General features: G+C 41.8%; 5 protein-coding genes, 1 long non-coding RNA gene and 1 pseudogene across 19 annotated transcripts; 4 read left to right on the top strand and 3 right to left on the bottom strand.

Moving 5' to 3' along the window:
- Positions 1-15,885: 15,885 nt before the first annotated feature.
- On the bottom strand, positions 15,886-25,281 carry CKAP4 (cytoskeleton associated protein 4). Its single transcript, XM_036891313.2, has 2 exons — positions 24,562-25,281; positions 15,886-18,318 (listed from the first exon to the last, which is right to left on the bottom strand). Exons 1-2 carry the CDS (start codon positions 25,003-25,005, stop codon positions 17,005-17,007), a joined length of 1,758 nt encoding a protein of 585 aa, XP_036747208.2. The 5' UTR covers positions 25,006-25,281; the 3' UTR covers positions 15,886-17,004.
- Positions 25,282-53,424: 28,143 nt separating this feature from the next.
- Positions 53,425-91,047, top strand: TCP11L2 (t-complex 11 like 2). 2 transcript variants are annotated; one of them, XM_057486447.1, is made up of 10 exons: positions 53,425-53,615; positions 61,382-61,560; positions 63,680-63,815; positions 67,391-67,511; positions 68,505-68,725; positions 70,561-70,697; positions 81,564-81,751; positions 81,951-82,132; positions 84,285-84,457; positions 88,642-91,047. In XM_057486447.1, exons 2-10 carry the CDS (start codon positions 61,404-61,406, stop codon positions 88,887-88,889), a joined length of 1,563 nt encoding a protein of 520 aa, XP_057342430.1. In that variant the 5' UTR covers positions 53,425-53,615; positions 61,382-61,403; the 3' UTR covers positions 88,890-91,047. The 2 variants fall into 2 exon arrangements, 1 of the variants encoding a protein (XP_057342430.1); XR_005026045.2 differs by lacking the exons at positions 53,425-53,615; positions 81,951-82,132; positions 84,285-84,457; positions 88,642-91,047 and adding an exon at positions 74,672-74,813 and having other exon boundaries at positions 60,861-61,560; positions 81,564-81,749.
- Positions 91,048-97,700: 6,653 nt separating this feature from the next.
- POLR3B (RNA polymerase III subunit B) lies at positions 97,701-231,255 on the top strand. 6 transcript variants are annotated; one of them, XM_057486444.1, is made up of 29 exons: positions 97,702-97,928; positions 101,375-101,407; positions 104,235-104,291; positions 104,372-104,436; positions 106,246-106,321; positions 108,569-108,669; positions 113,278-113,369; positions 114,595-114,712; positions 116,445-116,553; positions 123,975-124,097; positions 129,240-129,359; positions 131,310-131,444; positions 142,806-142,967; positions 145,685-145,885; positions 147,699-147,861; positions 149,054-149,207; positions 160,273-160,347; positions 160,903-161,001; positions 172,770-172,897; positions 179,965-180,174; positions 182,565-182,723; positions 184,352-184,469; positions 187,996-188,138; positions 194,698-194,772; positions 206,360-206,463; positions 207,086-207,252; positions 210,972-211,085; positions 213,985-214,158; positions 229,451-231,255. In XM_057486444.1, exons 1-29 carry the CDS (start codon positions 97,857-97,859, stop codon positions 229,467-229,469), a joined length of 3,366 nt encoding a protein of 1,121 aa, XP_057342427.1. In that variant the 5' UTR covers positions 97,702-97,856; the 3' UTR covers positions 229,470-231,255. The 6 variants fall into 6 exon arrangements, with proteins under 6 accessions (XP_057342429.1, XP_057342427.1, XP_057342426.1 ...); XM_057486443.1 differs by lacking the exon at positions 229,451-231,255 and adding an exon at positions 229,086-229,235; XM_057486441.1 differs by lacking the exon at positions 229,451-231,255 and adding an exon at positions 220,255-220,686 and having other exon boundaries at positions 97,703-97,928.
- Positions 141,659-142,795, bottom strand: LOC130678947 (MKI67 FHA domain-interacting nucleolar phosphoprotein-like; annotated as a pseudogene).
- Positions 231,256-255,677: 24,422 nt separating the features above from the next.
- On the top strand, positions 255,678-398,128 carry RFX4 (regulatory factor X4). 2 transcript variants are annotated; one of them, XM_036891502.2, is made up of 18 exons: positions 255,678-256,118; positions 280,883-280,969; positions 298,216-298,276; positions 311,323-311,446; positions 332,382-332,443; positions 336,455-336,668; positions 338,032-338,109; positions 344,326-344,489; positions 356,251-356,351; positions 358,392-358,450; positions 361,941-362,085; positions 366,208-366,302; positions 366,728-366,845; positions 374,130-374,249; positions 374,555-374,713; positions 386,027-386,189; positions 387,930-388,068; positions 396,396-398,128. In XM_036891502.2, the coding sequence occupies exons 1-18, from the start codon at positions 256,076-256,078 to the stop codon at positions 396,666-396,668; spliced, it is 2,205 nt and encodes a 734-aa protein (XP_036747397.2). In that variant the 5' UTR covers positions 255,678-256,075; the 3' UTR covers positions 396,669-398,128. The 2 variants fall into 2 exon arrangements, with proteins under 2 accessions (XP_036747397.2, XP_036747396.2); XM_036891501.2 differs by having other exon boundaries at positions 374,552-374,713; positions 396,396-398,127.
- A 286-nt stretch (positions 398,129-398,414) lies between these two features.
- Positions 398,415-400,308, bottom strand: LOC130685076 (uncharacterized). The gene is made up of 3 exons (XR_008999510.1): positions 400,209-400,308; positions 399,679-399,751; positions 398,415-399,425 (listed from the first exon to the last, which is right to left on the bottom strand). It is a non-coding gene; the product is annotated as an uncharacterized LOC130685076 (long non-coding RNA).
- A 7,691-nt stretch (positions 400,309-407,999) lies between these two features.
- On the top strand, positions 408,000-502,658 carry RIC8B (RIC8 guanine nucleotide exchange factor B). 7 transcript variants are annotated; one of them, XR_008991919.1, is made up of 12 exons: positions 408,001-408,513; positions 416,567-416,614; positions 446,098-446,706; positions 455,915-456,009; positions 464,846-465,074; positions 465,805-465,900; positions 470,322-470,466; positions 479,331-479,475; positions 488,246-488,365; positions 495,803-495,941; positions 496,589-496,765; positions 502,470-502,658. XR_008991919.1 is itself a non-coding variant. In XM_057486438.1 (10 exons), the coding sequence occupies exons 1-10, from the start codon at positions 408,430-408,432 to the stop codon at positions 502,579-502,581; spliced, it is 1,683 nt and encodes a 560-aa protein (XP_057342421.1). In that variant the 5' UTR covers positions 408,002-408,429; the 3' UTR covers positions 502,582-502,658. The 7 variants fall into 7 exon arrangements, 3 of the variants coding, with proteins under 3 accessions (XP_057342422.1, XP_057342421.1, XP_057342423.1); XR_008991917.1 differs by adding an exon at positions 491,534-491,617 and having other exon boundaries at positions 495,803-496,765; XR_008991918.1 differs by having other exon boundaries at positions 491,534-495,941.
- The last annotated feature ends 45,743 nt before the right edge of the window (positions 502,659-548,401 follow it).

Below are 548,401 nucleotides of genomic sequence, written 5' to 3'. Positions count from 1 at the left end.
TTTGCCCACAGACACCCAAATACTAGAGGGCCTGTGTGGAATTTGAACCCGCATCTGTCTGCTAACCCAGCTCACAACTGGCTTGTAAGGCAGAGATCATGCCACATCATTCTCTGCTTTCTCTGCACCCAGTGCGGCCCTCAGAAAGGGTGTGTACTCAGTAAACAATCACTGGATGAACGATGGAATACGCACATCATCTCTATTTGTCCCCTGCTGTACTGCAGCTCCAGGTCTGGTGCCTAGAGCATGGGAAGATGCCCGTTAATATTTGTCAATTGATCTACTGACTGAGTGAGTTCATTTTCAGCTCTGATGCCCTGTGATGGTGGGACAAAAATACAGAAATGAAATCAACCTCCCAGGGAGTTGTCACAACCCTAGATTCTGAAGCCTCTGTTCTTTTCCAGGGCCATCCCCACCCACAATCATTTAAAAAGCTTAACAGACCCCAAACTCTGCCAAGTTCTTATAGACTTCGACCCCATAGACTGGGGAGCCCAGTGAATGGATCGAGGAGGGACTGAGCACAGAGTCTGTGAAGTTCACACTGAAGTTACTTTCCAAGCCAGGTCCAGCAGCCTGGTCCTGAAGCAAGCCAAAATTCATAAAAAACAGACTTAGCATTCTCGAGCCACTACTTCTATAAAGCAATAATAGTAATGAGTTGAAAGACTAACTGCTTCTAGGCCATGATTTATGAATCCTGGGGCCAGTCAGGCAGCTTCAGTGTAAAGCCGAGGTGCTGCATGGGACAGGGAAAGATGAGGTGTGAATGCAGATAGAAAAGGAGACCTGTTTGGCTCTCTTGGTGTTGGCTTTGTCTGGTTTGGCTGGAGGTGCTAGTCCAGGCCAGACCCATGTGGCAGCCCACTTCCCCTAACCTGGTTTTAATCACCCACCAAGGTCCCGGGAGCACTCTTTTACCTGCCAGGTGCACTGCTATGGGCACAGGGAAAGGAAAGGAGAGGCCCAGAGGGAAATGAATGTGGTGGTATGCAATTGGGGTTTAATTTGAAATGAAGTTAAATTAAATAATAGCTACATAAGGCCCAGCCCAGGACCTGGCACAAGATTAAATGCTAAGTAGGTGTGAATTTCCCCCTCCTTTTGCGAATTACAGAGACATTAACCCTGCAATGCCTGTTTCCAGCATGTGCCTATTATACTGCTAAAGGGAAAATACAGAATTTTCCAATGCTGCAGTTAGTGTCCCAATCAGGATTAATAATAAGCCAGTATGGCCAAGAAGACTATACTGGTTTTTTTACAGTAAGTATCCATCCCAATTGCACCATGCCTATGCCTCCTATTTATGACATATTTTGAATATTATATCTAGCTCCAAATATTTGCTTATTTAATATATATACATTGAGTGCCAGAACCTGGTCAAACAGCATGAAGACCAGATGCAAAAAAAAAATGGAAAATACCCTCTCTCTTCAGAGCTTACATTCCAATGGGAGAGACAAATAAAATAAAGCAGTGTAATGTGTAGTTGGTTAGATGGTGATAAATGCTATATGGAGAAAAAGTAGGAAAAGTGTAGCAAGTACAGGAGTACAATCTTTGAACTTTTTATTTAAGTATCATATGCATACGGAAAAGTGGGCAAATCATAAGTGTTCAGCTCAACAAATTTTTCCTGGGTAGCCAGCACCCAGATCAAGACACAGAATATGACCAGCACCTATAGAGTCCCAGTTATGAGAGCCAACTTCCCTGAGATGTGGGAGTCACTGGGGATGTTGAGCAAGTATTTTCAGCTCTCTGCCTCCTGAATATCAGGTAAAATTGCACGTCTCTGCTCCCTGTTAGATCCAGCCACTCATTTAGTCCTGCCTGTGATAAGGAAATGCTTCTCCATGGCCCCACCCTGCTACAGTGGTCATGGAATCTGTGCTCCACGGAGCCTCCATCAGCCTGGGTCCCAAAGCGCCCCAAGGAGCAGAGCACCCCTGCCAACCCCAGTGGGCATGCAGCATGAGGGCAAATAAATCTTTGCTGGCTAGCTATTGACATTAAGGACTTGTTTGTAACCTCAGCATAACTAGCCCATCCTGACTCAAAATGAAGGTGGTATCTCAGGAGCCATCTGAGGAGACAAAGGAGCGAGTCTTCTGGAAACCTGGAGAAAGAGTAAGCCAGGCACAGCAAATTCAAAGACCCTAGAACAGGAGAGTACATGAGGTAGGAAGAACAGTGTCTTACGATGGAATCCTCCAGAAGCCAACCCTAGACAAGAATTTGAATGCCAGGGATGTTATTTGGTGGTTGATCCCAGAAACAATGAGAAGGGAGTGAGGAAGTGAGACAGGGAAGGGCAGGAAGCCATTCTAGGAGGGTTCTTTCATGAGCAGGTTACCCCGGGGCTCAGTTCCACTGGGGACCTCTTAGAGAATCCCGGAGGTGGTTATCTGTCAGCATCGGCTATTGGCCGAGGCTGCTCCCGAGTGTTAGCCCCCAAGCGAACCAGCAGGTGGAGCCATAGTTGCCTGTCCCCGCCAGCGTGCCTCAGGCATGAAGTGGGATGAGGAGTGAGAGGGCTGTGGGTAGGGCATTAACAGCATCTGCTGCAAAGGGCAAGGAGGCCCCTGGGCTGGAGAACCAACATACACACGTGTAAAACTACGAGTTGCAGGAACCACCCAAAGCATTGGCAACGTCCCCAGACTAAACAAATGATTCAGGCTCCCAGCCCTCTCATCAAGACTCTGCAACCTCCTCCTACCTGTCATCCCTGCTTCCAGCGTTACCCTGATCTAACCCATTCTTCATGCTCAATCAAACTGTCCTATAAAACATGAGAATCTGGCAATGACACATCCCTGCCCAAAATCCTTCAGTGGTTTTTCCATCTCTGAGCTCTTTGGGCTGGCAGACAAGACCCCGTGTGAGCTGGCCCTGCCTATCTCAACAATTCTTTTGCTCCACTCTTCATCTCAACATTGATACTCCAACCACCCCAGACACTGACCACCCCCCAGCTGCCCCTTGTTCTCTCAAAGCCCTATGCCTTGGTGAAGGCTGTTACCTCTGCCTGGAGTTCTGGTATGTCTCCCTTCCATCTTCATTCACCTGGTCAACTATCGTTCATTCATTCAACAAATGAGGATTCACGGCATACCATGCACCAGCCAGGAGGGGAAACAGCTCTAAATAATCAGACCAGGTCTTCCTACACTCAGTGAAGGATATTGGGAGAGTCCAATGATAAAAAGGTAAGTGAATAAGAAAATCAAATAGTACTAAATGCAGTGAAGCAAAAAAATAACAATGTACATGACACCGAATGATGATTACAGGTGAGAAGTGTTGTGCCAATTTTGATTGGGTGGTCAGGGAGGTCTCCTGAGGAGGGGACATTTAAGATGACTGGTCTGAAGGTCAAGAGGTTGTCAACCACGTAAGAGCAGGGCCATGTGTACAGGGCAGAGAGGGGACAAGTGCAAAAGCCTGAGTAGGTCAGGAAGGAAGGGAGGTAGGAGGGAATTTGGAGTGTTGACACAACAGAAAGAAGACCAGTGTACAGTGGGCAGCAAGCCAGGGGAGGGAGGGAGGAGGGGTGCTCGGAAGGCAAGGGTCAGGTCATCCCGGAGGGCTTTGCTGGCCATGGAGTGCTGGACTTTCTACTATTATCTTCAGTTCAGATGACACCTCTCTGTGCCTCCTTCTGAAGCCTCTGGAGAAGGTTGAGGGATGGAGAAGCTATTTCTCCTAGTGTCCCTTTCATACCATAAATAATCCTTGGCACAGAGGTCCTAACAGTTGAATTGCTTCAGGCAATCCATTCTTGGCCTTGAGACTTTAAACTAGTTATTCAATCTCTCTGTGCCTTGAATTTCTCTGTAAATGTCTGTTCTATCCTCTGAGTGGCATTTAATTAACTCAACCTTGCAGGTAAATTAGGAAGAAGAGCACATTTTTCTCTTTCCAGAAAAGGATTTTAGAAGTCCTCCCTTTGTACCACAGTGATTAAGAACCTGGGTTTTGAAGTCAGACAGGCCTGATTTTGCATCCTGCCTTTATTGCTTTCTTGAACAAATTATTGAATCTCTCTTAGCCTTGCTCTTCTTAGCTGTAGAAGGTAGCTCACAATTGCCCCGACTGCATAGTGTTTGGGGAATGATTTTCTGAAGTAAGGCCTTTAATCACTCACCATAGTCTTGGTACAAAGTAATGTTCAATGTATATAGTCTTTATAATTTTTCACCAGTCCTTCCACCACAGTCTGGGCTTGGGCCGCCTCCTTGCTTCCTCTCTAAAAAGGCAAAGTTTAGCATTGCAAGGATCCTCAGCCACCCTCAAAAGTTTGCCCTAAATAAACAGGGAGCCCTAAACTAGGATTCAAGTCTCATCTCAGTCAGTGACTAGCTCTCCAGTTTAAAGCAAGTCCCCTCTGTCCTCTGGGTCTCACCACATGACTTAAAGCTACTGCCTTTCAGAGACTGTAATAGCAGAATAATGGTGCCCCAAAGATGTCCACATCCGAATCCCTGAAGCCTGCGACAAGTTACCTTACATGGCAAAAAGGACTTTGCAAATGTGATCAAATTCAAGATCTTGAGATGGGGAGATTATTCTAGATTAGCTAGGTGAGTCCAGTGTAATTACAGGGATCCTTGAAAGAGTTAGGGAAGGTGAGGCAATGATGAAAGCAGAGTGACAGTGGGAGGCCAGGGAGATCTGGAGATGCTACGCCACTGGGCTTGAAGACAGAGCCCAGGAATATGGATGGCCGCCAGGAGCTGGAAAGGCAAGGGGACAGATTCTCCCCACAGCTTCCAGAAGAAATGAAGCTCTGCCAGGACCTTGATGTTAGCCCAATGACACCGATTTCAGACTCCTACCTCCAGAACTATAAAGGCATAAATTCGTGTTGTTTTAAGGCACTACGTTTATGCTCATCTGTTACCAGCCATATGAAACTCATTCAAGTCACTCAGTACAAGTGCTTTAATAACCACTCTCTGCTACTTGCTCTCACATCCCTACCTAAGATTTCAGGTGAGTGACTTAGCAAGAGAGCAGGTAGTGCAAACCCTCGCAGAGGAGACAGGGATAAACACGGGGCTTTACTACCCAGGGGCCCAGGGTCACTGAACCTCCAGTGGACCAGAGCCAGATGTCACAGTCACTCAACTGGGAGCTTCAGAACTGCAGCTCCCCAGAATACCCAGAACCTGGAGGAGGTCAAGGAATTTATGATCTTTCCAACAAACACTTACTATGCTTTCCACCCTTACTCAGAACCAAAAGATTTTGTCCCAACCAGGTCCATCCTGGCAAAAATGGGGCCATCCACAGGAATTTAGCACAGCCGTGGCTATTTTGCATCCAACATGAGAAGTGCTAAGGGAAAAGCAGCCTCCTTTTCTGCCACCGTTGACAGTGTTTCACTCACCCTCTATAATAGCCCCGTGTTATTGCTGGTTTTGTGTGTTTTTCTTTTTTTCCTCCATAAACAATGTAATTTGCCTTTGCTTTTGAGAAAGCTCCTTGGAGAAAGTGGGAAAAAAAATGTTGTTTTTCCAGGATCCCTCCCTAAGGTTTAAGACTGCATGCAGGTCTCCAGATTTTTCTGAGGAAAAGTTCCACAAGCATTCTGCCAAGCCGAGAGCTCTCTCGCCTGGCACGGGGAGCGTTGTTTTTGGCAGCCATTGGGTCGGCGGGGCACACCTGCTAGAAGCAGCCATCTCTAGGGCTTGGCAGAAGCGGGAGCTGGGTGGAGAGAGAAACGGCGCGGCCACGGCAGGTGGGCAGCGCGGAAGTGAGAGCCAGGGGCTGGGGTTGGGGGCGCCCGGGCGTAATGGGACACACCTGTTGGAAACAGCCTCCCAAGGGAGCCCTCGAGTCCCGGGCAATTTTTATGACCATGTGCCTTGAAAACACAGACCAAGAAATTGTGATAACAAGGAAGAGGAGAGTCTTGGGTGAGGAGCAGGGGAGGGTGGGTTGCCGGAAGTGGGTGGAGAAGGGAAATAAGGAATGGGAAAGGGAGATGGTGGGAGGCAGAGAGAGGAGAGGGAAGATGGGCTGCTGCAGGGGAGAAACCATGAATGTCAGGGTTACACATACTACTTTTCAGAATTCGTGACTGGGAAAAAGACTCAGCCCCAAGCTCTGACATATTCTAAGTGCAGATCACTTCAGTTCACATTCTTTCCTCGCCTGGGAGACTTGAGACGCAAGAGGCGGCGGGCAGCCGGTCCCCCTGGTCCTGGCTCACCGAGGCCTGCCGGAGCCCAGGGCTCAGCTGGGAGGTGCTGGCAGTGTCGGGAACGGGAAGCTGCTCCGTAGCCTCCTGCTTCCAGGGCTTGCAGGGAGTGAGGAAGGAAACCCAGCACCCAGGCAGGCCTCTAACTACCAAAACGTGCCCTCTGAATTGGCTAACCAGACCCTTCTAGAAAGCTGCTAGCTTAACTAAAGGTGTTAAATGCCTGGTGGAGGATTCAGGACCTCCGCTAAATTGTAGATGATAGACAGCTGGGGAGAGATGTATACGAGGAACATTTACATACAGGTATATATTACAGAGACATATGCAAAGAAAAAAAAAAATCCCAGGAGAAAATAAACCAAAAAGCAGTTATCTCAACTTCTGCTTCTGGGCAAGGTGGAATTACCTTGGAAAAATACAGGATTTATCCACCTCTCTAAAACCACAAGAAACAGAGCCAAATGTATGAAACAATGATTTTCAAAATACTGGGCATCAGGCAACAAAGGACAGAGATCCCTGAAAGAAGGGAAACGAGGGGAGTCCTACATGTGTGTATATAGTCAACAAATCTTCATCCAGCCCCCACTGTGTGCCAGGGACCACAGCAGTATTGGGGAATAGAGCAGTCATCAAGACCCACAGAGCTTACACCAGGCAAACAAATAAAATGACTGCCTCATCACCATAGTTTGTCACATCTAAGATGGCATTGCTTTTAAGTGGCACCAATTATTTTACATACCACTCAAAAAGAAAAACGCTACCAAAGAGACTTCTGAGACACATTCGATTTTAAGATGCATGTCTTGACTTCAGAGATATTAAAGTGTTTAGAAACGTACACATTAGAAAACCAAGGGAATAGAGTACAATTACAATTATGGTAAGAGCTGAGACAAAGAAACCCAGAATCCCAGAAGACTACAAGTCAGAAGGATCTGAGTTAGCCTGGAGAATCACAGAAGCCTTGCGTGAGCATGTAGCATTTGAGCTGAGGTCAAAGAGATGAGCAAGTGTTGATCTGGTGAAGGTGGGTAGTGGGAAGAACATTCCAGGCAGAGGGGTCAGATTGTGCACAGTTGCTGAGGCGGTAAGGAGTTTTGCATTGGTTGGGAACTGAATGGTTAATGTGTTTCTAGTGTCAATTTAGGGACTCCAGTGTGATTTGGGGCCTACCCTTGGAGCAACACAGGGCACCACAGGTTTTAAGCAAAGGCGTGGCGTGATTAGATTTGTCTTGCTAAAACATCACTTTGGCTTCTGCGTGAAGGATGGACTGGGGGAAGTAAGGACACCCATCAGGAGGTAATTCTAAGAATCTGAACAGGAGAAGACAGTGGTTTGGACTACAGTCATGGCAGTGGAGAACAGGAAAAGTTCTTGAGAAATATGCAGAAAGATGCATCAATCAGATTTAGTGATTGGATGTGGGCAGTGAGAGAGAGGGAGGTGAAAGGACTTCCATTTCTGATATGAGAAACTGGAAAGATGGAAAAGCCACCTACTCAGATACAGTTCACTGGGGAAGGAGAAGGTTTCAGAGGAGTATATAATGAGCTCATTCAGGACACAATGAATTTAATAAGCTTATACACTTCATGAGTCTTGACTGCAATCAACACAAAACAACCCTGGGTTGTAAGAATATCAGTGGCTCACTACTCCATTAGTAAGGCTAGAGACACAGTCACTGAAAATATTCAGACAAGAGGGAAGCAAAGTTCATACGAAACAGCATCGTCACCCCTGGACACTTGCCTCTTCAATCTTGGATGCTTAATGTCTTCAGTCTCACTACAAATAATCTCTGATCATCTCTGTATCTCAAAGACTCAAAGCTCTAGGCTCAGAGTCTGTGACTGGCTGAGAACTAGAAAAGAGAACAGCTGTGCATTTTACCCCAAAGAGAAAGATTGTGCCCTTGACAGAGTCTGCTATGAGGTCTTCAGACATCCAAGTGGAAATGTCTTTAACCAGAGCTGGTCCAGAAGAGAGGGCTGGACTGGAGATAGACCCTTGGTGTCCTCAGCCTATGGGGGGTATGCTGAGCCCAGGAGCAGATGACACCCCCAGGAAGAGAGGACAGAGTAAGGAGACAGGGCTGCCCATGACCAAGCCCTTAGGTCTGGTAGAGGAAGAGAAGCCTGCACAGATCCCAAGAGGGGGCAGCCAAGGGAATGAGAAGAAAATCAGAAGCATGAAGTAAGGTGGATGCACACGAGGGGTGAGCACCTGTAGCAAACACAGCTGAGAGGTCAAGGAGAGAGCGGGACCAGAAGATCTTGGGTCTTGGAAGTCACTGTGCCTTCAGCAGGAACCCTTTTAATAGCACGAAGGGGAATTCAGACAGAGGGGACTGAAAAGGGAAGAGAAGATGAGGGTAGGTGACTCCTTCAAGAAGTTTGCCTGTGGGCTAGAGGCAAAGGTGTGATGGGCACTGGGGGTTTTTCTCTTCTCTTTTAATTCCTGAATAGAGGAGAGACGAACAAGTTTAAGACTTGGCCAGTCAGTGGACACTTGAAGAGTCAGGGGAGAAGAGGCTGAAGATAGAGGAGTGAGGAGATGGAGAGTGTCTCATTCTGGGTGGTTGGGGTCATTCATTCCACAAAGATTATTAAACACTTAGCCACATGCTCAGGCACCAGAGCACAGTGGTCCAGAACACAGCCTCGAGAATGTTCAGATCCTGATTCTGTCCTGACAAGCCAAGTGATCTTGGTCAAGTCTTGTAACCTCTGTGAGCCTCAATTTCCTCAGCAATAAAGTGAGGCTAATAATATAACATATTTCACATGCTTGTGTGGAATAAACAAGTTAAAGCAGGAAAACAATATCAGCATGTAATAAGCATGTGTTACAGGCTTAGTATTTAATATCTTTTCTCCTAGGATTTTTTTCTCTGCATATATTAGTCTCTGAAATGTAGATATGAATGTGTATTTTCAACACATCTTCATCGGGTGCCTATTGACAATGTGCTAAGCACTTCAATGCCCACAAATACTCTGTGAGGTGGGTTCTATTATAATCATCCTCATTTTACAGGGAGGAACTGAGAAAATGAGATGTTAGGTAATATGCCCAAAGTCAGACACCCAGACGGCTGAGATACAGAGCCTGTGTTCCTAGCCACTAGGCTATCCTGCCCCCACCAGCTTCAAGAAGTCCCAGGGTAACAGGACGTGAGATAAAAGGTCCATAGCCAGCACATGCAGGAATAGGCTGGAAAGTAGGAAGCATGGTAGGAGGCTCCTGAACAAGGTTCTCCTGCCCAGAGTTTATATTTTTACAGCTTTTGGGTGAGTCTTGGCAGAGTTAGAGGCATGCAATGGAAATGCATATACACTGAACCACCAAAAATACCCATTCATCTCTAAATGACAAGCTAGACGCATAAAACACAATCTCTGTCCCTGACATCTGGGGCACCCACTCAGATGACTCCACTGGAGACCCTGCCCAACGTCAGCAGGGAAGTCCAGGATTCCAGTGGGGTTTCTGAAGTATAGCCAGGCATGTTCAGGGGAGCTGTGCTGAGCCAGAAGGGATTTTGCCTGCTGACTTCACTTTTTTATCTCTGCCAAGGAGCACCCCGAGGCCACCAAAGGCTCTGCATCAAGCCATTTCTGGAAGGGATTTCCATCAAGGAATAAAGGTCTCTGCTACTACAAAATGCAGAGATGGGCCAGCAGCCAAGGTGTGGTGTTTGTGATTGTGTCTTTGGATTAAGCATTCACCCCAACAAGGGCAGGAGCAGACTGCGATGCTGGATTCCAAACTACCTGGGGTGGTTTGACGTGCTGCCCGTCCCAAGCACGTGACCCTAAGAGAGTTATTTAATGCTTTTTCTCCCTGCTGGATTCACTTAGAGAGATCTGAGCTCCACAGAAGAAACTTGACAGTTGCACACACCACCCCCTCCCCAGTCCCCATGTCCCCCGTCCTCCCGCCCGCCCCCCATCCCCATTCTGTTCTGATTTCTTCCTTACATAAGGCTATTTGGAGTTCTTGGCTAACTCATCCCTATTCTCTCCTGACAAGATCACAGAACTTTAGAGCCAAAAGTGGGAAATCTGGGCCAGGCAGATCACAGCTACTTCCAAGCAGAGGAGGGACTAGAACCCGAAGCTTTCTGAACTAGTTAGCCCCTGCTCTGTCCTCTGCACTACACTGCCCTCTTCTGGCACTGGAGGGAAATTGCCTTTCTGGGTCACACCTCGTTTCCTTGAGGCTGTGACACCACCTCAGGGCAGACTTTCTCTGCAGGGTGGCTCCAGGGATTGACCTCTAAGCTGTGTCTCTCTTTGCAAATCTCACTCGCTCTCTCTTGCACCCCTCCTTACCTCAGGGAGCCCGGTTCCTCCTGGGGAGGATGGCGGGAGGCAGACATCTGTGGAAGGAGGCAAAAAAGAACCATGGAGCTGAAGCTGGGCTGAGGGGAGGGGCTGCCCTGGGCTTTGGATCTCGGCTAGAAGAGCCCCTGCTCTTAGCAGGAGAAACCATACTGCGTGACAGAAAAACCCAAAGATCTCTGATAGAAAAAGCTGTGGAGCCCCAGGGCTTAAAAGAGATTTAAAAATAGCCCAAAGTTCTCATGTCTCAGGGTGACAATTTCCACTAATTCATCTCATATGCTACAAGGATCAAAACCCCAAATGCCTTTGAGAGCCAGACACAGGTCCTAAATGCACGGAGCAGCAGCCGCACATGAATGGTGGGAACTGTGAGCATCAGGAGAACATGGGCCCACCGGATGTTGCTCGGAGCCAAAATTTTCAACACGCATTTTGCTGGCCAGCTATAGGCTTGTTTCACGAGCCTCATATTTTCAACTCCCTGCCTTAGAGTCCTTTTTTAAGTAGTAAATACTACCTAATATTAGTAGTAGTAAAAAATATTATTTTTTAATAAACATTACTGAGCACCCTACTACGTGACGGGCACCATTCTAAACACGTAAGATGTAGTAACTATTTTAAGCCTCACACAACCTTATGAGTAGGTGTAATCTTTAGCATCATCCCCATTTGTAATGGGAAACTTAGGCACGGAGCACTTCGGTAGCTTTCACTGTTTCCAGACAGAAAGTGGTTTGGCTGGGATTTGAACTCGCAGGCTCTAGGAACCAGTTTCTAACCACCAGGTAATATATGCACAGTACAAGTTTATAGAGTTGCACCTTGGACATGAGGGGATTCTGATTTCATCACTATGGAAAAGGGAGTGTGAATTTTAGTGAGCAGAGAACAGTTGCTGGAGACGGACAAATGTGAGTCTGAATCCTGGTCCCACCATTTACTGTGTGACCCCAGGCAAATTAGTGAACCTTTCTTAGCTGCAGTGACAGATCAGCAAATCAGAGACAGCTGTTCTTACTCCCTAGATAATTGCCAAGATTAAGTGAGATAATAAATGTGTTCAACCTGACAACGACATAAAACACAGATATACAATGTGAGTGGCTGCTATTCATGTTAACAATGAAGCGTGCAATATTGGACTGAGATGCTGCAGGGGTCAGTGCCTGCCCTTCTGAACGAGTTGGACCTGGGAAGGATAAAGGGCCCTTAGGAATCTCTAAGCTTTTACCAGCAGAACATTCCTATTAACAAAATCCTTTATCTTTACCTAAGTTTTCAGAGAGAGCTGGTTAGAGGTAGAGTATACTATTGAAAAGTGTTTGTGTTACATGAAACAGCTTTTCCAAGTAGTGGATCTTCTTGATATATTTTAATCGTACAGCTGTTATTTATCCTCCTTTGTAAAACCCAACAGATAAAAAAAAATGAAGAAATCATTCCTGTGATCCCCAACTCAGACACTAGATGGTGTTAAATTCACTTCCAGCAGCAAAAGCCATAAGGCCACTAGTCCTACTGATTTGGGGCTATTCCCCAGCTGAAAATTCAAGAGTTTGAGCTATTTCAGATTTGTTACTGGGGCATCCAGGCATCTTCTGAAAGTAAACAGACTTCAGATGGGGTTACACAACATGTCAACCCAGCCTGGCAACTATCCCCAATAACAAATCTAACAAATCACTGGCCCCTCTCCGATAAGAAAGAAAATAAGTGAACACCCACAGTATGCCAAACACCGAAGGGAAGTAGGAATACAGCTTTGGTTGGATAGAAGGCGTTCCTGCCCTCCCCGCTCCTCCCCGGGCATTTTCTCACCCTCTTGTCCTTTTTCTGTCAGACCTCCTGCCGCCCGTGGGAAGCTCCCAAAGAATTATACATGATGATAAAGTCAAGGGAAGTTGGAGCTAGAAGAGAACTTGGACACTATTTTATCACCCTCTTCATTTCCAGAGAGAAGACACGGAGGCCCAGAGAGAAAAGATGAATTATCCAAGGCAACACAGGCAAGAAGACCAGAACTATGCCCAGCGTCCTGATCCCAGGTCCTTATCACCCAGCCTGTGTCCTAACAACCCCAGCGGAGGCTCTTCCAAGCAGAGCAAATCATCCCAGCAAGTGAGAAAGAAAGACATATGTTCCTGAGCTTCTAAGAGTGACCCCGTGGGACAGCAGACCTCGTAACACTGGGCAACTACACCCGATTGGTAACGAGCATTTCAACAGAACATTACCAGGTATTTAAACACAGATAGGCTGCGGTTTCCCCACCCATTGCCCAACAGGTATTGCATCTGGTTGTTCATGACCAACGCATTCAGCACAGTCAAGGTGCCCCTCCCCTCCCCACCCAGAATGCAGTTCTCTGCTCACAGGAACTCAGCTGCCCTGATCCTTTGCTTGTTTGAGAAATTTGCTTAGGCCTGGGGTGGAGCCAAAACAAATTGCGGAGAAGAGAGAGAAGTAGGCCCAATCTCCCTGACAGCTGGTTTGTGAGCTTGGGGGAGCAGCTTCCTGTCTCAGAGGCTCAGTGTCCCCATCTGTAAAGTAAGGAAGTTTGATTAGAACCCCTTTTTGACCTGAGCTCTCTAAGACCTGCCAGGTAGCTATTTAACTATCACTGTTATGAAAAGTAATTAATCTGGCTTAAATACTTCATAAAGTATATGGAGGTTGTCATTTGTTTTCTGATCTGTGCTACTTTAAATAATAAAAGCGTGTTTTTCCCTTTGCATGTCTTCCACCTTCTAAAAATGTTTAATTACAAAATATTGCTGACATACAAAAAGGTACCAAAAATATGGGGAGATGGACATGTGTGTGATAAGCAAATATAGCAACATGCTCATTGCACTAAATAGTAGATATGTGAGTGCTCACTGGACAATTCTTTCAACTTTTGTTTGAATCTTCATAATAAAATGTTGAGAGGAGGAAAGGTATTAAGAGTATCATGAACACTGAGGTAGCCCCCGCTTAGCCTAAGCAATCAAACAACCTGAATTTGAACATTCTGTCTCCTAGTCATTTCTTGATATTTTACTACAATATATAGTATTATTTTGCATGGTTGCTTAATTTTATTTACAAGTTTTCATACTGTGTGTTTTCTCCTGCAGCTTGCTTTTGTTTTTTTGTTTTTAGTTGGAGATTCATCCTGATTGGTACATAGAATTAGGATTTATTCATTTTTATTATTGTTTTGAGGTTCATTGTATGAACAACTGACAATGTTAATTATTGGTCAGGTTGCCAGATTTTTTTTAGTTGTTTCCTATTTTTTTAGTCATAAGTAGTGCTACTATGCCCATTCTTTACATGGCTCCGTGTCACCATGTGTACATATGAAAGGTGGTATGGTGATGTAAGATCCTGCATGGTAAAGAATATGGCTTTGGAGCTTCAGGCATAGCTGGATCCAGGTGTTCAAACTATGTCACCAGAAACCTGTCTGTTACCATCTCTTGGCTCTGCTTTCCTCCACACTGACTACATTCTGTGGCCTCTCCACATGTGATGGCCCCTAATGGCTCTGGGATTGTATCCTGCCAGTTTGGCAGCCTCAGTAGACAGAGGGCACCTCTTTCTAGAAAGTCCCAACAACTATCAATGGACCAGATGGTGACACGTGTTCTTCTTGAACAAGACAGATAGGGAAAACAGGATTTCTCATTGGCTACCTGGGCCACGTGCTCATCCATCAGTCTTACCAGAGTCAAAGGGACTGAAGGTGGAAGAGTGACTGTTACCAGTTAAAAGAGGCTGCAGGCTGGGAAGGCTACAGCCAAGAGCCAGTACGTCTGTCCCTCCTGTATGCATACCTTTACTGCTGCATGGGATTACAGCTCCATTTACATATCCCTATCCCTGTTCATCTGGGAATCCCTCAAGGAAAGGCTCCCTCATCTTTCATCCCGTCTCCCAGAGCAGAAGCAGCTCAGTGCCCAGGTGATAATAAATAGCCACTCATGGAGTCAATCCCTTGACCAAATGCAGCCTGAGGGGTAGAGCAGTCGAACCCCTTGCCTCTGTAGTTTTCCCTTCTCTCCTGTGGACCCACACTGAGAAGCAAGAGCAAGAACATTTCCACCATGCCTCTCTCCTTCCTCTGAGTCACTGACCAGCAAGGTGGAGACCCCAAAATGCACTGTCCTCTCAAAAGTCCACATGTACTCCAGTAGTTGCTGTTATTGAACACCTGCTATGTGCCATGTATTTTCATACACAACAGGGGCAAGATATATCAAAGACAGGAATGTGTTGAGTCTTCTGTAAATATACTAAGAACAGATATACATTTTGATCACCAAGGATTCCTAACACCATACAGGGCCCATCCTGATTCACAAACTGCTTTGGGAAAACGTCATGCCCGGGATTGTGAAGCCTGAGGGATGCTGCCTCAGGGACCCGGGATAGCTGGCAGCGAACTTCAGAGATGAGTGGCCCTCCAGCCAGAAAGGAGGGCATGAAGCTACATGTTCACTCTGCTCTTGGCCTTCCTCCACTCCCTGGGCGGGAGAGAAAGAGCTCCTGAAGCCTCAGGCTCTGCAACAGGCAACAGTGGAAGCTGCACAGGTCAGCGTGGCCTTACCGATGCTGGTGAAGGTGTGAAGGACGCCGTCACGGTTCAGAGCAGGACTGGGTTCAAACCTCAGCCCTGCCATTTCCTAGCTAATGATCTTAAACGACGCTTCTCAGCCTGCTGCCCCTCTGTGAAATGGGGAGTGATGCCACCCACCCCCGGGGAACATTAGGAGGAATAAGCAGAGGACAAAGAAGTGCTTGGCACAATGCCTGGCACACAGGCCTCAATAAACAGCATGTTATTGTTAAGTGGTAGATGGAGGGCAACCTGGGAAGTAAAGGAAACATGTCCAAGTCTGCACAGGGGCTGAAGTTTACAAAGATGTTCTACTAGTGCTTCTCAAACCTGGCTTCACATTACGATAAATGCTAGTGCTGCAGCCCCCACCCCCTTATACTCGCTGACTCCAAATACATGGGGGTGGGCCCACGCATTTTTTTTAAAGCTTCCAGAAGATTATACTAGGTAATTAGGGTTGAAACCATCTGCTGTAGCTAAGAATTAAAGTCAAGCAATGACCTATAAACAAACCTGCTGATAGTCAATCAAAAATATGTCCCCAGGCCTACGAGTGAAGATAACTTGGTTTTAAATTGAAAAAAAAAAAAACACTTAAAATTGAAAACTTACCTATCTTTCTAATCCTAAATGCTACACATGAATAAAATACCAGGCAATTACTAAATTCACAGAAAGTAACCACTCTGCAAAAGTCGTACCAAAGCTCAAGTGTTTATTAAGAATTAAAAATACTGTAAATAAGCCATACAGTTCATTTCACAGTAAACTAACTTTTTTTTTTTTTTTTCTTTTCTGAAGGGCAAGACAGCCATTAAAGAACAGTACAGCTCAAAGGGAAAGGGAAACAGCCAACAACTACAGAAAATGCACACATTCCTCACTGACAGATGGGGATCTGCTCTAACAGCAAACCTGGTCACGGACATGGTGGTAAAATAAAAAGACTTGGCCTCCATTCCCCAGGGAGTCAGCCCTCGCCGCTACAGACAGCTGTCACCACACATTTCCTGAAGAAATCCAAGGACTCCCCTTTCAGGGATTCTAAACCCACTCAGTTTGGGGACCTACCAAGAGGTGACACAGGCCGGCCACAGGGGACTCTGGGGTGCTAAGCCTTCACATTCAGAACCGTCTGGATTCTTTGCATAGTTACCTTTGAGATCACGAGACGACTCGGGAATGGGAAGGACACCCACCGCACGGGAGGCAACCTGTCAAGCAGCTGATTCTCTTCGAAGTAAAAACGGAGGGGCCTGTGCCCCTCCCGACTCAGAGCTGACGCTTAGGAGTTTTAACCAGTTTAAAGTGGAAGACAAGAAGTCAGTGACATCTCATGAAAACTTCAGCCGGAAGTATAAAAAAAATAATAAATTTTCCTTAAAGACAATTAGAGAGAAAAGTGCCTCCCCCCCCCCCCCCACTCTTCTTTTACTTGAAATCTGCCAGCCAGCCAGGGATTTTTTGAGGTTAAACTGCTTCAGCTCCACTCAGTCGAAGCCGCCGCCATTCTCTGAAACTAGGGACACCCCCCTAGAAGGCGCCTCTGATTCGCAGGGGCCGGGCCCTCAGACGGCAGCCAAGAGCAGAAGCAGAAAACTTGAGAAACCGATGGAGTGTGGTAATGATCGTCAATAAATTAACTGGGCACAAAAACACACAAAGCCTTGGTGTCCCATGTGGTGTCGACTGCTCTTTTAAGGGGGACAAAAACATGGGGGGGAGGGGAGGGGAGGGGCACCGGAGAAAACAAGACATTTTTTTGGTCATGAGAAACTGGACTTTTAAATCCGTGCCCCACACCCACAATTCATTTAGACTTTTTCATGAATCTTTTCAACTTTCACGAACAACCTATCCAGATCGTTTCTCAGGTCATCTAGCAAACCCTTGGCCGACTCCAAGTCGTTCCCGTTCGTTTCTATTTTCACGGAGTACGCCACCAAACCGTCCACGGCAGTCCTGAGCACGGTCAAGTCCGACTCCACCCGGCCGACGGAGGACCTCAGGTCGTCGAGAGAAGACAGCCTGTCCAGGACGTCCTGAGGAGGCGCCCAGGCCGGGCCCTGCCCGAGCAGCGTGTGGACCTGCTCCTGCACCTCCTGGAGCGCCTCCACGGCGCTGGGGAGCTCGCCCATGCCCCTCTTGAGCTCCTCCACGTCGCCGTAGAGCGAGAGCTGGGCCTCCCCCAGGCTCCTCACCGTGCTGGCCAGGCCGCGCCGGTCCGCCTCCGAGGAGCCCAGGCCCACCACGCGCTCCTGCAGGGCGGCCAGACGCTGCCCCTGCTCCTCGCTCCTCACCAGCAGGGCCTCCAGGCCCTCGCTCTGCCGCGCGGAGGCCGTCTGCGCAGCACGGACTCCATCCTCCACGGCCTGGAGCCTGGAGTCCAGGCCCTGATTCTTCTCCCGCAGCGCCTCTAAGGCATCAGAGTTTCTGAAAACTCTGTCTTCCGGCCTGAGGGTTTCAGCTTTCAGCTGCCGTAGCTCTTCCTCCAGCGTCCGGACCGCCTCGGGGAGGCGGGAGGCAGACTCCTCCGACTGGAGGATCTTCTCCGTGAGGGCCTGCAAAGTGAGGTGCTCGGAGTCTGCCGCCTCCTTGAACTTCTGCTGCTCCTGCTTGAGGCTCACCAGCTCTTTGACCTCAGTGTAGACATCAGACTCCATGGCCTGGAGGGTGCTTCTCAGGGCCTCAATGTCCTTCTCCTTGGACTTCACAGAGGTTTGTATTTCCTTCACAACTCCCTTCAAGGCTTTGAAATCCTGCTTGTAGGCCTCGGGGTCTCCCAGGGTGGCCACCTTCGCCTTCACGTCATTTATTTCCTGCTGGCTCCTCTTCTGGACTTCAGTGAAGACGGCGATGTTGTCGTTGATGGACCTGGTGAGTTCCGTCAGCCTCTCCTCCACCGTGTTCTCAAGGGACGTGAAGTCCCGCTCCCGGGCATCCTTCACCACGTGGATCCCATCCGAGAGGTCTTTAAGAATCTCATTCTGGAGCTTCTGCAGGACTTCACTGATGCGGTTGATCTCACTCTCCCCTTGCTTCACGGCTTTCTCTGTGAGATCCTGTTTATGTTGGGAGCTTCTCAAGATGGACTCAAAAGTTCCAAACGTGGCTTGCAGGGACTGCACCTGTAACCAGAATGCAGATGGTAACTCTTGAGAAGAGCTAATGGATTCTTAGGCAATACAGCTACATTTTTTTGGCAGCCCGCCTTCCACGTCCCTCCGCTTCTAGAACAGCACCATAGCTTTCCTTTGAGAAACCATCCTTCCACACACAATCCGTGTGGTTTGGAGGACCAGCCCCCAGTGCTCCAGGGGTGGTGTGTAACACAGGCCTAGCCAGTCAGCACATTCCACCCACCCACCCTCCTTCCAGAGCCATAGTGATCAGCGAGGGATGGGCATGGAGCCACAGCAGGCCAACAAGTCAATTCCAGGACTTCTGGTAAACTACTGAAAAAGAAAACCTTTATCTACTGGGATTGCTACCTGTAGCACAAGGAAAGGCTGGAGCAGCTCAGACCAGCACCTGAAGAACACCAGTCTAACAGTCAAACCAGCACAGAGGGAAGCACAATTCAGAGACTGAAAGATCAAGATCAAGTTCTGAAGACACAACTCGAATCTCTTGGGACAGATATACCTAAAGGAATCTACTCTTCAACTTTTTAGTTTGAGCCAATACATTCTCCCTCCCTCTCTTTAAGCCAGCTAAACTGAGTTTCTAGCTCTTACAACTGAAAAGAGTCTCTCAAGTTTTCATAGGAAAAAGGGTGAGCTATACGGGAGACACGGGCCTGGGAGATGAGACAAGGTCTGGGTCTCTGGGTGCAGCTTCTAGCTGTGTGGCCCTGAACAAGTCATTGCCCTCACCTCAAAACAGGATCAGTGGTCCAGATGATCCTTTAGCATTTCCTGGCTTTGTGAACATACCTGTTTGACACTATACATTCATTCTAAATAATGTTTAGAAGGTGGAGCCGTATACACCATCGGAAATTGTGAATGGTGCCTCGTAGTATTCTGAGATGTTATGTACTATAAACAAGGTCTGACCTGGTTTAATCTACTAAGAGGCTTGACCATATGATAATTAACGACCTTGGCTTCTTTCTGATGTAGCACACAAAATAAAACAAGAACCTGAATCTATCAAGCCTCTGGTTCTAAGTACCAATTCACAGAAAACATGTAAGAGGAACATGCCACAAGGATACAATCAGCCAAATCCATGATGTGGAAAATTCTAGAGGACAGATGACCAGGATCTTCAAAAATTAAATGGCATTTTTAAAGGGGTTAAGACAGGAAACTATTACAGATCAAAAGAAATCCAGGAGATTTTATCAATCAGATGTAATGCATGGACTTAATGGATTCTGATTCAAACAAAGTGTAAGAGAGACCTATTTTTGAAAAAGCAAAATCTAATTTTGAACTGGGTATTAGATAATAATCCAGAATTACTGTCAGCCTTATTAGTTGTACATACTGTGTTTTGCCAAAAGGAGAGAAACAGAACTCTTGTTAGAAACAAATCCTATAACACTTTGAGTGAACTCATCTGCCAAAGTTAGAGCAGAGCTCACTTTCTGCTGGGTGTGCCAGGGCAGCACAGGCCCTTCAGGGGCTTAGCACTCAAGTGCCAACATTTTCTGAAGCGCTGCACCTACTTGTGCTGCTGAGCCTTCCAGCTGAGGACCAGCCAGCCTCCCCGCCCATGCTACCCCCTGCTCACTTCCCAATACTGAGAACATGTAAAACAAGAGAGCCAGGTGGGCACCCAACAGGGAGGTACAGGACAGGATTTCAGGGTCAGACTGTGACTCCAGCCCAAAAAGAGCAGGAAAAAAAGGGTGGGGGTGTGTGTGGAGAGGGGTGGTGATTGAATGAAACAAGAATAGCAAAAACTTGATAATTATTAAAACTGGGGTTCATTGTATTGACCTCTTTTATTTATGCTTGAACACTTCCATGATAAAAAGTAACACATAAAATAGCATGGGCTCCGGAACCGGACTGCCTATGTTCAAATCCCAGCCTGGACACTTCCCAGCTGTGTGAACTTGGGCAGGTTATTTAGCATGTCTGTGCCTTGGCCTTCAGCTTCAGGATGGGACTCATAGGCTTATGTTAGGGAGAGTTAAGTGAGTTAATATATGTGAAGTGCTTAAATTGTGCCAAACACACTCTGAATGATCAATAAATGGTAGCAACTGTCATTATTGTTAAATCCTGCTTCTGAGGGAGCTCAGAAATCTGGAGATTCCTAGACCATTCTCATTATATCAAAGGGAAAATTTAAAAAGGCGTGTGACCAGAATGCCTGTGCTCTAGTTCCAGCCCCACCAATAACCAGTTCTGTGAGCAGGAATAGCCACCCTTGCTTTCCAAGTCCCAAGGTCCTTGTGTGTTAACAAAAAGGTTTCTAGAGTCCCTTCTTGCTTCTACCAGTCTGTGATTTTAAAACAGATTAGGATTTGGTTCTCAGGAACTCCAGAATACTAAATAATTTCCCTGCTCCACCAAATACAACCTAGTCATAAAGGACACTTTGAGAAGGTACTGGGGAGAGCTCACCTCTGAAACTAGGTTATCCATTCACAGTACCTGCCTGCACTGAGCACAGCCCTCGGGGTAGAGGCATGAATGGGTGAACAAGCTCCTGCAACACAGCAGGCGGTCACTGGGATTTCTGAATGAATCAAAGAATGAATTAACTAAAACAGCAAAGCCTGATGAAGACCAAGCTGGTCCATTTCCCTCCAATCCCTGGCTGTCGCCTCTAAACTGGGCCATCTCTTTACGAATGGCTAGGAAGTGGACAAGATCAGAGATTATGGGTGAAACAAAACAAACCAACCCCAACACTATGAAAAGAACACAGGAAGTGTCCCGCTAATGACGGTCTTCTGAGTTGTTCATCTTTATATGCAAAGACCTTATTATAATCAATAGGCAATGGAGGCTTCTTTCTGTTCCCCCACCATACATGGAGTGCCCACTAAGTGGCAGGCAGAATGCCAGAGAAAATGGCTAAGATGGCATCCCTGCCCTCAAGGAGCTTACAGCAGGCAGTGGGGGTAGAGAGCAGTAGCTAACATTGAATTCCAGGAGGCACTTACTGAACAGGAGTAATTATGAGAGTACTTCAGAGACACCATCTTGTCACATCTTCATAATTATCTCAAGAGGGGGTGGCTCCCATTGATCTCCATTTTACAAATGAGGTGACTCAGAAATATGGTAGAGCTGAGCCTCAAAATCCCAGAATGTTTGGCTTTGGAACCTGAGCTCTTAACCCTAGTGACATGCTAGGGCAGAGACATGCTCAAATCGCTGAGTGCCCGCAGGAGATGCTGCCTCTATCCAAAGCCCTGACTCCTCCCAGGCCAGAGTCAAGAGGAAAAACACCAAACATGACCAGAGAACTCACTCTTCCATAAATAGCTTCTAGTCTCACTAAGCTGTTCCCACCAGGCCTAAGCCTCTTCCTACAATCACTTCACGACACCTGGGCCTGCCAGGGCAACACAGGCCGTTCAGAAGGCCTAGCATTGAACTGCCAACATTTTATGAGCCCTGCACCCAGTTGTGCCTGCTGAGTCTTTCGGAAAAGGCCAAGCCAGACTCTCTGCCAACACTACAGCCGTTCAGTAGACCTGGGCCACTTCCCACGACCATGAGCACCTAGAGTACGAGTGAGACCAGGTGGGCACCCAATAGGAAGGTGGAGTAGAGTGCTTCAGAGTCACACGGCTCAGACTCCAATCCCAGCTCCACCACGTGGTGTGTATGTGACCCTGAACAAGTAACACACTGGCTCCAGGTTCAGTGGGCCCATCTGTGAAATGGGGCTAATAAATGGTACCTGCCTCAGAGGGTGGCTGGAGAGCACTTAACAGAATGGCTGGCCCATAGTGAAAACCAATTATGAGTAATAATACTGCAAGCATATGTCCCTGCTAAGAACCGAACCCCACACCCCATGCAGCCTCATACAGAGGTATAAAAGGGCTCAGGCTTCAGTTGTCAGAGGACCCAGAACTACACACTCCTGGATGCAAAGTAACTTATTTATTGACCACCCCAGAGGTGCAGACAGTAGTGCTCACATACTGGAGCAAATCCTAATACTGTTCTGGGCATGTTCTGAGTTTCGCATCAATGGGAAAAGCATTAACTGAGCATCTACTACATACCAGACAAGGCATGGGAAAGATTACAAAATGAACAGACAAGTGGGAGTTAAGCATGTTCCGGGAGTTAACCATGGTTTAAATCCTAGCCCTGTCATGGTTACTAGTTATTTAACTACGCAAAGGTGTTTAGCCTTCTTGTGCCTCACTGTCCTCATCTGCAAAAGGGGGATTTATTAATAGTTCTTACCTTGAGTTGTACCAGTTAAAAGAGACAAGTGCACAATAAATATGAATCATTAAATAACTGCTTGATTACACAACTAAATTAAAAGGAAGGTCACTGTTTCAACAGTTTATAGCAAGATGGATTCTTAAAAACCTGGACGAAGCACTCCCCTCACTGTGTGGATGGGACAACTGAGCCCCATAGAGGAAAGTAATTTGTACACAGCCGTGGTGGGCAAGGGGAGGAACCAGAACTGAGAGCATACAGCCCAATTTCTTCAAATCTCCCCTATGTGGGCCTCCCCTCTTGCTAATTCCTAAATGAAAAGAAAGATCACTGTTTCAACAGTTTCCAGCCAGGTGGATAGCTACAGGCAGGGGAGCCACCTGCAGTCCCTCAAACATGCTCAAGATAGTCCGCTGGCCTGTGTTTTGCATTCCTATGAACAATTACCAATCACCAACTAGACCGCCACTACCCTGGCCACTGCCATACAGGCGCCGGCAGAGTCCACACCATCTCACTTCCAAACTCGAACAGCAGAAACTCTCACCTGAAACCTACCTACGGCCTGCTCCACAGATAGGCTTCGTGTTACTTGTATGTTCGAACCCTCCACAGGGCCTACACAGAACCACATGACTACCAGACTTCAAAAAATATTATGAATGATTGGTAAGTGGGTGGATGAATGAGGAAACTGCAAGGCTAGTGATTATTCTCCAGCAGTATGTCTATTTTTTAAGAATGATTTGACTTGCAGGATAGGCAAAGCATACTGCCTACTTAAATCCCTTGGAAAAGCCACCTCCCTGGGCCCACAGCATTGAGCAGGCTGACTCATTCCAGTTGCTCTGCCAGTCTTAAGAGGAAATTCCTAGTCCTGCATACTCCACAAAAGTCGATAGAAACTTGGCAGGGCAGGCAGCATGCTGGGAAAAGGAGGCAGCAGTTCCGGGCTCAGAAGTGGTGGCGGGATTTTTTGTTTCAATCATGCAACCAAGTTTCATTAGGCAATGACATTAGTGGAGGATGAAGGAGGGAAAATGAGATTGAGGGAGCTGCACTTCATGTGGAAAAAACACAGATGGGCTGGAACCTAAGCAACTCTTGTGTTGAAAGTCAGGTCCACCTATACCTGAAATGCACCCCTGTGGACTTGGAACAGGACAGCAGCCTAGACATTCTCACGCAGTTTGCCACTCACCAGCTGGGGTGTTTATCAATTCACTTAAACGCTCTAGACCTCAATTTTCTGGTAGGGAAAATGGAGTCAAAACTGCCAGTCCTCCCTTCCTCCCAGAGTTGCTATTAAGATTAGACAATAAGTGAGTAAGAACTTCAAACACCATCTAAATGTACCTCCTGGTATTATTCACCAGTCTGACCTGGTATTTTTGGCCTTTCCTTTCCTCTAAGCTAAAATATGCTACTTCAAAGGCCCACATGGGTACACTGGTGCAATAAAGGACAAGGGCATAAAGATAGGAAATGTTTTATTTGAACTTTGCAAATGAGTAAGGTTACTAACTTTTCACTCCCCAGGCTCTGGGCCTATTAAAAACTGGCTCAGATGTTCCCCACAGGGAGAGCTGAGGTGCGGCCTTGCCCGCGGCTTCCAGGGATGCGCTGGCTTCCCTTCCAACCTCCTTTTCAGACAACTCCGCCCATTCAGCGGTCCCTAATCCAAAAAGAATGGGCTCCCTGGAGCCTGCCGGCTTCCTTACAGGTCACCGCTAATGTCCTGTGACAGGGCCCTTGGCCCACCCTCACCGCGGCGGTCCAGCCATCCCTCGGGGCCCCATTCCTCCGCGGTCATTTAACAAAGAGGGTCTGGGGGCTGCCTCGGAACTAGGGAGCCGGGGTGGAGGCGGCCCGGCGGGGCCGGCTGAGGACGAGAAGCCGCCTCCGGCCTCGGGGCCTGGGCAGGACTGGCGGCCCGGCCGGGAGGGCAAGAGGGGACACGGCCGAGGGCGCGGTTTGGGGCCCGGGGATACCCACCTTCTGCTCGACGCCCTGCAGGCCCTGGCCCAGCTCCTCCCTCTGCAGGGAGAAGTCCTGGTGGCTGCGCCGGACCTGCTGGACCTCCTCGAGTACGTGGTGGACACACCAGCCCGAGAAGGCGGCCGCCGCCACCAGGGCGAGGTAGAAGAGAAAGTTGAGCAGCCGGCCGAGCCTGCGCGAGCAGGACGCCGAGGACGAGGCGGCGGCGGCGGCGGCGGCGGACTTGCCGCCGCGGTGGCCGCCCTTGGCTTGCGCCTGGTTCTGCGGATGCTGCGGCGGGTGCTGCTGCGGGTGCGCCGCGGGCGGCGGCGGCTGCTGCTGCGGCGCCGGCGGCGGCTTCTTCGCCACGTCATCCGCGCCGCCCGACGGGTGGGCGCCCTTCTCCGAGGGGCTCGCGGCGCCGTGGCCGCCCTTGGAGCCCCTTTGTTTGGCCGAGGGCATGGCGGGCGCGGCGGCGGGCGAGGCCACGGGCTGCGAGGCGAGCGGGCGGGGCGCGCGGCCCGGGAAACTTGCTCGGGCTCCCGCGGGGCTGGGCGAGCGGCACGCGGGCGCTGCTGGCGTCGGAGCGGCCGGGAGAGAGGGAGCGGGCGGGCGGGCAGGCGGCAAGGAAGGAGGCCGGGCGCCGGAGGAAGGAGGAGGGGGCCTGCCGCCGCCGCGGCGCCGACCCCGCCTCCCGGGAAGAGGCCGGGAGAGCCGAGCCCGGAGCGCCTGCCACGCACGCGGGGCCGCCGGGCGCCCCTCCCCCTGCCGCCACGACCCCGAAGAGGGCGGGCCGAGCGGAGACCCGGGCGGCGGGGGCGGCGGGCGCGGAGGGTGGTGGCCGAGCGGGGCCTACGGCGGCCGGTGGGGTGGGGGTGCCTCTGCGGGGGCCACGAGGGCAGGGGAGGGGGACGTCCGGGTGTGGCGGGAGGGTGACCCGGCGTGTTCTACGGAGGCCCGGGCAGCGGCGAGGTGGGAGGGGCTACGGAGGCGGTGGGCCGGCAGGCGAAGGGGCCGAAGGGTGGGGATGGAGGGCAGGGGCGCGGGGCGAGGGGCGCGGGGCTGGAGACTGAGCAGGGGCCACGGAGGCCCCAGGGACGGGCTGCCGCGTTGGGGGTGGCCAGGCGGTCGGAGGGAGGAGAGCCGGGGATGGCCCGGCGCGAGCCCCCTTCCTTCCCGACCTGTGCGGAGAGAGGAAAGGAAGCTGGGTTGCCCTCGGAGCCCTGCCCCTGCGAGTAGGAGTGAGGAGGCGGGAACAGAGCCCCGATGCCTCTGCGCTGGGAGTTGGGGAGATTAATGCACCCACCCCCATCCCACCCTCCAAGCCTGCCGCGGGGCTGGTCCTAGTCTCTTTCCTGGGGTTTGAAGGCTCAGGCAGAAAGGGCTGGCTGAAAACAGTCGGCGACAGAGGCATGTTCGGGGGAGTTAGCAAAGATTCTTGGATTGCGTGAAGTGTGTTCAAGGGCACATATTTATTGAGCATCCTTCTTAGACCAGTCAGCCCACTGTCGACGCTATTTACTTTTTTCTGAAGCCCTTTCGACTCTTGTTTTCTCTGTGGGTCGCGCAGTCTGTCCAGGGCCCCTACTAGGGACAGGCACTATGAAACCAGGACAGGCTCTCTGAAACCAGCCGTAGCTCCCCTCCTTTGGTAGAAGGAAATAAAATGCCAGGCTCTGTGCTTACCAATTTACATATGTTCTTAAAACCTCACAAAAACCTTGCATGGTAGGAATCATTTTACCCATTTTATAGGAAGGAAACTGAGGCTGAGCCCCTACCCCAATTGATTAGTTCAAGGTCACACACAGCCCAGTTTTGAACCTTGATCTGTTTCTTCCTGTGCAGCTTAGTCACATCGAAGTGGGAAGGAAAGGGGTAAGGGGAAACCGGGAGGAGGGAATGGGGAAGGGAAATGAGCAACTTGCCTACTCTTAACTCGGTGGAACAGAGTGGAACTCCACTCCACTGCCCTTCTCTCCCCTGAACCTGGTGTCTGTTATGTGCCTGTTCCAGGTGTGCCTGACAATGTGTTGTAGGAATGCTGTTTCTTCTGCCTGCCCAATTCTGTTGTTAAAATAATATTCTCTGTCCTTAAAGCCCAGCTCAAATGCCACCTCTCTTGATACCTTTCCTATAACCCCACCTCATGGGTTGCAACAAGTGGAATTGTAGGTTAGTTCAATGTAGCAAACCTTTGTTAAGGGTCTAGCATGTGCCAGAAAGGTTTCTGCAGACTACAGAAGTCTCCCATCCTTGACAGGAAGCAATCCTTGCTTATATTTCTCTTTGTATGTCTCCTCATCCAATGCTTTTAAAAATCTCTAGTGAATAAACTGAACACATGTGTGTGCCTGCCGTCAAGGGTCCTGCTATTATATTTGGAGAAATGTGCAGAAATATTTTGAAGGCTAAATCATATAGTTGAAAAAATAATTGTAAAGGGAACTTGGAAAGCAAACATTGAGCTGTAAAGGGGAAAGTCTGGGGCAGAAAGGCCTTGAGCAAAGCTTGAAGGACAGATTTGCATAGGAGAACAGGGAGGAGATTCTGTGGTGGAAATGAGGTAAGCCCAGGACACCTGTCTGGCCTGAAGGGTGTAGGCCATAATATAGAGCTGGGTGGAGTGGGTCCAGATTGCAGAGGTTGGCAGAAGCCAGCTGGGCAGGCTGAAGAGTCACTATAGTGAATTAGAGTAAATTACAGCAGGTTCCAGACTCTGCCCCAGAAAGGAAGGTCCCCACTCCAGCTAAATACCAGGAGCTATAGTAGGAATCTCCTAATTCAACAGGGACATGACTAGATCCTGGAAGGGGGCAAAGGACATGGCAGCAGAAAGCAAAGACCAACTCATCAAAAGGTGCTAGGAGAAGGTTGTTTAAAAACTGTTAGCTTAATTCAGACTGTGTTTAAAATCTCTAAAAGCAATCACCCTCGTTCAAGCAGTCATTTGTGTTAGGGCAAGGGAGTGGTAACTTGGAAAGCAACTGCCAGGGCCCAGCCCAGCTCTGGCCTGGGAGGCAGGAGCCTTGCTTTTTTGGCCTTAGTTCTACCATCAAACTAAGTCTGTGACCTTGAGAAGTGTCCTTAACCTTCTCTCTGGAATTCAAGGTCACCCCTTCAGCATCTCCAAAGACCTTTCTTATTATTATATTAATCTATTTCTTAGAGAAAGTTATCAGAAATACTTACATTATTTTAAATTAATTCATACTGTAGGTCAGAAAAAATGGAAAAGTTCTCAACTTTCTGCCTCTGTCAATCACTGATGGGAGAGGACACTTTGAGTCTATTCAGTGTCTCCCTCTCCCCCTTTCCTCTAGGAGGTAGTGGGGTAAAATGGTTAAGACAGAGGCTCTGGAGTTAACTGACTTGAGTTCAAATTCGGCTCCATGCCTGACTGGGGGTGTGTGACCTCTCTGAACCCCTGTGTCTTCATCTGTGAGAGAGGATAATAAGAACTATGCCTCTGGGTGGCTGTGAAGATTAAAGGAGAGACCCCGTATGATAGTGGGCATGTACATACCAGGGCTCAGTGAATAAAGGCACTTAATACAATCTGCAGAGTCACTGAGTGAAAGTATAGCTGCACAGAGCTTCTATGTCTACATTTCAACGATTTTCTTTCATCATTATTTCTTGGAGCTTCCACACCATATGTGGCTTATAGACCACAGGCTCCAATGTGTTTAACTTGAAAAGCAGGCAGTGTTTTCCTCTGAAGGATGGTTCGGCTGTGGTGTTTGGCTACATCCAGAGGAGGAGGGCCATGAGTGGTCATGGTAGCGCATCTCCTAGGGCAGGTTCTTGGAGATTTCCATTCTCCCACCTCATTTTTCTGAATCTGCACAGCATGTACTTTAGAAGCAGTTTCCCTTCTCCTTTTTCTCCTGATTTCTTCTCCTCTGTCCCTTTTCCTCTTCTGCCTCCCTAAAGCATGTTGGATGTTCAGGAATGTGGGTGGAGAAGAGGAGGATGAGCCAGAGACATCTCGTAGCTTACACAAAGATGCTTCTGAGCACCTCAGACAGCACGGATCATAAATCACAGGGGGCGCTTGGTTAGCCTGCAGCCCTCTTGATTTTCTGCGTTTCAGACTGACTAAATAGAAAGCCCCTATTACTGATGACTGCCTCTTCACTAGTCTAGGTTGACGAGACTCCCCAGAGGCCAAGACATGAGCATAAATGTCCTGCAAGCAGGGGGTGTGTTGGGAGTGGAGGCCTTTGTAGTTTGGCTCTGCAGAGCTGGGACCACCGCTCTCAGCCTCAGCAGTCCACACTCCCAGGAGCTCCCAACTCCAAACGCTGTAGCTCCATGGATAAGCAAGCTATTTCTTGGAGCTCACAGCACAGTATGTGGCTTATAGACCACAGGCCTGGCCTCACAGAGTCCCAGTTTTTTTGGAAGAAAATCATGGTAACTATCTGATGGAAGCAATGTGAATACGAAATTGACTTTCTCCACTTCTGCTCCACGCATCTTCCTCATACTGGCACAACCAGTGACATTTGACTGGTTGTTCAGGAGCCATCCTCAACTCCTCTCTTTCTCTCACCCAACCCTCCATGCCCAGTGCAGTATATTAGCAAATCTTGTTGGCTTTACCTTCAAAATATATCCTGCATCTCCCCCTGCTCACAACCTGCGCCACCAGCACTGATCCAAGTCACCACCAATTTGCACTTGGGCTATGGCAATAGCCTCTCACTGACCTCTCTGCCTAAGTGCTTTCTGTCCTGTGGTCTGTTTTCAACACAAAAGCCAGAGCAATCCCTGAAAATACAAGTCAGATAATGTCACACCGCTTTCTAAAACCCTCTGATGACTTCCCAAGTCAGTCACAGTGAAAGGCAGACTTTTTACAGTGATCTCCATGGCCCCCAAGGGCTGGCCCACTGCTGCCTCTCTGATCTCATCCCCTTCTACTCACCCCCTTTATCACTGCCATCCAGCCACACCGGCCACCTTATGCCCCTCATTATGCCCCTACACTGGGACCTTTGTAATTTTGTTCCCTGTGCCTGATGAATTCTGTCCCCAGGTATCCACACGGTGGGGTCCTTCACTTCCTCAATTTGAATGTCACCTCTGGCAAGCTCTTCCTTGACCATCATATGTGAATAACAATTGCCCAACCCAAGACACTCTCTATCCTTCCCCTGCTTCATATTTCTCTATAGTATTCATATTTCTCTGACATATTACATATTTGCTTGTTTAGTCATTATTACCTGTCTCTTCTCATTAGACTGTAAGTTCTATTACTGGGGACTTTATTTAGCTCACTCATATATCCACTAGTACCTAGAACAATGTCTGCCACATAGTAGGAGCTCCATAAATGTTATGAATTTCATATTATTAAAATCCCTCTTCCATAATGTAACCACAAGGAAGGACAGTGGAGGGGAGGAATCCAGGGAGGAATGACTTCCCAGAACTTTGACAACACGATGATGATGGCAGTGATGGTGACAGCGATGATGACGGCGATGACGGGGACAGTGATGACAAAGAGAGGATGTTGCTGACACTGTCAGGCTGCAGGGGAGCTGCAGTATCACAGCAAGATAACATTCATTAAGTGATCACTTACATTGTGCCAGGCACTATACCAGGAGCTTAACGTGTATTACCTCCTTCTGTCCTTGGTGAACCTTTGACGTAGGTACCACAGTAGTACGGATCCAGGTTACCAATGAGGGCGGATAGCTTAGACAAGGAGCAGGGGAGAGGCCAGTGTAGCTGGGGCGAGGGAGATTCCATGACTTCTGATGGTGCCCGGGCTCAATTCTCATCAGCTCTGGGATATCTCCTGGGACCCAGAGGCCAGAAGTAGGAGCCTGCTGTTTGCCTGTCAGTTTAGCCTCTGAAAAGGTTTCTTCTAGAAGGGGGTGGATGAGAGGCTTAAGCTCAGAATTCACTAGAACTTTCCAGCACAATGATCATCACAGTAACTCAGGGACTTGTCCAGGATATGGAAGAGATTCAGAGTCGCTACTGAACTAATAAACTCCTCTCATAGCCTTTGTCAGCCAGGAGATTTCAAGTCTCTTAGAAAGGAGGATCCTTGGGGACTTAAGCCCCGCTTGCATCAGTAAGCATAATCCTATCGTTCTTTCTTCAAGTGAAAAAAATAAACAAAAACATCCTTTTTTTATCCATTTGTCTGATGTCCAGTGAAGGCAAAGCAGACAAAAAGTCATATGAAGCTTTCGGTTCGGTTGCAGTGTGACTCGGCGCATTCACTGGGCTTCTGGGTGCAACCAATGTACCAGGCAGAAGGGGCCCTTCTTCCACTATCCCAGTGTTATCACTTACTGTTCTCAAACACACCCTCCCTATGGGCAGGCTGGCCTCTTTCTCCTTCCTCTGTGGCAAGTTCCTGTCTTCTAGACTGAAAGAGCTCTTTCTCCTTTCCATCCACCAAATGCTGCTCTTTCAGGAAGAAAGCACTGGCTTTAGAGTAAGAAAGACATTGTCATTTTAGAGAAGAACAGGCTGGGGCCCAGAACTGGCCTAAAGTCACACAGTTCTTCCCTATCTAAAGTCAGAGTTCGTGACACGGGTGTCTGATTCCGAGCCCCTGTCCCTTTCTACCAGTCATTACTGTCTCTTGGATGGGTAACCTCCAAGGAATGCTGATTAGCACCCAATCCTGAAATAAAAATTTGGTATCAATTTGAAATGCAGGGCAGCATGGAAAACCAGTTTTAAATGAGTACTGCCTAGAAACCGGTTCCAAAGTAGTTGTCAAACAGAAGTGATACCAATAAATATTTGTCCAATCACCGATGAATATCAATGATGTGAAGTTAAGGCAGGTGGATATGGCATTTTCCATCTTGGAGAAAGGAGATTTTTGTCTGTGACACATCTGCATGAATTTCCCTTTAGAAAAATGATTATGCCTGAGTTATTTTCCCAGCAGTCCTCCTTGGTTTACAGGCTGAGCTTCCCAGGAGCTGGGATTGTCTTTGCTACTGAGCCAAGGTGGCCTGTAGTCGAGCCAGATTTTGCCTTTGCTGAGGTTATGAAGGCAAAGCCTTTGTGAAGTTCACAGCTTCTCTCCATTTCTCTAAGGAAAAAGATTCCCCTCCGGAAAGGTACAGACTCTTTGAAGGTTTCTGAAACCACTGGGACCTCTTTTTGTTTCTCATCCTTACAGGCATTTGTGTGTTTTCTCTGGAAATGTCTTGCGTAAATTCACCCTGGAGGCGGCTCTGAAGCAGGCCTTGCCTGGGCCAAAGGCTTACTCAGGAGGACTAAGGGAGAATTACTTACTTTATCAGGTGCTGAGCCAGGCAAGTTATACCTGATTTCCCATTGAATCATCATAACTCTATGAGGTGAATATTCTTAAGTTTGTTCAGGATGGAAAAATAAATCTCAGAGAGGACCAGTGATCTATCCCAATAACACAGCCAGCAAGTGACAAAAAGAGGATTGAAACCTACATCTGCCTAAGTCCAAAGAGTGTGCTCTTTCTACTCTGCCTTCAGGGCTTTCCTGGACCTATAACTAAATTCAACGTGGCATTAACACCCTACTTACCTGACTAGCTTTACCCCACCCCCACCCCCCATCCCAGTTTCCTACATCAGCAGTGCCCAGGGATATTTTAAAAAATAGATGAACCCTGGTCTTGTATCAAACCCCCCATGGTGGGGCTCAGGTATGTGTACTTCTTCAAAGCCTTCAATTGACTAACAGGCATGTCCATTCCTGGTTAAGAATCACTGCAATATATGGACCCTTTATTCCCGACAAACTCCACCCCCAATTAATGCCTTGAAGTCCCCATTCCCTCATCATTTCCCAGGCCAAGTCTCTAAACTGAACAGCCCCAGTCCCTTTCAACAACCCCCACCTCACCTCTCCATTGACCAAAATTCTGTCTGTCACCTTTACAAGTCAATGGAGAAGGGAAGACATTAAAAAGTTCAATGTTTGCGGAAAAGAATGAACATGGATGCTAGTCTCACCCCACTTGCTATGACAAGTTACAAATGAATTCAATCCTTGAATACAAAAGTTTCAATTCTAGGAAAATAGGAGATAATACAATGACTCATATCTTGCGATTTTGGTGGGGAAATGTAATTCTAAGCATGAAAGAAAAAGTTTTTATTAAAAGAGGAAAGTAGATTCAACTACATGGAAATGTAAAACCTCTCTCTTGAAGAATAAGGAAAGCATATAGGAAAAATATTTGTTGTAAATATGACAAGCAAAAGTTGGTATACTATTATCTAAAAAGACTATACAAATAGGGTAAGTGCTCTGAAGATGGGAACCCTGTCTATCTTGTTTGCTATTTTATTTCCTGTGTCTATAGATGCTTGGCCTATAGTAACAGATCAGTACATATTTGTTGAACGAATAGATTTTTTTAAAAAACTTAAAACCCTAGGAGATAACTGAGCAAAAGACATGAAAATAATTCACAAAAGAGGAAATATGATTCCTGAACATGTAGGAGCATATGGCTAACCTCACTTGTGATAATGAGGAATAAAAATATTTAAAATATCAATAGGTTATTATTTTTGTTCATCAATTAGCTGAGATTTTTTTTTTTTAACTGTAAAATATAGTGCTGAGGAGGGGAGGGTAAAACAATTCCTTCATGCTGTCATGGATTCAGCCACTTGGGAGGCTGGCAGGAAGGGGAACCAACCGGGTTCCAGTGGCATTAAGATGCTTCCCGTCAGGGGAATTATGGATTTTATGTGACCAGCAACTTTCCCACCCCTCTTCTGTCCTATGCCACCATCGCCAGCCAGTGTACCTACCCTCTGATCCAAGAAGAAATTTCTCTTGAAATGTAGAGAGATTATATCTGTAGTAGAAATAAAAATAGATTGGTTTGCAGAGAGAATCCTGTTGGCATTAGATTTCCTGGCTGCCATCATTCCTGAGGTCATTTTCTGTGTCCCTGCTCTTCCCACATGTTGATGACTTGAGTCGACCGTTCCTCCCCCCACCCTTTGTGTACCAGAGTGGGCTCCTTCTGGCTTGCAACAGCCTATTGTTAGATTTTCAGGAACTTTGCAAACTAGTTGTTAAACAGTTGGAGCTTGAAATCAGCCCTGGTAGAAGTATTTACTGTACAGCCACGGGGAGTTTCTAGCCCTTCGAAATCTGCAAACACTGTAAATCAGAGACTTTTTTTTTTCTTTTTTGAGAGCCAATTGTTAAACATTTACCAGCACAGCAAACCATTCTTCTTAAGGTACTTGGGCTGGTTTTCTGTCACCGGCACCCCAGAGAATGTTCGGCAATGCAGTCAGACTTGCAGTCCCCAAGGGATGCAAGAGCCAAAGGGGAGCCATGTAACTGTTTAAGGTCTCCAGACATATATGGGGACCACCTTCTCCCCATGACTTGAATATTGGATCAGTCATTTTGCAAGGAAAGGTCGTACAATGCATAGTCACAGTGCTGAATGAGAATGAGATCTCAGGAGAAGGTGCATTTGCCTCTGAACCCAGCAAGGCACCCCGGCAGGAGCCAAGGAGTGTCCCAGGCCTGCCTGCCACGTGGGAAAAAGAGACAGCAAGGAAATGCCCAGCCTCCTGCAGGAGTTCCTGCTCTGCGTCAGCTTTGTTCTCAGCCTGATTCAACAGACCGGCAGGAAAAAGAGAAACTAGACTGATCTCCAGGCTTCTTTCTGCTCCATGTGTCTGCCCACTGCAAAGAGGACCCAGTGAGGGCTTGGGCCTCTGGTGAGTCACATTCCTCCTCTGGGAAAGGACACACAAAAGAGAGGTGTATGAAAAAAGCCTGTAGATTGAAGCCCAGCCTCCAGATGCCTTCAGAATTCTTTTGATAGTAAGTAGGAACATTAAAACATCAATACCTTCTACATCAATGCTTTCATTTTTGGGAATCGTTTCTCAAGAAATAACACAAAATGAAGGAAAAGGTTTGTGCACAGACTTAGATCTTAGTGAATTATTTAGGGGAGAAAAAAGCTAGAATCCACACAAATGTTTAACAATAAGAGAAAGATTAAGTAAATTATGATACATCAATTCAATTTAATGTATTGTAGTCATTAAAAACGTTTTGAAGAGATTATAATAAACTGAAAAAAAAATCTTATGTTAACTAAATAAAAATTAGGACTTAAATTTTATATTCAGAATGATTGGCACTACAAAAGGGAAAAAAAAAGGCAAACCAAACTATGCATTGACTAAAAACTGGAAAGCTATCCTCCCAAATATTAACTGTGGTCTTCTTCTTTGGGTGGTGAAACTATTGACGGTTTTCAGTTCTGCTTTTCTCTGTATTTTCCAAATTCTGTTCAAAATCTGTCCAATCACATAAAAATGGATTCCATTTACTGAGCATACTCAATATTTACCTCATGTCAGGCGCTATGCTAAGCACTTTCAAAGATTATTTTACTTAAATCTCCGAACAACCCTGTGAGGTGAGTACTTTTATTATCTCCAGTTTACAAATGAAACTGAGGCTCAGAGATCTTAAGTAACTTACTCAAAGTCACACAGCTGATAGTCAGGAGTTAGAGCGTCGTCTGTCTGATTTCAGAGCCAAAACACATTATCCTTCCACCCACTAAGAAAATAAAATAAAAAATAATTTACGTATAACTATAGATGTATGTGTTATATACACATACATCTATAGTTACATACTCATATATTATATATATATATATTATAACTTCTTTGAAGTGGTAGATCCATCCTGCAAAGCTAGTTCAAGGCTTTCGAGAGTACTGCTTCCTGTCCAGAAGCCCTCACACTGATGTTTGCTCCTTCGTGACTCTTACACCGTGTTACGTTGTTGGCTATCTTTTCATATATACAGGATTTATACTCAAATAGGCCAGAAAGCCTGAAGGTAAGAGAGCATCTTCTCCTCCCTCTGCTTCTTTTCTTCTCTTCTTCCTCTCCTTCTCTTTGCATCCTAGATGTCAGCTGCAGTCTCTCTGCACCATGAGATGACCTGAGCTAGAAACTCCGCAATCCGTGTCCTATGGAAAGTTTAAAAGACTTACCCAGAATTTCTGCTTAGTTTCTTAAGTTTACTTTCTTACGGCTGCTTCTGCCTCCAACTCCTGACTCCACTGAACTGGTTCATTCAGGACAGGGTCTTACCTTTCTGTCCCTGACCCAGATGGAAACTCAGCCCCTTTCCTGGTTTCTACAGAAAATTCACACTACAAGGCAGTCTGGTCATGTAAACTCGATCAAAGATATTGGAGGGATGAGAGATTTACTCTGTTGAAATGCAAACAACTTCAACGTGAATGTTGAACATCCATGTGGAAACAAGACAACAAGACAACAAAGCAAAAGTCTATGGCTACCAGACTTTGGAGATATATTATTTATTGGCTGCTTTGTTCTATGAATATCCCACTGGGTCCTCTCCCTCCCTCCCTCCATCCCTGTTGCCTTCCTACCCACCCCCTCACCCCACACCCAGCTGCAAACCCTTCTCTCACTCGAATGGGCAGCTATTCAGCTCACTCAAACCCCACCTCCAGACTCAGCTCCTGACCCTTCCAGGTGCCCAGCTGAACAAAAGCACCTTTCATGGAAACTGAATCCATTCTTCTTACAAGGTGATAGTGTTGGTGAATAGCAAACATTTTATTCTCCTCTATTACATTTAAATACATCAACTTAATTGAGAACCCTCTTTGCATCAGATGCAGAAGATACACAAAATTGGAAAACACACAAACAACTATCCTCAAGAACTTAATCATTAAGTTCCTGAAGAACTCACAGCTAATGGAACAAGTAATCCCCATACCAGCTCACTGGTGCTATAACAGAGGTGGGGACAAAGGGCCATGAGGCTCAAGGGGATGGAGCAGGTGTAGATGTGGGCCCCTTAGAGACTCAGGGCCAGACATGCAGGAGTCTTGAGTTCTGAGTTCCTTTCTCTAGCCCTGGGTTCAGCTGGTGCTCCTCATATCTATCTCCCTTCCAAAAGATTCTCTTTAGCTGTGGCTGCCAAGACTCTTTCCATTGCGTTCCTCAATATCCAGCATGTATGACTGACACTAGCCCCAAGAACTCTAACTTGACAAAAGCCTCAATTTGAAACGTGCAGAACATGAGCTCTGAGCTAGCTCTGTACCACTCGGCAGGGTTTCCTTAGCATCTGCAACACCATGTGAGGTTGAGCAACAGAGAACATTGAGGGTTCTCCAAAGAAAGGCAACATGTGCTAAGATGCTCAATAAAGTCATTTTCAACCTAAGTTTCCTGTTTCCTGTCCCCACCACCCCACCCCACCCCACTTTCAAAACCAAATGCAAACCAGAGCTCTTCTTCCAGATTCTTTACAAATAATGCGGGCAGGGGAGTGCAGGTGACCTCTGTTATCACAAAGGATGTTGCCTGTCCTGACATTGGTTTCAACAGTTCCTTTACAAAATACTGTGACTCTGCTTTATTTTAGGCTTATCTTGAATTTTGAGCATGGGACAATTAGTTGTCATGACACTCAAACTGCTAGTCATAGAAATTCTAATATTTGTGGAACAATGTTACACACTAGTTATTGAGCTAAATACAATATAATATCAAATGTATTCTTCAAGATGAACCTATGAAGGAAAAGACATGTCATATTTTTTTAAAAAGAAAACTGAAGCTGAGAATTTGCCCATGATCACACTCCCAACATGTAGAAGAGCTGAAGCCGGCTCAGTTGAATCTAAATTCATGGTATCTCTCAAATGAAATAATCTGTGGAAATAAAAATCATATTGCCTTTAAGGTTTTACTTACTAATTGGAGACTGGAAACCAAATACTTTGTATTTTAAGGTTATCACTGAGATGTACCTTCACACTGGTGTAATATACTACTATTACATTTCAAGTTCGAATTAAATTATTTTTGTGTCCTGTCTTGAGACATTTTAAATTAGCATTTTCATTATGAAAGATATATATGGCCATCGTAAAATTTAAAACTTTATGAACTATAAAGGGAAATATAAATGTCAATAGCCCACAAAAATTTTAATAGACACTTCACCAAAGGAGATCTCCAGATGGCAAATAAGTATATGAAAAATGTACAGCATTAATCATTAAAGAAATGAAAATTTATGCCACTCATTAGAAGAGCTAAAATAAAAAGCCTGATTATGCCAGATACTGGCAAGATATAGAGCAACCAAAACCCTCATGCAGTCTTGATGGGGTATAAAATGGTTTGGAAACCAAGTTTGCAGTTTCTTAAAAAGTTAAACATACATCTACCATATGATCTAGCCATCCACCTTCTAGGTATTTACACAAGAGAATTAAAGCATATGGAAATACAAATACAAATACATACATGTTCCTAGCAACTTCATTTGTAATAGCCAAAACTATTAAGAGTCCAGATGCCCATCAGCAGATAAATAATAAGATACTGTGATACATACAATGTAATGCTGCTCAGCAATTAAATGGAATTAATTATTGATGCACTTAACAACACAAATGAGTCTCAAATTAATTTTGCTAAATCAAAATAGACCAAAAATAAGCCATACTGTATTATTTCATTTATGTAAAATTCTGGAAAATGCAAACCTTTAGTGACAGAAAGCAGATCAGTGGCTGCCTGGGGATGAGGGACAGGGAAGGATGGTAGGGAGGGACCCCAAAGGGGTACAAGGAAACTCTTGGGAGTGATGGATATATTAGCTCTTTCGATTGTGGTGATGATTTCACAGGTGTGTATGTCAAAACTTATTAAATTGTACAGTTTAAATATGTACAGTTTACTGTATGCCAATTATACCTTAAATCTGTTAGACAAACACACACATGCACGCATGCACGCCCACAGTGTCAATAGCTCCAAAACCCTCTCTTGAAATTACCACTAATAACAATTTTATCACCATCTTTTTAGACATTGGCACAACAGGGCTCATATGATACACTTTTCTACACCTTGCTTTCTCACTTGACATTTTTTTCATGTGAATACACAAAAAACTTACTTCCTTTCTTTAAAGGGCTTCCTAGTAACCCATTATGTGAGTGTTTGTGATACTTAACATGTCCTCTATTCGTGAACATTTAGGTGACTTCCAGTTTTTGCTGGACGGTTTTTTTTCATCAATACAGTTCTTTCCAGAGTTATGAGCATCTGACGGACTAGCTCCTTGCTCATGAAAACAGTCCCATGCTAGTCGTTTCTCCTAGTTTATCCTTTCTCCAGATCTCACAGCCAGCAACCCAGCTGTTCTGGCCTACTTGCTCCATCTGGTGGGAGATGTAGGAAACTGCCAAACCCCCTATCAGCATACAAAATACTAATATTCTGGCCCTTGCCCGACTGTCCAGCTCCAATTTTGGTAACTCCCCTCGGCTTTTTGTATTCCAGAAATACATAACAAATTGTAGCTCTCCAAACACAATGCTGCTTCATATGTCCACATCTTTGTACCTGCTATTTGCTCTCCCTAGAGTGTCACTCTGCCCTCTCCACTCCTTAGTTGCCTGCTAAACTCCTATTCTGCCTTCAAAATCCTACTTAAGAGTACCTTCCTCTCTGCAGTCTTGTCTTGTCAACCCCCCATGGAGTTGACCACTTCTGCCAACCAGGGCTGGCATATACATCCAATGCCATAGCTATAACATTTTATTATAATTACCTGTTTATAGTTTTATCTCCTATACTAAACTGGCTTCTTCACTAAATTTGAGGGTCAAGATGGTCTCTTGGGCATTATTGTATCCCTCAGCATCTTCCACAGTGCAGAACATAGGAAAATGAGGTTAATAAGCAGACACTGAAATAATATGAAATGACCATATCTAAAAGCTCTAGGGAGGGGTGCTGAGGGCTTCATCTTTTTCTCATGTGTGCAGGGCCTGCCAAAGTTTGGGTGCTACTGGTCAAGACACAAAGTCCAGAGGCTGAGACTGGTCAGAGGGACCACACAATCTTTAACCTTTATCAAATACATTGTCAAGTATTATCCACCACTTGGTCAATCCTGAAGATCATCGGAACGATCATGAATCTGGCATTCCTCATTCAGTGGGATTTGGTTTGCAGTTTACATCTTTGTCCCTTTGGAGGTCACAAGGAAACTATCCCAGCAAGTAGAGTTTCCTGACTTTTTTTCTTATTTCCCCAGGAGAGAAACCGTGTGGTCGGCAGGACCCTCCTTGGCCTCATTTGGAATCCAAAAGAAGATATTTCATCCTTTTACTCGTTCACTCAACAAATTTTTATGAAGTGTGTACACTGTTTCAGGCACCATTCTAGGCTTTTAGTGAACAAAACAATGATCTCTGCCCTCATGGAGCTTAATTCTAAGGGAAGAAGAAAGACATTACTCATAAAATGACAAGTACATTTCAGAGTATGCTAGAAACTGTGTTAGGGAAAAGTGAAAATCAGGCAGGTCAGGGGGTTCTGTCTGTAAAAATATTCATATCAAAATTTGAAAGCAAACAGAACACCACTGGACTTCCCATTACGGGAAATGACTTCCTCACTATTGAAGCGAGTTTGAATTGGATCATTGTTCCTCAAAGCCGAAAGCATCCTAACTAAACGGAGGCAGCCTCCTTGGCATGTCTTCCTTTAGAGAAATGATTTTCATCCACCAGTCCACTCTGTGCCCTTGGCAAGGAAAAAGAATTACAAGATGCCAGAGCCTCATATTCCACTGGGGGTTTTTCCTGAGGGCCTTTGATGACCCTCTGTACTTGTTCATGTACTACTCAGTTACATCCATCCCAGGCAACCACCTTCTTGCTGTCAGAGATGAGAGTCCAAAAGTATACCCCAAATGCAGCCCCAGAACAAGACTGAAGAGGAGCAGATGCACAGCTATCCGTAAGCATGCTCTATCCACAGGGACAAGGCCCCCTGCATGGTCCAGGACAACCTGCGACATCTCTAGCTCTCTAGCCTGAATCACTGCCTCCCAACTGGTCTCCCTGCTTCCTTCTTGCCCTACTATACTCTGTTATGTCCACAGCAGCCAGAATGATTCTTTTAAAACATCACATCCTATCACTTCTCTCCAATCACTTCTTATCATTTATAGGCCTTGTGTGATCTGGCTCTGGGTTAGCTCCAACCTCACCTGCCACCCCCTTCTCTTTCCTTATCATCCTCCAGCCATACTTGCTCCCTGCCTATTCCTTAAGTATGCCAGCATGCTTCTACCTCAGGCCCTTTGCACTCGCTGTTTCCACTACCTAGAACATTCTTTCCCCAGACACCTGCAAGCTTATGTCTTCATTGCCTTTGGATTTCTACTTAAATTTAGCTTTATCATTAAGGCCTTGCCTGACCAAACTACCTAAAATAGCACCCTATCCCCTTACCCTGATTTATTTTTCATCATAGCACTTGTCATAAAGAAATTATCATGCGGATCTGTTTATTTATTTCCCTGCTGCCTGCCTTCACCTACTGAAATATGAGCTCCTTGGAGACAAGCACTTTGCCTACTTTGTGTACTGCTTGGCTGTCTGGATACAAACAGTGCCTGGCACGTACGAGGTGCTCAGTAAGAATTTGCTGAATGAATTGAATGGTAACCTGCCTGACTCTTCCTGACTCTGTGGCCAAGACAGGACACGCACACAAAGATACACATCCTTTTAAAGCCTCTTCTTGCTCTCCATTCCTCTTCTGATTCCCATAACATCTTTAGGAAAGCTTGGTTTTTCCATTCTCTTTAGTTCCTTGAAGAGAAACTATATAATTCTTTTATGAGTCATGTTGAGTAGTAAATCTGATCAGTGCTAAAGTTCTTAGGCTGCACACTGACAAAACTGCCTCCAGGAGGCCAAACTGTGCTGCAATTGGTAAAGAAAGACTTCCTGAGGCTCCAAGCTTGAGCAACTGAGTGTGTGTATAGGGTCAGGGAGGGGCTTGGTTCTGGCCTCTGCAGCGAGTCCAGCATAAGGTTCAGAAGCCTTGGAACCATCCAGAGGTTATTTGTTTGTCACTGACTTTGGCTATCCTATGGCTTACAGTGGCAGAAACATCCATGCATCTCTGTGAGCAGCGGACCCGGACACATGGGAATCTGAGTAGGAGGGGACAAGCCAGGCTAAGGCCCTGCAGCATTTATAAGCTCAGAGGCACATGTGGCTGCCCAGAAATAACTAGGAACTGGTTTTAAAAAGGTTCATTTCCAGCAACATAGCTGGTAAGCCCCCTGCTATTATAATTCGAGTACAAAAGGAAAATGTGACCTCATTTTCGACTCACAAGCTTGTGAGGGCTGGGACTTTGGGGCCATGCCTGGGGAAAGGATGTTCTAAGAAACACCTAAGGTCACTTTTACACCTGAGATTTTATCACTCTATTCTATTCGTCCAGTCAACAAATATGTATTCAGGTCACCTAACGGAAAGTGAAACAGAGCCGTGGGCAGAACAAAGAAGGTATAATTCCTGCCAATGTGGGACTGTAGAAGGTTATAATGCAGATAGCATTGAAGCTGGATCTTAAATGGCGAGCAGGAAGTGAGGAGGTAAATCTGTGCTGCAAGAAAAGGGTTAAGGGCATGGCCAGGAAGTCCTGGACCAAAGGGTGGCTTAGGGTCCCTGCAGCATAAGCAGGACTTGTGGTAGTTTGCCTACAAATTCTTCAAGGCTCCCCCCACAAAAGGTGTGTCTAATTCCCCTCCCTTTGAATAATGATTTAGGGCCAGCCCTAGTGAAAAGCTTTTAATGAATAGAATGCAGTAGAAGTGAGATTGTGTGACTTCCAGATTTTAAAAAATGACACAGTATCCAACCTGACTCTCTTTCTCAGGATATATGCTTCTCCACACGGAGAAGTCCAGTTACCCTGAAGCCACCAGACCTGGGGGGACCACATAGAGAGGGCACACTTAGAGACAGACAGATGCCCTGGGAGCCCCAGCTGTTTGAGTCTCCCCAGCATCAACTGGCAGACATGCAGGTGCATAAACTGCCCCATAATGCTTTCCCTCTGCCTTCAAGTCTTCTAGCTGAGGTCCCAGATGTCGTGGGACCTTCCCTACTTAAGTCCTGTTTGAATTACTGATAGCCTAGAATCTGTGAGTGTAATGAAGGGTTATTTTGTTGCTGCTAAATTTGGGGGCTAATTTGTCACACAGCCACAGTAACCATAGGAAGTTTGCTGAGAAGTAAGGCTCACGTTGATGCCCAAACAGCGAAATCCTTGAAATCCATGTTAGGAAGTTTGGATTTTACTTGGGGGTAGAGTTGCCGCTGATGGCTTTGAGTAGGGATGTGGCATGAGGACATTTCAAAAATTATTCTCCAATGCTTTTGTGACAACAATAGTATTTCCTTGAAGTCATGCTGTAGGTGGAAAAAAGGAAGAGGAAAAGTACAGGATACGAATTCCTTGAGGAAGGCAGTATGGAAGCAGAGAGCCTATCTCTGTGGAGCTCTCCCACCAGAAACCATGGAAAACAGAAGCATGGTGGGCGGGAATATCTGAGATCAACCACCGCTAGATACAAAGCCACTGCCTGAGGACCTGGATATAAAAGGCTAGTTTGCTCTTTTTTCCATCATTTTTCCATGGGATTAAGAAAAAAATAGATTGGTGAGTTTTATACACAGAGAAATCAACTACATAATATGGGACGCAGCCATTTGTACTCAGGTCTCTAAGTCTGGCTTTTGCCCACTCGGTACACACTATTTCTCATTTCTTGCCTTTTGTCATGTTGTCCCCTTACCTAAAACACTCTCTCTCCCTTTCTTCTTCTAACTAACTCATCCTTCAGGACTCAGCTTTGGGGCGGCTCATCCTTCATTCATTCACAAAAGATTTATGAGGAACCAAATAATGCACCAGATGCCACACCAGGCACTGGAGAGCCAGCCATGAAGGAGACCAATACAGCTCCTGCGTGCACAGGGTCCAGTGCAAGGAAGAGATGGAACAGGAGATACGAATGAGACAGTGATGGTATCGCTTGCGTCTGCAGCCCCAAAAAAGTGAGTGGCAGCTACTGTCATGTTCCCAAGAGAGATGTCAGACTAGTTAGACATCCCTAGATGTCAGACTAGGGACTTGCAAGTGAGGTGACCAAAAACCAGTTTTGTGACTTTTCTCAGCCACTCAGAAGTGGAAAGGGTTTAATTCAGAGAAGCCAGGAGACACACAGCACATAAATAGTTGTGGAAGTCATCAAAAGGAGAGAGGGTACCTCAGAGACGTGGGCAGATTGAGAGCAAAAGTGGGACAAGTCACACCCTTCATCATCTTAAGGGGCAGAAGAACCTGCGAAGGCAGAGAGAGAGCAGCCAGAGAACTAGGAGAATCTGATGCTTAGAAACAAAGCCGAGAATATGTTTGATGATAGAGTGTTCGAACTGCGACTTACACTCTCCAGAGATCAAGTGGGCTCAGGCCTGAGAATTCACCTGGATTTGGCAACAGGGAGGTTTTCCAGGAAGCTCTTCCAAATTCTCAAAAATTATCCTAAATACGCCTCTTCTGTACTCCCTTGGCATTCTGGGTGTTTCTAAAATCACACTGTCTTGAAATTCTCTCTCTGTTATTCTTTCCCATCAGACCCTGGGATTTATATTTAAAGTAATTCAAATGAACTCAGCATGTTCTTCAGTGATACAGGCCATATTTTAAGTCCATGATAGCCACATGTGGCTGGAGCATATTGAGATTACAGAATATTTCCATCTTTGCTGAAAGTTCTACCAGACAGTGCCGCCATATGTAGTCTGGGTCATAACAGTGACCGTACTACATCTCGGAAGTACAAAATCAAGCAGCCCTTAGATCACAGCTTCCCATTGTTCCCCTTCCTACTGTCCCGGTTACAATAAATCTTCATTCTCACTGGACCTCAAGCCCCACTCACTTTGCCTGCAGAGCAAAGTCCCGGAGCTCAGATGCTGGGGCACCCATCGGAGGGCAGAATGAGACTGGGTATGGGAACACCACAGGAAAAAGGCAGAGGAGGCTTAAAGAAGGCTTAGAAAATATATTTTAAAATTTTATATATTTATAAAATGAAATATATATTCTATATTTTCTATAGGACATATATAAAACAAAAGAAGGCATATATAATACATATGATATACGTGTGTGTGTATATATATATAATAGATGAAGGTAAAGCTAAGTTTACATGACAGCTTACTTCTAAATCTCATAAAGTCCGAGTGTATATTCCTGACTAGCAGGCAGGCGACCTGGGACCCAGATTGCTTCCACCTAGGTCTTTTATCTGCACGCAGTCCATAAGTGGGAGAGTGGTGCTTAAAAGCCAGTCTGGAAAGTGGCACCCATCATTCCCCTTCCATTCTATTGGACAGAACTCAGTCACATGTTAATATCTAACCATACAGGAGGCTGTGCACCAGGAGGAAAAGAGAGTGTCTCGTCAGCTTCCAGCACAAAATCACATATTCTTACATTTCATTTTATTTTCACAAGATTTCCAAGTTGTTAGGCATTATTATTTCCATTTTATAGATAGGAAACCTTCAGGCTCTAGTTAGGATGCTTGCCCAAAATCATATAACTAACAGGTGATAAGACTGTGATTCAAATCCATCCTCTTTTATGCTAATTCTCCCACCCTGCTACTATCCCCATGCTTAGATGGTTATATGTCTTTACAAGCAGTTCTAATTGTTTGAAATACTGTTTAATCAAACACTGGTTTTCAAAAAGTTCTGGGTAGTCTTAACTGACCCATAACCCTTTTCAGTTTTCCTGGGGTTTCAGTTTATCCTAGTTCCAGAAAATCTTTCTAGATTGTCTTCAGGAACCTCTGCAATCAGCTCCATGTAGCTTTTGATCTTCTTGAAAGGGACAGTGAGACCTGTTTGCAGTTTAAATGGAAATAAGAGAATATATTTCCTTCTTAATTTTCACAATTTGCTCTCTGATCCTCTGATTACCTTACATATTTCCTGCTTCTTAAGCAAAGCAAAAAGAAAATAAGAAAACCTATATTTAAAAGTTTGTCAGAGTTAATTTTCCTCCTAATCAGTGATTTCTCTGTCAACCAGCTTTCTATCCTCCCAACCAATACTTAGAAGTTTTGCCTATAAGGTCATTTTACCAATCAGTATGCACAGCACTGAGTGCCTACTATGTGACAGGCACAGTGTGACAGAATCATTTAAAGAAGAATATGGAAGGTTATTGTCTGACAGGGGATTGGGGGCAATCATCAACAAGCATCGCTTACTGCAGGCTTCAAGGCACACGCAGAAGTAGCTCCTCCTCTCTTGACAAATGCAGAGATTTCATGGCGGAAGTAACACTAAAGGCCCTTGTTTTAGCTACAGACGTAGTACAAATGCCTAAAGCTCCAGGTGAATCATGGAGATGAGTGAAGTAGGCCACCCATAAGAGACATGAGTTCTGTGGCATGCAAATTGCAACAAAATACATCTGCGGGGTGACACCCACTCACTGTAAAGCCCTCTACACCAAGCTTATGTTTCCAAACTGGGCTCCCGAGGAAATGTCTTAGTGCTGTCTATCTAAATCTAGAAATGGCAGTGACTTGCTCACCTCATTTAGCAGGAATGATGAATCTCCCAAGGTTTGCATGTACCTGTGGTGCCAGAGTGAGCCATTCATTGCCATTTTTGAGAATTGTAAATGTGCCACTGGAATCGTTTAAACCAATCTAGCTTTTTGACTAAGCAGTGCCAGGTTTCTTCCACATCAGCTAAGCTAACATCAACCATGTTTTTCTACAATGAATTTAATCCAAATACTGTATCTATGGACTTGCATCTAATCTGTTGCGGTCACTTAAGAGCTTCTTACTCATTTCTCTGCTTAGATAACACTTTCTCTGGGAGGCTCTATCTGGTCGTCAGGGCTGGACTGCATACCCCTGCATAGCACCTTGGATTTGTCGAGCTATAATTTTCAAAAAGTTAAATGACTCTAGAAACTAGAATAAACACAGGTTAAAAAATTGATTCATTTTATTAATTAAAGGTGTAGCCAGTAAAGTGATAAAGTTGATTTAAGGAACATATGGGGAACAGAGGTTTATATATCCATTCAAGAGAGGTATTTTTAACATAACAAGAGCATAATAATAGAAGATATAGTTTATTGAGCCATATAAAATACCTGGGACTTTGCTCAACTCCTTATATACATTATCTCTTTTAAGTCTCCAACAAACTGTGGAGGCTATTTGTTCTAGTCAAGGTCCTTAGTGGTAAACAACAGACACCTATTTTGTTTTTTGTTTTGTCTTGTTTTATTGCAGTATAGTTGATATACAATATTATATTGGTTTCAGATGTACAACATAGTGATTTTATAAATATATGCATTACTAAATGCCCACCATGGAAAGTGTAGTTACCCTGTGCTACCATCCAAGATATTACAATATTATTGATTATGTTCTCTGTGCTGGACTTCCATTCCTGTGACTCATTTATTATTTGAAACTAATACCTCTTTATCTTCTTCACTTATGTCACTCATCCTCCCACCAGCCTTCCCAACAGTGTGTTGTCAGTATTTATGGGATAGACACCTACTTTGAACAGACATAGCAGAGTAGTGTTGGCTAGCTCATGGAATTGAGAAGAAAGCTAAAGAACCAGGCTTGGAAAAGAATGAAAGGAAGCCTGGAAAAACTGCGATCACGGCACAGGGATGATTGCTAAGGACACCATGCACTGGATGTCACCACTGCAGGCTCTGTAATTCACCCCTAACTGCCTGTGGTGGGCAACATCTAAAAGGACATGTTTAGGGTCCAAGCCCATGCCCCAGCCATCAGGGGCTGGAAAGAGAAAATGATACATGTTTCCTCTTTCAGCTTCAGTAGTAAAGCATTGAATGAGATTACCATATCACTCCCCACTTTGGCTTCTATAGGAAATAGTAATAAGGGGACACCACTGGAGAAGCTGGACCACCAAAATGACAAATGGCCCCTACAACATCATTTCCCATTTTGTACCTGTGAAGGTGAGGGTATATGTGAAATGAGTGGTAGAACATGGCTATGATCCCTCTGGTCTGTCTGAATCCAAACACACCCCCTTTCCACCATGTTACATTTGCTTTTTATATACAGTTTCTACTTTGACTTGCTCTTTGAAAATGTTGATCTACACATATTTGAATATTTAAACATCTGTTTTAATTTACAAGTATAATCATAGTAGCCTTCTTCAAATAAAGAATTCAGTTTGAACATTAAAATTCACTTATCCACAACTATGTTGGAACCAGCTTCTCAGGATTTGCCGATTACGCACATGCAGGTGTATTTGAACAATGCCACAGCCAGGAATCGGCTAGAAATGTCTTACTGTTGCTCTTTACTCCAGATTTTCTTGTAGCAGAATTTGCCTTTTTTCCTTTCTCTTGTCAGCTTCATATACATATGAGAGGAACATAAATAGATATTTTAGAAGAATTGACAGCATTCCATTCTTCTTGCTCTCTGGATGGCACAGCACCCTTCCAGAGTAATGGAATGTGGTTATAAATACTTGGGACACCTAGTTGATACAGCGCTAGTATGTTTGTTGACATGGTGTTTTGGAAATTAGATAATTATGTCACAACAGGTAATACTTTGCATGTGACACTGCATGTGTGTGTGTCTGTGTGTGCATGAAAAGAAGCCATGAAATGAGTTCAGGTTTCTATTCTTGACCTGCCAATTCAATGAGTCACTGAATGTCCCCTTAGTCAGTCATGAACCCTCAGTACCTTAACATAAATACCTGCCACCAGAACCCCTAGGAACTCTCAGATAAAAGCTACTGTACAGACATCCAAATGTTCAGGGCTATCAATTTTTTGCCCTCAAAAGGTAGTATAATTATTTAAGTCTCATGCCACTTTGGGAAAGAATGTCCGTCCAGTTTATTGCCAAAGAAAGGATACCTTCAGAGGTCGCAGATGGGAACAAAATATGCTTTAAAATGAAAGTAAACTCCATGTACTTTGACTACTTAAGAATTGGGCTTAAAAGGAACAACTTAAAAAGTAGGGGTTAGTATTCCCCCACCCAGCCTAAATAATTTTGACATACCATAGTGAGGGGTCTTTTGCAAGTTCACTCCTTTCTATAGTTGATATAAAAAGCACCATGTGTTATCATGACTTTTAAAAATATTGAATAGAAAGGAGGTGGAAATGTATTGTGTAGTGTTAATAGCCCCCACAACCACTAAGGTGTATTTATGAGGACATACAGTGATAAGAGTAGTATCATTGTAGGGCAGTGTGGAAATACAGAGCCACATATGAATGAATAAATTCTCACTGTAAAATAATAAGCCATTTGTATGTACATAAAATAAATCAGAAACATCTCCCAACTTGCCTCCTAAAGAGTTTGGAGGGTAACATTTTGGTTCATTTCTATGCATTTCCTATACACAGAATACATACAATCTCTCTCTTGCTCTGTAACTCATGCTTTTATGTCAAATACTGTGAAGAGTTGCATTTTTAATCCTTTTCTTCATGTCTTCTGGGTTTTGCACCTTATTTTAGAAGACCTTCCCCTACCCTGCTGGGTATTCCAATTTTTTTTTCTAAGTGAGGGCCTAAATGATGATGGTTGAAAGGGAATATGAAGACATTTAGAAAATGACTTCTGCTGGCCCAAGGTGGGGAAAGAGGGTGATGGTGTTGGCCTGGGCCCTGAGCCTTCAGCTCTTTGACCTCTCACTGGTACTCTTTGGAGGTCAGCTCTCCTTGGCCCCTCCCATTTCCTGCCCACAGTTGTTCTCCAGCTGTTCCCAGTCTCCTTTTTGTGTTCCAGGGGACACCAGTGCTTTCCAGGTAAGTGCAGGGGCCCATGGAGGGTGAAGGGGGATGGGTACTAAGAATGCTTTTCCTTTTGGTATGAGAGGAGTTAGGGCCAGAGGCTGTATCTAGGTATGAGGGTACAGGCAATTGGAATGAGAAACAACCTCCAATTTTATTATTTATTTCACTCCAGGTCAGTGGAGTCAGGGGAAAAACTGTCTTTGGTGCTTTGGAAACTTGATCAAGCATCTACATCTTAATGGTTAAATCTAGTCAGTGATCTAAATTTGCCTTATCTTTAAGACCCAAAGAAAAAGAATGACAGAATCTGACAAAAAGGTGTGGTTAAATTTTGAACATTCAGTGACTGATTATCTAGTTTGTATATTGGCCAAGTGATTTTTCTTCCTTCTACTGTCCTTTGTCTTTTTTCCCCCTTACTGCTTTTTAGCCCTTCCTAACACCTTAAGATGGACAGGGGAGAGGAAAAGAGATAGAATTTCATTTAATCAGTTTTTCCACTTACAGTGGAGTCATATCTTATATGAGGGGTTATGTTCCAAAAGAACAATATAAGGTCAAAATCATCCTTGAAAGTTCCCTCTATGGCCATAAGAGCTGGGATATACCAGTGTGTTTGTTTGGTTGGGTTTTTTTTGCCTACAGCATTAAAAACAGATAAATGTTTCTTCAATTGAGCACTAGATAAAATAATTGATATGCATTTGGGGACAAGTTAAGGGAAAATATGTACCTTTAAACACTAGACTCATATTCTGTGTGGTGAAATGAGGACCACCTACACAGTTTGCGATTTCCAGCACAAAATGAAAATGCAGGACTCCTTGTTCAACAATTACCAAGAATTTCAAGACGGCAGCACATTAAACCAAATGTGGGGCTCTTCAGGCTTAGGGTCTTGTGTGCAACTGGACGATTGCACGCATCTGAAACCAGCCCTGCAGAGAAGCTTAGAAACTTAGATCAACTCAGGAAGAAGAGAAACCTCACAGCTCCTATAAAAAGAATAGGGGGCAAACTCACCACCACTATTTAAATTATTCTCTTGTGCAACCTGCACTCTGTCCCATCTGAGTAGGTATAGTTGAATTTGCATTATTCCAGATAGTACAATATGCAGCTCCACTATACGAGTTAAATGGTTGAGAGGTTGCAAATCCATATTAAAATGACATTTTTGGGTTTTCTAATTTTTTTTCGAGGATTTATTGTAATTTAAAGCTCAGATTTAAGATGTGTAAAAAAGAAAATGAGTATATTTCTTCACCAAATTAAAGCTTTGATCAGCTCTTAGTCGTTTGCCAAAGACAATACATCAAATTTAGTCTAATGTCTAATTTTTAGGGAGGAAAACACACTGCATTACTGTGACTTCTTTAAGTGATTCAGAATGGGAGAGTCAGAAAAATTATTGTGATTATGTATTCTTCAAATAAAAAGCAAATTATTTTACTAACTAGAGACATTGTCTTTTCAGACATTTTTTCCAGAAGGTCATAAACATAACCTGAGTAACAATGATTTTATTCTATGCCTTCCTGAGCTCTGAGCAAGAATGTGATGCAAGATTTTTTGGGTTTTTTTTGGTATCATTAATCTACAGTTACATGAGGAACATTGTTTGCTAGACTCCGCCCTTCACCAAGTCCCCATGTCTTCTTATTTTTGAGTTGTAAGAGTTCTTTATATATTCTGAATACCAGTCCCTTATCAAATATATGATCTACAAAAATTTTTACCATTTTGTGGGTTATCTTTTCACTTTTTTTTATTTTGGTATCATTAATATACAATTACATGAGTAACATTATGTTTACTAGACTCCCCCCTTCACCAAGCCCCCCACATACCCATTAGTCACTGTCCATCAGCATAGTAAGATGCTGTAAAATCACTACTTGTCTTCTCTGTGTTGCACAGTCCTCCCCGTGCCCCCCCCCACATTATACATGCTAATCGTGCAAGGATAGTTTTTAAAGGGTACTGCCTAATATTTTACAGCACTTTATTTTTTCAAAGTGCTTTTATATATAAGCCAGGTTGAAGGCAGTTGGTTAGGTAATTGACCAAAAGATTTCCAGAGAGCAAGTTACTTAATGTCAAAGTAACAGAAGATAGTATATCCGGGATGTTTTTTCCCTCCCTGTGTTGGGTCTCTTGATTTTACCCTGCCTCTTCTTCCTCAAGGTTGTCACCCCAGCACATGCTGAAACTTGACTCACCTGCTTTGACAAAAATTGCTTCCTTGTGACTTTGAAAGTTACATATTTGAGCTTTAAAATAAGGGTCATGCCCAGGGTCCAGCAAATGGCCACCCAAGTAGATTGGACAACTCTCCTGACTCATACTCACCTGCTCCAAGTTATATAATAGCACAAAACAATACTTAACAAGCTCCAACTAAGCTAACAAAGGAAGCAGAGATGCAATATGTCATTGCCACAGTGTCCAGAAGTTTGGGGATATTTTTGGTTAATCTTTCTATTGTGGAGCTTTTAGGATGGTGATGGCACTTGTTGAGTGGTGGTTGTTATTTGGCAAGAATTGAAATTGGAGGCGTCTGTCATGCTGACTGCTGATTCCAACAAACAATATAAACAAAGACATGTTCATAGGAATGCCCTACAGGTGGCAAAGCGTTTTCTCTTTTATCTCTTGCTTCGTATCTATATTTTAGGAAAAGGGAGGAGAGAGTAGTATTAAGGAGACACAAATACAAATCTACACAGGTCACAGGCCAAGTTTATTCAGAGTAGTTTGCCAAATAGTTTGAATAACTAACACTGATTGAGTGCTTACAGCTCATTCTATCCTCACAATAATCCAATGAGATAGTTAACACTGTTGTCTTCATTGACCAACATTTCATGGGGGTAAATGTCAGAGCCCGGGTTTGAACCCAAGGAAAGTCCATGTTGTAACACTGAATTATTCCATGTAGGATAATTGGCTTTCTACCGTCCTTTAAAATGCTGTTTGTCTGGGTTTTTCTAGAATCAGTTTTGCCTCCACAATCCAGACATTTCAGCACTAAATATAAATAGTTCAGCCTATACATAATTCACTTACACTCCTTCATAATACCTCCCAAATAATACCAATTTACACCTGGCAGAAGACACAGCAGTTGTCAGGTGCGCAGTTGGGGTGTGTTACTGTACACCTCAAAGCACGCCCATGAGAGCTGAACAGTAGGCCCCACTGCACAGAGCCTATCCTGAGACTGCTTATTTACATTAACTTCGAAACCTCTCCCGGAGATAGGCGCTGCCAAGAACCGTAGAGGAAGTAAGATGCGTTATCTTTTGCATGCACACGAAGTTTACGTCTTCGGAAAGCCTGGGTGGTGTGACTTCCAGGAGCTAATCCTCCAGGACAGCCGTATGCAAATCTGGGTCAGTGTTTATGTGGATGTGCAGACACAAACGCAGATGACACGACTGGCTGCCGACGTGCGTGGGAAGGCACTTGCCGCCTCGTCGGTTGGGTTGTCTCTGTATGTGTGGACTGCAGTGGTGGGCACCCGATTTGGATCGCCCCATCTAGGTGAGGGGGTGCTCGGGGAGTCCGAGATCCACCGCGGCAGGGGAGCTTGGAGCATCGTCCACCCTGGTGCGGCCCAGGAGGTCACTTCAGTGCCGCGCCCGCGCACCCACGAGCCTAGCTGCGCGCGGCTCCGCCCCTTCCCCAGCGCCCCGCAGCTCCCCGCCCCGCTGCCCCGCCGCCTCGCCCCGACACGGCCCCGCCCCACATCTCCGCCCCTCGCCCCCAGAGCCCCGGCTGGCCCCGCCTTCAACGCTAGGAGCTTCGGGCGGCAGCGCGGCCCGAGTTCCGTAAACACTCCTTTCCCCGCCCCTAGCAGTCCCCGGGCCGCACCATCCGCAGCTCGCGGGGGGACTGGTCCCTCTTGCAGCCAAAGCACCCTCAGTCCAAGCTCTCTTCAGCCTCTTTCATCCGAACAAGAGGGCAGCCGTGCTGTTGTAGGTCACATCTGTCAGGGCTGTGCCGTGGGAGCCTGGAGCGCCCTGAGTGTCCCCTCCTCCTCGTGCCATCTCCCCCCCCTCCGCCTGGTACGCGATGACCGCGCCGCGCTGGCCCCTCGAGTCCCTCCCGGTCCTTTAAATGCCGCGTGGGGAGGGTGACGGGCTGAGGGTAGTTGTTGGACTGGTGAGTTTTCCGGTGTTTGTGCTGTGTTCGGCGAGGAGGCACCCCGACACTCTTGACCCTCGCGCACCCAGTCGCCCTTCTCCTCCGCTCGTGTCCGCGGCGGACCAGGTGAGTATCCGTTCCCCGCGAAGGGATCGCCGGCCCTGAGGCGGTGGGCCCGGGCCAGCGGAGGGGACACATCGCCCCGGGCAGCCCCGGGGCCTCCCCGGCCCGCCTCGGAGCTCCGTCCTGGCGCGCCGGGGCCGGGGCCGTCAAGCTCCGGTGCTTGCTCCCCCCGCCCGCTGCTCCTGCTTGCCCTCGAACCGCCGTCCCGCGGGCCGCGGGCGCCGAGTGGCCCCGGCGGGTGTCGAGGTGGCCGTTGGCTTCCGGCCCCGGAGGCGGCGGGGTCGCGGCCCACTGGCCGCTGTTTCCATCTCGCTGGGCCGGTGCCAGCGACGGCGCTGCCAGCGGCTTCCCACCGTCCGGCTCATGGAGGGCCGAGGAGGGGGCACCCACTCGCCTGAGACCCTCGGCCCTGCTGGGTGGGCGAGCCGCGCTGCAGCTGGGGCCGGGCGGGGCCAGAAGCTTGTGTTTGGGGCTTGTTGTCGGGGTTTCCCTAGCACTCGGCTTGGCCTCCGCCGTCTCCTCTCCTAAGGGTTTGTTTTGACAGGAAACGTGCTGCTGGAGGGAGGTGGAGGGGTGTGCAGACTGCTGGTCTGTCCCCTCAGTTAGAGTGAAGAGGCGGGAAATGCCAGTCAGTCCCGAGCTCGAACCCCTGGCCTGTCAGGGATGGCTGTGCTTCCCAAAGCTGCTACTCTGGGGGCCACCATTTGGGGTAACAACGATGATTCGAGGTAGCACATGGACGAACACGGTTTTGTGTTTTCGTTAGTATTAGGAGAAACTATTACACTTAACGAGCGATTTCTCAATGATACATAGTTTCATTTTAAAATAAGTGTATTGAAATGCAAAAGTCTAGTCAAGATAAAGAGAAGTGATTGATAAATTTGGGCATGGGGGGATGGAGACGTGGAAGAAGGTGCGAAGAATGGTACTTAAATAACTGAAGTTTGGAGAGTATTGTCTTCGATGGCTGTCCTCAAAGAAACTAGACAAGGTGTCCTTGTCCCCAGTGGGCCTCTCGGCCCCCAGGATCCCCGTGGTCCCGTGGTCTCCAGCCGAGAGACTTTGCTCAATGCTACCTGCCCACTATCATGCGGTTAGCTCAGTGGTCCCCACTTTAGGAGGCTCCCTGCCTGCCTGCCTGCCTGCCTTTTTTCTTCTTACCTCCAGGGATTTCTTACATCACTCGGGCTGCTTGCAGAGTTGCCTGACTTGAAGTAGCCCAGGGCTGAAGATACCCAGTCATGTGTTGAAGCAGCTTCAATACCATTTTTTGAGGGGCTGAGAGCCCTGGAGTGGGAAGCAGGGGTGCTAAAACAGGCCAGCCAGAGATGGGAGTAGGAATATTTCCAAGTGGAGAATGCCAAGAAATTCTCCCTGATTCTGTAATGTTATGTGTAGCATGAACATCTGCTTCTTTAGTCAATGACTGGCTTGTTGGCTTTCTTCTAGCTCTTTGTTAGCTGTACTTTGATGAAGACCAGTATTCTCTAGCTGAATGGAATACCTCTCTCTACTCTGTGGTTTCGGTTTTGTTGCATGTGAATAATTTTTGACATTGCTGTTTGGGACTGGTTCTAAAGCAGCATTTTACAGACAATTATTACCCATACCATCTGCAATTTTTTCTTCAGAGCCAGGTCTTACTCGAGTCACTCCTTGCCCTTCACACACATGTGAATATTTTCCTTGCACCTGACCTTAATCTGGGCTTCAAGGATGATACCTACTAGCTGTTTCTTGAAATTTCCCTTTTCCATGACCTAACCTTAGCTGGATGGATTCCATTCCTCAGAGTGCTGCTTGATAATCTGAAAAATTCACTTCAAAATGTGTTTGACTCATACTATTATGAGTTGTAATACCTTTTGATTATATTTGGGTTTTAACCAGCGATTGTGCAGTGCTTTAAGAATGACTTCCTGATTCAGGATTTTCAGTCACTCTCATGTGACTGTTGAGAATTATTTTGGACGATGGCCTCTTTCAGTGATGCCCTTCATGGTATAGCAGTTGAGCAGCCACCCCAGGGTAGGGTCAGCTTGCTACCAAATGTGCAAGTGTCCACGTGGTGATGGGTAGATAGATTTGGCAGAGTGGGAATGGAAAGAATGAGCAGCACACCAAATTTTCTCCAGCTTTCCTTGAGTGGTAGAAAGCATGGGCTTTAGGGATCCACCGCCTGGATTCAAGTTTTGTCTCTGCCACTACTGTGAACTCTTGGGCAAGTAATTCAACCTCTCTGGAGAGGGGAGATATAGCTACTTCCTGCAAGCAGAGTAGAATTTAGTGGGGAGACTGATATGCAGCAACAGTTATAGTACCTTAAGTAACTATATAATGAGAATATGAGCAATGTGAGTGAGGCAGAAGAGAAGGAAAACCCAAGTTGTCTTATGAATGGGAGTGTGGCTTAATTTGTTCATCAATGATGCTCATTGAGTTCTTCCTCTTAGATGGAGTGAGTGGGGATATCAGGAAAGGTCACTTCAAAGTTGTAACATTTAATTTCAAATGTGAATGACAAGGAGCTGATCATGTGAAGCTCAAGGAGAAGAGCACCCCAGGAGGAGGGAATAGCAGGTGCAAGTGTGGGAAGACTGGCATGTCTGAGGAACCCAAAGAAGGCCATTGTGTCTGGAGCACAAAGGGTTAGGAGACATGGGTACAGGATGAGGTGGGCAGAGGCCAGATCACAGAAGAATTACAAACCACTGCTATAGGGCTCTGGCCTATTTCCTAGTTTATTCTCCAGGCACTGTTCAACAATGAGACTGGGACAAGTTTGAGTGTGTAGAAGAGAGTTTAATTAAGTGGTATCTAAGCTATCACAGTGATGGGAACAGTCAAAATCTAAAAACTGCAGGAGACTAGACTGTTCTAATTAGATAATGAAGTTTCAGTTTAGTACTTTTTATTTTGCTTAGAAAAAATTTCAAACTTACAGAAAAAGTTGCAAGAACCATACAAAGAACGCCCTATTGTCTGCCTTTTACTTATAGTCACCTGTTAAGATTTTGTTCCATGTATTTTATCTTTTTCTCTCTCATTTGAATCATTTGAAAGTTGCATATATCATGGCCCTTTATTCCTAAATATATAATCACAGTACTTTATCAACTTCTGTAAATTTAACATTGTAATACAGACAGTAGATTCAAAGTGTTATAACAATGTTGCCAGTTGACCCAGAAATGCCCATTATAGCATTTTTGTCCTCTGGTACAGGATCAACCTATTGCACATAGTGGTCAACTCTCTTTTCTTCTTGAACCTATCTTCAGCCTTTTTTTGTTTTTATGACATTGACATTTTCAGAATTCATAACTTCCTTTTGTAAGAATAACATAATAGTTGACAGTGTGTCAACCACTTTCTAGGAGCTTAAGTGCTTGACATAGACTGTTTCAATTAATCTTCACAATTCTGTAAGGTAGATACTATTATTAACTCCACTTTACAACTGGCAAGTAAGTTCCGGTCAGTCACCTGACTCCACAGTCAGCATTCTTACTGCTTTAGTGACAGACATGTGAATTGTCACCGGTGGAACTCTGCAATCCTGAACCAGCGCAGAACCATTTGCACATAAGAGTTTGTTGCAGAAAGGAAATTTAAAAAGTCGAAAGTCGAAAGGACTCAGGTTGAAGAATCAACTGGTGAATTAAAAATTGCTCTCCCCTTCATCTGTGGTGGGGTACAGAACTAGCCTATTCAGGTTCTTGTACCCATTTCCTCTTCTCTTAACATGTCAGTGGCCATACTGCCATTTGTTCATCCATTTATTCATTCAATAATACATATTTAAGTTTCTGGTGCATCCCAGTCATTGGCCTTGGAAGGAATGATATAATACTGCATTTGTTATTACTATGAAATATGGAAGAGTGCAATGAAAAATATGATTATTCTCTTAGACTAGTGACCCACTGTAGTGTTGGAGGTTTTGCTTGGAGTTATCTTCTGTCTTCACCTTTGACTACCTTTTGTCCGTGAGTAAATGCCACAGGTAGGACGAGTTGTTGTACTCCTGAGAAGTCATGTGCTTTGCTTGTGAGCTGCAATAGTGAAGGTTAAGTAGCTCTGAGTTTGTATGAAATGCATTACCTTTCTTCAGAAAACACCCTGGTTTCATGATCATTGTCCTAAGAGAATCTAAAATAGCTTTAAAAGCTGTTGAATAAATGCCTTTTGAGTCAAGTAGATTTGCCTCCAGATGACTTCTAGGGAAACCTGAGACCAAGAAAAGTAAGAACAGATGTGAAGGAACATGCAGAAGACCATTTACATCAGGATGAGCCATTTGCTTTCAGCTTCTGTATTTCAAACAAATGCAAGGGTTCTGTCCTAGGTTAATTACCAGCCTTGTTTTCCCGCAGGGAAACATGCTTTCATCATCATGGGATAAAACTTCTTCCCTCTAGAGTTTTATGCCTGAAATGTTGATAATAACAATACAAAAAAAAAACCCAACAACAAATAATACTAATAATAGCAATCATCCGTGTCCTGTTTACTCTGTGTTAGACACTGTTCCAGGCACTCCACATATATTGATTAAATGAACTCTCACACCAACCCCATGAGTTAGGTATTATTAGCATGCCTGTATGAGGAAACAGGCAATTTCCCAATAGCGTAATAATGGGCATTTTGGCTTTAAAGAAAAGTTTCTGCATAGAGGCACTAAAGCCCACTTGATTAGTTTAGTGCCAACTAAACATTTTGACGCTTTTCGATTTTCTGTTGCATCCCCTGTGCCAGAAACTCTATCTCCAGTGAATTGTTAGAAGAAAGCCTAGTTGCACATTTTAAGCATGCCATGAGTATATTTAATTTCTTAGAACTTCAAGTGATTCCTCATGGAACTCTAGCTTTAGAGCATTTGGCAATTCCCAGCTGAAAGGGATCTTACAGCTGGCCCAACCTATTCAGAAAAATGAGGTGAAGAGAGCAAATGTGATGTGCATACATTCACACAGCAAATTAATGGTAGACCCAAGCCTCAGACTCTGGACTTCTAACTCCTAACCTAGATCTTTTTATTTTTTTAGTCTTTGTACTTTGCTGCCTTGTTAAACACAATTAAGAGACCTGCAAAGTGTGCCGTTCAGCTGGAGTAGAGAAATGAAATGGACAGTTACAACTATTAACTTAGTTCATAAATTCCAATGGATGAAAGCTTTTATTCACCTTTGCTTGGAAAGACAAAGTGAAGAGAAATTAAGAGCAGACCATATATGGTACAGTTGTTAAAGTGGAATGCCTGAAAGAAAAAATACAGTGGAAACGAAGTTAAAGATATTCAAATAGAAATGTGACCAGGACCAGGAAATAATTGTGTCAAACCTAATAACGTAGGCTTAGGTGGTAGGTTCTCTCTTCAGTGCTTGAGCTTGGGCAGTCCCAGGCCTGTAAATGCAGTGACATCAGTTTACAGATGTTCTGGTTGAAGCTGTGCCAAATGGGATTCAGTGATTCCAATTCATCTGACACTAAATGAATGCTTGTCACATACTTGATACTGGCAATCGACAAGATGCAGACCCTACGATATGAAGGAGAGTTGGAAGTGGCCATGGGAGGAAAGTAACTGTACAAGGGGCAAAGTCCCGTGGTGGGGTTACAGATGTGCTGCCCATGTACAAGAGGAGTGCCATCACCTCTGGCTGGAGAGTAGGAGGAAGGCTTCCTGGAGAAGATAGCATTTTCAAGGAATGCCATCAATGAAAAATCAAATGTTGGCCAAGAGAGAGGGAAACCTAGAGGGAAGGACAAGCATTGCACTTCAGATTTGAGGTTTAATGGAAGTGAGAGGGTCAGAGCAGACCCTTTTCTTTCTTCTGTCCCTGTCCGCCATAGCAGATGGGAGTTAAAGCTCAAGTAGAATCTCGTTTGCATGCAAAAAAGGAGATTAATTCACCACCAAGGTGCAAGTGTTCAGGGCTGTTTGACAGCTTGTGGTGGTGGTTGGCCTTGGCCTTCTAGGATAGGGTGAATGTGTCTGCGTGGTAGCTCCTGACAGCTACACTCCACTCACGCTTTGGTCTACAGAGGCAGCCTCCAAGTTGGTGGTTTTGTGTTTGCAAAAGTGGTGGGCAGAACCAGGGAGCATTTCTTCCAGTGGCAGGACTGAAGAATGTTATGTAAATGACTCCGTGCAAATGCCCTTGGGCTTTTGATCTTAATAAGTCTCTCTGAGGCCTGTCCTTGTCTCTGTCACCACTTACGGAATAAAAAGTGGCAGTGCTTCTCTCAACAAAGGCTAGATTGAACCCTTAGTCCCAACCTGCCTCTCCTTTCTCTGGCTTCCTAAGCAATGCCTTGATTTCCCTTTACTTGTCTTCTAGCCTCTGGTACACGCAGTACTAGGAAACTGAACCTGAGACCCTGAGAGTAAGGCGCTGCTATCTTGCTCACCATTGCTTTGCCCAGAGCCTGGCGCACAGTAGGCACTGCATAAATATGAAAGGAATCATTGAAGAAACTGTTTAGGCATTTCCAGGCATACTACATAGTTGAGGTTTCATGTTCTGACAGCTTTAAAAGCTCTGTGTACCTCATTGCATGAGCTGGTTCATGTTTAGAGAGACTCAGTGAACCCTTACTGTCATTACTGTGCATTTAGGATTTAAGGTCCCTTTCTCCTCCGGCCCAGGTTTCCCCTCAGTGTCAGCTAACCCCACACTCATATCAGGGCCAGCTCCCTCACGGGCCTGCCTGCGGCTCCTGGGCTCCGGGATCTCCTTTCTAGGCAGTGACTGGGCCCAGCTGCCCTGCCCTTTCCTGGGAGACAATCTGATGTCCCAGAACCAGCACTGGATATATAGTCAAGCGACTGGTTTTATGGCATAGTAAGTCCCCTTGTCCCTCACAGTCTGTCCCCACCACTCCAGCCATGAATCAGGACTTTTTGTGCCTGTTTGTTCTTTGGGTGGTCGTGGGTACTTTGTAAATTGTTGCATACAAACCAAGTATGAGGCCTTACTCCTCGTCGTGGGGGTTCACAGGAAGGTGGAGGAAGAACCTGAAGAACTTAAAGGCTTCCTGGTCAGAGACTTTAATTAGACTCTCCTTCCCCAAAAGGCTCACAGAGAACTGGAGAGGCTGATTTTAAAAATGTTTATTTGAAACAAAGACATAAGAGGTGTATATATATATATGTGTATATATATATATATACACAAACACACACACTCACACACATATACATACATATGTGTGTGTGTATATATATATATAAAATGGCTAACATTTGAGTGTTGTGTTGAGCACTTTAATAAGATTAATTCTAATTAATTGTTAAGCAGCCCTATTTTTAGTCTTTCAGCCCAGTTTTACTAATGAGGTAGGTGGTTAAGTGACTTCCCCAAGGTGACCTGGCGGAAGACAGAATGAGCTTCTAACCTAGGCAGTCTGACCCCAGAGCCCCTCACTCCTACTCTTCCCTCCCATGTTTTAGCGACACACGAGGAAGGAAGCGGTGTGTGTTCTGCACGTTTTATTTTAAAAGATCTGTTACTGCGGAGAGCTGCTCCACATTCGCAGCTGAGTATGTCCTGAGCAAACTCACACCTGTGGAGGTGGACTCCCTTTCTGGAAGGCATCTGGAAACCCTGGTGATAGCCGGGCCGGGTGCAATGGGAAGGCGAGGTAGTCCTCTGGGCTTTCCAGCTCTGACACAGGCAGGCGCAGCTCTCTGCCCTGCAGAAGCATCTGTCAGTGGAAGTACCACAGAACGCTGGCATAGGGTCTGTTTGTCTCTGCAGGCCCACACTCAAGTGACCCCAAATGCCCTTCAGTGGTGAGAAGCAGTGTGTGGGCGAGGACCAGCCCAGTGATTCGGACTCTTCCCGGTTTTCCGAAAGCATGGCTTCACTCAGTGACTGTGAGTGCTCCAGGCAGAGCTTTACAAGTGACTCCTCCAGCAAGTCCAGTTCCCCTGCTTGTAAGTTGAGAGGGGAGCAGGGGTGGGAGGATTGGGGGTGCTTCTAGACATGTACATTAGGTTTTAAAACTCATACGTGAGCAAGAGGTACCAGAATAGCACCACAAAGGCAGGAATAAATAGCCACTAAAGCTTACAACCTGTCCATTTTTATTTTCATCTCTGTCTCTGCTCTACTTTGCTTTGACTATTAATCAGGTCTCCCAACCCTACTTATCTTCCCTCTCAAGTAGTGGAAAGCCACTCCTTGAAATGACTTCTTGGGTTGCATTCAAGGATGAATTCAAATTGGTCTTTTCTGATCATTTCTGATTTACATGGAAGGAAACTTGCCCCAATTCAAGGGTCAGGCAGGAAATGAACTAATCTAAAGGGTTTCCTGCCAATTTCAAAAACTGTTGTGCAAGTCACCCCAGAAAAGTGGCCCACAAGGAGAATCACTATGCCAGGGGTGTGAGAACGAGTCAGAGGAGCAGCCAAGTGAAGGGAGCTGTCTTTTAGTTTTTTTACATCTGGAAGCTTTAACACATCTGGGATGTGTTAACGCAGGTGTGTTTGTCTTTTTTTGTTGTTTTTTAATTGGCATTTTGTATAGGAAGTTTATCACCTCAAACTGACAAAGCATATGTAGAAATAAACAAATAATGTGTAATATGACCAAATGTCCACTTAAACATTTTTGTTCATTTGTGTTTATTTTAAATTTATACATTCTTATTTTTAAAAATCTGGAAGGTACATAAGTATACAGAAAAGAAAATATTGCCGATGATATCACCCAAAGATGACAGCTGGTAGCACATTATCATATCAGCTCTGCTCACAGCAAGTGTGGACTCTTTTCACTTAGTACTGCAACTAAAACATTTGCTCATGATAATATATTTTTAAAACACTGTTTTTATGACTGCCTATTACTTCATCAAGTGAATATACCATACATTTATTTAACCATTGATTTATCATTGGACATTTAGTTTCTGGGGGTTTTTTTGTTTTTGTTTTTGTCTACTACAGAGGGTGCTTTATAAACACCTTGGTGCATAAAGCCTTTCCGAGAATTCCTTTGGGTATAATTGGATCATTGCATCAATGGGTACAAATATTTGTAGAATCTTAATGGGACAGAGGGTCAGGAGAAGAATTTATCAGCAGCCATGTAGCTTTCTGTGCTTTTGTTCATTCTTTATGCTACATATGGGGTTGATGCCTCCTACAGGGTACCTAGGGCTCCTGAAGAAGGGTTTTGTGTAATTCTGAGTATCACTATTCTGCACTCCTTCTCTCTTTTTTTTTCCCCTCCTCTTCTTTATAAAATGATTTTAGGTAGCAAAGTATTCTCAGTCAGTACTGTTGTTTGAGGTAGTGATTTTTAATTAACAGAAGCAAAGAGTTCCAACAGTGATTTCAAAAAGACATGATTTATTAGAATACTTTGTATAGTAATCTTTAGAAAAACCTATAATAATTATTTACTACCTCTTATTGAGAAGTATATTATCAGATTTATTTTATTTTAATTATATAAACTTACTGAGTTCTTACAATATTCTTCTTCATTTAAAATGATCTTATTTAGTCACCTCACAACAGTCCTGTTAAGAGGTATGTTATTCCTCAGTGAGTGATAACTACCACTTGGTAAAACTTAGAGTCAAACTTAGGCACTATACTATACTGCCTATACTTTTAAAAACTGAAGTCTTAAAAAATTAGTTATTTCATATTGAGTCTGTTTAGATTAATGAGTTATGAATTACAGAATAAAAAGTCTTATCCATGTCCTGCATAGCACATGTAATAAATGCAGATATCAATAGACACTAAAAATGAGGTGATTTAATTTTTTAAAAGTAGCTTATAATAGTCTGTACTAATAAGATGATCTCAGAAACATCTGAGAATTTTTTGTCAGTCAGTATAGTAATGAAGCTATCAAAGGAGTTCTTAAATTTCTGAAGTCTCAAGTGTTAAGCAGGGGAATACACCTATTTTAATATACATTATTACTTGTAACATTCTGAAAATACACGTTGGAATAACTTAAACTCTGTATCAGGAGGCTTCATTGGATGACAACTTTTCCTCCGTGACATTAACTGGTGTTTCTTTCCTTCAGCAACAAGCCCTCCCAGGGTTGTAACATTTGATGAAGTAATGGCTGCAGCAAGGAACTTATCGAACATGACTCTTGCTCACGAAATTGCTGTAAATGAGAACTTTCAATTAAAACAAGATGCCTTCCCTGAGAACAGGTAACCTGGAGGTGTTTATTGTACATAAACTGCTGTAGAGTGTGTGTGTGTGTGTGTGTGTGTGTGCATGCACGCATGTGCACATACACATTCGTTCATACTGATTCCTGGAAGGTCTTGTATAATGTCCATTAGAGTAAACATTATTCAGTTCTCTAACAAAGTCTTAATACTTTTTTTAAAAACCATTCCTCTAGGGTACATGTTACCCATAATCTTTAGAACTCAGTTTATGTGTCATTTCCTAGTGGAAGCTTTTCCTGATACTCCTGAGCCCAATAGACTACACTAAATTCCCTCGCTGAAAGTTCCTATAGTCCCTTCTACCTTCCCTTTGTTAAGAAGTCTTATAATCTTATGTTCAATGTCTGTCTTTCCACTTAATTAAAAGCACTATTAATGGAGAAACGATGTCTATGTTTTTGCTGCTCTATCCCTTTTTCCTGGCAGAGTGCCTTGCATATAGTACATGCTCAAGAAAAATCTGCAGATTAACCTATTAAAAACTGATATTCAGGTTGTAAAAGATAAGTAAATGTATCTGAATTGCCAAAGTGCTCAGAAAAGGTGACCCAGAAGGCCCTGGAGATAAGAATCACAGCTTCAAGGACCCCCATGGTTAAAACCCACCTGCTCCCACCTCACGCACCTGTATTTAGAGCCCTGCCCTTATACCCTACCTCAGTCTCTGGCTTCAGTGGATCACAAATTTCCTGGGACAAAGAGGAGAAAAGACTGAGGCCATCACTACAGATAAATCATCTTTAGAAGCAAAATTGGCTCATGGATAATGGCGTTGAATCTTCAACTCACAGCACCATTTATAAATCCAGAGGCAATTCTTTCAATTAAGACATAAAATTTGATTCCATTTAGAACTTTTTTGTTTGTTTTAAAGCAGAAAATAGGAAACATAATTATTTTCCCTCTTTACAATGTGGATCCTAGTCTTCCTATTTCTAGGGATATTGTTCATAATTATCATTAATATTTTTTAAGATTACTGGCCAAAGTAGGTGTATCTAATTGGTTTTCTATGGTAACTGCATTTTACCATGAGCCTTTCTACCAGCTGTACTGCCACACCCCTAGACCAGGCCACCCTGTCTCTGACCTCGACTCCTTCAGTCCTAACTAGTTGCTCCATCTCCATCCTTAGCTTCCCATAGCCCATCCTCCACACCCACACGGCAGCCATTGTGATCTTTCTAAGGGGTTAATCAGAGTAGATCATTTCTTTGCTTAAAACCCCTCACTCATTTTCTATTACACTTGGAATAAAAATTCAAACTTTTTAGTATGGTCAGCAAGGCCCTGCTTCCCTGATTGTGTCTCTCATTGCTTTCCCTCCTGCTGCTGTGCTCCAGCCACTCTGGCTTCCTTGCTGACCTGGGAGTGCGCCAGCTTGATCCTGGCCCAGGGACTTCATCCCTTTTTCTTCCACCGTGTTCTTCCCCTGCATCTTCTCTGCCTGCTTTCTTCTTACCATTCAAGTCTCAACTCCAGGTCTCAGAGAAGCTTTCTTCAACCACCAGTAAAATTGGCATCATAATCTCCATCACTATCTATCACGTTGTCTTACTCTGTTTTCTTCATAGTTCTGAAATTATCTTACTCATTTTTAATGTGTTTTTTTGTTTTTGATTTTTGTCTTTCTGTCCCTACCCAACATAGAAGCTTTTTGAGAGCAGAGACTTTCTTTTCACCGCATTAACCCCAGTGCCTAAAACAGGGCCTGGTACATATTCCATGTTGTGTAAACGCTTACTGACTGACAAATAAAAATGAATGTTTGACATTGAAGTTAGTGTGTTTTATAAACAGCAAAAGACAATCTGGGTGTATTTATACCTTAAATTGAAAAGATGCAAATACAGGCCTTTAGGATCAGATAGACCTTGCAATTTGAACCCTGGCTTTGGTGAGACCATATTTAAGCCTCACATTCCCCAAAGCGGCAATGGGGGCTACACTACTCACTTCAAATGCATGCTCATAGGCATATGAGTGCCTTGCACATAACTACTTGGACATTTTGGGAAATGTGAGTTCCTGTTTCCCTCATTTTCTGTCATGGCCAGAAAAGGTGAGCAAGGGAAACAAAATGCAGAGTTAGAACACATTACCTTTGTTTAAAAATGGAATAGCATATTCTGAGCTGTTGATTTCTCAAATGACTCTCCACAATGGTCAAGTTGTTATTTTTAAAATATGGCTGACTCTCTCGTTTTGCCAACTACTATCTTTGGGGAAAAAATTTGGTAAAATAAGTCACTTTTCTGATACCCAGTAAGATTGCTTATACATGATTTGGTTGATTTCATTCCACCCCCAACACCTCACCCCTCCACCTCCAGAAAGTCAAAGGGATATAAAGTGTCTTTCAGCCTTTAAGAAAAGGTAAATTTAAACTCTGATGTCCCTGAGGGAGCTGTAAAGTTGTTTCAGCTCTTTCCTGCTTGGTCTATTCAAGCCAAGTTCATTTGCTCATAAAGAACAAAAGTACTTGCCTTTCTAATTGTTTTGTTTTTGCTCAAGAGAGTCAACATTGGAAATGGCATTCATGATGAATAAATTTAGCCAGGCCGACCAGAGTAAATTTTAACATTTAAAGTTACTGAGTAGAATATAATATTTGCAATTACAGAAACAATTTTAACTTACATTCCTCAGAAATCTTATTCTAATTTCCCATACCATTATTGTATAGTTAGCAATTTGTACTTTAAAAAGAAAAATTAAGAGATGGGCTTAACTATGAAATCATTAATTCACTCACTGTGCATTCATTGAACACTCACTGTATGCCAGGTACCATGCTAAGTACAATGGCAGGTATCTAGAAGTGGAAGTTATGGCCTCTGCCTGGGAGTTGTGTATAGCCTGTGGGAGATAGAGACTCATATAATTATAGTGCAGGGAAATATGTGCTTTTCTAAAACTGTTGCAAAATGGTATAGGAGTTCAGTAGGGATGTGTATTTTAATGTGTGCCTATTTTAAGTTATTGACATAAGGGGTGAAGAAAGGTGGCCACCTATTCTATTGTGAGCTCTTCCAGGGAAGGTTCCCATTTCAGCAATTTGGTCTGGCTCACTTTAAATGAGACTTCTTGTCTGAAGTTGGGAGCCTTCCAGGGCATGTCTCCTTGGGGCAAATCTGTTCTATTCCTGCCATGAAACTTCTGCTATTGAGGAAAGAGCAACTTTGCCATTTCATCCCAATCCCAAAAATCTAGAAAAGTCTAAGGATCTGTGTAGAAGAGTAGCTGGGTAAATTATGGCATCTCCTTAAGATAGTGTTAGGAACTTATAAGAAGCTATAAAAAGGAGGCATTTTTAAAGTCTAAGGGAAACACTGAAGATAGAACATTATATAAAACAATATATAATATTATACATGCTGGGCTCTTGACTATGTTAAAATAGTGTATTGAACAAGGGAAATACATCAAAAGAGATTTTGGACAACTTTTACTCTCTCTGCATTTTGTAGGATTTCTATAATGAGTGCGTTTCTTTCATAATAAGGAAAAATAATGCTTATTTTAAGAAACCATCCATTCCTTTCCTACAGCTTGGCTGGTCAAGTGAAGCATATAGTCCACCAGGCCTTCTGGGACGTCTTGGAATCAGAGCTGAGTGCTGAGCCTCCTGAGTATGAACACGCCATCAAACTGTTTGAAGAAATCAGAGAGGCAAGTTGATGTTACCTGTATTCATTAGTCATTTTTGTCACCAAAGATTGTTTTCATGTCCTCCAAAGAATACTGGAGATTTTTTTGAAAACCGGAGCAAGTTCAGAATCACTGGAAGGGTTTTTTCCTACACCTCCTGGAGTGGTCTGGAGGCTAGGAAAACTGGGCAGAGGAGGAAGCATAGGGCAATGCTTCATGTGCAGAGTAGAGGTTGGAGTGGCTCAGAGCACAGATTCTGGAGTTAGACCTGCTTTAGGAATGGGCTCTCTGTGTAACTCTCAGTGTCCTGAGTAACTACAGGGTAGTTGTAAGAATTACATGAGAAGGCAGTTACAGTTTTAGCTAACATTTATAAAGCACTTGCTCTCTACCAAACACTAGATCATCCATTTATCCTTACCGTAATACTGTGAGGTAGTTACTCCTGTTATTCTTTCATAGTCTAAAGACACCAAGTTCCCTGATTCACTCAAGTGTCACTCTGGCTAAGAGCCCATGCTCCTAACCACAGGCTAGTATATAAGTGCAGTGTCTGCTCTGTGGTAAATATTCAATATTTTTGCTTATATAATATATGATAAATATTTTATACCTAAAAGATACTAATGGTGCCCATGAAGTGTTTCCATTTGCTCTTCTTTAAAGGATTCTTTTGGAGTTATGATCTGCAATTTATTCTCTGTTTGCATGTATTATCTGTAAATTTTTTGAAGTTCTTTCAGTAAAATTGCTTTCTTGCCAGTTGCTTTCATTTTTATGGTTTCAGTAACTTCTCGAAGTGGTTAATTCAGAAGACAGTTTTTTTGCCTTTTTTTTTTTTCTGAGTTGAGACAGTGGAGTGCTTCTTAGACCCACCAGTCAGTGTCAACTTCTGTGGCATCCAGGGCATTAAAATATGGACAAAGGAGCTTGGTCATCAAGACACGAAGTAAAAAATGACAACCCTTATTCATATAACGATGCTGTTAATTTTTCTATCTTTTCCCCATGTAGATTCTTCTCTCTTTTCTGACTCCTGGTGGCAACCGGCTTCGCAACCAGATATGTGAAGTTTTGGACACAGACCTCATTAGGCAGCAGGCTGAGCATAGCACAGTCGACATCCAAGGCCTGGCCAGCTATGTCATCAGCACAATGGGAAAGCTATGTGCTCCCGTGCGAGATGAGGATATCAGGGAGTTAAAGGCCACTGGCAACATCGTGGAGGGGCTGAGGTTCGTACTTTTGCAGCTTGAGTTTTCTTAGAGTACCTTTGAGTTCATTCAGAAGGAAAGGTGGGGATTGGAGAACATAGGATAATAATAGCTAAAACATAGAGTAATAACAATAAGACAAACATAATAATAATAATAATAACAATAATAACCAAAAAGAATTGTTGACCCTAGAAGACAGTCAAATAAGCAAGGAGCAGGTCAATGGAGTTTTTAGATAGAATGACTGAACAAAATTGTTAGTTGACTTGTGCTGGGCCCTGGGAATGCAGGAATGAAAAAGATAGATACAATCCCTGACCCCAGGGAATTCACAGTCTAATGAAGAGACCTTGAACAAGGAATTACGTTTGTAATAAATGCTATGGAGTGGGAAAGTGGAGGGGATTAATAGGGCCTCCAGCAGGGGGACCTAGCCTAGTTAAGGATCTAGGAAGGCTTCTTTTTTAGGGTAATGTTGCTGCTATGACACCTAAACCCTGAATTTTGTTTGTTTCTCCCTCAAGTCACAGTCTGAGTCAGGAGTTCCTGGTCAAGCAGCTTCCCACATGTCATTTAGGGATGCTGGCTCCCTCCGTTCTCAGTGACAACCTCACCCAGGCCTTTGGAGTCCTGTACATTCAGCTGTGAATGGAAAAGAAACCATGGAGAAAGCATACCCACTATTTAACCACCACAGCCCAGAAGAGACACAGTCCACTAACTATGATTAGTCCCATGGTCCTACCTAGATTGAAGGAGGCCTAGGAAATGTGGTTGCTGTCTGGAAACACATTTCCCAGCCATAAATCTGCGCTGGGGAGAGGGAGCGTGGGCCTTTGGTGGTCAGCTAGCCATCTTTGCCACAGCTTCCATGAGAAAGTGAGGTGTACATTAAAATCATGAGCATCTAATCTGGTTGTATAGACAGTAACTTTTTTGTGATCCCAGAGGAAAGAGGAGTCTGCAATATTTTTTTCTATTTAGAATAACTTTTCTCCCTCTTTTGAGAATAAGGCTACATTGAGAATTAAGTGTTATGTAATAGCATTAGGAGGGTAGGAGAGGGAAACTGGTCTGCGTAAAGAGGGTAACTTACCTTATGACCTTGGGCAAGGTGATAATGTCTCAAAGTCACACTCTTCCCCACTTGTAAAATGGGCTGTATGCATGCATAAAGTTGTGCTCAGCTCTGGCAGGCTGTGGTTGTTCAGTTACGGTATCCATGCACTGAGTTACCTTTTTACCCGTGTGTGATATCAGATCTGTGGTGTTCATCTTGGTGGCATATCGAGCACCGGCTGGTGCCACTGTCCCCTACATTTCACATTCATTATCTCTTTGACTCTCCACAACATCCCCACCAAGGTTCTTTCACAGATGAGGAAATGAAGGCTCAGAGAGATTGGGTAACTTGTGTCTGGCCACAGAGCTGGCCAGTTGCAAAGCTGCAGTTGAGCAGAGGGCTGCCCTACTCGAGCGAAGTGCTTCTCCCTTGGGCCTCACTGCCCTGCCCTTTCTTCTCTTTTCTGTTTTCTTATTCCCTTATGAGAAGAAACCATATACATTATGCTCAGGATCCTTAAAATTTCAAGGACTTTCAAGTGAAAATTCCTTCTTGCATCTTCTTTGTCTCATTGTTATGACTCATTGTTTATGCCTCTCAGTTTATGGCTGGATATAATGGGTCAGCTGGAGGTATTGTCTTAAGCAAACACTCTTGAGGTCTGTGGATTAGAATTTCAAAACCACTTTAGGAATGTTTATCTTTTCCAGCCTGTAAAAATAGATAATAGTTTAATGAATTTCAGTTTGATTTCTTAATCACTTCTCTATTTTAACTCTGAAATTTTTAGACAAATATTTCACGTCCTGAACCTCATGAAAATGGACATGGTCAATTTTACAATTAGGAGTCTTAGGCCACATCTTCAACGCCAGTTGGTGGATTATGAGAGAACCAAGTTCCAAGAAATTTTAGAAGAAACTCCAAGTAAGTACAGTACAATGTGTATATACTGAAATGGGTGAAAACATGATATTTCCATTTTTGACATCTTAAGTAGTGTCAGTAAGAATTTTGGCCTTTCCAGGAAACATTTTTTTTTAACTTCTAGAATTGACATCACAAACTTAGAGCTATTTGCTCTGTGCCAGGAACTGTGCCAAGCACTATTCATTCCTTCATGCATTAAATAAAATATTTACTGAGCACCTTCTGTGTCCCAGGTACTGCTTAAGTGCTGTGGATATTGCAGTGAACAAATCAGAATGAAGTTGTGATCCCCAAGGAACTGGCATTCTGATAGACCTGACAAACAGACAAACGAACATATATTGTCAGATGTGTCATTAAACGCTATGAAGAAAAAGTAAAGGGCAGACAGTAATGAGGCAGGAATGGGGGTGGGTTTTTTTGTTTTTCTTTTAGGAGAAGTGGACTAAGAAGGCCTCTCTAAGAAGTAACATTACTCTAAGAATTAGCAGGTTTGCAAAGGAATGAGGAAGGGGCATGTGAAGAGGTAAAGGGAGAACATTCCAGCAGGAGGGAGCTGCAAGTATAAAAGCCCCGAAGCATAAACTTGTGAAGCTAAACAAACGCAAGCAGACACGGTGGCTGGAGTAGAGTGGGCAAGGAGAGAGCGGTAGGGGATGAGGTGAGAGATGGACAAGGACGGGCCACAGAGGGCTTTGTGAGGAAATGAGGGCAGTTTAGATTTCTTTCCAGATGTGATGGGGAGTCAACTGGAGAGTTTTGAGCCTGGGAGCAGCATCTGACTTTCTTTTTCTAAAACTACTCTGGCTCCTGGGTAAAGAACAGATTGTACAGGAGCAGAGGGGAACATGGGTGCCAATTAGGCGGTGTTGCAGTTGCTCAGGGAAGAAATGATGGTGGCTTGGTCCACTGGTGGAAGTAGTGAGAGGAGGTCAGATTCTAGAGGTATTTTGAAAGTGGAGTAACAAGATTTGTGGCAAGTTGGATGAGGGAAGAAAGAGAGGCATTGAGGTTTTCTCTAAGACTAAGGTTTTCACCTTGAGCAACTAGGTACATAGTGATGCCTGTTAGTGAGATGGGGGAGACTAGGAGAAAGAAGGCTGGGAGATGGTAGGGAACCAAGAGTTCAGTTTTAGATATGTGAACTTTGAGACCTTTGAGAACTTTAGGTATGAGAACTTTGAGATGTTAGGGAGGCATTAGATATAAGAGACTAGATTTCAGGGGAATGGTGGGAACTGAGGATGACCATTTGGGAATCATCGGTACATTTATGGTAGATAAAACTATGGGACTGAATTAGTAGCTAGCATGTATTAAATGCTTATAACATTCTAAGCACTTTACCTGTAGTAACTAATTTAATCTTTGCAACAATTTAGGAAATTACCCTCCCATTTATGGATGAGGAAACTAAAGCATAGAGAGGTTAAATGATTTGTCTCCATAACACAACCTGTAAGTTACAGAGCCGAACTCACCCAGGCAGTCTAGCTCACAGTCCATGCTCCTATCCAAATATTGCACTGGAGCGGATTACCTAGGTTCTCAGTGTAGATGCCAAGGAGGCCTGACCTGGGACGTTAGAGCATCTAGGGCTGAGAAGAGGGGAAGGGTCCAGCAGTGGAGACTGTGAAAGAGTAACCAGCGAGGTAGAGAAAACCAGGAGAGGGAGGTGTCCTACAAGACAAGTGCAGGTGTTTGGAGAAGGAAGATGTGATCACCTGTGACAAGTGCTGCTAAGTGGTCGAGAAGGATGAAGGCCAAGGCTTGATCACTGGAGATGACTGCCTGAGGATCCTTGGTAACCTTAATGAGAGCAGACACAGTGGGCTAGTGGACATTAAAACCGGACTGGAAGGACGTAAAGAAAGAGTGGGAGTAGAGAAACTATTACCCCATTCAATCCGCATGACCTCACAATTTCTCAGGAGGTATTGTGTTTTCTCACCAACTCCTTTCAGGTTCCCACATCCAACTCCAATGCGTGTGAGTGTTTCCCATGCATGACACCAAGCAGTTCTCAACCAGCAGGGTGTCCAAGCACTGAACTCAATTCTGACTTTATCTGCCCAGAGACAACACCAGATTCCCCCGGTTAAGGGCTCTGTCCTACAAGACTGCCCTCTACCTCCCACTCCAGAAGCCAGTTGCAAGTCCCAGGCTGTTCCCTGTGTTTCTAACCAACCAGCTACAGATAGGAGGTTCCAACAGCCTTGTTTGATTAATTTGATAGAACAGCTTACAGAACTCAGAAAAACCCTTTTTTTTACTAGTTTAATAAAGGATACTGTAAAGGATACAAGCTAACCATCAGGTGAAGAGATACATAGGGCAAGCTCCCAAATAAAGGAGCTTCTCTTCATGGATCTTGGGGCCTGGTCCAGGGGCATATGGAGACATTCTGGCTCCCCGAGTGTAGGAGCTCTCTCTGATAGAGAAGCAGGGTGCAAAAGTGAGATGTGCTTTTCCATGGGTGTTTGTGAGGTGTTCATTGCATGGTCATGATTGGCTAAATCATTGGCCATTGGCTGATTCAACCTTTAGCCCCCACCCACGGGTGGGGTCCCAAAGTGATCCAGTAACATGACAAGACACCCATTTCACCTTGAAGTGTTTTCAGTGGATGAAGACCAAATATACATCCAAATTCACATGACCAAATACATATTTTTTACAACTCTTTATCACAGGTAGGCACTCTTGTACCCTCCTTACATGTGAGGAAACAGATGCTTGATGTTGCACAGCTGGCAGGAGGCTGGCTAACTGGTTCTCTCACTGGCAAGCCTTTGACACCAGCCTCTAGACTTTAATGAAACAAGTCGAAGGCTGAGTGTGGTGATCTATCCAGCTCACCCCACCCCTCATGGACTGAGCCTTTCTGTCAAGATAGTCCATGTGATCGCCTTATGTAAACAGCCAAACAGGTGCCCCTTTAAAGGACAGGAATGTGTCCAGGGAAGAGAACATGGGTCATGGAGGCTCACACGAGGAGCAGTGTCCACATGTAGCTGGACACATTCTGCTTGGGAACAAGACAGGGTGTGCTGTGAGTGCGCCCTCCCTGTTGATGCCAATCTAGGGACTTCAGCTAAGCTCTGTAGGGCAGATTAGGATCTCTGGACGGGGCATAGCAGACAGCCAGCAGCAGGAGCTGTTTGAATTTTGGAAGGGGCCCCTCTATTAATAATAGTAGTCTTGCTAGCTGACATTTGGTTTGAGCACTTATTACGTGCCAAGACCTTACTCTGTGATGAACACTTACTTCTGTTAGATCCTCCACGCCTCACAGTAGCCCTATGAGGTGTCACTGTTATCACCCACTGTTCATAAATGAAGATGTTGAGGTTAAGGTACTTCCTCAGATGACTGCTAAAAAGTGCTAAAATCTGGACAACCCAGGAATGTCTGTGCTTCAAAGTGTGTACACTCAACCACTGTGCAGTGTGGCCTCTCCTCAGACAAGATACTAAGTATCTCTGAGGGATTGGCAGAGGGAGCTCCTACACCTGGTACCAGATATGACTAGATGACATCTAAGGATCCATCTATGGCAAAAATCTGTGACTTCAGGGCTATATTGTTTTCGGTCCATAGAGAGAGGGATTAAGGGAAATGGAACCCCACATGGAGCCTGAATCTGAAAGCTGAACTACAGTAACTGTGTTCCTAGCAGTCTTACTGGTTTCGTTTGTGTGCCTGTGTACGTGTGTACATACACGTGTTACAGAAGTCTCCACAGCTTGACTCGGGACAGCTTGTGATCTTAAGCAAATTCCTTAATATTAGGGTTGAATTACAATTTGTTCTTCCCCGTTGATTTGTTTCTCTCCTTAATACCCAGGCTTAGTAACCTGTAATTCATTGGCACCTTTCACATTGACATGGATATTTCCAGAGATTTAAGAATAGAATAAAACCAGCTGTGCCTATAGGTCATTACTGCCTAGCTCTAAATATGTTCCCAGAGAAACAGGAGTCCAGGAAGCAGAGTGATATCAGCTGTTAATTGTATCTGCAAGTGTCTCTGCCAGAAGTCAACCACTGTGCCCAGAACCAAAGTACGAGCCCCATGGCATCACACAGAGCAAAGATGCTGGATTTCTGTGGGTATGTGATTTTTATAAAGTAATTACTGGAAAATACAGAGAAGTACTCTGGGTTTCTGAATTGAGTCCAAAAATGACTTTATTTTGATGATAGATTTTACATAGTTGTCTTATTTAAAATACATCCAAGAAAGCCATAGGCAATGATTGAGTGCATGTACTAAGCATCAACAAGGTAAGCACAGTAGACCCAACATCTAAATTACCTGTGGAAAGAGTAACACATTACGCCTGGGGAACCAGACCACAAGTAATTTTTAAGATACTCAGCCAGAAAGGCTTTTATTTATTTAGATATCTTACATCTGATAAAATGCTCTCATGAACTCTTATTTCATGATTCAAAAGTCCTATAGGACATAAATGTTTTTCAAAAATACATCAAACTGCATTATGATTGTCCTTGCCTGGCACTCAAAGCATTCAGGAGCTATTTAGGGAACATTTTCCAGATGAGCAAACTGATGCTAAGCCATGACCTGCCCAAAGACAGGCCCACACAGCTAAAAGTAGTGGAAAGCCAGGTCTCCCACAGCCACACCACGATTAAACCAAACCACTGCTTTGGCTACTTTCTTTGGATTTTTCAGTTTTGTGTTATGTCAGCTGGGTTATGGTGCAGGCAACAGACCAAACTGGCTGATTGAGCAAAAAGAAGTGAATGGAAGGATGGGGACACGTCACAGAAAAGCCAAAATCTCTGAGCCTGAGCAAAGCCGGAAACCAGGAGAGCATCGGAAATCTGGGCAGGAAAAAACAAGGGAGAGCTCCTGGCTCCATTGTCAGGACAGTTGATGTTTACTTCAAAATGGACTGTCCTTGAACTCTGTGGGTGCCATTCAGAGTCCCAGCAAAGAGTCTGATGGGCATATGATTCAGCTGGTCAGGGGCCCCTTAACCGATACAAAAGAAAGCATGGAATGAGGAAAAATGATTTCTCAAAGAAAATGAGTACTAAAAGAAGGGGAGAAGGAGGTGTTGCTAAGTGTAAAAATGCAGATGTCACATAAGGGAGACACATTCTTCTAACTGAAAAGTGGGGTACTTGGTCTGAATATTTTCCAGAATATTGAAAATGGCAGCCATTTAAAGCCTTGTGCAGCTTTAGATGGTCCCATTTGTGTATTCTGCACTATTCTCCTAGTTTGTGTCAGTGGTGCCTGCTCAGAATTGTACAGGCCAAGAGCTACCCTGACCACCCCAAATCCAAGATGTAGAGTTGGCTTTTTGGGGGTCACTCAGATGTCATGCTTAAATATCATATGAGAAGTCAGAAGAGATGGGAAATGTATTCCTTGATAAATCCATATGGGGATACCCTTGATGCATTCATCTCAGAAAGCTCAAATACTAAACTCATTCACACTAAACTGGCAGATTTTATAGGACATTTCCCTGACTGAACTCTCTGGAACACTAAAGAGCACAATCAGTGGCCTTTACATAATGTAAATATTTACATGTGTGTTTGGTGTTGCTTTGTGTGACTTCAACTTGAGTGTATTGAGTTTTTGCTTAGATTCAGCAACTTAGCCAGTCCATAACCCATATCTTTAAAAAAAAAACTTTATTGAAGTATGCTATACATATAATAATGTGTCCACTTTTAAGTGTGTAGTTCTGTGACTTTTGACAAAAGAATATGCCCATGCAGCCATTACCACAAACAAGATAAAAAGTATTTCTGTCACCCCAAAAAGAATCTTCGTGACACTTGCAATCAACTTCCCTCCATTGAGGTGCACACTGAAATAATCATTACCATAGATTAGTTTTGCCTCTTTCAGAACTTCATGTTAAATAGAATGATACTCTCTCAGGCTCTATGTTCACTTTTCTGTCTAGCTTCTCTCACTCAACATAAGGCTTTTGAGATTCATCCATGTTGCTGTACATATCAAAAGTTTGTATTACTGAGACATATCCTATTATTTGATTATCCCACACTTTGTTTATCCATTTACCTGTTGGTGGACATTAGATTGTTTCTGGTTTTAGAACAGAAAACTGCTGTGAACATTTGTGTACCAGTTTTGTGTGTGCATGTTCATTCATTTCTCTTGGGTAAACACCCAACTAAAATGGCTGGTTCATATAGTAAAAATGTGGTTGACTTTATAAGAACCTGCCAATTATGTTTGAAAGGAGTTGCACCATTTTGTACTCACCAGCAATGTCTGAGAGTTCCAATTGCTTCACAATTTCACCAACATTAAGTATTACCAGTCTTTCTAATCTTATCCTTTATTGATGGTGGTGTGAAAGTAGTGTCGTTGTGGTTTAATATATATTTCCCTGAAGGCTAATGATGTTGAGCATCTTTTCATATGCTAAATGGCCATTTATTTATCTTCTTATGTGAAGTGTCATTCAAATCTTTTGCCCATTTTTATATTGGGCTGCCTGATTATTGAATAAGAGCTCTTTGTACATTCTAGAAAGAGGTCCTTTGTCAGTTTTGTGTTGTGAAAATTTCTCTCCATCTGTGGCTTGCCTTTTTCATTTTGTTAACACTATCCTTTGAAGAGAAGTTTTTAATTTTGATGAAGTTCAAATTACAGTTTGAACTTTTATGGTTTGTGCATTTGGTGAATTGTCTAAAAAATCTTTGCATATCCCAAAGTCATTAAGATTTTTTTTTATGTTTTCTTGTAGAAGTTTTATAGTTTTAGGCTTATGAACCATTTCAAGGCAATATACCTCAAGATTCATATTTTTTCATATGTATATCCAATTCTAGTACCATTTGTTGAAAAAGACTATCTTTTCTCCATTGAATTGCTTTGGCACCTTTCTTGAAAATCACTTGACCATACATTTGTGGGCTACTTCTGAACTCTTAATTCTTCTTTTTTTTAAATTGAGATATAATTTAAATGCCATTGATTTTTTAAGTGTATAATTCAGTGGTTTTTAGTTTATTCACAAGGTTATACAACTATCACTAGTATTTATTACAGAAGATTTTAATCACCCCTCCCTCCAAAAAAACCCCATACCCAATAGCAATATTTCCCTATTCCTTCCTTCCCTTACCCCCTGACAACCATTAATCTACTCTGTCTCTATGGGCTTGCCAATTCTGGACATTTCATATAAATGGAATCATACAATATGTGGTTATTTTGTGTCTGCTTTCTTTCACTTAGTATAATGTTTTCAAGATTTACCCATTTTGTGGTACATATTAGTACTTTATTATTTTTTATTGGGCTCTTTATTCTTTTCCAATGATCTATATGTCTACTCTTAGCCAATACCATACTGTCTTGATTACTGAGGCTAAGTCTTGAAATCAGATAGTGTTAGTCCTCCAACTTTGTTCTTCTTTTTCAAAATTTTGCCTATTTTAGGTCCTTTGAATTTCCATGTGCATTTTTATTAGCTTATCATTTTCTGCAAAAAAGCCAGCTGGGATGGTGATTAACATTATGGTGAATTGGCATCTTAATAATATTGAGTCTACTAACCTATGAAATAAATATCCCCATTTAAATCTTCTTTAATTTGATTCAGCAATGCTTTTGTTTTGGTATATTAGTCTTGTACTTATTTTGTTAATCTCATTTATTTTTTGTTTTTTAAATGCTATTAAAAGTGGTACAAAATTTTTGTAAAATTTTTATTTTCTAATATATAAAGATATAATTGATTTTTGAATATTGACTTTGCATTCTGCAACCTTGTTAAGTTTACTTATTAATTTGAGTAGCTTTTTGGAGTGTTCCTGAGAGTTTTCTATATATGTATACAATCATGTTGCCTATAAATAAAGACAGTTGTCATTTTTTAAATCTATATGCCTTTTATTTGTTTTTCTTGGCTTAATGGCACTATGACCTCCAGTCAAGTGCTGAATAGAAGTCATGAGAGAAGCCATCCTTGTCTTTCTAGATGAAGAATATTCATTGTTTGACCATCAAGTATGAATTGGCTGCATCTTCACATAGATGTCCTTTTTTTAAGGAAAACTTGGAAGTTTTCTTCTGTTTCTTAGTTTGCTGAGAGTTTTTAATTTAAATAGATCACTTGTTAAATTTGGTCACTTGCTGTTTCTGCATCTATTGATGTGCTTGTTTTTTTACCCCCCTCCTTTATTGTGTTAATGTGGTAAATTACAGTGATTGGTTTTTTTCTAATATTCAACCTTGCAATCTTGAGATATTTATCCCATTCCTTGGTACTAGTGTATTATCTTCATCTTATTGCCTTGGTAATGCTTTCTTAAGGATTTTTGCATCTTTACTTATGAAAGATATTGTTCTGTAATTTTCTGGCTATGCCTTTGCCTGGTTTTGGTATCAGAGCAAAGCTGGCTTTATAAAATGAATTGGGAAATATTCCCTCTCTGCTTTCTGAAACAGTTTGCAAAAAACACCTTGTGTCTTTTAGTTTGATTCGCGTTCACTGTGTACATGAGTAAATGTTTTACTGGATGGCAATAGGAAAGGAAAGACAGCTGCAGGCATAAAGGGCCAAATCAGTTTGTCACTTTGAAGACAATTTGAGCCAATCCTTACTTAAGCCCGGTTACCTCCAGAGATGGTGAATTAAGTTGGAAACCTACCATATCTATCATGCCAGATACAGAAAGCAGAGGCTTTTTGAGCACCTACTGTCTGAGAAATACCACGAGAGAAACATCTAATTAGTTTCCAAAGCAAAAGAGTCTGCCTGATGAAACCAAACATTTCAGACACCTATCAAATTGTGCAATGAACTACGTCAAGGGAAAGAGAAATAAAACATAAAGGTCAATGATTGGACTCTCAGTGATCTCACTAATGAGATGAAATGACTTGGAGGCATATGACATGTTTCATGACAATTTTCTTTTTTTAATGGAGTAGCTGTTTTTCAGTTCAGCTGCTTGAGAAATGACAGCCAGATCAAAAATTCAAATGGGGCATTCTAAGAAGGGAGAGATCCATACAATCAAGAAAGGCTTCCCACAAGGAAGAGGGATTGGGGCTGGGCCACCAAGGATTGGCAGGATTTGGACTTAGAGAACTAGAGAGAGTTTCAGGAGGGTTAGACCAAGCCTCCCTGGCAGGATATCAGGAGCATGGATTGGTAGGGAGTGAAGTCAGTGCCGTGCTCTTGGGCTTCCACTGGTCCTGGGCAATGTTTAGGTAAATGCACCGGTAAAGCCATTGCCTGCCCTTGTGTTTCTCTCTCCAAATAGACCAGGAGCTTCTTGAGTGCAGGGACCCTGTTTACTCATCTATGAACCCCACCACAGTACCTGGTTGGTAGTAGGTTTGCAGTTATCATTGAATAAATGCATGAGTGTAGAGGCTCTTATTACGGTCCACGTGAAAAACTGAGGGTACATGTATCTCATGGGGCTGATCTGCTTTTGGAGCCACATACAGCAGTCAATATACTAGCTTCTGGGAGTGAAATCTTAGCGGATCCCTTAGAAAAAAGCCATTGTTTCAATTTAAACTTGTGCTCTTTCTGAGTTAGTAGCCCTACTCAATTCTGGCTACATGTAGGATCACCTAGGGTGTTTCAACAAATGTGCCTGAGCCCCATCCAGACTGATTAAATTATAATCTCCAGTAGCTGTACTCAATATCTTTTTTTTTCTTTTTCTTTTTAAAGCTCCCTAGATGATTCTGAAATCAGCCAGGATTGAGACCCACTATGCTACACTGTTGCTTTTGTTTGAGATAACTAAGTGGGTTTATAAATTTGTCATCTGTAAATGATTAAGCTTGCAGTATAAATGCTTATTACTGCTACATTGTACTTATATCCATGATTATTTCTACTCTCTTTCTCTGTTGGATACTTTTAAATAAAAAATGCAAATCTTTTACATTTTACAAACAGAACTAGAAAAACCAAGAACATTTGCTAACTGAGGAGAAACAAAGTTGTGAAATTCTGGGGTGGTGTTGCTTTACTGTAACAAACACAGCTACTCATTAATTATCCCTATTCAAGTGCTGGGTCTGAGTAAGAATTTCAGGGTAACGCTTCTCTATTTTGTTCACTGGCTCTTTAAAAAATATTTGCACCTGTGTTCAATCTGTTTTTTTTTTTTTTTTAGCAATTGACACCTTATAAATTCTACCAAATACAAGAAATATGGTATAAAAAGAAATTTGTTTCTAGTGGAAAACCTTAGAACTAGATTTAAAGTGAAATAAAGTATGCACACCAGGATGCACCTGCCTTTTGGGAAAGGCACAGCTCTAAGCAGATACTCAGGGCACAGGACCCAAAAATGTCTAACAAGCAACCTTTAGTCTAAATACCTTCTGTGCACAAAACTCAAGGTTGTGTGTGAGCTGGCTTCTCTCTTCCCATCCAATGACATCTGCTACCGTTCTGTTCCCCCTTGTTCTTTATGGATCAGCAATACAGGTTGGCTTGTAACATCCAGAATGTGCCACATTCCCTCACTTTTATGGGTCTTTGTATGGGCTCTTCTCCTGGCCTGGAGTGACAGTCCCTTCTTCTGTCTGCCTTCTATCTTCAGGTGTCACTTATAGAACTCTGCCTCTTAGGCTCTGTCCTGGACAACCTTCACTCACTCCACTCCCACTATGTCTTCTACTATGTTTTCTGCTGGAACTGTTATTCTCTAGGTCCGTCTCCTCAACTGGATGTTAAACTCCTTGATGAGGGGTGGGGTGGCTCCATTCATTCAGGCCCCCACCTAACATAGCAGCTTTCATGTCAAACACACATGAAGAGGTCCGTTAGCTAGAGGACACATATATGGCCTTTTCACTTTCAGGTGCTCTTGATCAAACTACAGAATGGATAAAAGAATCTGTAGATGAAGAACTACTTTCTCTTTCTGAGCCTGCTTTAACTCCTGGAGCAGAAAACAGCAATAAGCCAAGCCTGAGCCCTACACTGGTGCTAAATAACAGTTATTTGAAACTGTTACAGTGGGATTATCAGAAAAAAGAATTGCCAGAGGTGAGTGATTTTTTTTTTTCTTTCCCCAAGTGTTCCAATATTTCAATTCTGAGGTCTAACTGAATCAGCTGGTCTGTACTGCATGTAGTTTAACTTGAGTGAAATCAGATAAAAATGGGAGTTTGTAACATCACTTATTTTACATTTTCACGGTATGGAGCTTTTCTTTCTCTTTTTATGTTTTAAATAAATATGCTAGACACTCATGACAGATGGAGCACGTCTTCAGGAATTGACAGAAAAGCTGAATCAATTGAAAATGATTGCCTGCCTGTCCCTAATTACCAACAACATGGTAGGTGCTATTACAGAAGGCCTACCTGAACTTGCAAACAGGTTAAAAAGGATTTCAGCTGTTCTACTTGAAGGCATGAACAAGGAGTAAGTTCCAAGTGTTTTTATCTTCTCCCCCTTGTATTAAGGCTCTGCATATGTTTCAGAGATCATGAACAACCTTGGACATCTGGATGGGATACTCAAGACTGCTTTAGAGAAGCTTATCTTACACCTTCTTTTTCTAGAATTTCTTTTACTATCTCTAAAGGCTTAGGTGTCCTTTCATAGAAAGGGTGAGGTCTTTTCCATGGCAAGTGCCAAGGTGAATGTAATATTTCCATTTAGGATGGGTGTGCAAGACGCTTCTTTGACAGTGCTGTGGAAAAAACAGACACAAATCAGAAATCCACCAAGCTCTGTGTTTGGAATGCCCTACCAAAGAGGCTTTCTGATTCAGTAATTTTGACTCCATTATTTTCCTGAAGTTAAATGTTTACCAACTTCACTGATGCAGCCTGTTCTGAAGTCTTTTCAAGTAGTGATATCTCTGTCCTTCAGGGATGCTACACAAGACCAGTGAATGTTTTGTTTTGCTAAAGTCATTTCCCATTACCAAACCTTCACTGAATTCTGGAATCCCATTTAGATTTTGCATTTAGATCATCCTTCTGGGATTCTTGTCAGGTCAGAAGATTCCTGACTTAGTCAATGACCAGAGCTTTCAGGGGGTCTTAGATGGGTCAGCTGCCTCCCCTTTCAGGTGTTTTCAGAGACTTTACTCTTTATTCCTCTCTTTGAAGGGAGATACACCTGTCCTCTCCACCCCCCTGCCCATTACTCAAGAGAGCACATAAATTAGACGATTAAATCCTGGAATATGAAGAACCAAAAGTAGCCGGGGTAGTTATAGCACCCCAAGTTCTCATTTTGAGCTAAAGCTCAGAGAGAGAATAGGGTTTGCCTTGGGCTACCCAGTGAGAAAAGGCAAAGCAAGGCCTGAGCCCTGGTCCAGTTGAGTCAAGGCCCTGCCCTTTCCACTGATTCTGATGCTAACCTGTCAGGCTCATTATTTCACATTCCAAGATCCAAGACGCCTAAAGAGAAGAAACTTTTTCTGGTTTTGCAATTGGTCCTACCTTAGCATTGCTGGAACCACACAGGGTAACTAGTATTTCCCAGAAATTTTTAATTTTTCAGCCTTTAGTGAACCCCCAAAGCTGCTTAAGTATTAATATAAAGCAAATTGGTTGCTAAGAGGATAGGCTTTTGGGTCAGGACAACCGGGTTTTGAATCCTAGCTCTGCTATTGGCTTTGACTTGTTATGTACCCTTGAACAATTCCTGAATCACTCCATGCCTCACTCCCTCACTTGTCCAAAGAGGATAATAATTGTACCTACTTTGGAGCTGTGAGAACTGGAGATGATTCGTGTGAAGCACTTAGTACAGGTATCTGGCACATTGTAAGTGCTCAATAAATGTTAGCTTTTAGTAACTAGTTGTTAAATCATCTCCTTTACAGTTGTTCTGCCCATCTGGTTATTTTATTGTTTCAATTCCCCTCATCTCCTTTTCTGTCATCCTCTGCACAAAGCTATCTTAAAGACCCTTTCTGGATTGTGAGATGCAATTTTCGGCCATCATTCCCCAGTAATGTGGACCCAACAAATGTCCTTTCTAATTACCTCTTTTTCCTTACCTATTAAATAACCCACTGCTAATTACCTTCTACAAGTCTCTGGGCTCCATGTATTTGGGACTTTTGATCTATTACTTGAAAATAACAATGGGAAGGAGCTTCTTATCTTTGATCAGGAAAGGTCAAGTGTCTTAGGTAATTTGCCTTTCTAGTATTGACCTCTGAGTATCTTCATTTCTTGCTTTTTTATTGGTATTACATATTTACTGCTCAGGCTTGGGTAAAGGAGTTAGTTCTCCCTCATATCTAAGCACATTAAAAAAAAAAGTATGAATGAATCTACCCAGACCAAAGGATGGATTTAAGAAGGGTTTAATTTAAGAAGTAAATAGGCATTTTCTTTGCTTTTCTAATAGCCCTGCATTGAAATGTGGTTGCAGACTTGTTTCCAGGCACCTTACTTTTCTGTCTATGCTTTCCTATTTAAACACTACCTACAGAATTGAATACTTTTTTTAATGTCTGTATAAAGAAAACAGATAGTTGAAACAAACGGTATATTAAAAAAAAAAGATGAACAAAAAAACTATCCCCGATGGATTTTGTTTTGTTTTGTAGAACCTTTAACTTGAAGGAAGTCCTGAATTCTATTGGTGTTCAGACTTGTATTGAGGTTAACAAGACCCTGACGGAGAGAGGTTTATGCATTTTAAATGCTGAGGTCCAAGCTAATCTTGTGGGTCAGTTTTCAAGCATTGAAGAAGAGGACAATCCTATCTGGTCCCTGATTGGTAGGTCCTCATGTTTTGGGGTTTTTACTTTAAATCCTCTTTGCTTTAACTTGCTGATTTTGATTACAGTCAAGTGTCAGTCAAGTTTTATTCTTAAACAGATTACCTACCTCTTTGGAGATAATAACAATGAAAAAAATGTTGAAAATAAAGTATTAATATTTTCAAACGTTTGGGACTTGCTTCTTCTGCATGTCTATTTAGTGGAGGGGGCAGTGTTTCAGGGCCTTCTATTGTACTGTCCAGCAAATAGATTTTTATGAAGAAAATGCCATCGTGCTGACATGTTAAAATCCTAGATCAGTGCAACAACCCAAACCAGTTGGCAGTGTGTTCACAGGAAGTTGATACTGGCTCTGCTGTGAGCTGAGGCCTCTTCCTTGGTCAGGCCTAAAGACACAACAAGTAAAAAGGCTGTAGAACCGGGAGGATAACGGGTGAGCTATTTCGTACTTGGTTGTTAAATGAGTGAATATTTTTAGTGAGTTGGAAAAATGGAGAAGTAATAGCTCAGAGTCTGTTACCTGTGACAGAACTAAACTAGCTTAAGGACAAAAGAAATGTGTTTTCTCATATAACTGGGAAGAACTGGGCAGGACTGACCACAATTACAGGCCTAATCAGAGCTCAGACTGTGTCACTGGCCCTAGTTTGCCCACCTCCATCCCTCGGCACAGCTGGCCTTCCCCGGTGCTGGCTGCCTTCACAGATGGACTTCCCATCAGAGCAAGTCAGCTTCACCTGCAGCCTACATCTTTCCATGTTTAAATCAAGTGGGGAAAAAAAGGAGTTGGCTTCCCTGTTAGCTCAAATAACAACCCTAGAATTGAGTTTCATTGACTCCAGTTGGCCTGACTATAGGTCATGTCCCGTTCTTGAATCAGTCATGGTGGCCAAAGGGTGAGAAACTTAAACCCGAGACATGTGTTCAGCTTCTAGAGCCCGGGTGAGTCGGCTTTACTTCTAACACCTGGTCTATGAGTAGAGAGGAGTTGGTTTCCCCCAAACAAAGTTAGTGTGCTGTGGCCTTGGGAAGGGGGAGAAGGTGATGTGGGGCACAAAGCAGTGTCTACTGCAGAGGTAAGGACCAAAGACTAAGGAGGAAAAGAGTGTAGAATTAAATGTATCACATTCTAGGGCTGAGCTCCAAGTCTTCCAAGTGCAGCATTGACTTCCCCTAAGGATACAAGTACCTGTTATTGTTTATTTGAGGCTCTCAAATAGTTTCTCTCAGTCTTTTCCATAGGGACATGGAATGCTGGAGGTCTAGGCCACTCTGGCCACCTAATAGCTCCACACTTCAACCCCTCCCCTAGAAAAGAGCAGCACTGCCAAGCGGTGACAGCTGATAACAGTAACAGACACAGCATAGCCACCGCCGCCTGTGGCTGAGCCCTGCTGTGCGTCACCTTCAGTGCTGACGTGCATCTGTCCTCACAGCCTGTGGTCTCCCACTCAACAGCTAATACCTGGCAGGGAGAGGGCCGACTGTCTGCAGTCTCTGCCACATACCACTAGCCCTGTTCGTGTGCAGGCCTCATGAGGACTGGGCGTGTTTGTTCACGGTTATATCCCTGTACCATGCTGGGCCCAGAAATGACATTTAATAAATACCCGTGGGGGGTGAACTCATGGGAAGCTTGGAGAGGGTGAGCAGCTCTTGTTCAAGGGCATGTAACCAGCAGTAGCCGAGTCGGGATTCTTGCTGAGCCTGAATGACTCCCTGAGCTCATGTTCCTAGTTGCTCTGGGTGGCACTGCAGTCAGAGCTGGGACTCTGCTGTTTGTTGGCTGTGTGCTCAGAGCATCCCGTGCCCTCTGTTCCCTTGCTTTAGATAAGGGAAGTACTTGCCGAGTCAGAAGGGAGAGGGAAGCTGGGGGCCAGGATATGCCCCACCCTAAGCTGGCCTCTCAAAGTCTGGCAAAGTAGCTCTTTTTTTCCACCCAGCTCTCCCCAGTCCAACTTTGTGTTCTTTTGCAAATTGAAAGCATTTTTTTAACCTCATTGAAAGTATTGTTGCCTAGCAACTTGAATGACTCACTTGAGTGTCTCTCCTCCAACTCTGGAAGCCAAGGGCCCGCCTTTGGCAGGGACTAGGGTTGCCTGTTCTTAACTGGACACACGTTTCTGTCCCTTTAGCCTTCGCCTAAAAACTGACTCTTCCACAGAGGAGACAGAAGCACTTGTCAGGATTCTAACAATTTTGAAAGAGTGTTGTTCTCTAAACAATCTTGTGGGAAAGTGGACCGTATCTGTGATGAAAACAGACCTGGATTCCTGACAGGCAACCGGTCTAATGGGAAATTTAGTTCACAACTGAGTCCTCATTTTCTGCCTGAAGAGAAGTTGGAACCCATTAAGTACTTAGAGGGATCCTTGGATCCTACGAAGGACTCAGCCAACATTAGCTGTGGTTTTCCTCCCCTTTCCTGATAGTCAGTCTGCCTTCTTTTGTTCTTAGCTGAAGTGTGCATTTATAATAGAATTACAACTCCCACCGTGTTTTTAGCCTTTTAAAAAAGTTATTAGGAAAGTTTTGTTTCAAACCAATTTTTTTCAGATCTATATCAAAACGAAGTAGATCTTAGAGATTACCTGCTGTGTCGATTATTTACATGTTTATAGCATTTGTGTTTTTTTTAAAGTAATTTCCAGTTGTACAAGTGATACATCCATGAATAATTTCTTTTAATCCACAGATGAAGTAAGGCCCAAATCATCTCTGCCTGCCTTTGCCGGCCCCCGTTCCTCCCTGGCTCCCACGGCTTTCAGTTCGGGGTTGATCTTTATGTATTTTTCTCATTTCATTCTCGCTTCAGTCATCATCTGTGATGTGCCTGTCACATACCAGACCAGGGCTATAAAGATTAAAAAGATTAAAAAGACATAGCCCTCACCTTACAGAGGGAGACTGTATTCTCCTTAGTAAACTTTATTTGTGAAGTTTCTGTTTCCAAAGCCAAAGAAAGCCTGTGGAGCAGTGGGGGCTACAGCAGGTCCAGTGTGTTCAGTACTGTTTGTCCGATACTGTTGCAGACTCATTCATTAATGCACTTGCCTGCTTCAGCGATGTAGTCTCACACACAGATGCACTGGAGCAGTGAAGCAGGAAGTGTGGGGAAGGCAGCACACGGGAGAGCCAGTTGGGGTGGCCCTTCCTCAGGGCCTCTAGATTGTTGGCCGTGTGCGAGGTAACCAAATAATGTATTGTCCAAACCAGGGACCTTTGCAAGTGCTCTTTTTATTATGCCAGGACAGTAGGCGTAAACTTCACTGTTGAAATTCTGATTCTAGGAACACCTGTGTGTGTGCTCACCCTTGTCATGTAGTAACTTGGGCTCTCAAGTTTGCCAGATCTCTAGATTTTGCAAGAGGAACCAGAAGTTTGGATTTTTGTATGAAACTCCTGATTTTTAAATGGTTTCTATTTTTAGAGAACACTGTGTGGGGTCAAACTGGCAGTGCCCGTTTACAAACTCTAAAGCAGAGTACACTAAAGCAGTATGCATAACTAAAAGTATGGGCATCTAGTACTGAGGTTTTGTAAAAGATTCCCTGCCCTGCCCCAGAAGTGCTCTGTGTTTTTATCAGCTGGCTGTTGCTGCGTAACAAGTTCCTGTGACACTCTACAGCTTAAATAAAATAAACAATATTGCTCACAAGTCTGTGGAGCAATTGGGAAGCTCTTTGGTTTGCCTCGACTCACGCATGTTTGTGGTCAGCAGTGGCTTGGGTAGGGAGCGCTGCTGGTCTTGGCTGGGGTCTCCCAAGGGTTTGGAAGCTGATTGGCTGCAGGCTGGTCTTGGACAGCCTCAGGTGGAACAGCTAGGCTGCCTTTCATGTGTTCTCTCATCAAGCCCAGGCTTGATCACATGGCTGTGGTAGGAAGAGAAAACAGATAGGAACCTCTTGAGACCTTGGCATGGAACTGACATTCCAGCACTTGTGCCACATTCTGTATCGGCCAGAGCAAGTCCTAAGGCCAACCCCAATTCAGGACATGGGGGAACAGATGCCAGCCTCTGATGGGAAGAGCTGCAAAGCTACCTTGTAAAGGGCATGACACAGAGAGGGTAAAAATTGGGATTATTATCACAGTCTACCTATGATAATTATTATTCTAGCTTTTTAAAAATTGTGTGCTTTAATAATGGGACAGATAAAGATATCTTATTTTTCCCCAGATAAACGAATCCAACTGTACATGAAAAGCCTACTTTGTCTTCCAAGTCCTCAAAAATGCATGCCTCCCATGCCAGGAGGCCTTGCTGTCATTCAGCAGGAGCTGGAAGTGCTAGGTGCTCAATATGCAAACATTGTGAATCTCAACAGACAAGTGTATGGACCATTTTATGCAAGTATACTTCGAAAGCTGCTCTTCAGTGAAGAAGCCATGGGAAAGGCAGACATTTCTTCACCTTCTAATAACTAAAAAGGAACTGATATTGGATAAGAGATTGGAAATCCATCACTTCGGTACCAGTCTGTTTCCATCAGTGGCATTACTGATGTGGCTGCACCTTCTCAGTCCTGTCCATGGTGCAGTGCTAGCCCGAATCTGGGTAACCCTGTTGTGAGCATTGCAGAAGACACACACATCATATTTAGAGTCTATTTGTGCATCATCTTCAAGCTCAAAAGAGACATTTTTAATGAACAGAAAATAATTTGTAATTAATTATATTACCTATATAATACTTTTTAATGTTTTCTTAAGCATTTGTATCTGGCTTATTCATTCAATTGCCTAAGGAGCTGTATTTCCTCTCTTGTCACTATCAAATCTAATGATTTTAATTTTGCTACAACTTCTTAAAGGGCTGAAACTTGTGAGAATAACCAAGGTCATTGATGTTCTGAATAACTGATATGAAGTAAGCATAATTGTATTTGAAATGTACAATTAAATTGTATTAATGTATAATAGAAACTTACATAGTAAGTCTTCAGATTCCACAAATGTATCAGTCACATTTTGTAATATCAATTGTCAGTATTTGTTTAGAATTTACATTTATAAAATACATTTTAAAACTATATACAGATTTTAGATAAAACTTCCCTTGTTCATTTAGTGAAAATAGAAACAAATCCCTACTAGAATTTACTCTGAAGGTTTGTTTCTGCTTGCAATTTATCCTGCACTCTGAGAGAAACAATTTTCCCACAGATCTCTTAGTGAATGTCCTTGCATTTCTCAGACCATTGGTGAGGTTTATATAACAGTTTAATATTTTTACATAAGGCAGGAGCAGTTTGAATTGGTTTACTTGTCAAAAGAAGAGATGTTAACAATAAAACAAGATCCCCCAAGAGATCCCCATTCTCAGCGAAGTTTACATCTGAAAAAGAAATTGTTGAACTTTGGATTTTTAACCACATAACTTTCTAGCAAATGCCTTCTGTGTTTGTTAAATTCTTACCCCTCTCTGACCAAGATGCTCTTCTAAGTATCATCATCATCTTCTTAAGCATCAAATCAAAATTTGCTGAGCTGACACTAGTTGTCATTGGGCTTTTAGAGAAATCTGCTTGTCCTGGAATTACATACTTCCTTTGAAGTCTTAAGGGAAATACTGTTTGGTCAGTCAGTCTAGTAAGTGCTTTATTTGCCTAAAACACATTTTTGATTGTTTTGTTCTCTAGGGACTCATTGCACCTTAGTTTGGTGAGGAAGAGTGGGTAGAAAATAAAAAAGAGTGCTCTTCTCTTCCTCACTGTCGTTTCCTTACCACGACATCTGCTATGATGGTGCTACTTAATTATTTGATAAAGTTCTGGGAAATGATTGTGTGAATAAATTAACCCCAATCTTTCTTTACATTTTGGAAGGGTCTGCCAAAATCTGAGGGAATTTTAAAAGTCTTTTTTTTTTCTTACAAAGACCAATAACCAATACATAAATCAGCCATTCTATCCATTTAAGCAGCTGTATGGACGTGGAGTGTTACAGAAGAGCGCATCAGTTGTTTTTCCTCTTCCTCTGTTTCTGTTCTGCCCATGCTTTCCTAGCTTAGAAACCATAAGGTGCTGAAAATTGTTTTTGTTTTTGCTTAAGTTGAAGTAGTTTTCAACTGTGTTTACTTTGGGGCATGGGTGGAGGGAGGGTCTGACACAGAAAAGTAATACGGAGTGTGATTTTTCTTTTTTTGTCTTTTTCTGAGGTGAACTGTATACCTAACAAGAAGACCAGGTGGTTCCCTTTTTATTATCAGATTGGAATCCAGCTGATATTCTTATATACTTGATTATAGTGCAGTTGCCTGCAGGAAAATAATGTGTAAACATTTTTTAAATGCACTTAAAATGAACGGCATTTTGCTGCTGTTTTTCTCTTAAGTGGCAAAGTAAATCTCAGTGTCTTATGTCTGCATTTAGGCAACTACATTTATTGGGATTTTAAAGTCAGATCCCTTGGTATGTTGTTTATTTGTTTTTTTCTCAAATGTTTACTTCTCTTTTTGAGGTTTTCTTAACATGGTCTTGTTTTGTGATGTCAATTTTATTAACCACCATATGCATTTTCGTTCTGCTAAAGTATATTGTGTGCACTAGTTAAATTTTAAAACATTAAAAATCATCGCAAGATATCCAGTGTCTCTTTGTTTTCTAAACCACCATTGGGTAGTTTAGGGCTGGAATATTGTACAGTCTTTATTTTAGTTGTTCTAAAATGCTGTTTCTGGTGGTTATCAGAGCCTTACAGAGAGATCAGGTCATGCTCAGTCAGTCAACAAACCTACTGAGCATCTACTACATGCCCAGAAGTAACCTGAGTGTTATACATAGATGACTAGATAGATGCTATCCTCAAGAAGTTTATAATCTAGTCAGAAGGACAAATTGTGAACAATTACAAAAGAGTATAATAAAGGCTATAAAAAAAGTACACATAGTGCTAGGGGAAAAAATGTCAAACTCTATTTCATGGAGAAAATCATTCTTGAGCTACAATAGGAAGGATAGGTAGGAATTTGCCAAAAGGCCAAGAAAGGGAAAGGTATAATAAGCCAAGTGCATGGTGAGTACAGTGGTGTGGAGAAATGGTGAGCCCAGGGACCAGCATGAGGTAGAAAAGCTAAAGTGATAAGAGAAGTGAAAGTGAAAGGAAGTAAGAGACGTAAAAAGATTCTGGGGTGTCAGCTAAAATGTGTGGGTTTTGTCCTGAAGGAGATAAATCAATGAACCTTTTAAAACAGGAGAAGGTTACAAACAAATTATATTTTGGAGAGATTACCCTGGCAAAGAACACTGGCAATTGGTGCTGGGATATTTCTCTGTGTTGTGTGCATATGCGTGCATGCACTCATACAGGGTACAGCAATAGAAATGGACTCCAGCTGGCTGAGGCAGAAATGGGATTTATTGTACAGGTATTAAATCCTTCACAGACTGAGGAATCAGGCTTGAAAAATGAGTAGGAACCAGACAATTCAAACCTCAGGACTCCAGCCAAGTTGAATTCAGAGATTGATTTCTTAACTTTCCTTGCTTCTTTGCCTCATTTGCTCAAGATGTAAAGTCCCAGATAATCAACATACAGTTAGAAGAATCTAGGCCAAGTGCTCAGGCTCTATTTTGCAGAAGATGGAAGAGGACATAGCTGACCCTTAGACCCCTATGGTCCCACCAAGGTCACCCAACTAGGGATTTCTTCCAAATGGGGGAAGGGTATGCAGAGGACCAGAAAGAGAAAAAAAAATCTGCTATAATGTACATTCATGAGGACTTTAAAATAGAATGTGAGAAACGTGTGAGACCACCGAATCCAGCATGGCCTCTGAGAATGACTCTAAACAGTGATTCAAGGAAGGGAATAGGCACATGAAGTCAACCTTTATTGTTGTGTGTGGATGAACTGTTGAACAAGTAGCTCCCAAGTCTCAGTGGCCTCCTATAAGTTTATTTCTCAAGTTATGGTTCAAAGCAGGGGGTAGATTGCTGGGGGTGGGGGGAGGCATTACTCCATTCAGCCATGCAGGGACCCAACTTCCATCCATCTTGTGACTCGGTCTCCTAGATCTTCCAAGTCTTCTCCATTCACTCAGAAAACAGGGAAAGAAAAAGATTGCCCACTTACACTAATGATCCATTGGCTTCAATCATGTGGTTTCATCTAACTGCAAGGGAGGTGGAAAATGTGCCCAGGAGAAAGGGCCTGACTTGGATATTGGTGAGCATTAACAGTCTCAACCACAGATTCCTCCAGCTTCCTCCAATAAGCCCCATGAGACTTCTGTGGGATTAATATAGAAATCAAGTATAGAAATCAAGTGTATAATCTTATATGACTTGATTATTTTTCCTGTAATTCCTGATAAGGAATCAAGAACAGAACAAACAAGACCAAAACAGTTTCAGTGACCTAATTGCCCTTGCTATTGTTTCAATACCCTGTAAGACGTCGCGCCCCAGGAGACTGGAGACTGCCGAGGATTAAGTTTAGAGTTAGTTAATGGTTGTCTATTAAGTCCCCCCCACAGAATTCTATTGTTAACATGTATTTGCTCAATAAATACGAAGGGTGCCCTCTCAGCACCACTCTTGCGCTGTTAAGCCTCGAGTCCCCTGGCTGGCCCTTTCAGATCTTCGATATCTCATCGTGTCTCCTCCCTTATTTGTGGGTCAGAAGCAGGGAGGGACCGACAGACTTCTTTTCATGAAATAGGTTTAAAATCATGTGCCTTCTCTGATCTTTTAATAGAAGCTCCCCAGAGCACTATGTGAGCATATTTTGAAGCCAGATCCAGGATAAGCAGTGAAGAATTCTCTGTCTGACGGGCTAAGTGTGCCATCGTTATGGAGAGGTCCGCCTTTTGTGCAACATGATTTTATTTCTAACTCGAACCCTTCTTGAAACTAAAGTACAGCCTGTTCTACCTCTAGGGTTAAGTTCCAAAATTTTCCACTCATTGTTTAGTAAAAGTAGCACAGGATGGAGAGTCACAAGACTTGAGTTTGAATTCACTGCTTAATAGCTTTATGAACTCAAGCCAGTTTTTTAAAGTCTCCCTGAACCTGTTTCTTACCCTCCGTGTCTGCCCTACTACCTTCTTACCTCACAAAGATGTCACAAAGATGAGTTGTCTTTGAAGTTGTCTGCAAATGCTAAAGCATAATGTAGCCACAATGCATCATAACTGTAATTTATTAGTCCTAAATCTCTTTCAAGCTTCAAGAGGTTTTAGTATTGTGAGATGTGATGATCAAGTGCTTAAGTACATAAGAACACAAATTGTCATATCTCATCAGAACTATGGTTCATTAAGCCCAATATTGTCACTGACAGAAAAACTCAAGGATATGTGGAAGACCGTAGTTATTGTCCTTGATGTCAACTTCAAAGGATAGTGGCAAAGCCCAATGTCTTCTAATTTCATTTTGTAATCCATTATGACTTTATCCTGCATGATTTCATCTATCCCATTCAGCAACTTGTGACCTTTTCTTCTCTATTTTTGGAGTGGAGCTTTATCTTTTTATTTCTGGGCTTCCTGCATTAGCCTTTTTCAGATTTCAGGGGAAAGGGAGTCACTGTAGAGCTTCATAAAAAAAAAAAAGAAAGGAAATCCAGGAATCTGTCCCAGCAGCTGCACTTAAAGACTTGGTGAAGAATCTGCATATAGCTTTTTCTCTTTCAGAACATAATTAAACGATAGCCACCGAGCACTCATCAGATGGCAAGGACTGCCCGATACACTTTATATAAATGATCTCCTATAAGTGCACAACACGCTGTGAAGCAGGTTTTATCATTTTCACATGTGTAAAATGAAAGAGGCTGAGGAAGTTGCCCAAGTCTGCAGGGCAGGTAAGGGTACTCAAATCCAAAAGAGTCTAACCCTGGAATGTGTTCTTCCCTACTTGCTATCTTGGTTTCCTTAGGTCATCCAGTCAAAAGTATTTCTGTCATGATGTTACCAAATGCTGACTTGGCGTTTACTTCCAGGGTCCTGCTTTCTGTCGCTGACCTCTGTTTGTGCCTCTTAATTAAACACATTTCAGGGGAGAGAATATGATTAGGTCTATTTGTCACTCATCAGTATGGAATCCCCTCCCCACTCTCCCATACTGGATGGGGTTCTCATGACAAGCCTCCTCAGCTCCCTTACACGGCTGTCTTTTGCAGGTTCCTGACTCTGTCAGCTGGGATGGCACAGGATGGCCACACAACACAAAGCCAGGCTTTCCAGAGGAAGGCCTGTGGGCCTGGCAGGCAGTAAGAGGTTTTTGGACCATCCAGTCTTGCTCAAAATGCAAAACTACTTTCTGAATACAGGAGTTAGTAACTCCTGTCTGTGTTCATCATCCCCTTGCTGTTTGTGAAATTAGACTTCAAGGACTCCTTCTCCCTTGCCTTTTCTGACTGAAGAGCCCTTATTCTCTCCCCAACATTTTTCTGGTCTTTTCTAGTTCTATCATGAATTTATTCAGGTATAGAAATCAGGACCATCCATATTTTTTCCCAGTCTGAATGCACCAAGGTTTTGAAGAAGACAAGATAATCTTTCTTTTTTGCTTATAATATCTTCATGTTGAAGCCCCTCAAAATAAGGTCTAATTTCTTTAACGTGGCATAAAGACCATAAATGGCCCAGCCCCAGTGGATCTTTCTAGCATCATCTATAGACACTTCCCTATGTACAAGCCCTATGGGAGAACCACTCCCAATTGCCAGAAAGTGGCATTTTGTAATCTAAAGTCCTCATACCATAGCTCAGGCTGTTTTTTCCTGCCTGAAATGTCTTCTGCATAATACCCCATCTGTTTAACCGGGTATTATGATAGAGTGGTTAAAAGGATGGACTCCAGGGTCAGATAATTACAGATTAAAATTCCAACACTGCTTGGCAAATTTCTTAATCCCTGTGAAGCCTTAGTCTCCTCACCTGTCAAGTGGGGATAATTATACTTACCCCCGGTGGTGGGTCCTTGAATCAGAGGATGCACATGAAGTGGTTCCTCCAGTGCTTGGCAATAAGGAGACGCTCAGTGAGCAGAAGCCCAGCTCTGGCACTTCTGCTTTCCCCGTCCTTTGCTCTCCTTTAACTGGTGCCTTCCATTCCCCCACCCACTTCCCAGACAGTGGTCACTTTTTCATCCGGCTACCACAACACCTTAGACGGAGAAGTGACAAGCCCATACTCCAAGATGTCAACCATTTTCCCTCTGCGGCTTTAGTTCCCTAACTGCCCAGCACTCTACTCAAACAGCTAGTCTTTTTGTACCAATATTTCAGGAAAAAGACATGACAGCAGAAAACAGTAAAACTTTTGGTTTTACAAGTCCAGCCACTTAGGGAATCAGAAAGAAGACATGAATAGACCTGGGGGCAAATGTTGATACCTTGGGGCCGGGCAGGTGCACTGAAGGCAGGATTGCAGGGATTGTGGTGGCTGTGATCTAAGGGCTGCCACCACTCAGCATCCCCCATTGTTGCCATGTAGGACTCTGGGACCATCACTACCTGATTCATCTCTTTTTCAAGAGAAACTAAAGTCAGGATTTTTAAAAACATGAAATATTTTGAATTTATTATCACGCACAGCATTTTTTTGTTCGAATTATATTTGTTCAGGAACAAACAGTGGGTTAGAACCTGGGAATACAAACAAGACGGTCCCTGTTCCAGGAGCTCCCAGGATGAAGGAGAGCTAGACACATAAGCAGAGGGTATGGTATTGAGTGATAAGTCTTATGTTAGAGACCGATTCCCCAAGTGTGATCACAGGGCCAACAGGATCAGCGTCTGAGAACTTATTGGAAATGGGAATTTTCGGGCCCAGCCCAAACCTACTGAATCAGAAAGTTTAAGGCTGCTTTAACATGCGCTCCAGGTGGCTGAGGTGGATGCAGAAGTGGAGAACCAAATGGATAGTGGAAAGCCAGCAGGATTTTGAAGTAGTAAATCAACACACCAGAGCCAACCTTGAGATCTTTGCCATCTGAAAATTACTTTACAATCCCTTCCAGGCTACTAAATAGGTTGCTCTCTGCTAATTCCAAAGGATGATACAAAAGCATATCTGTCTCTTTAAGTAAAGTGTAAGGTCTTCAAAAGTAGGGTCTAATTCTTCTCTTTTTTCTTTTTCCTCCTATTTTCAGATATCAGAACAATAGTCAGACCATACAGGCATTGACATTTACTTGAAGTAGCTGATTCAGAAGTTCGACTAATCTGGTGCAAGAATTATACATTCACAATGAGAAAATGGCAAATACTTCTTTACAAACTTGTAATTTACTGTGGCAAAATACTTAAGTTTTGCCATTGTAACCATTTAAAAGTGTATAGTTCAGTGGCCTTAAGTACCTTCACACTGTTATGCAATCATCACCATCATCTATCTCCAGGACTTTTGCATCTTCCCACACTGAAAGTTGTTGGTATCTTTTGTCTTTTTTTTTTTCTATTGGTTTGTATGAGTTCATTTTAAACTAAGGGTATCAATCCTTTGTCTTCTGCTAACTTGTTTTTAAAGAGCTCTTTTCATGGTGACTTTTAAAGTTCTGTTCAGAAACTTAAATTTCTCATGGAATCATAAAAGTATGGTTAGAATTATACTACCACATCTATGAATATTTTATTTTAGTATTTCTGATTGTGTTCCCATCCTTAAAGGCTTTCACCAATGTTACGAATATTTTCACTTTTTCCTTCTAAAGTCTTGTTAGCATTTAAATATTTAATCCATATAGGATTTACTTAGATGGATTTTTTTCCTAAATGGCTAATCAGCTGTTCCAATATCATTTACTAGATATTCCATCTTTCCCCTACTAATTTAAAACATTTTTCACACTAAATTTCTCCACCTGCTGGTATTATTCCTGGGTCTCCCTGTCTAGTGCTTTTAGGATATAACACTTTTAATCACTTCCTATTAATGCTGCTCTGCTTTCCAGTTAATTCCTCCTCACTTGATGGCCATTTTAGTGGTTGTATAATACTCTGTCACACGCATGTACCATATTTTTACCAGACATTTGGTGAATTTCCTGGTTTTTCACTCAATACGTGTGATTTTGGATTGAGTTAAATGAATTCTCCCTCGGTGGCTAATGTGACGCAAAATGTTCGTTTCCCCTCTTTAAAAAAATTATTTTAAAATTACAGTCAATATATGCTTTACTGGGATAATTGTCTGCTGGGATTTAGGATTACCCGGGCGATACCTCCGAGCGATACCAGGGGGCGCAGTTTCCCAGTTTCGCCGCAGTCACATCCGGGTTCCACCGCAGATTCGGGCTGGGAGAAGGCGGAACCTTTCTGTCGCGCCTCCAATTAACCTGCGCAGTGGGGATCATTTAGGCCTGCGCGCAGCCCTTGTGCTGCGGTTTGCTTGGGGCAGCAAAGACAGGAGTGAGTCTAATCGCTTCTTCCTTCGTCGTGAGCAGCATGGATGTGCTTGCGGAGGAGTTTGGGAATCTGAGCCGGGAGCAACTGGCTGCGCCCATCCCGACTGTAGAGGTGAGGGCTGGGCACGCGGGGCGAGGAAGGGAGGGACCCGCTCTCAGGAGGCGTTGCCCGAGGGCTCCGGCGGCAGCGGGGGGCGGGCCGCGGCTTCCGCGCATGCTCAGGGCTCGGCGAGCTGGGCCTCCGGGACGACCACCGCGTGCGCGAGGAAGGGCCGAGCCCAGAGGAGGTTGCCCCTGCTGTGCGAGCGAGCATCCCCGCGCACTGCCCTTGGCTTGGACCCCTCCCAGTGTTCGTGTCTGTCGGGAGGATTCGTTCGCACACCCACCTTGGGGGACGTACCCCATTTTTATGGGCTGATAGAGGACACTTAGGTTCTGGGATCTTGGGCCACTTTTGTGAGGTCTCACAGCTCGCTGTGTTGGTAAAACCAAACCGTCCGAATCCCAGGCTAGTAATCTTTCCTCTTAACCTGCCATTCAAGTTTGGGCTGCAAGAGTATTTTAAACGCCCTGAAAATTTACTCAAAATTTTGCCTAGGTTTTTAACCGGGAGTAGCCCCGTAGCTTTCATCAGATTCTCGGAAGCTAAGGGAAACTAGTACAGTGAGCTGCATAATGAAGTACAGCTGTTGACATAATTTTAGTTTCTGGAAAGGCATGTCATAATCTCTCTGGGCCTCAAAACCTTCATTGACATGGAATGGGGAAGTGAGAATCAAGGGAGAGATTGCAGGTGGAAGGAAAAGGACACTTGAACCCCGGTAGGCAAGACTGATGTTTTCGTGGAACTAAAATCTAGTAGTACTAGAGTGAGGAGAAGTGGAGAAGAGGTGAAAGATGAAGGATCGGTAAAGGTCCTGATAAGGAGGTTCTGTTAGATAATGGAACAGCGATGAGATGCTATGAGGGGTTTAAGCCGGAGAGTGGCACCATCAGTGAATCTATTAGATTATAAGAACCTCTTTCTAATCATTTGGAAGATTAATAAAGTCGAGTTATAATTAGTCCATCAGATTCAATCTCTGAGTACCTGCAATATCCTGCTGATCATCATCAAGAAATACTGGATTTTTAACTCTTGAGGAGTTAACATTAAGAGCCAGCATTTACTGAGCACTTACTATGTGCCAGGCTCTGTTTAAGCCTAACTATGCATTACGTTATTTCATTCTCTGAAATAAGTACTACTTTCACCCTATTTTGCCTGTGAAGATATTTGAGGCTGAAAGTAACTAACCCAGTGTCATGAGGCTGTTAAGGGGCTGATCAGGACTTTGGACTCTGGATGTCTGACTCTAGTCTTCATGGTAACTGCTGACTGGACTGCTTCTCCAGAGAGCTGATGGAATAAGCCCAAAGGATTTATACATCTTGCCTGAATTTGCACAGCCATCAAGGAACCAGAACCACAATTCCAGTCTTCTGATTTAGGAATAACAGTTCCTGTTCCTGGCCCTCTGCATCTGATCCACCATCACATCTTAAGGGCCCTGCCTACTAAATGCATTTAAGTCTGAACCTTCATTCCCACTGTTCTCCAAGTCTGAACTGCTGTCATCTCCTAGTACCAAGGCTCTGACTTGTTTCACTCCAATCTGTTCTCTGCTCTGTAGCCAGAGGCATCAGTTTAACAAATATGATCACGTTGCTCCCTTGGTTAAAATTAAATCTCTGCCCATTGCTCTTAGGGCAAAATCTCCCTCCCTAGACACTCCTTCTTTAGATTTTGCCATGTTTGTAAGGCTTTCCTCAGTCTGGCCTCTTTCGCCACATTCCCACCTCATCCTCATCCAGCCCTGAGATCACTCTATTTTATTCAGATAGTTCCTTCTGGGTTTTTCTCTCATTTCTCTTTGTAGGCTTACATACAATAGAATGCATAGATACTAAGTGTTCAATTATATTAGTTTTGACTGTTACATATACCCAAATAACTACCACTGAATTCAAGGTACAAAACATTTTCAGTAACCCTGGAAAGTTCCTTTATGAACCTTTTGAGTCTACCCCGCTAACACCTTTTGATTTCTATCATCCAAGAATGGTTTTGCCCTAAACCCTTTTAAAAAAAAATAAACTTAATTTCTTTTAGAACAGTTCTAGGGTCACAGCAAAATTAAAAGGAAGATACAGAGATTTTCCATCTAACTACTTCCCCACCTCTCTTCTTTCTTAATTTTTTTTTCCTCCAGGTCGTCTGCCTCCCTCCCTGGCCACTCCTTCTCAGCCTTCTTTGCTGGATCTGCCTGCTGCTCCTCATCTCTAAATGATGGAGTGTTCTTGGTCTCATGTCATATAACTCCTCCCCATCTACACACCTTATGTGATCTCATCCATTACATAGCTTTGATTATGCATTTGCTGACCTCTTCCTAATTTATATCTCCAGGCCACTCTTTTCCCAAGTTTCAGACTGTGTTTGCTGTCTGACATCTCCACTTGAACATCTAATGGATATCTCAAACTTAACATGCCCCCTTCCAAACTCCATAGCCAAACAGCTGCTCCAGCTCTGTCCCCGGCTCCTTGATCTCCAGGTGGTGCCAGTCTTGAGTCCTCTTTCTCAGAGTCTCCACCTAATCTGTGATTAAGGCCTGTGGGCTTAACTTCAAATTGTGTCTCCTTGCCGACAAGTTCTCACTACCTGTACTATTATCAGCCTGGAAAATTGCAATAAACTCCTAAATGGTCTCCCTGCTTCTAACCTGGTCTGTTCTCAACCCAGCAGCTAGAGTGAGCCAGTTAGAACGAGTTACTATCACATCATTCTTTCGCTCAGCACCTTCCAGTGCTTCCTATGACACTCAGAGTGAAAGCCAAAGGTTTTGCACTTGCTGCAAGGGCCTATATGATCCATAGGCCCTTCGTCAGAAACTGTATTCTTACTTTAGACTCGTTTCTGACCATTTGTCAGATTTCCCTTTAGCAGATTAGATGCCATATGTGAAAGGAGGCCTATCTTCTTAGGCCACTTATAACCTCAGGAAGGTATGAAAAGTCCACATAAGAACTGGGGAGGTGTGTCAGTTTGTAGCTATTTAGTGTAGGAGAAGAATGCCATGTGTGCAGTGCTGCAGCCCCAAGACGAGCTCTGACCAGACAGTAGTTGAGAAAGAACTCCCCTTGCGTCAAGAGACCCAGCTTCCCCATGACTCTGGGACTCACTTTCCCTTTCTCGAACTGGCAAACCCTGCTTACTCAGCAAATGTCCTGAGACTAAAATAAAGTATGAACATTGCTTGAAACCTTGAGTCGTCAAGAAGAGATTAAGTTATGCTTTATTTATATGCATGTATGTATACATATATCGTGCACATATGCGCACACATATATGATTTCTATAAAAGTGGGAAAATTTTTAAATATTTTTGTTTTGGTTTTCTTTCTTTTGTTTACTTTGATGAAGTAAGTCATTTTGGGTGCTTCAAAAAATCTTCTTGTAGAAATACTGTGGTTGCTAGCACAGAGTTCTGATATTCCTGTTGTTTTGGTTCACAGGAAAAATGGAGGCTGCTTCCAGCATTCTTAAAGGTAATTGTTTAACCCATAGTAATAGTTGGTTAGTTTTTCCAATGAAAAAATTCAAGAAATGTGTATTTTTTAAAAGGTTAAATGTTTATCACCAGCTAACTTTGTTTGACTTTGTACAACTATGTACCTTGCTTGTTTCCGGAAATACAGGGAATTGTAAGGCAGCATCCCTGATGATAAAGGGCTGCTGAGGGGGTGGTAATCTAATTTTCTAATTTTGGAGAAAGGAATGATGCCTTGGTGGTCACAGAACACCTCTCGACCTGAGACCCTAAGCCACATTTTAAGAGGAAAGGGTTTAGCTAAGCTGAAAAGTAGGATGCAGAGAGCATGGCTTGATAAAGGTGCTCAGGTGGAGCCTCCTTGGGGTCTGAAGGGAACAGTGACCAGGCTGTTTGGCTGGAATGCAAGAGTGGATAGGCAGAGGAGCTGCTAAATGGGAGCTTGGTGTAGGGCTTCAATTCCATTTTAAAGAGCTTTTGCTAAGAAGCAGGAGCATCACAATGACAAACCAGCTCGTACCCTCTAGGATGGTTATAATCAAAAAGAAAGATAACAAGTATTGATAAGGATGTGGGGAAATTGGAACCTCCATGCCATACTGGTGGGATGATAAAATGTTGTAGCTGCTTTGCACAACAGCTTGGCAGTTCCTCAGATGGTTACATGTAGAGTTACCACATGAACCAGCAATTGTACTCCTAGGTCTCTACTCAAGAGGTATGAAAACACATAGAAACCTATACACAAATGTTTGTAGCAGCATTATTTGGAATAGCCAAAAAGTGGAAACAACCAAATAAACATCAACTGATGGATGGTTAAATAAAAGATGGCATATCCATACAGTGGAATATTATTTGACATAAAAAGAAATCAAGTGCTGATACTACAATGTGGATGAGCCTTGAAAGAATTCTGCTAAGTGAAAGAATGGAGGCTTGAAAAATGCGTAGAGTTTTATCCGACTTTGCCCTGTGTTACAGGCAGTGGGGAGGGTGCTCGGAGATGATACAGGGGAGGTGGTCAGGGCCAGATTTCTGACTGGGCTTGAAAGCCATGTTAAGGATTTCGGCTTTTCTTCTAACAGCAGTAGGAAGCTATTGAAGAATTTTTAAGTAGAGGAATGATCAAGAATGAAATTAACTAAGATCAAGGGGAGGTGTCTTTTTTTAATTACAACTTTTTTTTCCAAGGAACTGTATATAAAAATATAGGCATAAGAGGAGGGGTGGTATCTGTGATTCAGAAAAAAGATAGCCGATGACACACAAAGAAGAGAGCGTTCAGTAGCGATGTAAGACTATGGTTATTTCATTCATTCATTCAGAGTTGGTATTCTCCTTTATTCAGACCACCTTAAATTTATTTGTTCAAGAACAGAAGTATAAAGCTTTAAATACATAGCTGAAGATGGAACACACAGCTTGTAAGGCTGCCAGTGCTGCTGGCTAACAGAATCAAGACTGAGTGTTAGGCTGGCATAACAACAGCAAAGAGGGACAAATGTAAATCTCTTTACTTAGTTTTGCACAAGTATCCAAATCAGTAGTGTTTGACTTGATAACATTGTTTTGTGAAGATAAAAATTACCCTTTGAGTTTTAGTTGATAAGGCCAGTAATGTGGCCTTGGCTTTCCAGTAGCAGTAGTATAACATCCAGAATGAGGGGCGTAGTAGCCCCACTGTACGCTGGTGAGACTGTTGAGAACGTTGTTGGTGAGGTCAGCATGCCCGTGTTAAGAGGAACATTGACAGCCTGGAGCATGCTCAGGGGCAGGCCATCAATTGCTGAAGATTCTGGAAGGCATGCAAGTCAGAAATGGTTGAAGGGCCTTTCACCCTGGAAGTGAGACCAAGAAGGAGAGAGTGGTAACTAAATGGCCTGTCCTAGAGCAGAATTTTCTCCTGAAGAGACAATTAAGTCCAAGGTTGGAATCTGGAAGAAGGCAGACCTCATATTATTATAAGGTTGAACTTCATCCCCAGCAATCAGGACTGCTTCTAAATAGGATGGTTGCTTTTGTAAGCCAGTGAGATCCATAATAAGGAAGTGTAATTACAGCAAAGGCTCTGTGATTTTCTGTTAGGAATGTTCTAGAAGTGTTGAACTAATTGTGCTTAAAGATCAATATTTAAAAAAATGAACACATACAGTCCTTGTAAATCCTAAGGTTTTGGAGTCTGTGTTTATTGTTTCTGTGTTTTCCATAGCAGCACACGGCTGTATGTATGTATCATTGTTACTGACTTCTGAGATGGAAAGGAAGTCACTGCCAGCTGGTATCTGATCTTAGCTTCCCTGAGATTTACCTAATTTTCAATATCAAATGCAGTTATTTTCAGTTTTCTTAATAAGGGTAATTTTTTCCCCTTGTTCTTCTGTAAGTGACATGAATGACCAGAGTTTGGATATGTGAAAATCATGAAATTTCCCCATTTAGGAGAAGGCGAAAAAGAAAATTGGTATCGTTTGTGAGTTGAAGAACTAATGCTCAATTGCTGAATTTTTTCGTTTTTTGTAAATTGAAAGTATGCAGAGAAAATCCTGCCTTATTTATCAGCTTATGGGGAGTCATTAGGTATAGTCACGAACTCACCTTGAATTGCAAAGGTCAGATTGATTGTCATGGTGGAAAATTTAAGGGTGTATTAGTAAGATGGAGGAGACATGGAATGAGGTCACATAAATGTAAAATTTTACTAAATAAAATTCATGGATTTTTTTTCTCACTTCGGTTTTGAGAAAAATCTGATGATCATCTGTGGTTAGAGTCTTACATAATCTACTACTTTGCTAACCTACTTTTAATTTTTATCTGTTTAGGTGAAAGGCCTTGTGAAACAGCATATAGATTCCTTTAACTATTTCATTAATGTAGAGGTAAGCATCAGATCTTAGAAATAGACATAGATAAGAATTAATTGGCAGAGTCTTTCCTAATGTTACTCTTTCCACTGCAGATAAAGAAGATCATGAAAGCCAATGAAAAGGTTACAAGTGATGCTGACCCCATGTGGTACTTAAAGTAAGGAATCAATTGCTCTTAATTTTCTGCTTTGATTACGTCTAACATTTTTTTAAAGTGAATGTAGCTGCTATCAAAACTTTTAAAATAATTTCTTTTTATCTCTGATAATTATCAAGTGTTTAATTTTTAATTGTCAATATCAAGTGCTCAATTTTTAATTGGCAAACTAATTATAACAAATAGAGTTATGATTGAGAAGTACTGAAATTAATGGGTTTAAAGCTATTTTTTAACAATTTCAGACTTCGAGAAAAATTACCACAATGTCACACAAGAGTTCCCCGATTATCCTTTACCCAGCAACTAATATTGACATGTATATGTGTTTTATATGTATAAAACCATACCACAAGGAAATCAGCACTGATACAATGTTGTCAGCTAATCTCTAGATCTTATGTAGTTTTCCCACTGATGTCTTTTTCCTGGTCCAGGATTGAATCCCGGACCCCACATCAGTTTAGTTGTCATGTCTCCCTCGTCTCCTCCTGTCTGTGACAATGCCTCATACCTTCTTGGTCTTTCATGACCATGACACTTCTGAAGAATTCTGGTCAGTTGTTTTGCAGAAGGTCTGTGATTAGGGTTAGTATGATGTTTGCTCATGATTAGATTGGGTTATGCATTTTTGGCAAGAATACCACAGCAGTGATGTATTGTGCCATTCTCACTGCATCACATATGGGGAACAAAATTCAGTATATTTTATTATTGGTGATTCTAACTTTTTTTTTACTTGGTTAAGGTGGTATCTTCTAGGTTTCTCCACTATGAAGTTCTATTTTTCCTTTTGTAATTAATGAGTATCTTAATAGGGAGATCCTTTGAGACTGTGCATGTATCTTACCCACTGATTTTAGCATACATTGATAGCTCTTACCTGTGACAGTTTTGTGGTGTTTACCTAATGGGGAGTCTCTATTTCCATCATTCTTTCTACATTAATGCTGGAATTCTACTGTAAGGAGTAGCTTTTTTCTTCCCCTCATTTATCTCTCTGTAATTTTTTTATATCAATATGAATTCATGGATATTAATTTTATTCTATGGATCATAATCCAATATTATAATTGTTTCATTGCTCAGATTGTCCCAGTGTTAGCCATGGAAGATTCTTCAGGTTGATGCCTGTGTTCTTTCAACACACCCCTACTAATTTTCGAGCACTCCATTACTTTCTCATGCTATGTGATATAATGCATCTGGTATTCTCCTTGTCCCAGCGTGGGATCAACCATTTCTCCAAGGAGCCCTAGTCTCTCCTATTGGAGAATGCAGTGTTTAGAAACCAAAACACGCGTACTAATGCCTCAGTAGATAGTTAGGATATGTATATATGTATATATACGCTAACACATGCAGAGACACAGTTATATTTCTTCATTCTATCCACTTTTATGTAATGATGAGTTTATTGGGATGTAACCCAATCCTATGTTGAGGAGTATCTGTGTATTTTTTCCCCATATATCCTTTCATACAGGAATGGTAGCATATTATAATACTTTTTTGCACTTTGCTTTTTTCATTAAGTATCATTTTTAGGGAGCTGTATTTCCAGCATTTTTGTGAAGAGATTTATAGTATTTTCTTAAAACATAGTTTGATTGATAATATTTTCCCTCCTTTATAAAGCTGTATGTGCTATTACTTCAAGAAGATCTCCAATGATAATTTTTAATTAGTCATCCTTAGCAAGATCAGTATTTGTTAAAGTATAATCCTTATATTTTGGAGGAAAACAGCTAATTTGGTTATATATTCTTTGAGGAAGTATAATTGGTAATAGGATGATTTGCTTTTCAGGTATCTTAACATCTATGTTGGGCTTCCTGATGTTGAAGAAAGCTTCAATGTAACTAGACCAGTGTCCCCTCATGAGGTAATTGTCAACCCTACTTTCATTGAATTTGTTTGTTTTAACTCAGTTTGTGTCCTTAATACATACTCTCAAAATAGTTTAAACACAGGGAAAAAAAAATTTCTTATGAGACAAAGATAATGAAATGAATAAGAATTTGTATAATACTATATTATACTATATTAGGAAACAATTCTGCACTACTTAGTTTGGACTTTAATCCTAGTTAACTTGGACTGTTGCGTAACTGTGTCCTGTTTATGTCCTGTTCCTGACTTTGTAGCAGGTCCCCCCATTCCCCCAACCTACTGCCAACCACGTGTACCTAGTACTGTGTGCTGTTTGTGCAGAGGTTACTCACTCAGCACTTTGAGGGTCGTCAGGCATTGTGTTAGGCAGAGACCAAGGACTAGTTGCTCAAAGTCTAATAGAAGAGATGGATGAGAAGAAAATTTAAATACCAGGGTTTTAACAGAGCTGCAGACCAAAGGTTTTAGAACAGGTCAGTTTTTGGCTTTTAACAGATGTGTATTTCCCTTCAAGTTCTACTTAGTGTCTGTAATTGGGATTTGATTCAGGAAAGAAAATGATTTTTGTAGTTTATCTGGCTTGTGTTAATGTAAGGCTGATGTCACAGTGAGGGAATGTAGTAGAGGAGTCTTTATTAAACAAGTGAGGTGTTAGGATGTTACAGTTGTTGTCTGAGTAAGTTAAATAGGAAGTATGATCAAGTAACCAGTCATTTTATATAGGTAAATTTAGGTGTTATTTAATCACCAAATACTGATTCAACATTTATTTTGTGCCTGAATATTGAGAGATACAAAAGAAATGAGACACAATGTCCTTCTTCAAGTTCATACTCTTGTGGAGAGATTAAAACAACAAAACACACAAAACAGAGACACGGGGGGTTGCAAACCTGTATGCCTGGAAGGATCGGGTAGGTAAGGTGAACGTGTGAAGTTGTGTCGAGTAGGAAGTGTTGAGGGCCTTCAAGGAGGTAGTTCGGGGCCTGTGGAGTCTCCATTTTTACCATGTCTGTCAAATTTTGTCTCCATTTGAAGGGGAGAGTTTGTTAAAAACCCTGGATGTTTACCTGTAATGGGTATTACATTTGTTTTATTAATAAAAAGATAGTATTTATGTAGTACTCTGTACCAGGCACCATTGTAAAAATGTATATTTATACTCTGGGGAATTTATTCTCATCCCCATTTTACACAGGAGGAGCCTGAGATACAGAAAGGTTATTTAAAGCTTGAGTGGTATTGCCAGGAGTTGAATGTAGGTGATAGAGTCCACATGCTCAACCACCGCGCCTCACCATCTTTGGTATGGCCTAAAGGAAGAGACTTGATCTATTTAAATATAGGATAAGCAGGTTTTTTTTCCCATCAATAATAAGAAGATCTAATATTTTAAAATCCCAGGAACTCTTTGAGAGGCTAGAAAAAGTTAATTAAATCTAATTTTCTTTGGTTCAGTAGAAGCCAGAGAGGTGATTCATCATCATGAATTATATGGTTAATGTTGAGAGAAGTTCTCTTTTTGAGACTATGAGCCACCCAGTGACCATCAATATGATGGGGAAGTCTTTGGAAGATTCTGATGGGGTTTCCTGTGTCCCATCGTGGCTCAGGCAGGGGCTTCATTTAGTGAGTCATCGGCATGTTAAACTAAAGCACACACCAACAATTTCTAAAGTTCCACAAATGACTCAGAAATTGTTAATGTGATGTGAAGAATAATTTATCTGCAACCCATCACTTGGAAAGGAATTTTGTGACATCATTTAGTTTACTTGGAGAATAAAAGGAAGTATAATTTATATTTTTTAGTTTGTGTATTTTTACTTTAGTTATAATTAACTCTTTATTAATTATTTTGAGTAAGCCAGTCTACATTGTTTACTTCCCATGGACCCAGTTTGCAAGGAACAATCTAATTGCTTCAAAGATACGGGAGCAGCCTGGCATCAGATCAATGAGAAGAAAATCAATACCAGATTTATTGTTCCATTTCTGGACTGGCAGGGGCAGAGATGCTGTGGTGATATCGCACCCCGTAGCTGGCATCATTCCCCTCAGGAGAAGGTGGGCTCATTACTCCCAGTGGCCTTAGGGCAGCACGTGGAACAGCTCAGTGTTCCATGGAGAGAGCCAAGTTCCATGTGGGCCGTACTTTTACTGGAGACGGAGCTCTTTGCGGCTGTCAAGACCCTTTGTTTTCCAGCAGAGGAGCAGTGACCGTCTGATTGCATTTCAGTGCCGTCTGCGGGACATGACATACTCTGCCCCCATCACAGTGGATATTGAGTACACCCGAGGCAGCCAGAGGATCATCCGCAATGCCTTACCCATTGGCAGGTGAGAAACGTCCCTCCTGGAGCCACACGGCTGCATTCCACCCTCATAAGGTGACCTCAAGCAAGTGCTAAAGTTCTCTTTGCCCCATTTCCTCTGTGAAAAATGTGGGAAATGCTGCCTCCTTTATGGGGTTATTTTCTCCATCTCATGAGTCAGCACATGTACATTACTCAGCAGTATCCAGTACTTAGTTGTGGTTGTTACTCTTTAACTGTGAAGTGTTTTCTGTAAAGTTAAGGAAGATGCTTCCGTTTCCTCCTGTAACTCCAGGCTGTTTATTCGGAAAACATGAGGTAAGACAGCATTTAAGTGAACTCACCTGAGTTGTCTTGGTGGATTCATATATATTTTAAGTTTGAGTTTTCTCGGAAGCTTAACTGTTTCCAGCATAGCATTATTTAAAGGAGAAGCTACTTACTTGCCTGGAACAAGTTCTGAATGACAGATGGCATCAGCTAGCATTTTTGCAGCCTGGTTTTCCTAATTAGGGAAATAGGCTGACTCTGCTGTAGAAGTGGATAAAGCCCACAATATTGTGAGTTTAATAATAGTGTTGGACTTTAAATGTAGTGCAAATAATTCCTGCTCAAGTGTTTTTCCCTCTTCAAAACTGCTAAGAGCTTAATAATTCTCTCAACAAATATGTACCAACTGCCTGTCACTTGTCATACCCTCTGCTGGGTACTCAGGTAAACAGAGGATACTTAAGATACAGTTCCTGTTGACTGCATTCATTTCAGCTGCCTGGGATGGTGGGCTTACGTAACGGGCACCGTTTGGTAAGTTCTATGATAGAGAAGTCCAGAGTACTGTGGAAACCCACAAGTTTAACAGATTCTTTCCCTGTACACGTCCTAAAGGAAGGGGCTATTTGTATTCCTTCTCTTTGTATTCTTTAGTTAGGAAAATACGTAGGGATACTAAAATATTAATCTTTGTTTTAGCACTGTTTATCAGTGTTAAGAGCTTCTCTCTTTTTTATATATGCACTACACTTGTGTCCAGTTAAATCTTGGACTGTTACTAAATTATACCCAGATTAAATATTGTAAAGGAAAGGAGCAAAACATAGCTAGTCTGATTTAGGGTTAGATTCTGGTTAAAGGGGAGGCAGGGAACATCATTTGTATAACTAGTATTTGTTGAATAGTGCCAGCCTTGGTGACAAGAGATTTCCTTTGTTAGCCCTGTGTCATAAAAATGACTTCTGTTAGAGTGCTTATGCATACCATGCACTATCTAAATTACATACATTATCTCATTGAACTTTTTTTTTTAGCTAGAAGAATGTTAGTGTAATCCATATACTGTTCATACTTGATAACACATCAAATAATACATAAGAACACTTGATACTGAGCAGTAGCCGACCTCCCTGCCTTTCCTCACCACAGTTCCATTCCCAACCTCATAACATTTCTGTTATTTCTTCTTGTGGTTATTACATCCAAAACTAAATGCTGTGCTTATACCCTCATTTCTTGATACAGCAATTTCAAATACTATTTATTGATTTAGTATAGAAGATGTGGATTATGGATTAGTTCATACTACCCACTTTCCTTCTCCATTTCTCCTCATTTTGCTTATTTTTAGTCCTTTTTTTTTATTACTAGGGTCATTTTAATATTCTTACATCTTAGTGTTTAGTGTTTCAATTTACCCCTTATGTAAAATGAGGATATTTTTCTTCCTACCTTCCTATATGGTTTCTTTTTTAACATATGAGTTACTGAGAAGACTGATTTAAAATTTTCAAATTGATATTTTACATCTCCTTTGGGATTCCTGAACCCAATTCCAGTGCGTGGGGGTGGGGTGGGGGGGTGTTTTCCATGGACAACATCAAGCAATTCTTCAACACCAGCAGGGTTTAAGAGTTTAACTCAGTTCTGAGACTATCTGCCCAGAGACGGCAGACGGCACCAGATTCCCCGGCTTAAGGGATCCATTCTACAAGACTGCCCTCCACCCGGCAACTCCAGACACCAGTGTCAAGCCCCAGGCTGTTACCTGTGCTTCTAACCCACAGGCAGCAGTTTAAAGGCTCCAACAACCTGCCCCTTGGGTTTGATTAGTTTGCTAGAGGGGCTCACAGAACTCAAGAAAAGTTATTAACAAGTTTAGCAGTTGAATAAAGGATAGAAGGTAATAGCCAGATGAAGAGGTACATAGGGCAAAGTCCCAAATTAAAGAGCTGCTATCCTTGTGGAGCTTGGGAGCTGCCTGGATAGTACATAGATTTGTTCTAGTTCCCCAAGTGTGGAAGCTCTGACAGAGAAGCAGGATGCAACAGAGAGCCCCAAAATGCTCTTCTTGTGGGTGTTTGTGAGGGCTTCATTGCATAGTCATGAATGATTAAATCTTTGGCCATTGGCTGATGCAGCCTCCAGCCAGCCCTTGGGTGGAGTCCAAAAGTCTCTCATTAACGTAAGATACCTTTCTGGCTCAGAGGCACTTTCAGGAAGGGTGGATAAAGACTAAATATCCCTGAGAGAGAGAGATTTTGACCAACTGAATGACTAAATATATATTTCTTATAATTCATTATATCACATCAGTTTTTGCAACTTTGTAGAAATCTACTTATTTATAAAAATAATAAATCAAGCTTATTTTATTTATAAAACAAAAATCTACTTATTTATTAAAAAAATCAAGCTTGTTAATTTAAATGTTAGGTGTCTTCATTGATTTTTTTGTTCAGGCAATTAAGAGAGATGTGTTAAAATCTCCCACTATAATGGTGTATTTGTCCATTTGTCCTTGTGTTTCTGGGTATTTTTGCTTTTTGAAGTTGTATTAAATGCATAGAAGTTAAGAACAGGTCTTCCTGGTGAATTGAACCTTTTATTATGAATACATTTATCTTTATTATCTCTTGTAATTTTTTTGCCTTAAATTTTGTCTACTCTTATTAACAACATCTGCTTTCTTTTGGTTATTTTTATGGCATGACATTTTTAAAAAGTCCTTCTCTTTTTAATTCTATGTCTTTATGTTTTAGGTGTGTTTGGAGTAAGCTGCGTATGGCTAGATTTTTTTAAACATTTACCTGAGAATGTAGTTTATTTATGTTACTGATATGTTTGGACATATTTCTATCATCTTACTTTTAATCTGCCAGCTTTTCATATTTTTACTCTTTCTGTCTTTTCAATTAATGAGAGATTTTTTTTTCTTACTCTTCCCCAACTGATTTGAAAGTCATGTATAGTATCTCTGTTTGTTTGTGCTTACTTTAGAATATTTGAAATGCATACTTAACAAAGTTTGAAAATAATATCTTTATTGTCATGGAAATAATAAGGACCTTAGAGAGCATTAACTGGGATTAAATCAACCCTCCTCATTTAAATGCTTTTGTTGTGCCAAATTTTAGTTCTATTTTTTTAACCCATAAATTGGAAATTATTGTCTTATAGTAAATATTTACTTATGCTTACCCATATCATTTACCATTTTCTTTGCTCATAATATATTTTTGCAAGTCAGACTTCCATTCAACATTTATTTCTCATCTTCTGAAGTATTATTTTTTAGAAATTGTTTTCAGGAAGGTCTGTTAGTGGTCATTTCTTTCAGTTTTTGTCTGAAAATACCCTTATATTAACTTCATCTGAATGATGAGTTAACAGAACACATGAATCTAGGTTGAGGGTTATTTTCCCTCAGCAGTTTGTGCCCTGAATTCCACTGTCATCAGTTAATTGCAGGTGTGAAGTTATCTGTCCACCCAATTATCCTCTTTTTGGTAAGCTGCATTTTCTTCTGGCTGGGCTTTAAATCTTCTCTTTGTCTTTGATGTTTTTTATCTTGACTATGATGTGTTTTAATGTGATTTTCTGTTTATTTATTCTGTGCAGATACTATTGTGAGGATTTATGGCTTTCATGCAGTTTGAAAAGTTCACAGCCATTATCTCTTTGAATAGGATTTCTTGCCCATTCTGTATTCTCTCCATCTGAAATCTGATTAGATGTAATGAGACCTTCTCACTCTGTCTTCCTATGACTCTTAAACTCTCATATCTTCCTTTTCTGTCTTTCTGAAATATATCCTTAATAATTTGTTAAGATCTGTTTTATAATTCAGTAATGCTGTCTTCAGCAGTGTCAAATTTGCTATGTTATTCAGCCTCTTCACAGATTTTTAAATTAATACTTAACTTTTTCATTTCTAGAAGTTTTGCTAGTTTTTTTCAGAATTGCCTGGTTAGTTTTGATAGTCTCTTATTTCTTACACTTTGATTCATTGTGTTACTTCTGTGTAACTAATAAGAGTCATTTTGCTTACCATGAATGAAAATGGTGCCATTTCTGACTTTCACTAACTCCTATCTGCAAAGTTTAAGGAAACCAAACGTTTACTTGAGTTTTTGTTATCTGAACTAGAAGAGCAGTGTGCTTGCAGAAACACGTCATTTCATCTGACTCTTTCATGTAACTTACATTTCTCTGCCTTTTCTAACATGTCGAAGATGAATGCAGACCCTTTACAGTGTGTACAATGCAGTTTGTATTCTTTTCACCATTTTTGGTAGTGACAATCTTTATGTGACATTTCTTCTGTTTTATTTTAACCGAATGTTTTGTTTTATTTAAACAGAATGCCCATAATGCTACGTAGTTCAAACTGTGTTCTCACAGGAAAAACGCCCGCAGAGTTTGCCAAACTGAATGAATGTCCTTTAGATCCAGGTATGTACAAGACCTTGGATTTACCCCCCACCGCAACCCAGCCTTTTTTGCAGGGTGTGGGGGGGATTTTTTTTTTTTTGCTTTCACTGTTTTAATATTTTTCCTTAAAAACAATTCAAGCCTTTCTACTTTATAATGAACTTGTATAAAACTTTTTTCACAAAATGTCTGGAAATTGGGCTCCAACTTAATTCTATTAGCTTATATTTCTGAAAGATTATACTGTATCCTCTTTTGTTTCAGGTTTAAAACCTTAATACCCCAAGTTCTGATTTATTTGCCATTCTTACGTCTTTTTGCTCAGTGGTTTTCTTTTGGTATGCTTAAAAATTCAGGAATAGTCTCACAAAGTCACTTGTCTAGCTGGTCTGAGAAAACTCAAGTGGCTCACTTCAGGCTATTTTAAAGGCAGTAAAGGGACAAAAAAATGAAAGCTTTTACACTTTTAAAAATTATATTTTTATACCTGTTTCTAGGCAGTTTCTTTTGTAGTTTCAAGTTCAGCACTTAACAGAAAATTTCTCTTCATCCTTAACTCATATTTCACACTGATTTAACTTACAGTTGCTTTCATCTAATTCCTTGTAAATTGCGTTGATGAAGAATCCCATAAGGTTTTGGAAAGAGGCTCCAAATGTCCCAAAGAGGTTCTTTAACAAAGTTTGCTAGGTGGTAACAGGATGTTACATAGTCAAATATATTGTCTTGTTTTCTGCTCACATTCTGAAAGTACAATGAAGTCTCACGTTATCTTACTCTGAATTGTGTACAAAAAATATATATGATAATGTTTGGAGTTTTATTGAGTATAAGAATATTATTTTGGAAATGTAATCTTAGTATACCATTGTCAATGATTTGTTAGAAAACAAGAGCAAATTTCAGTTTATACTGAGGATTGTCTGTTACTTCTATGCTTAAAGAATCTGAAGACTAATTTTTTAGAACATATTTCTTTCATTCACCTCTTATATATATTGGGTGCTGGTGATAAGATATATTCCTTGTCCTCAAAAAGTTTATTATCTTGTGGCTCATTTGTGTAAAATCATATGCTGACAGCATCGTCAATTCATAGAAAAGTATCAGCACACCCCATCTAATTAAGTGATGGCCAGTACAGAGAAGCAATGAAAGAGTAGTGTTGAATTAAAGAGATCACAGCCATTACTGAATCACTGTTTGAAGAATAGGTGGTGAAGCCTTTCTTGTTTCCTTTGGGCAGGTGGCTACTTCATTGTTAAAGGAGTAGAAAAAGTGATTCTTATCCAAGAGCAGCTGTCTAAGAACAGGATCATTGTGGAGGCTGACAGAAAAGGGGCCGTTGGTGCTTCAGTTACCAGGTGTGGAAATCAAAGGAGATGGGGTTCTTTTTTTTGTTTTTTTGTCTTTTGAAGTATAGTTGATGTACAATATTATATTGGTCTTGGGAGTACAACATAGTGATTCGACAATTTTATATTTATTACTAAATGTTTAACACGTTACGTATAATTACCATCTGCTGTCATACAAAGATATTACAATATTATTGACTATATTTCCTATGCTATATTGTGTCCCTATGACCAATTTATTTTATAATTGGAATGTTGAACCTCTTTATCCCTTTCACCTAGTTCACCCGCCCCTAGGGTGTTTTTGTGATAGTGTTCTTAAGAACTATTGATAATTCCATTAATATCCGATGTCTGTCTTTGGATACAGAAGTAGCAGTTATTTCTCTCTGATAACAGGCAATGAAATACTTAAACTATTTGCATTCAATTTATCGTGTAAGACTACAAGCATTGAGTATGATTTAAAATTTTCAGTGGTGAAAGTGTGAGACAGTGTGTGAAAGGCCAGTAGTTATTTTATACTAGTTGGATTCTATGTTAATTTACAGCATTAAAGGAACTGCAAAAATACATATATAACTGCTCTTCAGTTTTTCACGTTCCCTTTCAGAAAGTCTTTGATCATTTTATATATGTATTCCTACACTGATAAAATCAGAGATTATTTTACACTTAATATTTAATGAACTGTAGAATGGACTTAACATGTTATTGTTAGTTTTCTAGACTAGCCTCTTTCACAGTGTACTCATTTTTCTACAACAGCATCCCTTATATCATTCCTGTAATTTCTTTTCTCTGGTTTACTATCATATATAATTTGAAATTTATAAGTTCATGGGTTTTAGGAATAAAAAAATTGTAGCATAGTTAAGATGTCACTATGCAATTGAGTTTCTCTTCTGACAACCTGTCATGAACTGCTTAATTCAGAGTTTCTGCACAGCAGCTAACAATATAGCCATTTATTGAGTGGTTTCTAGTAGCCAGGAGGTGTACTAGGTACCTTACATATATTATTTAATTGTCACCTCATCCCTCCAAGGTAAGTGGTATTACCTCCATTTACAGCTGAGTAACAGGCTTTGAACTCAGGGTCATGTCAATCATAAGAGGAAGTCAGCATTTGAACCCAGATCTAATAAGTCTGCAACCCATGTCTTCCTGGTATATACAGCTTTTGCAACCAGGGAATTGGGATTTGAATCCCAAAGTTGTTATTTACTGGATAGGACACACTTGGGTGGGTAGTTATGTAGCTTTTCTAAGCCTTGGTTTCCTCATACCAAGTGACTTGGAGACACTAAACTAAGTATAAAGTGCATGTAGATTAGACCTAAAATAAATAGTAACAGTGTATAGTATATAGCAGGTGATTAGTATGTGTTTACTTTTGTGGTTGATTAAAGCTTGGAAATGTTTTAAAACCTCTTACGAATCTTACAGCTAACAGAGATACCAATAGAAGGAGATTCCTTAGCTGCTTTTGGCTTCACTGTATGCCAAGATCGTAGGTTTACTTTATTGGATTATTAATTTGAAAACTCATGGTGTATAAATTCATTTCCTCATAGTTTTCTTATTATGTTACAGGCTCATAGTCCATCTATCAGGAAGGACTTTACTGATAGTTACTGATGGCGTGAACCTTATTGATTGATGGTCATTGTTGTTGCATGTTACTAGCTTGAAACTAAGTGGGGATGAAGTTTAACCAACTTGTGTTTCCTTGTAGCTCTACCCATGAAAAAAAAAGCAGAACCAATATGGCTGTGAAACAAGGACGATTTTATCTGAGGCATAATACCTTGTCCGAAGATATACCCATTGTAATCATATTTAAGGTAAGTCTGCAGGTGTCTGCTGAAAGCTATAAAGATTTCTTTTTCTGGTTTATTTTCATATATAATCATAAATTTGGAGGATAAAGAGTCCTAGAAATAGAAAGATTTGTAGCATAGGTAAGTTGTCAGGCATTTAATGTATTTTAAATTGAAAGCAAATAAGACCAGCATTCAGATATTTTAAAAAATACTAATCTTATTTTTTTATTAGGTACATAATACAAAATTCCAAATATACGAAAGGGGTACGTGATCAAGAAGTAAGGCTCTCACCCCTGTGTACCTAACTACATAGTTATCCTACCCAAGAACAACACTGCTTCTGGTTTCTTGTGCATCTTTCTAGAGATAGTCTATGCCTATACAAGCATCTTTTTTTTTTTCACTGATATACATGGCACACCATTTTGTACTTAGTGTGTTTTCTTTTTGGTAACTTACATTTTGGAGATAGTGTTATATTAGTTCATACAGAGCTACCATATTCTTTTTGGCAAACTGTTCCACTTATGAGTGTACCATAATTTATTTAACCATTCCTCCATCAATGGACATACACATGTCTTGCTATTACAGAACTACTGTAATGCCTCCCATGTTACGTAGGGGCAAGGGTGTCTGAGAGCTAAATTCTTAGTGGTGGAATTTTCTATGCCAAAGAGTATGTAACAAGTTTGTTGTTTGTTATGAGCTTCTGTATTCTGGTGAATATCTACATAAACATGAGTCTTTAAAACTGATTTTTTTCAGCTTGTCTGTGAATTGTTAGTTTAGATCCTAAAAGACATGTTCCCATAGAAATAATGTTTAAGTAGTATTGTCTTCTCAGATAATTGCATAGTGGCCCACTTAACCTGTTCCATGACTTTAAAAATTATATACACACCCTATGAACAGTTAATTTGTAGCATTAGTTATTAAGCAAACATAAATAGCTGGCATTGTGTGTTACAGCCTCAGTATTTTCCAGTTCTCCTATTTGCTACAATTAATTTGTAACCCCAAAGTCATTACTTGTGATGGTCTTATATTTATTCACAGACATGCACATGTGCAGGGCAGTAAAAAATTTGAGTCACTAAACTCATACATTCCCAAGTGAGGTCAGAGAAGGCAACACTCCACCTTCTTGTTTCTGCTCTCATACTATGAACAAGTGCCCTTTTTGCAGTCTATTTAGTGCCATGTTTTTCACATTTTTGTGAAATGGCCCCCAAGTGTAGAGTTGAAATGTTAGCTAGTGTTTCTCAGCACAAGGCTGTGATATGCCCAGTGGAGGAAAGTGTGTGAGATATGCATCATTCAAGCATGGATTACAGTGCTGTTGACCATGAGTTCAATGTTAGTGGATCAACTATATATGTTGCATAAGGTGTCTTCAACAGAAACACAGATAAAACAAGGTTCTGTGTCGGTCAGTTGAAGAAAATGTAACCAGACGCTCACAAGAACATAACTGTATTTCCCCTAGGAGCGATCCTTCAGTATTTGCTAATTCAGTACTTGTGGCAACTTAATAGAATATAACTATTTTGAATAATGATAATCAATTGTGTATGGGTATAAAATGAATCTTGAAGAATGGGTTGATTGAAATAAAGAGCTCAGAGTATTTGAGGAATATTGAAAAGATACTGGGCACTTCAGGTTATTTTATAGGTTGATAATGTCCGTTTCTCATTATTTAGTTTCACTTCAGAGTTAAATATTTCTGTTCAACAGTTGTTAGGATAGTGGAAATATTTTGGGTGTCTTACTGTGAGAAAACGGAAGAAGAGATCCTCTGAGGTGGAATTAACTAAGTTGGTTAAAAAGGGAAAAAAATGTTTGGCTAAAAGCCTTGGATGAGTAAGTGAGGAGTTGAACCTGTTCTCTTGAAGTTGTAACCAGGCGACAGAGGAGGGACTCGGGGGAGGTTAGCCCTCCTCATGCCAGGCTTGTGGGGCCAGGAAGCCTGCCCCGGCTGTTTCACAGACACCGAATGGATGTTGACGAGTCAGGTTCTGTAACTCAGGAAGTATTATATTCTAAATGGAATTATGTGAAGGAGATTGTAGGAGTGTTTTTAAATGTTTAGTGTAGCTTAATTGGCTCTTAAATTGTTTAAATGAGATGGTACCATTTATTTTCTTTTTAGAATGATGATGACACTTGTAATATCTGTACCCATTATACTGAGGGGCCAGAGAGGATTCTTAAATATACTTTTATTACCTTTCTTCAAGGTTTATATTTTTTAAGCACATAAGTAAGCTTGACTTTTTTTGTTGGAATCCCTCAGTGCCCAACACAGTATCTTCTGTATAGTGTTCAGTGGGTAAAGAAAATTTTGTCTAACTGCGTAAAATTACATCTCCAGCAGAGGGCAGTATGGTCCCATTCATCAAAAGGACTTGATAGAAGTTTTTGATGCTTGGAGATGCTTAGGACTACTTTCCTTAGACCAGAAATTATAAATTAATTATAAGGCATATACTCTTACACCACTCATATGGTAAATGCATCACTAGTCGCATACATGCCAAAAAACTTTTTTTGACTAGGAGACAAAAGTTTGGTGAGACAGTTTCTTCTGTCAAATTTGTTTAGTATTATGTTGTAAATGTACATATATATTTGTAGCTGAGTTACCTCCTTTTTAGAATGAGGCTATAAATTACAATGTACATTTTTTATGCAATTAGTAGTTGAGATTTCACACTTCTCTCTTTCTGATTATAAAACTAGTCCTTGAATTATAAACATATAAAAAGTCACTGAAAAGTGTAACTCTTATTTTTTTTGGTACATTTTATCCAGACCTTTTTTCCTTTGCTTTTGTCGTATACACATTTATTTTTTCACTTAACACTGAATTGTGAATAGCTTCCCATGTTTATAAATATGAGTCTATGTCATTAGTTTTAGTATGTGTTGTATAGAAATTGCATCTGTGTAACCAATTTCCTATAATGGGACATGTAGGTGGTATTTTTTTTCCTCAAGTTTTCACTCTTATACTCAACCCTGTGTATCTCTGTACATCACATTCGTGCATTTTGCTGATTATTTTGTGAGAATTAATTCCTAGGAGTGAAATTTTATATATATATGTTTTAAAGCTTGGTGCATGTTGCCAAATTTTTATCCCAACAACATACCCATTACATTCTAATCAGCAGTGTATGTGAGTTAATATTTTTAAATTTTCAGTTCAAATAAATTAATTATATTCGTCACACACAGTCAATTTTTTTTTGGTCCCCCACTATAGGAATGTTTTAATAATCTGATGAAAATTTGTTTGATAATCTCTACTTAAGATTCTGCCATCTAGAAGGCAGCCCAGAATATTGTATATCTTGGAATCAGATGGGTTTAGGTTGAATTTCAGCTTTTCCACTTACTAGCTATATGACTTTGGGCAAATTTTCCAATCTCCTCGAGTCTTGGATAAGTCATCGTGTACAGGGAGAATGTCATCTAAGTGGACGCGCTGCTGAACAGTAGGCTGCCTAGGAGGACCCTGTTTCTCTTGCTTCTCCTCACACATTTCATGTCGGAAGCAGGAGAAAATAAACGAGGATACCAGAGAAGTCACAGTATTTCTCTGTTTGTGTTGTGTGGCCCTAACACAGACCTCGACAGTCATTAGGACTTGATGGTCGTTGACTGTAACTAACAATTGGCTAAAAGTGACAGAAGCAGCAGGGTTTCCAGAATCCATGCTGAGTCTGAATATGACGGGTAAAGCTTCCAAGACCTACATCGGCCTTATTTATGGACTTGAATCCCTACAAAGGTTTTCCTGCCCATGAATCTTTCCCGCTTCACGTTTTGCGTTCTCAAGTATTCAGCAGTTGCACTATGATGGCATCTGTAGTCTGAAAGTGTTTTTTTTTTTTTATGGAAAAGAGGATCAGATTTCAAGGGTGGTGGGCATTGTTTCTTGGAAAGCAATTTACATGGAAAGTTTTGATCTTTAAAAAGAAAAGTTTGCCAAGTTAAAGACAGCCATCACAGGTCATTAATGATCATCGAGGACTACTTTCACTAACGATTGTTTGGCTTCTGCCTACTCTAAAGAAAAATCAGAGAGTTCTGAGTATTAGCAATTTAAAAAATGTATCCCCTTTCCGTCCTTTACATAATATATTTCAGCATATCAGCATCAGCGTGCATATCATTCTCATCTGCTCATTCTTCTTCTTTCTGTCTTTTTAAAGTCACACTTGTAGTCAGACTTACTGGCTATGCAAGAAGACTCATGCCACTTTTTAAAGAGCACTGCCCCTTATTTTTGTTCTGTCTCATTTTTGATTTCCAGACTGGGTGACCTTCTGCTGTAACATTATCTCTGCTATTTTTTCCATTAGGTTTTTATATAGCAATCACCTTGGCCTATTAGTTAGGTGAAATGATTTCAGATAGCTAGAGTACAAAGAGTTCCATATAAAGCTAGTGTTCAGATGTCTAAATTACGTCTGTAAAGCAAAATGGTTGGGCATTTTGCTGTCGTTTCCATAGCAATATGTCATTTATTTGTAGCTGTGACTTCCGAAGGCTAAACAGTCATAAAGTCAGTTTGGTCTTTGGAGCTGGAGTGCTTTTGATGATAATCTGACTGAGTTATCACCCTGTATTTCAGTGACTTGATATAGGAAGTGTTTAGTCATCTTGGAGCAGAGCTTTGCCACTGATCATTCTTTCTGCACATATGGTGTCATTTACCGTGTGCTTGTCATATCTTTGCTTCCCAGCTTAGAAATATTTGGAAGCCTAAGCAGCCTATTGGATTTATAGGCCACTTGAAAATTTTATGCAATTATAAAATTACTGCTTAGATTCAGCACCAGGACAACTTGAAGTGGCAGTCCACATGCCAAATGAGGAAAGACTTTTTCATTCTTAGTAAACACCAAAATAGGCAATCAAGTATTTTACCTATTTCACCTGGAGATTACTGAACTAAATTAATTATTAAGATAGTATAAGTGGACTTGAATTTAGATGTTAACATGCATAAAGAAAGGGGGCTGATACAGAGCTCCTGCCTTTTCAGTCCTAGGATTCTGTTTCCGTCTCAGTGAGACTTTTTCCTGCTGCATCATTTTGTATGGTTGGTTGACATCTGTCCCATATAGATCTCAGTGTCTGTGCTTTCCTCAGGAAGTGAAGTGCATTGGTTACAAAGTTTTATATAAAAAATTTTAGAGGACAGCGACTGGATTCTACTGCAAATTAGTTGCCTTATTATTGCTTTTCTTGTATTTTGATTCCATTGAAACCCATATAACATTATTTGAGAGATTAACAAGTAAAAAATTAACTTATACTCTAATTAGCTTTTTGCAGAGCAATATTCTCTTCTGATATTTCTGACTGGTTACTTGCAGACCAAGGAGAAACTGATAGATGGTTCTAAACAGTAGATTCACCTTGGTTTGCTTGATCAAAAGATAGTCTTCTTTTACATTTGTTTAAAAATTAGAGCTGATAATTTTTTCAGGATTGCTCTCCTTTACCCATGAAAGGCTGTGTTTTAATGATTTTGTGTAATTTTTAAATGGAGTTTATGTTTAGTGTCCACTTAAATAAATGCATTGGATCAAATTAGAGTAAAAAGGTAAGAAATTTTAAGTATTAAAGCAAAAGGGATTTGTGTCCTGAGAATGACTTTATTTGTACGCTAAACACAAAACTTGAACAAATGAAGTTATAAACTTAAAAAATATTTTGTTAAGTTTAAATAGTGAATTTAATTCCAAAACTTGGCCTGTTAGTTTTTGTAACAAATTATACCACAGGTTCTCTTAGTTAGGAATGTGCAAGTTGCTTGTCCGGATGGCTCTGCTCAGGGTCTTTCATGAGTCAAGATGTCAGCCAGGGCCGCAGTCACCTGGAGGTGGGTTTGGAGCTGGGCAGTTGGCTTCCATCGTGGCTCACCCACATGGCAATTAGCCTTTCGTAAGAGGTGATCGTCCTCACCAGTGGACCTTTCCATAGGCCTTTCAAGTGCCCTCATGACATGGCCACTAGCTTCCACTCTAAAAGAAAGAGCAAGCGAAGCAGTCGTGCCTGATACGACCAGGACTCTGAGTCATACACTGTTGTTCCTACATTTTTTCTGTAGAAGTGACTCATTAAGTTGGGCCTACACTCAAGGGGAGGAGAATTAGTCTTCACCTTTTGAAGAGCATGTCAAAGAATTGGTGAACATATTTAAAACCAGCATAGTTGGCCTAAGAGGAACACAGCATATTTAGCTTTAAAACTTTTCAGTAAGTTTGCATCTGATCCTAAAGTATCCAAATCAAATTTATAGAATACAGACTACTAAAATTCAAATGTAGAATCGCAGACTTTTGAGCTGGAAGGGACCTCGTTGTCCCCTGTCGTTATGGAAATGAAAGACATGCAGTGGGAGGGGTGATGTGACAGTAGTGGTTATGGGGTCTGGGTTGGCATGTCAGGGCAGACACCTCAGATCTCATGACTTCAGAGAGGGGCCTTCTCCACTGTAACAGTCCTGATGTTCTGCACTGGGACTCCGGATTCCATTTTCCCTTTCTCTCTCTTGTGAGTGGAGAACTGAGAAGCAGAGCTTCAAAGCCCAGCGGGACAGTTATCCCTGGTTCTGTTTTCTCTGCAGAGCTAAAGGAAGAATTTTAATGCAAACAGAACTCTCCCCCTAACTTCTAAGAAGCAGATTATTTCTCTGCCAAGCGGCTCAGTGAGATTATGCTCTATTCCTTGATAGGGCAGAATTCCAGGCGAATGTGTGAGGGAGTGAGCCTTAGTACCATATGGAATCGACAAAGCCCTGCATTGCCTCCCACCTTGAAACACTTAAGTAGGTTTCTTAAACCCGATAAGTGTGACCTCAGTTTTTCACAAGTCTGTTGTGAAACCTGCATAAAGTATAGCTTTATATCTCTAGAATAGCGAGGTGAAACATCACTTAGGAAAAATTCTTTTAGCCTGAGTGGAAATGATTTGACAGTTTGCAGAAAATTTAATCTTAACAGCAAAACTTATTGGAGTTCTGTTTCTTTTCAGCAATGCATGTTTTCTGATTTTTTTGTTCTCCGTTTTATTTTTTTTAGCTTGCCTTCGTAATTGTGACCAGTGTCTCCACTATACTCCCCAGCCCTGCCTCCTTTTTTCATGATGAAACTCACAGGATATTTAAAAATTTTAGAAGATAGTACACACACTGAAAATGCCAGAGAATGTTTGTTTTCCTCTTCTTAATAAAAATTTCTGTTTCGGGTTCTTCTGCAGCTTGGGCTATGGCTGCCAGTGCCAGATGGCACCATTTCTGAGAAAAGAGCTAGCTTTTGCTTAGAAGTAATACCACAAACAATGCCAAATTAGCATAAGCAAATGTCAGTGAGTTAACACAAAGCCAACACTCTTTCTATCTTTTCTTTCCTTCCTAGGCCATGGGTGTTGAGAGTGACCAGGAAATTGTGCAGATGATTGGAACAGAGGAGCACGTGATGGCTGCATTTGGGCCCAGTTTGGAAGAGTGCCAGAAAGCTCAGATTTTCACACAGATGCAGGTGTGTCTTTTCATGTTGTCCTTTTCTATGAAAGGGAATCGGAGATTGAATGCTGCTCATTGATGAAACATCGGATGCAATGACTTGTGGAGTATAGATTTGGGAGGAATGTTGATGGGAGGGGTGGTAGAGAACTTCTTTGACTCATTTCTTTAAGAATTGGAGAAAGGAGTTTGCCTAGACCAATTATCAGCCTATGGTGTCTAACTAACTTAAAGGGGGAACATGTGGCCAAGAGACTTTTGTTCTATATAATAGCAAGTGCTCTTTTTTCTTTATTTGCCTGAGTGATACAATTTTTAAAACTACAGCAACTGTAATGTAGAAAGATTTTTTTTCATGAATTTCTCCTTAATATCTCCATTCATCCCAGTTGCTTTTAGCATCCAGTTGTATGTGGTCTCTGTCCCTTTTCCTGAATTCCCAGTGTTATCAGCAAGAAAAGCCCAGGATCAAAGACCCCTTTACTACTACAGAGCCTTCATTGATCTGCTTAGGCACCACTCTTAGTTGGAACCTGGGGATTTTCGGGCATGAGTCAGAGATGAAGATAGGGGACTGTATATATACTAAACATCATAAAAATAATTACACTTCTCTTCCCATGTGACAGGTTACCCTAACAGCCACACCTAGGATTTTTAGTCCCACATTTGTAAAGTGCTTTGCTAAGTGTAAATCAATGGTGACATTCCTCATAGCCATCTTGGGAGGTAGGAATTCCCATCTCTAGAAGCACGTTTCTTATTTATCCATACGTATGTTGTTTATTCTCTGGGTTACTTACAACAAGCTATAAATCCCAGGCTTCTTTTTTCTTGTCACCCAGGATGCTCATAGAGATAGTATTTCCCCACTTATATCTGTTAGTGTGTGTTCTGCAAATCAGATCAGTCTGGTAATTTTTGTAGACCGAGCCAGACATTTAGGAAGGTTAATTGTCATGTGAAAGTGTATATGACTCCAAAGCACAGGTCAGTAGGGATTGTTCTAATTGCTTCTAATTGTTCTAATTGTTCCTCTTTTTCTGCAGTTAAACAGTCAATTGTAGGAATTGGGCAGGTAGCATGAGAAAAAGTTGTTAGGATTTAGGAGATTCCATTTTTGGTCTTTATTGAAAGTGAAATCTTTAAGTGAGCATGAATCTTTGTTACAAACTGAAATTACACTGTTTAGGAGTTCCAAGAAAATGGAGAGAAAATGTTAAGAAATACCCAGGATTTGGCTCAGTACTGGAAACTCTATCCTTTAAAGCTGTACAATGCCCTGGAAGAGCAATTTGCTTTAAGAATACACCAGTGGATTCAGTGAAGTCCACTATTGATTTTACTAAAAATATCATCATTGTTGGTCAGATAACCCTAGCATCGTAAAGCTATTTGAGCAGGGACTAAATAGTGTGTTGGAAATCATTCATTTATTTCTCTTACATAGCTGATGACAGAAAATTGTATCTAATTGAATTAGAGAAGTTCTGTTAAAAGATGAGGAGAACATATAATTAGTTAAGAAAGACAAATGTTCCTCACATGAGAGAGACAGACAGGAAGTATAAATTCTCCTTGTACTCTGTAAGCTGGATTAAAATGTAGATTAATTATTTGCAACTAATGAACGGTTACAGTGGCACATGTAATCCAAAACAGTTGATAAATTGAACATATGAGTTAGTTTATGTTATTCTAAATGAAAATGTAGCTAGTACACTTTATCTTATGTAGTAACACTTTTGATGACATGGCACTTGAGTGGGTTGCTTAAAACCTTATGTTTATTTTTTTAATGCCTCTCTTTTTTTCTCCTTCATTTCTTTTGCTCACAGAGCCTTTTTGCTGCATATTGGTCATGGACATTTTGCATCATCATTGCCAGTGGCTCTGGTATATAGCAAAGAAATTACCTATTACCTTTTCAGGGGGGATGGGATGGACTAGGGGTGTCATCTTGGCCTATTCAGGAACAGATTGGCCTCTTGCATCAACCCTCACACTGTGAAACCCTGACAACAGTATTCTAGGCAAAAGGTGACTTTCTGCTACATCACAAGGGATATTAGCCTCCCCTGTGCTCCTCTGGTTCTTCCTCAAAGTGAAGAATCTTGAGCCTCTTTCCCAAGGGAACCACAAGAACAAAATCTAATGCAGACAGCTCAGGTTAGGAAAAACTGAACTGCCAATCTGTTTGAGGTTCCCACCAACTGCTGACTTGCTTATTTAATCAGTTGTTTAGCTGCTACTCGATGCAAGGCTCTTGCAACAAGTATTTTCAGAGTTTTAGTTTATCTTATGCTCTGAAGGTCTTTTAACAAGGAAGACCCTAAATTTGATATGCAAGTCTTATCACAGAGGAGTTCCATTCAGTGCCAAGCACTATAGTAGTCATTGGAAGTTAATGAAAAAGGTTACCTGACATCTAGTAGGAGAGACATGCATGGAAGTAGAGAAAATATAGTGTGACCTGAACAGGAATGGAAGTACTCAGTTCTTTATACATAATGAATGCATTTACTATAGCATTATAAAAAACCTCTAACTTTCTTTTCTCAAGATTGTTTTAGCTATTCCTGGTATTTTGCATTTCCATCTAACTTTTAGAAACAATCAATTTTTGATTTTTAAAAAGCCTGCCAGCAGAATAATTAGCAATTATGATGTATCGTAGGTCAGTTTGGAGAGAATCTTAACAGTAAGCCATCTTACTATTAAATGTTCCAGGCCATGAAAATGGCATGACTGTCAATTTATACTTAGGTTTTGTTTTACCTCAGCAATGTTTCATAGCACTCAGGATGGAGGTCTTGCGTGGTGTGATTCCCAGTTGTTTTTTTTTTTTTTTGTATCATTAATCTACAATTACATGAGGAAAATTATGTTTACTAGACTCCCCCCATCACCAAGTCCCCACCACATAGCCCTTTACAGTCACTGTCCATCAGCATAGTAAGATGCTATAGAGTCACTACTTGACTTCTCTGTGTTGCACAGCCCTCCCCGTGCCCCCCCTCATACCTGCTAATCATAATGCCTCATTTCTTTTTCCCCTTTCCCTTATCCCTCCCTTCCCACCCATCCTCCCCAGTCCCTTTCCCTTTGGTGACTGTTAGTCCATTCTTGGGTTCTGTGAGTCTGCTGCTGTTTTGTTCCTTCAGTTTTTTCTTTGTTCTTATACTCCACAGATGAGTGAAATCATTTGGTACTTGTCTTTCTCTGCCTCGCTTATTTCACTGAGCATAATACCCTCTAGCTGCATTCATGTTGTTGCAAATGGTAGGATTTGTTTTCTTCTTATGGCTGAATAATATTCCATTGTGTATATGTACCACTTCTTTATCCATTCATCTACTGATGGACACTTAGGTTGCTTCCATTTCTTGGCTATTGTAAATAGTGCTGCAATAAACACAGGGGTGCGTATGTCTTTTTCAAACTGGGCTGCTGCATTCTTAGGGTAAATTCCTAGGAGTGGAATTCCTGGGTCAAATGGTATTTCTATTTTGAGCTTTTTGAGGAACCTCCATACTGCTTTCCACAATGGTTGAACTAATTTACATTCCCACCAGCAGTGTAGGAGGGTTCCCCTTTCTCCGCAACCTCGCCAACATTTGTTGTTGTTTGTCTTTTGGATGGTGGCCATCCTTACTGTTGTGAGGTGATATCTCACTGTGGTTTTAATTTGCATTTCTCTGATTACTTGCTATGTGGAGCATCTTTTCATGTGTCTGTTGGCCATCTGAATTTCTTCTTTGGAGAACTGTCTGTTCAGCTCCTCTGACCATTTTTTTATTGGATTATTTGCTTTTTGTTTGTTGAGGTGCATGAGCTCTTTATAAATTTTCGGTGTTAACCCTTTATCGGATCTGTCATTTATGAATATATTCTCCTATATTGTAGGATGCCTTTTTGTTCTATTAATGGTGTCCTTTGCTGTACAGAAGCTTTTCAGCTTGATATAGTCCCACTTGCTCATTTTTGCTTTTGTTACCCTTGCCTGGGGAGATATGTTCATGAAGAACTTCCTCATGTTTATGTCCAAGAGATTTTTGCCTATGTTTTTTTCTAAGAGTTTTATGGTTTCATGACTTACACTCAGGTCTTTGATCCATTTTGAATTTACTTTTGTGTATGAGGTTAGACAATGATCCAGTTTCATTCTCTTACATATAGCTGTCCAGTTTTGCCAACACCAGCTGTTGAAGAGGCTGTCATTTCGCCATTGTATGTCCATGGCTCCTTTATCATATATTAATTGACCATATATGTTTGGGTTAATGTCTGGAGTCTCTGTTCTGTTCCACTGGTCTGTGCGTCTGTTTTTGTGCCAGTACCAAATTGTCTTGATTTCTGTGGCTTTGTAGTAGAGTTTGAAGTTGGGAAGCGAGATCCCCCCCACTTTATTCTTTCCCTCTCAGTATTGTGTTGGCTATTCAGGGTCTTTTGTGGTTCCATATGAATTTTAAAACTATTTGTTCCAGTTCGTTGAAGAATGCTGTTGGTATTTTGATGGGATTGCATTGAATCTGTAGATTGCTTTGGGCAGGATGGCCATTTTGACAATATTAATTCTTCCTACTCAAGAGCATGGGATGGGTTTCCATTTGTTAGTGACCTCTTTAATTTCTCTTAAGAGTGTCTTGTAGTTTTCAGGGTATAGGTCTTTCACTTCAATGGTTTGGTTTATTCCTAGGTGGTGTGATTCCTTTTTGAAGGGAAAAAAGTACTACCCGAAAATGTTAACTGTGGACTGTGGTTCTCTCTGGGGAAGGATCGATGCCTATTTCTATATATATGTATCTTTATTATTGTACAATATTTATATTATTTATAAATTTTTATATTTATACATATTTTAATATTAATAAAATACATAACTTACGTATATTTTCTAAATTTCCTACAGTGACCATGTATCAATTTTATAGAAAGAAAACAAATTATAAAATAAAAAGGGAGCCAGTGTATTAGACAGCATATAATGCTATTTTGTCCTTGATTCGTGATAAATTTTGATTTTTGACTAGGCCCAGTGCAGCTTTCTTTATAAGCAGGGTCCTTGTCTTTTTTGCTTATAGTGTTATATGCGGTTAGGTGCTTAATTAATTCTCTTCAATAATGTCATTTAAACATTATATTCTGTTTTTTATAGGCATTAAAATATATAGGGAACAAAGTGAGGAGGCAAAGGATGTGGGGAGGTGGACCAAAGAAAACCAAAATAGAAGAAGCAAGAGAGCTTCTGGCTTCCACCATTCTGACCCACGTACCAGTGAGTAATACCTGTACAACTGTGAATAATGGTCATTGTGGGGGGCGTTTGTTAAAGAATTTTAAGTGCAAGTTTGCATTATTTAAAGTCTAGTTCCTTGGCTACATCTAGGGTACAGTAAAGGGCCTTTGGAAAGAGCAAGTGTTTAGCAGAGCTACAGATTGAATTATGTCCCCATAAAATTTACACGTTGAAGCCCTTACCCCTAGCATGACTGTATTTGGAGATAGGGCCTAGATGGAGGTAAATAAGATAAAGTGTGGTCATAAGTGTGGGGTCCTGACTCTGCAGGAATAGAGTCATTATAGGAAGTGCCCATGCCACCCTCCCTCCCCCCACATCCCCTTTCCCTGCCGTGTGGGGACAAAGAAGGCAGTCGTCTGCAAGCCTGGAGGAGGCCTCACTGGGAACCCGACTGGCTGGCATCTTGACCTTGGACTTGCAGACTCCAGAAAAAAATAAAATCCAGTTCCTTAAGAGAGAATCCTAAAGAGTGCTGGACTGCCCCACTGGAAATAGTCGTCTGTTATCAGTAGTTTACTTTTGCTCAGACAGTGTTAGGTGTATTGTCTTGTTATCTTGACGGTTTATGCTTTCATGGTTCTTCTTTCTATCTAAAATTATAATTTTTCTATATTCATACATATATTAGTGCTGCTACTAGAGTTCATGGTTTTGAAGAACAGAGTGGTGTCTTCGTTGTTTTTAAGTAAAACAGTGCCTTGCCCATAGAGATGCTGTTTTTAATTGTAAAATATGTACCATAAAATTTACCATTTTTAAGTGGACAGTTCTGTGGCATTGTGTACATCCCCAGTGTTGTGGTACCATCACTACTACAGATACTTGTAAAATATTGGATCGGTTCCTCTTCTGGACCTTGAATTTTAGAGTTAACGTTCTTCAACCCTCTTTACTTACAGTGAAGATGCTCAGGACCAGACAAACTTGATGACTTGCCTTGTCATCCAAATGGTTAGTGGTCAGAGAGGGAGCTAGAACCCATCTTCTGACCCTTGTGCTAGTGCTTAATATTTATTTTTTAATAACTTATCATTAAACAGATGTTGGCCATGTTGGCATGTCGAGTATGGGCAAGAGTCATCCTTTCTTCTCTATTTAATATAATGCCACTCTTTCTAAGTTACAGAGTTACTTGTTAGTCAAACTCTTGTTAACCACATAGTCTGGTTTATAAAGAGTTACCATGTGTATTGTTCATTGCTGATCTGATTGAGGGGTTGCAAACTCTACTTTCAGGTAGCTGATTTTAAAATAATGGAAAGTCAAGGGATCTGCATGGATGCAGAGTGACCACCTAAATGCATTCAGATTGGGTTTTCTTATTTTAAAAACACCTTGGGGACCAAATAATACAGATCTCTCATTCTGCCCTTTGGCTGCTATTAGTGTGTTTTTGATCTAACTCTAAGAAGTAGAAAACTGTTTTTATTAAATCTGTGTCTGAACAGAATTTCAAATTCCTTTGGATGATTGGAAAGACAGTTTAAAACTCAAAATAGCAACAATGAGTATCTCTGGCCCCTCAGTGCTTTTCCAGGTATCCTCTCTCTGCCCCCCAGAGTATCTTGGGCTTCTCCCATGGAGCCCAGGTCTCAGGGAAAGGAAGTGGAAACTGCCTGTTCACAGGCCAACCCCAAGGGGTGATGGTCCACCTCTTGATGAAGGAGTGGCATGAAATACATAGGGAGGGAAGGAGTTGATAGTGATCATCTTTGAAGAAAATCTACCACAGGTACTGACTCAAACATGAAAGTCATCATCTCAGTTCTCAGGAAGTTTATAGACTTGTTGAATCTCTTTGAATAGGAAGAATAATAACAGTTCATTATTTTCTTATTTAAATATTATAATATCAGTTCTTTTCTTGAAGCATCCTAAATTTTAATGTGCATTGTCTCAAAACTTCCTTTAATTCCTGAATTATAGGTTAAAGAATTCAATTTCCGAGCCAAATGTATATATACTGCGGTGATGGTGCGAAGAGTAATTCTGGCCCAAGGAGATAATAAAGTTGACGACAGAGACTACTATGGGAACAAGCGATTGGAGTTGGCAGGACAGGTGATTAAATTATTTTTGTCAGCAGGTCTGAGCTTCAGAAGTGGGCTTCAAGGTTTTTTAAAGTATGAACTTTACTTGGAATCCTGATATTAAAACAGATAAAAGTCAGGTCTTTCTGGTTGAGGTGGGGTGTAAGGGCTGTTTCTCTGCCTACTGGCCCTTCTCTTGAAACTTCTCTCTAGAAAATTAAGTTTAGGCTCTTTAGCAGGGCTTGTGGGGCCTTGAGTATCTTGTCCTTGCCCACCTTTCCATCCTCTTCTCATGCCAAGGCGAGCCACTTATATTTTCCCAAACACACCGTGATGCTCTTTCATCCTTCCATGCCTTTAGTCACGCCTTCTGCCTGGGCTGCCTTCCCACTGGGGAGGAGCTCCTGCCCATCCATCATTCTTTGAGTCACCCTCTCCGAAACCATCTGTGAGCCCCAGAAGTTAGTTGTTCTGTATTCACTTTGCTCAGGTCTTTATTTGCATGCTGAATTGTTATATAATTCTTTACCTGTGTGCTTCTTTCCCTTTTTAAAGTGTAAGCTCACTGAGAGCAGGGACCATTTATATGCATCTCTGTACCCTCATATAAAGTGCAAGGGACCAGAGATACAATGGTGACAACAGTTGATGAGTACCTGTTCCCAAGAGTGTGCGTTTTGGTAGGGAGACAGTGAACAAGTAAACAGTGAAGTAGTGTGATGCTATGAGCTGGTCATATTAAAGAAAACTAGAAATAGGCTAATGTTAGTGACTTGGCCTGTTGGTGGAGGGAAGGGGTGTTACTTAGCATGGTCAGGAAAGACCTCTGAAAAGCGATATATTTTAAGCTGAGCCCTCAGACATTCCAGCTGAGACTTGAATGAGGAGAAGCCAGTGTCACACAACCTTGGGCACTACATTTCCAGCAGGAGCCCCGAGCAAGTGCACACATGTGCAGGCTGTTCCAGAGCTCGAGAAACTAGAAGAGGATCAGTGTGGCTGGAGTGTTTGAGGTGTGGGGGTATAGGCTGGGGAATGGTGGGATTTAATTTTACATGCAGTGGAAAACCACTGGAGAGTTTTAATCAGGGAACTGACACTATCTGATTTTCACTTTAGGAAGATTTGATTTGGAGATGAGCAGGCTAGGAATGGACTGGTAGCAGGCTGTGGTCAGCAGGCTGTGGCAGTATTCCTGATGACAGATGGTAGTGGCTGAAATGATGACAGCAGATAGCACCACAACTAGGATTTAAAAATGAAAGCAGTTTTAGGTTTTGGGAAAAAGTGTTACTATAAAGAAGATCTGTTTGCTTAATGGCTGATGTTAGCAGGTGGATTTTGACCCTCTTCAGACTGACTGCTGTTCAGAGGATTTTGGGTATCCCCACCATCAGTCTCAGTTCTTAAAGTTTTTCAGTTAGAAAAAATAATGCTGTTAAATGACTCCATTAAAAAAAAATGTTGGCATTTAGAGGAATAGGGAATGGAGTTGAGAGGGGAGAGGAGAGGAGAAACTATCCTGTTGCTTAAAAAATTAGAATTAAAAAGAGTGTTCCCATGTGCAAGGAAACATCGCTTTATAAACAACGTAAAGACATAAAAGGCATTGTGTTGGCAAAAATGTGTAAAAACAATAGCTGCTAATTTCACAGCCCATGGGATGAGGGAGTATAAATGTGCTTCTGCTTCAGATAACAGAGCTCTATCCACTGGCCAAGCGGGTTCACAGAGCTTTCACTCAGTCCTTCTGCCACCAGAGGGCTGGCAGGCCAGCCGCCAGTAGAGGTGTTAGCAAAACCTACCGATTTCAGGCTTAATCTTTCACCTACCTTTTCTTTTTCGGTAACGTGTTCATTATTTGCTGAGCATTACTCTATTCTTTGTCTGCAAATTTTTTTGTTTCGAATGCAGCTTGCTTTGTATGGGTGAGATACGGAACGGCACCAAAAATCCGGCACCCTGGAAAGCCAGGGATTTCCACCCTGTGACAAAAGAATGCCGCCTTGACTTCAGAGATTGCCTAATCCCAGCTGTTCTGATAATGTAATTAAGGCTGCCTAATGTCTTTAATTTTGCAACCAGTTTATGTGAAAAGAAGAATTTGGCACTCTGAAGGCTTAAACACTAAATAGCAATCTCAAGACGCCTAATTAGAATTCTCTGACATTAAGCTAATTGGTGAAACTGTATTTCAGCAGCTTAACTTCTTTATTAATTTTTTTAGCATTTTCATTGAAAATCAATTGATGAGCTGTCAACATTTTTTCTTTAAATATAATTTTCTCTTTAGTGGTCCTGTCTTGAGCAGGCTGAAAGGCCTCATACTAGCAATGAAGGGTCTTGAATACTATCACCAGCATTCCATCCCTTTTAATCACTTTACTCTTGACCTAAATAATGTGGCTTATTGTGTGACTTGGTCTTGTAGTTTCTCACTGCTCTGTGAACTGGAGAACATTATTTCTCTTAAAACAAGAATGTAGGAGTGGGGAAATTTGTTAATGAGGCTGTAGTTCTGTTGAGTGTGCTCTTACTTTTTACTTGTTTAGTACCAGGGGCATTTCCTTGGTTTGAATCAGGGGCTGCAACAAATTCAGCTGGTATCCAAAAAAACTTTGTCATAATTTGAGACACAAAAGTCTAAGTGTAAAAGGACTAATTAAAAGAGAGCTAGCTTTTGTGGTTGAGGTTAAGGGCATTTGCTTCTGTTCAGGATGCTTATTCAAGTTCCTTTTGCCAGTTTTCACAGGAAGTTGCTGGAATGGGCCTCTCCATCCCTCTCACCCTTCGGCACCTGCTTCCATTCCCATATTCTTTCTTTCCATGAGTGACACTGCTGGGTTTCTGAGTAGAAGAAAGGATTAAACTCTCAGAGGAGGAAGTTTTCTTTTTACAACACTTCTGACATGGTAAATTCAAGTCCAAGATCTGGCCTTCCTATCTGTGAAGTTGATTTTAATAGAAGAGAGGAAGGACATGTCTCATTTAGGGGTAAAAGCATAAAAATTACATTCTACTTAGGAAGTTCTTTCTTCAGTAGTGGTTACAGAAGACTTGCTTTCTTTGAATATCTTCACAATTAGCCAAAAAGCTACCTGTGAGGTATAAACATTCAAAAATATAGTCAGTATGCTACATAAGTCTTTAGCTTATGAGATTTTATTGAATTTCTCCTCTTTAAATAAATAATCAGTGTATATATAATGTCCCCCCCTGCACCCCAGTATTAACATTCATGTTTTGTTATTTTACCTAGATTACAAATAAATCAAGTTTTCTCCCCTGAAGGACAAAAAATGCTTACTGAGGGAAAAAAAACTAATACAATTAATTTGCAGAGAAATTTAAGTATTTGTAATATCTATTCTATTTCATTATTGTAGAAGTATGCCTGCTACTTACTTGTAGTAAGCCACCTATTTAATTCTGTGAACTTTATATAAATGGTGTTCTGGTTACCTGTTCCTGCAGGGCATGCTATCCCAAAACTGCCTTAAAACAACACACCATTTCATTGTATCTTACAGCTTTGTGGGCCAGCAAGTCAGGCTGGACTTGGCTGTTTGATTCTTCTTTTCCACATGGTGTTAGTAGGGGTCAGTTGGTAGTATTCTGCTAGTGGGGAGAGGGCTGGAGGGCTGGCCTTGGCTAGGACCTGGGCTTCCCAGTTTTGTGCATTAGCATGGCTCGGGACTCTGAATGAGTGTTCCCATGAACTAGATGGAACCGATGTGGCCTTGATGACCTAGTTTTGAAAGTCATACCTTCATTTATTTCTACTCTGTTAGACAAGGCAGTCATAACCTCCACCCAGATTTGGGTCATCTGGGGGCCACACTTCTCAGTGTGTAGTTAGGGGTCAGCCAGAGATTTGGGCAAAGTTTATAAACATAATTTGAGGTTTTTCTCCTCCTGTGATTTCTTCCTCACTCTCCAGCTACTGTGGAAACTCAGATCTTTTTCCTCTGGTTTTTCAATCCGATAAGACTGTGGTCTCTCTGGGTTTTACTTTGCTATGTAGCTTGGACCCTTCTTAACAATGTGGCCTACCCGTAGTCAAAAAGCCTTAAAACCAGGGAATGCACCCAGTGCCATTCACTTTTGTTAAGTATTGAGTCCATCTGATAGGAGTTACTCCACCAATTCTGGAAATGGAACCATCATAGTCTGTTTTTATGACTTCTTATTTTGTTGATTTGGCTTCCATGGGTAGATTGTAACTCAAGTCCACTACATAATATAAGTAATTCTTAATAATTGACCATTATTAGTACCATTCCATTTACCTGTGTATTTCTTCCTTACTCTGTTCCTCTTTCCCTCACTACCCTGAATTTTTGCAGTTATAATTTTCTTTTTAATTACATTATTTAAATTTAAAATCAAAAACATTTTTAAATATTACAAGTTTTGCTTTATATATGTATAAAATACATTTCTGAGTTTTATAAAAGTAGGCTCATACCTATACATCTTTCTGTAGCTTTTTTCTTCATTCAGCATTGTTTTGAAGATTCAGCTATAGTATTGCAGTCACTAAGGCTCACTTTCATTTTTGTATTATATTCCATTGTATAAATATGATATGTAGAAGGAATACCACTTTATCCATTCTACCAGTCAAGACCTTTGTATGATTTCCCTTCTTAAAAAAAATATTAACATTCTTATTCGTATTTTCTGGTGCTCATATGTAAGAGCTTCTATAAATAGGATTGCCTAGTCAAGTTAAATCTTATATTAAATACATATTAACTGGGGAATGTGGAACTAGTTTCCCAAGTATTTGTACATCGCACGGTGTTGGAGTTCCTGAAGATCTCCATCCTATGGCTTAGTATCAGACTTAAACATTTTTGTCTATCTGCTGGGCATAAAGTGGCAGCTCCTTCTGGTATAATTTGCATTTCCTCATTACTAATGAGGTTGAGCCTCTTTTTCATGTATTTATTGACATTCCTGTTTTTTCTTCTTTAAAATACCTTTTGGGTTGTTTACATTTTCCTTATTGATTTCAAGATTTTTTGTGTACTTTGGACCCTAATTTTTTGTCAGTTATATGTGTTGCTGATATCTTCTAGTTTGTATTTTATTTCTAACTTTATGGGATCTTTTAATGTGTAGGAGTTAATAATTTTAATTGTGGTCAATTTTGTCAACACTTCTTTTTAAAAGTACTCTCTGTATTTCTAAACTTATGCCTTTGGTATTTGTTATTTAGTCTATCTGGAATGGATTTTTGTGTATGGAATGAAGTAGGAATCCAACTTCATTTGGTTTTCAAATGAATAACTAGTTGTCCCAGCACTATTTCATTTCCACACTGACCTGAAATAGCACCTCTACTGTGACAGGCTGACAAGCATATAAAGTTTGTGTGGGTTTGTTTCTAGACCCTGTTCTCTACATTGGTTAATTTGTACATTTATCAGTCTATTCACTGCCTTTTCCAGGAATGTCTTAGCTGTTTTAGGGTCTTAGGTTTTCTGTATAAATTTTAGAGTTAGTCTGCTTCCATTCCCTTATTCAAAATCTTCTAGAGTTTTGAGTGTAGTTGCATTGGAATTACAGATCGATTTGGGGAATTGATAATTGATGTTAGTATGTTAGTAATGTTAGTATGTGTGGTCTTTTTATACATGAATATTTTCTTCTGTCCATTTATTTAGGTTTTCTTTGATGTAAAGAAAACCTTTCAATATTAAGTTTTGAATTATATATAATTCAACATATGATATTATTAGAAAAAATATATAATTCAATATAATATATATTTAAAGTAATATATAAATGTATACTTGTTTTATATATAAATACATATATAAATATAAATACATGTAGTTATATTGATAATATGCATTACATACTGATAATATATATTCTATATAAAGTTATATATAATACATATTATGTTGAATTATATATGTAAACATAAAGAAAATTTTTCAATAAAGATTTATACCTTTCCCATGAATGTCTGGCACCTCTTCTGTTAGATTCACTCCTAAGTACTTTAGCAATTTTTTTGGTAGGTATTTTTAATGAAAATATAAGAAAAATTTCAAACATATACAAAAATAAAAATGTAAAATATATCTTTCATACAACTTGAATTATCAATAGAAGCCAATCTTGTTTTATCTATACCCTCCTCCACTCTCTCCCACTATCCCCATTCCAAAATTCAGTTAAACAAATCCAAGCCATTAATTTCAATTCAATGTCCCAGATACCAAATTACATTCTACAAGTATTGAAAAATGTATCTCTAAAAGATAAGATTAAAAAAAAAAATCAGAACACCATTTTCAAACCTAAAATTTTAAAGGAATAATTGCTCAATATCATCAAAGATCTATTCTATATCCAGATTTCCTTATAAATATTGTTGTTGCTTATGGTAATATTGTTCACAGAGGATCCAAACATGTCTCATATACTGCATTCAGTCGGTAGGTCTCTTGAACTCTTTGTTGTATAGATTATGTGTGTGTGTTTTCTTAAAAAAAAAAAAACTGGGCCTTTTGTTCTGAAGAATTTCCCATATTCTGGGTTTTACCAATGGCATCCCTCTGGTATCTTTATATATATGTATTCCTGTGTACTCCTCTAAATTTCTTGTAAGCCAGGAATTAAATTCAGAGGCTAGACCCTATTGAAGTGTCTGCTTTGGCTGGAACACTTCATGGGCAATGTTGTGCAGTGTCTGTTGTGTCCTATCAGGAAGAATATGTCCAGCTGATGTATTGCTGAATAGTGAAGGTTTTTTTCCTATCATGATAAATTTAGGAGTTTTAGCATTATCACTTAAATTTTAGAATTACTATCTCCATTTTTAAAAAAAAAGCCAGTACTGTTTGATTGAGATTACATTTGACTTAATAGATGAATTTGGGGAGAACTGACATCTAAATAATACTGAGTCTTCTGATCAGTGAACATGGTATCTCTCTCCTATTGAGATTCTCCTTAATTTCTCTCAGTAATGTTTTAAATACAATTGCTTTTTACATACTGACCTTGTGTCTTTGCAAGCTTACTAAATTCGATTATTGGTTCTAGTAGGGTTTTTTAGATTCTTTGGGATTTTCTATGTGGACAAATGTTATCTGCAAGTAGTGACAGTTTTATTTCTTCCTTTCCAACATTTTTATAGTTTTTCTTTTTCTTGTCCTATTGCCCTGAATATGCCCCCAGTACAATGTTGAATAGGACTGGTGAGAACGGGTATCTGCTCCTTTTCCTGTTTCATAAAGGAAAGCTTTCGTTTTCCTGCCCTTCCCTGTGGTATCTGGCCCCTGCTCAGTATCAGTGCAGGATCCTTGACCCAAGCTCGTTCCTGCTTCTCACCAGGGAAAGGTGATTTTGGTCTTCTCTTGCTCTTCCTTCTGGCCTTGTACCTTTCCTGGAGTCAGTGGCCAGAGGGTTTGCTGGCTGTCCTGCTGTAGGCTGCTGTTGCTGGTTACTAGATGCAAGGCTTATGGTGAGAGCAGGGGGGTTTCCTCTTCCTCCCTCGGGGACAGACAGCCTTTGCCTCCACCCCTTTCTCAGGGCAGGTTACCTTGGCCTGGGCCATCAGTAGGAGGGCTCCTGAGCCTTCTCCAGCAACTTGAAGATTTTTGCTTTGTGTGAGAGAACGTCCAGGGAAGTAGACAGGGTTTTGTTCCCCTGAAGAGTCTTTTTCAGGTCTTTTTACTTACTCCGAGTTCATGAACATTCTACAGAAAGAACTTGTGAGTGCAGAGCCTCTTGTATCTGAGCCTCTGAAAGATTCTATGCTTTCATGGTGACCCGCGTTTGGCACTTCCGAAGCCCTTAGAACTTTAGTTGATATCTTCTTTTGTGGCAGACATCATCTGTCATGTGTCCCCTCTCTCCTTAGGCTTGTCACCATTTGTAATTTAGCTTGCCTGGTTGCCTGCAACCTTTGTTAGATGCCAGAAATATATGATTTTATAGATAATTCATCTTTTCTTTATTATTATTAGAGTACAAGGGGTGTTGTCTTATGGCTTTGGACGTCCTAAGTGGAAACTTTTTCTTAAGGCCTCTGCTCCCTTCCCAAGTCCTTACCTTCCTTCCTCCTGTGCTCTTCATCCATCCCATGAAATCACTGATTAATCCTGTTTCCCAATAATGTTAGTGTAGGGGCTTAAACACTTTGATTTTTTTTTTTTCTAGCTGAACTGTTGTTTCAGACTTTATTCTGATCTCTATAGCCTTTATAGCATTTTCCGCTATTTAGGTTTGCGGTGCCCAGGCACTGGTCTGCGGATTGGTGTGGGTTGGTGGTCCAGTTTTCACTAATCTGGAGAGTAATGAGTAAGGATGGATGGAGTGAATTCTCATCAAGCAAACTGTATTTACTTTTTTTGTTGTTTTTCTTCTGGGATTATTTGCTTTGCCCTTCATTGATGTTAAAGTGTCCTTTTGAAAATGAGATGATGTCAGGGTAATTAATGGGTATTATTTTATTTTATAACCTTTCACTGAAAAACAAAGTGCATAAAATATAAATTTCAGCTTACATTGTTGTAAAACAATTACCTTTGCAAATGTCACTCAGGCCAAGAAATCCTTAGTTCTCCCAACATGCCCCTAATGTGATCATAATTGTTCCCCTCCAAGGTGTAAACCCTAACCTAATTTTTATGGCATCACTTGCCTTTCCTCAGAATTTTGCCACTGAATTATGCTTCCCTAAACAATGTAGTTCAATTATGCTGGTTTTGAACCTTATGTAGGTGGAGTCATACCGTATATATTCTTTTTTATCAGGCTTCTTTCACTCAATATTGTGTTTCTAAGATCCAGCCACGATTCTGTGGTTGGTTCTTTTTTGCTCATTTTCATTGGTTTATAGTGTTCCATTAAGTATGCTAGTTTGCCTAACTAAATATTATTTGTACAGTTTCCAGTTTTGAGCTGACACAAATGCTGCTATGAACATCCAGTATACATGTACTGATGCACATACAGGCACATTTCTGCAGGACAGTGATTCTCAAGGTGCTCTTCTCCCCCAGCAGCTCAAGAAATGCAAATTCTTGGGCTAAGCCCTAGGCCTATTGAATCAGAAACTGTAGGGGTGGAGCCAGCAATTTGTGCATTGCTGTGGGGGATGTACCTAGAAGGGGACTGCTGGGCCCTTGGGAAGGTAGATAATGGCAAACTGTTTACAAGGGGTTGTACCAGCTTACACTTTTATCAGCGATAAAGAAAGCTCCAAAGGTTGCCACATCCTTGGTGTTGTCAGAGTTTTTAATGGTGATTCTTCTCCCTGACCTCCTCTTTGGGGTTTTAATAATCTTTATTTGTAAAATTAAAAATTAAGTCACACGGCAGTGACATTAAGAAAGTCTGGGAGTGACTAGTCTTGAGTTAAATGTCTTCGAAGGCAGGGATTTGTCATCATCTTTGCCCTTCTACCCAGCATCTAGCATGGTGATAAGCGCATAGAAAACTAGATATTTATCAAATGGAATTCAGATTGTTTTTTCAGTCTTAAGCAGTTTCTCCATCCTTTTTTTTAATCATAGAAAAAGTTTATTTGCTGGTCACTGATGCTTGAAATACAATTCCACATCAATGATACTGATACAAAATGATCGTTATTAATCTGGGCTAGCCCACCAAAATCTAATGTAACATTGGTAAAAGTGATCATACACACATACTCGAACCACCTTCTAACTCTCCACGTAACAGAATTTCCAGTGTCAACCATATGATGTTGAAGTCTAAAGTACTCTATGGGTTAAATGTGCACAGCCTGACAGAAACCCATGTAGATGGTAAGTAAGATTTTCTTTTCTTTTTTTGATAGTAACAACAAAAGCTGCAGTGTAGTACTTAAACCTGCAGTTACTGGTGACTCCTCTATTCAGGCAGAGTCACTGAAGACAGCTATGAAAACTAGAGAAAATTAGAAAAAAGAGGCATCATGTGCCTGGCTACTGCAAGCTAGTTAAATATCAAAAAAAAAAATTACATTTTTTCAGAAGAATTACTATACTTGATTGTCTTGCCAATGGGTTTCAGCCCTGGGCAAGTTCGCTATGGATTCAGTGTGTCCAAAGGAATCGACAGCAAAACGTGCTTGGGGTGAAAGGGTTTATTACCCGGCTTGTTCTCCGGCGGTAGGTCGAGCACTAGCGTCTCTGCCTCCACCCAGAGCTCTGGGCCGAGCTCTCTATATAGCGCAATAATAGCTTATTGCCTAAAGGTGTGCAAACAGCAGCCCAGCAACAGGCCAGTTACATCATCAGGTGGTTTAAGTTCAGTGAGGATCCCGGCCACAGGAACCCCAACTTCCCCACAATGATTCATGCAGAATCACTGATTGCTTTTCTCTTCATCCTTTTCTCCTTGAAAGTGTAGGTGTGTGAGACTCTCTGAGTATTTCTTCTTTTACGCCAGATATGGGCTATTTGAAAACTGTCTTATTAGCTTTATCATCAGCATCCATTTCAGCTGCTTCAGATTCTGTTTCTCCAAAAATGTTGGTGTACAAACTGGTGTGGGCCTTGGCTATCCACAGTCTTCCTCAGGCCTTTTTGGATTGTCTGAAATCTCTTTTTTCTTCTTCTTAGGTAAAACCTGGTTGTATGTAGATTTCCAGAGATTGGTGTTTGAAGCATTTCTTTTTCCCTTTTTATGTAAAGTCAACAAAGGAAAATTAAAGTCAATTCTTTTTCTTAGCTTGTTTCTTCCTCAGCAATTATTCACTCTTTAATTTGCTCTTCCATCTGTAGCTTTTGAGGAAGTGTCTGATTCTGATCATGCTATTCCACTGCTGGATATGACAGCTTTTCATGTGAATATGCCACTCTCCAAAGAGTTCTTTGTGTACTTTTTCAGGTGGTATAAAAATGACACTTAAGAGTCTTTCACCAAAAAGGTAGTTGTACATTGTTTCAGCAACTATTTTGGCAACATCTCCAGATTCAAACTCTACGAAGTCATAGCCTCTGCTATTTCCAGTCTTTTTACCTCTGGACAGTCTAAATCTTGTAATAGTGCTGAACTGGGAGAAATGGGGTTGGATCTGGGTTTCACAAAGTGCCAGAGGTATGTGGCCCACACTGACTACTCCAGGAGTAAATTTTTCTTGCTTTTGTTGCTGGGTCTCGTGCCGGCAAATGTGTGCCACCTTGTTCTGAAACTTGGCGTCCTCCTGCGGGTTCAAGGTCAGGAATGGCTTGGCTGGGCCAGCAAAGACCACCATGCCAAGAGCTTCCCAGCCCACCAGCTCCACGCGGCACTCCCAGAAATGCTGGGCCCACCCTTTTTTTTTTCTCTCTTTTAAAGCAAGTTTAATAAAGGTCTAAAATTTATCAAATAGGCTAGTAGTGCATTTTCAAAGTTCAACATATACTTTTTTTTCTAGCTTTTATCACTGCTTTTTGAAGATTTATTCAAAAAATTTAATTCTGAAATGAAGAAGATTGCAGACCAGGTGATTCCTAAACAAAGAGCAGCCCAATTTGATGTGGTGAAACACATGCGTCAAGACCAGATCACCAATGGCATGGTGAATGCCATTTCTACAGTAAGACTTCAATCATTTGTCTACGGATTTGTAACTTGCTTATACATCTATTCAGTGGAATGGAAATTTAATGTACTTTGAGAATCCAGATTAAATATATATATGGATGTGTATGTGTGTGTGTGTGTGTGTGTGTGTATATATATATATATATACATATATATATTTAAAGAAATCTTATAAATCATAAATGTTCTACTTTGAAAGGTAGTCAATAGTTTAAATGTTCTCAGTAAGAAATATTGTTACTATATAATTTTATTGCTAAATTATTGTTCCTGTTATATGAAGCAATAAGAAAATAGATACTCTTACATAGAGGAAAAATCTTTTAGTTTATTAATAGCCATTCTTTTTTTTCTGCAGTGAAACTGACATATTGCAAGTAGGTTTATTAATGACAACTTTTGTCCAAAACAATACAAAGTGTTTCATTTCATTGTAGGTTTATAAGCCTCAGAGGGCTATCAGCTGTTCCTCATGTGAGTGATGAATTCAGGCTCCAGGCCTCTGCAGCTGCTGTGTGTTGAGGGCCTCCGGGTGTCCATAAAAGGCTATCAGATAGGTTTTTGCTCCCTTTCTTAAAGCATAACAACTATAGGTCTATCTGATGAAGTCTGGTTCACGTTTTGTATGCCAGACATAAAATTAGTTTTATGGATGGGATTTGCCCTAACAAAAGAATACTATAGTATAACATAGTGATTCCCTTAACAATGAAAGAATTAGTGGCAGATTCACTGCAGTACTTGACTTCAGGAACTTGCCCTGGGTCTCTGTGAGCAGCCTTTACAGTGACAGCTACATCTAAACTGGAGGCAAACCAGGGCTTTGTGTTTCTTTAGGCACATTAAACTCTTGTAGCCCAAAGTTGTCTGAAAGTAGATCCCTGGATATTTGAAGAAATGCCTCCAAAGAGCACTTGAATCAACTTCCATTAACATTACTTTGCCCTTGCTTTCTGACCCATAATTCACAGGTCATGATAGCTGTTTGGAGTAGTTCTTTTGCCCCTAAGGGACACTGCTCTTACTTCTCAGAGAAGATCCTTATTAGAAAAATCAGTAGGGAAAAAAGGAGTGGCTATTAATAGTTAGACTAAACACCTTGTTGCAGGTATCCCTCTGTCTGTAGGCAACCAGAAAAAGATCAGCTTCTAAAATTCTGTTGAGTATTGCCTTTAGAATGTTTTCAACAAATACATTTTCTCAGAGAAGCAGTTTTAGACCCTTTGTCTGCTTCTCCCCTCTCCCTTTTGTAACACTCCTGCAGAATACTAGAACAAATTCTCTCGTTGAACATCTTGGCTTCACTTGCCATTGACTTCCTATTTGCCAACAGCTGCTGCCTTATTTTAGCTCTGTGCCCAGTGTTTATTTACCTTCCTTACTCCTACTCTCTGGGCCTAAGTCACTTTACTAGGTTCATTCTCATTGAGAGCATAGTAGGAGTTAACTGAATGAGCAATATACAAAGTTAATGTGAGATAAATGTGTTTGCTCAATTTCTTTGCTTTCTAATAGATAGGGATTCTTCCCACAATTTAGCTCTTTTCCATATTATCTAAAACTCAAGTTTCTGAAGTGATAGGTCTAAAGTGTACTCGAATTTTCATTTGAGGAAGCTTTTCCAAAGTCACATATTTTAATTAAAACAGGTCACCTTAGCTGCTTCTGAAACCCTAGCTTTTTTTCTACTCTGAGGTTTTTTAACCTGGGAATCATGAGTCCTCCCCATGAAACTGAATATAAAATTTTGTGTTCATGGTCCTACATTCATTTTCTCAAGAGAACAGTCATAGGGTTCATCAGATTCACAGAAGAAAAATGAAGAACCACTCTTTAGCAGATGCCATATTTTCTCTTTGAATCAAAAAAATCAATTGAATCAAATATATATTTGACATTTTATTTTCTACTTTATGTTTCTGTGTATGCTATTTTCTACTGTTAATTTATGTACCATGAGTTGAAAATTTAACAATTCCTAACAATCTTTAAATTACCTTTGAGAATATTTAATGTGTGCAATTAATACAACTATAAAATATATTTAATATAAAATACTGTTAATGCATTAGGAAGTAAAGTAAATTTAGTGTTCAAGATTATTTCATCTGAATGTTTTAAGATTGACATGATAGCCACAGAGGATATATATTTTTTAATATGAATATATATGCAATTCTTAGCCTTGATTAAGAAGCCTATGATTTATTCATCATCCCTGATAACTGTTACTGCCTTTGTTTTTCTGTTGCTGTATTTTCCTCCAATTAAGACTAATTTTGTCCAAATAATGGCATATTCCAACATGAAGTTATTTCTTTGAGTTTCAAACAAGTTTTACCTTAAATGTGTATAGAAATTGCTAGTGACCTGTTTGTTAGCTTATTGCTTCCAGTAGAAATGTCTAGTCATACTGATTTGTTAGGATATAATTAGTTCTTCAGAAAATAACTACTCTGATTTGATAAGGTTGATACATCAAAGCATTCTGAGATGGTTGCTAGATGTAGGTAGTATTCATTAAATTCCTATAAAACCCCAGCGAGTGCCCTGGCTAAATTTTAACTTGGGACATTTTAATTTCTGAATATACGTGATAGCTCTAATTTCATGAACAACTAGTTCCTATGATGAACTCAGAGTGACTGCAAAGGATAAGACAACATATGAATGGGTCAGTGTCATCTTACATCTTTCCTTTCTGTACAGGGAAATTGGTCTCTAAAGAGATTTAAAATGGACCGCCAGGGTGTGACTCAGGTGCTGTCTCGCTTGTCATACATATCTGCACTGGGCATGATGACCAGAATCTCTTCCCAGTTTGAAAAAACAAGAAAAGTGAGCGGTCCTCGATCCCTGCAGCCATCTCAGTGGGGGATGCTCTGTCCATCGGACACTCCTGAGGGAGAGGTAAGGCGTCCAAGGCGCCTCTGCTTTGCCACCACCAATAGCTGTGGGGATGCACTGCTTCTGCTCCCGTTCCCACAGGCCACATCCTTTCTTGGCTCCACTACCCATTTGGCAGAGAAATATTGATGCAGCCTGTCAGAAGGACATGAGTATCATTCCAAAGCCAGTACATACATAAGTATTTGATTTAGGATCTTGCCTAAATAGAAATAGGGTCCACATTTTCTTGCTTGCTTTAGTGTATCCCAAGAATCAAACCATGTGTTAAGAGGGGACAAGAATGTGGAGGAAGATGGAGAGACCATCACCTGTGCTCTTCTTAAGCAGCTCCTTATTTCTTTCAGTGAACTTGCAGGACATCTGAGTCCCAGTTGCAGCCAAACAGAAGTGCGCAGTCCAAGACCTAACTTAGACAGGAAACAAACCTAAACATGAGACCAAGAAAGTTAAGTTTCCTTCTGCAGCACGGCCTGTGTCCCACACCATGGCCTTTCTCCTTCCTGGTGACCAGTGTTGGTTTCACTTGATTTTATTCTTTCTGAATTATTAACTTCCTGAGGAAGGAACCTTGACAGGTTCACCATTGTATCCCATGCCACATTCAGAGTAGAGGTCCCACAAATATATACTGAATTAATAAATAAGTTAATTATGACAATAAAAGGTGTAAGTTCCAAAATGTAGAAATTTGTTGTGACTTGGAGAGTTGAAAAAAGAAGTCCATGCAGAGTTAAGATTTTTAGAAATTATCATCCTCTTAATTTATCTTAAACCATATGGAAATTTACATTAAAATAATGCAGTGTGTCAAATTTGCATAAGGTACACATCTTGAGCATTGTACTAAATTTCACTAAACTTGATAAAATACTTTTTTTGTGCATCACTACAGTAGATGGTTTTTAATAATTGAAGGTATAATCTTTACATGTCACTTTTTCTATTTGCTATGTAGTATGCTCTTATTTATATGTTTTAGATTTTTTTTGGGGGGTTGTATAGAAGTAAAAAAATTTTTTTGAAATAATGTCAGACATACGAGAAAGTTGCAGAAATAATACAGAGAATTTCCATAATCCTTCACCTAGATTCCCCAAATGAGAACATCCTATATCCTCATAGCACAGTCATCAACCTCATGAAATTAATGTGGATAACAGTACTGTAATTTACAGATTTTATTCATATTTTTTCCAGTTGTCCCACTAATGTCTTTTTTCTGATCCAGGATTATATATTGCTTTCAGTTGTCAAGTTCCCTTAGTCTTAATTTGAAGCAGTTCTTCAGTCTTTCTCTACCTTTTATGACCAAGAAGCTTTGTAGAATACTGGTCAGTTGTTTTGTACACTGTCTCTCATTTCAGGCCAGAGGTTTTATATTTTTATGTGTCCATATTTATCAGTGTTTTCCTTTACTGTATTTCACAATGTTATCTTACTGACTGTGATGTTCTGTTGTCTGGGACTAAAGATTTGTGTGATCAGTTTCTTTTTAGGGGGTCATCTATGATGCCATCATTATTTGCCACTCCAAGTAGTACTGTACTCAGCATTTCTGTGGCTAAATTTATGTTTATATCCTTACTTGTTACCCTAGAATAAATTCCTCTGAGTTTAAGGGTATATACATTTTTAAGGTATTTGTATGAATCACCAAAGTCCCCTACAAGGTTGTACTATTTTGCATTGTTCCCAGCAAAGTTGTAAGCTATTTTCCGACATGTATTGAAAATTCAGACATGTACTGAAAAATATTTTCATTATTCTGTATTCTAATGTTCATCCTTAAAAATGCCTATCTTTTGTTTTGTAGGCATGTGGTTTGGTTAAAAACTTGGCCCTTATGACACATATCACTACTGACATGGAAGATGGACCCATTGTTAAGTTAGCCAGCAACCTGGGAGTAGAAGATGTGAATTTATTATGTGGGGAAGAACTCTCTTACCCAAATGTGTTTCTCGTCTTCCTCAATGGTGAGTATATTATGGAGACGTATTGATCCTGAACAGTCTGGGGTTAGGAGGATCCATTTTCATCCATGAATTTAAAGCATAAATATACTTTAATTCTGGACCCAAGTTGACCTTAATTTAAAAGTAGAAAAAATGGTAACAAACAGTTATCCCATTGGCTGGATCATCCAGGTTCTGAGAGAATACAGCTATCAGAGCTAAAGGGTCACATTGCAGACTGGCTGCCTCTCTCCTTTCACAGCTTCCAGCATATCTGTGGTGAAATAAGGCTCAACATGGTATCTTTAAGTTCAAGTTAAGTTTGTGAGGCATTCTGCAGAAATAATCAATCAGTCCTGAGAGTTAGTCGACTTACAGTCAGCCGCTTGATAATTGATTATGAATAGCCTGCCGCATGAGGGCCATTTTCCTTTGGCTCATGCTCCAGCTATTTCTTTCGCATCCCCTTTCCTACCCCTCAGAGTCCTCCAGCCTCAGTGGCACATGCCCGTTGTCTTTCCTACTTGTAACTTAGTGTTGAAGGTGCCTGTCCCCTCACTGTCTCCTCGCCAGCATGCTCCGTGTGCTCATCCTGACTACATGACCCCATGCTCTTCTCTCCATCCTCCAGCTCTGGGAGATATTAATCCTTCACTGCATGGACCGGTGAGAAGGGCAACAGGGCTGTTGATCACCTGCCACGTTCAGGGCTTCCCAGCCATGAACTCTGAGCAAGCTCTCACTTTGCATTTTCACCCAGTACCTCACTGAGTCCTCACGCTAACCCTACAGGGCAAGGTCCATGTTCCTCATTTCACAGATGAGGATAACAGCAAAAGCACCTCAGTAACAGCAGTTCCTTGGTGCTAGGCAGAGTTCTGCGTGCTTGTGTAAGATCCAGCTCATTAAATCCTCACATTGACCCTTTGGAAGTGATAGAGCCAGTGTTCAAACCCAGGAGGTCTGGACCTGATGTCATTTCCCTAGCATGACGCTGACTGATGAGGAAAATGAGGCTGACCTTTCCAGTGTTACTCAGCTGACATGTGGGAGAGCTGGCCACTCTACAGCCTTGCAGACTGGCTGCAGGTGTTAATAAAAAGTATTTTCAAATGACTTCTCAGTGCTGCTTATCATTTTTATCGGGTGGATATTTTAAATCCAATTAGATTTATCTTTCATTCTTGTCTTAAATATTCTTCTTTTTGCTTAGGTAACATCCTAGGTGTCATTCGAGACCATCAGAAGCTAGTGAACACATTTCGACTGATGCGAAGAGCAGGATATATCAATGAATTTGTTTCCATCTCAACAAATCTCACAGATCGATGTGTCTATATTTCCTCTGATGGAGGAAGGCTGTGCAGGTATATAAGTTGCTAGGAAGAGTTTTTAAGAATCTCTATGTTTACTTTTGAAAGAAATAGACTTGTTTTTATTTTTGAGTCTACTTTAACAACTCTCTCACTGTTAAGTTAAATTTAATTCAGTTAGCAAACACCTCATGAGTAAGCATATGGGTTACGGAGGATCCAAAGATTCATGGGAGTCAGTCTCTGACCTCAGGGAGCTCAGTCTGCTGACAAAGGCAGAAATAATTACTGATAACCAATTATGTTAATTTATTATTTCAGTAGATGTACAATGTGTATGGCTTTAAGTATATTCAACCCCATAAGGTTGGATTATTATTTAACAAATGAGGAACTGGGATTTAGTGAGACTGAGTAACTTACCCAAAGCTAGGTAGTGGTAGTCTGTTTTTCACTCAAAAGCTCCTAGACTCCACAATTTGACTCCAGCAGTCATGATTTTACCCACTATATTCTGTTGCTATGAATGGGACTTTGAAAAGATGAGTCGGATTGCGTACCTTGGATGAAGGAGGAAGGGAGAAAGACTGAGGAATGGCAAGAATAAAAAATGTGGAGGCATAAAGACATAAATAACTTTAGACCCAGTTGAAAAGTAGGTGTGTTTTAGTCATTCAGCAAATATTAAGGGCTTATTATGCACAGGTACTGTTTAGGAGTTGAGGGTACAAAGATGCATTGGACATGGTATCAGATCTTTTGGGGTTATGCAGGGATGTCAGCTGAGGACCTTATCTTGTTTCATAAGCCTTCACTTACTTTACTATAGTCATTCTTTATAGACCTCAGGTTTGAGCACAAGGTAGTGAATAGCACTGTTAGAGTGATGGAAAGAGCTTGGACATCTGTCAGTGCTGGGTGAGTGGGATGCCCGGTAGGTGTCTGTCCAGCATCCATTTCTTCTTCCAGTTTCCCTCCCCACTTTCCTCTGGGGACTGCTTTCCAGACCCCCAGCGGGCAGTCCTCTTGGGACAGTCAGGTGCCCTCTCCTGCCCAGCCAAGGGTCAGGCATAAGACCCGAGCCAGGCCAGTCAGACTCTCTCCTCAGAGAATTTGAATCTCAAACAGAGTAACTCGGGGGAAGAAGTGCTTGGAACTGATTCATCCTGACAGTAAGAAATGCAGTAGTCTGCCCCTTACTCCTCCCTTTCTGGATCCTTGGCACTGTCCTAGCTCCTTTCTGAGGCTCATCATTTCACCTTTTCCGTTGATTCTTATCCTTCCAGTAAATTCTTACACTTTCACTAAATCCTTTTTTAAAAAATTTATTACTGTTGTATTTTAGTAAATTCTATTTGTGCTTAAGTTAACCAGAGTTGGTTTCTTTTCTTTGTAACCAAAGAACCCTAATGGGTGATACACCTGTTCGAATCCTAACTTTCCACTTACTGTCTTGTGTCATTCTTAGTTTATTACTTAAGTCTCTGAGCCTTGGCTTCCTTAGCTGTAAAAATGTCAATGATAATGCCTCCCTCGGATTGTCCTGAGAACTAACTGATATGAGGGGTGGTAATTGACTTGTAGGAGCCAGACACATATTAGGTGCTTATTTGTAGCTGCTAACATGGTCCAATTACAGGTGGGGAAAAACAATGACATTTTCTAGGTTACTCTTTTTTTTTTTTTTTTTAAATAATTATTTTTTATTGAAGGGTTGTTGACGCACAGTATTACATTACATTAGTTTCAAGTGTACAACACAGTGATAAAACATTTATATACATAATTCTAGGTTCCAGCTATCACCCTACCAAGCTGTTACAATATCTTGACTATATTCCTTATGCTATACATTACATCCTGGTTACTTATTTATTTTACCATTGGAAGTCTGTCCTTTTTTTTTTGTTTGTTTGTTGTTGTTTTTTTGTGAGGGCATCTCTCATATTTATTGATCAAATGGTTGTTAACGACAATAAAATTCTGTATAGGGGAGTCAATGCTCAATGCACAATCATTAATCCACCCCAAGCCTAATTTTCGTCAGTCTCCAATCTTCTGAGGCATAACAAACAAGTTCTTACATGGAGAACAAATTCTTACATAATGAATAAGTTACATAGTGAACAGTACAAGGGCAGTCATCACAGAAACTTTCGGTTTTGCTCATGCATTATGAACTATAAACAGTCAGTTCAAATATGAATACTCATTTGGTTTTTATACTTGATTTATATGTGGATACCACATTTCTCTCTTTATTATTATTATTTTTAATAAAATGCTGAAGTGGTAGGTAGATACAAGATAAAGGTAGAAAACATAGTTTAGTGTTGTAAGAGAGCAAATGTAGATGATCAGGTGTGTGCCTGTAGACTATGTGTTAATCCAAGCTAGACCAGGGCAATAAAACATCCACGTATGCAGAAGATTTCTCTCAGAATGGGGGGGTGAGGTTCTAAGCCTCACCTCTGTTGATCCCCAATTTCTCACCTGATGGCCCCCCTGCGACTGTGCCTGTCTTAGGTTGTTCCTCCCTTGAGGAATCTTACCCGTCTCTGGCTAACCAGTCATCTTCCGGGGCCATACAGGGAAATGTGAAGTTGGTAAGTGAGAGGGAAGCCTTATTGTTTGAAAAGGTTAGCTTTTTACTTCTTTGCATATTTATGCCCTGTGGTTTCTATGCCCAGCATTTGTCTTGAGGTATCTTTACCACTTGGAAGAATTATGATACTCGGTAAATTTGATATGAGGCACGAATTCTATTTAAGGGTTGTAATTAGGAAGGAAGAAGAAAAGCTATAGAAGTAGCAGGCGGAAGAAAACATGGGAAGATTCATTGTTTCTTTGACGTATCTTCTTGTAGAGTACTTCAGCATGTATAGGTTTTAAGCTACTACTTAAATTGCGCAAACACATTAACATAATAGGAGTATAGTTACATAACCAAAGCATATCTGTAATTACCAGCCATCTCCAGTGAAACCAAGAAAACCAGTTAGGCACCTTAGGCATTTGTGAAAACTTATCTATGATATGGTGGATATTGTCCAACTGAACTTGAACAGTCTGAGAGAAATCAGACAAATTAAAACAACCCATTCCTGGGGAGTGTTCACATCCCTTATGTTCTTTTAACAGTAAATAGTCTGTAGTTGTAAGATTTTGGAGCGCTACAATTTGCACTTCTCCTAATTCTTGGTTGAGTTCCAACAGTACAGATCCAGTCAAATTTGTTGTTTTACTGTATGCACAGGCCAGCTTAGATATCTCCTTCCTCATTCCCATGGCAAGTCCAGGAACTGGTGGGATGAGTGCATCTACAGCTGTAGCAGTGCGTGGATCTTCGTTGGGGTTTTTTGATGATCATCTTCTGGCTTGAGTCTTCCAGAGAGTGCTGATGTTGGAAGTTCTCTTTCATATCGTATCTTAGTTCATTTTCGGGATAGCCCAATTAGGCTTTGATCTTCTGTATAGACGCAAACAGACCCTTTGCCTACACTTTTATATGCCCTTTATACCCTTGTGTAGAACTCATTGGAGGTTACCACACAGGAACTGCCCTTTTTTTTTTTTTTTTTTTTTGGTATCACTAATCTACACTTACATGACGAATATTATGTTTACTAGGCTCTCCCCTATACCAGGTCTCCCCTATAAACCCCTTTACAGTCACTGTCCATCAGCATAGCAAAATGTTGTAGAATCACTACTTGCCTTCTCTGTGTTGTACAGCCCTCCCCTTTCTCCCACCCCCCTATGGATGCTAATCTTAATACCCCCCTTTTTCTCCCCACCCTTATCCCTCCCTACCCACCCATCCTCCCCAGTCCCTTTCCCTTTGGTACCTGTTAGTCCATTCTTGAGTTCTGTGATTCGGCTGCTGTTTTGTTCCTTCAGTTTTTCCTTTGTTCTTGTATTCCACAGATAAGTGAAATCATTTGGTATTTCTCTTTCTCCGCTTGGCTTGTTTCACTGAGCATAATACCCTCCAGCTCCATCCATGTTGCTGCAAATGATTGGATTTGCCCTTTTCTTATGGCTGAGTAGTATTCCATTGTGTATATGTACCACATCTTCTTTATCCATTCATCTATCGATGGACATTTAGGTTGCTTCCAATTCTTGGCTATTGTAAATAGTGCTACGATAAACATAGGGGTGCATCTGTCTTTCTCAAACTTGATTGCTGCGTTCTTAGGGTAAATTCCTAGGAGTGGAATTCCTGGGTCAAATGGTAAGTCTGTTTTGAGCATTTTGATGTACCTCCATACTGCTTTCCACAATGGTTGAACTAACTTACATTCCCACCAGCAGTGTAGGAGGGTTCCCCTTTCTCCACAGCCTCGCCAACATTTGTTGTTGTTTGTCTTTTGGATGGCAGCCATCCTTACTGGTGTGAGGTGATACCTCATTGTAGTTTTAATTTGCATTTCTCTGATAATTAGCGATGTGGAGCATCTTTTCATGTGTCTGTTGGCCATCTGTATTTCTTTTTTGGAGAACTGTCTGTTCAGTTCCTCTGCCCATTTTTTAATTGGGTTATTTGTTTTTTGTTTGTTGAGGCGTGTGAGCTCTTTATATATTCTGGATGTCAAGCCTTTATCGGATGTGTCATTTTCAAATATATTCTCCCATACTGTAGGGATCCTTTTTGTTCTATTGATAGTGTCTTTTGCTGTACAGAAGCTTTTCAGCTTAATATAGTCCCACTTACTCATTTTTGCTGTTGTTTTCCTTGCCCGGGGAGATATGTTCAAGAAGAGGTCACTCATGTTTATGTCTAAGAGGTTTTTGCCTATGTTTTCTTCCAAGAGTTTAATGGTTTCATGGCTTACATTCAGGTCTTTGATCCATTTTGAGTTTACTTTTGTATATGGGGTTAGACAATGGTCCAGTTTCATTCTCCTACATGTAGCTGTCCAGTTTTGCCAGCACCATCTGTTGAAGAGACTGTCATTTTGCCATTGTATGTCCATGGCTCCTTTATCAAATATTAATTGACCATATATGTCTGGGTTAATGTCTGGATTCTCTAGTCTGTTCCATTGGTCTGTGGCTCTGTTCTTGTGCCAGTACCAAATTGTCTTGATTACTATGGCTTTATAGTAGAGCTTGAAGTTAGGGAGTGAGATCCCCCCTACTTTATTCTTCTTTCTCAGGATTGCTTTGGCTATTCGTGGTCTTTGGTGTTTCCATATGAATTTTTGAATTATTTGTTCCAGTTCATTGAAGAATGTTGCTGGTAGTTTCATAGGGATTGCATCAAATCTGTATATTGCTTTGGGCAGGATGGCCATTTTGACGATATTAATTCTTCCTAGCCACGAGCATGGGATGAGTTTCCATCTGTTAGTGTCCCCTTTAATTTCTCTTAAGAGTGACATGTAGTTTTCAGAGTATAAGTCTTTCACTTCTTTGGTTAGGTTTATTCCTAGGTATTTTATTTTTTTTTGATGCAATTGTGAATGGAGTTGTTTTCCTGATTTCTCTTTGTGTTGGTTCATTGTTAGTATATAGGAAAGCCACAGATTTCTGTGTGTTGATTTTGTATCCTGCAACTTTGCTGTATTCCGATATCAGTTCTAGTAGTTTTGGGGTGGAGTCTTTAGGGTTTTTTATGTACAGTATCATGTCATCTGCAAATAGTGACAGTTTAACTTCTTCTTTACCAATCTGGATTCCTTGTATTTCTTTATTTTGTCTGATTGCCGTGACTAGGACCTCCAGTACTATGTTAAATAACAGTGGAGAGAGTGGGCATCCCTGTCTAGTTCCCGATCTCAGCGGAAATGCTTTCAGCTTCTCGCTGTTCAATATAATGTTGGCTGTGGGTTTGTCATAGATGGCCTTTATTATGTTGAGGTACTTGCCCTCTATTCCCATTTTGCTGAGAGTTTTTAACATGAATGGATGTTGAACTTTGTCAAATGCTTTTTCAGCATCTATGGAGATGATCATGTGGTTTTTGTCTTTCTTTTTGTTGATGTGGTGGATGATGTTGATGGACTTTCGAATGTTGTACCATCCTTGCATCCCTGGGATGAATCCCACTTGGTCATGGTGTATGATCCTTTTGATGTATTTTTGAATTCGGTTTGCTAATATTTTGTTGAGTATTTTTGCATCTACGTTCATCAGGGATATTGGTCTGTAGTTTTCTTTTTTGGTGGGGTCTTTGCCTGGTTTTGGTATTAGGGTGATGTTAGCTTCATAGAATGAGTTTGGGAGTATCCCCTCCTCCTCTATTTTTTGGAAAACTTTAAGGAGAATGGGTATTATGTCTTCCCTGTATGTCTGATAAAATTCCGAGGTAAATCCATCTGGCCCGGGGGTTTTGTTCTTTGGTAGTTTTTTGATTACCGCTTCAATTTCGTTGCTGGTAATTGGTCTGTTTAGATTTTCTGTTTCTTCCTGGGTCAATCTTGGAAGGTTGTATTTTTCTAGGAAGTTGTCCATTTCTCCTAGGTTTCCCAGCTTGTTAGCATATAGGTTTTCATAGTATTCTCCAATAATTCTTTGCATTTCCGTGGGGTCCGTCGTGATTTTTCCTTTCTCGTTTCTGATACTGTTGATTTGTGTTGACTCTCTTTTCTTCTTAATAAGTCTGGCTAGAGGCTTATCTATTTTGTTTATTTTCTCGAAGAACCAGCTCTTGGTTTCATTGATTTTTGCTATTGTTTTATTCTTCTCAATTTTATTTATTTCTTCTCTGATCTTTATTATGTCCCTCCTTCTGCTGACCTTAGGCCTCATCTGTTCTTCTTTTTCCAATTTCGATAATTGTGACATGAGACCATTCGTTTGGGATTGCTCTTCCTTTTTTAAATATGCTTGGATTGCTATATACTTTCCTCTTAAGACTGCTTTTGCTGTGTCCCACAGAAGTTGGGGCTTAGTGTTGTTGTTGTCATTTGTTTCCATATATTGGTGGATCTCCATTTTGATTTGGTCATTGATCCATTGATTATTTAGGAGCGTGTTGTTAAGCTTCCATGTGTTTGTGAGCCTCTTTGCTTTCTTTGTACAGTTTATTTCTAGTTTTATGCCTTTGTGGTCTGAAAAGTTGGTTGGTAGGATTTCAATCTTTTGGAATTTTCTGAGACTCTTTTTGTGGCCTAGTATGTGGTCTATTCTGGAGAATGTTCCATGTGCACTTGAGAAGAATGTATATCCCGCTGCTTTTGGATGTAGAGTTCTATAGATGTCTATTAGGTCCATCTGCTCTACTATGTTGTTCAGTGCTTCCGTGTCCTTACTTATTTTCTGCCCAGTGGATCTATCCTTTGGAGTGAGTGGTGTGTTGAAGTCTCCTAGAATGAATGCATTGCAGTCTATATCCCCCTTTAGTTCTGTTAGTATTTGTTTCACATATGCTGGTGCTCCTGTGTTGGGTGCATATATATTTAGAATGGTTATATCCTCTTGTTTGACTGAGCCCTTTATCATTATGTAGTGTCCTTCTTTATCTCTTGTTACTTTCTTTGTTTTGAAGTCTATTTTGTCTGATATTAGTACTGCAACCCCTGCTTTCTTCTCACTGTTGTTTGCTTGAAATATGTTTTTCCATCCCTTGACTTTTAGTCTGTATATGTCTTTGGGTTTGAGGTGAGTTTCTTGTAAGCAGCATATAGATGAGTCTTGCTTTTTTATCCATTCTGTTACTCTGTGTCTTTTGATTGGTGCATTCAACCCATTAACATTTAGGGTGACTATTGAAAGATATGTACTTATTGCCATTGCAGGCTTTAAATTCGTGGTTACCAAAGGTTCAAGGTTAGCCTCTTTAGTATCTTACTGCCTAACTTAGCTCACTTATTTGAGCTGTTATATACACTGTCTGGAGATTCTTTTCTTCTCTCCCTTCTTGTTCCTCCTCCTCGATTCTTTATATGTTGGGAGTTTTGTGCTGTGCTCTTTCTAGGAGTGCTCCCATCTAGAGCAGTCCCTGTAAGATGTTCTGTAGAGGTGGTTTGTGGGAAGCAAATTCCCTCAGCTTTTGTTTGTCTGGGACTTGTTTAATCCCACCATCATATTTGAATGATAGTCGTGCTGGATACAGTATCCTTGGTTCAAGGCCCTTCTGTTTCATTGTATTAAATATATCATGCCATTCTCTTCTGGCCTGTAGGGTTTCTGTTGAGAAATCTGACGTTAGCCTGATGGGTTTTCTTTTATAGGTGACCTTTTTCTCTCTAGCTGCCTTTAACACTCTTTCCTTGTCCTTGATCTTTGCCATTTTAATTATTATGTGTCTTTGTGTTGTCCTTCTTGGATCCTTTCTGTTGGGGGTTCTGTGTATTTCCGTGGTCTGTTCGATTACTTCCTCCCCCTGTTTGGGGAAGTTTTCAGCAATTATTTCTTCTAAGATACTTTCCATCTCTTTTCCTCTCTCTTCTTCTTCTGGGACCCCTATAATACGGATATTGTTCCTCCTGGATTGGTCACACAGTTCTCTTAATATTGTTTCATTCCTGGAGATCCTTTTGTCTCTCTCTATGTCAGCTTCTATGCGTTCCTGTTCTCTGATTTCAATTCCATCAATGGCCTCTTGCATTCTATCCATTCTGCTTATAAACCCTTCCAGAGTTTGTTTCATTTCTGCGATCTCCTTTCTGGCATCTGTGATCTCTTTCCGGACTTCATCCCATTTTTCTTGCGTATTTCTCTGCATCTCTGTCAGCATGTTTATGATTCTTATTTTGAATTCTTTGTCAGGAAGACTGGTTAGGTCTGTCTCCTTCTCTGGTGTTGTCTCTGTGATCTTTGTCTGCCTGTAGCTTTGCCTTTTCATGGTGATAGGAATAGTCTGCAGAACTGGGACGAGTGACGGCTGGAAGGACTTCCCTTCTTGTTGGTTTGTGGCCCTCCTCTCCTGGGAGAACAGCGACCTCTAGTGGCTTGTGCTGCGCAGCTTCACGCAGACAGGGTTCCTGCTTCCTGCCCAGTTGCTATGGAGTTAATCTCCGCTGTTGCTGTGGGCGTGGCCTGGCTCGGGCAGCTACTCCAAAATGGTGGAGTCGCGTTGGAGTAGGAGCTGCTGGGAGGCTATTTATCTCCGTAAGGGGCCTCCCTGCTCCCTGCAGCCCAGGGGTTAGGGTGCCCAGAGATCCCGGATTCCCTACCTCTGGATTAAGTGACCCGCCCTGCCCCTTTAAGACTTCCAAAAAGCACCCGCCAAAACAAAACAACGACCACCAAAAAAAAAAAAAGAAAAAAAATTTTTAAATTAAAAAAAAAAAAAAGTTTTTAATTAAAAAAAAAAAAAAAGGGTGGTCATTCGTTTTTCTTTATTCTCCGGTGCTAGCCTCAGGCCTCTGCTCACCGGTCTTGCTGCCCTGTTTCCCTAGTATTGGGGTCCCTATCCCTTTAAGACTTCCAAAAAGCGCTCGCCAAAACAAAACAGCAAAAAAGCAAAAAAAAAAAAAAATGGTCGCGCAGTTTTCTTATGTCCTCCGACACCCGGCCTCCAGTGCCCGCTCACTGTTCTTGCTGCCCTGTTTTCCCAGTATCCAGGGCCCTGCACTCTGGCCCGGATGGCTGGGGCTGGGTGTTCGGCAGTCCTGGGCTCCGTCTCCCTCCCCTCTGCCTGCTCTTCTCCCGCCAGGAGCTGGGGGGAGGGGCGCTCGGCTCCCGCGGGGCCGGGGCTTGTATCTTACCCCCTTCGCGAGGCGCTGGGTTCTCTCAGGTGCGGATGTGGTCTGGATATTGTCCTGTGTCCTCTGGTCTTTATTCTAGGAAGGGTTGTCTTTGTTATATTTTCATAGATATATGTTGTTTTGGGAGGAGATTTCCGCTGCTCTACTCACGCCGCCATCTTCCGCCCCTCCCAATTAGGTTACTCTTTTTTTAGGATTCTTTTCTGTCTCATTACATCCAATGATAATATGGCATAGTGTAAAAGAAAACTAATTCTTTTTTAGAAGTAATTTCATAATGGTGTAACATAGCTGCGATAGGAAGAATTATAAGAATTTAGTGAGTAGAGTAAAAGCTAAGTGAGGTAGCTAAATGTGATCCACTCCTTCTACTCCTACTCGTATTATTGTTGTCTCTCAACCTGAACTAAACTGCAGCCCTTGAGTGAGGCAGCACTATTGCTCTGCTTTCCTACTGAGAAGCCAGGATTTCGAAGTAATGTTGGTTTCCATGAAAAGTCCACCCAGTTCATTTTTCGGCAACTTGTACTCCTCTTTTGTAATCGTGCAGCTCCTCTTCTTAACTATTTAAAAGTGCTCATTAGTCCTCAGATCGTTATTTGGACTTTAGGGTAGTGCACATAAGTGTCTGCTGGTTACTCGCTTCTCTCTGTAAGAGCTGCTTATCCAAATAGCAACAGCCCTTGACGTTCTGGTGCCGCATGCCATCCTTTGTGTCAGTGTTTCCTTGTGGTGGTGAAGCCCTGAGAGGCAAATCACCACTGACAGTTACAGGTTAATCTGCCAGCACATGTGCCTGAAAGCTCCTTCTGCCGTATACCCATTAGATCACTAAAAATCACAGTTAGAAAACTTCATTCTCTGCAAACTTAGGGCTGCTCTTTTTGGTCATGTGTAGCTTTAGGTAGCTTGCTAGTGTAGCGCAGTGATGTTTATCCTAAAGCAAATCACTCTACACAGCTGATACTCATCAGATCTTCACTACAAAATGCCATCGTTATCCTCAGTGACAGCGCTTCGCTGCCTGCACACTTCATGGCTGGTGTACCACATACTCCCAGTATGAAATCAGGAGACGCTTTGGGTATGGTGCATTTACAATTTTACACAACATGACAGTGAAGGTTTTGTTTCCTTTCTAGACTTATACTAAGTATCATTTTTATGTTGCCTTTACATATTTCAGAATATTTCAAAACCACATTATTTTCCTAAGATACTTGGAGGAAATAACATGTGTGTGTATATTATGTAAATGCGCACATACTCACATGAGGTGGTGTGTCTGTGTGTGTGTGAGAGAGAGAGTGAGAGGAAATAGGCCCCTATGCAAAAAATACCTTTTGTCATCAAGCAATCCAGAGATAAGTTTGATTGTATCTATGGCTTCCCTCATTTCACTATAGTAAACTTACTTGCTGACTTAATTCCCCCATTGAATTTCTTTTCTTCCATTCCAGACCATACATAATTGTTAAGAAACAGAAGCCTGCAGTCACGAATAAGCATATGGAAGAGCTGGCTCAGGGATACAGGTAAAAGGCCAAAAGTAAAACTTCTCAGTCTCCTTACTATTCATTCATATGGTTAATCAGCAGTAATATTGTTTGATCTGAGCTTCTGAGAAAAGTACATTTTAATTTTTAGTCTCCTAATTCTTCCCTACCAAATACATCAACCTATTAAAAACCTATTTTTCTGTATGTGAACTTGCTTGGACATTGTAAAATATTTATCAGTTTACATCATGAAGATTACGAAATGTTGGTGTAAATTTAGTGCACTGTTAAGTAAGAAAAGAATATGTTGATGTAGACACCATAGGTCTCTCATATGGGGATTCTAAAGTTTTAGAAGGTATTTTTAGAAGTGGGGACCAAGACTCACAGACGTTTTACTGTTTTATTTCAGTGACTTGTGATCACTGTATGATCCAGGAATAACATGTTTCAAGTATCCCAATGTATTGATACTCTCTGGGAGAGAAAGGTACTTTGGTCCTAAATGAAAGCCAGTATCTTGCAATATTACATGTAAATACTGCAGTAAAGTGCTTTTTAATAATGTACATTTCACCCATGTTTTCCCAGGAATTTTGAAGATTTCTTACATGAGAGTCTGGTTGAATATTTAGATGTGAATGAAGAAAATGATTGTAACATCGCACTCTATGAGCATACAATTAATAAGTAAGTAGGATCCATAACAACCATAATTAAAACCTTTTCTGATTGTAGAAACTACTTTTTTCTCTTCGTCTTCAGTTCTTATATCGTGTACTCTTAGTAGGAACTGTTGTAAGTTCTGTCTATACTATTTCATAGTGAAGCAGAACCCAACTTTTATCCCAACGTAAGAGTATCACAAATCTGCTAACAAGTTATCTTTAGATATAATTAGCCTTCTTATATACTTTGTACTTAATGTGTATATATTTTTTAAAGAGTTGCTTCCCTGATTTCAGTATTTTATTACTGCCAAAATTAAACTAATCGATGAGGCTACATAAAGGTGTGTTTATCTCTTCTGGAGAGGATTTTGTCAGTGGACATCTGACTTCTGTCAATGCAGGAATTCCTTTCATCCTGTGTTGTAAAGCTATCTTTAAACTTATGTGCAGGTAAATATGAAATTGTAACATGTTCACAGCGTTTCTTCTAGAAGAGTGATATTTTTAGAAGCATCTGTTTTCCATTTGGAATATATTAGAGGCCCTTTACATAACTTGCTGTCTAATTCATATGACTGATGGGAATGCTTACCTAATATTGGGATTTTGCAGTTATCTTGTTAAACAATTAGAGAGTTTACCACCTGATAACTATGTTTTCAGTCAAGAAAATACTTTTGTTTTCTGCTGTAGATGAAATATAACACTTTTATGTTTCTTATTATAATTTAATAAATAATGCTTTTGAGTCAGAAATTTTAATCCTTAAAGGTATGAACCACTCAGTACTATTTTTATACTCCTCATTTCAAGATTGAAAATAGAGAACTGTTATATAGCAACCCTATGAATAGTAATTTCATCCTTCTTGTTATAAGCCAAAAACCTCAGTTTCAGCCTCCTTTCCTCCTCTAGATACCCCTCCACTCCCTTAGCATATCATGTGGACCTTCAAAATATACCTGGAATCGAATCTCTTTACTACCTCCACCTACTTAATCTATCCAGGCTACTGCCAGTGTTTGCCTGGATCCTCACAAAAGGCTGCTATTTTGCACTTGTTCCCATACAGTGTATTCTTTTTTTTTTTTCTGCATATTTTATTTTTATTTTTTTTTGAGAGGGCATCTCTCATATTTATTGATCAAATGGTTGTTAACAACAATAAAATTCTGTATAGGGGACTCAATGCACAATCATTAATCAACCCCAAGCCTAATTCTCAACAGTCTCCAATCTTCTGAAGCATAATGAACAAGTTCTTACATGGTGAACAAGTTCGTACATAGTGAGTAAGTTCTTACATGGTGAACAGTACAGGGGCAGTCATCACAGAAACTTTCGGTTTTGATCACGCATTATGAACTATAAACAATCTCGTCAAATATGAATATTCGTTTGATTTTTATACTTGATTTATATGTGGATCCCACATTTCTCCCTTATTATTATTATTATTATTATTATGTTTAATAAAATGCTGAAGTGGTAGGTAGATGCAAGATAAAGGTAGAAAACATAGTTCAGTGCTGTAAGAGGGCAAATGTAGACGATCAGGTGTGTGCCTGTAGACTATGTGTTAATCCAAGCTAGACAAGGGCAACAAAACATCCACGGATGCAGAAGATTTCTCTCAAAACAGAGGGGTGAGGTTCTAAGCTTCACCTCTGTTGATCCCCAATTTCTCACCTGATGGCCCCTCTGTGACTGTGCCTGTCTTAGGTTGTTCCTCCCTTGAGGAATCTTACCCGTTTCTGGCTAACCAGTGATCTTCCGGGGCCATACAGGGAAATGTAAAGTTGGTAAGTGAGAGAGAAGCATTATTGTTTGAAAAGGTTAGCTTTTTACTTCTTTGCATATTTATGCCCTGTGGCTTCTATGCCCAGCATTTGTCTTGAGGTATCTTTACCACTTGGAAGAATTATGATACTTGGTAATTTCGATATGAGGCATGAATTCTACTTAAGGGTTGTAATTAGGAAGGAAGAAGAAAAGCTATAGAAGTAGCGGATGGAAGAAAACATGGGAAGATTGATTATTTCTTTGACATGTCTTCTTGTAGAGTAACGTAAGCATGTATAGGTTTTAAACTACTAATTAAATTGCATGCGCACATTAACATAATAGGAATACAGCTACATAACCAAAGCAGACCTACAATTACCAGCCATATCCAGTGAAACCTAGAAAACCAGTTAGGCACCTTAAGCATTTGTGAAAACTTATCAATGATATGATGGATATTGTCTAACTGAATTTGAATAGTTTGAGAAAAATCAGACATATTAAAACAACACATTCCCATATGTTCTTTTAACAGTAGATAGTCTGTAGTCGCAAGATTTTGGAGCGCTGCAACTTGCACTTCTCCTAATTCTTGGTTGAGTTCCGACAGTATAGATCCAGTCAAATTTGTTGTTTTACTGTATGCACAGGCCAGCTTAGATATCTCCTTCTTCATTCCAATGGCAAGTCCAGGAACCAGTGGGATGAATGCAGCTACACCTGCAACAGCGCCAGGATCTTTGTTGAAATTTTTTGATGATCATCTTCTGGAGTGACTCTTCCAGAGAATGTTGATGTTGGAAGTTCTTCTTCATATTGTATCTTAATTCTTTTTCTGGGTAGCCAAATTAGGCTTTGATCCTCTGTATAAACACAAACAAACCCTTTGCCCACACTTTGATATGCCCTTTATACCATTGTGAAGATCTTATTGGAGATCACCACACAGGAACTGCCTTTTATTTTTTTTTTAAGAGAAAGGAATATTATCAGAAAGATGTATTTCCATAGCTGATCATCTGACACCCTTTAAATTATCAAAATTAAGGATATTTAAAGCATGCATTAATTGGTGATTTGCAGGTACTTTTATCCTATCAGGGAGTAATCCCCCTTTTCTTTTTGTTTTTGTTTTTGTTATCATTAATCTACAATTACATGAAGAATATTATGTTTACTAGGCTCTCCCCTATACCAGGTCCCCCCCACAAACCTCTTTACAGTTACTGTCCATCATCATAGCAAAATGTTGTAGAATCACTACTTGTCTTCTCTGTGTTGTACAGCCCTCCCCTTTCTCCCACCCCCCCATTATGCATGCTAATCATAATACCTCCTTTCTTCTTCCCCCCTCTTATCCCTCCCTACCCACCCATCCTCCCCAGTCCCTTTCCCTTTGGTACCTGTTAGTCCATTCTTGGGTTCTGTGACTCTGCTGCTGTTTTGTTCCTTCAGTTTTTCCTTTGTTATTATACTCCACAGATGAGTGAAATCATTTGGTGTTTCTCTTTCTCCGCTTGGCTTATTTCACTGAGCATAATACTCTCTAGCTCCATCCATGTTGTTGCAAATGGTAGGATTTGTTTTCTTCTTATGGCTGAGTAATATTCCATTGTGTATATGTACCACATCTTCTTTATCCATTCATCTACTGATGGACACTTAGGTTGCTTCCAATTCTTGGCTATTGTAAATAGTGCTGCGATAAACATAGGGGTACATCTGTCTTTTTCAAACTTGAGTGCTGCGTTCTTAGGGTAAATTCCTAGCAGTGGAATTCCTGGGTCAAATGGTAAGTCTATTTTGAGCATTTTGAGGAACCTCCATACTGCTTTCCACAATGGTTAAACTAATTTACATTCCCACCAGCAGTGTAGGAGGGTTCCCCTTTCTCCACAGCCTCACCAACATTTGTTGTTTGTCTTTTGGATGGCAGCCATCCTTACTGGTGTGAGGTGATACCTCATTGTAGTTTTAATTTGCATTTCTCTGATAATTAGCGATGTGGAGCATCTTTTCATGTGTCTGTTGGCCATCTGTATTTCTTTTTTGGAGAACTGTCTGTTCAGTTCCTCTGCCCATTTTTTAATTGGGTTATTTGTTTTTTGTTTGTTGAGGCGTGTGAGCTCTTTATATATTCTGGACGTCAAGCCTTTATTGGATGTGTCATTTTCAAATATATTCTCCCATACTGTAGGGTTCCTTTTTGTTCTATTGATGGTGTCTTTTGCTGTACAGAAGCTTTTCAGCTTAATATAGTCCCGCTCGTTCATTTTTGCTGTTGTTTTCCTTGCCCGGGGAGATATGTTCAAGAAGAGGTCACTCATGTTTATGTCTAAGAGGTTTTTGCCTATGTTTTTTTCCAGGAGTTTAATGGTTTCATGACTTACATTCAGGTCTTTGATCCATTTTGAGTTTACTTTTGTATGTGGGGTTAGACAATGGTCCAGTTTCATTCTCCTACATGTAGCTGTCCAGTTTTGCCAGCACCATCTGTTGAAGAGACTGTCATTTTGCCATTGTATGTCCATGGCTCCTTTATCAAATATTAATTGACCATATATGTCTGGGTTAATGTCTGGATTCTCTAGTCTGTTCCATTGGTCTGTGGCTCTGTTCTTGTGCCAGTACCAAATTGTCTTGATTACTATGGCTTTATAGTAGAGCTTGAAGTTGGGGAGTGAGATCCCCCCTACTTTATTCTTCTTTCTCAGGATTGCTTTGGCTATTCGTGGTCTTTGGTGTTTCCATATGAATTTTTGAACTATTTGTTCCAGTTTGTTGAAGAATGTTGCTGGTAGTTTCATAGGGATTGCATCAAATCTGTATATTGCTTTGGGCAGGATGGCCATTTCAACAATATTAATTCTTCCTAGCCAGGAGCATGGGATGAGTTTCCATTTGTTAGTGTCCCCTTTAATTTCTCTTAAAAGAGTGACTTGTAGTTTTCAGGGTATAGGTCTTTCACTTCTTTGGTTAGGTTTATTCCTAGGTATTTTATTCTTTTTGATGCAATTCTGAATGGAGTTGTTTTCCTGATTTCTCTTTCTATTGGTTCATTGTTAGTATATAAGAAAGCCACAGATTTGTGTCTGTTTATTTTGTATCCTGCAACTTTGCTGTATTCCGATATCAGTTCTAGTAGTTTTGGAGTGGAGTCTTTAGGGTATTTTATGTACAATATCATGTCATTTTCAAATAGTGACAGTTTGACTTCTTCTTTACCAATCTGGATTCCTTGTATTTCTTTGTTTTGTCTGATTGCCGTGGCTAGGACCCCCAGTACTATGTTGAATAACAGTGGGGAGAGTGGGCATCCCTGTCTTGTTCCCGATCTCAGAGGAAAAGCTTTCAGCTTCTCGCTGTTCATTATGTTGGCTGTGGGTTTATCATATATGGCCTTTATTATATTGAGGTACTTGCCCTCTATGCCCATTTTGTTGAGAGTTTTTATCATGAATGGATGTTAAATTTTGTCGAATGCTTTTTCAGCATCTATGGAGATGATCATGTGGTTTTTGTCCTTCTTTTTGCTGATGAGGTGGATGATGTTGATGGATTTTTGAATGTTGTACCATCCTGGCATCCCTGGGATGACTCCCACTTGGTCATGGTGTATGATCCTTTTGATGTATTTTTGAATTCGGTTTGCTAATATTTTGTTGAGTATTTTTGCATCTACATTCTTTAGGGATATTTGTCTGTAATTTTCCTTTTTGGTGGGGTCTTTGCCTGGTTTTGGTATTAGGGTGATGTTGGCTTCATAGAATGAGTTTGGGAGTGTTCCCTCCTCTTCTAATTTTTGTAAAACTTTAAGGAGAATAGGTATTATGTCTTCTCTGTGTGTCTGATAAAATTTCGAGGTAAATCGTCCGGCCTGGGGGTTTTGTTCTTGGGTAGTTTTTTGATTACCGTTTCAATTTCTTTGCTCGTAATTGGTTTGTTTAACTTTTGTGTTTCTTCCTTGGTCAGTCTTGGAAGGTTGTATTTTTCTAGGAAGTTGTCCATTTCTTCTAGGTTTTCCAGCTTGTTGGCATATAGGTTTTCATAGTAGTCTTTAATAATTCTTTGTATTTCTGTGGAGTCTGTCGTGATTTTTCCATTCTCATTTGTGATTCTGTTGATTTGTGTTGATTCTCTTTTTCTCTTAATAAGTTTGGCTAGAGGCTTATCTATTTTGTTTATTTTCTCAAAGAACCAGCTCTTGGTTTCATTGATTTTTGCTATTGTTTTGTTCTTCTCAATTTTATTCTTCTCACTGTTTATTTCTTCTCTGATCTTTATTATGTCCCTCCTTCTGCTGACCTTAGGCCTCATCTGTTCTTCTTTTTCCAGTTTCGATAATTGTGATGTTAGACTATTCATTTGGGATTGTTCTTCCTTCTTCAAGTGTGCCTGGATCGCTATATACTTCCTTTTAAGACTGCTTTTGCTGCATCCCACAGAAGTTGGGGCTTTGTGTTGTTGTTGTCATTTGTTTCCATATATTCCTTGATCTCTATTTTAATTTGTTCGTTGATCCATTGATTATTTAGGAGCATGTTGTTAAGCCTCCATGTGTTTGTGAGCCTTTTTGTTTTCTTTGTGGAATTTATTTCTAGTTTTATACCTTTGTGGTCTGAAAAGTTGGTTGGTAGAATTTCAATATTTTGGAATTTACTGAGGCTCTTTTTGTGGGCTAGTATGTGGTCTATTCTGGAGAATGTTCCATGTGCACTTGAGAAGAATGTATATCCTGTTGCTTTTGGATGTAGAGTTCTATAGATGTCTTTTAGGTCCATCTGTTCTACTGTGTTGTTCAGTGCCTCCATGTCCTTACTTATTTTTCTGCCTGGTGGATCTATCCTTTGGGGTGATTGGCGCGTTGAAGTCTCCTAAAATGAATGCATTGCAGTCTATTTCCCCCTTTAGTTCTGTTAGTATTTGTTTCACATATGCTGGTGCTCCTGTGTTGGGTGCATATATATATATTTAGAATGGTTATATCCTCTTGTTGGACTGAGCCCTTTATCATTATGTAGTGTCCTTCTTTATCTCTTGTTACTTTCTTTGTTTTGAAGTCTATTTTGTCTGATATTAGTACTGCAACCCCTGCTTTCTTCTCTCTGTTGTTTGCCTGAAATATGTTTTTCCATCCCTTGACTTTTAGTCTGTACATGTCTTTGGGTTTGAGATGAGTTTCTTGTAAGCAGCATATAGATGGGTCTTGCTTTTTTATCCATTCTATTACTCTGTGTCTTTTGATTGGTGCATTCAGCCCATTAACGTTTAGGGTGACTATTGAAAGATATGTACTTATTGCCATTGCAGGCTTTAAATTCGTGGTTATGAAAGGTTCAAGGTTAGCCTCTTTAGTATCTTACTGCCTAACTTAGCTCGCTTATTGAGCTGTTATATACACTGTCTGGAGATTCTTTTCTTCTCTCCCTTCTTATTCCTTCTCCTCCATTCTTCATATGTTGCATGTTTTGTTCTGTGCTCTTTCTAGGAGTGCTCCCATCTAGAGCAGTCCCTGTAAGATGCCCTATAGAGGTGGTTTGTGGAAGGCAAATTCCCTAAACTTTTGCTTGTCTGGGAGTTGTTTAATCCCTCCATCATATTTAAATGATAATCATGCTGGATACAGTATCCTTGGATCAAGGCCCTTCTGTTTCATTGCATTTAATATATCGTGCCATTCTCTTCTGGCCTGTAGGGTTTCTGTCGAGAAGTCTGATGATAGCCTGATGGGTTTTTTTTTATAGGTGACCTTTTTCTCTCTAGCTGCCTTTAACACTCTTTCCTTGTCCTTGATCTTTGCCATTTTAATTATTATGTGTCTTTGTGTTGTCCTCCTTGGGTCCTTTCTGTTGGGAGTTCTGTGTATTTCCGTCTTCTGTTCAATTATTTCCTCCCCCAGTTTGGGGAAGTTTTCAGCAATTATTTCTTCAAAGATACTTTGTATCCCTTTTTCTCTCTCTTCTTCTTCTGGTACCCCTATAATACAGATATTGTTCCTTTTGGATTGGTCACACAGTTCTCTTAATATTGTTTCATTCCTGGAGATCCTTTTGTCTCTCTCTATGTCAGCTTCTATGCGTTCCTGTTCTCTGGTTTCTATTCCATCAGTGGCCTCTTGCATCTTATTCATTCTGCTTATAAATCCTTCCAGAGTTTGTTTCACTTCTGTGATCTCCTTTCTGGCATCTGTGATTCCCTCTGAACTTCATCCCTTAGCTCTTGCATATTTGTTTGCATCTCCATCAGCATGTTTATGATTTTTATTTTGAATTCTTTTTCAGGATGACTGGTTAGGTCTGTCTCCTTCTCTGGTGTCTCTGTGGTCTTGGTTTGCCTGTAATTTTGCCTTTTCATGGTGATAGGAATAGTTTGCACAGCTGGGACGAGTGACGGCTGGAGGGACTTCCCTTCTTGTTGGTTTGTGGCCCTCCTCTCCTGGGAGAACAGCGACCTCTAGTGGCTTGTGCTGGTCAGCTGCGCGCAGACAGGGCTTCTGCTTCCTGCCCGGCTGCTATGGAGTTTATCTCCGCTGTTGCTGTGGGCGTGGCCTGGCTCGGGCAGCTACTCCAAAATGGTGGAGCCCTGTTGGAGAGGGAGTAGCCAGGAGGCTATTTATGTCCATGAGGGGCTTCCGTGCTCCCTGCTGCCCAGGGGGTTAGAGTGCCCAGAGATCCCCAGATTCCCTGCCTCTGGACTAAGTGTCCCGGGATGCTTCCGTCCGGTTTTGGGGTCCCTGTCCTTTTAAGACTTCCAAAAAGCTCTCGCAAAAAAAAAAAAAAATTAAATAAGTAATTAAAAAAAAAAAAAAGCTGCTCGCTTTTCTTTGTCCTAGGGCGCCGGCCTCCGGTGCCCGCTCACTGTTCTTGCTGCCCTGATTCCCTAGTATCCAGGGCCCCGTGCATGCACTGTGTCTGTGCTCTGGCCCGGATGGCTGGGGCTGGGTGTTCGGCAGCCCTGGGCTCCGTCTCCCTCCCGCTCTGCCTGCTCTTCTCCCGCCGGGAGCTGGGGGGAGGGGCGCTCGGGTCCCGCCGGGCCGGGTCTTGTATCTTACCCCCTTCTCGAGGCGCTGGGTTCTCGCAGGTGTGGATGTGGTCTAGATGTTGTCCTTTGTCCTCTGGTCTCTATTCTAGGAAGAGTTGTCTTTGTTATATTTTCATAAATATATGTGGTTTTGGGAGGAGATTTCCATTGCTCTACTCACGCCGGCATCTTGGCTCCACCTTTATACAGTGTATTCTTAATAGATCCAAGTAGACTTGTCTTGTCATTGCTCTTCTCAACCACCTAGGAACTTTCCATCTCCTGAAATCCTTCCAAAGGCTTTCAAATTCCTACATGATCTGCCTACCCCCACCTTATGTCTGCAATATCATCTCCTGCCTCTCTCGTTTCACTGTTTTAATCACACTGGCTGCTTCTTCAAACACCTCAGGTGTGCTTCTGCCTCAGTACCTTTGCACTGGCTGTTCCTTCTGCCTGGAAAACTCTCATATACCTGCACGGCTCAGACCTTTACCTCTCCAGGTCTTCACTCAGGTGTCACCTTCTCAGAAAGATTCTCTGATCACCCATTTAAAATAGAAACTCCTCCTCTGTCTACCCTTCTTCACTGCTTTTATTTTTCTAGTGCATATTACCTTACAATAAAATCTATAAAATGTATATTTTACTGATTATTCTGTGTATATTGTATATCTCCCTCCATCAGAAATTTCATGAAGGCATGGGTTTTTCTATTTTGTTCCCTGCTATAAAGAAATATAATTATCAGTAACAGTATCACCCAATCACCAAGCTATCCCATGCATCAAATTCGTTTTATTTTAAAAATAGAAAAAATGTGGTACCATTTAATTTATACTTAGAACATTTTTAAAATGCAGAAATGTGTAAAGTAAAAAGAATGAATCTTCTTCCTTCTCTTACCCACCAGAGTCAACCAAACTCAACCCTTCAGAAGTAGGTAATGCTAATGATTTAATATGGACTCTTCTAGATTTTTTTTCTAAGTGAATACAAACATACATACAAGGTCTCACACAATGTGTGAGGCAATGGCAGCTTATTTTCACTGTCTTGATTTTTAAACTTTTATTACTAACATCATTCTGGACATTTTTCCATTATTAGTGTCTTTGTATATATATTTATATGTATACATTATTTTAATCGATTTTTATTACATCGTCTGACTACACATATATAGTTTATTTAACTTGGCCCCTGTGGACGAATATTTAGGTTGTTTGTAATTTTTCCACTATTGCAAGCAACAAGTTACTTAGTCTTAATTTGAGGTAAATTTAAGGCCTTTATGCACAGTAAATACAAAGTCTGTTTCCTGTTTGGGATACAAGCTTATGATGGTTATAATTTTGAATAATAATATTCTTTTCTGTTTTATAAATCATAACTCAGAGTGTTTGGACTTTCGATTATTAAATAATACATGATATTATATATGTTGTCATGAAAAAAAAACTTAGATCTTTATCTTCTTCATTTTCGGCTTAACCCAAATCTTTACATCTGAAAAATTAGTTTTTCTTTGTGTGGGGAATATCAGATTGACGAATATTTAAATAAAACAGTACCTTTAAAATAAAACTCTTTTATTCTAGACTATAAAATGTCACTATAATCTGTTTCTTTAAAAACAAAAGAAACAAAGAAATCAAAACCTAGATCCCTTTCCCTCTCTGCCTACAAAGGCCAGAAGTGTCTGAGGATTGGGGTTCTGCTGGGTCATAAGGTCAAAACTATATTCTTCAAACAAAGAATTACCTGGAAAGTATACTCTCCAGCCACACTAGGGACATAATTCAATGCATATGAATTGAAGAAAAGTAAATGGATAACTGGATAAGTGGGAGATCTTTTGCCATGTATATTGCAAGTGGTTTTGCATGATGGGTTGGGTTATCTTAAAAATCACCTCTCTTCACAGGTACTGTAAACCATTGAAATTATTAAATATATGCTTCAGAAGCAGGTGAGGAAGAAACAGGGTCAACAGAGCCCACAGATCCTGGATGTAAGATCTGTTACTTTCGGCAAGACCTAAAACCAGTCTGACTGTCCTTTGCCATCAAAATATCCGAGTTATTTTATCATTAGCTCAAACTGAGTTTTGTGCAAAGTATATTATGAAATTAACCAAAATTCTGACACAGTATACTAAGTCAAGCCTTAACTTCGGTGTCCGGGATCTGGAGCTGGAGCTGTCCAGTGAAAACATAGTGCAGGCCATCTATATAACTAAATTTTCTAGTAGCCACATTAAAAAAAGGAAAAAAGAAACAAATGAAACTGATTTTAATAATTTAGTAATTAAAATTATAGTTATAAACTAGTTACAATAAATTTAATAAATTAATACTTTAAATAATTTAGTAATTAACATTTTGTATCAACACATAACTGATATAAAATATTGAGATATTTTACATTTTTTTCCAGTTTTCAGAATCTAGTGTGTACTTACAGCACATCTCAGTTTTGATGCTAAATCTTCATTGGAAATCTTGATCTGATTTCATAACATTTAAGTTGAAAAGTAGATTCACAGATCTAAGTTGTTACAAACATAAAAGGTCTTAAATAGCTGAATGGAGTTACTTAAATTAGAGTTTAAAAAGGTAAAGTAATTAAAATTAAGTAAAATAAAAAATTCACTTCCCCAGTCATACTTTTTTTTCCCTCGGTTATACTTATCTAACTTTTCAAGTGCTCAATAGCAAAATTATTTCATTTATGTTTTCGTTTTACAGGCATCAAATTTTATTGTTTCTGAGATTTTATTATATAAATTATATATATATTTTTTATTTTATATATAAATTTATATATATACTTACAGAAATTTTACTATCTGGGGGATAGTATTTTATTAATTAGGGGCTGACTCTTGGGGACCTAGGTAATAATATTTTTGTATCCTTTAAGAGATACTTGTTTTACTACTTGATGCCTGAGATGTCTAATTCTTTATTAACTTGCTAGAGACACCACCCACTTGGAGATCGAACCTTTCACCCTTCTTGGCGTGTGTGCTGGCCTGATCCCATACCCTCATCATAACCAGTCCCCAAGAAACACATATCAGTGTGCCATGGGGAAACAAGCCATGGGTAAGATTTCTTTCTTGAACTTGGTTCTAAATACCTGGATAAAAGACTTACATCTTTATCCGTCACTAGTGTTGCCTGTTCAGCCACATCATGTGTTGCCCACGCCTGAGTGTCAATCTAACCCAGAGGCTTGCCTCTGGAACTCTGCAGCTTGCAGGTGCCCCACCACGTCTGAAGCTTAAACAAAAATGAAGAAAATTTCTCCGAGCTTGTTCCCTTGACCAAACAGAGAGGCATGGAATAAATGTCACAGAATTAGGGGGTAAATATAAAGAGAAAAGCCCTATAGAATGTAAGTTGTTAATGCAGAGAAATGGAAGAAAGAGCAGAAAAACCCCAGGTTAAGGAAATGGAGATAAAGATGCCCACTGCATATCAGAAAGCACTTAGTTGTCTGGATGACCACCACTGAGCCCATTATATCCTTGCAATTGCTCCTATAGCTCCTGAAACATCTGATTTGTGTCACACCAGTTTCTGAATTCATTTTCCTTTCTTCCATTTTTCTTCCCTTTCATCCATCAACCCATCCATCCATCCATCTATAAATGTATCTGTTCTTCCATCTATAACAAATATTGAGCATGAACTATAGACCAGACAATAGGGCTGGAACCTAAAAGTACAGAGATGAGACAGAGCCTGTCCTCAAGGAATTCACAGTCTAGCAGGAAAAACCAATGAATAAAACAGTAATTTGGTGTGATAAGTGCTGTAAGAGACTGACAGCTAGAATCTAATGGACTAAGAGTGCAAAGTTCGCTTAAGGTGAGAGAGTAGGTGGTTCCTGAAGAATAGAACTGAACTGAGTCTTGAAAGACCCTGAGTATTTGTCACAGACAGAGAATATAAGCAAGCATTGCAGGGCACAGTCTCCGTACTTTGGTATGGCAGTTGAGTGTAGTGTGGGTACAGAGATGTGCTGGAGAGGTGCCATATATTAGGGAGTTTGGGTTTTATCTTAAAGATTATGCAGAGAGGCTACCAGGCAAAAGAAAGTTTTCTTTATGAGCTTTTTTTTGCAGTGTTTCTAAAAAATCATTTAAATCCCAGTAAATTTAATAAATTTTATTTCTATATATGTCTGTGACTTCACTATGACTTGTCATCTTTGATTTAAAGTATGATGCCAGGAGCTTAATAAAGAAACTGTAGATCTCTGCATAGCGTGAGGGTAACACCCAAAATGCAGTTAGCTGCTCAGTTACCAATAGTCAGCTGCAATGGCCATAGCTTGACAATTAAGGAATCATATTTCTCATTACAGATAGAGTATATATTTCTTTTTGAGTTTTTATGTTGTCTGTTGTTTTGTCACAAAGAAATGGCCTGCCACCATTCACCTGCATGATGTAATGCCTGGACAGTTCAGAATAATTCCCAGTGGGAAAATCTAAACAGTGGCTCATCAATTTAGCCTTTCCCATTCATCCCCAGCAGCAGCAGTGCAGGCCTATTTCCCGCTTGTGCTTCTGACTTGCTAACAAGTTGAAATATACAGTACTGAACCCTGCGTGTCATGAAAGGGCTATCACTTCTATTGGGTTTACCAAACCATTTTGTTTCATGATGTGAATCCTGGCTGAAACAATACACCTTTTGTGTAGAACCTTCCGCAGAATTAACGGAAGACTAATCATTCATCGCTAATGCCACTCTTCACCGTGTTTGAAGATGCTGGGCTGCATCTTTTTTCTTTCAGCATATCTTTTTTCTTTTTTAAATAAAAAAGAGACTTGAAGGAAAGAAATAATATTTTTATCTTTGTAAAAACTTCCCTCCCTACAAAAAAAAAAGCCTCTATTTCATGGCCATGAGTATCTGAAACGTTCGGTTAGTTACCACACACAGTTAAGCAGGATCAGTGTGTACAGAAAGCCAATTCAGTGTCTGTAGAGTTCTTTTGTAGTTTTCTGTGTGAAGGTTTTTTTTCTCGTTTTGTTTTGAGTGTCATTTGCAATTCATTGTCTGTGTTTTCTGAGGTTGGTGTATTCAGCTGCTCTGACCCTGGGTCCTGCACATTTAGCTCCTTGGATACAATCCTCTGACGTTACTGCTGACGGTAGGAAGACAAAAGCCACTGAATATCTTAAGTAATAAAAAAAAGTCTTTGTTACTGTTTGTTATTATAAAACACCTGACTGGAAAGAAAAGCAGTGAGATAAAAGTACATCTGAAGTTGGCACATAACATGGCTACATTTTGCTTTTAACACTGAAATAGCTGCAGAAGTATTGAGCGAGGTCTATGAAAAATCACAAAAGGAAAAAGGCCAGTAGAAGGAGAAAACCCACAACAGAGACCCAGGTCTGTAAAGCAGAGCCCACATTTGAGTTGGGATCTTCTGAGTCATCTTAATTCCATGCAGCCTTGACAGCTAATAATTCTCACTATTTTGTTTTAAATATGAACCATTGCTGAAGACTATATACATCTCAGAGATTCTGTGTGAATCTTCTAAAATAACATTTTAGTTTCTGGTTCATCCATTAGTCCATGTGGAAAGTGGACAGCAGTAGCCCAGAATCAATGCACTAAATATGCTAGCCAACCCAGAAAATTTGCTGTCTGCCTTTCAATACCAACCTCTTCCATTCTATAGAGTGAAGAAATGAGAAAAGTTATTTTCTCTCACTACAAAGGAGACCAAGAGTAGCACAAACCCAGAGATTAAAAACCTTACCTTATATGTAAGAGAGCTGACTTTAGTCCAGCATGAAACACAAACAGAGGGTGTTCCTTCAATCTAAGGCTCTCTGTTAGTAGTAAAGTTCAGGTTTCCACACAGCATCTCACTGTGCTCCCGAGAAATACCTCCCTCCCATAGATACGGCTGTTTGCTGTGACGTGGTTCAGAGCAAAAAGTCAGGTAGACGGGTGTGGAAACGGCAAGGTCTCCAGGTCACTCAGTGCTACAAGCAAAGGCTGTGTTGGAGCTACATTGTATGTACTCACTCTCCCTGGCACCAGAAGCCAAGTTCACATGAGTCACGCTTTCATATCCTGCCCATTTTATTAGTTGGCAATCCCCTAGTGGAACACTTTCTCCCCGGATCTTTCCGTCACTATCAGCTCAATCAGTGAATATGCATCACATACCTCCCAAGCCCCAGCTTCTCACCAATGCTTCCCGCTTCAACTCCAAATTGCTGGGACTTTTTTTAAACTTAGGAGTTAATGCAGCTTATGTTTTTGTTTTCAGTAGACTCTATTCCTAAGCAAAATAGTTCTAGTTCCTTCTCTTGTATTCCTCACTTTACGGTAGGATGGTATGTACTAGAAATAGGCTGGAGAATTTTAAGATATTAAAATCATATAATATACAAAGATCCTCATAAAATTATTTCATTCTACATCTCTTCCACTCTCTGAACTTTTTTTTAAGATTATTCTTTATCCATTTGGGGGTACAAAATGAAAAGATGTCTTGTCCAAATTACCCCCAGCAACTGTTCTTTAGAATTCTGCTATTGGTTCAGAAAAAAAACTTAAAATCATCATAGCTATGACCTAAGTTATCTTAGCTAGAACACAAAAAGCATAAACCATAAAAAGGAAAAAAATTAATTGGACTTTCTCAACATAAAACTTGCTCTTTGGAAGATACTGTTAAGAATATGAAAGACACCATTAAGCCACAGAATGAGAATGTATTAACAATACATATATCTGATAAGGGATTTGTATCCAGTATATATAAAGAACTCTTTAATAATATGACAACTCCACTAAAAAATGGGAAAACAAAGACAAAAACCAGACACATCACAAAGAATAATGGGAATGACCAGTAAGGTCATGAAAATATGTTCAACATTACTGGTTGTCCAGTAAATGCAAATTAAAACCATGAGATAGCATTACATGCTCATTAGAATAACTAAAAAAAATGACAAATACTGACATATTTAATAAGTGTTGGTAGGAATGTGAAGCAACCAAAATGCTCATAAGCTGTTGGTAAGAATGAAAAATAGTATCATCACTTTGGAAAATTCTAGGTTGGTTTCCTGGAGTAAACCATACCCTTTCCAAGCCACCCGGAAATTCCACTCCTGTGTATTTTCCCAAGAGAATGAGCACACAGAGCCTTATGCCTGAACATTCTTCACAGCTGCCTTCTCCACAGTGAAACTGGAAATAATCCAAATATCCATCAACAGGTGAATGGGTGAACAAAATGGATATTCCTTTTATACAATGGAATACTACTCAGCAATAAAAAGTAATGAACTATGCTACATACAGCCACAGGGATGAATCTCAGAAGCATTGTGCTAAATGAAAGAAGCGGCACAAGAGTACACACCGTATGATTCCATTTATTTAAAGTTCTAGAAAATGCAAAATAATCCCTAATGTTAAAAAATCCAGATCAGTGGTTGCCTGGGGCTAGGGACGGAGAAAAGGACCTTTTGGGAGTGTTGGAAATGTTCTGGATATTGATTGTGGTGGTGGTTTCAGAGATGTGTGCATCTGTCAGATGTATTCATCATCAATTTGTACACATTAAATTGGCAAAGTTTCTTGTATTCAATAATGTTAAATAAAAAGGAACTGGGCAAGGAAGACAAAAAATACTTAAATGCATAGAACTTCATTTAATTTTTTTCAGTATACATTTCCAAAGCTCTGAGCATTGTTACCTTTTTTCATCCCTACTTAAAATAAAAAGTTCTTCACTATTTTAACCTGTATTTACATATCTTGTTATGCCAACTTGTGGCCTCTTAAGATAGTAATGATTAAGAAAATATGACTTTGTAAGATTATGTCCTAGATAGTATGAAAATGAAATCATTGGCTTAAATAAAATGTTATCTACCTAAAATAGTTATAGCAAAAGGGGCAATAGAAGGAGAATTCAGCTTATAGATATTGTTAGTTATTATATTTATGCAGTGCCCTTATTAAGGAAGCTCAAAGTAGTAATAGAGCATCCATCCTAGTTTGAGCGTGTGCTTCACCCAGACTAGCCTTCAATTTAATTTCTGCATGACATTTTCTAAAAAATTCATGCTTATTGGCAAAATAGCTAGTCATTCATAATTTTTATAAAAATTATGGAGTGTGATGGCAGAAGTTTTATAACATAAGTCAGGTTTTAACCTACATGCCCATAGTCAGTGCTGCTAAAAATGTATATGCACGTATACTTCTGCAAGTTCTTTATAAAGTCTTTAAAGAAAAATTTCTGATGGAATCACAAGCACCAAACATTTGTTAAACCATTGTTATTAATCCATTCAATGGTCAGTTGTAATGCCCAAGAATTATGTTCTGGTTCTGATAGCTCAATTTATAACAGGATCCAATCTCACTATCGTCAAGAGGTGCAACCTTTTATGCTTTCCTGCTGCATAATAATGCTTGTCTCGGTTTCAGAAGACATGTTTGGCAGCGTAGTGGGATATTGCCCGAACCCTTGTCTCAAGCTGAGTAAAGTATGCAATTGGAGCTGAAATCTCAACATAAATTTTAAATGATTTCACGTAAAGGACAAAGTTATTGTCAGTGAACTTTACCACAATTGGAGTAGCACTGATTTTATTTCTAAAACAGTAAGTGATCTATTTCCAGGTATCCTGCCCAGTTTATTAGTTGGCACTAAAGTAACATAAATTGGCAATTCATAGTATAAACCTGACAAAAAGTTCATGAGGTTCAGTTTACCATTTTTTCAGCTGAAGCTTGATAAATTTTCTAGTAGTATTAAGTAGAAATATATATACAGTCATAAAAAGTATACTTCGACTTCAGTTTCATTTCCTTGATATTTGTTGAGCAATTGTAGTGAGCCCAGCCCAGCACTGCACTAGGTGCTTGTTTCTTTAACACCCTAGAGATTTCATTATTTCTTTCAACAGAAATCATCAAGGAGCACCACATTTTTGCTGCCTCAACAGATTATTATCATCCCTGAATTGAAATCACTGATTTAATGACATGAATACAGAGAAAAGTATATAGGAAATAAATACTGAGTTTGGGTATCTGCTCACCTGAGAGCTTAACTCTGTTAAATGGCACATAGACATGTTGGGGTGTGTGGGTGTTGTGGATGTGTTACTGTGGAAGCATGTTCAAGAGAGACTTAAAGCTACCTTTTTAGCCACTGGGGGAAAAGAAGAGATACCCGGGAGAAGTTAAAGAGTAGCCCATACTCAAGGTCAGCAGTAGGACAAACAGGAGTTTCCCAGTTTTAAGGTCTCTGAGTAGGAAGAGCTTTGTGTTCACAAGCCCATGAGAGAAATCCTTTCTTTCGGGCAGGTCTGTGAACCCTAACAAACTCCGGTGGGGAAAACGGAGAAACCTTCTGATTTGACTTCAGTTGATGATAACACCCCTCCGGTTCTAATCAGGTTGGAAAGGCTGATTGTTAAGGGGGAAAAGCGCATCCCTGACTGGACAGGGCCCTGGATTCCTTAGGGAAGAGACCGTGCCTTCCCCCATTTTATCGTCACCATTGGGCACAAAGTAGGTTTTTATTAACTGCTTAATAAATGAATAGTTAAGCAAACTAATAAATCCGCTCTCTCCTATCACTTTCCTCTTCTTCATTCTGTTTCCTCCCTTTTTTCCTGCTTGCTTTTTCATTTAGAACTTTTTTCCAATTGTTGATTTTTTTTTTTATGAAATGTATCTGCTTGTCCTACTGTGTAAGCTCCTTGCCCCTCTTGGGCTGGTGGTCTCCAGTTACCTTCCCTCACCAGCTGGAAATGTGCCTGTAACATAGTAGAACAAAACACAGAATTATTGACTTACTAGTGAAATTAACCAGTAGAGACTAAAATTCCTCAAATGGGATCAGTTGTATAAATCCAAAAAGTTGAAGTCATTCTATTAGAATACTTTAAGTGTAATTTTTCTTCTTTGTAGGGTTTTTAATGTTACTGAGAAAATTTGATTTTAAAAGTTGTTAGCCACTCTGATGGTAATTGCTTTTGAAATGTTTGACCTGAAGATGTTCTTCATTTTCATTAGTTGAAATTAGTGTGTTTATATTCATTCCTACTTAATTGCTTGACCTAGTAGGTGGCATTCTGTTTTCTCCAATGTCAATGAAGGTACCATTGGATACAACCAACGGAACAGAATTGATACACTCATGTATCTACTAGCATATCCACAAAAACCCATGGTTAAAACGAAGACTATAGAGTTGATAGAATTTGAGAAACTTCCAGCTGGGCAAAATGCAACAGTTGCTGTGATGAGTTACAGTGGCTATGATATTGAAGATGCTCTTGTTTTAAACAAGGCCTCCTTGGACAGAGGTGAGTGAATTTTCAGAGCTCCAACAGGGAAGGTGCTTTGTTCAGAATTAGATACATGGATGATCAGTTAAAATGTCACTCGGTATCAAAATGTTAATGTCAGTTTCAAGTGATTTGAATTTTATAATATATAAGAATAAGGTGGTTATGTTTTGGGTTGACCTTTTTAAAATGAATATTATATAGTTATGTAATTTTATTAAATGCATTACTAAAGAATCTTTTTTTCTTTGTTATTTTACTTTATTGGTGATGAGACAGTTCTTCAACAGGAAACATATAAGAATCTGTTTATTTTCTGGCAGAAATTACAACAAATGAAATATGTTTTTTAAATACATCTAGTTACATATTCAATAGAGCAAACTGTTGAAGATGGCAGTAGCAATATCTGTATGTAAAAGGCTATTTTTGTGTTTTAACTATATATCTCACCCGATAATGCCATACCTATTTGTTAGCAAAATGATAAAGTGAAAAACACACATACACAAACCCTGGCCATAGTTTTTGTGCTTTTCTTCCCCAATTTTTGACGGTTTGCTTTTGCCGGTCACCAGTTTGTGGTTTGTTAGCCATCACCTGATCTGAAGCCTGACTTCTCTCTTCATAATCTGTATTTCTCTTTTTCCCCTCTGGCATACCCACTCTGCTTTCTCCTTCACTCTTTGTAGTTGCTAGGCAGCCATAATAGTACTCCTAGACATGTGTCTTTGGCATTAATGTTGGCTGCACTTAATTTATGCCTCTTTTTTTCCTCCAAGTGACAACAGCCATGCTTTAAATCTAGATGTTTTCCTTTCTGATTAACTGGTAACCTTAATGTGGAAATCTGAAGACTTAGTGATATCTGTCAGAAACTGCAACACAATTTAATGATCTGAGTTTACTGTCCTCTAGCTTTAAGTTATCACCTGTAAATAAAATGTCCATTTACACTTAGAAGAAAACACTTCTTGATTTCATGCAGTTCAGATTCACACTGCACTCCAGCATGTTGCTGTTAATGGCCATTGTACAGAATTTTAAGATCATGTAATGTTTCCAGAGCAGCTGGCTCCCTGAGCTGAGTTTGTTATGGCCGTACACAATTTACCAGGAGGCATAATGACTAAGACCTTTCTCAAAGACACACAAACGTCTTCATCTACCATCCAATTATAAAAATGTGTTGTTTCATTGCATAGTCACCTTTATATCTAAAATGTTACATTAGAGCACTGAAATTTTATTTAGAAATCCACTTTTTCCTAATTGATTTCCTAAACTCACATTCTTAGATTTCCTGAAAGAGTTATGCTTTTGGTGAAGAATCATAAGTGAAGAATTTTGCAACCGTGCATTTATTTAATCAGCAATAGGTGGCATTTAATCCTGAGACATTTTCCAATTTAAGTGGACTCCAACATGGCTCAGTATATCCTAGAGGGATTAGAGAGAGAGTCCAGTTTAAAATAACTGCTTGGTTAAAGGGGGAAAAAGAAAAAACGCAGGCACAGGATCTTGGGAAATAATATTTAGTGTTGAAGAATTAACAGCTCTTTTGGGCATCTCTGCAACTAATGACTCTTCTGGGGAATTCAGGGGTTGAGGTTTTGCTACATCTAAAAGTTTTCTGCTCATTTTATTTTTCTTAATGTATAGGTTGTGAGTTGGTCTCGGGACTTTTCCCTCATCTGCTAGATAAATGTGATCTAAAAATGTTTTTAAAGTAAACTTTTATCTTCAGGGCAGAGGCAAAACTATCTCTCCCATTGAAATAATTTGATTGTTTCTTCTTATTCTTTCTTCTCTCTAGAAAAAAACTAAATTTTTTTTTGTTTGCTTGTTTGGGACTTCCTTTAAATGCTAAAATCAGTAAAAAGAACTTCCCAGAGAAAGTTAGCAGAAGTTACACACTAAAAGGATGTACAGAAAGAATCCTAGCTGATCTTGACTTGTTCTGTCTCAGCTCTGCCACCTATTTGCTGGGGGACCTTGGCCATTAATTTCTCTGGACCTCACTCATAGCACCTGTAAGGTAGAGGGATTAAGCCCCATGATCTCTCAGGCCCTTTCCAGTTCTTACATTCTGGTGCTCTTTGCTCCAGAGGAATCAGTGACTCCTCGTTTTCTCTCACCTTCCTCCAACACACAAGGTGTATTCCATGCCAAAAAAATGGTTGTCAATTTTTTTTTAGAGATTCCAGTGTTCATATGAAGAGTGGGTAGACTATCAGATTGTCATTTGGTTTGGACATCCCAGATTATCCAAAAGTAGAGCAGTTTGGTTGTTTGTTTTTTGGTTGGTGGGGGTGGGTGGTGGAGAGGTTATTGCATAACACAAATCTCTGTTTTCTCATGGGTTCCTATTATTGGTGGTTCCAATAACCACTTTGGTTTCTTTTCAGGATTTGGGCGTTGCCTTGTTTATAAAAATGCTAAATGTACATTGAAACGATATACCAATCAGACTTTTGATAAAGTGATGGGGCCGATGTTGGATGCTGCTACAAGGAAACCCATCTGGCGGCATGAAATTTTAGATGCGGATGGTATTTGTTCTCCAGGTAGAAGCCTTAAAAAAATTTTTTTTAATCATGAAAATTATTCAGTGATATTTGGAATATTTGGTAAACAGGACAGACAAAATAACAAGGTATAAAACCACTCACCTAACTCAACCAGTGTGGTTATTTGATGAATTTCCTTCCAGGCTGTTTTTCTAGGCATATGTTTTCACATAGCAGTAATCTATTCTAGTTTTACTTTTTAGTTATGACTTTGAATCACAGAAAAGTCACTCTAAGGAAATATTTAGAATAAGGTTGTCTCCCTGCATCTGCACTGCTGTTTCATCATGTATGCAGTCAGCTTAGAGACCGACTTTATTAGTACCTTCTTACCCTAAAATGTGTGACGCCATGGTAATTACAAACTTGTCATGGATTTTGTTGATGTAAGCTACAGCCCCTGCCCTTAGAGTCTTTCTAGTGTGGGAGACTAACATTGATCAAAGGATCACACACAAATATATGCCAAGTGGTAACCAGGTTAAGGAGTCATTTAGGAGCTGTGAGGTCATTTCATAGCATGAGGATTTAACCTAGTTAGGAAGATGGGGGTAGCCTTCCCCAGGGAAGTGAGCTGAGCTCTGAGTTAACTGATGAAGAGAGGAGGGGAGTGTTCTAAGCAGTGGGACGGGCCTGCGCAGGGGTCCTGCGGCTTGATAGTTAAGGAACCTGAAAGAAGGCCAGTGTGGCTAAAAGGGAGAGAGTGTAGGGGAGCACGGTGAATGTGAGCCTAGAGAGAAAAAAGAGCCAGGGGAAGATTGGGGCCAGTCACAAGGTCTTATAGCCACATTACTGCTTTCATTATGATCGTAAAAGCAATGATGCAATCAGACATACATTTTGAAATGATCATTCTGATGGCAGCGTGGAGAAAAGAGTAGAAAGGAGCCGAGCTGGAGGGAGACCAAGTGACAGCTCTCAAGGCAGACCAGGCGGCAAGGGCTGTGGCGAGGTGGAGGGAAGGGCTGGGCTCGGGTGGTGGTGAGGAGGAGAGGTCCACCTGGCCTTGTCCCAGAGGCTGAGTGGGTGGTAAGTGCTGTGTCCCCTGAGGTGTCCAAACCGGATGGTGCGTGGCTCACCTCCTTCTTGCTGCCTTTGTTTCTTGGAGAATTTCTCTGGCTCTTAACTGAGGTCATGTGGCTGGGAAGGTGAGTGGTGTGGCAGTGCTGTAACAGCTGTCTGTGAGCTTGCTGTGCGAAGATGCAAAGCAGAGGGGAGAAGAGCAGGAAAATCAAAGAAATAGCTTTATTTTCTCACTGCCCAAGTTAAGCTGGTGGTAACTTATTACTGCTTAGAGTAACTATTAATAAAAACAGGGCTCCATCCTGTCACGCTGTGATATAAAATGTTGTGACCTGCTGATACATTTCTCTTGTTGATGTGGTCCCCGAAGTCAGTTTCTTAATTTTATACACGCAGTGATCTTAATCTATGATGTTTTTCAAGTGGGCTTGCAGAATTAGAAACAAGCCCTGATGAATTCAAATTCCCGCTGTATGGCCTCTTTCTTTTCTTCCATGTCTGGATTTCATGGGCCACATCTAATCACGTAGTTTTATGCCCAATAATCTTTGCATTTCACACAGATGGTCAGGATTTGTCTAACACTCTTCTCTCTTTCTTAGGTGAGAAAGTAGAGAACAAGCAAGTGCTTGTAAATAAGTCCATGCCCACAGTAACTCAGATTCCCCTGGAGGGAAGTAATGTGCCGCAGCAACCCCAGTACAAAGATGTGCCCATCACGTATGTAATGGCTGTGCCTTGGGAATGCGTACATTCAAAGAAAGAAGGGGAAAACAGGGAAAGTTAGCTCTTGGAGGGCTAGAGAACTAGAAATAGCAATTTGGGGTGCTAGTACTTGTCCTGAAGAGACCATGGTATAGAATATGAAACTGGGCTGTGCAATCATACAGACCTTCTCACCTGGGTTTGAGTTGTGGGTCAAATAAGCAGAGGTTCCGGGCAGAGGGAACAGCAAGATGAAGGGCATGTGGGCATAAAAGCACCTGGGTTTGGAGGAGCAGCTTCCTGGGCTTAGGTAATGGAATAGTTGGGAATTCCTTTGGTAGAGGGTGACGTGTTCAGACTTATTTTCAGAAAAGTAGCACAAAGCAAAGCATGGCATCCCTGCTATACTAGAATATAGCTGGGTTATTGTACTTTGTGGTGTATTATCGTCATAGATAAAGTGATGAAACTCTCTTGGCCTCAGTTTTTTCATCTGTATAATGAAAGAGTTACTAATCTCCAAATTTCCTCTGAGTTCTAAAATACAATGAAATACAAAATATAGTGAGATGAGACATGAGCCAGTGATAGCAACCACACTGTGATACAAAAGCAAAACTAGAAGTAACCAGATGTTTAATCTAGTCAAGGTAAACTAGTTAACTAAATTCATGAGGTGGCTTTGGGGGTATGGTGATATCAGAAAATGGAGCTCCTGAGCTGTGAAAGGCAGTTGAACAAACCCATTGTTGAGACTGTTCTGTGCCGGCCACTGTGCCACTTGTGCCGGAGATACGGAGCTGAAAGAAACCACAAGCCATGCCTGCAAGGAGCCACATCTAGTTGGCAAAGACCCACATGAAAAAGAAGTGCAATAAACACCATGATCATGATAGCTTAACTGAGAACTTGCCCTGCATCAGTTACTGTTCTGGGCATTTTACATTAGTTAACTCAATCCACCACCCCATGAGCTAGGTTCTCTTAGTAGCCACGTTTGAAAGACATGGAAACTGAGGCACAGAGAGGGCAAGTAATGTACCAATGTCACACAGCTACAAGTGGCAGAGCCAGGACTTGAACTCACAGTCTGGCTTCAGAGTCCCCTCCTGACCCCTACCTGCAGCAGCCTTGAGGGTGCTGTGAGTCGGAGCACAGAGGAGACAGTGGGGGCGGGCTCAGAACCCTCGCACTGAACCACTACTGGAAAAGCTATTTAGAAAAGCCTTGGAATCACAAAGGGCGTGAAGTTGGTGGGTGTTCTTCCTGTCGTGTGGGAGGGTGTCTCTGTTCCTCTTCAAAGCATGTCCCTCCTCCTGGGTTCTTCCCTTGATCCACTCCTTTAGAGAACTTACTCTGTCATTTTCTGTCTCATATTTTCAACCTGTTTTCTATCAATTCCTTCCTCACAGGGTAGAAAATGTGCTCAAATATTTCTTATTTTTAAAAGAAAGTAAAACCTTCTTCTTCACTCTGTGGCTTCTAGCTACTGCGCTGCTCCCCCGGCCCCAAGCTCCTCAGCAGAGTGGTCTGCAGTCTGTTCCGCCTCTTACCTTCCATGGGCTCCCTAAGCCCCCTGAACCTCCAGCCTCCCCGCTTCATCCCGCCAAAATGGCTCTGGAAGAGGTCACCAAAGACAGCCTATTCATTCACTTTACTCAAGAACTATTTTTTTGAGCACCGACTATATGCTAGGAACTAATCTAGGTACATGGGATAGCTCAGTGAACTAAAGAGGTAGAAAACCCTGCCCTAGTGGAGCCCACTGGGCACTTTCACAGTGAGGAAAGACAGGTAGTAAATAGCAAAACCCACAGGTGTCAGACTGGCCAAGTGCAGTGGACTCTTCAGTCCTGATTTTGCAGGCTGAGGCTTTATACCTTTTGTACACTGAGTAGCCCTAGCACCTGGCACAGCACCTAGCACATGGTGCGTAGTAAGTCTGTAGTTATGAATGGGTGGATATACCAGTGACCCATCTTCCCTGCTTTGGGGACACCACTTTGCCCTGGCCCTCATTCTCTGTGATTCCCTCCTGCCTGGCTGCAGGGACCAGATCCCGGCCAGTGACTCTGCACGCGTCTGGATGAGCTCCCCCGCTCCCAGCATGCCAGTCACTCTTTTTGCTGATGGCTCCCAGATAAACATTTGCCCAGGTCCAGCTCCGTATTAGTACTTGGACAGCTTTAAGGGGCCCCAAAACTCAGACCAAAACCAACTTCCTCCCCACCCTTACCCAGCCCCAGCAGGTGCCTCTCCTGGCGAATGACCCCACCATCCGGCCAGTCACCTGCCGCACAAACCTGGCAACAGAATCCATCCCTTCACCTCTGCACATGCCAGTTCAGCACCTCCTCTAGTTTCCACCTCCTTAGCTCTGTCCTCACCATTTTGTCCATGATGGGTGTCACTGAGTTCCAGCCCTCCCCCTGCCAGACTTCAGTTATCAGTAACTGTTATCTGCCTCTAGTTTTGCGCCTCTCCATATCTCTCAAGCTCTCTCTCTATTATTACCAGAGTGATTTATTTTTCTAAATTACTCACCTGGTCATATTACTCTCTTGAATAAATAAAATAAAACCTGAGTAGATTGAGTAAAACTCTCAATGACTGTTACCTGTGGGATAAAGGCCAAACAAAATAGTAATACATGCAAGACTGTCCGTAAGCCTTGGCATACCTCTCTAGCCTTACTCTTGCACACTGGGCCCCATATTTCTAGTAAAGTGTCTCTTACACTCCAAAATGTGCTGCCTAACTTGAGGCTTCCATGTGTTTGCCCATGTGCTCCCTTTGCCTGAATGCCCTTCCCGTCGGCAGGCCTCAGCTCCAGGGTCACCTCCTCTCTGAAGCAGACTGATTACCTCCCTTGTCTCCCCCAGCCACCAGCAGGATTAACTGTTGTCTCCCCCGAGTCTTCCCTATTCTCCATACCATTGATCTTTACTGCATTTACCTTTCTCTTCTTTTTAGGGGGCAGGAACCATGTCTTCTTAATCTTTATATATCCAGAGCTTTGTATATACAAGGAGCTGACACAAAGTGGACTTTTAGTAACAGCTGTTGTATGACTAACAGACACAAGAAGGGCCAAATTGTGAAAATATTACTGGGAAAGACAAGTAGATAAAAGTAATCGTTAAAAACCTTAAAAAATTGTTAAGAACTTGGAATTGAGTCTGACAGGCTTTGGCCCATATTCCAGTCCCAGTTCATGTGAGTCGAGTGTCCTAGACAAGTTCTTCATCTCGTCTTGTCTATAAGAGAGAACAACAGTATATAAATAATATGTGTGGTGAAGGTTACACTGCATTATGCCTGCCTCACAATGGGTGTTTAGTATAAATGTTGGCCATTTTCAGTTAGGACCGGGAAAGGGAAATTGTAACATTTGAATTTAAGGTTGAAAAATGAAAGTAATTTTTCAAATTCCAAAATAGGAATGTCTCTGGAAGGTATTAAATAAAATATGGCCTGTGGGTAATAGGTTCACAAAGGGCACTTTGAAAACTCTGCTTTAGTAACTTTCTCTTAACATCAGCTACAAAGGGGCAACGGATTCCTATATCGAAAAAGTGATGATATCTTCAAATGCTGAAGATGCTTTTTTGATCAAAATGCTGCTGAGACAGACGAGGCGTCCAGAAATTGGAGATAAATTCAGCAGTCGTCATGGGCAAAAAGGTAAATTTTTTCATTTTCAACTTACTTATAAAACTGAGTGTACTATTTATTAATATTAACCACATATATAAGAAATATTTTACAACTTCTCCTGTTAAAAACTTAGTATGTTTGAAAGATTACTACCCAGTCATCAGAACTACTCTTTTTTTTTTTTAACATTTCTGAGAATAACCTGTTTAGTTTTAATGGCTTTTAAAAATGCACAAGGTTGCTTATGCTATTTATTTTGTTCTGCAACTGCTCAGCCTAAAATTATGATAAACTCATTCTAGATGATCTGCCTACTGAAATGCAGGTAGCTGTTCAAAAAATAAATAGTAATACCTATTTTTTACAAAAAGTACATATTTAAACTACTGTATGTTCTATTGGATCATAGTATGTCAGCACTAAAGGATATCTCAGAATTATCTGCCCCATCATTTAACAGGTGAGGATGTTGAGACCCTGCATGTTCAGCAGCCCCCCAGGGGTACCCAGCTGGCTGGTTGCCAAGCTGGTGTTAGAGCCCAGGTCTCCTGACTCCAGTGCTTTGTCCGCTGCACAGCGGTTCCTCTCCTGGACTGCGTTTCTCCATCTGATCCCATTGGCCAGCCTCACTCTTTTTCCCTTCATGGTGATTTCTAAGTTTTTATCCATATGTATTTGTTGTTGTTGTTGTTTTACCTTCAAGAAACATAGCATTGTATCACTACTGATTAATTTTCAGTAGGGTGTCTTTTAGTCAACATACCTGGCATTTAAAAGTGGAAAGTTTGTCGTAGAGTTTATATTTTGGCTCTGTCTGCCTCTTGCTAGTTTTAAAAACAACAGCAGCTAATAATTCTGTAGCACTCCCTATGTGCCTGGCAGTGTTCTCAGCATTTTACATATACTAGTCCCTTTGTGTCTCACCCAGTCCTGGGAAGTAGGTACCAATATTGTCTGCATTTTATAGATGAGAAAACAGGGACACAGAGAGATTGGTGGCTTGTCCAAAGTCCCCAGTTGGTGACAGAACTGGTTTTTGGGCCCTGGCATCCTGACCCCACAGTCCATGATTTTAACTAAGAGTTACGCTGTCCTGACTGTTAAGCAGTTAGTTTTGTGCCTGAGTGTGCTATCACTATCAAGAAGTGATAGCAAGGATCAACATTGGCTCTTTTTTTTTTTCCCACATCCACAACATTTATTTTTTAACATTTTTTAACATTGGCTCTTATTCATTCTGCTTTTCAATCTTGAATCTCACCTTTGCATTTAAGTTAGTTATGTGGTATCTTCCTGTTTTTAAATGGTTGGTTTGAAGCTAGCTGCACTGTGTGTTCTTGCTGATTGTGTTTATTTTCTAAGCAAGTATATCATATATTACAGCTTGTTTAGTCAAATGAATCTAGCCTTAGTTGTTATTCCATCAGTAAAACTGTTTCAGACTAAGGTACTATTTCATCAGAAGCCATTTTAAGTTCAGATGACTGAAACAAGATTATTTTACCCTGATAGTAGTTTGTAGTAAAGAATTGATTCCATCTATAAATGTGAATTTGTCACCTCTACTTCATGAGATTCTAACTCTCAATACTTTTTGAGTGTTTTTAAACATATCTTGAGGTTCTAGTGTTTACTACTGCTAATCAGTGAAAATCCAGTTCTTTATATTGAAATGATTTCTCTTCTCTTAGTCTAGACAGTTTCTGCGGTGCATTCCTAAGTCACTGTGAAGCAACAGGCATTCTTGTTTACAGCCTCTTATTTTACTTGACCTATTACCTGGCTAAGAGCAAAGCTAGATATTCCTCTTACAAAATATTGACATTGGAAGCTCTACAAGAATGCATTCTGTAAGAGAACTCCTCCATTACAAAGCAGTTTACAAACCTTATATATCCCAAATCCTTGTACTTTATTCCATCAGGGTATTATGCAAAGAGTCGAAGGCTGGCATACGTTTCCATGATTTTCACTGTTCTAACTCCACTGAATTTCCTGAGGACAAGGACCATGACCGTACATTCTCATAAAGCCTGATAGAGCCTTTGTCATGGTAGATATTTAATAGATAGTTTATAATGGTTGAATATATGAATGAATTGAAGGTAAAGGAGAATAAAAGGGATATTCTCTACTCTTGATGGATTGATCTTATTCAGGTTTTAATCTATGCATTATATGTGAGTGTATGTATATGTAGTATAGACAAAAGTACTTTTGAAGGTAAAGGACATGTTTGATGGGTGAGCTCCTACAAATACAGACTTCTACATAAAAGGTCAGGAAGTCTTTGTGCTACAGCATTTTTTCAAACTGTTAATATGGTAGGGATAATGTTCATTGACAGACGTGGTTTCCAACTTGCAGTGGTCTGAAGCATAGCAGATTTGGGAGATATGTGCAGTCTTGGGGGGTTGAATTGTACATCTCTATATGAAACCGAGAGAAGTCCTCAAGGGCCCAGTTGACCTTTCACTTGTAGTGAAGAGTTTATCTTGCTAGTTTTCCTTTTCCAGATGGCTTTTAATCCAAGGGTAAAATCCTTCTGATTAGCCCAGACTCCCTTGATAGTCGCTTCCCTTACAGCTTCATCAGAGTAATTGAAAAGATTGGGGGAAAATAAGCAAACAAATGAAAGATAGTGCAAGCTGTAAGAGTTATGGATGAAAAGATGTAGGACCCTTAACTGAACCTAATTTTTATTTAAGTGTAATTTTTTTTGTCAAATAACCAGTACTCATGGTTTAAAAACATCAAGTAGTATAAAAATGGGGTTATTGTCCTGAAAAACATCAGTCCCCACCTTTCTTCCAATTCTACTTCCCAGAGGCAATTTCTTCTTATATTTACCTTCATATTTCTACCTACTATTCTTAAACAGCTATATATTCATTCATCCACTTTAGATACTACCTACTGATTTCCTACTATGATAGATAGGAGGACCCAGCATTTTGCTACCTCTTTCTCCCATTTCCCACCTCCATTCCTTGTGTAGATTTATCGTAATTTGGGGTAAGATTGCATTATAAGTGAACATATAAATGTTCACTTCCCAACCAAGTAATTGTTTATTGCATTTCCTTTGTTATATAACTTCACTTTTTCAGAAGTTAATACCTCATTTTAAAAATTTGCTTTATTTTCTTTATTCCTATCACCGTTCTTTTATTTCATCAGTATCCTGGAAACACAATTTTCCACATCATCAGTGGTCTGTTAGGAACACGTTTCCCCTGAGAAGATCTCTCCTAGAGCACCCCTACTCCTCCTGCTCCATGTGCTGTGGTTATTCTCTGATCCAGAGCTTCCCAGCCAGTGCCATGAGCAGCCTCATCTTTTGTTCCCTAGAAATGTTTTCCAAAAAGGTTGAGAAGTAATGATTTCCTTTAGTTGTGGACTATAACAACAAAGCAAAACTGAAGGAACAAAACAACAGCAGACTTGCAGACTCCAAGAAGGGACTAAGGTTACCAGAGGGGAGGGGTGGGGAAGGCGGGTGGGGAGGGAGGAAAAAGGGGATTAAGGGGCATTATGATCAGCACACACAATGTAGGGGGGTCTCGGGGAAGGCAGTGTAGCACAGAGAAGACAAGTAGTGACTATAGCATCTTAACTACGCTGATGGACAGTAAGTGCAATGGGGTGGACTTGATAACACGGTGAATGTAGTAACCACAATGTTGCTCATGTGAAGCCTTCATAAGATTGTCTATCAATGATACCATATTTAAAAAAATGGTGGGGAATGTGTTAGTTTGCTATAGTAAAGTCCCACTGACTGGGTGGCTTAAACAACAGAAATTAATTTTTTTATGGTTGTAGAGGTCAAGGTGTCAGCAGGCTTGGTCTCTCCTGAAGCCTCCTTCCTTGGCTGCGGGCATTCACTTTCTTCTCGTGTTCTCACACGGCCTTTCCTCTGTGTGCCTGTGTTCTGGTGTCTCTCCCTCTTCTTGTAAGCACACCAGTCATATTGGATTAGGGCCTCCTCTGTGAGCTCATTTAACCTTAATTACCTCCTTAAAGACCCTATCCCCAAGCAGGGTCACATTAGGAGGTGTCTTGGGGGTTAAGGACTTCATACAGTCCATAACACACTGTAAGCCTGTTGAATGGTGTCATTTATGAAGTTCCGCATTTAAGCCCTTGTCTCTTGGCTCCCCCGCCCGCCACAGTGGAATGTCTGCTCCTTAGATAGCTGAGAAAGGATGCATGAGAGGTAAATGTTTTGAGCTCATGTATTTTTTGAGCATGTTCTAGCCTCATACTTGATTTATACTTTGGTTGCATATAGAATTCTAGAATTCTTTCCCTTAGAATTTTGATGGCATTTGTACATTGTCATCTAGATTCCATGTTACTTCAATGAATTGTTACATCATTCTTTCTGGTCTTTGTGTGTGTGTTTCCTGTTTCTCTTTTCCTTCTTCCCTCTCTCACTTCTCTCCTCCTCCCCAGTTCCTGGCCCCTAAGATTTACTACCTGTTATTCTTGGAATTCTGAAATTTCATAGACCTTTTTTTCATTCCTTATCCTAGGAAAGAAGGCACTTTCTAATTCTGGAAGTTCAAGTCCCTCCAATTCTTGGGCATTTTTTTATTTTGTTGATAGTTTCATCATTTTCCTTATACCCTTTCTGATTTGCTTATTAGTCAGATGTTGGATCTTTCAGACTGATGCTCTCACTTTCTTTTCTCCCCCTTTGTACGTTTCTTTGTCTTGCTTTTCTGTATAGGAGATTTTATCAATTTTATTTTCCAGATTTTTAAAAATATATCATATATTTTAAATTTCTACCTAAAATCTTAAATTTATATTCTCCCTTTTATAGCAGTGATTATAAGTATTTTAGTTTTGAGCTTTAGTTTTCTTGGTTTTCCTTTTTAGTTTCCTTCTGTTCCTAATTTTGTCTGTATTTTTTTTTTACTTTTATTTTATTTATTTATTTTTATTTTGGTATCATTAATCTACAATTACATGAGCAACATTATGTTTACTAGACTCCCCCCTTCACCAAGTCCCCCCCACATACCCCATTACAGTCACTGTCCATCAGCATAGTTAGATGCTGTAGGATCACTACTTGTCTTCTCTGTGTTGTACAGCCCTCCCTGTGCCCCCCCACATTATGTGTGCTAATCATAAGGCCCCTTTTTTTCCCCTTGTCTCTCCCTTCCCACCCCTCCTCCCCAGTCCCTTTCCCTTTGGTAACTGTTAGTCCATTCTTGGGTTCTGTGAGTCTGCTGCTGTTTTGTTCCTTCAGTTTTTTCTTTGTTCTTATACTCCACAGATGAGTGAAATCATTTGGTACTTGTCTTTCTCCGCCTGGCTTATTTCACTGAGCATAATACCCTCTAGCTCCATCCATGTTGTTGCAAATGGTAGGATTTGTTTTCTTCTTATGGCTGAATAATATTCCATTGTGTATATGTACCACATCTTCTTTATCCATTCATCTACTGATGGACACTTAGGTTGCTTCCATTTCTTGGCTATTGTAAATAGTGCTGCAATAAACATAGGGGTGCATATGTATTTTTCAAACTGGGCTGCTGCTTTCTTAGGGTAAATTCTTAGGAGTGGAATACCTGGGTCAAATGGTATTTCTCTTTTGAGCATTCTGAGGAACCTCCATACTGCTTTCCACAGTGGTTGAACTAATTTACATTCCCACCAACAGTGTAGGAGGGTTCCCCTTTCTCCACAACCTCGCCAACATTTGTTGTTCCTTGTCTTTTGGATGGTGGCGATCCTTACTGGTATGAGGTGATATCTCATTGTGGTTTTAATTTGCATTTCTCTGATGATTAGCAATGTGGAGCATCTTTTCATGTGTCTGTTGGCCATCTGAATTTCTTCTTTGGAGAACTGTCTATTCAGATCCTGTGCCCATTTTTTAATTGGCTTATTTGCTTTTTGTTTGTTGAGGTGTGTGAGCTCTTTATATATTTTGGATGTCAACCCTTTATCGGATCTGTCATTTATGAATATATTGTCTGTATTTCTTGAGAGGTTTCTTTCCCTCTGTGTGTTTTAGAGTCTGGTTTATTGTTGTCAGAAGCTTTTCTCTAATGCCTGATAATATCCTTGAACCTGAAAAAGCAATTGGAAGCTACAAGTCCCAAGAATAGAAGTTGTTGACTGTGGGTATCACTGTAAGGTGATCAGTCAATGAACCATTTTTTCCTGCTAGTGCCAGTCAGTTTCTACAAAATAGGCTCTTTCTAATTCCATTTTGAAGGTTGGAACTGGGAGTGATGGTGGGCGGCAATGCTAAATACTATCAGCTGGCCACCGGGAGGCCAGGTAAGGGCTGGGGGCTGAAGCCCACTGCTCAGTGCACAGCCCTTCATTTCATTCCTCCAATCATTCCTGTGTCAGGCTAGTACTTCACCCCACTCTCTGCTTGCTGCCCTTGGGTCCTGGATTGTCGTGGTTCAGTTTCTCAAGTATGGGTTGGGGGATGGGAAGTTTCCTGGCTTTATGGGGTGGGGAGTAGAATCTCAGGATCTGATTATTTCTTACACAGACATTTATTTCTGCAAGTATTTAATAAGTATCTTCTCGGTGTGTGTTACTGTTCTAGGCCTGGTGATAAGCGGTGAACAAAACAGACAGAGTTCCAGCCCCTCTTGGGCTTCCCTTCTTGTGGGCCGGAGAGGTGATAAGAGTTGAGATAAAGAAAACAAAGAAAAGATGAAGAGAATGAACATTTCTGCTGGGCAGTGGTGATGGGGGCGGTTAGTGGTTGAAATTTTTAGTAAAGTGATTGAGGAACTCTGCCTTGTTGACAAGACCGCATTTGTTTAGAAACCTGGGAGAAGTAAGGGAGCAGCCCCTGTCTGGCTGAAGAGCACTGGGGGTGAGAGGAAGGCCCGAGGCCCGAGCCAGCCCGCGTTCCTGGGGGCCTTCTGGGACCGTTCCAGTGAGGCCGGAGCGGGGCCGGCGAACATGGGGCACCAGAGATGAGGACTCACAGGCTGCTCTGAGGGGGAGGACAGCCGCTCTGAGGGGGAGGACAGCCGCTCGAGGGGGAGGACAGCTGCTCTGAGGGGGAGGACAGCCGCTCTGAGGGGGAGGACAGCTGCTCTGAGGGGAGAACAGCAGCTCTGAGGGGGAGGACAGCAGCTCTGAGGGGGAGGACAGCTGCTCTGAGGGGGAGGACAGCCGCTCTGAGGGAGAGGACAGCTGCTCTGAGGGGAGAACAGCAGCTCTGAGGGGGAGGACAGCAGCTCTGAGGGGGAGGACAGCTGCTCTGAGGGGGAGGACAGCCGCTCTGAGGGGGAGGACAGCCGCTCTGAGGGGGAGGACAGCCACTTGAGAGGGAGGACAGCCACTCTGAGGGGGAGGACAGCCGCTCTGAGGGGGAGGACAGCAGCTCTGAGGGAGAGGACAGCCGCTCTGAGGGGGAGGACAGTCACTCTGAGGGGGAGGACAGCCGCTCAAGGGGGAGGACAGCCGCTCTGAGGGGGAGGACAGTTGCTCTGAGGGGAGAACAGCAGCTCTGAGGGGGAGGACAGCCACTCTGAGGGGGAGGACAGCAGCTCTGAGGGGGAGGACAGCCGCTCTGAGGGGGAGGACAGCCGCTCTGAGGGGGAGGACAGCAGCTCTGAGGGGGAGGACAGTCACTCTGAGGGGGAGGACAGCAGCTCTGAGGGGGAGGACAGCCGCTCTGAGGGGGAGGACAGCCGCTCTGAGGGGGAGGACAGCAGCTCTGAGGGGGAGGACAGCAGCTCTGAGGGGGAGGACAGCCGCTCTGAGGGGGAGGACAGCAGCTCTGAGGGGGAGGACAGTCACTCTGAGGGGGAGGACAGCCGCTCTGAGGGGGAAGGCAGCAGCTCTGAGGGAGAGGACAGCCACTCAGGGAGGAGGACAGCCGCTCGTGGGGGAGGACAGCCACTTGAGGAGCCTGAGCAGATGAGAAATGTGATCATCTTCCTCTGGCTACTGGCTGAAAGCGGACTGTCAGGGGCCGTCCGGGGGGAAGCAGTGAAAGCCCCCATGGGATGTGTGGCAGGCGGGGAAGTCATGCTAATAGGGGAATGGTGAGAATGGTAATGAGTGGAGGCACGTCTTAAAGGGAGGCCCCCTGCACTGCGGACGAATGGAGTGACTTGACATCAGCCTTCCTGTGTCGGCCCCACACCTCATCCCACTTCCACAGCACTTCGTGTCTCTTTCCTGAACTTTCCCAGAAGTGGAGGTGAGGGCCGAGTCGGCTTACGTCCTCCTCTGTGGGGACGTAGGTTTGTGTTCTTTTTCTGTTAAGCCATTTCCTCTGTTCATTCACTTTCCAAATTGTATAATTATCTCTTACCCTTTCTTTTTCCTTATAGGTTTATACCTTAATTTTTTTCAACTCTCTTGTTAGTGAGGCACGGGGAAAGAGTGGAGATAAATATGCCATGTTTACTGGAAGTCCGTGTCTATTATTTCAGAAGGTTTAACACAAGAATGCATACTGTGCTCAGTTATTTTCACTGTAATGTATAGAACTGAAACTAAAATTATTTTAATAAAAGATAAGGATTTTTAGAGCACCAGCCTTTTGTCTGCTGAACAGAGCCTTGCCTGTAAGACTTCTTGTTTTCATTGGCTATTTTAATAATTTCTAAGATGAAAAATTATCTTAAAAATATTTTAAGCTCATACAGAATTATGACATAAATGCTAGCAATCATCAGATGGGTGTTAATCACATTTTGACAACTCTTAGTTACCTGAGCATAGCTGATCGTTTTTATGGGTTATGACTGTAACTAAGGGCTACCGTTTTGATCCTTCCCTTGGAAGTCACCCATCTGAAGCAGGAGGCATGACGCTGGCAGAAGTGTAGTTTTTGAAGTTCTTTTCATTCATAAATAAAATTGCAAAGATGAAAAAAAGCAGTGGTTTTTTAAAAAATAATTGTACATGTTATTAAATATCCAGAATACCTGCCGGCTCACTTAGAAAGTATATTTTTGGTTCACTAAGGATAGGAAACATGCCCTACGAATTTGTTTAACCTCCCAAGCACAGCACTTTTGCATAAAATATAGTATCCACTCCATATCTTTAGAATAATTTATTAAATAAACATACAGACATAACAGGCCAAAATCATCCCTCCCCAAATTAGTTTAATTTATTCTTCTTAGCAAATAGCAGAAATGCAATGCCTCATCTTTATCTGGACTTATACCAGAAGAGTCATCACCCAAGACTCAGCTCCCCAGTTCTCACTGACAGCACAGCCCACTGAGGCTTTCCCAGGCAAAGTAACTGAGTACATGTACCCCCCAGATGTCGCCCTGAGCACCAATGAGAATCTGCCTTGACAGCCCCCGAGAAATCTATCTGGTCATACTCAAGAGTTGCAAGTTTTCAGGGCATATGTGTCACTCAGTGATTCCTGCAGTGATTTGTTTCTGTTTCGGTCCAGACACGTGCCAGAGTAAGAGCAGTAGTTGGTTGAACTTAGTTTTCACTCTTAAAAGATAAAATTGTTTGGAAATAGTGTTTTTTCCTTTCTAATATCACTTGCAAATTGACACATATCATCTATGAGAAAATGTAAAGATTATTTTGATGAATGTATCTTTATGTCTGTCTCCTTTAATCGCCTCCATTTAGAGCAGTTGTTATCTCTGGTGTTCAGAAAGTGTGGCCCTATAGATTGCCAGGTTTTTGCCTGTCGTTAAGTTTACTTTGACAGAGCTGTTGTTAGGGATTCTTTTTAGCATGATTAGTGTGTGGATTGCATTTCTGCCCCTGATGCTTCTTAAAATACCCAACAATTAGAGGAGACTTAAAAATTGCATTTCACAGAACATGAGTGTCTGTCCTGCTCAAGCCTGATCACTTCAGAGGGGTAGGATCAGCTACATGAAACGAATGTGAAGTGGAAGCTAAACAGCTATAGTTATATGCTATGTGTTATGAAAGAGCTCGTGAAGGAGGCTGAAGAGGACAGAATGGGAAAGTGAACTGGAACAGGAGATTATTGTGAAGTAGTTGAGCATCCACCTCCATGCTCTGTCAGGAGCAAAGGCACTGCGGCTGATCAGAGAAGGCCCACTGAGGAAGTGGGAGTGTCTGATCAGTAGCTGTTAAAAAGTGGCAGGCCCAGGACAGCAGCATTACTTTCTGTGACTGGAAGACTGGAAGACTGGGCTGAGAGAGCCAAGTGTGGAGGAAGGACAAAGCACAGTTGACCCTCGAACACCATGGGTTTGAACTGCACAGGTCCACTTATATGTGGGTTTTTTTCTATAAATGTATTGGAAAATTTTTTGGAAATTTGCAACAATTTGAAAAAACTTTTTTTTCTCGAGCTTACTCTATTGTAAGAATACTGTATATGATAAATGTAACATACAAAATATGTATTAACGGACTGTTTATGTTATTGGTAAGGCTTCTGGTCAATGTTGGGCTATCACTAGTTAAGTTTTTGGGGAGTCAAAAGTTATGCAGATACTCGACTGTGCACCCTTAGCCCCCACATTGTTCAAGGGTCACCTGTGTTTCATAAAGAAGAGTGTGTCAAAATTAACCTAAAGACTCTTCCAGCCTGAGAAGCAAGTAGGACTCACTTGGTACACTTTTTAGGTAGGGGAATTCCAATTGTCTTGTAATGAGAAATGAAAAGAATTTTAATGAGTTACATTTAGCCCTCCTTTGGGTTTTTGTGAAGTCCATCATGTGTCTCATCAGTTGGTATGCACGAAGTCAGCTCTCCCCAAAAAGCTGGGCCTTTAATTAAGAATCTCTAGAGCAGTTCATCCTTCAGTAGTGTGCAAAATACAGGAAGAGGTGAAACGATTTAGTAATAACCTATACACCAAAGTTGTGAATTTGTTGTGTTTATTTACAAGGGAAGGAAAATTTTGTTTAGTTTTAATTTCATTCAGGGAGAAATTAAAATCCTGAAGTCTCAGTCTCCTTTCCAAGTGTTCTGGACTTCCAGGCCCCTCAGTGAAGCCGCAACTTGTATGATAGGTGCATAATGATGCTCCATCGGGAAAGAGCAGAATGTGGGTCTTGCACTGTTCATGTTTTCTCTTCCTGTTCTTTCTTGATCAGTTTATAGATAGAGTTAAAGATGGGAAGAGGCTTTCACATATCATGCTGATGGGAATTATGTTTGGAATTAGACTTTTTATTAAAATCAAAACTTATCTAAGTCTCTTGAACTTTGGTGTAAGTTCTATGTAAAGGGAACTCATCAAAGGCATTTTAAGCTTGAGCCTTGCTTTTTCTGCTGGTTAGTGCATTTATTAGAAGGATGAGCAGATATCCTGTTGTTTTTTTTCCACTTGTTCAATAAGAATGATCTGCTAGCCTAAGGAATTCCCAAGTTTCATTTTAGTGCTCAGGCAAACCGAATTATTATTTTTCCAGATTTCCTCTTACTTTTGCTGCCATTCACAATAAGGGAGGAAAAACTGGACTTCTTTGATGTGGGTGGGGGTGGGGTTGGGGGGGAAGCAATATATCACTTCCCTGAAAGAACATTTCTCAGTCTCTCATGTGAAAAAGGATTAGCACCTCCAACAAAGGTCCTGTAGATCACAGAATCAGGCAGCAATACCGAACAGTATTCCTAAGGAAAGGAAACCTGTATTTGAGCAAGAGTGTTTGTTTGTCCTGGCAAACAGAAGCTTTTTAATAACTGGGAATCTGAGATAATGGCATACACTTCTCCAATCTCCCCCTAAATCCTCAGATAGCTAGTTTAAATAGATTGATGTCAACTTTGTTTTAAAATAAGATATAGTCATATCAAAATTCAGTTGTTTCATGGAATGACTCAGTGTGTCTTTAGTTCATAATGATTACACATTTCCTGATAATATTGTTTGGAAGATTAATCTTTGACCCTCTCATGTTCAATAAAAGTTCCGTTATAATGTCACTTGCTTCAGTTTTGCATTAATAACAGTTATTCAACAGTTTGCTAACTTACTTTATCAAGATTTTGATTGAATTTTTATTAGAAGAAAAGATAACTTACCTGACTTTCCTACACATTAGAAAATCCTTATACAGTCAGTGCTTAGAGGCTGTGGGGAGTAAGAAAATGTTAATTTGTGTGTGGCAGAAAAGCTGTGAGGATAGTTTGTTAGACAAGGTTTGATTAAAAACTTTGCTTTTTTTAGTTCTCTATTTATTGCCTGTTTCTAGATTGTTTCTAAAATTGAGAGAATGAAAAGACTGTGATTTAAAGTAATAATAATAATACCTTGGACACATGCAGCACTTGAGACCATCTAAAATCCCCTCTGCTAGACTGAAGCTTCACAGTCCAGTCGTCCGTGGCTCCCTACTTGGCTTGATCCTGCTTGAATGAAAGATTCTAAGTGGGAGGGGAAAGGGGGCCAATGGAGCGGAGCTAACAGTGTGAGCCCCAAGATGAGGTATATGATATCAAATGATCCTTCAGAATTTTGGTCCAAAAACAAATGCTGGCAACTTTTTCTTTAATTTTTAGAAGTCAGGATTATTTTGTCCACTACAACCCTTACTGTAAGATTTTATTTTACCTTTAAGAATAAAATTTGTGTTATCAGGAGCTAGTCAGTAACCCTCTGACCTTTCAGTAAATATCCAACTAAAGCTTTGAAATTAGGGTGTTTAGTGTTTTATGGCCCAGAATAAAAATCTCCAACTCTGTTTCCAAATAGTGTAGCCTCAACACATTTTATTAAGCTCTTGACACATTCAGCCATGTGTATTTTGTAAAGTTCCTATAGTTATTGTTTTACAATAGCTGCTTCCAGAAGCATTGTAAGGGTTTCAATTAATCAGCCCTTTGTGTGCTTCAGACTATGCAAATTTATCACATCAAACCATTCAACTGCTCATGGGAAAGCCGTGTAAAAACTGTATTGTCTTCTAGTGCCTCCCTTATTTAGAGTGATGTTTTAATAAGAAAGCTAATCAAGTTTTTTTATGCATTATTTATCTGTTAACATGTAAGGAAGAGCCAAATTAAAATTATGTCAACTGGAATATGGCAAGTGATGTGATAGATCTGGAAGTGATTCAACAGCAAAGCAAAGCTAATATGATTCAACAGTTTTTGTCATCTCCCTTCCCCCTTGGGATTATTTAAGTTAGTGGTTTGAAAAATAAAAGTTGATTCAATAACTGGAAAGGGGGAAAGGAAGAAAGGAGTACACCTGTGTTAGCCTTTATGTTTTGATTTAGAGATTACATTTCTGAATATATAACGGCTTATGAAGATGAGCTTATCCAAAGCCAAACCATTTTGTACTTAATATAAACAAGTTTGAAAGCATTCCTGCTGCTGCTTTGGCCCTATTTGCCATCATATTCATCAGCAGAAAACTACTCTGCACTAGAAACCCGCAGCCCAGGTCCTTGAAGTCCTGCAGTTCTTAGGAGACAGTGTCCTGATCATGTGAAATGATCTGAACAGCTCAGCCTGCGTGAGCTGCTTTTTGGCCTCTTCAGCCAGAGTTAGTGTGACTGCAACTGCTCCTTCCATTCATTAAGTTGGTCTCCTTTGCTTTGCTCGTTTGCTCCCTGCTGAGAGTAATTAGGTTTCTTATATAATAATAATTCCTTGTATTTAGTTGCAGCCTTTCTCAAAGGACCTTAAAGTGCCTCTCAGACATTAGCTCATCTGTTCTTCTAACACAACTGCTTCATGAGATAGGTGCTAATCATTCCCATTGTAAAGACCAAACAACTAAGTCTCCCCAGAAAGTGGTGCTTTCCCTCGAAGGTAACACAATGCCAGCTGAACAGGAGAGCCAGATTTTTAAGGTCAGTCAGTTCCTTGATATTATGCCCTGCATAGGTCTTAGAGTCCCAGGGTGGTGATCCCTTTACAGATGGCACTTCTCACCCATTTATGATCCTCATAGGCACCGGGCATTGCAGTGACCACTGCTTCACCAAACACCAAGCCGCCTTTTGCACTACGACCGGTTGAGAAAAGTCACAGTGGCATTTCACCCTTCATTTAGTGCAGAGTGTTAAACTGTGCAGAACAAACAGCCCTGTCTAACAATCAAGAACCTGTAGAAAGTAAAAGTAGATGTACTTTAGACTGATTAGTATTATTTCAGTAGAATAACTGTCCCATTTGCTGTGCGCCATTTAAAGCACTAGAATGTGGCAAGCTGAATGCATAAAGGTTTTCATTTTCAATATTCAGTCCAGATTAATCTGCAAAGGACACCTCTCAAGTAGAATTGAGTCCCTGAGTCTCTTCGTATCCCCACCTCCGTCACAGCACTTGTCACACAGCATATGCTTGGGAATTGAGGGAAATAACTCTCTTTCCTCACTCAGAAAAGGAAGAGTAATAATATATATCAACCTGAGAGTAGTAAATGTAACCCAAAAGTGGTTATGCAGAGAAGGTAGACTTGCTCAATAAAAATTCTGAAAATTAAAAAATCAAGCAGGTGTGCTATTAAAACCTGGCTATCAGCAAAATAAAAAACCATTGGTTAGTCAGTCCCCAACACATTAAAGTCCCATCAAAAACAGCTCTTGAATTAAAGATGTTAATAAAATTGTCTTCTGCTAGTTTTCTGCTTGCTTTCCTGCCTTGATACGGTACTAGAATGCTTTAGTTTTTCCTTACCTCTTTTCTCACATTCTTATTTTTTTCTATTTGAACTGAGGTAGGTCTATTACACTAAAACCAGTTTTTTTTTTCAAAAAGTAAAAAATGACTTGAACAAGTCAGTTGCTGTTTATAACTGATTAGAAATACTTGCTAAGAGTGATGAGTTGGATTAACTGGACTTTGCTGGGTAAACCTATTCTTAAGATGAATTATATGTTCTGTGAGTCTATGGAAATAGAAATAACAAATAGGTAGGCGAGCCTTCCGTATGTAGGGTGTGACACGGAAAAAGGATTGTGACAGTGGGTCCCCAGATTTGCCTTTCCTGACTGGCTTGGCCGTCAGACTTGTGGCTTCTTTAGACTCCTTAACTTCTTCATCTTTACAATTTGAAATTAAGATTGATGGTGATGCAATAATATTTTATTGACGGGGTACCTGCAGAACCATCTGCTCTTCCTGTGTTCTGCATTTTCCTTGTTATCTAGTGTCATCTGTTGAAAGTTCTTCACTGTAGTCTGCGGTCAAATTCCCAGTTGGCCCCTCTGAGTGCACCAAGCGTTCCTGGGCCTGTTAAACTGGTGTATTTGCATTTCCCTGCCAGGAGGTTGTGCTATAAACAATGGGGTTGAGACGCCAGCAAGAGCCAGAGGATGAAATTTTATTTTAAAATCTGAAATGCTGTGTAAGCATTGAAGGTATGAATTGGTAATTGTTTCCCAACAGCTTCCATTAGATATGGTGTATTTGTCGTCCATCCTCTTTTCAAGGAGCCAGGAGTGGTAACACACTGACGCGTACTGCAGAGCATTTACATTTTTAAACCAGCATTAAAGGAAACTGACTATAACTTTTAAGGATTTTAAATATTGGAAGAGATTTCTATGCTTCTGTCCCTGGAGAAAACAGTTTTAATATTTTGTTTGAGAATAAGAAAAGAAACCTTCCTTTACCTCGATTAAAGATTTGATTAATTCTGAAAACAGAGAAGTACCTTTTTAAAAGAGAAAAGTCTGTTTCTAAGATTGAGAACTCTGTTTCCTCCCTAATGAATTCAGTAAAATGCAAGCTTTAAAAAATCATCTGTCTAATTTGAGATTCAAGATCATCAAATTCTGTCTAAATATTTTGTTTTAACTTCTAAGCTCATTATGGTTTCTTTGTGTTAACTTGTATTAAAATCTGTCAGCTATGACTGGTCTCATGAGCACAGTCAGCGGACCAGAATAAGTTAATTATTTACTTGTGTCACTAGTGCTCTTCATCTAATGAAATGCACAGCTGTGTTAGATCTGCGGTTGGATGTGTAGCTTCCATTGTTCTGCAAGTCAGCAGAGGGTAGAAGCCGCAATGATGGAGAGCCCTCAGTTCTTTCTGCTGTTCTGGCTTTCTGTGTCGATTTCATGGATCTTTTATCATTCACTTTCACACAAAACAAACAACACAGGGCTGTCTGCTATGGGAACCATCTTGGCATATAAAAGGGTTTTCAGAGCCTAACGTAATTTTAAGTTAGCTAAGATTTAATTTTTGGCTTGCAGGTGCCCTTGATTCAGATATGGCCAAAGCAGTTCCTATAATGGAGTGAAAAAAAAATCCAGAAGTTACTTATGTGTATTTTTAAATGCAGTGTCACAAAAGGGCTGATAAGAAAATAACTTCCCACAGAGGAAGCTCTATACTCCATCTAAGTCAGATTTCAAGCAAAGCTATTAGAGATTTGGATTTCAGGAAGGAGCATTTATTTCATTTTAATGACAAAATAAAGTTAAATTTGCTTGTGAACGTGTTAACTGAAACCGAAAATGCAAAATGCAAATCATCTCTGTCCTTACCCTCCCCCCAGTATAAGCATTCCCAGCTTCCTTGGACGGTTTCTGTATCGCCTGCCCTTCACTCCCACCTTCTCCTGTGGGGGGCAGACAGGCAGTGTCCTGAGCAGACGCCAGCACCCCCTGCGAACCACTGCTGAAGGGGTTCTGAGGTCTGTCATCGGTCTTGTTCCTAAGGGGTAGAGCCAGACCCTCCGTCTCCTCGCCGGCCAGCATGGCATCCTCACCCCAGCACGTCCCAGGACCAGCCTCTTCAGGAACTGCAGTTTTTGACATTTTGTTCACTGCTAAACAATGTTGTTGTCGGCGCACCTAGATTTACAATTTGATCTCTTTCAGACTAGATTTCCCAGTAGCCCTAATGTTTTGTCAGATAATTTGAGTGTGGACAGGATGGATTTTTGGAGGAAAGAAAAAAGGGTCACACACTCGGCTTGATTTAAATTCTAACACGTTTAGTTGAATTTGAAATAAAGTGAACTGAATGATTTTTCTGCATGTAGGAAGGCATACATTCTTTATAATTATACAATTTCAACCAAAAAGGCCAATTAAAATACCTACATGCTCTAGAATTCAGCTCCACAAACCTAATTACCTATTGTTGGCAGCCATTAGAACCAGAATATTAATAACCAATGTTAAATAGGCAAATGGCATTCTTTTTTATTTAGACTTTAGTTCTCAGTGATTATAACACATCACAAAAGTTTTATTTTAAAATAGTTTGAGTAATTATGCAGAGAAATCAACCTGAGGGATAAAAAATTTCTTGGAGAGAAGTTTTTCTTCAATAGGTGTAGATGGTTGGTAACTATATACAAGGGGAAAGAAATTTCTTACTTAAATATCGTAGCATTTCCAATGCTATTACATTGGAACTAGTACACTAGTTTTCCAATTATAATTATGTAGATTATGGTTCAACAACTTAAATTATATCCCTATTCCTCCTACCAAGAAAAAAATCAGAGTAACTAAAAACTATTTAAGCAACAGAATCCCCTACAGGTTAGAATATTAAGGGAATAATAAAGGACAGTTAATTTAAGAGACTATCAGTAGTGTGTACAGAGTTGGTAGGGTTTTGTTTTGTTCTGTTTTCATTCTTAGAATTCCATTCTAATTCTAGCCTTTTCTTCCAAGAATAATTTGGCATTTAATTTTCTTGTTCAACTTTACAACTTCAATCAAAGATCACTTTTCTAATGTGTTGTAAGCTAAAGGAATTAAAATTCCTTAGGGCAGTGAAGGCTCAGCCAGAGCAGCCCTGGCAGAAATGAACCAAGCAGCCAGCCCTCCCCACAAGCAGCTCGCGGGTAGACATGTCAGCGCACCAGCCACACACAAGGACTTGTCACAGTTTTTAAAACCGCAGTGTAAACATAGCCTTTGTTCCATCTGTTCTGTTGGGTGGGCAGAGCACTTGGATTTCTGATTTGGGTTTAGCATTAGCAGATCATGAAGTTTCTGATGAGGAGCTTGCTGTTGACTTGGAGTTTCAGGGACATTGACAGGCCAGGGCCCGGTGAGGCTGCTGCTGTTCGGACTCGGTGGCCTTACAGGCTGGCAGGCAGCCTGCAGCACACTGCGTGTCATGCCAGCCGCCAGGCCTCAGGCTGTAGGGCCTTGCTGAAGGATAGCCGTTTTTGAACTGTTTGTCTAGCAAGATTATTGGAAATTGCTTTTGTTATTCTTGATAGAGACCATGGGGAAGGTTTGAGAGCAGTGGAAACAGAGATAGCAGCGGGGAGATCCCAGTTAAGTCCTGTATTCTTCCTTTCTGCTGGTTGGCTTTACCTGGTGTGAAATCTTCTCTCCCCCAGGTGTTTGTGGCTTGATTGTGCCTCAGGAAGACATGCCATTTTGTGATTCTGGCATCTGTCCGGACATCATAATGAACCCACATGGCTTCCCATCTCGAATGACGGTCAGTACATTTTCTGAGCCACTGCTTTTAAGGGAGAAAACAGGTGGTTGATTTGTAGTGAGTGGAGGCACTGGGAACCTGAAGCTGATTTTTTTAAAGGGCCCTTGAACCCCTTGCCAAATGTATCGGTTTCTGGCCGCTGAGGTTGTAAGGCTACTCCTGTCTCAGAGGGAACATGTAGCAGGTCTGGCCTCCCCTTAGAGAGCAGTCTCCTCAGTGATGAGCTCCGCCCTCAGCAGAAAGGAACCCCTTTTACAGAAACTAATGCATCCCCCTTTCTGTGGTTATTGTTTTGTAATTCTGACTCCACTGCTTATCAGTTGTAGAACTTGGGAAAGTTACTTAACCTCTCTGCCCTTCAGTTTCCTCATTTGTAAAGTGAGGGAAATAATGGCATCTATCTCATAAAGGATTGGGGAAGCGTAAATTTCCATCACACACGTCAAGGTTTCCCAACAGCCTGTCACACAGTAAGAGCAGTAAACATTTGCCACTATTAATTTGTATTCTTACTAATGGTAGTAGTCTCGTAACTTTTGGGGAAAATAGGCCAGAGCTCAATAAGCACACACAATTCTTATTTCACAGGAAGGTGCTCACTTAATTTGTGCACATCCCACAGGTGGGAAAGTTAATTGAGCTGTTGGCTGGCAAAGCCGGCGTGCTAGATGGCAGATTCCACTATGGCACTGCGTTTGGAGGCAGTAAAGTGAAGGATGTGTGTGAAGACCTCGTTCGCCATGGTTATAACTACTTGGGGAAAGACTATGTTACATCTGGCATCACAGGGTGAGTGTGTTTTAGACATTTTGAAGAAAATGGATGATTTTATTAGGATAAGTGGTGATAGCCCTTAAGATACACAGCTTTCCTCCTTTTAAGAAATCTGATACAAGAAGATCCAGATTTATGATGGGGGTGTTAGGTAATGCTATGGTGGTAATCCTTTTGCAGTATATAAGTTGTATGAAATCAACACGTTGTATATCTTAAACTTGCAGTGTTATATGTCAATTATATCTCAATAAAACTAGGACTAAAAGGAAAGAAAATCCAAATTAGAAAACTGATAAATTAAGAGGTGCTGTTTTACTGGGGAAACTATCATGTAAAAAGTAGGAAAGATTTAATTCACCAGAATAGTATTTCTGCACAACTTTTAAAGAGCATATCAATTGTATATAATGCAAAATCCCTTAACTGTTGAAGTCATCGCTGCGTTAATAGATGAATATCAGATAATTAGTGCTCTCAACAGATAGCCAGAGGCGTAACATTTGCACACTCATTCACTAAAGATGTGTTAAATACCTAACATGTGCAGGTACTAAGTATATATCAGTAAACAAAATAGAGATGGTCCCTGACCTAGGGAGCCGACCATAAGATTTGTTACTAGACATTAAGAAATAAGACAGAGATAACTTCCGTTGTCCATTACCAGAAGGGCCTACCCTGGCTACTTAATTTAAAGCTACAAACCCATTATTGCCCACTTCCTGCTTTATTTTTCTCTGAGCAGTCATCATTTGTCAAATACACTATGTAATAATACTACATATGATAATATTTGTCTCCCCAACTGGAATGTAACCTCTGTGAGAGCAGGGCTTGTCCATTTTGTTTACTGTTTTAATTCCAGTACCTAGCACAGGGCCTGACACACAGCAGGTGCTCCATAAATATTTGTTGAATAAAAGAATGAAAACAAAAATACAAATAGCCCTCCCCAAAACAAAGGCAAAGAATAGGTTAGAAGACCCTCTGAAGAAGTGGATATTTCAGCAGAGTTTGGAAGAGTGAGAAGAACGGACCATTTGAAAAGTGTCCCATGCAGAGGAAAAGCATGTTTAACGCTGGGACAGATCTTGGTACACAGGGACCTGGCAGAGGCCAGTCGGGCTGGAGGCAGTGAAGCGGCAGCAATCGCCGCCTGACGTGAGGGTGCAGGAGGGGAGGTGCATGCACACAAGCAGAGCCTGGGTCTGCCTGTTCCCCTGGAGACACAGGTGTCCCTGAACCACTCATGAATGACAAGGTTTTGAAACTTGACTCACACATGGTTTAAAGGATCAAATCAGTTTGCTCAAATTAAGACATACTTAATGTATTTTATGGCAGGTAAAACCTGGGACATAATGTTTATACTGTTCTTCTGAGGTTTTGAACTGCTTGAACAAGTGAAACTCAGCAGGGAAGCATGTGTGAGAACATGGAGCTTGATTTTAGTGCTGTAGACAGACTACCCAGATGTGATGAAAATGGTGAACACCTGTATCTGTTAAAAATATTGGGTGCTTTCTAAAATCATCTATCCAAACAGTAATATGGATTTCCTTAAGTGTATCATACTTAAGAGATTATAGAAAATTACATTATAGGAAAAGAGTAATGGTCCATTTCAAAAAACACAATTGTTACTGCTTAACGGATCATCTTAAGTTTTTGCTCCTCATTCAGAAATAATGCAAAAATTGCCCAGAAAGTAAAACCAATTAGTCAATTTGGTGGACTTTCTGAACATAATTTTACTGAAAGATTTGGGTGGGTTTTGCTCTGCTTCCTATAGACAGCTGTAAGCTATGTGTCTACACAACCTTCCCCTATACTCCCCAGCTAGTGTTTTCATTTCTTTACCTTTTATCTCTGTGGCAGTTTGAGAAACACTAGCTTGTCAGTTGAAAGTTCCACAAAGGGCTTGCAAACATATTCACCCACCAGATTTCATCCCTTGTCACATTCTTGAGCATAAATAACTAGGAGGAAAAATTGTGTATGGCTTTATTTAACTGATAATGGAATGGCATTAGGTGACAGAGGTCCATAAATTCTACCCTGAGCAACCATACTTTGGAGGAATAGAATCACTCACTGTTTGAGCTGGGAAGAACCTTGGTCTGGCCACCTTGTTATACAGCTAAGAAAACTGAGATAAAGAGGTCATGTAACTACTATGAGACAGAGCTGGGACAAGAGTAGAGTCTCCTGACACACTGTCCGTTGTGTCTTCCACTCTGTGTCTTCCAAGAATCTGGTTGTGTTTAGGCCAGTGGAGGGGCTTGATAGCTGCCAAAGCCTTTGCTGAAGATGCTGGAGGTGTTTGAAGTGTACCAGGCAGGCAGGGGCCGAGGGCTTGGATGTGCCTCTCGGCCATGTCTGCTGTCCTTTGCTCTTCCCACTCTTAGAACAGCTGTGGACCAAATTGACTTGGTCCGTCACTAGCCAGCATGGCAGGGAGAGCGCTGGGTTTGCTGTACTGCTCACCAGCTCCTGCCTAAACTCTCAGGCCTCTGTACCTATTTCTTCATGTTAAAAATAGGGGTGATGATATCTCCTCCCTGGATTGTGGTCTGGATTAAGTCACGGGTTAATGGCACATGGTAAACAATTCTTCTCTTTTGAGGAAGTCTGGGGTAGATAAAAAAAATTTTTAAGGCCATCAATCTCCTGGCTACTCTTGCTCCAGACAAAAGAAAAAAGTTTCTTCTGTCAAAGCACTTATATATTCTCTCTCTTTTTAAGCTCATACTCCAGTTTTTCCAAAGATTCACCGAGTCAGCTATGGAACAGACATTTATCGAGCAGCAGTTATATGCCAGGCAGGGTCAGTAGTACAAAGTTCTTATCCTATGGAGTTTACTTTGTGTAGGGAAGACAGGCAATAATCAGAGAAATAATAGATGTGTACTCTAATACCAAGTGGTGTTAAGTGTTCCGAAGAAAATAAAACCAAGGTAATAGTTGAGACAGTGTGGGCCACAGAAGTGCTGGGGTGGGAGGACTCCTCTAGGTAAGGTGGTGAGGGAGAGTCTCTGAGGAGGTGGCATGTGTGACAGCCGTGTGAATACCTGGTGGAAGAATGTTGTAGGCAGAGGAAATAGTAAGTGCAAAGGCCCCGAAGCAGGCAGACATGCTACATTTGAGGAGCAGTGAAGAGGCCACTGTTGTTAAGCAGAATGAATGATGGGGAGAGGGAACAGGAAGAGTCAGAGATGAGCACGAACCAGATTAGGGTAGACCTTATGGCCCTGGTACACAGTTTGGGGGATACAGATCCTGAGTGTGGTAGAAAGCCATTGGGAATTTAGAACAGAAGACTGACCTGCTGTGATTTACATTTCCAAAGACTCACTCTGGCTTCTTGCGTGAAGATTAGATTGTCACGGGATAGGGGTGGAAGCAGGGGAACAACTAGGTTATCTGCGGTAGTCCAGGCGGGAAAGGATGGCGCCTGGCTTGGGTGATAATAGTGAAGGAGGGGCCACCCAGGGCACACTGCTTCACAACCTGTTTTAAAGTTTTATTTCTTGTATCTTTTAATGTGTACCTGGCATTTTTTTCAGATCTAGCCTTTGCCTTCAGTTCAGACTGAAAATCACTCTCTCCCACTCAGTCATAAGCCTGTACATGAACAAATAAGGACCTGCCAGTGAGCAATCCTAGAGAAGACTGTTTCTTGTTAGTCCATACTTAGTTTCTTAACCCAAAACTCTGACCTTTCTTTTCAGTGAGCCCTTGGAAGCATACATCTATTTTGGCCCCGTGTACTATCAGAAACTGAAACACATGGTGCTGGATAAGATGCATGCCCGGGCCCGGGGACCACGAGCTGTCCTCACCAGGTAAGAGGAAAGCATTTACAAAAAGAAACTACAGTGCAGTCAAGTCTACCTTACATTTCCAAATAGAGCAATAAGCAGACTGAACAAAATTTCTATTTCCCAAGATAGCAAAATTTGGGGTACTAGTTATCAACAAAAATCATATATCTGATTAACATGGAAAAATAGCAACAAATTAAAAATCATTTCATAGGCACAAGAGCAAACCTGCCCTAGGTCTTGCCAACAGTCTCCTGACATAGTCATTTACTCTGTACCAATTTGCAAATATGGTCCATTCATAAAGGCTCCTGTATGAGAATGTAGACATACTTATGGACACCCCCCACACACACCGGTATACCTGCATGCTCCCATGTGTGCACAGAAAACACATATGTACATAATTTGGTAGCCCAAGCCACAATTATTATTTTTTGGAACTTCTGTTATTGGAACATAGACACCTGTACTCGCATGCTTATTTAAATAAGCTCCAGGAGGCCAGGGCTCACATGAGCCCCATTCACCAGTGTGCCCTCAGTCCCAAGCACAATGTCTATGTGTTGATGAATGGGTGTAATTCTTGGGAAAGGGAATTATAAATACTGAATTTCACATGTTCTGTGCCACATTTTCCAGTTGGAGAAATGTAGTCTAGAGCAGTGGTTCTCAACCAGGGGCAATTTTGCCTCCATAGGGACATTTAACAATGTCTGAAGATACTTTAGGATGTCTCAGCTGGGAGGAAGGTGAGGGAGCTGCTGGCATCTGGTGGGTGGAGGCCAGGGATGCTGCCAAACATGCTACAGTGCCCGGGACGCTCCCCACACCCTCCACCCCCACACCCCCACCCCCGGCAAAGAACTGGCCGCCCCGTGCGCAGCACTCGGAAGCTCACAGGAGGAGGGAGCGCGGCCCTTGAGCCAGGTGGACAAGGGTGCACGCTCACCAGCGCCCCCTGCCCCCCCTAGTGCTTCTCATGACCCTCGGACAGACCGCTTGGCTTCTCTCAGCTTTGGTTTTTCTCTTATGTGGAGACAAACCCGCTTCCTAACTTGGCGGTGAATGTCAGATGTTTGAATATAGGATGTATACAGCACTGGTCCATGAGATGACCACTTTCACTGGCACTGCTTGTATGCGACAGTCCAGGGGAGGGGGCGAGGGAAGAGGCAGGTGGTGTTCGGGTTGTTTCTTTTTAACCCAGGAAGAGGTGTAGATGACTCCCTTGACCATTTAAAACGGAGCAGTCGCACATGTCTGCTGAAATGATAGATACATGTGTGCTTAAAACTGCAGAAGAGAGAAGAAGAGCTGAGATTCTTAAGACGGTAATAATCTCAGCAGTGAGACCCCACTTGGGTCAGGTGTATCTCTCCCCTGAATGCTGTCCCCTGCAGAACTTCCATTTCAGTCACAACTTTGGTCCAGAAACTATTTCAGAGTAACATAAATGTCAGAGCAGTTACTTCCTGCTTTTTGCTTTGTTGTGTAAGAAAAATTATTATTTTAGCATTACTTTTGTGTATTCCATATGAAGCCTGCCTGGAGTATATTTGTCTGTAGTCAGTTATCTTGGTTAAAATCCAGGTTTTGGCTTCTGCCCATGTGTGATCTGACCACTTCTCCTTGTCCAATGACCTTCACTTCCCCCTCTACCCCTGGGTCAAGGGTTCTACCAGTGGAAAGGTAACAAGCATTCTACCAGTGGATAAAAACATAAATGCTGTGCCCAGGTAGGAAGTTTCCACTGTAGCGTGTTCATTGAGATCTATTTGTAAAGTTTTCAAATAAAAAATCCATAGATTTTCTTTCAACAAATAATCTACAGCATTTCAACAACCCCAAAAGGTAAAATTTCAGCATGTATTGGCATAAGCTGTGTTTACCTTCTTAACTCTTTGGGGAACTGGCAGCAGCAACAAAAATGGAAAGATACAGCAAAGAAAAGCAAGAGGTTTATGCCCTGCCCTTGCTCAAGGTTCACCACTGCCTCCAAGGAGCATCGCTCCAAAATCAGCCAGCCAGGAACTCACATTTTTCTTTTTCTTTTTTTCAATAAACAGTCATCATATACATTGTGGGGGTGGGGGGGTTGCCTAAATTGTTCCAGAATCCCCTAGTTTCACCAGTGTCTCTACGTCTTGGATTCCTACCTTTTAATGCATTCTCAGGCCCAACAGCTACGTAAGCTACAGTGAGTCCATCTGGGGGTAATTGCTCCCTAGTTCAAGTGCCCCCTCTAAGGAGGAATGGAGCATTTTCACACCTGAAGGGAAGGACACAGAACTTGCTCCTTCACTAGGAAACTGCCCATCTGGCTCTTGTCCTTCTAGATGATTCCTGATCTAGTCCAAATTTTATGAAAATTCATTTGCTTCTTTTCCTGTTCGTTTAATTGAGTTCTTAATGGTAAAGTTCCTCCCTGGACCTCTGGCAAAAACTACTTTGGGGCCTGGGTTTCTTCCACAGTCTTCTAAGTTCTGTTTAGCTTTCCTGCTTTTAAGTAACAGAGAACTGAGACATCTCTGACAATACTCAAGACACTCTTCTCTGATTTGAGGACTTAATGTATGTTATCCTAATAATAAGGATAGTGATGGTAATAGTACTGGTAGCACTGCTTTTGATATGATTATGTATTAATTTATTATTATATCATGTAATATTAGATAATTGTTATTTCCATTTAATAATAGCAATAGTATTGCATCTCTTATTTATGGCCCTTTGGAATAGGGGTTCTTATATACATTGTACAAAGGAAGCTGAGAGGCTGAACAGCATGTAAAGGTCCCCGTCACATAAGTGGTCTGAGTTCAGGTGAGCTCTGCTCTGAAGCCTTGTGTTCTTAGCGTGCGGTGCTGCCTCTTTGTTTAATATAATAATAACACATTTGTCTAACTTGTTTCAAAAGGCAACCCACTGAAGGTCGGTCTCGTGATGGTGGTTTGCGTCTTGGAGAAATGGAACGTGACTGTTTAATTGGTTATGGAGCCAGTATGCTTTTACTAGAGAGACTAATGATTTCAAGTGATGCCTTTGAGGTTGATGTCTGTGGGCAGTGCGGCCTTCTGGGGTATTCTGGCTGGTAAGTGGATAACATATGTCTCCCATCCCACACCCCTTGCCTCTTAAATCGCAGCTCAAGAGTTGACCCTGGATCAGACCACATATTCTGCAGCCTTCCCCATCCATACATTCCTAGAACTGGGGATTCTATATGTACATGTTAATTTGTTACCTAATATTCTGCTTTCTACATTGCTGGAGTTTAAATTCCAAGTACAAATTTTATCTTATTTTTTCATACTTTTTATAACACTATTGACCTGTAAAAATCCTAGCAGATTCATTGTTAGATATTAGAATTACAGCATACTGTAACTAGAAACTTTTTAGAGAAGATTGTGTCAGATACTCTTGTTTAACCTCAAAAAACCAGGTATGTTGTCCCAGGTCTTGCAGCAGATTGGTGACAGAGCCAGGACCAGGACCTGGTACCCCAACCCGTTGACTGTATTCTCTGCATAGCAAGCTGCTTTACAATTGGACTGCGAATTTTATGATGTCAGAGACCACATCTTTCTCATTCAGTCAACAGATACTTAGTAGAATCTGCTAAGTGCCAGACACTGTTGGAGGTCCCAGAAATACAGTGGTGAATAAGACAGATGAGTGGCTGTTCATAGAGAGCTTAGCCTCTGGCTCATTCTAACAACATTCTCTCATTTACCCCTGCTTCTCCAGCTTACCACCTGGTAGATACTTAATAAAAAATAATGACTAAATGATACTGACCCTGCATATGGGGGATTCCCAGTAAGTAAATTATGTAATTCATAAAGTTTATAATTTCTGTGCAGAGTTCAGTACACAAAGGCCACCTTAAAGATGATGCTACATATTTTTTGTTTTTGTTTGTGTGGTTAGAGCACCTTTCCTACTTGTAATGGTTGCACTCTGCCACCAGAGAACAACTGATCTGCTCTGGGTTAGTTGTGATCTAGAGCCCTGAAATACCGCTGGAGGCAGGAGGGCTTGGAGGTCCCCAGCCTCTAGTCACTGTTTTTCCGGAGATGAACTTGCCAAGGCCTGAAGCAGACCTACAGGGCCGAGGAACAGCGCACACCCCCACCACCTTGCACCTGCCCTCCCGGAGTCTCTCCTACCTGGAGAGGGGACCTCCCGGCAAGGACAGAGTTAGGCCCATGGGAGCAGTCATTGCTGGGGTTGGAGGAATACATGGCTGCCTTTTCTCCACTAAGTTCCCCATCAAAGCCTCTTCCAGAAAGAATCCCAGTGCCTCACCCATCCTAAGCTGTCCATTCAAGAGTCGGAATGAGTGGGCTTTGCAGACGCAGTGTAGGCCTTGCTAGATCAATTCAAAAAGTTTTTAGCTAAGTATTTTATGATTTTTGGTATGGAGTTGATGAGACCTGGCTGTTAAGAAGTCATTTCTTTTTTACTTTATTTATTTATTTACTTAGGTATCATTAATGTACAATTACATGAGCAACATTATGGCTACTAGACTCCCCCCATTGTCAAGTCCCCATCACATACCCCATTACAGTCACTGTCCATCAGCACATAAGCTGCTATAGAATCACTACTTGTCTTCTCTGTGTTATACTGCCTGCCCCGTGTGTCCCCCCCGCCCTACATTATGTGTGCTAATCATAATGCCCCTTTTTCCCCCTTATCCCTCCCTACCCACCCATCCTCCTCAGTCCCTTTCCCTTTGGTAACTGTTAGTCCATTCTTGGGTTCTGTGATTCTGCTGCTGTTTTGTTCCTTCTGTTTTTACTTTGCTCTTATACTCCACAGATGAGTGAAATCATTTGGTACTTGTCTTTCTCTGCCTGGCTTATTTCACTGAGCATAATATCCTCTAGCTCCATCCATGTTGTTGCAAATGGTAGGATTTGTTTTCTTCTTATGGCTGAATAACATTCTATTATGTATATGTTCCACATCTTCTTTATCCATTCATCTACTGATGGACATTTAGGTTCCTTCCATTTCTTGGCTATTGTACATAGTGCTGCAGTAAACATACGGGTGCATATGTCTTTTTGAAACTGGGCTCCTGCATTCTTAGGATAAATTCCTAGGAGTGGAATTCCTGGGTCAAATGGTATTTCTATTTTGAGTTTTTTGAGGAACCTCCATACTGCTTTCCACAATGGTTGAACTAATTTACATTCCCACCAGCAGTGTAGGAGGGTTCCCCTTTCTCTGCATACTCACCAACATTTGTTGTTGTTTGTCTTTTGGATGGTGGCCATCCTAACTGGTGTGAGGTGATATCTCATTATGGTTTTAATTTGCATTTCTCTGATGATTAGCGATGTGGAGCATCTTTTCATGTGCCTGTTGGCCATCTGAATTTCTTCTTTGGAGAACTGTCTGTTCAGCTCCTCTGCCCATTTTTCCATTGGCTTATTTGCTTTTTGTTTGTTGAGGTGCGTAAGCTCTTTATATATTTTGGATGTCAACCCCTTATCAGATACGTCATTTATGAATATATTCTCCCATACTGTAGGATGTCTTTTTGTTCTACTGTTGGTGTCCTTTGCTGTACAGAAGCTTTTTAGTTTGATATAGTCCCACTTGTTCATTTTGCTTTTGTGTCCCTTGCCCGTGGAGATATGTTCATGAAGAAGTTGCTCATGTTTATGTCCAAGAGATTTTTGCCTATGGTTTTTTCTAAGAGTTTTATGCTTTCATGACTTACATTGAGGTCTTTGATACATTTTGAGTTTACTTTTGTGTATGGGATTAGACAATAGACCAGTTTCATTCTCTTACATGTAGCTGTCCAGTTTTGCCAACACCAGCTGTTGAAGAGGCCATCATTTTCACATTGTATGTCCAGGGCTCCTTTATCATATATTAATTGACCATATATACTTGGGTTAATATCTGGACTCTCTATTCTGTTCTTGGTCTGTGGGTCTGTTCTTGATCATTTCATTTTAAAAACTAACGAGGTGGTCACTCGCAGTTCATTCCTTTGGTAAGGTTGCAGAGGTGGGGTGATGTTGGAAGTGTAAGCCTGTCTCTTTCTTACATCAGCGGCATGGGGAAGTTTGTTTCAATTCTGAGATGTCTGTTTATCTTTGGAAATGCATAATGAGTTTGCTTTTTGTTGTCTTGGCTGTGTATCTACAACAACAGCAAAAGGTGTCACAGGAAGATGCCAGAAACTTGTTCCACTGTGCTTAAATCTTCAAATTGGCACAAGGGTTTTTAAGTAGTTTATTTTGAAAAAATGGTAGAAAAGTGTCATTTTATTTCAAATAGGGATCATGAAACTCCAGAAAGTTTCCTTTTCTACCTTCTTTGTATTCCCTCCTGTGCTGCCTATAAGGAAGGGTTGTGGATGGGGAAAGAGAGAGAAAGAAAGCAAGCAAGCAGTAAGCCAGCTTTGCTCATGTGTTTTGAAACCCTTTTCCTCTTTCCTGAGTACTCAGGAAAACTAACATAAGCAGTAATTTATTTCAACATTATTCTGTTAAATTCATACCTTCTTTTCTGCTCCATTTCTGTCTCATTTAAAGATCATCTGAGGGCAGTGCCTGATTTCAAAGCTCATGTGTTCCGTGTATATTGTATCTGAAATTCTTTTGAAAGAGGACTAAGGTTACACGGCTGAGGGTCTTTACTGTAATTAAACAGACCTGGATAAACCGTATGTCTAATTTGAGTGGCATCCTTACAGTTGCCAACAGAAAAAAATCCTCGTCCAGTCTGCTAGTCTAGCGGCCTCCTTGTGTGCTGCTCTCTGGCAGAGGAGCATAATGACCGGGTCTTCTTGCCATGCTCACCTGGTAGTATGTGCTGGCCGTGCAGGAGGGCGCCTGGGCATTTGTTTGGAGGAAGTCGCTCTTTAATGAACAACACAATGGAGGCTGAGTAATTAGAGCAGTTCGAAACCTTGAAACTGGCTTTTTGTCAGTGATTTGCACATTGGTAAGGCATTGCTATGGGGATGTTTACAGCAAGTCTGTTATTCTGCAGACAACGAGAAGGGCATAAGTCACAAAGGAGAGGTCCAGAAGGAAAACGGCAGAGAAAAGAAAATCCCTATTAAGATAATTAGCTCATAGAGGATATTATACTGGACAGTCATTTCTCATGTGAATCCAAAGCCTCCTTCTTTTGCTGCCTTTGCCCTAAAAATCAGTTTATTTTATTGTTGTTGGGTCAAATTTCTTCTTTGGAAATTGTGCAGACACAGGGTAAGGTAATTTTATTTACATATGTGTGCACATATGCATGTTCATGTATATATATGCATTGGAGTGTTTTAAATGATGGAGAGAGAGTTGATAATAGAGATTAGTGGACTGTCTGGATTATGAACCAGCACATATGGAAATTTTAAATAGATTAGTTTGAAGTCATAGGGCAGTGTATTAGGATCAGCAAGAAGTTGACTCCAGTTAAATCCATTTCTCCAATTAAAGCATGAACAGGCTTCCTGAATAAATTAGGTCAACCCAAGCACATTAAAAATATGTTTCTATTATTACTGTTGGTGGAATCAAGTACTCCACAGTATTTGTTCAGCCCCTGAAATACCTTAGTAGGACCCAAATGTGGGTCCATGATAGCCCATTCTTTTCCCATTCTCTTCTCAAGAAGTTCGTATCTATATTCACCACCAAGTTTATATTCTCAGCTTTAGGGCTTCTCTTTTCTAAAATAATAAAAGTTGCATTTTGCTAATTGCAAAAATGATCCCTGCCCTTTGTAAAATATTGAAAGTTACAAAATAGAAAAATTCTTGCTACGTATGATTTTGGGGGTCTCTATACATTTACTGAAACACATCTGTGGATCCCTCTGGGACCATGCTGTTTCACAGAGCTGCTTTTTTCTTTCCACAGTGTGTCCCAGACATCTTTACATTTCAACAAGTAGGCATCCACACCAGCACATGTAATGGCTGCATAGTGTTCTTCTGTATAAATGTCCTGTAGTCACAGAGCCAGTAGCCTGTTGGGCATCATGCAGCCTTCTGCTCTGTGCTGTCACAAACAGTGTGACTATGAACATTCTTGTGCAATATTTTTGCCATTTTGGGAGTTACTTAAATAATATGTACATTTACATGTTTTACACATATTACTTCACTACCCTCCAAAATGACCTTACGTACCCAGGTTCCTCCCTAGGGACCCTCCCTCCAGTTTCCAGTCAGCACTGAGTCTCTTCAGCATCAGTTGCTATTCCTCTTGCACTCATTTGCCCCTAAAATTGGGAGGACCTAATTTTCTACCTGTTTAAGTCTCATGATTTATACTGGCTACCTATTGTCCCAGCTGTCCTAGACCCTTGAGGTATAGGATGAGGTCTGATTTTGGTCTGAAACCTGAGACCAAAGGATCTTTCCCTTTCTCCCCAGGATCATTTGTAGTCATTGGTTAAGACCTAGGTTCAGTTCACTGGCTCTTCCTGAATGAGGAGAAAAGAAAATCCTAATTGGAATAGCAGGCATGTTGGTTAGGAACATGGGCTGTTGTGAGAATTAAGTGGGGATATATGAACACACAGGTTCCTAAGTTTTGTACAAGGGACAGCACATTCTAGGTACAGTAGCTTCTAGTACTCATAAAAATAACCAAGCTTGAAGGGCACTGGAAAAATAAGTAGCATTTGTTTGGACAGTGCCTTTCTTTATGAAAATTTTATCTTTCCCATCACACTGCAAGTATCATACTAACAGACATAAAATTGTAATGCCTAGATTAGGATAATGTAGTAGATGCTTATCAAATACATGGAGATTGAGTTGGCTTTAAGCACTTTCAACAATGAAAAATTATAAATCTGAGTAACATTCAGATGATTCCGATTTCTGGGGCTCATTCAAGGGTAAGTATATAGGCAGATGTTTTGCATTTTAAGGAGAAAGGTCTAAAAGTGGGGTAGTAACTGATTAAAACTGCTTGCTTTTAAAATTTGGGGAGTGATATTTGTTTTTTTCCTTTGGCTTCCTTGGTTGCTTTTTATTTGGAGGCACATACATGCACGTTTGGTAGTGTGACTGGACACTGAGGAATAGAAACTCACTTGATAGAATGGCAGTAGAATTTTTAGAGAAAATCCTCTCTTCCCCCATGCAGGCCACCGTCGGTGAACTGCTATCCCTCTAACACACTGGCTTGGGTTTCAGGTGTCATTACTGCAAGTCATCCTGTCACGTGTCTTCCCTCCGCATTCCCTACGCCTGCAAGCTGCTCTTCCAGGAACTGCAGTCGATGAACATTATCCCCAGGTTAAAACTGTCCAAATACAATGAGTAAGGATGGTAAAGATGGTTCTTTAAAGAACAGTTGATTTGTCCAACACAGTGGAAAGCAGAGGGATTGAGGACACTTCTGCTCCTGTGAATAATTCTTTGAGTGGTCTCTCTCTCTCAAAAAAATTGATGGAGCAGCTTTTTACACCCTAGAAGAACGACTAAACCAGCTTGCTCGGTGAGGCCTCAGACCCTGGGTGAGAAGATGCCAACATGGATTGTGATGCAGTCTCTCCTTCATATACTGACTGATTGACAAGTGGACACTCCCTGAGAGATAAATAAACTCTTATTTATGTTCTGGTATCATGAAATTTACTCATTAGAAAGTCCTTCCTCCTTAAAAAGAATGTTTGGGATTAAATTAAGATCCAGATTCTTAGGAAACTCAAAGGCTATCAAGAATCTGTTAGAGTTGGTTGACTCAGCCCTCGTCGAGGTGGCTGACGTGAGCAGCGCATGAAGGAAAGAGCACCGAGGGAGGCTGGAAGAGTGGCAGCCTTCTTATCTGGTCTTATGAGGGGGTTCTCCCAACTGCTGAGTCTCACCTTTACACACCCAACTCTTTTCATTTTAATCTTGGTGAAATACAATAAATATATTCCTACCATCATAAGCAAGTTTTCTAAGGACGTCACCATTTCTTACAGACTCAGTTACTACTGTTTTGAACCTCTGTGATCCTATTTGTTGAATCTCTGAAAATAATTCCATGAATGCTTTGTAATTTTTCTGTCCCTTCCATTCCTGCCAGGGTGTTAGCTTTCCATTTTCTTTTTAATTTGACATCTTTCTTCACCCAAATCTAATTTGTTCTTAGTTGTTTGTCTCTGGGGGCAGATAAATACTTGTGTTAATGATGGATGATAAAATGTGTTAGAAAAACTGAGTAATTGTCCAAGGCTGCATTCCCAGCATGTCCCATTGAATATGTTCCACATATTAGTAGGTATTACACACCAACAAGAATCAAGCTCCACTGTCAAATAAGGCTGAGAAACTGGGTATAACCAAGTTAAACATACGAGGGACTTTTTCCACAACCTTTACCAAGCTACGTGTACTGGAACTCTCCAAAAGATGAATGTTCCAGGAGCCAGGCTAGCCACTGAACTGAGAACCCAACCAGAACACCACTTCGTTTTCTTCACAATAAAAAGCTCTAACTCAGATGTAGTCCTAGAGGAGCCACAGTAAAAACAGAATGAAAGACACACTCCAGGTGAGCAGGCCTTCCACAGCCGTCACCATGCGTCTCTGTTCACTTCAAGGACACAGTAGGTATTACAAAGAAAGAGGGATTTGAATGGCCAGGCTTTGGTTATGTTCCTTCCTGTCATTTGGCTTTGTAGTTCTCAAAACTGATGGCACCTAGAGATTTCTGTACTGGATCGAATGTACAAAACCTACATATTGTGTGGGCCTCTTAAGGAATTTTCTAGGGTAAGCTTGACGATTTCCCATTAAGTGACAGCTCTGCTTATCAACACCATCGAAGACATAATTGCCGTGCAGTGTATGGTGCACCATTTCAGTGAGCATGCAGAGGGTCAGTTCAGGAATTGCTGCCTGTGTGCTGGGTACCAACATGAAGGCTGTCATGTGTGAGGCACTGTGTTTGGATAAAAAAATCAGGACATGGCCTCAGCCTGGAGGAGCTCAGAACCAGTGGAGGAGGAGGCGTCAGCTATCACGGAACACTGTGCACTCAGCGCTGATGATCAGCCTTGGTGGTGCTGAGGGAGCTCCCAGGGCAAAATGATTACCCGTGCTCCAGAGATTTGGAAACACTTCACAAGTATGTTGATTCCCTTTAAAAAACTGAAGAAACTGAGGCAGTAAGAGGCTAAGTGACTCCCCAAATGCCACACCACACCATTAAGGGGAACAGTGAGGGCCTTGAGGCCAGGCTCCCTTACTTGGAGGGCTTTGTCTGGGTTTCATCCACGATTCTATTTTTCAGTCACCAAATGTGACAGTTTTTTTAATTCAAATGCCACCGAGTGGTTGTATTTCTTAAACATCTTTTCTTCAAAAAGCATTCCTGGCACTTAAACCATTTTGAGGGGAGTTGCCTGTCTAACCTTCTTGGAAATTATCAGTTCTCTAAATTAACAAAGATCTAGAAAGTGTGGGTTCCAAATTGAAACATCCTTAGGGGAAAAAATTATGTCAGATTGATACTTCAAAAATTAGCAGATATACATTGTATAGCAGTTTGACTCAGAAACACTGTAAAAAAAAAAAAAAAAAGGCCAAAATTGGTAAGTTACTCCTACTAGGTTTTTTTTGTAAGTTCCTTGTTTTAAAATCTGATTAGATTTCCATTTCCAGGAATGACAAACTTTTACAGGCCCCCTCGAAGCACTTTCTCCCTCAAGGCTTCTTCAGGTTGGAAGTGGCCCGGGGGTGAGGGGCTAGAAAGCCATGCCAAGGCCACTGAGAAGCTGCGACCCTGGCCTGACCTTTGGCAGAGTCAAAGAGCTGGGGAGACAAGAGGTGGACGCGGAGTTGCCAAGACACCAGGACTAGAAAGGCCAAGATCACACTTAGGAAGGAAGCCCACTGAGGTGAGCCCACCTTCCCAGCACTTCCACTTGCACTGGTCTGCTAGGCTGCCATAAAGAAGACCGCAGACTGGGTGCTTACTGCAGACGTACTTCCTCACAGTGCTGGAGGTTTGAGGTGCAAGGTCAAGGTGCTGACAGGTTTGGTTTCTGGTGAGGCGTCTGTCCTTCCCTGGCTGCAGAAGGCCACCTTCTCTCCGTGTCCTCACATGGCCTGTCCCGGCAAGTGCTAGGAGGGTGAACAAACTCTGGTGTCTCTTCCTCCTCAAAAGAATGCCAGTCCTGTGAGAGTAAGGTCCCTGTAACCTCATTTAACCTTAATGATCTGATTCAAGCCCTATCTCCAAGTACAGTCATATCGGGAGTGGGAACTTCAAATAGGAATTTTGGAGGGACACAGTTCAGTCCATAGTACCCCTCAAGGCATTTGCCAAATTCATCACAGCACAGGCTGAACTGGTGCCAGTATCTATTAAATCTGAATGTACCCAGCAGTTCCATTCTCAGGTATATGTATGCCCAGCAGAAATGTATGTGTATATGTTCTCACTAGGCACATATACAAATGTTCCTAATAGCGTGATTTGTAGTAACCCCAACTTATGAATAACCCCTGCCCATTAACAATGGAGTAAGTGGCGGTATGGGCACACCGTGGAATACGGTACAGCAACGAAAAACCGCCATATCGGTATCAGATAACAATATCATAGGTAAGCTCACAACTATAATATTGGGTAAAAGAAGTGAAAAAGATACACACAGTATTAGTTCCATTTAAATTCAAATATAGGCAAAATTAATCAATGATTACAGAAGTCATGGTAATAGTTCACTGAGCAGAATGGGTAGCTAATGACTGTGGTGCAGGAAGGGGGCTCTAGGATGCGAGTAATATTTTTTTGACCTGAATGTTAGTTACATAGGTGTGTTTATTTTATTTTATGAAAATTCACTGAGCTGTGTACACTCAGGATTTTTTACTTTTCTGAATGTTATACTTCAATAAAATGTTTTAAAAAGAACACATGTTCTAAATAAGTTTTTAGAAAGAACACAGGTTCTAAACCTGTGTTTCATTCTCTTAATAGCTTTGTCACTCAAATACAGCATATTTTCTTTGTTCTTTTACTTTTTCCATCTTCAGAATAGGAATAATGGCAGTACAGGTACTCAGGGTCATTTTTAAGATTAAATGAGATAATACATCTAAAGGGCTCAGCACAGCACAGTGCCTGGCACGTAACAGGTGTCCACAAACATTAGTTATCATTTTCACTGATACCATTACTCCTTTCTTAAGCACTGCCAAGACTGGCATGACCCTGCAGAGCTTCATCAGGAAAGGGTTAGGAAGGCAAACACCAAGTTTCTTCGAGAAGAGGGAGTTTAGAAGCCAGGACAAAGCGCAGAAGCCGTATGGTTTTGTAAAAGCGAGTTGTGAAAGCCACCCTGTTTCACGGTGATAGGAAGGAAAGAGGCGGTGGGATCAGACAACACACTGCCCTGGAAGGACCATTTCCCACTGACATCAAAGTGGGGCCCGTTGTCGGCGCGGGAGTCCCAGCATAGTTTCATGAAGCATGCAGAACCAGTTCGCAAAACGCTTCCATGTGGTGAGAGTCAAGGAAAAGATTAAAAAAAGAAAAAGAAAAAGGCCTTGATTGGGTGCTACAGAATGGGATAGTTTTCAGCTGCTTGGGAGCACTGGGACCGACACCTCTACTTGCAGTAATGAGTCACATGAATGAGCACATTAGGGCCGGTGGTGAGGCCCATCCGCTTCGCAGCCACCTGAGTAATAGAGAAGCCAGTTTCCGAGAGACCTGTAAATAATTCCTTTGTGAAACGGATGGTCAGAAAAGTGACCGTAAAAGTAGCACCTCTTTACCATCCATATTTACTCCATATGTGTCTTGAAAACAGTTCATTTCGTTTGCTGACAAAAAGTTGGATTTTTACTACATCAGCCTCACGGGGCCAAGGTTGGTGGGAAATTAAAGTCAAGCTTTAAAGAGGCAGTTTTTAAATAGGAAAAAAGAAGTGGTGGCAGCCCAGAAGTATATACTGTTTGTTACCAAAGCCAAGCTCCAATTTGGATTTCAGACGCAGGCTTCAGAAGCAATTAAAAGATTTGCTTCAGCAAATCAAATTTATGGTGATCAGGATGTCATGGCAGAAAATTTTGGAAAAATATGAAACTCACATTTTCACTCACAAGTCTAAAATCTGAGAACATTGTCAGAGGCATGAAAGCATTCTCCAAGTCCAGGTAGTGGTCTCATTCCATGCGTAATAAAATTTAAGTCTGGTTAACTCCCAATCATCCACGTTAATGGAAGCAAGGAGCAGTATGAATAAATTAAAACATGATGGATCCAAATTCTTTTGTCTTGGATGCTGGGGTGACATTTATATTCACATTTTTAATATTACTTGAGTGGAAGTTTGATGAATTTGTCATACTTCGAAAGTGACTCCTATATTAACATTGTATTTGAAGAAACTGGAATAATGATACCCTTTATGGCTCAGTAGTGATGACAGATCTCGGAGGGCAGGGTAGCCTGACGACTGGATGCTTCTAGGCTTTCCAACTAGGGTCCCTGGACCATCAGCATCATGTGGGAGCTTAGGAATTTGGGTGGAGCCCAGCAGTCCCTTTTAATAAACCCTCTGGTGGTTCCAACGCAACCTTAAAAGTTGAGATCCCCTGTTGTAAGCTACTGGAGAGCTCTGGATCCCATCCTGCCTGAGAGCCGGGCTTTAGACTTCTGGTGGTGCCAAAGAACCTACCCACAGGGAACCACCTTCCCACTTTCTTGCCGGCCTGACTTCCCCTGAAGTAGCAGGTTGTGTGGCCTGCCCCTCCCACAGGGTTCCGGCCCTGCTTCACCGGCCTCCCCACTCCTGCCCCTGCTCATACAGAAGAAATGGGCATTAAAGGCCAGGTCTGTACAGGAAGAGCTCTCCTCGGATAACTTGGATGCTGCTGCTCGCCTGTGCTGACTTGCTTCTCACTCTCCAGCCTGAGGCTTAGCTTTCTCCTGCAGCTTCTTTCCACTCCTACCAGACCTGCCTGCCAGAGCCGCAGACAACATACATTGAAACTGGCCTTTCTGAAGTGACTACTGGGAAAGCTACAGATTCTGTCTTGATCCCGGTTAGTCATTTCAGCCTGCTGTCCAAGTCCTCTCTGGGCTGCAACCGCATTGACTCTCCAAAGGCCACACAAAACCAGCGGATGCCCTCGGTGCTGCCTGTAAGACTCGGGGAGCCCCAGTGTCACTTAACCTTGGAGCTGCTGTCCTGCAAATGAATTGGTAGTGGTGTTACCAGCAACCATGGAGAGCAAAGCCACTCTGCCCTTTCTGTGTTCTGTGCATGTGGACACAACCAGGAGGCACAGCCCGGGCCCTGCACTCTGGCTGGACAGCCCCAATCTTCCCCCAGTACACGAGTCTCAGTCCTTTCTGTTCAGTAGTCTGTGACCTCCCTGCCTGCCTCATCCACTCGAGACTTGTACAGGGATAAGAACACTGCCTACTCCAGAACTTTGCTGTGACAAGTGAGTTAATTCAGGTGACGAGTACCATAGATGCTGGAGCACCACCTGCCCCGGGTTAAACTCAGTGAAGGTTAGCTTTCCTCTCCTTGTATACGCAAGCACAAAACTAGACCAGAGTTTCTCAACCTCTAGGCTGTTGACATTTTGGGCCAAATAGTTCTTTTATGTGGGGGCGCTGTCCTTTGCACTGGAGGAAGTTGAGCAGCACCTCTGGCCTCTACCCACTAGATGCCAGTAACATCCTCCTGGTTGTGACAATCAAGGACATCTCCAGACTTTGCCAAATGTCTCCAGCAGGGCAAAATTGCCCCCAGTGGAGAACCACTGAACTAGACAATGCTAATGGAAGTGGTGTAAATTACAGAGCAAATGACAGCAGTTCAAATTATAGTTACATGGATTTGTCCTCAGTAAACTGAGCGCCAGTGTGCTTCTGGGTCATTGGGTGGCTCTACTAACAAATGTTAACATGAATGACAAAGCCCTTATTTTTCTTCAGTGTATCAGTTATAAATGTAACTGATGTAAAACCAGTGTGAACTATGTTGGTCACTAAGTTAAATATTCCTGTTGTAAAATGCATTTTTATATATCTGATGATATTGTTACAGATTTTTAGAAATAAGGTTAGTTATAACACATTTTTATTCACCTCTGCCTACAACTTGATGTTCTTTTAGGTCTAGCCTATTTTATTTGCTCAAAGACACAAGCAGATTTTCATCATTTACCCAGTCAAACCTCAGCTCTGCGTCTGCCTGCCCACCATGGGGCAGACACCATTCAGCCCCCAGTTTACCCAAATGCCAAAGGCTCTGCCCTCCTTTTGAGTGGGTCACTAAGCCCCCAAGGAGTAAATGCGGTCAGAAGCCCTCTCCTAGCAAGCTGAAGCACAGCCTGCACTTGAAGATGACAGCAGTAGGGCTGGGTCCCCAGAGCAGAAATCTCAGCAGCAGCAGCTGTCTTTCTGAGTTACTGGAAAAGTTCCTTCTTGGTTCCTCTGGGTCTTGCATGTCCCAAGTAGGTCTATGACCTGCCAGGACCCAAAATACATCCATGTTGGTGCAGAAAATAAAACAGGAGGCTGTTAATGATTCATTACCTGCTCTGCCTTCAGGCGGAGTTCCTCTAATTACCTTACTCTGTGTCAGATGTGACAAAAATCTAGGAGTCAGTATTTGTAGAGATAGAGATAGGAATAGTTCTGATAATACAGAAGTTGGGAACCTTTTCTTTTAAATAAAGCTAGGGATGCGAATACCCATATATGTGTATCCATTCTGTGTCTGCATCCCCCTGGCAGCTCCCTGACCAGTCACATCAGTCTGCCCTGCTGAATCTGAATTGGCTTCAGACCCTTGAACACCAGGCCCAGCCAGCGAGGAGGCAAGAGTGTGCCATGGCCTGGAGCAAGGGCTCTGCCACCCACTAGCTATATGACCTTGGCCAAATTATTTTGCCTCCATTTCCCCATCTGCAAAAATGAGGTAATAATCATAGGACTAATTGAATAGATTCATGTGACCCACATAATAAGGGCTCATAAATACCCATTATTGTTTTGATTAATTGGAATGGGCTTCCATATGGGAACCTATTTGCCATCCCTGTATAATGGCACTTCTCTTCCTTAAGTCAGGTCAACTGTGTGACTTGTTACTTAGGTGGGGCCAGCGTATCATGTTGATAAAGATCTTGGTTGCAGTAGTAAGTTTAAATGTGCCCCTTACTTTTATTCAAACTCCCCCAAAAGTGTGTGCCTTTGGTTCCAGTGGAGACTGGGTCAGAGGGGGGTTGACTGAAAGTGAAGCCATTTCCACTCTTGGAAAGCAGCTTAAAGTGTTTACCTAATACTGAGTTAGGAGTGCAGTCTTCATGTGTGAAAGAAATTCAAGACATACATATGGCATTGCTGGCCTTCCCATCCAGCATCCCAACTGCTTGAGTTACCAGATTTTATGTATATATTTATATTCAGCTGTGTGCATTAAACTCAGCATTAATGTCCCCCGTGTAAGAATCTGATGACCTGCATAAGAAAGAATTTGTGTATGAAGGAATCTTTGGCTTATGTGCAAAGGAAAAAGTCTCCCATGGAAAAATGCAGACCCTACACATTTAGCAGACCCTCGTGTCCACAGAAACAGTCATTGGCAATTAGGCAACTGCCAAAAGATCAGAGGCAGGAGCCCGCACATGAAACGGAGGCAGCGCATGAAGATCACCGCCTTCTATCTCTGAGTTATGGGCGGCCAAGGTTGCCTCCCCCTGGGCCCAATCTGCTCTGAGCTTTTCCTGCTGTGGACAGTGGCCCCAGGGACTTTAACGCACCCCAGTTTCCATGCAGCTTACTGATCCCTTTTTCACATGAATGAGAAACGCCTTTGATTTTGAATACTCACGTCTGTTTTGTGTAACACTTAACTGATGTGCCAGGACTATTCTGTACCTTAAAGGGGGTCTCGCACTGGGTTATTAAAATCAGTCCTTCTGTGAAGAGTCACTTTGCTCACTTAAAGGATAACCGCCCTGCCTTTCTAATGAGGTTCATCTCGTTAAACCTGGATTAGGGAAAAGAGGAGCAAGCAGACCAGCAGTTGGAACCCGGCCAGAGCCCATCGGTGAGTTGGTCCAGCCACAGAAGAGGCTTCAAAAAAATATTATCTGCTGATCAGCTAATCTGGAGCCCCCTAAGCCTCTCAGCCCTTCTCTTCTTTGGGAACCCTGCTTCAGACAATAATTGTCTGAAGCAGGGTTAGAATCCTGGTAAGCCAGTTAGAATCCTGGTAAGCCAATAGAGACCTTGAACCAGTAGGTCCACTTCATTTGTTCAGATGATATAATGGGCTGTTTCATTATCTGTTGAATTCCCACCTCTGGAGAGGTCCGAGAAGTTAAGCCGTTAATCCATTCATCCATTTTCTGTTTCTTCTAGGTGGAGGGCATTCTACTAAGTCATGGGAATGCAGTCATGAGTCAGATGCTCAGAATTAGGAGAGAAGACGGAGAAGTTACAGTACAAGGAGGGGGCAGGCTGCCATTCACATATGTAATTTTGACGAATTCAACTCCACACTTAGCACTGGAAAAGACAGGGAAGGGGAGTGTTTAAACAAGACTGGTAACTCCACTCTCCACTCTCACCTCCCTACTGATGAGTCTAGAGTAACTGAAATATAATCTGCCGTCTGTCTCTCACAGTATGAGAATCTCTGCTCTAGTCTGAATCTCTAGAGTTAGAAAGATTGTAGCTGTGGGGGTTTTTTTTTGGCAAATTATGGACCCCACATTTAAGACAGCTGTCCTGTTGGGCGCTCATCAAAAGAAATAGCTAACTTCCGGTGTTGAGTGGTTTACGTTGTTTTCAAGCGTGATTTTGACTTCAAATGCTGACCATAGAAACTAAGGCTCCAGTGAAGGGGAAGCTGGCCTGTGACATCATAAAATGGGAGCCCCTAAGTAATCAGGATGAGGTCTCCAGAGGAGGTAAGGACCAGAGCTGACTTTTTTTTTTTTTCTGAATGACCTTTACCTCTTTGAGCCTCGGTTTATTTTTTCTTTTTTAATTTTTTATTAAGCTATGATTGATATACACTCTTAGGAAGGTTTCACATGAAGAAACAATGTGGTTACTACATTTACCCATATTATCAAGTCCCCACCCACACCCCAGTGCAGTCACTGTCCATCAGTGCAGCAAGTTGCCAGAGATCCACTATGTCCCTTCTCTGTGATACACTGTTCAGAGCTGACTTTTGAAGAATGAATGAACATTAACCAATAGATGGACAGTCGGGAGTGGGGCTAAAGGGAAGGAGAAAGAGGACAACAATGACAGTGGGTGGAGAGAGTAAGGAAGTAGAACAGGACTGTGTAGGAAGTAAAAGAACAGAGTCTAGGAGGATCTCTGAAATAATGGCTTGAGTAGCCAAATGGGTAGTGTGGATAAAGTGAAGGTTCCTATGGCCAGGATTCTCTCCTGGCCCTGGTCAGCTAGCTCACTACACATGTGTGGGCAATGTATCATTATTGACTCTATATAAAGAGCTCCCAGTGCCCTGGGCGACACAATGGCACAGCTGCAAGGCTGCAGGAGAGCAGAGATGAGGCTGAAGTGGTGGCAGCACCGAGGACAGGGACAGAGACAGCTTCAGGGGCAGAGAGGCCCAGAGGCAGAGACCGACTTGCTGCAGGCAGACTCACTCTGAGTGGATGGGATTCTAGTGATTGACCTGCCACCATGGGAATAAAGTTGGGTATAACCTTTTCACCCAAAGAACATTCTACTGTCATTTCTTTGGTCTCATTGAATCCATAGTGAACTTGTCCAGTGCTGAAACCCTTTGGCAAGATGGTAGTGAACCACCAAGACAAGGAGCCATTGGTGGAAAGCCCATGGGAGGGGCAATCACTCTTCCATATGGCACACATTGAATTGGGTGTCTGTGGGATACCTGAGTCAGCAAGCCCATCTGGATGAGAGGCAGGAGCTGCCAAGGAAGATTTGGGAGTCACTGGTGATTGAGGGCACTGGAACGAGTGCGACATCTTCCCCAGAGATGTGCAGAGGGAACAGGGCCATAGATGGAACTTCAGAGACACCAGCAAGTATGGATGGGCATGGAGAGAAGAGCCTTCAAAGAGTCCAAGTAGGAGAAGCAAAGCAAAGTCAAAAATAGCACTGTCCAGCAAACCAAGGGAAGAAAGGTTTCTAAGTATGAGGGAGGGTCCAGACTCAGATGCCCTTGAGAGGATCAGGCAGATGTGCATCTGTCTAAACTGTGAGAGCAGGTTCAAGGGAAGGAAGAGGATGGGGGTTTGAGAGGGTGGAGGGTAAATAGAGAGTGGTTAAGAGGGTCCATAGAGCTCCTAGTCGACTTCCTTCCTACTCAGTAGTTCACAGGGGCAAGCAAACCCAGGGAACACCACTGGCCTCTGGATAGCCTCTGCTGTGATGGTTTCAGCACCCTTTCCCAGAATCCTCTCTCCGTCAATCTGCCTGACATCTCTACCATTAGACTGCAGGCACACAGTTCCTGGGAGAACACATTGATTAAATAATAAACACCTGATCAGTTTTCAGGACCGAAGAGATTAGCTAACCTGTCTTTCAAGCCCCTAAGGGAATGCATATGGATCAGGAGGAAGGGATGAGGACAGCAAGAGAGGGGAAAAGTGAGCCGACTCAGCTAGGCATCTCTCCCCTATGCACCCAACACCCACCCCACGTAGTGAGTTTTGAGTTTGACCAACTTGACCGATCCTGCTAGCAACAGGAATTTAGATTAATTGAACACCTACTATGGGCTCGTTCCTTTGCATCAATTATCCATCTACCCAATCTTGCTAGGTAGGCATTATTCTCCCCCTTCTTGTTCCCCTTTAACCTGATGTGGTGGTGGGGAAATGTCTTAATATAGATTGACATTATAGACTTTTTTCTATGTATAATTATACAAGTGTGCACACACACATGCATATACAATCTCCTTTTTTAACTTAACCACAGAAAGTTCCAAATATTTACAAAACTAGAGAGAAGAGTATAGTGGACCCTCATGTAACCACTCCATTTCTATAATTATCAACTTATTACTGGTTTTATATGTATAATCTACCCACTTTCTCCTAGATTATGAAGCAAATCCCAGGTTTACAAATATCATTTCACCCATAAATATTTCACTATGTGCCATTAGAAAAACTCTGTTTAAAAACTAACCACAGAACCATTGTCACACAATAACAGGCAACAATAATCTCTTACTATTATCAAATATCCAGTTAGTGTTCAGATTTTCAAATTACCTGATAAGTATTTTTCCCAGATGTTTGTTTGAATTGGAATCCAAATAATTTACACTGGTTAGCATGACTTTTAATTTTCTTCTAACCTGTACTTGTCTCTCTGATTTCCCATTTCCCTATCTCCTTTTTTTTAATTTGCAGTTTATTTGTTGAGGAACCAGGACATTTGTCCTGTAGTTTCCCATAATCTGAAGTTTGCCAGTTGCAGTCCCTTAGTATAGTTTAAAACATTGCTCTGTACTCTGTATCTTTTGTAAGTTTGCAGTGAGATCTAAAGGCTGCTAGAACAAAATACCATAGACTGGGTGACGTAAAAACAAATTTATTTCTTACTGTTCAGGAGGCTAGAAATCTGAGCTCAGGGTGCCTAGATGGTTGAGTTCTGGACCGAGCCCTCTTCTGGCTTGCAGACTGCCAACTTCTTTTTGTGTCCTCACATGATAAAAAGATGACAAGTGAGCTCTCTGGGCTCCCTTCTCTAGGGTCACTAATCCCATTCACAAGTGCTCCACCCTCTTGACCTAATCACCTCCCAAAGGCTCCACCTCCAGATGCCATCATACACTGCTGATGAGAACACACTGGGTGTTAGAATTTCAACATGAAATTGGAGGGAAGGTGGGGGGAACCACATTCAGTCTATAATAGGCAATCTGACATTCTATAATCTAGAGATAGAGGCAAATCTAGAGACAGATCTAAACTCTGCTTTTTGGAACAAAAGCTGCTGGAGGCACAAACTAATAGGAAAATTTTAATGGTACTTTTGATGCATTTCTGGAGGGTGAGTGTGCACCAGCCAGAGTGGGAAACTTTTGAGGCCTTCAGTTTTAGGGGGCTTCACGGTTTTATGGTCTTTACCTCCAGTGACTCCATCAAGTTATTGTAGTGACGATGCCAGGAAACACCCCTGTGGCTCTCTGGCAGGGCCAAGCGAAGAGTAATCATTGTGACATTTACACAGAGTGGTCTCGATAATAAAGACGCACACTCCAGGGACAAAGCCTATACCAGAGCTCTATCCCAGCTGGGGGAAGGGCAGTCCTCCACTTCCAGCCCCCTGACCTCCTGTTTCAGGGAGGGAAGTCTGTGCCAGTAGAGAAGCTCTGTGATGGGCACAGGTCACTGGAATACCTGAGCTGTAATCACGGTTGTAGAATGCCCTCCCTCCCCCACACGTCACCACCACTCCAACAGGGCTCCGTACAGTAGCAGGGGGTGGAGCTGAAGGAGCTGAAGGACAGACTTTCACTTCACAGATGAGAAGTACTCAGGGAAGCCCAAATTCCAGAGCATAGACAAAAACAAGGACACTGGAGGAATTTGAATCCTCTGGCACCTGTAACCACAGCAAACATTATAACAGTCCACTCTAACCAGATTCACATAATCCTCATGCTAAAGGCTCAGTTCCTATTATTCAGTACAACGTGTCTGGCTTTCAACAAAAAATTACAAGACACACCAAAGGCAAGAAGGAAGAAAACAGCCTGAAGATATCAAGCATCAGAACTGGACTCAGAAATGACACAGACGTTGGAATTCCCAAACAGGAAATTTAAAGTAACTATGATTCATATAATAAGAGCTCTAATTGGGGAAAGTAGATAACATGCAAGAAGAGATGGGAAATGTAAGAAAAGACAGAGAAATTCTAAGAATCAAGAAGAAATGCTAGAGAGAAAAACACCCTACATAAATGAAGAAAGCCTTTGAAGCGCTCTAAGCAGACTCACCAGGGCCAAGGAAGGAATCAGTGAGCTTGAAGACAGGTCAAAAATTTCCCAAATAAAAATGTACAAGCAAAACAAATAAACAAAAAACCAGAACAGAACATCTAAACTGAGTATACTATGTCTAGGTATAGCTTTTTGGTATTTATTTTGCCTGGTATTCTCCACGTTTCCTGGATCTGTAGTTTGATCTCTGTCATTAATTTTGGAAAGTTCTTGAGCATGATTACTTTAGTTTTTTCTTTTGCTCTGTTCTCTCTTTCTCCCCCTTCTGATATTCCAGTTACATGTATGTTACGTATTTTGAAACTGTGAGATTCTTCACAGTTCTCAGATGTTCTGACACTATTGACCGATGCTCTTGGTAGTGATGTGAGGACTGGAACTATCATACACTGCTGATGAGAATGTAAAATGGAACATGATATATGCAACAGAGTGGATCATTTTTTAAATGTTATACTGAAAGAAGCCAGGCAGAAAAGAGTGCATACTATATGATTCCATCTGTATGCAACTTGAGGAAAGACAAATCTAATCTATAGTGATGGAAAACAGATCACTGGTTGCTCGGGGCTGAGGGGAGGTGGAAATTGAGATGGGGCAAAGGGGAACTTTTTGGGATAGTGAGTATCTTACACACTGGTTGTGATAGTGGAACTGTATACTTAAAATGTGTGCATCATTGTGTATAAATTGTTCCATATGAAGTTGATTTTTTTAAAAGAGTAGAGAAGTGACAAATTGGAATATAAAGAAGAAAAAACTTACACAAAATTGACATCCCTGAAGAAGGATACCAAAGGAAAGGAACCAAAAGATCTTCAAAAATATAATTAAAGAAACCTAGCAAAAGAAAAACCTCAGATGTCAACTTTACAGACCCATCCTACCCCAGGAATATTTAATACAGAAAAATCAACACTGGAATTACAAAGTTTACTGGGTAACAAAGAGATATAAAAAATGCTTGCTTCCATGTATAAAATCATCCTCAGTGGGAGAAATTAAGTCCGGCCACACACTTCTCTACTCCAGCATTGACACTGAAAAAAGTTGAGCGACATCTACAAATTCCTCAGATAAATAAAAGATTCATACCCAGCCAGTTTTTCTTTCAAATATAAAAGCAAACAACAAATATTTCTGAATATGGAGGGAATATAATGCCCCATGAGTCCTTTATTAAAGAAACCATAGGAAAATCCAGCCAACTATAAGATGAATAGAAAAACCACAGAAAAAAAGACCAAAGATGAGGACTAAATTTTTAAAAATGTAGAGCCATGCCTGTACAGAATGGAGAAGACAAGTAATGACTCTACAGCGTCTTACTATGCTGATAGACAGGGACTGCAATGGGGTGGCTGGGGTGGGGAATCTTGATAATACGGGTGAATGTTGAAACCACAATGTTGCTTATGGGAAACCTTCATAAGAGTATATATCAATGATACCTTAATTTAAAAAAAAATGTAGAGCCGTGCCCATACAACTGGAGAAATTATGTAAATATTAAAAGCGATGACAATTTAAGAAATAACATAACTACAAATACCTGGAGAAGCAGAAGGGAAGAGAAGGTATAAAGTAGTTTAAATATACCACTTATGATAACTTCATCTTTCATAACCTGAGTTTTAAGGATATTAAAGGTGTAAGAGGACATTTAAGGACATAAAGTTATAGAAAGATATGTAAGAGTATAAAGGATATTTAAACCTGAAGATAAATAGTAGAAGAACAAAACCCCATAGCATAATTAATTAAAAGTTTAGAGGAGACCTGGCAGGGAAAGTGGGAAGAGGTGGAAGGACACAAACCTTGCATGTAGTCAAGAATCAGTAATTGCTATCTGAAGAAAAACAGGGTGAATTATATAAAATGAAATGACTAAAATAACTAAAAACAATTAAACCATTAAAATAAATAAGAGCAAACTAAAAACTTTCCAAATCATCAGGAAATGCATGCACAGAATGAAATACAGAAAACAGAAATTACATAATAAAAAGATTTTTTTGAGGAATAAAAAGTACATATTGTAACAGAAAAGACTGTTAAAAAAACACAAAATATATCTGTTGCTATTGATAAATTCAGATGAATAAACTAACTTATTAAAAGGAAAATACTCAGGCTGGACCACCAAGCAAAACTCAGCTATTTGCAGTAATGAGCAGACAGAAAACATGATACCAAAGAACCTCTAAAATGGAGGTATGGGGCAGAATTCTGGGCTATATCAATAAAAAGCAGAAATTATCACTTAATAAAAATCAGGACAAGCATTAAATGGGGGTGAATAAAGGCAACTTTAATAAGAGGCAAAATGTACAATAAAGACTTTACATTTGTATTTATACACCAATTATAGTACCACTCATATTCATTAAGCAAAAACATAAATAGAAGTAAGGCTTTCTTAGCCAATGACTAAGGTAAAGTTCAAAACATAATAAATAAGCTGAGAGAGGATCTAAATAAAATACTTAAAACAAATTTAATGCATTGAACTCTACACAACCAAAGCAGATAAATATATCTTATCAAGAACCATACAACATAGAACATTCACGAGTCTCCATGCAAGAAAACTAAAGTCAACTACAAAGTAAGGAAACAAAGTGAAACAACTATCACAACTGTCGACTCTAAGAGGAAATCAAAGAAAAGTTACAGAATATTTAGAAAGTAACAGTAATGAAAACATTTCACATTCAAATTTATGAGTTGTGACTAAAATCATGTAGAGTGAAAAATTCATAGCCAAAGACATTACTATTTATGAATAATAAAAAATGAAAATAATATAATTCAAGAAGTTAGAAGAAGAATAAGAGTATAAGGAAAAACTAATAAAAAGATAGAATTTAATGTATTAAAAATACTGGTATAAGTAAAAGGCATTATTTAGAATAAAAACAACTTAAAAAAGGAGAAAGCACAAAAAACATGAAATAATAAAGAATGATGAACTAATAGTGATGAAAAAGCCTTAAACTAAAATAATTATGTCTTATTTGTTACAAAATGAAATGAAATGATTTTCCAGGAGTGTGTGATGCCTACTTATAATCTTAGAAAAATCTAAACAGACCATTACATATATAGACAATGTAACATTTTAAAGATTTAGCCAGCCTGTCTTCCAAAAAAAGTTCTGCATAATTTCCTAGGAGGAGTTGAACAAAAATTTTAAGGAACTCTTAACATTTTTTTTAATGTTCTGGAATATTAAAGAATATAGTTATATAAGTTCATGCATTCCCAGATAGCAATAACAGACAAAATACACAAACAAAAATTTAAAAACATAGCCAGTTTCAAAAACAAATTAAGTATCTCCATGCCCTGGGAAACGGGACAGTAACACAAAGTGAGAATTCAGCTAAAGAAGCTGGCGATCTTCACGCAAAACCTGCTGTGACCCCTGGAAGTTTATCTTCTGCAGGGTTAACTGGGCCTAAACGTGATCATATGCAGCCAGGGTCATCACCAGAAACCAGAGGCTGCACCAAGACTGCTCCATCTGTGAAAGAAAGGCTGAAAGAACATCATAAACCACTGTCCGGTGCAATGCTTGCATGAAGCTATGGCCCTCGGCAGGCAAGGAACACAGCACACATTACTGCTGGGAATTAAACCAAGCTGCCCACTGACAGATTGGCAGCCTGTTTGTCCTTGATTCGGTATCACCATCGGGGAGGAACCCTACCTACATTGCCCAATAAGATCTGGTTCAGGACCAGGAGGGCTGGGTGGAACCGTTAAGCTGGCGGGTAGGAGAGTGAAGCAAGGGGAAAGAACAGTGAAGACAAAATAGACATTCTCCAATACACAAAGGCAAGAAGTGTTTACTACCCGTCTTCAGCAAGAAGAAAAGGAAATCTGTGGGGTTCAAAACACAACAGTAAATACAGACATTAGTAAATGTGTGGATACATTTAATCAACCGTATACTATAAAATCCATGAACATTTTGTGTATAGAAAAGCAAAACAAATTACAGGAATCAATGTAAGATGGGGGTTATGCTCAACAGGGCAGTTAAAAGAAGATTAATAAAGCATATGTACTAAAACTCCAAGGGCAAGCATTGGGAGAACAGAAATACAGTCAGCACAGAGGGAGGTGAAAATACAGAAAATTGATCAATCGAATGGAAATCAGAAAAAGTAAAGCAGGAAAGGAGGTGGCAAACAAAACACAAAAGTAGATGCTAATATAAGTCCAAATGTGCTGTTTATCACGGTAAGTGTAAATAGGTTATATTAATTTTCCAGGGCTACCATAACAAATCACCACAAACTTGGTAGCTTAAAACAACTGAAATGTGTTCTTTCAGTATTCTGGAGGCCAGAAGTCCAGAATCAAGGAGTCGGCAAGGCCATGCCCCCTCTGAAGGGTCTAGAGGAGGAGCCTTCCCTTGCCTCTTCCAGCTTCTGGTGGCTTCAGACATTCATTTAGCTCTGATAAGGACTTGTCACTGGGTTTGGGGCCCATCTGGATAACCCAGGATGACCTCAGGATCCTTAACTTATTTACATCTGCAAAGACACTTTGTCCAAGTGTGGTCTTATTCACAGGCTCTGAGGGCCAAGAGGTGGACATATCTTTTTAGGGAACACCATCCAACCCACTCTACCGGGTAACTTACCCATTCTAACAACGAAAGAGAGACTATCAAATTGGACATTTAAAAGTCCAGCTATACACCAATTACAAATGATATACTTAAAGGTAAATCACATGTAATGATTGAAAATCAAGGGAAAGAAAAAAATATATACCAAAGAAATGCTTATCAAAAAAAGCTGATGCAGCAATATTAAAGCAGACAGCTTATAACTTGCATCTTCATTTTATTTGCATGGTCTTCTGAGGAAGAATTGTTCTTAATCTTATAGAGGCAAAGCTGTCAGTGTTTTCTTTCATGGTTAATACTTTTTTGTGTCTTGCTTAAGATATTCTTACCTACCACCAAATCAGAATAACATTCTCCCGTATTTTCTACCAAAACTTGTAAAGTTTTGCTTTTGACATGTTAGTTTGTGATCTGTCTGAATTAATTATTTGGGTCATGTAAGGTAGATGTCAATTCCATTTTATTTCAATATAAACAAGTTTTTGTTTCAGATCCACTTATGGAAGAGTACCTCTTTCACCACTGACCTGCTCTTACAGATGAGTGAGTCTGTTTCTGGGATCTCTATTCTACCTGGTGTTCAAAGTATCCCTACTCTTAGGCCATGTTATCTTCATTACTGTAGCTTTATAGTAAGTCCTGGTAGCTGATAGGACAAGTCTCTCCTCCTTACTCTTTTTATCTAGAAAGTTTTGATTTCTTTGGGCCTTTTATTCTCTATCAATTAAGAGACAATACAGATCTGACTAAAGAAATCTATAATGTTCATGAACAGGAAGATAATAACATAAAGATGCCAGTTCTCCACAAAATGATCTATAGATTCACAATTCCATCAGGATTTTGATGGAACTTGATAAGCTGGTTCTAAAATATATGTTCTCCTTAATCCAGCAAGTCTATTTTTAGTTATATATCCTACATATACCCACACATGTAAGCAAAGTGAACAAAGAAATTTACTGTAGCATTGTTCATACTAGAGAAAAAAAGAATAGAAACAATCTAATATCAACAAAATGTAACTGATTAAGTAAGTTATGGAACATCCATATGAAGAAAGACCATTAAATTTTTTTTATAACTAAGGCAGCTCCATATACATGTCATGAGCTCCAACATATATTAGTGAAAAAGAACAGAATAGTAATTTAAAGTATACTTTTACATTGTTAATTTAAATTATTATCATTAGTATCACTCACATTTATTGAACATTTATTATGAGACAGACACTTTTATAAGTGACAGAGCATGGCTGAGTGTTGAGAGGTGGCATTACCAGTCACCTACCATGGCCAGAAAGAAGGACAGTGCAATGCCGTCAGCATACACTTACATTTAACTTGGAAAATTCATTTCTGTGGAGGCAAGGAAGTGAGTGGCAAGCAGGAAAAGCCCATGTAGTTAGTGTGGGCAGCTCCATTCACCATTCCTCTCAATGAGCTCATGGTCAGAGGAGGGGGACGGTGAGGGAGATCAGTACTGAAATAGTGGTTAAAAGACATTGGCCGAGTATCTCAAAAGAGAAGAATAGCATATGATGAAAGTCTATGACAGGAAAATGTTTATTTGGGACTCTCTCGTTGCAAGTTGCAGAAAACAAACTCGAACTGCCTCAAACAAAAAGGTGGATCTATTGACTCATATGTAAAAAGTCCAAGAGAATATCAAACTTCAAGCATGGTTGAATCCACTCAAAAGGCATTGCTGGGACTTCTCTCCATTTCTTGGCCCTGCTTCCATCCATACAGGACTTACTCTCAGGCAGGCTGTCTTCTTAGTGGCCTCCACCACATCCCGCATTTCACCATTCCAGTTTAAACTCTCATTTGCAAGAATTGTAACAAGCCCAGGCGATGGGCCACTTTTTGGTGGTGATGATTCCACATTCCATCCTCTGGAATGGGAATGGGGTCAGTGCTGTGTAGTTCACCGTGTAGACTGAAGTCGATGGTATCACAAAACAAACAGAGCTGTTTTTAATAGAATGAGTATGAATACGTAGATGAATAAGGTACTGAACAGGCAAAAACTAGAGTTGTCTACAGTTGGGGCTTAAACTAGTTTGAAAAGCCAGGAATGGCTGGTGTGGGAATGTAGAATTTAAGATGAAGATTTAGAAAACTCTACCAAATATGAAAATATTTGCCACTTTTAATAAAGGTCCTTGGAAGAGACATGGTAGCCTTATCGTTTATTTGTGCCTTTATTTTGTATCTATCCCTGAGTATGGGAACAGTGTATTCTTCTTATATTGCTAGCACTTTGCCCAGTGCCTCGTCTGTAATGGGGATTAGATAAGTTTAACGATCAGTGGATAAACTGGTGAATAAAATGTAATTTCTAAGGGCATCCTCTATCATCAGATCTGCTAAACTGTATTCTTGTGATGAGCTGTTTTGTGTTCCCATTTCTCTTGCCATTCTGTTTTCTGGTCTTCCTGGCTCTTCCACCACTTGATTTTGTGTACTGGTTCCTAATAACCACTTCAGGCCATTCATGTTTTGATGACTCATTTCAACTCTTTTAGAGATTTGCCCTTCTTCTATAGAGGTTGAACCCTCAGTTTGTAGCCAGGTACATGGATACTCAGTTTAAAACTGTATTCTCCAGCCTACCTTGTAACTAAGTGTGGTCCTATGACTTAGTTATGGATGATGGGAGGTGAGCAGAAGTGTCCTGTGACAACTTGCATGACATTTCTGTGGTTGCTAGCCTGTAAAGATGGCCCCAACAATTCCTCACTTCCCAGATGTGCATACCACTCATCAAGAGGTAGAGTGTGTCCACCACCATTCCTTCCTTAAGCTGGCCCTGTGACTGCTTTGACCAACAGAATACAGTAGAAGGGACATTCAGGAACGTCCAAGCTTAGGGCTTAAAAGGATTGAAGTTTTCAATTCCTTCTTGGGATACTCATGCTTGGAATAGTCCTTTTTGAATGCAGCTTCCATGCTATAAGGGAGCCCAAAAAGCTGTGAGGAAAAATCCTCATGAAGGAAAACTGAAGCTTCAGGCAATGGCCCCAGCTGAGCTCCTAGCTAACAGCTACTGCAAACTTGCTAACCATGTGGTTGAGGTCATTTTGGAACTATCAGTTGTCCCAGAATGCTGTCCAACACCATGTATTCAGACGAACAGTGCAGTCTACTCACAGAATCATGATATATAAAAAATACAGTTGTGTTAAGCCACTAATTTGGGGTTGTTTATTACACTGCAGTAGAAAACAAAATCACCTTCCTTAAAATATAGTTACCATAACCTAATCAAGGAGGTAAAACATCTATACCCTGAAAACTACAAGACACTCATGAGAGAAATTAAAGAAGACACCAATAAATGGAAATATATCCCATGCTCATAGACAGGAAGAATTAATATTGTCAAAATGGCCATCCTGCCTAGAGCAATCTACAGATTCAATGCAATCCCTATTAAAATACCAACAGCATTCTTCAACAAACTAGAACAAATAGTTCTAAAATTCATATGGAACCACAAAAGACCCCAAATAGCCAAAGCAATCCTGAGAAGGAAGAACAAAGCTGGGACTATTATGCTCTGTAACTTCAAGCTCTACTACAAAGCCACAGTAATCAAAACAATTTGGTACTGACACAAGCACAGACCCATAGATCACTGGAACAGAATAGAGAGCCCAGATATAAATCCAACCATATATGGTCCATGGATATACAATGGGGAAATGACAGCCTCTTCAACAACTGGTGTTGACAAAACTGGACAGCTACATGTAAGAGAATGAAACTGGATTATTGTCTAACTCCATACTCAAAAGTAAACTCAGAATGGATCAAAGACCTCAGTCAAAGTCATGAAACCATAAAAGTCATAGAAGAAAACATAAATATAAACATAAGCAACTTTTTCCTGAGCACATCTCCTCAGGCAAGGGAAACAAAAGCAAAAATGAACAAATGAGACTACATCAAACTAAAAAGCTTCTGTACAGCAAAGGACATCATCAGTAGAACAAAAAGCCTACAGTATGGAAGAATGTATTTGTAAATGATTTATCTGATAAAGGTTTAACATCTAGAATATATAAAGAGCTCACATGCCTCAACACCCAAAAAACAAATAACCCGATTTTAAAAATGGGCAGAGGATCTGAACAAACACCTCTCCAAAGAAGAAATTCAGATGGCCAACAGGTACATGAAAAGATGCTCCACATTGCTAATCATCAGGGAAATGCAAATTAAAACAACACTGAGATATCACCTCATACCAGTTAGGATGGCCAACATCCAAAAGACAAGAAACAACAAATGCTGGTGAGGATGTGGAGAAAGGGGAACCCTTCTACACTTTTGGTAGAAATGTAAATTAGCTCAACCATTGTGGAAGCACTATGGAGGTTCCTCAAAAAACTAAAAATAGAAATACCATTTGACTCAGTAATTCCGTTACTAGGAATTTACCTGAAGAAAACAAGATCCCTGATTCAAAAAGACAGATGCACCCCTATGTTTATCACAGCACTATTTACAATAGCCAAGATATGGAAGCAACCTAAGTGTCCATCAGTAGATGAACAGATAAAGAAGATGTGGTACATATACACAATGGAATATTATTCAGCCATAAGAAGAAAACAAATCCTACCATTTGCAACAATATGGATGGAGCTAGATAGAGGGTGTTAGGCTCTGTGGAATAAGCCAGGCAGAGAAAGACAAGTGCCAAATGATTTCCCTCATTTGTGGAGTATAACAACGAAGGAAAACTGAAGGAACAAAACAGCAGCAGACTCACAGACTCCAAGAAGGGACTAGCGGTTACCAAAGGGAAGGAGTTGAGGAAGGTGGGTGGGGAGAGAGGGAGAAGGAGATTACGGGGCACTCACAATATAGGTGGATCACGGGGAAGGCAGTACAGCACTGAGAAGACAGGTTATGACTATTGCATTTTACTACGCCGATAGACAATGACTGCAGTGGGGTTGGGGGGGGCACTTGATAATATGGGTGAATGTTGAAACCACAATGTTGCTTATGTGAAATCTTCATAAGATTGTATATCAATGATACTTTAATTTAAATATATATATATATTGTTATCATATGCTCTTTGCTTCTTCTTTGTCCCTTTCTTTGTACATATATACATAAAAGAAATAAACTATCTTAAGTAAGCCACTGCTATTTTGGGTGTCTTACTGAAGTTGAACCTAATTCTAACTGAACTGACTCACTTTTAGACACCACTCCAATAGTAACTTTTGTATATCTCATAAATTTCTTCAGTTTGTTGTTCTTCTATTTACTTTTAAATTAATTTTTATTTTACCAAAGAGACATGTATATACCAAAGAGACATATATAGTTTTAAAATCCAAATGATTTGGCAGTTCCAGTTCCTGACAAGATGAAGGATCAGCTTAGCCTGACTAGTTACTTCCTCCAAATCTCACCTCATAAATGCCACACACAGAAAAAGACATGTTATGTGAAACCAACATAAACTCATGAAAAAGCTCCAGCACCAGGAGGTGTGTAGGTCCTGGTGTGGAGTCCTGGGAGAAGTGGAAGCCCAGAGCTGAGCACGGCTGAGCCCCAGGGATGGAGACAGGGACAACGAGGTTGCAGAGACTCTGAGATGTGCCTAAATTTTTTCCTTAACATTGTCCTGGCAGCCGGCCCATCCCAATGCCATAGTGAAGCAGGAAAAACAGCAGCCAGCCCTGGACTGTCAGCACTGACATGGTAGTATTATAGTTGGCATTCTAGTTGGGGAGGTGAGAACTAGTTAACAATGGTGCACAAAGACTGAGCTGGCCCCTTAGCATCCTTGTTTGCCCCACCCTGCTTCTTGGCGACTCCTTCCCAAACAGCTCTTGAAAATGAGCAGCTTCAGGATGGAAGTCTAAACTCTACCGTCCTGAGGTGTGTTCTGCCTCTCTCCCATGTCCAAGTTACCAGGAAGGACAGCAGCTATGGCATATGGTGACCCTTCTCACCAGCTCAGGCATTTACTACTTATTGGATAGGATTTCTCAACCTTGACTCTATTGACATTTGGGGTAAATTATTGGTGTGCGAAGATGGCTCGTACATTGTAGGGTTTGGGGGAGCATCCCTGGCCTCTGCCCTCTGGAAGCTAGTAAGCAATATTCTAATGTTGCACCCCACACCCACACACCCTGGTCCAGATTGTGGCGACCCAAAATGTCTCCAGAAGTTTCTAAATGTTTCTGTTGGGGCAAGATCAACCCTAGTTGAGGATGTCTGTTCTGGGAGAATAGGATGTCTGCAGGGTGAATATGAACTCATAGACAAAAAAGAATTATAATTGTTGGGAGGGCCAAGGGATAAGAGAAAAACAACAAATGGAAGAATCTAATCTTCTTGCAACAAATTTAGTAGACCAAACAGAACAAGAAAGAAAAATAAGTATATTAAAGATATTTTTAAAGGATATTTAAAGCCAGAGGCATAAAGGAGCCCCCAACAGGGATTTCTGAGTATGAAAAATAAATTGAAACCAAAAAATTCAAAATATTGACTATTGCATAGTAGATTAAATTGCAGAATAAGTCGAAGTCAAAGAAGTAGAGGATTAATTCCAGATAGTATTAGGTTGATACAGTTGAAATATAAAAAGGAAAAGAGACAAAGATAATAGAAACATTCAAATGATGGAATTCACAGAAGAAGAGGAAAAATATAGAGTAGAATATTTAAAGAAAAAAATAACAGATTTATCAGATTAGAGAAAGTTTTAAAAATCTCAAAAGTACAAATACTACTTAAAGAAATACTAGAGATGAGGGAAAACATACCTAGATATAATTTTGCATTGAGTTCATCAAAGATGGAGACAAAAATCTAGATGCTTGTGATATAAAGCAAATTGCCTACAAAGGAACAAGAATCAGACCAATGTCATATTTCTCAACAGCAACAACTGCAAGACCACAGAACAATATTTCAGTGTTGAAATAATAGAACTTCAGACCTAACATTCTACATCCAGCTAAGCTATCAATTAAATGTGATGTCAAGATAATTTTTACCACAAAAACCCTCTTTGAAAACCTTAGAAGAAGTGGTCCAGCAAAAAGAAAAAAAATGCCGGGGTGGTGGGACTGAAAATGGAAGGTACATAAATAAGGTGGTAAATCTCCTGTTGTAAACCTCAGCAGCCATTATAACAGAAGAAGCGAATGAAACTTCACAGGCATGACGAGCAGTGACTAAAATTGATCCAATAGATTGAAACTTCTTTTGCTCCAAATTGTACATTCAATTTATTCTTCTAGTGGTTGCTCATAACTACTAAAACACAAACTTGGTTTAATTTTACCCTTTGTAATGGCAGGTAACAAAGGAGAAAAACAAAGTGTCACGAATAGAATACATGAAAAGAAAGCTAATATGATATAAAAATTTAAGTAAAAGAGTAATTACAATAAGTAGAAACAGACAAAACAGTATAAAAATATAAAGACTCAGAAAGGATTAATGTGTAATATCTACACAAAAACAAAGTGAAGGATACAAAAAAATTTTAAATATAGGGATAGAGAAAGACAAACCAGAGAAATATGACATTTTTTAATGTAGCAATTGTATCATTAGAAAAACAAATGGGCAAAAAAGGATGCTATATATTTGCAAAACACATTTCAATACAGAGATCACACCCATATTAACCTCAGAATTCTCTGAAATACATATGTATTTTTAAAATACCATTGAAAGAAATAATCAAGTAGAGTTGGTAGTGTGAGACCCACAGGTGTAAGCATTTGTCATGTTCATGGCAGAGTAAACAAGATCTTCACATCTTGCTGTATGTAATTTATTCCTTGTCTCATTTTAGGTCCTCCAACAAGCACCAGACAAAACGACGTCAGACATGCAAGAGATTTACAGGGTGATATGCCCATAAATAGCAAAGGGGATAGAACAGGAAAAGATGAGGGGAATCTTTACTGCAGTGCATGTCTGATAACCTGTTAAAGGAGAGGAGGAAGGCAGGTTAGGTAGGAAAACCCACCAACTTCAGCACAGTCATAAGAATGTTCCAGCTACGTGAAGAGAGCCACCTCAAGCCGAAGTCTGCATCCTGCAAGAATAAACCAGCCCCATAACCACTGCTGTGCCCAGGCATTGAAGTGTGGCCCCAGCAGGCAAAAAAAAATGTGTTGTTGGATTCAGAGTGAAAGCAGCAGGGGGTGTCAGTCAACAATGCTCCCTGCAGCAGGTTCCCTGGAAGGAGGTATGAGCCGCACATCTCCCTGCCTGTCACATGCCTACGTTACAAGGAAGTAATCCAATAGTATTCCTCTGCACCAGCAATAACCACATATAAAAACAAGATACCATGCATAATGGCAACCCAACCATAAAGTCTCCTGGAGTAAATCAACCAAGGCAAAGACTTTTACCAAGAAATTCAATTAAAGGGCACACAATTTTTTTTAATGAGGGGAGAGATTATACTATGTTCACATATGGGGTGAATAACAGGTGAGCATACTGATTCAACTCAAAACAGATTTAATTTTAATTCAAGTCCAGTTAAAATTTCTCAACGATTTTTAATCTGACAAATCTATTCTAAAATGTATATGACACAAAAGTTCCTGAGTAGCTAAATCAACTTTGAAAAAGAAGAGAAGGGAGAACTTGCCTACTACATATAAAGAAATGTTACAAAGCCATAGTGATAGAAATGGAGTGGCACCAGATCAAGAACAGGCAAACAGATGAAGGAAAGACTAGAGAGTATAGGTACAGGAAACTGGAGTGTGATTGTGGTGGTACCACAAACCAGTGGGGAAGGTATGGAGTATTTAACAGAGGGGTGCTATGGACTGAGTTCTATTCCCCCAAATACATGTGTTGGCAGCTCTACCCCCTAGTGTGGCTCTATTTGGAGATGGGGCCTTTAAGGAAGTAATTAAGGTTCAATGAGGTCATAAGTGTGGGGCCTTAATTTTATAGGATTGGTGGCCTTATAAGAAGAAGAAGAGAGAAAGATCTCGCCCTCTCTAGGCACAGAGAGCAAGGAACAACGATGTGAAGACACAGAGAGAAGGTGGTTATCTGCACGTCAGAGAGACAGCCCTCCCAAGAAGCCATCAGCCAGAACCTTGATCTTGGACTCCTAGCCTCCAGAACTATGAGAAAATAAAATTTTGTTGTTTAAACCACCCAGTTTGTGGTATTTTCTATGGCAGCCTAACGTAAGATGATGCTTTTGGTGGGAAAAAAAAAAGGTTAACTATATTGAAAAAGAATTGTATACAAAAGTGAACTACAGATAGAGGAAATATCTGAATGGGATGCTAAAAAGCTCAAGCTAATGAAAGAAAAATGGCAACTTTCTTTGTAATCTTGGAGAAAGGAAGGTTTCTTAAGTAAGACCCTCCAAGCATAAACCATAGAGTGGGAAAAAAATCGCAAGTGACAGCTCATCTCTTTTGCCAAATTCTATTCATTAGAAGTGAATCACTAGGTCCAGCTTATACTCCAGGGGAGAGAATTGCAAAAGTGCATGAATACCAGGGGTGGAGGTCTGGGAGCCACTTTAAAGGTTGCTAACACAAAAAAGCACACAAATAAGCAATTTACAAAGGATAAAATGCAAAAATTGAGTAATACAAGAAAAGGTGCTGAACCTCACTAGTACAAATAAAAACAGCAATTATTCATCATTTTCATTCCATATTTGGCTAATATTTTTTTAAGTAGCATTAAGTACATGCAAGGGAATGCAGAACCTTGCACTTTTATACATTGGTGGTGGAAGTGTGAACTGTTAGTTTTTGGGAAAGCAATCCATCAAGGTCATTAAAATGTTAAATGACCTAGAGCTCCCCTTCACGGCTATCTATTTTAAAGAAATAAAGGCACCAATACATAAGAACATATGTGCAAGGATGATCAATTGAACATTGTTAGTTATGGAAAAAAAAGGAAACAATCTAAATGACCTTCAATAAGGGAAAGGTTGAAGAAATTATGGTACAGCCTAACTATAAAATGTCCTTATCCAATTATAAATTTTTTATGTTTAAGCATAAAGAAAGGCATAGTCACGTACTATTAACATGTGTTACCACACTAGGGTTATAAGGGGGAGGTGATTAACACCCTCATATGACTTGAATTTTATAGCAAACATGTATTGCTTTGTTATTTAACAAAGGTAAAAATAAATTTTTAAAGAGATCAAAATTTTCTTGACTAAGTCCGACCAATTTACCCTTCCAGATGAATTAAAATTATATTGGAATTTCTCTTGGAATTGCATAACGTATGTAAATTATTTCCCCCTCAGTCATTTATGCATTTTGAAAGCAGAATTCATTCATTCACTTGCAATGCATAGTTTCTGAGTATGACCCATGGACTGTATGCAAGAGCATTGGCTACCAAGAAAAAGCATTGCACTGGTAAATCAGTTCTCATGAACATGCAGGAGAGACTGGGGCCGCGGGTCATCTTTGTACCTGTCAAACTGAAGAACCAAGTTTTGAAGATTCCATCTTGGAAAATGGGTGGGTATGAAAAGCTTTGCACCATCCAAAGTCAATTTTATTTCTCACAAGAGAACTGTCGACGGGAATCAAACAGGAGAGTGTTGGAAGTCATGTGCTCTGGCAAGGCAAGCACCTGGAGTGAAGGTATTCATGGACAAGATGTATGTTTTGTTAGTGGAGCAGAGGGCCCTTCCCACTACACAGCATGAAGTTACGCAAGACTGATCCCTGTTAAATGGTATGGCAGACAATATTGGCTGCTTACCCATACCTCCCCTTCTTCCTTGGTAACTGAACACAGATTTGGTTCATGTACCTGGTGTCTGTGTGTTTTAGAGGAAGATGGACCCCTCTCTGGCCCCAGGGGAGAACTTTGGTTCATTTTAGCCTGCCATGATATGTATTTGCCCTTTGTCTCTTACTGGTTGAGGAATGGATGGTAAATAACCTGTCCAATGGGACAAGAGGAAAAAATCTTCCAAGAGGCTTTTGAGAAAGTTTTCCTACTCTTCAAAAGGACAGAGGAAGTGACATATTCTCTTTCTCCTCGTAGTCTTTGAGAAGTGTGTGAGGGAGACTTTGATGCTTTAGCAACTACAACCATCTTGTGATCATGATGAACAAATGAACTTGTTGTGATGTCCTATTAACAGAGGACTAGAGCAAACAGATAGCAGAGCATAATCATGGAAGGATCCCACCTGAACCCAGAGAAAGATGTGAGTCCCAGTATGATGTAATAAGAAATATACAATACCATCTATGTGCTATTCTTGCCAAAACTTTGAATCTGAATCTGATCAAGTCTCAAAACCCAACTAACAATTTACAGGAATTGTAAGGGACAGGGAGCATGTTAAATGACACAATGGGGCTACATTTAGCATATTGCAGAATGTTGGGCCTACAGTGGGACAGACAACCTGGTTTTGTCAATAAATGTGAAAGAATTAAACAAGGAGGGGAGATTGCCAGATTTAGAGAGACCAGAGACATAGCAACCAAATGCATTGTGTGGATCTGTTTTGGATCTTGTTTCAGACAAACCAATGTTTAAAAAATTATCAATATGGCAAATTTGAACAGTAAATGTTTGATGGCTATGAAATTATGGATGTTTGGGTATGATGTAGCACGATGATTGAATTTTTAAAAAATCTTTTAGAGTTACATACCAAGAGTATTTATGGATGAAAGTATGTGATGTCAGGAATTTGCATTTAAGTTAACCTGTGCATGGTGTGGTTGCCTAGTAATAGGGTGGAATGATAGATGAACAATACTGGCCACATAATAATTGATACTACCTTATGGTTACATGCAGGTTCATTGTACTATTCCCTTTTTTCATATTTACTAAATTTTTCAAATAATAAAATGTTTTTAAAAATGCGTATTACTGGGCCCACTACAGACCTTTTGAATCATAATCTTTGCACATAGGACCCACTAGTGTGTGTTGTTAGGTCCTCCGGCTGATCCCGCTGCACACCAAAGTTTTAAGAAACAGTGTCCTATGAGTTAGGAAATGAGAAACCAAACTGCTATTCTTTTAAAAGCTCTGCATATATCCTTTTGCACTTTCTGACTATACATGGCAGTTGTCGGCAGAAATCAATTCAGCCCTCAGGTGGTGGCAGAGTGAGTGGGGTCCCTTCCTCCCCTAGTGGTTCCAGGCAACCCTCTTGGGGAGCACTTACCAGCTGCTGAAGAGCTGCTCTTCTCTACCGTCCTTCACGGAACCAAGGCAAGTTAAGGTGAACACAGTCTTGTCACATTGTCCCCACACCTCACAGACGTATGTAGAAGGTGTAAGGCAATATTTGTTGAGGTGATTACTTAACTAATTAGCAAATGAATCATAAACAAATGTAAGGTTGGGGCTCATGTCTTTACTGTAAAATAAGATCCATGAAAGCAGGAATGATATTTATCATTAGCTTTGTTTATTGTCAACCCTCCCAAGAATGTAAACTCCAGAAGGTGGAAGGAAAGGCAGGAAGCTTGTCTATCCTGTTTACCTCTGAGCCTCTGCCTAGAGCACAGCCTGGTGCTGACTGGTAGTTCAATGACTGGCAGAAGGAAAGAAAGAGACAGGGTGGGGAGGTGGGGAGGGAGGGAGGGGAGGGGAGAAAGGAAGAGAGAAGGAGGGACGTCTTACCCAGCAGGGGATTCTCTACTGACAGTGATCCAAGCTTAGACACCCCTCCCTCACCAATAATGCAACCCCAATATATTACTATGTACATGTTTTGGAGATTTTTTGAAGAGGCAATAATGTCCTTTAGATCTTAGAGTCAGTTGAACAGAGCTCTGGTTTTCACTTAGAGTAACTAAGAACCTTTCAGTACTATGCTAAGTGTAGCACTTGTGTCTAGTGACTTCACTGCACCATCGTCCTGTGCTCTCGTGAGTGTGTGTCACCTGCTACCAGTCAGCCAGAGATGGGCCAGTGGGTGGGCCGACCACAGCAATCAGTAAATGCGCCAAGACAGGGGCGACAGCGGTGAGCAAGAAGGACAAGTGTGGCATTCTGGCATTCTGGTGTGCAAGGCATACAGTGAACAGGAAACAAACAATTTTAAGTGGTGGTAAGCTCTGTGGAGAAAATAAAACATAGAACAAGCAAATAATTACAATAAAGTGGTGGGACTGGGAAGGACAGGGCACCATGGAGACGACCACAACGAAGGCAGAGCGTGCCAGCTGATCTAAGGGGGATCCCTTCCGCCCCTTCGTCTTCTGCACTGCTCATTCCTCCACTGTGAGGGCTTCAGGAGCACCCAGATCTACACAGCAGTGCCAGCTCCGTGCTTTTGTAGGAGCGCCTGCCTGTCATTGCTACTAGACTACTGGCCCTTCAAACCATCTCTCCCTCGCTGCCCGATCTTCCCTCCTCCTGCCACGCCCACCCCCAATCGGACCACCTCTGTGAATGGCATCAGTAGCCCTAGTCAGACACCCGGGCATCATAGCTCCCTGCCCCTCACTGGCCACATGCAATCAGCACCAAGGCTGGTGGATGCAGCCTTGTCAGTATCTCCTAAACTCAGTCCTGTCTCCCTGCCCCCACTGCCATGTCTATTTCAGGCCATCTTAATCTTTCTCTTCCAACAACTTCCACTTCTAGTAACCAACCGCATCCTGCAGTCACACCAGAACCACAGTGGTATCTCCAAAACACAAATCTAGTCTTGTAAGCTCAGAACCTTTCCAGGATAAATTTCTTAGCATGACCCTCCCGATCTATCCTTGTTAACCTCCCAAAGAAATTGCCCATTACTTCCTCCTCCCCTTTCAATGCAGCCATGCCAGGTTCCAGCCCTCAAACATGCCACACATCCTCTCCTCTCTGCCCTTGCCTCTCTCTGTAATACCCCTTCACCCCTTCACTGGTGAATTCAGCTCCTGGCTTAGTTACCACTTCCTAGAGGAGGCCTGCTTTCACCAGCCTCCCAGGCTTAGATTCATGTTCATGTCCACCCTCTGGGTTCCCACAGCCCCCTCACTTTCTCCACTGATTGTCTTTGCTAAGTTTGCTTTAGATTTTGAGCTCTGGAGAATAATAACTGGCTAGTTCATTATTGTGTCCAAGGGCAAGAGAGCCACAAATACGAGCTTTCCTCTTTGTATTCCTAGTTGTATTGTGCAAATTAAATGAGATAATATGTGGCAATGCCTATCACAGTGGAAGCACAGTTAGTACATGAAGAGTAAATTATAGTTGTCATAACGTTAGCATTAAATCTAGAACATTTTATTGAAGTTTGGAATACTTTCAGAAAAACGCATACAATCTTAAGTGTATTGAATCACAAATGAACACACCCTTGTCCTCAGGCCCTAGACAGCACTATTTTAAAACTCAACTGTTACTTTCGCAGGCGCTCCCTGGTCACATCCATATTACAACTTATATAATCTAATTATATATTATCCACCACCCCTCGCTCCAATGTAAGCTCCAGGAGGACTTCAGGAATATTTTTTAGTCTATTTTGCTCACTGCTGTTTTCCTAGTGCCTACGGTAGTGCCGGGCACATAGTAGGTGTGCAATAAAAATTTGCTAAGGAATGATTAAGTGCTTACTTCCATCTCTCTAAGCTCCGAGGTGCTGCTGCGGCATCGTGGCTGAGTGCCCTTCCAGGCTAGATGGCACAGGCCTCTGCCATCTGCACCCAGCCTTGCCTGCGCCATGAGCTGTGAGGGGCACGCACCCCATCTTGCGAGGCCCACCTAGCAGTCCTCTCCTCACTCTCCCCAGCGCCCCCACCTCTCTCCGCGAGCCCGGCCCACCCTCCATTTTGCGTGTATCATAATTTTAAAAAATAGTAACAGCTGTAATAGTCGCATCCGTCCTCTGGAAACCACTGGTTCCCTAAGGGTGCTCCCTCCGGGGACCCGAAGCATTCCTGGTTGGTGGCAAACTGCGCCCTCCGCGCTGCCGCCGCGAGGCACTTGGTCAAGTTCTGGGCCTTCTACCTTCTGATCCGCCCCTGCCGCCGACTGAAGGAGGCGTTTATCATTCGCCCCATTTCGTGGAGGGGGAAATTGAGGATGTGAGAGGCGCACCCAGCCGCTCAGACCACCTGACTCCAAATCCCGCTGTCTTTACCTTCATGCACACCACGACTGCGGTGGTCGCCACCGTCCCTTTCGGTTGCCCAAAGTTTTCGTGGATACCCCCCCTCCCTTCACCAACCATCGCCGTGGGAAAGGATGTGGCGCTGTTCTGGGTCCTGGGCTTGCGGCTGTGAACAGCATTCCTGCTAAGCAAACTGGTAATGAACCGGGCAGTGGCCGGAGCAGAGAGGTCGCTCACACAGAGGGGTCAGGCACAGCCACTCCGAGGAGGCGTCGTTGACTCAGACCAGGGTGGTGGGAAGGAGCCGCCGCGCCGGGACGCGTTAGGAGCGGGGAGATGGCAAGCGGGGCTCCAAGCAGAGCGAACGGCAAGGGCCTAGCTCCTTTTACAGCCACTGCCTCGTTTCATCTTCCCCCCAGCTTGGAGAGGGGACATCTTTGCCCCATTATACAGACGAGGAAGCTGAGGCCTAGAAAGATTAAGAAATTTGCGAGTCGAATTCGAACCCCTTGCTCTCAAGTCGGCCAGGCCCGGGCTCCGTCCAGCCCGCACTCCGCGCCGCCTCCTGGCTCCCGCGCCGTGACCTTAACTCGGCACGTGCTGGCCCCTCGCCCCCCTCTCCACATTGTCCCACTTAGCCCTGCTTGGGGAGGGCAGAGCGGGGGGCCTTCCGAGCGACCGCGGGAAGCGAGCCCAGCGTGGGGTCCCGGGTGAGAGAACCCCTCGCCCGGCGTTAGGGACCCCGCCCCTCCCGCGGCCGGCGGCGCTGCCTCTGTCCATGGTCAAAGCACCCGCGTAATCCGCCTTTCTCTTCCGCCTGCCGAGCCCCATTCATATTCTAATCACAGCGCGGCCGGCCCGCGAACGGCCACTTTATCGGGGCCCGCGGAGGCGCAGCCGGCCCCCCCCACTTCCACTTCCAGCCCCCCAGCTTGTCGCCCCCCCTTTCTGCACTTTAAACTCGGCCGAGGAGGGGTCCCTGGGAAAAACGCGTCCCCGCTTGGATGCCGGGGCTTCTCACAAACTCCGCGGCTGGCTGGGGGGCGGGGGGAGGCGGAGGGGCTGAGACACAGACCGACCGACAGAGTTTACGGGAAGAGGCGGGGAGGGGGTGTCGGAGGGACCGAGGGGGATAGAGACGGAGGGGCAGAGTCCCGGGAAGAGACAAAGACGTGGGGGCAGGGGCTGGACACCGGAGAAAGGGAGCAAGGACGAGACGAGGGGACAGAGTGGGGGACAGAGGGAGACAGGCCGAGAGGGAGAGACGGGGAGAGGCGTGAGACACGAAGGAGAGGGAACCAGAGCAAGACGGAGAAAGTTCTGGAGGAGACGGGTCGGCCCCGCCCAGCCTCAGCCCAGCCTGGGGGTGCGGTCTGGGGGCCGGGTTCCCCTCCCCCCGCTCCTCTACCCCGCTCGTGTCCGCGGACCCGCGTGGAAGGGGACCAAGGCGCCCCTCCTCCCGCATTCCCGGGGCCCCCGCTCAAGATCTGACCCAGGACCAACCCGGGAGGGGGGCGCGAGAGGAGAGCGAAGGGCGCGGGGCCCACTCGTGGCTGCGGAGGCGGCGCCCCCGGCTCTCCCGAGCCCCCCACCCAGCCAAACCGCGCCGCGCCGGGCTCGATCCGGCGGGGGAGGGGGGGAGGGAGGGGGGCCGCATCTAAGCCAATTTTGATTTCGCCTGTAATGAGCGCCGGGCGAGGGCTGGAGAAGGCCTCTGGAACTTTAAATAAGAAAAACGTTGCTAATGCTATAATAGAAGGGGGAAGTCGGAGGGCTGGGATTGCGTCGCTCCGAGCCCCCCTTTTCGGAGGCGGCTTTTCTTATTCAAAACAGGCCCACAATGGGCTTCACAGTGCGCCTCGCCACGGCCCCATCTGACGAGCGGCCATTCATCAGGCCGGCTGGCCTATCAATGACATTGCTCCCATCGGGGCTCCTATAAAATGATGCTTTTTCCCATGAAACATCCGCAAACATTTTGACGGGTTTGGCTTTGCCCGGCTGGATTACCGAGGGTCCCCTCGCTCGGTCGCTCGCTCTGTCTCCCCCTTCTCCGCGCGCTCTCCCCTCTCGCTCTCTCTTCTTTCTCTCTTCTTTTCTCTTTCTTTCTTTCCTTTCCTCCTTTATTCTCTCGCCCTTGCACCCTCCGCTGCCCTCTCGCTTTCTCCCCTCCTTACTCCCCTTCTCGCTGGGCATCTCTGGCACGGGGGATTCCCAAACATCAGGACTTTTGGGGGGCGCCCGTGCTGTCCATGGGAAGAGCATGCACTGTGGGTTACTGGAGGAACCCGACATGGATTCCACAGGTTAGTCCTAATGGTGGGGGTTGGGGGAGACATTTGGGAGGGAAAGAAATGGAGAAGGGGAGCACAGAACCTGGGAAGTCTCCCCCGAGGCCACGAGTGGGCCCCACTCCTTTCCCTCTCCTCTCGTGCCCCCCCCCTCCCGGTTTGGTCTTAAGTTGCAAAAAGTTGCGAAAGGGACAACTCGACAGTGGAAACGCCAGGAAACAGTGGAGAGCGTGCAGAAGTTTTCAATCCCGCACGATGTGCGATGTGTGTAAGTGGATGCGTGGAAGTGCGTGTGAGCGTGTGTAAGCGTGTGATTGTGTGTGTGTGTGCGCGCGCGCGCGCGCGCGCGATGAGGAGCGCGCTTTCACTTGCCCTGGATACAAAGTTACGTAAAGATTCTCTGGCTCGCAGCGAGCTCGAGGTGCCACTAGCAGAAACTTTGCGAGCCGACCGCCCCTTCCCGGGCCCGGCTCCTCCCCCGGGTTTGGGGGCCCCCGAATAGCGGTGCGCTTGGGGCCTGGTGGCTAGAGCCAGGAAGCCGAGCGGAACTCCCCAGAGGCGGGGAGGGCAACCGCTCCGCGCAGTGCCTGGGAGGTGGGGACCGAAGCTCCGACTGGTGGAGACGCGCAGCTGGAGGGAGTGGCGGCAGCCAACCCGGTGGTCCTGGGAAATCCGCGCCCGGTCGGGAGGTGGGAGCCCCGGGCTGTCCGAGGCGGGGTGTAACCCCCTGCCGGGAAAGGGCACCCGACGAGGCGCTCGGCTCCGGAGCTGTAACTGCTGGAGGGTGGGCAGGATGCACCGCGGCAGGCGAGGCCTGGTGACAGGGTCTGCACATCGCTCAACATTTTGAGGGCTGTTGGTTGTGGGCGTCAGGTGTTGGGGTCGCGTTGGTCCGTAACACCCGAGGAAGAAAGCCAAGAAATCTCTTACATCAAAAAAGCCTGGTGTCTCCGTTCTTTCCCCAGAAGAACCTTTGCCACCTTCCACGTCTAACACCTTTGAAGAGCCGCCAAACTTGTAGATCTGAGTTATGCCCCCTTTGTCCCTTCCAGATGAAGAAGTTCTCTGGAAGTTCGTTTTCTTCCCAACCAGTCCTCCTCTATCCCGGTTCGGCTGCAGCCTCGGGCTTCTCTGGGAGGCGGGGTTGGGGAGAGGCAGAAGTAGGGCGGTGAGAGCAGCCTGGGCCCAGGCAGCAGCCTGGCGCGATCTTGGGAGGATGCCTACCAGCATCCGCTGCTGCGCGGAGCAACAAGTGCCTTCCAGCCTCTGCCATCGCTAACACACACGCTTCCCTTCTCTGAGCAAATGCACATACATCACAAGAATGTTTCCCCACATCCACCCTGAAGCGGACTGGAGATGGATGTGGGGTGGGAGTACGGTCGTCCGGGCTTCGCCCCAGATAGTCTGTCTTCGGTCCCGGCGGAAAGATTTCCAGCCCCTCCAGGATTTTGCCGAGGCTCTGGTGGCCGGGACACCCATTCTCTCTGGCTAGGGGGAATCTTCGGTTTTCCAGGGTTGTTGTCTCTCTGATCCCAAGAACCAACTCCCTCTCACACTGAGCCCCCCTGAGTGGGTGTGGACCCCTGGGCGTGAGGAAGGGCTGAGCCCCGCAGCTCTCCTTACTGTGTAGGTACCCGAAGGCAAGGGGAAGCGGCGCCTGCCGCGCGCCTGGCAGCTGGGGTCTACTCCGCTGGCTGTCTTTACCAGTGAGGGTAAAGAGCCTCTCCCTCCATGTTTGTATGTCAAATTCTTGTGCTACCTCGTACCACCTGGGCACCCCACCCCCGAATATATCCTTGAACAAAATTAAACACTTGTCTGCGCTTTTTGCCGCCAAATATATGCAAGGGGCCCTCGCAGGACTCGGGGTCTCCCCACACTTCACACCGGCCATGGCCCAGCTGGGGGTTTTAGCCGCCCCCTTCTCACGAGTGGAGCGTCTCTGCGATCTGGGGTGAGCTGTGTGGCTGTGGAAATGGTCTGCTTTTGGTCTTCGATGTAGCTGGTGGTCGTGGAGGCAGCTGGTCACTTTCACCTCAACTACAGACATCCCTAAACACGTTCTGAAATCGACATCTTTCACCATCTGCAACTCTCCCCTTTTCGTAATTCCGAGACATCCCTAAACCGCTATCCTGAACTCAAAAGAAAACTTGCGGGAAATGGCAGCGTTCAGAAATGACACGAAGCGCACCAGGTGACATTTCACTAGGGCGTGCAAAACCAGCGACAAGGGAAGTGCCGCTCGGCGCGGTCCGGTCCAGGAGCCTCCCCTCACCTCCCTTCCAGAGAACTTAATCCAATTAGCTTTTCTCCGAGTTTCCCTTGTTATGTAAAGGTCCTTTCTCCCAGGCGTGCTGAGACTAACGCTCCTAGGAGCCGTTCGATTCTGCCTTTACAGAAGATTGCGCCAGACCAGAACCACGAATATCATTTTATTATTCATTCCGAAAGGGCTGGGACAACCGCTTCCCAGCAAGGGCTGGGGCAAAGTCGGGAGCGTCCGGGATCAGAGGCCGGCGAGCCCGTCCTACTCTTAAAAGGAAAATCCCCGCAAAGTGCCTCGGGTCCGAAGAGCGGTTTTGCAGGGGCCGGGGCTCTAGTGGTCTGCCTTGGGGCCACTTCAGCCTGACCTGCGGAAACGCGCCCCTTTGTTCCGCGCACCGAGCCGGTAATATATTCCTCGAGTTTTCCCAAAATACTGAACAAGTGTGGGGCTAAGACAATGGCCCGTCGAGGGAGGCCGGGGCACCGGCGCACGCCTCTTGGGCCTTCAACCTGCCCTCCGCGGAGCCGGACAAAGCAGGGCCCCTCTCCCGAGAGCCCCACCGAGCCGCGGAGCTCGGGCGCGACCGCGAAGGCCGCAGGCGCGCTCGTGGGGCCGTCGACGCGCAGCCCCGCGGGTGCGTGCTTTGCAGGTGGGGCGGGGGCGCGTGTCTCCCGACCCGCGCCCCAGGCCGACGCCGCGCAAAAGCGAGCAGTGCCCCGCGTGGCCCACTCCAGCCGCAGGGGCCGCCAGCGGCGGCTACGTGTTCGTGGCTTTGTGAGTCCAATCCGGGCTGTCCTGCCCGGGCGAGCGTTGCTCAGTTACTCTGGGAACCGCGGAATTCGAGAACGAGGTAGAAAAGTGGGTAGAATTTTAGGCCACGGAGAAGTGCGGAGCGGGCCAGGGCGGGGTTGGTCGCCTACGTAACAGAAGGGTTGTTTCTCGTAAAACGGGATGGAACGTTAGAGAGGCGCGCTTGCCGAGTCCGGACTGGAAGCTTACGCCTCTAACCACTTTCTGTCCAGATCTCCAGAATCGAGCTGGGGAGGCCAAAGTACCCTGGAGCGGGATTTGAGCACCCCGAGCCCGTACGGCTGGAAGGCATGCTGGTCTACAGGCCCTGGCTCAGCGCAAGGCCCGATCTGGCTCCTTGGGCCCCCAGGTGGGGACGTCTAGTAACCTTCGCGCAGGGCCCACGGCCGAGAGCTGCCGGGTGGGAAAGAGGCCTGGGTCTCCGCCATCCTCTCCCAGGCGCGGCCTCAGGCCGGGAGCCGCCTTCTCCGGCCCGGGGACCTAGTCTTGCGGGGTCGGAGCAGCGAAGGGCCGAGGGCCTGAGCTTTGCTCCTGCGCCCAAATCAGAATGCTTTTTCCTCCCGGGACGTACGTGTGTGTGTGTGTGTGTGTGTATGTGTGTGTGTGTGTGTGTGTGTGTGGCCGAGGAGGGGCATGCACGCCCCCACTCTCAACACCTGCCAAGCGCCGGCGTCTGGGTTTGGCAGCAGGGTCAAGCGGGAGCCGCGTGGTCCCGGGGTCCCCAGGCCCGCTGGCTGCAACCCTTGCCGGCGTGGACGCGGCGCACAGGCCGGGCCCGGGCTGCCCCACACGCGACTCCGCGCGGAGGCCGGGGACAGTCCGCTTTCCCGTCGGCCTGCAGCATCCGGAGACCCGGAAAAGTTTGCCAGGGCGGCCCCGCGGCTAGGCCCTGGGATTTCCATAGTGGCGCCTGCCCCCCTCCCCAGCGCGTCGCCATGGAGACTGCTGGAAGTTGGTGGTGGAAAACAGACCCGGCGCAAAGCAAAATATTATGAGTGCAGTTGGGGTGACTTGAGGGGGGTGGGGGACCGGAGGGCATGAGAGAGAGCCAGAGGCAGAGGCCAACCACAAAGGGCCGAGTGCGAGGAGGAGAGAGGCGTCTGCACGGGAGCTCCCCGCTGTGTGGGAGCTGGACCGTCCGGCTTCCCAGAGGAGCGGAGGTCTCCTAATTTCTCTGCAGTAGCTACACCTTAACTCAACCCACCTGAGGCAACCCCTGCACCCACCCACCCCACTACACCTCCCCAGCTTCTCTTCCAGCTTCTCTTCCCATCTCAAAGCTAGGCGCCAGCTGGGCAGTGCGCCCGCCTACCCCATGAGCCACAGGCTCACCAACATGAAGGGCTCTAGCTTTTCTTCCCTCCCCACCCGTGGGTGATCCAGGATGAATTTCACTCCTCTCGCCCTTGTCAAACCCTATCAAAAAAGGTGAGGGGATAGGATAAGGCGGGAAGGGGAAGAGAAGGAGATGCCTCATCAGAAATCAGAGGGGTTTGGAGGGAGGGTGGAAAGGAGATCCCATTTGATTTTTTTCTCCTTTCTACGGTGGGAAAAGCTCTGAGTTAAAATTCTGACTCAGCCACTTCTAATGTTACTTTAGGCAAATCTTACAGCCTTTCCAAAATTAATTTTCATTCCCTGTAAATGAAAGCTGATCTCGCAGTCTGGCATTCTCTTTACTATAGAATCGGGAAGCGTATGTGAGCTGGTTACCACTATCTGAACTGCTGTCATCCCCTGCACAGTTAGTAAATCTCTCCCAAAACTAACAACATATTAAAACACTTTTATGAGACACTTAGGATTTTAAGAGTCATGAAGAACCTCTGACAACCACTTTTGAAAGGCCTATCATTTCCTCTCTCTGTTACACCTGAAGTGCATTCCTTAAGACACTTGATTTTATGGGGCTGTGCCCAGTGTCACTTTAAGAAACACTGAAATGCCGCTAGCTGATGAAGCCGGCATCATAGACCCTCACGTATATTGGAAAGGAATACAAAATGGCCATTGTGGTAAAATGTTTCCATCAGAGGAAAACCAGACTCTATCTTCCCTTGCTCAAGCTTTTAGAAAGAGATGAGGCTCTTCGCACACCCAGCTACCCCTCCTGATGATAATTTGAGCAGGGGAGCCCTTCCCTCCTCCCTGAGACTCGGTTGCCTCATCTGTAAATGAACAGGTTGGACCTAAAGATCACTATGGTTTATCTAAACTTCTACTACTCAGTTACATGCCTACGTCCGTGGATGCTTGGCATATATGTGAAATCTGCTCCGATCTTTGTTTACGAAGTGGCTTTTCTTGGTTACTGATCCTCCCAAGTGCTCCACGAGAGAGGCATTGCTGTGACCTGCATCAGGAACAGGGTTTCTCTTCCATTTCCAACATTATAAGATAGTGATTCAAAGTCAAATTAGTATGTTTGTTTGCCATGGTGTCTTGGCCAAGAAGGCCGAGAAGGTATAGAATGGTGACATCACAAGTTGGAATGCCAGAAGGCCCCCGAGGGCCCACCCTACGTGCTCCACTGGCCACGTGGTCTTTTTCCCGGCTCTTCCCTCCAGAGCTGCATGGCTCTGCGGGATGGGAAATACAGGAGAAATACTTGATGATGTTTTTACCCCTTCCACTCTGTGTGAGATATCTTTGCAGTTTTATTAAGGTTAGGGGAGAGAGAATGAACTCAAATTCAGACTAGTTGGGAAGTTTCAGATAAGAGTTAAATATATATATATAATTTGGGTGAATTTATCAGAGGTTTTGTTCAGCCTCACTCCCCGAGCACCTGTTGTGGGAGACCCTGGGGGTGAACAAGGCCGCAGTGCCTGCAGCCAAGGACTTTAGAATGTATTTGACGAGGGAAGGTGCAGAGCATTGAGAATGGTGGGAGCTTCCAGGGACATAAAAATAGAGTCCTCTTGGAGCCTGGAGGAAAGGATGCTTCTCCTGCTGAATACCCTCCACGTGTCAGCCTGGGAATAGGCACTTGTTCACACGTTCCGTACCAGACTTCTGCATCTTCTGCATTGCCCCTTTTTAGGAGAAGGAGGGTCTGGAACTTGCCTGAGGTCACAACTTGTACGCAGCAGAGCTAGACTGGGGGCCAGATGGAGAAAGCCCATTCCCTCACCAAACCCCCCCTCCTGAGCCCCCTTCATCTGGGCGCTGCTAGGGTTCTAGTGTGGTTATGACTCTGGCCTTGAGGTGGATTTGAATCCCACTTGGTGAGAAGGGAAACATGGATGTGAGTGGAGAATCACCGAATGTGTTCATGTTTGGGCCCCAGAGGAAACACTTGGAAGGAGCCGTGTGACTCTGCATTTGAAGAAGATTTTCAATGATGGCATGATAGGACATGAATCGCAGTGAATCAAGAGGCTGAGTATAGATTTTGGGCAGATTTTAGCTTCATTCATTCCATCACTCAAGAATGCCATGTGTCTCCTGTGTGCGTGGCACCCTGCTAGATAGATGCTGGGCTTAACAAAAATGCTCTCTCTGCTCCTCTGGAGCAAAAATTCTTAGACAAACAAGTAAACACAAAAAAATAGGTAATACCAGTGAGTGATAAGCACATGAAGGAAAAACCACTCTCCGGAGTAATGAGGAGAAAGCATAGTGATGGGAAGGTTACTCTCTCATAGGGTGCCTTTCTGCCACACAAAGCTGTGTGCCTTTGGTCTGGAAGCTTAATATTGCTGAACCTCAGTTTCCTTATGTAACTGATGCAACCATCTGATAGGGATGTTGTACAAGTTGTGAAAGTGGTAATAGATAATGTATATTCAATACTTACTGTATGTGTTCACTTTGCTAATCATTTTTATTTAAATGCGTTATCTCTGTAATGCTCATGACTACCCTATGAAGAAGGAATTGTTGTTATTCACAGTTTAAGTGGGGGAAAGCAACAGGCTAAAGACAAAAATCAAAGCTAAAAGCCAAAGGGTTCAATGAGTTTCTGAGCTCTAGAAGCTGGGCTGGTAAAATGTACCTTGATTGCATGGGAAGCAAGATTGATCTCAGTTATTATTGCCTAACTTTCCTGAGGCAGAATCCAAGTATCTGTACTTTTAAAGTTAATATTGATTAAATGCCTCTCATCTGCCAGGCATGTACTAAGCACTTTAAATGCATTATTGGTTGTATTTAAAAATATATGTTACAGGAACTATTATTATCCACTCCTTTTTATGCAATGAGAAAGTGAGGCAGAGAAAGGGTATATATGAAGGGGCTAGGTGGCCTAATCTATAAGTGATCCACACTCTTAGTCACAAGGCTATGCTGACTTTCTCTTCTTTTTGCTTTAGTGTGGGAGAAAACTGTGGCAGGATGTCCAATAAAACATACATCATTCTAGAGGAAGAGGAGGATTTGCTCTTCCCTCCTTACACTGAAGTGTGAGGATAGTTCTTTAAACTGTAAAGACAAAATTTTAATTATTGTTGGCAAATACAGGGACATAAAGCATTCATCTCTTTCCTGCAAATGTGAGATGTACTTTTCCCAGTCTTCTCTGGGAGTCATTTGAAGTTTAGTTAACATTTGCTTCATCTCTGAGAATGTCGAGGCTTCATTCGTGTTCCCACACAGACATACTCCAGTAAGAATAAACTAATGAGGTGGAAGCCATTAAGTCATGAGAGAAATACATGTAGCCTTTAGGTAGCTGGAAGTCATTCGCAGGTGTGTGTTAACATGTGACTTCAGGTGAGTGTGGTGTGATGCAATGAGAGCATGAACTTTACTGGCAGGAAGACCAAAGTTTCAATCCCAGCTCAGTCACTTTCTAGGTGTGTGACCCAGGACAAATGACCTAACTTCCCTAAAGCCTCAATTTCCTTCTTTGTGAAAGAATCCACTTCTTACCTTCGAGGGTTATTTAGAGACTATAATGGGATTGTGCATGTCAAGTTAAGCCTGGCTCCTTGACACTGCTCAGTAAATGGCAGATCTTACTATTAAAAATAATTATCTGGTCTTCCTATGCCCAATCCTAGGTGTCTAGTTGGGAAAATGGTTAAGATCCTGATAAAAATTTACACTGTTGGAGCATATCTAAGGTGTGTTCTGCACTATGTAGTCATAGCCTCAGTTCTAATATCAAGTTAAATCATTGTTTTCTTAGGGGGTTAGACTGAGGGATTAATTTCACTTTCACTTCTCTACCTTTTACCTTGATTTCATCCTTGCGCTTTCCAATTTGTTAAAGGCAGTGGAAAATGTCTTTGTAGGTCAACACCTGTTGACTGAGATTTAAATGCCAGAAGAGCGTTCCGTGGAGCTCTCAAGACATATGTGCACACCTCTGATGGAGGCCCCCCCAAAATCCTGATGTCCTGCCAGTGCTGGAATGTGATGGTCCACATTCTTCATCCCTGTCCCTCTTTATACTTGTAGGCATCACTGTTTTAAAGGCTGAGCCATTTTTCACTTGATTTTTCAGGAAATGGAAAACTCAGCTTCAAATGGGCCGTTCTCCAGAACTGGTTTCAGCAGGATGTGGGGGAGGAGTTTAGTTCTCTAGTCTTTCTTGCGTTTGTTTTTTTTTTAATAGGGGGAGAAAATGTTCATTTGTTCTGTTTCTGTTTTGCTGTTTGGTTTTTGCCTACATTGTGGTTTTTGAGTGTTGGAAATGTTAACAGCTTTTCATTAAGACAGAGAGAGAGAAAGCAGAAAGGAGTGAAATCCAACCATTATGTGTTCAGTTGAGTATGATCCGAAGTGAGGCAACTAACACTGGATTGACCTGTGCTAATAGATTTTGTGGTCTGTGGCATCTGATCTGATCTTCAGAGCAGCGTTACTTTAAAATATGTACATAGTTTCCACTTTTGTGGTCAGCGAATCCTCAATAAGACACCAACAGCATACTCTGCCTCTGAGCAAGTGATAATTATTAGTAGACAGGTGAACCTGGACATGTTGGGTCTGTATTGTTGTGACTGTTTTAATTTAAAGGGATAATAAAGCCTTTGAAAGGCTGCAACCCAGTGAAGGTTCGTTAGCATTTAGTGTCCTGTGTGTTTTCTGACTACCCAGTTGTGCTAAAAGACAGCATTATTTAGATGCAGCCTAAGTGAGCTTGATGAATATAGCAGATTTTTATGTAATCAGGGTGGAGAACTACTACTTCATAAGCATTGATCCCCTGAATCCATCCTGTTGGAGAAAATGCATTATCAGTCAACACAAGTGAGCTACTCTTTAAGTAGATTTTGCAGCCATTTGAATCATCTAAATGCAACCACGTGATTAGTGATTGCTAATTATACTGCCAGCATCTAATTTTTGAGAGACAATTGTGTTTTGTGAAGAAAATCATGTTAATGTGTTTGTTTTGAATCTTGTGACTGCTGCTAAAGCTAATATTTGGCTTTTGAAGAAGGAAGTGTTTCTTTGAATTTTACAATTATACAATTTAGAATTTTTGAGAAATGTACATGAGTGATTTTTTGAATTCCACATCCTCTTTTTCGGAATGATTTGTCTGAATTTGGGGTGTTCACACCTATAATGTATTTATCATTTGTGTGCTGATTCTAAAAGCTCATGGGTAAGATTAAGTTCCTATTGAAGTTATTAGGATTTTATAAAGTTCCAGAATTGGGCCCAAGGCATACACTCAAACCTATTTGTGATGGCATTAATTGATTAAACATTTCGCCATATGTTTGGGGTTTTTTTGGTGTTCAGTTCCACTACTGATAATAAATCCAGGGGGAGGAAGAATTACGGTGCTTCTGTAATAGGTTTTTGCACCACCGAAAAGAGAATCAACTAACTTTGTATCATTCTAATATGACTACTAAAAAGCCCAAGATTTCAATTTCAAGGAATTATATTCCTTTTACTTGATGACTTCTGTCAGAAAAGCAAAATAGTTTCTCCATAAAACATTGTTTGATATCACAGAAAGCAAATAACATTGGCTGAGAAAACCCTGGGCGTTTATAAGGAAGAAAGATTCCAGAGGGCGTGAGGCCCTCCTTTAAGACATTCAAACTTGAAGCATTGCAAAGAAGATTTCTAAAACATTGAGCTGTTGTAAGACAGGCTTTGGTCTCCTCAAACTTTTATTTTCAACTCAGTGGGCAGAGTTTTTGAGATGGCTGTGGTTTGGGTAGGGAACCTTTTCAGAAATGCCAGGCTTTTAGAAAAAAACAGTTTTTCTTCTAGTCAAGGCTCTGTTTTAAAGTTTGAAAACTTTGCTGTGATTTGAAAAATGAATTATTTCTCTGCTTCATTGGTGTTTCCTCTGGGTTACCTCACAGGGCACAGCTGGGAAGCCCTGGGACGGGGAGAGCTGCCCGTCCAGACCTGGCCCGTTGGCACCAGGCATGGGGTGTGCAGTTCCCCCAGAGCACAGCTTGGCAGCAGTGATGGGCAGAGGGGTCCACAGGGGTCCAGGGGGATCCAGGAGATGAGGAGCCAAAAGAGAGAATTCTCTATGGGTTTGTGTTTGGTTCCGTTTCCCTTGGTATTGAGAGGTACTTTTTTTAAAAACAGGAACCACCAAAGTTGTATGATGGTAGATAGTAACTGGAAATTATATACTGATACAGAGATCATTTTTGAGAAGGAAAGAATGAAGGAAGGAGGGAGGGAGGAAGCAAGGAGAGAAAGAGGGAAAGAAAAAGAGATGGAGGGAGGGTGGGAGGGGAGGAGGCAGTCACAGTGAGATCATTTTAGTATTTGACAAGAGGCTGACTTAATGAGTGATTTTGAAAATTACTACTTTTTTAATAAAGTGGCCCTCTTTTTGAAATTGGGTATCAGATTGATAAAATTTTATAATCTTTTCCAGGCACTGTGCTACATGCTCATTCATGTCAACCTCATTTAATTCTCATACCAAACCTATGGTATTATCATCCCCGTTTTGCAGATGAGGAAACCAAGATTCAGAGAGTCCAGTTAACTTGTCCAGGCCAGGTGACGGTTAGTGTCAGACCAGGTTTTGAACACAGATTATTCTGATTTCAAAGCCAGGTTGCCTCCTTGCCTCCTAAAACCTGGGAAGGAAGGCAGACTCCATCTAGAGATGTCCATTCTAACTCACCTCCTTACTGTGTAGGAGTAAGGAGGTCGAGCCATCCCTGCTCCTGGCAGGAGACAGCAGCTCACACTGCAGTTCTTTGGAGCTCCCTGTCACAGGTGTCAGTGGGTGTCTGACCGCCACGGGCACTTTGATGTGACTTCGGCAGCAGGCTGCTGACTTGAGGACACCCGCGGGTGCTCCTTTCTGTGGGCGGCGTGCCTTCATGCAGTGCGTGCCTTTCAGCTCCAGCCATCCTCAGAACTCCTGAATTCAAGCTGGCACCATGTCTGTGCAGGTATCGCCCACCTGCCAGTTACTTTGGCAAAGTTGACATCTTCCACACATCATCAAGGGCTTCATATCTATTTGCTTACAGACACGATTTTCCTTATAATAGGTTCAGACTAAAAACCTTAGTGTTAAGAAAACAGTACCTTCCGTTTGCATACCATGGTACAATTTGCAATCACTAATACAGTCATTAATAGGGAGTTTGCTAATCACTGGCACAATCATTAACAGCTCTGTCTCTGGAATCCCAAAGGTTTGGTGAGAACTGGCTTTGCCATGGGTGAGATAAATGAACTTAGCAAATTATGTAACCTCTCTGAGCCTCAGGTTGCTTTTCAGTGAAGTTGGGCCATGCATAGTACCCACCTTATAGGGTATTGTGAGGATTAAAAGAAGTAATGCATGTAAGGGGCCAGCACAGAGTTTCTCCTTATGTTCTCCTAGTAGATTCCAAGACCCGCCTTTTCCCCACATCCTTCCCCACAAAGACCACATAAGAGAAGAAAACAAAATTTTGTACAACACTTCCCTGTGTTGTGTGTTCTCCATACATGACCTCATAAACTTGTGAGCTCACAAGTTCACTTCCATTTTATACTTAGTGGAACTGCTGCTTGGTGGGATTCACTGACATGTGTTGGTTCGTACAGGAAGAGACTATCCAGACTGAGGCTTTTTATGACATGGAAACCTATCCTGCTTTCTTTAAACTAGGCCATTTCCACCCCAGTCAAAACCATGTCTTTGTAAGGAGGAGCTGGGTCTCCTTCTGCATGGAGTTCTGACTGCTAACTTATCCACATGGGTCTAAAGCACACAGACTTGCCAATCTCATTTGACGTGTGTACTTGACACTGCCTCCTTTTCCTCGAGATTTCCACATCTGTCATTATCTATGCTTAGCACAGTGCAAAGCAATCTATTAGAGTGTTTTGCACAAGTCAGTGCTCAATAAATATTTAAGATATAACTCAATCTATCCTTCATACTATGCATAAATGCTACATCTCTTTGCTTGGTTTTTAGGAAACTTGGCTCAAGGTGCCATGCAAAAAGTACTTGATAAATTAACTGCAGATGAACTGACAGTCTTTTGAGCCCCTGCTAAGTGTCAAGCACCGTGTCGGCATTTCACTAATTTAGTTCTTTTCTTCCCTCCCCACTAACTTTGCCTCCTCTCCTCACCGATCTGCTCTTCCGTGCCAAGCACCTTCCTAAGTGCAGAGAATAGTGAGTGAATAAGGTACAGTCATCTCTTAAGGAGCTTATATTACTTCTCTTAATCCTCATAATAGCTTCATGGGGTAGATTTTTTTTTTTATAGGAAGGAAATTGAGGCCCATGGGGTTAGGTAATTTTCTGACAGTTGCAGAGCTCACTTAGCTACTTGTGAGGGAGGATTAATATTAGTGTCCTTCTGGCTTCCAAGGCCACATTCTTTTCACCACACGAAGAGATCCAAGACTCAAACAGAGAGAGTGATAACTGGAAGGGACTCGAGAGAGATGACTTGGGGGTGGGCATGGTATAAACACTGCAATAAAGACTTACACAGTGCTTATCATGTAAGCACTCTGTGCCTTAGGCACTTAATCCTCATGGAAACTCTGTGAGGTGCTGCTGTTAACACCCCCATTTTGCAGATAAAAAAATTGAGGCCTGAGGAGGTTGAGTCACTCACCCAGGTCATATAGCCAGGAGATCAGACTTGAATCCATGGTCTGGGTCCTTAACTACTACACTGTCATGAAACAAAAATAAATGATAAATGCCTTTATTATAAGCAGGTACTTAGGAATGAGAGCAATTCCATGTATCTAGAACTTGCTCTGTGCCCACACAATACTAAGTGCTTTCCATGCACTTGTTCACTGAAATGTCACACTGCTAAGATGAAGTGAGCAGATTATCATCATCCAGGTTTTACACAAGGGGACATTGAAGTTTAGAGACTTGACCTGAAGTCATTCAACTAGTAAGTGCTGAAGCTGGAACTCAGACCATTCATGTGTAGCTAGTTATTAAGCCCTTGTGCTGACTTTTCCTTCTCCTGGGTGATTCTCAGGAAATGGTTCAAAAGAGAGAGAAAATGATATGCACCAAGTTGTTCATTAAAATATTATAAAACATACAAACATTAGCTCAGTGGAACACTGGGCATCTTATTCAATGATAAACACAAAGACTGTAGCAACATAGGAGAAATCTGCATGATAGAATGTCAAGAGGAAAAGGAATCAAAATTGTATGTTCACAGGGGTTATAGTCCACATATGTGCACATATGGACACGATATGGGGAAGCAACACAGAAAAAGGATAAGCAATTCACGTGTTGGAGGAGCGGGGTTGTGGGTGAATATATGTCTCTTGTCAACATTTAAAAAATATAATTTCCATGATAGATTAGCCTAGGAAAAGAATGTGTTTTGCCTAAGTGAAGGATGTTTTGATGATTATCTCCAAAGTTCAGGCTGGTTTGAAGTCTGTTTGGGGTCCTGCAGCCTGAAGTGCCTGGCTGCTGAGGTTTTAGGGAGAATCCACATCCCCTAGCAGAGGGGGTGAGAAGAAATGCAGAAGAGGGGAAAAAAACCTACAACAGGTAGTAATGTCAAGAATCAAATTATATCTATCATATGCTGTGCACAGCGAGCGGCCTTACTCCAATAACCTCCAATAATTTAAAAAAAATCAGATGTTTATGTTTAAAAATATTGTAGATGTTGTAATAAATATTTGTATTTAATAATAGTGACAGAAACAAAAAGTCTGCTGACATTAGGTATTAGTAGCTATGTTCTCCCCAAAAGTCAAGGGGAAATGACATTTTTACAGCCTGTTTGTGCAGTTATGTACATTAACTCTGGTGTTCCCAGGGATATTTTCAAAGCAGACATTTTGCATTGAATTAATCTTCGACAGGAGATGGCACTGAACACCTTAGCTTTAATTTTTTCTAGATTCCAGGGACTGTCGTGGTCTTTGAACTACTGGCATTGGTGTCCCTTTGGGGTTACCTCGTTAATTCTTGTATATTGCAGGTAATGGCCCTTAATCTCTTTGCCTACTTTATGGTTTTATCTGTTGAGTTTTCCTAAAGTGAGAAAGGACAGTAATATTACTGAGTACCTGTTGTGTGTTTGGCATTATGTTAGACACCTCCTAGTATCCATAGTGAGACTTTAAGGCATGTATAACTACGGGTATTAGAATACACATTAATGGTTAGGTTAGAGGCAGGTTCAAATCCTGACTCAGCTGCTTACTGGCTGTGCAATCTTGGGCAAATCATTGCTGTGATGATGGCGCTGGTGAAGATGATGATGCCTGTCTTGGGAGGCCGACGTCCCAGAGCTATCATTAGTACCATGTTGCACTCACCTGCACTATGCTGTGGTTGAAACCCATCTGATGAGGAGGAGACTTGGGGACACTGGCCACATGGATTGGCTAGGGGAGTGAATACAGTTAGCCAAAGAGAGGGCAGAGTTCTCATTTTCTCTCCTCTAGGCCTTTCTTTCTCTCTGGGCCTTGCTTGCCCCATCTATAAAATGGGATAATACTACCAACATATGACGTGATTACAAGAATTAGTATATAAACAGTTTAGCACAGTGTTTGGTACAAAATAGAGGCTCGGAAAATGGTAGTTATTGTAACTATAGCAGAAGGGGAAACTGAGGCTCAGAAAACTTAAAGTGCCTGGTCAAGTTCACAGAACTAGCGAGACTGCAAAGCTTAGAAGTAGATCTTCTCACTTCTCCCTCTGTTGGTGTCTCCCTACCCAATGGGAGGGACTTGCTCACTGTGGCTGGGAGTTAGGTTGGTTTCGCCACTGGCAGTTGCTAGTTTCCAGACCTATGGGAAAGAGTCCCCAGGGTATGAATGGACAGGCAGAACAGCCACTGGGCACACTTTAGAAATCTGGAGAGGTAACTAGAAACAAAAAGAGTGAGTGGTTTGGGCATTTGAGACTGCAAGGGTGTTTAAAGAACAGTGCTGCATGATAATAGAAATAGTATCCCCTTGCATTTAGTTAGCCCATTAGCCTTTATCAGAAACTTTCATCTAGCATCATCATCATAATCTGGGTCTCACAATAGCCTTATGAAACAGATGTGCTCATTTGACTGATGTGGATGTACACATAAAATGGGAGCTGGGGGAGATTATTTTTTAAAAGGATATATTAGAATTGAGAAGTGAAGAAAACTCTGCTCAGATTTTTAAGCAAAAGAAGAAGAAAAGTAAAAAGAGGCAAACTGCTGTGTGTGCCTTCTGACATGTCTTGCACTGTGAGTGAGTGGAGTTATGGACTGAGAATCCCATCACTGGGGATAAATCGAGAAACTGAAGGAGGAAGCAAATCCTTGTCCTGTTCTTTGCAGAAAGACAGGCCGAGGGCATAGGGTGTTGAAGCAGATAATAAATGGGCTGGCGTTTCAGTGTGGAGGGCATTTAAGCACCCTTGAGCCTATCGGAAATGAGCACCAATCAGCTACAGGGACAACAATGACCCAGAGGCCATGTCCTGAGGCCCGGGGTGCAGGGAAAACTGTGCACCAAGCCATTCACACTCCTCTGTGCCCTGGCCACACATCCGAGGAAAGTGTAACTTGCCCAGCTGTATTTGGGACAGTAACGTGACTCACTTCTCACATTACCGGGGGAATATTACTAAAAGAGATAATTGTGGAAATGCTTACTGTTGGAGCATAAAACTGGTGCTCAGGGCTGAGCTATGTGGCAGGATGCTTGCCACTTTCCAGGAGATGTCATCAGCGTCACCTCGGACTCACCTGCGTCATTCTGTGACTGAGACCCCAGCAGATGAGGAAGGGACACGGGGACGGGGGACACCGGTCGCATGGATTGGCTAGAGGAGCAAATAAAGTTAGCTAGAAAGAAGGCAGAGTTCTTACTGTTTCTCATCTCACTGCACTGCTCCTAGTTCAAGCTCTAAGACTTAGACTCTTGCAGTGGCCTCCTACTGAAGGGAACCGTTAATTCTTACTGTGCCTAGGATCATCCTTGTTTACACATGGGGTCCTGGCAAAATTCTTAATAATGCAGCTTTTCAATCTCAAAAGTGTCCAGATTTGGATGATAAGTGGCATGGACTCCTTCTCTCCCTTAGCAGCATCAGATGGAGCTCCACAGACCTGTTCTGCTCATGCCACACTCTATCCAAAAGTTCAGAGGCTCCCAACCACCTATGAATACAATCCCGACTCGGTAACCCAGCCCTGAGCACAGAGGCAGGGCTTTTATGTGCGCTCGCCCCACAGCATCCCACGGAGTCATAGTCAAACAGGACAGTCGCAATAAACACCTGCTGAATTAACACCTGAATGAATGTGCGCATTCCCACTCAGGCTTCTTATCAATTTCTTGACTGTGTCATTCTTCTGCCAGCTTTGGGCCTGTGCACGTGTGGCTCCTTCGCCAGGAGCGCTACCTCCTCTCTCTTTACCTGGACTTGTAGCGTCACACCTTCCTCCTCTTTAGTCACGACAGGCTCCTTCCTCCAAGAAGCCTCCCTGACTCTCACAGATCAGGTCAGACCTTCCTTGTTTCCCTCTCCGTGACTCTCTTGGAAATTACATATCTGCTTGTGGGATGATTTACTGGCTGACTCCCACACCGAACTCTACTCTTCCATGAAGGCAGAAATGGTGTCTGAACAGTTCACTACTCTGCCCTCACGGGGTAGCTTAGTGGGGTACACACGGTACGCTGTAAACAGTTGATACAACTTCAATGATCCCCCATTTCTACAGGGGATATATGCCAAGACCCCCCAGTGGATGCCTAGCCCTTGGACAGTACCGAACCCTATATATACTGTTTTTTCCTATACATACCTACCTATGATGAAGTTCAGTTTATAGACTAAGCACGGTAAGAGATTAACAACAGCTAGTAATAAAATTGAATTATAACAATATATTGTAATATAAGTGACATGAGTGTGGTCTCTGCCTCTCAAACTATCTTTTTTTTTTTTTAGATTTCTACTTTTATTCATATGACTTTATATATCATAAAAAATTCTTATTAAATGTACAAATATAATTTATATGTTCCTTCGTAATTTATTTCCTGAAGATATCTTTTTTTTTAATTGTTATTATTATTTTTAAATTTTGGTGTCATTATCAAACTCTCTTATACTGTACTTACCCTTCCGGTGATGTCATGAGATGATGAAATGCCTATGTGATGAGATGAAGTGAGGCGAATGATGTAGGCGCTGGGACGTGGTGTTAAGTTACTACTGACCTGACAGTGTGACAGGAAGAGGACCATCGTGTTCCAGACTGTGTTTGAAGCAGGTATCTGAAACCACAGAGGGCAAAGCTCTGGATAGGCGGGGACCATAGGGGATGACTGAATGTACATCCCCTACGAGGCTGCCCTTTCAGAGCCAGTGCACCTGCTTGAAGCCCTCCCATAGCTTTTTAGCACATCTGGAATGAACGTGAGGTTCTTACTACGGCCAGCAAGTCCCTGCAAACTTTAGGCCCTTCCTAACGTCTGACCTCATTTCCTGCTGCTCACCCCCTTCCTCCTCGTCCTCCACCACGCTGGTTCTGGCTCTTCTTCACACTCTCCCAGCCCACTCCTACGCAGGCCTTTGCGCTGGCTCCAACATCTCCTCTTCCGAGAAGCCCTCAGTGTCCCGCTACCTAAAACAGCACCCCCATCTCTATCCCATTCTGTCGCTTCATTTTTTTTTCTTAACCCCTGTTCTGTTCTGAAGTTAACTTGTTACTTGTTTTTGTCTGTTTCCACCACAGAATATAAGCTCCCTAAAAGCAGGGACCTTGTCTACCGTGTTCATCGCTAGATCGTCCGAGCCTGGCATACAGTCGGCCCTAAATCAGTATTTGGTGAGAGAGGGAAGGCATAAAGGCAGGGTCAGGGTGGGGCCGTCCCTGGCAGGCAGGCCTGGGGCTCCTTCCTGGAACCCAGAGGCCCCTGGGGCAGGGCCTGTGGCGTCACCATGGCAACCCACTGACCTGAGGCCCCTCAGAGAGGCCACAGCCGCCTACTTCCTGGGACCCAGACTTTCCACACATTCCTGTGTGTCACCACCCTGGGGAGCCCAGGGAGACGGAAAAAGGGGCTGAATGATCCAGAGGAAAGCACAGCCAGGTGTCGGGGGAGACAGGAGCAGGCCTTGCTGGCATGGTTCCACTGGTAATGGCCAGGGCTGGGGGAGGGGAGCCTGGGGTGCTCTCCAGCGCCTACAGAGGACCTGGGGCCTGGCCCCCCTTGGGTAGCTGTGAGTATGATGTGTCAGGTTTTTAATGGAGTACTTCTAAAACTGTGAATTCCTAACGTAGGCCCCAGGACAGTGCCCTGAAGCACTGTTGATATGGAGAGTGTGAAAACACCTTCTGTTAAAACCCAGTGATACTTTATAAGTCAGGCGGCGTTGCTCCAGGTATTACATAAGTCAAGAACTCCCTGTTCTCATCCAGTTCCTCAGGAACGACGCTCCGCAGGTTACTCCCCCAGTGCTTAAAACTCAGGGCTGGTTCCCGGCTGCTCACAGGCTTCGAGGCCTGGTGGGCGAGGCCTTCACAACCTCTCCTAACCGACCCTCCCAAAGGTCTCCCACCACTCCTGGGGTCACGGGCCAGGGAACCCTTCGCCTTTCCCAGAACCCGCTTTGTGCCTTTGTGACAGCGGCCTTTTTGCCTAATATGCCTTTCTTTCTTTTTTGGCCTGGCAGATGCTGAATCCTTCAAGGACCAGCTGAAATGCCATCCCTTGTGTGAATCCCTCAGGCGGAGCTGGAAGCCCCCTCCTTTGTGCCCTCACAGCACCTTATTATAGTAACAAACATACTCCTGGTTACCTGGTGGGTTCTCGAGGCAGCGTGCTGCAGCCAGTGCAAGTGGGCTTCAGAGGCAGACAGGCCTGACCCGGCTCCGCCACAGCCGGCCGGGCGACAGGACTTAGCTTCTCTGAGGCTCAGTTTCCCTGTCACACGTCACAGTTGTTGAAGGCTCTTCCTCAGAGTTGCTGTGACGAGCAGAGGTGAGGCATGTGCAGCAGGGTGACTGGTCAGGGAGAGGGCACTCAAGAAATGCTGCACATGCCCGTTACTGCCTGTCCCTGTCACTCGGCCGTGAGCTCCCTGTGGACAGAGACAGGCTTTCCTCGACTCTGTGGCCCCCAGAGCCAAGCATGCGGAATGCTTCATGTATGATTTCAGTTAATCTTTGGAGAACCTGGGAGTTGGTGCTTTAAGAAGGTTCAGGAATCATTCTGACATCAGTGTTAGCATAGCGTGGAAGTGGCAGGACTGGGATTTGAAATCCACTTGCTCTGGCTGCAAACCCCGCATTCCTCCCAGCCTGCCTCTGTCTTCTCTTTCATCTTGTGCTGACCCCCTGTTGGCGACTCCACCTCGGCCACTGGGCCGTCCTGCCATTCCTCACATAGGTCACGCATGACCCCGCCTCAGGGCCTTTGCCTTTGGGCTCCCCTCTCTGGAAACCTTCAAAAGCTTTGCTCCTTCACTGCACTCAGTCTCAGCGCAAATGCTGTTTCTTCTCAGGGACCTTTCTGGGGGAGGGCCCCGCGCCCATCATTCTGTTTCCTCACCCTGCTTCACCTCGTCACAACCATCTCCACCAGCTCTGTGTGTCTCACCACGCCAGGCTGCTGGGGACTAAGCACTGAATGAGATAGATGAGGTTGTTAGAACTTATATTTTTAAGATGGGGAAAATAATTTTAAAAATACATAAATAAGATATTTTCAGGTCCTGACACCCTGGCCCACCAGAGGCATCTTGCCATAATACACTGGCTTCCTGTTAAACAGTACTTGTCTCTCTCTTCTGTTGAAACTTTACACTGAAGATTCGTGATAAGTATTTGCTAAAAGAGTGGATGGATGGATGGATGGATGGTTGGTTGGATAATCTAAGAACAACATGATGTACATGTTGCAGCAAGAAGAAAAGGCATAGGCTTTGGGGATTGATGATCTGGTTAGAATTCTGACCTTAAACCTTCTAACTGTGTGACCTTGGCCAAGCCACTGCCAACAAGCTGGTGTGGTGTTCTAAGCCCCCGTTTTCTTATCTGTAAAGTGGGATGAATTTCTGTCTTACAAGGTGAACTGTGAAGCTCAGATCAGGTTTTCCATGTCAGTGTGCTCTGTAAACTTCAAGGTTTATCTGACTTAAAATTGTTTTTCAAAAAAAGTAATGCAACAACACACATTTATTGTTCGGCTACTGTGGGGCCAGGCACACTGTCACTCACTGGGGGAACAAAAATGACAGGGTCCCTGCACTCAGGAGTTGGGGAGTCGCATCTGCCTTCCTCTCTAGATGGCAACTAGAGGGCAGAAGCCAGCCTTGTTCATGTCTCTGTCACTCACAGCTTCCCTTTACTGCAGCTTTCTTTTATCTGGAAGGTACAAAATAAATGTTGGTTGAATTTTGCTCTTTTTATTTGGAAAAATTGCCTTGGATGTGTTGTACTTTTTCATGTCTTATGTGGCAAAAAAGAAAAGGACTAGGAAATTCTATAGATATGTGCACGTATCTATCTATATGTTGTGCATCCTTGTATAGCACGTGTGTCAACAACGTAACATTTACTGAGGCCAGAGTACAGGAAAATCTTTATACCAGGTACTAGTGGAGAGTCAAAAGAAAGAGAATAAAAGGGGCTTCATTCTTAAGATGTTTAAGTTCTAAACTGAAGAGCCTGCTGTGTGTAACAAAGGCTGGCAAACATTCAATTTAGCAAAAATTATACTATGGAAGTCGAGTTTCAGTGAAAAGTCTGAATGCATGGCAGACTGTGAGCAGCACTGCAGTACTGGCGCTGTGTCCTGGAGACCACATGCACCATAGGAAGAGAGCTCAGTTCACACTGGGAAAAACATTTTGGTTATGACCTGAGTTGGAAGGCTGGACCTGCCACTTACTAGCTGGGTGACTTTGGGCAAGTCACCTAATCTTTCTGAGCCTTAGTTTTCTCCTCTCTAAAAGGTACCTATTAATAGCACCTACCTCATAGGGTCGTCATGAGGATTAAGGTGGTATATGTGGTGCATTAGCACAATGCCTGGCCCATAAAGGCACAATATATGGTGGCCTTCATTATGATGAAATAAAAAGTCTACAAATAAGTAAGTTAACATAGTGCCTTATTAGAAGTTCAATATACCTGTCATTCTGGTCAAGTAATTCTTGATCTTTGCAAGACCAAAATCTATTGTTACTAGTTTTAAAGGATGTAAAGTTTATCTCAGGTGACCTGAAAAGAGGCCTTCTAATCATATGGAGTAACCTGACTTAGGGACATGGGTTGCAGATGCTGCTGTTGAGGGCCTCGCTAAGGAAGAAGGCAGAGGTCAAAGAGCACTGTGGACCCGAGGCCTATGGCCTGTTTAGTATTTCAGAGTGTTGCATCCATGCAGTTTAGAATGAATGTCCTGAAAACTCCAAGTGGCCAGAGCAGCAGCAGTGATGGTTCTGCTTGGACCATGGTCTGCACCCTCAGAGTGCATCCTGGGTGCCCCACGTCCAAGTGGACGTGGATTCACACAGCCAGAAGCAAGTGAACAAGGATGGCAAAAAAAGTGGGAACCGTTTCTTCCAAGAAAAAGCTGACATTTATGTGGGGTACCCTGGCCAGAACAACGGAGACATGATGGTTGTGTTCTTAGATCTGCCATATGCAAGAGAGACCAGTCACTCTGTGTAGCCCCAGGGAGCCGAGTGGGGAGCAGAGTGGCTACAGGCCTAGGCCCTGGGGTCAGAGAGACTTGAGTGGGTGCAATGGGGCAGTGGGTGGGAGAAAGTGTTACTCGGTGAGATGCCTGCCCTTTTTTTCAAGGCACTTCTAGTCCTCTCTCCCTGCTGGTGACCTTGCTTTTGTCTCTCCAGTGTTGGGAGAGGGCAGTATGGAGGGGAGGTATAGCCTTCAGGGAAGTTCCTCCTTGACTTGCACTCTCGTGGGCAGGTGTTGCACTCTTGGCCCGTGTGGTGTTTTGAGCCAGCTCCTCTCTGGAATGTTACTGTGAGTTCTTCAGGGAGTGTCCCACCAATCACTGGGGATTCTGACCTGTAAGAATAGGCCCTTCTAAAGAGTCCACAGTTTTAACAAGGCTGATCCTGGCACAGACAAATCGGGGAGAGGGAGAGTATTTCTCTTATTTCTCTTAGTTCCCTGTTTCTGTTGAAAGGGAGGGAGTGTATGCATGAGTGTGTGTGCACACATGCCCGAAAGATTAACTAGTTGTGCATGCCTTGCTAGGAGGACCAGGGGTTGGCACAGACCAACAGAAATTGCTGTAGGTGGTATGGTTTGACGGAGGAAGGGGCTGCAAATTTTAGTAAATGCCATTCCAAGTCAGCCATGACTGTTGCTTGGAAAGATGTGCCAAGACTTGAAGGGATTAGAATCTGAGAGGAGACATTCTGGAGAATCCAGAAAAGAATCCTGGAGATTTGTATCCAGATGCAATTTTGGATAAGATGTGATGACACATATTTGCCTTGTGCCATCAAAGCTTTGAAAATCTTATGAGCCATTTGTTTCTACGCTGTGCCTTGGAGATCTGGAAAGGGTAGCATTTAACGTTTTGAATTTCTCTGCTGCTCAGTGTTTCCTCAGAAATACCAGATTTCCGTATCCTCTTAACAAGCTGGCTCTTGTTCCTTCCCGTGGATATTTTCCCCATACTTATTTACAATTTTGGAAGCAGCTTTTAAAAGAGCAATTTGTTGAGACATAAAATACAAAACAAAACCTAACATTTCTCCCTGCTGTTTGCATTTGCTTTCCCCGTGTCTTCTTTTTATGATCTGCTATATAACACCTAAGGTGTTAACTAATGAGCTTTTCTTCAGCTCTTTGAATTATGAGGAGTCATAGTCATCTCTCTAAGCTTCAGTTGCTTTCTAGGAAAAAATGGAGATTAAAATCTTTACTTCTGAGAGTTGTTGAACACAATGAGATAATATGTGCCAAGGGCCTGGCGCGTTAAAACAGGAGTTCAATAAATGCTAGCTCCCATATCATAAAGTCGGCAATGGGAGACTGCAAAAGCAGTCAGAAAGCACACAGCCAGCGGTATGCTCAGTTCTGCTCTAACACCACATATGCATTCCTAAAAATCACCACCCTGCAAAATTATGCAATGAAGCCCACAGAGTTTATTGGAAAATAAGCTAGAGACCAACATTCAAAAACCTTGTCAGAGATATGTTTTTTTTTAAAGCCTAATAAAAATGATAGCACAGGTTTGCACCTATTAGAAGGCTGAGATAAACAAATACAGTAAGTATGGCACTTCACCTTGGAACATACCTGAAGTTTTTAGAAGTAGATGTCAGAAGGACTGCAGCTTGGAGTTATTGTGAAGTGGTGGAATGCAAGTATGGCTCATAATACACACCGAGAACTATAGCTGGTAGATGTTTGGGATGTGAGCACATATGAATTTTACATATTCCTCTCGGGCTCAGAAAGCTGTGTGCAGTTTTCTGCATTACCTGGTGGCTCTTATGAAAGAAATCCAAAAGCAAACACAAAGTCTGCTCAGTGTTCAAATCATTCCCTATATATTACCTGCATTGGAACACGTTCTTATTTTAAAAATAGGCATTATGGCAGAACTGACTGTACTTAGCTGAAGTTGCATGAATGAATAGTGGATGATGTAGTGGACGGAACCAGCATTATGCTACATTGTGGGAAGTACACTGGTATGTACTTACTTAGGAATTAGGTTTTAAAAACCTTTTTTTTTTGTAATTTTAAAATACTATATTACTAACAGAGAGCTCTTGATATCTCTTCCTGCAGCAGCTTTTGGTCTGTGCTTGAAAGATCCCCTTCAGGGACCACTGGGTAAAGGGAGGTGAGCTGCAAGGTTTCCTCCCCTCTTTCCCTACTTCAGCCAGAGCCTTCAGGGTTTCATCTGTTCTTTTTTCTCTCTTCTTCTAAAGAAAGGGTTCTGCTGCTAATTTACAAATCTGCAAATCACCATCAGTGATTCAGTTGACCAGATTTTGTTTTACAAACTACTTCACCAGAATATATCCTCTTTGCAAAGAAAGATAATCCTTAGTTGGTGCTATTGGGATATGCATACTCCAGGATTAGAATTTGACCAAGAAATACTCAAGTGGGACTTCTCTTCAGCAATGGTATATGTGGAGCTTTATGTAAAATCCAATCCCAGTCAGGACAGATCTCAGATAAACTGGATGGGCATTTAAATGTAATGTGTTTATGATGCTCCTGTCTCTTCACAAACACCAGCAGCAATTCTGCAATCTGCAATTCTGTAATTTTCTTTCTTTTTCCATCCCCAGAGAGCTGGATTGAAAGATGTCTCAACGAAAGTGAAAACAAACGTTATTCCAGCCACACATCTCTGGGGAATGTTTCTAATGATGAAAGTAAGTGCTTACAACTCATTCTTCCATGCAGTCCTAGACATAGCCAGGAATAGTGCTTCTAGAATGCTAAGATTGGGCAAGTCACCTGAAATGAGAGACTCTCTGGCCATATTCTGCAGTAGGGAGTGCTACCCAGTCAGGTGGATGTGGAACCAAGGCCATGGCAAACACTTGCTGTTTACACATTCACATTATCTGAGCTCCCAAAGACCCCATTACACTTGGGCAAATGTGGATCCCAAATAGAAAAGGCTATTCTCCATGTCACACTGTAGATGTGGGTTTAAAGTAGGGTGTCATGAGATTGTTTTAGAGTCACGAATGTCCTTGCTGTTTGAAAGTAAAACCTTCTCCTGGACTTTGGACTAGAGAATTGATGTTAATAGAAGGATATAAACTGCTGTGTTCACACCTTTCCCTGAGTTATGGCTGGGCTTCTGGATGACTTGTGATAAGAGCAAAGGTCACTTGGAACTTGTATTTGTCTCTTAAGCACTAAAAAAGGGGGGCAGCTTATTATAAATGTCATTTCCAGCAGGGACAGTGTGTCTTTCTCCCTTGGTTTGTAAAGTACATCTCCTTAGTGCAGTTTTCTCAAAGAATGGGCCAGGGACCACCCACTCCATAATCCTCATGGGCGTGCATTAGTATACTGAACAACTTCATTCCCAAGTCCTTTTCAGAGTCCCTTATCTCTTTGTCATTCCATCATCACTATTTTGCTTCATTCTGTAAAACTGAGATAAATCAAACATAAAGTACACAAATCTTATGTGAATAGTTTGATGAATATCTTGTATCCTCTGTGTCACCACCACCCAGAGAAGAGAGAGAACATTTCTAGCACCTGGGGAGGCTCCCTCAGGTCTCATCCCTGTCAATAACTACTGTCCTGAGTTCTTATCACTGTAGTTTGATTTTGCCTAGTTTTGAAACATGTAAATAGACTCATAGACTCAGTATTCTTTTGTATGTAGACTTTTTCCACTTAACATGATGTCTGTGACACCCATCAATGCTGCTGTTTGTAGCAGTGGTCCTTTTCTTTTCCATGGCTGCATAGTATTCCACATATCTCACATCTTATGTGTCTACTTAAATGTTGATGGATATTTAAGTGGTTTCTAGTTTCCAATTATTTCTTAAGCATCCCTGAACATTCTTTTTTTAGTATTATTTTATTGTGGTAATATATACTAACATAGAATTTATCATTTTAAGGAACAGTTCAGTAGTACCTACTACATTTTGCTTTGTGCAGCCATCACCACCATCCATTTCCAGAACCTTTTTCATCTTTCCAAACTGAAACTCTGTACCCATTAAACAATAACTTCCCATTGCCCCTGCCCCAGTCCCTGGCAACTACTATACTTCCTGCCTTGATTAATTTGATTCATCTCAATATCTCATGTAAGTGGAATCACCCAGTATTTGTCCTCGTGTGACTGGCTTATTGCACTTAGCATAATATATTCAAGGTTCATTCGTGTTGTAGCATGTGTCAAATTTTTCTTTCTTTTTAAGGCTGAATGACATTCCATTGTATGTATATATCATATTTTGCTTATCCATTCTTCCATTGATAGACATTTGAGTTGTTTCCCCCTTTCGGCTACTGTAAAAAAAACGCTGCTATGAACTTGGGTGTACAAATATCTGTTCGAGTTCCTGTTTTCAATTCTTTTGAGTATATACCCAGAAGTGGAAGTGTTGGATCATATGGTAATCCTATGTTTAGTATTTTGAGGAACTGCCATACTGTGTTCCATAACAGCTGCACCAGTTTCATCCTTGCCAATCCTTTTTTTTTTTTAATAATAGCCATCCTAAAGGGTGTAAAGTAGTATTTTGTGATTTTGATGTGTATTTTCCTAATGATTACTGATGTTGAGCTCTTTTCATGTGCATTGATCATTTGTATATATTTGGAGAAATGTCTATTCAAGTCTTTTGCTCATTTTTAATTGAAATGTTTATTTTTTTGTTGTTGAATTATGGGAGTTATTTATATATTCTGCATATTACCCCCTATCAGATATATGATATGCAAGTATTTTCTTCCATTTCATAGGTTGCCCTTCACTCTGTTGATTGTGTTCTCTGATGCACAGATATTTTTAATTTTTATGTAGTCCAGTTTATCAATTTTCTTTGGTTGCTTATGCTTCTGGTATATTACCAAAACCAATATCATGAAGGTTTTGTCTATGTTTTCCTTCCAAGAGTTTTATAATTTTATCTCTTATGTTTAGGTCTTTGATCCATTTTGAGTTAATTTTTGTATATGGTCCACATTCATTCTTTTGCATGTGGATATCCAGTTTTCCCAACACCATCTGTTGAATCTTGACACCCTTGTCAAAAATCCTTAACCATAATGCGAAGGTTTATTTTGGGCTCTCTATTCTCTTATGTTGGCCTATATGTCTGCCTGTATGCCAGTACCACACTATTTTGATAATTATAGCTTTGTACTAAGTTTTGAAATCAGGTGATGTGAGACCTCCAACATTTAATTGTTTTTCAGGATTGTTTTGACTATGCAGAGTCCCTTTAGAGTCCTTGTGAATTTTAGGATGGATTTTTCAATTTCTGCAAAAAAATGGTAGGATTTTGATAGGGGTTACATTGAATCTGTAGGTCATTTTGCATAGTAATAACATCTTAAAAATATTAAGTTTTCCAATCCATGAACACAAGATGTCTTTCCATTTATTGTTGTCATTTATAATTTCTTTCAGCAACACTATGGTTTTTAGTGTACAAGTCTTTTGCTTCCTTGGTTAAGTTTATTCTTAAGTATTTTATTCCTTTTGATATTGTAAATAGAATTGTTTTCTTAACTTCTTTTTGGATTGCTCATTGTTAGTATAAAGAATGTAACTGATTTCCATGTGTTGAATTGTATCTTGCAACTTTGCTGAATTTATTCTAGCAATTTTGCTTGTGGGTGTGGGTGTGTGGGTGTGTGTAATCATGTCCAATTGCTCTGATTGGACCTCCAGTACTATATTGAATAGATTTGGCAAAAGTGAGCATCCTTGTCTTACTTATGATCTTAGAGAAAAAGCTTTCAGTCTTTCACCATTGAGTGTATTTGCTGTGAATTGCTCATATAGGTTTTTCTTATGTTGAGGTTTTCTTCTATTCCTGTTTTACAATTGTTTTTGTCATAAAAGTGTTGAATTTTGTCAAATGCTTTTTCTGCATCAATTAAGATGATAATGTGGGTATTTTGTTAATATGGTATATTACATTGATTGATTTTTGTATGTTGACCCATCCTTGCACTCAAGTATAAAAAACTCCACCTAGTCATGGTATATAATCCTTTTAACACATTGTTGAATTCTGTTTGCTAGTATTTGTTGGGAATTTTCATAATAATTTCAATATTCATAAAGGATATTAATCTGTAGTTTTCTTTTCTTGTAGTGTATTTGTCTGACTTTTGTATCAGGGTAATGCTGGCCTAATAGAATGAGTTTGGTAGTGTTCCATCCTTTTCTATTTTTTGGAAGAGTTTGAGAAGGATTGGTGCTCTAAATATTCTGTGGATATCCTCTTTTGTGAACTACCTGTTCAGGTCTTTTGCCTGTCAGTTTTTTTTTAAATTGTGCTGTTTTATCTTTTCCTTAATGATTTGTAAGAATTGTTTTTATATTTCAAATAGGAGATAATAGGAGAAGAAAGTATTGCAAACATCTTCTCTTAATTGGTGGTCTGCCTTTCATTCTCTTAGTGGTATCTATCAATGCATGGAAGTTCTTAGTTCTAATAAATCTGGTCTATCAATGTTTTCCTTTTATAGTTAGTGCTTTTTGTTTCCTATGAGAAATCTGCCTACGTCAAGGTCAGTAATCTAATTTTCACATTATTATCTAGAAGAAATTTTACCTTTTACTTTGATATCAGCAATCCATCTGGAACTTTTATATGCAAAGTGAGGGAGGAGTCATAGTTCTTTTTTTATTTTTAATTTTTGACTGATAGAGCAACTTTTGTCAAAAAGAATATCCTTTACCCACTGATCATGAATGAGGAGATCATGTCATGTGCATCTATGTCTTGACCTTTATTCTGAACCATTGACTATCTATTTTTGGGTCACCTTATTACTTCACTTTATAATTAGTTGTGATATCTGCTGGCATAAGATGTTTCTTCTTCAAGAGTGTTTTGGTTAATTTAAGTTCTTAACATTTCCATACAGATTTTAGAACCAGCCTGTCAATTTTCACATGCGCACATGCACACATGCACACACACAAAAAAAACCTTCCAGGATTTTGACTGGGATCACATTGAATCTATAATAAATTTGAGAAGAACTGACATCTTACCAACATCAAATTTCCAATCCATGTATTTGGTATTACCACTGTGTCTTGAATGGCCTTTAATTTCTCTCAGTAGATTTCAGTGTAGAGATTTTGTACATCTTTTATTGGAGTTATTTCCAGGTAACTGATATTTTTCAGTGTTATTGTAAGTAGCATTATTTAAAATTTTTTTCTAATGGTTAGTTGCTAACATATGAAAATGCAATTGATTTTTTAGATAATGAAAAAGTCTCCATTCACTTTGCTAAATTCACTTTTAATTATGAGTTTGGTTTTTTTTTAATTTTCTATGAATATAATTGTATCATGTGAGAATAATGGTAATTTTTTAATCTTCTTTTATAGTCTTTATATTTTTCTTTCTATGCGTTAGTGCCCTGACTGGGACTTCTAGTGCAATATTGAGTTGAAGTAACAATAGTAAACATCCTTGTCTTATTCCCAACCTACGGGGGAAAAACACTTAGTGTTTCACCATTGGGTATGATGTTTGTTGTGGATTTTTTGTATATACTCATTATCAAATCCCTGGTTTGCTGAGTGATTTTTCTTGTATGGGTTTTGAACTAATCAGGTGTTTTTTCTACATCTTTTGAGATGATCATTTGTTTTTGTCCTTTATTCTATTAACGTTGTGAATTACATTGATTGATTTTTAAATGTTAAACCAACCTTGCATTCCTGGAATAAACTGCACTTGGTCAGAAGAATTATCTTTTTTAGGTTAGATTGACTACTATTTTATTAAGAATTTTAGTATCTATATTAATGAGACTGTATTAGCTTATGATTTTCCTTTCTTACAATGTCCTTATCAGGTTTTAGTGTCATGATTATACAAGTTTGTGTAAGAAAAGATGGGAAGTTTCTTCTTTTTCATTTCTTCTGAAGAGTTTGTGTAAGATTGACATTATTTACTTCTTAAGAATTAGGAATGATTCAATGTGAAGTCCTCTGGGTTTGGAGAAAAGTTTTCAATGATGGATTCAATTTTTTAAATAGTAATATTATTCATGTTTTTCTATTTCATGTTACTTTTAGCAAATTGTTACTTTTAAGGAATTGATTTTGCCTGAATTTTCAAATTTATTTTCATGATGTTATTTAAACTTGACTATTAGCATTTTTTTGTCATGTTTTTACCATTTAGTGATGTCTGCTTTCATTTCTGGTCTTGGCAATTCTGTGTTTTTTAATCAATCTTGCCATAATTTATCAATTAGTCTTTCCAAAGATCCAACTTCTGGCTTTGTTGATTTTCTCAATATATATCTTCTTTTATTTCATTTATTTCTGCTCTTATCTATTGTTTCCTTCCTTCTACCTTGTTTACATTTAATTTTTTGTCTTTCTCTAGCTTTTCAGGCAGCCACTTAGATCATTGATTTTCAACCTTTTCTAAGATAGGCATTTAATGGTATAAATTTTCCTCTAAGCACTGCTCAGCTTCACTCATAATTTTTCTGATGTCATACTTTCATTATCACTCTGTTAAACTTATTTTCTTATTCCTATTGTGATTCCTTCTCTTACCTGTTTTATTTAGAAATCTATTGCTTAATTTCTAAGCATTTTGTTATTTTCTAGTTGTCTTTCTGTTACTGGTTTCTATTGTAATTCCACTGTGGTCAGAGAATATATTTTGTAGGATTTTAATGTTTGAAATTATTAAGAATTGCTTTTTGTCCTCACATATGGTCGATTTTGGCAGATGCCCATGCATACTTGTAAAGAATGTGTGTTCTACAGATAATGGATAGAACGAATGCTCTGTAGAGATCAGTAGGATCAAGTTGGTATTCGTATAGCTTATTTTTTTATTTTCAACCTTTCTGAATTCAATATTAAGGATTCTAACATAGTTTTTAAAAATCCAGTCTGATAATCTTTATATTCAATTAGAGTATTTAGATCATTTAAATTTAATGTAGTTGCTTACATTGTTGGACTTAAATCAACAAAGTTACTATTTAATTTTGATTTCTCCTGTCTTTAGTCATTCATTCCCCCCTTTTGCTTTTTTAGGAGGGATTGATGTGGTTTAACATTTCTTGATGTTTTCCTCTGCTAGCTTTCCAGTTATATATTCTTTCAGAGTGGTTATCTTAGGTATTATAACATGTATCCTTCCCTTAGGTGTAGTTCACTTTACTCCTTCTCCACTTCAAGCACAGGGCATGAACATGCTCATAGTTTAACTTCATTTATCTCTTTGCTATTGTTTTAATGTATTTTATTTCCCATACAACATTCCCATTAGTACCACACATCATTATTATTGTTTTAAATATTCAATATTTATTTATGTTTATTCACATATTTACCCTTTTTGCAGGGCTCTTTATGCCTGTCAACAAGTCTATGCTTCCATTTGGGATCATATTTACTTCAACCCAAAGAAACATTTTTAATATTTTTGGATAGTGCAGTGTCTTGTAGATCATGAAAAACATCTTTATTTCACCTATATTTTTGAAGGACATTCTTGCTGGATATAGAATTCTAGACTGCTAAGATTAATGCCCTCCTTTTTAACATTTTTAAGTTTTTGTTCCATTGTCTTCTGGCTTCTAAAAAGTTAAGTCATAAGTCATCAGATTTATTTTTACTGCTTTGAATGCATTGTGTCTTTTTGTCTCTGATTGCCTTTAAGATTTTTTTTTTGTCTTTAGTTTTCAGCAGTTTGGCTGTTACATACATAGGTATGACTTTCTTGCACTTTTTCTTCTTGAGGTTCACTGAGTTTCTTGATTCTGTGGGTGGTCTTTCACCAAATATGTAAAAATTCTTGACCAAGTCTTTTCAGATATTTTTTCTGCCCCATTCACTCCTTTACCTCCTTTTGGGACTCCAGTTACATGACTATTAAACCTTTTGACTGTACCGCATATGTTTCTTATGCCCTGCTCTAGTTTGTCCATTTTTCTCTCTTCGGACCTCAGTCTGGTGTTTCCTATTGACCTGCCTTTCAGTTCTCAAATCCCATTTTCTATCATGTCCAGTGTGGTGTTAAACCTACCCAAGTGATCTTAATTTCAGACATTGTACTTTTTCTTCTGTGGGTGACGTCAACAAGTCTATGTTGATATTCAACAAATCTCTCAACAAATCTCAGTTGATATTCTCCATTTTTCTTCTGTTTCCTCTATTTCCTCTATTTTGACCATATTTTACCTTAACATAGTTTTTTAAAATTCCTGTTGTATACCTCTAGTGTCTGAGCCATCTCTGAATCTACTGTTCTCTTTTTTTCTCTTGAATTTCAGGGGTTTTGGTTTGGTTTGGTTTGGTTTGGGTCCTGTTTTTCAGTGTGCCTTATGGTTTTTTATTTAATGCTAGATATTATGGACACAAAGTTGGAGAAGCTTTGAATGAATTATGTTGACTTCCTTCAAACAGTGTTAAATTTTGTTCTAGCAGGCAGATAGAGAACCAGCAGGTCTTCCTTGAGTATGCTAGGCCTTTGTTAAGTCTGGTCTATTTCAGTTTTGTGCTTACTACAAGGATGTGGTCTTTACTTGTAGTTCATAGCCTTTTTAGCCCACAGCTGGAAGCACTGGGTATTTACCAAGTCCCCTCTGCCTTGATCCAGCTTGAACTCCAACTTCTGACTCCCCAACTAATCAGTGATCAGCTAGCTCTTTGGCCTGTAAGCTGATGTCTTCTCAGTTTTTGGTTTCTTACAGTGTGTGGCTTAGGAATAGGCTAAAGTTTTGTGAAGAGTTTGAATGCAGGTGTGTTTGTCTCCTTCTCTGTGGTTCTCTTCTCTCTTGAAAGGTGTTTCTTAGATCTTAGCCACTTTGTCATCCCCAAACTTTGACTGTAGTCTCATCAGTCCAATAGATGGACCCTCTGCTTGGGCCCCTGCACATCCACTCAGTTCCTCCATGGGCCTTCCTCTCCGAGTAGAAGGGAGCATGTCTGATTGACTGTGTCTCACTAGCACTTACTGTGTAGGGCCTGGTATATAGTAGTTGCTCGGTAAGTGTGTATTAAGTAAATGGATATTAGAAAACAGACCTGTAAATCCATGCCAGATGATGAGCGCTTATAATTTGCTTTCAGTTTTTGGTACTCCAGGACTTAACCCTTTAATAGATTCTTCCTTCAGATGCCCCTCTCCAATAGGGTCTTTCAGTTTGTTCAAATTTAGAGTGTTTTTGAATAGATAATGCATTCATATAGTTCAACAATCAAAATGCTTTAAAAAGTACTCCTTGAGAAGTCTTTGTCCCACTCCTCTCCTCCCATCTCAGTTCCAAGAGGCAAGCACTTTTATTCATTTACTGCATATTTTTCCAGTATTACTGGTGTTAATTATGTTTTCTTCCAGTATTTTATTTCTTTATGCAAATCAAAATTCAAATATATGACCTTTTTTGCCACTTTCTTACACAAAAATGTAGCACCCCATGTGCATCATGCTGTGACTTGGTTTCCTCACTTAATAAACCCTGGGGTGTTCCATATCAGTAAGAACTTAGGGTGCATCCTTGGTCTTTTCATGCTCTTTTTCACAGCTGTGTAGTATTCCACTGTGACCATGTATAATGATTTAGTTAACCAGTTGAGCACTGGGCAGTATGTCCAAACCTTTGTTGTTACAGATAAGCTCTAATGAATAACCTCATGTGTGGTCATTTCCTACATGTACAGGTGTAGCTTTAGGATCTGTTCTCAGACTTGGGGCTCCTGGATAAAGGACACACAGGATCTTGTAGATCTGACAAGTGACCTTCCAGATGGGGAGGCACCATTTCACACTCCCCTGCAAGGTAGTAGGGCACCTGTTTTTCACAGCTTCACGGCAGAGTTGTGTGCTCATGGCTGAATTTTTGCCAGTCTGATAAGTGACAAATGGTATTTTAGTGCAGTTTTTCATTTTCGCTCATTGAGATTAATCATCTTTTCACATATCAAGAGCATTTGTATTTTTCCCGTCAACTGTGTGTCATGTGCTTTGCCAATTTCTTTTTCCTGGTTCTTGTTTCTTTTCCTTCGGGTTTCATCAGAGCTCTCTCTGTGGTTGGGAGCCTTGTCTGTGGGGTGATTGCCATTCTCTCAGTGGCGCTATCTTTCTACGTAGGCTGTGGTTTTTTCCATATAGATGCTTTGGATATTTTATGGAGCAAAATTGATCAATATTTTCTTTTATGGCTTTGGGGTTTGGTATCAAAGTTAGAAAGGCCCTTTCCTACTCCAAGGTTATGAAGGAATTCACAGAGAGGAGGTGAAAGGAAGCAGGTGTGGGGCCCCCTCGGAGCACTGCTGCCAACATCACAGTTTTGTTTGGGACTTAGCCCTGTTCCCACGGGGAGGAGGGTGTGCTGCCAGATGCTGATGCCCACTGCCAAAGGCTTGAGTCCAGGCACCCAGATCATCAGCTGGTGCCCTTTGCAGTGGCTGGGAAGGAGGCAGATAAGGGGAAATGAAATGTTTGGCAGCCTCATGTTCCCAACAGGTGAGATCTGGGCAGGTGCAGCCAGGTTAGTATAATGAAAGGAAATAGAATTAGAACTTTGAAGTGAAACCAGAGACTTGCACGAACTTGAACCTTTCCTGGGATTTGAAAAAAGTAATTAATTTAGAAAACTTCTCCTTTAATATTATACTCTGCCACACTGGCTTCAGGCAGGAAATATTCTAGAACAGGTTTCCCAAATACTATGAATTCAATCAGCATAGAGGCCAAAAAGGAATGATTAGGCAGATAATAGGTTCCCTAAAATCTTTAGTCCAGTACTAAAGGTTGGAAGAGAGAGTGAGGCTCATAAAGGTTTGGGCTCAGGTAGGTTTTGGATGTCAACTATCCTGGATCCCCCTCCTGGGTCCTCCACTACCTGTGTGACTCCAGAGAAATTGCTTCACTTCTCTGAGCCTCAGTTTCTTCCTCTGTAAAAGGGGGTAATATTAAAAATCAGACCTAATATTGATTAATCACTAAACATACATCAAGCACTGTATTTGATATTTCACACATGTAAAATCATTCATTCACTGTCTTAGGCAGCTGTGAAAATTAAACACAATAAAGCAAAGAGCATTGCACCATGCCTGGCACATTATAAGTCCTCGATAAAGGCTCTCTGGTAGTGTTGTTACTTTGTGTGCTTACTGAAATCATATGGGTAGTTTCAGCATTTAGTCTTGGTATTGTCTTAGTCATTCCACATATACTTCTTGAGCCTCTGTCCATGTGTGTGTACTGGAGCCACAATGGTATATACAGTCTACCCTGCAGAGCTTGCAAACTAGCAAGGCAGACACACTGGTCAGTGAGCAGTGACCATGCCCTGCAAGGAGGGCTCTGCTAGGGACCAGCCAGGGTGCTGTGGAAGCACAGGGCGGGGAGCCGATAACCCCGTCCCGGATGTTGGGCTTGCAGAGCAGTGCTATGGACCAGTCGGGGAGCACAACACTTCAGAGGAATGACAGCTATTATAGTAACAGAGGACACTTAGATAGCATGCCCCTTGGGTCAGAAGTAGTTCCGTTAATCCTCACAATTTGTGCTTAGTGTTCTTATTACCCTTATTTTATGGATAATGAAACTAAGGGACCAAAAGGTTGTTCAAGGTCACACAGCTAGCAAGTGGTGGAGCCAGGATTTCAGCCTGGAAATTTGCCCCAGAGTTTATACTGGGAGATAGACTCAGAGAGGAGAACAGAGCTGCCCAACACCAGGAGTGGAGCCAAGATTCCCTGCGTGTGTTAGGAATTGCAAAATGGGAGCAGAACAGAGTGGCGGGGAGGAGACGCGGCAGCATCGGCCTGGGAGGTCGTTAAGCAGACCGCTGCTCTCTGGCTCTTGGGGGGTGAGCCAGGCAGGCCCTGAGGAGGGACGACCCAGCGTGTGCTGTGAGTGGCTCTAGGAATCTTGCTGCTCTGAAATTCCCCTTTATGGGAGGAATCTTGTTTGGTCTGAGGCTGTTTTGCCTGTTCAAATGAAAAGGCATTTGGCAGGACCATTTCCTAAAGTCTCTGTCAACAAAGGCTGTTTCCCTCTACCTGAAATGCGCTCTCCTGTTCTCACCACCAGGATGGCTCCCGCTCCTCCTGAATATCCCACAGCCGGGCTTGCATCCCACACTTGGTGCTGCCGTAGCATTACGGACTTGCCTTTCCCAGCGCTTGCCCAAGACTTCTATTTTATTTACCAATAATTTGACTCTGAGCTTAAGATTAAGAGCAGAGAACATATACTTTTTCCCCCCTCATCCTTTAGACCCTGGCCAGGGCTGGAACATAGCAGACACTCAGTACATATTTGATGAATGAGTGAATGAGTAACCAGCACTTCAGGTTAATCAGAATTAAGAGCTCTCAGATAGGAGGGTCAGTCCTGGTGTGACACACACCCACTTTGGGGGAAAGAGGCTGGGCATTCAGACCCTGGGTCGAGGTCATTAGTGGTCTAGAAAGGGGCCTGCAAAGATGGAAGGTGCCTGTTTGATGACTGAGCCAGATGGGCCATGCTGGCCCCGGGGTAGACCAGTTAGTTCTTGTCTAAATACAATCCTTAGCCTCCATATGTCATGCGCCCAGTGAGGTCGGGTCTCCACTTACCTGCTTCACAGCCTCATGCATGTTATTCAGACTCACCAAAGCTCAGTTTCCTTATGTACACAATAGGGATATAAAACTTCTTTCTAGCGCCATGGGGAGGAATAAAATGAAATAGCATATGAGAAGCCATGCACAGTGCCTAGCTTAAGTACTTGGCTAATGAGTCCTACTGTTATTGTTATGATAAGCTTTTTCAAACGCATCTAGTTTTCACACATATTGTTGTATATAATCTTCAAACCATCCTTGTGATATAAGTAATGATTCTCATGTTTTGGGGAAGGATCCTCAGGCTTGGATGAGTCAAATAACTGCTCAAGATAACACAGAGTTAGAGGCAAAGCTGGAATTCAAGCCCATCTGGCCCTTAAAGCCAGTTCTCTTTCCATTCATTAGTATCAGAAATGGACCAAATAACAAAATTTATTTGGGAAAAAGATCTGACATGGTAGAGACAGGTATCCCCTGAGTGGGATATGCTGATAGAATCCCAGAACAAGGAACTTCCCTGGCTGCAGCCAAATGGACCACTTGCCTGTTGCCCTGGGCCCCAGGTTACCTTTTCCAGGCCTTTCCTCACACTGCTTCCTCCCTCTGGAGTGCGCCCCACACTCAGTGTCCTGTTCTTAAACTCCGACTGTGCTCGTGAAGGTGAAGGAGACAGGCTACAAGCCAGTATGTACTGTGTGGCCCTCACTTGCCTTAAGTTAGAGGTGGGTGTGCTTGGGTGCGGAAGAGAACACTGAAAACAGACCACAGGTCAATAGGAGAAAAATTAAAAATAGTTCTCTCTGCTGAGAGGGGCTTGGATTTCCAGAGATTTCTGCTTTCTCTCTATTTCCCAGATTTGAAAAAGTGAAAGTGTATTACTTTTGGAAACAGAAAACAGAGTTATTTTAAAAATCCTGACCATCTCTTCACTGCCTGGCTCAAATGCTACCTCCTAATTGGAGCTGTGATGTTCCCTGGGGTGTTTGCCTGGCAGGGTCCCTGTCTCTGTGGCTGTCCTGGCCCCTGTAAATCGTCCTGAGTAGAGAGGCAGCCCCCCTTGCCTGCTTCCTGCAGGAGCTGTGGCTGAGCAGAGGCTGCAGGGCTTCCTGGGCAGCCAGAGCAGTCAGGGGCAGCCTTGGCCACGTGGCTTCTGCACCTGACGTTTGTGAGCTGCTAGCCTCTGCTATCTTCACTTCACTTAGTCGTCCCATCAGCCTTCCAAGGTAGGCATTATTATTATTATCTTCAGTTTAGAAGCAAGACACTGTCTTGGAGCTTGAACAGAGTTGCTAGATTGTTGGCAGCTCTCCAGCGGCCTTGCTCCCCTCTGCCACACCCAAGGTGATAGCCCATTGGGTCCTCGTGTCTTTGTCCCTCCCCTTCTCCACCCTACCCCCTGACTTCATCCCACCTTCACTGTCACCCGGTTCCCATCCTCTGGGGTCTCCCACTCCAGAGCTCAGCTCACTTACCGCTTCTTCCAGGAAGCCTTCTCAGGCAGGTCCTGCTTTTTCACGCAGTCTGAGCTGGTGGGCTCATATTTGCTCACCCACATCATGGCATTTATCCCTTCCTACTGAACTCGGCCTCTCTCTTCACTGTTTGTCTTTCTCATTCTTTAACTAGACTCAAGGAAAGAGCTTATTTTTTTATTCGCAGTGTCTAACTGGCATAAATTAGGTAGTCAATGAATATTTGTTGAATTAATTAATAGGATCCTTTCAGTGGCCCTATAAAATGACCATTTATGTAAATGAAGAAAAATGAAGCTCAGAGGTTGAGTGGTTTGCTCAGTCATGGCCAGTACGTTTTAGAATTGGCCCTAGAACATAAGTCTTTTGATATCTAGTCCAGCTTAGCTGAAATGCTGAAACTTAAAGAAATGGGGAGAAAAAAAATCCCTGCCCATTCTAGGGGGAAGGGATATGTTAATCATGTTCTGGCATAAACTAGGCAGAAGTATATTTAGGTTGTTTGTATACTTCTCCTTGTTTTAAAAAAACGATTATGTTTTTTAAGACAGTCCTTTCTGTTTTATTATTTGCTTAGTATAATTTCTAGGAGTTGGGTCATGGGGTCAAGTGACTGGACATTTTAGGAGGTTCTCAATATTATTGCCCAATTGCTTACCAAAACTGTTACCAGTTAACAGAGAAGTACCATTTACACAGCAGCACTGGGATTATCATTATTCAAAACGTTTGCTACTCTCAGAGATGTAAAGTTGTGCCTCATTATTACCTTCTTTTTATTTCTTTGTGAACAACTGAGGGTGAGTATTGTTCTTGTGTCTATATACCTACATTCTTATGTTCATGCTCTTTATTGTGCTATTTTGTTTTTAAGATTGTTTAAGATATTTGTGGAAGGCAGAGTCACTGAGTGCCACTTATAAGGCACTGGTGGGAGGGAACACAAAGAGGCCTAAGACACCATCCCTGCCTTCTTAAGTAGGACAGTCAGGTCAGAGAGATGAACAGAAATAATGACCCAGGTGGCTAAACTGTTCAACTGAGAGACAGGTAACGGGGGGAGATGAATTAGGATCAATGATTCCTGACATGGAGAGTATCAGGGAAGACTTCAGAGAGGTGGTGTCATTCATTCTAGGCTAGAAAGGATGAGAAATGGAAGGATCTCCAGGTTGACAAAGCAGCATGAACAGGTTGAGCCTATGATGTATTGGGACATTTTGCCCTTGAGAACATTTAGTCTGAGTGTATCATTTAGGATGGTTTTGGTGGCAGGGAAGAGAATGTCCAATGAAAATAAATCTTATTAACTAAGAACATTTTATCATCTCACAAAACAAATAGGCAGCTTTTTATACTATTATTATTAAGGTATCATTGATATACACCCTTATGAAGGTTTCACAAGAAAAACTATGTGATTGTTACATTCACCCTTATTATCGAGTCCCCCCCCATGCCCCATTGCAGTCACTGTCCATCAGTGTAGTAAAGATGCCACAGAGTCACTGTGTGCCTTCTCTGTGCTACACTGTCTTCCCCATGACCACCCCCTCACACCATGTGAACTAATCATAATACCCCTCAATCCCCTTCTCCCTCTCTCCCCACCCACCCTCCCCACCCCTCCCCTTTGGTAACTGCTAGTCCCTTCTTGGAGTCTGTGAGTCTGCTGCTATTTTGTTCCTTCAGTTTTGGTTTGTTCTTATACTCCACAAATGAGAGAAATCATTTGGTATTTGCCTTTCTCTGCCTGACTTATTTCACTGAGCATAATACCCTCTAGCTCCATCCATGTTGTTGCAAATGGTAGGATTCGTTTCTTTCTTATGGCTGAGTAGTATTCCATTGTGTATATGTGCCACATCTTCTTTATCCATTCATCTACTGATGGACACTTAGGTTGCTTCCACTTCTTGGCTATTGTAAATAGTGCTGCAGTAAACATAGGGGTGCATATATCTTTTTGAATCTGACATCTTAATAGGCAGCTATTTTTAAGGTTGGTTTATCAGAGGCACACCATGACATTCAGAACCCCCAGGCTGCTCCCCTTTCCTCTCTGCCTATATTGGCATTTATCCCCAAGCTGCTCTTTCCCAGTGTTATTGTGGGCTTCGTTCCAGTTATTGTGTCCTCTAGGCCATGTTTAAAAGCAGGACAGGCCAGAGTCTCTCCTCTGTTGATTGATCAGTTGATTGATTGATTGATTGATTCATTCACTTCATTTTGCATAAAACAACATTTTTTCAGTTTTGAAGGCTGTAAGTTAAATATCAAGGCCCCCATTCCTTTTTGTTAGCTAAAAATATCTTTCACAGAAGCCCCCCGAGAGCTTTTCCTTAAGTCTGATAGGCCCACACTATGTCATGCCCCACCTACCCCATCAGTGGCTAGATGACATAAAACTACCATGATAAATCTAAATCAATCAACATTCACCTCTCTAGGAATTGAGAAGGGACCACCCTTCCTGAACACACAGTCCCCTCTAAGTTGGGGTTCTGTTTATTAAGGAAGAAGTATGTACAGTTGTTGACTAAGTGGAGGCTACAGTTGGGTTTTTTTGCCTTATATATCAGATTTTTATTTACTTCCCCCTTTAGCCTATGCTGCAGTGTTTATAAGCAAACTTTTGAATCATAATTATACCGATATTGATCAATTTTCATCAAGAAAATATTTTCTGAACACAACTATATTAAACTAATTTATTCAACAAAATTTTTGATGTGGTATGTTCTATGGGTACAAGTTCTTTTCCATATAAATTTTCTATCACAGATTTATTTCTTTAACTATTTCACATGTTCCTATTTGATTATACTTGTAGGCTTTGACATTATTAATTTTCATTTGAGAATGTTATTTATACCAGTCTTCTTGGGTCAAATTTTGTGGATCAAGAAATTTTTATTTTATTTTATGTTGACTATTTCTATCAATAATTTTCACTAGGAATTGGATGAGACTAATTATATGTGTTTCTCAGTTAATCCGTGATAAAATTCTTGAGCAGTTCTTAGATGCAAAGACTGATGTGTTGCTCAGATTGCAGTATTGCAGAGTCAGCAAACTAGAACTCTGCAGTCCATCTAGGCTGGTACCTGTTTTCACAGGACTGTAAGCTAAAAATTGGTTTTTATAGATGAGTATTTGTAATCCATTTGATGATACAGAATGTGAACTCTGAAGCCCAATTAAGAAGAACATTGCCTGCTATCCCAATATGATTTTGTTCTTCTCATTAATAGACTTTTATTACAAAAATTATACTCACTGTTGTTATATTTTGAATTTTGCCAATAGAAGTTTTGTAGAATTTTTTTTCTCTCATTTATTTTAAATACTACATAATATTCTTGATTTTGCCTCTTGTGCCCAAACTCTAAAATATTTATTATTTGGCCCTTTACAGAGAAAGTTTGCTGACCCCTGTTCTATTGTATTGCTAATCTGATTGTCCTGAACACTTGTGCTCTCTCCCTACCTTACACCAACTGCCTGTGCCACTGGGGTCACAAAAAGCAAATGTTGAGTCAGGTCAGTGTGTTCTTATGGCCCAAACTTATCAAGGCAAATGCCAGCTTCAGCTGAGAAAATAGGAAGCTGGGAGAATGCAGTCATATTCAGTGATGAAGGGAGACAGCTTTTCAAATAAAAAATGCAAACTGGTTAAGAGTTTTCTGTAAAAGTCAGTTTCCCCGTTTTTCCTTACAAAAGAATCAATCTAACATGATGGAAAAGCCAAAGTATCAGCGCTTTCGAAGCACTGACATTAGAGGGAAACAATCTTTTGAAACTTGGGAGAGCGGAGAGGCCTTCTACTTTTTCTTACTGAAATTAGCTCCTCTTTTTTTCCCTTGAACAGATGAGGAAAAAGAAAATAATAGAGCATCCAAGCCCCACTCCACTCCTGCTACTCTGCAATGGTAAGTTCCATTTTTAGCAAGTTCTCTCTTGATGGGAAGCTCCTGTAACCATATCTTCCTACCGATAGGATAGGCTATCACTTGGGTATTTTGACATTGTCATGATAACTTGACATCCAATAGCCCACATGCAATCAGTTTAATTTGCAACTGTGTGTAAAATGGCTTAACTTAGGTCTAGCCTGGAGATTCGAATTTTCTTATTTATTTTAATTGGGGGTAGATTTTGTTTTTCCTCATCAAAACACTGGCAAGAACTGGATTCCACATGGATGTTATTAATTGATTTTAATAGAATCCACTCTTACAACTAATAATGTTGTAGCAAATTATAGAAACATAGGTCTGTTCACCCCATCAGTGAGCCCTTAATGAATTAAGAATCAATTGCAACTGTACTACAATTGTTTTAACATTAAGAACATTAACAAAAATTATCTGCTTGAGTGGCTTTTTCTTTAATAGTTGGACCTCTTACACTTGATGTCCTAGTTAATGATGATGTTTAAGCAGTTGCAGGCATGTTCAGTATTTATAGGCAAATTCTCCTCTAAAACTGGCTTCACTTAGGAATTACATTGTAGCTTTGAGACCAGACCTGTGTGGTGAGATTCAACCCTCTGAAGAGCTTGTCAGTTAAGGGCTATTATTCTCCAAGCAATGCAGCCCAGCAAAGCTGAAGGAATTAAGGAAGGAGGGGCAGGGAGAGAGAAGTAGGGAAGCAACTAAAATCTATTGTGTGTGAGCCTCCATACTAGCACTTTGCTTACGGGCCTCATTTCATTCTCACAATTCTGTGAAGTTGGTATTGTTATGCCCATTTTACAGATAAGGAAAATAAAATTTCAACAGTTAAATCATTTGCCTGAACATACATAGAGCTGCAAGGTGGCAAAGGCAGGAATCTTTGGGTCTTTACCCGCAAAGCCCATGCTTTGGAAGAAAGGAAGAGAAGAATCATGAAGGATGGAGAAAAGAATAGATGAGAAAAAGTAAGCAGATGGGCCTTACTGAGCAAATCCTTTTAGATTCACTTGACTAACCCGTGCACAGGTGAGGGGAAAACAACATCGGGAGAACGCATCCAGGAATGTAATTCAATCTTCTCTAACAAGAGTCTCAGCAGTTAGCTTGATTTGCTACCAGGAGAGCGAAGGTTGTTTGCAAGAGCTCTATTTCCAGACTTTTAGCTTGTTTCCCTCATTTTGTCCCTATATTCTTTTCCTCATTACATTTTCTTCTTTTTACTTGATTTAAAATTCTGCTCACCTTCCCTGGTCAACTCTCCCTCTGCACCCTTCCCCCTAAATTATGGCCACACAAATTCCCACGATGCCAAGACATCAAATGAGGCATCAGTGTAAAGGATTTGGGGCATGGGGGTTTCTAGAAATGCAAAGAATCAACAAACACTCTGACTTTAATAACTGAACATGTTATGTTTTATATGTCAGAATAAAACATTGGAAAGGGACTAGAAGAAAATCATCTTGTTCATGTCTGTGATTCTCTGACATCTGCCTGGCAACAGCAAGGCTGTACACAGCACAGTCTCTCAAGTAGACGGCCAAAAATTAACTCGCTGGCTCTGCCACTCCCCAGATGTATAACCTTGGACAAGGTCCTTAACCTCTCTGCGTCTCTGTCTACTCACCAGCAAAGTAAGGATAGCGGTGGTGGTCAAGAGGGAAGGAGTGTCTGAACGGCCTCTGGCAATCGCTCAGCACACCCCTTCCTTCCGAGTCCCACAGGAGCATCCTGGAGCAGGGCTTCTGTCCTTCTTGACGTTTGAACAGTTAGTTCTCCTTCTACTGTACCTAATTCTATACAAAAACCTGTTTTTCTATAAAGAGTCACATAGATCATTCCAGAAGATCATTGGAAGATCATTCATCTTCCAATTCACAAAATCAGGCTGGGGGTTATTTTTTCTTTTTTTTTTCCACAAAACTGCTTTCAAGGCCAAATCAGATTTGAAAATTTGTGAATGTTCATCTCATATTTATCCAAAGGCAACAAGTTGCTCAAAGAACATCAAATTGCCATCCATTTCCCTTTATGTTTTTAGGATAGAATTTCAGTCATTAATTGAAGGAATGTTTAGTGAGCACCTGCTATTTTCTAGGCTCTGACAATGCAGTGGTGGATAAGATAGACCAAATGGAGGCCGATGAGAGGGAAAATGGGTAATAATTTTTAAAAATGATATTGGAAAAGAAGGAAGGAATGTATTGGATGAGGACATGTGCTGTGCAGAAAATGAGACTTGGCTGATATGATAGTGTCTCCGAGGCTCTGTTAGGTTGAGTAGTGAGGGAAAGCTTTTTTGAAGAAGTTACATTTATTAGGATATTTGTACGACAAGAAGTCCTCACTGAGAGCATGACAGTGTGAAAATCCACGGGGAAGGTTCTAGGCAGAGGGAGCAGCTTCTGTCGCACTGTCGTAGGCCAGGCTTTCCTAGAGCCAGCTGAGCAGAGGTGTGGCATGCAGGTGGCTTATTTGGACATGCACCCAGTGTGGACACTGTGGGGGTGTGAGGGATGCTGAAATAGGCAGAGTGGGTGTCAGGCTTTGAGGAGGCTTCAACAGTTACTACAGGGACTTCTGAAGCTAGGCCAGCCCTTCAGAGATGACCAGACTCTAGACAGGCCTTTATCCCCTACCTTTTCCATCACTGGATGTAGGCTGCCCCCTGGGAGAGGGTGTAACTTTCGGCAAGGCAGTTCTCTTCACAGTCTGCTGAGGACAAGTGCCCGGGAAGGCTTCCACCTCAGCAACCAACCCTCCAGCCGTAGGGAAGGACACTTCAGTCCTGAAGCGTAACCTGGGCACACAGCATAGCACACACCAGTCCCTCTAGGATGGGGGGCAGGCTGGGCTTGTTCAAGGAGCTGCTGAAAGCAGCCCGTGTGGAGCACATGGAGTGAGGAGTGGAGCAATAAAGGGGAAGAGGGCCTGTAAACAGAAGGAAAGACAAAGGAGGACATTTCTCTCAACTTAATCAGGAACAGTCATTCTTAAAACCGTGTGGAGGACGTGTGATCTCCTATATAAAGTTCCACACGAGCAAATTCTTTTAGACTATAGTTTCAGTATGAAACCCTTGTCTCTCAAAAGGAACTGGATGTACCCTCCATCTTATAAGAAGGAGTTACATAATTTGCACTGGTTACCAGGGAGTTCAGAGCTAAATGTAAAGTTTATGTACTTTCTGGTCTCTCTGTCTAAAGTTCTCCTTTTTCTTTTTCTTTGGTTAGCTTTTTAGAAAAAGGCAAGATACAACAAATTCAATAAATACGTATTTTGTTTCTATTTTATTTTATTTTCACAAGTGACACTTCCTTATTTAAAAACTAAAACATTATAGATAAGTTTAAAGTCCATTCTTCATTCTAGTTCCTGCCTCCCCTTCCAGAGCAGCCCTGTTACTGGTCAGGAGTGTATGTGTATCTATATCTCTATCTTTATGTATTTATATGCATATATACCGATAGAAGTTTCTGGGCTGTGATTTTTTGTTTAATAGTTTTTCCTGTAGGAAAAGAATGCAGCCAAATCACACTAAAAATGCTGCTCCACATTCTGTCTCACTGTCTGGATCCACAACTTGCTTCCCTCCTCACCAGACTGTCCTGAAGCAATGCCCGTGTTAGTCCATAAAGAATGACCTCATTTTAACTGCTGCCCAGGATTTCATATAAGACAATAGCAGAACTTAATTTCACCATTTCCCTCCTGATGGGCTCTTAGGTTGTGTCCAAATCTCATTACAAACAGAGGCCCAAATAACGTCTTCATCTGTCTCCCTTGCAGAGCTGTTGAATGTCCCTTCTAGGTGGGTCTCAAGAAGTGCCAGTGCAGGCTGCATAGAAAATGCTAATGGGATTGCAAAATTGCCCAAATGGCTTTGCCATTTTATATTTTCACCCACAGTACAAAATAACAATTTTAAAGAATAGAAAGCTAGCGTCACATCACGGCACCTCATTTGCTGAGGCATTTACACCCTTCATGTTGTCCCCTCTCTCCAGGTATGTAGCCCCTGAGGATGGGGAGGCAGGCAGGCCAGAAAAGGGCCTCATAGCACCAGGCTCTCCCTGGATGCTTGGCTTGTCATGGAATTGGATCGGGAGCTCTTTGCTTCTCCACCTTCCCTTGGTACAAGCCCCTTCCCCATCACCCTAGAGACCATCTCCTCTCTAGGACAAATAATACAGTGGCCAAGCAGCCTAAAACTATCAGGGCCACGTGATCTGGAGGCAGCTCCCAGCAGGAAACAGGCAAATATTGTTAAATGCCTTCTGCCAGACACTGTCCAGCATCCCCGGTCATGAAGTTAGTACAGCCCAGCCCTGTGGGGAGGGCGAGCCCTGCCGGAATCTGGCTGCACCATAACCTCTCCTCACGGAGGACCTGGGAAGGAGTCCAGCCACTTCCGCCCTCCTGACCTACGTGCTGCCCGCGGTGCCCCCTCCGCGGCCCTGCGCTCTCCCACACCCCCCTTGGTCCTCTGTCACCCTGGGCACCTTACGAGCCGGCAGCGGGGAGACATTTTCTCCTTCGGCAGTTTATAGAGGAAGTGAGGCCCTTCCCCAAACCAAGAAGCTGGAAGACCAAACTGTCACTTTCCTGGGAAGCATTTTCCTCGCTTTCAAAACGACTTGGGTGATTGATGGGCTTTCAATGTTTCAAATTAATATGGAAGAAAATTAATTTAGTGTTTCTCTTTAAAATGTTCTTGGAGACCAGAGGTAGAAAATTGGGCTTGGTACTGTTCCAAAGAATTACCTTGAAGTTTTAGACCAGCTCACAGCTCCTTCTCCAGACTCGTTGGTTGTAACAGATACCTGACGTTTGTACGCACTGCTGACTTGATTCTTTATTCAATGGTGACCGAACATGATTTGCTTTCATATTGCAAGTTAGGCCACCTCATTCCAGAATGGAAGGTTGAACATTTTTAGCTCTGAAAATGACCAGAGGTGCTAGGTAATGCCAACAGGTGTGACTGTCCTGCCAGAAGCCCCCAGCTATACAGACGGAGAAAAGTCAGCTAAGCAAGATGATGCAAAGGTGTGAATGTCTCAGAGAATGAGATACTGTATTATGGGGCTAGGATCCCCCCTTTTTTTTAAGCACTTTGTGTTGTGGGTAAGGTATGAAATGGTAAAGGCATGTGAGTGGGTGGTTTTGCAGTCCATTAACATTTTCATACATGCACCCAGCAGTTCCGCTTACTGGTACCAACATGGAGAAACCCACCCACAGCTGTGCAAGAAGGCAGTGTGAAGGGGTTCTTTGTGGCCTTACTTGTAATGGGCCAGTAGAGATGAGCAGAGATGGAGTCGATGGAAAGGGAACATGGAGGGGGATGGTTTAAGTTAGAGAACGGGGCCAGAGTCACCTCAGCTGCCCTTTGGGGCCCCCAGAGCTCTAGGCTGCCAACCCTGAGCCTAGGCCCCAACAGAAGCATAGTGACACTGTGCTAGTTACATAGTACCTAGTTTTTCTCAAAAAACAAAAAAAGACTTGATTAACTAAAAACTGAGCAGCAGGATTCCAAAACCTGGCTAATGCCAGGCCTTTCTGGAGCACCAGCTCAGTATGCAAGTCAGACACCAGATAGGGATTAGATCGCTCCAGGTCCTGGTCTGATTCAGTCATTGCAATGGCAGAAGGAAATCCCCGATTCAGTCCTGTGCTCAGCATCTGAGTGCGCCCTGGGGGGCGTGCTGGCTGGCATCAGGCAGTGTCATTGGCTGAGCTCGTGTGACCCTCAAGAAAACCCTGTAGGCGGCAGGACTATCACCCCAGCAGAAAGAGGAGGACCCCGAGGCAAGCTGCTGAGCAGAACAGAGGGTCACAGTCTCGTTCCATCTGCGGGGGGGATGCCTGGTGCCCAAGAAGAGCCTCAAAGGGGAGGCAGCGCCAGCTCAGGTCCTGGAGAAACACAGGCGTCCGTCTGAACACGTGTTTCTCATTGGTGTGTCTACCCAGCAGCAAATTATGGACTCAATTTGTTGTTTAATAAAATGAGTTGTGCTTTTTAATTTGTTTTAGCCTCCTGTAGGGTCAGCCTCAGGCCTAACCAGAGCCTGCGTGAGCCAGGCCCCACCCTGTACTTATTTATTGTCTGCTGGTATTATCGCCTTGGTTCCCACCTTCCTTCTTACGAATCTCCAGCTCCTTAAGGGCAACGGCAGAGATTGCGTCTGTCTGTTCACAGCTGTATTCTACAATGACTGGCACATAGTAGGTGCTCAATAAATGCAAGCCCAATAAATACGCTCACTCACTGGCCAAATGAATGTTAGTCCCAGCACACAGTGAGAGCTTTAGAAGCATCGTACTTGAGTTCATACTCCAGGCCTGGCTTTTCCCAGCTGAGGGACTTTGGACGTTTTGCCTCCCTGACCCTCCATTTCTTCCTCCATGTCATCGGAATAATGTTCCCCATCTTGTGGGAGCAGTGATAGCAACTATGAACATCCTGGCACAGAGTAGGCACTTGAAATATAATTCAAATTTGTTAATATTAATTGGTGTGTTCCTTTAACCACCCAGGTCTTAAGATTTTTTTTTTCTAAGGGTGTTTTTTCTTTTAATCTGTGTGTGCAGAAGTCTGCTTTCCTTCCTTCCTGTCCCCTTTCTCCTCTTTCTTTCTGCCCTGTTTCCCGACTGTGCTAGGGACTGTGTTAGGAAGTATGCTGGTGTAAATAGGGATTTGGTTTGGTCCCTGCTTTCAAAGGACTTTCAGACTAAGAGGTAAAACATTACCTGAATATCCTTGAACAGTAACACTGAAGAGCAGTAATACTTTATTGAGTGTCCCCATCTGCCAGCAAGAGGGCTGTGGGCCGGGCAGGGACCCTGCCTGGCCCTCCCAGCAGCCCTGGGAGCTGCAAGTCGGGGGGTGTCCTTCCTTTCCCAGAGGAAGGAGGCGAGAGTGTGAAAGTCTTCGTGACATGCCCAAGGCTAGAATGCTTGTGAGTGGCCGAGGCAGGACTTGGACTCAGTGGTTCCTGTCTCTGAAACCAGCGCTGCCTCTCAGCAAAGGCCTCAGAGTCATAAAAAGATGTGAAGAACTGTGGAAATCTCCAGGAGATGGTGAGAGCTGTGAGCGCAGAGGATCTGTCTCTGCCGGAATGTTCTCCTCCACAGGCAGGACTTGGTATCTGGTACCTGGTGCTTAGGTCGTTACAGCCCTGTCCAGGTTACTGAATGGATGAATAAGCGAATTTGGCAAGAAGGAGATGATTAAGAAGTGATTGGCAGATGGGGCTAGCTGGGAATTAAACATAGTTTCATGAAGAGAAATTTGAACTGAGTCTGGAAGGGTGAGGCACAGCCAAGGGGTCAGACCGCCTCCCACAGTAGGAAGGCCACGGAGCGTGGGGCGGGGTGGAATGTGGCAAGATGCGTTTGAAGGAATGGTAAACAGTCCAGCTGGCTGTCGGCCGCACTCCCTCTGGCAGAGAGACCTATACCTGTAGAGGAGGGAGGTGAGAGAAGCCTGGAGAAGTAGTTGGGGGACAGAGAGTGGGTGCTTTGGAGGCAAGGTAAGGCGTGTGGACTTCTGTGGAGGGGCAAAGGGGAGCCATCAAGGGGTGTGGACTACTGTCTGGCTCTGATTGCTTAGCAAGTTTTTTTTCCCACATATTTCACAGTCTCAGATCTCTCTGATAACCTCAGTAATAAGTCATTGCATTCAGCACAGTTTCTTTTAAAAATCCCAGTTTCTTTTCTTTTGGTAAAATAGAAGAAAAAGGTTTCTGTTCTAGACACATCTGCAAGGACTTGAGAAGTGTGAAGACTCTGAACTGAAAGCCCATGTGTACACAGAAGGAAACATCAGTTTAAAATGACAGAGGGAACAGCTATGCTGGGCGCCGAAACCTTGCTCTTCATTGTAAAGCGCTAATACAAAGCTTCCCCCACGTGACCCAGGAGGTCGCATGCCCACATCTTGTGAGGAAGTCTTTTTCAAAATGTATACCACAGATAATGACTCATGTTGGCTAGTCGACTGAGTTCATTATCTTTCCATAATAGGAGAGGCTTGATTCAAATATGATCAAGTTGTTAAATAGAAGATCAGAAAAGAGAAGAAGTGGGGAATTTTTTTTTTCTGATCATTAAAAATACCCAGGTATAATGGAGTATTGTTCACCATGTCAGACTAATGATGTTCTCTAAAAATGAGGAGGGAAAGGGGAAATTTCATCAGATATGAAGAGAAAGAATCAACTGCCTTTCTTTCTACCATGCTCTGGTCAGGGAGAGGAGACACCAATTAGCAGCTTCAGTGCACACACGGGCCCTCCGGATTTTGTAAGGTTTGGGAAAAGGGGTCATGACGCTATTCCTGTAGAAACTCATCAAGCATCAAAGTTGCCCTTAATGCCAATTACATCTGTTCATTCAGGCAGCTTATTAAAATGCTTCATAGTCATAAGCCACCTAGATACCTTGAGATGAAGAAGCTCTGGTAAGGGGAACAAAACATGGATAGAAACAGAGCTATTTAGAAGGCTCTGGCCTTTGGCAGGTAACTGCTTAATTAGCTTGGGCTGTGTTAACTGTGACTTACACCCTTCTGATCCAAAGAGCTTCTGGCTGCTATGGGTTCATTTAACGGGGTGTATTTTAATGTTGGTCTTGTATTTTAATCCTGATCTCTTGGCCCTATTTGAGCAAACAACCTGCAAGAACAACAAATAGAGACTGAGGTACAGGGGGCTTAAAAAAAGTAACTAAAGAGAAGGGCAGCCAAGAATTTACTTGGGAGCCTATGCTCTTTAACACCACGTGATTTCCCTCCTTAACTTGCCTCTCTAACATTTCTTAGCCATGGGGAACGGAACCCCCTTTCATCCTAAGAGCTTGCCTCGATTGCTCCTACCCTACTTATGTCTGGCAATATGAGACCCACACTCTAAATGTTTTCTCTTCCCCCATAGCCACTCCTTTAATTAATGCTCCCTCATCTCTTGCCTGGACGAGAGTAGTAGCTCCTAATTGGTTTCATTTGTTCATTCATTTACTCAACAAACACTAATTAGTTAGCCACTATGGGCCAGCCTCACTAGCCCCATCTTGTCCTCCCACCGCAGAGGTGTTAGAGTGACCTTTCCAAAGAAAAAATCTGACCATGTGTGTGGGGAAAATGCCTATGACCAGGATCCTCACCTGACCCTAAACTACGTGATGATGGAATTGGCCTACTGCTAGGCTAATGCTCTCACACCCATAGGCAATAAGCTCTTACAGATTGAGTCACTATATATAAAGAGCTCCACCCAGGGCCCTGGATGGAGGCAGAGATGGAGGTGGATTAAGACCTACAGACGGCTGGATGCAGGTGTGATCCTACTGCTCGACTTACTGCCAGGAGAATAAAGCCAGGTATAAACACCCAAGACACCATGCCACTTCCATGCTTAAAAACTTAACCGGCCCCCTATCATTTTAAAGGATTGTGTGCCTTTTACAAGATGACATTTGAATGGCTTGAAATGAATGTTTGTTTAATGTGCCCATGGTTTTTCTGGCCAAAATTAACTTTAGAAATCATTAGCAAAAAGGTATACTTCCTCCCTCCCCACAGCTTGTCATTCATCAAATTGTTGCCCAAATTGTTCATATGTATGCATTAGACTGGAAAATGTTCCACAATAATCTAAAGAGTTGAAGTCAAGCTTTTAAAGGAGGTTGCTTAATGGACTCTCAGTAGTCTAAGATGAGACCCATGAAACTTAGGGGGGGGTGTGGTGTGTGTGTGTGTGTGTGTGTGTGTGTAGTGTTTTTTTTTTTTTACATTATTTTATATTTAGTCCATTGCTGGCAAATAGAACACATTAAGCTTTAAATTAATATTAGTTACTGCTGCTGTTAATGACATTATTATTCCTACAACATCCCAAATTGGGTCTTCCTATCTCCGGGTCTTTATTTTTCCAATTCTTTGAGTACCACTCCACTGCCATCTGAAAATAACACTTTTGTAGTAACTCTGCAACTCCAGAGGCTGCTAAACCCTTACACGCCGTATTCTGTTACGGGCATTTACAGATTCTCCACACTGCTCTCCAAGCTTCCTTCTTCGTATGTACTCCGTTACCAGCCCCCTTGTCAACACAGAGCAGGGCTGCCATCAGGCAAGCTGTGTCTGTCTCTCGTCCTTGTCTCCTTGTCTGCCTCTGCCTCCATCTGCTGCGGCAGAATACTGCAGGGCTTTCATGTGAGATAAGCTCTCCCTTTACTGGCTGCGTGACCGTGAGCAAATGAATTCCACTCTCTGAGCCACAATTTCCTCATCTAACACAAAGGTATAAAACCTACTTCATGGTTACTGTGAGGATGGGATGGGATACTGGACACCAGTGCCCAGCACACAGTTCCAATCCCAATTCATCCGTGAAGCCTTAAGCCTCTACTCTTATCTACACACTTCTCTCTCTCCGTTTCCCTACCTTCCGCTGCACTTATGGGCAGGTGTGCGTAATACTTAAATATTCATATTTCTCCCCATATTCATTATTCTCCCCCAATAGACTGCAAAGTGAACTAGGGCATAGATTGTGTCTTATGTCAACACAAGAGCCTGCAGGAGCCAAACAAGGAACAGAAAATAGATCAGGTGTTAAGAAAAATAGGGAGGACTGGGGACTCCGGCCAACTCGAGGGCACATGGAACTCTGGCCAATTGTTGTCATGCGGGAATATGGGCCCAGTGTTGCCAGAGCTCAGCCTTTTCAAAAGAAGCCAGAAATCCAGATTCTTATGTGAAATGTCCTGAATTTTTAAAGTTGGGCCAACACTGTTCAGGCTAAACAAAGCATGTCTGTGAGACCCCAGTTTGTGAAAGCTGTCCTATTCAGATGCCCCTCCAAGTTTGTGCGTAAGCTGGTTATTTGGACCTCTGAACTCACTTTTATGAGAAGCAATACTGTGAATGGCGTTTAGGGTCCAGGCTAAGCTGGAAGGCTGATTCCCACTCATACCAAACCTGATACTTGGGATAATCCTAGGAAACCTAATGTCTAGGCAAAACCATTTTCTGTCATGGAAGAACATTTAGAGTTGCGACATATGGTGTTGGGGACACATACAGTAGAATTTAAGCCCTTTCAGGACAGGGTCTTTGTTTTGTTTGCTGCTGCTTCCTTAATGTCTAGTCACTGCTTGGTGCTAATAAATATTTGTTGGATTAAAGATAACCTATATCTTTATCCATCTATTTACAATTAATCTGTTCTCTGTATGCAAACAAGGGCCATCTTGCTCACCATGACATCCTTAGCACCTGGCAGGTGATAAGAGATCAATGAATGTTTGCTGAATGAATATATGACTGAAACAATTTATCCATCAGACACTTATTGAGCATTTCCTGTGTGCCAAGGAATATGCTGGACTTGAAGGATGCAGAATGAATCAGACACAATCCCAGCCTTAAGGAATTAGAAAGGATTGCAGAAACTGTTTCCTCAAATACTTCCAAAAATTGTGAGAAGTCACTCTGTGTTCCCCTTTCCAGAAGAGGGAGGAAGATGGATAAGATGAGCTGAGACCACTCAGCACCAAGATTCTTCATTTATCTGAGCGTCCCTAGGGTTGTATTTATTCATGGGGTTTGGATGTGAAATGATTGGGCTGACTTTCTTTCAACCATGTGTCAGGATGAGCCAGAAGAGTGCTGCCCTGTCAAGTGGGCACCTCGGGAGGCCATGTCCTCATGCCAGTTCAGTTACAGCAGCGCTGGACCCTTCTCTGGCAAGTGCCCTTAGAGAAAGTTAGAAGCTGCTTAAGGACAGTTATTTCATTGCTTTAGAATCCTCTTATTTTTGACCTCCCAAAAAAATGTTTGGGAGAAAAGGGTTATTCCAGTCACTTTATACCTTGAACTTGGTTCCAAATGACTCTGGGCTGTTTCCTAAAATCCACTTCAGAATCAAAGGAGAAATTTTTTGTTGGTGAGTTGATTGAACAATATGTGCCCCAGGCTCTGAAGATAGCAGAGCCCAAAAGAGGTCCCCAAATCGCCATGTGCCCCAACAGCTCTGTTGTAAGAGGTGTTTAACCTTCCAATGTGCCTATAACAAAGGAGGTGGGATTCTTTTTAATGCCTATATGCTGGTATTTGGGTTAAAGAGTGAAAAAGAAACAATCAACTCTATCTAGTTTACTTTTATCTAGCACAGATTCTGGACATACAGGCAACCAAAAATGTTTTGTGTAGAGGAAAAACGGATGATGATAATATCCAACAGCTACTAAGTGCTTACCATGTGCCAGGCACCATACTGACACTTGTCACTCATTGTGCCTGATGGTCACAGTGACCTCATGAAGTGGTTACAATCATCCTCCCCGGAAGGAAACCAAGGCCTGAGGTTAAATAACTTGCCCGAGGTCACCAAGCCAACAAGGACCAATGCTGGGATTTTGAACCCAGGTGGAAAGTCCCTACTCTGAACCCCTAACCTATTCTCATTAAGGTAATTGGTGTGGGATCATATAATCCTAATACAGCAGAGAAGGTGACCCTAAAATAAAGCAAAGGGCTCCAGTCCCTGCTGTGGTCATAAAACCTCCCTCAGTTGGTGGCTTTTATGTCTGGGCATCCAGCCTCTCCTTGGGCATTTATTTTCCTGAGCTGTCCCAACTCACTGCCCTTGTTAGCAAAGAAGCCCTGATACTGTGACCGTATTAAAAATGGCTACACAAGCATGTGTGTGCAGTTTGAAGTTTGGCCGAGTGGAATACCTGCAAGATCCTTTATCTCTGGAGTTTTAGGGACCCTGATCCACTCAAATTGCAACCAGGCCAATGGCGGCAGAGGAGAGGGGCTGGAATTTGGGCTGAGAAAGTAACCTGAAGTCATACCCACCACTAGGGGCCTGATCCTGCTAACCTGCTTTGTTCTCCTGGGCCTCCGTGTCCCCTTGTATAGGAAGAGAGTTATGTGCAAGGTCTGCTCAGCTCTGGAGGAGGAGGAGAAAGAACCTACCTTTCTTGCTCATTGGGCATTTATTCCCCAGGCTGGAGGAGAACTATGAGATTGCAGAAGGGGTCTGCATTCCTCGCAGTGCCCTCTACATGCACTACCTGGATTTCTGTGAGAAGAATGACACCCAGCCTGTCAACGCTGCCAGCTTCGGGAAGGTGAGTCCAGCGTCCCCAGGCGTCTTCCTCTTCTTCATCTCTTTTAAGTAATTCAGGCACAGTTCTTAATCATTCTAATGATTAATTAGTTCTTCATTGGTTTCTTAAGATGTTTTAAAATGATTGAGATTTTATGAATCTTAATTTCTTAAATTAATAAATGATTAATTATTTGGTAACTTTGCTTTAATACTTTGCTGTAAAAAGTTCAAACAGTTGACCAGGTGATAACACCAAATACCACAACAAAGTAATACCAATGTATTATTAATTTCAAACCATTCAGACAGGTTATAAAGCAAAAGGGGAATGTCTAACTTGAATATCCTCAGTACTTAACTTCCAGAATGTAACCTTTTGCCTCTGAAAGCCAAATATTGAACTCACAGGTGTGTTATATGTATGTCAGTGAGCCTGGGACAGGCAAACTGCTTGGCTCCCATATGTGACAGACTTGGAGAAACTGAGGAATGGCCCTGTGTCATTAGCTTGGAGGTCTGGGAGTTCTCTGCTGGGAGTGGTGCTATTTGTAGTATTACTGCAGGCCTGATGTTCTCTATTCATCTTATGATAAAAATGTATTCCACACTTGGGCTATGTCTAAAAAATCATTACCACTAACCCTGCATATTTAACAGGCCAAGGAAAGCTCTTGGTGTCCCTTTAAGAAACTTTTAAGTCTCTTTGAGACTCACTGTTTATTTGATAGATGAAATCTAGATTTTTACACCTCGAAAATGCCCAATTTAATTCGGATCAATAGATCTAAAATCTTTCTCCTTTTATTTGCTTCCTTCTCCTATGTATAACTTTTACTGCACCTGCTAACAAAAAATAGGTAGGCTTTTCTGTACCACTGTTCTTTACCAGTTTTCTGAGTGCAGGCATAACAAGGACTGAGACGGCAGAAAGAGGTCAGTGCATAAGTTCTGGAATTCCCTTTTCAGGTCTCCAACAGTTAAATCTTCTGCAGGAAACAGACAGAAAAAAGAGCCGTGCCAGGCCTGAGCCCATCCCCTGGAGAGTCCAAAACTGAGTGGCTGGGTATTGGCTCCACTCAATAAATGGGAAGATGCTCTGTGGCACCTTAAGGAGGGGGAAGTGTTTCTGGGATGCATTAACACTATTTCTCTAACATGAAAATAATTTTTAAAAAATATCAACAGAGAAATGACTTATACTATTTCATTCATTCACTTCTTCAGTCCGTGGGTACTGGCTGAGCTGAACTATGTGGCAGACACTGTGTTAGGTAGCCAGGAGGGAGCCCAGCATGCGTCCTGCAGCAGAAGAGCTCACAGTCAGGGAGGAGGTGGGGAGTCCCTCAGCAGGGGGGAGACGGGAGAGCACTCCAAGGAATGCGTGGAAGTACTGGACCTTTGTCACGTGACTGTGGCCCTGGAACACTCACTCACACCCACATGCTCCCCTGCAGCAGCCGTAATAGAGAGTCCAGATAAGGCCTCTTAGATGGAGGGACAGGTGGGGTAAACCGAAGACCAAGAATCCTAACTCTCCCGGACTTAACACTTAACCTCCGAGCCTCAGCGCTCTCTGCTGTGAAATGGGAATTAGCCCCCACCTTTGTCGGGGACATTGTCAGGGTCAAGTGAGAGGATTCAGTGGATGATGTAAAGTACTGTTTGCTCAGTCATCTAACAGCTCAGGGAGTAACACCTGCCAAGTGCCATTACAACCGTTGCTACAAATTCTCCTTGAGATGTTTGTGCATGGATACAAATAGGCTTTGTTAGCTTAGATTCTGAAAACAAAAACAAAAAACCCTCACCACTTCTAGAACCTCCAGTTTGCCTGTGTAAGGACCTTCCATTTCTTTCTTCTCATATACTTTTGTGACCCTGTTGTTAGCTCTGGGTTTCCTTGACCTCATGAACTAGATAAAACTGATTTAACTCTGCCCTTCCTCCCAGTACCCCAGTTCTTATTTAAAGTCTGAAGCCTGCCCCAAGAATTCAGCAGATCCCAGGGCATTTGCATTCTCACAGTCACCTTGACCTGGGACTCTACCTTCTGCATGAATCATCTCTCTATATACCTGTGCTGTGTATGACGGTAACTGTATACAGTTGTTTACCTTAAAATAAAATGAAATTAAAAATTCAGTTCCTCAGTCACACTAGCTTTATTTGAAATGCTCAATGGCCACATATAATCTGAAGGTACCATATTGGTCAGTGCAGATAGAACATCTCCATCACAACAGAAAGTTCTATTGGACAGCCCTGTTCTGAACCATTGTGAGCCAGGAGGGAAAGTCAGGGTCCTCTCTACTGTACACAAGACAGCCCGCAGGAAGCATCCATGACCCCAGTCCACTAGGTCTGTAGGAGGGGTTGACATCCCAAGCAGTGTCCTGCGGGACAGACGTCTCCACCTCAGAACATTCTCAGGCCTCCCCACTGCACCCCCACCTGCCTGTCTCCCACAGTTCCATCCAGATCTCCCCACTCCACAGCTTCCTCTTTCCTCTTCTACCACCACCCTCTGCTCCCCCTCCCTCCCCGTTCCCCCTCTTTCTTGAGACACCTTCAACATATTTCCTCTGTTCTCCAGTCCTTGGTCCTGCTGACATCTATGCCCGCAGGTCTCATTTACCCCAAATTGCTTTCCAAATAACTTTTTCTAAGAATTACAGTGGCAGCTGCTTCCAAACTGGTCACTATAGAAAGACATCCGTACTCCATCTTGTCTCCAGTCCAAAAGCAAGGAAATCTTCTAAAGGTATTAAACGCACAAATGCAAGCGCTCTTTGCAGCTGCCTTGCCATGGAGTTCAGATGCGCTGGAGACTGGAGCTGTCCTTCCAGCCGCAGAGGACAGAAGGCGCCTGCTGGCGGTCTCCACACTAAGCTTGTTGAATTGAAGGCCCAGACACATCTGGCCCTTCCCGAGGGCTCCCAGAAGGCTGCAGCTGCCATCTCCTTGAGAGAAAGGGACTAGTTGTTCTGTGAAACCTTGGGGTGCAATTGTGGACAGTCTTCCTTTGAGCAGATCCGTCCAAACTTATGATTCATCTATGGACTTTAACTCAGGGCAGGCAAGGTTCCATATTTAGGCTTAGCTTTTAGAGAAAAATAAGTTTGGTGGTAGTCTTCCCACCCAGCTTGCAAGTGGGCCAAGGTGAAGCAGACATCGGCCGAGAAGCCCTGCCCCGCTGTCGCCTGGCTCCGATTCCATTCTTGATAAATGGATGGCAGGAATTGCTTTGCTGCAAGCAAGACCTGATACAGAGGTCCTCTTTCCAACCCTGTGGCCAAGCAAGCTCCATGAGTACTGGCTTCCAGTGATGTATTGACTGTGGGTCCCAGAAATCACTTAGAAATTGCAGAGAATGCTAAGGCTTCTAGCTGAACGGGTCTTGTGCCTGCTTTTGCTGTTGGCTGGAGTCATGAAAGGTCAGCCAACTGGAGTCACTTAACTTTTCTGAGCTCCTATTTCCTTACCTTTAGACCGGAGTAATCCCCCACCAAATTCCTTTAGGGATAAAATGATACAGTGCTTATGAGAGCATCTTTAAAACTGGAAAGTGCTGCACCAGTGGAAGGATTCACCATTATCTAAAATGGGCCCTGCTTTGCATCCTATCTCCTCTCTTTCCTCACCATGCTTTTTCTTTATAGCTCTTAACCATTGTTGGAACTATTTCATATATGTGTGGTATAAGTAATGTATGTATACTTATAGATCACATAAAATATATGCTTATGTATTATATATACTATCATATATGATATAGTTATATATATACATATATGTGTGTGTGTCTGTGTGTGTTGCTTGTGTTTTGTCTGCCTCCTTCTCTAGAATGAAAGCCGCACCAAAACTATTTTGTTCCCTATGCATCTCTGCCTCCCAGAGGAGTGCCTGGCATATAAGGACCCTCAGATATTTGTTGATGATTGAATGATTTTTATTATTACTATTTGCCAGGGACACTGTGAATCATTTGATATATGTGAATTTGTTTAACCCATACAACAACTATTTGAAATTGGCATTGTATCCGTCTTCTGTTGGTCCATTTGCTGAGTAGGAATGAACTTCCTGAGGTACCAGTGGAAACTGGCTGTGTTTGCACTTACCATGAAGAGCTACCTTCTAAGTCCTATGTCCAGCCTTCCTGCTCTGCCCTCTGATGACACTGCAGGGAAATCCTATAGCACCCAACCATATTCAGCCATCATGTCGGTCTAGGTTGAATAATTAAAACTCATTTTTGGATACGAAAAAGTCCAGCTCAGTCCAATTTAAAACTTCCATTGCACAAGGAAGTCAGAGCCTCTGCCCCGGTGGCTCCGAATTTGCTCCATGAACGAGGGGTGGGGTGGGCTCTCCCTCTCCTCTCCTGACTCCCCAGGGCTGGGCGAGGGAGCCGGTGGGGGCAGTTAGAGCAAAGGCAGTGGGACTGAGTGTGCAGCTGATGCTCGTTGAAGCCACCTCTCGCTGTCAGGCCCCTCTGCTGTGATCGTCACCTGTGCGCTGGGGAAGGAGGGCTCTCTGCGCACTGGCTGAAGGGCTGTGCTGTCCAGCTGACCTCCTGTGCCCACCCACACATGTTACTCTTGCTGCTCCACTGAGGATTCACCCTCTGGCTCTCTTCTTGAGTTGGAGGGCATTGACCAGCTCACCTCACACCTAGAGTTACACCCTTATTCTTAGAGATGCCAAAATGAGCCCCACAAGTGTAACTGGTGTGCACAGCAGGCTGGACTCAGTGACAAACAGAAAATAGCTTTGCTTTCTTCTAGTCACTCCTTCAACTGTATTATGGCCAGACTCCCATCCCTGACCTGTGACGGTTTCATGGCAGGCTTCATAGCTTTTTGCTTATTGGTTATAAGAACAAGCCCCTTTTTCATTATTTAGATTCTCTTTTAGACATTAAAGTCCAGTCCAGTGCTCCAGTTGAACCCTGCAGTCTCACACCCATGTGAAAACTCTCCCCTACCGTACATGTGGCCTGGGACCTGCAGTGGGTGTAGTCTGACCTCCTGCTCTTCCCTGACCTTTCCTTCTGCTGTGAGTGCCTCTAGACTTGTCATGTTGGGAAAAGAACACTGCCAAAATGATAACTCTAGTTCTCCAGCAGAAGCAGTAAGATCCATTTTTAGAGAACAACTGAGCTATTGAAATTGAAACAGACACAAGGTAATAAGGATCAGAACATGACATCATACCCAGCTAAATTGCTAATGCTTATTAATAGGCTATTTTCTTAACAGATATTAGAAGCATCTAGCTATATCTAATCATGAATGCAGGATTCATAGAGTTTTCATAAAATTAACAAAAATAGTGACCACATAAGACCATCTGTGTGCCTAGCACTATCTAACAACTTTACATAGATTAACCTCGTGTAACCCTCCAAGCAACTCTGTGAGGAAGAAACTGTTATTATCCTCATTTCTTAGATGGGTAAAGTGCATGACAGAGAAGGCAGGTAAATTGCTCTAGGTCACACAGCCAGTCAGTGAATGTATGATGCAGTAGTGAGCCGGGGAAGTCTGGCTCCAGAGGCCTTGCACTTAACCATCTCATTCCCACAGAACAAGTGATTTGGGGAACAGGTGGATACCTGTGGAGGCAGGAGATGGGTACATGTGGAGGACAAAACCGTTGTCCATTTGACTTCTGGGGGGATCATCTGCAGTCACCTGGTAGCCTCCTAGATAACAGAGTTTGAGGACGAAGTCTCGGCCTTTGTCTCTCAGGGGTAAAGTGTACTGGTCATTGCAACTGAGAAATGCTACCACAAATCTACCCCCCAAGGTGTTTGGGGCACTGTGGATCCCCCACAGTATTTCTTTTGCTGCTTTCCTCCCACCACTAGGGTCCCCCCATTTGTTAGATGTTCATTTATCTCATTCTGTCCTGGACCCAGCCCTGTGCCGGGAGATAGGAAATGGAGTGAAGACAGTCTGTTCTCTGGGGGAAGGGGCTGCAGAAGGGACACGTGCACAGGACAGCACGCAGAGCAAGATGGTAGGTGCGACCCCTGAGAGCTGGAGGGATGCAGAGGAGGAAACTGCTGCCTCTTCGGTGGGGCAGGGATGGGGAATCCCAGAAAAGCCCCTGGTACACAGGATTTTCCTCTCCTGACCCACAGTCTTATGAGATGCACACCATTTTTAATTTACCAAATTCTTCTTTCTCTTACTTTTCCACTGGTTTTTTGAAAACTCTAAAGCAAAAATCTCTACCTGCACAAAGATGGAGCATGATGTGCTTAGCAACAAGCTAAGCTTTTTCAGAAAGAAAAACTGGGCCTCCGATAGAAAGAAGAGAACATTGCTAACTTCCAAGTGGATAGCTTTCCAGGCATTGCTTTCCATGCATTCCAGTGGAGGCTTCAAGTAAAAGAATTTTTGAAAAGTTGTCTTCTTTAACAGACCTTTATTGAGAGTCCACCATGTAGGCCAGGAGTTCCCAGTAATGCCAAGTTTGAGCCCAGCACTTGAGGATCTATTGCCCTTACTCTCTGTGTGACCATGAACCAGTCCCTCTCTGCACCTCAGTCCCTCCATCTGTCTATAGGGAAGTTAGTCTACAAACATCTGGGGATCTTTACCATATTAGTTGGAAATCCTTGTTTTTCAGTTAGGACTCATAATGGCAGTGACGCTGACTCTGTGCCAGACACTGGGCCAAGCCTTCTGCCCACGTTATCTCATTTAATCCTCACACAGCCCTATAAACTAGATGCCAGTTCTGTTCCCATTTAAAGATGAGATAGCTGACCCCAGGACCCTGGAACCACTGTGTGAAGTAAATCCTGGGTGGAAATCAGAAGTTCTATCAGTTAGGAATTGTGCTGAGGCTGTGGGCAAAAGGTGCCCCTCATCATCCCCAAACAGTGGCTTAAATAAATAAGTGGTTTTACTTTTCTTCACCTAAAATAAGTCTAAAAGAAGATAACCCAGCACTGGCATAACAGCTGTATAAGAACATCAGGGACCTGGGCTCCTCCTCTGTGGGCTCTGCCATCCCTAGCAGATGGCCTCCAATTTCTAGGCCACCTCATGCTCCAAAGTGGCTGCTGGATTACAAAGGCTTTATTCCAGGCAAGAAGTAGAAAAAACTGGGGTAAGGATAGAAAGGTCAAAACTCCACTCACATCAGCTCTCTTTAGCAGCTTTCCCAGAGCCCTTCCCAGGCTGTCGGGGAGGCAGGAAAATGTGGTCCCTTGCCTTCTGGAATAACAAAATTTGAGTTTGGTTGGAAATCGAAAAGGATAGGCAACTAATATTTTATCCACATAAAGGCATTTCTGAAATCCATGGATCCTTTTCTTAAAAACTGAGATATAATTGACATATAATAACATTGTTTTAGTTTTAGGTGTACAACCTAATGATTTGTTATTTGTATATATTGCAGAATGATCACCATCTACCACCACACACACTTAAAAGGTTTTTTTTTTCCTGGTGAACACAGTTTTTAAGATCTACTCTCTTAGCAACTTTCAGATATAAAATACAGTGTTGTTACCTATAGTCACCATGTTGCACATGACATCTCAGGATTCATAACTAGAAGTTTGTACCTTTTGACTGCCCTCACCCATTTCACCCCCACGTATCTTATTCCATGTCAGAACTATGAACTGAAACCCATGATCCTGAAAGAAGGCAGGATACAGTCTCCGATTAGCAGCCCAGGTGAAGCAATAGTTGGCACAATATGGTCCCTTCAGACTGAGTGCGGGTCATGTGGTTTATGGTCAGCAGTTTGTTGAGATCATCAGGGAGAGGCAGGTCCATGGGCAGGCACTGGACAGGTGTGACACGGTGTCACTTGAGTCCGTGGAAAGGCCATTCAGCCTCACAATTGCCTCCCCTGAAGGCTTGCTGATGGCTCAGAAACCTCAGTTCCTTTCATTTCAGTCTGTGCAAATGCAACCAGAACTGAGGATAATTCATTAATACTTATCAGTTATTAACACCTCAATACAAGTAGGTTTAACCTGTTATGGGGATTTAGAGATCTGTTGGTGAGACCTCCTCATTTTCCAGACTGAGAAACTCAGTCAGGGGGATTGAGTGGTTTTCCCAAGGTCACACAGGTAGCGCGGCAGGGCTGGGGCGACCGGGCGAGCCTCGGATGCTTGCTGTGGGACAGGGACACCAGGGGCGGGCAAGGAGGCTGGCGGAAGGGGAGTTGGGGCGCAGAGGCACTGGGATGAATTGAATTTATTTATAACATGCCTTTTCCCTGTGAGGGCTTGAGGTCATCGGCAGTTTGGGCTGCGGGCTTTTCCTTGAATATTCAGCTCGTTTCTCCCCCCTGGCCATGCTTGAGCAATACAAGAAAACGCCAAGCCTGTTCAGGGAACCTGGGCTCCCGGCAGCTGCATATCCCTGGGACAGAGACAAAGCCGAAGACTTCTCTTGTTATGCGTGCCCGCCGCCTTCCTCTAGAGTCCTTACAGCCCACCCTGACCCAGAGTCGCAAGCATACCCTCCGAGGGGCACAGAGGAAGGTAGAGGTGCTCTTGAGGCATCATTAAGATCCTTCAGGGGTGGTCTTCTTCCAGTTTCCAAGGAAAAAAATTAAGTACATGGATAGAGCGTCCTTCTATTTTAAATTCTTGCATATGTTTTTCTTAACCTTTACTATCTGCTGTGGAGTGTCTATGTCAGAATGACAGATTTCATGCCAGAGTCCGTATCTTATTATTTCAGGTGTCTTGAGTGTCAGGCAATGTTTTAAGAGCTCAGAAAAAAAAAATCGTTTGGGTTTGAATCCTGTCTGTACCATTTACCAGCTGTGTGAGCGCAGGTGATTTGGTCATAGCTCTGGGCCTCAGCTTCCTCATCTGTAAAACGGGAAATGATAGCAACCACCCGGAGAACTGCCGAGACTGTTAGAGGGGCTCCCTTAGCACAGTGCCTGGTGAATACAAACACTCAATGCATGTTAGCTATAATTGCCATTTCCACATACCACAGCAGCATTTCACGACTTAAATATATCATGTTTTTAATATATCACCACTAACATATCAATGTTTCAACCCTTCTAGCTGCTCTTCCTTCTGAACAGTTTCGAGAACAATTGTTCTAAAAATTTCCTACATTGCACAGATGCTGCCATCGCCACCCTCACCCTCTCTTATTATTGTGTTCAGAAGTATTCCATTTTTGACTTAACCCGCACCTTATGTAACTTACCTCATTCTAGCCAAATCAGTGTGTGATGACTGTCTTTTTTCATACTCGCACACGTGACATGTCATCCAGCAGCCTAAGGACAATACTGAGATCCCCATATGGATTTTTGGATTTCTTGGAATTGTCATCCATAACAACCCCCCCAACCAAGGGGCAGCAGAGGAACTGTTACCTTTCTAGCCCTGGGGTTTTTCACAGAATCAATCCTTCCTCATGATTTGAAATTTCATTTCTGTCTCAATGCACTAGGTATGAATTTCTTGTAAATGTTTTAAATGTCTCTTGGGGAATTTCCTATGGACTCCATATTTTCTACCCCACAATCCCCAGTACCTGGTACTCAGTAGGTGCTCCAAAAAAAATTGTTGAATGGATAGAGTCACATCAGCATAATATAACTACTCTGGCAAATACCCATTTCAAAATGAAAGCATAGAGGTAGGGTGTTTAAAAATCCTTATTAGTGCTATCAGGCTTAATTTTTTTTTCCTCTGGAAAAGGGGTGAGGTCTGTCGTCAACAAAGAGAGTGAACACATACCTCACTTTCAGATAAATTTGTGACAATTAAAATCCTTTTAACAAACCTTTCCCTAATCATTTCTCCTTCTTGTTCAAAAACCCTATAAGAGAAAGCACAAGATTTCTATGATACATGGTCTATGAAAAAAACGTGTAATTATACTGAATTTCTAATTTCTTGCTATTTGAAAAGTCCCTCTTCTTTTCCCACACTCAAAAATGTCCTCTGAAATAAGACCACAGCTTTTATTTTTAAACTGTTTTAAGCCTACCTGACTACAAACACATGAGGTACTAGTCTCCGTCAAAGCGGGGGAGGATATCCATTTATCCCATTGCACCGTAACTCCTTTTGGATGGCAAATCTTTGCCCATTGAGGGTGGATCGAATTTTTGGAAACAACCAAAAGCCTCTTTTCAGAGCATCCTTAATGACTAAGTTTAGATATCAAGCAGGATCAAGACCATATGATTTGGGATCAAAATCCAACAAAGCCTGTCTGTCATAGGACTGAGTGGCCTTCCTGTGTGGCTCTGAAAGTGCCTCAGGAGGTGGGACCAGGAGGGGCTGTAAAGACTCTCACGCACAGTCAGTGGACACCTGCCAGCTCCCGTGGGTGTCGGCCGAAGTGGTGAACAGAGCAGGGAGTGGGACTGGATTCCCACTTCTTCCACTGGCTGAGGCTGTGAATCCAAGCAGCCTGAGTCACCCTAGATCCCAGCATCTCATCTGTGCAGTGGAGATCGTCATACCTTCCTCCAGTGCTATTCTTCTGGTGAAGTTTAATGTTGAATGTAAAACCCCTCATCTAGTGCATGGCTCCTAGTGTTGCTTATTGGCAGGAGTTAATTCCTTTTCACTCTTCCCTTCCTTAACTTAAAGGAGGGCAGTGGCTTAAAAATGCCATTTCAGGAATGCATGCCTAAAACTCACCCATGTTTCTTTAAAAAACTGCACCCACAAAATTATATCAGGGCAGCCCACATGCCGAATTTCCTTCAGACCTGGAGCAATGTGTTTTATGGGGAGAAGAATGGACAGGGGAGATGAATAACATGACCACCTCCGTCTAAAAAAGAATTCCAACAGCTCCAGAGAGTAGTTCTCCAGCGCGCCTCCACTTCCCATCCCCAGCCCCGGGAGCCCCCAGCCCTGTCTGCCGAGGCTGAAAGAGAGAAGGGTGGGATTCCCGAGTAATTAAAGGGAATTTGGAAGACCGGGATGTTGCGGAATGTTAGATCGGTAGCTGGAACAGCATGTGGTGTTCTTTAGGCAGGCTTCATTGAATCTATACAAAAAAAAGAAAGAGGGGCTGCCTGCCGTCTGCTCATTTATCAAACAGCCAAGCTCAACTTTCACAAAAGTGTTTGACTGTTTGCTGAGTCTTGCTCCAAAAATTAAAAGCCGAACAGCCTTAGCGGGCTGAACCGACCCTGCATTTTGAGACTCAAACTAAATTGTGCTAGGCTTTCAGATTCCGGGACTAGCTGATTAATTTGGTGAAAGGAGAGGAGAATAATTTGTAATTTGCAGCCTGTAAGAAACACTTTTTTAAAAAAAGCAGCAAACCCCCTTCCCACAGGTTTTTGTTGCTGTTGGAAGGAGGAGGTGCTAACCGCAAGAGCCCTTTCTTTGCTCCGAGTGGGAAAAGTCTTGACCTCCATTTGGGCAGAACGTGATGTGGTTGGTGCGAGCGCCTCCCCACCCCCCGCCCCTAACTCTTAACAAGCTTCCTTCCTTTCCTCGTAGTTCTTTATTTGAAATTACCTCTCTCTCCATTTGGAGGAGGAGGAAAGGATTTGGCCATCAAATATTTTAAACAAAGAGTATCTTCAGAAACAGAACTGAATATTCTAACCACACAAATATATTGCTTGGGAGACCACAGTATACCAACCACAAAAGCCTGAAAACCGAGTTGAGTCAAGACCCTCTGAAAATCCACGGAAGGACGGCAGCAGAGTGCCCACTCTGCCAACAAGGAGAATGGGCTAAAAAAGGATGACAACTAGAAAAGACATAGTAAAGGAGGCAGAGGGAGGTGTTGGCAGAGGTGGACCTCCTTGCCCCAGTCCACCACCTCCAGCTGGGCACTCCTCTCCCCCTGTCCAGCCAATGGAAGCCGTTGAGGTGCAGCTCCCCCCTTCCTCCTCCGCCCCCAGGAGACAAGACTGAGAGTCCTGCCCTAACTCTTCTGACCCTGTTAGAAGCCTGTGGAATAAGCGGAGCAAATACTGTTGAGCAAAAACTGGTGCTCATGGGGAAGAAAGATTAAAAGGTTTCTTTTGGCTCTTCAATTTAGCACATTTTAATTTTATTTGTTTTATTGAAGTGCAGTTGACATAAAAAGTGATACTACCCTTCTATGCTTCATGCAAAGCAACTTGACAGTGTTTTAAGAATCTTGAAATGTTTCTCCCCTTCAGTGAACTAGCAGAAAGAAGTTTTAAAAACAACCCCACTTACAGTTGCAGTAAAAAGAATAAAATACCTGAGAATAAACCTAACCAAAGAGGTGGAAGACCTGTACTCTGAAAACTATAAGACACTGATGAAAGAAATTGAAGATGACACAAATAAATAGAAAGATACGCCATGCTCATGGTTAGGAAGAATTAATGTTGTTAAAATGTCCATCCTGCTCAATGCAAGCTATAGATTCAGTGCAATCCCTATCAAAATACCAATGCATTTTTCACAGAAGTAGATCAAGTAATCCTAAAATTTGTATGGAAGCACAAAAGATCCTGAATAGCCAAAGCAATCTTGTGAAAGAAGAACAAAGGGAATGATGCACACTCCCTTATTTCAAATTATACTACAGAGTTACAGTAATCAAAGTAGTATGGTACTGACACAAAAATAGGCACAGAGATCAAAGAAACAGAACTGAGAGCCCAGAAATAAATCCGTGCTTATATGGTCAATAAATATATGACAAAGGAGGCAAGAATATGCAATAGAGAAAAAGAGTCTCTTCAATAAATGGTGTTGGGAAAACTGGACAGCTACATGCAAAAGAATGAAACTGGATCACTGTCTTACACCATACACAAAAATAAACTCAAAATGAATTAAAGACCTAAATATAAGACCTCAAACCATAAAACTCCTAGAAGAAAACATAAGCAGTGAACTCTAGAACAACAACATCAGAGATTTTTTTTTCTGGATATGTCTCCCTGGGCAAGGAAAACAGAAGCAAAAATAAATAAGTGAGACTACAACTAACTAAAGCTTCTGCACAACAAAGAAAACTATCAACAAAATGAAAAGACAACCTACTGATTGTGAACAGAAATTCTCAAATGAAATATCCAGTAAGGGCTAATATCCAGAATATATAAAGAACTCATACAACTCAAGACCAAAACACCAAATAATCCAATTAAAAAATGGGGAGAGAACCTGAATGGTTATTTTTTAAAAGAAGACATAGAGATGGCCAATAGACACATGAAAAGATGTCCCACATCACTAATCACCAGGGAAATGAAAATCAAAGCCACAGTGAAATGTCAGCCCACACCAGTCAGAATGGCTGCTATACAAAAGACAAGAAATAGCAAGTGCTGGTAAGGATGTGGAGGAAAGGAAATCCTCATACACTGTTGGTGGGAATGTAAATTGGTACAGCCACTATAGAGAACAGTATGGATTTCTGGGAGGAAATATTGTTGATATGGAGGTTCCTCAAAAAATTAAAAAGAGAAACACCATATGACCCAGTAATTCTGCTATGGGAATTTACCCAAAGAAAACAAAATCACTAATTCAAAAAGATACATACACTTCCATGTTTACTGCAGCATTATTTACAACAGCCAAGATATGGAAGCAGCCTAAATATCCATCATTAGATGAATGAACAAACAAGATGCAATACATATATACGATGTAATATTCCTCAGCTCTAAGAAAGAAATCTTGCCATTTGTGACAGTATGAATGGACCTAGAAGGTATAATGCTAAATGAAATAAGTCAGACAGAAAAAGACAAATGCCATATAATTTCACTTTCTTGTGGAAAAACAAAACAAATAAAGCACAGAGAACAGACTGGTTGCCATAGGGGATGGGGGATGGATAAAATAGTTGAAGGGGATAAAGAGGTACAAACATCCAAATATAAAATAAATTAGTCATGGGGATCAAAGTACAAGCATAGGAAATATAGTCAATAATATTGTAATATCTTTGTTGACAGACAGCAACTACACTTATCATAGTGAGCATTTCATGACGTATGTAATTGTCAAATCACTGTTGTACACCCGAAACCAATATAATGTTGTATATCAACTTCATTTCAATTAAAAGCAAATAAGCATATAAGTAAATAATTTTTTTTTAAGTAAAAAGAAATGTTTCTCCTCTTGAATCAAGCAGCTCCACACTTGAGAATCTATTATGAGGGGAAAAAACCAAAATACCAACAATAAAAAGTACAATCATTATGCCTTCTGACCTCACCCCCTGCTGCCCTCCTGAGTGCTCTGCTGCAGCTGCCTGGGCCTCTTTGCTCTTCCTGAAACATGTCACACAAGCTCCCACCCCCGGGTCTTTGCACTGGCCGCTCCCTGTGCCTGCAACTTCCTCCCGTCAGACATCCACAAGGTCATTCCTCACTTCCTTCAGCTTACCACTCAAATGCCACTTTACCATCTAGCCCTTACCACCCTAAAAAGATAACACCCCACCTCTACATTCCCCATTCCCCTCACACTGCTTTTTGTTCCTCTTTGGCGTACTTATCTGAACCCAAGATATGTTGACTTTTTTATTTACTTTGGTTTCCCTAGATGTAAGCTTCCTAAACAAAGGCTGCTCTGTTTTGCTCAGTATTATATCCCTCGGCGCCTAGCAAAATGTCTGGCATATAGTAGGGCTCCATAAATACTTGTTGTTGAATGACTCCAAGCCATGTACCACTCGGCAGTCTGTGATGCCTGCTGAGGCTGCAGCTGGGGAAGACCAGCAGAAAATGGGGCTGGAGATCCAGTTCGTGGAGAGTCATGTGGTCCTAGGCAAGGACTTTGCAGAGCCAAGTGGACTATTGATGAGATATGGGGATTTGCTGGACCACATGTCTGTGGTCACCTGGACCCAACAAATGGTCCAGAAAGGATCTCTGGGAGGAAATATTGTTGATTACAAGCTAAGATTTGAAGGATGGGTAAACATTAGGCAGACTAAGGGCCTGGGGAGAGGGTTCCAGCAAATGAGAACAACCTGTGGGAAAGGCCAGGGTCAAAGAGAACACAGAGTGTTCATGAAACTTGACAAAAAGTTCCATATGGCGAGAGCATGGGGACTGGGAGAGGAGGAGGGGCAGAGGTGAGCCGCGATGAAGTCAGGGCCAGTCCAGCAAGACTGGTGTGAGCTTGTGGCCCTGAGACTGGGGAAGGCAGGAATGGGTGGGTAGAATCCAGGTGCGTTCGAGATGGACAAAGGGTGGAACTTGGTTACAGATTGGAAGTGGCAGGTGCAGCCATGATTTGGAGAAGGAAGAGCACTTACCTGGTCGGGGACCCAGCAAAGGCTTCTTTGAGGAGTAGTGTGCATGTCGGGTGGGTGGGGTTTAAGGGCGCACGAGGTGAGGAGGCAGCAGGCGCAGAGGCCAGGAAGCAGCCAGAGAACTGTACGGGGCCACGTGGTCTGATTTGGATGGAGCTTGGAGCCTGTGTAAGGACGTCTTGAGAGAAAAGCTGGAAACAGAATAGTGCTGCACAGTAGGCATCTGAGCCCCAGGTGAAGGGCCTCTGCTGAGTCAGCTGGCTGTGGACAATTGTCACAGGCCTCTGAGTAGACAGGTAATGATCCAGACTGTTCCTTCAGTAAATCTCCTTGGGGACCTCAATGATCGAAACAGATGACTTTACTTAGTATTTTTATTGAACAGAAGTGTCTAATGCCAGACTCCCACTTTACTGCATGCAGGTAGATTAGATTGAAGAGGAGACACTGGGCTGCCCGCTGATGCCACAGTGCTCTCGGCTGCCTCCCACTTTCCCGGGCGTACTTGGGGGGCAGGGCTCTCAGATGCTGTACATAGCAAAGGCCTCCAGAACGTGTCTAAGAAGGTCAGAGTGAGGGGAAATGAAATATTCACTGAAGAGCAAATGGGAACAATAAATCATTTCATTCCTCAAACACACCTAACGTGTAAATGCAGGAATATGACACAAAAGAAAAAAACGGTTGCTGCTGAAAGAAAGAAGGAGGGCCTTTGGGGCACTTGAATTCGTCCAGAGGCAGGTGTATTGTGATCGAGTATTGAATCAGACGGGGTGCATTCAAATCCCAGGTTTGTTATCTTGTGAGCTGGGGAGCTTCTTGCAGTTACTTAGCCTCTCCAAGCCTCAGTTGACTCATCTGTACAGAGGGAATAGCAATGGAACCTGGCTTGTTGTAATGATTAACTGAGATAATACATGTGAAGTGGTTGGCACAGTGCCTGAGCCAGGATTTGTCCCCAGAGCCTGTGTGCTTAATCTCTCTGCACTATTGCTGCCTATCTTGCTGGGAAAACAGAGGTGGGAGGCATGTAAGGCTGTGTGAGAAAAGTGACAGGGCAGGTGGTGGAGGCCCAGAGAGGGAGAAGAGCTCCTCAGGGCTGAGCGGGGAGCAGTGGGGGTTGGCACCCCAGGCAGAGAACAGGGTGTGCCTGGAGCTCAGTGGGCCCGCGGCGAGGTGGCTGGAATTGAGGCTGTGGCACGGGGCTGGGGTAGATCCCAGGGGGCTTCGTGGACCCCCACCAAGAAAAGGCTGGATTTTTATTAAGTGTAGGCAGTCAGGAGGTACCCAGTATTTTCAACAAGAAAATGAAATGATCGTATCTGGATTGTAGAAAGACCCTGCTGGCAAAGCAGCAGGGCTGGAGGCGGGGCAAACAGTGAGGGGGCGTGTCTGTGGTCCAGGTGAGAGATGGTGGCGGGGGAAGGCAGTGTCGGGACAGAGAGGAGTCCCTGGGCTCAGCCGGGGTCTCATGCACGATCGACAGGACGTGGGACTGTCAGGAAGAGACTGGAGTCTCTCCCGGTTTCTGTCTTGGGTGTCTCAGTGGAGGGTGATGCTGGCCACAAAGACAGTAAAACTGCATGGATTGATCGATAAAATATAAAAAACCCATCAGCCATGGAGGGAATCACAGGATAAATTGATCCGTGAATTCACAGACGTTACTCTACGACTTGATAATTCCTCAGGACCACAGCACAAAGAGCTACAAGCCCAATAATACTTGTATTGCTTCTTAGAAGTAGAATGAACAGCTCCAAAAGGCCTGCCCCCATTTCCCAGCGGCTCCCGGAACGTCTCTAGACCAGGGTCTGGGCCCTGGTACCTTAGCCTTGGGCCAGGACATTTCGTGTGACACCATTTGTATAAACAATTAGAAAGATTTCTCAACCTTACCCATTTTCTTAAATCAAATAATAATAAGGCTTAGCAACCAAGAAAACCATGCCGTTTTTTTTTTATTATCTGTATGTATATTGCTTGTAGGAAATGGAGATTTTGTTTTTTAAAGAAAAAGAAAAGGAAAACAGACTGTAACATATTCTGGTAGAATTTGGTGCTTCTTTCAAGATTATCTTGAACTTCTTTTGTCAATTAGGAATATTCCTACACAGAAAATCCTTTTCTCTTTACAGAAATGTTTATTTCACAGATGTTCTACAAACATCTTTTTGTTCTACCCATAATCCCACTACCTGACTGATACCCATTTGAATTTTTCCATGTTCCCTTTCCATTACTGTATTTGTACAAATGTAAATTATAACCACAGCATAATTGTAGCTTGAAGAATTCTCTTTCATTTAATGTTGTCATAAACATTTTCCATGTTGTGACATACTTTTTGTTAACATCATTTTTAATGCCTGCATAATATACTATTAGGTGTATATGCATTCATTTATTTAGCCAGTTCCCTTTCATTGACCATCTATGTTGTTTCCAGTTTTTCACTCTCGTTAGTAACCGTGTACATAGCTTTTTCTTGTTTTAGATTATTTCCTTAGATAAAAAAAATATGACTATCTTGTGGTTCTGGATATATATTGTAAAAATTCTTTGGGGAAGTGTTGTACTAAAAATAAATGTTGCCATCAGCAATCTATGAGTCTTTCAGTTGTAGCACAAATTGACAGCATTCAATGTTATGTTCAAATGGCTGCTTATATCAAAGCATTAAACATAGTACCTTCCTGTTGTGCCTACCATGCAGGAGAAATTTTCCAGACTGAAATACAGAAAAATCTGTTTTTCATAAGCATCTAATATCTGTTTATTTTAATGGAAACTTGGACTCTTACAACTTTATTGTATTATCATCTTTGATTGGGTAGGTAGGAAACTCAGAATACAAATCATAACCCACTTTGAATGAATGTGAAGATCCCCTGGCTTCATCTTCAAGCATCCTGCATTTTCCCTTGATCTCTGTCGGCGTATCTGCACCTGCTCAGTATTGTACTTTTGTGAACAGCTGCCTCAACTCTTGGCTCTGAAACCAGTTGTGCGGTAAAAGTCTGGAGGGCGTGCTTGGCCAGAGGTGCCCAAGGTGACGAGGCCACCAACCCCGGTGTGCCCTTAGCCTGCATCATGGGGCAGAGTGTTTAGAAAGCCCTGTCCCTGAGCCCACTCAGATCCCCTCCTGAATATTGCATTTTCCCCAGGTCACAACACTTAGAGAGGGACACAGACAAAGGGAGAAGCCCCTGTCCTTAGCTCGCAGGAGTTAGGGTTAAAGAAACTTGTATATGTCATCTACAAAAGTGACACCCTGAGAGGACGCAGAATTCTCACATGGTTTCTTCAGTATCATTGTTAGGAAGGAAGGAACGTGGCTCGGTGTCATGGGGAAGTCAGATATAGTGAGACGAGAAACCAAAGTCGAGAAAACAAAGTGAGTTTTACTACGCTCTGCAGAGCGTAACAGAGTGGGCCTGCCTAAGATGAGACAGGCCCGGGTGCTCATTCTGAGGCTTGTTTTATGTGGTTTTAGCAGGGCAGATAGCCCCTTGATTGACAGGTCTCAGCTCTCTGGGCTTGTTCTGGTTGGTGAAATGAGGCTGTGGGCTGTGCTGTGCCTGTGCTTCTGATGTTTCTTATTTGGGGGGACCCTGGACATTTCCTGAGTCACTCTTGGACCCTGTGGCTTCATCTGATTAGTTCTCTGAGTCATTTCTGGCTCCCTGGCTCTTCCTGATCCACTCCCTTAGTCATCTTTAGGGGGTCCTCTCTCCTCTTCATCCTGCTCGTTTCTGTCTTTCTGCCTAACATCATCACAATAACATTTTGGAAGCCCTTTTACTTCCAAAAGTGCTATCATGATGTTATCTTACTATATTCTCCAACCATCCTTGTGTGGAATGCACCTTTTTTCACCCATTTCAGACAAGGAAATGCTGACCCATCCATTCTCCACACTGGAAAGTCAGCTTCCTAATGGGCACAAATGGTTGATCTTCACGCTACCTATTCTGGATGCTCAATTTCTCTCTAAGTTGTCCACTTCTTTCCATCCATGGATGCCAATTTAGTTGAGGACACCATTGTCTATCCCTCTGATTTGGGGAAAACTCTATAAGCCCCTGAGTCCCCAGACATCAGAGGAGGAAACAAAGGCACAGAGAGGTTAAATAATATGTCCAAGCTCAGGTACTAAGAGGATTGCACAATAAATGTTTGTTGAATAACTGAGCAAACCAATCAGTGAGAGTATCAGGGTGGGTAGAGGAGGAAGTGAATGAATCTGTAGAGATTCATCCCTACCTCTGAGAAAGTACTCATGCTTATGCCCTGCTAAAGAAAAGTCAGCAATAGCATCTTGTCTCACAAAGGACATCATGCAGGCGCGCGCTCTCTGACCAGGCATGCCTGCCCAATGCTGTACTAGAAAGGGAGGGAGTCTGGGAGAATTTGGTTAGACTTAAGAGAAAAGTCCCCCGAAGTAGCAGGGATTGAGTTATCTGACAGTGGTAATAATGAGTGGTGTTTATTGAGCCCTTACTAAGTGCAAGGCACTGCTGCAAAGTATTTACATATATTTACTTTTTAGATTTCTCAAGAATTCTTGAAGGTAGGGGTTATTATCATTCCCATCCTACAAATGAGGAAACTGAGTCATTTGAATGTTCAATAACTTGCCCGAGGGTCCCCAACTAACAAAGGGCTGAGTTCGGGTCTAACCCAGGTGTTCCCCTCCAAAGCCCTTGTGCAGAGTCCCTGGCCTATCCTGCATCTCTCCAGACATCATCTCAGCAAACAGCAAGGATGAGGTTGTTTTCACTTGTGTGGGCGGCCCCTCCTCTCCGTTTCTTGCAAGACGGTGTGGCTGTCCCAGGCAACAGCAGTGAGCACCCTCCACTCTGCAGATGAGTAAAGGATGCCCTCCAGGGCGGGGGTCGGGCTTCATTCCTTCATTCAGCAAATGTGGACTGAGCTCATGGCACATGCCAAGCCCTGCGCCAGGCCCTGCTTCCACGGAGCTTACATTCAAGTAGGGGAGACATGCAATTAGCCCTCAGAGAGCAAGCAAACAAGACGGTTTCAGAGAGTGCTCGGTGAGGAGAAGACATAGCGCAGGGCCACGTCACGGCCAGGGACCTCTAGTGCTGCTGTCCACCACCTGGGCAGAGAGACAGGGCCCAGAGGCCCAGACGTTTTAAGAAGAGGAGCCAGTCCTATGAAGATGTGGATGAAATCTCAGTCCAGGCACAGGGAACTGCAATATCGAGTCCCCCAGTGGGGTGCATGCCTGGTATGTTTCGGGAATGGAAAGCAGCCAGTGTGGCAGGATCTGGTGAGCAGGGGTGAAGAGTCAAAGGAGAGGAAGGCCAGGAGGTTCACAGGGGCCGAGGCACAGAGGCTGAGGGTGGATTTCAGCCCAGGTGCGCTGGAAGCCATTGGAGGGCTTAAAGCTAGGGAGGACGTGTTCTGGGTCAACCACTGCTCTCCCTACATCATGACTAGGAGGCGCGAGCACAGGGTGGCCAGGTGAGACCCCCTCAGTATCTAGAGCCCCACAATCACTCACATACTCCCTTCCTACCTTCCAGCACCAGCAGTCTTCTTCAGGATCTCCTCATAAGTCACTGCGATCAGGCTGTGTATCTTTCTCACTTCTTTCGGTTGCTGTTCATAAAATTCAGTCACTGTGCTTCCAGCGTTTCCAGATGGGTAACTGATTCTTGTGTTGACTTACAGATCATAAGGCAGCAGTTCCCTCAATTAACCACCAGAAGACTCGGGACCAGAGGACAGTCGAAGTAAGCACGGCAACCCCCCACCTGCAGTGGGCACATCTCGGGGCCTCAAGTCAGACCCTGACCCCAGGTTGTTCATCCTGAGCTCAGTCCGCAGGCCTGGCAGGGTCTGGGCGTGAGAGAAGCAGGAAGGAGCATTAGACAGCGGGGGCCCGTCTCCCAGGAGGCCTGAGCGGGGCTGTCCGAAAGCCCAGGGCCCAGCTGCTTTAAGAAATCCACCTTTGTGCCACCCTGCCTTTAGGCATGTTTGTGAAGTAGTCTGGGACGTCATTTAAAGGAGCACCCCGTGCCTCTTGGGTGATCTCCGGGTTAGCTGGATTGTGTGGCTAGCACACTCTCTGGGATAGCCTGTCAGCCCCGGAAGCAGCCTGTATGAACCTCTGTAGGGGGAAGGGGTGGAGGGGTGAGCCACACTTAGCCTCCCATTCATCAGTTCCATCAACCAACCAACCAGTATTTGTGTCACACTTTCTGAGGGCCAGGTGCGTGTTCCTGCCTGCTGGGGACCGTGGAAACAAACAGGTCACTGCCCTCATGGAGCACATGCTCTGTTGGGGAAGGCAGACCAACAAAAGGTGGCCAGACTGTGACAGAAGGGTCGTAGAGAATAACAGAAGGGGCGTGGCCTGGCTCCCGGGAGGGCCTTTCTGAGGAGGAGATGTGAGGAGTGAGAAGTGTGTGCACGCCTGCCTCCCAGGTGTGCATCAGTGGGAAGGACGCCTGCCTGGACCCCTCAGTCTTCACTGAAATCTGGATTTGTAAGACCTGCCTCAAAGAGTGTTTCAAAAATTGTTCTACATTATCAGATGTTCCATGAAAAAGATCTGTTGGCCATGTCAGTTTGGTAAGCACTGAGTTAAACAGGTTCCTTTATGCAGGACTCTCTGAGGCTTCATTATGCTCACGTACGTGGTGAGCCCACTAGAGGCTTCTTCAGCATTTCTAAACCTTCTGACTACATGGAACAGCACATCACCACATGCTGACATAAAATACTGAAACTTTATTTTAAAAAACAACCACCATATAGCACTTGTAAGAGTTGTCATTAAGGGTGTTTCAAAAGCAGCATATCCGATACTGTCCCCTCACTGTGCCCGTTTCTGCCATCCCTGGGTGCACGTTCCCGTCCTCCAAGGGTAGGTTTAACTTTGGAGCCAACTCAGGTAAAGAAAGTGGGTGATCAAACTGGGGAAGACCCCTTTGGGGGGTTTGAAAATACTGAGACTAATTTTTTTCTTGTGCGGCTCAGAAGCTCTGGGGGTAATTTCCAGAAAGACTTACAGAAAATTTTGAGTAAGGGACATTTTGGAATAATTTTCCAAGGTGATTACTCTGATGAACAGATCTCTTTTATAATGAAAAGTCCCTGTATTTGTTTTAAAATGAGGTTGCAACCTCGGTAAGGGGACAGACTATAAAAGCCAGATTCTTCTTTGTCTGCCGGTAAGCACAGTGGTTGGCACACAGGGCAATTCAATCCACAGATAAGTGGATGTTTGGAAGAATGCTGAATGGAAATTGATTATTTTTCTCGGGCTCATGGTCTTTGAAGAGTCGCTGGCTCCAGTACACTGTTGCCCACTCCTAAGATACAAGAGTAGAAATACATAGTAAAGATAGAACAGAAAGGTTTCCCACCGTCCATAAACTTGAGGCAAGTTTCCTTCTGGCCACAGGTGAGAGCTTGCTTTTGTTTTTTGTTTTCTTTTCCTTTCACCTAGGTTGGCAAATTGGGCAATATCCTTTAAAAAAATTTGGTGTAATCAATTTCTCTGCATCCCCTCCGAAATGTTGGGTCACACCTTCACCCAGCTGAAAAGTAGTAATGAAGCTCTACTCTCCAGCGGGCCTCGCAGCCTTACAGGGGAAATCCCTCAGCAGATTTTCCTTGACAGAATCAATTTCAGGGGGGCAGCTAGTGGAGAGTGTGCTGATCTGCCCTGCAGACCTGAATGAGAAAAACCGAGAAGCGAGCAGAGGGACAGCTTGACCCTAGTTGCCCATTGCAGCAACATACACTCTGACAAGTGAAGAGTTCATCTGATCTGAATGTTATTAGTATCTTGACCGTAAGCAGTTGTAAAAGGGAACTTCATAAAGTTAGGGGAGCGTGTTATGACTGTCTTCCCACCAGAAGGGTGCCTCTGAGTCCCGGAACTCGCCCCCCACCCCCACCCAACGGGCAGAAGGCACATACCTTTCAGGTGGAGAGGCAGTTATGACAGTTGGGAAGTAGAAGGCACAGAAGACAGAGAGCAGCTCGACACAGAGAACCTCCTGATAACTATACCGGCCCAAAATGAACTGGACTGCCTTCGGGGGGCCTGAGTTCTTCATCCCAGCAGGCATTCAGATAGAGGCGAGATGCCCACCAAGCAGAAATATCACGGAATGGTATCAGGGCTGAGGGGAGAGTGGGGAGAGGGAAGGTGTGGGTGCTCACCCCTCCTCCCCAGGAAGCTGCCCCTCAGCTCAGAGTGCTTGCTCAATTGTGTTACTTTGTGGCTATCATCTCCAAGAGCAGGAAAGAGTAGCTAATGTGTTATATGGTGTTTCTGGCAGCAAAGTCCATGAATTATATTAGTATTGCCGTGTGATTATAAAAACCTACCTAGGCCTACTAAATCAGAATCTTTGGGGGTGGCACCCAGGAGTCTATCCTTTAATATGTTTTGTAAGTGATTCTTATTAGCAATAAATTTGAGGATCACTGGTTTAGTGGTTAAAAGCATGTTAGAGGGCCTAATCCTACCTCTAATACTCACTGGGTGATCTCAGGGATGTTACTTAAGTTCTCTGAGCCTTAGTTTCCTAGTCTGTAAAATTGGGTTAATAATTAGTTTCAGTCTTATAGGGAGTTAGGGGATTAAATGAGGTAATGTGTGTAAAGCACTTAGCACCCCGTTAGTCGCTGTGATGAGCATCCTATTTACAATTATAGGTAAAGACAGTCTTTCCTATGACTGGGGAGATCATAGAGCCAGGATTGTAATGCATGTACTAACCCAGCAGGCCGGGAGATCTCAAACTGATGGGCATCAGAATTAACCTGCTCTGCTTGTTTCAGTGTGGATTCTTGGGCCCTATTTCCATGTTCTTAATCAATGGGTCGAGACAGGGTCCAGGAATCTGTATTTTTATTCCACTCTGAGAAACTCAGAGTCTGTGATGCCACCCTGCAGTGTTCTCTGTTAGGGTAGCATAGTGGCTTTCTGCTGAGACTTGTGTTTAAGGATCTGTTCTTCCCCTAAACAGCTCTTTGACCTTGAACAAATTACTTAAGCGTCCTTGCCTCCATTTTCTAATCTGTTGAAAGACTGTAATAATCCCCATTTCATAGTATCATTTTACAAATTAATGTTTGGAGAGCACTTTGCAAAGTGCCTAGCACATAGCAAGTGCTCAGAAGATTGTAGCTAAAACACAGCCTCCATCCTCCACTAGTTCTAATTGAAAACATTGCTGCTACTAAGGTCACTTGAGTTAATAAAAAGTCTGGTCATGGTTTTACATTCAACGTCGACTGAAATACTGGATTTATCTTAAGATGCAGTTTTTTGAGACTACTGTCTATTGATTAGGAAAAACACAGGCCAAATAAATTTTTATTGGTGGTACAGTTAGTTATAAACACACCCTTCTCCTTGGTTCTCCACAAAGGGGGACACCAAATATGCCCCTGGCATCACATTTGGCCACATAAGAGATTAAGTAAGAATGGAAATTTTTTTTTTATCCCCCTTTCTGCTCTGCAAAGTATTTGACTTAACATTTTGTGTAGGAGGTAATATTGGTTATTTTTACCTGCCTGATTGATTGCTGGCAACATGGCACTTTGGTTTAATTCTAGATTTCTGAGATGTCAACCCTTACATGTAGGAGAATTAACTCTTATAGCCCAGGAAGGGTGGGCCCAGCCTTCCTTGGCCTCGGGCACTCCCACTCAGGAAACACCACCTGGTAACGGCGCATGGGGGTCTCTCTCTCTCTCTCTCTCTCTCTGCGGCCCAGGTACCATTACTACGGCATCGCAGTGAAGGAAAGCTCTCAGTACTATGACGTGATGTATTCCAAGAAAGGAGCCGCCTGGGTGAGCGAGACGGGCAAGAAAGAAGTGAGCAAGCAGACGGTGGCGTATTCACCTCGGTCCAAGCTCGGGACGTTGCTGCCAGAGTTTCCGAATGTCAAAGATCTCAATCTGCCAGCCACTCTGCCTGAAGAGAAGGTGACCATGTCTGACGTGTTACTGGGAGTGGGTGGTGTCTCTCTCTGTCTCTCTCTTTTTCACACAACACACATATACACACACACACCCCTACACTTAGAGTGTAAAATAATAAATTAAACAATATAAAGATAGAAATCTGAATCAAGAATGGGTTTTAGTTACTATTAATGGATTAGTGTTCGTTCCTTACTTGTAACAAATGTACCACACTAGTATAAGAGGTGACTGGGCATGAGGTATACCAGAATTCCCTCTATTATCTTCAAAACTTTTTATAAATCTAGTACTATTCTAAAGTAGTTTAATCTGTCTATCTGTCTAATAATCTGCCTACTTACCTACCTATGAAGTTAAACTATCTCACTGCATGAAGGAAGGAACCCTCTCCTCTAGATAGCTTTTTTATATGTGCCACAGAGGATGTGATGAGATAATAGTCTCATAGACAAAGAAGATTTTGTAGGTATAGTGAATCAGATAGTTTGGGTCATAGCGTATATGGAGGAAATTATTGGAAACACATCTCTAACGTACCCATCTGGACGCAGCCCAGTGCACCATGGACGTTGAGCTTTTGTGGTCTACGTATCGCACCGCGAGCTGAGATGCAGTGGGAATGAGGCGTTAGTCCTGCTCTCAGGAAGCTCACTGTCCAGTGCAGAGCTGGATTCTCATATATCAGCAGCCTGCGTTTATATACATGCATGTCTGTGTTCTGAAACACACAGCATATCTGGAAAGAATGCTTTAAATCTACTAGTAAAATTTTTTTTCTCAAATATGCTTTATTTCTCAACAAACAAACTTCCCATATCATAGCTTTAAAATTCTTGGATAAATGGAGCCAGAGATGAAATTCTTTTGCTAAGCAGATTCCAGAGAATTTCCATATGTCTTACTTTGGCAAATGTACCTCTTCTTACACACACCAGGTTTTAACTTTTCTGTAGCTAAGCTGTGGAGAATTTCATCAGTACCTCCTACTGAACTCTACTATGTGCCAGGCACTGTGCTAAATGGACATGTATAAAATGCCATTTTAACTTTCCCAGAGCCCAGTCTCAGGGGGTGGAGAATGAGGGCAGAGAGAGGAACTGAGTACCCACCACCACGCCGCAGGGTGAATGCTCTGCTGGAGAAACATGCGCAGGTGCTGTGGGAGCACAGAGGAGGAAGCCGGGGTTCAGAGGGCACCACCTCACGAAAATTAGTCTCATCTGGGTGTTGCAAGATGAGTAGGTGTTAGGCGAATTTTATCCCCTCGACAGGGAATGAATGACTTAAAAATTGAAATCCCAAGGGCAGCAGTAATGTATATTAATATTTGCCTTTGTTGTTGATCCCTCCCCACCCCCCACAGGTTTCTACCTTTATTATGATGTACAGAACACACTGTCAGAGAATACTGGACACTGTAATAAGAGCCAACTTTGATGAGGTAGGTCAACAAATATTGAGCTGTGAACACTTTGAAACTACTATGATAACCCCAACTCCTATTTCACGAGCTCCTGAAGGTGTCACACCTCTGGAAGTCCTTAACGCTCCTGAGCTCACTTGATCTGCACAGGGATCTTAGGAAGCTTGCACTATTACCATCCCATTTCACAGATCTTCTGTGGGAAGAGTGGTCGGCATGGCCTTTGATCTCTCTAGTGAACAGCAGGAGGGTTGGCCAGTTGACCTACCGGGAGCACGGTGTTGCCAGGGTATCGTTACACCCAGAATTACAGACCCAGAGAAACATAAAGAATGCTTTCCTATATTTTGGATTTGATATTTTCCTGAGGCTCATCCACTCAGTGTGTTTTGGGCTGGTTCACACCCCTTCACTCACCAAGACTGGTCTGCATGTCCATCAAATCCTGGCAGTAGGGCCATCTTTGAATAGAGCATAAAGAGTCCATTTCACTTTTATTTTAAAATATTACAGTTAAAGAATGGGAATAAAAGAGGATTGAAACACCTGTTATATAACCAGAGAGACATTGAATCAACTTGCCTAAAATGCCATCCAAAAGAGCCTCTCAGAGAGATGGCAGGAAACCACACATTTCATCTCGTAAACCTGAGGCCTTTCTGTTTACGGAAAATGGCTTTCAGGCAAAAACAAAAAACGCTCACCCTGGGGTCAGGTGTGGACGTTCAAGGGAAGACCATGCCATCTCTAAAGGGCCATACAAACCAGCAGCTATTGGTGGAAGAGATCCCGGAGATGGCCTTTGTGTGTTTTAGGGGGTAGGTACTGTTGGAGACGGAGGGGTAGAAACTGATATAAGGCACAGAATGCTCTTCTCCCCACATTTCTCTGCCTTCCTGCTGCTGTCTCACAGCAGTGGGTGTGTGTGGAGCTCTTGCACTTCAGTTAGCTCACTCGCTGCCCCCACAGTAACCCTGTGTGGCAGGGGACGTGTGCAGACTGTCCCTTGGCTGATAGATACAGGTCCAGAAGAGATAGCGTGTTGGCAGAGAAATGTTCTTCTTCCCACTCTTGATTTCTTCCCATTAGATTTGTCAAATCTCCCAAGTTCCTTGAGCAACCATTTAAATGGATTTTCTTTTTTTTAACAAAGAAAAATCACTGCTTCCTCTAATACTGTGGTTTGGCTCTGTCTTATGTGAGGGAAAACAATAATTCATGATCATTTCAGATAACACGGGCTTCTTAATACATTAGAAGTTTATTTCTCACTCACGTCACAATCCCAGGTGGATGCTCTCGGCTGGGAGGCTGGTTGCCGGGGCTGGTTCAGGGGCCCAGGCTCCTCCTACCTTGTGACCACACCTGCCCTAGAGCTCTGGAGCCTTCGTTCAGCTGATGGTGGGCAAAGGACTATAGGGAAGACATACCCCCTTCTTAACCTTGTCATCCCAGAAATAAAATGCATCCTTTTGCCTGTAGCCCATTGGCATGAGCTGGTCTCATGGCTCTACCTTAATGCAAGGGAAGCCGGTCCCTCCCTGAGCAGCAGTTTATCCTACAGAAGAGGTATCAAAGCTCCAGGGGGCAGCGGTCCCTCCTGCCACAAGTACTAACAACAAAACTTAGTGACAGTCCTCACTGATGTCTTATGTAGTTTTCTCTATCTTAAAAGTACATATGAACATCGTCTCATTTCACTTAATTCCATTCATTAATTCCAACACTTATCGGGCAGCTAATGGTGCCACACGCTGCCATAGGTCTCAGGAATGGGACAATAATTAAGACACAGCATAGAGAGGAATAAAAAAAGGAATGCATGCCAGCAAATGAGATGCAGAATGTATCGTGAGAGTTCCAGAAACCTTGAAGAGCAGTGTTCTTATGGGAAAAGTACCAGACTTGGAGGCCAGGCTTGGATTCAAGTCCTGACTCTGCCATCAGAACCTCAGTTCCTCATCCTAGAAATGAAGATAAAAATACCACCCCTGTCTACCTAACTCATAGGATTACTGGAAGGAGGGGATGAGACAATGCCTGATAAAAGCTCTTTGTAAACTGTAAAAAGTCATGCCCATGCTTCCTTTTATCAGATATGCCAGCCAAAGACTTAAGAAACTTGCCCAAGATTACAAAATTGGTTAGGGCCAAAGTCATGACTAGATCTTTGTCACCTGCTACCTCTAATGCCATATTCTTTCAACTCCCCTGGCAGGGATATTTGGTGGCTGTTTTTAGGATGGCTAAACAAGATGTGGTTCATTCTACTCAACCACAAAAGAATTAGTCGGGGGGTGGGTATTTAACCTCTGATGGGCTTGACTTTCTACTACAGCTGAGAAAAGGCATCTGGTACACTTTCATATTAAAGTTTGTTTCAAGTTTTTAAGATCTTTAATATCCATTGAGGTTACAACTAATGTTAATATCACAATCTTAAATTATCTTTTTGGTTTCCTGGTTCGTTTTTGTCTCTAGCCATCACAATGTAAGCCCTTGAAATCAGGGACCTTGTCTTGTTTACCATTGCATCTAGGTCAGCCATACTCTTAGGCTGTCAGTAAATATTTGTTGGGTCTGTGAGTAGATGGATGGATGGATGTGTGGATGGATGGATGGATGGATGGATGGATGGATGGATGGATGTGTGGATGGATGGATGTGAAGCACATAGACTTACAGCATTATCAGGCAAGTACAAAGAGCCCAGGTCTGCATGTATAGGACTCCCCTGCAAAGGGTTCTCCAGACTGCATTGCCCAAAGAGCTGTAAAGTCAGATAGTCCTGTGTTTTAGTCCCAAATTAATCACTTACTAATCTGTGGCCTTGAGCAAAGTACATAACCTCTGTGAGCCTCAATTACTTTTGCTATAAAATGGAGATAATAAATTTATCTACCTCATAGTAAAATTGTGATGATTACATGAAAATTCTGTATGTAATGACCTCAGTGCATAGTAATTGGCAGGTATTTCAGTGGTTCTTGTTCTGTTGAGGCCCTCTCGGCACGGTCGCACTAAGAGCTCCTGATTGGAACTCATCCATGCGTTTCCACAGGTGCCAGTGTACTCGGAGTAACTCAATATGGATAGGGAAAAAGAACAAAAAACTTACTTAGGTATTCTTAAGGAAATTATCTCCCGATAATTCACTGAGCCGGGAGAAAATGGGCTCAGAGTTCAGGGGACTGAAATAGATAACCTAGGGAACTTACTTAAAATAATCATTTTTAATTATTTGCCTCTGATTATTTCACCACTTATGCTTGCAAGGATTAAGGAGAACTTCTTTCTTTTGTCTAATAAGTTGCCGTGTGTTAAGTGCCTACCTGATGCCAGACATTTTACCCGTTACCTTATTTCATCCTAGCAATAGGAGACATCATCATTTCCATTTTACAAAAGCTGATAGCTCTCATATTTATGTACTTAGTCCTGAGCTCCAGATTCAATTGACTTGACATCCAACCTAACATGCCTCAGATCTGTTCTTCCCATCCTAGATGGCTGCCTCCACCACCCAGTCGTTCAAGCCACGAGCTTTGATTCTCTTTGCCTTTCCTGTTGGGCTCTGCCTCCAGTGTGAACACTGTGTCCGTTTCACATCTAACCTCAGTGTCCAGCTCTTGAGCTTTACACTGTTCTCCCTCCTTCCTCTTCCTTCTCACTCCAAGGGACCAGAACCATCGGAAACTAAATGGTCCAGGATGCAGAGTAGAAAGCGAGGTTATAACTGGCTAATGAGCCCTCTGCAAAGACTGCTCAGGAGACAGGACTGAGTGGGGCTCCCTGTGCAACCTGGGCAGGCTTGAAACCGACAGCTTAGCTGCTAAAGACTGATTTTCCACAGATTTGTTTTAATCTACACAGCCCTGTTCTCCTCCAGAATTTCTGCTAGAAGTTGACTTCTTGTTAAAAGAAATAAAATAAAAGGGTAGGGCTGCATGCAAGGAGAGCCAATAAGAAAGCCAAATGAATTCAGTATCTGCCAAATCTTAAGAATCAACTGGTTCCTAAGAAATCAGAGCCTCTTACTTGGTGTTCAAAGGGCAGGCGGGGAGGTCCAGGCCCTGGCCTGAGGCTGATGGCCAGAGACAAGCTGGGGCAGGGGACAGTGGGGGTGTCCTCTGGAGAGCAAGCACCTTGTCCAAGAGCCATGGCTGTTTCTGGGCCCATGCCAGACCAGTGGTCAGCCACCAGTTGTCCTAGTGACAAAACAAGAGCCTTGACAGGTGGGCATAACCACAGTGGGGTTCCTTGCTGGGTGACACTCAGAAACTTAGGCAAGGGTGTCTCAAATGCTTAGGGCAATACATTGAGTCATAGACATAACAACAGCAATAATAACTAATCTTTATTAAGCAACTACTATGTGCCAAGTACTTTATAGGAATCTTTAACGGGACCTACAGTAAATACATTTATTCCTATTTCACAGGTAAGGAAACTTACCTATCTCTAATCTAAAGCTTATTTCTGACCTTAGAGGTGATATACTCCTAGTTGGTAGTGGGGCCAGGGTTGGAACTCTGGAAGGCATCTTCCCTCATCTGGATTTTCTGTTTTAATTTTTGATCTGGCTGCAAACTGCTTTGTTCCCTGCTTCTTATCCCCCAAGCCACCTGTTCATTGCTTCCACTGGGAAATCCAGACAGGCTGTGGATTTCAAGTATATCCACAGGAGGCTGAGCTCAGGTCACTAGGCTGGGGTCAGAAATAGCTTCATCAGAGGAAAGCAGGACCCTGACTCCTGAGAGGGCACCACAGGTCACCAAGGCAGGGTAGAGAGCTGGGACGTAGGTGCAGTTCATGGAGAGACATGATCTTGGGAATGGGGTAGAAGCCCAGTTAGAACAAACTAGCCCCCAAGACTGATTGGTGGAAAGATTGAGGGAGACCTGGGCTCTGTCTGATCCATTCCCTGACTTGCTGAGTGGCTTTAGACAAATCACTTGATGTCTCTGCAAAATGGGAGCGATGCCTGTCAGCTGTAGTAGTGTTATGAGTATTAAATGAGAGAACCTATGCAAAGCACCTGGCATATAGTAGACACTCAATTAATCAATCTAATGCCAATAGTAATACCACCTCCAAGTATTAGACTTGCAGTACTAAACAATTTCCTGAATTGGATCAGGATTGACTCAGGGAACCAAGAATGTGGGCAATATTACACATTCAAGAGCACCCATCTCAGGGAGAAAGAAGGATGCATAGTCTAGGAACCAAGTCAAGTCTGCAAGATTCATAAACATTCAGTAATTTGTTCCCTAACTTCAAGATAAGCCACTCTCAATGTTAGCTGAAATCTAGGTATTTTTTAATGTCATTATATGAACCATTTTATACTATTTCCCTTCACCTCCTTTATCTTGTCCCACCTCTGCACAGCCTGCCCTGCCCTCTCCCTGACCTCCAGCTCGCACACTGAAAGACACAGGCATGGGGGCCATTGGGGAGGTCCTGCCTGGGCCTCACTCGGCCACTCCTTCAGCAGCAGCAGGGCTCAAGCTCCTGCTGTCGTCATGTCAATAATAATAATAGCTCCATTCTTGAGGACCTGCTGCGTTTCTGTCCCCTACTAGTGGTTGGCGTTGAAGTGCCCACACAGCTGACCGCCCGGAAATCCCCATGTAGCACCCCGTAATGGCAGCAACTGGCCAGGGCTCTTTGGGAGAATGGAGGCATTTGGATAGGAAGAGACCCTTGTATTTTATCCAGTTTTTGGTGCACAAGTTTGAGTCATGAGACTTTTGTTTGTGGTCCCCCTCCCCTCCATCCAGACACGTTCCTCTGACCAGCAGCTCACACATGTTCCCTCCCTTTCTGTACCCCCAGGGACCTCCAGGGCACCAACAGGCCCAAAGCATAGTGAGCACTAGTGCTCTGAGCTTTCCAGTATCAGTAACCACCCCCTCCACTTCTCTTAAACTTCTCCCCGAACACAGTAAGCATGTAAGGGCCTCCAGGCTAATGTGCCTCTCCTCTCTCCTGGGGCAGGGGAGCCCCAGGCTGTCAGCCAGGTGCTTCCTCAGCAGTGGGCATGCAGGACACAGGGGCCATGGGAAGACTTGGGGAAGGAGGATGCACAGGGCCTCTCAGCCACACCAGACGGGACGGCCCCTGCTGCAGGGGAAGTAGATGACAGCAAGCCGCCTGCTTGGCCCTGGGACCCTGCCAAGGGGCGCTGTGTAACCTCGTGGCTCTTCTTCTCTCTGCGGGTTGATACAGGTTCAAAGTTTTCTCCTGCACTTTTGGCAAGGAATGCCCCCCCACATGCTGCCCGTGCTGGGCTCCTCCACGGTGGTGAACATCGTCGGCGTGTGCGACTCCATCCTCTACAAAGCTATCTCCGGCGTGCTGATGCCCACCGTGCTGCAGGCGCTACCTGACAGGTGGGCACGCTTCGCGTCTCCCTCACCTCTGGGCCCCCGCGTTTGCCGTTCCTGCCTCCCTTCTATGGAGTATCATCTTGCACTGTCCCCGGGCCTCCCTTGTAAAGGCCACTCATGTTAGACTTTTAAAAACTAAAGTTTATTTATATTTTTAAATATAAATAAGAATTTCAATATTTGAGCAGTATACAGTGAAAAGTCTCCACCCCCCCACTACTCCTTTTCCACGGAAACCCCTGAGCGTCAGATATAATCATTTTCTCGAGGTGGTGTCGGTCCAGATCTGCTACGCATGTGCGACCAGAGCATACATGAACTCTTTCTCTCTTTCTTACTGAAACGGTGACATGGTATATATACTGTTCTGTACCTTGCTTTAAAAAAACAGTCTTGGGCGCTTCTGTTGGCCCGTTTCTGTGCCCCCCCAGATGCACCCTCCACTGCGCCTGTGCTGCCTCTGCCCTGGGGGTGGACTGAATGGAGGACCTCACGGGGCTCCCTGTCCCTTGGGCTTCCAGCCGGGATCAGCCAATGGAAGAGAGTGACGTCAGGGGCTCGGCCCTGTGCCTCCTTCCCCGTGAGGCCCCCTGGCCGCGTCCCTCCACGGGCCTCTGCGGCCTTCCTGGCAGCATGAGCGTGGGTGAGAGCGCGCTGTGTGTAACGCCCTGCCGCAGCAGCCTCCCTCAGGGGATCCTCTGGGCCTGCCCACAGCTTTATGATCTGTCCCTTGTGAGTAAACGCTCCCGGACAGTTGGAGGGCATTCCACATCATTCCAGACAGAGCTTTTTACTCTTCTGTACTCTTCTGCATACTCTTCTACTGCACTGAGTTTAATCAGTTGTCTTGATGTTTCAGTCTTGTCCTATTTAAATGATGATATGATGAATGATGTGTGAACTGCGTTCTTTTGCATGGTGGCACACGTTAGTTTTATAGGACTGCAGTAACAAAGGACCACAGACTGGTGGCTTCAACAACAGGAACGTATCCTCCCATAGTTCTGCAGGCTGGAAGTCTGAAATCAAGGTGCGGGGAGGGCTGGTTCCTCCCAGAGACCTTGAAGGAGAATCTGTTTCATGCCTCTCGCCTAGTTTCTGGTGTTACGCCAGCAATTCTTGGTGTTCCTTGGCTTGTAAACATATCACTTCATCTCTGCCTCCATCTTCACATTGACTCCCACTCTGTGTCTCTTTGTCACTTATTAGGACACTTGTCATTGGACTTGAGATCCACCCAGATAATCCAAGATCTCATCTCAAGATCCTTAATTTAATCACATCCTCAGAGGCCCTTTTTCCAAACGAGGTCACCTTTGTGAGTTCTGAGTAGGCATATTTGGGGAGGGCCGCCATTCATCCTACTACATGGAATGTATGTACAGGATGAATCCCTGGAGGGCTGTATTCTGGTTTAAAGGATGTGTGACTCAATATTTCTCTGTGAAGTTTTAATTTTCATGTCTCTTATGAACAAAGTTGAGTATCTCTTCATATCTTTAAGAGTGATTTATATTTTCTTTCCCTGTGAAGGATCTGTTCTTATCTTTCAACTATTTTTATGTTTTGTTGCTTGATGTTTTTCTCATTGATTTTTAGAAGCTCTTTGTTTATTAGAGATAACTAACCATTTATCTGTGACAAGGGTTGCAAATATTTTCTCATTTTGTTGTTCTTTTGTCTTTGCCACACAGTAATATGTTTATGTAGTTGAATTTATCTGTCCTTTGTTTTTATGGTGTCTGGATTTTGTATCATAGTTTTAAAAGTCTTCCCTACCCCAATTATTAAATAATTTCCCCATGGTTTATCCCATTAACTTTATGGTTTAATTTTGTACTTTAAAATTTTTGTTCAGTTTGTAATCCATCCTGATATAAGCTTATGTAAAGTATGGCTTTCATTTTTTCCCAGCAGTTATCCTGTTTTCCAATACAATGTATTAATTATTCCATCTTTTCTTTACATCTTTTCTTCTCTTTTTATACAGTAAGTTTTATATGCATTTGGGGCTATTTCTGGACTTCTATTCTATACCTCTGATATTTCTATATATTCATTGTCCAGGGTCACTCTAAGTTTTGTGCTTTTAAACATATTTTAATATTTGGTAATGCTAGTTGTCTCTTATTTTTACTATTATTTTCCTGTTATTGTCACTTATTTTTCCATATAAACTACTTTATCATTAGTTTGTCTATTTAAATACATAAACATATGTAACACATATGTATGTATTTTAACTGGGGTTACATTAACCTTATAGATCAATTTAGGGAGAATTATATCTTAATGATATTGAGAATTTCTAACAAAGAACATGGTTGACCTTGCCATTTATTCTGATCTTTAATTTTGTGGTTTCAGGAATATTCAAAATGTTTTTTCATATAAATCTTATATGTTTTTAAAATTAAATTTATTCTTACATATTTATATTCTTGTTGCTATTGTAAATGCAGTCTTTCCCTCCAGAGCTCTTGACTGATGGTTATTTATATATATGGAAACTATTGATACCTGTGTATTACATTTGGAGCTGGCAATTAAATTTATCTTTTATTTCTTTTTTGAGGTTCTCTTACATTTTCCAGGTTTAAAATCCTATTATCTAAAAATACAGATAATTTTACTTTTCTGATTTTTATACCTTTCATTTATTTCTTCTAATTGTGTTGGCTTATACCTCAGGAACATGTTAAAGTTCTGACTTCAATGAAAATGCATCTAGTCTTTCTCCATTAAACATGATGCTGGCTTTTGGGTTAAGACTGATACATTTTATCTCATTAAGGAATGTCCATCTTTTCTTAATTCATTAAATGCTTTATGAAGAAGAGTTATTGGATATTATCCAATGCTTATTAATTATTGATTATATATCATCTAAGAGATGATTATGTTATCTATCTAGTTAGTATTGAATGATTCTTACATAGCTATTATAAACCCCACTTAGTATATTACTTTCTTTAATGTTTTGCAGGATTTTATTTACTAATGCTTCATTTAGGACTTCTGCATCAAAAGTTATAAGTGAGGTTGGCGTGCAGTTTTCTCTCTGTGTTTGGTCTTTATCAGTTGCTGGTATCAATGTTATTCTTGCTTCATAAAAGAAATCTGGAAGCTCCCCATCCTCCACCACCAACTTTTTTTCTAAGCTCTGAAACAGTTTAAATAGCATTAAATTATTTGCTCTTAAAGATTACATGGGTATAATTTCCTTCTGAAGACTTCTGGCTTTGGTATGTTTCATGGAGTCAAATCTTGAAATTTTTTTTTTCCTATAATAATTGGTCAGTTTAGATTTTCTGTCTTCTCTGAGGTAAATTTTAGTAAATTGTATTTTCCTAATACCCAGTTCTTCCATATCTTTACATTTATTTATATAGGACTGAGCAAAGTGGGTGTGTGTTTCCCTCTGGGATTATATATCTTTATTAATATAATCTATCTTTAAATAATATTATACTGCTTCCCATATGGTATAAGAACCTTACAACAGTATATTCCCAATTCATCCTCTCATGTTTTATGATATTGTTGTCATACTGTTTGGTTTTATATATGCTATAAACCCACAATATATCATTAATATTTTTGCTTTAGGTAAGTATCCTTTAGAGTGATAAAAAGTGTGGAAAACAATCTTTTAAATTTACCTTCATTCTAATGATTCCTGATCTTCATTTCTTTGTGTAAACCCAAGTCTCTGTGTTATATCATGTTCCTCTGCCTGAAGAATTTTCTCTAATATTTCTAGAATTGCAGGTCTGATGGTCATACGTTATTTCAGTTTTTGTCTGAAAGATCTTTATTTCTCTTTCATTTCTGAAAGATACTTCCATTGGGTGTGGTGTTCTGGAGTGACACATGTTTGTTTTGTTTTCAGCATTTTAAAATTCTAGTTGATTGTTTTCTTGCATGTTTGTCTTTGTATATCTTTTCTCTTCTGTATGTAGTGTGCCTTCTTTCCTCTGGCTGCCTTCAAGATTTTCTCTGTCTTTGGTTTTCAGCTGTTTAAATATGGTGTGTCTAGTTGTTTTGTTTTGTTTTTAAATCTCACTCTAAGTTTCCTGAGCTTCTTGCATCTGTGCTTTGATGTATTTCATTATCCTTGGAAAATTCCCAGCCATCATCTTCTGCTGTTTCCTCTTTCCTCCTATTATCTCAGTTGCACTTATGCAGACCATTTGACACTGTCCCATAACTCTTGGATGTTCAGTTTAACTTTTTTCACTCATTTTGTGTTTTGAGTAATTTTTCTTGGCCACATTAAGGTTCGTTGATTCTTTCCTGTGTATAGAGTAGTTCACTCTACCAATGCAATTGTTGAAGCCGTTCTTCATCTGTTACCATATTTTGTTTCTATTTTAATTTCTAACATTTCATTTGATTCTTTTTTATTGTTCTGTTGTGGGGTTTTTTTCTGAAATTCCTCGTCTGTTCATGCTCATTGCTTACCTTTCCATTGGAGGCTTTAGCATATTGATCATAGTTATTTAAAATTCTCTGATAGTCTGGTTCTGTTGATTGCTTTATCTCTTCAGTGTGTGCTCTTTTTCTTAATTTTCTGTGTCTTATAATTTATATTGACTACTAAACAGTGTATAGCATAGTAGAAACTGAGGTAAATGGTGTTCATGTCTGGAAATGGGCATACCTCTTCTTCTCATAGGCTCTTAATATGAGAAGTTGAGTCTGTTTATTCAGGAGTTCATTGTGTTTATGTTTTGCCGTTGCTATTATTACCTTCAGTGTAACTACCACCAGATTCAAACTTTTCTGGGACACCTGTGCTTAGGTTAGAAGTTTGTTTGTTGAGGGTTTTTTCTCAATGTTGCTGCTATGTCCTCATCTTTAGGCCTCTCCTGTGTACCTCTATTGCACTTGTTAGACGGTTCAGGGCTGCAGTGAGAGTGGGGGCCTTTGTTGTCCTAGTTTAGTCTTAAGCAAGTCCTGTGGGTTTTTGCTCTCAGAGCTGGGCATCCGCAGTGATCCTGTCCTATCCCAAAGATAAGCCTCTAATAGCCTGAGCTCATGATGGTTTCCACAAAGGTTAGGGAGCTTCTCCTTTTTATCTTTCCTGCATCCTGTGCCCCAGGGACAGCAGTGTTTACTGCCCTCCTAGCCATTCGAGGCTTGCACTGCATAAGGTAGAAAGGTTTGGGTAGGGCTCTGTGCTGTTCCCACAGCAATGGCTGCTCCTCTCCTCCCAGCATGCACTTCAGATAAAGGCCTTCCTTGTTCTCCTATCCTGCCCCGAGTCTTTCTCATAAGCCCCTGGCAAAGTCAATGGAGAAGATCTTGTGAATAGATGTAAACTTCCTTTGCATCTGTGGCTCCCAGAGCACTAGTTCACACTTACCCTTTAGCAGTTTGTCAAAAAATTTGAGCCGAATTCTTTTTACCTAGTGGTGGGGGTGTCCTGACTTCTCTCTCGCATAGATGAGTCACTTCCCAAGTCTTTCTTTCTTTGGAGATGCCTGCCTTTCCATACATTCCAGGCTAGGTGGGTGATCTTAGTTCTCTGATGGGCTAAACAGAAATAATGATTTTGTAGGTTATCTGGCTTTTTCTTGTGCTGGGAATGATGCTTTTTCCAACTTTTCACTTTCCACGTAGAAAAGAAACACACCTAAAGGAGCTAAATGTTTTAAATTAAGACTTGTTTTTATGATCATACATATATGCATGTATGTGTGATTTTTAAATGCACTTATTATTATAAAAATAATATAAGGACCTCTTTAGGTTTTGAGCTATTAAAATCTTGTGCATTGATCAAGTGAACTAGATAATGGTTAAATCTCCACCTCCAATTTGTACTAAGAAGGTACCTCCTGAAGGAATGGGAAAAGTATGTCCACCTTTATAAGAAAGGACAATGTTCTTCTTAATACTACTTAATGGGTGCTTTACACACACACACACAAAGGTAGTTGTAGTTCATTATAAAACATTTTGTGGAGTACAAATGACATGCTAACCCCTGCCTTCTTCCTCATAACTGCCTTTCTATAAATGTTTTTATAAAAGTAAAAGTTGATGCTTAAGAGCTGACATAAGTTGTCCACCTTTTCATGCACATAAATGAAATAGCTGGGACTCAAATAATCAATTATTAAGTAAGTAAATGTTTATTGATGACTACAGTGTTACACACTGTACTAGGTCCTTCTGTGTGCCAGGCCCTATGCTTAGCCAGGGATGGAAATGAGAATTGGCTCTAGAAGTTTTCACTTAAAAGCCCTGGCAGGCCCAGGCTGGGCACAGCTCCCAGCTCACTAGCCCAGACCCACCCCTTCCTTTCCAAGTCAGTAAAGTATATTGAAATTCAGGTAAATAAGTGACTGTACTATAAAGATAACCATGAATCATACACTTTTATTTATAGAAAGGTAAATCATTCTCAGACTTGGGCTTTTCACAATCTTGGCATAGTAATTATTAATAACTATTGGTTTAGCAGAAGTAAGAAACTGTGTGTGTGTGTGTGTGTGTGTGTGTGTGTGTGTGTGTGTGTGTGTGTGTGTAGGGTGGTGGGTGGCCAAGAAGGATAAAATTCAAAGAAGCAAAGAGAAGACTGAGATGCTAAGACAGTAATAGAAGTACCCCAACAGATGAGCAGGAGAAGGCAGTGGTCTGGAGATGGGGAGTAACAGGGCATGTAAAGGTGCGAGGTGTGGGTATTTTCATCACCTGAGACAACAGCTAAGATATCTAAGATAACAGCTGAGCCCAGGCTTTGCTGCCAGATGGATTTGGGTTTGAATCTTGGCTTTTCCACTTACTTGCTGAATCATCTTAGACAAATAAAGCAACTTCTCTGTTACTTTCTCAGCTTCTCACCCCTCTTCTGGGACTAACAATAGTACCTACTTCACAGGGTTGATGTGAGGATGAAATTAAACGTGTGAAGTGGTTAGTGTTGGCACATTGCACTCATTAAAAGGTAGCCGCTGTTATCACCACGTTGCCACCTTACCAGCATCACTGTTGGCAGTGGTCCAGGGAATTGTAAGTGTGGATTTTGTGGCAGGGGAAGGGCTGAGGCTGAAGCTACAGATGCGGGAGCTGTCTGCCCCACAGGGAGGAGAAGGTGTGCCACCAGAAGGGCAGGGCAGACCCTGTGCGCCAGCCTGGGGAGTGAGGTGGGGGAGGCAGAGCCGAGAAGGAGACGAGGCTAATTCAGCTTAGGAAGAGGTCATGCTGCAGAGTCCCACGTGAATATTTCAAGAAGGGGGTGATGGTCAGCACCTACCAACGCTGCAGGAAGATGGAGCAGGCCCGGAGGCGTCTCTTAGACAAGGTGTCAGGAGGCCAGCTCCTCACCTGCTCATTTGACACCACAGCAGAGCAACTTGAACGTTTACATTATTCCTTAAAGTCCAAGTCCCAAAATAGAATCTTTTCCAGGCTTTCCGGAATCCCCGACCACTTTTCTTCAGTTTAATAACGTCAAACTACCACACAAAGTGAAAGGCCCATCAGCAGTCCTGCTGCTTGTTTTCTGCCTTGACAAAGGCCATCCCCCTGCTCCAGCTGCGAGGGACACTTCCAGAAGAAGTGTCCTGGGCGGAGGAGGCCAATCTCACCCTCCCTGAGGGCCCGCAGTCATGGATGATCACGCCGCACATTCTCTAAAGAGTGGCCAGATATTCTGAGAAGTCTTCTCCCTTAGAAATTGGATGCTGTGTGCTAATAACTAATACCGTGTTTGAATTTGGCTGTATTACTCCTGCAGTACTTCGGCTCACCTCCTGCGTGTCAGGCACTCCACTGGGCACAAGGGTGTGCATATCCCCTTTCTTTCAGGAAAATGTGCTCGACACCAGTCTTTCCTCATATACCCACATCCACTCACCAGGAAATCCTGTTGGTTCTACATTCAAAGTATTTGAATCTGACCATATCTTGTTATTTCCACTGTTAACCACCTTCATCCTGGCCACTGTCTGGCCTGGATTACTGCAGTAACCTCCAAACAGATCTCCCTCCTCGTCCTTGCCCTCCTGTACTCCACTTTCTTCACAGAAGCCAAAGTGATCTTTTAAAAACATATGGCAGGGTTGAGAGTGTTGAGATAGTAGGAACTGCTAAGAGAGTGAAGAGAGTGGCCGTTTCAGCTACTGTAGCCAACTCTTGAAACATACCTTTGAAGCTGGTAAGGAAGGGAGCCAGGCCACTATCTGAGGCAGGAGGGAGCAGCAAGTGCAAAGGCCCTGCTGGGGTCGGCAAGAGCCTGGAGAAACAGAAAGGAGGCTGGTGCTGAGGGAAGGGAGTGAGCCCAGGGCAAGAGTAGTAGGAGCTGAAGTCAGAGAGGGGAGCAGGGGCAGCTCGGACAGCAGGGCTTGTGGGGAATATACCTGGGCCCTGTCCAACCGGGGCTTGGGAGCCATTCACTCATTTCATTTAACAAACATCACTCACATGCCTGTGAGGTGTCTGGCACTATGCTAGGTGCTGAGGATACAGTGATAAGCAAAATGGACGTAATCACTGCCTTTTTCATGGATTGTACAGTCTGGTGGGAAAGATAGACATTGATCAGATACTCGCACAGGTTAGCATATAATTAACAACTTTCACAACTATAGGGCCCTTAAAGAGGAATAACCAGGGGTGCTGACCTAGTCTAGGGGCCTCAGGGAACATTTTCCCATGGACGTAACAACTGGTGTGAGATGAGATCAATGAGGAGGAGCTGAGCAGGTGAAGAAGGGGATACTCTTGAACGAAAGGACGCCAGGAGCAAGGGCCCTGAGGTGGGAAGGAACGGGACAGAGGCCAGCGGGGCTGCCATGTGGGTGACAGGAGAGGGTACAAGGGGAGGCTGGAGAGGAAGGCATGGCTAGGGCAGGGGCCTTGGGGCTCTGGTGAGGCTTTGGTTTTTATCCTAAGAGTTAACATGAAAGCAGTGAGGAGTTGTAATCAGAAGGTGAAAGAGACCAGAATTGCATGTGTTTTAGAACAATCTCTCTCACGAGGTGGAAGATGGGGTGGAGGTGGGAAGGCAAACAGGCAGGATATCTTCAGAAGCTGGTGGAGTGGCCCAGGTGAGCAGTGATGACAGCTTGACGTAGGGAGAAAAGAGATTTTCTCTGAGGCTGAGGGGTAATTTGAAGATATAATCCACAGTGCCTACTGATAGGAAGGAGGCTATTTCAGTCTCAAAACTAGGCACACTGAAAGAGGAGCAACTAGACCCAAGCCTCATGATGTGATGCGGTGGACAGGGCAGTACAGGGCCACCTACAAAGCTGTCTTACCTAGAAAACTGTAACTGAATTTAATCAAATCTTTAGACATAACTGCCAGGTTATTAAGGAAGCATGCAGGATAGATGAACAGGTTAAATGACACTATGAGGAAGAAATCAACCAAATCAGAATGCGAGACATTCAGGAACAAATAACATGATGGTGCCAGTAAACTAATTGCATGAAATAGAATGATAAAAAGACTTAAGAAATAGAACAAGGCATAATTACACCTTTTATGCAATGTGCAATGTGCATATATTTGTTTGGATCTTGACTCAAGCAAACAAAGAGATGTCTTTAAGAAAACGAGAAATTTGAGTACAGTCTGGGTTTTAGATAATAGGGGCTTACTGTTCATTCTGTTAGGTATACTAATGGCATGATGGTTTTAAATGTGTGTGTGTGTGTGTATTTAAGTGCATGTTAGAAATGCATACCAAGTTTTTGAAATGATTGACATCTTGAATTGCTTAAAATACTTCCAAAAAGAAAGAGTGTCATGTGATAAATTAAACTGGCAACATGTTGCTAATTACTGATTCTGGGCCATGAATACATGGAGGTTTATTATACTATTCTATGTTGGGGTATTTGAAATTTCTCATAATAGAAAAGTTAAAGACAAAATTTCATGAAAAGTAGAGCTCACTCTGAAATAAAGAACACACGAACCATGTCTGACAGGGAGATGATGGGTTCCGTTTGGACAGGCTGAGTCTGACATGCCTTTGGGACATTTAAATGGAGGTGTCCTATCTACACAGTTGGTCTTGAGCCCTGAAGACCTCTGCTCCAGAGATAGAAAAGTGAGTATAGATGGTGACTGAAGCTGTGGGCACGGAGCAACTAGCCAGGGGAGGAATAAAGCGTGATAATAGAGGGCTCAGGACTAGGAAGAACTGGAAGATGTAATGACCAGGCAAGGAGGCTGAGCTTTGTGACTGAGGGGCAGCCAGAAGACGGAGGGGGCACAAATGCCAAGGGAAGTGGATGTTTCCCAAAGGGGAGGGGCTCACAGGGCCATGTGCTGCCAAGATGTCCAGTAGGATGAGAACCAAAGTGAGCCTGTTGGGCTTGTCTCACGATGGAGGTTGCTGCTTGGGTGAGAGCCCTTTAGGCTGAGGCACGGGACTGAGGCGAGCTGTATGTAGGTGAGACCGGAGGACAAGGAGACACAGAGTCTAGACAACTCTTTGTAGAAGTACGTCTGTGACGTGGAAGGAGGAGGGTGGCAGCTTGAGAAGACAGGAAATAAGAGCATTTTTAATTTTCAAGTTGAGACATTTTGAGCACATTAAGATGACAAGAGTAATGATCCAGGAGAGAGGAAGAGGTGGGTTACCCAGGAGAAGGGACAGTCAGTAATGTCAGTTTCTTAGAGGACAAGAGGGGATGAAATGGGGGGTAGGCTCCTTGTTTCTCTCAGGAAGGAAGGGAGATGAGCAGAATGCAGACAAGTTCTTCCTTTGCATTTGTTTTCCCGGAGAAGTAGGAGGTGATGCCGCCTGCTGGCGGGGTGGGGGCTGTGGAGAGAGTCTGGGGACTGGAGGTGTGAGGGTCCTGAAGGTTGGCATTAGTCATGGAACAGCAAAGAGTGAGCAGAGAAATAAGATAGAATTGCCCAGCAGCGGGAGGGAGGTGGCCATGGTCTGACATGAGAGTCAGTGGGAGACTGAAGGAGGGCAGGGTGGGTGGTGCTGGGGGAAGGCAAGGATGGTGAGGATGGCCAACATGGGGAGGTCCCTGTGGCCAGTGGGTTGAGGACGACTTCACAGAGGACACTGGGCCCGGGGCTCTGAGCAGGTGATTATGACGGCGAGAGCCTGTCATTGGTGCTCAATGTCTTCTCAACTCCTATTCCCATCTCACATTGCAACCTACTGCCGCCGCCAACCTTCAGCCCTCTAGGCCCTCCCACCCCCTGCCCCAAAACAGTCCTCCACTCTCCAAATCTGTTATAGCCTCAAGGTCCATGTCAGGGTTCTTTGTCATTTTAAAAATATGCTGTTGCTTCCCAGTTCCTGCCCAGCTGCCAGCAGTTTGGGAAGCCTGAGCCCAGGCTGGGTGGGCAGGCATGGTGGTATGCTCCCTGGCCAGGGGGCTCAGACAAGACTGGACAGCATGAGACAGCGAGGCTAACTGTAAAATGGCACCCTCAGGCCCACCACCCTCTGTCTTCACCCCTCACACAGGCTCTTCAAAGGATGGCGTTTTGCTTGCAAGAAGGAGTTCTGGATGCCGCCAAGCCTCACAGTAGGCTTTCCCCACACTGTGCATGCTGCATCTCCCCTGACCAGTGCTGGCACCAGACCACATTATATGGGTGCCTTCTCAGACGCCCCAGGTCTCTGCTGGGCTTGGGCTGCAACCCTGTCTCTGAGGTTCCTGCTATGAGTGATACCTCTAGGTTGCAGCCAAATCATCATTAGGGGCAATAAACCTCTAGGGACCTACTGAGCAAGCAGGAGGCATTTAAAATGTATCATTTCTCTTTCCAGCTTAACTCAGGTGATCCGAAAGTTTGCCAAGCAGCTGGATGAGTGGCTGAAAGTGGCTCTCCATGACCTTCCAGAAAATTTGCGAAACATCAAGTTTGAGTGTAAGTCCTGAGTTTGGGAGCGAGTAGAAGGGAGAAAAGCATTTTAGTGCCAAACATTTTACATAGGTTGTGAATAAAATAACAATAATAATAATAATAATGATAATAGCTGCCATTTACTATTTGCCTACAAAGCACCAAGTATTATGCTTAGCACTTTCCATGCATGAACTTACTTAATCCTCACAAAATGTTTATTGCGAGTGGCACACATCTCCTTTTATAGAAAAGGAAACAGGCTTAGAGAGGCAGTAAGTACCACTCAGGCGGGATCTGCTCCCTGGTCTGTTGATCCATCTCTGGTCGTCACCACTTCACTCCTGGTCTCATTGAATCCTCATGCCACTTTTGCAACGTGGAAAGCAATATCCCTATTCTACAGATGAGGCTCTGAGAGGCAGAGAAACTTCCCCAAAGCTGCACAGCCACACAGCTGGTAACTGTGGGCCAGGAATCAAACTCAAATCCGTCTGACCCCAAAACTCTAAGACTTCCCCAAAGCTCCTGCCCACAAAATGTTAGTAACAGGACACAGAAAATGGCTTCAGGGCTTCACATATTTAACTCTCTGCCTAATGAGAAAACCAAATTCATGTTTCTCATAAGGGAATTGGGGTTGTGAATCTTTTCTCTGCTGAGCATCCCTAGTCCCCAGCATTAGCTTTGCCTAAGAAAACGGGCCCTATTTCTCTGTCTCCCTGGGTCTATATTTGCAGGAAGACTCACAGGCTATTACACAAAGATGGAAAGTTTTCAAGCAAAACAAAGTTTCTAGATATATCTTTCTTAAAGTCCCATTTCAATACAGCTTGCCATTCTTACCCGAAATAAGTGCCAGCAGGGAAAATGAAGGAGATCAAATTACCCTCTCTCCGCAGGCCAAGGGGGCCCTTTCAGGCGCGCTTTGAGGCCGCCTGCAGTGCCATCACCTATTGATAAAGCCTTCTTTATTTCACGGCCCTCAGTTCTTTTCTTTTCTCGAGCACTAAATTCCACATCACAAAGTTAAAGAAAAAGTAATTAAGGAGAAGGATTAACGATTGATCAGTCTGGAAAACTAGAAGTTCATCTGTCCCCCCACCCTCTATTCCTCCACCCCGTGCTCTATTTTTCAAACCGAACTGGCTCTGAGTACAAATTAGAATAAACCCAGGGAAATTTCTGTTTCTCGACCAGTTCAGAAATTAATGAGAAGAATGCCCTGCACACCCGTTTTAATTATGCTGACAAAACAAACTTGTGGAAAGTTGGCAGTGGGGAGGTCTGCTGGACCTTTCGCCTGTGGGTGCCTGGAGGCACCTGTGCTTCCCAGGGAGCCTTGTAGTGCACCTTGAGGACGTGCAAGGCGTGGAAACACACACCAGTCCAAACGAATCTGTAAGAGCAAAGACCATGGGCTGCACGTGGCTTGTCTGCTTCAAAATCTAAAGATATCAGATCATCCCACTTCAGATCAGCTTATTATATCAGCACAGGAAACAGGATCATCAAGATCAACAAAAATAGGTCATGGAGATCATGTGATAAAGATGACAGATTATGAATGCAAAGCCATGTTCATGGTGCCGCCCGGGTCCCATCACAGAAGCAGCCCCTAGCACCACACCCTCGCTGAGGCTCAATCAGGGTTTCCTATTAGATACACTACTTCTTAGAGGGCCTTCTTCAAAGCTTTCACTTGATTCTTGCAATTATTTATGGGGAGAAGTGAATGAGCTTGTAATTAACGAAATGAAAGACAAGTAAATAATTGCTTTTACTCACGGTTGATTGATGCCACTATTTCTCACACCTGCCAGTGTGGCATGCGGGTGACTTTGAAATATGTACCCCAAATATCACCATTTTAGGAAATAGTCATCCAAATGGGAGAACAAAGAATCAAATGCAGGGTGTTGCCAAGTGGGCACATAAAATGGGTCTGGGCTGTGAGACAAATTTAGTTAAATATGGAAGCCACTTTTTGAAATCTGCCCTTGGAAAATACAAGATAGGACCATAGTGTGCAAATATTTCATGCTAACTCTTTTCATCCGTCAGTGTCAAGAAGGTTTTCTCAAATTCTGAGACGGCAAACATCACTCAATCATCTTTGCCAGGTATGTGTCCTGTGTTACATGTTCTAACTACTGCCAGGTCATTGCAGATGAGGGACAAAGCCACAGAAACAACTCCCTAGAAGAGTTGTGGGGGAGGCCAGGCTATTTAATAGTACACTCTCACTGTTATCTTTAATTTCTACAGTTAAGGAATAAAAATGTTAGCCAATCACTAGTTTCAACTAACATACAAAATAATTTTTAATGTCAGAGGCCCCTTAACCTTTCATGTATGTTCTCGGTCCACAAGTCTGTGTTTGCCACAAGTAAATCAGTGTTTCTCAACCACTATTGACACTCTGGCTGGATACCTCTTTGTAGTGGGGAGTTGGTTTGTGCATGGCAGGTGTTTAGTAGCATCCCTGGCCTCTACCTAGTAGATGCTAGTAGCACGACCCACCCCCAAGTACCACCCAGGCTGTGACAACCAAGAATGTCTCCAGACACTGCCCAGTGTGGCCGGGGGCACAATATCACAGCAGTTGTGAACCACTGAGATAAATCATTCAAACAGATACAAAGAGGTTGATTGGTTTGTTGTGTTTGTATCATCCAGAAGAGTTCAAAGCCACGTAGTATATTAAATATTTACCCAGTTTTGTTTATTTTTCCAGATTTCTGTTCTTTGTAGCAAAAAAGTGACATATGCTTACTATAGAAAAAAACGCAAAAAATATCAAAAAGTTTATACAATAAAAAGTGGAAGATCCTACTATAACTCTGTAGTTATGACCGGATGGCATAAAACTTTGCATTTCTGTTAATTTTGTACCTTCAGGAAAAGAATCTAAATCAGTTAAGGCTGTCCATTAACATTCATTAAAATATTAATGCTCATAAAGCAAAGGGGGCAAAACTGGTGGCTATAGGTCAAGTCAGGTCCTCAGATGTTATTTTTGTTAGATTTGCATATATTCAAGTAATATTTTTACTTACTTGATAACAATTGAAACTGGGAGATGACAGCCAATTACCCAAATTTTCTATAGAAAAATGTTAAGAGCTGGCAACCCCAGAACTAGTTTTCCCAGGACAGTAATCAGCTGGGTGGGCTTAGCTTCCCTCCAGCAGGCAGCCTGCAACGTATTACCCCCACTTTCTCTAACACTTGGAGCTCCTCATTCCCCTGTGTCACCCAGCTGCTGTCTGTGTGTGTCTGGGTTTGCAACCTCTCCCTCAAACTGTTGGTTCAAGGTCAAGGTAGGAGGAAGGGGTCTCTAGTTTCAATGGCCTGATGTTAGGATCCAGGTCAGGAACTAGAAAGTATAAAACTGCACCGCACACACCTCACTGCTCCTGCCCTGTCCCTGCGTGAATGGCATGGGGGGTAATTTGGTGGCCAGAGGAAAGCCCTTCCACATCCGTGCTCTGTATACAGAGGCCACACCTGGGCCTTGTTCTGAGGAGGGCAGAGCCTGACAGATAAATGAGATTCAAGAAGAAAACGAATGTTGGCAAAAAAACAACAACACAGCCATGTTTCCAAGGTGAAACTTTTCCCCAGCTTAGAAGAGTCAGTCTTGGTTCCTCTCAGGAAACTAGACATGGTTTTGGTGCCTCCCTCTGAGGTTCAGACAGTTTAAGAAAGCCTTTAATGTTTAAATGCACATGTAGGCAGAAGTGTGCACACCCGTGTCTGCCACTACCTGCCCACACACCTGGACACAAGCTCTCTCCACTTCCCACAAATAGTGTGTAATTTAATCAGCAAATGCTACGTTTCCTTCTTCACTGGGCAACTATCATGCACGTTCCTGGATCAACCAAAAGACTGGGATTAGTGCTGGGAATGAAACACCATGGAACATGTTAGCTAGTATCCCAGCAAGCTTTCCTAAATACATACAAGGCGAGTCATACTTAAACCCAAGATCTAAATGCCCAGGCCTTTTCTGATACACTAAGCAAACAGCTTGGCATTCATATCTCAGTCATTCATTCTACAAAATCTTTTGAGTGCCTTTTGAGTACCAGATACTGTGTTTCGTGGAACTTGCCCTCAGCAGAATAAAAAGTGCACTAAAGAATAATTAAAAGGTTAGGAAGAAAACAGAATGGAAATAGGGAATGAGGAACATTTAGGTCCTGCTTAGATGACATGGTTAGGGACAGTCTCTCCATGGGTGTGACATTTAAGTCAGAGCACACAGGAAGGCAGGGCTGCTGAGGCAGGGGAGAGAAGAATGTTCAGCTGGCAGGAATACCATGTGCAAAGGCCCTGGGGGGTCAACACAATCACCACAAAGAGAACCGACATGAATAACAGGAGCCTCCTTTATTGAGCTTACTCCTTGGACTACGTACTTCTCCAACATTATCTCAAGGACTCATCAACAGCAGCCATCCTTAAGAGGCAGGTACTATTACATTTCCATCTAATAGATCAGGAAACTGAGGTTGATCTACTTGAGTCCCCCAAGTCCACCGGCTGGTCAGCAGCAAGACCAGGATTTGAACTAAGTGTATTTGAATCCAGAATCCCAGATCTTCACACATGGTTGTTTTCATTAGCATTAAAGACTGACCCAACCCATGTGATCATATATCCCAAGCCTCTGTGACCTTCAAGGAGCTCTACAATGTGATTTAAGTAAGATTTTACTTGAGCTCAAACAATCTGTGTATTAAAGGGGTTGTCAGTATTTACCTTTGCCTGGAAATTCACAAGCATTGGGAGACTTATAAAGTCCATTTGTGGTTGAATATTTTTTTCATTTTATTAAAGACATTTTCGAAACCATGCAGGTAAAGGAAAGGATTTTGGAATTATTATTATTTTTTTTGCTTTTATCAGTATTGTTCCAACTTGCAAATGTTAAGTCCTACTAATTACTGTTCACTGAACAAGCCACAGGTTAAACATACACACACCTTAGTGAACAACTGAGTCTCAGATGTAGTTCCCTTGTCTTCCATCTCAGTTACTCATATTTGTTTTAATCATCATAGTTATATAAAAAAACAAAAAAGCAAAAAATAGAAAGCTAGACCACAAATTGTTTCAGAATGCATTTATATGAAAAATACACATTGTAAAATGTCTAGGGTTAAAGCTGTCACATGCCCAGGGATAGCAGGGCCATTCCTAGATCTGGGCCTGTCACTTCTCAGACACTGAGACACACTGGTCACTTGGCACAGAGCTCCCAGCCCGCAAGCTCACGTCAGAAGGCTGACACGTCTCTGGGCTTCACCCCATTGTTCCATGGGGTCAGGACCAAAGCGGCTGGGAGCAGCAGGGTTTGGTCTAGCCTAGGCCACCGTGGAGTTGATTCTTACAAAGGGAGATGAGACGGGGAAGCCACAAGGGAGCACAGTGTTCACATCTTCTGAGTTATGGTCATTTGCTGAAATGGAATTTCCCTGAATTTCAAAGTCGTTTGCCAAAGACCATACGCAGATGGGCGAAAAAGGCCGAAAAAGAAATGAAAGTGCAGGGGTGTTAACCTAACAACCCATGAGCTAATGTGTTGACCGGGCTGGCTTACAGGCATCTCGGACAGTGATCCACAGTGCAGACATCACATTCCAGATGCTGGAAGACTGGCGGAACGTGGACCTCAACAGCATCACCAAGCAGACCCTTTACACCATGGAGGACTCTCATGATGAGCACCGGAAACTCATCATCCAGTGTAAGATGGTGCACCAGGGATGGTGTCTTTCTGGTATTTGTTTCAAAAAGAAAGAAAAAGTATCTTAGTCAATAAAGTAGCATTCTCACCCTGTCCTTCCCTGCACTGACCCCTCCCCCACGTCCCTGTTGAGTGGAACAGCCCAGATCGGACGGTGTCGGAGGACATGTGTCAGCTCTGGTGGGAAAAGGGGCCTGGTGCAACTGGGCAGCACACAGTGTTACACAGAAAGCCCCACAGGTGACCCTCAGGGGCAGGTGTAGGTCCATAGGTGGCATAAGAAATGCGAATGCAAGCATGTTGCCTCTTGGTGTATGTCTGCCTGGAGTCAGCTGGATATGCTGCCTGTTTTTCAAAAGAGGGTCACGTGAGTCTGTCCACATATTTGCAGGTGAACGTTTCAATCACATTGAATGTCTGAGAAGGGGATGGATGGTGATTTACTTCTGTGAATAATGTGCGTGTCCCTGTGGCCAAAGAATGTAGGAATGCTACTCCAAATATCATCCTCACGTGGGCCTGTTGGTTGGTCTTGGTAGTAGAGGACGTGAGAGGTCCAGAGGCACCACTACTGTCAGTTCAGCTCTGCTGTCCCTCAAACGCCCATGGCCGCCTGCTGCTGGCACCCCACAGCCGGGGACCTGGGGTCTGGGTCTGGTGGCAACTCTCTCACTTAGCTGAGCTTTTCTTCCTCATGCCTCTGGGAGAGAGGGTGCACAAGGGCAGGAGGGCTGAGCCTACACGCCCCCCATCAGCTCTCAGAAAGGCTGGCTGCTAAAAGGAACTGGTGACGGGGCCATGTGACAGCGGCTGCACCCTCATCTTCTGAATGGGGTGAGACCCGAGATCCTAATAGTGACATCATTCAGGAAGACGCAGGGCGGCTGTCCACCCCACCCCCTCGAGAAGAGGAACCTGCTCTTCTAAGAGCCCAGACCCCTCAGATTTCCAGTGAATGCCTCTGTGCTGTTGCCCTGAGCGGAAACTTGCCAGCAAGTCTAAGCGTGTGGTGTTGATAACCAGATAGTTCCCTAAGACGTTCCTGCTGGAGACCTCTGTCCCCTGAGCCCTTTCCGAAAGCTCCTCCCAGGCTCCTGCTTCTTCCCCTGCAGCAGCCCCCAGCCTGCTCTTACCTGTTAAGAATGTTAGAGATCGTTGCTAAAATAACCGTTCAGCTTATAGACTGCCTAGTCTGTGCCAGGTCTTGTGTCAAGTCCACCACCTGCACAGTCCCATGTAATCTCCACATCGACCCTATGAGAGAGATACACGGCACCCTTCTTTACAGGTGAGAACCCTCAGCCTCACGGGAGCTGGTGAGCCTTTCCTAGACCTCGAACCCACGTCTAGCCTCAGCTTCTCACTTTGCAGAGGAGCAGAGGAGGCAAAAACAAAGAGATGGGGGCAAGCTTCAGAGGTGCCAGGGTCTTTCCGAGCCCTCACATCATGCTTCCCTCGTCCCAGCTGGAAGGCCAGTGGACAGCATGCCTCTGAGCACCTGAGCAGAATGAGCTGTACCTCTAATAGCTGCGTCCCCAGGGCCTCACGTGGGGCCAGGCAGGGGGGAGCGCCAGTAATGTCTGTGCAGGAAGAGCAAGTGAGTGGAAATCCGGAATGGCCAGCTTCTGGTTCTGCTGACTACTCCAGGCAGCATTAGACCCAGCTCTTTTCCCCAGCTAGCACCCTTCATGGGGAGGAAAGTGGGACCCAGACTCACAGGGAGAAATACAATCACCATCACTTGCTTTAGGGACCAGACGCTGAACTTGGCTGGAGCACCACGGAAGTTGCTGCTGCCTCCCTGAGAAAGAACCTTTCAGGGCTTTCTCTTCAAGGTCTCTTAGGCCTGGGGCCAAATGGTACCTTTTGAAGCTTCTAGAGAAAGGGAATGTTGCAGTTGAGTTCATTATAGCTGTTACTTAACTGAATACCTGTTCAGCATGAGATACTGCATTAGCAGCAGTAACTAAGGAGGACACTGTATGTCCCACATGGAGCTTACAGCTAATGGCAAATCAGAAATAGAATAAGTAATTTACAAACGGTTGCATCTTGCCAAAGAGGACATACTATATGATCCTGTGCCTAGAAGAGGGAGATTGAGGAAACGCTCCAAGCCTCAAGGCAGATGGCCTGGCACATGGGTGTCATCCCTCCACCTCCCAACCAGACAGCTGGGACATAAGTCCCTCAACACAGTGAGCTGGGCCAAAGGTCAGTCTGAGCAAGGTTAGTGGCAACTGTGCTCTGCCCTCTTCTTTCCTTAAATTTAAAAGTGTACTTTGGACTTTGAGCATGCCAGTTAGAATGGCTGTTAGGTGGTGCTGTGGTAAGAGAATGGGGTTGGGATGGATCAAGGGCACAGTGGCCCTTGATCCATGTGACCTTGGCTTCCAAATCTGTAAAATGGGGTTAATACAAGAGGATTACATGGGATAAAATGAGCCACATGCCTGGTACACAGGGTCATGCTGTGTCGTGCTAACCTAGTGCAGGGGTCAGGAGGCAAGCACTCAGTCAGGCTGTGTTTGAAACCTGCCTCTGCTATTCAGTAGCTCTGAAACCCTCGGAAAGTCACTCATCTCAGTGACTCAGTTTCCTCATCTGTAAAATGAGGGGTAATCATAGTACCTACCTCCTCGTATTGTTCACCCATTCTCTCAACGAACACTTGAGTGACCATGTACTAGGCACTGTTCCAGGTGCTGGCTTCTCTACATAACTCAGTCCTGGCTCATGATATGCACATTCTAGGGGTTCTCAAAGGTTAGATGAGTGTCCATGTAAAGCATTTCAAATAGTTCCTGGCACGTGGCAAGCACTCAGTAAATGTTAGCAGTTAGCACTTGCACTGCTGCGCCACCATCGTCACTGATTGAAGGACCGTAGTGCTAACCCTGGACCCTGTTAGGAAGAGTGCCAGACACCAAGGAGGGGTTTGGAGACCTGGGTTCCAGCCCTGATTGGTCACACAGACACCCTCTGACCCGGAGGGTCATTTAATCTCATTAAGGCATAGGTTCCTCCTGTGTAAAATGAGACAGATCAACTAAAGGGACTCTAAAGTCCTTTCTCATTCTAAAGTGCTCCTGGTCCCAGAAGCTGAGCCCTTGTAGCAGTCATCCAGGAGGTAAAATAGAACACATTGGCCAGTCCTGTGAAATGGGAAAACAAACCCTGCTCAGGCAAATGAAAACTAGAGCAATGTGTGGGTCTTGAGTGGTGGTTTGATTTACGGAGCTCCACGTACACAAATGCAAAAAATGTAATGAAAAGAGATGTTTCGAATTGGAGGTCAACACATCAATGTTTCTATTTTCTGTAGTGCTTCCTGATTACAAAGTACTTCCAGATTCATTATTTAGCTTGCAATTGAAGCCAGATTGTAAAGAGGTATGATCATTCTCCTTTACTAATGCAGAAACTGAGGGCAGAGCCTATTTCCATTATTCCACAGATATTTATTGTCTACTTCATGCTGAACACTGAGAGGCCGGTCAGGCTACTTGCCCAGTACAGTTGTGGTTTAGAAACATTTGAATTCTCATTCCCATGCCCAATCGCAGGGCAGAGAGCAAGAGTGCAGCCATGTCTCTGGGCACTTAATGCAAGGAAGCGCATACTGGATAGCAGCTCTACCCCGGGGAATGTCCCAGCTGATCGAGATATCAGACAAGGAAGTAGCAAGGGGACACGCACACACCTAACTGTGACACAATGCTCTTCGTGATGTTATGAAAGTTGACTACAGATAATCAAGTGCTATGAAAGTCTGGAGGAGGGGTGATCAGTTGTGCTGGCAAAGGGCGTGGGGAAGGTACAAGGAATTTTCCAGAAGGGCCATTTCGGCTGGGCCATGAAGAACCAGACAGTCTAGGCAGAGGGAGCTGCCTGAGAAAAGCAGGGCTTGTTGGGGGGATGGCAAGCAACCTGGGCTGGCCAGGGCTTAAAGTGTTCACAGGCTCAGAAGACAAGCCTGGAATGGCCAGTTGGGGCATATCTTCTAAAGCCTGCAATGCCCTGCCGAGACTGGAGTGTCATTTCATGCCTCTGTGCTTTTAAGATGTGTCTCTGTGCACACACAACGGCAGTGATGTGTGGGGGTTCTCCTTTGTCTGACAGTGTATCAGGAGTTTGACCACCTCCTGGAGGAGCAGTCTCCCATTGAGTCCTACATCGAGTGGCTGGACACCATGGTGGACCGATGTGTTGTGAAGGTTGGTGAGCTGGACAGGAAGGTACAGTCTTGGGGGCCGCAGCCCTTGCCTCATCCTTGTGACACTGGGTGATACAGAGGCCCACAAAGAGCTGTCCGAATGTCCCTCAGCAGCCACGGAGCCCTTGGGTTCTAAGGAGAGGACTGGGTCCCCCTCAGAGGTCAGGGGTTGCAGAAGCAGGTCTGTGAGTCTTCCTCCTCCAATTCAACCAGGTCAGTGTCTTTTTTATCTGCAGTGTACATTAGGCCCTGACATAAGATTTCATTTTTTAAAGTGTATTTTTGCTGGCTAAAAACAAAAAGTTGAAAACCATTGCTCCATAGCATTGAACTTGGAGAGCCGTAATCTTCCTGTCATTTTTCAAAGAGACAGTAATAAATGAAAGCTTAAGTTGACCACTCTTTAAGACATTCACTTTCTTGTAGGTGGCTGCCAAGAGACAAGGGTCCCTGAAGAAAGTGGCCCAGCAGTTCCTTCTGATGTGGTCCTGCTTCGGCACAAGGGTGATCCGGGACATGACGCTGCATAGTGCCCCTAGTTTTGGTAAGGCCACCCCAGCCCTCCCCGTATCCAGGCACTTTTTCTCTGGGCTTCATGCATGGAGTCTACTCTCCAGAGTCAGCCATGACCTCACATGCTGTCTCTGAGGCCACAGGGACATCACCGGGGAACATATCTATCCCAGAAGGACACAACATTGCTTCAGGGAGAAAGCTGGCATTGTTTGCTATTGTATACAAACCTGAAAATGAAAGACTCACACACTGGTAGTATCATTCAAATTGAAAAAGGGGGTAAGTAGCAGTGGTGGTGTTGCCCTGTGAATGCTGCTTCCATGGGACTGTTTTGCAGAAACTCATACTGTGGACTTCCCCAAGCCTGGGCACATGAAGGAAGCCTCTGAGTTGGAACACTTGCAAATGGCTTCATTGGCATTGCAGCAATGGGTAGACTGAAGTCTCCTTTAACAGCGTGCCCCCATCCTATCTCTAGAAGAGGACTTACATTTATTCTCCCTTGTTTCACTCTCCCCTTGGGTTTGCATCACCTTCCTGCCCTAAGGGCTCAACTACTGTCTTCCGGGGTAATGGGACTGGAAATCTCTGCCCAGAGGTGTTTATAACTGTCTCTGTGGACAAGAATCTAGTCACTGATTTGGGGAGAATGCTGTACTGCATTGCGCAACAAGTTTCCTATTTTTCACGGGCAAGAATGGAAAGTATGCATTGAGTCCAGGCCATTGTTAGCAAAGTGAGGTGGGACTTGAAGGCATTGATCCAGACATTTGAAATCTCAAAACACACTGGCCTCAATTTTTTAGGCATTTCGGCAAAGGGCTGTTGGTAGATTTTCTGGGTAATTACTTCAGTTCTCTATTTTACTTTGCAAGTAGAGATGTGGTTTCATCTCTCATTATCTCCAATTAAACCAATCAGCTCTGGATTTTGCTCTGGGTTTAATTTGACACTTTTCCATCTAGCTTTTTATGGCCTTGTCACCACCATTTTCAAGTTGTGCTATACAACAAAGTGAATATGTGATGAAACAAAGAAGGTGCTATTTTTTCCAAACAGCTCTGTCCATGAAAGACTGTATTTACCCATTTGGAGAAGCGTTTTGTGGTGGATTTCTTTAATCTCAGTCCTGGAAGTTCTCTGAACCTGCCTGCACCATGGCTACAGATGGAAACTGTCTCTGAGCTGTGTATGGAGATGTTCTAGAGACAGCTACCTGAGCAGAGCCATCAGGCATGGTGTGGTGATGGCTTCCAGTTCCGCAGAGTTAGTGGTAGCATGTGTATCTCCGGCTCTGGGAAACTCATTCGTGCATAACTGCTTTCAGTTAGGCGGATGGTTGAAAATATTCGAGATCGTTTTCATTGCTTTAGAATCAAAGAAGTCAACAATATCACACACAAACACATATATACACACACACAAAGCAAGCATCCGTTCCTTGCTTTACCCCTTGTTCCTCAATTTGCTGATTCTTAAACTGATTATGTATATTATCAAGTACCCTTCATCTGACAGGGAAAGAAATTTACAATATTCTTTGAAATTCATTTGTTTTTACCAAAGTAATGGTCAATGTATTAAAAAGGAAGTTTGGAACAGTGGCACAATGGGGTGAAGGGGGTGAATTTATTACTAAGACATACTGTACCTTAAAATGTGTTTGTTTAATTTTGAATCACACACTATTTTAGAATATATTGGAAACTTGGGCAAATGGCAACATGGTCCTCTCTCTTAGAAAAGGAAAGGAGATGTTAACCCACATTCACTTTTACAGTGCTTTTCCAACCCCAAACAGGTTGAAATAATACCTGTTTCCAAGTCCATTTAGCAAACGATCTGAAATGGTCCTGCTCATCCGACTCATTGTGTAGTTGTGCAGCTTGGGGTGACAGGCAAGTTGAAAGAATTTGTGGCAGACAAAAGCCCAGCTCCCCCTTTCTGCCTGTATATGTCAAAGACACAGTTGGTGGTTGTGTTTGGGTCATGTGTTCCCTGTATAAAAACAGCTAATTAGGAAAAAGAGGCCTCTGTTCCCTGGCCCCCTCCCCCAGCCACAGGGGCCAGCTCTATCTATCTTATAACTCCCACACGATCCTCGTCGCTGTGAATGGCGCCGGGCTTGTGTGTCGGCGTGGCGGGCCGACCATCCCAGTGATCCCATGGGGGCTCCATCGCCTCTCCCCCGAGCAGCCCCTTTCAAAGGTGGTTGACTCCTTTCTTCTCCTTAATTCCTTTTCACTCTTTTCTCCCTAATTCCTTCTCACTGAAAGAGCCTATGCTGTGAAATTAAAGTAGCCAGACTTCCTTTCTTTGCTGCAAGCAGCAGTTTCTAGCAAAATCAGCCAGCAGAGGTAGGCTAGCCCGCAATGAACTCTCGGTCCTGAAAGAGCTGAGGAAATTAGAGTTTCAGTTTTTAAACAGCACCGTATTTTCAGTTGACTGCTGTGATTTTAGCGTACAGGACACCTGATTCCAAGTCAGTGCCGGTGCCTCTACCCTTTCACTTTGGCTTCTCGCCAAACGCCCCGTATTTCACTGTTGGAAACACCTGGAAGGCAACAGTGGTTCCCAGGAGTACTTCGCCATAAAACAGTTTCATTGAAAAGCAGCTCCACGTTTGATGGCTAAGGGGCAGGCTTATCATTCCCCAAGTTTTCACTTTTTACACACTTGCTTTCTGGCCTAGCATTAAAGCTTGCTTGCTCTGGCAGGGGCCAGGGAGCCCACAGGGGGGCGGCTCTGTCAGGGAGCAGCTCCCAGACCAAGTGCCCATGGCAGAGCCTTCCAGACGGCTTCTCTATGCTTAGATGTCCTGGCCTGGCTCTCTTAACTCAGAACCTGCTAAACTGCAGGACCTCAGCATGCAAAATGTCACTCAGGTCCTCACCAATCACCAGGAGGAGGGAACTGCTTCTCTGTGTTCAGGAGAGGAAGCAGAGACCCAGAGAAGAGAGGGTACTCACCCATGGATGCACAGCTCAGCTCCCCCTGGAATCTTTCCCATATGTCCTTTCTGCCTTTTCTTCACTGTTAGAAGCTACTGCCTCTTCTAACTTTCTTCAGTTTAATACTACTAATAAAAACAAAGCAACATCTACTGAGGGCCTAGTATACACTAGACATAATATCAGGCACTCTTTCATTCGATTCTCACAACAACCTGCAAGCTTCTGCTATAATACACTCACTGTAACAGAGAAGGAAGCTGAGGTCATGAGGCAAAGGCAGGGCAATGATAATCATTATAACAAATATTTCAGAAGCACATACTCTCATTTAATTCTCATATTAGCTCCACAAGGCCAAGGAATAATAGGTGCCTCTTTACAGAGATGGAAAGGGGGCTTGGAGAATTTTCTTGCCCAAGATCAATTTGGCAAGTCACAGAGCTCCATTTCAAAATCAAATTTTGACCACAAAACCCATGGTTTTTCAATTACCACTATTAAGACAAATACCCTGGGCTCAGATACACGACACAAAAAGGCTAGACAAATTTGTTTAATTCTCACTGGTGTTTTTTTTTTAAATTCATGTTGATGGATTAAAAACATTTTAAAGCAATGAGAGAAAAGAACAATAAATAGACTTATCATGAGTAATAAGAGATGCCAAAGACAACGGAATCATATCTCTTAGGTGTTGAGAGCAAAGAACTGTCAACCATTATTTACAGGTAAGGGCAAAGTAAAGACATATTCAGTTATAATAAGACTAAGAGCACTTGGCACCCAAAGAACTTCCCCTTTTTAAAATAACTATTAAAGGATGCATCACAGCAGAAGAAAAATAAAGCCATATCTAATCTGGGATACAAGAAACAACAACATTCTAGTTATTGCTGCTCTATCACAAATTACTGCAAAGCTTACTGGCTTATTAAAGTAATCTTGTTTTGCTTATGGATTCCGTGAGTCAGACCCACAGAATTTGGGCAGGGCACTGAAGAGATGGCTTGTCTCTGGCTCTGTGGCGTCTGGGACCTCGGATGGGAAAACTCGAAGGCTGGTAGTGAACTGACAGTTGGAGGCTGGAATCACTTGGAGGCTTCCTCACTCGCACGTCTGGTGCCTGAGCTGAGATGACTTGAAGCTGAAGGCTACCTGTAGGGTGCCTCTGTGTGGCTCAGTTAAATTCTCACATGGTGCCTCAGGGCCCCACATATGAGTGTTCCAGGAGGGAAGCTGCCCTGCTGCTTATGACCCAGTCCCAGAAGTTAAAGTGTCACATGCCCTATACTCTGTTGGTCAAAGCAGTCACAAACCTACCAAGACTGAAGTGGGTACACAGACCTCCAGTTCTCCAAGGAAGGAATGTCAGAGAATATGGTGGCCCTCTTTTAAGATAAGAGAACTCATCAAGTTAATATATAAGTTCAGTGAAATTCCAGTCTAACTCTTAACTTTTTTCCTTTGATTTTGACTATCTGATGGTAAAATTCATATGGAAAAGCAAAAGGCTGAGGATAGTAAAGACATTCTGAAGGAATAAGGGACTTGGTTACCTGACATTCAGCTTTGTTGTGGCAGGAGATGGTGTGGGGTCTGACCCAGGCAGGCAAGTAGAGTGATGACTCAGAGCAGAGATGCCCAGGCCAGACTGACACGAAACTTGTCTTAGCTTCTTCAGATCCTTGTTCCCTTGTCTGTCAAAAGAGGATTATGCAGATGACTTATGTGACATAGATGGCATTAAAAATCAGTGGATAAATGTTCTGGGACAAGAACTTTAGGGTAAATAAAATGAAATTAACCCCTTCCCTACAACTTCTGCAAAGAAACATCTATATTAAAAAAAAAAAGAACTTAAACATTTTGGAAGAAAATACAGAATGACATCTTTATGATTGTGGAAGAGATTATTTAAAAAGGCACAAGAGAACAAATCATAGAGAAAATATTGCCAAAATTGACTACCTTCAGGTTTTAAACTTCTGTTTCATAAGCACACCATAAAAAAGTTAAAAGATAAAAAGCCACAGAAAGGGAGAAAATATTTTACAATGCATATAACAAAGGACCAGATAGTCTTGGGTTCAAGTCCTAGATCTGCCACTTAATAATTGTGTGACATTAGACACTTATTTTACCTCCCTAAATCTCAATTTACTCCTCTGCAAGAGGAAGGAATATCACTCAACTCATAGAGTTGTGCTAAGGAGTAAATGTAATAATAAATCTGTAGTGATTAACAGTGGCTGCCACAAAGCAAGGGTTCAAGAAAACGGCTGATTTTGTTTTTAACATTTACAAGGAGAAACACAGCCAAGGTCTGAGTTACTACATGGCAGAGGTGAATCTCAACCTGGGCAATCTGTTCTGGCACCAGTGTGATTACCTACAGTGCTTCCTTCCGCCTTCACGGCTCTCTCTCTCCAGCAGTTCACAGGACCCGTTGGGGGCAAGGGGATGGAAAATTTGGTTTTGGAGACTATATCTCATACTGACTTAGCAAAACCTGCATCTTGCTGAATTCCTAATGGGCTTGAAAAACAGACACAGCATATTGGGGATGGAAGAAGAATGTGGAGAAAGTTCAGGACAAGGGACCTTGACCTTGAGCTCTGTGGGCATGAAGACCAGAGGTTGTGACAGGCTCAGAGAGAGGGGGTATAGGAATAGATGGGCGTGACCTGCTGGGCATCCAGTGGCCTTGGAGTTAAACCAGGATTTTTCTTCCATAGCCTTTCTGGACCAAAAAAATCAATCTTATCTGAAATGAAGGGTGTGTATGTGCAGAAAGCAGGTACAATTAAAAAGGAGAAAATTGATAAATTCCACCAAGGAGTTGTCAAGAATCCCCCAACTGGCCACCATCACTATCTGAGACATAGCTCCCAAGCTCAAATGGTCTTTCTGTGGACCAAGAGCTTTATTTTCCCACCTGTGCTGTGAGGGGACTGAACTGGATGATTTATAGGGAGAATGGGAACAGATTTTGGAGCCAGACCCAACTGAGACAAATCTCTACTTAATTCTGGTGGAGAAACTCATTTCTTCATCTGTAAAAGAGGGTAATATCACCTATCTCACAGTTTAAGAATGAGACCTGTGCCAAGTGCTTAGCAGAGTTCTTGGCACATAGTAAGCATCCAATAAATGGTGTGATGATGATGATAATGATAATATTGACAATGGTGGTAATAGTGGCAGTGACAATGGTGATAGAATAACAAGATGAATCGTGCCAGAGAGTCTCATAAGACCTCTAAAAAGGCAAATGAGAGGGAAATAGAAGTAAGGTCAGCTTGTAGACAGGTAGGTAAGATATTTTGGACATTTCATGGGTCAGTAGGCTATCCACATGGGGATGTTCCACTGGGAGTTTGAAACAAGGGACTAGAGCTGAAGGTTTGGCCCCTCTCATTGACTGTGCCAACCGTGAGTCCTTGATGACAGCAGACAGTTAATTGAGCCCTTGCTTATGTGGATCATTCTACTGTCCATGTCGGTAGCATGACGTGCAAGAAAAGATGATTTTGAGATAATGAATTATCTACTAATTGGGTCGTCTTGCACAAGTACTTGACTTGCCAAATAGGAATAAACATACCTACTTTACAGGGTGGTTGTAGAGATTAAACTAGAGAATATTTAAACTTGGAGCACAGAGACTGGCACATTGAAAAAAATTTTTAATGATCACATTCCTTTTTATGAAATAATCTATTCTAAATTAAAAATGAAGAGTACTACTTGAGAATACCAAATATTTTCAATTTAATACCTTTTCTAAGAACCAAGTGCTAAATGGCAGTCTTAAACATTTAAGGAAATCATGTAGTTTGTTGCAAATTTAAATTTTCAGTTCTCCTAGGTTTCTGGTACATTGATAGATACCAATGAACTAGAAGGCAAACTCCCTCCCAGGGACATCCTTAAAGTCTAATCAGGGAAATAAATAAGATGCTTGTGGAAGAGATAAAACTGAAAGACAGCCAGTCAATAAATGCTGAACAAAGTGAGAGGTGCTCAGATGAGGCCGAGGCCAGGGTGTGTGTGAGAACTCAGAAGTGTTTAGACAGATGGCTCAATGGGAGCCACTTTTGATGAGCTAGACTGAGCAAGGGAAAGATTTACTTGCCACAAACTGTTAATGACACCTTATGCCAAACACTAGACTAGGCTGAGGATACAGCAAAGAAGAGCAACCTGTGACCTTGAGGAGGTCATAACTGAGAGGGGAATGAGAGACTTGAACAGAGCAGTAGAGTACAGGGAACGGGGTCAAGTAAGACTTGACTAGGTGGAGGGAGTGTATGTGAGCTGACGTGCCTTACCTTTCTGTTTGGGTCTTCTCTCACCAGGATCCTTTCACCTAATTCACTTGATGTTTGATGACTACGTGCTCTACCTACTAGAATCCCTGCACTGTCAGGAGCGGGCCAATGAGCTCATGCGAGCCATGAAGGGAGAAGGAAGCACTGGTAAGCCAGCATTTCACTGGCAGTTGCCCTAGTTGGCAGTTTGATTTGTATCCTTACTTCCATGTTCTGTATCTCAAAGAATTTAGTTACACTAAGCAGGTCAAGTGGTGTGAAACCAATAATGTTTTCTCTTCTTTAAAGTGGGTGTGTGGGTATGGGAATTGCATGCCGTGATGGTCATGGGAAACCACTGAAGTGTTTAAAACAAGAGGAGTGACATGACAGATTAGAATATTTTGTTTTTTAAATTCCTTAAAGACCACTTGCCTTGCCCTAAGAACCTCCTCTTTCTCTACCCATAGCAGAAGTCCAAGAAGAGATTATCTTGACAGAGGCTGCCCCGCCAACCCCTTCACCAGTGCCATCATTTTCTCCAGCAAAATCTGCCACCTCTGTGGAAGTGCCACCTCCCTCCTCCCCTGTCAGCAACCCGTCCCCAGAGTACACTGGCGTCAGCACTACAGGTAATGAAAGGTCCAGGCTTTGGGTGGGGAGTTGATATTTAAAGTAAAAGCTTCCTGGAAAAACATTCTTCCCACAGCCCTGCAAGATCAGTGCCAGAACCTGAGAATCTTCCTAGATATATGAATGACTTGCAGTTATTCATTATTTATTTATACATATTCCTTATGCTTCTGTTTTCAAGTTGGCAGATTAAATACATAATAAAATCTCCAACCTCCCAAAACTAAATGATTAAAATGATATAAGACATAAATTAATACACAGAAATTCTTGAAAGTGAGAACAGGAGCGCTCTATGAACCAGAAACCGAGAAGCATCCCTGGAACGTGGGGCAGACAGGCAGCCATATGCTAAGCCATGGTGACCGTAATTGAGGCAGGGGCAATAAGCAAAGTACAATCTACTGTTACGGACTCCCCGAGGAGAGAGCAGTTCCGCCTGATTGGCGGTAACAGGGAAGGGGGTTTGAGCTGGAACTTGATCTTACCTGACAAGGTATAGCAGAAGGGCCTTCTGTGCAGAGGACAGTGCGAGCAAATGCGTAGGGTGGGGAAGTGTGGGGCCTTTTCAGGGAATGGTAAACTTTGGCTCAAATGCAGGTGGTCCATGAAGGAGTCTCATAAGGCTGGAAAGGTAAGTAATAATAGCTAGCTGCTATTATTATCCAAATGTTACTTTGGGATACACAGAGGGCCTTCAAATAATCGTCTCATTTGATTTCACCGTAACACGGCAAAGTGGATACTGTTCCATTTTACGGAAGAAAACTAAAGGGTAAGAAAGGTTAAATTCCTTGTTTGGGTACCACAGCCAATAACAGACATAAATGAGTATCATTCACTGTTATTAAACAAATGTCCTTGCTCACAAGACATATACTGTATGTGAAATATTCAGTAAGTGTAACTCCAGATTATCTCACGGGGTTGCTGCGGGGATCAGGGGAGGTAAGAAAGGCCAGAGCGCCGTGTTACCGGTGGAAGGGCTTTCTGTGATCGGGCCTGTAGAATGAGGGCTGCGGCCAGGAGTTCAGGGGGAGAAGCAGTCACTTTCCTTCCCACCTGAGCTCTGGAGGCAGGACGTAAGCCTTTGAGATGGGAGACTCCAAGGCAGCCCAAAAGGACCAGATGGGCCCATTGCACAGAGAGGAATGGGTACAGGGAAACCAAAGGCAGAGACCACCTCGGCTAGGGGGCCCTGGGTGGGGCTGCGGCAGGCTCGGTGAGTCTGTGATAATCAGTTCATTATCTTTCCACGCAGATCTGCTCTACGATTCTCCCAAGTATCCAAGCACCAGATCTGGGAGTCAACTTCACATCTTCCCTCTCCCTCAACTCCAGTAATAGTTAGGATATGCTACGCTACTGTGACAAATCCAGACAGCCGTGGAATTAGAAATCTATTTCATGCTTGCAAATAGTCCTGCAGGGTGTTTAGGTCAGAGAGGGGGTCCTCTTTAATGCAACCATTTGGAAACACATGTTCCTTCAATGTTAGGCTCCACCATATTCTAGGTAGTGGTTCTCAAAGTGTGGTCTGTACACCAGCAGTTATCAGCATCTCCAGGGAACTTGTGGGAAATGCTCATTATCAGGTCCCATCATAAACCTACTGCATCAGAAACTCTAGGGGCAGGGCCCAGGGATTTGCTCAACACACCTCTGTTTGATTCAGATGCACAGTGGTCCACTGTCTTAGGGCTTTGGCAAGCCTGCAACCAGCTTTCCAGAACTGGAAAAGTGGATACGGAGGAGGAAAATCTGCTCTCTTAGAAACCCTGGCCTGAAGGTGGCACATGTCATTTCCACCTAGAGTCCATCAGCAAGGATTTAGTTACATGTTCTCATGTAACTGCAGAGAGAGGCTAGGAAATGTAGGACAGTGTGTCTCCAGATGGGGAAGGGGGAACAGGTCTGGGAGGCAGCCGGCATTCCCCACCTCACCTCCCAAGTCCAGTTGTTCTAATACAAACCTCCACCAGCCATTCATTCCTTCCTGCCCCACTGCTGCCTCCTGGGGCAGGCTTCCCTGCGTGTCGTGCACATCCACGGTGATTCTCACGCGGGTTACCTGCCTTCAGCCTGCCCGCTGGCATTATTTTCCCAAAGCTGTGCCTCCTCACGGTGCTGGAGCAAAGGGCCCACCGCCTCACACTGAAGCCTCAAAATGCTCCCGTTCTCCAAATCGCTTCTCACGCAGTCCCACTGCCAAGACTGTTCTCCTTCCACTCGCTGATAAGATCCTACTCATCTTCGACATTCCTCTTCCTCCAGAGCCTTATAGCATGGGCTTAGTTATATCCCAATTCTAGTAAGAATAAAACTATCTTCAGAATAGTCTGAGAACTAAATTATATATTTTCTTGAAGACCAAATAAACTGGGTAATTGCCCTATTTTGAAAGCTATTTCTTTCATCCATTCATTCACTCACACATCCATCCATTTAGCCAACAAATATTTCTCAGGTGGCTTCTATGTGCTAAACTCTCCAGATAGCTGGTGATCTGAACAAGAGAATCGTAGTCCCTGCCCCTCAGAGTTTATTGTTTAGAGGTTATGGTTCTGATGAGCAAATGGGCAGTTACAATATAATGTGGTGAGTGCTAAGTAGGGAGAAGGGCTGGGGTGTTAGGGGAGCAAAAGTGGGCCCTCAGCCTGTATTTGAAGGGTCTGGGAATAATGAGAGAAGGTATTCCGGGCAGAGGATGTAAGTAGTGCAAAGGCCTGGAGGCAAAAGGGAGCTTATCATTTTCAAGGTACTTAAAGTATATATCCCAGGAGTCTTTCAATTCATTCCTTCCCTAAAGTTTCCTCTCTCTCCACAACTAGAGATACTCAGAGGGGGAATAAGTAGTTGCTTAAGAGTCTGTAAGGTGCCTGCCCTCTTTTATGCTTTGCCAGGGGCAGAAATTTGCCGATAAACTCAGTGGTCATTTGTCAGGGACTGCTAAGAAGACTGGATTCTTTGGGGTACGGAAAACCAGGGCTGTCAGTAACTGAAATCAGATGGAGCTTTGATTTCACTTTGATTACACAGCTAGAGAGTGTCCTCTTTATGCGAAAACAAGACATTTGATTTTATGATCACCGTATTTGTCTACACAGACACATCTCAAATCATGTTTTGTTTTCTACGTTGAGGAGGAAGAACATGACCCCTTCCCACTTCCCTCCCATTTTTCTCTCCATAGTAGGTTGTTGTAGCTCCTGCTTAAAAGGCTCAGGAAGAGAAGCTATTAGAGAAAAGAATAACTTTGTTCACTGAAAACAAAAAGGGAAGAGAATGTGTTCCTAGCTCTTCAGCTGCTCAGGGGTCCTTCCAAGACTGGATGGAGTTAGGGGGCAGCCACACCAAGCCTCTTGCCTCACTCAGGAAGGAATGAGAACAGTAAGAAGAGCTAGAAACCATTTACATGAATAATCCTGCCCACCCACCCCACCACCAGCACCTGGGGGGGACACACCCATACGTCAGTCAGTGACAACATCCCCACTTCTAAAATAAACAGGGGGATCATGCAAGTGCAATAGTTCTGCATTTTGAAACAGAAACACCTTGAGAGGAACCTTCCTTGCAGTATGGCAGCATATCAAACAAGGAGACTAAGGAAATAAGGGGATGGGAGGGGTGTGAAGGAAGGACTTGTAGGATCTCTTCATAATTCTTACCCGCTAGTGAGTCTGCCTGGCAATGTGCAGGCCTCAAGGTATGGCAGGTGTGATAGTCAAAGCCACAGGAATATCATAAATGTGTCCAGAGATTTCTGCACAATGTGTTCAAGAGTCATAAAAGTAGCTTCTTAGAAATACAAATGTGAAACAGGTTCTCTGCAGATGATTGTAACCTTTGAAGATTTTGGCACATTCCAGCTTTGTTCTCAGATATCTCCAGGGGGCATTAAAAATATCTTCCTGTATAAGACTATGTATAATATTTTTCTCAAGTACCGCTTTTGAAATACTCCATTGCTAAATTAGACTGGATCTTGGCATGCATTGTGGGTCATGGTCCTAGAGGAAACATAATTTCCTAACAACATGTATGGTTTTATAGATATAACATTATAAAGCACAAATTATTTATCCATGACAGACAACTAAACATTAGGAAATCTATTGTGGTAGGCTTCTTAAGTTGGGGGATTTATGCAATTTTTCATTGAACAATATTGCAAATTGGAAAGCAATTATTATAAATCTTCCAAATGCATTTGCCATGTTTCTTTTTTAAAAAGTTAACTTAGCATATGGTTTTCATACCCAGTTCATTTTTTTTTCCATCTTAAAACTGCTGCTTGATTTATATAATACCATTACTTTCCCAAAAGTATCTGAGGTGGTTATCAATTTTTTAAAAAGCAAACCAATTTTTTTTTAAAGGACACAAAGCAGGAAGCAAGATATAAAGTACTAGTGAGAAAAAGTAAACAAAACAACTATTGGCGGCAACAATTGGTTCCAATTTATTAACACCTTAAATGAAACTTTATGTGGCCAAGTTATTTTATTGGGTTTCCAGCACACACTGAGTGTCGGTGCTGCACTGATGTATGTATTACCAAGTTTGACTTATTGAGAGTCAAGGCCAATCAGGAATCTACAGCTCTTCCACATATCAGTGTCTCACTTCTGATGGACACTCACCCATTTTTTAGCCGTGAAAAGGAAAACAGTATTAATTCTGATGAGCACAAAGAGAAAATTAATTAATTGCACATACCTTTCAGCACCCTTTGATACAAGGACTAATGAATACAAAGTAGTATAGAGATGAGTTAGGATTCACTAAGGAAAACAGCCGCTCTGCTTATCTACATCTCTGTCTAGTTCTATGTCCATACCTACATGTACTTCTAAATATCTTTTCTTAAGACTGTATTCATTGTTTTTAAAAAGGGGTGGGGGGTGGGGGGCTGGGAAAGGAAAGGAAAGGAATATCAGGCACCTAAAACTGAACCTGACACGTGACCAGTTTTGGTTGTTTGAGCATTTTAAAGTCTATGGCAATCAATGCCATGGAAAGAGACTGTTTAAGGATTTCATTTCAGCAGATTTCCACAAAATAGAATCTAGCCCATTTATCCATTTTTCTTCTTCTAACTTTGTGGGCTTGCCACCTCCCTCATGGCCCAGAGAAGTTCAGAAACTTTAACTCTGTAAGGAAAACTGGCTCTTGTCCACCTCAGGAATATGGCAGGTGGTGCCAAACTGACCAGCCCACTTAACAGGACATTGAGCTGCAGTTCTTTAATGCCATTTAAAGCAAATGTCATTGAAGCTCCCACCCTGTCCAGGTCAGGCCACCGAGGGCTCTAAGACCTTGTTTATGGTGTCATGTTAAGTATTCCGCAGCAAGGACAATAAAAGTTAACTATTAAACTCATGTTTTCAACTTCGCACCACGGGTTCCCTGCAACACAAAACCAGCAAATTAAATCATTGAGATGCTAGAATGCCTTAAGAAATAAAGGCAAATTCCTCATAAATGGCCTTAACTGTAGAACATCTGGCCTGCCCAGCTGCGTTTTCTCTACATCATTTGAGGATGTAACAAAGATAACTGGCCCCTAGTCTTTCCAAATAACAAAAGCTCAGTTATTCTGAGGGCAGCCCAAATGAGCGGGATGCGGTGGGCACTGAGGCCCTGCCGGAGCCCATGACGACACATCCACAGAACCTCGGGGTTGTCCCTGCCAGGGCACTCCCCCGCCTCCATCCCTGCTGCCTCCTTTTCCCTAAAGGAATGGAAGTAGGAAAAATAAGCTGGGATTGAAAATAAATTGTTCAATCTGCTCTTGACTTCACATCCTCAAAGTCTTGGATTGGTGCTTGGACCTTTGGATTCGCCTCTTCACCCATTTGTTCACTCTGCATTCTGTGTCTGATCTGTGCCATGCCCTGGGGACACAGAAGTGAAAAAACAAGCAGAGCGAATGCTTCCATGATACTTAATTTTCGTGGGTAAGAGAGTCAATACCAAAGTAAACCACCGGTAAATATGCAATTTCAAATGGTCATAATGAAAATAACAGTGTGCTACGGAATAGTATAAATGGGGCCCCAGCTTACATGGTGGTTAGAGAGGGCCTCTCTGAGGAGCTAACACTTATCTGAGACCTTAATTATCCCAAGGAAACAACCACATAAAGATGGGGGTGGGGAGAGGAAGAAAACATTCAGGCAGCAGCATGTGCACAGGCCTGAGGCAGAAAAGAGCCCCGGTATGGTGGGGAGTGAATCGTGAATATAAATAAGGGAGAGAGTGGCAGGAGAGAAAGCTGCCAGGTAGGTGGGGGCCAGATCATGAATCAACGTCTCTCTAGGGACATGGATTCATTTGCTGCCTCTGGTCAGTTTTGTCCATCAGATTTTGGCCACAGAACTATTGATAAAGTGTAAGTCAAACAGATGAGGTTCCCAACTTCAGCACGTATTCTCCTTAAGCAGCACTACCTTGAGGGTAGATGATAGCCAGTGGGGCTATTTTACAGATAGATGAAATCTTTCCCTGTTCAGTCTTGAGGCTTACATGACACAGTTACATGTCAAGCAACTGTTCAAATAGAATTTTCTGTGTGATGGCAAGTGTTTTTCTTAATCTGAGCCATTCAAAGGAGTAGATAACTAACCACATGTGGGTACTGAGCACTTGAAATGTGGCTAGTGCAATTAAGGAAGTGAATTTTTAATTATAATTTATTTTAATGAATTTTAATTTTATAGCCGCCTGTGGCTTGTGGCTACTGCATAGGGTGGGCAGATCTAGAAACTAGACAAACTTGAAGGAGCTTATTTTTTAGGAGTATACTAATAAAAGGCTTAGGTTAGCTCAAAAACTGAGCAACCTCTGTGATGGTTCATGGAATCCTACTGGGGAAAAGGTTCAAACAGTTTGGTTCAAGATCTGAAGGAGGGGTATGGCCAGGTAGCCTGGGAAATAGTCTAAATGTTCAAATCTGTGCCAGAATTCACAGCTTCTGATTTTTAGTGGCCCTTAGCATGCAGGATACCTGCCCGGAAGCACTGTGTTAATAGAGCCTTGCTACTTAAGGCATGGTCCATGACCAACAGCGCGGTCATCGGTTAGAAGCATGTTATAAATGCAGAATCGCTGGCTCAATTCCCAAACGACTGAATCAGAATCTGCATTTTAAGTTCTTCAGTGATTCAAATGCACATGCCAGCGTGAGAAACAACTATTGTCAGGGAAAAGCTCTGGAGTTGGACGGATCTAGGTTCAAATCCCAATTCTGCTTACCTTGAGCAGTCCTGAGCCTCAATTTTCTCACCTGAAAAAGGAGGTAATACTACCTACTGCAAAAGGTTACTGTGGAGATCCAAGAGTCAGTGTATGAGAAGAAACTAGCATGAGGTCTGGTTTATGTTGGCTATTCATTCATTCAAAGAATCATTACTGATTGCTTGTTGTATTCCAAACACCCTTCCTGTCCTGTGTTTAAAACCCCTTCCAGGCAAAAAAAAAAAAAAAAAAAAAAAAAAACTCCGGGAAGAAGAACATTTTGCTGAGGATAGGAAGGAAAGGAAATGTCCCTCTGCTGCAGTTTTAACACTGTAACCTGGACAGCAACCTTCCTCTGTAGTTACAGGATCTTTATAGTATCTCACCCATCAGGACCTTCCTCAGACTTTTAAGTCGAGATGGGAGAGTGGGAATGGGAGAATAAGAGAAAGATGTGGGAATTAGACAAATAGGGAAGGTTTCTTATTGTTTTACCAACAAATAAAAGCATTGGAGCTGTCTTAAAAATTAAGCACAACTGTTAACCGCACAGATTTTCTTTTATTACTTTCCCTGAAAAGCAGCAGCAGCAATTCTCACTGGAGGTCCCACTGGTAGGAAAGGGAATGCAAGGGGTGTTCTTTCTGCTCCCCAGGCAAAAGGGTTTCTCACCCAAGCCAGTAGGTGTTAATCTGCTTAAGCCTGCCTGAGTGGATCTGTTAGATTGCTGGCACATGGCCATTTAGGGGTTTTGTTTCCCAGACCACAGGAGCCCATTTTTCCAAGAGTTCCACTAGCTTTTTGTTTGATAACGTCTATTTCTAGCAGCATTTACTCCTTCAACAACAAATTCAATAGAACAAAAATTTACTGAACACCTACTATTTGGCAGACCCTCTGTTGGGGATACAGAGATGAATAAGGAACGGTCGCTGTGCTCCGGGAGTGCACACAAAAGTAACTTCTGCTGCATTCTCTCAGGTGATGGCTATTATCACCCGTCTTCCTACTGCTTGGGGACAAAAAGGAAAATCCTCTGGCTTCCTTAGCTGCCCTCATAAATACCCACTGACCTCGCTGTGCTCTCCCGAGTCCCAGGGGCTTGAAGGGTTAATTACTTGCTTGCTGTGCCTGGTTCATTGTTCTCCCAAACTTCCCAGCCCCCTCCAATTCCACTTCCCATTGTAAAATGTGTTTAATATATTTTAATAATGTTTTCACAAGGCAATACACATTCATTATAGAAAAATACAGACAAGCAAAATAAAGCAAAAATTTTAAACCATACTCGATCCTACCACCTAGAGATCACTTGTTTTAATAAAAAGGATCCTTTTTAAAAATTACCATAGTAATATAATGTCAGAGGAAGTGCAAAATATAGAGGAGGGCAGTCACATAGAACTCAATCATCCAGCAAATGATTATTTGGAGGATTTTGCCTTCCAGTCCTCTTGCAGTTGTTATAAATTATTCTAAATGGTACCTAACAGAGAGCCCTGCAAAAATCATTATCTTTTTGTATATGATGTACATATGCAAACAAGGAAGGGAGAACTTTTAGCTATACTGGTGAATAAGGACACCTATGATTTTATTTTAAAAACATGTTTATAAGTTTGCTGTAATTAGTTAAATTACTGCGAGTCAAACATTTCGTCCCTGGAGACGGAATCTGACCCAGGAAACATATCTTTCTTCCTGGGAATCTGAAATGGGACCTATACAAATTTCTACTTTAAGGCAGTCGGATATAAGAATACCTGAATTCGTGATGAAGAGTGCTGGAATATCATGAAAAGCTTACCCCGTGCCAGGCTCTTTGGCAAAGAGCTAATCCTGAAAACAGTCCTGCAGGATAGATATTATCCTTGTTACACAGATGATGGAAAAGGAAGGCTCATAAAGTCCGAGAGGCTTGCCTGAGAGCTTGCAGCAAGTATGCGGCAGAACTAGGACCCAGAGTGAAGAGACATTAGGGTAGAGAGGGTGGAAAGCAGGAGAAGGAGCAGGGCTCAGAGCCCCGCTGGGCCGCCCACTTGCCAGGGAACCTTGGGCAAGTGTCACATTCCAAGTTTCCCTGAACTGGACTTCCGTCTGCTGCCACCAGCCTGAAATCAGTGCTGACAGGAGGAAGAGTCCCAAGCATCCAGACGTGGAGTCCGCCGTAAGGGCGCTGCTGAGGACCTGCTGAACAGTTGAGGTGCCTCCTTAGGAAGGCAGCTGGGAGGAATTACTGCTGGGTTTTAATTCCAAGACAGTGTACTCCTAAGCAATTTGTTAACTATCTTATGCTCCTGACTTGTCAAGTTTCCCTTGTTACACTGACTCCTGGAAAACTCTGAACCATATTTACTGACCTCCTATAGGAAGAACTTGGGCCTTTAGGGTATGCACGTTTCCGGGTATGCATGTTTTGCCTCATTCCTGATTATACCTTTTGCTCCAATTTTGTTTTAATTTCTTCTTTCACTTCCACTTTCATATTAATTTCTTGAATTTTCTGGATTCCTATGCACTCCCTGAAATTTTTTGAGATGTAACCCTCATCTGTGAACTAGGGATAATATTTCTCTTAAGAGTATCTGTAAAGCACTTAGCACAGTGCCTGGTCCATATTAGGCGCTCAGTAAATGGTGTCTCCTTTCATGCACTTGTACTGAATCTTTGTCACTTGATTTTAAAAAGGAGGACATTATTTGCATTCCAAGACTCCAGTTTACAAACGGATTCAATACAGAGCTCTTGTAACAATCAGCAAATGTATTTAAAGTAGGATTCCATTTTCACCTACCTTTAAGTGTGTTCCTCACTGAGTCTTTGTCACATACCTGGCACAGGGCCGATCCACCAGCTCTTTGCTTTCTCCTGTTCCTTGTCAATGCAGCTAGTCATGTGTTATTTGCAACTTCCTTGGGATGGAATGGACTGAATCTTTCAAATGAAAACCTTTATCTTCCCAGAGGGATTTTAAGATAGAAGTAGTCTGCTGCAGAAAATACAGAATTGGAGAACCAAGTTTTCTTTTACTTCCATCTTAAAAATAGACTCCCTTAACCAATTCAGTTTTCCATGTATCTGTCACGGGTGTTGAATCCCATTCCCTCTACCTTCTAAAACAGATATAATTATTTCCATTATACCAACATCTAAAACTTATCAGAAATTAAGTCAAAGAGTTGTCATGCTATTAGTGATTTCTTAAATTCCCATTTTTAAAATTCTAACCATCTCTCAAAATTCTTAAGCATTTTTATGAATTTTTATGAAGGTTTTAAATTTTCTCAGTTTCTTTTCCCAGTCCCTAGCACTTCCAAGGTATCCAATTAAAAAGTAAATTAATGGCATTAATAACACATATGGAATAGGTCACCGTTAAGGTCACTGTCTAATAATCTTCAAAAAGACCTGGGCAGGCAGAGCCCAATAATCTACTTAAGTTTGCTTAAAGCAATTTGTTGGATCCTTAACACCTGTTGAGTTGATTGTTGAGAAGTTTTTTTTTTGCCATGTCTGTCTGAGCTACATTGCCCCGACTTTCTTTTGTCCTCTCTCTTTCCCCTCCTCCATCTCATTCTTCCTATCTTTCTTTTCCCTTTTCTTCCTTTTAAATGTTGTATTTAAAGTCTGTGGCCACCAGGCTCTGTGCTAATAAGCATCAGGGATCCGACTGTGGTAGGCACCATGAAGGAATATAGTGTAACATTGGATCTGACTTAGTCTGGGGTTAGGAAACAGCTTCTCTGCCTTGAGATATGAAGAATGAGTGGGTATTAAGGGAAGAGTGAGGGTTCCAGGCAGCAGAAAGAGCATGTGCAAAGGCCCTGCGGTGCTGGGAATCATGGTGCTCTGGAAGAAGTGAAAGATACTGTGGCTGGATCAGATGGAACCAAGGCAGGGATGGGGGTTGCTTCTGGTGGAGTCAGCGAGGAGCGAGGACACAGACACATGCTCTGTGAAGAGTTTGGCTTTCAGTTTCAGAGCAATGGGAAGCCTTAAAAGTGTTCTTGGGAAGAAAGAGGGTACAAGAACTGTGTCAGGGACGTATGCATCTTCACTTGTGCCTGCAGGACCGATGCAGTCATACACGTGGTCTCTAACGTACACGGTGACGACAGCGGCCGGGTCCCCAGCTGAAAACTCCCAGCAGCTGCCCTGTATGAGGAATTCTCATGTGCCTTCGTCCTCCGTCACACACAGGATCCCAGTTTACCACCACAGAGAGGAGCACGGGTAGGTGGCTGTCCTGGGACATTGGCTTACTTCTCGATTTGATTTTAAAGAGTATGGTTTACTTAGCGGCTGTTTTCTTAAAGGACAGGAAGCACCACCCTTTGCTGAGTGGCTCAGCACCGTGTCTAAGCATGGCATGCAGTCCCCACAACCACTGGGTGAGGCAGGTGGTAGTGACCATGTTTTACACAAGAGGAAACTGAACTTGATTATTTAAGTCCAGTCCCCCAGGTCACACAGCTTGTGAATGTGGGGCCCAGACTGAGCATCTGTCTGCCTCCAAAGCCTGTTCTTCCCTCTTTACTCCTTTCCTCTCAACACTGCCTCTTAGTGGCCCTTTGTGCTCTTTGTGGCCGTGTGAAGCTCCATAGTAGGTCTGGGTTTGTGTGACTGGCTTAGAGGAGGGCTTCCCCACCTGAGGGCTGGATGTCCCCCAGGGATGGCAGGTACAATGTGGCTCGGCATCCCTGGGGGGTCTGGTGGTGCTTTAGGCCCTGAATAAATAAATCATTCATTTTGTTCATATTTTTTTCCAAATCAATGTAGTACTGTTGCTGCAGTGAGTAACTACAAGTCTGTTTGAAAATGTTACCTGAATCGTAGTAGCTTTCTGCCATCATGCAGTGTCTTTATCAGAAGGCACTAATTGTACAACGTCTAACGTGCAGTGATCTGATAAACACTTGTGAAGTTAAAAAGGGCCCTTATCTCCGAGAAGAGGAGACTGTGCCATGTGGGTGCAGCGAGCCTCACAAACCAGATGCCCACACACCACGGAGGACCTGGGAGGAGGAGGAGGACCCCGCGGGTCCCCTGCACTCGCTGGCCCAGCGTAGGCAGCAAGGGGACCCCTCTGAGGGCGGGTGCTGGCCTGGCTGCTGATATCCTTGCATTTTTAGGTCCAGGTGACCCAAGCAGTCAGGCGGGCAGCCGCAGTTTTCTCTGGGGACCTCTTAGAGTGTCTTCTCATACATTAAGAATAGACTTTGAAAATTATTTCAGAAAGCTTTTGGATTCTGCAGGAATGGTGGAACAGACACCCACATGGTCATGTGTCAGCATGTGTCTCGTAAAGATCTTAGTAAGAGGAACAGTGATAAAAATTTCCAGTGTTTCCATAGGACTTTCTATTTGATAGAGTCTCTTTACATATATGACCCCCAGAATAACCATGTGCAGCATTGCTACAAATGTGAGAAACAAGGCTGCCAGCAGTTCGAAGCCCCACAGCTGGAGAGTGGTGGAACCCCAGTCTCGGCGCCTGGCTGACCCAGCCGTGGAGTTTTCTTCCACGAACATATGACATCCTTCCCCACACTAGGGAAGCAGAGACCTGAACAATACAAACACATAAATCCCAAAGTAATTTCTTCTTTTTCCCCTACCTGCCTTCAGGCTCTACTGTGAGGCTTTCTTAGCAGGAGTAGAGGTTTGCAGCCCTAATTAGGTTTTGCTCCGAGCTAGCTTTCACCCCGGAGCCCTCACCAGGTGGCAAGGGAGGTGTGCTGCGGGGAGAAGGCAATCAGCCTGGGAGTTTAAATTCACCACAACAAAGCCAGACTGGAGAGGGCAAAAATGAAAAAGAAGAAAAATCCAGAAAAAAAGAAAGAAAGAAAGAAAGAAAGAAAGAAAAGAATGACAAAAAGGGAAAAAGATAGATGAGGTTGATTTCTAAAGGTGTCACACCAGTCTGTTCTCCTTGCTGTCACTCACACTGGTCCCCACGGTCCTGCGTTTCAGATACCCAGGAAGCTACGACTACGGGAGCTATGGCACCCAGCACCCTCCAGCCATGCAAAGCCAGTACCCGGGCCTCCCCCACGACACGGCCGTCTCTGGGCCGCTCCACTACGCCCCTTACCACAGGGGCTCTGCACAGGTGAGTGGCGGGTCTGCCTGCTTGCGGGGCTCACACACCCAGTGCCAGGTCTCGTCACTGTAACGTGATTAATTAGCACCTCTGTATACAGTGTGTGCGGCCCGTGTGTCACCAAGGAGAGGATGGTCTTGCCCTGCAGTGGCTGCCCACAGCGGGTGCTCCAGCCGCGTGCATGTTCCACTCTCTCTTGTGTCTTTAGTTCTGCCCTCTCTTTGGCCTCTTTAATGCCAGGACCCAATCAACTGCAATGTCTGGGGCCCTTTTCTGGGCAGCCACACTCACACTGGCCCTTTTTGTCTCCTTTCCATCACCATCTCCCAGGTGTAGAGCCTCATCAAGTCCTGTCAGGACTATTGACATCATTCTGTCTCTTGGTCTCATGTCTGTTCCTTTGCAGTCCCACCTACACACACAATCTTACCAGAGGAATCCTCCTGAGACAGACCCTTTATCAGATCATCCTCAGGCCACACATTCCCCTTGGCCTTTCACTGTCTAACCAGCCAAACTGACCCTCTGTGGCCTGTGGTGAATGGGAATCATGGCTGCACCTGTAACACCAGCATCGGGCGTGCTGCTTGTCTTAGACACTTCCCCGTGCACTGGCCCCAAGCTCAGCTGGGCACCCATTCCAACCATGTCCACACCCTCAGGGTCTCTGCTCCCTGCTATCCTTGCCGCAGCCTCAGGTCTTTAAACCTAGACGATGACAAAAGTCTTCCATCGGCCTCCGTGTCACTAAACGTGCCCCATTTCTGGTCCATCCCTGACACTGCAGCTGGAGGACTCTTTTAGGAAGAGTCCAGCTGGCCATAACACTCTCTGTCTTTTGCACGTCATCCCTTTCAGAGTCACGTCAGTTCTTGAGCATGTCTCTCAAGCCTCGTTACTGTCTGGCCTCGGCCTGCCTCTCTGGCCTCCCAAGCACACCCACCCCATCTTTGCTTCAGCTGTGCCAACCCATTTCCGGGCCCCTGAATGGGCAGTTTGCCCTGTGTCTCTGCAGATATGGATGGCTCCCTCAGACTGAGATTCTCTTCCCCAGCCTCTTCTGCTTGTTCAGGACATGCGTCTCACGGTCTTGGCATTTCCTGGCACTACCCCTTCCTTCCTCCGTGACTTTGTCAGGTGCCACTCCTCAGACCCACGTAGCACCTGGGCTTCCCTCTGTCGGCACTGCTTCTCACACCCCGTCCCAGTCCCTGACACTCCTGACTTCCGCAGACCCCCGAGCTCTGCAGGCAATAACGAAGTCTAACATTCCCAGCTCACGGGACGTGGTACCTATCAAAAAGAGCAGCCAGCTTTGACTGAACACTGGTCACGTGCCAGGCACTGTCCTGAGCACATTACCCTTTGTCATGGTAACCCTTGCCAGAAAAGCAGTGAGAGAACTTGCCCGAGGATTTGAACCCAGGCAGTGTGACCCCATGCCCCCCTCTCTCTGCCACCTCTCATATGTTGGCATTCACTCAGTGTCTATTAAACAGATGAGTAAACGGGGGTGTGTGTGTGTGCACAAACAACAGTATGGCGTGCCAGGGGTGCTCACTCATACTGCAGGTTGGGAGCCGGGGAGGCGGGCATGATGAGAGCTCTGCTAGGGAAGATGAGAGCTCTCCAGCACTCAGGAGGACCCGAGGGGCCCAGGAGAGGCAGGGAGCTGTTAGGAAGCACTTGCAGGAGTCCAGAGCAGAGATGGCAGGACCTGAGGGAGGATGGAGGCCACAATTACATCAGCTGGCAGCACACAGGCTTGCCCCCAGGGAGGGCACAAGGAGAATGTACCTGCAATACAAGGGCATGCAGGGCAAACAGGTGTCTGTTTTGATTTCCATCTGCAGTACCAAGGGGAGCCCTGGTATAATCCCCAGGCAGGCCAAGAAGTTGATGCCACTAAGTCATCACCTGGGGCATTCATTAGAGGCCTCCAGCTGCGTCACGCAGAGACGCCAGCCCCTGAGGTGCTGCTCCTCTTGAGAGCAGAGGCGGCGCTCCTCACTGTGACCCGCGAAATGACTTACAGCTGCTACCATAGATGGGCCACACTTACAGGGTCTCAGCAGCTCATTCATTCCTTCCTTTGGTCCTCACGTGATTGTTGGGGGCCCACTAGGTGGCCAGAACTGCTCTCTTCTCTGAGAATACAGTGGAGGATGAGAATGAACTGTGGGCCTGCTTCGGGAGAGTCGTGCTCCAGTAGGGGACACTAGTGTAGTCAGCAGCAGTGGCCAGATGAGGCCGAAGCCCCAAACCGCAGCTCCTGGTCTGGCCTTCCTTCTTGTTTCACTCCCTCATCCCTCCTTGTGAAATTTCTGGAGCTGATTTTTCTGGGGTGATATTTTTAAAGTCATTGCCATAAAAAGAAGCCAGGGTCTCCCAAAGGCCGTGTCCCTGGTGATCAGAGATAGGCCTGCAGTATCCGCTCTGGAAGCCACAAGGGTCCCTGACTAGAGCACCATCTATCATTTAATAGCTAGTCTTGGCTGGAGGGGTAGAGAACTAAACGAAAGCCCAGGAAGAGCCCTCTGAATTCAGACTAGGTGTGGGAGGTGGCGGGTCCTTGGCCTGCCCCCTCAGCACCATGCCCTGTGGCTCTTAGACGAGGACTTTGGACAACCTCTTACCCCGTCACACACTCCCACTGTATGGTTGATGCCTCCATTTGTAAAGGGGAGGGGGGGTGGATAGAAGTTGATATATTTTTTAAATTTTAAATTATTTCTTTTTATTGAATTATAATTGACATATTAGTTTCAGGTGTACAAGATAGTGATCTGTAATATTTTTATACATTACAAGATGGTCACTAAGACAGGTCTAGTTACCATCTGTCACCATACAAAATTACAGTATTCAAGAGAAGTTGATTAAATCACATCTCTACCCAGGTTGGTGGGTGAGGTCAGCGCTTCTGGGAAAGTAATGTCCAAAGGCAAGAATCCTTTGTTTTGTTTTTCAATAACAATTTTGCATCAAGCTCTGTCTTAGGCAATTTCAACTACACAGATTTAAGGTCAATTTTCATAGCAACCTCAGGAAGAAGGCATTTTTTCTCTACTTTTTAAAAGTGAGGGAACAGCCTCAGCAGGTCATTTGCCTCAGGTCATGCATCCAGCGAGTGACAAAGCAAACTCAGGCAAATTCCCCAGGGGCCGGGGCAGCACTGAACACCACGCCAGTGTGTACTGTAGAGGGTGGGAGGTAAATTCAGAGGTTAGTCCAAGAATTCTCTGAAGTCTCAAGTTACCAAAGAGAAGAGTTATGCACCCAAGACACTTTCTTTCCCTTCCTGGCACTTCAGTTTAAGGTTGAGCAAATAGGGGAAAATCCGCTGCAGGGCTAATCAGTTTCAGCTTCCCAGAGCAGAGGGCCAGCTATTCAATTCAATCAATCTGAATTGAAGAAAACCGTAATTATAGAATATGGCTAAAGAATGTAATTGGTCATCAGTACAAGAGTCACCAAAATTCATTTCTCCAAATAAATGCCTGCCAGGTTTGTCTGAAGGATGGATACAGCACATCTGGGAATGCAGTAATCTCATGCATCCCAGCGTTTATACGCTTAAAATAATTTGAAGTCATTTGGTTTTTGAAAGAGGATGTGTGTGCCCTTGTTCATACTATTTACTTGCACAACACATGCTTTCTTCATGGTGATACAAAGGTAAACCTCCAGCACTGCTTGAGTTCTCATAATTTCTGAAACTGTGGGTCCAGATGGGTGAGGTTTCACAGTGTAAGGTTTGAATTATTTCAGAGAAACACCTTTTTGAAACTCTGCTGCACTTGTTCACATCAAAGTAAGTGAACAAGGGTGGTGGCAGCTGCCCCTACCCAGGTCCCTATTCTCCTGCCTGCCCGAAAAGAGAAAACAAACCAGACTAAAAACATGGCCACAGAATATTTCTGAGGCTCATCCAATACACATTTGTGGAACGTCTACCCTGTCAGCAGGTTTGCACTCAAAAGCCATTTGATCAACCAGAAGCTATGTGGCTAGAAATACACTTAGAGTGGACGAGAAGGCTGTTCTTTATTGCTCCTCAGTGTGGCCCAGGCCAGCCTTGCCAGCCAGTCCCAAGCTCTCAGAGAATCCCCAGCAGCCCAGCCCAGGGCAGGGGTCCTTGATCCAGACGCCCAGTGACTGCTACAGAATTTTCCCAGGCTGCTGCTCTTTATGATAGCATCCTGGGCCGACAGGAATACGAGTCAGTCAGCCAGACTGGAGTAAGATCTCTGACTGAAGAGCCAGGTTTCTGGGTTCAAATCCCAGCCCTGCGTCTGATGATCTCAATTGCCTCATCTGAAAAATGGGGATAGTTATAGTACCTAGTTCTTAGGGTTGTTATTAACAAAGGTTAGAACAGGTCCTGGCTCACAGGTAACACTGTTTGTGTATATTGCCATTATTATCCTTTGTAACACCACAGTTATTGTATCTTGTGTGAAGAATTAATATGTGTCTCCTTCACAATCCTAGCTCTGTGATGGCAGGGACCAAATCCTTTTTTCCTGATCATTGTACTCCCAGGACCCAGAACAGACTGGGCCCTTAGCAGGCCCTCAGTGAATACTTGTCAGTGAAATGAATGAATAGATGATAGATTCTTACTCTGGTGCTTATTTGTTGTGTGACTTTATGCAGATCATTTCCCCCCTCTTGACCCCAATTTATAAAATGAGAGGTAGGACAAGATAGTCACTGTGGCTCTTCCTGTCATTCCTGGACCACGATCCTTTGATTGAGGTAGGACAAGATAGTCACTGTGGCTCTTCCTATCATTCCTGGACCACGATCCTTTGATTGGAAGAAGAATATTAATAATAGCTAACAGGTTTTCAAATCTTACTGCTTGGAGTTCTAAGTGTTTCCCATGTACTAACTCAATGCTGAGCTCAAAAGCAGATGTGGATGGTCTGGCAGGTATCTGGGGAGCCACGTCCTCTTCCAGAAGAGGCTAAAAAGAAGCTTGCCTGGGGCAGGCCCACTGGCAGCAGGTCGGTGTGGGGAGCACCGCCTCTCATAGGAAAACAGTTTGTGCTCCTGATTGGGCCACCTCTCACCCCTTGCTCAAGTAGTAGCCCACTTGTCAGGGTCTGGGATAAAGGGCTCATTCTTCCTCTCCATGTGCAGGAAAGTCAGCCCACGGTGTGAGGAGTCATTTCTCAAAATAGACTTGCTAACATGGTTCCACAGAGGCCCAAAGTCAATCGCAGCAGAGGTGGATTTGCACCGCGGCCACTTGATGGAACCTTTGACTCCTTATCCACACACACACACACACACACGTGTCCCACAAGCCCGCCTCACACACCTCTCTAAGGGTGAGAACTGATGACTCATCTCCATTTTAACATCAGTAGCAACAGCATGTGATTTGACCCAGAAAAGGGTAACTTCCTGTTATGGTCCCTCAACAAAGAGCGCCTTTATTCTGGGCCGAGCTCTCTGGACCCCAGGGTTGTGCCCAGCATGCTCAAGGACCCTGCACGAAACCGGATATGAAGTGTGAGAGGTGAGGCAGGGGCCACGGGCCGGCCCTGGTGCTCCCGCCGGGCTGAATAGAGGCTCCATTGGCGCTGATCGCCAGGCCAAGGCAGCCGGCACTTCAGCCTCTCCTCTGTCAATGGTCTCTTCACCACGGGGAAAGCGAGTCACTGACTCATTTGCAATTAGCTGACCTAACAGGACAGAATTTTCCATGCTGGATTCTGTGGTAACAGAATTTTATTGTCACATTGGAGATATTTTGAGCCAGTCTCATTTCCAGGCAATTACTCTTTTGAGTCTGTGACAACCTCTGGGCACAGCTGCAGCTAGGGTCCTTGATTAGGCACACAAGCCACACTGTTGGGTTCTGCACGAAGGAGGCTCCAAGTCCACACTGTGACATTTTACCTACACAGGCCATGTAGAACCAGCAAGGCCTGGTCCTGATTACAAGGCCCTGTGGTCCGTAGGGGAAGAGGGAGCTCAAAGGAAGATTGACAGATTAAAGTTTAATGGGCTGCATTCCAAAAAAGGAGCGCCCTGCCCTCCTGTGTAATTCCACTGTGGTAGGTCATGCCTTGTCCTCCAGTGAGATTGACGTGGACCAAAGCAGCACCCCAGGACTGAGTTTTTATGCCAGCCCTTCCGCTAGCCTGTGCCATGACTTTGGGGGCACATTTCACCTGGTTTTCTCCTCTGTACGACACGGGGTGGGACTATGTGGATCCGTAGGGTTCTTCCAAGTGCTTATTCTCATCCCAGTGCTTATTCTCCTCATAGTTACTTAGCACCTACTAGGTGCCAGATATCATTCCAGATGTTGGGAATATGGTGGTGAACATGACAGAGCCCTACCTGGCACTTAGGGATATATAAACCGGTGGGAAGATCCTGACCTGAGAGGCGGAGGGTGGGGCATTTAGCCTGAGATGGGATGTCCAGAAAGTCTCTGAGGAAGTAACATCTGAGCTGAAGCAAGCACACGAAGGGCTTGGGGTTAGGGGTGGTAAAGGAGGGTTCGAGGCCCAGGGAACAGGCAGGACAAAATCCTGAGAGATGGGAACCAGCGCGGCATCCCTTAGGGCCAGAGAAGAGGCCTTTGTGTGAGGGAGCACACTGTGAGGTGAGGTGACACGCATCCAGGGAGCTCCCTTGAGAGAGTATCAGGAAAACAACATCAAAGACTGTTTTGTAATAATATGTAATACTACCTGTTTAATACCTGGGTTCTTGTTTTTCCAAGCAGGTTCCAGTCTTACTATGAGACCCTATCTCCTTGGGATTTAGACTGGGTCCTGGCCTAGAATCGCACTTGCCCAGGCCTGAGGGTCCGCTATGGCTGCCATACAATCAGCATCCTGTAGGTTCCCAGAACGGGTACCTGGGTATACTTAAGCCTGTCTGATCCATCTCAGGGATATGAGAGCCATAATCTCCTCGGCAGCAGCCCTTGGGGCCTCTGCCTTGTATCCCTAGGCACTGCCTACGCCCGTCTCCCCCTTTCCTACCTGTTCGTTAGACTGTGAAGGGGCCGCACTCTACTGTGTAGGGCACGCTGCCCTTTCTAGGACAGACCTCACTACGAGAAGCAGAGCCCTCTTCCTTCATCTAGAATAGCTGGTTCTCTTTGCAAGTTCTGGGCCTAACAGCCTTCCCTGCTTCCCTGGGCACCCACTCAAAGCGGCAGAGGGGCTCCCCTTGGCCCCCTTGGATACCAAGAGCAACCATTATTGTCATGACCTCTCCTCCCGGCTGTCTAGGCTTCAGCCTGTCTGTCTCCCCCGCAGGAGGCAGCCTCCCACCTAATCCCTCGGGGCTCCACTCTCCAACTGTCAGGGAAGACAGATGGGGAGCAGAAGAATTCATACATTCACACACACCCCCTCTCCAGCCCTCGCTGCCCTTGCCATCCATGTCGCCTGGCTCCCGTCCTTTCCCTGAGCACGGCCAGGAGATCTTTGTGCAGAGTGGCCTGCGAACGAGGAGCCCCACCTCCCTCCCCTTCAATTGTACCAAAAGGGGTTTATCTGCATAGCTGTCTTGGAAACAGAAAAGAATGTAAAAGAAGCAGCACTTCACTTTTTCCTAATTCTTTCTGGAACTGCTTCCCCTTCCTGTAGCTACTAACACCTGTTTTGGCCCGCACAAAAGCATCTCCCCCCACCTCTCAATTTACTCAGCTCCCTCCCCCACATTCACACCAAGCCCAATAATTTACCATTTCCTATTTGTGTGTCTTACAGGACTTCAGTGAATGTGAAGCAGAAAGATGTTCTCTAAATGATAGACATTAATAATAACCTTTGACACTGTTGACTGGCTCCCTCTTTAAAAGCCTGCTTTTAGGCTGCAGTTCATGATTGGGTTCAACTATAAAATGCTATTTTTAATAATGTCACTGTGTTTTATTTAACAGTATTGTTCTCTTGGGTTGATAGAGTGAGACCTATCACATCTCCATAACTACTGATAAAACAACCATCCACCCATGCATCCTCATCTATTTGGCCTATGCTGTTACACCCACACACTGACACACTCACACGCTTCTGTAGTCCCAGTGGGGCTATTCCTTCTCATGGATTTGACTTCCTAAGACATTCCAGATTAAGAGCACAAAGTCAGTAGTACTGTAGCACTGACTTTGCACTTCTGTTGGTTACCTCCTAGACCAACGTTCAGTCTTTCAGAAGTTCATTGATTCTGTCCCATCAACTTTAACAGCATCTTCAGAAATTTAACTTAAAACAAACTGCGAACATGACTGATCTTGTGTATATGCAACTCCAAGCTAACTTTAACTTTATGGAATTTTCTTTCCCCTCAACAAGTATCCTTTCAATAACCCCACTACCCGGATGGAACCCTGTCTGATGAGCAGTACTCCAAGACTGCATCCTACCCCAGTCACCCCCCGATGGCCAGAGATGCCCACAGCCAACACGTGCTACACAAGCCCATCTGTGCACTCCACGAGATACGGAAACGCCAGTGACATGTACACACCCCTGACGACGCGCAGGAATTCCGAGTACGAGCACATGCAACACTTTCCTGGCTTTGCTTACATCAACGGAGAGGCCTCCACAGGATGGGCTAAATGACTGTTATTGTAGGAATCCATATTTAATATTAATAATTATTAATAATAATAATAACCCCCCAAACCACCCCCCAGAAGACTTTATCTCTATACATCATAGCTCATGGACTATTCCTAGGCGTCTGCTTTCCTAATGAATGTGAGGCTGGGATTCAGCGTCGGGAGAATAAACTTCTGTTCAAAAACAGGACTCACTAAGTCACTGAGATTGGGTTCCTGTAGCCAAGACAGACTTTACTGTTTCTATAGAGCACTATTTCGGGTAGGCCAACCTGTGCCTTTTCCCTCTGTTCCATGACTTTGCTTTGTGTTGACAAACACCCCGGTAAGCTACTTATTTTCCTGTTGACAAAAGCTCTTTAGTCTTGAAGGATGGATACTGGAGACGGAGTTGGGTTTGTGTTCTTGGATGGGCACATACTTTGCCAAGAGCACTCACCTTGCCATCAGTCTGCCACCTTGCTGTACAACGAACAGCCCTCAGGTATGTTTCATGGGTCCCTTCTTCCTACTGGTGTCGTCATCACTGCTCCCTGGAGCACCAGGGCTAAATGGAGGTGTCTGGAAACTCTAGACTCCCCGTTGCCCTCACATCTGTCACAGTACTTGGATTGTCTTTGAATGTAAGCACTGCCTAGAGGGAAGGAAGAGGCCTGTTCTGTATGCCTTAAGTTGGTTGGGGTTTGTAGGGGACTGGTTCTTCTACAGACAAGTATTTGTCCTAAGTTTGCACAATGGCTAGAGTCAGCAAAAGGCAGGAAAGGGGTTTTTAAAGTTCTGTGAGGCTGTGGATTTATGGCACTGAATATCACACTCAGCTCAGTTGCATTAACTCTGAAACTGAATGGACCAAACATTAACTTACCAAGCACCAAGTGTGAAACGGCTTTCATGGTTCCTTCATAAGACTATAATACTTTCCGACACTTTGATAGAAAAAAAAAAAAATTCAAAGCTGTGCCTTTGAGCCTATACTATACTGTGTATGTGTGGAAATAAAAATGTATTGTACTTCTGGAAAATTTTTTCGTAGGCATTTTTCTGTCAGGTTTGTAGCAATTTGTGAGGTTTGTTAGAGATTAACATAGGTTTTCTTTCTGTATTATAAAATGCACCAAGCAATTATGGTGGGCCTATTACCCTATGGGTAAGAAATAAGTGGAAGTGTGACATCAGATGTTTAGCAACTGTTCTGTAAATAAAATCTTTGATCACACAGTTCAGTGTGATAATCATGTCTACAGCTAAAATGGAAATAGTTTTATCTGTACAGTTGTGCAAGATATGGTTTCACACTCAAATAAATAAAAAGTATTGAAATGACCTGCTTTCTTCATTCTCATTTTGCATTTGCTGTGACCTCTGTATGTATGTGTGTGATATAATTGACAGTCTGAATACTTAGGGTATAAACAGGCAAAACAAACGAAGTGGTCTTGTATGGTTGTGCTTATCCAGTTCCCCCATTCTCTTGTCATAAAACAATCCTTAAAATTCAGATAAGTCACACATCCAGTCCCTGAATAATGATTTAGCATCTATGGCCTGACTGGGGTTTGTAGGGGCCAGTTCAATATACAAGGATTTGTCTTAACTTTGCACTGTGGCTAGTGTCAGCAAAGGGCATGAGCCTTTCAGCTCTTATGGGCAATGTTATTCTTCAACGCCAGCATCATTAAGAGGTCCCCTGGTACTTAGTTCATTATGTTTCAGTGATCATTGGGTGTAAAGATATTTCAACTGCAGTGCTTCAAATACTAATAAACTTCTGGAAAAGTACAGTAACATTACTGAACTTAGTATCAACAAATTCTTCTCCAGCACTGCATTTTGAATTCTAGGACTGAGAAATGAGGATATAAAGGCAAAATGATTGCTTTGTCCAACATTAAAAGTGTAGGATCTATGACACAAATTCAAAGCCACAAATATCCAGAAATGGCAGCAGTGACTATCTTAACTAAAAAGCATAAGAATTTGACAACTCAATTTGCATTTTGGAAGATTTATTTTTAAAGCCAAGCTCTTCCTTGCTATTGCATAACCTATTTAAACCTAAAAATGAATTTCAGATTTAAATTACGTATTTTACATATCACCCCTTAAAAATATTTAGCTATGTTATCCTACAAAAAGAAAGTTGATGTTGGATTTCACTCTCTGGAGGTGAATTAGTTTGATCTCTCGGCCACAACCCATTTGTTGACATTATACGAGAAAAACAGGAGAGTAAAGGAATGAAATTTCAGATTTAGCCGCTGTATAAAATAAACCTGAGGATAACGACCTGCTGCTCTTTTACAATTCATAGGTAGTGCTCCACAAACAAAATGGTATAGTAAGTCTGTTTGACTAAGCACAAAAGTTTGAGCAATCGTCAGGTCCTCTAGCCAGGTGCAGCAACTCATAGTAAAAAACACCCACATGCAGGTAACCACCACAGGCTCATTAAATGCAGATCTTCAGGCAGAAACAGTCACAACCAACAAGGGCCTGAATCCCAGAGATTAGAGTGGTCACTCTGAGAACTTTGCAGGGGAGTGAATGTGTGCCTCCTGCTCTCCGCATGGCCAGGAACCAGGAGCCGTCAGCACTGCAGGAAGAAGGCAGCTTTTGACGCCGGTAAGCAGTCACGGGGCGCTCTCTCCACAGCACGGGGTGCTCTCTCCACAGCACGAGGCACCCATCTCTTGGGAGCTGAGCGTACTGCCTATGTTCCCAATTGTTCTAAAACTTCAACCTCAGACCCAAGTAGGATCTGATTAGGAAAAGACAACAGCTGCTGTGAGCTCCCGACTCAAATGCACCTTCCCTCCCTCTGATGGTTCCTAGCCAGTCACCAGAATGGGAATGGGCAAGGTTGGCAGTTGGGAGTGGGGCCAGTCACTTGTCAGAGGAAGAACAGAGGAGTCTTGGCAATAAAGGGATACCCCTCTTTAGGACTCTTTCTGAAAAGCACTCTGTCAGCTTGAAAGTGGCTGAAGTCATGAACAGCAGCCAGGACGGCTCACCCACGTTGCAGGCCTGTGGCGTCCTAGGCATCCATCCTGCTGTGTCTTGTCGGGCCTCTGGTATACCCCAGGTCTGGAAAGAAAGGGAATCTGTGGCCCCTCAGAGACTGCAACCCAGTCACAGACCAATAAAAAAGGTTAAGCCCAACTGAAATGGGGAGAGGGGCTAAAATTGTGGAAAAACTGAAAGGGAGTCTTGGCTTCACCACCACGTGGTCTTGGAGGGGGTCACCCCCCCAACTCTGGACCTCAAGTGGGATGGTGTATGACTATGACATCCCAAATTGTAGTCCGTGTACTGATGGACCAGAGCTGGCAGTTCTGGGTTAGGAGGGTGGACAGCTTAGGGAAAACAAAGAACAGACTGGCAGCTGGGCAGTGATTCAGAGAAGCAGCCGCAGGAGAGCAGGCGACGGCTCCACCAGCTGGTGCTCAGAAACAGCCCGAGGCTCATGCCCATGAACTCAGCCCTTACACCTGCACCACCAGTGCCAAGCTTGTGCCAGCCCCTTCCTCGGGGCCAACCCCACCCGCTCTGATACTTCGGGTAGTCGTCTGCTCTTTTCCACTCTCGCCACTTTTGTCCTTAATATTTGCTTTAAAGTGACATCAGTCAAAATGTCCAAAGTGAATCTGAGGAAAGAGTAAAAATGGGTTATTAGTCTCAACTTCTTGGACCTCTTAAAGGTAGAATGGCACGATTTTTTGACAAGTTAAATCCTGGGAAGGGGATAGTATAAATACTCTCTATCACTGGGGAAAGGACATGGGGAGGGTTGCTGTAGGTATCGGAGGCATTAGCGTTCAGACTCAGTCGGGAGCCTGAAGTATGCGAATTAGCATCAGTGGAAGCTTAAAAGACAAAGATGGATATACTTACTGGCTTCAAAGTAAGGTAGACCTGAGATGAAACCTCTGTTCCACCAAAGATGTTGTACAGGGGACATTCCGACTCTACATAGGATTGGACTTGGCTTCCCAGTTAGAGTTACCCTGTCAACTTTAAAAAAAAAATACTGATATGGGTCCCACCCACAGTAAGTGACTGGCCTGGAATGTGTGCCCCTGGCATTGGTAGTTTTTTAAGCCCCCAGCGATGCTCACAGGGAGCTGAGGCTGGAGACACAGCCCCTCCTTTTGCCTTGAAGTTCTGAGACCCAGGGACTGCTGTTCCCTGAAAATGCACCCCAGGTTTCTTTTGTACAGGGTTTCAGTCTGTCCAGAGTGGATTAGAGTGGCCCTTCCCAATAATTGATGCCATTTACAGTTTCCCCGCGGCCGACCATCCTCTCCCTGACTGCACTGCTGTGTTGCCCTTCAGCCTGGCCCACCTCCCTGCCACTTTGCTTCCTGCCCTCCTAACCTGGGCCTCCTCTGCTTCAGCTCCTTGGCAGCCTCCCAAGCTAAGCCAGCTTGGACGCGGCCCCTGTGGCTTCCTCTTCTCCCAAGGAGGTCAGAACCTTTTGTGCTTCACCAGCCTCCTCCCTGAAGGTCTCCCACATCCTCCTCCGGCACCGCACCCCCCCATGCCTTCTCACCCCCATATTTTGCTGCTGCTGGTGTAGGTGGGACGGAAGATGTGGGCCCCAAAAGTTGAGAAAAGAGCTGTTGCTAGGAAAGGAGTGTGGGTGAAGAGAGGTGGTGGGCGGGAGAAATAGGGCTCCCCAGTTTTATTCCTTCCTTTGTCATCATAAATGCCTCAAGAGCTAAAACCAGTTATTTAAGACCTATTATGAAAAACAGTGAGGTCTGACCGTGACAGCAGAGGTGAGAGAATCAGCATCAAGAACAGCTGCGGTGCTGATAGTTGGTATTTATGAGTCTCCTGCTAGAAGGGAAAAGCCGCAGAGAGAAGTTTAGAAGAGAGCATTCTCCAGGAACTGCCAAGCTGTGCCCCCAGCGGGGGTGGTACCCAAAATGTCCCTGCTACACCTCTCAGATATGATTAACTGCAAGAACTGAAATGCAGTCACCACAGAAGGACGATCTTTAAGTGAGGAGCCGGCAACGTGCTTTCCTCCCTTTACACAGTGATAATGTGGCACCTTTCTGAAATGCGTCTGACTTAATTTACAGAGGTTCCCGCTTCTCAGGGTCCGCTCTATGCCAGGCACATCAGATGCATCATCTCTGCTTCACAACCTCCTTGCAATGGCAGCGGCATCGTCACTTCTGTTTACAGAAGAAACGGAGGTGCTGAGCAGTTCAGTGCCCTGCCCAGAGTCACCCACGGGAAGTGGCAGAGCTGGGATTTGAACACAGAAGAGCGCTGCTCCAGGGCCGGTGCTCTCTCTACCGTAGCACACTCCCTTCTTCCTCCTCCCTGCTTTCATTTCCACCCCACCCTGCCCCCATGCCTCTCACCCAAGAGGCTTGGCAGTGTTTAAACTACCCCTGGCCGTGGTACCACAACCTACTGGGGTTGATGAGCATTTCAGAATTTCTGGGGAATTTTTGTGTGCTTGAAATGAAGGCAGTTTCTAAGCTGGGCACCAGATCTTTTCCCCTCACCCGGGGTGGCATTCCACTCACTGTAAGTTAACAGTCAACTAGCTTTCCCTCTGTCATTTCCCAGGGTATGGACACACCAATACATTATCAGGGACCAAGATTTGGTCATTGTTTACAGAAACAGGAACAAAAGGAAATCAATAATAATATAAAAAAATATCAGGTCACAGGAGGATTTTTATTACCAGGTTGAAAAAAAGCTCTGCAGGGGAGGTACAGCGAGCCAAGTATTCACAAGAATGAAGTCATTGGAGGGGGAAGTGGGGTGGGGGTGGGGGGGACTGGCTACCTCTTGCTGTTCAGGTCACTACCCTTTGACAGCAGTGGCCTCTGACCTCAACAACCCTACAATTCTGTTTTGACTGACCCTGAAACGCATGAAATTCAGACGGAGGCACTGCCCAAAAGTTGAGATAAAGCTGACTAATATGGGAAAAGCTCCCGGTATGCGCCCCCAGCTGAAAGCGGCTGGCAGTTCTTTGGCGGTAGCTGCAATTTATTCTGTCCTCCTCCTTTCAGGGAAATGCTAATCCTCCATAGGCAGCACCAGGGGAAGACTAAAGTGTGTTGATGATGAATGACAATAATCCTTTGTCCACTGCCACCTCCTCCTAGGGTTGAATTTAAGAGTTTAATCAAATGTTGGTAAGTAAATTAATACTTCACTGTAGAAAGAGTTAAAAAAAAAAAAAAAGAAGGAAGTGGTGGGAAGGAGTGTTATGAGACTGTATTTCCTCTAATATGACTCTGAAAACCTTGATTGCAAAGACACCGATGTGGTGTGTGTATTGTTTTAGACTCCCTGTCACAAGCACGCATATACGACAGCCACTGTCCCCCAAAAAACATCTTATGTTAAAGCATGTCCGTGTTAAAGACGCTAACTTTGAGTTTTAAAGCCCAAAGCAGGGTGTTGTCATTACTTTTCTGTTGTTAAAAACGCCACCGGCAACCTCAAAACGCTTGCATTTGTGCATCAAGATGAATAACATGACCTTTGTCCCTCGAATCTTCCCAACATCATCGTGAGGGAGGTTGCATTTTTCATTCCAGTTCAGCCACCACTTGAGTGGCTACTCCATGCCCGGTGGGTCGCTGCGCTGGCCACTTCGACAGCCGTCTCTTTTAACCCTTATAACATCCTGCCAAGTAGGTAGCATCGTGTTCATCACAGCTGAGAACCTCAATGCTCAACAAAGGCGACTGACTTATCTCTGAACATCCCGAGACAGAGTTAAAGTTCAAATTGGAGCCTTTTGGTTGTCAAGTTCTCCTGTTAGATACAAAAAACTGGTTCCCAGAAGGGTTTTAAGGAATCTGACAAATGATCGTCTTCTGAATTTCACGCAGTGAGTCAGGACTAAAAACCAGGTTTTCCGATTCCCAGTCCAGCTGCTTTTGCCGCATTACATACAACATTGCCACCCAGAGCGCTGGGTTTTCCCGGGAGGTGTTTGGATGGGATTCCAAGCCAGTAAGATGCAAATAGGTCTGACCCACATTCCGGCTCTTGGATAAACAAAAACTCCTAAAGGGGCAAAGCCCGTTTTGTGTGCTTAATTTGAGAGTCCCAGTGTGGCTAGCCAATCAATACTAAACTATAGGTACATGGGCCAAGGACTGACAGCGCGGGCTTAATTTTAGCAATTAAAATACTGAGAATATTACTGAGGAACCTAATAAAGGTGCTGAAAGGCTGGATCACTAATGATACATTTTTAAGAGTTTTTAAAAAAAAGTTTTGAAGTCATCTAGTCCAACTCTAGTTTTATAAGTGAAATCCTGAGAAATTAAAATTGTATGTTCACAGATCTGACACGAACCCTCTCCTGCCTCCCGGTTCTATCTGTGTCATATGGCATTTTAAGATACTGTTGTCAGGAATGCAACATGTTGTAAGCTGAAGTTGGATTGGCTGGTTATACAGTCATCATCAATTATGAAATGTCTTCAGATTTAACTTTTCCTTATCTCACTGACCAGCTGACCTCTAAGAATTCTCTGTTGTTGGCTATCAAGTTTCAACCAAGTTAGTATCATTTCTCAATAGTTGGCTGGTTCATTCTTGTGTTCCGAACTTTTCTCATGGTTTTACCCCTATCTGCTAGCCCTCTAAACTCTCCCCACTATTCTCTTTTTATAGTTCACCTTCTCTAAGAGCCTTCTCTTTGAGTACTCATCAATGTTTACCTTGCTTTGTTTTGCACAGTACTTCCCTTCAATTCTTTCCTTCCTATCAGTAGAAAAGATTCGTTTATTGTCTGGATGTTTCTTGTATTCCCCAAAGGACAGGTTTAATTGTTTCTGATTGCTTTTATTTTTTATGGTGCCTAAGCCTAGGTTGTGCCCAATAAGCACCAAATGTTTGTTAAAGGAGCAAACTATGTTAATTAACCTTGCTACCAAAGAGAGACTTCATTTTGGGAAGAAAATGAAATTAAAATAACTCTCATCTTGCTAGGTTATTCTGATTTCTCAAAGACTAGTCACATGTACATAAGTTTGGTAGTTCATCAAAAACTCACTCAATGGTTGATACCCTATCAAAATATTGGTCCAATGGTTCTCAACACTGGCTTCTCATTTGAACCAACTGGGAAGCTTTTAAAACTACTGATACTCAGGACTCACCACAGATCAACTGGATCAGAATCCCTACAGGCATGCCCAAGCAGTGATTTTCCTATATCATACTGGTATTTAATTTGCACATATTGATTTGTACCTCACTCTTATTAATAGACTTTTCTAAAGAATGAGCATGTTCAAATATGTTTTTGCTGTTGTCCTTAGAATCACAAAATTTTAGAAGAGAGAGAGAACTCAGACATCTGGATTAATCCATTGATAGCTGAAGACACTGGTTTAAGAGAGATTGAAAGAGTAGCCTCATACAGTACCTGATGACTGTTGTGTGATAGGTCATATGTTGAATTAGTAGGATTCTCTGAACTCAAATTCTGGAGCTGTAGTGACTAGACCAAGCTGTTTAGTTTTTAAATGTCTGTTTTCTTCTAAAGAAAATGTGTAAAAAATTATTACATGTGGAAAACTTGGATTTTAAAGGCTGTTAGCATGAGCTACTCTACTCCTTTGAAACCTTCAATTTAGTACATTGTGACGAGTCCATTGTAATGGCAGAGGAAATGCCACTGTCGGGATATATCAAAGTCCAAAATGAATGATGAGTATCTATTTGCAGGCTTTTTCACTGGCCCTGACCTGTAAGTCCATAATATTTTATGCTATCAGAGCCCAGAACACTTCTAGCCCTTAACTACGCTACTTCTAAGCAGACTTATTGCTTCTGAGCAAGCTATTCAACACCCTGAACTTCCCTTTTCTCTATGAAAAGGAAGATAGTGCCTGTCCTACTGACCTTGCATTTTTCAGCTATTATAAGAATCAGATGATCTATGTGGAGATATTTTGAGAATGAAGTACTATCCATGTATATAATTAATTATTACTATCTTTCAGAGCAATGACTTACAAATACATACTGTTGCTTTGATTATCCAGGCCCTAAATCCTAATTTCTTGGTATTATGCCACACAAGAATCGACAGGAACTGGAGTTAGTTTTGGACTAAAGGCTCTAGTCACTGAAAGTATCACATAACTAAATACTCAGGGAGGTAAAGTGACGTAGTGGCCCAGGATTTAGCTGGTCCAGGCTCTAGTCCCAGAGTCTGCTTTCAATTATTGACTTTGGACAAGTCACTTAATTTTTCTGGGACCAGAGTCTCGTCAGTGGTCAAAGGATGACTTGAATTTTAGAGTCAAAGATCCTTTTGATTTATAAAATCAGAATATTAGTGCTTAAGTAAAATTGCTGAAGTGCAATTTCCCAAGCCATTAGTTCATGTGGTTGCACGTTTTCAAATCTCTTTTTAGAAGTACAGGGTTGGAGCCTAAAAACATAAGCCTATTTTTGGTAGATAGACATTTCAAACACATGTGTAAGACCCTCTTTAAAAGAACCATCTCTACTCAGATACTTTGTTAATAACCTGGAGCCCTTGCTCCAAAAATAAATTACCCCAATATCAGGTAATACAGTACTGTACACAGAGTAAGGACCCAAATACTATTACGCTACAACTCTCGGTTTAAGTCTTAGTTCATGTTGCTTAACTCATCTGAGCCTGTTTTCTTACCTATAAATGGGAACAATACCTTCCTTAATGATCCATTGAGATAGTATATATTAAAATGTTTTACAAACTGTTAAAAACGATTCCAAGATATTAATATTACCTAAGGATTGTAGCATACTATATACCATGACCTTTCTACTAAGTGCTTTTTCAAGAGATAGATTGAGATCTTTCTGACTTAGTTTGTTATGGACAAAGCATCTATCCCAAAGCTTGGCTCAACAAATATGCTCAATAAATGCCTGATGCATGAAAAGCATAATCCACAGGAAGACCAAAAACTCCATGAGCTCAGATTCCTTATTTGTTTTTATCTCCAGATTCCCAGAGCCTGGCACACTATCTGACACATAGAAGAAAATTAGTAATTATTAGGTGAATAAATTTTTGTCCTCTCCAGCTCCTCTTCAGCACAGCTCAAGAGATAGAGGCAGGCAGGGGAGGCAACAAAGATTATTTCTGGTAAAGGTTGTTTGGAATGGAAAGTTGGAAATTACCTGGAGAATTCATCCACTGTCTAACAGATGGCTCTAGCAAAAAGAGCATAGGCTCTGAGTTCAAACTCAGTTTTCAAATTCTGCAACCTTGGTATTTGTTAACCTCCCTAGGACTCAGTTTCCTCCTCTTAAAATGAGAACAGTACCTTCCTTGGTTAAACACTAGAATGGAAACTCCATAAGGGCAGGGTCTTTATTTGGGGCCCACTGTTTCTACACTGAACAGTACTTTACTGAACAGTGCCTGGCATAGCGTAGGTTCTCAAATATTTGTTGGCTGATTTGTGAGAAGTTGGCTGAGATAATGCAGGTAAAGTATGTAACAGATTGCATGCATGTAGTAAACACAAAATGCAAACCTTTGTCGTCATCACCATCACAAGTATTGCTGGTATATCAGTTATCATTACAGCTGGCAATTGTAAAGCAGCCCCTTTCGGGAAAAACCCGAGTTCGAAACAAATATCGAATTCCCCGTTTACTGGCCACGTGACGTAGGACAAATTAGTTAACCTATTGGGGTTCCTTTGGTTCCACTAAACTCTTAACTGTCATGACAAAACTAGAGGCCATATGACAACTATCTAACATTGAGCCTGGAGCCCCAGCAGCATGTGATACCAACAGCGATTATCATTAAGGCAAAAAAAACCCCTCTGAATCCTCTTTTATCCAGGCAACTGCCTTCAATTTCCCACGTTACTGCAGCTGAATATATAGCATGACCGCAAACAAGGGAGGAAGGAAAGAAATGCAAAGACCGAAACCGCTAAACAAGAAAAGGGAATTAAACCGGTGCTTGACAGTGCCCACCATGGGGTACCAGTTCCCCTGACTGACAGTTGGACGGTCAACTAGTCCAACCAGTCAAGGCTAGAGCTGGATAAGGTCGCCCCGTTAAGGAACAAATCTGAGGCACGCTTAGACCGTCCCCCTAACGGTCTCCTGGCCGCTGGCCTCAGGCGGCCGCCGGGGTCCCGTTTCCGGCGTTCACAGGACCACAGTTCCCAGCATGCCTTTGGCAGGAAGTCTTCCCAGTGGATGACTACTAGTTCCGGCATGCTATTCGGCACTCCAGTAAATTAGATGGAAGCGTGGAATGACCCCGTTGTACGCAGGGAATTGTAGTCAGCTCAGCCGCTGGCTCTAAGAGGGGCGGGGAAGAGCCGGGTGGCTCTCGTCAGCTGAGGAGAATGATTCATAGAGGCGGATCAGGAGAGAAGAACAGCTCTGTGAAAGCCCACTTAAAAGACTGTAGTTTCCTCCCAGGGAGGGAGAGGCAAGGAGCAAGCAGGGCCTCAAGGCTAACCCCGCTTCAGGCCGCTCGCCAGGCCTCGAGTATTGGGCCTTGCGGGGGTGGCCCCAAGGCGCTGGTTGCTGGGGGACCGGTGACGTAGCGGGGTGAAAGTTGAGAGGCGGTGACGTCGGGCCTGCCCGGGCGGAGGCTGGCGGGTTGGGAGGAGGGAGGGAAGGAGGGAAGGAAGGAAGCTGGGAAGGAGCGAGCGAGCGGGGGCGCGAGGCGTTTACCTGGAGTCAGCCGCTTGTGCGCGCGGAGCGGCCCCTGCTCCCCCGCACCTGCGGCCATGGATGAGGAGCGCGCCCTCTATATCGTCCGGGCCGGCGAGGCGGGGGCTATCGAGCGGGTCCTGAGGGATTACAGCGATAAGGTAAAGAGCTCTGGCCCCGAGCGTGTGGTATGGCACCCCCGGGCCGCCCTCCGGGCTTGCACATCGCATCCCTCCCAACCCCCCTCATTCGGGGGATGCGCATTGCTCTCCCTGCGAAGACGTTTCCGGCTTGGGCATGCGTGTTTGTGCCCCCAACCTTTCCCATCCGTGCATCTGCATCCCCCTGCCCCCACTCGGGCGCCCACTCCTCTGATTTCGGTCCAGCAGCCTGTCCTAAAGTCCTCCTCCCAAGCTTGTAAGTCACACCCCCAGAATCTGTAGATGTGCGTCTGTGCCCCTGTGCCCCACTCTGGGTTGCATAAATGCATGCGAGGCTTCCTCACCTGTACAGCCCAAGACTACGTGTTTCTGTCCATGAACATAGCCCTTGACATGCATAAAACATAGGAGCCACGATGGCAGTTCTTTATATACCTATAGCACTGAACAAGGTTTCAAGGCATGATGTCTCATATATGGCCTAACTTGATTCTCAAAGTGTTTACGGGATAGTTAGATGGTATCATCCTCCCCATTTTATAGATGAGAAAGCCGAGGTGTTAAGAACTGAAGTCACGCCAAGGTCATGGACATATTATGTTGTAAGTGAAGGAAGACTCTAAATACCTATTGTATCCTTTATCTCATTTAATCTGGATAGCAATCTTGTGAGGTTTTATCTGCGTTTTGCAATTGAGATTCTAGGTCGGTTAAGTAATTTACCCAAGGTCATACTTGTGAGCTGGGATTCCAACCTAGGTCTTCAAACCATTCATTGTTCTTTTCACAACCCTGCGGTAAAAGGGTATCTTGTTATAAATCCCAGGCACCTCTTTGGATGTCTCTCCAAGAACCGTTAGCTCTGTGTAACTTTTCCTTCCAGGAATTTTACATGCTCACTTCAGAAGCAGGGTACCGCACCTTTTTTCTTCCAGTTAGAAGACTGCTTTTATAGGAATGAATGACCACTCTCTTCTGTGAAAACACACCCAACACCAAGTCACAACCTTGATATCTTTCTTCCTTTCCTTTGCTCCCATTCATAATTTACCCTTCCGTGTTTGCTATGTGCCCACCACTACACTTTCATAGACTGTAATATTGAGCTGCCAGTATGCCATTTCTGCCCTAGGTCAAAAATATCCAAAACTAAGATGCCATCATTCCCATTTAATCTTCCCAATAATCCTGTGAGGGAAGTGGTGGTATTCCCCATTACACAAACGATAAGATTTAGGATAATGTTGCCCCAAGTTCACACAGTCATTGATAGTTGGGCTGAGATTTGGATCTAGGTTGTCTGCTCTTTTTAAAGTACTTTGCTGCTTGCTTTGGGAGGATGCATAGATTCAGTTCTATTCATATCTTCACTCCTTCACTTCTTGCTATGCTTTACTGTTGTGTTTCTGCCTAATTTAGAAGAAATGCATTTAATGCATAGGTGTACATATTGTGGGGATTACAGTCATTTAACTTGATTTATAACTGCTTTCTAAAGAAAGATTTGAGGCATCTACAAACATTTGCAAAAGGAAAAAATACAACAGAAAACTTGGCCATTATGTTGAATCAGTTTGATTAGGCTTTAGCCTAATCTGACTAAATGTCAGATATCCAGCAATAAATAGGAACTTTCTTCTCTAGGAAAGGGAGGAGGAAAAACCCCCAACTGGACCTTATTACCTCTTTCAATACTTCTCCTTCCCTTCATGGCTAAACTAATTAGAACTCAAGATTTGCTTCCTCCGATCTCTCTCTTCCTCTCCTTGATCTCCCTTTAGGTTGATTTCCACTTCCACTCCTGGCCAAGTGCTGTCAGAGCTTAAGTTCTGGACATCTCCAACTCTCCTTTCACTTTGGAAATGTCTTTAAAGTTGTAATAACCGATGCGTATTATTTAAATTGGTATTCTTGAAGTATTTGTTGGGCCAAGCCTAAGAATGCTCTGACTTGATGCAAACTGCATCATCCAGCTCCTTCAGAAAAGAGCCCCCAGGTTTAATGCTGATTATAGTATGGCCAGAGTGTAAATAACGTAACTGAGTTTCATATTGGCAGTGGGGCTTTGCCCCTTGAGGTGAGAGACTTTGTAGGCAGATAGGGAAAGTGTGACAGCGGCGGTTCAGTAGTAAGAATGGGGAGGTGGAATTAAATTGCCCAGCTCTATTGAAATGGAGGCTGAAACGCTGAAAAAGCAACTGAACACCGTGTGTTTCATTTCCTTTATCTGGAAAAATAGATTTGAGACAATAAGTTTAGAATAAAAGGTTTATGGAGCATTGAGAAATCTAACCAAGAAGGGAAATAAATGATGTAGAGAGAATGATTGGTTCATTGTTTGTGGCAAGAGATTCTTTATGCTACCTTATTTCTCTAATATAGCCAGACTTCGAAAGGAGACAGTCAAGTAGAGTGGAAAGAAGGTAGAATTTGGAGTCATAAACCTTGGCTCTTATCTGCCATTTATTAGTTTCACAACTATGGATAGGTTATTTTAAGCCTAAGTCTCAGTTTTCTTATCTGTAAAATAGGGATAATACCACCTAAGTTATTCTTAGGCTTGTATTAACTGAAGTGTAAACACTCAGTATACAGTGAAGTATACATGAGTAAACAACAAGTATGCAGACCTGAGCACAGTGCACCTAGAAGGCGTTCTCTCAGTGAGTTAGAGTTCTGATGATCCACGTACTCAAGAGGTGCTGTGGCCAGATCACAGGCTCCAGAGCCAGACTGCCTGGGCCTTGATCCTCACTTACCAGCCATGTGGCCTAGGACAGATCACTTAATTTTGCTGTGCTCAGCTTACGCATCTGTCTGAAGGGATAATAACAGTAGGTTCATCATAGGTTTGTTATCAGGATTAAATGAGTTACATGTGTAAAACAGTGCCTGGCCCTGAGGAAGAATCCATAACTATTAGTTTTGAACAGAAAAAAAGCAGGAATTAAACGTGTAGCACTGAGTTGACATGGCCCAGTAACAATTGGGGAGATATGCCCTTCTTTCTTTTTCCTTAGCCCTTGCACTTTCTGATGGGTAGCAAAATGCCTTGTACCAAGTTTACAGCAACAGTTAGCTGTTTGGCTGCAGGTAACATCTAATTTTTACTGTGTTACAGAAACACTAATTCCCAAGCCTTCTTGCTTCATTCATTGACCCTTGTTGTCTTGGAGAGGGAAGATCTATCTATCCCAGAAAAAAGGAAACTTGTCTGTTTCTCAAGGGCATAATACAAATTTACTCAGCATAGGAAAATACTTTTTTTTATAAAAAAGAAAAGAATGGTGGTGGTTATTCACTCCTCTCAATACAGCTATTAACATTTATTGGGTGCCTGCTGTGTACTGTGTATTATCCTAAGCACTTTCACATTTGTCACATATAATCCCTTAATATGAACATGTAAGTTTATATTAAAACCTATGAAGGAAATGGAAGTATTCTTTCTTTTTGGGGGCGGTAGGAAATCGAGGTTCAGTGAAGTGACTACCTGCAGGCTCAAGGGGATATAGCTAGTCTTCACATTCCATATCCAGGGCTCTTTTTGCAAGGCCGTAACGTCTGCCTCTCGTGTGTTTCCTCTGCCTATTCTGTTTTTCTGCACATAGAAGAGAAAAGTTTTTCAGGACAAGTACACTACTGTGGCTACTGTCGGACCCTAATCACCTCCATTCCAGTAATAGAATGAGCTATTAATTACGGGAAGTATGTATTGTTGTAGTGTAAGCTGTCTAAGCTCCTTCTTCTCCTTCAGGGTCTGCTCTGATAACAGATTTAGTAGAAAAATTCGTTGTCATCACTATGAGTATCAATAACTTAACAGTGATCAAGGGCCCCGAGTTGCACAGTAGTATCTTAGTTCCTGAATCACAGGATATTTAGACTTAGAGGAACCCCAAATATAATTGGGTCCAACTCTCTCAGTCAAGTGAAGAAACTGAGGTCAAGTATGATGATAACCAGAGAGATGGCTTGGTGACCATAGAGGCCACCTGGGCACATGATTACCCCATAGAAAACTCCAGCAGGATTCCATTTTGGAAGTATGGCAAATTTATGGCCAGATGAGAGGTTAAAGTTATTTAAGATACAGGCAGGTACGTCTCCAAGGGTAGTCCTCATCGGAGAGGAAAACCACACTGACAGCAGTGAAGCCTTCATTTATGTGCTAGAAGAACCTGATTGATAAGAACCTAATCATCACAGTTACATAAATACAGTGCCACATTCAAATAGAGTATATATGTCCTGGACCATGTAAGAGGACTTCATGCTTCAATTTTGAGTTGAGTTCTTACTCTCAGTTCATTCCACAGATTTTTGCAGAGGAGCTTGTTTAGTGGGATGTTCCTGTTACACCTTGTTCTTATTTCTAGATTGGATTATATAATCTTAGCTACTGGCATTTCTCAAAGTAACCTCTATTTGTGTTGTCTAAAACAGAAAACACACACACACTCTCACCCCACCCCATTAGGTTAGTTACCTTGTATTGGTACTGTTTGAGTGTATCTTTGGAAACCCATGTAGTAACTCCTAGTTCTTGAATACTTCAGTATTTGGCCAGATTCCATATCCTAGGCCGTGCAATAATAACAGTAGTGGCCACTTATTGAACACCTGCTATGTGTAAGGTGCTGTACGTAAAAATAAGGAAACTTTGACAAGTAGTGATCGTGAGTAACTTGACTAGGGTCACACTTTCAGTAAGCAGACTCCAGACCAGCGCCTTGTGACTCCCAAGGCTGAGCTCTCAGAGCCTGTTCATGGGGGAGTCCTCACAAGTCCGCTGTGTCACGGAGCTGTTCTAGCTTACTTGCTATCTAAATTGAACAGTGGTTTTACTCTTTATTTTACATTTGACTTTTTGCTCCTATTTGTCAGGAAATTACCTATAAATAAGGTGAGGTAGTTGCCTGTTGGTTAGAGTTCTAGAAAGGCATTTATAAGCCAGAAGTGTTGGTTCCCCTCCCGCTCCCTTTCAGCCTTAGCAAGGGTAAAGAATAAGAGTTAGAGGTACTAAATAGGTCAGATCTGATCTAATTTGGGTAAAAAAAGTCCACCTTAACATCTTTGGATCCAAGCAGTCTTGGAGGGCTAAACTTCTGAATAGATTGGCACATTCAAAATTCAATTTGTAGTACCTCACGTACTAGTGTATTTTCTAATTCAATTAAGCCCTCCTGATAGGGCTTTTGAAAGCTTTTTTTCTTTTTTATTTTTTTTAACTGTGGTTTTATGACAGGATCAACCTTGCATTTAAAAACAACAGAAAAATTAGTCCTTGGTACTGAATTATCACCTTGAAGATTAATTCTATGTAGTAACTATTTAAAAGATACTTTTGTAACTTAATGAGGGTCTTCCCAAAAGATTTCTTTTACTTTTCCCTTATAAATGCCAAAAAAAAGTTTTGGAGAACCATTATATTGTCAAGTACATTTATTCCTGATAATTTATGGAACTAATATTTCACATATAGTGGCAAAAAATAAGTTTTCTTGATTTCTTAGTGCAATTATTTATTTTTATTCATATTGGACCTTTACTAAGCTTCAGTTTACAACCTTAGCCTGATGTCTGCTGCTGCTTTATCTTTTTTTTTTTAATTTTTTTTTTATTAAGGTATCATTGATAGACACTCCTCTGTCCTGAGGTCTGCTCTTTTCTCCAAGTGAATGCAGTCTGGCGCAACCTTCTCTCCTGTTGCTCTTTTAGGATTAGTTGTGTGAACTGTATTTTCATATTACATGTGGTTTTGGGAGGAGTTGTCTGTCTCACCTCTCACACCGCCATCTTTGCTCTCTCCTCACGTTTTGTCTTTTATCTAATATTAGTTTTTACTAAACCTCAGGTCTATAAATTCCAAAGATATAGCCTTCAGATTTATAGCTTGCTCCTTCTTCCTTTTTTTCTTTCCTTCCTTGTTCATTCATTCATTCATCTTTTATTTTTAAAATTCCCATTCTAATATAAAAAATAATTGTACCAGCAATGAGTTTTACCAAAGAAATCATCAGAAATTCTACCACTTCTGAACAGTTGCTTTTCTTTTTTCATTTTAACATTCAAGCCTTTGTTTGAATGCATTCATATATTTGTGTAGATCCTGTCATCGTAGACATATAATTTGACGGTCTACTGTGTTTCCACTTGATACCATCATAAGTGATTTTCTCTTGTTACAGAGCTCGTAGCTATCTTCTACATTGCCACGTTCCGCTCTGTCAGGTGGATGCACAGTAGCTTATTTCATCGTCTTCTGTTGTCGAATATTCAGGTTGTCTTTTTCTTCCATGATATTAGATAGCACTGGAGTGAATATGCTTACATACGTAATTTTTCTTACCTTCTGGATGATTTCATAGGATAAATTTCTAGGAGTAGAAGTCCTGGGTCAAAGGTTATAAATATTTTTATGTTTTCTAATATGTGTTACCAAATCACTTCCCCTTTTAAAGTTTGTGTCAACTTACATTGCTGCTACAGTACTGCACCTGGATTGTTGAGGCCCATTTCTCAGAGGCTTTATGTCCTCAGTCTTGCTCTCCTTTGATCTGGCCTGTAAGTCAGTGCCCAAAATATTCTTCCAGAATGCTCTATTGTTCACACCTCCCTCAGAGTAGTCCCCTGGTTGCCTGTCACCTATTTGCCACCTCAGGTAGAAATTTTAAAATCCAAACCCTTACCACCCGCTGCCATCCATTTTAATTGTTTTGTAAACCAGATGTGAGGCAGGCTCTCTCAGGGTTTCCTCAGATGACCCTTTTCACTGACCTCTAAGGCTTTCCTCTGACCATTTCTTACATTTAGATGTGCTTCTCTGTCAGCATTTCTCCATCTCATTTAATTTCAAAATTGCTGCTTCTACAAAGCTGGCAGTGCAGAACCACCTGTAATGATGTTATCTTTAGTACGTACTTAGTGTACTTATCTCCTGGTGGGTTGCCAGTCCATGTTTGTCAGTGTGGCCAATGAGAGAAATTCAAGGGAAAGGCTGAGAGATGTACAGTGAAGGTTTTTTTTAAAGGAAAGCTTAAGATTCATAAGAGCACTCCGTTCTCCTGAATAAAACTTGAGAGGAAAATGAGGAATTCTGTGCTCTATTTTTTGGGTGTCATCACTCTTCCTGTGACAGTGGGCATGTCAACTTACTCCGTCCTTTATTTCTGCTACAGAGTGGAAAATACGTTGTTGCCAACCATTTCAGAAGAATCATGACACACTCTTTCCTCAGTGTCATTGGCATCATTATCATTATGACACTAATATTTACTGAGTCTTTTAAATGTGCCAGGCACTGAGATGGTGTATTATATGCCTTAGCTCTTTTAACCCGTATAGTGGCTCTTTGAATTAGGTACCCCCTCTTTTCACATGAGAAATCGAGTTATAGAGAGTTTCTACTTCCTCAACTAGAAAGCAGTGGAGCCATGATTTAAACCCTCATACTTACAGAATTACTTTTCTGAAATACCAAGCTATCAAATCTCTAACCTATTGATAATTCTTTGATAATTTCTTATTGCATGTGAGAAAGAAAGTAAAACTCCTCAGCAACATTGGAAGACCCTTCCAAATCTCTGTCCAATGTGCTTTTCCATTCTCATGGTTCTCCACTTCCCCATCCTTGAACGTGTGTCCTCTTTCACTCTGACAGAGCCACTTATTTCATGAATATATAGTATCATCCATTTCACAAATCTGAGCCTTTGTTTCTGTCCTGAGAATGTTTTCCATTTGCCTCCTTGCAAACTCCTATTCATCCCACAAGGTCCTGCTTGAATGTTTTGTACTCCATGCAAAGCATTCCTTATTTCTCCAGGCAGTTAGTGGCTTGGTAGTCTTGCTCCTTTGTATATATTTCTGCTGTAGTCTTTTCACACTGCTTTATAATTGTTTGCTTACATGCCTGTTTCTCTTTAAGAAGAATACTGAGATACGATGTGGGAAGGCAACATTTTTACAGAGGCATTATGTTTTTAGACATAGCCAAAATTTTAAAACTGTGTATTTAAAATGACCTTGTTTCCCTTTTTTTCCCCCTCAGCATAGGGCTACTTTCAAATTTGAATCAACAGATGAAGATAAGAGAAAGGTAAGCCTGGTGTCACTGTGTGTGTTTGTGTGTTTCACCCATGGACTTTCTAAACAGCAGACTTGTTTTCATCTGATGGTAGTTTAGGTTTTGGTTTCTATTCAGTTTGTTTTTTAGGAACTCTAAGAAGAAAGACAACTGCCAGGTTTAGTTTGGATTACACACAGCTCCTTCCTGCTCCATCCCCCAGGCCCATTACACTCGCATAAATCAGAGGAATAGGAAGGGTTACAGTGGACACTATCCTCATATCTTATCATCTCCAGAGAGTCACTTCAGCTGGTGGCGGGACTGCAGCTGCCCGAAGTTCATTGCTAGCATCGTAAAGCTTGGCTTTGGGTTAAGCTGCAGGGAAGCGGCTGCTCATGCCGCTGCCCCTCACCCACATATGGGTCCCTGGACCAGCTGTTACCTGTGTTATCAGAATTGTCTTCATAGCTGATTTTACAGGTAAAGAGGTAAATGGAGTCAAGAGGCTCATCAGTAGAGGAGCTATTATAAGAAAGGGTGCATCAGAGATATGACCATGTTTACCTTTGGGGGTTGCCCACTGTTGCTTTACTTTGTTAATTAGAGCATGATGCCAAAGGAGAAACTCACTAATTCTACCTGAATATTTTGCTGGTAGTGGTTTGATAATACCTTGAAACCATCCTCTATTCACCTCCATCCCCACATCTAATGTCTACATACTGCCCATTTTACCTCTTAAGATTTCTTCAGTCCATTCTCTCCTTAACCCCTGCCCTAATTCAAGCCTTCATCTGGGTTACTACACCAGTTTCTTAACTGTTCTTTCTTTTTCCACTTGTGTGCCCTTTCAGTCCATTGTCCATGATCCTGAAACAACAATCTGATCACGTTCCTCCCAGCCCTAGAACTCTTGAGTGACTTTCTTTGCCTATAGAATAAAGTTTAAGTTTCTTAGCATATCATTCTAGGTGGGCAGTGATCTGATCTCTGCCTACTTTTGCAGGCTATTGCTTACTCTCTTTCTTACATTTTACACTCCAGCAGTATGAAATGTTTCCAGTTACATACACATACACATCCCTCTGTTTCTTTCTACCTTTGCATATGTTGTTTTCTACCTAGAATGCCCTCTCTCTTGTTTCCCTCTTCTCCTTTCCACCTGGTTAATTCCTGCTCAGTTCCAGGAGCATTCCTTCAGGAAGCATCCCCTGGCATGACTGCTAGGGTGAAGTAACCCTCTTCATTATTCCCATAAAATTCTATGTAAATCTCGAACACTATGCTTATACATTATCTCTTTATTATATGTCTATGTCTCTCACTTTTAGACCCTGCAATCTCCCTGATGACAGACAGTGTTTTTAATCTTTATATCCTTGACATCTAGAGTGCCCAGCACATAATGGGCACTCAAAAAGTATTTATTGAATAAGTGACCTAGAGTATAAACTTTGGAGGTTAAAGATTTAACTGATTTTCTTTTGGATATGAACAGTGAAAATAATAGAATACCTTTTAGAACACGGGTTCTCACCCAAGACAGTGTTGTTTGGGGAGCTTTTTCAAAATAGGCCTGCTCAGGCCCAACCCCTCACCTCTAAGTCAGAATTTGGCAGGGTGGGATCCAGGCATATGTATTTTTGTAAATGGTCTTTAGGAACTCACATGTTTATTTGGTGGGAATGCAAAATGGCACAATCCCTGTAAAACAGAAACTGGCAGTATCTACTGAAATTACAGATGCATTTTGTACTTTGACCAAGAAATGTCACTTTTAGAAATCTACTCTGTGGATTGATTAAACCCAAGTAAACAAAATTATTCACTGAAGCATTGTACAAAGTAGCAAAAGATTGGAAATAACCACGTGTCCAGCAGTTAGGGAGTATTTGAAGAAATTAAGGTACATCTACATAATGGGATACTAAGAGTAGTAAAAAGAGAGGGAATGGGGAAGGAGAGAGACAGACTATTATGTGCCAACAGGAGAGAGAGTTAAGTGAAAAGAAAGCAAGGCATTAAAAAGAATATATATTCTTAGATACTCATGATAGGTGAGGAAGGCAGCTGCCGTTTTTGTTGAGAGAATACATACTACATACTACATCTGTAGAGTCATGGTGCCTCGGGAATGTGACACTGGAATCTTCTGTAGTGCTTTTACTGGTCAAAATAAGTACATTAAGACAGATTCTCCAACTCAATGTAAGTTCCAGTTGCAGAGAAAGTTTTTTCCACAGTTATTAATAAAGCGTGTGTATTTCCTGTAGGACAGTAGCAACCTAACATTTTGACAGTATTGTCTTTCAGATCTTTGGAGACAGTAAGTGCTGTACTAGTGTTATTTTCAGTGATAGTGTGTAGATTTCTGTTTGCTGGAAGGTGTGATAAAAACAAATGTCAGTAGGGACCTAGCTAGGTAATCTTCATTAATGGAAAAACATTGACAAACAAAACCATTTCATCTCCAGGGGTTAAAACCTTAGTGACTCTTTCATACCTAAAGCCCTAATAAGACCTTAAAGTTAAAACCATTGAAACTGCTCTGAAGGATCTACATCCTGGGAGCTTTTTAAGTTCTCAGTGTAGAGAGACAGAATAGTAAACATGTCTCAATATTAAACCCAGTTGTAAAATAAGAGGAACTCAGATTACCATTCAATTTGTTTTGCTGCCTGACTTCTCTTTTTCTCCTCCCTAAACATATCTGTAGAGTCTTCTGTCAGTGGCTTCTGGCAGTACTAGCACCCCTTTCGATAAACTACAGGTGCTCTCTCTGAAAAACATATTTCTTACTTAAAACCTGCATACAACTTAGAAGTAAATGTAAGGAAGTAAAGCCTTTCAAAATATAAAACGTGATTATACTGAGCTTTCTAGTATATGATTGTAAATTAATGATCATTAGACTAGTTCCTAACACTTAGTGTTTTGCATTTTTAAGGTTTTCTTTGTAACAGTAATGCAATAATACTGTAAGTACGGCCAGAATATTACCATCCCTGTTTTATAGATAATAAAACTGAGGCTCACATTAGTGGCAGCTTGCTAACACTCACATCACTAGTAAGTGATGGAGCCTCAAATAGAGAACAAATTTTCCAACTATTATGTACAGCTTTTCCACTGCTCTGCTTCATAGCTCCCACTCATTACCACTTGAGGTATATTTCAGAAGATTCGGAATTACGACTCAGGGCCTTGTTTTATGTCTTGTTTCATACCTTGAGACACCATTTAGGTTATAAGACTTAAACTGGAAGATAGTAAAGGAAATTACCAACTACCAACTGGGAGTGCTTAAATTTTTCCAGAGGTGAAGTCAAATACACATACTGTATTTGTCCATACAAAGCAAATAGTTCCAGGTGCATATGGATCACTGTGTATTTAGACATAGGCACCTGTGCTTATTGAAGCATATGCTTTACATCCTCTACGTAAATTGGTAGACTGTGATTATATACCAGCAAATAAACAAACATATGCAAATGTGTAGGATGGGGGGTATGATGAATAATCTGAAAATTTACATCTTGAGGAAATGAAAGCTCCTATATTAGCTCCTAAATGACAGCTGTTCTCAAGACCAATAAAGAGTACTAATTGTAATACATGTTGAAAAATATATCGTAAAATGAGTAAAAGAAATTGTAACTCTTACACCTCAAAGATAAGAATGCAACCATATCAAACTGGGAAAACTTCATTTGTTGTCTGAGATAAAATTACTATGTAAGTAATTTTCCTAGAAAGAATGAAGTTAAAAATAGCCAAAATTCAAGACTTTATTTCATTACCTTCAAAGTCACATAGGTAAGCCTCTATTTCTGAGGAACAGGGTAATTTCTGAGTTGAGAACCCTTTGCAGACATGAACTCTTGGCTCTCTTTGTATTTTTAGTCCCAGCACTGCATGTGCACAAAATAGGCATCTATAGTAAACTCCTGTTAAGTAAATGAAGGGAACTAGTAGATTGAGTGGAGGCCAGAATTCTTATGACTTGTACATATTTTTAAATTTTGAACATGATATTCTATTAACTGCATAGAAGAGTCTGAAGCACATTTCATAATGTCCTACTGAAAAAGCAGAATACAAAGGTATTCATACAGTATGGTCACAACCATGTAAAAGTAATAAAAACTATACAGGGAAATTCACTATATGGTGGCTATCTGAATATTATTACTGTGGATGATATTTTTTTTTCCCTGTCGTATATTTTAAACTTTCCTATTATAGTAGATTACAATGATGTTAGAATATGATAAAATACTCTTTTGTAATCATGTGATTGAAATCATAAGCTAAGACCAATACTTAAAAAAAAATCTTTATTTTCTCTAAAACTGAGCCTTGATTATCTTACATATTCCTTTTAGGGGAGTGTAAAAAGTGGTACTAGGTTTAGAGATAGTATTACCTGTAGAGCCAGTTTATGGAGTGAAATAAATTTATATCAACACAAAAGTCCATTCTATCATTTGAAATATTTCTTCTTTTTACTTTTTAACTTTTTACAACTGAGACTGGATGTACTTGGCATATTAGTAGAGATCTCTGTAGTCCACAAATATTTTTTCAGTAATTCCTGTGTGCCAGGTCCTATGTTAGACCTTGGTTCCTAAGTTGGCTATTTGCCTGTGGTGTTTGGTTTGGCACTTTCTCGGCTACAGATGCATGCTGAGGATTGCCATTGTGTGCTCTAGAAAATGAATGGGTAAATTTCCATATTAGATACCCCCAGAGAAAATGTGCCAAGATAGAACCATCAGTCGTATACTGTGAATCCATGCTTAGGAATAGTTTGAGGCATGAATGCTTGTTCTGAAGGCCCTTTACACTTACTTTTTCATTTGAAATTGTTAGTTTTTTACTAAATTTTTTACTCCAGTTTTCACTAAAACAAAGTAAGTTTTGTATGCCATGCAAATTTGACTAATTTTGTTGCTGTCTTCATCTTAGGAAATACTTTGATACATGATGCAAGTACAGTTCTCATTAAGAAACCAGTAACTTCAAAGAGAATCATTTTCCACATCTTAATTTCTTTAAATCACACACACACACACACACACACACACACACCCAAAAACATCTTAAATCTTTTACTTTGTGAAGTTCCTATCCAGCTGGGATCTGGCATAAAACTTGATTAGCAGTGCTAAATTGTATCATAGGCCAGGATGAATACCTCGAAGTAGTTCAAAATAAAACAACTTAAACTTCATTTCGAACTCCACTTTTTATTTTAGGTGTTTTGCTAAGGGATTGAAGAAACAAATGTAGGGAGGAAAAAACAGCTCTTCTGACTTAGTAAGGCAGTGGGGCAACCCATACATCTTTGTGGTCACTTCTTAGAATTTTTCCCTGGGAATGATAAGAATATTTTCCCTGATTTCTGCTTTTAGAGTTTCAGATCTATTTTCTCACACAAAAAACTCATCAAGAAGTTCTACTTTGAGCCATGATAGTGTAAAGAGCTCAATGGGCTGGCTCTCTAGTGAAATTGGTGAAGTTCTTTTTGAAAAACAACCATTTAAAGTCTCTAAAAATAGTCCTAAGAGCAAGTAGTCGACAGAGAAAATCCAAAACTCATTTTACTTATTCAAGAAAATCTAAAACTCAGTAAGAAAAGTGAGCCTGTGGTAACTGAAATGAGACCTCTCCCACACCCCCACCCACCTCCGCTGAGCAAGGTGGAAACTGTCCCCTAAACTGCTGCAGCCAGGAACACCAAACTCCCTCTTCCCTCAGCTCTCAGAAGACTATCTCCCCAGTAGGGTTACAGTGAGCATTTCCCATCCTGCCCAACTGCCTGTTGCTGACACTAAATTCTGGGTGAGCACAGTTGAGAGGTGGGGTCTCCCTCCTTTGAAACAGCCCCAACTCATAGGATAGAGGCTGTGCCTTGGCTATGGCACTGTTGAGAGTAGTGGGACCCACTAGCCCTTACCATGGCAGATAGGAGACAGGTTCTACCCTGGGAGAGGCAAGCGGAGGAGATCTGGGGCCGTTGTTCCCCCATCCCTTTCATTTGAGCTCTTAACGAGGTGTCACACAAAAAGAAGCATGCCATTGTCTCTGCCCCCAGTCTTAGAACCAGGCCCCAGAAATTTTACCAGGAGGAACAAGCAGACCCTGTAACAGATAGCTCTGAATCTCTCCCCAGAGGAAATGACTTCATTTGTAAGAGTGTAAAGTTCACGCCTGAGGGTGCAGGTTGTAGTGACAGTTAATTAGAAGATTAACAGATTGATTGGAGATGCAGGCTAACCAGAAGGCTGGCTGGTTTACTAGAGAGAAAAGGGAAAGAGCTGGTAGGAGCCCTCCTGTCCTTAGAACAAACCCTAAATACTGACCGGAACTATTCTTTTAGAGGAGCCCTAATTAATTGGTTCAGTTTGTGGAGCAATTTATGCTCAGGACATTGTTGAAGACAATAGATAATCAGCTAGCAGTTATTGGACCTTAGCAGCTGGGTATGGTCAGAGAAAAAGTCAAAAAGGGGCCCGCCAAAGCCACCGTTGTACCACGATGACTGTGGCATCGAGTCCCTGAGGAGCAATATCTACAGGAAGGGGGAGAATATAATTTATTTAAATAATTCATCCAGTCACTGAGCAAATAAGCAAATAACAGTAGCAAGTCTTGGAGGGTAGGGGCAGTACCCAGTGTTACTATTATACTACCTAAAAATTCAGGTTTCCCCCAAATTTTAAGACATGCAAGGAAACAGGAAAAAATGACCTATACACTTGGAAAAAAGTAGGCAACAGAAACTTCCTGTAAGAATGACCCAGTGTTGGGTTTAACAGACAAAGACTTCAAAGTAGTTATTATAAATATATTCAGAGAACTAAAGGAAACTCAGGTGAAAGAAGTAATGCAAAGTTTAATGACAATGTTGCATCAAATGAGGAATGTCGATATAAAGTTAGAAATTCTTAAAAAGAAGAACCAAATCAAAATTTTGGAGTTGAAAATACAGCAAAGTACAATAACTGAAATAAAAATTTACTACAGGGGCTTAACATTAGGTCTGAACTAGCAGAAGAAAGAATAACTAACTTAAAGAGAGGTCAATAGAGAGTATACAAAGTAAAGAACAGGAAAAAGAATCAAGGAAAGTGAAGAAAGCCTCAGAGAAATACAGGACATTAATGTACCAACAGATGTATAATAGGAGTTCCAAAAAGAGAGGAAAGAGAGAAAGAATAAAAAATATTTGAAGAAATGATGGTGAAAAACTTAACAAATTTTTTGGAAAACAATCTACACTCCACACAAACAGATACATAGTAAAAATGCTGAAAGCCAAAGAAAGACAAAGAGAAAATCTTGAAAGCAGCCAAAGAAACGTAACTCATCACTTACAAAAGAACCTCAAAAAGATACATAGCCGATATCTCATCAAAAGTAGAGGTTAGAAGCAATGGGATAACATATTCAAAGGGCACAAAGAAGAAAACTTCATCCAACAATCCTAGATCCAGCAGTACTATCTTTTAACAATGAAGGGGATATAAAGACATTTCTAGATAAATGCAAAACGGACTAAATTTATTCTAGACCCTCATTACAAAAAAATACTAAAATTTCTTCAAACTGAAAGCAAGTGGCCCCAAATAGCAATTTAAATTGACAGGAAGAAACAAAGTGGACTGGTAATTACATAATAATTATTGTAAAAGACAATAAAAATGAATATTCACCTAACTGATTTTAAAGCATTTATATAAAACAATATGTATATGTGTTATTGAACCAGTGACACACAGAGCTGTAATATGCCAAAAATAGCACAAAGGTGGATAAGAGCAAAGCTGTATTCTAAGGAAGTGACTCCAGATAGTAACTCAAATCCTCAAGAACAAATCAAGAGAACCAGAAGTGATAACTAAAAAAGCTAATATAACAAAAGCTTTAAGTTTCGTACCTGCTTTCCTTTCTCCTCAGTATTTTTAAAAGACAAAATTACATAAAGTAATAATTATAATAATGTATTTTGGCTTTAACATTAGTAGATATAATACGCATAACAATGATGCCACGAAATAGGGGAAAGGAATAAAATAGAGAATTAACATTTCCATAGCTCACTGAAATTAAGCTAATATAAATCTGGAGCTGACTCTGATTCAATTAAGATGTATATGCTAAGTAAGCCCTGGAGCAACAACTAAGGAAACAATTCAGACTCAGGAAATAACTCCGTTTTGCAGAAAACTACAAAACATTGAAAGTAATTAAAGATCTAAATAAGTGGGAAAACATCCATGTTCACAGATTGGCTTACTATTGCTAAGATGACAGTACTTCCGCTTTGATCTACAGATTCAATGCAATGCCTTTTAGAACCCTGGGTAGCTTTCTGTAGAAATTCAGAAGCCGATTCTAAGATTCATATGGAATTGAAAGGGATGCAGAATAACCAAAACAATCTTGTTAAGAACAAACCAGGAAGACTCACAATTCCCCATTACAGAACCTACTACAAAGAAATAATAAGACAGTGTGGGTACTGGCATGAGGATAAGTACATACAGATGTAGATATAGACAAATAATGGAATAGTATTGAGAGTCCAGGAATAAACTCATGTGTCTGTGGTCAACTAACTTTTGGCAAGGGTGCCAAGACCATTCAATGAGGAAAGAATAGTCTTTTAGCAAATGATGCTTTGACAACTAAATAGCCACATTTAAAAGTATGCAGTTGAACCTTTACCTCACACTGTATATAAAAATTAATTTGGAATGGATCAGACCCAAATGTAAGAGCTGAAACCATAAAACTTTTAGGAGGAAACAAGGATAAATCTTCATGGTTTGGGATTTGGCAGTTAATTCTTAGAAATGACACCAAAAGCACAAATAACAAGAAAAAATAAATTGGACTTTATCAGAGTTAATTTTTTTGCTTCAAAAGACACTATCAAAAAAGTGTGAAGACAGCCCACATAATGGGCAACAATATTTGCCAAGAACTGATACGAGACATGAGAATATTTTAAGAACTCAATAACACAAAGACAACCCAATTTAAAAATGGGCAAAGAATCTGAATAGACATTTTTTCAAAGAAGATACACAGCCAAAAAGCACATGAAAAGATGACATTAATCATCAGGGAAATGCAAATCAAAGCCACAGTGAGATACCAGTTCACACTCACTGGTATGACCAGTGAAGAACCAAGAAGGCAGATAATGACAAGTGTTGCCAAAGATGTGGAGAAGTCAGAGCCCTCATATGTTACTGCTAGAAAAGTAAAATGGTGCCGCTACTTTGGAAGACAGTGGCAGTTCCTCAAAAGGTTAAGCAGTTACCATATGACCCAGCAGTTGCACTCCTAGGTGTTTAACTAAAAGAAATGGAGATAGATGTTCACTCAAAAATTTGTACATGAATACTCACAGGAACATTGTTCATAATCACCAAAAGATAGAAACAACCCAAATGTTCATCAGTTTGTGAATGGATAAACGAAATGTGTTATAGTTATACAATGGGATATTATTGGGATGATTATGAAATAAAAATACAATGGAATAAAAAAGAATAAAAAACAACATGGATGTAGCTGGAAAATATTATGCTAAGTGAAAGAAGCCACATAATGTGGATTCCATTCATTTGCAATGTCTAAAATAGGCAGACCTGTAGTGACAGAAGGTAGATCAGTGTTGCCCAGAGGTTGGTGGGGAGGGGAATGGGGAGTTACTGCTAATGGGTATTGGGTTTGTTTTTGGGGTGATGAGAATATTCTGAAATTAGATAGGGATAATGGTTGCCCAAGTTAGAGTGTACTGCCAGCCAGTGAATTTTAACACTTTGACAGGATGAGCTTTATGATGTGAATTATATCTCAATGAAACCGTTATCAAATACTAAACATACACGACATGCCTACATTCCAAGCACTGCATGAATATTAACACCTTTAATCCACACAAGGTTATAAAGTAGGTACCATTATTTTGTTTATTTTACAGATAAGGAAACAGGCAAACACTGACTGAATATTTTTAGTAATGGGAAGCTCTTTAATTCTTAGAAAACTTTTACTTAAACGAACTCTAAATCTGCTTTGGTTGATCCTCTACTTTGCCCCTATCCCTCTCTGCCCCTGCCTTTGTCCACCATTTCCTTGTCTTCCTCCCTCCTTTCTGCCACGCTATCTCTTACCATTTTTCCCCCCACTCATATTTATCAAGAAGCTTTCTTTGGCTAAATTCGTTATAGTTTTATTCCTGCAGCCTTTTAATACACCGCTTAAATTATTATACTTTAAAATACATTTACATTCCTTACTCATTCATTTTACATATGTTTAATCTCCCTAATATTATAAATAACTTGAGTCATGTGCTTTTATAGCTCCCCATCCCCAAATAGACTTTCTTATCACTTGGTTAGAATTTATTTCTCTTGAACAATTTGCAGGTACTTGGATTTTAAATTGGGAGCATTTTGAGTTGTGAGCCTTTATTGGGGCTGTGTACACGGTGCTCGGTAATGGACACTGTAGATTCTAATTGAACACCATATAATCTGTAAAAGTAATACAAAGTTGTTATGTTTATAATATCAGCACTCTCCTTTCTCAAGTGGCTTTTCCATTAAAAGGCAAATACAGATAAAAATTTCCTGGCCATATTATGCCTTTGTCGAGTGTGCTCGTTAATTGTTCTTCACCTATTTGCTCATCTGGCCATCTTTATGATGTAATGTGCATTAGCTTCTACTCTACTCCAAGCACTATGCTAGAGATTTTTAAATATATCATTTCATTTAATATTTATAAGCCCTGGATTTTATCCCTATTTTTAGAGACAAGGAAGAAATGATTTCAAGAAATTTGCCCAAGACCACACAGCCACAAGGGGCAAAGTTTGACCTAGCTTCTTTCTTTACTTCAGTTGTACTGTTTCCCAATTAGTAACATATAAGATGCCTTATACCTTACAATGTTTGCTCTCAGATGCTATCTATAGTAAATAATTACAATAACTCTATGAAATAGATACATTGCTATCTTACACTTGGGGAAATTTAGCTAAAGTTAAATTAAGTAAATTGCTCCACATCCAAGTTCAGAAAATAATAAAACAAAGGACTAGAAAGAATCCATATAGTCTGTTTCTCTGCGTTTTCTGCTATACCTCTAGTGTGTTCCTACTGTGCCTTTGAGGACCTCAAATCTCACAACTGTCTCACTGAGACAACATCCGTCTTGTTCTCAGTTTTGCCAAAATAAAATGCCATAGACTGGATGACTTAAACATAAATAAATTTATTTCTCACAGTTTCAGAGACTGAAAGTCCAAAATCGTGGTGTTGGTAAGGTAGGTTTCATTCTGAGGCCTCCTCTTGGCTTGTAGGTGGCTCCTGTCTCAGTGAGTGCTTTTGTGACCATTTCTTTGTGCAGAGAGGGCCGAGGGGGCAGCATGAGTGAGCTAGCTCTCCGGTGTCTCTTTTTATAAGGTCCCTAATTCCACTGGACCAGGGCCTCTCTCTCTTGACCTCCTCTAACCCTAATTACCTCCCAAAAGCCCCTTCTCCAAATACCATCATTGGGCATTAGGATTTCAACCTACAAATCTAGTGGGAACACAAAACATTGAATCAGCTTACCATCAGAGCCCCTGACTACCTGCTTTACATACATGGACTAGTAGAGCCAAGAACCAGGGATGGCTTGAACCTTTGGTAACCACGAATCCAAGGCCTGCAATGGCAATAAGTACATATCTATCAGTAGTCACCCTAAATGTAAATGGACTGAATGCACCAATCAAAAGACATAGAGTAATAGAGGGGATGAAAAAGCAAGATCCATCTATATGCTGCTTACAAGAGACTCACTTCAAACCCAAAGACATACACAGACTAAAAGTGAAGGGATGGAAAAAGATATTTCATGCAAACAACAGGGAGAAAAAAGCAGCTGTTGCAGTACTTGTATCAGACAAAATAGACTTCAAAAGAAAGAAAGTAACAAGAGATAAAGAAGAACATAATGTAATGATAAAGGGGTCAGTCCAACAAGAGGATATAACCAATATAAATATCTATGCGCCCAACACAGGAGCACCAGCATATGTGAAACAAATACTAACAGAATTAAAGGAGGACCAAGTGGGATTCATCCCAGGGATGCAAGGATGGTACAACATTCAAAAATCTTTCAACATCATCTGCCACATAAACAAAAAGGACAAAAAACCACATGATCATCTCCACAGATGCTGAAAAAGCATTAGACAAAATTCAACATCCATTCATGATAAAAACTCTCAGCAAAATGGGTATACAGGGCAAGTACCTCAACATAATAAAGGCCAAGTATGATAAGCCCACAGCCAACATCATACTGAACAGCGAGAAGCTGAAAGCTTTTCCTCTGAAATCAGGAACAAGACAGGGATGCTCACTCTCCCCACTGTTATTCAACATAGTACTGGAGGTCCTAGCCACGGCAATTAGACAAAGAAATACAACCAATCCAAATTGGTAAAGAAGTTAAGCTGTCACTATTTGCAGATGACATGATACTGTACATAAAAAACCTTCAAGACTCCACTTCAAAACTACTAGAACTGATAATCGGAATACAGCAAAGTTGCAGGATTAACACACAGAAATCTGTGACTTTCCTATACACTAACAATGAACTAATAGAGAAATCAGGAAAACAATTCCATTCACAATTGCATCAAAAAGAATAAAATACATAGGAATAAACCTAACCAAGGAAGTGAAAGACCTATACCCTGAAAACTATAAGACACTCTTAAGAGAAATTAAAGAGGACACTAACAAATGGAAACTCATCCCATGCTCTTGGCTAGGAAGAATTAATATTGTCAAAATGGCCATCCTGCCCAAAGCAATATACAGATTTGATGCAATCCCTATCAAATTACCAACAACATTCTTCAATGAACTGGAACAAATAGTTAAAAAATTCATATGGAAACACCAAAGACCCCGAATAGCCAAAGCAATCCTGAGAAGGAAGAATCAAGGCGGGGGGATCTCGCTCCCCAACTTCAAGCTCTACTACAAAGCCACAGTAATCAAGACAATTTGGTACTGGCACAAGAACAGACCCACAGACCAGTGGAACAGAATAGAGACTCCAGACATTAACCCAAACATATATGGTCAATTAATATATGATAAAGGAGCCATGGACATACAATGGGGAAATGACAGTCTCTTCAACAGATGGTGCTGGCAAAAGTGGACAGCTACATGTAAGAATGAAACTGGATCACTGTCTAACCCCATACACAAAAGTAAATTTGAAATGGATCAAAGACCTGAATGTAAGTCATGAAACCATAAAACTCTTAGGAAAAAACATAGACAAAAATTTCTTGGACATAAACATGAGCAACTTCTTCAGGAACATATCTCCCCGGGCAAGGAAAACAAAAGCAAAAATGAACAAGTGGGACTACATCAAGCTGAAAAGCTTTTGTACAGCAAAGGACACCATCAATAGAACAAAAAGGTACCCTACAGTATGGGAGAATATATTTGTAAATGACAGATCCGGTAAAGGGTTAACATCCAAAATATATAAAGAGCTCATGCACTTCAACAAACAAAAAGCAAATAATCCAATTAAAAAATGGGCAGTGGAGCTGAACAGACACTTCTCCAAAGAAGAAATTCAGATGGCCAACAGACACATGAAAAGATGCTCCACATCGCTAGTCATCAGAGAAATGCAAATTAAAACCACAATGAGATATCACCTCACACCAGTAAGGATCGCTACCATCCAAAAGACAAACAGCAACAAATGTTATGAGATTGTGGAGAAAGGGGAACCCTCCTACACTGCTGGTGGGAATGTAAATTAGTTCAACCATTGTGGAAAGCAGTATGGAGGTTCCTCAAAATGCTCAAAATAGACATACCATTTGGCCCAGGAATTCCACTTCTAGGAATTTACCCTAAGAATGCAGCAGGCCGGTTTGAAAAAGACAGATGCACCCCTATGTTTATCACAGCATATTTACAATAGCCAAGAAATGGAAGCAACCTAAATGTCCATCAGTAGATGAATGGATAAAGAAGATGTGGTACATATATACAGTGGAATATTATTCAGCCATAGGAAGAAAACAAATTCTACCATTTGCAACAACATGGATGGAGCTAGAGGGTATTATGCTCAGTGAAATAAGCCAGGCGGAGAAAGACAAGTATCAAATGATTTCACTCATGTGGAGAAAAACTGAAGGAACAAAACAGCAGCAGACTCACAGAACCCAAGAATGGACTAACAGTTAGCAAAAGGAAAGGGACTGAGGAGGATGGGTGGGAAGGGAGGGATAAGGGAGAGGAAAAAGAAAGGGGGTATTAAGATTAGCCTGTATAGTTAGCATGTAGTGGGGGCATGGGGAGGGCTGTGCAACACAGGGAAGACAAGTAGTGATTCTACGCTGATGGATAGTGACTGTAATGGGGTGTGTGGGGTGGTACTTGGTGAAGGGAGGAGCCTAGTAAACATAATGTTCTTCATGTAATTGTAGATTAATAACAACAAAAAAATAGAATTGGTAATCAAAAAACTACCCAAGAACAAAACCTCTGGGCCAGACGGATTCACCACTGAATTTTATCAGACATTTAGAGAAGACATAATACCCATTCTCCTTAAAGTTTTCCAAAAAATAGAAGAGGAGGGAATATTTCCAAACTCATTCTATGAAGCCAGCATCACTCTAATACCAAAACCAGGCAAAAATCCCACACAAAAAAGAAAATAACAGACCAATATCCCTGATGAACAAAGATGCAAAAATACTCAACAAAATATTAGCAAACTGAATTCAAAAATACATCAAGAGGATCATACACCATGATCAAGTGAGATTCATCCCAGGGATGCAAGGATGGTACAACATTTGAAAATCTATCAACATCATCCACCACCACATCAACAAAAAGAATGACAAAAACCACATGATCATTTCCATAGATGCTGAAAAAGCATTAGACAAAATTCAACATCTATTCATGATAAAAATTTTCAACAAAATGATATAGAGGGCAAGTACCTCAACATAATAAAGGCCTTATATGACAAACCCACAGCCAACATCATACTTAATAGCAAGAAGCTGAAAGTATGATTGGGAACAAGACAGGGATGCCCACTCTCCCCGCTGTTATTCAACATAGTACTAGACATCCTAGCCACTGCAATCAGACAAAACAAAGAAATAAAAGGCATCCAGATTAGTAAGGAAGAAGTCAAACTGTTACTGTTTGCAGATGACATGATATTATATATTAAAAACCCTAAAGAATAAAAAGTAAACTCAAAATGAATCATAGACCTCCAAAACTACTATAACTAATATCTGAATTCAGCAAAGTTGCAAGATACAAAATTAATACACAGAAATATTTTGCTTTCCTATACACTAATGAACTAGCAGAAAGAGAAATCAGGAAAACAATTCCATTCACAATTGCATCAAAAAGAATAAAATACCTAGGAATAAACCTAACCAAGGAAGTGAAAGACCTATACCCTGAAAACTACAAGACACTCTTAACAGAAATTAAAGAGGACACTAGCAAATGGAAATTCATCCCATGCTCTTGGGTAGGAAGAATTAATTTTGTCAAAATGGCCATCCTGCCTAAAGCAATCTACAGATTCAAAGCAATCCCTGTCAGAATACCAATAGCATTCTTGAATGAACAGGAACAAAGAGTTCTAAAATTCATATTGAACCAGAGAAAACTCCGAATAGCCAAAGCAATCCTGAGAAAGAAGAGTAAAGCAGGGGGGATCTCGCTTCCCAACTTCAAGCTCTACTACAAAGCTACAGTAATCAAGACAATTTGGTCCTGGCACAAGAACAGACCCACAGACCAGTGGAACAGAATAGAGACTCCAGACATTAACCCAAACATATATGGCCAATTAATATATGATAAAGGAGCCATGGACATACAGTGGGGAAATGACGGCCTCTTCAATAGCTGGTGTTGGCACAACTGGACAGCTACATGTAAGAGAATGAAACTGGATCATTGTCTAACCCCACACACAAAAGTAAACTCAAAATGGATCAAAGACCTGAATGTAAGTCATGAAACCATAAAACTCTTAGAAAAAAACATAGGCAAAAATCTCTTGGACATAAACATGAGCAACTTCATGAACGTATCTCCCTGGGCAAGGGAAACAAAAGCAAAAAGAACAAGTGGGACTTTATCAAGCTGAAAAGCTTCTGTACAGCAAAGGACACCATCAATAGAACAAAAAGGCATCCTACAATGTGGAAGAATGTATTCATAAATGACATCTGATATTCATAAATGATATATCCAAAATATATGAAGAGCTCATGCACCTCAACAAAAAAAAAAAAAAAAAAAGCAAATAACCCAATTAAAAAATGGGCAGAGGAGCTGAACAGACAGTTCTCCAAAGAAGAAATTCATATGGCCAACAGGCACATGAAAAGATGCTCCACATCACTAATCATCAGAGAAATGCAATTAAAACCACAATGAGATACCACCTCACACCAGTTAGGATGGCCACCATCCAAAAGACAAACAACAACAAATGTTGGCGAGGTTGTGGAGAAAGGGGAACCCTCCTACACTGCTGGTGGGAATGCAAATTAGTTCAATCATTGTGGAAAGCAGTATGGAGATTCCTCAAAAATCTCAAAATAGAAATACCATTTGACCCAGGAATTCCACTCCTAGGAATTTACCCTAAGAATGCAGGAGCCCAGTTTCAAAAAGACATATGCATCCCTATGTTTATCACAGCACTATTTACAATAGCCAAGAAATGGAAGCAACCTAAGTGTCCATCAGTAGATGAATGGATAAAGAAGATGTGGTACATATACACAATGGAATATTATTCAGCCATAAAAAGAAAGCAAATCCTATCATTTGCAACAACATGGATGGAGCTAGAGGGTATTATGCTCAGTGAAATAAGCCAGGCGGAGAAAGACAAGTACCAAATGATTTCACTCATCTGTGGAGTATAAGAATAAAGAAAAACTGAAGGAACAAAACAGCAGCAGACTCACAGAACCCAAGAATGAACTAACAGTTACCAAAGAGAAAGGGACTGGGGAGGATGGGTGGGAAGGGAGGGATAAAGGGGAAAAAGGGGCATTATGATTACCACACATATTGTAGGGCAGAGGGGGACACGGGGAAGGCAGTACAACACAGAGAAGACAAGTAGTGATTCTATAGCATCTTACTACGCTCATGGACAGTGACTGTAATGGGATATGTGGTGGGGACTTGATAATGGGGGGAGTCTAGTAACCATAATGTTGCTCATGTAATTATACATTAATGATACCAAAAGAAAAGAAAAAAGAACCCGGGATGGCATTAAAGACAAAGTAAGGAAATTCTAAGGAGACTGGATATAGGAAAGACTTTGATACACTGAAAAAGGCAAAAAGGCAAAGGGGTTTATAGCAATCCATGGGATCTATATCAGCCACCAAGATAGGAGCTATGTGTGGTTGTAACAGTGTTCAGGCCCCAACCTTGTTAGTATACTATGTAACCAAACTATAATTTGTGTTAAGAAGTCACTAAAGATTAAATGAGATAATGTCCCCTTATTTGTTAAGTTATAATAGGCAATAAATGATACTTATGTACTTGCCAGTATATTAACTTAAAATAGTAAAATATGTTTTACATAAGTAGTGGATAAAAGGTTTTTCTGAAAAATGAAAAGACTCCTACTACTTAAGATATAAGAGAGGCAGAGTTGGCTGGTACTATATTTGAAGAAAAATGACAAGTTTTGACATGCCTGTTTGTGCCCTCAGTCAAAAAAGGAAGGGCAGCTAATTGGTTTTGTAAGTTTTTGTTGATACCTAAGCTATCTTTCCCATCTGTTAATGAACTCTTGTTGCAACATATCTTTCTCAGGATAGCTAATTAGCAAACAAACTTGAGCCAAACTTACATAATTGTTGTTACTCTAAACTTTCTTTTAAGTCTTTATGGCAGGATCCATGATATAGAACATAGCCAGATGGATTATATGACCGAAAAACATACATGTACAAGAAGGGAAGTTAGAGGTGAATTTAGGAAGTGAGATAAAACCTTATTTACAAGGACAGTGTCCATTAAATAAAATGTGAGATTTACCATTACTTCCCATACTACAATTAGGAAAAAAACCCCAAAGTGTATAGATACAATATTAAGCTAAATATGAATGGACCCAGCTGCATGGGTAGTCATTTAGAAAATCTCACCTTTAGCTTTTCATAAATTTGACCTCCAGAATCTTTAACCTTTATTAAAAGTACATTTTAGAATTCTGGCAGTAAGTCATTAATTGTTTAATATATTTGTAAAATTCAACTTTTTAGTAGGTCTGTCTTACATAACTGACAACATGCACTGTTCCAACTGTTAATTATAATAAGCTTATTTTAGAATTTAATACCTCTCTCTTTCGCTCTCTGTCTTGTGCACATGCACTCATATGTGCTTTATAGAGAGGGCAAAAGTTTAGAACTATCAGATTTAGGTGGCTGACCTTCAGCTCCAGTTATGAACTAAAATTAGATCCCTGTGGAATATATATCCAGTGACGTTCATCAGAGGAGAGTGTAGGCATAACCTTGAGAGACCAAGGAGGCATCATCCTAGGGATCCTGCTTTGACTACAAAATTCCTTTGACATCTGATTTTTTATCTTAAAACTTCATGTGACGTTTGTATAGTGAGCTGTAGTGCATTTATTTTCATGTGGTTCTTCCCCACCCCCATGCCCATTAAATCTTTTAGTAAACCAGTGGTTAAAGAGTATACACTAGGATTGTCCTGTGACTATTAAAAGTATCTCTGGCATTGTGCCACATCTTGCAGATGAATGTGCATAGCCTATTTTAAGAGCAGGGTCCTATCCCATCACTATAGGAGCACTGGTTGATTGGAGTTCAAGCATAAAACAAGCATGTGGCTAACTGTGGACATGATGGACAAAAGGAGGGGGAGGCGAGAGCCCATTCTTATTAAAGAGAAAGTGACAGGCTGTGAGATAGGTATTTCACTACCAGTACAGTAGAAGAACAGAAACATTAAATAATCATATAATAATAACTAGAACCATGTTTAAGGTCTTAAGTCTGATTTAGGCAGAAAAAAATCAGTTTTCAGTATTACTTTCATAGGCCTAGCTAAATCCAGAATTGCTTTGAATGCTGGAACACCCATTTTTTCTTTATTTTTTTTACACATCACCAGTAAAAGGAAAAGAGTAGAACTGAGAATCAAGTAAGAATCTGAGTTCCCTTTCCCATTGTAGCCTTCTGTGCTACCTTAAGCAAATAATTTCGCCTCTCTGGAAGTCAGTTTTTAGATCTAAAATAAAAGAACTATTCATGAGTCCTGAGTATGTTACTAGGTTTTTTTTGAAAGGATTCTGTGGTCAAATATATAAAGGAAATAGTAGTTTTTAGGAATTAAAGTTTCTTTTCCATTGTACATCTAAGAATCTTTAATACTTTAATAAGCCTTATAAGTGTCCCAGATTTATTCTCCCACAAATCCATTTTTTTAGAGCTTTTTGCACCGCTTAATATTTAATAATCATTATTGCCCCTTCTAACTCCTAACATCCTGATTCTAGAAATTGCACACCTTTAGTTTGGCTCTTAAGCTCTTTTCTGCCCTGTAGTTATCATAGGGTTACTGCCAAGTTGAACTCAGTGCCTGTGCTGTGTGTGTACCCTGCCCCTCTTTTCCAGCTTGAACTGGAAAGTTATTGCATTTTCCTGTTTCTTATAAATAAAACAGACATTAGTCCTTGTGTTCTGCAATACTAACTTCCTCTGTTCACTGTTGTTTCATTATGACTTGGTTATTCTACCATTGGCCCATTTTATTGTAAATTAATCTTTGAATTTTACCAAATCAAAGCAATTTTTAAAAATCCCAGCTCACTAAATCCTTTTGATAAGCACTGATATTGAAGAGAAAACTAGATGTCAAATCCACATGTTGGTTTATTATTTCATTCAGGAAAACAAGGCTCCTTGAAGATACTGCTGTTGGCAGATGTCTTTTATTATAAGTCATATTCTTGGAACTGTACAATTTTAGCTCATACTGTGTATGATCACCTCATTTAATAAAACAACACTGTGGTACAGAGGATGTTATCTCCATTTTACACATAAGTTATCTAAAGCTCAGAAAAACCAAATAATTTTTCCAGATCTTACAGGTAAAAAATAGCAAAGTAAAATCTGCCTAACTGCAACTCATATTCTTTATTATACCCTGTAGCCTTTTACTAAAGTGTATGGTAATACTATATATGGCACATGCATTGTAGTTATAATGTTAAATAACATTCATTGAGTATTTATTTTTTTCTAGGGTAGCACATACACATTATCTCATTTAATTCTCCTAACAACCCTTTGAAGTAGGTATTATCATGCCCATCTTCCAGACAAGGAAATTAAAGAAAGTGACCAATTTATTCAAAATCATACAACTAATAAGTGGCATCTGAGAATTAAACCCAGAGCTTTAGTGACCTGTTGAATATTTGTACATAATAATGTATAGCACACTCAGTGTGTATTTGTGTAAGTGTTTACTCAGCATGTTTGACAGCATCTTTGTACTTACAAAAGAAAAAGAAATAGGTAAGTTCTGTTCCCTCCCACAAAAGATGAGGGAGATAAAAAGTCTCCATAAATCTAATTCAAGATCAGAGGTATTAAGTACCATAAAACTAGTAGAGATGAAGTACTCTGGATTTAGAGGTGGAAAAGGCTACTTCCTGCTAGGACATGACAAATAAGATGGCATTAACCTTGAAGATAGAAATGATTTGGGAAGATCAGGGTTTAAGAAGGCATCCTAAGTTCAGGAAGTAACATGAGGAAAGGAACATAGGTTCACCACAAGTAGTAGAAAGTAGGTTTCTGGGCTGGATCAAATATATCGTGACAGTAAGTAGTTGAGTATGAGTTTAGGAAAAGTTGAGTTACAGGGTATCTGACCCCTTCTTAGTTAATGAGGTTGGACGCATTTATTTGAGATGCCCACTGCAGGACAGTTAAGGAGAAATGTCTACTAGGCAATACCATTTTCTTTTTGCCTACAGCTTTAGGAAGTGAGTCCCCTAATGAATGAATGATACCACCATTAACCAAGTTGTCCAAGTTAGAAACCTGAGAGGCTCCTTGCCTCCTGTTTCTTCTCCACCTTGATATCCAGTCATTCTACCAATCAGTCAGTTCTACTTCCTTGAAATGTCTTAGCTTTCTACTTATGTGCATATTTCAGACCTCTGTCATTTCTCACCTTGACTGTTTCTGGTTCTGTCCCCTTTCTTGTCCATTCTCCATATTACCATCAAAGGGATATTTATAAAGCACAAACCTAATGTTATTCCCTTGCGTAAAACCTTGCAGTGAGTTTCCCATTTCCCTCTGGATTAATTTCAAACTTCATTCCCTTCATCATATAGACATGGACTAGTATATCTTCTCTTAAAAAAAGAGAGAAACAAGAAAAACAACCTCTTTTGACTTTATATTCCTGCTTATTACCATCCTATTTCTCTGCTTCCCTTATAGCCACACGTCTTGAGAGGTATGTACTTCCCTCTACACTTTCTCATCTCCCAAATACTTTGCAGAAACTGCTTCTATCAGGGTCCTTGGTGATCTCGCATTGCCACTTGATTTTTCATCAGCATTTGACACAGTTGACTCTCCCTCCATAAAATACTTCCTTGTCTTGTCTTCTAGATCACCTTTCTCCTAAATTTCCTCTTACCTCTCCAGGTAATACCTCTCAATCTCATTTATCAGCTTCTCTTCCTTGCAGACTCTAAGTGTTGGTATTTTTCAAGGCCCTAGCTTAGCTCTTCTTTTTTCTAGATATTTTTCTCTAGTGACCTTACCATTCCTGTAGCTCAAAGAGTGCTTTTACCCATATAAAAGGTGAAGCCCTGATTGCTACTTAAGACTCCAGCCACATAAGTTCAACTTCATACTTGACATCTCTGTAGGCAAACTAAATGTGTCCATACAGGGTTCTCCCCAAAACCTGTTCTTCCTCCAGTCATCCCCTTCTAATAAATGGCACTATATAAGCCAGAAACTTCCCAGTCTGCCATAAACAGCAAGTACTGTCAGTTTTTCCTCAAAAGTACATATCAAACCCATCCGCTTCTCTCCCTCCCCACCTCTTCCACTGTAATTAAAGCTCCTTTTGTTCCTTTCCAACCATTTCCACACAGTGACCAGTGTGATTTTCTTAAAATTTTAATTGGAATTTATTTCTCGGTTGCTTAAACTCCTCTAGTGACTTTTCACAGCATTTAAAATCTAATCTTATCATGGCCTGTAAAACTCCACATGATCTGGTGTTGGCTCACTCTTGAGTTACATCTCACAGCACTCTGCCACTAACATCACCCACAGTGACTTTCAGGACCAGAAACACACAAGATTCCTCCTGTAATTCTTACACTCTTTGCACATTTAGCAATTTATCATGAGATCTTGGCTTAAATAATCACTTTATCTAAAGTTGATCCTTTGCCCAGTTTTCTGTGATGGCATCCTGTTCATTTCCCTTATAACATTTAATAACATTTTAATTATGTATTTCTTCATTTATTTTCTATCTTCCCATTAGACCATGATCCCCATAACATAACAGAACTATGTTTTGTTCACCACTGTACATCTGTTACAAACACAATGCCTTGAATATAGTAGATACTCAAATATTTGTTAAATGGCTGATTAGGAATTGAACATACATGTCTCAGGTGTCATCTTAGATGCAACTTCCTTAGGAAGTTTTCCCTGAATTAGTTCATTTTTCTCCCATAAGATTGGATTAGGTGCCTTAGATTTGTGCTGTCATAGTTTTTATGTGTTAATCATTGGGCGGTGATTTTGCTTCCGAGGAGACATTTTTGATTGCCATGTTGGGTGGTGGTGGTGGGAGGCTGTCTTGGCATCTAGTGGGTGGAGACTAGGGATGCTACTAAATATCCTAGAACACACAGACCATCCTCAAAGAATTATCCAGTCCAATATGTCAGTAGTGCCACAGCTGAGAAATTGTGGCTTGGACCTACCAGGGCACTTAGTGTGGCTTGGTTTTTTTGTAATTTTCCACCACTCAATTGTAAGTTCCTTAGAGGTTTGCTATTGTCTCTACTGTACCAAGGACGTTGCCTTGGATTTATTGAATAGACACTTGGTGAGTTCTTGTTGAATAGACGAATAGATGACAGACAAAAATACAAACCAGCTACGGCATAACCAGGCCAAGTTGATCTAATTCTTGTTTTTAGATATAGAGAGTAGATGCTTAGTCACTGAGGTGAAATATTACTTCTGTACTTATGGAGTGACGGTACAAGAGGTTCTGTATGGGGCAATGAGAGGACTCATCTTTCAAAGGTGCATTCTATTTGAATTTATAGCTAAGCTGTTGCAACAAAAGAACCCCAAGAAAGTAATGATTTAAGGAATGCAGGTGTTTACTACCTTTTCAAGTACCAGTTCTGAGGTGATCAACCAGGCGGTGGGTAGCTATGCTCTGTAAGTTTATTCACTGGTTCAGTTCCTTTACAAGTTGTCAAGTCAGGCGTTATTATCTGAGCATTGTCCTAGCCCATCACAATTCCTTGTGATGAAAGACCAAGGGTTTTGTTTGTTGGCTGGTTTGTTAATTTTTCCCTAATTTGTGGTAGACTAGTACTTTTGTAAAATACAATAAAAAATGAATCTTTAGAAGTCCTTAGGTGTCACAGCAAAGTCAGATTACTGTAACAGTTTCTAAATGCATTCTCTACATTTTCTGTACCTATCTCAACATGGTCTAGTAATAAACAGTTTGTAAGCTGGCACCAGTAGGCAGACACTTTTGAGTAGCCCTTGTCTCAAAAGTGTTTTCTAACAACCTCTTTTGGGTTGCCATAGTATAGTGGACCAACTATAAATGTCTGTATTTTAAGCAAAGACATTTTTCTTTATGTGTAAAACTTGACTTTTCATTTTCTAATATTTTTAGAAATCACCTTTTAAGACGGTATGTCAATCATGATAGATCCTTCAAATGTTCACATACACTTCATAGCATGTTTTGCTTATTTCATAGCTAAAGCCAACGCTGATCCTAGTTTTACAGACTTATAGTGAAAAGCCTGCTATTCTGGAGCCAGAAGATAGCCTCAGAGAATCTTAATGCATGGTATAGATGAAGAAAGTGGCCCAATAAAGTGACATGCTCAAGATCACAATTAATAAATGAAAGACAGCTATGTTTACAATCATTGGCTTGCAGTAAAAATCACACTGGAGTCAAGTGATGCGGATTGAATCCTGGCCTTCTACTTCTTAGTAAAGTGTCTTTAGGCAATCATTTAAGGAGTTATATAGTAAGTGTTCAACAATCATTTCTTAGGTTGAGGAACATATATGAAAGTTTTTTGTAAAATGTAAAACACATTAACAATTTTAATATAACTGTTTGAATTATGAAGGCATCCCTTCTGATGCTAAGTCCACTACTCTTTCTGGACTGCTGTATTTTGTGCTAGAGACTGACTTATTGAGAACAGAAGCTATATTTAATACTGCATCTAAATTATGTTTATACGTACTCTGTAGCAATGTGGAAAAATACTTGCAATTAAATTAAAAACCAAGAAGTCAGAACAAAACTGTATACACATGTTGATTGTAATTGTATGTTAAAAATGCATGTTACTTGTAATCAAGTAGATTAAGGATAAATCCTTCTGTCTACTGCATATAAAATATACTAGTTAGTATAATTATGAATGTTTTTATATTTTCTTTGATGAATTTTACATTTTAAATAAAAAATATATTTAAGTAATTTAAACGCTTCCAAAGAAGAACTGTATATGAAGACACATAACTTCTGCTGCTCATATGAAAAGACTTTTTTACCCAGTGGGGCAAACTGTCCTACCAACACATTCACAAGAATGGCCTTACTAATTCTCTCTTTCCTTCTTAGAATCGAGAAGAAGCAAGACATTAACAGACCTCTGCTAATGCTTTAGCTTTAGGAAACTTCTTAATCCAGTCAACTTGTATTTCGGGTGCTTACTGATGCTAGTTGCTCTGCTAAGGACTATAAGGATTATGAAGAAGTTGAACGTAATAATAGTTACCATTTAAAGAGTACTTATTATGTCCCAGAGTCCATTTCACAATAGCCCCATGAGATACAGGTGATATTATTTCCATTTTACAAATGGAAAGTGAGTTCAGAGAAGTGAAATAACATGTCCAAATCACACAGTGACAAAGCCAGTATTAAACCCAGGTCTTCATGATTCAAAAGCCACTGCTGTACATTTTCTGCTCTTACAGAAAAAAAGATATCCTTTCTGCCTTCATAGAGCTGTTAGTTGTTGAGGAAAACCAATAAAAAGAAAACTAACAGGCAGAATCTGCTGAGCACCAGATAATTGCTACAAATTGTGGTTTTGGGTATTACTTAGAAAGGAAGATGCTGGGGGCTGAAGTGGTTAGGGAAAGCTGTATATCAAAAGTGAATTTCAAACTTAGCTTTGGAGAATGGTTAAAACTTCAATGGTCAGAGAGGGACAAGAACTGATACATGTAGAGGGAAGGTGGTAAGAAAGCAGAAGAGCTCAATGTGAGATAATTTGGACAGAAATAAGCTAGAGGAGGGTTTGATAGGGAAATAGTATAAAATAGAAGACTCAAAAAGCAGATTAGAGGTTCCTAAATGCTAAGCTGAGAACTTTGAGATTTTTCTCTTATAGTAATATAAAGAAACCTGAAGACTTATCACATGCTAGGCACTGTTCTAAGTGCAATACATGTATGATGTCATTTAACTCTTAACAGTAAATGAGGCTAAATAACTTGACCAAAGTCACACTGTTAGAAGATAGTAGAAGGGCCAAGGTTTGAACACAAGCATTTTTAATCCAGAACCCCTGTTCTTAATTACAATACTATTCTGGTTCTAGAACCATGGTAAATTGAACAAGTTTTAAGCCTAGGACCACTAACCGTAAACAAATAATGTGCTTCACACCTGGAATAATTTTTAACATTTAAGTTAAGAAAAGTTGTGTGACCGGAAAATGACAACCCTTTCCTATTTCTACAACCCCTATACATCTTCAGGACAGTCAGAGAAGTTATTTGTGCTAATGACTTTGAACTCTGCCTACTTTCCTATACTTTTCTGGTCGATTACTTTCAGTTAACTCCTGCCCTCTGCCATCCAAGTTATGTCAGTCCATTGTCAACCATAGTTCAGTGGTTCTCCGAGTGTGGCACCCGAACTGGCAGCAGCGACATCAGCTGGAACGTATTAAAGTCCCAGTTTCTGGAGCCTCACTCAAGACCAGCAGAGTCAGAAACTCTGGGAGTGAGGTGCAACACTGTTTTAACATTCCCTTTAGATGATTATGATAACATGCTGAAGTTTGAGAACCACTGCTCTAATAATACTGTAGGGTTTCAACTTAAGAGCAAACTACTAAAAATTTCATGGCAATACTTGGTATTAACATTGGGGGAGCTATTTGGAATGTTACTCTTGAGTCTCTGCTGCAGGGCCCTGCAGTCTAACTTTATGCAAATAGTCATCTTTTGCTAAGCTAATGAACATTTTTAAAAGGGCTTTTTCTCATCCTCTTTAATTCTTAATAATTATACTTTGTAAACATAACTAATGTTTATGACTTTAGTTCATTCCTGAAAGCCCGACCTACATGAAAATTTATTGAATCAGGAAATGTTTCCATTAATTTTAATGGAAAAAAATATATGTTCAGTGATTATCTAAAATAGGAAAATAATTTTCAGATTAAAAAATACATCAGTAAGCAATGAAAACGAGTTTGTATAAATAAATACTTTGAAAGTAATTTAAAAGTTTGTACCTAAAATGTAACTATAGTTTATTGTACTTGCAAAAAGAGGAAAAGAAGACTTGATAGTGATTGGTGGCTGGTGGAGGAGGAATGCAAAGGAGTCATTCTTTGGAAGGCCCTAGAGAGTCAGCCGATAGACTTTAAGGCAGGTAATCTTTGGGAGTTTGTGGTTATCTTGCGCTTTAAAAATAGTTACAGCACACCTAGGCCAGCCACTGCGAAACAGATGAAACAGCCTCTGTTCTCAAGGACCCTGGGAAAGGAGTAAGATGCCACGACAGCTTACTCTATAAAAAGGCAAAAACTAAGTGCTTGTTGAAGACACAAATAGAAAGAGAGCAAAGGAGAGAGTAGACAGGGCATGCCGTGCTGAAGGAAAAGCAAGGGAAAGCCCAGGACATACGGTCAGAGGACCAGAAATCAGTTTGTAGTACTTGAGAAAGAGGGGCGGGGGCGAGAGGCGTCAGTGGGAAAGGGGACACTGGGCTTATTTTAGCTGTGTTCTGTGAGCAACAGAGAGCTATGGAAAGTGTTTGAAGTGAGCAGGACATGTATTAGGAAGAATAAAATCAACTGAGGAAATAATTGCAGCACAGAAAAATACTGTTAGAGCAAAATAAAAGTGAAATATAAAAGCACCTTTGAAACAGAAGCAATGCACATACTCAGCAGATGGAGGAATCGTAAAGAATCCTACCTCTCCAGTCCTCTTGCCTGGTATACAGATGCAAAACAAAACTTCTGATTCACTCAAATGTACACGATTTATTAATTTGTTCTTTATAACATTCTCTGAACAGAAATGATTGTTTTGAGTACAGCGATGGTATGTCTATTAAATATCATTTTTGTTATCTTTTGAGTATGTCTTTGATTTTCTTTTAGGTTCTAATACAAAGTCTTGGGGGTGTAGGGGTCATTATCAAAAAAGTGGTGTTAAATTTTTCAGGAGACACTAGCAAAAAGCTACTAAGAGTCATTATGTGAAGCAAGTCTTTAATGAGAAATGGCATGTTTAAGAACAACTGTGATTGAAAACTGCTTTAAAACTAGAACTCTTGTCTTTGGTTGCTAGTTGATCTGCAAGCCTTTAGAAGACACAGTTTTTAACTGTAAATTTGTAGGCACCTCTAATGTCTTTCATGTAGCCATCTTGTATCCCAGAGTTTCATAGTCCATTTGGTTTATAGCCTTGGCTTTCCATCCATGCTTTTCTCTTTTTCTTTCTTGAGTCTAAAGGTAGAGGAAGAAAGGAGTCATATTGCCTGTAGATTTTTAGTGGGATTTTATTGATAATGTTATTTTTGGTTTAGAAAGGAAGGAGGTAAAGATGTCTGTGTCTTATTAGATACATAGAACTCCAAATTCACATGTATAATATTTTATAATACCTTATTTATTACATATTTCTTAACTTAAATAAGGATGTAGATTTCCCTCTTGAATAAAATTATGTGGGAGCAAACATTATCTGAATTCACCCCCAGGAATATGCCACACAAGAAGTAGTGTGTAAAATGTATTTTTTTTTTTTGGTCTGGATATGAAAGAGCTGAAAATGGAGAAACTTTTCCCTGCTTTACTTATTTTTAATAATGGGGCACATTATACTTGCTCCCACCTCCAAAGTGCATTTGTTTTTAAAGAAAGCTTTAATGATGATAAGACATTAAATGAAAATCCCTTCTAGTTTTCAGGTATGGCAGAAATAGAGTTCACATTGTTATGAAACATTTTTAGCTTATCAGGTTAATTTCCTTCCCACTTCCATTTACAGAATGTAGTACTTTTGAAGTTAACATTTCCATATTATACAACTCAGATGTTCTGAGAGGGTGCACATAGCCTGGGGTTCCTGCCAAGATCATGTTTACTTGACCCGCAGATAGCCTCTTTTTAAAGAATTAAAGTCTGATGATAGGTAATACAAATTTTGTAAAATCTTATGTTAGGCATAGTTGTTTTTATAGAATACAATGGGCGAGGTGATGATCAGAGCGGAATGGTTTTACGTGCCTGCTCCACACGTGAGTTGTGAGCTTGAGAGACCCAGGCCTGCAGTTTATGGAGAAGAAAGCTGGACATTGAATTTTGAGAGAACAATCAGTGGTTCTTAACTTTGGCAATGATAGAAATAATTTTAATTATTTTTCAAAAAGTACAAGATAACCTACACTTCAGGTCCATCAGCTATGATTCAGAACTGATTGTCTTCCATCCTGATACTATGTACAGTCTGATATTAAAAATCCATTGAGTACAAAGCTATGTAAGATCCCACTAATTCATTCTGGCCCAGTTTTAAGTACCTTAACCTTTCTTGCTCTCAGTTTCCATATCTATAAAGTGAAAGAAGTACACCAAATATAAGGTCTCTTTCAGTTCTGACATTTTGTGATTTAAAAAAAAAAAATCTTTTCTAGCCATATCTTGATCTTAGATTCACTGGTAGAGAAAGATTCTGTTTTAAATCATTTAAGCCAAATGATGATTTATACATACTTGTTCTTGTTTTTCAGAAACTCTGTGAAGGCATATTCAAAGTCCTTGTAAAGGACATCCCAACAACCTGTCAAGTGTCCTGCCTGGAAGTTCTCCGCATTCTCTCTAGAGACAAGAAGATTTTAGTTCCTGTAACAACCAAGGAAAATATGCAGATACTGCTGCGACTAGCCAAGCTAAATGAGTCGGATGATTCTTTGGAGAAGGTGTCAGAGTTCCCAGTTATTGTGGAGTCATTAAAATGTCTGTGTAACATTGTGTTTAACAGTCAGATGGCACAGCAGCTCAGCCTGGAACTTAACCTTGCTGCAAAGCTTTGTAACCTTCTGAGAAAGTGCAAGGACCGAAAGTTTATCAACGACATTAAATGCTTTGACTTGCGCTTACTCTTCCTCCTATCACTTTTGCACACTGATATCAGGTCACAATTGCGCTATGAGCTCCAGGGACTACCGCTGCTAACCCAGATCTTGGAAAGTGCCTTTAGCATCAAGTGGACCGATGAGTACGAATCGGCCATAGACCATAATGGACCTCCCCTCTCACCTCAGGAGACGGACTGTGCCATTGAGGCCCTCAAAGCTCTCTTCAATGTGACAGTAGACAGTTGGAAGGTGCATAAAGAGGTAAGGTTGAGGATATTCTTATCTACCTAAATTTAATTGGTCTAGGATTTCCCTATCGCTGCCTGCAAAGGAGAAATGCTAAGTTGGGAAATAGAAAACTTTCCAATTACCCCAATAATCAGTTATGTGACTCAAGATATATTTGTTAGCCATTGTAAGTCTTACTCTTTCTGTTTGTATAACATTTACCAGAAGAACACGTTAAAGATGGACTATTGTTTAAAAGATGCCAAATATAGTTCCTTTTCTGAGTTGTACTATGATGTGTCTTTTTTTTTTTAAGAATGCCTCTTTCAAGAATAAGATTTAAATGATAAGATTTGAAGGAAAACGAAACAATGCTGTTCATAAAGGTATAGGTATTTTTAGTGGCTGCCATCTTAATGAAAAGTTAAGATAAATCAGGCTAGTTGAAATTGATCGGTCAGAATTGATGTCTGCTGTATCTAAAAAGTAAAAGATGCTGTACTACCTATCACCCCAATCTCCTAGAGTGTTACTTTGAAGTATTAGATAACTGTTAGAAGTCTAGGACTACAACTAGGTAGCCATACTTGTACCCAGTCCTGGAAAACAAGCATAATTACACCAGAGTGTGGGAAAGGGTATTTTAAAGTACTCTCATTTCTAGACTAAGATCCATTTCTATGGCTTGGACCTTCCAACAAAGGGAAGCGGATTTGATAGTACCCACAGAACAATATGCTAAATAAGAAACTTAGTTTAAGGAAAGCAACAATTTTAAGTGAAGTAAACATAAACTCTTTTCCTTGCACTGGAGTCTTAACAGTTCACATTTGCCCTCTCTTTTTAACCTTAAATAACTGGTGAAATTCAACTCCTGCCTTAAACAAAGAAAGAAAGAAAAGTATTTTGGTGCCAGACAAATTATCTTCTCAGACAATTGACTTTAGAACTTAGGCCTGCATTTTGCTGTGTCCATTTGAAGCAATTGTCACCATGAATAAAGATCTGTTTTTGTCAGCAGCCTTTGAAAGAATTATCTCAGTGCAGTGCTATAGTGGGAATATGCAGGCATCTGAGTTTTAAAGTGCAAATAGGTCTATATTTTGAAACCAAATATTTGAAGATCAGTCCTAACAGCTGTTTTAGATGACTGTAGTATGGTCAGTTTTTCCTGAGACTTGGCAAGAAAAAAATGTGGAAAGCCCACATGCTCCATTTATGCTTTGAAACCAAATATTTGTAAGTATTTAAAATGTTATGTCTCGATGCTTATTTGGTACCTTCTATGGTTATTTTTCTTACCCTGTTTGCTCTGGTGTTTGTAAGTTCTCCATTTAGTTGCAAGAGCTCTTCTGAGACTGTTGGTTTTCCATTGTTAGAGCCCATGTTATTTAATTGTGCCCCAAATAGTAGTTTATACTACAAAAATGCCTGACAGAAAGGGCTTATAGTTCAGTGGCGTCCCGTCAGTACATATGGAATGACATGTAATACGTGCCAGTAAATTGGGATTAGACCTCATTAGCGCGCTTCAGGTATAAGTAATAGCAGGGGCGCAAGAAGCTCTAGAAGCTGTGGAAGTGGCAAGTACTGACTCTGTGCTATGGAATGTTTCTTTTCCAGAAGGATCAGTGGTCTCGGAGCAGGAACCTCAGCAGATCTAGTGCCTCTTGTGAGCTGAGGATCAGTTGATAGAGCTGTTATAAAATGTGCAGCTAGTGTGGCTCTGGGTCATTACTGAAGTTACAAGGAATTTAACCAGTATTGAAGACAGGATCTTGCCAACACTATATATGTAGGCAAGAGTGTAGGAAGGTATCTTTAAGCCACTTGAGTCTCTATGAGTCTCCAAATTCAAATTTTAGCACACATTTAGTCAATCATTCAGTCAAATATTTAATGGACAATTGCTAGGTATTATGCTGGGCATTGTGAAATATACTGGCAAATAATTGGCATAGTTTCTGCTTTCATGCATTTTTGTTGGTGAGAAAGTAAGTACACAAACATATAATTCAAATTGTGTTAAGTGCTAGAAAAGAAACAATGCAGTGATGGAGAATGCTTAGTATAGTCAGAGAAGACCTCTGGAGGTCTCTCCTGAGATCTGAAGACTGAGAATCATTTAGCTATTTGAAGAATGGAGGGATGAACATTTCCCAGAAATTGAAGAACATGTAATAAGATGCAGAAATCTTTTAGTGAGGTATCCATAACTTAGCAAAAAGATCTATAATAAGGGTGCAGAGAAACTTGCCAACAAGAGTCCATTTATCTGGATTTTAATATCTCTTGATTGTCAGACAAAAGACACTTTCTCCACTTGAGCAAGCAGCTGAAGAATTGTTAACACTTTAAACTGTCAACTAAAATAAAAATATATGGAAAACTTATACAGAAAAATCCAACTTTAGAATATTACTTTTAAAATAACCAATATTATTTTCCTTATATGAAAATAATTCATGCTCATTGTAGAAGATCTAAGGGGAAAAAGGCATATAAGCAATAAGAAAATACAAATTACCTAAAAACCCACCATTCAAAGATAAGCACTGTTTGTACTTATCTTTTTAACCATTCTTCATTGTCTATTATATAAATATGTATAATTTTTTTACAAAAATGCAGTCATTTTATAATCGTGATTTTTTTTTCACAATAAATGTTCAGGAAGAACAATGGTTTTCAAATGTGTTCCTGAAGCCGTAAAGCTACTGGGATGAGCCCCTGAGGTGAGCGGGCAGTGTCGCAGCCTCCCCGCCCCCACTGTACAAAGAGTGTCTTTGATCGCTGTTGCTGTTGTTTCTCTTTAAATTTAGGTTGCAACTCCCCAAAAATGTAATAACCACTTTCTTCCCCTATTTATTAAGGGTGGATACATCCTAACGAAGAAATACTCTTAAGTATAAAAATACTTAATATTTTCAAATGCTCAAATACTTCAGAGTATAAGGATGTATCCACCTTTAACCAGTCCCCTATGTGTTGACATATAGATTGTTTGCAATTGTTTGCTATTTTAAATAATAGCACAGTGAATCTTTTTGTAAAATCTTTGTGGATAAATTCCTGAAATTGCTGGGCTGTTTTCAAAACCCGAAGGTTTTTTGCTGTGTTTTGCCAAACTGACCTTCAGAATAGTGTTAGTTTATACCTTTCCAAACTCTGGGCATTTCACTTCTAAAAATCTTCACCTATTTCACAGCTCAACTGTTACAGAAAACACAGATGTTTGGTTTTGGTTTAAACTGTTTTAGTAGGTATTTTTATGACTGTTCATTTATAATTCACTAAAAACAGAAAATTAATGATGGTTTTTCTTGAGGTTTAATAAATTAGTGCCATTTGTTCATTTTAAGTTCATGCCTCAGTGTTAAATTCCTGCCTGCCTGCTCATAGCATCAGCAGATTAATTTGGAAATTCCTTTTCATTCAGTAGGAAATGCAGCTGGCCTTACTTCACATGTGGTGTCAGTCAGCCTCCCTCCCTTTATCTCTCCCTTTCCTAAAGGTAGTATTTTTAAGAAGGTGAAAAGATTCCTTCAGCAGGACCTGAAGTCAGTTCTAGAAAAGTTAATTGAAATGGTCTTGTCTTCTTTTCTCTTTACCACTCTGCTAAATTTCACTATTGATGGAGGAAAGCATGTTATTCTAGAGATCACTTAAATAGCACACATTCCCTTCTGCAGTGCTTCCCAGGTATCAGTACAATGAAACAAGAAAATAAGACCAACAGACATATTAGAGCCAACCAAGTGCAAACAGAGAAGTAGTCCAAGTGTCTGAGTCGTCAAAAGATGCATTTGAGCAAGAGAAAGTAGTAGGTGTTCGCAGAATTTAACTGGGAATGTCACATTGTAACATCAAGTAAATGTCCATGGTTATTTTAGAGGCTATAAAGGAAAAGTGGAAGAAGGACATGATGTTAATTAAATAAAAATAAAACTTCAAGCTATGCCATGTTTTTCTGCTGTATCACTTTTTCAACAAACATTTACTGAGAGCCCAGTATGTGCCAAGTTCTATGTTAAGCACATAAGATGCAAGGTAGTATATGACTGCCCTCAAAGAACTAATAGTCTAATAGGAAAATCAAACATAAAAACACAGGTGAATATAAAACTGTTTGTTACATTATTTATTATTCTTTTCTAAATTTACTGGATTTGAAATTTAAGAAGAACCACCTAAGCTTTAGATGTTCTAAGTCTTTGGAGGTATGTCTCACCTCACAGTGTTTCTGCTAAGCAACGTACCTAGCACAGAGTAGGCATTCCATGAATATTTGCTTAATGAAAAATAATATATGATATAGTTTGACATCTAAGTAGCAAAAATGAAATATAGCCCAAGTTGACAAGGAGGAAGGAAAGTTTATGATACCTTTTAAGTTTCCAAAGCTATTTAAAAATTCTCTAGAAGCCTAAAACATTTAGTAACATTGGTTAGAGCTGATTTCTGGCCTTTTTGTAGATATAGCACTCTATTTTATAACACTTATATCTCCCTTTGCAAGTTAATTCAGATAAGCATTTATTGCTTTATGCCCAGCACATTAGACGTAAAAGATGCAGAAGCAAAATACATAATCTTTGCCTATAAGGAAACAGATCTTTGAATGTGTACAATTTAGTAGGACAAATAACTATGGTAGAAGTGAGCAAAAGGGCTAAACAGGTGAAATGCTACCTGAGTTACAGCTTTATTTCCACATAAGCATGTATGCTTTTGTGCGTGTGTGTGTATCTCTCTGTCTCACTCTTCATGGAATCGAAATTGAAATTTATAGAACAAGTTTCCTAAACCTTTTTGAACTACCCTCGGATAACAAAATCAGATCTGAACTCTTTGGTGTGAAGTTTATTTTCCCTTCAGACTTTTTCCTCAGGCATTGATTTGATCAGCCAAAGCTTTGAATGAAAAGGTCTGAGGAAATTGATACCTTTACTAAACAAAAATGAAGTCTTTCACAGTTTGCACAGAATAGTAAAAGAACAATATAGTGGTAGAATCTGTAATGAATAAGTAAAGGTTATATAAAGAGACCCTAAAGAATTTCCTGAGTTCTTTTATCTGTTTCAGTGTTCTCTCATTTTGATTTCCATTATCACAACAAGCATGCTTACTTGCCCTTCCTCCTGCCTTTGCCCATAGGAATTTTTTTCTTCTCAACCTTTGCAGACAGTATGATTTCAGAGTAGAGAATATTGATGCCCTAAATATAGCAAAAGTAAGATCATGAAGCAAGTAAATGAGTTGTATAAACTGTTTGTATAATGTTTAAAGAGCAGTTATATTTAATTCTTCCAGCATCCTGAGAGACAGGAGAATTAATCCCATTTGACAAACGAGGACACTAAAATCGAAGTTTTAATTACTTACAGAAAGTCACACAGCAGAATAACCAACACTAGGAAATAGTGTCTATGTGAACCTTTATTAAGTAAGACTTCTTAAGTGATAGCAGTCATTCAACTAGTACTATTGAGATACAAACTAATGGACTATAATAAATAGCATAAAAATAAAACTCATAAACAGTCAACTGATTTATTATATAGGTAACACTGAGGTACAGTGGGGAAAATGTGGTCTTTTTAATAAGTTTTACTGGATCAGTTGTATGCTGGCATGGGAAAAAAGGGATTGAATCATTACCTTGTATCATATACAAAAAAATTAATTTGAGAGGCATAAAGACCTAAGTATAAAAGGTAAAATAATAAAGCTTTTAGAAGAAAAGGGAAGATTATCTTCATGACTTAAACAAGTCAAACATTTCTTAAATAGGCAGAGATTTCTAAAACAGGACAAAATAAAAATCAAACCATAAAGGAAAAATTGACAAATTGGTCTTCATTAAAATGAGTTCATTAAGAGAAGAAAGTAAAAAGGCAGGCTCCATACACATTCAATAAAGGAATCTATCCAGAATATATTAAAAAGTCCTGTGTGTCCCTACAAATAGTCAACCCAATAGAACAATAAGCAAAAGACTTGAACAGGCATTTCATTAAACAGCTATCCAAGTGACCAAAAGACATAAGAACAGGTGGTATTCAACTTTATTAGTCATCAAGAAATGCATAATAAAACCGTGAGAACACTGCACTCCCATGAAAATGACTAAAATTAAAAAGCTGGCAACACTAAGTGTGGGCACAGCTTTAGAGCAACTGGTGGGAACGTAAATGGTTATAAACACTTTGAAACACTAATTGACAGTACATTCTAAAGGTTGATATATATGCTCTATGGTGCAGCATATCAAATGATGTGTAGAAAAAAGGTATATTCACAGCAGCACTATTCAGTATAGCAGAAAACTGGAAACAATCCAAGTATCCACCCACAAGGATGGATAAGAAAATCAATATATTCACTTATTCAGCAGTGCTTTCTTAACTGTGGTGAAGGACTAGATTTTCTTCTCTGCCTGTCAGAATGAAACTTGTAAATACAATATTACACACAGTATCAAACTATTGGGAAAGTTTCTAAATGTTCACGCGCACCTTCTGTAATCAGCATTGCAGATGAGAAGCAAACAGTGTGGACCACAGTGGCCCGCAAACTGCGTTTCAAATAGCACTGCTTTCAAACAATGAAAATGAACAGACTGCAGCTGCACACAACAACATGGATGGATCTCACGACCAGACCCAAAAGGGTCTTTATTTTATGACTCCGTTCAAGTAAAGTTCAGTGACAACAAAAATCACTAACCTGTGATGGTAGACATTAGGGTTACCCTTGGAGAAGCAGGAGATTGTCATTTGAAGAGGCCATGAGCGGAATTCTGGGGTTCTTAATCTTGACATTGCATCGTTTTCATGCTGGTTATATGGATGTGCTTGCTCACTGTGTGAAAATGTATCTAGTTGTACACTTATGATTTGGGCACTTTTTTGTTTTATGTTTTATTTACCATTTACATTAAAAATTATTGAACACCTAGGGGGCAGGGCCAAGATGACGGCTTGAGTAGAGCAGCGGAAATCTCCTCCCAAAATTACATATATTTTTGAAAATACAACAAAGACAACTCTTCCTAAAAAAAAATTATTGAACACCTATTAAACACATGCCCTCTAAACTTGTGAAGGTAATAGATGAGTGGAGAAAACAAATTGTATGTGAGTATATAAACAAATGTGAAGTTACAAATTATTATTTAGTGAGAGGAACCATAGCAGTGTACCATGTAGAGAATAATGAAGGAACTTAGAGACGGTAGTCAAAGAAGGGCTTCTATGAGAAGATACTTTGGCTGAGACCTGGAGGATGAAAAGGAATGAATGATGCCAAGAGTAGAGACAAAAATAAGTAGCGGTTTTGATAGCGAGGTAAAGAGAATTTAATGGATGTACAATAGAGGAAGGCATTGCAGACATAAGGTACAACTTGGGAATTGGTCTTATGAAAATTGAGACAGGAGGAAATGGGATGGAAAGAAGTAGGATTTTGATTAACAGTTGCAAATAATGAAAAGGACAAGATGAACAGTTTTGCAAGAGGCTTGTTAACACCAGCATGAGATGAGAAAAATTGTCTCACCAGCATGAGGTGATATAATTATGAATAAGGAAAATCTAGTTTAGAAGGAAGTGCATTCCCAGTTAATTTTCAAAACTAAGGAAAATATTAAAAGAGTTAAATAATGGATGAGTTCATTTGTGTTTCAATATGTTTCATGTAATTTGAGGTAAGTAAAAGTATGTTTACATATTAGCGAATTTTGATTCAGGCATTGGGAAGTGAACAGCAAATGAGACAGCATTCATTCCAACCCTGTCAGTCTGACTGGCATTCCACTGGCCCCTCCTCACCTCCCCAACACAGTGATTTCCTTATGGCTTATTTCAGCTCCATCCCTCTTACCTTTTGTTTCCTTCCTCCCTTTTTCTCTCCCCTCACCTTCTAATGTTTCATTGAAAATACTAACCACTTTCACATGTATAACCTTTAATCCTTTTATAACCCTAGCAATCTCATGTTTGTGAAGATGCATGTAGGGGAAACTGGTCAGAGAAGCTATATGACTTGTCTGAGGTCACAACCTAAATTTCTGACTTAAAGTGTAGTGCTTTTTCCATTATGTCAGGATTTCATTTCTACCAAATATACAGAAGATGGTATCATGTTTAAATTATTGTCATCCATGTTACGAGTAATGAAAGTAGGTCCTATTGTTTTTTAGAATTTGTAAGAGACCCGTCTTCTTCCTAGAATGGCTGAGTTATATGTATGGATATAGGTTACATATGTATAATATGTCAATACATTTTACTTCACATACAAAGGAAATAAGTCAAATAAAAGTTTAAAAAACTTTAATAGCTTTTGAAGTATTGTAGCTTTCATGAAGTATAGCACATCCAGGATGTCTATCATAATTATCATTAATTTCATGTCTTCTTAATGACTAAAAATCTGGAAGAAGTGAAATATGACCTTGATGCAGATGATTAAAATTAGGCCCAGGTTCTCACGGAAAATGAGGAGGTAAACTAAGGGATTATGCACTTGTTTCCTTATTATCTTCCTTAGCTTATTTTCTACTATTCCCTCTGACTCTTTATGTGTTTTTAGTACCACTACCAATAAGTAAACAATTGGAAAAAACAGGAGATTAAGTTCATATCATTTGATTTTTACCACTTGCTGATATCTCTGGGGCAACTAAGAGATTAAGAAGACTCATTAAAATGAAGGTGATAGATTGTGGATTTTAACCAGTTGCTTTTGGAAGTTAATAGATGAGACATTTTTATTATTTTATTATGTAAAATCTGCTCTTTAAATGTGTAGTAATATTACATCTGTTTGAACTTTCAGAACAATTAGTGAACTCAAACAGTATACTAGCAAACAAAAAAATCTAGACTTCCTGAAAATGGGAAAGATCCTTAGTTGAATTGAATCTTAAGGTAAAACAAAGTGGGTAATGCAGGGGTACTGATCATGTCTCTCTTTGCCTGACAGGCTGTAAGAAAGTGGCTAGATCACAAATTCGTGGTTTCAGCCATTTCTGAAAGTGTTTATAGCTGTTTATATGAGACTAACTATTCATTAGGGAATTCTTCCTAGAATATCCTGACTTCTACCACGCCCAAGAATAACCGTTTTGGGGAGCAGAAGGGCCATAAGATGATTCCTGGGGTTGTAGCAATGCACCAGACTCCCTCACTAAGGCATTCAATCCCTAATTTTCCCTCCTCTTTTTTCTTTGCTGTAGAGTGATTCTCATCAGTTCCGTGTCATGGCAGCTGTCCTTCGCCATTGTTTACTCATCGTAGGTCCAACTGAAGACAAAACAGAAGAGCTGCACAGGTAGGTAACCTCCGTACTGATATCCCAATGAAGGACATCACCAGTTCTTGTTTTTAAGCATCTGATTTTAGTTCTTATAAGCACAAGGAAGTGAGAATACTAAAATAAATCAGGTAACTAGTAAGTCAGAAATCATTACCATGCCCTGATGAGAAATTTTTGTTCTATCCTCTTTGACTTTGTTGTAGTGAACCCCAACAAGAGAAGAGAAATTTGGCATTTATTGCCTTCAACAATAAAACCTAGAACAACAATAATAGCACACAGTCACTGAATACTGTGTGTGACATCATGCCAAGTGCTTGATAAAGATTAACTCCTTTTAATCATCACACCAACCTTACGAGGTAGTTTCCCTTTCAGTAGATAATTAAACAGGCATAGAAAGCTCAGGTAATTTCTCTTGAGATCACACAGCCCTAATGAGTGAGAGCTTGGATTTGAACCCTGCTTTTAATTACTACACTTAAACTAACACTCTCACTACCGAAAAGGATATCTTAAGCAATATGTATTAACTAAATTGTAAGAAGTTACAAGAACCGGGTCACAGTTTCAAGTATTAATATATAAAAAAAGAGTTCAAGTTTTGTAACTTGCCTGTTAGAACTATTAAAGGACTGCTGTTAAAATGTATCATTCTCTAGGAACAAATGAATAAGTTTAATGCATTTAATGTTTAATGAATAAGTTTAATGCATTTTCTAGTTCTTTTACTTTCTATTCTCTATCACATATGTAGTAACAACACTTCTGACTTTAGCATAAAACTGTTCATGGTAGTTCATTCTGTAAGAATACAAATGGCATTTTAAACAATTCAAATTCAAATTTGCAAACAAATAACTTTGGCATTAAATCTGTTTTACAAATAAATTTAAAATTGAGTTCTCTTAATAGTAGAAATTACCTTTTGAGCATTTACAATAGTCTGACTTCCAAAATATGGCTTAAATAAAACTGTATACAAACAGTACAAAATGAAACATACCTGATTATCTTTATGTACTCTGTCTTGCAAGTCTTCAAAAGTTTGTTTTCTTCCCAATTAAAAAATGTAATTTTTTCCCCTGCGGCTACAAATCAAAAGTTCCTTAATTTTCTTGAGATTGTGCCTTTAAAAAATAAAAAGATTTTATTAGGCATTTGACTCATTGTAATTTTTTTTCATAATCAAGAGACACTAGCAGTCTAGGTACTAAAGCTAAAAGAAAATTAATTTAAAAGCCCAGAAGTAAATTGATTTTTTAAATCAGATATCACAAGTTAAATAGCATTCATACAATAATGTGAGGAGAAAATGTTTTGACAGGAATTGTTACACTAGTCACAAAAACACTGACCCACTATTTGTCGAAAGAGAGCAAAACTGTATAGATGTTTGAAAAATCAGATTTTTTTAAAGTAGTCAGATTTCCTTATTTTCCATTCCGATATCTGCTTTAAATACTTATTTTTCTTAAATTTTAAAGATATTTTTCTTTAAATTTGCTTTTATTTAAAAGTTGCTTTAATAAAATACCTATTAGTTACACTGTAAGTAAGAAGGAATATCCCTAGAGACACAGACAGAATTTATGAGTATTTCTTCAAGGCTTTCCTGGGAGACTGAGGTTGCTGCTGACTTCAGTTTATCTGGCCAAGGCCCTGCATGTCCCTTTAATCAGAATTTAAGTCATTAGTATCATTTGAGCAGTAATGACTCTAGGCCAGTCCATTTAAATATAGGAAAAACTACACCAACCTCAAAGGGCTATTTTAGGAATCTTGCTGGAATTGCAATATCTACTAAATTCTGCTTGTTTGTAATGATCCTGAAAACAGTTTCTGTGTGTTTAAGGCACAAATTAAAAGAAAAAAAAGGAATGTTTCAAACTAAAAACTCATACCATTTTTTAAAGTTTGTATTTTGCACATTTGATTTGTTTTAAGGGAAAATGTAATGAAATAGGTAAACCAGGATAGTATAGTGTATGCATGATGGAGTATCATCAGACTCAGAGAGTTGTAATAATGATTAAGTGAGAAATCAATAAAGCTCTCCAGCCACAGCACTCGGTGAACTCTCAGTAAATCCACAGTACTCCCGCCACTGCTGCTTCTATTATTATAATAAGCATATTGACTTTTAGATACAGTATTTAGTTCCCAGTCTTTTTAAAAGGTGCTTCTTGGTTTTGGTATGTTGTTTAGGAACTTATTTCTGTGTATATCCTGTGATCCTGTAGAGAGATCTGATTTCTGTTCATGTAAGTTTTTCTAAAGCCAGGAGTCTATTAAAGTGATATAAGAGGCAAGTGAGTAAAAAATAGCGTGGCAACAGCTTTTTCCTGATATGTTGTCTCTGTAACAAAGAGCCTTTTTTTTCCCCAGAGAAATCAAGAGGACATGGACATAAAGATAAAATGAGTTAGCTGACAAAGACAGCTGACCTCGACCTTTATTTCCACTAATCAGTATCTTAGACGGTTTTTAAAATCAATTTGTTCTGTTTCACTTCCTTTTTTCTATACTACAGTAACAAGGAAATTGTTGGTATCATCCACCTTTGCTACAATAAGGACATCCTAATTCTGTGCATCTGTACTATCTGCCTGAAAGTATTTTCAGCCCTCTTGTCCACAATCAATAAGCTTAGGCATAAACAGCCAAAAAAAGTTGTATTTGGATGTGGGCTTGATTTTGTTTTATTTTGGAGAGAAAGGGGGAAGATGGGGATGGCCTGTACACCGGAGAGGAGAGGAGACAGAAGGGGAGGACCAGGTCTGATTTAATTTCTTTTACCCTCTCAGTCTAGTTTCTTTCACTTAGTACATTGGTGCTACAAAGCACTTTTTTTCTTTTTTTTGCAGCTAAAAGAACCAGTGTGTCTTTAAAAAATACTTGCCTCCTTGCTTTTTTTGTTGTTTCTTTGGTCAGACCAATTTATTTTATCTCATATATTGAAGGAGACAGTATAGTACCTAATGACACCCCATTACAATGATAAGCATAATGTCTTTTTTCCTCATCTTTGTTGAGAGATATTTGACATAAAAACATTTTTAAGATGTATGGTGTTGATTTGTACTTGTATATTGCAAAATGATTACTAGCATAGCAGTAGATAAGCATAACATCTTACACGTGGTTGAATTTTAATAAATGTTTGAAAATCGGATGATTTCATTTAGGTTTGTATTTATTAACTGATCACTTATGATGTGTTAAGCACTATGTTAAGCTCTAGAGCAACACTGATAAATGCAGTACGGTCTGTGTTCTCTAGGACTTACCAACTAGTGGGGAAAACAGACTTGTAAGTAAGTAAGTTCAATTGTTTTGATGAGTGTTGTGTCGGACATGACCAAGCTTGTGTAGGTGTACAGAAAAGGAGAGTTTAGTTTGCTGGAGAGATTGGGCCTAGGGGGTTTTATTTTGTTAGGTTTTGTTTTGTTTTTCATTAAAGCTCTTAGCTCTTTAGCCTGATTCTCATTGTGAATAACAGTTATCTCAGTGAACAGGTATTTTCTGAACTATTTGGCTGAGCACCATGCTAGGTGCTTAAAGGACTCCACAGTGCATACTGTGGAGAAACATAGAGTCTGGGGAGACAAGCCATAAATATTATGAAAAGTTAAATAATAATTCAAGATAAGAATAGAAGCGATATCACAAGATAGTTTTTGAGTACCTTCCCAGTGAATTAATTATCCAAATAATAATTGCTAATAGAATTCAGAGGACAAGCTCACTGTGGTCTAGCATGAGTAAAGTCGCCTGCACTCCTGTCCTCCCTGTTCTCCATCCTTGCGCAGACCTCTGGTCCCCTGATGATTCCTTTTTTCTTATCTATAAGCTCCCTTTCAGGTTTTCTTTCTTCCCTCTCTATCCCTCTCTCTACTCCCTCAATGTCTGCCAGTCTTCAAGCACCCAACCCCAGATCTGTCAGAACACCTTCTTTCTCCACTTCTAAACTCAGGCTGCTCAGTCCTGTGGGAAAGTTTACCTAGCCTGACAGATTGGTCCATCCTCTCCGCTGCATACAGAGTTGTTTCTCAAAAAGCAAATCTCTGTTTAGGATCCTCTCATGGCTGCCTGCTGTCTTAATGATTGAGAGCAAACTTTTGTCACTATGCATTTATTAATCTGCAGCTTCATCTGGGAAGTGTATGTTTCCCTAGCTTCTGCACCTGCTCCTTTGCCAGCACAACTCTCGTGTAAAATTATCAGTAACCTATTTGGCCATAACATACATCTCATCATGGCAGTCCCCTGTATAGTACCCCCACTCTCCACGTGCACACATGGGCACACACTGTTCTGGTCTTCTTGCCTGCTAAGGCTCCTCCTTTAGAGGCCTTGTCCTTTGCTTTACACTTCAGAACTTATTTTCAGTTCCCCAAAGACACCATATTCTCTCATTCTCCAGATTTTTGCTATTCCCTCTTATAGTGCAATATGTCTACTGTCCAAAAGCTCCTTAATAGTTGCCATTTCCTGTGTACTATGCAGAGTGTTTGCACACCTTTTTTTTTTTTCATTTACTCCTCACATCAGCCTGGTGGAATAAATTTATTTCCCTTTACTTTCCATATAAAGACACCAAGTCTTAGGAGAAGTCATGTAATTTGCCCGAGACATGCTTTTACTAAGAGCCAACCTAGATTTCAACCTATTGTTCTAGAAATTATGTTATGCTGGCTTCTCTTAGGGAAAGGACTATATTTGATTTATTTTTGTCTATTTAGCACCTAGCACAAGTCATAGTAAATATTTGTTGAGAACGAAGTGAAGTTTGTGTTAGTCTTAAAGAATGAGAATGCTCTAGGCAGAGAAAACATGGACAAACACAGAAATGAGAATATCTATAGCAATTCAGAGAACAATAACCAAGTTACTATGTCAGGTTAAAAAGGCACACTTTGCTGAGAGCAGCATTCAGGGTTCTCTCCATCCATAGCTTATCCAAAGTTTTCTTGACACTGTCCTACGTGCTGCTGCTCCAGTCTTCTGTTGCCCTTTGCAGCAAAACTCCTCTAAGCGTGGACTGTCTGTTCTTCTACTGTTCTCTCCTGGATCTAGTCTACTCAAGCTCCGGATCTCCTAGTCCACCACAGTGGCCATTATTAAGGTCACTAGTGACTTCTGTGTGCTAAATTCATTGGGCATTTCTCAGTTGTCATAGTACTTGATTTGTCCATATCATCTGACAAGGTGACAACTCCATTCTTACGTAGACACTTTCTTCTAGGATACTATACTATCTTGGTTTTCCTCCTAACTCCCTAGTAGTAATTCCTCCCTCTGCTCCTCAGCCTCTAAGAGAGCGCTCTAGGCTCAGCCCTTACAGTCTTTCAGTCCACTCTCACTCCTTTACTAATCAAATCCAATCTCTGTCTTTAAATATCACCTACATGCTAATGGCTCATCAGTGTAGCTCTAATCCAGATCTCCCTCCCTGAACTCCAGACTCTTACAGCTAAATTCTTACTAACATCTCTACTTGGAAGCCTAACAGATATCCCAAATGTTACATATCCAAAACTGAACCCCTCCCCCAAAAAGCTGCTTCTCCTGCAGTGTTTCCCATTTCGGTTTCGGGCAACTCCAGCTTTCCACTTTCCAAAGCTAGAACCTTGGATTCTCACATTCCACAATTAACCGGTCAGGAAATCCTTCAGAATGTATCCAGATCTAACTTCACTGTTACTGCTCTGTTTACCCACCTGAATTATATAGAGTAACACCCTAGAATGATCCTCCTACCTTTGACCTACCTACCAACTGTTCTCAATGCAGTAGCGAGAGCAACCCTAACATAAGTTAGAGTACCCTGCAGTGGCTCCCAGAAGAAAACTGAAGTTATAGTAGCCTGCAGAATCAACCTGCGCCCCATACCTGTTTTCCTATCCTTCTTTGTATGGTGTTTCAGCCAAACCAGCTTCTTTGCAGTTCCTCAAACTGCCATTTCTCCTGCCCCTCCAGCCTTTGCTCTCGCTCTTCTTCCTGGAATGCTGGTTCCTCAGGTAGTCACATGGCTCACTCCCTAACTTCCTTTAAGTCTTTGCTTAAATGACACCATCTTAGTAAGGTCTGCCCTAACCACCTATTCAAAATTAAAACCCACCTGCTCTATCTTACCTCTAAGAACACTTAACATCTTCTAGCAGGCTATTCAGTTACTTTTCATTGCCTCTTCTCTGCATGCTGGAAAGTAAACTCCAAAGATGCAGGGATTTTTCTCAGCTTTCTTCATAAAACGCTCCTAAAACAATGCCTGACACAAGTAATTAATAATTACTGAATTGAGTTAGGTTAAAGTAAATTTAGATATTTACATTTGAAAATCTTTTGGAGATCTTAAGATTCATCTAAGTAGATTTTTCAGACATGAAGAAAGATACGTGAGCCCCAAATAATAGAGAAGATACATCTGACCAGGAAGATTTGTTAATAGCTGTGGACCTACATGTACCATTATCATGCTCCTCAATGTCATTTGGTGTGAAATTATGTTCAGTCCAGCTTTGATACAGGACTGGATTTTAGATTGCCTCTCCTCTCCCACAACTAACAAGGCTTTAATCAGGAAATTAAGGAGCTCTAAATAGGCCTTGCTTTTGAATCTGCATATCAGGAGGGGGCTGGGAGTATGAGTGGGAGGATGTCATGTCCTGGTGATTAATGATCTCTAGGAAGCTGAAAAGGGGAGAGTAATATACACAGTATTTCTACCCCCTGGAGCAGGAATGCAAACACCATTGTGCGGATCTGTGCATAGTCACTGACTTCCTGGAAGCTGGAGAATTTCATACACTCTTCTACTACAAATAAAACTGTCAGAGAAGTGACAGAGCTCAAAAAGCTGGTTGTCCTTACTTAAAAAGAATAGCTCAAACACAGTGAGCCAGAAAATTAATTTTGTAGTTGTTTGGGAACCCAGTTGTTCAATAAGAAATGAGAAAATGGGAACTTTTCTTGAAAAGCCTAAAACCTCCAAATATTTGTTGAATCAAACTCTATATACGGTTTCCTAAATTTACTGGATTCCTGAAAACTGCTTATTTCAAATGAATATAAAAGGAAACATTCCTTTGTAATGAAATGCATCGCCTTAAAACTTTTCAGTGTGGTCTCTGTGGTGGATTCAGAGAATCATGCTCTCGATGGACTCCAGAGTCCACTGCCCTGTGTATTGGGGAAAAAAATCCTAACATTTCACAATGGCTTATGCAGTTGAAGAAAGTAATTCTAAGATGCAGTTCTTCTGTCTCTTTTTCTTTTAACCCCAGTGAATCTATGCTATTTAATAAGTTTCTAAAGGCTCAAGTGAGAAGTGAAACATTTTTAACTATAGATGTTTGCAAAAATTGTAAAGTTTTGTGGAAAAAGCATTCAATTTTCAGCCAATACAATGGGATTGTCACTGTTTGCAAAATACGGGCCTTTGTTTAACAGTAGTAGTAGTAATAGCAGCAGCAGATTTTTAGTGGGGAAACCAAGTAACTTATACTTTACCAGGAACCATTCATTCATAGGACTTGTTAAATTATTTTTATTTTTGATTCAGATTTTTTTGATGCCCTTTGCATTACCACTCATCGTTCTGCATTGTCTAATTTTTAAACTTTGATTTCCTACAGATTTTTTTTTCCATCGTATATAAAGAAAGAAAGGAAATATTCATGGGAAATGGAACAACACTTTAAAGGAGATAACAATTTCTGTTTTTTGGTTGTTGTTTATTTTGTTTCATTTTTAAGGTTGCCACTATAATCTAAATTAAAAATAACTACGATGGTCTAAATTCAGACAGCATCAGATAGATTAAGCCCTGAATTTGGATTCCAAGTGGTTAGACTTTTAAATTACACTTGCAAGAGTTTATTTTTAGTCAGGATGTGGTTATTTTTAGATTTGCTTCTCTGTCACTAGGAAATGTAATGCCTGTCTTTCCATTGTTGTTTATCAGGAAGTTCTGAGGTACGGGCTTATAAGATCCAGTTAGCACAGAACACTGCCTCTCCTTTTGGATGAAAGAATATGAAATAATGCATGAAGGAAAATGTTAATTGAGAACATCTCTAATTTTTAAATTGTTAGTGTCATTTGAATCTCTTACACACTAAGCCACAGAACAAGATTCTTAGGGAATACCAAAAATGTAAGATTTGGTTCCCCCTACTGGTGTGCATCCCTGGCTCATGTATTCATTAAGACATAGCAGAAAGGCCTAGGAGAACAAAATAGCTATGTTCTCTTCTCTTAAAGAGACCTGGTGATGAGAGGGCAAGCAAAAGCTCTGTTACCCATGTCCTGCAAATGGCTTACCAAAACACGGATGATCTGAAAGTTGTATTTTCTACACCTATAGAGAACAAAACTTAATCCTACACCATTTGTTTTTCAATGTTGCTGCCTCTGTGATGCTGCTTATGTACAGTTTCTCAAATGCTTTACATTGTAATCTAAGGAATAATAAAACACCAACTGGCTCCACAGAAGAATTTAAAACCCCAAGGAAAAAGTGCAAAGCTAGCATTGTGTCATAATAAAATTAAAGAGCTGGTGTTAAAGTTCACTAATTCCTCTTTTAGCATTTCAGAAAGTGACATGACATCATCTGATCATGTGTGTCCATTTAACATCTGTTCTTTCTAATTTGTCATGTGTATTTAAAATAGTTCTCTTTTATTTTCTGTCTCTTAGTCAGTAAATGCCAAGTAGTATTAAAGGTTCATTTTGAAAAAGAATTTTAATTGACTCCTAAAAGTCACTTCTGAACTTCTTATGTTTGCTTTTTAAAGGACGATTCAATCAAATTAAAATATCATATTTTTAAATTGCTTTTCAGTAATGCAGTCAACCTTTTAAGCAATGTTCCGGTCTCTTGTTTGGATGTTCTCATTTGTCCATTAACCCATGAAGAAACAGCCCAAGAGGCCACGACTCTAGATGAACTGCCCAGTGATAAAACAGCTGAGAAAGAAACAGTTTTGAAAAACAATACCATGGTATACAATGGCATGAATATGGAGGCCATTCATGTTTTACTCAATTTTATGGAGAAGAGAATAGACAAGGTAAGGCTGATAAAATGGAGGCTTTGGGAAGATAATTCTAAAGAATGGAAATGTGCCAAATATACAAACATCCCGGGACATGATTTTTAAATTTAAGCTTTTAAAAATAGTTGACATCTTACAAAATTGTGCTCTGGAAAGCATTTTATTACAATATATTATAAATTGCTGAAACCAAGTGGAATTATTTGTTTAAAGCTTAAAATTGTGTTGATGGAACACCAAAATTGTGACTAGTGTCATAAAGCAAAGGAAAAATTCATTACTTTTTCATGTAGGTATTTTTTAAGTCCTACAAGTGAAAATCATCCCCCATAAAAACTTGGTGATACTTTCCCTAATACTTAAGACATCTTTTAAAAAATTGTCAGTTTTCCATTTGTTAGGAACTGCTTATTTTCTCTCATCTGACACTTGCCTTGTCAAGTAACTATATTAAAAGGCAACAAGGTAATATGGGTGGGTCGCCAAAATTTTTTGCCTCATTTAAGCCTGTTGGCTGAGCCACTAAAGATATTGCCCAAAAGGATCAGAGTAGGCATTTAATAAACATGAGGATAACTGATAGAATGGAAATATTGTTAGGAAATAACTTTTAAAATAGTTTATAAAGCTTTGGTAACATAAAATGTCTCTCCTCAAAAAAGGAGTATTAATATGTTGAGTTACTTGAAGGAAAGTAATACCTTTAGAAACTAAACTAATGTAGCACATGTGGTTTTCTTTATAGGGAAGCAGTTATAGAGAGGGTCTAACTCCAGTTCTCAGCTTATTAACAGAATGTTCCCGAGCTCATCGAAACATCAGAAAATTTCTCAAAGATCAGGTAACAGCTTAATGCATATTACATCTCAAAGTTAAATCTTCTTATATGAATTTTTTTTACCATAAAATTAATGAGTTGAGGTTTTCGTAATGGTTTTCTCTCAGAAAGTCAGGAACCAGAGAAATTTATTTTAATCTTTGAAATCTTCCTAATCCAGAAATAAGTGATTTTACATATCTTGTTGAGTTCATTCATTTATTCATTCATTTAATCAATAAATATTTATTGAGATCCACTATGTGCTGTGTTCTAAGCATTGAAAGACAAATGAAGTCTCTGCCCTGTGGACTTTACCTTATAGTTGGAGGACAAAAAGTAAACAAATAAATATATGATATAATGGCAAATAGTAATAAGTCTTCTGAAGAAAGACATGGCAGGGGAGGGGGAGGCTTAGGGGACGAAGGGAGGGCCTTTCTGAGGAAATGCCATTTGAGCAGAAACTTGGGTAAATAAGAAAAGGATCTCTGAGAATATTCTGGGAGAGGAATGTACCACACAGAACAAGTTCAAAGTCCCTGATGAGAGAATGCTTTGGTGCTTAAAGAAAAGCCAGAAGGCTAGACGACAATGCACAAGGGGGAGAGCAGCAGATGACGTAAAAGAGGTAAATAACAGAAAGTTGTTTTTGACTACAGATTCTCTTCTAAGTGAAAGGGGAAGGCATTGGACTATTTTGGGAAGGGGAGTGACCTCATTTATTTTTTAAAATACTGTGGCTACTATATGTAGGATAGACTAGAGGAGTGAACAGGTGCAGGGAGACCAGCCCAGAGAGAACCAGCGATGAAGGTTTGGAGTAGGATTGGTGGTACTTACTGGCCCTGGTAAGAAGGCCTCTTCCACCACTGAGTGCCTCTAGTGTCTGTCTGCACCCGGATCACCGTCTCCTCCATCTCCTGCTCTGTCACACGGGAAGAACTATCCCTGCTGCCTTCTGTGCCAGCCTCTGCTCCAGTCCTGGATCCCTTTACCCTCTCACCTTCCCAAGACCTTTGCTCTTGTGTTTATTTCCTCTCTCTCTTCCTTATGTTAAAACTTTTTTCTTAATGTAGTAGATCATTTCCACACCCAAAACATCTTCCCTCTTAAAAACAAAAAAAACCTTCCCTTAGTCCCACTGCTCAAGCTCTTCTTTATGCAGTGCTTCTCAGAAGACTTTTCTATATTACTCTTATCTTTTTATTCATCTTTGATTCTCTCCACTGTAATTAGCCTTTCATGCTCCACACCAGCCTGCAGAGGTGCTTATCAAAAGTCATCAATCCAGTATTGCCAAATCTAATAGTTCTCAAATCTTTTTTTGTTAATTACCCATAGCATTTTGATGTAACAGAGTAGTCCTCCCTTCTTGAGACAGTTTCTCCACTTAGTTTCCAGGCATAATAGGGAACCCATTCTGTGCAATGTTTGATTGCCCCAAAGCAACATTGTCTTTGTTTCCATTTCTGCTCCCTTGCTGGTCTCATTCAGTAGTCATAGTTTTGGAAATCGTCTATTATAATGACTCTCAAATTTATGTCTCCAGCCCTGACCTGTCCCCTCATCTCCAAACATATAATAAATTGCTTACTCATCTCCTCACCTGGGATGTGTTTGTGGGTCATTTAAATTAAATATATCCCAAGTTAATCTCTTGATTTCCCATCCCCCCACCCTGTTTCTTCCCCTTCTTTCCACATTTCAGTACACAGTACCACCATTCACCCCATTTATTCACTTATTGACATCTAGAATTCCCCTAATAAGTGAGCCAGGTTCATTTTTCGTCTCTGTTTATGGTCAGGATTTAGTAAGTACTTTACTACTTGTAAAATACATTAGCAGATATTGCTGGTAAGGAGAGATTAGAAAATAGGGGCTCTTTAAGGAACTCACAGTCTATTAGGAAAAGAGAGGTTCTGTGAAAGCATGAATAATCATGTAAGCAAACTAGTTAATTCACGTCATTTCCAAGTTTAATGATTTTAAGACATCTACAGTGACTAGGAGGACTTGGTGAAGAATAATAAATGAAAATACTTTAAGTTTTCTGTATTTTAGCTTTCCACACAAGAGATCAAGGTTTAACTAAACTGTTTAGATTTTGCTATCTGTAACCAGAGGACAGACAAAAAAAAAAGCCTATTGGTTGAACAGCTTCTTTATATAAAGGCCTTGGGCCACACATTATGTGGATACAAATGATTGTGAGACCCACTCCTTGTCCTCAAAGAAACAGTACAGTACAGACAAAGAGACACGGCAAGTAAAGGTAACTAAAGGTACAAGGCACAGTACCAAAATGAACTTTCCTTTTGAGGAGGTTGCTGTGGACTGTGATGATCAAGAAAGGCAGAACTTAAAGTAACAGTTGATGAGCTTTAATAAGACTATAAATGGAACCATAGCTAATTAATTATTATGGCCTGTAGTTAATACCAGAATAAATCCAACTCATGTATACTCAAAGGAAATTGATCTTGAGTATTCTGTATTTGGGCAGGTAGACAGAGAACAGATGGTAGAAATCACTGACCCAGGTTGGGTTAGTCTGGGGAGGCTTGTAGAAGAGATGGAGATTCTGTATGTTTAAAAGAGGAAATAGACAAGTTTGTCAAAGGAAAAATTTGTTGGAAGATAACAAAATAGCAAAGGATCCATACATAAGCAGTTTGGGAGAATAGTTAACAATAAAAACAACAAAATTTCATTAAAAAAAACTATTTTAAGGAACCCAAAACGTAGATAACAAAATTTTTGTGATAATCTTTGTTAACAGATTCTGTACCCTGGAACTATAGGCACATGCAACACAAAACCATTATTGTATGTCTCATTCTTCTAGAAATGGTAGATAAATTCAGAATGGTTGGCTGAATCAAATAATAAGAATTTGCTCTGCAATGACTTTGTGCCTATAGAACACAAAGAGCATTGTGCTCTACCCTATCAGAGATACTAAAACATGGATTTTCTAAATACTTTGGGTAGTTACTCAATTTTCTGAGATTGTTTCCATTTTTGTTCACAGCTTTGTCCCCAGTGCCACCAATACTTCCTGATCATTGGTAAACATGCAGTACAGAAAGAGAGGGAAGAAGGAAAGTCAGTTGAATGGATTCAAGGGTCTCGCACAGTGAATTACTATTTGACTGTGTCTATCCTTGTCTCCTAGCAGAGTACCTAGCTTGTAGAAGGCACTTTGTAAGTTCTGTGAATTAATTTACTTTTCCTTCAGTCAGCAAATATTTATTGAACACCTGTAATATTCCAATCACTGAGAGCAGTAAACAAAACAAGAAAGAAACCTTTGCCCCATGGAACTGACTCTTGTGGAAGAAAGCAGACAGTAAAGAAATAAATATATTGTGTGTCAGATGTTCATTAGTGCTATGAGAAAGACTGAAGCAGGGTAGAGGGCAGTGTCAAAAAGAGAATGCTCAAGATTATTTATGTAGGATAGCCAGGAGATGTCTTCTTGTCAGCAGCATTTGACAGAGAAATGAAGGAAGTAGGGGAATGAGCCATGCAGTTTCTAGAAAAAGACTTTCTAGGCAGAGGAGGCAGCAAACGCAAAGACCATGAAGCAAGAAAGTAGCTGGTGTATTTAAGGAATTCCGCGAAGGTCTGTGTAGCTGTAGAGTATAAGCAGGGAGTACGATAGAAATGAAATCAGGAAAATAGCAGGAAGCTGGATTATATGAAACCTAAAGGAGCTGTAAGGACCTCGTCTTTTATTATGAGTAAGATGAGAAGCCGTGGTAATTGGAGAACTTTGAGAACAGAAATGACATGATCTGACTTTGAAAGGATCGTCCTACCTGCTAGGTAGAGAGTAAATCCTAGAAGGACCAGGATGGAATCAGAGACCACTTAGGAAGCTGCGATAATAGTACAGGCAAGAAATTTAGAGACCATATGTGTATCATCTACTACAGCCACTAGCACGCAAGAAGTACTAAATAATTCATAGTCATGTTTTTATTATAAATAAAACTTAAATGTAACTATAGATTTTTTTGGTAAATACTAAAAATGCTGCAGGAAATAAAAGAAGGGAAAAATCATTATGAGTCAGGTTATTAAGGAAGTTTCCATAAAAGAAAGAGAAACTTGACCCAGACTTTAAAATGGATTTTGGCAAGCAGAGGCATTCCAGGTGCTAAGATGAATAAAAAACCCGAAATGGATTTGAATACATCTTGGTGGTATAGTAAAGAGATGTTTCTCTCCAAATGAAATTTCATTAGAGGCATGCAATTATTTCAGGTTCGTTTGTTGTGGTTTAGTTTTATTTAGAAGCAAAACTATTTTTTGAATGTTTTTTCCACTCTTAAACTGAGCTCAATACACATTACAGGACTGACAAGCTGCATGGTGCCATCCTTCCTTACTCTAGTACCCATGATTAAGGATGATTTTTGCCTTTGTTCTGTTAGGTTTTACCACCTTTGAGGGATGTGACAAATCGACCTGAAGTTGGCTCAACTATGAGGAATAAGTTGGTGCGCCTCATGACACACGTCGACCTTGGAGTCAAGCAAATTGCTGCTGAATTCCTTTTTGTCCTTTGCAAAGAGAGAGGTAGGTTAAATTCTCTTTGCCCTCTCCTTTTTTATCTTTCTGAGAGAATTTGGGAAATGTTTCTGTTAGTAGTGGTCATCTCACTCCACTCTTTTCAGAGCTTACTCTTGATCTGTTCTGTTAGAGGGCCGGAGGAGATACTAAAAATGAATCATTTAAAAACATTCTCTGTAAACCTCTGAATTGAGACATGTAAACAGATACACTATCAAACACAGTCACATTTAAACTTTGCCCTCTGTATCCTTAACCCAGACTTCTTCATCTGGATGAGTCACTGCATAGAGCCATTATGAAAAATCTGCTTCAGTAATTCTGTTGCTACTATTCTGATAACAAGGCAGAAGCCCGGGTTAGTTCCCCTTTTTAATTCCTCTTGGAATTAAAGCTACAGGGGTTTTGGGTTCTTCAGTATGAGCTGTATAACACAACATACTGGATGGAAGTACAAAAATGCCTAAGGTAACCCCTTACCCTTGAGATAAGGGTAAGATAGAGGCACAGAGAAATTTAAAAATAAATTTATACTACAGTGTAATAAGTAATAAAATCTATACTACAATGTAATAAATACTATTCTGTGACTATAAATAAAGTGATTGTCTTCTGAGATATATCTAACAGTTAAAATATTTCCTATAATTATATGGGTTATTTGCTCTGCAACAGGCAAGTTCTCCAAACAAGGAACTTTGACTGTTATTCAATATTTTTACCTGTATTTTCTTCAGCTCCTAATTTATAAAGGCAGTAGTATAAAAGTCCCGTCTAAGCAGATTGTATATTCCACCTTTTTAAAGTACCCTGGTTTTGTGAGATAGATAATTTTGAAGTGAAAGAAATCACTCATCTCAAAATCTTCAGTCAGTTAAATTCTCTTTTTTCCCATTTTTTGAGGTATAATTGACAAAATTGTACATATTTTAAAATCTATAACAATGATTTGATATACATGTACACTGATTCTCCCAGTCAAGTTAATTAATATATCCACCACCTTACATAATTACCTTTTGTGGGGGGCGGGGGGAGTGTTAAGATTTACTCCTTCAGCAAATTTCAAGTATACAATACAGTAATATTAATTGTAGTCACCATGTTGTGCATTAGATCCTCAAAACTTACTATTTTATAACTGAAGGGTTGTACCCTTTGACCAGCATCTCCCCATTTCCCCTACCCCTTAACCTCTGGTAACCACCATTCTACTCTGTTTCTATGAGTCTGAATTTTTTTTTTTTAAAGATTCCACATATAAGTGATAAGACTATTTATCTTTGGTTTATTCACTTAGCAGAATATTCTTTAGGTTCATCTATGCTATCACAAATAGCAGGATTTCCTTCTTTGTAATGGCTAAATAATATTACATTGTATATATGTGTATAAACATACACCACATCTCTTTTATCCATTTGTCAGTGAACACTTAGCTTATTTCCATATCTTGACTATTGTGAACAATGCTGCAGTGAACATGGGTGTGCAAATATCGTAGGCTATTGATTTCATTTCCTTTGTATATATACCCATAAGTGGGATGGCTGGTTCATATAGTGGTTCTATTTCTAACTTTTTGAGGAACCTCCGTAGTTCTTTCCACTATGGCTGTACCAATTTACATTCCCTCCAGCCGTGTACAGGGGTTCCCTTTTTGCCACATACTTGCCAACATTTGCCATCTCTTGTCTTTTTGATAAAAGCCATCATAACAGGAATGAGGTGTATACCGCATTATATTTTTGATTTAGTGATGTTGAGCACCTTTTCATACCTGTTGGCCATTTGTATATCTTCTTTGGAGAAACATCAGTTCAGGCCCTTTACCCTTGTTTTTTATTATTATTTCCTTTACCCATTTTTCAATCAAAGTATTTGGGATTTTTTGCCATTAAGGTATATCCACTGAGTTCTTAACCTTCATTTCTGACTGACTGATCTACCCACTTCAGTAACTGTAAGATGGTATATTAGCAACATAATTTGATAAATATCATAACAGTGATGATAAACACAGCTGTTATGTACCAATGGATCATGTGCCAAACATTCTATGCCATAATCTCATTTAATTATCATAAGGACCCTGTAAAGTAAATATTATTATTGTTTCAGTGTCAAAAATGAGGTAACCTGGCACTTGAGAGCCTTTTTGAAACTTACCCAAGGTTGTACAGTTGCTGAGGGCTTAAGCCCAAATTTGAGTCTTATCTTTCCATTCTGCCACGTTTCCTAAATTGTTTTCAACTATTATCATAGGCCAGTTAACATCTGCTCTTTTAAACAGTTCAATCCTTTCATGAGTTTGAAAAAAGACTGCTGTAGCATCTTGGAACTAAGTAGCCAGTATAGTGCCTTGCATATAGTACCCTGTAAATACTAGCTGAACTGACCCAGTTTTTCTGAGGTCAGAAATTAGCTGTTTTTAAAAGTGTAATTATATGTGTGTGTACATAAATCTAAACCACACATATGTGTATCTATCCATTAAAAAAGTTTTATCAAAATATACACCAAAATATTATCCATTGTTACTGCTGTGTGGTAGGATGATCAGTAACTTTTTTTTTTAGTTCGCTGTATAATTTTTTTACAGTGAACATGAATTTCTTGTGTTTTTTTAAAAAAACTTTTAAAAGGGGAAAAATAAAATTTACTTCTATAATTACATATCTAAATATGTAATATATGTTACATGTATAAATAAATCACCTTACTAATAAGCGAGTGTGTGTCATAGCAAATAGGGTATATTCCTTTATAAATGAATTTGTTTCCCATTGGAAATGGTTAGTTTTGTTCCCTCCCTTAGGCCCACTATTTTAGGTTTCCTAGTCCTAACTTTGAATCCCAAGCCAACCTATATTAGCAAAATTGTGTCTTTTCCATTTGACTTAAACAGTTCTATATATACTCAACTGATTTCCCATTGCAATTTGATTTTAAGTTTCATAGCTGTATTCTTCTGGAATAAAAATACTCATTCAACAACGAATTTTTGAGCTAGACCCAGGGAGTACAGAGGTTCACAAGATAAACAAGGTCTCTGCCTTCATGTTATTAATTTCTTATCAAGGGTTACAAACTCAAATGCCTACAAATGTCAGGCTGGTAATAAAAGTAAATCAAATGGACTCGGCCTAAGACGGTAAATGAAAACTGACACTTAACTCATTGTTGGGAAGACAGTAGTTTGGGACGAGGAGAATAAAGGGAACGTGAGACTGGAAAGAGAGTATTACTGCTGTTTAGCTCCCGCTGATTGTTACCAAGAAGGTACAAGTGGCCAGTGTTGCCAGATCTTACAGATTTTTCAAAAGAAGACAGGACTCTGGACTTTAACATAAAATCTCCCAGTTTTTAAATGCTGTTAACTAATTCTAATTTAAAACCTTCTGGCCAAAGGGGAAAAAAGTTTGTAGTCCACATTCAATTTGTGAGTCATTAGATTATGGAGTGTAGGTTGGTTTTGGAGGCACACTGTATCAAAATGAAATAAATTTCAAATAATTTATCAGAGTGGCTGAGCTTTCTTCTAAAGATGTTCAAACCTAAGCTTGAAGTAAAGGTACTATGATCAAGGCTCAAAGGTCAGACCACTAAGTAGAGACAGCAAGTGGCAGTCAGATTGGGTTAGGAACCCAGAGACTAAATTAAGAAGGAAAATTGAAGGGGGTAAGATAGTAAAATTTTATGGCTGACTTGACAAAGACTCATCCAAGTGTCTCAAATACCCATCTGTGCCAGGCTAAACTCTATCTCCAACTGATCATGCCCCACAGATTAACTTATGCTCATAGTACCAGCTTGTTTTGTTGAGCCCTGATAAACCTGAACGTTTATTACCTGCTTTGAAAATGTATTACCTCCTCTTTCTACAGGGTACCAAAAAATAGGCCTTACATAGTTTAATAAAAGAAAGTAATTTGTAAAATGACTCCCTGCCTTTGTGAAGCAAAGGCACCCCCAGCTTTTAATACATTCATTAATTCCTAGTATGTCTTAGGCATTGTGGTAGGGGCTGAACTGCAGTGATACGTAAGGCTTGAACTCCCTCAGCCCGTGGCCCCACGTGTGTATACTTACTTTTATCTCCTTTATCTCAGTCCACGGGAATCGGTATCTGTTTAGCTCAGAGCTGCACAGTCCCTTTCCTGTCGGCCTTTTCTCTCCCTGTGTCCTCAGAAGCCTTGCTCCATCAGTTGTTACCCTCTATTCTCTTGCTTTTTTAACTCTTCTTATGGGTTTTCCTCAGCCTACATACATCTTCATGTCATTGTCCTTCACATCTTAGCATCATGACTAACTAGGTTTTTCTTTCCCGTATCCTTACTACCCACTCAGGCTTCACCTTGCAGCTTGCTGCAAGTTAGACTTTCCACTGACGTTCCCTGAAAATCCTCTCAGGGAGGTTACAAATTAACTCACTTTCCAAAGCAGTGGATATTTTTGTCTTCATCTTACTGCTACTCTTATAGCTGACAGTCTTGACCACTCTGTTGTTTCTGTGCTACCACACACTCCTAGATTCCTTGGACCTACCTCTCTGTTCTCACTCTCCTGCCTTTGTGCACATTTAGTTGCCAGTGTTTTCCAGGGTTCACTTCTGGCCCCTTTCCCATTTTATGTTACTCCCTGAGTAATCTCATCCTCTGCCTGGGCTTCTGCTTCAGCCAGTTTGCTTGGGATTCCCAAATTTGTGTGTCTCTTTCATAAACTATTAAAATAGCCATATCTCTCTGTTTCTGGTCAGATTTTCTTCAGTCAGTCTTCCACATGGCTAACAGAGGGATTATTCTAAAATACAAATAAAATCTTGCCTTTCCCTCTTGTAAAACTTCCAGTGACTCCCTATCACCTGCATGGTAAAATCCAAATTTTACCTGCATGGCCTACCTCTTAGTGTATTCCAAATCCACTCCCACCTTATAAACTTTCTGCTTAATCACATTAAATTCTTTATTCTTGCCTGACTATCCTGCACCAATCTGGGCATAATCTCCGTGACTCAGCAGATGCTGTTCCTTCCGCGTGGCCTGTCTTTGTTAGCATGGTGTACTTCACTGATCTTTGAAGATCAGCGTAAGTATCATCTCCATGAAGACTTCTCTGATCATCCAAGGCAGAGTTAATCATTCTCTGCCATGTACCATTTTTACTTACCTGTTTTTAGTAAAATTTAGTGACATTTGCTATGTTGTAACTCTTTATTTGTTGAACTTGCATTCTAGACCTTGAGTTTAAGTGAGAGATCATGTCTTCTTCAACCTTGGATCCCTTGCCGATAGTAGGTGCCCCAGAAATGTTTGGTGAAAGGGCAAACACTTGTGTTCTCTATGACTGCAGTGTGGCAATGGCACTGTCTTGTGGATTTCTCCATATAAAGGAATAATTTCAGTACACTGTAGGAGAGGAATGTGCCAGGCACTTTGGCAACCTGTAAGATAGAATGATTGGGTGCTATGGAGAAGGTCAGAGGAAGTCTTAAAGAAATGGGAAGCAGCCTTGGAAGGTGTGAGAAATCCACGATGCACAGAACTCATAGATGAGTTTGGAAAAGAAGGCAGAGTTCAGAAGTGAACAACCCTTTAGGCCCTGTTTTAGAACTTGGAGCTTTAGCCTTTAGGGGAGGTGTTAGAGGTTTTATTCAGAAAGGTGATAATATCTTTTTGCTTTACAAAGGTGTATCAGGCAGTTGTGTAGAACAAGGAATGGAGGAGTATGAGACTGAAAATAGGGAGACTAGTTAGAAGAAGCTGCTAGTATAGGATTTCTAAAAGTTACAGTATTTGGGAGGAAAAGGATTATAATTGTACTCATGTAATAGAGAAGAGGGGATGGTCTCTGAGAAGAATTCTTGCCTCTTTGTTTTCCTGCTAAGGCTATTACTGTTACAGTTTGGTTCCACAGTGATACGGTCACTGCTGATGCAGGCCTGACTGCGGTGTGCCCTGTGGTTTCTTCAGCTCATATGTCCTCTGGCATCTTGACACAATGATGGTGAAATAGTTCTTCTCTCAGACTGAATGCTCACTTGTTTCATTTCTGCCACAGTTTCACCTAACTGCGTGGATGATTACTATGACAAAAAATAAACATATCTGTCTGTTTCTTTTCTTTTTAAGGACCACCCAGAAAATCTTTTGTCTTAGCAGCTTGCCTTAATATCCAAGTTCAGACCATTTTCCTTTTATCACTTTCCCAATATTCAATTGGATGTTATATGGTATATTTGAAAATAGACTAAAAAGTAGCTAGAAACCCTACATCAAATAATGTTAATCAGAATGTCACAGAGAACGCCTCTCACTGTGAAGATGTTATAGTTCATTTGTTTCCCCTCTCTCAGCCCCCATTTTTAAATATTTTATCCTATTAACAAAAATTCATTTAATTTCAGAACTATTGAATATAGCCTTATCTATTTTGAAGGCAAGGTGTGTTTTGAACAGCCTTGGTAACCAGAACTATCACAGAGTTGACACATAACGTTTGTTCCAGTGTATAGGCACTAAGTATTATTTTCATGAAAGTGCTAGGAATTTTTACTGTGTCAGCTGGCTTCCAGGAGGATTTTTTGCATAGAAAGCAAGTTATTTAGTGTTCTGTTTACTTTTTAACCTACTTTGGCCTCTTATAGACTCTACATTCTTAAACTATTTTAACCTTTAACTAAATAACCATTGTAGGTGGTTATTTACATTTTGTGCTTTTTTTGATGTTGTTGTTTTGGTTCTAAATATATTCATTTAAACCATTTATTCACATCATCTCAATTTGGACTTTGACAATGTTAGTGAGTATTTCTTTTCTGGAACCACTAAACATCCTTATTTGTTAAGAAAAGAAAAAAAACCAGCCTTATCAAAAACCCTTACAGTGAGATTATCAGTGCCACATGGATTCCAATCTGCGATCCTTTGTCCTCAGTGACTTTGACCATGTCATTAAGGTCATGTCTGACCTATGTGAATAGTAAGAATATCTGTATAACTGGATGTTCACTTCTAATAACCCACTAAGAATTCATTAAATTATTTAAACCACTCCATCTTTCAGAAGCACTAATAGCAAGAGAGAACAGATCAGATTTCCTCAGAAAACTTTCAAATTAGGGTCTTAAGGGGCACCATAATTCACAATCACAATATAGGTAGGTCAAGGGGAAGGCAGTACAGCACAGAGAAGACAGTTAATGACTGTAACATCTTACTACACTGATAGACAGTGACCACAGTAGAGGGAGGGAGGACTTGACAATATGGGTGAATGTTGAAATCACTGTATTGTTTATATGAAACCATCATTAAGATTGTATATCAATAATACTTTAATTTTAAAAAAAGGAAAGAAAGCTTTCACATTACACCAATGTGATCCCTCTTTTATTTCTAATATGATTCTGTCCAGTACCCACTGAAAATTACTAAGAGACCACATTTACGAAAAGGTTTTAAGGTAGAGAATAGTTGAAAGTGACTAGTGTAAACTTTTATCTACTTATATTATTAATTCATGTTTCGTCTTGCACAAATTTCACCAGTCTGCGATACCCTTGGAAAGCAGGACTTCCATTTCTTTGTCCCCAAGCTATCTATTTTCAGTGTCAAAGGAGGTACCCTCTAGTTCAAGTACTTAACAGTTCAGTGAACGCTGTCCTGGACTACTCATCCTACCTAGGTGCGTCATGATTTCATACTCTAATTACACATGTGCCCTTTTCTTACTGACCTGTTTCCTCATCCACTGCCCCTTTCAGGTCCCCAAAGTTATTAAATTGTCCTCCTCTGAATCTTACGCCAGCTTTATTTTGTCTTTTTTGTGGCAAGTGGTCTGAATTACAATAGTATTTCAGATGTGGATTTTACTAAGGCTTTTATATATGAATAAGTTGGTGTTAATGTTTTGTTTCTTACAGTTATCTTTAGGATGACATTTTATTGAAAGCCTTACATAAATTTTGCCAATTTTTATCTTTTGATTGCATATTCTAGTGTTCACCTTGGAATTGTACCTGAAGAAAAAAAGTTCTCACAGATAAAGCTGCTAATGATTGCTTAATGTCTTCCTCAAAGCTTCTTAGGAAGCACCAAAAAAAAAAATTCCTACAGTTCAGGGGTCTCACACATAAGTTCTATGTTTGCTTATTCTGTTCACTGATGACTAGGTGTACTTGCAGTGGAGAGCCACACCAGGTGATTCATTGTTTCTTTTTTTTTTTTTTCTTTTTTCTTTTTTGGTTGACAGATAAATCTAAAATGGTCATTTTACCTAATATTGCCAGGGGAAATAAAAATGAGTATTAATTTTGTGCCAGATACTTTTTAAAGCAGTTTGCATGTATTAACCTATGAGATGGATATTATTATTCCTGTTCTCCAGATTAGAAAATTAGGGTACAGAGCTATAAAACAACTTAACCCAAAGTCAACTACTAGTAAGTGGTGGAGCCATTATTGAAATCCAGCCAATCTAACTCTTGGGCCTTCCCAATCTGGTCTTCATTAACTCTAGTTTCTAATCATCATTTCTCTAAAACTGGCTAAAAAAAAAAAGATTTGTGATCAGAAACTTAAAATACCACCCTTACCAAAGGCCCGGTGGTCTAAAGGCCCAATTTCTGCCACAGGGTATATTCAAAACACCTCCGTTTGAATTTCTGATACCTGAAAAAAGGTGTTTGGTCCTCCAAACGTAGGAGAATTTGCAGTTAGTTTAGTATAATCACTACCACATTTTGAAAACCCCTCAATTTTTAGATTTACTGCCAGGGCATCTATCTCCCACCCCCTTGTGTTGGTGAGTAGTTATGACGATAGTGAACGACCAAGGATTCTTGTCTAAAAACTCTTCTGTTTTCGCAGTGGATAGCCTGCTGAAATACACTGGCTATGGGAATGCTGCAGGACTGCTGGCGGCCAGGGGCCTCTTGGCTGGAGGAAGAGGAGATAATTGGTACTCAGAGGACGAGGACACAGACACTGAAGAATACAAAAATGCAAAACCAAAGTATAGTATCAAGTTTCTTTCCTCTTAACTATGTCTGTGCCTTTGAGGTGGTTATTTGCCTTTCACTTCTTTTGTCCTTCATTTTCCAAGTGTTTCTTTCTTTTGTGGATCTGGGAGCTTTCATTTAGAAGTATTTTTAGAGGCAGTTTCACAGCTAGTGCCTTAGAGACTGACTTCCAGTGATTGAGGAAGGATAATATTTCAAGAAATGTTCTGCTGCATGGTACGTTCAATACGATCATTATCCTCCCCAAGTAGTAAGAGAGATGGTGCCCTTAGGCATTTCCTGTCTTACTCAGAGGGCACTGTTGCTTACTTTTTGGTTTCCTTTCAGCGGTTGAGATTTCATTAAGTATAAGCAAGATCAAGTATTTAAATTAAGTTGATTATTTGATGCTTCAGTCTTTCTTGGAAACATACACATAGGTTCCATACATTCTGATCTTACCCCGTGCACGAAAACCTTATTGGCACATTACTAGCAAAAGGAAAGAAGTTTGGCTCCATAGTAAATTTTAATCAAACACTTAAGAAATCATCTTTTAACAGATGTTTTAGTGCACTGAATAGGCAAAGCAGAGACTTTATCAAGCCTTCCCTAAGTCAGTGCTTACAAATCAAAGACACTAATTCTTTTATCCCAGAAAAACCTACCTCTGCTTCCTTTTGTTACCTCCTATCCTTTTACCCCTCTCAGTCCCCATTCCAGATAAATTTCTTAGTTTTCATTTATTAGCGGCTTTTTGAGCTCACTTTTCTAGTTTTCATTACTGAATGTTATAAGGGTGTGCTCTTCCCTTTTGGCCTTATCAATGATGTTGACATGCTGTGTCTTCTACTGATAGTCTTTTAGAGTGGCTGTGGATCATGAGTACTTAATCAAGGATAGAAAATCATTATCTGCAAAATAGGCCCTTGTTTTAAAAAAGTATACATTGTGCCCTATTGACCTGAAAGTAATGGGTAGTCAAAAGTTAGGTGAAAATATTATTTCCCTAATCAGGCAAATTTATTACTTGTAATATCCCCAAGGCCGTCAGCCTCAGCAGAATCTTACAGAGTATGTCCCAGACAAAAAGGCTTTTGGGGGGGATAAAGCTAGCAGTGACGTTAAGCAGTAAGTTCTTAAGACTGCCACCATTTAGGTGTTACAAATTGGTTATCTTTACCAAGTATTTGAAGCTAAGCTAGAGGAATCATACTTCACTCTTTCCCTAATTATAGAAGTCATCATTCTAAATTAGTCTTGCTTAGCTCTTGATTTTTTCCATTTCATAAACTTTATTTCCATGTCGGTTTAATATCTTGTATCTCTCAGTATCTTAATGTCTTATCTCTCTCCATTGGAGACATTAAAATATACCACTTAAGAACTCTCTTATTGTTAAATGAAGGTAGAAATTACATCAGGCATTCATTGTGTCCCAGGGCATGAGGACAGTCAACTATTGTAGAAAGTTTTCAGTATTCGTGGATGGTTGATACTGTTGCATCGTAATGTGTATTGTTGATTTTGTTTGGTATATGACTTCTATAATGGCAGTGGTCGTACCTCTAGCAAGCACTAGGATGCTACTGCAATAACACAGAGCTTGGAGAAAACACAAGAACACTGGGTCTCTCCCAATAGTATGGGAAATAGACATGTGTTACATTATAGAAGTGATGTTAGATATCAGGAGGTCACGTTTTGTTTAAATCAAGGACTATGATGTTTGGCATTATTATAGTCCTGGCTCTCTGTCATAGGGGAGATTCTTACTTAGGCTTTATATCCCTAGGTGGAATCTTCTTCAGCCTTTGCTCATTACAAGTATAAATAGGTGTTTCTTGCATAGCATCACATCACCCCATCAGATAGTTTTGCATCTGTTTTTTTTCTTTTATCTTCTGTCTTTCAGGTGAAACAGTGTAGTGGGATGTTAATTTGTTAGTTTAAGACACTCAAATAGTCCATGTGGAAGTGGTGATGAACAAAGTACTTTGCAAGCAAGACAATCCTTTGTGCTCTGGGGAACGATCCATCGAGGTCAAAGAACTTTTTTCCTAAAAGTTGTTCAGAAAATTTTTTGCCAATCTAGTCAAAGCTTATAAAGTCAGCATCTGAAAGGACTGGTTACTGCCCTGCCCCATGATTACCCTTTACCAGTCAGCGTTCCTATGATCAGAGTCTGCTTTTCTTAGGATGCATGTATTCACAACAGTTGCGAGTACTGGCAGAAGCAGAGAAATTATCCTTTATCCACGTGGCCCTAGTCCGCGCTGTCAAAAATGTAAGTGGATCTGATTAATGCACCAAGGTAACCCGTACTCCTTTAGTGGAATCTGAAACCAAGCATTGTATAGTGCATGTATTCAGCCTATGGAAGACAGTTAATATCACAACAATCCTTTTTGTGTCAAAATAAGTATGTAATGAACTGTAAGTGGCTTTAGCACAATTAGACAAAATACACTCAGAGAATCATGATACATGCCACACAGGTTTTTGGTGTATGTGTAGCCATATTTGTTTTAAGTTTTCAGATAAACCTCGGTCCTGTATCAAACAAAACAAATTTCTGAATTCTGACTTTTATACCTGTTTCTCTTATGCCTTAAGCATGGAGGACCCTTGACTATATAGGTGGTATAATTAATATGGTTTGTTCATCATCCCAAACTTCAGTTGAAAGATGTGTACCTTAATGACATTTAGCTTATTTTAGACCAGTGGCTTTCAGGCTGGGTATAGATCCAGGGATCCAAAGAGGTATCTTTAAAGGGCTGCTGTATTGAGGGGCAGGAGAGGACAGCCAAACTGGGCAGAGCTCTAGGGTGCCTCCTGATACTCTTAATACTCCCACACTAGTTCATAATCACAAGCAGAAGCCTAAAATTATTGTACCAAGCAACTCAGGGGTGTTTCCTTCTTAACTATATTTGCCTTAGCAGTAGCTGTGGCAGCAGCCATATAGACAGTTTCCTCGGCACAAAAGGAAATCTTTTCTTTCATCAAGATTGTTATATTTAAGTCAAGTCTCATTATAATTGTCTCCATATATTGAGGCTGTACAAATATTGTTTGAAGTAAATTTGTTTTAATTTGAGGCTGTACAAAAATTTGTTTTTTAATATTGCTTGAAGTAAATCAGGACTTGTAGATTTTTCTCTTTGCCTAGTTTGAGCTATGTTATGTGTAATAGGATTTAACTAACATCTCTAGGAACTGGAATTTTTACTGTAAGCCATGAAACACAATCTAAATCCAGATCTCTAAAAAACCAGAATAGAAAGTAAAATCATTGCTACTTCTGCCATGAATATTGGTTACTTTATGATATTTGCCATCACACTGGTTTTGCACTTTCAAAATTGAGTTCCCCAAATTGAGTTTCTTCTATGTTATCATTTGGGTAGATGACCAGCGAGAGGCCACGTGTGTTATCTGAACTGTAGTGTTGAGCTTTGCTCTGAGTTTCATTTCCTGTAGGTTTATGATCATAGTATTCTGTATCCTTTTAATCAAGGACATCACTCTTAATCCAACAGCACAATATAGAAATCATTTTTAAAGCACTATAATTTAAAAAGGCATTTTGGACCTGTTTTAATTGCTTACATGCAACTTGGTATTCGTGTATGTAGTATTCAGTGTGTATATGTTTGTATGGCTAGTACATGCCAGATACTTAATAAATATTTGATAAATAAATGAAAGAATGACACATTACCTTAGTTCTTTGCATTACTAATAAAATGGGAAAGCTTGGATTAAGATGTTGTTTCATAATTTACTCTATTTCTTCAATGTGGAATCAGTGTTATATTTATATAGTAATTCTCAAATTACTTGAGACATTTTGAGCTTCAGTCATGATTAAACTGGTATCTTTTCAAAATATCTTATATCTGCATTTAACAGTAGCAAACTCCACCAAACACCTAGTTGTTGTGTGGTTTCTGTAGTTAATGAATATTGTGCTGTTAGCTCCATAGTGATGATTGACTGAATAAGTAACTCACTGGATCATCCAAGGCCTTCTGACTTGCTTATTTCTTGTGCTAATAATAGCTGATATTTATTGGTCTTTTGTGTGCCAGGAACTGTTCTAAGAACTCTCCTGATATTGTCTCATTTAATCTTCACAGCAGCCCTTTAGGACATGGGCTATCCCCATTTTACAGACAAGGAAACTAAAGCTCAGTGATGTCATATAACTTGTTCAGGGCACACAATTCATGAGTTCTGACATGGCCTGACTCCAGAGCTTGTTTTCTGGAGTTTTTGTTGTTTTTTGAGGTAGGCAAGGCTTTATTTTTGAGGTAACACAAAGTTTTATTGTGTTCTCCACTTTGCCTTTTTATTTGGGGAATAAAGTAAACATAAAATTTACCATTTTAAGAGTTCGATCTGTGGTATTACACACTTTACACTGACATTCTCATCTTCCCCGACAAAGCTCTGACCCATTCCCCTCTCCCTGGAACTACCGTTCTATTTCCTTTCTCTGGGATTTGACTAGGAACCTCAGATAAGTGAAATAGTACACAATATTTTATCATTTCATGGCTGGCTAAATTCACTCAGAATGTCTTTAAGATTCATCCATACGCTAGAATTTGTCAAAATTTCTTTCCTTTTTAAAACTGAATAATATTCCATTGTATGTATATACATTTTGTTTATACATTCATCCATCAGTGCACACTTAGGTTGTTTCCCCCTTTTGCCTGGTATAATGCTGCTATGAACGTGGGTGTACAAACATCTGTTCATGTTCCTGCTTTCACTTCTTTTGGGTATGTCCCCAGGAGTGGAATTGCTGGATAATATGGTAGTTCTATGTTTAAATTTTTGAGGAACTTCCATACCATTTTACATTCCCACCAGCAGTGCTCAAGGGTTCCAATTTTGCCACATCCTCACCAATCGTTATCTTCTGTATTGTTGTTTTAATATAATAGCCATCATAAAAGGTATGGAGTCAGAGCTTAAGTTTTAACTGCTACCTGTATTCTTCCTCAAGGCCAATCAAAGGGAGACATTAGTTTGCCCTTCACATAGTTTCCCTGATCTTAGAGCATCTGTTCTCTTTCTCTGATCTAACTCAAATAGAAAATAAGAGAAAGAAAATGTACTTTAAATACCTGAAAGCATAGAAGTTCTATTCAGTTCATTCTAATTCACATAAATCTGTCTTGGAATTCTAGCTCTACCTTCCTAATATATTCTGAATCCAGTCTTCCCTGTTGCCATTACTGCCATTACATCCCTTACTGCTGCCACTCCAGAAGAAGCTAAAATTTAGTCTCTCTCCCAGATTATTTTAAATAGCCTTCTAACCATTCTTGTCGCTTCTACCATTGTCCCTTTTCAGTCTCTTCTCAACACAACAGCCAGCATAATTCTTACAACATGTAAGTAAGACATCACTGCTGAAAACGCCACAGTGGTTACCAACCAAAGTTCTCACAGTGATATTCTGGGCCGTGTCTCACTGCGCTGTCACCACACTGGCCTCTTCACTGTTTGTCATGCTGTAGACACACTCCTGCCTGTGGCCTTTCCATCAACTGTTCCTTCTGCCTGGAATGCCTATTTTCCACATGACTACATGTCTTACTCTCTTACCCCCTTCAATACAAAATTCTCAATGAACTCTGAGATAAGAGTTTAGACTACCTTTTGTCCCCTATTTGGAAGATATACACAGTCACAGAATTGGAGTGCTGGGAAGATGGGGGAGGGGAGCAGAGACAAGGTAGGAAAAATCATGATAGATATAAAATTACTCAATAAAATATCCACCATAACTAGTGTATGTAAAGCATCTTAAGACTCAGTCTTGGAACAAAATAAAAGTAACCCCAGAATTTCAGTGTTAAGATCCTGAAATGTAGAAAGTTAAGTCTCAAACTATACTAGTTGAGGTTATAAATATTTGAGGTGGCAAGTGATTGTTCAAAAAAGAAGCAATCTGTTTTATGAAGCCTCACATCGTTTTTGTTGTGACTGTTTTCTCTACCTGAGTATGGAAACTACATGACACTGGTTTAAAGTGGGGCAGAGGGAAGACAGTATCCAAATTCACCTCCTGCCCCCAGCTCATTGGTTTTTTCCCATAGAAGAGTGCCATAATTCAGTGCCCCAACTTGTGTTTTCTGTGGTGGTGTTTACATTCTTCTGAGCACTATGGGGACTATGTCTTTTTAAAGGAAAAAATGTATCCTTCTGAAGTGACTTTGGGGTGTTGGAATGTTTTACTGCATAGGTAAAGGATGGTAAGTTCTTACTCTGTATGAGTGAATATCTGGCTGCTGCTTTTATGTGCAGTGAGCAAAGGATTTTGTGACTCCAGTAGCTAATTTCAGAGCAAGCTGTCAAGTCATTTTAGCAGCAGATGCTTGAGGTCAGCTATGAAAAAAGGGACATCATTTCCACTAAGCCCTTAAAAGAACCAAAAACCAAGAAAAGACTCAAATGTGCCCTGATTGAGGGATTCATGTCCTGACTTAGTATGCTCTGGTATCTCTAATACACCACAGAGCTTACAAGTGTGTCCTCCTGACACTGTATTTTTGTGTTTGAGGCCCAGGATGGCTTGTGCTAATGTCATTCATTATATTCTAAATAGTCTGTGGATCTGATATTTTAAATCTCCCCTCCATTGAACTTGGGGAGAGAAGCCTTCTCCCAAGAAACAAATGAACATGATGTACCTTCCTGTATACTTTTGTCTAAGGCCTGGTTTCTTTTGTCTGCTTGGGAAGTGGTATGTGCCTGTAGTAAGTACCTTCACTTATTTATAAACCTAGTTGTTTTTCTAATGTAGCAGGCGGCAGAAGAGAAACCAGTGAAAACGTGTCCTGTTGTTATATACCTTTGCCCATAGGTATGGGTGTATGGATGGGTGGTGGAATTGCACTCCAGCATGACATCTGGATATGGCTTACAAGCTCCAGAGTTCTCAGAGCCTTGTTAGGTCCTCTTTGTTCTTTACTTAGGAAATATGATGACCCCATTCGGCATTTTTGTTAATGGCCACTAATTAGAGGCCTTTTTCTCTTCTTTTATGAGTCCCTGAAACAAATGGAGAGAGAACAGTAGACCACAGTGGGAGTCTGAAGTGGGCACTCTCACCTAGTGCTTCTTAACCTCACCGTGTGCCAGAAACATCAGAAAAACAAAAACACAGATTTAGTTGGTCTCAGGTGAGGCCCAAGCCATTTCTTTAAAGTTTCCCAAGTGACTCGAATGTACCGTTGAGGCTAAGAAGCACTGACAAGCCTGTGGGTTTTCAGACTGTTGCCCCAGAGCCCCAGAGTTCCTCCAGGTACTTGGCGGCTGTCTTAAGGGGAAGCGGCTGAGTGCAGAAGGGGCTTTAGGCCCCACCCTCCTCTGCCATTCCTCTCTCCTGCCTGAGCAGTTCCACTTTGTCTGTTTTACATATTGGCTTTCTGTGTAGATTTCATTTGTTGGGGGATGGTGCTTGACACTACTTGGGAGGAGAAAGTTTTTTACATGGCTCTAGACATAGGTCTTATGCAAGAATGGCAAAACAGATGTTTTAGATCCAGCTTTTGAAGATGGTGAGCAGTGAGTCCTTTCACAAGATTCTGTATGACATGTAACCTCTGAGGAATGTAGAAAAAGAAAAGGGAATCTTTTAGTAACAGGTAATAATACCTCATGACCTAGCCCTTACTCCAAATGAGAAAAGCCCTGAATAATAAATGTCTCTGGTTTGGCCCACCCACCCCCGTTTAGACAAGGGCTGTTTTCCAGTTTATTCCAGTCCCAACACTCACATAGTTCATGTCTGACCAGTTCACTCATTTGCTTCTCCTGAAAGCCTGGCGCCTGAAGCATTCATTTTTAGACTCTTGAAGGTGATGTACTAGCAGTTTGCTGTTTGCAGGGTATTTCATTTGATCCTTAAAAATAAACTGTATTTGGCTGGAACAAAATTCTGTAACCTCTTGTCTTCTTCTTCAGAAAGGTGTTTAAGTTATAGATATTTAGCAGCCATTGAAAGAATTATCTTTTACTTCACCTCAATAAAAAAAAAGGGTAGTGTGGCTTTTATCTAAGAAGATAGCTTGTTTGGTATTAGAACTTCATACAAAGTTTACAGAATGTATTCATTTTAAGTACTTTATTAAATCTATTTCCAGAAAGCCAGATGGTACACCTGTCTCTTGGTAGGCTAGATTTCATTCCTTTTTTTTTTATCTAGGTCAGATCAAATCTAATTAAAATTGTTCTTCTGCTTTATCTTTTATTATTTAAACACTCATTGCCTTCTGTGGTCTCACTAATGGACTAATTTCCTGAGATTATAAATTGGCATGCTTTCATTTTCAGATTCCAACCTCTCTGCCATCATTTTTCCAATTTTTTTGACATATTTGTTTTATGCTGTATCACAAATGAATTTCCCCTTCTCTGAAATCATTTGTCCGCTTATAATTAATGAATAAGCTGCATCTAAGGAAATTTATCCTAACACCAAATTGCCCATTTTTAAAAAGCAACCAACCTTAAAAGAAAGTTGGCAAGCTAGTTTTACTTTTTTAAAAACAAAAGCTATCACCCATTTCCCAAAGCATATTAGTAGGAAAAGTCTTTTTTAAATTCCTATAGCAGTTCTATACCACAAAATTGCTATTATTGCCAATTTTTTTGGCTATTATACTCTTTCTTATTATAACTTAAAACTTGGACCAGAAAAGTATAGAAAGAGCATAATTTTAAAACATACAGCATAACTTTTTTTTCTTTTTGTAGCATTAATCTTATCACTGGTCATTTAGAGGAACCAATGCCAAATCCCATAGATGAAATGACAGAAGAACAAAAAGAATATGAAGCCATGAAACTTGTCAACATGCTTGATAAACTTTCCAGGTATTGTATTCCCATCCATTTTTTGCTTGGTTTCTAAAATTGTTCTATTTCTGTGTCTCTCTCACTGAGAGTTACCATAGAACAGCACCTCCGGAAACCCCTGTGACTGGAGCAGGGCGGCCCGGGCAGCCACTCAGGGCTCTCTTGGCCACCACAGTTTTTCTCCATGGGCCGCTTCTGGATGTGCATTCATAAACATCTGAACTCCAATAGGGTAGTACTACTAGGTCACTGTGATACTTAACCAACTAACCTCCCTGTCTTAAACAAGATGCTGTGAGTTAGGTTCAGTGATTTTGCTGCTTCTTTTATTTTTTTGTTTTAGTCTGTTTTGGTTTTTGTTCTAAATCATGATGCTTTTTTCCCCCCATTTTTGATGTGCAAGTTTTCAATTCTCTCTTTTTGGGTTGCTGCTAAAACCAAGAATCCTAAAATGTCATGCACCCAACAGGAAAAAATGAAAAGGAATAGCTAACATGAAAGATTTTCTGAAAGCAGGTGCTTTTATTAATTAGGGGCTCTAAAAACAAGCTCCCTTCCCTTCTTGCCTCACACCTTCTTCCCCTCCAAAAATAGCCAGTTTTAAAAATAACTGAATCAGATATCTACTAATAGTCAACTAGTTATCTTGGAGGAGTTATTAGAAAGTATTAATTCCTTTCACACCTGCCTGAATCGCTCTATTTTCCAGTCATACACTGAGTCACTGTCTCCTTTAAGCCATCTTGAGTGAGTGCTTCTGTGTGTTGGTGGCAGCTGCCATGGAAAGGTGATTCTCTTCTGGGCGTCTCCTTCTCACAACTGTATGAAGACTAGTAATACCCCTCAGTCAAGAGAAGTAGCAACAGGAATGAGAAAGCCAGACTGCCAGCCATTAAAGAGGAAGGCGTAACAAGCAAGCAGAGGCTAGGAGACAGCGGGAGGCTTGGAGTAGAAATGTACTAACCAAGAAGCTGGGGGGCAAGTGTGACCAGTGCAGGTATTTAGTGTGACAAGTGTGAGTATCAGATCAGACTCTGCAGAGTAAGCTTTTTTCAAATGATGCTGGTAATGTGGCAGAAGTTACAGAGAAGTAAGTAGCTTTAGAACTTACTGACCTACAGCTAGTCCTTTTGAACTTTCATCCTTTCCAAAGAAAGTTAGAATTTACAGCTAACTATGCTCACAATCTTCAGAAGACATTGTTATCTGTTTGTAAATGACATTCTTCTTACCTTTGTGTAGAACAGATATGTTCCTTTCTTGAAGGAATTACAGTCAAAGGGAAAATACTGATAGTGGCCACACCTGTAGAAGACAGAATAACAAGTTCTGAGTGAATATATAAAAATAAGATTTGTGCTTGGCTACTTCCAAAAGGATCTGATGTAGCTAATGAAACGCATTGGTATTAAGTACAGCAGTTAGGATGAGCCCCAAGAGTCCATCTGGTAGAAGCAGGAGGGGCAGTGGTAACAAGCACCTGAGGGTAGCATTTTAGTGTGTTAAGACAGTAAAACACTTAAGTTGCATAAATTTCATTTTCATACATTTTATTTCAATAATATGAGTTCTTAAAAGATAACACGATGCTATTCAACTGGCCTACATACCCTGGGTGAGTAAACTCTAACATGGGAGATGAGGGAAAGAATTGCCTAAGATCATGTAGTGTAATTCAGGTACTTGACTTAATTAGAGAGAGAAGACTGTTTCACAAGGCATCCCTATAACAGAGATATAAAATGGTGCTAGGCCCTTCTTCTTAGGGGAATCCACATATTTTATTCTAGAAGCTGCCAACAAATATGTATACAAACCGAGTCTGAAATATCCAAGCTTCCCCTTGATTTAAACTGTGCCTCAAAGAAGATACATACTCAGAAACACCCAGCAGATGCCCAGCTCAATCTGAAGGTGATACAGATTTTTGCATGTATAAAGTGCAGCAAATGTCTTGTGTTGGCTTTGATGGTACCAACTTTGACATTAAAGTTGAAGCTAAAGGGAACTTCGAGGAATAGTCCTAAATCACAGGTTTTTTGCATGATGTATGATGGGTTTTTTACATTGTCTGCCTTGATGTGCTTTCTAACATTTGCTCTAATAACAATCAATGACAAAACTGTATGGAGATCAGCAGTTGGGCATTCCAAAGCAGGAATGCAAAGCATGAAACCATTCTTTATGCATCTTGTATGTTTGTCCTAAGTTTCTTTTATCTTTTCACTGTTGTTTTTTGGCTTTGGTTTTTTGTGGTTTGGTTTTGAGATTTAAAAAAGATGTCATACAGCCAAAGTAGACTAAATTCAGGGTACATCTGTTAAGTGGCTACTCTGTGCAAGGCACTGTGCTAGGAAGATGAGGGAGATTCAAAGGTGAACCTGACAGGCTCTGCCTTTGGGAAACTCACAGTCTAAGTGAAGAAAATGGCTGTAATCTGTTCTAGAATACAAGATAGAAGGAAACAATGACAAAATCAGGTCTACATTGAACTGTGAGCACCCAGGAAAAGGAGCAGTTCATTTTGTATGGATGAATCAAAGACTGTTTCACAGGGAAGGTAGCACTTGTGCTGATCCTTGAAATGGACAAATGACCATTTATTCCAGGTTGATGGAAATTTACCCTTGCTAAGATAAATATTTGGTATTTACATACTGCATTTTCATTCCAAAGAGCTCAGTTGTTTTATTACTGTTTTGATCAATATAATGTTATTAGATTTATCACTGGGGGAAGCAAGGCCCAAAGACTTGCCCCAAACATTTCCAAGCTAATGACTGGTGATAATCCATTTCCTCTAACAGTTAATGAAACACTTTCACATATATTCTCTTTATAGCTTCATAATAAAGTGAGACTAAGAACTTCATTTTCCAGAACTCAAGACCTTTGCTCTGTCCACTCTGCTACTGTGCCTGTCTGTTAGTGTCAGTGTTTGCCGACCACCTCCTGATCATCCTTTTCAGCACTGTGCTACTGGTTAGTTCCCTCAACTGTCACTTCTAAGGATATTCTGCAACCCACCAAGTCCTTACTGTGCTAAGAGTGTACTGTAGCTTCGTCTGATTAACTTTCCTTCCCAAAAAATGGGCCTGAATTGAAAGGCGTGAGATTAAATAATTAAGGTTGGAGGTGACGTGGCCAATGAATGGACACTAGACACTTCCTTTTTTCCACCCATAGGAGAACAGATGTGAAGGACCTGCCCCAGGATGGTGGTTAGCAACAGTGGCCCGTGCCAAAGCACTTACCCAAGTGGTGACTAAGGTTGGTCATACCAAGTACTATTACTGAGCCTGGTGTAGGTGTAGATGTTATTCACTACAGAAGCTGTAAAACCACCAGTGTAAAAATTAAAATTATATTTTCATTTTGCCTCTGGGCTATACATAGCTGCTGCCTCAAGGAGCTCACCACCTTAGCAGCTTTATCTCAGCTAGAGTTTCAAGGACACTAAAGAGATTAGTACTCAAATACTTTCTTCCCATTGAAAACCAACTGACTTAGTAGTATTCCAAGTGATTTTTTTTTTTAAGTATAAGGATTGTATTTGTGACCAATGTAGATAAAGGGATGGCAGTGGGCCAGGAAGTTTTATGAGTTAGAACAATTTGAACCCTCCAAATCCCATCATATCTAGCTAGTACAGTGCCTTGTACCCTGAGGGTTCCCCATTGTATGATGATGAAATAATGAACATAGTCAATTCCCACATAAGAAGTCAGTTTTTTTTGCTCTATAAAACAGCCTATATGGTTTAAGACTTCAAAGTATACTTTTGTCAGTTCATTTCTTGGCCAGATGTCATAAAATTCAGGGCCAGAAAGGAATCCCATAAAGGTACTGTGACCCATGGCTGGCTGATTTAACCATTGAAGTACATAATTCCATTAATATAAAATAATTGTAATGTTTATCAAACAGAAGCATTAAGCATGGCATGAGATTACAGGAAGCCTCATTTGACATTTTTAATGTGAGACCAGAGGTGGAAGGGGGGATGAAATTTGCTTGCCTCTCCACCTCTTCTTTCCTCCTCTGAATTGGGAAAGAAAGAAGCAGGGGATTAGAATGGGGATTGTGTGTGGTTAAGCAAGTCCAGTGTGGCTAATACAATTGCATTCACCTTAGTTACAGCATACAACTTGTATATAATAATGCAGCCTCCTCCTGAAGATGGGAGAGGATTGATTGGCTTAAGCTTAAACTAACCAAGGGAAATGATATTTCAAGTTTCAGTTTTGTTTTGCCTTTCCTAATCCCCTTTAGTGCCTTAATTGGAGCCAGGACTGATTAATCTTCTACCCCACCTTTACCCCATCATCATAAAGAGCTTAAGAATAATCTGAAGGTACATTGTACAAAAAACTGCCTTTTTGCTTATATATTCTATCAAAATCTAAAATTTTTATACATAATAATTGTTTTCACACTTCTTAGCTACTCCTTGTCCTCTATGTATTTTTTTTTTTTTCACCAATCATTGTGTAGTATTTGGGATATGGCTTTCTTAATAAATGCAGGTACTAAATATAGGAATACATATATATATTATATAAATAGTTCCTTTAATCCAAGGATTATTTTTAAACTTAATAAAGCTGGGATAGGTGATTTATAAAGGAAAAGTAATACATAATTTTTTCCTTATGGAAAGGTACTTTACTCTGCTTACAAAAATATCAAGAATTGATCACATCCACCTGTATGATGAGTTAGTCAACGAAATACTTCTTAGGTGCACATCAGAAGTGTGATCAGCAGTACATGAAATGTGAAGATATTAATTGTTCATATCAGAAAGTCCTTTAGGTCTGTACTGTCCAATGTAGTAACCACCAGCCATAAATGACTACTGAGCACTTGAAATGTACTTGGTCTGAATTGGGATGTCTTATAAGTATTAAATATTCAGACTTCCAAAGATTCAGTACAAAGAAAAGGAATTAAAATACCTCAGTTGTTGAATATGGATTTTATGTTGAAATATTTTTTATATATTGTGTTAAAATATATTAAAATTAATTTTACCTACCTTTTCTTACTTTTTTCACTATGGCTACTACAACATTTAAGATTATATATATGGCTAAAATTGGTATCTTATGATATTTTGATTTGACAACACTGTTCTACATCATTAAAATATAATGTAAAGTTGCTTGAAAGTTCAATCAAGGGAACCTCGGTCCAGTTAAATTAGTATACCCTTTAAGTGGCAGGGAAGGATTACTTTGAGAAACTTGATACTGTACATCTAGGTTATAGAGGGCCCTTCTACTGACCAGACACCCCCAATAGGATGTCATGCTACCTTTGTGTCACCCGTTGGTAGTCACTGTCCTCCAACTCTGTAGTAGGAATGACTACTTTGAGCTGTGGGTTTAAGTACTAGCTGAAATGGCTTCTGCCTATTAGAGAAACATGAAATAACAATACTGTCCACTGGCCATTTGCTCTCTGGACCCTCCTTCTCTAATTCTTAAGTCTTTCTAATTGGAAAGACCATGTAAGAACTTCTATTTCTACTGCTTTATTCAACAGGGTCAGTTTGGCATGCTGACCTCTTAATAATTTGGACAACAGGATAGAAAAGTTCTGTAGAGAAATTACCAAGAAATAATAAAGAACACCCTTCACTTAAGGATAAAACTGTATTTTATTCTTCTAGCACTATTCTTAACCTCTTTCTCTGTATCTTCTTAACCATGCTGTTTAATGTGAGGTGGGTAGCAAATTTTTAGAAGCTTTGCATGTGATCTTCTAACATAAATGAGAAAAATAATAAAAGACTAATATTTTATAGTGCTTTAAAGTTTAAAAAGTGTTTCTGCATTTATTATCTCCATTGATCATTAAACAGCCCTGTGAAGTAGATAGGGCACAACATGTTTTACTGAAGAGTAAATGGGACCAATGATGAAGGGACTGACCCAAGATCAGGCACCTGATTAATGACATAGCCAGGACTCAGTCTTCAGGCTCTAGATCTTAACATTATTTTGAAAAATTACCAATAGCTCTCAAAAGTTTGTCAGTCTGATTATTTTTAACAAGACATTCCAAATTTTAAATAAATGCAAAGCACAAAGACAGACAAATAAGCATGTTTACCTGAGTAGAGAATTAAGATTTGGAGGAATGTATTCCTGCCTTTTCAGTCCATAGCTGAGCTCCTCTCAAATATCAGATCAGGTGCTAAATAGCTTATGTGAAAGGAAAAAACTTTATATGAAGTACACCAGTAAAATCGCTATGATTCTATATTAATAGATGGTCTCTTAATTATTTTGAAAAGAGAATGATTATAGGTATTCAACAAATTATTGTATTTAATGTGATCATGTTAGGAAAACCAAACTTTTAAAAGGCTTCCCTATGGGACTGTTTGGGCAACTCCTAAGTACATTTACAAAGTGGAAGGACATGGTAAGGACAATATGCTATTTCCATTTGTCTTGGGAATGATATTTTTAGGCTACATATTCTACCTTCCCAGATGTACCCAAAGCACAATGATGAGGTCTGAGGGAAAGATTTCAAAATTGTTTTTTGAAAGATACAGCTGGAAGACCTTGAATTGGCTGTGGAAAAGCCACCATACCCCTCCTACCTACTGGGTAGTGGCTTAGTGAAAGATTAGTATAACCAGTCAGCAGTAGGAAGCCATTAGATGAAAGGTATAGGGAAAGATAAAGGATCAGAGTCCAAACCCAAAGGACACTCTTTCACAGTGTGTAACTGGCATGTTAACCCATGGCAAAGGTAATGTTATTTCTTTGAGCAAAAAGGGTTAAAAACACTTACAAGAATATGCAGGTTAGTGAGAAATCCATTGTACTTCAGTGGATTACAGACTATTCCAGTGATGGTGAAATCTTGAAATTAAGATGCACTCTCAGACTTGAAATTAAAGCAAAGATTACAGAGCTGCTTTCTCTGGGCTGTCACAGGCTCCATTCTAGCAGGCGATTTTTGAAAAGCTCTGTGCCATTAAGATGCTTTATTTATATACCAGTTTCTCATCCTATCTTTCAAATGTGAAAAGGAATTAAATATGAAATGGCTAATTTAAAATGTCAAGGTTCTTTTTTCCAAGCCAGCCTTACATTAAGAGCAGGAATCCCTGAGCCAAAGAAATGGTTCCCAATTATCCCATCTTGGGTTTTGTTGTACATTGTGCAGAAGTCAACAAAACAAGTATGTAACAGAACCTGCCTAAATAGCAGCCATCCTCATTAAAAACAGAGAATTAATCAGGGGTGACTGAAGGAAGCAACGCCTCACAGGTTCCCCCCCTTTTCTTCTTTTCTAATCATAGAACAAAATATATTACATAAAAGGATCGGAACTATTATGCAGTACTCAATTAGAGGGAGGTGAATAGGTCTCTAACATGCTGTTTTATCAAAAGAGCAGACTGGTGTTTGCATGACTGTTGTTTCATTACAGACCCTGTCATTAATTCCATGTGTCAATACTGCCCTGTAGTACACAGAGCAGACAAGAAAGAAGAGCCCTTGAAAACAAGGGAATGGTTTTTGAGTCGTTATCAAGCTAAGTGGCAAGCGGGAAGCTGAAACTCGTATAGGTAAATTCGAAGGGACTCTTGGGAGATCTGCAAGTGGGAAACAAGAATGCATTTACCAACTGCTTAATTATGTCCTGTTTTTCAACAAGTACTCTTGAACTGAATGCTTTGTTTGTACTGCACGAAAACATGTGCTGTGGCAAGAGTATTCTCTTGCTTCCAGGTCAAGCAAGGTGTTTTATACACATACACATCTGGCCTACTCTATAATGTGCGATTGGGTTTGTTAGTATCTGAGCCCCAATACTGCACTGTCATTTCTGGGGAAGGTGTTACATAGGAGCCAGAAACCCTAAAAAGCAGGACCTTCTTTAAGGTTCTGAAAAGTTACATAAACCCAGGCATCCCAGAGGGCCATCCTTCTAGGGAAATGGTGGCTCAGGAAAATGTTAAAATATATCTGGGGGGAAAAAAAGAAAAAGACCAGAACATTTAAAATATGGTAAATCCCATAATCTCCCACCCCTAAATCTTTAAGAAAGAATTTTTTGGTTTCCATTAGCAGTCCCAAGGGTTAGGCTGGGGCAAAATAGAGTTTCCCTTCTTGGACGTGCTTTATCTGTGTCCTCGTGCCTGGCCAAGCCCTTGAGGATTATGGTTCCTTATCGTTTAGTAAGATCAAATTTCTAAATGATGTTTCGTTCCAGTTGAACATTCTTGGAGGCTTATCTCTTCCCTGGCCAGATGCCTGATCAGATGAGAAGCCCGCCATGATACTGTCACAGTGCCTAGAATGGACTCTTTGTCCAGTAGACATCACCGTACTTTTTGGTGATAACGAGGGCAGTCTTAACTTGTGTTAAGGCCTGTGTGTAGCATTGAAGGTAAGTATGAAGGAGTCATTGCTATGTGAATATCATGATCCTGATGCACATTTCAGTATATAGAATCTCCGTTTACCATGATGTGACATATGTATCTGATACTTAGCTATCCTTTTTAGAGAAGGCCTTCATAATTTAGGACCAGTAACTCATGAAGTGGCCTGCTTATTGAGGGCCATGATGGAATTTACCTTCCTTGTAATACTTGCCATTGCTTTGATTTATTTTTGTAATCTTTCTAATGGTCTGCTAGTAGTTTTGCAGAAAGGATTTCTGGTCTTGGTGTATGTCAGTGACAATTAGATAGGGTGCTGTGTTTTTGACTCTTAGGCTTAGAATGTCTTGATTAGAAACAAGGTCTAAGCAGTATTGAGTTTTAGTGTCTGAAAAACCTAGAAGCTTTTAAATAGATTGAAATTATTTAGTAGCCTAATATTTAGACTCTTAGAATCTTGGGGATCATCTTGTCCAACCCTTTCATTTTATAAATGGGGAGACTCAAGCCCAGGGAAGGAAATGACTTGCCCAAGGACACACACAAGTTAGTGGAGACTAGTCTAGACCTCCTCGTGCCCTGTTTATAAGAAGCTGAGTCTACACCAGTTAGTGGTTGGAAATTCCGAGCTGTACAGTACAAAGGGGACCTGACTTCTGCTGGACTGTGAGAATGTCTGATGGCATTGGCTCATCAGGGAAATAATTACAGTTAAAATAATATCAGAATGATTCCTAACACATGTTCTCTACCATTCTCCATTTAGGCCATGATCCATGTGTTCTTTCAATAAACATTTACAGAGCATCTGCTGTGTGCCCCCCTCCTATACCAGATACTGCAGATCACAGCCAGTAAGACATGGACTCTGCCCTCAAGTTGCTCACTCTCAAGGAGAACATGAAATCTCGGGAAAACATTGTGCAGAATTTCCTGTAGATGCTAATACCTTTCCTAACTTTAAATCTTGAAGATGAGAGTGACTCTTCTGCCCAAAGATGTAGCTTTTCTCTTGGTCGTGATTTTTACATATTAGAAGTCCCATGAAATGCCATACCTTCCTTTTCTGTGAAGGTGAAAGGTATATCAGCAGCAACTAAACTCAGTTCCTAAACAACTTAATGAGGATCTGTCTGCAAGGCACTGTGCTAGACACCCAGGGATATGAAAATAAAATAATTCAAGATAGAACACTTTATTTTTAATATGTCAGAGCAATATTGTTTCATAGCTTTCAAACTTTCTAATGAGAATTATTTTCAATAAAAATTCATAAATATAGGGCCCTTGAAATAGAAGGCAAAAATGCCTCTACTGTAATCCAGACTTGTCAGCCTAGGATGTCAAGTCTCCATTCAAGTCCTCTTTCCTACACCATGTCTGTTTTGAACTTTCTTTTTCCTTTATCTCAGCCAAACTGCCTGCTTGCCAGTCCCTGCACACAACTAACTCTTGCTTCTGTGCCTTTGCTCGACTAATTCTGCTTGTGGGATGCTTTCTCCCCATGAATCCATGCCCATAACTGCTATTACAGTCTGGCCCGAGTCTGTCTCGTACAAGGTGCCTCCTGTGTCCCTCCCTTATGTGCAAAGCCCATATGACTGGTGGAATAACATTACTGTGGTATTCATCAATGCTTCCCATTCTCTGTCCACATCTTGCTGATCTAGATACAACAGATCTTATTAAATGAAAATCTAGTGTGAGCAGGTGTTTTCTCAGACCTTTTGGGAGTGAATCTGTTTCAGTATCAAAGATTTCATTGTGTTATTTGTGGGCTGTTGTATGATAAAGAGGAAGAAGATCAGAAGAACTAAGACAGGGGTTTGGAAAGCAAGCCTAGGGTCCATGATCTCTGTAAGTGACCCTCTCCTTCTGCTCCCAAGCAGGGCAAGGGAAAACTCCAGTTACAATAAGGGAATATCAGCAAACTGTTAAGCTAGGAAAGCAGGGCTCTGCCTGTTAATCATCTCAAGCCTGTTGATCTGCTGTTCTGTAATTCTTCTAATATTGTTTAATGTGTGTGTGTGATCTTCTGAACTGACTGAAAGCTTCTTGAGGACAGGGACCATGTCTTCCGTTTGCTTCTGCATATTCTTTTCCCACTTGCTCCCTAAGAGTACCCTGACAAATCTGGGGAGGCCTTCCATGAACACATAAAGGAGAGGGAGTGCACCGTACTCCAGCCCCTGCGCCACACGTCACTTGTATAATGACCTTTGCCCTCATGACAACTCAGGTAGGTAGGTATTCCTGTTCCAGTTCTACAGATAAGAAAATTAAAGTTCATAGAGTTCAGGGCCTTCCTGCTAGTGAGTAGTGGATCCAGGATTAGAACCTAGGTCTGTCGGACTCCAAAACTTTTCATGTGCCTTTCACTAAACCACAAGAATGATAGTTTTTAGGACTTGTTTTACAGTGCATAGAACTCTTTCATCTACATTATCATTATTCTTACTGTTACTGCTACCACTGCTAGTACTACTACTGTTACTCCTTTATATCACCACCAGGAAGTAGGTAGAGCTAGTATTATCATTAGCCCCATTTCACAGATGGGGAAACTGAGGCTCAGACTCATCCAAGTTCCCACAGCTGGTAAGTGGAAGAGCCAGGACTTCAGACTTCCTGACTATAGATCTTTTTGTTCTTTCCACTACATCACATTATTGCCTCACTTCATTTGCACGAATGCATGATTATGTGGCTGGTTATCACTGACACCTGTCCTACAGAAATGTCAGTAAGTCCAAGCATCACATGGAGCTATGTGGAAAAGGAAATGAGTCATACCCTCAGAGGAGCTTCCATATTAGTGAAGGGGTGATAGACTGGGCCCAAAAAATAAGTGCTCAAGAAAGAGTTCACAAGTGAGAAATAAAATATGGGGCCTTTGTTCTACAGATAAATTCCTATAATTTGACCATAAAATCACGGACTATTGTAATGTTCTTAATTCTTTCCATTGTAAAATTGGAGTAGGGAATCGAAATTGATGTGCAAATAGTTCTCCTGGGTTTCAGTGAGAAAGTACTGGCTGCTTTGTACAAGTTGGTAGCTAGTTGCAGCGTCGTCTGTTCAGGAGATGCAGCAGCGTTAGTAGCGGCCAGGGGCGGTAGGGCGTCCACCCAGCTGCTCACCCTGTCCGGATAGGAGTCCTCTGTTCTCATTTGCTGATCCTACTGCTACCTAGGCCTCCCCTACCTTACTGGGTCCTCTGTCCACCAGCTCCTTCAGACTTTTGAACTTTCTTATTCTTTAATGTTTTATTCCCAGCAGGTTGTCCCCTTTCTCTTTTTTTATCAAAAATTAGTAAATAGTGTCCAATATCACCAAGTCTTCAGCACAATCAGAACTAGGAGACTGTGTTATAAATCTGTAGTATATATCCGTGTAAATAGTTCTAATGGGAACAGATTGTTTCTGGCTTAACACTAAACATTGCCACCTGGTTGTCACACAAGAACCCTAGGCTTTTCATGTCCTGAAAGATGGCAGCATCTCCCCACCAAATCTGCTCTGGCTGCTGTATTGCTCCAGTGAATGGCAGCACCATCCACTCGGTCAGTGGAAGCCATAGGCCTTCTACCCCTTACTGTCCTTCACCAGCCCTCTGCCCTTCCAGGGATCACAGATCTATGTCAGAAATGTAGCCTTTTCCCACAAGCACAGTCATAACCCAGCGTTCTGTCTCCTCTCATGCACTTCCAGTGACATCCTAATGACATCTCTGCCACCAGTGTGTCCTACTCCAGTGTGTCTGCCACACTGCTGCCAAAGATCCCTCCCTGACATTTAAGACATTGGACTACCAGACCCCAAACTACCCTTGCAGCCTCGCCTCACCCCTCCCAACAGGGCCCTTTCACAGCTTCATGAGAGGAGAGAGGGGGACACAGTCCAGAAAGGTCTACAGAATCACATAGGTAGATAGGACCACACAGACCCCTGTCCAGACTCTACCTGAAATGCTCTGTGCCATCCTCGCTGGGCACAGGATGCATGGTGGTGGTGCTCCCCTGACCGGTCTGGTCTGTGCTTCACCTCAGAGCTGCCACAACTCTTTGTTCCTGATTCTGCTACAGCATTTACCCCATTACGTTCTGAGTTATTTCGGTATGTTGTTTCACCCACTCCAAGGACAGCAGCTGGGCCCAGCCTTCCATTTCTCCCCAGGATAATGTGTAGTTCCCGGCATGTAGTTCTTGAACAGATGTTTCATCAGCTGCACCCAGGGTGTGCTCCTCCAGGGCAGTTAGAGCAGGTAACCCAGATGTGCTGTGCTGCAAAGAGCGCTGGCCTGGGATTCAGATTCACTGACCTGTGTCCCAAGTCCAGCTTTGCCCCTAGATGTGACCTTGGGTAAGTCAGTCTCCTTTGCTAAACAAGGGGGTTGGACTAAATGATCTCTAAGTTCTTTGGTTCTGACCCCACTTCTTGGATCAGGAAACACGTCTCCTCCTCTGTAACGTTCAGGAGCCCCAGTTTAGCCAGCCACCCACACAGATTACCAGACAGATTTCCAAACTCTCGGAAATAGTCTCCTGGTGCCAGAACTGCCTGGCGAGGCTCCCGCTGGCTCACCCAGTGACCACTGGACCATTCTGACCCCTCGCCAGGGCGTCTCGCTGCGTCTCTGACACATCACACTGCCGTGTGGCTGGGCCCGCCTGCAAGGGAGCCCTCGTTTTGCTGGCCTTAGGGGCCGCAGCACCGAGGCAGAGGGAGAGGAGCTTTTATTGCGTCCCTTCACCCAGAGCCCCCCGCCCTTACAGCCCCTGCGGGGTGGTTCTCAGGGACAGACAGGTCTTCAGGGGGCGATACCCGTTTCTGTGAAAAATACCTTGGAGCAGCTCATGTGCCCTTCAGGTTACGGACCTTTGGGGGTGGGAGGAGAACTAGAGGTAGCAGCTCAACAGGTACAGTCACCATAATCTCCATGAAATAAATAAGAGCCTGTGAAAAGAGTAAATCTTTCCTAATGCTTTTTGATTGGCTTAATCAATAATTAATCATCTTTAGATGAGGCTGTAACTTGTGGAGTAGATATAATTGGATTAGCTGAAAGAGGCAGTTGGGGGCTTTGAAGAGATTTAAATGGCTGTCAATCCCATAATTGAACTGCCACAAACAAAAGCAATGGTTTTTCTAAAAAAATGGAGGAAAGAAAGAGAGAGAGGAGGAAATAAAAGGGAGAGAAAGTTGGGAAGGCCACCTGATTTGAAATAAATACTTGCGTATCGCTAGAGATTGATCGGAGAGGCAAAATCGAACCCGACAGCCCGATCCCCGGATGAAAGGCGTGCGGATCGAGGCGGCCACCTAACTGGGGGCCTGGCCCACCGGGACGGGCGGAGTTCCGGCAGCGACAGCCTCACTCGGACCAAACGCACCCACAGACGGAAAAACAAGTTAATTATTAAAAACAGAAGAGACCTGCTCCTTGTCCTGAGCCCACTGAGACCTTGACTTTTCATACCTTTAATTGGCTCAGTAGGTTTGGCCTGTGTGAATGAAGTCTTTTATCTCCCTCTTTTTCTTTCCATGCCCCTTTCATCTTTCCTGTTACAAACACACAGAGAGTTGAGGGAAAATACTTGGGTCTTTAAAGACTTTTCTTTTAAAAGGATGTGTGCTTGGGCGGGGGGAGGGGAGTGCGCGTGATGCCGGTGAATACTGTTTTTCTCTCTCTTTTATCTCCTTGTCCAGAGAGGAGCTGCTCAGACCCATGGGGCTGAAGCCTGATGGGACGGTGACGCCTCTGGAGGAGGCGCTCAGCCAGTACCCCGCCATCGAGGACACCGGCTCGGACACCGACTGAGGGCGCGTGCCCAGCCCTCGGTACTGCTTTTGTCGGCATCTTCTCTCTGTAGCTCCAGGGGAACCTTTTCTCCAAAATATTTATGCCTTTGCTTCGGCTAGAAACATGAACCGGTGTACTTACCGAGAATCCAGCACATTTAAGAGGTGATCCCGTGTTTCCACAGTACTGAGGCGTTCATACAGAGCTGCAGTCAATCGGAATTGCAGGGGCTAAAAGAAAAAGTGAGTCCATTTCACGAGGACGGAAGTGAAGGACCTCCTTCGCTCCGGCGGCCCTTCTGTGCGTCGGGATCCCCAGCGGCCTCAGCCTGGACCTCCTCCCGCCCGCGGGAGCCGCGCCCTCCGGATCTCCCCGGCGGACAGGGGCGCATGCGGAGCAGAATGAGCTGCTAAGTGCGGGCTGAGGCCAGCGGCTTGTCGGAACCGACCACATGGCAGCCATCAGCTGCTCCATGAACCTAGCCCCACTCTCCATTTCAGTTTTGTATAAACATACGAAATGCGCGCGCGCACATACACAGCCCCAGACTTGCAAACTGATTACACTCTGAAGGTTTTTATGTCACTTATCTAGAACTTCAGAATCCATTTTTCCCTGTAAGGAGTTATGAATGATGGTTTAGTTCTGAGGCAGCTACAAATGCCTATTTATTCCCTCATGTACCTGAACACTAGTACCATAGAACTAACCCCCATCTGTATCATTGCATGGGGAGCATGCATTCTGAGGTCTAACTCGGGGTGCCAGGAACACATGTCCTCCAACCTAGCAGAGGGAATGGGGCCGCCCTGAGTTCTGGGAGTTCTTTTGCGGCCTCTGCTGGGGGCAGGTAGTCAACAGCACCCATTTGTACATATAGGTCATTCATATGTCACGTTGTAAATTGGGGAATGTATGTGTGTGTGTGTGTGTGTGCGCGCGCGCGCGTGTGCGGGCGTGCCCTACCTTTCTACTATTTGTGATCAGTTTAATGGTAACTTTATTTATTTAAAAAAAGAAACACAAATAGTTACTGTTAAACTGATTAAGGCTGTTTATTTTTACTTTTAGAATTGGTCATATGAAGTAGAAAATGAATTATGCACTAGACAGTGGGCCTAGTTAATCAGTGACTAAAGTTGAAAAGGGGTTGGTTTCCTTTTATGTATGTACATATGTATATGTATATACATACGTACATATATATATACACATAGATAATGTGCTTAACCACTGCCTTTTAAGACTTTAAATTAAATAAAACGTTGGGGTTGATTCAATTTAGCCATCTGTGTGTGTTTCTTTATAGATACATGGGATAAACAGTATTTCACGGTTTACGCTTTTTTAAAGTGCTTTTAAAAACATCCATTATCTCACTTATAATAGCCTTTCTAAGGACAGGGTAATGTACATGGAGTGACTGTCACTATCTAGAATTCACTTTTCCGGCAAAACAACAGATCAGCAATTTTTTAAAAGGCCTTTGAGCTGCCAAAAAAGATGTCAGGAATTTCTTGCGGTTTGCTCCTTGAAGAGATCAAGAATCTTTCTGTCTCTTTTCTACAATTTGCATACTTTCTAACATATTTAGTTATCTGGCTTTCAGGCCCACAAAAAAATGGCCAAGGAGGAGGAGGAGGCTGCTAGATGGAAGGCAGGGCTGCTGGAAGCAACTGAAAACCAGCTAGCAAGGTGGGGCGGGCAGAGCCCTGGGGCGTCACGAGCACGGGCGGTCTGGTTCCCAAGGACACCCTGGCTGACCCAGGAGATGGCACAACACTGTGGCCACAGGCTCAGAGGGGAGACCCTGAGCTGCTGACAAAAGATAACAGGCTAGGATGACTATTACACATCTTAGGATTTTCACCAAAACAGCTGAAGTTGTGAGTTGGCCCATGTTTTAACAGTAAAAAAAAAAAAATGCAACGTGGCAATTCATAATTTTAGATTGTTTTAAAAGTTTAGAAAAAATAATTTTAAGTATTTTTGTTACTTCATTCTACAAATGCATTTTTAAAGTATTTTTATAATTTCTGTAATCACATAGCTTCGGCATGAGTGTAGCCTTACCTAAATGGAGACGTGGTAACTGAAGTGCCATCTTGCTGGCTTCATCAAAGTAAGCGTTTGAAGAGTCCTGTTTAAGGAGCTGTGCTCCTCTGCTTTCCAAGAATTGTTTCATTTTAAGTTTCCCTGCACCGGACACTTAAGCTCGGTTTCTGCAGAAAGAATTTGCAAGGAGAGAAGATGAGCGACCTCGTCTTGCACATGGAGAGAACCAACATCTGCTGAGCGCTTACTACGTGCAGGCTCCTTATGTGTCTCGTCTCTGTAACCTTACCACGTTGTTTATATTAGAGGTCATCTCTAGAGAGTGTAAGTTCTCCGAAGTTCCACAGTAGGGTCCAGCTCTGGCCAGCCTGACTCCCAGCACCTCTCCTACCCTTTCACCACTGCCCACCTGGGCCCACGCTGTGCCTCCTGTGACTCTGGAGTGCTGGGGACGTGGGCATGCTCAGGCCATTTTAAGCAATAACTATTTTGGCAGAACCTGTTTAAAGAATTTTTTAAGCAGGGAGGTGACTCGGAGTTGGGCTGTGAGTGGGAAACCCACACAGCTAGTACTATATTTCAGACAAGGACCCGGGAGCCGTTTAGGTCACAGAGACCAGGGCAGCAGTTCCCTGCAGACATCTGCCTGGCTCCAGCGCCCTGCAGCGAGCGTGAGGAGAATGCACTGGCTGACCACACTGCAGGCCCCTGTGGCCACATCCCCCCCAGCCTTCCAAACGGCGTGCAAGAGCATGTCCTGAAATCAGCCCTGTGCTTTAGAGAAACAAGCCACAGACACTTGGGGCCCTTTCACACACCCAGCACCCCTATGAGGCGCACAGGACAGCTGTGAACACCCTCCTTAAAGACAGGACACTGGCTGAGGCAGTACAAACACTAAACACCCCCTCACCGCCACACCAGTCTTGCCGCCTCCCAGTACTAGGTGTCACCTGTACTGACTCCTTCCCCTCCAACTCAGTTACAAAAGTAGTATGTTCATCATGGGAAGTATGGAAAATCCCGAAAAAAATAAAGTATGGAAAATCCCACCATCCTGAGATAATCACTGTTCATGTCTTAGTGTATTTAACATCCTGTATTTTTTCTATGCATATATAATTTATTTTACTATAAAACTGGGGTCATGTGGTGTTTACAAATTTGTATCCTGCTTCCTTCTTTAATATTGTGAGCATTTTCCCATGTCAATAAATATTCTTCAAAAATAAATGGCTATATGACACATTCCATCATATGAATCGTGGTAAACTCTGATTTTCTACCCAGTATTCTTACTAACAGAGAAGGCATCGTGACTTACGCCTCCATGCCCCCAAAAAAGTGCCTGCCGCTTTCTGGAAGGCAGCAGGGGCCTGGTCAGCACTGGAGCAACAGAAAATAGGAATGGTACCAGGAAGAGCAGACTGGCTCTTCCGTACAACATCTGTCTTGCAGAATTCTCGGTAGCACAAGTCATGATGCACTTAGATTAAATGCCCAGATTTCTATGGTTTCTGTCAAGAAGAGGCATTTGAAAATAGCAAGCAATCCAGATGACTTTAAAAAGTATGCATGTGGAAAAAAATGTCAATCATGTTTACTGCTATGCAGTTCAGTTATTGGCATGAGCTTTCCTAGAGATAGTCTTCACTGCAATTCCAGGGGTGGAGGGGAGTTCACAGGATGGGGACAGAAGTGTAGTTTTTTGAAGAAAATCAAGGTAGCACTCGTCAGAACTACTGGGTATGGCAGGCACAATATGGAGAAGAAACGAGTAAATGGTGTTCTAGGAACAAGTCATGGGTGAGGGAAGGAGATTTTCAACAAGTGCCATAATCGAAAACGTGAGGAAAGGGAGAAGTCTGCAGAAAGGACTGAGGGTGTGGCTCATGCACTGTGCTGAGCCCCTGCACCAGGTCTTCAGGAAGCATCAGAGCAGCCTTTTTGAAACAGGGTAGAGTAGGGAGAGGATTAAGCCTCAGTGCCCTAAATCACGCATTGTGTACGGTGAATCAACCTATGTGCACCAAAAGAGGTGTCAGTACATCATAGCATAATCAGTCCAGTTACTTCTGAGTTCTGTGGTTTGGGTGAACCCTGGAGAAAGACTGGCCTAAAGAAAAGATTAAGATTATTTGCCACGGCTTCTAGAGTCAAGATTTATTTTCTTTTAGTGCAACCCAAGAAGATCTCTGGCCACAAGCTCCAACTGTATCCAAGTGTCATGTGTGGTGCAGAAAAGGAAAAGGGCTATAACAATGACAGCTGTGTACATTTATTGGCAATTACTGTGCCAGACACCATGCTAAGTACTTAACATGCACTTTCTAATTTCACTTTCATGACTTTATGAAGTCCTATTATAACAATCCCACTTCTCAGATGAGGAAACTAATGCATAAATGTGTTACGTACTGTGTGCAAACACACAGCCACTAAGCAAAATCAGAATTCAAGCCATGTCTGATGCCCATGCAGATACTATGCTATGTGTTGCTTTTGCAATCAAGAAAAACACGAAGTCTCATTTATTTGGGAGAAAAAAATGTCAGAAGAAACTAAAAGGGAGGGAGAATTGGGGAAATTTTTTAATGTTTTTCCCCTCCATTCCCACGTCTCTACAATACATTGAATTTCATTCAGTAGCTAGTCTCAAGCACATCAATCTGTTCCGTAAACATTGATTGGGCAGCTACTCTGTGTGCCAGGCAATGTGCAAGGTACTCAGAGATACAAACATGACTGAAAGTTCCTATCCAATGTGCCCACAGCATGAGAGGTCCATGACCAAAGCCTGCACAAAGTGCTACAGGTGGTAGCCAGCACTGGGCAGGACTGTGGGGACTGAATAATGAAGTCTCTTCTCACAGGTGACATTTGAGGTAAGCACCGGCTTGACATGTATAGGAGAAAGATTGTTCTGGCTAGAAGAACCAGTTTAAACAAAAGCTCTTGGGCAAAAGGTACATGATGTGTTTATAGAACATAAGCAGCTGAGTATAACTGAAACAAGGTATCCTGTGCCTCATGATGAGACACATAAGTAGTAGTACTGCAGGCAAGGAAAGGATGCAACCAGAAAGATCCCTCTGGCTGCAGCAGAGAATGAATGGAGGGAGGGCAGCAGTAAGAAGAGAGACCAGATATAAGGCTGGTGCATCAGTGATTTGGTGTTGGAGAAAGGAAAGAAAAAGGTCACTTAAACTCAAGTGAGAATGACTCTGGGAAAAATGTAACCTAAAACACTGGCTTCCAACCTGTGAACTAAGCAACTTTGGGTTTGGGAACAGGAGGGTGAAGCTAAAAGTTACTTAAAGGAATCTGCAAATTTGTATGGTCACCAAGCATTATTTTTACACTGAATGAACAATGTCTTGCACATGCAAGCACTCCTTTTTTACAAATATTGTATATGTACATACTGATGTGATGAATAAAATAAAAACTCATAAGTATTACTGAATCCATAATATCCTTTAGCCCATAGTATTGGCTATATTTTCTCAGTCAAAATATGCTAATCATAAACAGTTATGATGTGGAATGACAACGTTTAGGCTTTTTAAAAAAATCATAAGTAAAAAGACTTAGAAGTCTTCGTAACAAGTATCAGAAACTCAAAAGCTTAGTGTTACTCTTAAGAGAAATTAAAGGGGACACTAACAGATGGAAATTCATCCCATGCTCATGGCTAGGAAGAATTAATATTGTCAAAATGGCCATCCTGCCCAAAGCAATATACAGATTTGATGCAATCCCTATGAAACTACCAGCAACATTCTTCAATGAACTGGAACAAATAATTCAAAAATTCATATGGAAACACCAAAAACCCCGAATAGCCAAAGCAATCCTGAGAAAGAAGAATAAAGTAGGGGGGATCTCACTCCCCAACTTCAAGCTCTACTATAAAGCCATAGTAATCAAGACAATTTGGTACTGGCACAAGAACAGAGCCACAGACCAATGGAACAGACTAGAGAATCCAGACATTAACCCAGACATATATGGTCAATTAATATTTGATGAAGGAGCCATGGACATACAATGGCGAAATGACAGTCTCTTCAACAGATGGTGCTGGCAAAACTGGACAGCTACATGTAGGAGAACGAAACTGGACCATTGCCTAACCCCATATACAAAAGTAAACTCAAAATGGATCAAAGATCTGAATGTAAGTCATGAAACCATTAAACTCTTGGAAGAAAACATAGGCAAAAACCTCTTAGACATAAACATGAGTGACCTCTTCTTGAACATATCTCCCCGGGCAAGGAAAACAACAGCAAAAATGAACAAGTGGGACTATATTAAGCTGAAAAGCTTCTGTACAGCAAAAGACACCATCAATAGAACAAAAAGGATCCCTACAGTATGGGAGAATATATTTGAAAATGACACATCCGATAAAGGCTTGACGTCCAGAATATATAAAGAGCTCACATGCCTCAACAAACAAAAAACAAATAACCCAATTAAAAAATGGGCAGAGGAACTGAACAGACAGTTCTCCAAAACAGAAATACAGATGGCCAACAGACACATGAAAAGATGCTCCACATCGCTAATTATCAGAGAAATGCAAATTAAAACTACAATGAGGTATCACCTCACACCAGTAAGGATGGCTGCCATCCAAAAGACAAACAACAACAAATGTTGGCGAGGCTGTGGAGAAAGGGGAACCCTCCTACACTGCTGGTGGGAATGTAAATTAGTTCTACCATTGTGGAAAGCAGTATGGAGGTACATCAAAATGCTCAAAACAGACTCACCATTTGACCCAGGAATTGCACTCCTAGGAATTTACCCTAAGAATGCAGCAATCAAGTATGAGAAAGACCAATGCACCCCTATGTTTATCGCAGCACTATTTACAATAGCCAAGAATTGGAAGCAACCTAAATGTCCATCAATAGATGAATGGATAAAGAAGATGTGGTACATATACACAATGGAATACTACTCAGCCATAAGAAAAGGGCAAATCCTACCATTTGCAGCAACATGGATGGAGCTGGAGGGTATTATGCTCAGTGAAACAAGCCAAGCGGAGAAAGAGAAATACCAAATGATTTCACTCATCTGTGGAGTATAAGAACAAAGGAAAAACTGAAGGAACAAAACAGCAGCAGAATCACAGAACTCAAGAATGGACTAACAGGTACCAAAGGGAAAGAGACTGGGGAGGATGGGTGGGTAGGGAGGGATAAGGGGGGGAGAAGTAGGGGGGTATTAAGATTAGCATGCATGGGGGGGTAGGAGAAAAGGGAGGGCTGTACAAGTAGTGATTCTACAACATTTGCTATGCTGATGGACAGTGACTGTAAAGGGGTTTATAGAGGGGACCTGGTATAGGGGAGAGCCTAGGAAACATAATATTCGTCATGTAAATGTAGATTAATGATACCAAAAAGAAAAAAAAAAAGGCAGTTTCTGTGTGGTAACCTCCAATGAGTTCTACACAAGGGTATAAAGGGCATATAAAAGTGTAGGCAAAGGGTCTGTTTGTGTTTATACAGAGGATCAAAGCCTAATTGGGCTACCCCGAAAATGAACTAAGATATGATATGAAAAAGAACTTCCAACATCAGCACTCTCTGGAAGACTCATGCCAGAAGATGATCATCAAAAAACCCCAACAAAGATCCACGCACTGCTACAGCTGTAGATGCACTCATCCCACCAGTTCCTGGACTTGCCATGGGAATGAAGGAGGAGATATCTAAGCTGGCCTGTGCATACAGTAAAACAACACATTTGACTGGATCTATACTGTTGGAACTCAACCAAGAATTAGGAGAAGTGCAAATTGTAGCACTCCAAAGTCTTACAACTACAGACTATTTACTGTTAAAAGAACATATGGGATGTGAACAGTCCCCAGGAATGGGTTGTTTTAATTTGTCTGATTTCTCTCAGACTGTTCAAGCTCAGTTGGACAATATCCACCATATCATAGATAAGTTTTCACAAATGCCTAAGGTGCCTAACTCGTTTTCTTGGTTTCACTGGAGATGGCTGGTAATTACAGGTATGCTTTGGTTATGTAACTATACTCCTATTATGTTAATGTGTGTGTGCAATTTAAGTAGTAGCTTAAAACCTATACATGCTGAAGTTACTCTACAAGAAGATATGTCAAAGAAATAATCAATCTTCCCATGTTTTCTTCCGCCTGCTACTTCTATAGCTTTTCTTCTTCCTTCCTAATTACAACCCTTAAGTAGAATTCATGCCTCATATCGAAATTACCAAGTATCATAATTCTTCCAAGTGGTAAAGATACCTCAAGACAAATGCTGGGCATAGAAGCCACAGGGCATAAATATGCAAAGAAGTAAAAAGCTAACCTTTTCAAACAATAAGGCTTCTCTCTCACACACCAACTTTACATTTCCCTGTATGGCCCCGGAAGATGACTGGTTAGCCAGAGACGGGTAAGATTCCTCAAGGGAGGAACAACCTAAGACAGGCACAGTCACAGGGGGGTCATCAGGTGAGAAATTGGGGATCAACAGAGGTGAGGCTTAGAACCTCACCCCCCCTGTTCTGAGAGAAATCTTCTGCATACGTGGATGTTTTATGGCCCTTGTCTAGCTTGGATTAACACATAGTCTACAGGCACACACCTGATCATCTACATTTGCTCCCTTACAACACTAAACTATGTTTTCTACCTTTATCTTGTATCTACATACCACTTCAGCATTTTATTAAAAATAATAATAATAAAGCAAGAAATGTGGTATCCACATATAAATCAGGTATAAAAATCAAATGAGTATTCATATTTGAACTGACTGTTTATAGTTCATAATGCATGAGCAAAACCTAAAGTTTCTGTGATGGCTGCCCTTGTACTGTTCACCATGTAACTTATTCATTATGTAAGAATTTGTTCTCCATGTAAGAACTTGTTCGTTATGCCTCAGAAGATTGGAGACTGACGAAAATTAGGCTTGGGGTGGATTAATGATTGTGCATTGAGCATTGACTCCCCTATACAGAATTTTATTGTTGTTAACCATTTGATCAATAAATATGAGAGATGCCCTCACAAACAAACAAACAAACAAAAAAATGTACACACTTCCAATGGTAAAATAAATAAGTAACCGGGATGTAATGTATAGCATAAGGAATATAGTCAAGATATTGTAACAACTTGGTATGGTGATAGCTGGTACCTAGAACTGTCATGTATATAAATGTTGAATCACTATGTTGTACACCTGAAACTAATGTAATGTAATACTGTGTGTCAACTACCCTTCAATAAAAAATAATTATCTACAAAAAAAAAAAAAAAAAAGCTTAGTGTTAGAAGAACACTGAGGTATTTTTTGTAAAAGAAGGAGAAATAAACAGATAAGCTATGGGAAGAATGGAGATGTAGTGGATTCTATTATAAAAGAAACCCGGATCTTACTAGAGGGGAAGAGGAAAGAATTCATAAAATCTTTTTTTCACAATAAATTATGACTTTCAAAACTGTTATTTTGTTTTCAAAGTAAAAAATTTTTTTAAATTCTTTTCTTTTCTGCTGTAACAATTCTAAATCCCTTCTCCTCCACCCTTCTACCTCAAGGCAGATGATAAGTTCACTAAGAATAAAGTTATAAACTCAGGGGAAAAAAATACATATTGACAGATATAAAAAAACACTATATATTCATTTATTCAAAACAAACACCCCTGAAATTGAAAACTTTACTATGGTTTAATGTCTGATTTCTATGTAGTTTAAATAGAGTTACTACTGTGGTACTAAAAAAACAATTTTCATACCAAAAGTACATTAAACAATGGAAATTAATGAAGTAAATTTCATACTAAAAAATTTATGTGAACCATACAAGATCACAAACTATTCAACGGTGAAAATACTTTAAAAGAGAGAGAAAGAATCTATATGGGCCAAAGACTACATAGTCATAAAGTCATTTTCAAGCATGAAATAAGCAAAAAGTTAAAAATAATTCTAATTGGAGACACTCCGGTTAAACAAAGCACTTTGAACACAGGTGTTTGTTTACCTTGACTACCTCCTAAAAATCCATTAAAATAGCAATGAGTAGATGATCTCAGGAAGGCTTAAACCCAATAGGACAATGAGAATGAGAAAGCAAATGACAGAAAATAAATCAACAAAATTCTGGAAATTGGAAACTAGATGAGCCAAAGATAATTGACACAGAAAGAAGATAAAAGATATTGAAAATTAGAGTTCACAAGGGCAAGGGAACCCTGAAGAAAGAGAGCACATGTGCCAGAACCGGCTTTTACCAGTCTCTGAGGCTGCTTGCTAAACCTGTAGGAATTTCACACACTGGCTAAAATTTACCATTATTTTAAAATTAAATTATGTAAACTTCAATTCAATTAAATTAAAGACAAAGGTAACAAATGCTCAGAATTCCTATCTTCCTAATTGTTTTACTATTATCTATGCTCTTAAAGTTATTACCATCTATTGTGTTTGTAAGGATGGAAATACTAGTGTATATTCAGTGATGACGTGATGGTGGTTTGAATTCAGCTATGGTGAGAGTATTTATACCATGTAAGTGAGCAAACACCACAAAGCAGGGTTTTTTCCCCTGGAGAGCCAATTAAACAATTAAACCAGCATATCACTGGGATATACCCTGCAGAATCCCAGAATGGTTTAGGAATCAGAGATACCAACTACATCCTGAGAATAAGGGTGTGAATGGAGTTTAAAACAGGCAATCAGGGTGCCTACACACCAGCCCCTACATGCACGCACGCATGCATGGAGACACACACACACACACACACACACACACACACACACAATTCCTATTCTACCTCCACCCTATAAGCCAGGAATTTCCCTCCGAAGAGGTTAATCCCTCAACCACAGAGGGAGACAGGGGCACCTTCCTGAGGGACCAGGTAAAAGACCTCCTTCCCCCAGTCATCTCCAAGACCACTAGCATCTTGGACTCTTCTTTCTGGCTGACAAAACTAACCCAAACGAAGGATCTAAAGAGACTGAAATTTAGGGATCATCCAGTGAAATGGCCAGGCCCAGCCCTTTCACATTCAGGAAAGTCACCATCCATTCATTCGTTCGTTCAACAATTAGGCATTGAATATAAGCTAATGTGCCACACACAACGTCAGGTGCAGCAGACACATTAGTGAATAAACCCTGACCTCATGGAGCTTTAATTCTTCTGGATAAAAATGCACAGGAAATGAATACAGTGTGTTGGCAGATCTAATGTAGCACACTAGGCCTGATGCCATGTCAGATGTTGGTAACACCTATGGACACCAAAGCAGAGTTAGGCCCAGGTAGAAGTTTTACAAAAGGCCATCGGGTAAGGCTTCTGTGGTAAGGTGTTATCTGAGCGAAGACCTGAAAGAAGACTACCTAGGGGTTTCTTTGTCCAGCTTATTTTCTGTCCAGGCAGAGGGAACAGCAAGCACAAAGGCTGTGACACAGCACAGGCCTATGTGTCGGGGGAACCCTGGGGTGTCCAGTGGGAGGAAGAAGTGGGGATGGTAGGGAGATGAGATCAGAGAGACGAGCCAAGGCCAGGTCATGCAGGCCTTGAAGGACACACGATAAGTGCCCCCAGAGCTTGCAAGAGACTTTCAAAGTCTCACTCCCAAGTATGAAGGGACGAAGGCCAATAGATGTGTGAGGAAGCCCTCTCACATGAACAACAGAAGAACAGAGACTGAAACAAACAGGAGAGCAGGAAGCCTTCTACAAAACTGTGATTACATAGGGGCTTCAACTCTGTTACCAAAATAGAGCTGATTAAGTAAGTAACAACCAAAAATAACTAAATCTAGAGCTGAGCAATACAATAAAATGGAGTTAACTAATCAGCAGCCAAGCTTGGTAGAAGAGCACTTGGTTTTACTCAAAACGCGATGACATCCTGTACTGCACCCAGAGGGTAAATATTACAATTATTGCATAAAATACAGCCAGGAGCAAGCTAGCCGTGGGAGGGTCAGAAAAGTAGTGTTTCAGGTTTCTTGCACTTCTTATATTTGTTTCCACTTTGTTTTCCCTTGTTTTTTTAACAAGGGTTTGTGTGTTTTAAGTTCTTACCAGTCTTAGCTGTATTTAGGAGAGTCAAGGTGGGGAGCTTTTTCTAAGCTTGCACAAAAATGCTTATGAGTAGGAAAAACTCAGTCCTCTTCCCATGTTTCTCCTACAGTCTTTCACCACTACCACACTCACAACCCTTCTGACACCAGTGTGTGAGGGTGCAAGCAATTCTCTGCAATCAGCTGGTGTCCTACAATTCAACTCAATTTTGACACCATCTACCTGGAGATCACATCAGGTTCCACAGGCTAAGGGCTCAAGTCCTACCACACTGGCCCCTTTCCCCCTTTCAGACACGCCAGTCACAGCTCCAGATTGTTACCCGTGCTTCTGACTGTGGATAAAATGAGAGTTCCTCTGGCCAGGATTCTCACCTGGCCCTGGTTGACTAGCTCACTGCACACATGTGGGCAATACATTGCTATTGACTCTAAAGAGCTCTGCCTAGTGCTCTGGGTGACATGGTGGCATGGCTGCAAGGCTGAAGGAGAGCAGAGCAGAGGCTGGAGTGGTGGCAGTGCTGAGAACATGGGCCCAGAGGACAGCTGTGTGGGATGGCTGTGCAGGCAGAGAGGCCCAGAGGATGGCTGTGTGAACAGAGGGGCTCCAAGGTAGAGACTGGCTTGCTGCATGCAGAATCACTCTGAGTAAACAGGATTTTAGTGATTGACCTGCCACCATGGAAATAAAGTTGGATATAACCTTTCACCCCAAGAACATTCTGCTATCATTTTCTTTGGTCACACTGAATCCATAGCAAATTTGCTGGGGGCTGACATCCATTGGCAAAACGATTGGCATCATCGGCTGGATTCATTGTTGACCAAAGAAAAAGACAGGCTGCCCTATGGGAGGGGTGCTTTAGCGGGCTACCCCTGTGAATGGGGAGACAGTGGATTGTCCCCCAGTGGGTATGTGGTCAGAGGTGGCTTGCCTCCTAGAGGGCTGGGCCCCACCCCAGCACTGGAAGCAAGTGGAGGTGACACCTGAGGCAGTAAAGATGGCCCCTGGTATAATGAGTCGGTCTTTTGAGAGGCAGAGTGCCCATGAGGCAGCAGGGACTGTGGGTTGGCTGCTTCTCACAGGATTAAAAAAGTCTACAGGAGAGAAGGACACGCTCCTGAAAAGGACCCAAGAAATGGTGGCAGGAGAATGCGAGCTGCAAACTTCTGTGGATTCCCTGAAGAAGGAGATGGCATCGATGCAAGAGGAGGCAGCACAAGAACGCTGGCAGCGAGGTGTCATTGAAGAGGTTAAAGAAGAATGAGACGGCAGCACTGCCAGGTGCTCTGAAGGAGGAAAAGGCCATCAAGGAAAAAACAAACTCCTGAGGGAAGCACACGTGGAGGTGGCACGAGAACACCAGCTACGAAGCATTGAGGTGAAAGTAAGAGAGCTGCTGAAGACTGAGCTGGCATTGCTGTGAGGCACTGTAGCAGAGGAGGCACTCGGGGGAGTGGAGAGAAACGTGCCATCAGCCCCAGAAATGGAGGAGCTGGGGAAGGATGAAGGGGTGGTGCCGGAGGCACTGGCCCCTCCCGTACTCAAAGCATGCCCAGTGGTTGTAAAGAAAATAAAGACCCAGCAGCTGAAAGTTCCCCAAGGAGAGGAGCAGCCCCCCTCCCCAGATCAGGGAGCACTCTATGGTCCGCCCCTATACTCAGGCTGAGCCGGTGGCTGTGGGACTTAGGGGTGGATGGAATTGTTCTGTCGGGATCAGAGATGGAAAAGCTGTCTTCCCGGACAGTGCAGCCTGCCTTGAGGCAGTGATTACAAAATGCGAGGTGACACGTACAGTAGCTGAAGCAATGAGAACCCGGAAAGAAATAAGACCTGTTACTCAAAGGAGGAATTTGAGGGGCCCTGTGAGGGTCACGAGGACCCAGATGTGGGTTGATTTGATACAGGCAGGAGTAGATGGAAGGAAATTAGACGGGAAGCCAAATAGGATCTTACTGGAGCTATGGCAACAACAGAAACCAGAGCAGCAGTTCAAGCCATTAAGACCAAAGAGGCAGAGGTCAGAGACAGAGCCACGAGTCCAGCCTGTGTGTCTGCAAGACTTTTTGCTGGAGAACAATGTTCAAGCTTCCTTGCACAGGGACCATTGCAGAGGACTAAGAGCACATAGATTGAGAGGAGAAAATCCTGGAGGGGTGGAGTGTGGATAAAATGAGAGTTCCTGAGGCCAGGATTCTCACCTGGCCATGGTTGACGAGCTCACTGCACACCTGTGGGCAATACATGGCTGTTGACTCTGTATAAAGAGCTCCACCCAGTGCTCTGGGCACGACACAGTGGCAGGGCAGCAAGGCTGCAGGAGAGCAGAGCAGAGGCTGGAGTGGTGGCAGCACCGAGGACAGAGGGGCCCAGAGGCAGAGAACAGCTTGCTGTGTGCAGACTCACTCTGAGTGAACGGGATTTTAATGACTGACCTGCCACCCGGAAATAAAGTTGGGTATAACCCTTTCACCCCAAGAACATTCTACTGTCATTTCTTTGGTCACACTGAATCCATAGCGAACTTGCCCGGGGCTGAAACCCGTTGGCAAGACATCCTCTACATTTTTTTAAAGCCCAGCCTACTCTCTTTGGTATCCTATTATATGGCAGGTACACTGTTGCTTTCTCTGGCGCAAAACACAAGATAGGTGGACTCTCAAGATGGCAGAAATATTACAAGCATTATCTCACTTAAGACATCAACAGATAAGGATTCTTAGACCTGTTACTGATGAGAAGATTGAGACTCAGAAAGAGAAAGAACTGGTTCAAAGTCACAAAGCTGAAATTGGTGGAGCAGGGGTTTCATGCCTCTGTATGACCCCAAAATTATTTTTTATGTTATTATACCACACTGTCTACCTGATTCACAGTTGAGTCTTAAGAAAACTCTGCTAACCAAGTGCTCTCTTCCAGGTATCGGACAGGCAGGCAGGAAGAAAGCAAGGGAGGGAAGAGAAGCCATCGTCAGCCAATCTCCATTTCTTACCTCTACATTCTCAGGAATAATGAGAATAACTAAACGTAGTAAGTACTTACTGTATGACACTAAGGCTTTGTACGACTGATCTCATTTTAGTCTTCACAACAACCTTAAGGCATAGCCACTGTTATTATCCTTAATTGACAGAGCGGAAAAGGAGGCCGAGGGTGAGGTCCCCTGACTGACTCGTTAGCAGCGGAGCCGGGGGCTCAGACACAGACGGGCAGGTCCTGACCCTCAGCGGGGCGGCCTGAGCCATCCACTCTGCCTGTTCTCTACGCAGCTCATCTAGCGAGGCGCTCTGAGCATCCCTTGATTCCGTTTGCAGTTTTGAGTCTGAATGTCACAGAAAACCATCTAGCATCCATGCGGCCCCGACTTCCTCTCTCGGGCTCCACTTCCCGGTGAATCCGTTTCATCAGACATTTTCATCAGTCACCTCATGCTGGCCCGGGCCACACCCTGTGTGCGCTCATTTGCTGCCCCAAACGCTGTGGGACGGACTTGCTTCCACTGCCAGCCCGAGTCCGCAGACAGGGGCCCCGCGGCCCGGAGAGGGGTGCAGCCGGCACACGGCAGAGCCGGGCCTCCCTGGGCTCCGTGGCCCCGGGGTTCGTGCCACCCGAGCAGCGGGGCCTGGGGAGTGGCTGATCCAGCCCTCGTTGCAGCCGCGCTAGAGAGCCTGGTCTTATTTCCTAAGGCCAGTCCGCTCAAATCCTCCTCCCTTCCCCAGAGGCAGAGCCCAGTTCGGGTGACAGGAGGGAACTGCCCCCCGGTGGGCAGCAAGGGGACCCTTTCGCCCATCTTTCCCGAACTTGATGTCTCATTCTCTGCCCTCCTGGTCTCTTTCACTGTAATCCTAGCGACCATCACATCAACACGGTACCTTCCAGACCGCCGCGAGGGTGCCATCGGCCGCCCCACATCCCCCGCAGGCAGCAGCCCGTGTGGAAGTGCTCAGCAAACACAGTGAGCTCCTCCACCAGGGCGAGAGATCACCCCACCCGGAAAGCCGAGGCCACAGGCCTCCTCATCTTACTACTTTCTGAAACAGAGGCAAAAAGTAAAAAGACCCACCCCTCCCGTCCTGGTAAACTTATTTCACGCACTCTTCGCCATGAAGAGGGGAGAAAGCTGCAGGGGGGGGGTGGGGGGGCTGGTTGGAGATACCCCTCCCTGTTTCTCTTGGTGTCAATTCACTTAGTTTAAAAGGCAAAGGAAAAAAAAAACCTGGGGATTTGTGTGACTGCATTCACGCTTTGAACTTTTTCATCCTTTGGGGCTGATTATAGCCAAGTGACCCATATTTAAAAAGCATTTACAATAAAATGATGCATTTTCTTTTGTGCCACTGGCTTCCCTGGTGAAAAGCAAAAATGTTTTAAAATTGTCCCTTTTTGTCAGCGGTAATGGCTGTGCTATATTTCAGCTCGTCCCCCTGTGGGCATAGAAAGGGCAGGACCATCAAGGACACAGCTGTAGACACTTTATGGCCTGCTTGAGGGGAGGCCGGGGCTGCAAGGAACAGATTGACTGTGTGTCAACAAACGCGGCTGGGAAAGAGAAAGCTCTTAGAGACCTCTGCAACTTAAAGTCCAAGATAAATGATGTCCCTATTTGGACAGGAAAAAAATGGAGGTGAAATTCAATAAAGGCTGGCTGAAAAGAGAAGGGTTCCAAAGACCTTTCTCTGCAGCTAGGCAGCTCCCAAGAGAAATGAGCAAAAGTGACCACAGCCCAGGAGGGTGTGTGTAGCCCGGAGAGACAACAAAGACCCACCCCGGCCAACATATTATGACGCCAGGTCTGGCAAAGCCGGGCTCAGGCGAGCCCCGCCAGGTTGGGGGTGGGGATGGGTGAGTTGAGAGAAAAGCCCCAGGAAACGGACACAGTTGCACGTTAGGGCCCACTTAGGCCTTACGTTTGGTGAAAAGGCAGAAAAGCTTAAGATGACCCCTGAGGGGAGAGGCTGAGTCACCTTTGCAGAGGAGTCCGGAGACCAGATCAAGGCCTGCTCTGGCGCTGACCGGCTTTGAGGGGAGAGCGGGTCTATGAGGGGGGCCAGCCATGGCCTCTCTGCAGCCCTGATCACTTATGAGAATGTTCCCCTACACTAGCTCCTTTGAACCTCACAAACACCCCATGAGACAAGTCGGGATCCCTGGCTCCCAACTTACAGATAAGAAAACGAAAGTCGAGGTGGCAAAGCACCCGCCGAGAGTCACACTCGAAAGGAGAGGCAGGATCCATCTCCAGGAGTGTCTGCTAATGAAGCACATGCTCTTCCTTTGATACACGGTCGGCCTCCGGAAGGTGGTGTCCCTCAGTGGGTGGAGAGAGAAGCTTTCCCTCACGGGACACTCCAGAGGAAGCCTCCAGGAAAAAGGAGCAGAGTTTCCTAGGCAGAGAAGCCCCCCACACATGTTGGATGAACACCAGTTTTAAAGCAAGTGGTACCCATTAGGATGCAAGGAATAGAAACCTCTACTCAACCTGGCTTAAATAAGGTGTCAATCTTCAAAGTAAAATTGCCAGTTATTTTACCAACAAAATGAGTTGATCCAGATATAGCAGAGGACTGCAATTTGGGACATGCAACCTATGGGGAACCACAGGCGAGTTCAAAGAGCTGAAGGGAAGGTCAGCTTTCATTAGGTTTTTGGAGGAAACTGGGAAGGGTTGTTTTAACCAAAGGTCATTGGAGAAGAACAAGAGTTCAGGGCTGTGGAAGTTTCTCGCTGGCTGCAGCGGTGGTCCGCGCGCTGTTGCTGGGGCAGGGAGGAATCTTCCTTTTTCTTAAACACAGGAGAATGAAATTCCTCTGTGAAAAGTGTCCTCCCTCGTCAGGCTCATTCTCCCCTTCCTTCTTCCTGCTGGTCACCAGGCTGCAGTGGGTGGTAAGTGCATGAGGACACCCCTTTGGGCTTCAGACTCCATTTTAAATGAGGCTTCCCTTATTTTCACAAAGGGAATGTATTCATTATCTCACAAAAACTGGAAGTCCAAGGGGTTTGATTCAACTCGATGTTGCAGAGAACATCACCCAAAGTTAGTAGCCCGATGGCAGGAGTGCCAGCTGCCACATCACATCCAGACATAACGCCATCCAAGATCATCTTTCCCTGTGGCTCCCTCGTAAGAATAAGAAAACTTTCCCCAAATCCTCCCGATAAACCTCCTGAAAAATCTGTGGTCAGAACCGGGTCACCTGTCCATTCCTGAACCAATCATCACTAAGGGGAGAAGGATTCCCCTCAGTTAAGTCAAAGCCTGTGCCCAGAGCCAGGGCTAAGGCCAGCTTCCCTCGAAGCCCAGGGTAAGGAGCGGCGACATAAGGAAAAGTAGGACTCACTTGGAAAGAAAGGTCTGGAAATTAATGCTGGGTAGGCAACCACTAGGGACCACTAAACCATTAGCAGCTACTAATGAGGTATAAGAAATACATGGGCTTTGGCCACACACCCACCAGAATGGCTAAAATGAAAAAGATGAAATGTGCCAAAAGATTAAATAAGTTGGTGAGAAAGTAAAGCAACCGGATCTCTCATATATATCTGATGCCAGTGTAGACGGTCCATCCATTTCAGTGTTTAGCAACCTGGGTGTACACATACTCCATGACCCAGCAGTTCTACTCCTGAAACTATACCCAAAGCAAGCCATCCATATGTTCACCGTAAGATGTGTACTGGAATATTCATAGATTCTTAAGGGCTTAACACAACAAAGCCGCCCAAATGCCCAACAGAGTAGGTCAGGAAAATGGCTGTAGTACAGTCACACACCAATGAGCCCAATCCTACACCACAAGCAACAAGGGGCATGGACCTCGCAAACGTAATGTTGAAGGAAAGACGCCAGGGAATGTATCCCCTTGCAAAACTGGCAGCCCAAGGCGGCTGACTCAGCAGTTCCTCGACAAAAAAAGAGAATACCCTGTGTTACCCCACTTACGTAAAGTACAAACAGTCAGACGTCAGGGTAGAAATTACCCTTGGAAGGTTGGTGCCTAGAAGGGAGCATGGAGAGACTTGAGGGGCATCTGTACATTTATGGGATGTGCACGTGCCTGCATGTGTGTTACATCTTGATATTTTGAAAATACAGACTCTGTAGTCATACACACTTGGATTTGAATCCTTGATGCATGAGTGACTTGCAGTGTGACTGGGCAAGTGACTTCACCTCCTTGAGCCTCATTTTTTTCACCCATTATGTGGGGATGATTATATTACTCATGTAATGGAGGCTCGTTGTGAGCATGAAATGAGATAATCCATATAAAATGCTTAGCACAATACCAGGCACTTGGGAAGTAATCAGTAAAGAGTATCTATTGCTGTTATTAACAACAACATCAGTGCCTTCTCAGGCATTGAGGGTATTGGCTCTGGAGGTCCCCAGGGTAAAGTTAGAGGCATTAGGGTCATTTCTGACAGGAGACTTCATTGTGATGAGCTGGAGGCCAAGAGGAAATGGCAGGCACCAAAGGGTAACGTAACCCAGAGCAGTGCTTCTTTATGGATATACCAGTGCTCTGGGAACCTGGCTAAAACGCAGAATCTGATTCAGTGGGGCCAGCTGGGCTGAGATTCTACAGGTCTAACTTCCCAGGTGAAGCTGATGATGCGGGTCTGCAGGCAACAATTTGAGTAGCAAGGCTCTAGGTCTTGTTGAAGGCATGAATGAGTCAGAGGAATTTGAGCAAAATTTGGGATTGGGGGGTGAGATTCCCACACATGGTGGGGACAGACCTAGAGATAAAATGTGGTGTAGCTTTTATAATAAATGGCATCTCCCATAACACGCATGATGGTTCTCTGCTTCCTGATTCAACCCTGACTGCCACACCTCCCTGAGGAAGAGTTTCTTTTTAAATTGAAAAATATCAGACAGGCAAACTGCATAAGAAAAGAAAGGAAGAAAAAGGCAATTAAGAACTTCAGGCAATGAAAAGCTTGGCACAAAAGGAAGTGTAATCAAAGGTAATAATGACTCTGATGAAGAATAGTTATTGATTAAAAATTTTTAGAACAAATAGACAAAGTACAGAGGGTTAAATATTGTTACTGAACAATCTTGACAATACAAACATAAATGTTTGAAAAATTGAAGGGAGGAGAAAAGAGCTGAAGGGGAAGCAGGGACACTCAACAACTCATTTTAGGAAGTGATGAGTCAAAAAGCCCCATAGAGCTCTATTAGAGTTTACAGAGTTTACTAGCAAGAGGACAGCCCTTTGCCTTGCACCCTATTTATTCCCAGGATGTGGAATAGTGTCTGGCACAGAGCATTCAAAAAATACTTGCTAAATAAACAGAGACCAGAGAATGTTGAAGCCCGAAGAACTTTAGACATCATCTCCATCCAATCCCCCTAATTTACAGATGATGAAACCGAGGTGCAGAGAAGTCACACAGCTATTTGTGGTCAAGCTAGAGAATAAACCTGGATTCCCTAATTCTCAAGTCCTCCTGCGCACTTTCCCTGATGCTGCCGTCTTTAGCGAGAGCCTGCTCGAATCCACTCATGGGGCAGGAGTCACACTGAGGTTTGAGAGAAGACCCTTCTGGCCTCAAGAACGCATCCAAGTGTGAACCCCAGGGGTTTCCTCGTGGAGCTCGTGGAGGAAAGCCGCCTTTGAAGCCATGGTGGCTGAGCTGCACTGAACAGCTAAGACCCATGTGCCCTGACCTACTGACCAAAGGTAATCACAGCTAATGGCTTAGGGTATCTTTCTAGTTTTTTTTTTTAAAGGTATTTTACAATTGTGATCATATCATATGGGATGTTATATACTCTTTTCCCTTATTATTATAACACAAACACTTTCTCCTGTGATACTGTGTTCTGATTTGTGTTCTGACACACTTGGTTTTCAGCAGCTGGCATGGCACTGCTTCACATGGCTGTACCGTCCTTAACTTAAACATTCCCTCACTGCTGGAGGATTAGGTTGCTTACTATTTAAGTTTTAATTCTTAGGGCCTTATTACAACAGTATCAGTGGAAGACCCAGTGAGAAAACCTTTGTATCTCATTACTTGCTAAGTGTAGATCCCTAGAGGTACAATTACTGGATAATGAGGAATAAACACTCTTAAGGCATTGGTTACATCCAGCCAAACTGCTTTACAGTAAGCAACCCTATATTTTCTAAGGAATAGTTTAGTACATCAAATTTCTATGTAACTAGTTACATTTGAGGTTCTAACAATTTGTTTAATCAAAGAATATCAATGCTTTCATTCCATGGCCATTTTACACTCTGTGTCTTACACGGTCTATCATTCCAGTCATTCATCCCATTCCATTAACATTGACTAGAAGCTCTCTGTAGTATCTGTACTATGTGGTACATAGTTGAGTACATAGTTGGTGTATATACAGTCTATGTACTAGTGCTTAATATACATATAATACTTATATACATTATATTTAATCCAAATAACAACTCTATGAAATGGTATTGTTTTCCTCATTTGCCAGCTTGAGGAAACGAAATACTCAGAGAAGTTGAGTAAATTATCTAAGGTCTACCACTGTAAGTGGCAGAGCTGGAATTCAAAGCCAGGTCCCTCTGATTCAAAGTGCACTGGTCTCCCACCATTAGCCAGTGGCTACTGAGCCCCTGAATGGGTGGCTGGGCTGGGCCCATGGCACTTACTGCTCAGAGAGGCCTTCACAGCCCGTTTCCAATCCGTCTCCCCATCTCCCAATAACGGTTTAGCCTGATCTCTCATTCCCAGTGTGAGCTCCCCTGCAGCCATTTATTGAGCAAGTGCATTTTGAGCAATCACTGCATGCCAGGCCCAGGCAGCCAGGAGCAAACAAACGGCATGGTGCCATCTCCATGGAGCTTGCAGTCTGGCCCCTGGGAGGACACAGGCATTGAGCAAGTAAACAAAGATGATGGCATCGATATCCGAAAAGTGCTAGAGCAAGAATAACCAGGTGAGGGGAGAGGAAGTGAGTTTCACTCTCTCCCTTCTTGGCCCAACACTTAACTTTCTTCAAGAAACTTCTCCTTCTTGAGACTTTAAAATTCTAAGACCTCTCTGACTAATCCCCCAGGGCTACCCCATCACTGCACATTTGCAATACTTTGGTCCCTGCTCTTTATTTTAATTTTGGTCTCTGAACCAGAGGTCTGTCAACATTTTTGGTTGTATATGCCATCAGTAGCAACCTGAGCTGCACACATATGTTTTCTTCTGTATGTATTATGTATTTTAATGTAATTCTTAAGCGTACTTATGTAATTTTTTAAATGTATGTATTACTACTACAGTATGAATGGACAGTCTAAGCCTGTGCTATCCAATATATAGCCACATGCAGCTCCTTCAATTTAAATTAATTTAAATCTTAAAAAATTCAAAAATTCAGTTCCTCAGTTGTACAAGCTACATTTCAAGTGAGGATATAAAACAGCTTCATCCACACAAAATATTCTATTGGATAGTGCTGTCTAAACTTTATCCCCTTTAAACATCTCTACTCTGGTAAAATAAAAAAATTAGAACAGTGATTCCGATACTTTCTTCCCGCACCTCCTGGAGATGATATAGCACAAGTCTGGGATGCAGGCAACCCACCCCAGATGCAGAGATCACTGCTTTAGATGTCTGATGCGTATGGCAGGTTAAACACCAAAACCAACAACAAAAGAACTGCCTTCTTAATAAGTATTCCTGAAGTTATAGATCCAAGTAACTGTTGTTCCAATCCTAGTATCTCTCTACCCTCATCCTCACCCTGTATTAATATCCAGTCACACCTAATCGCCATTCCCTGAACCCCAATGTGATCCTTCGTACCTGCCCAAGCTGCTCTGGGACAACAAATCCCTGCTTCCCTACTCAGTGGGCTCAGCTTTCAGAATCCACCTCAAAGTCACCTCCTCTGTGAAGCTGTCCAAGACCTCTTAGAAAAAAAAAAATCAGCAATTTTCTCCTTCCATTGTGCTTGTGTATTTATTCAACACCTTAACACCTTTTAATAAAGTGGTCACACTGCGCCAGAGTATGATGCCTGAACTGCATGAATATATGCAGAGAAGTTAGAACGGTGCAGAGCACAGGGAGCATTGCCTCAGGCTCGCTGTGGAGATGAGGACAATGAGGGCGATGATGAGGCTGCCTGTGCCGGGAAGGCTACCACTGGATGTCATAAAGAGATAACTACAGCACAACTGTGATTCAAGAAGCCTGGGGCTGCTGAGAAAGGTGAACAAGAGGTTACAAGGCAGTGCGACAGGAACCTCAGCAGGAAGCACAGAGAGCTGTGGGAGCACCCCCTACAGTATTCCAATGCAGCTCAGGTTCTGGAAGAGGTCAGAAAAGTACCTCCAAGCAGAATGTTTCAAGGAGCTACAACAAAATGCCATAGACTGGGAGCTTATAAACAACAGAAATTTTTTTCTCACAACTCTGGAGGCTGGAAGTCCAAGATCAGGGTGCCAGCCTGGGCTGGTGGGGCCCTCGTCCTATTTGCAGACTTCTCCTGGGATCCTCACCTGGTGGAAGGGCAAGAAGCTCTCTGAGGCCTCGCTCATAAAGGCACAACTCCTGTTTGTGACAGCTCCACCCTCCTGAACTAATTACCCCTCAAAGGCCCTATCCCTGAGCCATCACACTGGGGGGTAGGATTTTAAATATATGAATTTGGGGGGAACACAAATAGCACAGAGTACATAGAATGGAGTTGTATAAATAAATAAAAGACATTTACCAAGAAGCAGCCAAGGCTCCCACCTTTCTGGATTACTCTATGGAAGTGTCTAAGAACTAGTTTGCACAAAGCTTTAGAGTCAAACCTCATTTTTGACCTAAGAGTCCATGGCCCAACCTGACCACCCATCTTGTCCAGGACACCCAGCTCATAAGTGCCAGTGCCAGTACTTGGGTCCGATCTGACTAGGAAGTTTACGGAGAGAAGTCTACCCCAGCCTCAGGAAACTCATACAGTCCCCTGTATTTTCCTTTCACAACTCTTCTCATAGCTGTAATTACATGATCATACATTTGTGAGCATGTGTTTACTGTCTGTCTCCCCGACTGAGTTTTCAGCGTTTTGCTCATCACTATTCTCAGGGCCTGGCGCTCAACAGCTTCAGCAAAGATTTGTTGTTGAGTTTCCTGAGGCCGGCACGCCCCCATAGACCCCGCCCACCACAAAGCCCCGCCCCTCAGAGCTAGGCCCCGCCCTTCCCCAGGGCCCAAGTGGTTAGTTCTCCAGCCAACCCCGCCCCAAGCCCAGCCGCGTCTTTACACTTGGACGGCAGAAGGCGCAGGCTGACGGCCTGCGGCGTGGGAATAGCTGGAGGTCCCGGACACTGGGAATCTCCGTCACCCCTGGAACCCAGGCATAACCTCTGACCCCAGGCGGCCTCCCCCTACTTCCCGGCTTCCACCTCCGCGGGGGGAGAGAGAAGCCCAATCCGAGCCAATGAAGGCGACAGCCGCCCGTGGACAGCAGGGTCGAGGGGGCAGCCTCCTTGTTGACCGCCCTCAGGAATTTGCCAAGGCAGGGAAGGGGTGCTCCGACGAGGACGGAGCTTAGAGGCTTGTTTTTTTTCTTTCTTAATTATTTTTATTAAGGTATCATTGATAAACAATCTTATGAAGGTCTTACATGTGGTTATTGCATTCACCTGTTATAAAGCCCCCCACCCCCACCCCATTGCAGTCACTGCCCAGCAGCGTAGTAATATGCTATGGAGTCACTAGTCTTCTCCGTGCTATACTGCCTTTCCCGTGCCCCCCCTACATTATGCGTGCTAATTGTAATACCCCCTGATCCCCTTCTCCCTCCCTCCCCACCCCTCCCCTTTGGTAACCGCTAGTCCCTTCTTGGAGTCTGTGAGTCTGCTGCTTTTCTATTCCTTCAGTTTTGTTGTTATACTCCACAAATGAGGAAAATCATTTGGTACTTGTCTTTCTCTGGCTTACAGGCTTTCTTACGTACTCCGTCTAGCGGCCCTCCACAAATCCGCCGCGTTTGGTGGGCCCCGGCCTAGTGCCGAGCACCCAGCTGAGGAGTGGGCGAAGCCCGTGAGTAGAACACATGATCCTATTTTTTATAAAATTTGTAAAACTAAGATATTTTAATGGCCATCTGTTGAAATCACTATTTCTTTTCACTCCATCTTTCCTCTAGCACATTTTCCTTACAAGAGGAGGCATTGTCCTGAGGGCATCTTGGGGTCTTGTTAAGGGAAGGTTGAGGTAGGAATACTGTTTTAAACACAATTTGGAAAGATGCTCTAAGAACTTTTAAATAAAACAAGTGAGACATTTCCAGATTCCTGATGTGGGCATATAAGGAAAGTGCCCTCTTTTGCATCTTTAAATATATTTATGAAATCGTCCAGATAAAATTCATAGAATTAAAAAATGGCATGTGAAATAAGAGGAAATAAAGCTGGGCAATGAAATCAAAGAAAATTATTCTGACACTGACAAGAATGACAAAATCAGTTTCAGATAATACCCAAAACAGTTATTCACTGAAAAGAAGAGACATATTTCAAGTAGAAACAATAATTAGGCTTTTGGATTAATAACCTAATTAACAAAGAGTGAATCACAGGAACATATTGAGAGCAGATTTGAATTTCTAACTGATTCGTCATGAAATACTGACAACTGCGAAGATAATATAAAACATCCAATACACACAACCACAGTCACATTAAGGACATGCTGGTTAATGGGCACCATCAACTCAGTGAGTATTTAGCAACAGTCACTAGGCAAGAGAACTTTAAATGTCCTGAAATCTTACATGATGAGAATTTGCTATTTCCTCAAATCTGACAACAGTCCTGAAGAACTTACATGGTATTGTTTGTATATGACATTTGTTGTGGGATTGAAATGAATATCCATATTAAAAAATTCTTTTTGATCAACTGCACTGAGAGAGGCTGAAGTATCTTTCTGTTCTCTCTACAGAAAATATAACAAAATCATTGTCAGTATGAAGAGGTTATTAAAGGGTATGCAGCCAAACAATATAGGAAAATAATTATAATAGAGGATGTCAAATAACTAACAAAATACAAATACTGTGTATTTTTCTGAATTTTGTGATGTTTGCAGTACTAGACAACTTGTGTAAAACTTTGTATTTGCTGTGATTCCTTTCATCCTAACCATTCCCTTTCATGCCTAACTTTGTATTCATAATTTTGCATTCTTTTCTTAGAGCAAGAGAAACCGTCTCAGCATAAGGCCTCACAAAGGTAGATCTGTCCCTATCTCTGAAGAGACAGAGTACCTGAAGCAGTAACTGAAGGACCTGCCTTGGCCTCTGCCGACCTCTTCCATCCACCACTCAGCCATGAACACACACCCAAGCGCCAGAACTGCTTGGTTACCTCGCCTGATCATCACACAAACACTGTGGGCTAGGTACTACCTCCCCACAGAGGGATTAGTGGCATAGCAGGGATTCGTGTCCAGGTAATCCTGTTCCAACATCCACACTCTTAACCATGACACTGATTGTCTCCCATGGTCGTCTGTCTACAACATTTATCAAGAACTTATGACTAACAGTCCTAGAGACATATAGGCATTATGATTGAATATTCATAATAACCTGGGGAGATAGGTACGATTCCTGTCCCTAATTTACAGAAGAGAAAACTGAGGCTTGTCCAAGATCACACATCTCATCAACAGAGGGCCTGGGAAAGCCTCTGTGAATTGTTTACTCTCCCTAGGAGGTTCCATATCTATCTCACATACAGACCTTTACAGGTGCCTCTGCCTTTACCTGAGCCAGAACCCTCCCTCCCTAGCTCCACCTTGCTCACCTCTACTGTATTCTAAAACTAAGTTCAAGTGTCAGTTTCTCTAAGAAAGCAACACTGGCACTCTCTTCGCACTCTCCAAGGCGAAGGTAGGTGCTGTTTCCCCCCTCCCGTTACATCTTGGGCTCATCTGCATCTGAGCAACTGAGTCAGGTTCACTGGCCCATTTCTGCCATGTGACTGGAAGTGTCATGAAAGACATGAAACAGGTGTTGAGAAATAAACCTGTTTTTTTCAGGCTCTGAGATAATGAAAGCTAAAAAGTTTCTGTAGCATATCCTAGTTTATCCCAACTGATACATTCCTACAATTTCTTGAGTGGAAGTGGGGAGAGAGATTCAATCTTTCTCCAGCAGAAAAGATATTAGACAGAAAAACTGCTAACAGCCATACTTCAGCCTTATGGAGAAAACTAATCTGAGAAAATGAGACTGACAAAGAGAGGCAGGATGGAGAGAATGTGAGAATAAGCAGGAACCCCTGGTTTTGGGTGCCTCTGTGGCCCAGCTGGACCCATTTCCCACAGTTATAAATATATATGTTAATATTAAAATATATAAAATATTTATGCTTATATATTTTTATATAAATTATATTTACTTATAAATATAAAATTTACCTATATATATATTTGAACTTATAAAATCCTAGGCTGCCTCTCAAGGAGTGCTACTGTGAAAATAAAGAGAAACCTCACTAATGTGGCCACAAGAGGCCAGCAGACCAAGTCCATACTGTTTTCACTAGTTTACTACCCAGTAGAAGGAAGGAAGATTTCTCTCCTCCCAGCAACAGCCCAGCCAATGAGAGACTGTAACAGTTCAGCCAATGAGAAGCCATGATATGTGGGACTCCCAGTTTAGTCCAATAGACTTTTTGCTTAGAACAGCCTTCCCAACTGGGCCCTTTTCTCTATAAAAGAACACTTCTCTTTTCTCTATTTTTGCAGTAGTTTTCATGTCTTGAGTTGCAACTCTCTGCTATTCCTGCATAAACCCATTTTTGCTAGTAAAATAACTGTTTTGTTTTTAAGGTTAACACTACAATCATTCAAACCACCATATGACTGAGTTCCAGAAAAGCCCTGAAAGCACAGAGAATCAGAGCTGGAATAAACCACAAAGTCCCAATCCTCTGAGAGAGAACTTTCTGCCCATAGTCACTTAAGAAAGTCATTTTAAAAAACCAGTAAGAGCCACCCAAATGTCCTGACGTCCAGGGGTCTACACTGCAACTCTGATTCTGCTTGAGAAGCACATGTTGGGAAATCAGCTAGTGAAGACCCTGGTGCAGGGTGTCCTTTCATGAAGGGCTCAGGAGAGTGAGTGTGAAAAAAAACTGAAAATCACTCATGGAGGAAGCAAGGGCAGGAGCAGACTGAGGAAACTGGACTAGCTCTCAGGACATCTGTGTGCTCTCTCTGCGTGGCCATTAATTAGTTCTGTTCTTAGGCATATCTGTTAGCTTGTCTGTGCATGCATTTCTTCTTCTGAGGGCAAAAAAACCCCACTAAGTCCTGCCTCCCTCATGGGCATCACAAAATGATAAGTCCATCAGAAAACACTTTTAAAATGCAGGTTGCCTTGCGGTTTGCATTACTTCCCGATTTTGCTAATTAAGAGTCTGTGAAAATTAATAAAGGGACACCTCACAAAGGAGGAGTCAGGAAGAATTGTCAATTACAGACCCCAATAGTAAAATCATCATTGGGGAACAATCATCAATTATAGGCCGAACAGGAAAAGGTGCACATTCCATCTCCTATAAGAAATTGACTACCCCTGTCACGGAGCTAGTGAAAAACCACCATCACTCCAAACTCTTGCTTTTCTCCAATGGACTTTTGTTCAAAACAACCCCACCCAACCTCCTCCTTCTCCACAAAATAACGTTCCTCTCCTTTGTTGGACTTGGCTATGGTTTTGCCATAGCCTGAATGTCACAAATCGCAATTCTCTGCTATTCCTGAATAAACTCACTTTTGCTGGTAAAACAACTAACAGTTTTATTTTTAAGATTAACAATTAATATACAATATCACCCCTTACCTTCTTTCCCTCCTATCTATAAAAATTGTATGATAGATGTTTTACTTCTTAGTTCTCCCAAAAGCCTAGCGAGAGCCTCTGGGGCTTCAAGCGGGGCAAGTGAAGAGAATAGTAGACAGTGTAGATTCCTACCCTGGGCAAGTGCTAATACTTAAAGAGAAGTATTCATATCACCCCTCCCAGGTCACAGTGGGGATCCACTAGTTCCAGCCTGTGAGTTGCCCCTATAGTGTCATACATTGAGGACTCCTGGCTGATGACAACCCCCCAGGGGTTCTCTAGCCATCTCAGGAAGTGGTTGGGGGAGGAAGCTCACCAAGTCCACTGTGGGTCGGACACAATTGAAACAGGCTTTACTATCCTATTTTTCATTGGGGGAAACTCAGTCTCAGAAGCTTTCCCTAGATAACGTAGCTGGTAAGTAGCTGCAGAGTCTGCCTGCAAACCTGTCTGACCTGGCTCCAGAAGCCAAAAGGCTTCCACTCTAGCTCTGTTTAAGAACTACACTGTACTGATTCCATACTGCCAGCCCAGGACTATGTACAAAGGAAATTGCACAAAGTCTCAGTCAACAGCAAACTGGAAAATCTCCCCATAACACCTCTGAGCATCTATTAAATGCAGGGTGGGAGAGGGGCTAACACAGTTTCTAGTTCTGAACCTTTCTGAAGCTTGACTGCATTTCCTGCTCTTTGAGGCCGTGAGATGCACCCATATCCATCCCATACATGGACCTGTTTTGATTAAGCAGGGAGAATAGGTTTTTGTTTCTGACAATCACATGAACATTAAAGAAACAAATCCATCCAGTTCTTTTATTTCTCACTTTTCTAAACTCTTCCTGGAAGCCTCAACAATGCTATTTATGAAGTCTCAAACACCAAAAATGTTTCTACAGCTTCTCAATTTGGGGAGCACAAACGAGTCCTTCACCCATGTGCTCCTGCAGTAACAAGCTCTGAGGTGTGCACACCGCCCTTTCACCCAGCACCTTTGTGCATTCACAGGAAGCACAGTGTAGTGGGAGAAGCTTGGGCTTTGGTAGTGGAGTGGAGTTTTGAATCCCAGCTCTACAGACTTGTGCAAGCAGCTCACTTGCCTGAACCTTAGCATTCCCTCAACTGTAAAATGGGAATAATAGGATCTCTATCTGTAATAGTTTGTTAATAGCTGTTGTAACAAATAGCACAGACTGGTTAAACAACAGAAATTTATTTTCTCAGTTCTGGAAGGTTAGTCATCTAAGATCAAGGTGCTGGCAGGGTTGGTGTCTTCTGAAGCCTCTCCCTGGCTTGTAGATGGCTGTCTCCTCTCTGTGTCCTTACATAGGTTCCCTCTCTCTGCTTGATCTATGTCCTAATCATGTTTTCCTATAAGGACACCAGTCATATTAGATTAGGGCCCACTCTAATGACTTCATTTTAACTTAATTACCTCCGGAAAGGCCCTATCTCCAACTACAGTTAGGACTCGAACATAGAAATTGTGTGGGAGGTGTACAACTCAGCCCAGAACACCATTGCAGGTTGTGTTTTAAGGCTCTTAGAGATAAACCAGCACAAAGAAGGTATAAATAAGGCATGAGGCCTTAAGTCTTACTGCAGCCTGCCTCACCCACCCTGGGAGCCAAACACCCTCCTGGCGGAGCAGCTCAAACTGGAGCGGGGTATGGAGAGAAAGTCTCTAGCAGCTGCAGAGTTGCAGTCGTACCACATACAGAATGCCGGCAAGGGCGCCCTGCTGCTCTGAGGTCCCACCGGCAGCAACCCCACCCAGGAGCCCAGATCTTGGCTTTGCTGTGAAGACTGTGGGGATGTCTGCTGAGGAATACAGTTGACCTTTGAACAATACAGGGGTTGGGGGAGCTGACCCCATACACAGCATAAAATCCACATAGAACTTTCGACAATCCCCAAAACTTAACTACCAATGGCCTACTGTTGACTGGAAGCCTTACCAACAACGTAAATAATCAATTAACATATATTTTGTATGTTACTTGTATTATATACTGTTTTCTTATAATAAAGTAAGCTAGAGGAAATAAAATGCTTTTTCAAATTGTCTCACATCGCCCCAAAATTTCCCAAAATTTATTGAAAAAATCCATGTAAGTTCAGACCCGTGTTATTCAAGGACCAACTTTACTTTCGAGTACAAAGTGATGAATGACTGCCTCCACAACTCCAGAAGATACTTTTCTTAAAGCAAATGACTTTTAGGTATTTCAGAGCTTTCCTGGGCCTGGTACGATAGCCAAAATTCTACAGAAATTTCTGAGTCAATTCAAATAAGGAAGCTAAGGTGAAGGAGTAAACTTTAAAATAATAATGATGTGGTTCTTTTGGTTAAGGGCTTAATAATTAAACAAAAACCTTATTATCAAATATGTCAAAACACATCTTTCATAAGTGAATTACTGGTATTCAATACCTGGAATATCATGTATGCTTTATTTACTGTATGTTTACGTTTTAGGAAGGAAAAAATTATTTTTTAAAAAAGTGAATATTTGCAATTTATTATTAAGATTTTTATACTATAACAAAATTTGTCCTTTTCTCATAAGTTTATTATTTCTAAATGAAGACAAGCATGTACAAAATTGGGAGAAAAGTCTTTACTAATCCAGTGAAGTCTTGGTTTTTCTAAATGAAATTTTTTTGCTTTTAACACTAAACATGGGATCTGTTTCTTAACAAACTTGTATGGTAAGATTAATGCTGTGTTGTATATTAGACTGCCGCATCCAATATACTGAGATTTGGCTTTTGTCTTCTAAAGTTTCTCTACTTAATAGTTGTAGCTGTACTTTTAAAAGTACATCATTTCAGGCCTTTAAAAAATGTTCAGAACGTGATCTGCAAAACATTGCAAATGGTTAAAAAGGAAGTAATGTGAAAATATTACAACCTAAAATAATTGTTAATGTCACAAGTGGTTTATTTTGATGATGTGCCTTTGATTTAATTTGGGACAGTTAAATACTTTGTAATAATCTTGAGGAGCTTGCAAATACAATTTCTGCTCAATTCATTTTTAAAAAGCGGTATTTAATTTGAACCTCAGATTTTCAGGGACAATCATTATTCTCCCCTGTTACGCGTGTAAATGGCCTGGTTATCCTGGATATTCTGGTATTTTGGAATCCCATCTCCAGAATGAGGTGTCATGTCCCAGAGCCTTGTGTGGAAGGTGTGGTTCTTACACTTGAGACCTGGGCCCCAGGACGGGTGGACAGTGGCAGGGGTAGCTCGCTGGTCCCCAACAGAGCTTTATCCAGGCTTGAGATTCCTGCTCTGCGGTGATGGCTTTGTCCCTGCTGCCCCACAGAGCTGCCATTCAGGCCCCTCGCTCAGCCCTGCCAAGTTCCAGAGAGCTCTGGTCTCCAAATGGCCATCAGCCTCCAGTGCCAGCCGTGTGAAAAGAGGCCGCTTTACATCTGATACAAAGCATCAGCCAGTCTCATTCACGGTGCCTGGAACATGCTAAACGCCAGGCTTGGGGCTAGAAAGAGGCACTTCAGCACAAACTCCTTTTCCTGCGTCCCCACCCTCAAGGCTTTCACAGGCCAAGAGGAACATGCAGTGGCTTGTCTTTTCCACCTTCATCTCCCCAGATGTCAAGAGATGTTGTTCTGAGGAACAGTTTGAGAAAAGCCCTATTCTTTTTTGCCCTTCCTCACCTGCCAAGAAGCCCTGGCCTGCGGGTGCCTGGCGGGGCTGGAGCTGCCAGGAAGCATCAGGCCATTCATGCTGGTTGAGAAGTGGCCTCCCTAGTGCCAAGACCCAACCTTGGCAGCTCCATCCATGGGGCCTGGTTTTCACGGGCAGCACCTGTCGGTACAGGCCTCAAATCCCAGCTCCTACCCCACAGCTTCACACAAATGCAGGTGAGCCCATGACTGGGGGTCCCTCAGAGCCATGGTTCCTCCTCTGATGAAGTCTTGCTTGTTTGAATCAGAGTCTCAGGGAGGCCTGGAGGCCTGAAAAGCAGTAAGAGAAGCTGGGAGCCTGAAGATAATTGCCCAAAGTACTCACTTTTCCCAGTGATGGAATTAGGTGGAGGCAGGAAAGGGATCTTGGAGAGTATCTTCAGGTGCAGAGGTTCTCAGCCCTGGCTGCAGTCAGAATCACTCGGGGGGGGGGAACTTTTAAAAATGAGACCTTGATTTAGATGGTCTAGTGTGGGGAGTGGGGGCAAGACCCCTCAGTGGAACCCCTGCTGAGAACCCCTGATCTGGTTTGACCTATTTGTTTTACATAGAAGAGAAACTGAGGTCCTGACAGAAGGGACTTTGTGATTGTTAATCTTGCCTAATCTACCTGTTTTATAGATGGGGAAACTGAGGCCCAGAAAGGTCAAGGAGAACCACTTGACTCCATAGCTAGTAGTGATTTTAGTGTTTTAGGTAGTTGGATGTTTGACTCTTTTTACATTGTGTCTTCACTTTGGCAGAGACAGCAATACGAGCTCTTTTATAAGGGCTAATCCCATTCATGAAGACTCTACCCTCATGGCCTAACTACCTCCCAAAGGCCCCAACTCATTCATTTCAACAAATGAATTTTGGTGGGACACATTTAAACTGAAATAATTACTACTGATTTTGAGCAGCTCATTGTATGCCTGCTAGCTTCAGCCACCTCCCACTGACCTATCAGCCAGCCCACCTTTCTCTAGGGTCCTCTGAAAGGATAGTTTGAGAGACCAAGAACCAGTCTGCTGATATCTAGCTTCATTGGATAGTGGAGATTCCATCATGCTGCAGCGTTTGCCATTCCTGCTCATTCCCATCTCCTGGGGACTTCGCCTCCTGCCTTCCTGCTCCCTGACCTCCCCATTCTCCACCTACATGGGTCATAAATATGCAAAGCCATTCCCACCTCAGAGCTTGGGCTCCCACTCTGCCCTCTGCCTGGACCACTGACATTTTCAAGTCTTGCTCCCTCCCTCAAGTTTCTATTGAAATGTCATCTCATTGGTGACATCTTCTCTATTCTTTGTATGTAGAGTAGCTCTTTGACTACCTTCTCTACTTAAGTTTTCTTCTCAGCACCCATGCCACCTGGTTTTCCCACTGCCTACGACGGTATGTATTCACTGGTCTGTTTATTGTGTGTTCTGTATGTGCCACAACAGCAAGGACCATGTCACCGCTATATTCCAAGAGCCTGGAAGGGTGCCTGGTACATAGTAGGTACTCAATAATCACTTGTTGAATTGAATAAATTCTTATTAGTTCCCCCTACAACTATACAAGTGTTGTGTCCCCTGATATTACACTTAATTGCAAACATTTGGATATTTATTAGTTTTCTCAGGGTAGTTTTTATATCATTAAATAAATGGGTTAATGTGGGAAGAGGTATTACAGAATGACAAACCCACAAATACGTGAATACACCATGGACTGAGTGGATTTCCTGTTGAGAATTAGCTCTTCAATGTCTCTGGTGCCTTCCCCAAACTGACCTAATCAGTATACTTCCAGATCTGGCTTTGAAAGAAATGGAAGTTTCTCCTAAATGTGAGATTGTTTGCTAGAGTTCATATACCACAAATTACTTTGGTTGTCTTGTTTCTACTGTCTTGAGTCCTAAATATTAATTTCTTACTTACCAGAAATGTTTCCATAAAAAGTGATCAATATTTACACTTAAAGTTTTTGTCCAACAAAATGACAGATAATTTTAAAAGTGCCTTGTCATAGTTGCACAGATCCTTTCTAAAAAACTTAACTCCATTTGCTTTCTTCGAAACTTGAGGAGAAAAAAAGTGGCTAGGGAACACTGGCTAGAATACAGCCACAGTTGTGCCTTAAAAAGAAAAAAAAAAAGTCAGTTGGAGTGCCAGTTGTATAGGGCTGTCCATTGTTTAGGGGAAAAAAAAGTTTTAACCCCAGGGTGGAAAAACTAACATTGTCACTAGGATATGGAGAAACCATGGTGAGGAACTAGCCGCAGCGAGGCCCCGCAGAATGGCCGGCGGCATCTGCTCCGAGGGCCTTTATCAGCAGCCTTGTATGTTCTATTCAAGACTCTCAGAACGATTGTTGGCATGATGTAGACAAATTGACGCAAATTAGTTTAGCACGGGCTATGCAAAGTTTAAGCTTGTTGAGCAACACACGTGGACCACATAGCAACAGCTCTCAACACTATGCAAAAGGTGCTGGATGCAAAGTATTAGTTACCTGGACTCTCTTCTTGCTAGATTGGAAACCAAACTTGCAAATCTCCAGCAGAGGTTGGGGGAGGGAGTACGAAGGTGGGGGGTCAGGAAGCAGAGGCAGGAGCCCCCACACTGACCCTAAAGGCCAGTGATGGTTGAGAAAAAAAATCTCCTGAAAGTGCTGCTTGCACTATCTAAAACTGCCTATATTTCATGCCCACAAATCCTCAAAGGATTGGCCCCCAAAGATTAAGGGGATTCTGCCACTTTGCTCTTTACTTTTGGTTCAAATATCTCAAGACAATTCCTTTGGGCTGGTGTCACACAGACCACCTAGAGGGGCCTTCTAATTGTATTTACAGTAATTTAATTACAGCAGGGAGAGCTTCAGAAGGCAGGATTTTCCAAGATCTCTACTATACGTGTTGCCGGCAGAGTTTTAATCTGTTAAATCAATGGAGAAATGGTGAAAATAAGGCCACTTCAGAGTTTGGAAACCACTTCACAGTCTTTTTTCCTCCTTTCCTTTTTTTTATTTAGGGGAGATTGGGAGGTTAAAGGAGACATTCTCCTTTCCACAGCTTTTTGCTTTTGCCTTTATTATTTTACTCCATGCATATATTATATCTATCTGATCTCTCTCACACACACACGTTCAGATATTACAAATGCACCACAACCAAATGTGTGTGTGTGTGTGTGTGTGTGTGTGCATAATTCAATGTATCTGGATAGTTATTCAAGAACTTGGTAGCAGTGGGACTTCTGGGTAGGACACCCAGGAAATAAAGGGTTAGAGTAGGAGCAGATTTACTTTTAACCTCATTCCTATTCTTTTGTACTGCTCCTTAAAAAAAAATTATTCACAACAAATATTTAAAATAATTTTTCAATGAATCTACAAGGAAAAATTTCCTGCAAATATCACAAAAGTCAGTAATCTGTATACAATTTAGATTGTTTGGTTACCTAACTACCTAGCCTTGGTCAGTATATCTTTACCTTTTAGGGGGGCCTCAACTTTCCTACGTATAAGTGGGAGTGAATGGGCAGCTTCGCCTTGGAGGCCACGTCCTCCCTGGGAGACTTACTGACAGGAGCCGAAAGACAGCGTGTGCTGTTACTGCCATCTAGCGATAGGAATGGGCCCTCACAGGCTCAGCTTTTGGGAACTGTACAAGAGGTCTGGCCCTATTATTCAAAACACAAAGGCTTCCTTGGGTATGTGGACATCCTGCAGCCCCTAAGTGCTCTCTGCAGCAGGAGAGTATAAACATGTCCTTAAACATTTAAAATATAGTTCTCAATAAAAACACTGTTGGAACTAATAAATTCAGTAAAGTTGTAGGCTACAAAATCAATACACAAAAATCTGTTGCATTTCTTTAGACTAATAAGTCTCTTCAGATTCTAACAGGGAAAGCCTGCTAGTGAGGACACCTTGGGGGTCGGGGGTGGGGAGTGGGAGATGGGCAATACAGTGAAAAAAAGATATGCTGCCATCTGTTGGTGATACATTAAATTATTTTAAATTTTAAGCAAAGCTGTTTGTATTTAAGTATTAAGTACAACCTAACGAATTTTCGCAAATATTTACAGTAGAAACTCATCACAGTGTCAAAGAAAAGAGGTATAATAATAGGAGACATTAAGAAGCATTCTGAACCAAGTGCTACAAGTGTTCTCTCACTTAAATCCTCAGAGCCACCTTACGCCAGGTTCTGTGATTATCCCCACATTACAGCCCAGGAAACTGATAGTCAATAGGTAACGATTTGCCCCAGGTCACACGGTGGGTAAGTATCAGAAGCAGAACTCAAGCCCCATCCTTCCTGACCCCAGGTCCCAAACATTAACATTCACACATGTCTCCAGCAGGTGGATTCTAGTGTTGAGCTCCTTGCTCCTAATTAGGAAGTACTTAACATCTTTGTAGAAATTTTATAAATTACAAAGAAGATAGGTTGAAATCCTACAACTAAAATGAAAATGTTAACATGTTGTGTATATCTATCCAGTATTTTTAAAGCTTATATTGTGTCTATATATGTACTTTTATATATAACTGGTTAAAACAAAATCTTTTAATTCACTCATTTATCTAATTAAACTTAGCAACTGCTTACTTTAGTCTACCAAGTAGAGACACAGTAGATGAGGTTAAAAAAGAAAAACATGATCACCATCCTTGTGAAGTTAACACTCTAGAAGAAAATATTAACAAAAAATCACAATAAGATAAAAATACTCTGAAGGAAAATTGTTCTAGGGGAACAGGTGACCAGGAAGGCTAGCCTACACTGGAGGACCACAGAAGGCTTTCTTGAGGAGGTGATGCTTAGAAAAACATGGACAATTCATGTACCTCTTGTCCCCTACCTCTACAGCCAACTTTCCAAGCAATTCTCAGCTTCACTGAGGGGAAAGCCTGCTCTCTCCATTCTCTTCCCGCTGGTAGGCACAGGGACAGATCAGTAAGTCTTTCCCTAAGCAAATGAAAAAGTGGGATAGATACTATTCTTATTGCAAGCACACCAATATTCACAAGTGGTTTTTTGGACCTCCCCTCTTTTGGCTCCAGGAAGAGGAAAGCTTGTGGGGCACACACAAACATAGCACTTCCATGCCCACAACTGGAGGGACCCAGGTACCCAGCTCCAATCACTGGTGACTCTCGTAGGGGAGAGCTAGCATTTTCAGCTGAGGTCAGAAAAGGCCTGGCTGACAGAAAAGGCCTACTTACCAATTGCACCATCTGTTCTCAATCCAACTGCACATTAAAATTACCTAAGCTTTCCTCCTCTGCTTCAGAGATTCTGATTTAAATGGTCTTGGTCAGTGCCTGGGTCTTGGACTTTTATTTTTTTAAGCTACCAGTGTGTAAAGTGAGTTGACAACAACCATGTTACTTTTGTATTTCTGTAGCATTTAAAAGTGTTTCCATTCCCCATGCTCTTAACTCTTTCCTTGGTTTCTGATGTTTGGTTCTGATTACCTGACACCTCTCTGACCACTCCATGTATGTTGGAAAGGATCCAGCAACAGGATCTCCTTTCTTCTCTTGGCCCCCAAAGTAGGTGTTTGGGGTGGTCTGTTTTAACTCTTGTCTTGTCATCACATAAACTTTCAGAGCTTCAGCTTTTCCTAGTTCTCTAACCAAGTGAAACAACTGGCATCTCTGCCTTCATATTGTATTTGTCTCCCTTGCTGCATTAACCTTTGGGCCAAAAGTAAAAAAAAAGAAAGGAAAAGGGGTTCTGCTCAGCTCTGCAGCCCTACACGGGCTGCACGTAGGCTTGTTGATCATCAAAAGGAATTTTGCTTACAGTTTGAGATTTAGGCAAATAGCTCCTTACCCAGAGTTTGCCTTCTCCAGGAGATAGGGAAATGTGAATGAAAACAGTAATTGCCTTGTCAAAACAAAGAGTTTTAGGAACATCGTGACCAGACGTAGGTCGCTGAGAGTCAGGTAACCAAGGACATGGAGTTTCTCAGCTCCTTAGACCCTTGCCGGTGCCAGAAGTCTACAGCCATCAGTCACTCCCTGTTTCCCCTCCAGCTCTCCCTTCCTTAGCATAAAAGCAGCTTGCAAATCAACCCTGAGTTAAGATGGTGCTTTAGGGCATTAGTCTGCAGCTTCTGGGTCTGCTGGCTTTTTGAATGAAGTCACTTTATTCTGAATAAAGTCGCAAGGAAACTTTCCCCAACACCTTGTCTCTCTACTTACTGGCATGTCGTGTGGCGAGTGGCAAGAGCTTGGACTCGGTAACAGTCCTAGTCTCCCCAAACTCAGACTCACATTGTCCTCCTGGACATCGGGTAAGACCTCTAAAGTCATTACTTCTATTACATGCCTTTGTAGTGTATTAGTTTCCCAACACTGATACAAACAAATTACCACAGATCTAGTTGCCTAAAATAGTACAAATTTATTCTTAGAGTTCTACAGGTTAGAAGTCTGTTAGACGTCAGCAGGGCTGCATTTCCTTAAGGAGGCTTTAGGGGAGAATTTGTTTTCTTACCTTCTCCAGCTCCTGGAGGCTGGGGCATTCCTTGGCTTCCGGCTCCCTTCCATCTAAGAGCCAGCAGTGGCCTGTTGAGTCTCCAGGGCCTCCCTCTTCCCAATTTAAAGATCCTTGTGATTACGTGTCCCACCACCATGTAACCCAGGATAATCTCCCTAATTTAAAGTCAGCTGATTAACACCTTATTCCATCTGCAACTCCTCCTTATCATGTAATGGATCATATTCACAGTTTCTGGGGATTCGGATGTGGACATCTTTGGAGGCCATTATTTTGATCACCTCCTCCGCATCCCAGCTTCCCAGCTTTCATTCTAGTGCAGTCCTTCATTATTTCTCATCTAAATTATTGATATTAGCTTCTTGACTGTGTCTCTTCTTTCAGTTTCTCCTTACTTAATCTATCCTATAGTGGCTATGAAATCAGTCTTCCCATTGCAAATTAATTGAACCTAATTGGATAGTTCAAATATGCTATTATCTTGCTCAAAAACTTTCAGCATATCCCTAGATAATTGCTTCAGTAATATTTTTCAAAATAATTAACATTTATGGATACTTTCCCTTTGTTTTCTTCCCCAACTTCTCTTCCTTCCCAGGGATAACTACCCCAAGAATTTTGTGTGATCTTTTGAGTGCATACATGCAATATAATGAGTTATAAGAAATACATATTTCCCAGGTATATTCGGTCTTCGTCCACAGTTCCTGAAAACACTGCAGTCTTAAAGGTGACATGAGTGTTTTCTCATGTTAATGAGAGGCTTTTGGACCCCACCCAAGGGCAGGGGCTGGAGGCTGAATCAGCCAACCGCCAGTAATTTAGTCAGTCTTGACTATGCAGTGAAGCCCCCACAAAGCCCAGGGGAGGAGCTCGGTCGCCCTCTGCTCTGCTCTGCCTGCTCTGCTCGGTTGGGCCCTGCTTCTTGGTCGGGGAGAGCTCCTATGCCTGGGGAACCAGTGCCTCCACGTGCCACCGAGCCAGGCCCCGAGCTCCGTGTGGACAGAAGCTCCTGTATTTGGGACCTTGCCCTGTGTCTCTCTTCATCTGGCTGTTAACTTGTATTCTTTACGGTGTCCTTTATTAAACTAGTAAATGTTAAGTGTTTTCCTGGGTTCTGTGAGCCGCTCTTGCAAATTAATCGAACCTAAGCAGAGGAGGTTGTGGGAACCTCCAATCTCTAGCTGGTAGGTCGGAAGCACAGGTAACTGTCTGGGGCTTGAGATCGGCATCTGGGGTGGGGGGTGGAGGGCAGTCTTGTAGGACAGAGCCCTTAACTTGGGAATCTGCTGCTGTTTCCGGGCAGATAGCATTGGAATTGAGTTGAGCTCTCCAACACCCTGCCGGTGCTGGAGAATTGCCTGGAGTAAGTATGTGTGAGAAGTAAGTATGTATTCTCCCACATACTTACACACATTGGAATCGGGTCCGGGTACCCAAATTGAGTTACATTACTATTACTGCTGTGAATAATATTGTTACTGTTATACATATACGTAGGGAAAAAATATACCATTGCATTTGGTGTCAGACACGTGGCAGCCAGTATTCATTTTTATTCTTGAGCTTTGATTAGTAAACATTTTTTGAGTTAGTAAACTCTTTTTGAGCCCTAAATGATTTGTTTTATTTTTAGCTAAATGGGTCACACAGATCTAAAACCTACTACTTATGGAAACTACATTTAAAAAAAATACAGCCCAATACATATATGTACATCATGGTTGTCCTACTCTGGGATAAGTTGCTAAGTCTGCCTTTAGATGTGATATGTAATGTCACATCAAGTTTACTGACAACAAATCAGTACCTGCTCTTCCATGACAAGCAGTGACAATGTCTTCATCCAGGGAAAACATGAGAGGAAATCATATCGTTGCTCTGTATACTTAGTTTCAATGGTAAATATGCTTTTGAAAATAACCAATTTCTTACAAGTGAACTTCTGATGCATCCATATTTATTGTACTTTCCTTGAACTTGAAATTTAGTCAACTTTTTCATGACAAATTTAATGTATGTGATCACCTATGCATTTTAAATTAAACTGCCTAAAATGTGATGAGACTTATCCATTTGTTTGTATTATGAACAGTAAGCAATCCGTGATGTTAGGTTTTATCCCTACTGCTGTATTTGTAAACAAAGACAATGTTGTTTTAAGATGTAATTGTTATTGAGAAGAAGCTACATGATACTTGTTTTAAACTTGTTTGCTTTTGTGTACTACATTTAAAAACTTAAAAAATATATTTTTTCATAGCTTAAAAAAAAGTCAGGTAATTTCCCCCTTCCTATTTCTCTTGCCCTTCTTCCTATTGTTTCCCCTTGTGACAATTCAGTCCAAGGCCATTAGAAGGAACTGGCAAGGTGGGCTTCCACAGTAGGGTGGGGAGATAGGGTTGGGGGAAGATGTCCACATGGGTGGGAGCAGTTTGGGATTTCACAGCCCACTTAGAGTGAAGAGAATGTCAGTGTAGGACAATGGCCACTCCTATGGGGCTGAAGCCCAAGTGCAAGAGTAGGACTTCAGCATGGAAGATGGGGCCATGTTGGCAGACAGATTATATGGTGGGATTAATCAGATAAGTAATTATATTAAAGATAATGGGAACCATGTGTCTCCCTGTCATAGTAAAAGACAAATAAATATGGAAAAGGAGAAAGCAAAAATGATCCTTATGGTATTAATTTGGAATTAGAGATATTGATGTGAACTCATGTCAATAGATACAGAAATCAATATAGATGTAAATGTGTGTTTCTACAACCTAATAGCAATGAGCCTACCCAGTGCTAGATCTTGGTTTCTAGATACCATTCTCCACTATAAGATACCAGGACTCTTCTTGATGAAGTGAATGATTCAAGGCTGGGGCATGGAAAGTACAAAATAAAGTTGGCACATCTCATACCAGAAAGTTAGAAACCGCTCAAAGAGTTACAGTGGCATGTCAAAAGGACATGGAGGCCAACTTAAAAGAGGTTCCCACTAACCAAATCTAGGCCAATCCGAACATCAAAATAAATAATGATTGTTATAGGTTATATAACAATAGGTTTATATAGGAATAAAATAGAAATCCATGAATCCATATTGATTTAAATAAATTAATTGAATGCTTGATTAGGAATGGCAATATTTACAAAGTCTCACAATACCTCTGCATAAAGTACTTACTACAAAGGGAAAAGAGCAACACCATAGATAACACCTTAAACAAGTGATCAAAACGAACATTATGAGGGATGAACCAAATGATTGTTTGAAATGAGAAGAACATGGTATCACTGTCATATTCCTACTGTTCTGGTTATCTCTTGCTGCTTAACAAAGCACCCCAAGCTTAGTGGTGGAAAACAAAACCATCTTACAGGCTTACAGATTCTGTGGGTCAGGGTTTGCATGAGGTCTAGCAGAGATGAGTTGTGTCTGTAGGTATTATCTCATTGTCTTCTGGTGTTGAATATTTCTATGAGAAGTTACTGCATGTTTCTAAGGAGAACCTAATTTTCTTTAGTTTTATAAGTGACTTGGTGTTTTTACCTGGCTGCCTAAATAATTTCTTATTTCTCTCTCTGGAACAATTTATGTACCATAATATTGCCCATTTTAAGTGTACATGCAATAATTTTTAGTAAATTTACATAGTTGGGCAACCTCTACCACAATCCAGTATTAGAACATTTTCATCACCCCAAAAATCCCTGTTCCCATTTGCAGTTAATCCCTGTTCTCACCCCCAGACCCAGGCAACCAACGGTCTGCTTTCTGTCTCTATAAGATGTGTCTTATTTCTTATTCAACACAGTACTGAGGTCCTAGCCAGAGGAATTAGGAAAGAAAAATAAATAAAAGCATGCAAATCAGAAAGAAAGAAGAAAAACTCTATTTGCAGATAACATATTATGTAAAGACTAATAGACTGAAGACTAAAGACTCCACCAAAAAACTGCTAGAGCTGATAAATTCAGTAAAGTCATAGAATACAAAATCAATATACAAAGATCAGTTGCATTTCTAAACACTAATAATAAGCTATCAGGAAGAGAAATTAAGAAAACAATCTCATTTACAACTGCATCACAAACAATTAAATATCTAGGAATAAATTTAAATTTAACCAAAGAGGTGAAAGGCCTGTACACTGAAAACTATGAGACATTGATGAAAGAAACTAAAGATGACATAAAAAATGGAAAGCTATTCAATGCTCATGGAGTAGAATTAATACTGTTAAAATGTCCATACTACCCAAAGCAATATACAGGTTCAATGCAACCCCTAACCAAATTCCAATGGCATTTTTCCACAGAAATAGAACAGTCCTAAAATGTGTATGGAACCACAAGAAAACCCAAACAGCCAAAGTAATCTTGAGAAAGAAGAACAAAGTTGGAGGCATCACATTGTCTGATTTCCAACTGTATTACAAAGCTATAGTAATCCAAACAGTATTGTATTAGCATGAAAACAGATACATAGACCACTGGAACAGAACAAAGAGCCTAGAGATAAACTCAGGCATATATGGTCAATTAATTTACTACAAAGGAACCAAGAATATTATTTATTGGGGAAAGGACAGTCTCTTCAATACATAGTGTTGGGGAAAATGGAAGATATGCATGAAGGACATGCAGAAGAATGAAAACGGACCATTATTTTACTCCAGATACAAAAATTAACTCAAAACCTATTGACTTGAACATAAGACCAGAAACCATAAAACTAGAAGAAAACACAGGCAGTAAGCTCCTTGGCAACGATTATTTGGATTGGACATAAGAAGCAATAGCAACAAAAGCAAAAATAAACAAGTGGCAGTACATCAAACTACTCTGTACAGCAAAGGACATCATGAACAAAATGAAAAGCCAGCCTCTGGAAGTGGGGAGAATATTTTCAGATCAGTATCTAATAAGGAATTAATATCCAAAATGTATAGAGGACTCATACAACAATAGCAAAACAAAGAGACAATCTAATTAAAAAATAGAAGATCTGAAAAGACATTTTCCCAAAGAAGACAAATGGCCAAAAGGTACATGAAAAAGTGCTCAACATCACTAGTCATCAAGGAAATACATGTCAAAACCAGAATAAAATATTACCTCATACCTGTCAGAATAGTTGTCATAAAAAAGATACACAAAAACAAGAGTATGGGAGGATGTGGAGAAAAGAGAACCCCTGTGGATTGTTGATGGGAATGTAAATTGGTGCAAACAGTACAGAGAAAAAAGTATGGAGGGTCCTTAAAAAAAAAAAACTACCATGTGATCCAGCATGTCCACTATATATATTTTTCTGAAGAAAACAAAATCACAATCTCAGAAAGATGTCTGCATCCCCACGTTTAGTACAGCGTTATTTACAATAACTGAAACATGGAAACAACCTAAGTGTCCCTCAATGGATGAATGAATAAAGAAAATATGGTATATATATATACACACACATGCACACACACACACACATATATAAGCAATGGAATACTATTCAGCCATAAAAAGAGGAAATCCTGCTATTTGAAACAACATGGATGAACTTTGAGGGCATTATGATAAGTGAAATTAGTCAGACACAGGACAAATAATACATGATCTCATTTATATGTGGAATCTAAAATAAACAAAAAAACAACTCATAGAACAGATTGGTGATTGCCAGAGGCAGGGATTGCGGGTATAGACAAATGGGTGAAGGTAGTCAAAATGTTCAATGTTCAGTTATAAGAAAAGTAAGTCCTGGGGATGTTATGTATGGCATGGTGACTATATTAACAATATTGTATATTGGAAAGTTGCTAAGAGAGTAGATCTTAAAAGTTCTTAACACAGGAAAAAAATGTTACTGTGTTTGGTGATGGATGTTAAATAAATTTATTGTAATAATCACAACATATACATATTTCAAGTCATTATGTTATATACCTAAAGTGAATACAGCATTATATGTCAATTATACCTCAATTTAAAAATATTTGTCTTTTCTGGATATTTCACATAAATGAAATCATACAGTATGGTTTCTTTCACAGGTAGGAAACATTACTGAGAAATGTTGAGGCATGTGACTAATGCATGCCTGGTAGATGCAACTATAGGAGGTATTAATAAAGAATTATGAAGAACAGAGTATCAGAGTAAGCCTGAAAAATTATGAAAATCAGGACATCAGAGTATGCCTGATAAAGAGTTATCATAAAGACAATGTCAGAGTAAGCTCAATGTAGCTACTAACACAAATTGAAAAACTGTTTCTGTTTATTAAAAGTAGGATGATATGTAATAACTAGCTTTAATTCAAGATAAATAGAACTGAAAATCCATCATGGCTTTGTAGCCACTTGCAAGTAACTTAAATGCATTCTGGTATTTTTATGCTCAATAGTAAAACTATCTAATTTTATATTTCTGAATTGGCATGTTCCTTTGGGTCTCAATTTCTCATTTCTCCTACATACACAGCATTATGTTTTTGAGGTTCATAATGTTGCAGCATGTATCAGTAGTTTGAACAGTTTTACTGTTGAACAGTATTCCATTGTATGGATATACAGTCTACTCTCATTATTCCCGTTATGTTCTATAAAGTCTCTTTAAACACTGAGTTAGTGA

This window comes from Manis pentadactyla, chromosome 10, assembly GCF_030020395.1.
Source record: "Manis pentadactyla isolate mManPen7 chromosome 10, mManPen7.hap1, whole genome shotgun sequence".
NCBI classification, from domain to species: Eukaryota; Metazoa; Chordata; class Mammalia; order Pholidota; family Manidae; genus Manis; species Manis pentadactyla.
This window is presented reverse-complemented; position numbering and strand designations above follow the sequence as displayed.

Bases quoted from the DNA above. Each gene is read 5' to 3' on its own strand.
- POLR3B (XM_057486441.1), top strand. From the start codon at position 97,857: ATGGATGTGCTTGCGGAGGAGTTTGGGAATCTGAGCCGGGAGCAACTG. The intron at 147,862-149,053 runs GTGAGTATATTA...CTTTTTGCTTAG, and splicing joins GTTTCTCGTCTTCCTCAATG to GTAACATCCTAGGTGTCATT. The intron at 180,175-182,564 runs GTGAGTGAATTT...GTTTCTTTTCAG, and splicing joins CAAGGCCTCCTTGGACAGAG to GATTTGGGCGTTGCCTTGTT.
- CKAP4 (XM_036891313.2), bottom strand. From the start codon at position 25,005: ATGCCCTCGGCCAAACAAAGGGGCTCCAAGGGCGGCCACGGCGCCGCG. The intron at 18,319-24,561 runs GTGGGTATCCCC...TTCTGGTTACAG, and splicing joins TGCAGGGCGTCGAGCAGAAG to GTGCAGTCCCTGCAAGCCAC.
- RIC8B (XM_057486438.1), top strand. From the start codon at position 408,430: ATGGATGAGGAGCGCGCCCTCTATATCGTCCGGGCCGGCGAGGCGGGG. The intron at 446,707-455,914 runs GTAAGGTTGAGG...TCTTTGCTGTAG, and splicing joins GTTGGAAGGTGCATAAAGAG to AGTGATTCTCATCAGTTCCG. The intron at 470,467-479,330 runs GTAGGTTAAATT...CTGTTTTCGCAG, and splicing joins TGTCCTTTGCAAAGAGAGAG to TGGATAGCCTGCTGAAATAC.
- TCP11L2 (XM_057486447.1), top strand. From the start codon at position 61,404: ATGCCCTTCAGTGGTGAGAAGCAGTGTGTGGGCGAGGACCAGCCCAGT. The intron at 61,561-63,679 runs GTAAGTTGAGAG...TCTTTCCTTCAG, and splicing joins CAAGTCCAGTTCCCCTGCTT to CAACAAGCCCTCCCAGGGTT. The intron at 67,512-68,504 runs GCAAGTTGATGT...TTCCCCATGTAG, and splicing joins TGTTTGAAGAAATCAGAGAG to ATTCTTCTCTCTTTTCTGAC.
- RFX4 (XM_036891501.2), top strand. From the start codon at position 256,076: ATGCACTGTGGGTTACTGGAGGAACCCGACATGGATTCCACAG. The intron at 374,250-374,551 runs GTAAGCCAGCAT...CTCTACCCATAG, and splicing joins GAAGGGAGAAGGAAGCACTG to CAGAAGTCCAAGAAGAGATT. The intron at 374,714-386,026 runs GTAATGAAAGGT...TTGTGCCTGCAG, and splicing joins CACTGGCGTCAGCACTACAG to GACCGATGCAGTCATACACG.